The 535,928-nt window shown below is 43.6% G+C and overlaps 3 protein-coding genes, 2 long non-coding RNA genes, 1 other non-coding gene and 1 pseudogene across 11 annotated transcripts; 4 read left to right on the top strand and 3 right to left on the bottom strand.

Annotated features, from left to right (window-relative positions):
- Positions 1-12,031: 12,031 nt before the first annotated feature.
- On the top strand, positions 12,032-13,841 carry LOC129637907 (uncharacterized). The gene is made up of 2 exons (XR_008707629.1): positions 12,032-12,274; positions 13,565-13,841. It is a non-coding gene; the product is annotated as an uncharacterized LOC129637907 (long non-coding RNA).
- Positions 13,842-139,459: 125,618 nt separating this feature from the next.
- LOC129638173 (uncharacterized) lies at positions 139,460-142,038 on the top strand. Its single transcript, XR_008707718.1, has 2 exons — positions 139,460-141,481; positions 141,574-142,038. It is a non-coding gene; the product is annotated as an uncharacterized LOC129638173 (long non-coding RNA).
- A 193-nt stretch (positions 142,039-142,231) lies between these two features.
- On the bottom strand, positions 142,232-142,303 carry TRNAT-CGU (transfer RNA threonine (anticodon CGU)). Its single transcript has one exon. It is a non-coding gene; the product is annotated as a tRNA-Thr (tRNA).
- A 25,604-nt stretch (positions 142,304-167,907) lies between these two features.
- On the bottom strand, positions 167,908-487,049 carry MRTFB (myocardin related transcription factor B). 6 transcript variants are annotated; one of them, XM_055562733.1, is made up of 21 exons: positions 485,949-487,049; positions 484,339-484,434; positions 394,205-394,282; positions 372,264-372,326; positions 371,424-371,471; positions 303,285-303,501; positions 296,786-296,848; positions 222,329-222,394; positions 215,974-216,029; positions 214,754-214,829; positions 210,672-210,833; positions 209,626-209,804; positions 192,786-192,920; positions 190,622-190,869; positions 185,529-185,661; positions 183,793-184,788; positions 182,263-182,400; positions 179,825-179,983; positions 179,430-179,567; positions 174,240-174,300; positions 167,908-173,339 (listed from the first exon to the last, which is right to left on the bottom strand). In XM_055562733.1, the coding sequence occupies exons 5-21, from the start codon at positions 371,439-371,441 to the stop codon at positions 172,804-172,806; spliced, it is 3,381 nt and encodes a 1,126-aa protein (XP_055418708.1). In that variant the 5' UTR covers positions 371,442-371,471; positions 372,264-372,326; positions 394,205-394,282; positions 484,339-484,434; positions 485,949-487,049; the 3' UTR covers positions 167,908-172,803. The 6 variants fall into 6 exon arrangements, with proteins under 6 accessions (XP_055418708.1, XP_055418709.1, XP_055418710.1 ...); XM_055562734.1 differs by lacking the exons at positions 371,424-371,471; positions 394,205-394,282; positions 484,339-484,434; positions 485,949-487,049 and adding an exon at positions 383,129-383,261; XM_055562735.1 differs by lacking the exons at positions 371,424-371,471; positions 394,205-394,282; positions 484,339-484,434; positions 485,949-487,049 and adding an exon at positions 383,085-383,147.
- On the top strand, positions 381,229-387,545 carry LOC129637632 (translation initiation factor IF-2-like). The gene is made up of 4 exons (XM_055561861.1): positions 381,229-381,250; positions 382,813-383,043; positions 383,096-383,573; positions 387,152-387,545. The coding sequence occupies exons 1-4, from the start codon at positions 381,229-381,231 to the stop codon at positions 387,543-387,545; spliced, it is 1,125 nt and encodes a 374-aa protein (XP_055417836.1).
- On the top strand, positions 394,632-395,897 carry LOC129638172 (splicing factor 3B subunit 4-like; annotated as a pseudogene).
- A 4,397-nt stretch (positions 487,050-491,446) lies between the features above and the next one.
- ERCC4 (ERCC excision repair 4, endonuclease catalytic subunit) lies at positions 491,447-530,758 on the bottom strand. The gene is made up of 11 exons (XM_055562417.1): positions 530,310-530,758; positions 528,529-528,709; positions 518,809-519,004; positions 517,322-517,529; positions 514,739-514,919; positions 513,634-513,762; positions 510,967-511,077; positions 508,338-508,935; positions 506,475-506,567; positions 497,788-497,900; positions 491,447-495,732 (listed from the first exon to the last, which is right to left on the bottom strand). The coding sequence occupies exons 1-11, from the start codon at positions 530,514-530,516 to the stop codon at positions 494,999-495,001; spliced, it is 2,751 nt and encodes a 916-aa protein (XP_055418392.1). The 5' UTR covers positions 530,517-530,758; the 3' UTR covers positions 491,447-494,998.
- Between the last annotated feature and the right edge of the window lie 5,170 nt (positions 530,759-535,928).

Raw genomic sequence — 535,928 nt, 5'->3', positions numbered from 1 at the left:
CTGGACCCCGCTGAGTCATTAAAACCCGCAGGAAGAAACAGATGCCCCTGACGCTGCTTTTAACAGCACGAACAACAGGGCAGACCAGTGCAAGGTGGTGGTCGGCGCACTTACGGAACGCAATTCCGGCCTGATGGGCATGCCGGGCGTGGAAACGCCGAGCGTGGGGCGGCCTAATGACCTTCGCACCGTGCAAGGCCTCGGGGGGAGAGACGAGGACTATTCTCAGGTATGAGATTCTTCATTGTCACCTGAAGCCCAGTTCTTCCTGTTCAAATGGTGTCACAGACGCACAGCTAACAGTCCAGAGGGGTTTGAGGAGGTGCTCTTTAGAAAGGGCTTCTGCCCTAGAGCCTCATGGGATATGCCTGCCTCCTGCTGTGTGTTCCCGGGTACATTATTACCCTCTCTGAGCCTCAGTTTCCTGAATCATGAAAACAGGATTATACTATTACTACTTTTTATACACCACTTGGTGGTGAGGGTTAAATGGAATCGTGTCAAACACCCAGCACTCACACACATGCACAGTGAGTTGTAGGGATACTTGAAGATGCTTTTGATCTGAAACCCTGGTTGGAGTTGACACAGGCATGATAGGGGCAGAGGGAGGGGTTGAATTAGCGTTAAATACCCAGCTAAGCCCTGGTACGTGCCCAGACCCCTATTTTCCCAACTGTATCAAATGCCTTACAGCAGGTGAACTGGGTTGGCCCTCCTGCCTATTCACACATACACAGGCTTTCTCCATGTCTTTTCTGGGTTTGAAACCCTAGGATGCTGCTTTGGCTTTTCCATACTGAGACTCGAGCATGTTACGATAATGGGGCTGTGGTTCTGGGGTTTTTTTTTTTTTTTTGTCCCATGCTGTGTGACTTGCAGGATCTTAGTTCCTTGACCAGGGATGGAACCCATGCCCCCTGCAGTGGAAACATGAAATCTTAAGCACTGGACCACCAGGGAAGTCCCTGGGGTTTCTTTTCTGTTTTCTTGGTTGTGCTGGGCCTTTGTTGTTATGTGCAAGTTTTCTCTAGTTGTGGTGAGTGGAGGCTGCTTATTGTGGAGCAGAGGCTTGAGGTGCCAAGGCTCCATGGGTTTAGTTGCCCAGCTGGCATGTGGAATATTCCCAGACCAGGGATTGAACCTGGGTCCCCTGAATTGGCAGCTGGACTCTTAACCACTGAACCACCGAGTCCTGTGGTTTCTTAAGTACTGTAACCAAACCTGGAGGCAGGTGTGGAAGTGGGGACCTCAGAGTTTCCCTTCAAGTCCTTCTATAGTTCTCTGATTTTAGAGCTGGGTGGAGACTGAGTGCTGCGGCTGTATTTTCTTATAGTTTTCTATTCGTCCAGTTCCCCCCACCAACATCATATTATGAAAATTTTCAAGCATACAAAGAAGTGGAAAGATTTGTTCAGCAAAAATCAGTTTCCTCCCCACCTAGATTATATAGCTGCCATTTTGCTGTATTTACTTTATTACATAACCATTCAGCCGTGCCTCCCTCCATCAATCCATCTTAGTTTCAAAAGCATTTCTAAGTAAGTTGCAAGCATCAGAGCACTCCCCATCCCAAATCCTTGAGCATGCTTGTCATGAGCCAGGGTTTATGTGTTTATAGCCAGCGGGGATACAATTTTTAGTAACATGATCAAATCTTAAGTGTGCATACCTTCTGATAGATTGTAACAAATGCAACACAATCTTTCAAGGCACAGAACATCCCATCACCCCCAGAATATCCCCTTTTGCCTCCTTCCAGTCCCCCACCACCCCACTGCCATCCCCAGAGGTTACCACTGGTCTGAACTTTTTCACCACAGATTAGTCTAACCTTTTCTAGAACTTCATGAATCATGAAGCCGTGCTTCTTGATGTGAAGCCTCTTTCATTCTGCATAATGTTTTTGAGGTTCATCCGTGTCACCCAATGTATCCTTCTTTACCACTGAGTACGCACATATCACAGTCTGTATCCATTCATGATAGAGAGGTGCTTGGGCTGTTTCCAGTTTGGGGCTATGACGAATAAAGCTGCTGTGAACCTTCTAGTACAAGTCTTCTTGAGAACAAAAGCTTTCATTTTGGAGGGTAAATACCAAGGAGTGGAATTGCTAGATCAGTGATGCTCAGTTTTATAAGAAACTTCCATATCATCTCCCAGAGTGGATGTATCATTGAGACTCACCAGCAGCTCTCATCCTTGGCAGCATTTGGCATTGTTGGTCTTTAGCCCTATAGTATATCTCCCTGCAGTTTTTATTTGCATTTCCCTGTTGACTAATGATGAGGTATTTTTTTGGCCATTTGTATATATTAAATATTCCTGTGTGAAGTATCTGCTCAACCCTCTTGCCTATATTTTGTCAAGTTGTAAGTCTTTCAACTATTGAGTTATAGATGTTCATTATCTATTCTGGACATTAGTGCTTTGTCAGATAATTTTGTACATGATTAGTCCCAGTCTGCGGAGAAGGCAATGGCACCCCACTACAGTGTTCTTGCCTGGAAAATCCCATGGATGGAGGAGCCTGGTGGGCTGCCGTCCATGGGGTCGCACAGAGTCAGACACGACTGAAGCGACTTAGCAGCAGCAGCAGTCCCAGTCTGGCTTGCTTGTTTCTTTTCTTCCTCCCTCCCTCTCTCCCTCCCCGCCCCTTCCTTTCTTTTCAGTTTTACTGAGTTGCAGTTGTGCAACTGTGTAAATGTACGGTGTACAATGTGTTGACTCGGTGCACTCACACATAGCAAAATGAACACCACATCAGTTTTTGTGGTGAGAACATTCAGGATCTGCTCTACCAGTAACTTGACTGATTTTTTTTTTAATGGAATAAACTGAATGCTGACTGACTTACAGTATTAGATTACTTTCAGGTGTGCAACATAGTGATTAAAATACCTTTATATATTACAAAATGATCACCATGCTAAGTCTAGTTACCATCTGTTGTCAAAGTTATTACATTATTAACTGTATTCCCCAGGCTCTACATTACATCCCTGTTATTTTATAACTGGAAGTTTGTCTCTCAGTCTCCCTCACCTGTTTCACTTATCCTCCCAACAACCCGTTTGCTTAAAAATATATCTTACTGGGCAGAAGTTTTTCATTTCGATAATTATCAACTTTACAACTTCAAGGTTTAAAAGATACTCTTTTGCATTTCTTCTAGCAGCTTTGTAGTTCTAGTGTTCATGTTGAAGTCTGCTTGAATGAGTATTTTGGTATTTGGTGTGAGATGGGAGTTGAGGTTCCCTAATTCCATGTGGCCATCCAGTTATTCCACCTCCATTTGTAGAGAAGACCTTTCCAAGTATATTGCTTTGGTTGTTACTGTTCAGTTGCTGAGTCATGTCCAACTCTTCTTCAACCCCATGGACTGTAGCCCACCAGGCTCCTCTGTCCGTGAGATTTCCCAGGCAAGAATACTGGAGTGGGTTGCCACTTCCTTCTCCAGGGGATCTTCCCAACCCAGGGATCAAACCCATGTCTCCTGCATTGCAGGCAGATTCTTTACCACTGAGCCAGCCCACCTTCCTAAAAAATCTGTCGCTATAATAAGCATGGGTCTTGAGTGTTATTTTATAAGTGTGCTGTTATAATTTCTGAAAAGGACAACAGCACAGAGAGGCAGCGTTCCTGTCTGTGAGGTTCCCACTTAGACCGTTTTGCAGCCCCGTGTCGATGGTGAGAGGGAAATGCCATGACCCTGGGTTACTGCTGAGGCTGCACCATTCTCTCCCGACCTGGGAAACAGTATGTGTTAAAAATAGTGGCATCTTTTTGAATGCTTTTTTTAAATCTCATGACTCAAGTTTCATGACTTCAATGGGAATCTTTTTTTTCCCCCAAATGATTCATAGAGTAAATCTCTGCATCCAATTTTGTCCAGGGAGGGAAATAGAATACCTGAAGGCCAGTTCGTTTTCTCCTTTTTGGGCCACGCTCTCCTCCCCGTCATCTGGTCCCTGCAGAAAGTAGTTCATTTTGTCCTCAGCCCCTCGCCCATTTCTGCCTTGGCCTTCTGCTTTTTCCAATTCTGTGGTGAACCTGAATTTGACAAAGTACTTGGTGTGTCTGGGCCTGGTGACAACCTCCAGGCAGCTGGGAAGGGCTTTTAAGATTGAAATGTTGTTGTTTGACCTCGATTTATGGCATGCAGGATCTTAGTCTCCCTGACTAGGGATTGAACCCAAGCACCTACAGTAGAATCGCAGTGTCTTAACCACTGGATCGCCAGGGAAGCCCCCTGAAATGTTTTCAATAAGATAACCCCGTCAGAAAAGAAAAGACAACAAAAAAGAGCTCCTTTCTTCTTTCTTTTATTTGGGGATGGGGGTGTGCTGCATGCTTCATCGCTTGAGTTGTGTCTGACTCTTTGCAACCCCAAGGACTGCAGCCCACCAGGCTCCTCTGTCCATCGGATTCGCCAGGCAAGAAGACAGGAGTGGGTTGCCATGCCCTCCTCCAGGGGATCTTCCTGACCCAGGGATCAAACCCTCATCTCTTGCAACTCCCACATCGGCAGGCGAGTTCTTTACCACTAGCACCACCTAGGAAGCCCATGGGAGTGGAGGCATGGACTTCAATTTGTATTTCATTAAAAAAGAGATTAAACCCTCAGGCCTATTTTTCTTAAATAAGAACATAGGGCAGTAGGCCAGAAAGCTTGATGTCAGAGCCCCTTGCTTGGTGTGCAAATCATGGATTTGGGCAGACCCCTGTGTGGTGGGAGGCTTTATGCACTCATGCCTGACTCCTGCGACTTGTGTGTGGAAAGTTACAGTATTTCTGGGACCAGTTGGAGTACTAGTTACCTACCTTCTGAAGCTTGCCTCCTCCAGGAGGAGGGGTGGGGGGCAGCACTCCTCCACCCAGTCGCCTTGCAGGTGGTTCAACCCTGGACAGGGGATCTTCCTTACTGGCAACAGCCAGACTGCTGGAAACAGGTGGCTGAGAGTGGTAACCTCCCACATTCCACCTGATAACAAGGAGACTTAAAAGCTCTTTGCCCATCTCCCCTCTGTGCCCTGCAGTCTGTTTGGCCCGGTCTCATTACCAATCCCCACAGTGTGGGAACTCAGAGTTGTTCATTTTACTCAATCTTACCCGAGTGTTTGTCCTCTTGTTTGTTGAACGGGGTAAAAATTAAATAGCTGAACCTACAAGTTACCTTGACAAATGATGGTAACTCAGAAGCTTAGACTTCTGCGCACTTTTGAAGGCTGGGTCTAAGTGGGGGGAGGGGATGGGGAGTGGGAAATGGAGTGTCCTTTGGGAGTTTGGGTTGTTTATACAGAGCCCCAGAATTCTCCATCATCCAGGTGACTTCATCTCCCGCTGGGCATGTGTGAATCAGCAGGCTCCTGGCATCCTGATGGATGTCTGATAGGAGCACCCCACCTTTCGGAGCCTCAGAGCCCTCATTGTCTCCCTTTTCCATCCGCTCATGCCCACTCAGGTGCTAGAAGAATTTCCATTAATAACAGGCGTTGAGGAAACCACACATTAGAGGCAGCGGGCTCCAGCGCACACTGTCTGCGCCCTGTGATGGCCTGCCGCTCACCGGATGCTGGCTGAGTTCCTGTTGAGTCAGACCAGACCCCCGCCCACCCGCTCCTCACAGGGTCACTGAGAGCTGCTGAAAGATAACACAGAGTGACTGCTCACCACCGTCTCCCTCCACCCCACCCCATTCACTGCCTTTGTTCAATTTCACTAGGAAAAACCGTCTCCTCTAAAGACACATAACCCCTGCTCTCTAGAACTTTCCATCTGAAACTCCCCTCCAGTATTTAACCCTTGCTTTTTGAAAGCAAACCTTCTTCTCTACTGCACTGTGCGCTTTTTCTGTAATTCATAACGGGCAAGGTATTTTAGAACGTACTCTATTCTACGCACTTCACAACCTTTCAATGGGTAGCTAGTCTCATCCCCCCTTGAAGATGAAACTGAGGGTGGGTTCAGTCGCTTGGCCTGAAGGTTACGGTCAGTGGCAGAGCTGGAATTCAAACCCCCAGGACATCTGACCACAACGCCCACGTGCCTAACCATGACCCAATACCACCATATGTCCACATGAAGGACATGTCCTGGAAAGGAGACACAGGGATAGCAGCGGGGCAATCAGCATGGCCGTCATTTTTTAAAAAATCGACAAATAACAGGTACTGGAGAAGGTGTGGAGGAAAGGGAACCCTCCTACACTGTTGGTGGGAATGTGAATCGGAGCAGCCACTATGGAAAGCAGTGTGGAGGTTCCTCAGAAAACTAAAACTAGAATTACCACGTGATCAAGCAATCTCACTCCTGGTCATACAGCCAGACAAAAGTCTAATTCAAAAAGATACGTGCAGCCCTGTGTTCATAGCAGCACTATGCACTATAGCCAACACGTGGAGACAACCGAAATGTCCATGGACAGATGAGTGGATAAAGATGTGCTCCATGCATACAATGGAACGCTAGCCTGTGCACGCTCAGTCGTGTCCAACTCTTTGCAACCCTATGACTGTAGCCCACCAGGCTCCTCTGTCCATGGGATTCTCCAGGCAAGAATAATGGAGTGGGTTTCCATTTCCTCCTCCAGGGGATCTTCCCAACCCAGGGATCGAACCCACGTCTCCTGTGACTCCTGCCTTGCATGTGGACCACTTGAGCCATGAGGGAAGGACAATGGAATACTACTCACCATAAAAGAGAACAAAAGAATGCCATTTGCAGCAACACGGATGCAACTAGAGATTACATACTGAGTGCAGTAAGTCGGAAAGAGGAAGACAAATACCACAGGATACCACTTAAACATGGAATCTAAACTATGGCACAAATGAACCGATCTGTGAAACATTCACAGACGTAGACAGCAGACTTGTGGTTGCCAAGCAGGGGGGAAGGACGGATTGAGAGTTTGGGATTAGCAGATGCAAACTATTATACATAGAATGGGTAAACAACAAGGCCCTGCTGTATAGCACAGGAAACAGTATTCAGTATCCTGTGATAAACCATAATGGAAACGAATTTTTAGGGGAAAAAAAAAAGAGAGAGGTGGCAATGATGGAAGTGCTGAGGAACCAGGGTGGCTGGAATCCCTGTGCACACCCGAGTCTCAAGTGGGCACGTCCCGAACACATCAGGAGTCAGTTCATTGGGCGGGGGCTGGATCCGCCCTCCATCCGTCCACAGAGCAGGAGCAGAATTCTACACAGACCCACACCCACCTCTTTCTCAGAAAGCTTTGTGCACATTGCAGGCTGTTTCTTAAGGGACAGCTTCCCAGAAGGGGGATTAGAGCTTCAGGGAGCAGAAACACGGCCAAGGCTCTCAACATGGATGGCCAAATTACTTTCCAATTTACACTCCTGCCAGAGGACTAGAATCCTAGCCCAGAATGCCCTCCTCGTGAGCCAGCAAAGTCACTTCACTCACATAGGAGGCCGCGGAGCCCTGAAGAGCCAAGCCCGGGTCTTTCAGCCTCCCCTGTTCCCAGCAGTAGCAGCATCACCTGAGAACTTGCTAGAAATGCAAATGTGGAGGCCTCGCCCCAGTCTTCCTGAGTCAGAAACTCCAGGGGTGGGGCCAGCAGTCTGGAAACAAGCCCTCTGGGTGTTGGTGGTGCCTGCCCGGTCCGGGAGCCACTGAGCTTGGGGAAGCTGGCTCGGCTGCAGGGGAAAGGCACACACTTGTTAATAAACCAAACCTGTGCCAGCCAGGGGCAGAGCCCAGGCCAAGGTCACTCCCATCTCTAGTTCACGTGAAGAGTCGGCAACGCCTAGCTTATTTGGATCTTTACTTTGGATAATTGGGACCATGTTGAAAATGTCACTCTTCCTTTCATGTTCTCGGTCCCACTCACAGGTTTCTTTCATGTGAATGGTCCTGCTCGCATAGACACTTGTTATTCAGACTTAGAGGTTTATTATGTCCCTGGCACGTTATTCTTATCCCCTTCATTCCTCAGGAGGGAAAAGGAAAACTTTGTTGTTGTTCAGTTGCTCAGTCGTGTCCAACTCTTTGCGACCCCATGGGCTGCAGCATGCCAGGCTTCCCTGTCCTTCACCATCTCCCAGAGATGGTGCTCAAACTCATGTCCATCGAGTAAGTGATGCGATCCAACCATCTCATCCTCTGTCGTCCCTTCTCCCCCTGCCTTCAAAGAAAGTGTAGAGCCATTTAGAAGCTGCTTGAGATCCCACAACTAATAAGTGGGAGCACTGGACTTGGAACGGTATCCATCTCCCGGAGGTCGGACTCTGGGCGGCCACCCTGAGAGAAGGAGTGGGGATACTTACACAGTGTGGAGCCTTTCAAATGATGGGGTTTGTGGCTGTTGTCCTGGGATCTTCTGAAGCTCGGTCTCCAGTACCTTTAGAAGTGGCTTTCCCGCAGCATCTTTTTATTTTTTTGATTGCGTCAGGTCTTATTTGCTGCAGGACTTGAACCTGCGTGCCCTGCACTGCAAGGCGCATTCCCAACCACTGGGCCACCAGGGACATCCCTCCCTGGCACCTTCTCTAAGCTTGGACTTGACACACCAACACTGGTCTTGGGCACCCATAGCTCCTGCCTGGTTCACAGTCCCTAGGACATTAATGGGGTGACCTCTTACTTCACCCCCACTCTTTTGTGGTGGGAGATCTAGCATTCTAATTTCATTTAAATATTTATGTAATAAGTTTCATAACATAACATACATAAAACAGTAAATTAACAGGTATTTTTTGTGCAATGGTATTTTTGGGGGGGCTTGCCTGGAAAATCCCATGGATGGAAGAGCCTGGTAGGCTACAGTCCATGGGGTCGCAAAGAGTCAGACATGACTGAGCGGCTGTTTCACTTTCACTTTCCCCGTGGCTCAGACAGTAAAGAATCCGCCTGCAATGTGGGAGACCTGGGCTCAGTCCCTGGCTTGGGAAGATCCCCTGGAGGAGGGCATGGCAACCCACTCCAGTATTCTCGCCTAGAGAATCCCCAAGGACAGAGGAGCCCAGCAGGCTACAGTCCATGGGGTCTCTCAGAGTCGGACATGACTGAGCAACTAAACACATACATTGTTTTTGTATATTTTCCATCTCCACTATAAGGTTGCTTCGTTTTTCATTTACTTATTTCCTACTCGTGTGTCAATAAGTTACACTCCTATTTGTTTTAATTTGACTCATTGGAATTGCTTCTGGAGCGCTCAGACTCCAGGTGTCCCCTGCGAGCTAAGTGTCCCACTTGTCACTTGCCCACGACACTTTCTGCGATGAGTTCTCACATCCTCTTCTCCAAGGACAGGTGGGGGCCAGAGGCACTTGGCAGGGCAGGGGCTCTGAGGGGACAGGGGCACAAAGGGTGGGCCCCGGTGGCTCCTCTGCCCCCACCATCCCCCTCAGGGGTGAACCTACAGCCTCAGTTCATGCCGGTGCTCGAGGTACCCCAGGGGCTCCGGGGCTCGGCGTCTGGGCCGGGCCCCGCCAGCAGCCAGAGGGAGCGGCCACGGCGGCTTGGTTCCCACTGCGCTGGAGGATGCCCTGCAGAGCCTGGGGGGCGGGGGGCTGCGATCACAGCGGAACACAGACTCCAGATATTCCCTTTTGGGGCTGCAGAAGGGAAGCCAAACGAAATGTGAAGAGGTGTCTGAAAGCCCGGAGGAAACCAGTAGGCCTTTCCAGAAGTTCTATTTGTGGTAAGAAACCTTGGCATGGGGCAGCCGGCTCGACTGCAAAAATAGACCGAGGTGCCGAGAAACGGCTCAATTCGGGAAGCGATGTCCCTCCGCCGAGGAAAAGCCGCTCCACGGAGTGGGGCAGGCCCCGTCCCTTCCTGCAGCTTCCTTCTGGATCCCAGCACCAAATAGAGAGAGGGAGGGACAGCTAAACACGTGGCCATGAACTCCTGAGTTATCGCCATGTCTTTTCTGTCCTAAATGGGGCCCTTGGAAACACGGGGTAAAAGGATGATTTCATAAAAGCGTCTGGAAGCCAAAGGTGGGGTCATAGTCCATCCCTATGTCTGCCAGGACCAGCTCCCCATCACTAGGTTCTTCCTCTCCTTTGCCTCCAAAGGAATGAGACAACTAAGAAAATGGGGTCAGGGACTTGCCTGGCCGTCCAGTGGTTAAGACTCCACGCTTCCACTGCAGGGGGCCCATGTTCCACATGCAGTCAGGAAATCAGATCCCACATGCCACACAGTGCAGAAAAAAAAGAAAACAAGAAAGAAAATAGCGTCCAATGTGTGGCACACGATTGAGTGTGGCTAGACAGAAACTGTAGACCTAAGTGATCAAAAACAGTACCCTGAGAAAGGCTGGTCTGGAGACCCTCCTTTAGAACACTGAGCTGACAGCCTAACAGGTGACTGAGATGCAGCCATGAAAGGAGGCAAAGAGACAGAGTCCTGAGGTTTCCCCCCAACTCTGGAGGTCTGCCATTGCTCTCTGTCTCTTACGGGGCTCATGTGGCTCCTCTCTTGGGCACAAGCATCCACTCTCTTAAGAGGGCTGCCCTCGCCTCTCACAGCAACAAGGGGAACAGCTACCACGCAGCAGCCATCTACCTGCTTCCTGACCCAAAGGCGCTCTGGGTGGTTCTGAGTAACCCCGCCCCAGATTCTCCTGGACTCCTGGCCACCTTAAGGCTGCTGTGAACAGATGCAAATGTGCATGGTCACCCACAGAGCTGTGCTTCTTGGAAAGAGATGCTTTATCTTCTGCCCCAAGTGAAGGAGCTTAGACCCTGTGTCTCCTCACCTGGAACTGGGATGTTGTTATTCAGTCACCCAGTCGTGTCCGATTCTTTGCGACCCCATGGACTGCAGCACAACAGGCCTCTCTGTCCCTCACCATCTCCCAAAGTTTGCCCAAGTTCATGTCCATTGCATCGGTGAGGCCATCCAGCCATCTCATCCTCTGATGCCCTCTTCTCCTTCTGCCCTCAATCTTCCCCAGCATCAGGGAGTTTCCCAATGAAGTCATCTGTTCACATCAGATGACCAAACTACTGGAGTTTCATCCTCAGCATCAGTCCTTCCAAGGAGTATTCAGGGTTGATTTCCCTTAAGATTGACTGTTTTGATCTTGCTGTCCAAGGGACTCTCAGGAGTCTTCTCCAGCACCACGGTTTGAAGGCATCAATTCTTCAGTGTTCTTTACATTCTTTACAGTCCTGCTCTCACAACTATACGTGACCACTGGGAAGACCATAAGCCTTGACTATACGTACCTTTGTTGACAGAGTAATGTCTCTGCTTTTCAACACACTGTCTAGGTTTGTCATAGCTTTCCTGCCAAAAAGCAAAAGTCTTCTCATTTCATGCCTGCAGTCACCATCCACAGTGATTTTAGAGCCGGAGAACTGGGGTACATCAATCAAATCCGCTTGCCCCTCCTCCCCAGAAGACGCGTGGGGTCGGCAACTCCTTCCAGTTTCCTCTCTTTTCAGCCAAGAACTGTCAAGGTCCAGCTGTGGCTTTGCACTTAGCTGCCACTCAGCCCGTTGGAGTTGAAAGGTCAAATGTCATCTGGAATTAGCAGCCCGGCTTACCAGCAGCTCTTCCGTCTTCAGAGAACACGAGGACAGCTGTCAGAAGGCTTAGGCAGGGACTAGGGAGGGAATTCCCGCTCCGCCAACGGAGGAAGCTCACCCATCCTAGAGAGTATATGGCAGAGTCTGCCTCAGGACCTAAGATCTCCATTCAAACACAGCAGGTGGGAGAATGCGGGAGGTTGTCAGGAGGATAGAAAGCAGAGCGGGGAGCGGTGAGAGGCAAAGAGCCAGGCTCAGGAGCGCCAATGCACTGAGAGATCCATCTGCAAGCTGGATTCTGTAGGGCTCCTGGGTTTGCGCGTGCACAGGAAAACCTTCATCCACACATTTAACAACCCTCACATTACAAACCGGTTGCTTTTTTTCCCTGGAAGCATCCCGTTTCTTTGAGCCGACCATCCCCAGTCACGTAATTCTAGCAGGATGCCGCCTTTCCCAGCACCACCACCACCAGGAAGGCATGTGACCCAGGCCCAGCCAATCCGAGTGCTCCCTCGCCCTGAGCCGGACGAATCACTTCCTAGGCAGGTGGAGTTGCCAGAAAGAGGCTTGTGCCTATTCTGCGCTTGGCGATGGAAGCACGTGGTCTGGGGTTGCTGGCAGCCATTCTCCATCCATTGAGAACCCACTTGCAGTGGTAGAGAAGGACGGCCTGGTCTGAGCGAGCGCATGGGCAGCAGCACCGTGGTCGTGGATCCCTCTGTGCCCAGTACTAGATCTGCCCTCTTCCTTTCCAGGTATGTAGATCAATAAACCCTCTCCCTCCTATTGCCTATCTTAGTCTGAGTTACATTTCCGGCACTTGCTCTGACTACTACAGGGAATATTTGGATACAGGAAGGACCCTGCTGTCTGTGAAAGAGCTTGCTGATATGTAGTGATTGTTGACTTGTGGGAAGAATAAAACAGAAATGTTTAGCTTAACTGGAGAAAGTCAAGCCTTTGCAGTCCCTTGAGTGGCACTCTTTGACCTAAGTGTTCTGTCTACAGCTACTGCCCTAGGTTCTGGTAAGGGAATGAAAGGAGTAAGTACCTCACCTGTGGAAAAGGCCACACAGATGTTGAGTTGACAAGCATCACTTCATCAGCAGAAGGCTGGTTTCTCTGGCAGGTCCTGGGGTTTGAAATGGAGTTCATTAGTTAGGGGATGGCCCATCTTTGCCAGAACCTTCCTTCATACTCTAGTGGGGGTCTGATTAGGATCTTCTCCAGAAGGACGTGGCTTTTTGCCAGAAGGCACCTCAGTCTGTCTGTCCCAAGAGAGTGCTGTTACCAAATTCTGCCCATAGCCTGGGGCAGCCTGCTTTCAAACACAGACCATCTGTTACCCAGACTTTTCACTCGTTCAGTCCGGCCTTCCCTATCACTTATTCTGAAATTGGGAATGTTTCCCAAACCAACAATTGCCCAGTTCACCGTGTTCCTTGCCGAGTGTCCCTACAGGAGAGATGGGGAACATGATGAATAAAACAGCAATCTCTGCTCCCCACCCTAGTAAAAGGCCTGTTTTGCCAGGCTGTTACCGCATACCATTCGTGTCTTCCATTTGATTTTATATGATGAAAACTCTAGAAGATGAGGAGGAACTCTAGATGATCTCTTTCTAGAAGCATTGGAAGAAGGATGTTTTGTAATGAAACAACTTGGAAGTCAAGCCCAGGCTTGACCACTTACTTGCTTTTGACCTTGTATAAGTTCTATATACGTAGGAACCTCAGTTTTCTGCTCTGTACTATAGGGACAATAATACTGCCGTGTTTAAGACTGGGCTGAGGTGTGAGTGACAGAGCTCTGAACTTGGTGACTTAAAACATTCATGTAAAAGACTCCTGTGGATGGTGGTTGCCGGGAGCTGGAGGAAATGGAGAATGGGGAGTTATTGTTTAATAGGGGTAGTTTCAGATTTACAAGAGGAAATGAGTTATGGGAATGGAGGGTGGTAATGGTTGCATAGCAGTGTGAATGTGATACTACTCAGCTAAACGCTTAAAATGGCTAAGCTGGTAACTGTTATGTCACATGTTCAGTTCAGTTCAGTAGGCTCAGTCGTATCCAGCTCTTTGTGACCCCATGGATGGCAGCACGCCAGGCTTCCCTGTCCATCACCAACTCCCGGAGCTTGCTCAAACTCACGTCCATCGAGTTGATGATGCCATCCAACCATCTCATCCTCTGTCGTCCCCTTCTCCTCCTGCCTTCAGTCTTTCCCAGCATCAGTGTCTTTTCCCAATGAGTTACATGTATTTTGACTCAAAAAATAAAATGAAGTAATTTTTAAATGTTTAAATAAAAATTTAAAAAATATATTAACCACCCACTCTCTACCCCAAAATACAAGGTTCCCAAGACAGGCAGTTAGGGCCGGTTGGATGAGTCTATGAAGTCTTTTCGCCACAGACGCAGGCTCCTTCAGTTTTCCCACCCTCGTTTCCATTCCAAAGGCCACCTCGTAGTTCAAAATAGCTGCTAGACCTCCAGCCATTATGTTCCAGGTGACAAGAAGAACTACATCCTGACTCCCTTTTTAGGAGCCTTCCCAAAAGTCCACCGAAAGATTTCTGCTTTTATGTCATTGGCTAGAATTTAGTCACATGGCCCTATCTGGCTTCAAGAAAGTCTGGGAATGGTGGTTGTGGTAGGAAGCCTCTACTCACGGCCTCTTGGTGGTCCTCCCTTGTATAATCCCCTTCCCTTGAGTATGGGCCAGACCAAGTAACTTTCCTCTAATCAATAGAAGTGGAGAAGACGATAGGATATCACTCCTGAGATTAGGTTACAAAGAAATGGTGACTTCTTTATCAGGTGCCCTCTCTTCTCTTTTACTCTGTGGAAAGCCAGTGCCCATGTCGTGAGCTACCCTGTGGAGAGACCCATGAAGCAAGTAACTGATGTCTCTGGCCAAAAGCTAGTGAGGACTTGTGGCCCTCAGTCCAACAGCCTCATGAGTGAGCTTGGAGGAACGTTCTCCCTAGTGGATATCTTGACTGCAATCTCTTGAGAGACCTGATCCAGAAAACCCACAAAACTGACCCACAGAAGCTGTGAGATAGTAAACGTTTTTGTTTTCTGTTAATTTGGGGGCATATTTGTTACACAGGACTAACGAACTAATACAGTTTTCCAGATGGACACATTCCCAGGGTTCTGTGAGTAAGAAGGAAGGAAAGAAGGAATTGGGAGGCAAACAGTGGTCACTGTCACCGACCTCACAGGACTGTTGCGAGGATGAAATGAGTCTACAAAGTGCTGACCTACCACCTGCCAGCACCCAGGAAGTGCCGAAAGAGAGGTGGTTAGTGAAGGGCCACCATCCAGGGTCTGTTCCCCAGGCTTCTCACCAAACTCTTCTATGTGATTTTCCAGTCTCCCTCTCTGCTATTATAATTCAGAGACCCCTTCCCAAATCCAACCAGTAGAATGACTACTTCTGCAAAACCTAAGATCCTCTAGCCAGCTGGTGGGCTTACATAACAGTGAGATTTTAGAGGGAAAGGGACTGAGAGCCCCTCAAATCCAGTCTCCCCATTTACAGTGTGAACCAGACACTTGCTTAAGAGATAGGAGTTATATCCCCCCATCCTCCAGAGAGATCCCCCAGCTCTCTGCTCCACCTTCTTTCTGCACCATTGTTGCTGAGGCAGATTTTGAGCATTTAGAGAGTTGCCCAAGATTCTGAGCATTTAGAGAGTTGCCTATAAAAACAATGCACTATTTCAACCGAATTTTCTCTCCCCAAGAGGAGTCGAGGTCAGGCATATGAGGTAGTTTTGAGTAAATGAGTGTCATATTTCTTGCTGGTTTTCTTTCAGGCAATTGGAAATGATTTCTCTTGTCTGTCTGAGACCTGGAATCCTTGCAGTGCCTTAAGAGCCAGCCTGTCCCTTGTGGGTATAACTGGGAGTAAAATATAGTGAGTGTCCCCCTGGGTCCCCTGGAAATATGTGCACCTAACTGTGGCAAGAATTGTCTTCCCCGTGTATGACCACCCTTCTCCCAGGACCTAGGGACTTTGTCACCCTGGAAGACTGTGTACTCCTGAATCATTTCATATATAATGAAACCCACTTTTTTAGAATGGGTTGAGACCAAGGGTTTTCAGTGAAATCAACCACTGTTCTGGGAGGAAAAAAGGTTGACAATAAGTGCCAAGACTTTTTTCCCCTTAATCTCCTTCCATCATGATGGAAGGTAAAATATACCAGTATTCTTGCTCATGGTTTTTATTAGTGAACTAGGATATACGAGAACATAATAAAATATTCGCAGAAGGCTTAACTACATTATTAAAAGCCTTCTTTCCAGTCCTTTGAATTTCATAAAAGCAGCAATTTCTTTAAAATCAGTGAGTGAGAGGGAAAATGGGTGCATATGTGGGGTATTATTCTTCTTTAATGCTGGGTTAACATGTTTTCAATAAATTTCAAAAATTGCTAAGTTTCTAGCATGAAGTTGCAGGTGCTTATCTGGGTCATGCTTGTAAATTGCAAAGGACCAATGTCAAAGTTGTGTAAGCAGAGACTGGTCACTAACATCCCATGTGTGCACGTGCTTGTGTGTGTTTAGTCGCTCAGTTGTGTCTGACTCTTTGCTACCCCATGGACTGTAGCCCGCCAAGCTCCACTTTCCATGGGGTTGCCATTTCCTTCTCCAGGGATCTTTCTGACCCAGGGATTGAACCTGCATCTCCTGTGTCTGTGGCATTGGTAGGCGGATTCTTTACCCCTGAGCCACCTGGGAAGCTCCTAACATCTCTGCTGCTGCTGCTGCTGCTAAGTCGCTTCAGTAGTGTCCGACTCTGTGCGACCCCATAGACAGCAGCCCACCAGGCTCCGCCATCCCTGTGATTCTCCAGGCAAGAACACTGGAGTGGGTTGCCATTTCCTTCTCCAGTGCATGAAAGTGAAAAGGGAAAGTGAAGCTGCTCAGTTGTGTCCGACTCTTAGCAACCCTAAGGACTGCAGCCTACCAGGCTCCTCTGTCCGTGGGATTTTCCAGGCAAGAGTACTGGAGTGGGGTGTCATTGCCTTCTCCTGACATCTCTAGGAACACCTAACTTGAAAAGTCCAGCTCAATCTTGAGGGATAAAGCACAGAGTGAACAAGAACTCTGCATTTAGAAAGTTGTCATGACTCATAGAGTTTGAACACCCTCCCTTGGAAGAGAGAGCCAACAGAGGTGTGTGTGTGTGTGTGTGTGTGTGTGCGCGCGCATGCACGTGTGTGTGTGTGTGTGTGTGTATGTTTGTGTGCACATGAAAAGGTGAGGCTTTGGGTGGGAGAAGATTGTTAAGGAAAAAATTAATACTCTTATTCTGATAAGGAGCCCGAGCATTTATTACACAGTCTGGAGCTGGGTATGTGTCCAGCTTAAGACTGTGCGATGAGTGGTTGACAGCTGTTAAGCTTAGCGACAGGGTTAGGGCTGGTACGTGAGTGATGGTTTTTCTTTACACCACTCTCTGCCATTATGTCTCTGTTGGGAATTTGATATGCTCAAAGTGGCTCAGACGGTAAAGAATCTGCCTGCAATACAAGAGACCCGGGTTTGATCCCTGGATCAGGAAGATCCCCTAGAGAAGGGAATGACTTCCCCCTCCAGTATTCTTGCCTGGAGAATCCCGTGGACAGAGGAAGGAGCCTGACGGGCTGCAGAGGGCTACAGTCCATGGAGTCACAATGAGTTAGACACGACTGAGTGACTTTCACTGTACTTGCCCTTCATGCTCAAAAGATAGAGTTAACTGTTTGCTGACAGTGAGCCGCTTTCAGGTATCCACAGGGAACATCATCATTGGGTTTTTGTGACCCTGGCATCAGTATGTAGCTGGGGCGGCACTAGTGGTAAAGAACCTGCCTGCCAATGCAAGAGACGTAAGAGACGCAGGTTTCAATCCCTGGGTTGGGAAGATCCCCTGGAGAACGAAGTGGCAACCCACTCCAGTATTCTTGCCTGAAGAATCTCTTGGACAGAGGAGCCTGGTGGCCTACAGGCCATAGGATCACAAAGAGCCAGACACAACTGAAGCGGCTTAGCATGCACAGCTCCCTGGCGTTCACCTTCTCAGGCCTTAGCGGGTAGCCTTGTAACTCTGGAGCTGAAACTGCATGTACAGAGGTCTCTGGTCAAAGGGTGTCTGTGTGGGGACCCCATGAACACCAGGATTCATTGAGGATGGCTTCTCTCTCTGGATACATGGCTCTGTGGGTACCCATCTCTGTCTCAGGGCGATTATGTATTTGCAGTAAACCATGAATATTCTCGTGAATATGTACAGACCTGAATATATCTTCTGAATATGAGAGTCAGCTGCAACTAGAGAGTAGCCAGTAGATGGAGGCTGTCTTTGCTGGACAGGGCCATCCAGGTTGGGGAAAACCCACCCCCTGGCTCGGGGTGGGTCACAGGACTTGCTGTGTGAAGCTGGAGGAAAAACCTGGACCCTCAAGGGAAGGCCTCAGCTTGGGGAAGGCAGGAGGAAAGGGGTAGTTCAGGGCATGTGGTTACTAAAAGCAATGATACGCAGGAAATGATTATTACAGGAGTAGGCTGTTTGGTTACCAAGTCAGTGACGCAAGGATGGAGGTTAGTGATGGGCCATGTCTGGGACTCACCAATGCATCTTTATATTTTTTCTCTTTACACAGTTGGAAGAAAACTTGATTTTTTTTTCTGTCATATGCTCAGCACTCAAGAGATTTTTTTCATCCCAGGAGGACATGCTGGTGTTTTAGCAAACTAGGACTTCTCACCTGAAGCTCGTAAAGCTCTAGACAGAATCGTAACAGCTATAAGGGCGGGCACTTAGGCATCTGTGCTGTGAGCTGGGGATTGTTCCAAATGCCTTGTATGTGTTTCAGAGCAGACTCCAGCCTGACAACAGGCAGATGTGAGGGCTTGGAGGCTGGGTGGGGAGTAGGCAGCCAGCCTTCCTGGTGGGATCCCTTAGCATTAGTTAGATAAATGAGTTTTACTCAGCAAACATGAGTTTGGTTTTGTTTTTTAAACATTTTAATTATTTATTGGCCTTGCTGTATGAAAGGCGGGATCTTAGATCCCTGACCAGGGATCAAACCTGTGCCTCCTGCAGTGGAAACGCAGAGTCCTAACCACTGTACTGCCAGGGAAGTCCCTGAACTTGGGTTTTTATTTTTATTCATGTTTGCATGTATGTGGGCTTCCCTGGTGGCTCAGCAGTAAAGAATCTGCCTGCAATGCAGGAGCCAAAGGAGACATGGTTTCAATCCCTGGGTTGGGAGGATCCCCTGGAGGAGGGCATGGCGACCCAGTCCAGTATTCTTGCCTGAAGAATCTCATGGACAGAGGAGCCTGGCAGGCTACAGTCCATAGGGTTGCAAAGAGTTGGACACAAAGAGTTGGACGCATGCATGCATGTGTTTATTTATTTTAAAATAGTTATTTATTTGGCTGTGCCAGGTCTTAGTTATGGCCTGTGTCATGTAGGATCTAGTTCCCTGATCAGGGATCAAACCTGGGCACCCTGCATTGGAAACAGAGAGACCACCAGGGAAAACCCAACATGGGTTTGTTTTTTTTTAATGGAAGGTTTTTTCCCCTTAATGTTTTTCTTTTCATTTATCTATTAGTTTTTTGGCTATGCTGGGTCTTTGTTGCCGCATAGACTTTCTCTAGTTGCAGCTAACGGGCTACTCTCTAGTTGCGGTGCACGAGCTTCTCACTGTGGCGGCTTCTCGTTGCAAAGCACAGGCTGTAGGGCTCGTGGGCTTCAGCAGTTGCAGCACATGGGCTCAGTAGTTGCGGCTTCCAGCCTCTGGAGCACAGGGTCAGTAGCTTGTGGCGCACAGGCTTACTTGCCCGAGGCATGTGGGATCTTCCTGGATCAGGGATCAAACCCGTGTCTCCTACATTACCAGGCAGATTCTTTACCACTGAGCCACCAGGGAAGCCCCAACATGGGTTTTTAAAATGTCACTATCCTTAAAGAAAAAATTTTTTTTCTATTTAAAAAATTTTCCAGTTTTATTGAAATGTAATTGACATATCACATTTTGTGAGCTTAAAGTGTACAAAGTGTTGATTTGATACACTTATGTTGCAAAATATATCAATAACCTCAGATATGCAGATGACACCACCCTTATGGCAGAAAGTGAAGAGGAACTAAAAAAGCCTCTTGATGAAAGTGAAAGTGGAGAGTGAAAAAGTTGGCTTAAAGCTCAACATTCAGAAAACGAAGATCATGGCATCCAGTCCCATCACTTCATGGGAAATAGATGGGGAAACAGTGGAAACAGTGTCAGACTTTATTTTTCTGGGCTCCAAAATCACTACAGATGGTGACTGCAGCCATGAAATTAAAAAACGCTTACTCCTTGGGAGGAAAGTTATGACCAACCTAGATAGCATATTCAAAAGCAGAGATATTACTTTGCCAACAAAAGTTCGTCTAGTCAAGGCTATGGTTTTTCCTGTGGTCATGTATGGATGTGAGAGTTGGACTGTGAAGAAGGCTGAGCGCCAAAGAATTGATGCTTTTGAACTGTGGTGTTGGAGAAGACTCTTGAGAGTCCCTTGGACTGCAAGGAGATCCAACCAGTCCATTCTGAAGGAGATCAGCCCTGGGATTTCTTTGGAAGGAATGATGCTAAAGCTGAAACTCCAGTACTTTGGCCACCTCATGCGAAGAGTTGACTCATTGGAAAAGACTCTGATGCTGGGAGGGATTGGGGGCAGGAGGACAAGGGGATGACAGAGGATGAGATGGCATCACTGACTCAATGGACTTGAGTTTGAGTGAACACCAGGAGTTGGTGATGGACAGGGAGGCCTGGCGTGCTGCGATTCATGGGGTCACAAAGAGTCGGACACGACTGAGCGACTGATCTGATCTGATCTGATGTTGCAAAATGATTAATTAGTACCTGCATCACATTTGTAATTACCATTTGTTTTTTTGTGGTGAAGTTTTCTCTCTCAGCAATTTTCATGTACCCAATACGGTATTATTAACTAAAACCACCCTGTTGCCCATTAGATCCCCAGAACTTATTCATCTTAGAACTAGAAACATAACCTTTGACTAGCATCTCCTTATTTCCCCCACTTTTCTACCCTCTTTTTCAATGAGTTCAGTTTTTTAAAAAAATTCCACATATAAATGACATCTTGAAGTATTTGTCTTTCTCTGTCTGACTTATTTCACATAGTATAATGCCCTCAAGTGTCTATGTTGTTGCAAATGGGAGTATTTCCTCATTCCACGTGATTGAATAATGTTCCATTGTATATATAAACCAAATCATCTTTTCCCATTCATCTGTTGATGGATGTTTCATTTTTTCCATGCCTTCACAATTCTGACTGATGCTGTAATAAACACGGAAGTGCAGACACTGTTTTCATTTCTTTTGAGTATATGCCCAGAAGTGAGATTGCTAGATCATATGGTAATTCAATTTTTAATTTTTTGAGGAACTTCTGTACTGTTTTCCATAGTGACTGCACCAATTTATATTCCCACCAACACTACCCAAGGGTTCCCTTTTCTCCACATCCTCCCCAACACTTGTTATCTCTTAAATTTTTGATGACAGCCATCCTAACATGTGTGAGGTTTTGATTTGGATTTCCCTGATGATGAGTGATGTTGAGCACCTTTTCAGGTACCTGTGGCCATTGGAATATCTTCTTTGGTAAAATGTCTATTCAGTTACTCTACCCGTTTTTTCTTTTTTTTAAATTTTGGCTGTTCTGGGTCTTCGTTACGGTACATGATCTTCTCTAGTTGTGGAGCACAGGCTCTGGAGCACACAGGCTGTCTGCTTTTGGCACGTGGGTTTAGTTGCTCCACGGAATGTGGGATCTTAGTTTCACTACTGGGGATCGAACCTGCATCCCCTGCATTAGAAGGTAGATTCTTAACTGCTAGACTACCAGGACAGTCCCCCTTCCCCCATTTTTAAATTAGATTGTTTTTCATTTGTTTTACTATTGAGTTGTATGAGTTTGTACGTGTTTTGGACATTAACTTCTTATCAGATATATCATTTGTGAATATTTTCTCCCATTTCATAGATTTTTTTTCCCTTTGGTTAATCTTTCTTTGATATAGAGGCTTTTAAGTTTGATGTAGTCCTACTTACTAATTTTTGCTTTTCTTGCTTGTGCTTTTTGTATCATTTCGAAAAAGAAAATCATTGCCAAGAACAGTGTCAAGGAGTTTTCCCCTGTGTTTTCCTCTGGGAATTTTATGGTTTCAGTTCTTATGTTTGTTTTGTGGGCAAGATAGGGATCCAGTTTCATTCTCTTGCATGTGGTTATCCAGTTTTCCCAACAGCATTTTTTGAAGAGATTTTCGTTTCTCCATTGAGTATAGTGTTGTCACATGTATGAGAGGGTTTTTTCTGGGCTCTTGATTCTGTCCCACTGGTCTGTGTCTCTTTTTTGCCAGTGCCACACTGTTTTGATACTATAGCTTTGTAATGTAGTTTGAAATTAGGAAGTGTGCTTTCAGCTTTGTTCTTTCTCAGGATTTCTTTGGCTATTTGGGTCTTTAATGGTCCCATACAAATTTTAAGACTGTTCTATTTCTGTGGAAAATGCCACTGAAATTGTGACAGAGATTCCATTGGATTTATAGATGGCTTTGGGTAGCATGATCAAAAGGTCACAATTCTTTATGCCTCGTAGTCAAATAGAATGCCTTATGAGCCACCATCTGTTCAATACCAGGACTTCCCACCTTCACTCCTCAGATTTAGGAGAAAGTTTCAGGAGCAAATGGGGTCAGACATGGACAGAAATGCCCTCCCATCCTAAATTCACACTGCGACTGCTCTGTGCTCTGAGCCCCAAGCATCAAAGGGCATGTGCATCCATGCATAACTACTGGAAAAACCATGGCTTTGACTATATGGACCTTTGCATGCAAAGTGATGTCTCTGCCTTTTAATATGCTGTCTAGGTTTGTCATAGCTTTTCTTCCAAGGAGTCTTTTAATTTCATGGCTGCAGTCACCATCTGCAGTGATTTTGGAGCCCAAGAAAATAGAGTCTGTCAGTGTTTCTATTTTTTCCTCCATCTATTTGCCATGAAGTGATGGGACCGGATGCTGTGATCTTAGTTTTTTGAATGTTGAGTTTTAAACCAGCTTTTTCACAACTGAGGGTGGGGAGGGGCAAATCGTCAAAGGAAACTCCAGGCCCCATTTCCAGGAAGGGGAGGAAAGGAGGCTGGGCAGGCTGCAACATTATGGGCTACGGCAGTATCCTTCAGCATCCGCTCCTGGCCTGGCCACTGGGGCCCTTAACCAGTTGCTCCTCCTCTTGCCCAGGTTCCCCTACTTTACCCCAGTGTAGGCTGGTGTTGAAGGGTGAAGGTGTTCCCACCCTTGGAGCCCAGCCCCTGCACCACCTTCCAGGCAGAACTTATGACTATGACATCATTTGGAAATAGGGTCATTGCAGATATAATCAAGTTAAAGTGGGATCGTCCTGGATTAACACAGGCCCTAAATCCAGAGACAGATGTCTTTATATGACGAGGGAAACTTGGACATGGATACACACAAGGAGGGGGCTGTGTGATGAAGGAGGCAGAGACTGGAGTGACGCTGCCAACAGCCAAGGGACACCAAGCATTGCCAGGAGCACCGGAAGCTGGAAAAGGCAAGGAAGAATTCCTTCCTCGAGCCTTCAGAGGGAGCCTGGCCCCGTGGACACCTTGACTTTGGACTTCGAGCCTCCAGAGGTGTGACAGAATAAGCTTCTGTTATTATATATCGTGTCTGACTCTTTGCGGCCCCATGGACTGTAGCCCGCCAGGCTCCTCTGTCCATGGAATTCTCCAGGCAAGAATACTGGAGTGGGTTGCCATTTCCTTCTCCAAGGGATCTTCCTGACACAGGGATGGAACCAGGTCTCCTGCATTGCAGGCAGATCCTCTACCATCTGAGCCACCAGGGAAGCCCCTTTATTAGAAGTTGCCCAGTTGTGATATGTGTTACAGTAGCAGGAATCTAACAGGGCGTTTCTGAGTCTACATGATTCTTGTTTCACCCTAAGGACTTCAGATGGGAAGCTGGCCCCCTTCCAGGAAGAGAAGATATTCTCAACTGATGAAAAACTTTAGCAGAAAAGGCCACATTGTGTTTGCAGCTGGGGCCACTTCAAAAGGAAGCCCCCTCCCCAGCCCACAGACCAGCCTCTCATCTCCCTCGGGACGTCGGTGGTCAGCATGGTCCTCACTCCCTTCTCTCTAGCTGCTCTAAGATCGAAAGGCCAGACATGGGTCTGCTGAGCCAGTGGCCTTGGGCAGCTAGAGCCCAGGTGACCAGCAGGTCCCTGTGGGGCCACAGAAGGCTTCCAGAAGCCCCGGGACTGGCCCGGTGTCTCTGCTTGTGGCAGTAGCTGCAGTTCGGTGCTCATGGTTTCAACCCCACCCGTTCCCGTTTCACGTGTTTGTGTTACCAGACTGGCTCCCGAAGGGAATCCGTTTGCTGGGCTCTGACCTGCCTGAGCCTCTGACTGGGTGGAGCTTGTGCCTCGTGGCCCGGTGGGGCATTCACTGTTCCCAACCAACAAAGGCCAGAGTTTCACTCTGCGTCTAGTGGTGCTGTGAGAGCCCGGCAAGACCTGGCTGCAGATGGGTGAAGGGCCTGAGACCCGCTGTTTTGGGAGCAGAATTTCCTCTGCAGGTGCTGGGGAGGCAGGCAATTCTGTGGCCCTGGCTGTGGGGCAGGGGCCCTGGTTTACAGCGGAGGATACAAGCAGGGCTAAGAGGGAGTTTGGCTCCTCCAGGCTGCATGCTCAGGGACTTGCCACCTCCTTGCCCCCCCTTTTTTTTTTCCATCAATAAATCCAGAGAAATTGCTTTCATCTGCTCCACCTGTGTGAATAGGATTCCTAATTATATGTTACCTCCTTGGTAAAGTAGCTGTGAGAATTGAATGAGATGATTTGCTCTTTCATGCAACAAATTAATGTTATTATTATTTTTATTAATATTATTTGGCTTTTTATTTCTTTTGAAAACATTTTGATACTTATTTTGGGCTTTCCAGGTGGCTCAGTGGTAAAGAATCCGCCTGCAGTGCAGGAGACACAGGAGATTCAGGTTTGATTCCTGGGTTGGGAAGATCCCCTGGAGGAGGGCACGGTAACCCACTCCAGTATTTTTGCCTGGAGAATCCCATGGACAGAGGAGCCTGGTGGGCTACAGTCCATGGGGTGGCAAAGGAGTCATACATGACTGAAGCGACACAGCACGTGCATATATATGTTATCTATAACGCATTTTATCTTTTATTTATTTTTAGTTGAGATAAAACTGGTTTATTACATAATATGTTTCTCATGTCCCACGTGCCATTCCTACTTCTGTGTAGCCTACCGCATGCTTGCCACCAACAGTTTAGTTTCCGCAGGTTGCTATACTGTCACTGATGCTCTTTATCTGTTTTGTGCCCTAGCCCTCTCCCCTCTGGTAACCATGATTTTGTTCTCTAAGTCTACAGGTCTATTTTTCAACAAATACGTTTTGAGCAACTACTAAGTGTCAGGCTCTCTTCCAGATGGCAAAGAAAAGAAGGCAGAAATACTTGCTCTTTTGGGACTGACATTCCAGATCAGGGGGTTTGCAAACTGTGGCCCAAACATCAGAACTGGCCTGACATGTTTTTGCACAGATTATAAACCAAGAATGGTTATTGCATTTTGAAACGATTGAAAAAAAATGTTTTCTAGAGGATTTTATGTTTTAAAAACTTTTATGCACTTTATTACCTTTGAAAGTCTGAAATGCTTGAATTCGGGAACACGTGTGATCTCCAGGTTTGCAAATAGAGGACTGAGGACCTGTGGCATAGAATCATAGAAAGATTGAAGGCAAGAGGAGAAGAGGGAGGCAGAGGATGAGATGGTTGGATGGCATCACCAACTCAATGGACGTGAACTTGGCCGAACTCTGGGAGATGGTGAGGGACAGGGAGGCCTGGCATGCTTCAGTCCATGGGGTCGCAAAGAGTTGGACACGACTGAGCAACTTAACAACAGTAAGAAAGCATAGAATTATGAGTAAATGTTCAAGTTGGAAAATGGGTGTGTGCTCAGTGGTCAGTCATGTCCAAATGTTTGTGACCTCATAGACTGTAGCCCAAAAGGCTACTCTGTCCATGGGATTTTCTAGGCAAGAATACTGCAGTGGGTTGCTACTTCCTACTCCAGGTATCTAGGATTTTTTTTTTTTTAATGTGTAAAGATTTTTTGATATATTTATTTTACTGTGCCGGCTGTTAGTGCACATGTGGGATCTTTAGTTGCAGCGTGTGAACTTTTAGTTGAGGCACGTGGGTTCAAGTTCCATGACCAGGGATCAAACCTGGGTCCACTGGATTGGGAGCATGGAGTCCCAGCCACTGGACCACCAGGGTGGTGGTCCCTTAAATAGTGGAAAATTTTAAAAAGTATTGTGACATATGGAAACTACGTGGAATTCAATGTTCAGTGTCCATAAGTTAGGTTTTATCATCACACAGCCACGCCCACTTGTTCTTGTATCATCTGTAGCCGTCACAACAGACATCACAGGGCCTGCCGAGCTGAAAACGGTTATTCTCAGGTCCTTTATGGAGTATGTTTGTCGGCCCCTCTTCTAGAATCTTGCTGTTCACAAGGCGATCTCTGGACGGCAGCATCAGCACCACCTGGGTGCCTGTTGGAACTCTCGAGCTCCTGAACCAGAGCCTGCAGTTTAACAAGATTCCCTGGGGATCCGTGTGCCTGTTAAAGTATGAGGCATGCTGCCCTAAACTGATGCACATAAAATGCTAAGCACAGGACTTGGCCCAGTGGTTGAGAATCCACCTGCCAGTGCAGGGGACACAGGTTCAATCCCTGGTCTGGGAAGACCCCACGTGCCTTGGGGCAACTAAACCCGTGCCCCACAACTACTGAGCCTGCGTTCTTGAGCCCGAGAGACACAATTACTGAAGCCTGTGCTCCTGGAGCTCGTGCTCTGCAACAAGAGAAGCCACCACAATGAGAAGCCCGAACCCTGCAACTGGAGACCAGCCCCGCTCACTGTGACCAGAGAAAGTCCACATGCAGTGACGAAGACCCAGCACAGCCAAGAGTACATAAGTACAGTATTTAAAAAATGATAAGCACAGGGCCATTTAGCATATGCTCAATAGATCTCTGCTGCAGTAGGTTGATTACCGTCGTAATTCCCAGAACCTGTGGCTATGTCAATTACACGGTCAAAGGGGTGTTGCAGACTTGGTGAAGGGTCTCTAGATGAGGAAGTACACCTGGGTTGTATACAGCTGGCTTAAAACTCAACATTCAGAAAACTAAGATCATGGCATCTGGTTTCATCACTTCATGGCAAATAAATGGGGAAACAACAGAAACAGAGACTTTATTTTGGGGGGCTCCAGAATCACTGCAGATGGTGACTGTAGCCATGAAATTAAAAGACACTTTCGCTTTGGAAGAAAAACTATGACCAACCTAGACAGCATATTAAAAAGCAGAGACATTACTTTGCCAACAAAAGTCCATCTAGTCAAAGCTATGGTTTTTCTAGTGGTCACATATGGATGTGAGAGTATGAAGAAAGCTGAGCACTGAAGAATTGATGCTTTTGAACTGTGGTGTTGGAGAACTCTTGAGAGTCCCTCGGACAGCAAGGAGATCCAACCATCTCCATCCTAAAGGAAATCAGTCCTGAATATACATTGGAAGGACTGACGCTGAAGCTGAAACTTCAATACTTTAGCCAGCTGATGCAAAGAACCGACTCATTGGAAAAGACCCTGTTGCTGGCAAAGATTGAAGGCAGGAGGAGAAGGGGAGAACAGAGGATGAGATGATTGGATGGCATCACCGACTTGATGGACATGAATTTGAGCAAACTCCGGGAGTTGGTGATGGACAGGGACGCCTGGCGTGCTGCAGTCCACGGGGTCACAAAGAGTCGGACGTGGCTGAGCAACTGAACTGAACTGTTGCAGCAGCGATGGGAACACGCGAGAACTACTTTCACTGCTCTAAGTATTGTCGATGTTACTTGCTGAGTGCTCACTCAGCCGTCCGCCCACTGAGTTGTTTCAGGCAAAGTTTTTTTTTTTTTTTTCCGGCTGCTCTGGGTCTTTGTTGGGGTCCGTGGGTTTCTCTAGTTGTGGCACGTCAGGTAAAGGACCGAATCTCTCTGACCCTCAGTTTCCTGCTCCACGGAATGGAGAACATGCTTTTCCTTGCTCAGGGTATGGCAGAGCGTCCATGAGAAGATGTGTGTGAAGGGCCCACAGTGTGGGTGGCCGTAATTATTGACCTTGGTGGCTGGAGACCGGCTCTGGGTGACACCCCCTACCCAGTGGGGACTCATGATGGGGCCTCCCTCCTACAGCAGTGAACCGAGACCCCGAGTGTAACTCCGGGTGGGCCTCACTAAGGAGAACGCAGATGTGTTGGTGGATGTTTAAATGGGCGAGTGTGGAGTTGGATCTCTAGACTGGGGGTAGGGGCGCTCGGAGGTGATGGCTCTCGGTGCAGCCTGGCTAGGAGGTGGGGGAGGTGGTTAGTATTTCCTTTTCTGCTCTTGTTTTTCTCTGAAGGGAGTATCGGTGTCTCTCTACTTTTCTCTGTAGCTGCTGCGGACCCACTGGAATTGGCGGAGGGGAGACAGGGGTTCCTGCCTTCCTAGGGCTGGAGCTCACGCTGGCTCCCTGCGGAGGGGGAAAGGGCCACTGAGCCCAGGAGAAGCCCAGCCTCCCAACTTTAGGTCTGCCCTGCACTGAGACCCTGGCTCCTCTGGGCCTAGTGGGGAGCCAGCACCCCAAAGGCCTGCCCACGGAACCCTGCTTTTTAACCAGCTCTCTCAGGCTTTGCTGCTCTGGGTCCTGGGTTCAGTCCCCCTGGTCCGTTTATTCTATTGGATTGGACCTCTCTTGTCTCTGGAGGGGGTAGTCCCTGAAAAGCAAGGGTCTGTTAGAGTCTGTGCTGGGGGCCTGGCATGCAGAGAACTTGCTGGACCAGCGAAGGAATGACTGACAGAGCTGAAACTGGCAGAAACAGGCAGGAACCCTGCCAGCCCCCAGGAAAAGCTAGGTGACCAGGTGTTCCCCCAGAATCTGAGTCACTGAAGTGGCTCTGAAGCTTTGAGGACTGGAGGCAGCATTATCCTGAAGGCCTACTGTGTGCTGGGCCTGGAGTGGGGTGCTGGCTTTTCTGCTTCCCAGTGAACATGGGGGGGGTTTGGGGGTGTCAGTTCCCTACATGTTCCGGACACAAGGCTCAGAGAAGTGACAGTCTGATGCCGGCTAAGCCCTGGAAGATGTTCTGTGGGAAATAAGGGCTTTTCTTAAAGGTTTTGTAGTTTTACTTCTGTTGCTACTTTCCCCCTAACTTTTCGTTATGAAATATCTCAAATGTATTGCGATAACATTTGTATTGCATTACAAAAAATGTTGTATTACGTTTGTATGTAAATGTATTGTTATAACATTGTTTTGTTAGTTTACTAAACCTGATTGATCACACATCGATCCATTCCTCTGGTTGGATAGCATCATCATGGACTCAGTGCACTTGAGTTTGAGCAAACTCTGGGAGATGGTGAAGGACAGGGAAGCCTGGTGTGCTGCAGTCCATGGGGTCACAAAGAGTCAGACATGATTGACTGACTGAACAAGAACAAAATCCATTCCTCTAAGCATTCATCCATTCAGCCTGTTTGGGGCGCATGGTTTTTACTTTTTATTAGGAGAATTTTCACCGTGTACATAGTAGGGAGGATAGCACGGCAGACTCCAGTGTGCCCAGTTTCAGCGTCTTTGCATTTGGCCTGTCTTGTTTCTCTCTTCTTCCCTGTCCCCGCTTTTTTTTTTTTTTTTTTTTTTTTTTGAGGTGGGGAGAACACGATATCCTTTTACTTGTAAATCTTTAGATGGAGAATCCTCTGGTTATCTCTGCAGTCATGGGCTCTAAGAACCCTCCAGCCTGGTGGGCGGGGGCTGCACTGATGGGCTCAGACTGAGTGTGGAATAAGGAGAGACGCAGGGAGCCAGGCCCCAGGGGGTCAGGCATGAACACCCCACCCTGAGGGCCTCCTCTGAACCTGCCCCGCAAGTCCAGGCCTTGGACAGTGTGCATGCGGAAACTCGGCCACACTGCAGGTTGGATTGGAGGTCTTCCCACTCTCCCTCCCCACCTCCCTCTCTTGGTGGCTGTATTCGGGGCACGGGATGCCCCCTGAGTGACAGGCAGGTGGCTCCTGGGTCTCAGTAATTTTTTTTTTTTTTAAAAACTTTTAATTGGAGGATGATTGCCTACAAGGTTGTGTTAGTTTTGCCGTACAACAACAGGAGTCAGCTATCGGTATCCACATGTATCCTCCCTCTTGAACCTCCATCCCCCCCCCATTAGATTGTCATAGAGCACCGCGTGGGTCTCAATATTATTGACAAGGCACTTTTTTGGAAATTCACATACAAAATTAGCTATTTGAAAGTAAACAGTTCAGCTACCTCTATCTAGTTCCTGACTTTTTAAAAAATCACCCCCGCCCCCAAAAATAACCCTGTACCCATTAAGCTCCCCAAGGCCCTGGCAACTACTACCTGTTTTCTGTCTCTTTGGATGGACCCGTTCTGGGTATTTCATGGAAATGGGGTTATGTGACGTGTTCCATGTGTCGGGCTGCTTCCTCTTCGCATCACGTTTTCAGGCTTTATCCTCGTCATAGTCTGTGTCAGGGTCTCATCCCCGACCAGCATCCTTTCCCGTGGCCCCTTGGGCAAATATTCTTCCAGGGGCGTCCCCGGAAGCAGGGTTGCTGGGCCACAGCAGTGCATTCTGGCCACCCCCTCCCTGCCACCCTCCTGAAGGTCTGTCTGTACTACTTAGCATTGAAGGATCATTTCCCAGCACCAAGGTCAGACTCATTATTAACAAACGTTTTCATTTGGGCCAATCTTAGGAGAAAAAAAAAAAATCGCATCTCATTATTTCAGTTTGCCTTTTCTGATTGCCAGTATGGGTGAGCGTCTTTAGGAGATTTTCCTCTGTAATAGTGGAATTCTAGGTGCCTGCCGTAGATGGATAAGGAAGCTGAGATGGTCTGGGAAGTGGGCACTTTTTGGATACCCTCAAATCTCACTGAGGGAGCAATTGCTAGGGTGACCATAAAGCCCTGGGTTGTCCAGGACTGTTCTGGTTTTAGCACTGAAATTGCCATGTTCCACAAATCCCCAAGTTCCAGACAAATGGGATGGATGATCATCTCCATGACTTCCTGTTGCCCCTGAACTTGGACCCTGGACTCTGGGAGGAACAGTGACACAGGGAGCTGGGGAGCTCCTGTTTTGCTAGGGGTGGGGAGTGGAGGGAGAGGAGATCAAACCAGTCAGTCCTAAAGGAAATCAGCCCTGAATCTTCACTGGAAGGACTGCTGCTGAAGGTCCAATATTTTGGCCACCTGATGTGAAGAGCTGACTCATTGGAAAAGATCCTGATGCTAGGAAAGATTGAAGGCAGCAGGAAAAAGGGGGTGACAGAGGATGAGATGGTGGGCTGGCATCATGGACTCAATGGACGTGATCTTGAGCAAACTCTGGGAGATGGTGCAGGACAGCGGAAGCCTGGCGTGCTGCAGTTCATGGGATCGCAGAGAGTCAGAGACTTAGTGACTGAATACCAAGAACAAGCGGGGAGGAGGAGGAGATGGCTCAGGTGTGCACAGCCTGTTCTGGAATCCTCTAGCAGCGATGTTTTGCACCTAGGGCCAGTGCTGACCTGCCTGGCCGGGGCCTGGCGGCTGAGACAGACATCTGGGAACAAGGGTTCTGATCCACCCGCCCTGCCTGCTGCTGCCTGGCTCACAGAGCTTTTGGGAGACAGACAGCCTGGCTTCTCACCACTTGCCCATGACCCCCTCTCCCCTCCACTTGTGCCTTAAGTGCCCCTCCCTCTGGAACCCCCTTCCAAGGGCAAAGATGACATCACCCTCCCAGGTCAGGTCAGAAGGCAGCTGCTTAGCTGTCTGAGAGACAGGGCCTGCCCCGTGTGTAGAGGCCTGGGGGTGGGCCAGGTTCCTGCCGGCCCAGAAGGACAGCCCTAGTAGAGAAGTGGAGTGAGGTGGGATGAACGCCAGAAGCTCGCTTTTTTAAAATTTAATTTTATCAAAGTGTAGTTGATTTACAGTGTTGTGTTCGTTTCTGGTCTATAGCAAAGTGATTCGGTTTTATATATGTATAATATATATATTTTTTCCATTATGATTTATTACAGGATATGGAATATAGCTCCCTATGCTATCCACATATAGTAGGACCTTGTCTATTTGTTTTATATATGGTCGTTGATATGTGCTAATCCCAAACTCCTAATTCACCCCTCCCCCTCCCCCCTTGGGTAACCATAAGGTTTTCTAAGTTTGTGAGTCTGTTTCTATTTTGCAAAGAAGCTCACTTGTATCATAGTTTCGATTCCACACATAAGTGATATCATGGTCTTTGGCTTTCTCTGTCTGACTTCACTTAGTATGATAATCTCTCCATCCATCCATATTCCCACAAATGACACCTGATTCTCTTTTCTGGCTGGGTCATATTGCAATGTATGTATATGAGTGTGTGCACACACACCACATCTTCTTTACCCATTCATCCACCAGTGGGCTTCAGGTTGCTTCCATGTCTTGGCTATTGTGACTAGTGCTGCTGTGGACATTATCTTTCCCAGTTAGAGTTTCTCTGGACATACGCCCAGGAGTGGGATTCCTGGATCGTATGGCAACTCGAGATTTTTAAGGAACCTCCATACTGTTTTCCACAGTGGCTGCACCAATTTCCATTCCCATCAACAGTGTAGGAAGGTTCCTTTTCCTCCACGCCCTCTCGAGGATTTATTATGTGTAGACTTGCATGACAGGCTCACTTTTTTGATCTGTCTTTCCATTTGTCCATCTGTCCAAGAGGCATCATTTCCCTGACTCTAATGGCCCATCTGAGACAAGATCTTGAAGATAAGGCAGGATGACCGGGCGGTGTGTGTGCCACTCGGGGGGAGGGAGGAATGTGAACTGTTTGCCCCCAAACAAACTCCCAAATCAGCAGGCCTGGGGGAGGGGCAGACGGCCAAACCAGAACTGAGCTAGGAGGTGGAGGATTTGGGGAGTGGCCGTCTCTGGGGATGTCAGCTACAGATGTCAGTTTAAATATCCTTGTCTGGGGAGTATGGGGAATCTTAGACAAGTGCGGAGTCTTACTATGTACCCTCCTATTCCTTGTGCTTATCACAGGACATGCTGTATTGTAGGGGCTCAGCAAATCATTTCTAGACGGATGTATATAAGAATGGGACTAACACATCATGTGATCCTGGGCAAGTCACTTCTCCCCTCTGGGTCTGTTTCATCCTTTGTAGGAGGAACAGTGGGGGGTTCCCTAATTTTCCTAAAGTCCATTATCTTGAGCTGACCCCTCCTACCCCAGCCCATTCTTGGTCTTTGGCCTGCGGAGGCCCCCAAGTGGATTGTGGGCATCCCCTTAGCCTTTAGGGGATGGCATGGCAGTTGCTGCATCTGGCCTCAGGGCATGCTGCCTGTGGGGGGCAGGGGGTCACTGGACCAGCCCTGTGCTCCAGAGAGCTCAGCGCCTCCCCAAGAGGGAGCGCTCACGATGCTGCCTGGCCCCAGCACCACTCCCTGGACGGCTGGAATAAAATCGAAAATCCTGACTGTAGCTGACCCTGCTGAATCTCTAACCCCTCGACCCCTAGCCCCTCAGTTCTCTCCTGCCTCAGGGCTGTTGCAATGCTCTTCCACTGCCTAGAGTCCCCTCCTCCAATCTTCCTTTCGCTGCATCCGCTTCACACTGCAGACCTTCACTCAGATTCCAATTTTTCAGTCTTCCCCTGAGAACCCCCCCATTATTCTCCATTCAAGAACCCTGTTCTTTTTCTTCATAAGATTATTACAGCTACCTTTTATTTGCTCACTTTCTTTTGGGGACAGGGCTGGGTCTGTCTTGTTCCCTATGGTAGCTGGCATAGAGGAGATGCTCTGTAAGTGTGTGTTGAATGAATACATGAACGAGGACCATACCAGTCTTCACTCCCATATCCCCTGTCTCCCAAGTCCTATATCCACGTTTCTGACTTCCTGAGGATTTGATTGGTGCTGGGGCACAGCGATAAACCTTTTATGTAGCAACCCAATGAGAAAGGCATTCCTAGTTCCCATACTTGACAGATGTGATAGCCGAGGCTCAGAGAGGTGAGGCCACAGGCCCCAGGTCACAGAGCACGGAGGATCCGATTGTAGGCGCTCCAGCCTCCAAGGCCCATGCTCTGAATCTCCACCCAGCCATCCTGAGGTGGGTCCCATCCTGGCCCCCAGCCCTCTGCAGAAAGAAGCAGGTGCTGGAGAATTCCATGGGGCCCCGGATGTCCCACCTGGACAGTGGCCTCGCTCGGGGTGGATCAGCCTCTGGGCTGTGTCCTGCTGTTCTTCACTGCTTCCCAAATTAGTTCCACGTTCAGCCTGGGGCCTGTGGTTTCCACTTGTTTTCTGTAACTGGAGCTTCCCCGGCGCTTGGCACCGAGATCCAGAACTCAGCATCGGCTCAGCTTCCCAATTTTCTTGGATGTTGAGATTATGTCAGATGATATCACTGGCAGAGAAAAGCCCAGCAAGGGGGTCAGTAGGCAGATCACCCCCACCCCTGCCCCTTACTCAGGTAGGAAGAAGCACCTCGGCATCGGCAGAGCCTCTTTGGCTCGTTTCGTCCTGGCAACAGATGATGGAAATTGAGAGCTCAGAGTGGTTGGGTGATTTGCCCAGGGTCACACAGTAAATGAGAAGCAGTGGGCAGTCTGTACAAAACATCCAAGTACTTCCTTCCAGATGCTCTTCAGGCAGTGGACAGAACTGGAATGAGGGGACCCGGAGTGGTGAAAACCCAGACCTTGCCTGCTCAGGGCTCTAACTTGAGCAGAAAATGACCGGAATGAGTGCAAACAGTGATCAAAGCAATACCCGCCAACATGAGACAATATGTATTTTTAGACAGTGAGTGAGTCAGCCCTTGATGATTCACAGGCCTGGCTGGGCTTGCAGGGCAGCCCCAGGCCGCCAAGGGCAGGGCAGGAGATCAGCCACACCAGGAACAGGGAGGCTAGAGGGGGCTGAGGGCCACATCGAGGGGCCCCTCCTTGTCATCTGTTCTGTGAAAGGTTGTCTTCTTTGCAAAAGTGCTTGGAAAGAGCTCACGTTAACAGAACTAGAAGGTGACATTAGGAGGCAGTTTCGTGTCACTTTCTAGCCCTCCATGCTGGGGTAGGTGCTCGGGAGAAAGCGGCAGAGAACAAAACTGACGAAGCCTGGAACTCCTGCAACTTCTTCATGGGCCATCCAGTCTCTGTCATAGCAGTTCAGCTCTGCTTGTTATTTTTTAAGGGAAAAAGACACTTCATTGAGATTTTGCTACATAAATAGCTACAAAAAGCTGGTAGGACCGACAGGAACAGCTGCCAGCACTCTCTGCACAGGTCACTAAGGGACCCATGGGCAGGCAGATTGGGAGGGAGCCTGGTCATGACCAGAGTGGGAGAGGGTGCCCTGGATGCTACTTGGCACAAAAAGTCTGCTACAAGAAAGTGGGAGGGGCTGGCAGTAGGCAATATGTAAATGAATGGGTGTGGCTCTGTGCCCATAAAGCTTTATTTATAAAAGCCGGAAGTGAGCCAGTGTTGTCCTGGAGGCCATAGTTTGCTGAGCCCTGTTCTCGAAGATACCTCCATACACCCCCTGGCTCCCCTTATTTGCCCTCCACTGACTAATGGGGCTTTCCAGGTGGTGCAGTAGTAAAGAATCCACCTGCAACCCAGAAGGCACAGAGACTTGGGTTCAAGCCCTGGGTCAGAAAGATCCCCTGGAGAGGGAAATGGCAACCCACTCCAGTATTCTTGCCTAGAAGAATCCCATGGACGGAGGAGCCTGGCGGGCTGCAGGGCATGGGGTCTCAAAGAGTCAGACACGACTGAGCACAAAACAGCAACAACAGCGTGACTAACAGACCCCTCCCCGCTGTGACTCACCTGAAACCTGGTCTCCTCCCGGGTAGCTTGCTAGTTCTGCAGGTGAAAACGGCCACAGTGCTCTACTTTGAGTTAGAAAGTATTCTTGGCTGGCTTCACAAGCCCCCGACACACAGAATTTATGGACATACAGGACTGTGCTCTCCTGGGTGGCAACATCCATGTGTCGCTCTGTCCAGCCTAGTGCTTGTGCCGAGGCCGGGGGTAGAAAAGCCTTTACAGAATGGAGACCCCCCAAGGCCGTGCCCAGTCCCATCTGTCTTCTGAAGTGAGAAGCTGGCAACAAACAAAAGAGAAGAGAGGTATGCGACAGACCAGGACCCTTTCTTGGTCTCTGTCCCCCAGGGAGTCTGGGCAGCCCTAATGTCCCTCCCCAGCCCGAGTTCATACGACAAGTCCAGCAGGAGAGAGATGAGGGGCCATGGGACTGGGACCCCAGTCCTGTGTGTTGTGGGCACACAGGTTTCTCATCTGCAAATTGGATGGAGACAAGGCCCACCTCCCTGAGCTTGCTCAGAGGTGCACGACTTGGCCTCTAAAATTCAAGGTGAAATGTCCCACCTATTAATTATATGTATGTGGGTGTATATATTCTTGGACAGACAATCTCCAATATACAGTGGTTCTACGTATGATGGTTCAACTTAAATTTTTTACTTTTTAAAAAAAATTTATTTTGGGCTGCTCTAGATCTTTGTTGCTGTACGTGGGCTTTCTCTAGGTGTGGCAAGTGGGGGCCACTCTCTAGTTGTGGTGCCAGGCTTCTCACTGCTGTGGCTTCCCTTGTTACGGAGCACAGACTCGAGAGGGCAGGCTCAGTGGCCACTCGGCATGTGGAATCTTCCTGCAGCAGGGGTTGAACCCGCGTCCCCTGCATTGGCGGGTGGATTCCTAACCACTGGCCCCATTTTTTGCTTTAAACAGTGTGAAAGCCCTGTGCCTTAAGTAAAGACCCAACTTCCAATTCTGAATTTTGATCTTTTCCTGGACGAGCTCCTGCCTTGTGATGCTGGGCGGTGGAAGCCATGCGATCGCAAGGGTGAATGACCAGTGCCCTTACTGTTATTCTGTACTTCACTTTCAGTGCTGTATTCAGTACATTACAGGAGTCACACAACTTGACTATAAAGTGGGCTCCGTTAGGTGCTTTGGCCCAGCCGTGGGCTAATGTAAGTGTTCTGAGCATGTTCAAGGTGGGTAAGGCTCAACTCTGATGTTTGGAAGATCAGGTTATTAAGTATGTTTTCCATTTATATTTTCAATTTATGTTGGGTATTTTGAGATGTAATCCCATGGTAAGTCGAGGAAGATCTGTGTGTGTATATATATGCAGAGAAGGCAATGGCACCCCACTCCAGTACTCTTGCCTGGAAAATCCCATGGACAGAGGAGCCTGGTAGGCTGCAGTCCATGGGGTTACGAAGAGTCGGACATGACTGAATGACTTCATTTTCACTTTTCACTTTCATGCATTGGAGAAGGAAGTGGCAACCCACTCCAGTGTTCTTGCTTGGAGAATCCCAGGGACCGGGAAGCCTGGTGGGCTGTCGTCTATGGGGTCGCACAGAGAATATATGTATGTGTCCATAAATAAGGGATATACATAAAATCTCTCTCAGGAAGATACATGTCTTAGTAGCACCGCTGTGCTCAGTCATTGCCCCAAAGCAGCCTCTGGAAAGATGAGCTGCTCTTTCTACAGCTGAAAATCTATAACATTATTGAGAACTTGTTTTGTTCTGAACTAAGCCCTTCAAGAGAAAGTGAAGTGAAAGTGAAAGTCGCTTAGTCGTGTCCGACTCTTTGCAACCCCATGGACTATACAGTCCATGGAATTCTCCAGGCCAGAGTACTGGAGTGGGTAGCCTTTCCCTTCTCCAGGGAATCTTCCCAACCCAGGGATTGAACCCAGGTCTCCTGCATTGCAAGCGAATTTCCTACCAGCTGAGCCAGAAGGTTTTATTTAATTTAATCCTCAGTCATGTGAGTTTGGTACTGTTCTTTCTGCCATGTTATAGATAAGGTCCAGAGAGGTTCACTAAATTGCCCAAGGTCACACAGCCAGCAAGAAGGATGCACACCTGGGCAGTTGGACCCTGTGTAAACAGCACCGCTCACCCAGGGCCTAGCAAAGAGTGGGAGTAATTACTAACTGGTGTGTTTTGTCCAGAAGTTGGACCCAGGCCTGGCTGGATGCAAAATGAACTGTACTATGAGAAGTGAATGCATTATTATGTCCAAGAAAATTAGCAGAATTTCAATAGCTTCCAGTATCCAGTCTACAGTCAGATATTCTCAGTTGTCTCAATCTGTAAAAATATATTTTATAGCTGCTTAAAAAAAATCATTTTTGGTTGCATTGGTTCTCAGCTGCGGCTTGCAGGATCCACAATGCACCATGAGGGGTCTTTCGTTGAGTGCGTGGGGGCTTCTCTACTTGTGGTTCTCAGGCTCCAGAGCACAGGCTCAGCAGGTACGGTACATGGGCCCTATTGTTGTGTGGCATGTGAGATCCCAGTTCCGGAACCAAGGATCAAACTTGTGTCCCCTGCATTGCAAGGCAGATTCTTAACCACTGCACCACCAGGGAAGTTCCTTCATAGTTGCTTTTTTAAAACCAGGATTCTTTTTTTTTTTTAAACTTTACATAACTGTATTAGTTTTGCCAAATATCAAAATGAATCCGCCACAGGTATACATGTGTTCCCCATCCTGAACCCTCCTCCCTCCTCCCTCCCCATTCCATCCCTCTGGGTCGTCCCAGTGCACCAGGCCCAAGCATCCATAAAACCAGGATTCTATCCCACCCAGTTCATACCTCACATTTGGTTATGTCTTTTCAATCTTTGCGACTATAGCCCTCCAGGCTCCTATGTCCATGGAAACTTCCAGGCAAGAATACTGGAGCGGGTTGCTATTTCCTACTCCAGGCAGTCTTTTAATCTTCTACTGTTTTCATCCTGCCATCTTTCTTTCCCCCATGACTTTGACTTTTAGAAGAATCTAGATCTTTCATCTTACGAAAGTGTTAGTCGCTCAGTCACGTCCGACTCTTTGTAACCCTATGGACTGTAGCCCACCAGGCTCCTCTGTCCATGGAATTCTCTGGGAAAGAATACTGGAGTTGGTAGCCATTTCCTTCTCCAGGGGATCTTCCCAAGCCAGGGGTTGAACTCACGTTTCCTGCATTGCAGGCAGATTCTGAGCCACCAGGGAATCAAATCATTATCACCTTATGCTGCTGCTGCTGCTAAGTCACTTCAGTCATGTCTGACTCTGTGCGACCCCATAGATGGCAGCCCACCAGGCTCCGCCGTCCCTGGGATTCTCCAGGCAAGAACACTGGAGTGGGTTGCCATTTCCTTCTCCAGTGCATGAAAGTGAAGAGTGAAAGTGAAGTTGCTCAGTCGTGTCCGACTCTTTGCAACCCTGTGGACTGCAGCCTACCAGGCTCCTCTGTCCATGGGATTTTCCAGGCAAGAGTACTGGAGTGGGGTGCCATTGCCTTCTCTGCATCATCACCTTATAGATGCTCTCAAATTCATATTGTCTAATGATGTGGTCCTGAGGGGCTTCATGCTCCTCTGTCTCCTGTATGTCCTGTCACCTGGAAGACTTAAGCCTAGAGGCTTAACTAGATTCTGATGCAACTGGTTAAGCAAGAATACCCCATGGGTGACGTTTCATTGCATCATAGTGGGGAGCTCATACCAGCTGTTTATATATCACTCAGTGATGCTGAGTTTATTTCTTAATTTTGGTGTTGCCTGCTTGGTTTCTCCATTTTACACTGCATTGTCCCTTGTGCAATAAGCAGCCCATGGGGTGATGATATCTTGGCACTGGGAGAGTATGCTGTCCCCAAATAGCCTTTCACCCAGGGCTTCCACAGCCAGCAGAGATCCTTGCCTGATTATGAATTGGTTACCACATTGGAGTCTGCAAAGTTTATTTTTCTGTCTTTCTTTCTGTGTTTTTAGCTGCTGCTGCTGCTGCTGCTAAGTTGCTTCAGTCATGTCCGACTCTGTGCGACCCCATAGACGGCAGCCCACCAGGCTCCCCCGTCCCTGGGATTCTCCAGGCAAGAACACTGGAGTGGGTTGCCATTTCCTTCTCCAATGCATGAAAGTGAAAAGTGAAAGTGAAGTCACTCAGTCGTGTCCGACTCTTAGCGACCCCATGGACTGCAGCGTATCAGACTCTTCCATCCATGGGATTTTCCAGGCAAGAGTACTGGAGTGGGGTGCCATTGCCTTCTCCAGTGTTTTAGCTAGTGTTCTTCTATTTGCTTGCTTGCGTGCATGCTCAGTTGTGTCTGACTCTTTATGACCCCATGGACTGTAGCCCACCAGGCTCTTCTGTCCATAGGATTTTCCAGGCAAGAATACTGGAGTGGGTTGCCATTTACTACTCCAAGGGATCTTCCCAACACAGGGATCGAACTCGTGTTTCCTGCGTCTCTTAACATCTCCCATCTCCTGCATTGGCAGGTGGATCCTTTACCACTGCACCACCTGAGAAGCCTGGTGTTCTTCTATGGGAAGAGCTTTCCCCCACTTTTATTTTTTCAAGTACCGTCAATTTCCATTATACGTGGTAGTTAGGTTCTGTGGGGTCACCTCAAAGCCTGGACCATCGCTCTTAGAGGAAATACAGGATTAGCTTCCTGAGAGTCTTGGGTCACAATCTTTTGGTCAACCACCCACTGTGAAACTTTGTTTTGTGTGTGTTTCTGTTTAAAGTCTTTTTATTCAATATGTGTTGTTGATTCGTTAACATTGAGCTCATGACCAAAAGTGCTGAAACTCAAACCTGGATGAAGCTTATCTCATGCACATTTTCTCTGCAACACACGTCTTAGCCTCTTTTTGGGCTTGGGAGTACTACACAGCACTTTACTATGCCTGGGGCTGTTTTCAGCAGCCAAATCACTGACAAAAACCACAAAAATGCGAAGTGGGGGTAAAAACCCTGGCACTCAGACCACAAAAAGGACTTTTGTTTATGGTCTGAGAGCTGAAACAAGGTAGGCAGGGTGTTGCCTTGTTCAACCTTACGTGTGAATATCCATGTCGAATGAATCTTTTTTTTTTTTTTTAACCACTTGGTACATGTCCAAGAAAGATGGTGACTGTTGCTGGATGAGTGAGTGTTGATTTGAGGATTACAAATAAAGTTTAGTGAGCAGACAAACTTGCAAATATTGAATCTGTGAATGACGAGGATACACACGGTATCAGTGTGGATGCAGAGATATTTATTTATTGAATACCTTGCCGTTCATTAGTCAGTATTCGTCTCAAAGTTAAGAAGTCTCAGTTTAGCCAAGGAGAGTCTCTTCAAGCTGGCTTTTGTGACCTTTGGTATGATTCTTTTTGTCTTTGGTAGCTTTCTTGCTTTTTGGTACAAGATATAGTAAGGCCATGTGGAATCAGCCATTTCTCCAAAGAGCCTCAGTTAAGAAGAAATGATGTTTAGAAACCATGACCTGAGTATTAGGTGTGCTCATTGCTACTGGGGTGTCCGTGCTCCTAGACCATTTCAGAAAATATATTTGTATATAAAAATCATGTACACATTTGTTGTTCATTCACTCAGTTGTGTCTGACTCTTTGCAACCCCATGGACTACGGCACACCAGGCTTCCCTGTTCTTCATTATCTGTGGGAGTTTGCTCAAACTCATGTCCATTGAGTCGATAATGCCATCCAACCAACATCCTCTGTTGACCTCTTCTCCTCCTGCCTTCAGTCTTTCCAAGCACCAGGCTCTTTTCCAATGAGTTGGCTCTTCGCATCAGGTGGTCAAAGCATTAGAGCTTCAGCCTCAGCATGTACACGTGTTGATACATGAATGTGTGTGTGTTAATTGCTCAGTTGTGTCTGACTCTTTGTGACCCCATGGACTGTAGGCTGCCAGGCTACTCTGTCCATGGAATTCTCCGGGCAAGAATACTGGAGTGGGTTGCCACTTCCTTCTCCAGGGGATCTTCCAAACCCAGGGATTGAACCCAGGTTGCCTGCATTGCAGGCGGATGCTTTAACATCTGTGCTACTAGGGAAGCCTGATACCTAAATATGTATTGATATTTCAGATTCAGATTTCACATATCAGAAAGAGTATTTTCTGAATTACTTTTTTATTGTGATAAAATATATATTTGGCTGTGCTGGATCTTACAGCACTCAGAATCTTTTAGTTGTGATACATGAGATCTAGTTCCCTGACCAGGGATCAAACCCTGGTCCCCTTTATTGGGAGCCTGCAGACTACAGGCGAGTCCCATGTGGGCAAGTATTTATAGCAAAATTTGTATCTTAACCGTTTTTTGCAACTGTCACCCACCATTCCTCATCTCGGAACTTTTCATCATCCTAAACTGAAATTCTGTACCCATTAAACAATAACTCCCCATTACCTTCACTGCCCGGCACCTCATAACCAGCATTCTACTTTCTATGAATGTGACTATTCTGGGTACTTCATATAAGGGGAATCATATAATATCTGTCCTTTTGTGTTGGCTTCTTTCAATTAACATAATCTTTTCAAATCTCACCCTTGTTATACCATGTGTCAGAGTTTCCTCCCTTTTCAAGGCAGAACACTGTTCCAGTATACGTTTATGCCGTATTTGGTTTATCCATTGCTCCATTTATGGAGATTTGGTTTGTTTACACCTCTTGGCTGTTGAGAGTCGTGCTGCTGTGGACATGGGTGGACAAATTCCTATTCATCCTAACAGTTTTTACGTTATATTTGTATTTCTTTTCTCTTACACTGAAAATCTAGACTTCTAATATCCGTGTTTACTTTTTGCTTTATCCTACAATAGGTGTAGAATCGTTTCAAAATTGTAATAGTGGAAACTTCTAAAAATAAACAGTGGACAAAAGCAGATTGGTGGGGGCAGGGGATGAGGAGTGACCGCTTAGTGGTCTGAGGGTTTTACTTTGAGGTGACGAAAATGTTTTAGAATACTAATAGCAATAGTCACACAACATCGCAAATACTGAATGTCACTGAATTGTAACCTTTAAAATGGCTAATTTTATGTATTCTAAATTTCATTTCAGGTTTTTAAAAAACATTACTGGATGCTAGCTAAGATTCCTTTGCGTTTCTTTTCATCCTTATTCTGTGTCACTGTGAGGAATTATAGTCTGATCGCTGTATTCAAAAGCTCTGAGAAGCACTTTTCTCATTGTGATTCTGTTATCAATTTGTTACACGTGTAGGTTCATTTGTTTCTATTTTGTTTTCACATTTGGTGTTTTTGCTTTCTTTTTAATTTCATTTCTGGAATATAAAACAATATATGAATGGAGCAAAGTTCAAAAGCCCACTCCCCTCCGGGACCCCTCGTCTCTAATCCCAACCAGCTCCCTTTGAGTGACTGTTTTTATGCGTTTCTGTTCATTTTCCTTTCTTTTTGCAAAACTGAACATAATAGGTAGATACAGATATTCCTAGAGAAGGAAATGGCAGCCCACTTCAATATTCTTGCTTGGGAAATCCCATGGACTGAGGAGCCTGGCAGGCTACAGTCCATGGGGTCACAAAAGAGTCAGACATAACTTAGCAACTAAACTACAAACAATAGATATTCTTACTTCTTCTCGTCCAACACAAAAAGTAGGGTATTGTGTTCACCATTACATGCTTTATTTCTCCCACTTAAAATTATAAGAAACAATAACATTTTATCAAATTAGTGAATAGTTTTTCTCAAGTTTGTAGGTTGCCTTTCATTTCTGAATCAAGTTCCCCAAGGCTGTCAGAGATGACTGCTATGGGGCTGGAGTTTTGACCATTGAGTAGAACTTTCTGGGTGGAGCAGAGGAAAGCCAGTTGGGAACAGCATGTGGCAAACCAGGGAGGCCTCAGAGGATGGAGCCCAGGACCAAGTCCCTAAGGCTGGAGTGGGGATGAGGGGTGTCGCCAATGCTGGGTGCTAGGGAGCCACTGAAGGCTCTAGAGCTGTGGAGTGGCCTGGTGGACCTGGTTTAATGATGGATCCAGGACTGGGAAGGGACAGCTTAGAGGGCCAGCGAAGGCATATCTGAGAGGCGCCAGTGTTTCTCAAAACTCCCTCTGGGCGCTTAGATTCAGAGCTGAGGGCAACTCTGGTGTGTCCTGAGGCCTCTCCCCTACGCCTGGGATTGGCCAGGTCACGTCTCCACGTTGTGACTGGTGGTCCTCCTCCATCCCAGGGCCTCCCTGAACCTCCAGAAAGATCTAGACCCAATAAAAATGATGCATCTACTTGTGGAGTCTTGGCCTTCAAGCTCACAGCTCTTTCTCACCCCTTGGCCACAGCCTTGGTGTGTGTCCTGGCTGGGTTTACAGGATCATCCCGATGGGCTGGTGGGCCAGGGGGAACATGTAACCTTGGGCCATTGAGGAGCTGGGGGAGACCTGAGAGCAGCCATCCAACCCCAGAGACCCTCTTCCAAAGCCTGGGCGGCTCACTGGGTGGGAAGGGATGTGAGCCTGGATGCTCGCCCAGGTCGTGGGGAGAATGATGGCAGAGAGAAGCCTCTGGGTGGAGTGGACAGGAGGTGGGTGGCTCCCAGGCCCCAACCCCACTGGTTATTTCAGAGACCACAGAAGGCCCGGGGCAGGGTGGAGACACCAGGGCCCTGCCTGGATTCAGGGGCTCCTGTGCCTCACTGTCCCAACACTGGTTCCTTGGTGTGCCTGCTCAGTGGAGAATTCCCCCTACCCCTGCCCACCCCAGGCTGGAAGCAAGGCACCCCTTCCGTCTGTGGGGTCTAGGATCACACAAACCGCTTCCACTCTGGTCTGTGTCCTTCCAGGTGAGCCCCTTCACACCTCCGAGTCTCTTTCACACCCCCTTCCCTTAAAGTAACCTTTCCCAGGCGGCACTAATGGTGAAGAATCTGCCTGTTATTGCAGGAGACTTGGGTTCGATCCCTGGCTTGGAGAGATCCCGTGAAGAAGGAAATGGCAACCTGCTCCAGTATTCCTGCCTGGGAAAATCCCATGGACAGAGGAGACTGGTGGGCTAAGTCTATGGGATTTCAAAGAGTTGGACACGACTAAGCAACTAAGCACATAAACCCCTTAAAATAAGGGGATCATTTGACATGCTTGACACACAGCCTCCCTCTGTATACAAGGATGTCCACGTGGTTCCCTCCTGCCCTTCATCTTGGCGGAGATGAAGGACCCTGGGCTGCTTGAAGTACCAGAGACTTGGGGCTAGGAGGTCTACACAGAGCTTGCCAGACATTCCAACCAACAGGCGCCCACCATTCCTGTCCCCCTGGGACCCCTCTGCCCTTGACCTTGAAGGTCAAGCCCCCCCACACCCACCTCCTTCCTTCTGGTCCCAGGCAACAGGAAGCCCCATGTGACCCTGGGCAAATCTCTCCCCCTCCTAGCCTCACTTCCTTCATCTCTGGGCCCAGAGTTGGACCCAGCGGTCTCGAAGGTCCTTCAGTGTACAAATTCCAGGGTTCTTTTTTCTTTTTTTTTTTTGAATAGTTGTATTCAAATACAGTTTACATACATTTCAGCTATTTAAAAGTACAACTCAGTGGGTTTTGCTATATTTGCAGATATGTACAACCATCACCACTATCAGTTTGAGAACATCTTCAACATCTCAAAAAGAAACCTGGTACCCATGAACTACCAGCCCTCCTAGCCTCCTCCCCCCACCTCCAGACACCACCATCTGCTTTCTGTCCCCTGGAGTTCCCTATCTGGATTTTCACATGAGTGGAATCGTGGAATGCGTGGCCTTTTGTATCTTGCTGCTTTCGCTTTTCAAGGTTCATCCATGTCCTGGCCTGCATCAGTATTCTTTTTTTTAATGGCTGAATGGTATTCCATTGTATGGATATACTACGTTTTGTTTGTTCATCTGTTGATGGACCTTTGGGTGGTTTCTGCCTTTTGGCGCCCATGAATAAGGCCGCAGTGACATTCGTGTACAAGTTTCTGTGTGGATGTAAGTTTCTGGCTCTCTTGGGTGCATATCTAGGAGTGAAATTGCTGGGTCATAGGGTAACTCTGGGTTTAACTGTTTGAGGAGCCACCTGACTATTCCACCAAGGGTTCTGTTTAGGTTTTCCTAATTCTTTTGTGAGAGTTTCTGGGTTAAGAAGAAAAGCTGCCCAATGTCCTGCTCTATAGCCTAATAGGTTGTTCGGGCCTGTTTGTCAACTCACAGCCAGCCCCGCCTCTGGGTCCTGCAATGACCAGCTCCAACGTCAGGAGATCAGAGTGAAGACAGGATGAGGGTCACAGAAAGTTCTATGTCCGTGGCTTTAATCCTTGCCAGAGTCTACCACACTGGCACTGTACTATCATGACCATTTTTTGTTGTGATTTTTTTTTAAAAAATCATTCATTCATTTATTTTATTTTTGGCTGTGCTGGGTCTTTATTGCTGCCCATGGGCTTCTCATCGTGGTGGCTTCTCTTGTTTTGGCTCACGGGCTCTATGGCACGTGAGCTTCAGTAGTTGGAACGCATGGGCTTAGTTGCCCTTCGGCATGTGGGATCTTCCTAGAGCAGGAATCAAACCTGTGTCACCTGCTTTGGCAGGCAGTTTCCTAACCACTGGACCCCTAGAGAGGTCCCTGGTCATTTTTTGGATTAAAAAAATTGAGACTCTGAGAAATGCTAAAACTCACTGGCTATCAAAAGCTACCTAGTGGACAAGCTGTGATTTGACCCAGTCTGTTTGAGCCCAGGATCTGAGCACCTAACCAGCTGTCTACACTGCTAACGCCCCTTGTTACTGCTATGCCTCTGGCATAGCATAGTTCCAGTGTTCCTTTTCTGCTCAGAAATCCTTGGGGTGGAGTTCCAATGCTGATGCCCATGACCCTGGGGAACTATTGGGATGGGGAGGAGCCTGGCCCAGCCCCTCGTCTCAGTTGGCACCTGCATCAGTTCATGTTGCCCAAGCCTGCTGGCTGATGAGCTGTGGCTGCGTTTCTGAGAATGTCACAATGAGTTGATTCCCCAATAGCAATGCCCCTCCCCTGCCTAACTCCCCTGGGATCTGTCCTCAGCAAGAGGGACTGGGAGAAGGGCAGGGTCACCCCAAAAGGGAGGCCCCTTATCCTGCTTTCATGTGTGCTCAGTCGTGTCCAACTCTTTGGGACCCCATGGACGATAGCCCGCCAGGCTCCTCTGTCCATGGGATCCTCCAGGCAAGAATACTGGAGTGGGTTGCCATGCCCTCCTCCAGGGGATCTTCTCAACCCAGGGATAGAGCCCGCATCTTCTACGTCTCCTGTATTGACAGGCGGATTCTTTTACCACAGCATCTCCTGGGAAGCCCTTATCCTGCTTTCAGTTCAGTTCAGTCCAGTTGCTCAGTTGTGTCCGACTCTTTGCAGACAAGGAAACATAGGCGGGCCGCTGGGGAGCGCCACACACTCAGGGTCCCCCAGGGGGTCTCTAGATACCTCTCTGGGTCTGGGAGGCCAGCTTTTTTGTAAAGCAGCTTTATTGAAGTTTACTCAACATCCCCCCAAATTCATTTATTTAAGGTACACAATTTGAACTTCCCTGGCAGCCCAATGATTAAGATTGAGCTTCCAATGCAGTGGGTGTAGGGTGGATCTCTGATCAGGGACCTAAGATCCAACATGCCTTGCGGTGTGGCCAAAAAAATAAAATAAAAAATTAATTTTTTTTGAAAGTGCAGAGTTCTACAAATTTTAGTAAATTCACAGAGTTGTAGAATCATCACCGCAATCTAATTTTACATTTTCATTGCTTGAAAAAGAAACGTGGTGCCCATTTGCAGTCATTCCCATAGCTACCCCCAGATACAGGCAACCACTAATTTATGTTATGTTTCTATTGATTTACCTTTTCTGAACATTTTATATACATTTTATATAGTTGTTCTTTAGTCGCTAAGTCGTGGCCAACTCTTTTGTGATCCCTAGCCTGCCAGGCTCCTCAGTCCATAGGATTCTCCAGGCAAGAATACTGGAGCCATTTCCTTCTCCAGGGGATCTTTCTGACGCAGGGATCCAACCTGCATGTCTTGGCATTAGCAGGTGGATTCTTTACCAATGAGCCACCTGGGAAGCTCTACATTTTATATATAACAGTGAAATATATATATATATATATATATATATATATATATATATACACACACACACACATATATATAAAATAGTAAAAAATGGACTTTTTCAGTAAGCATGTTTTTGAGGTTCATCCATGTCGTGGCAGGCATCAGAACCCACTCCTTTTTATGGCTGACTAATATTCCTTTGTATGAACAGGCCGTGTTTTGGTTATCCATTCATGAAATGATGGACATTTGGGTGGCTTCCACTTTTTGGCTATTGTGAACGGTGCTGCTGTGAACATGCTCCTACAAGTTTATGCAGATGTGTGTTTTCATTTCTCTTTCCTTTCATAGATAGCCAGGTGTGAAATTGCTGGGTTATAGGGTAATTCTCTGGTTAACCTTTTTTTTTTTTCAATCGTGGTATTGAAAATAATGATTTACAGTGTTCTGCCAATCTCGGCTGTACAGCAGAGTGACTCCGTGCTGTACATATAGACATTCTTTTTTTGTAATATTCTTTTCCCTTATAGTTTATCCCAGGATATGGAGTATAGTTCCCTGTCCTATACAGTAGGGCCTTGTTGTTGATCTGTTTAACTTTCTGAAGAACAAACTGTATTGCAGAGTGGCTGCTCTATTTTACACAAGCTTTCCAGTTCTTCTACATCCTCGCCAATGTCTTTATTGTCTGGTTTTTGGTTCTAGCCATCTGAGCGGGTTTGAAGGGTCATCTCCTTGGGGTTTTGATTTGTATCTCCTCTGATGGCTAAGGATACCGAGCATCTTCTCATGGTCTCATTGACCTGTTTTTGGAGAACTATCCATTCACAAATGTTGCTCACTTTTAATTAGATGATTTGTTTTCTTCTCACTGAGTTCTAAGAGTCCTTGTTTATTTTTTATTTGTCTTTCTCCTTTTTGACTGTTTGACATGTGGGATCTTAGTTCCCCAACCAGGAATCAAACCTGTGACCCCTGCATTGAAAGTCGTAACCACTGGACCACAGGGGAAGTCCCTGTAAGAGTTCTTTACGTAGTTTGGATAAAAGTCGCAGAAGGGCATCAAATGTCTCTGTTTCCAGTGCAGGCCCTGGAGGTGGTGAGAACTTGCAATGAGTGTCTATCGGGCCCACTGAGTCAGCTCATTGTGGAACCAGAACCCCAGTTAGCTTATCTGGAGGGGGGGTGGTGTTCAGAGGAAAACCTCAGGGCCCAGGGCCTCTGAGGCCCAGCTGCCTTGGAATTGCAGTCAGGGTTAGTGGAGGTCTCTTCTTCTGACATCTGCTTAAAATGGGGGACTCCTCACCTCTGACCCCTCACCCCCTCCCTTCTAGTGAGGGAGTCTGTAACCCTGGCCTTGTCTGCCTCAGAGCCTCCAAGCCTGACCTTGACCCCAGCTTCTATCAGAGGGCCACCAAGTGGACTCTGTGGTTCATGCCCAACTACCAAACCCCAGGCTGGGAGCCGTCAGCCCTCTAAGACAACCTTTCCTTCATCCTCTCCCGACCTGACCACTGACCGCCCCACCCCACCCCGACCCCACCAAGTATTAGGAGCTGCTGCTTTGAAGATACTGTTTGTGGGGTTCTCGAGGCAAGAATACTGGGGTGGTTTCTCATTGCCCATGTGAGCCCAGAGGCAACCAGGCCCCGTTTTGCTCACCCGGCACAGACTAGGGGAAAAGAGGGTGTATCGGTCCCCTGAGGTCTGTGGTCCACCCTGACGGCTTTGGGCCTGGGTGCTGAGAACGTGTGACCCTTTGTTGGGGAAAATCTCCCAGCCAAAGGGGCTTTCCAGGGCCCGGGCAGAAGGCTTGGCTTTGGCTCTGGCGCCTGGTGTGGATTGGCCGGGAGCAGTAGCAAGAGGACAGGGAAGCAGCCCCGTCCCAGAGTGATGGCAGCAGAAGTCCCAGGTTTGGATCCCTTCTCTGTCTCTTGGCGGGTGATGCCAAGAGACAGAGTGCACCTCAGTTTTCCTCTTTTGAAATGGGTTGTGATCCATCTCACAGTGCTGGCTGTGGCCAAGGAACCAGGGAGTCTGGCTAGCTAAGAGATAAGCAAGATGGTGGTTCCAGGGTTATCCTCTTCATCACCTGATTCCTCGTCCCTGAGCCCAGTCTGGGCGTCACCTCCATCAGCTTCTCCAGGCGGGGTGATGGAGCTCCCCTTTGGGTTTCTGTGGCCCCCTCTTTGGCCCAGGCCCCAGCTCTGGGCATACAGTCTTCCTTCCTTCCTTCCTGGGCTGATCTGGAGCTCCTGAAAGTAAAAGTGTTAGTCGCTCCATCGTGTCCAACTCTTTGCGACCCCATGGACCGTAACCCACCAGGCTCCTCTGTCCATGGGATTCTTCAGGCAAGACTATTGGAATGGGTCGCCATGCCCTCCTCCAGGGGATCTTCGCAACCCAGGGATCAAACCCAGGTCTCTTGCACTGCAGGCAGATTCTTTACCATCTGAGCCACCAGGGAAGCCCACCTAGGGGCAGGAATATGCCACATTCACCTCTCTGTGCCTAGGTTCTCACCTGGCCCTGGTTTGGGGTAGGTGACTGAGACTGGCTGAGCCAACAACCCCTCCTCCCCTGGTGGCCCTGGGTTCAAGGATTCCGAAGGCTGAGCACAGGTTCTCAGGATGCATGGGCTTCATCCTTGTCTGAGGGAGCTGGGGACGGTGCCAGGCTGGGCTCAGCGCCAGCAGGGGAAGCTTGCCGTGTTGGCTGCTTGCTCCGCTGTCCCTGCCGGTGTGTGGGCGGGGGTTTTCTTACAGCACAGGCCAGCAGGGGCTGGGTGCTTGTGCATGCTGATGCCCTGGGACCCGGGGCCTCTCCCCATCCTGGCTGGGCACTGATGGGGATTTCTCACTCTGGCCAGCCCTGGGTGGCTGGTGGCTCCTCTCTGCCAGACTAGATGCCCAGTGGAATTGCTCTCCGACCCTGGGGTTGGCTGTCATAACTCTTTCCTTTCCTAAAAGGAAGGAAATCTGGGAGGAAGGGGACTGGGTCAGGGTGCGTACATCCTGGTCCCAGGGCGGGGGTGGCCCAACCTCCCTGTTCCCATCCCAAACTCAATGGGTGTCGTAGCACCGTCATGTGATGCTCTGTGCGTTTCTTCACCGGGGCAATCGCGGTCAAATGCATATTAATCACTAACATAATTAATCAACACACCTCCCCCCATCCTGTACCCACCTGTAGTAAGGTAAGGAGTGGGCAAATATTTTTTAAAATGAATTAATTTTATCTTTGGCAGTGCTGGGTCTTTGCTGCACACGGGCTTTCTCTGGTTGTGGCTAGCAGGGGTCCTCTCTAGTCTCGGTGTTCAGGCTTCTCTTGTTGCAGACAGGCTCTAGGCGCCTGGGCTCAGTAGTTGCAACTCCCAGATTTTAGACCACAGACTTAATAGCTGTGGTGCTCAGGCTTAGTTGCTCCAGGGCATGTGGGATTTTCCCGGATCAGGGGTTGAACTCATGTCTGCCCTGAATCTGCATTGGCAGGCAGATTCTTTACCACTGGAGCATCAGGGAAATCCATGTGCAGGCATGTTAAAAGGGTAGCACAGTGGCTTATCCCCCAGAAACTGAATTGCCTGGGTTCAAATCCAGCCTTGGACAGTCAGCAAGCAGCGCCCTGAGCCTCACTTCCTCGCCTGTCCTGGCTTTCTCGGGAACATACCGAGTCATAATGTACGTAAAGGCATGCTCAGTGTGGTGCCTGGTCCATGAGTGCTCAGTAAATGCAGGCGCCAGGCAGTGATGCAGGAGCACCTGCAATGCCCTGGCTCTCTGAGCCTCTTCCACTGCCTCGATGTGCTGCCTGCCCTGTGGCCGCCCTCCCCCGTGGGTGTGAGATGACAGCCAGTGGCCAGGAGACCACCTGCTTCTTGCTCGCTGTCCTGGGCTGGGGAAAGCATTTCTTCCCACAATTGGCTAATGAGGGTCCTAAGTAGGGTCGCCAGATAAAATACAAGACACCAGGTTATTCAGATCCACAAGGAGTGAATTTTTAGTAAAAGTATATCCCAAATGTTTCCATCAGATATCCTTATGGTAAACAAAATTTATTTGTTGTTGAGTTGAAATTCAAATTTAGCTATATTTTTATTTGCGAAATCCAGTCCTGATTGTCCTTCACTCCCACCCCAGGCCTGGGGCCAGCCCTGGGCTAACTGATGTAGGTATGCTGGGCTTGGATTGATTTAAACCAATTAAGGTTTGAGCTGGGGTTGGGAATGGGTGTGGGGTCCATCTCCCCCAACCACTGGGCTGAAGGGGCTGCCGGCGAGGTCACCCTGTTTCCCCACAATTGGGAAGGTGTCAAGTACTGTGTGTCCTTCCCCTTCCCACCTAGAGAGAGACTTCTCCTGGAATCAAAAGTTGCAAATTCAGGCAGTGTCTGAATCTCAGCCTCTCCTTGTCCCTCTTTAAACAGAAGGCTCACCCATTTTACAGATGGAGAGACTGAGGCAGGGAGCCTGAGAAGGGAAGTGGCCAGCTGCTTGGCTGTGGCTTTTCTGACAGTGGGGACCCAGTGCCTGTCAACATCTCTTCCTCTGTTACCAACGGGGATATTTTTCAGGGCTGCCATGGTTTTATTCACACTCATCAACCATGAGATTATGAACACCCACCACTTCTGTCCAGGAATGAGGAGGACATTGCTAGTCATTGTGCCTTCCTGGGAGCCCAAGATGGGCTGGTAGCCATCCTGGGAACTTTTGGGAAGTGAAATTTCCTCTAGGAGGTTTATTCCTTTAAACTCTTGATTAAAAAAAAATATTTACATACTTATTTTTTGGCTGCGCTGGGCCTTCCTTGCTGCATGTGAGCCTTCTCTAGTTGTCACGCGTGGGCTTCTCTTGCTGTGGAGCGCAGATCCTAGGGCTGGCAGGCTCAGCAGTTGTGGTGCATGGGCTTAGTTGCCCCATAGCATGCGGAATCTTCCCGGACCTGGGATCAAACCTGTGTCCCTTGCACTGGCAGGTGGCTTCCTAACCACTGGACCACCACAGAAGTGCTGGGAGGGTTATTCCTGCTTGCAGTGGAAGCTCAGGCTTGGGCAATGACCCTCCCAGGGTCCCGTGACTGTGGCTGATACTTAGGGTTCCTGGCTTCTAATCCAAGTGGGGCTCTTTAGAGTCAACAGCCCAAGATTTCTTCCCAGGAAAGATGTAGGGGTGCTCAGTCCAATAACTCCACATCGTGTGCTGGGTCGAAGGAATGTGCTGGGACTCCCTAACTTTGGAAAACCTGGAAAGGGGGCCTCCAGGGTCTAGGGGTTGAGGAGGGAGTAACTGAGACCCTCTTCTCAAAAGCTGGGCAGAATGGGGCCTTGAACTCCTGCTGAAGTATATGACGGTTTTAGGTATACATGGTAAGCCATGTTTTATGTTTATAGTTAATTAGTTTACCACAAAGCAATAGGTAAGAGAGAAGTATAAGTAGCCCCTTGGACTGATTTCACCAGATAGTGATAAAATATTTCCATTTCAGATAAATAATTTTTAAGCAGTTCTGTTATGGAAGGTATTAGGTAAGTGATGATGGAGGTGATATGTGTGGATATAGCAGACCTTAAAGGCTGGGGAGCCAGTGATGACCTTGGGCAAACTGGCCTCGGTGGAAGGAGCTGGAAGCCAAAGCCCCCACCCTGGGCCTCCTGGCTGTGGATGCAGCTGAGCTCTGCTGAGGTTGGGAAGAGTGTCTACCGGTTGGCCTGGCTTGGAGGTCAGAGTAACCATGAGCGAGGCCCTGTGCCTGCTACACGGCCATGCCCACCTGTCCTGACCAGCAGTTCTCATGGCCCCTGGCGCTTGATCCTCGTGGCCTTCATGTGGATCAGGGGCCTAGGCCTCCCCATCCCTAGGCTTGGGCCCCGCAGAGCAGACTCCCACTGCTAACTTCTGGGGGAACCCCTCAGGGCTGCATCGGCTTTTCTGTGGGTCCCCCACTGCTTGCGTGGGCCCCAGGCTGGCCCACATGTGTCCTCTTGTCCTCTTGGCAGGACTCCAGGGGTCCAGGTGCTGTGAGCTATGACCCATTGTACAGATGTCAGACCAGTGAGTCTGAAGTAGCCTGAAGTTCAGACTGCGGGGGCTGGATTCCAACTCTGCCACCTGCTCGCCCAGTCTCTTTGATGCCCTCTGCAGATAAAACAAAATAGAAGGGCACATCTAGAAGGTGCTGGTATACAGCTAGCACCTGGTAAGTATCTGTTTTTGATGTTGATCAGACTCTGGACTCCTAACCCTTGAGTCTTTGTTTTTCATTCACACGCATATGGGGAGCGTCTCTAGATAACAGGCATCAGGCTCTGGATGGGCAGAGAGCCAGGCCAAGGGTCTCCCATCAAAGTTTCATAACAGAAAAGGCAAAAGACCCCCAATCTACCCCCTCCATATGCCCCAGCGGAGGGGAAGGAGAGCAGAAAGAACCAGCTAGAACCCAGGAGGCCTCCTTCTGTAGCCCCAGCTGCTGGGATGCGGGTAGGTGGCAGCTTGGTTTCCACCCACCCTCTGCTCCTTCCTTGCTCAAGTGATGGACTGTGATGTCTGGAAGACCAAGAGATGGACTCAGAGACTCTCTGGGTCAAGCGATGTCTTAAAGAAAGGTCAGTCCTGGCCGGGGGAAGGGATCACCCTTGTCCCTGCTTCCCTCTGTGAGTCTGAGGTGCTTCTTCTAGGGGACGGGTCCCCAGGTAAAGGCCAGGAGGAAGGAGAGGGACTCCGTGAGTTGTGTGAAGGCCTGGTGAGCCATCCCCGGACACAGCACGGTGTGCCGTCCTTCCATTGTGGGAACGATTTGATAACAGACTTGCCCTTGACCCCTTCCAGGTGTCAGAAGCACGGCCAGTGGTGCACAGATAGATGCCCCCCTGAGTGGATCCACTTCTATTTATTTATTCTTGGAATTTTATCAGGGCTTTCCAGGTGGTGCTAGTGGTAAAGAACCTGCATGCTAACGCAGGAGATGTAAGAGATGCTGGTTTGATCCCTGGGTTGGGAAGATCCCCTGGAGAAGGAAATGGCAACCCACTCCAGTATTCATGCCTGGAGAACCCCATGGACAGAGGAGCCTGGCGGGCTACAGCCCATGGGGTCACAGAGTGGGACACAACTGAAGTAACTTAGCACATGCAGATGCATAATTTTACTTGTTTATTTTTGGCTGTGCTGGGCCTCCATTGCTGCAGGGGCTTTTCTCTAGTAGCGGTGTACATGGGCTTCTCATTGCAGCGGCCTCTCTGGTTGTGGAGCACAGGCTCTAGGGCGCGTTGGCTTCAGTAATTGTGGCTTCCGGGCTCTGGAGCACAGGCACAATAGTTGGGGTGCATGGGCTTAGTTGCCCTGTGGCATGTGGGATCCTCCCAGACCAGCAATTGAACCCTTAGCCCCTGCGTGGGCAGGTGATTTCTCTACCATTGAGCTAATAGGGAAGCCCCAGGATTCACTTTTAGAGGCACCATGTTAGAACTGACACTGGGTACAGAGGAGCTAATTCTACCACGGGGGAGGGTATAGAAAAGGGGCAAGAAAAATTTCAGGGGGGAGATATCTGCAGAGGAGTTAGACTTGGGACAAAGCGATGAAATCAGTCCAAAAGGCTATTTACACTTCTCCCTACCCGCCACCTCCAAGGCTGAGGAAGTGGCCTGTGCAAAGGCCCTGGGGTTTGAAAGAGCCATGACATCAGCCCAGCTGGGTGGCATGAAATTCAACAAACTGCTGTTGCTTTATGATGGAGTAGTGGGCTGCCCTCTGGGGGACGCTAGGCACTGCGTGTCTCCCTGCTCTCAGCACAGGCTGGAAGACCACAGTTTCTGCAGAAAAGGTCTCAGTCCCCTTCTTTGTCTGAAGAACATTATCATCTGGGATCTAAAGAAGAAGACTGAGCCTCTTAGTGCTTCCTGTGTTTGCAAGGCAGCCAGAAGGTCTAAGGGCAGAGGTGGTATCCCCAGTTGGCTGGTCCCTGTGAGCAGAACTGTCTGTGTGCCAGGACTTGCTGACCCACGGCCTGAGCTTATGGATCACGACACCACCTCCCCCCATCCCAAGTCACCTCTAGGTCCACCCCCGCAGGACTACCAGAGGCAGCTCCCTGGCCTGGAGCTGGGGCTACAACAGGAGGGCTCCAGGCTTCCTGTTGGTTCTTTCCTCCTCTCCTCCCCCGTCTCCTGGGGCACGTGGGGTGGGGAGAGGTTGGGAGTGAGTAGGATCTTGTGCCTTTTCTGCTGTGTAACTTTGATGGGAGGCCCTTGGTCTCACTGAGCCTCAGTTTCCTCATCTGCAAAATGGGGACACGGCCACCTGCCTCCCAAGTCTGGCATGAGTATGAAACGAGGTAGGGTTTGCCTGGAGCCCGCAGAGCCGGACTGGGATTCAAGCAGTGGCCTGTGGGGCAGACGCTTCAACCTCCACGGAGGGACTCAAAAAGGGCTCGTCCATCTGGGATGCAGGGGCGTCCAGGAGGCACATATTTCAGACCCAGTATTTCTGTGCCTCTAAGATGTATTTTTTTTTCCCTCAGATGTGCATAATTTCTGAAATTTGAGAGTCTTCCGAATAACGTGCCGGTTTAATGGGCACTGGCATCACTTGTGTTTATTGGTGCCTGGATGCTCGTGGGGCACCTGGGGGTGCAGAGAAGGACCAGGTGAAGCCCCTGGCTTTGTGGCGCTCACATCCATGATGGGAGGAGAGGGAGAGAAAGGAGTACATGAACACGATGATATCAGGGAACTGTGAGTTCCAGAAGGAAATAAAATAAGGCAAAGGGAGAGAAGGTATCCAGGGAGGGGCCTTGGGGAGACCTGTCCTGGAGAGTTTTGAAGGGAAAGCTTCTCTAAGGAGGTGACTTTATAAAGAGTTAATGTATTTATTTTTGACTGTGCTGGGTCTTCACTGCTGCGCGGTGGCTTTCTCCAGCTGCGGCGAGCAGGGGCTGCTCTTCATTGGGGTGCTCATTGTGGTGGCTTCTGTTGTGAAGCATGGGCTCCAGGGCACATGGGCTCAGTAGTTGTGGTGCATGGGCTTAGCTGCCCCGTGGCATGTGGTATCCTCCTGGACCAGGGATCAAATCCATATACCCTGCACTGGCAGGTGAATTCTTAACCACTGGACCACCAGGGAGGCCCCCAAGGAGGTGACTTTCGAACTGAGCCCTGCAGGGGGGAAATTAATACAGGTCCAAAGGTAGACATCCCCGGCTGAAGACACTGCCTGGCCAAAGGCGCTGAGGCACAAAGTAGCTGTGATGTTGGCCCCACTGGGAGGCTTGAAGCCGGTGCAGGCGTACACAAAGGAGTAAGGTTGAGGTCTGCTGAGGGATCTGCTCCTCACCTTCCATGCCCCCAGCTCAAGCCATGGCAAGGTCTGTTGGGAAAGCATTCTGGAAACTGGCATGTGCAAAGGTCCTGTGGCAGGAGGGGGCTGGGCCCACTCAGGGGATGAAAGAATGAGGCTGTTGCAGAGTCAAATGAGGGAGGGGTTTGCGTTCAGAGAGGCTGCCAGGGGCAACTCGTCCTGGAGCTGCAGACCTTGGGGGAGAGTTGCGAGTTGAAGCGGTGTATATATTTTTTGTCTAGATGTTGTTATCAGGTCATTAGCAGCTTAGAATGGAGCACACAGGCTTACTTCAGTCCTGCTGTGCTATGTGCTTTCAGTGGGGACTCTCGGGGGCCCCAGGGAATGAGTCCCCTCACCCTGGGGAGCTCAGGGATGCTGTTCTAAGAGGCGAGGCTCCCAGGGTGATGGGGGTGGTGGAGGCAGCTGGAGACCCCTGGCTATGTGCGGGGAGCTGTTGGTACTTTAGGAGGACAGGAGAAAGGGGAGAGCGGAGGCCAGCCACCAGGGCTCTGTTCTTCTGAGGCTGAGGGGCATTCGGGCCCAGGCAGGCTTTGTGTGGCCTGTGCAGCACCTAGATTTCTCTGTCTCTCTGTCTCTCTCCATATATATATGTCTGTGTATATATATAGTGAATTGCAATGTTTAGAAATCAGGATTTAGAACAATCTAGAATTCTGACTCAATTGAACAATGGAAAACTCTGGCAGTCCTGAACGCACATCACCACCCAACAGGTCCCAGCTGGAGCCAAGTGACAGCTGCCCAGTGCCGGGGCCTCAGAAGGCCCATTGTCCACAGTCTCCACCACTCCCTATTGCCTCTCACCAGCCTCCTTTCACTCCCTGGTCCCCTGCCTGTCACTGAGGGCATGTGAGTTTATGGTTCTCGCTGGGGGCAGTGCAGAGCCACGTTGTGAGGGGGCGATCATGGAGGCCAGAGTGGGGCTTGGAGGAGAAGACGGGTGCTGGGAGTCCAGACTGTTGTGGTCACCACCTCCCCCAACAGCCGCCCCCACGCCAGGTGCCAACAAGTCTTGAGCCCAGGTGGTGGGCGTGGGATGGAAGGATGGCGCACAAGCCTCTGGCCGAGACGGGTCTCCTGATGATGTTCCACGGATCTGTCTCCTTTTCCCAGGCTGTCTCCATCTCCTGCCTCCTCTCACCCTCCTAACTAACCTTTCATCCCACAAGGAACCTCTTCACGTCTGGATCAAACTCTCCATAAACTGTTCCGTAAAACCGTCTGGAAGGTTGTCATCAGCGGTAATTGAAGGCTTTGCACCCCACCCGGGGGCAGCCCCTGCGCAGAAGCATCCTTTCTGGACGCGGGGGTGGCAGGGAGGCCTCCGAACAGTCCCCGGGGCACCCCTGCATTCGCCCTGCGCCTGCGGGCTCCCTGGCCCTCAGTCATGAGCCGCTGACCAGACTTCCTGGTGACTCAGCACCCTGTGCCGACCGTGGAAACCAAAGCTGCCCAGGGCCTTGCAGAAGGAGCCTGGAGGGCCCGAGATGTTGTTTCTAGTCTGGGGTCTGCCCCCACTCCACCGTGGAGGGGTGGGGAGGGAGGGGCAGGGCGGCAACGTGCCTGGGGCCCCACGGGCCTCAGTGCTGGAGAGCTCTCTGGATGCTTCCAGCTGCTTCTCTCTTCTCACACACCTGCGCTCGTGTTCTTGCTGGTGTGGCCTTCTTTGTGAGGAAGCACTGCTTCAAGAAAGAAGAAAAAGGAGTTCCCAGTGGTTCAGTGGTAAAGAAGGAAAAAAAAGGTTAGTCATTCAGTCATGTCCAGCTCTTTTGCAACCCCATGGACTGTTGCCTGCCAGGCTCCTCCATCCGTGGAATTCTCCAGGCAAAAATACTGGGGTGGGTTGCCATTCTCTTCTCCAGGGGATCTTGCCGACCCAGGGGTCGAACCTGGGTCTCCTGCAGTGGCAGGCAGATTCTTACTGCCTGAGCCACCCAGTAGTAAAGAATCCACCTGCTGATACAGGGGACATGGGTTCGATCCCTGGTTCTGGAAGATTCCACATGCTGCAGGGCAACTAAGCCCGAAGCCACCACAACAAGACACCGACACACTGCAACTGGAAAAAGCCCTACATGCAGCAATAAGACCCAACGCAGCCAAAAATGAAGAAATAATAAATTTAAAAGCGGAAAGTCCTAGATGGCTGTAGAATGCAGTGGGGCGCTGGCGGCATGTCAGAGCTCCCCAGGTAGTAGGCGCATTGCACAGAGCAGGCAGCTGGGGCTCTGTTCCACCGTGATGAACAAGCAGGCATTTTCTGAGCTTGACAGGCAAATGTCCTTCCCTCCATCTCGAAGTCCCCGTGCCATCCCCTTACTCCTCCGTGACATGTGATGTTGATGAGACCGGGCTGGGGGCTGCCTCCCTGCCCTTCCTGGTCTGACTGGCCCTTCCTGGTGGGAGTACTCATTTTTGACCCAGACTCGCTGGGTCCTCTGGTCATCTTTCCAGCTCAGCTGGTGGCAAGTCTTCAAGTGGGGACAGAAAGGCATTTTCTACCCTGTTTTTCTCTCCCAACTCATGCTTTAGCTATGAACCTGCTTTAAAACTTAAAATCATCACCATAAATAACCTTTATGTACCAGGGCCTGGATCTCCGTGGTTGAATCACAGTCCTCAACCTAATGCCTGTGTGACCTTGGGCAAGTTTCCCCCTCCTCTCCGTGCCTTGGTTTCTCATCTTGCAGGTGGGGGTGGTAATGGTGCCGTATCCTGAAGGACTTAATGCACACGGAGTCCTGAGTTCAGGCGTGGTGCCCAGTCAGCTCTGTGCCTGGCTGCAGCCATCATATCTGATTTTCACAGAAGGGCTGTGAGATTTGTGCTGTCATTGGACCCATTTTCTAAGGGTCCAAAACTGAGGTTCAGAGCAAGTAGTGACTTCCCCCAAGGTCAAGCTATCATTTTTTTTTAATTAAGTTTTTTAAAAATATTTAAAATATTTTTAATAATTTTAATTTGGCTGTGCCAGGTCTTAGTTGCAGCACATGGGCTCTTTAGTTGCAGCATATGAACCCTTAATTGTGGCATGTGGCATCTGGTTCCCTAACCAGGGCTCAGACCTAGGCCCCCTGCAATGGGAGCTTGGCGTCTTAGCCACTGGACCACCAGGGGAATCCCCAAGGCATCATTTTTAAAGGTGGAGATAATAATGCCACAAAAGGGATCAAGCAGGGTTGACTGGCAGAGCCGCCCCCCAGGGACACTGAAGGACCACCCCCCTCTCCCCTGCCATGACAAACCCCCTCCCCAAGCCTCCTCTTGCCTCGAAGCCATCTCCTCCCCAGCACCCAGACTCTGGGGAAAGTTCTGTCATCTAACCCCTTCTTGGGAGTTTTCCCCTCCCAAACACCCTCCTCCATAAGGAACCATCTCAGTCACCATCCACCACCTCCCCCAGCTTCCAGAAAGTTCTCTCTGGGAATTGAGAACAGCCCATGGACCCCTTTGGGCCCTACCCTCCAGATGGCCTGACGAGTGTGCGACCCAGCCTGGCTGGATTCCACAACGGTGGTTAAGCGTTATTTATTTCCTTTAACGCACATGTATACACATACAGCTGTCTGGAACGATTCCTGGGCTCAGAGCGGGTGTGAGTCAGGGCTCTCAGCACACGTCTGCATGCTGATGTCTGGGCCTACGTGAGCCCACCCATGTGTATCAGCATTTTTGATTTAATAGCTTTATTATGGAACATTTCAAAAAATGCACAGAAATAGGGAGGACCAGACGGTGATTCCGGCATCCCCACCCCTCGGCGGCGTCATCAGCAGTGTTTTGCAATCTTGTTTTATCACCTCCTTGCGGGCTCCTTCTCCTGCTTTTTTCCCTTTATGGCTGGAGTATTTGAAAGCCAATTGTAGACATCATACCATGCGTGCCATTAAAAAAAAAAAAAAAAAACCGCTTCTGAAATAATTCTAGAGTCTGAGGAAATTGCAAAGACAGCACAGTGTGGTCGTATGTATTCTTCACCCAGTTGTATGGTTATAGTATCAAAACCTGGAATTGAGATTGGTGCAGAGTATGTATGTGTGTGTGTGTGTGTGCACGTGTGTGTGTACATGCACAGGCTCGCCTCTGTGCACACATAGTTCTGTGCCATTTTGTCACGTGTGTGCATTCGCTTCACCACCACCACAGTGAAGACTGGAACTACTCCATCATCACAACATGGTCATACGGGGGCCACCCCTGACCCCCTGGCCACCACTAATATGGTCTCCATCTCTGTAATTCAGTCATTTGAGAATGACAACAGATGGGCTCACCTAGCCTGTACCCTTGGGAACTGGCATTTTCCCCCACACAGCGTAATGCCCCTGAGATCCGTCTGAGTTGTTTTCTGTGTCCCTGGCTCATTCCCTTTTCTGGCTGGGGAGTAACCCGCGATGTTCCTGTGCCGCAGTCTGCTTCACCTGTTGAGGGGCGTGTGGGCTGTTTCCAGCTTGGGGCTGTTCTGAATGAAGATGCTGCCGGTTTTGTGTGGCTCTAAGTTTTCATTTCTCTGGGCTAAATGCCCACCCAGGAGTGGGATGGTATAAACATCTGAGTTTATGTTTAGTGTTCGAGAAACGGACAAGCTCTCTTCCCGAGTGGCCATACAGGTCTATCGTTTGGAAGAGAAGCATCCGTTAGGAGACCCAGGGAGGCTGTCCTGGGATCCGGAGCAGCCTGTGTGCTGTGTTTGGTTCCTGTCCCACAGGGGCTATTCAGTCCCCTCTTTCCAGGACAAACAGCCAAAGCCCGGAGCTAGCAAGTGGGAACATCAGAATTTGAATCCGGCCTCATCCGACTCCCAAAGCCTCTGGGGCAGGAACCCTTCCTTGCTGGGTGGCAGGAATCAGTGCGGGAAGTCAGCGTGAGCAGCAAGCAGACCAGGGAGGCGGACCTGGCGGGGGTGAGGAGGGAGCAGAGACCCTGGTGAGAGGGGGGTCAGGACCTGCCCACTCCCTCCTTGCCAGGCTGGACCAGCTTCTATCTCTTAACCTTTGCCCTGGCCCTTCCTCTCTCCATCACAGAGGGGGCCGTGGATCTGTCACCAGCTGGGTCTCCTCAGCTCCAGTGGGTGGCCCTGCCTTTCCTGCCACCCGGGTCCCTGCTGGAAGGGACTCCCCACCTGCCCCCTGAACCTCTATGCTTCCCCTATTGGCCTGAGAAGCTGTGGCTAAAGCAGAGGGACCCATTCTTTGCAATTCATCCTCCCCTGCAGCCACCTCTGAGCCTCTCCGCTGTGCTTTCATGTCATGAAGATGCCATAAGCAGCAAGGATGATGTCGCCTGTGGTTTCCCAGGTGTGGTGTGGTGACCGGTGCTTGAATATACGATTTCATGTGATCGGCATGACCACCCTGTTGGCAGGCTTTATGACCATCGAACGCATGCAGAAGGTCCCCCAGGTCACAAGTGGCAGAGCTAGAAGTCAGAACCATGTCCCTTTGACCCAAACCTGGGCATCTCCTGGCTGAGCCCATTAGGACAGTCTGACGCCAGTTCTGCTGAAGGAGTCTTGTCTTTGAAGCCCTGGAAGGGCCAGCCTGGGGCTCTGAGAGATCTAGACTCTGTCCAGGGGGCCTGCCTGCCCAGCTGTGGGTCCAGGCAGCAGGGGAGGGGCCCTAGGGATGAAGTCTCTGCCCAGCCCAAGGTTCCAGGTTGGCCCTTCTCCTCAGCTGGCTACTTCTTACCTTCCTCTCTGTGTGAGCCCAGAAAGGTGACTTAGACTCTCTGAGCCTTGCTATCGCTTCCATATAGGGCAGTTGGCCTTTGCCTCTGGAGCTGGCCCAGCTGCCAACAGCTTCCTAACCTGGAAAGCAGCCAGTGGTCATAAGAGGGACAAGTGGATTGGCAGGTGAGGCCCCGGCCTGGGTCCCAGCACTCACTCTGACCTTGGGCGAGTCCCTGCAGCCCGGGGGCCTCTGTTTCACACTCAGCCAGCGTGGCTGCCATGACAGGACTGAGCTGACTCACGGGCCGGCTCTTTGTGGACCGTGAGACACAGCACAAGTATGGAGCTTTCCTGGCCGTCAAACCGCAAGTCTAGAGCTCGGTGTTTTCATTTCTGAGCCTGCTTCGCTTTTGTGGCTCCACTTTCATTTTTTAAAGTTGAGTTGAGCAAGTATCTTTCTGATCAGATCACATTTTCTGTGCGCTGGCGGAGTGAGGGGACACAACCCACCCCACTCTGGGTGCCTGCTTTGGTTCACTGGCATTTCCTGAGTGCTGTGTGTGCCTGGCTCGGAGCTGGGGATAGAGACAGGAGCCTGGCTGTGGTCTCTGGCTGCCAGGGGCCCACAGCCCACTGTGGGGAGAGGATCAGGAGTCAGGGGGGTCAGACCATCATGACTCGAGGCAGGGAGCTCTGCCGGAGACCCTGGCAGGCCAGGTTAAAGGAATGAGGACCTCTCAGGTGACTTCCTTGGACATAGAAGTCTGAGATGGACCATAAAAGATGGAGTGGAAGATGAACAGGCAAAAAGAACAGTGTAGACCAAGTCCTGGAGGTACGTAAATGCAGTCGTACCCCTGTCCCCTTCTCCGTGAGTCCCAGGTATGTGAAATTGCCCAGATCAGAGGTTCCCAGCCTCCAGGATCTAATGCCTGGTGATCTGAGGTGGAGCTGATGTAATAATGATAAAGTACACAATCAATGTAACACACTTGAATCATCCCAAGATCATCCCCTGCTCCTCCCCACCCAGTCCGTGGAAAAACTGTCTTCCACGAAACCAGTCCCTGGTGCCAAAAAGGTTCAGGACCGCTAGCCCCAACCACCCTCCATGGTCCTCTCTCTGTTGGAGGCTCAGGGTTACCTTGAGCCTGGGCTGCTTCTGGCATGCCCAGTTGGCACCTTGGGCCTGCCAAGTGTCTTTCTCGATCCTTAAATATTGACAGCTCCATCTGTCCCTCTCTTCATCTGTCTGTCCACCATCCATTCATGCATCAATCTCTCTGTTCATCCATTAGTCATCTATTCATTCGTCCACCTCTCTATCCATCTTGTCTGTCCATCCATGCATCTACTCACCCATCTGTTCATCCATCCATCCATGCATGCTTCCATCTGTCTGTTCATCCATCCATCCATTCATCTGTTTATCCACGCATCCATCCATTCATGTATCTGTGCATCCATCTATCTGTCCAACCATCTATTCATCCAGCCAGCCAATCAGCCATACATTCAAGTATGTACTGAGTGCTGACGGCATGCCAGGCCCTGCTGGGCAGAGCCTTCTCTGGGCCAGTTGCAGGGCAGGTGATAAGCAGACGTGAGCTGAGCTTTGCTGCACTCCCTGCCAGGGCCCTGCCCGAGATGGGCACAGACTTGTCCCTGAGTCCCTCCTTCCCCATCCTGGGCTGCCCGGTCTTGTTAGGAGGGAGGCGGCCCTGAGCTCCCTAGCTTGGGAAATGATCCCTGACAGTCAGCTCTTGAGAGCCTCCCCTCCTGGGAGGAAGATGAGGAAATCACCCTGGATCACAGACGGCCATGCACCCCCTATGACGTGAGCTTCCTGCTGCCCGGCTGAGAACCCTTCCCTCGCTGTCTTTCTAGGGATGTTCACTCCGGGGCACGCTGAGTCACAGGTGATAATGCTCCAGCTTTCTCTCCCCACCCCTGGCCTTTGTGTTTCCAGACAGAACTCCACATGCTCACGCTGCCCGTCCAGCATCTCCATAGCCCATCCCAGCTGGCCTCGGAGCCTCACAGCAGTGATGTGACTTAGTTTTCAGTTACGTGACTTAAACCACGTCCCCTCTGATGATGCTTGGGAAAGCCAAAACAATCCCTAACTTCGCCATGGACCCTTCTGGCTTCCTGAGCCCTGAGGTCCTTGACCTTGGCTCCTTTCTGGCCACTTAAGAGATCTGGGAAAGAAATGGATTGATTTTTATTTGGCTGCACCGGGTCTTTGGTCTTCACTGTGACATCTTTAGCCGTGGCATGTGGGATGGGGTGGGATCTAGTTTCCTGATCAGGGATCAAACCCAGGCCCCTTGAATTGGGAGCGTGGAGTCTTAGCCTCTGGAACCACTACGGAAGTCCCGAGATGGGGAAAATTTGAGTCCAGTTTTCAAGTCGAACTATTTGGCACAGAAGTGTGGACGTCTGCCTTGCCCTGTAAACTGAAGGATTGGCCAACGCTGCATCCATGTGCCAGTCTGCTGGGGCTTTGGGGGGCTGGGGCCCAGAAGGACTGCCTGTTCAGGTGGAAGGTAGATGCTCCTGTATCCTGTTTCATGCTGGAGAAGAGCGTGGAGAGAGGCAGGACTGAGTGGGTCAGGGCAAAGAGAGACCTTGCCTGCCTTGGGTGACCCCTGGTGTAATGACTTCACAGGGTTGGCAGTCAGTGGGATGGCTTTAATTCAGCTGTGGGTCCCGATCATTTCTTCTGGGAGGGGTGGGTTTCCTTTCAAGGAGTGATCCTGAGAATAAACCCACCTTGGACCAGGAGCACAGCATGGGGAAGGTAAGCCTCAGAACAGGGTCAGAAGTGACCTGAGGCTTTGGGGGTGTTGTGGGTCTGGATCTCAGGGGACAGAATTGTGCCCCTCCTTTGAGATGGGAGGTGGGTTCAGAGTAAAGACAGGTGGGTTTCAGAGACGCTCTGAAGATGGGCCTGGTGGTGGTAGGGCTTAGAACAGAATGCCATCTGTGGCTGACAAGGGCTGGAGTGATATACCCAAGCTACTGTCCCTGGGCCCATGGGGCAAAGCCTAACTCAGCAGCTTGGATGAAGTTTCCATCCTGGTGGGATCCTGGTACAGTCACGATAATCTGGATGTGAAATGAAAACCAGACTCTTTGTTATCACAGGCCTTATCATAGGAATATCATTTCTCTGATAAATGCTCATTGATACCCACTTTGTTGGGGGGGGGTGGTCTTCAGTTCAATTGAAACATCATTCTTGCCTCAGGGAAAACACAGTCGGAGCCATAGGGAAGGCTTCCTGGAGGAGGTGACACCTTGGTGGGAGTTGTAAAGGATGCAGTGAGCATCTAGGCAGGTGAAGCCCAGAGGAGAAAGGGCCCCAAGGGAAGAGAAACAGTGGGAGAAGGCACAGAGGCGTGGTGGCGCCCAGCCTGTTGGGGACAGAGGACTGAAGTGAGTTGGCCCCGGGAGCTGAGGCTGGATCAGAACCGCCTTGTCAAGGGTCTTCCCTGGTGATCCAGTGACCAAGACTCTAAGCTCCCAGTGTTGAGGGCCCAGGTTCAATCCCTGGTCAGGGAACTTGAGCTTACATGCCACAGCTAATACCTGGCACAGCCAAATAAATATTAAACAACAAAACAAAAATGAGACTCGGGAAGTAGGAGCTAGAAGTGTGTCCTGATGCCAGTGGGGAGGAATGAAAGGGTTTTCAGTAAGGGGCTGAGGTGAGTTTTCTAGAGCCCTCAGCTGAATGTGGAGAATAGAGGGGTAGGGGGTTGCTATTACATCGCTGAGACATGGCCATGGGTGGTAAGAGATGAGATGTGGAAGAGGTTTAGAAGGAGCCCTGGGGACCACTGGCTGGAGGTGGATGAAGGAGGTCTCTTCTCCGGGAGTGGGGGAAGCAGAGCCAAGAACCTTGGCAATGATAGACCAGGGGCCATTCCCTGAAAGCCTCTCCCCTGAACACCCTAAGAAGAGGTCCCCAGATCACTGGTGTTACAAGGTACATGGTGTAGGGAGGCCGGGAAGAGTTGAGATCTGAAGGATGACGATGAACTGGATGCATGTCGAGGGGAGAGTAGAGGGCACCTGTGGCAGCTGGCACAGCAGGTGCTAAGGCCCTGTGGCTGCAGAGATGGAGGGGGCAAAAGGGGCCTGAGTGGCTGGACATGGGAGCAAGGTACAAGATGAGGTGAGTGAATACAGGACCCAGGCCGCAGGACATGAGTGAGCCACTGAAGCACTTTGGCTGGTGACATCATCTCATATGTGTCTGCAGTGGTCACCAGGCTGCAGGAGGTGACATTCTTAGATCAGTCCAGGACCTGGAGCATGTATCCAGATGAAAGATGAACTCATGTGGCTCCCACAACCAGAAAAAATACTAAACTGCATACATCATAGGCATTCATTTCCTTGGGCTGCCATGACAAGCTGCCATAAACAAGGTGGCCTAAAATAACAAAAATGGGAGGAAATATGGTTCAATGTAAAAACAGAAATTGTTTCGCTCAGAGCTCTGGAGGCTGGACGTCTGAGTTAGGTTGCTGGCAAAACCCTGCCTCCTCTCAAGTTTCCAGGGAAGGACTCTCTGCCTGTCTCTTCTTGCTTCTGGCATTTGCCAGCAGTCCTCGGTGTTCCCAGGTTGTGACTACATCCCTCCCATCTCTGCCTCCTTCATCAGAGCCCAGGCCTTCTTCCCTGGGTCCCTTCTTGTAAAGATCCCATTGATTGGACCCTAATCCACGCCGACCTCATCTTGACTTGATTATATCAGCAAAGTCCTGATTTCTAAGTAAAGCCATGGTACCTGGGCTTAGGACTTCAACACCTGTTTTTTTGGGCGGGGGCACAATCATCCCACGACATCAGAGGATCTTGATTTTGTTTCAAACACACATGTGGTCACTCACATTCTGTTTCTTTTTTTAAATTAATTAATAATTTTTGGCTATGCTGGGTCTTCATTGCTTTTGCAGGGGCCTTCTCTAGTTGCAGCGAGCGGGGGCTACTCTTAGTTGTGATGTGAGAGCTTCTCATTGCAGTGTCTCTTGTTGCAGAGAACAGGCTCTAGGGCGCACAGGTTCAGTAGCTGCATCTCTGGGGCCCTAGAGCGTTTGGGCTTTGGTAGGTGCAGCGCAGGGGCTTAGTTGCCCCGTAGCATGTGGAACCTTCCCGGGCTGGGGATCGAACCCATGTCCCCTGCATTGGCAGGTGGATTCTTATCCATGGAGCCACCAGAGAAGTCCCAGTTCTGTTTTTTGATGCAGATGCTTGTTACCCAAGAGTTTTCACTCAAAATTGAGCTATGCATTGATCTGTACACCTTTCTGCACCTGTTCAGTTCAGCTCAGTCGTGTCCGACTCTTTGTGACCCCATGAATCGCAGCACGCCAGGCCTCCCTGTCCATCACCAACTCCCGGAGTTCACCCAGACTCACGTCCATCGAGTCAGTGATGCCATCCAGCCATCTCATCCTCTGTTGTCCCCTTCTCCTCCTGCCCCCAATCCCTCCCAGCATCAGAGTCTTCCAATGAGTCAACTCTTTGCATGAGGTGGCCAAAGTACTGGAGTTTCAGCTTTAGTATCATTCCTTCCAAAGAAATCCCAGGGCTGATCTCCTTCAGAATGGACTAGTTGGATCTCCTTGCAGTCCAAGGGACTCTCAAGAGTCTTCTCCAACACCATAGTTCAAAAGCATCAATTCTTCAGCACTCAGCCTTCTTCACAGGCCAACTCTCACATCCACACATGACCACAGGAAAAACCATAGCCTTGACTAGACAAACCTTTGTTGGCAAAGGAATGTCTCTGCTTTTTAATATGCTATCTAGGTTGGTCATAACTTTCCTTCCAAGGAATAAGCGTCTTTTAATTTCGTGGCTGCAGTCACCATCTGCAGTGATTTTGGAGCCCCAGTAAATAAAGTCTGACACTGTTTCCACTGTTTCCCCATCTAGTTCCCATGAAGTGATGGGACCGGATGCCATGATCTTCGTTTTCTGAATGTTGAGCTTTAAGCCAACTTTTTCACTCTCCACTTTCACTTTCATCAAGAGGCTTTTGAGTTCCTCTTCACTTTCTGCCATGAGGGTGGTGTCATCTGCATATCTGAGGTTATTGATATTTCTCCCAGCAATCTTGATTCCAGCTTGTGTTTCTTCCAGTCCAGCGTTTCTCATGATGTACTCTGCATATAAGTTAAATAAGCAGGGTGACAATATACAGCCTTGACATACTCCTTTTCCTATTTGGAACCAGTCTGTTGTTCCATGTCCAGTTCTAACTGTTGCTTCCTGACCTGAATACAAATTTCTCAAGAGGCAGATCAGGTGGTCTGGTATTCCCATCTCTTTCAGAATTTTCCACAGTTTATTGTGATCCACACAGTCAAAGGCTTTGGCATAGTCAATAAAGCAGAAATAGATGTTTTTCTGGAACTCTCTTGCTTTTTCCATGATCCAGTGGATGTTGGTATTCTATTTCAATTAACATATTAACGTGTATGTACATGCTGAGAACAGAGGCTGGCAGCCACTGTCTCATGATGTTAATAGAGGCTTCCCCGAGTGGTGGGTTTTTTGGATTCATTTTCTCCCTGGATGTTCCGATTTTCTGCCATAAGCATGTGTTAACTTTATTACATAATAAATAAATCCATGTGTATCCTAAAAGAAGAGCTAGAAAGGAACCCTTACCAGTCCTTCCCTGAACCCAAAGCTATTGTAGTAGGAGGTGGGGGTTTGAGCGGGGAATTTGGTCTGCCCTTCCAATCTGTTCCAAATAAATATTTTTAGCCCCATTACCCACCCCTTCAAATGTCCTGCTAATGATTTGTGGCTCTGATGATCCAAAGAGACTTTCTGTGGAGCGTGTGGCTTGGCAGTTACCTCACCTGTGTCCTCTTCTGGAGCGAGGACGGAGGTAATAATAGAACTGATCTCATGGGTGGCTGGGAGGCTTCATTGGAATAATGCACGTGAAACCCTCTGCACGGGGCGGGGCTGCCACGAATACCCTCCCGATTAGGAAATGCACAGACCACAGTGGCAGGCATCTCGCTGTCCTAGTTGAGTGGCTCAGCTGGTTAGGGAAATGATACCTCGCCCCGGCGCACATGGTCATCCTTGGGGGATGGTCAGGGGATGATGGGGGCTTCCCTTCCCGGCGTGCTTTCGCGTTTTGCTCCCTTTTAACACAGCTTGGTGCTCTTCTCCTGCTGACCTCCTTACCTGTTGCAGCTGTGTGCTAATTCATCGTGTTTAAGGCCATGCGCTGCCGTGACGGTTTAGTCATCATGGGAAGATTTAGAGGAAGCAGGTGGGGAGCGAGTGCTGAGAAGGTGGCTGGACGAGAGGAGCCAGCGCTGGTGGGGCGAGGGGGTGGAGCTGTTTGTAATTCCCCTCGGGCCCGCCCACTGCCCTTGGCCACGCCCCCTGCCCTGGACCACAGCGCCGGGGGCTCTATCTCACCGGTCTCTGCCCACCCGCTTAGGAGGTTGAGCTCTACCTTGTTTGGAATCTAGTTTCTCCTTTAGCAATATCTGCCCAAATTACAAACGCAGAAACCCTCTCTCCCAGCTGGGCTGCTGCCCAGCAATAATCCTACAGATAAACCGGGACTCATGGGACATTATTTATGTACAAGGTTATCCTTTGCAGCGTTGTTTAAAAGCCAGATACTGAAAGCAACCTAAACCCTCCATCAGTAGGGGGCTGATTAACGACACCGGCGCAATCCTATAATGGGATACTGTACTCTGCTGCTATAAAGAACAGTGTGGAACTTTCTCTAAGCTCTATTAGGTGAGAAAAGCAGGGTTCCAAACAGTATATTCCTCTTTGCATAAAAAGGGAGGAGTGAGTATATATTTGTATCAGCTAATATTTGCATAAAGAAACTGTGGCTACCCACTGAATGACTAAAGGTTAACTGTGGAGGTGGGGGTGAAACTTGGTGGTTGGGGTACACAGAGGCGGGAAGGGACATAGATTTGTTCATTGCCTGTTTTCTGGGTGGCTCAGTGGATAAAAAAACAAATCCACCTGCAGTGCAGGAGAGGCAGATTCGATCTCTGGGTTGGAAGATCCCCTGGAGGAGGAAATGGTAACCCACTCCAGTAATCTTGCCTGGGAAATCCCATGGACAGAGGAGCCTGGTGAGCTATGGTCCACGGGGTCACAAAGAGTCAGTCATGACTTAATGACTAAACAACAACATGTGAACTATCTAGTTTTCAAAATTGCAAATTAAAAAAAAAAAAGTAGCATCTTTGAAAGAAAGCATTTTTTGGTTTGTTTTTAAAATATTGATTTAGCTGTTTGGCCATCCCAGGCCCTAGTTGTGGCAACAGGGTCTTTGCTGCAGCATGCCAGGTCTAGTTCTCTGACCCTGACTGATCCTGGGCCCCCTGTGCTGGGAGCGCAGAGTCTTAGCCCCTGGACCACCTGGGAAGTCCCCGAAACAAGCATGTTTTAAAGCAGCAGCTGGGGCTCAGACGTCGCGGTGCATCTTGCTTCAGCCTCTAGTGGCTGTGTGGCCTTGGGCAGGTTACTCAACCTCTCTGGTTTCAGTTCCTCTGCCCATGAAGCGGGAGTAATAACAGTCCCAACCTTGGGCTGTTGGAAGGATTAAATGAGATCAGTGTGCCCAGGGCCTGGCATGCAGTAGGCAAGTAAAAAGAGTGGGTAGAGGGTGGCAGAGGGTTGGCTTTCTGAAAGCAATGTGATGTGAGCCCCAGAGCCGCTGTGAGCCTTCTCTCTAGCGTCTGTGTCTGGCCTCTGCCGCAGGGGCCCTGGCCTGACAGGAGCCATTTGTTAAGTGACAGTGGTGTCTCCTGTCTTTCTGTCTGCTCTCTATCTGCGTGCTCAGCGCAGCATGGGGAGATCTCACAGTCTTGAGTCCTGAGTGTGTGTCTTTGGGAAGGAAGGGAGAGGAGGGCTGAGCTCAGGCATGTGAGGACCAGTTGGGTTGCTGTGAATGGGAGCCCTGGGTGGTGTGTCCCTTTGGAGCTGGCTCTGGCCTCCTGCCATTGGTTCTACTTCCTGGGAACCGTAAGTGTGCGGAGCCCGGGCTGTCGTCCTTGCGTGGACCCCCACGACTACCCCAGCCCTCATGCTGCACAGATGACACCAACAGAGCCGGGCGCCGCCTGCCCAGACTCCAGCCCTGGACACAGAGTGAGCCAGACCCAGCCCTCAGGTCAGAGGCCTTCCCACTCCTGCCCAGGGAGGACTTTTTTCCCCAGATGGTTCTTACTGCCAAAGCTTTGGGGGCTGGTTTCACTGGAGAAACAGCCCCTGTGCCTCACTTTGTTCACCATTGCCGCCCCCGCCCCCCTCCGCCTCCTCCCCATGAAGACAAAGGCTTTCCTCCTTTGGAGGGAAGAGGGACTGGGGGACCCATGCCCTCATCTGTGCATTTGCCTTTACTTAGTGGAGACAGTCCTGAAATCCAAGTCAACGTGGCTTCTGTCATGTGACTTGTGATTACAATAGACTTTTTTCTTTTCTTTTCTTTTTTGCCTACTCTGGGCCTTTGCTGTGAGCTTCTCTAGTTGTGGCACAAGGGCTTAGTTGCCCCGTGGTGTGTGGAGTCTTTTAGTTCCCTGACCAGGGATTGATCCCCCACCCCCTGCCTTGGAAGAGGGGTTCTTAACCACTGGACCACCAACGAAGTCCCTAAAATACAGTCTTGAGTGGATGGGTAAGACATAGCTCCAGACTCAGATGTCTGGGAGTTTGAGTTTTGCATAAATTTATTCCATTGCTGTTGGTCCTCCATCCTGCCAGGCTGGTGAGAAGGTTTAGCCTCGGTTTGTCAGGGCTAACCCAGCTGTGAGAGTGGACGCTGACGTTGACAGATGCAGATGGTGCGTGCAGAGGGGGCGTCAGGGATCCCTTGAGATCTCGATGATTGGGGCTGCCTGGGACAGGACCCAATGGTCAGGGTCATCCCTTTTCTCTCTTGGGGGTCTCTCTGACATTCAGGAATCAGAGTGTGGGTCTCTTCTTCTTCCCCTACTCAGCATAAGCTTTACGCTAGTGCTTCCAGCGTGTTCCTGGTCCAAACATGGCGCCCTGGCCTCCATTCCCTGGAGGCACCGAGGGCTAGAACAGGGGTTGGCAAACTTCCTGTAAAGCGCCAGATAGTAAATGTTTCAAGTTTTACAGGCTGTATAGTCTCTCTGTGGGTCAGAGGCAGCCCCAGACAAAACAGAAGCAAATGGGCAGGGTTGTGTCCCAATAAAACTTTATTTACAAACATCGCACGGCAGAAGAAACAGTCAACTTGGGAAACCACGTGGAGGCTCCTCAAAAAATTAACAGAAGCGCCACATGGTCCAGCAATTCCACTTCTACATTTTTATCCAGAGGGATTGAATCAGGATCTCGAAGAGCTATGTGTACTCCCGTGTTTATTGCAGCATTCTTCCCAGTAGTCAAGATATGGAAGCTAAGGTCCACCGATAGATGAATAAGCAAACGTGGTATACGCATACAGTGGAATAGCATTTGGCCTTAGGAGACGGAGATCTTGCCATTTGTGACATGGATGAAACTGGAATACATGGGAAATGAAATAAGTCAGTTCCAGAGGGATAAATAGTGTATTTTTCCACTTATATGAGGAATCTAAAATAGTCAAACTCTGACTTGCCTGCGGGTCTACTGGTTAGGAATCTGCCTGCCGATGCGGGGGACACAGGTTCAATCCCTGGTCCGGGAAGATCCCATATGCTGCAGAGCAACTAAACCCGTGCACTGCGGCTACTGAAGCCCAAGTGCCTGGAGCTCACGTAAGCCACTGCAGTGAGAAGCTCAGAGCACCGAAACTAGAGAGTAGCCCCCACTCTCTACAACTAGAGAAAGCTCACACTCGCAGCAACAAGGACCCAGCACAGCCAAAAAATAAAAAAATAGTCAAACTCACAGAAGCAGGGTGATAGTGGCCAGGGGCTTGGGAGATAGGAAGAGGGGGACTTGCTGTCCAATGAGTATCAAGTTTCAGTCGTGTAAGATGAATAAAGTGTAGAGATCTGCTGTACCACAGAGTGCTATAGTTGACAATACTGTATTGTATACTTAAACATTTTTTAAGAGGTTAATTTCATGTTTTCATGGTAAGTGTTATTTGTTGTCGTTCGGTTGCTAAGTCATGTCTGACTCTTTGCAACCCCATGACCTGCAGCATGCCAGGCTTCCCTATCCTTTGCCATCTCCCAGAGTTTGCTCAAACTCATGTCCTTTGAGTCACTGATGCCATCCAACCATCTCATCCACTGTCGCCCCCTTCTCCTCCTGCCTTCAGTCTTTCCCAGCATCAGGGAAAAGACTGATGCAAAGAGCATCTTTGCATCAGGTGGCCATAGTATTGGAGCTTCAGCTTCAGCATCGGTCCTTCCAATGATTTCCTTTATCAGGATTGATTTCTTTTAGGATTGACTGGTTTGGTCTCCTTGCAGTCCAAGGGGCTCTCAAGAGTCTTCTCCAACACCACAGTTCAAAAGCATCTCGTCTTCAGCATTCAGCCTTCTTTAAGGTCCAACTCTCACATCCGTACATGACTAATGGAAAAACCATAGATTTGACTGTGCGGACCTTTGTCTTACTACATTAAAAAAAAAAAAAAACTCATCCCAAACCAGACTATGGCTGGCTGCTCCCTGGCCTCAGCATGTGTAAGCCAGAGCCTTAGTGTAAAGACCCAGAAAGTGATCCTGTCGCACCTGTTGTACTTCTCCTGGAGGTCAGAGGAAGGGCAGACTCTTCGCTGAGAAAAAAGGAAAAGGAGAAAGTGCCCAGAGGACTGAGACTTTTGTAAATCAAATACTCCCTAATTTACCTTTGAGGGGAAGATACATTTCCCTACAGTGATTTGCCTAATGCTACCTGTGCTTGATGCCTCCGGGGTCAACAGATTCTCAAAAGCTCTTTTGCAACCATCCTGAGTTCTGGTAAGTCCCCAGCACTCCCAGATGTGTAACCAGTGTCTCTTGACTAAGGCTGGTCTGGGGTGGGTCCTGGTTACCACTTTCTCCCTGACTCTGAACAAGACTCCCTGCCTCTCTGTGCCTAAGCTGTAAATTGAGGAAATCCACAGCACCTCTGCTCAGGGTTGTCCCAAGGCTTCCATGGCACAGTTTGTGAGGTTCCCGGCCCGGGGGCTGGCTAAGGTGGGTGTTTAATGAATGCAAATTGACAACCCAGCCTCATGTTCTAATTATCTTGGGCAGAGAGTTAAGGCAAGTGATGAGAGAGATGCTTAGACATAGAAATGGCAGGATTCGGGAAGTGAATTGAAGGCAGGAGAAGAAGGAGATGACAGAGGGTGAGATGCTTGGATGGCATCACTGACTCGATGGACATGAGTTTGAGCAAGCTCTGGGAGTCGGTGATGGACAGGGAAGCCTGGCACGTTAAGTCCATGGGGTCACAAAGAGTCAGATACAACTGAGTGACTGAACTGAACTAAAGGGAGTGAAATCCTTAAGTCCCCCTTTCTGTGTATTGTGGTCTCGCTGTGGAACTGCCCAGAGCCTCAGTTTCTGCCTCTGTGAAATGGGGATGATGAGTAGGCTCAACTTGTGGAGGACATCAGTAAAACAGTGCCCAGTGCCTTGCAGGCCGTGGGTGCCTGATAACAGGGAACATTTAGTGTTAACCTCTGCTGGATCCCTTCTTCACTGCCTTCTTCTATGTTGACTCATCTGGGTTTCGCCAGCAGCCTCTTGGGGACAGGGTCCAGGTCTTGGTTGGAGCAGGGAGGGTGTGCCATCCCTCGGATCACTCAGGGAGAGAGTCTCATGCTGAGGCTTCACTCACCCAGAGCCTGGACGCCAGCATCTGCTGGAATTTATAAGATCATCTCATCTTCATCATCTCTATTTACACAGCTACCTGCTACCTACAGCCAATAGTCCAGGCTTTCCTCTGTGACAGATGTGTGCTGAGTCCTTTAATAATGTTTTCGGTTTTAAAAAAAATGAGTTGGTTTTGGGATTTCCCTGGCAGTCCAGTGGTTAAGGCTCCGTGCTTCCACTGCAGGGGCACAGGTTCGATCCTTGTTCAGGGAACTAAGATCCCACATGCCATGGGGTGAGGCCATAAAAAAAAAAAGAAGAGTTGATTTCAAGAAAAAATATTAAGCAAAGAAAGAGAACAGGAGGAAAAATCAAACGTGATTCAAGTTGGGGAAGGCCTGAAATAGCATACAGAACAGGCCTGGGTTACAAGGAGCGGATTGGGGCTGGTGAGGTAGGAGCCAGATTTCACAGGAGGAGGGCGTACTTCAAGGACTTCGAAGTGTTTAACATCTCCAGGCCTCAGCTTCCTCATCCGCAAAATGGGGGAGGTGATGATGATGAGAATTCATTGAGGTCAAGCGCCCGAAAGACTTGGCGTGTCTGACACTCAGCTATCATTTTGGGGATGGGGAGGGGAGCTGTGACATGATATTCTAGATTGGGTGCTGGAACAGGAAAAAGGGCATTCGTGGAAAAAAATGGGGGAAATCGAATAAAGTTCAGTGTGTACATAGTTATAGTAACACATGTTAACGGCTTAGTTTGGACCGAAGTACCATAGTCACTCGAGATGTTAGTGTGAGGGGAAGCCACGTGAAGTGTGTGTGGGACCCTGTATTCTATCTTTGTGACTCTTCTGTCAATCCAAAATGTTAGTCACTTAGTCGTGTCCAACTCATTTCGACCCCATGGACTGTAGTCCCTCCAGGCTCCTCTGTCCATGGGATTCTCCAGGCAAGAAAACTGGAGTCGGTTGTCATTCCCTTCCCGAGGGGAGGGCTTCCCTTGTGGCTCAGCTGCTAAAGAATCTGCCCACAATGCAGAAGACCTGGGTTCAATACCTGGGTTTGGAAGATCCCCTGGAGAAGGGAAAGCCTACCCACTCCAGTATTCTGGGCTGGAGAAATCCATGCACTGTATAGTCCATGGGGTTGCAAAGAGTCAGACACGACTGAGCGACTTTCACTTTCTCCAGGGGAACCTTACTGCATTCAATCGAACCTGGATCTCCTGCCTTGAAGGCAGATTTTTTAACCTCTTGAGCCACCAGTCAATCCAAAATGTCTCCTAAATAAAGGTTATTAACAAACATCAAAATGAATGGGGCCAAATGCTATAATCAGAGAAAGAAGATGTGGAGGCCAGCTTGGGAAGTTAGGAAAAGACCTCTCAGAGGAAAGGAAGACTGAGCCACAGAGAAGAGCATGGTGTTCCTCGAGGAAGGGGCCTCTGTCTGCGGGGGAGGATGCAGGGAAGCCAGCCCTTCCCGGCCTCCTGGTCTTTGCATCTGCTCTTCCCTGGCCTGGAGCCGCTCTTACCCTCTTCCCTTAATCTGGCTCAGAGTCAGCATTGCCCCGTCAAGGGTTCTCCTTTGCTTTCCGCGCCCCCCCCCCCCATACTCTCAGCTCCTCTTTACCAGGGTCATCTTCCTCTGCCTTCTGGGGGCAGGTGGGCAGGGGTGGGACCGGTGAAGCACATGAGAAGCTTTGAGAAGTACCACAAGGGGAGGTGGGTCATCGAGGCAGGGACCCAGTGATCAGAGATCACTCAGTGCGTATTGCAGATTAGATTTCTCTAATCTAGTCAAGGACACAGGTCAAGGCCATGACCTGGAGGTCTTAAACCTTAAGCCCCTGGCCCTCTCCTTAAACCTGCTATGGGATGGTTCTTCCTTTGGTCCTGGCAAATGTTGAGCACCGACTGCAAGCAGGTGGCCTGACCGGTCTAGGGATCATGCAGCCAAAAGACTGGGCGAGTCTCTGTGCTCCCAACCTCCAGCAACTCCCAGGGGACCCTCCGCAGAGCCCATATGGTGATTAGAGAATGAGAGGAAGAGGCGGGGCCCCTTCAAGGTCATCTCAAAGAGAACAAGGTGCTGGGAGACAAGGGCAGCAAGCTGAGGGGGGATCGGGGTCCCCTGAGACAGGCAGGTCCCGATTGAGCTCAGCCCCAAAGTACAGAAGCGGGAGCCAGGCTCGGAGAGGAGTGGGGAGCGGATGGTTCCTGGTGGTTGAAGGCGGTTTTACTCAGACGGTAAAGTGTCTGCCTACAATGCGGGAGACCTGGGTTTGATCCCTGGGTCGGGAAGATCCCCTGGAGAAGGAAATGGCAACCCATTCCAGTATTCTTGCCTGGGCAATCCCATAGACGGAGGAGCCTGGTAGGCTATAGTCCATGGGGTTGCAGAGTCAGGCACAACTGAGCGACTTCACTTTCTTTCTTTCTTTCTGGGAAGCCGCTGGGAGGCTGAGCAGGTGAGGGGTCCAGGGTAACTAGGAGAACAGGGCTTCTCTGAAAGTCAGAGCTTCCCTGGTGGCTCAGTCGGGAAAGAATCTGCTGGCCATGCAGGAGACCTGGGTTCGATCCCTGGGTGGGGAAGATCCCCTGGAAGGGGAATGGCCACCCACTCCAGTATTCTGGCCTGGAGAATCCCATGGACAGAGGAGCCTGGCGGGCTACAGTCCATGGGGTCACAGAGTTGGACACGACTGAGTGACACACACTGGGAGTCAGCCCACAGGACTGTGAGGAAGGAACCAGGCCACCCCTCAGATCCTCTGGCCAGACCCCAGCCCTGGGCCTCTGGGACGTAAGGAACAAGCCTCCCACTCCATCCTCTGGGAAGCGCTGGCTTGGGGGACAGTCAGCTGTTCATTCTGGAGCAGGGGCCCAGCCCCACATGGGGAGGACTGGGTCCCTCCGTCTTTCCTCCCTTTCTCCCCCAGCCATTTGTCCCTTCCGTGGACGTCTGGGGGATGTTGGTAGCTGTGGGTGCGGGGCAAGCTCCCTCCCATCTCACCCTGGGTGGACAGAGAGCACCTGGGGTGTCCCTTCAGGGGACCCCACGGAGGCACCTGGGGACTCCCAGAGCAGCCTCCCCTCCGAGGGCCTCAGTGGCCCACAGCCCCAGCTGTTCCTGCCCATCACCCCCGAAATAAACCTCCCAGGGAGGGCACGGCTGAGCCCACAAGGCCAGTGCCAGGGAGGGAGATCAGAGGGCGGCCCAAGTGCCATTCAGGGAGAGGCCCCTGGTCTAGGAACCAGAGCCGGGAGGTCTGGGTCTCCCCTAGGACCCAGCTGATGAGCTAGCTAGAGGTGGCGGCATAAAACCCTTGCCCAAGGCGGTCCCCTTGACCTGGCATGTTCCTGCCACACTGTGGCTCGGGTCACGCTTACTGAGGTATCGGAATACTGAAACATTTCCAGACTCAGCAAGTAGCTGTAGCCTGGAGACCTCCCAGAGCACCCCATTGCCCCAGCCACCCCGGCCCCACCCCCGGAGCTCCTGTGACCAGCACCAAGGGCTTACTGCTCAGCGTGGCGGAGGCCACAGGACAAGGGCAGTCACACGTTCTGATTGGCGTCTGTGTGGTCAAGGTCAGACACTTCCAGTCCATCACCGCCCTGCCTACCTCTCTGCTCCTTCGGCGGCTCATTTTTTCGTCTTCCTGGTGAGGCCCTGGGTTTATTTTCAGTTCAGTCGCTCAGTCGTGTCCGATTCTTTGCGACCCCATGAACCTCAGCACGCCAGGCCTCCCTGTCCATCACCAACTCCTGGAGTTCACCCAAACCCATGTCCATCGAGTCGGTGATGCCATCCAACCATCTCATCCTCTGTCGTTCCCTTTTCCTCCTGCCCTCAAGCATCAGGCTCTTTTCCAATGAGTCAGCTCTTCGCATCAGGTGGCCAAAGTACTGGAGTTTCAGCTTCAACATCAGTCCTTCCAATGAACACCCAGGACTGATCTCCTTTAGGATGGACTGGTTGGATCTCCTTGCTGCCTAAGGGACTCTCAAGAGTCTTCTCCAACACCACAGTTCAAAAACATCAATTCTTCAGTGCTCAGCTTTCTTCACAGTCCAACTCTCACATCCATACATGATCACTGGAAAAACCATAACCTTGACTAGATGGACCTTTGTTGGCAAAGTAATGTCTCTGCTTTTGAATATGCCATCTAGGTTGGTCATAACTTTCCTTCCAAGGAGTAAGCAGCTTTTAATTTCATGGCTGCAGTCACCATATGTAGTGATTTTGGAGCCCAGAAAAATAAAGTCTGACACTGTTTCCACTGTTTCCCCATCTATTTCCCATGAAGTGATGGGACCGGATGCCATGATCTTCGTTTTCTGAATGTTGAGCTTTAAGCCAACTTTTTCACTCTCCTCTTTCACTTTCATCAAGAGGCTCTTTAGTTCTTCTTCACTTTCTGCCATAAGGGTGGTGTCATCTGCATACCTAAGGTTATTGATATTTCTCCCGGCAATCTTGATTCCAGCTTGTGCTTCCTCCAGCCCAGCATTTCTCATGATGTACTCTGCATATAAGTAAAATAAGCAGGGTGACAATATACAGCCTTGACGTACTCCTTTTCCTATTTGGAACCAGTCTGTTGTTCCATGTCCAGTTCTAACTGTTGCTTCCTGACCTGCATACAGGTTTCTCAAGAAGCATGTCAGGTGGTCTGGTATTCCCATCTCTTTCAGAATTTTCCAGTTTATTGTGATCCACACAGTCAAAGGCTTTGGCATAGTCAATACAGCAGAAATAGATGTTTTTCTGGAACTCTCTTGCTTTTTCCATGATCCAGTGGATGTTGGCAATTTGATCTCTGGTTCCTCTGCCTTTTCTAAAACCAGCTTGAACATCTGGAAGTTCACGGTTCACATATTGCTGAAGCCTGGCTTGGAGAATTTTGAGCATTACTTTATTAGCGTGTGAGATGAGTGCAGTTGTGGGGTAGTTTGAGCATTCTTTGGCATTGCCTTTCTTTGGGATTGGAATGAAAACTGACCTTTTCCAGTCCTGTGGCCACTGCTGAGTTTTCCAAATCTTCTGGCATTTTGAGTGCAGCACTTTCACAGCATCATCTTTCAGGATTTGAAATAGCTCCACTGGAATTCCATCACCTCCACTAGCTTTGTTCGTAGCTTTCTTCCTAAGGCCCACTTGACTTCACATTCCAGGATGTCTGGCTCTAGGTGAGTGATCACAGGTTTATTTTGCTCACCTGCAACCCAGATGTTTTGCTTTACTATTATTTATTTATCTGACTGTGCCGGGTCTTAGTTGCAGCACACGGAATCTTTGTAGTTGTGGTATGTGGGATCTTGATCCCTGACCAGGGATTGAGCCAGGGCCCCCTGCTTTGGGAGCATGGAGTCTTAGCCACTGGACCACCAGGGACGTACCCAGCACGTGTGTTTTGAACGAATGCTTGCATGACAGTGCGGGCATTAAATACCTCTTCTGCCTCAGGCTTTGCCTCCTGCTGACTCTCCAGGAAGACTTAACCCCCTTTCTAAAGAGCTTCTCCCTCATTTCCCTACAGGAATGTATGCCTACTATTGTAGCAATTCTCATTTGCTAGTTGCTGCTGCTGCTGCTGCTAAGTCGCTTCAGTCGTGTCCGACTCTGTGCGACCCCATAGACGGCAGCCCACCAGGCTCCCCCGTCCCTGGGATTCTCCAGGCAAGAACACTGGAGTGGGTTGCCATTTCCTTCTCCAATGCATGAAAGTGAAAAGTGAAAGTGAAGTCACTCAGTCATGTCTGACTCTTAGCGACCCCATGGACTGCAGCCCACCAGGCTCCTCCGTCCATGGGATTTTCCAGGCAAGGGTACTGGAGTGGGGTGCCATTGCTGCAATTCTCATTTCCTAGTAGTAGCTGCCAAACCTTTGTTCGTCTGTTCATCCATCTGACACATCATTTCTGTGGCCCTACTACGTGCCAGCTGCTGCTCTAGGCGCCGATGGTCCCCCAGGGAGGAAAGCGGTCCAGAAGCCAGGATGCAGTGTTTAGAGAGACGGTAGAGATGGAGTTACTGTGATGTTCAGTTATCGGTGATGGTGAGGATCAGGAATTGGCCCCCGTGCAGGTGGCTGGGATGGGGAGAAGGATGGCGTGCTGGAGCCGAGAAGATCAAGGACCCCAGAGGATGGTCAGCAAGGATGCTGGTGGAGCGGGGGCAGGGAGAGGGGTGGGCAGGTGTGCTTGGCACCAGCTGCATCCCACCACCTTAGCTGAATGCTCACGGCCAAGCTGGGCGGGCTGGACATGCTACCACGGCCCCTGTCTTACATGTGTGGGGACCGGGGCAGTGGCGTCCTTGGGGTCACAGCTCAGTGTCTCATTTGTAAATGAGGACTGAGGTCCCCTCCCTGCCTGTGTGCTGTGGCACCTCACGGCGCTACAGGGGCTCAGTCTGCACCGCACCTTTGGGATCCTCGGGTCGTAGAACTCTTATCCGGAGGGTTCTCTGACCACGGGGCTCCCCAGGGCAGGCAGGCTCTCTGCTGTCTCCTAATCTCATTAGTGTTGCCACTGGAGCCACCGCCTGTCCCCTGGAGCACTGACAAAGGATGAGGGTGACATTTGTCTTCATCTCTGCTGGCTTGGAGACAGCCTCCAGCCTCATGTCGGGAAGTGAGGCTCCATGAAAATCCAGAACTGGGGTCACCTCCAGGGCCCACCTGTGCTCCTGGTTCTTCCTCCTTCCCCAGGTCTTTCTCCCTTTTTACAAGCATTATTTATTTGGCTGTCTGCATTCTTTAGTTGTGGCATGCGGGCTCTCTCGTCGTAGCACGCAGGCTTAGTTGTCCCACATCATGTGGGATATTAGTTCCCCAAGCAGGGATTGAACCTGCATCCCCTGCGTCCCCTGCATTGCAAGGCAGATTCTTAACCACTGGACCGCCAGGGAAGTCCCTTCCTCAGGTCTTTCTTAAGCTCTGAAAGTAGAATGTAGAGCTTTCTTTTCCCTGCTGCTGGGTCAAACCATGTCCCTATTGTGGGTCTGAGTGGATGTCTGCCCTGCTAAGGCCATCGGGAACCTAGGGGCTTCTGGAGACAGCAGAATAAAATTGAGGCCGCCCACGATCAGTCACTCAACACACATTCAGCAGCACATTTTTATTGAAGAAAACAGAACTGTACCCATTGACCTCACTCTAGAGAACCCCTACCATAGAAACGAGGACGTGGATGTTAGGGGGGTCAGGGCAGCATGAATGGCTGAGTGAAGCACTGGAAACATCCTAAATAGCATCAGTGGAGGGGAGTGGGCAATGCCGTGCAATACACTGAGGTCTGTCACCAATGCGGAATACTGTTGAATTCCCCGTTTGTTGTTCAGTCATGTCTGACTCTTTACCACCCCATGGACTGCAGCATACCGGGCTCCCCTGTCCTTCACTATCTCCTGGAGTTTGCTCAGATTTCCTGTCCACTGAGTCGGTGAGACTATTTAATCATCTCATTCTCTGCTGCCCCTTTCTCCTCCTGCCCTCAATCTTTCCCAGCATCAGGGTCTTTTCCAATGAACCAAGTCTTCACATCAGGTGGCTAAAGTAATGGAGCTTCAGCTTCAGCATCAGTCCTTCCCATGAATATTCAGGACTGATTTCCTTTAGAATTGACTGTTTTGATCTCCTTGCTGTCTGAGAAACATTAGGAAGCCACTAAAAAGAGGGAGATGGATTTCTATGGCACTGGCCTGGGGAAATATGGATGGAATGAACTCATAGCTGCACAAATGAGAGCAATAAGTCACACACAGGCAAACGGATGACTCTGCAAAGAGAACGGTTTGGAAGGAATTATAACCACTGTTACCTCCTCCAGGGACACACAGGGTGTGTGCAAAGGGGCTGGCCTTGTGCAACTGGAGTAAAGGCAGAGAAGGAGATCTGTTGTTTTCTTTGCTCACTTCTGCTGTTTGGCTTGTTTCAAGGAATGTATATTGCCCCTCTAGCTTGGAAGGAAAATCGAAAACAACATATCCTTAGAAAGGTACCAAGCTAGGGGCTCTGCTAACGACGGGAGTGACCACGTTTATCCGGTGGGTTCTGTGTGTCTGGTGCTGCACCGGCATTCCAAGGCCTTAATGAACACAGCGCGGTGTGTACACTTACCACCTTGATCTTTCAGATGGGGAAACTGAGGACCAGGGAGGTTGAGTGACTTGCCCATGGGGGCACAGCTGGCAAGTGTCGGAGGTGGTGCCTGGGGACAGAGAGGGATCTTACATCACATTATCCATGTCCCATGTTTGAAGGGCCACAGCGAGTTAGAAGGAAAGTACAGAGTTGCCTGTTTAGGGGTTGAGTGGGAACCCCTGTATCTGTCGCAGAACGTGGTTCTGGACATGCAGGGTATGAAGGAGGCTGGGAACCATGCCCACTGGCTCACCCTCAGGTGGGACAGAGATAGAACCTAATTATGTCAAGAGTGAATGGAAATCTCCAGCCATAGGTAGAAACCACGTGGGGAAATAAGGTATGTTGTCACTACTCTAAGCATAACAACCAGCCCTCGACGAGTGACTGGGCTTCCCTGGTGGCTCAGATGGGAAAGAATCTGCCTGCAATGCAGTAGACCCAAGTTCGATCCCTGGGTAGGGAAGATCCCCTGGAGAAGGGAATGGCCACCCACTCCAGGATTCTTGCCTGGAGACTCCTGTGGACAGAGAAGCCAGGTGGGCTATTGCCCATGGGGTCACAAAGAGTCGGACACAACTGAGCAACTAACACACACACACTCTGAACAGTGACAACCAGCCCTTGACCAGTGACTGGAGGGAGATGGTGTGTAAATACCCCAGTTCCCTCGCCTCTCTGCTGGGTCTGTTCTGCGGTGTATGTTCACCATCGTCTCCCCAGGCTCTTCAGTGGAAATGAGCCCTGGCTGCCCACGGAAGTAGCGTGCTTTGTGACACGTCACCACTGGTTTTCTTTCCTGTCTCCCCTCCTTCTCCCCACTCAGGCTACCTCAGATCTCCCACCAGATTACTTCTACCACCTAAAATTGTTGTTGTATTTTTGGCTGCATTGGGTCTTCATTGCTGCATGCAGGCTTTTCTCTAGTTGTGGTGAGCGGAGGCTTCTCTCTGGTTACAGTGCACCGGCTTCTCGTTGCAGTAACTTCTCTTCTTGTGGCTCACGGGCTTCAGTGGTTGCAGTTCATGGGTTTAGTTGCTCTGCAGCATGTAGGATCTTAGTTCCCAGACCAGGGATCAAACCCGTGTCCCCTGCACTGGCAGGTGGATTCTTAACCACAGGGCCACCCGGGAAGTCCCACATCTACCATTCTGATCCTTGTCTCAGCATTTGCTTCTGGGGCAGCTCAAGCTGATATCAGATACTTCTTTTCCTACATGATCCAATCTCTAAGTCCTATCGAGTTTTTTTTTCTGCAACATGTCTCAAATCCCTTCCTCAATTCCACAGCCACTGCCCCAAGCAACAGATCTTCCTGGACAGCAGCGGCAGCATCTTTGTTAAGGTCCTTCCTTCCATGACCTCCCTTCAATCCATCATCCACACACAGTAGAGGTAACTATTGAAATCTAAATAAAATCATGTTCCTCTTCTGCTCAAAACTTCCCATGGCTCTCCCGAAACACCTGGAAAAAATTTCCAGTTGTTTCTCATAACTTCTGCTTTATTTTTATTTTTCAAAAAGTCTTCATTGAATTTGTTATAATACTGCTTCTGGGTTTTTATTTTTATTTTTATGTTTTGGTTTTCTGGCCATGAGGCGTGTGGGAGTTTAGCTCCCTGACCAGGGATTGAACCTGCGCCCCCTGCATTGGAAGGTTAAGTCTTAACCACTGGAACACCAGGGAAGCCCCATAACTCCTGCTTTAGACTAAGGGTTTGCATCCCCTGAAAATTCATATGTTGAAACCACATCTTCCATCTGATGGTATTTGGATGTGAGTCTTTGGGGAGGTGATTAGGCCATGAGGGTGGAGCCCTCATTGATGGATTCGTGCTTTTATATAAGTGACACCACAGCGTTCTCTCCCTTTCTAGCATCTGAGGACACGGCAAGAACATGGCCCTCTATGAACCAGAAGCAGGTCCTTAGCACACACCGAATTGGCCAGTCGTGACCTTAGGACACGACTGAGTGACTAACACAGTTCTTGACCTTGGAATTCCCAGCCTCCAGAGCTGCTGGAAATAAATTGAGTTGTGTATAAGCCACACAGTCTGTGGTATTTTGGTTCTAGCAGCCCAAAGGGACTAAGACAGCTTCCAAGAGCACATGTTCTGGCCTGGCCCACACTTCCTTCTTTGTCTGCATCCACCCTTCTCCTTACCTGCCCTGCTCCCCTTTGCTAGAAATTCCAGTTCTCCATCTTTCCTCAGGACCTTCGCTCATGCAGTTGCTTCAGTTTGGATTATTTTTCTTGAAACTCTTTGCTTGTCTCTCTACATTTCTGGTGGACTCAGCTTGACCATCACCTTCTTGGAGAAATCTTTCCTGACCACCTGATCTAAACTTAGTTCATTCCATCATTTTCTCTCCTCAGGGCCCCTTAGTTTCTTTCACAACATTTTTTACAACTTGTCGTGGCTCGGTTACTGGTTTGCTCCTGTCTGTCTTCTTCTCTAAATTTCGAGCTTCCTGGGATCAGAGACTGCAGCTTGCTTCCACAGACACAACACCTAGCTTAGTGATTGTCCCCTGGCAGGCGTGCAGCAGTTGGTCTCTGTGTAAGTGAAACACATTTGTCAAGGTCCCAAGAACACCTTCCTTCACATGGATGACCCAGAAGGGTCTTTGTAGGATTCTGTACCTGAGCTGCCCACACTCAGGGGCTGTATCCTCCTGAGCTGTGTGGCCATAGTCCCTGCCTCTGAGAGGCCCAGATTCTGGAAATGGCAGACCCAGGTTTGAATCTCAGCTTGGCCTCTTACAACATGTCTCAGTGAGCCTTGGCTGCATGACAAACACGCCCCAGAACATAATGGCTTAGAACAACAATGTATTACTTTTCATGATCCTGTGATTGGCTTGGTGATTCCTCTGTTGGTTTTGATTGGGTTCCCTTGGCTGGAGGATTAGCCAGACAGGAAGGTCCAGATGTCCTCCCTTAGATGTGTGGCAGCTGGTGCTGGCTGTTGGCTGGGTGGCCTCGGTTGGCCTCTCATATTCCAGTGTGCAAAACCTGCTTCCTTTTGTGGAGGCTTCAGGTCAGCATTCTGAGTCAACAAAGACAGCAGCTGCCAGGCTTCTTGAGGCCTGGGCTCAGGACTCAAACAACATTACTTCTGGCACATTCTAGTAGTCAAAGCAAGTTATGAGAGGAGTGCAGAATAGAATCTGCCTCTTGGTGGAAAGAGCAGCAGGGAATTTCTGGCCATATTTGATCTTCCATGAGAAGTGAAAAGTTACTCAGTCATGTTCAACTCTTTGCAATCCCATGGACTGTAGTCCACCAGGCTCCTCTGTTTATGGGATTTTCCAGGCAAGAACACTGGAATGGGTTGCCATTTCCTTCCCCAGAGGACCTTTCTGACCCAGGGATCAAACCTGCGGCTCCTGCAGTGCAGGCAGATTCTTTACCATCAGTAGGCTATAAAGTCTTAGGCAAGTGACCTAACCTCCCTGTACCCCATTTCCCCATTCTGTGAACCGGGTCTGTTGGGGTCTATTTTATAGACTTGTTTGTGAGAATTAAACATGACGTATGCAAAGTGTTTAGCACACAGCCTGTCTCATTGAAAGTGTCCATTGAATGGGAACTGTTATTATAGTAATTATAATGGGAATTTAGCAAATGTTGGGTGAATGGATAGATAGGTGAATGAACAGGTGGATAGATGGATAGGTAGGTGCGTAGATGGATGGATGAACAGACAAATGGCTTTGGCATTCAAATAGTATATAGTCCTGATGACAGTATGTACTCATCTGGTGGTGAGAAACCATCTCATTTTATGGAGTTCGGAATAAACAGCAGCTCTTTGCTGCTGAGTTCAAACACTCTGATTTCTAGAGAGACCTGCCATGTTGCTCAGTTTACTTTTTGGTCATCTGTATTTGGCAAATGGGGAAGGTCAGGCGATTCTCCGGCAGGTTTGTGCACCCTCTCTCTCTCACACACACATACCCCCACATCCCTGGCCTTGGTTAAATGTAGCCAAACATTAACAATTGTGACAAACACAGCCAAGCTTCCCACTGGAACGCTGAGCAACAAACCACATGTGGTCGCAGCCCGAGGGGGGTTGTTGACATCTGTTGCCCCAGGCGCTGGCCGGTGTGTGTGAGGCTGGGGCAGGCTGCAGTGAGGAGCTCCCTGACTAGCTGTTAGAGCAGAGCCCACAATCTTTGAGGGCTTCAGGGATGGGGCACATCCCCCTGGAGCCAGAACCTCTCCAGGGCTGCCAAGGGCAAAGGTGGAGGTAATTTTCCTGGAAGAGATGGTTTTTAAGAACACTTTGCCTCTGGGATTGCCCAGGTGAATTGCAAAGGGGACATTTTTTTCCTACCCCAGCCTGACACCAGGTGTGGGAGAGGGGGAAGGAGGACCTGCTGGGGAGGTGCATGACCTTCCATGGGGTCCATGGAAAACCACCACAAACCTGGAGGCATAAGACAACAGAAATTTACCAGCTCACCATTCTGAAGGCGAGAAGTCTGAAGTCAAGATGTCAGCAGAGCCATGCTCCCTCCAAGGGCTCTAGGAAAGAATCCGCCCTTGCTTCTTCCAGCAGATTTCCTATAACCCTTGTCATTCATTCCTGGCTTGTAGCTACATCGCCGCAGTCACTGCCTCCATTGTCACATGGCCTTCTTCCTGTGTGCCTTCTCTTCTTTCTTTTTTTAGACTTTTTTTTAATGTGGATCATTTTTAAAGTCTATATGGAATTTGTTAAACATTGTTTCTGTTTTATATTTTGTTATTTGGGCCGCCAGCCATGTGGGATCTTTGCTTCCCGACCAGGGATGGAACCCATAACTCCTGCATCAGAAGGTGCAGTCTTAACCACAGAACCACCGGGGACGTTCTCTTCTCTCCTTATAAGGATGTCAGTCATTGGATTTAAGGTCCACTCTAATCTAGTATGACCTCATCTTATCTTGATGACATCTGCAAAGACCTGGCTTCCAAGCAAGGTCACATTCCGAAGTTCTGAGTGGACATGAATGTGGGGGGACATCATTCAGTCCATACAGGAGGGAAGCCAGAGGCAGACTTATCGAGATGGGGGAGGCTCAGGGTGCAGAGAGCAAGGGTTCCACACTAAACCAGAAGGCTGCGAGCACAGCAGAACTGCCTTTTTTAAGACTTGGGCAAGTCTGGCCCCGTGACTTGCAGGGGCCCGTCCCAGTCCTTCTCCAGCCAGGCTCCTCCACACAAGGTAGGGAGCCATGGAGCCAGAGGGATATGCCCACATGGACCCCCAACTCTGCATTTCTGTGCCACATCCTGGGTGTCCGGGACTCTCAAACTCCCTGCCCCAGCAGCGCTGAGCCAGTTCCAAAGCCTGCCCAGGTGTCTCCCCGAGATCTGCCCTGCTGACCTCCAGTGTGTGCACCCCTAAACCCAAGAGGGGCTTGGGACAGGCCTTGGACTTTTAACCTGAGGTGTGATCACAGGTCCCTCAAGGCAGAGTGGAGAGTGGGGAGAGAAGGTGGTGGTTTGTGGAACTCCAAGGAATTTGGGAGAGGTCTGAGTTCAGCCTTGGCCTTCTGGGTTGCAGACTGAGATATGAGATGAAAGCGTCTAGGAGCCTCTGGACTCAGACTCAAAGAATTGCCTTTGGTCCATTATTTTCTGTATTATGTCACCCGTGTGTATGTTTAAATTTTTGTTGGTCTTCCTTACCAGCATATATGTTTCATGAGAACAGGGATCTTTTCCTTCTCCTCTGTAAAGTGAAATGAAGAATAATCACTGTTTGGGGAATTCCCTGGTGGCCCAGTGGTTAGGTCTCTACACTTCCACTGCAGGGGGCACGGGTTCAATCCCTGGTCAGGGAACTAAGATCCCGCATGCTGCACAGTGTGGCAATAAATAAAGAGAAGAAAACAAATTTCCAAAAAAATTTTTTAAATAATTCACTGTTTCATAGAGTTGCTGGAGGAGCAAGCCAGAGTGCAGGGTTGGGCTCTCAGTGAGTACACTGTGAGGTTTGCTCAGGCTGCTATTTTTCGTCTCTGGACGCCCAGCACAGTGGACAGGGCCTGGGAGGTGCTTGCAAATCTTTTTGAAATAAACAGAGCGGCTAAGAATGCAGGCAACTGTGTCCTTCCCAGATCTGGCCTTGCTGACTTTTTGCCTGAAAGTCAGGTAGGACCAAGGGGTTGTATGACTCTCAAAACCTCCCCAGAGACAAATGTGCCATCAGATCAATAAACACAGACTCTCCCGGCAAGGCTTTATGACCAGATTGGCATTCTGAGCCAATTCCTCTGAATGCCAAGGGGAGCCGTATTTGGAGGAGGGGGCAGGAATGTGTATGAGTGTGTGTATAGGAGAACCGGGGCTTCCCTGGAGGTTCCAACAGTAAAGAATCTGCCTGCAATGCAGGAGACCTGGGTTCGATTCCTGGGTCAGGAAGATCCCCTGGAGAAAGAAATGGGTACCTACCTGCTCCAGTGTTCTTGCTGGGGAAATCCCATGGACAGAGGAGCCTGGCGGGGTACAGTCCATGGGATCACAAAGAGTTGGATAGGACTGAGTGACTAACACTTTCACTTTGCATAGGAGAACCAGGTGGGAGGCAATTCTAAAAGGGCAAGATTTTGACAAGTGAGGACAGCTTGGGCAGGGGTGGAGAGTTGGACAGAGGAAGGAGTAAATTGGTTGCTTCCAGGCTTGTGGAGCAGCAGTGAACAAGACTTGGTGAGGCTGGGAGGGGCCAAGGAGAACACCTGGCTTCCAGTTAACCCCACCAGACTGAAGGAGGTGCTACTCCTGAGATGGGGGCCCTGGAAGAAAATCAGGCTTGGAGGGAGGTTCTCAAATTCAGCTTTGGACAAGTTGAATTTGATGAGCCACCAAGATGTCCACTGGACCAGGTTTGAGTCCCTGAGCACATACTGGCAGGATCATCTGCACCAGGCTCCCTCAGCCCTCTGGGCCTTGGCTTTCTTGTCTGCAAAATGGAATACCTCACAGGTGATTGTGAGGACCCTATGTGGGAAGATATGAAAATTGCCCACCCCAGAGTCAAGCATCACAAGGAGAAAACATGTGTCAGTGTTATTCACACTCTGTCAGTTAAAAGCAACAGACACACAAGTCAAACTGGCTTGAACACACTAAATAATAATTTCAGTTCAGTTGCTCAGTCGTGTCTGACTGTTTGCGACCCTGTGGACTGAAGCACGCCAGGCTCCCCTGTCCATCACCTACTCCCGGAGCCTGCTCAAACTCATGTTCATCGTGTCAGTGATGCCATCCAACCATCTCATCCTCTGTCGTCCCTTTCTTCTCCTGCTTTCAATCTTTCCCAGCATCAGAGTCTTTTCCAATGAGTCAGTTCTTCACAGCAGGTGGCCAAAGTATTGGAGCTTCTGTTCCTTTAACTAGAATCCAGGAAATAGATCTGAGATCTACAGCTGAATGCAGAACTCAGCATTATCTCAGGGGCTCCTTATCTCCCTCAGGCACTTTCCACCTGTGTTCACAGTGGTCACTAGGTCAGCAAATCCAGTGGCAAGAGGGAGGCTCTTCCTATAGTTTTGGCAAAAAAAAAAAAAAAAACCCAAAACACATAAGAATGATTCTGATTGGCTCAGCTTGGCCATGTGCCCATCCCAGAGCCAATCACTGTGGCCAGGCTTGGGTCACATGATTTCCTCTCTGTCATGCTTCCCCTGTTAGTGCAAGATTTGAAATAGTGCAGGGAAAACCAGTAGACGTCCATCACGTTCTGTGTCCAGTGGGAGTTTGGGGATGGAAGGAGATATATATGTAAGTTTCTAGCACAATAGGCAAGACATGGAGGCAACTTAAATGTCCATGGACAGATGAATGGATAAAGAAAATGTGGTATATGCGATGGAATATTATTCAGCCTTGAAAAGAAGGTAATTCTGTCCTATGTGAACACACAGATGAACCTGGAATGCATGACACAAAGTGAAACGAGCCAGATACAGGACAAATACTATGTGATACCACTTACATGGAATCTAAAAGAGTCAAACCAGAGAACTGGAGAGTGGAATGGGGATTGCCAGGGGTGGGAGGCGGGGGGACAGGAAGATGTTGGTCAAGGGGTCCAAAGCTTCAGGTCTGCAAGATGCCTGAGTTCCGGAGATCTGATGTAGAGCATGGCACTGACAATTAACAACACTGATGGGTACACTTAAAATTTGCTAAGAGGGTAAAAGAACATAAAGAGGGCAGGAGGAAATTTTTGGAGGTGATGGATATATTTATGGCATAGACTGACTGGTGATACTTTCATGAGTATATATTTATTTGGTGGGGGGGAGGCTTCCCCAGTGGCTCAGTGGTAAAGAAGCCACTTGCAATTTAGGAGCTGCAGGAAATGTGGGTTCAATCCCCGGGGCAGGAAGATCCCCTGGAAGAGGGCATGGCAACCCACTCCAGTATTCTTGCCTGGAGAATCCCATGGACAGAAGAGCTGGGTGGGCTACAGTCTATGGGGTCACAAAGAGTTGGACATGACTGAAGTGACTTAGCACACATAGTTGATTAACACTGTTGTGTTAATTACTGCTGTACAGCAAAGTGGTTCCGTTATAGATATATATTTTTTTAATATTCTTTTCTATTATGGCTCATTATAGGATATTGAATATAGTTCCCTGTGCTATACAGTAGGACTTTGTTTATCCATTCTATATATAAACGCTTACCTCTGCTAACCCCAACCTCCCACTCCATCTCTCCCCCACACACCCGCCTTGGTAACCACCACTCTGTTCTCTATGTCTCATGGGTGTATGCTGCTGCTGCTGCTGCTAAGTCGCTTCAGTCGTGTCCGACTCTGTGCAACCCCACAGACGGCAGCCCACCAGGCTCCCCCGTCCCTGGGATTCTCCAGGCAAGAACACTGGAGTGGGTTGCCATTTCCTTCTCCAATGCATGAAAGTGAAAACTGAAAGGGAAGTCGCTCAGTCGTGTCTGACTCTTAGTGACCCCATGGACTGTAGCCTACCAGGCTCCTCCGTCCATGGGATTTGCCAGGCAAGAGTACTGGAGTGGGTTGCCATTGCCTTCTCCATGCCATGGGTGTATACTTATCTCCAAACTCAAGTTGTATACATTAAATGTAGACAGCTTTTTGTATGTCAACCATACCTCAATACAGTGGTTCTAAAAAATAAAAGTTTCTGGTGCACAGTAGGAACTTAGTTCACGGTGGCTGCTTGTATCAGTGTTCTGGAGGTGAAACACCAGATCCCAGGTGCCCTTACCATCTACATGTTTTTATCTGGCTGTGTCTGGTCTTTTACTGTGGTGCCCGTGCTCAGTGGCACATGGACTTAGTTGCCCCGCGGCATGTGAGATGTTAGTTCCCTGACCAGAGATCGAACCTGCACCCCCTGCATTGCAAGGCAGATTCTTAACCACTGGACCACCTGGGAAGTCCCCATCGACCTGTTTTAACATCTTTACAAATGAAGCCTCTGCCCCTGAACAACCCTACATGCAGTGGCTTCTACTCTCCCTCAACCCCCTTGAGCCTTTCACCAAGCTTAAGAGATGGCACGAGAGAGGTCAGACAGGCGAGGTCTGAGGCAGCCCCCAGGCCGTGGCAGGACACCACGCTGTCATCTCTGGTCAGCCATGAACAGGCCCTGGGCATTTCTTTCACTGACCCCAAACCTGGCAACCCAGGGACTCTATTCCTCCAGGAACAGGGGGATATTCCAGGACTTCTGGTGTGCCCCCAGTAGCCTGCACACCGAGAGAGAGGCAGACAAGATCAAGAAAACAGGTTTTGCACAGTTAGAGAAAGACTTTGATGGTTCATAACATCAGGGAAAAAATTCCAGTACCCCGGGGCAAGCTGCAATGTGGATGCTCCTTTCAGCAACCTGCCTCTGATTGGAGCCGCCTAGAACCTCCCTGCCAATCAGCATGGGCGCTGGGAAACCTGGAACTTTATAGCTTAGCAACGAGAAATCTGGAGGAACTCTGGAATTAATTTAAGGAAAGGAGAAGGGAGGTGGAGAAACCTAGAAGGAAATTAGTAGCCAAATAATCAGACTTCCTGACTTTATTATTACCTTTGTGGCCAAGGCAAGTCATTTTCAGCATTAATTACAAGCAGAGAGGGAATGGGCCAGCTATCTTGTCTCAAACTCTGCGATGTTTTGTTTTTGTTCTGTTTTTTTTTTTTTTTTTTTTTTTCTCTGCACTGGCGCTGGGGTGGGGATGTGAACAGAGCCAAGAAAGAACAGACAAAACAGGTACAATAATTAAAGAAAAACCACACCCACTCGTCTGCCATAGCTCCCTCAAGGAGCCTTGTCGGCAGTCTCTCTGGAGTCACCTTCTATCATATGACATCGTGGATGTCAGCCTGTCTGAAATGGGAACTGGAGGTCACGGTGGCTATAGAGGGTTTCTGCAACTTCAGATGGAGGCGCAGTCAGAGGTGGTGATAGCCTGGTCGGTCGGTCCATTTGATGACTGTTTACTGAGCATCATTCATGTGTCACCGTTGAATCAGGGGCTGTAAAACAGAAGTGTGCATTACATACCAGTCCCTGCCTCCCGTGGGTGGGGAGTCTGGCTGGGGTGGGGGAGCCTAGATATTAATAATCAGTTTTAATTATATAAGGCATGAAACCCCAATACTTCTGTGGGGACTTGGCGCTGGTTCTCACGTCCTAGAAAACATCCCTTTAGATGCCTCGCTCTGAGACAGAGTGACTGACTCATCCCAGTTGGCTCTGAACTCGCTTGATTTAAGCACCTAAAGTTCCCAGTCCTGGGAAACCCCGAGATGACTGGTCACCCCACCCTGGGACAGGCTGAAATGGGGCAGGAAGCAGCCTCCCTTAGCATGTGGGACTTCCCCAAGCAGCTTGGACACAGGTTAAGCGGCCAGTTTGCTGTGTGGCTTGGAGTAAGTTACTTGGTCTCTCTGGGCCACTGTTTCCTTAACTGCAAAATGGAGTTTGACCTGGTGAGCTTTTCATCTCCTGGAAGTTCTGGTTTCCTGGCCCTGCTGCTGCATCTCAGAACCGAATCAATGCAGAGGGCTGAGCAAAGAAGGCAGGGCCATGTACCCACAGTGCAGCCCCGGGGCAAGTATCTCACTTCCTCCATAAAATAGTTGGAAGAATAGTACTTACTTCGTGGAACTATGAGCACTCAGTTAAGTAAAAGTATTCTATGGGTTTGGCATAGCTGGATACTCTCAAGTTGCAAAGTGTGGATATCCTGGTTAACAAAAAGTAAGATTAAGAAGTATGACATTATGATTAAGAGTTATGGGAATTCCCTGGTGGTCCCAGTGAATTAGGACTTGGTGCTCTCACTGCCTGGGCCCTGGGTTGGATCCCTCATCAGGGAACTAAGATCCCACAAGCTGCAGGGTCAAAAAAAAAAATGAGTTACGGTGTTTCCTAACTAGTGACTGCCAGTTTTCAAAAAAGTTTTTTAAACATGTACTTTATCACAGTACATACTCTTTTTTTTTTTTTTTTTGGCTGCCCTGGGTCTTAGTTGTGGCACTTGGGATTTTCAATGTGGCATGCGAACTTTCAGTTGCAGTATGTGGGATCTAGTTCCCTGACCAGGGATTGAACCCAGCCCCCTGCATTGGGAGCACAGTGTCAACCACTGGACCACCAGGGAAGTCCCTTGTTGTTGTTCAGTTGCTAAGTCATATCTGACTCTTTGTGACCCCATGAACCGCAGCATGCCAGGCCTCCCTGTCCTTCACCATCTCCCACAGTTTGCTCAAACCCATGTCCATTGAGTTGATGATGTCTCCAGCCATCTCGTCCTCTGTCGTCCCCTTCTCCTCCCGCCCTCAATCTTTCCCAGCATCAGGGTCTTTTCCAATGAGTCAGCTCTTTATATCAGGTGGTCCAAGTGTTGGAGCTTCAGCATCTGTCCTGCCAATGAATATTCAGGACTGATTTCCTTTAGAATTTACTGGTTTCATCTCTTTGCAGTCCAAGGGACTCTCAAGAGTCCTCTCCACCACCACAGTTCGAAAGCATCAATTCTTCGGTGCTCAGCCTTCTTCATGGTCCAACCCTCACATCCATACGTGACTACTGGAAAAGCCATAGATTTGACTATACAGACCTCTGTCCACAAAGTGATGTCTCTGCTTATTATCACACTGTTTATGTTGGTCATAGCTCTATCACAGTACATACTCCTGACTGCCTTTCACCTTCAGGTGTCTAGTTCCGTGAGGTGGAGACCAGGTCCTTTTTGCCACTGTCTCCCCATAATAAAGATTTGTTGAGTTCACTAAGGTTGTATCAAGCTCATTTTACTGGTGAGAGAACTGAGGCTCAGGGAGGTGAAAAGTCCTGCCATTAAGTGGAGAAGAACTGAGCCTGGAACTGATTCAGGGTCTTGTTCTCTCCATTTATTGGCCTCTGCTTCCTCAGGGGGCACATAGGGAAGGAAGCCTATCGCATTGGAAGGAAGCCTATTCACTCAGGAAGCCTGAGTGATGGCAAAGGAGTGCAGGAGGCAGATCTGGTGGAGGGAGTAGGGCTGTGGAGATCTGCCTAGGAATTCTCCAAAGGGAGCAGCTATGATGGGCCGAGCATAACACCAGCAGCCCGGCTTGATCCTCATGTGGACAGGAGCCTTTTGGATGCTGCTTTCTCACCTCGCTGGTTGCCATGGCAACACAAGAGGGTGTGCACACATGCATGCACTGAGCTGTATCGCAAACCTGCCACCCAGGCTTGCCTCAGAGATGCCAGCAATGGGTAGGCAGGTCAAACAAATAACACAAGTGCACACAGGTACATGGTACCATAAACCCTAGCTGTGCATCACCTAGCTTCAATAATCACCAAGTCTCAGCCAACCTTGTTCCATCTGTAACCCCCCTTCCCCTCCTTCCTCATCCTAGATACTTATAAGCAAATTCCAGATATCTTCTGCAAATATTTTAATGACTCCAAAAATAAGGATTTTTTTTTTATTGCCGTCATCCCTACTAAAACAAACAACGCTTTAATAATCAGAAAATATCCACTGTTCACAATTTTCTGGTTGTCTCATTAACTATCTTCTTTACAGCTGGCTAAAATCTAGATTCATACAAAATGGTTCATACATTGTGATTGGTTCACACGCCTCTTACCTCTTTCTTGATCTGCACCCAAAGATTCTCCTCCCCTCTCTTTTTCTTCTCTTGCAATTTATTTGTTGAGAAAACTGAGTTGGTTGTTCTATAGAGTGTCCCAGTCTGGGTTTTGCTTATTGGAAAATCCCATGGACGGAGGAGCCTGGTAGGCTGCAGTCCACAGGGTCGCTGGGAGTCGGACACGACTGAGCGACTTCACTTTCACTTTTCACTTTCATGCATTGGAGAAGGAAATGGCAACCCACTCCAGTGTTCTTGCCTGAAGAATCCCAGGGATGGGGGAGCCTGGTGGGCTGCCGTCTGTGGGGTCGCACAGAGTCGGACACGACTGAAGCGACTTAGCAGCAGCAGCAGCTGGCATTATATCGACATAATATAATACCTGTTCCTCTCTGCTCTATATTTCTTATAAATCAGTAGTTAGATCTAGAAGTCCACTTAAACTCATGTTTGTTTTGTGTGTGTGTGTGTGTATGACTGCTTCCTAGTGGATGCTTCCTATTTCTATTTGAAGACACACAATTTGTGGTTGTCCCCCTTCATGATGTTAGCAACCATTGATGACCGCTGTCTAGATCCATTAGAGGTTGAAAATGGTGGCCTACTAATTCTATTCTTCTTTGTTAGCTGGAATATGTCTATAAAGAGACCTCTCCTAATCAGCCATTTGGTTCCTGTAAAGTATGGCTCATACCAGAAAGGATACATGCTTGACTCTTTCCTCATTATTTGACAGTTTTCAAACTAAGAAGCTGCTCCCAGGGAGTTCTCGGGTGGCCTAGTGGTTGGGATTCCAGGCTTTTGCTGCCATGACCTGGGTTCAATCCCTGGTCTGGGAACTGAGATTAAAAAAAAAAAAGTCGGTCCCAACATCCTCCAAAGATGACAGATGAGTTTATGTTTTCCTGTTTTTCTAAGTATCATTGTGAACTTACAGGTTTGGACATACATAACCCATTTTCTTCCACTGCAGTTATTATACTTACCGATGCTCAAAATGTCCCATCTTTGGCCAGTGGGAATCTCTTCACATTGTCTTCCTGACTCCTTTCTGACAAGTCCCCTTAAGTCTGTGAGTTTCTGAGCCACCTGGATGCCAAGCTGTTCAGGCTCATCCTCCACATTTCCTGCCTCAGACCTGGAGTCTGCCCTCTCTCTACACAGCACTTCTAGTTAGAAGTGGGGTTTAGAGACCACAGTGTGGGTGCTGCGAGTGCTCGCTGTTCCTGAATTGCCCATTACGTCAAACCTTTTCAGTGGACAGGGATAGGAAACACACGCTTTATTTTGTAAGGCAAAATGTAATACCAATCTATTATTTTGTAATACCAATACTTCCCATTTGGACTGGGGACTCCAGGTTTTTCACTTCATCTCTATGATCTTACATCCACATCTCTTTTCTTGCATGACTGTGCGACAGAGCCTGTTTCTAAAAGCAGAGCTCCCCACTGGATCTCCCATCAAGCAGGAAGCATGTGAGAAAGCACTTAAGTCTTCCCCTCAGAAATGAGCCTGTCTCTGATGAGGAGGTTTAGAAGCGGCTCTGAGAGAAGCCCAAGTTGTGGTCCGCAAGGGATCACATTCTCACAGCAAATGAGCCAGCACCTTTCACGATCTTGTGTGTGGAGCCTCACATCTGATTGCTCTTAATCCACAAAGCACATTTGAGTCACATGAGGAATTATAAAAACCCCTCTCAATCACAAGTCAGAATCTCTGGGGCTGGGACCCTAACACTTTTTTAAAAAGCAGTCCAGGTAATTTTATTTATGTGGCTGTGCTGGGTCTTAGTTGTGGCATGTGGGATCTAGTTCCTTGACCAGGAGTCGAACCCAGTGCCCCCCTGCCCCGCTCCCCGAATCGAGAGGGCAGATCCATGCTTTCCTGGACTACCAGGGAAGTTCCAGTCCAGGTAATTTTTTTTTTAATGTTCAATTCACCAAAATTTTAGAAAGTCAGTATAGTTATGTTAACAGATAATAAAACATTGATAAAGGAAATAATTCAGTCTTGCAGCTATTTTGCCTATCTGGAATATAGTCATTAAAATGGCCAGATAGGATATTACATAAGAGTCCAGGTGATTTTAATGTGCAGCCAGGGTTTAGAATCACTGCTCTAGTCCTTCCTTCTCAGCCAAAGGAAGAGAAGGAAACAAGGGCTATGGTAGATGCTGCCTTCAAAGCCCATTAGCTTGAGGTTGAAACCTAGCACTGCCTGTCTCTACCTAGGAAACCTCTGGAATGGCGCTGAGCAATGGAACTTTCTGCAGTAATCGAAATGATCTATATCTGCACCATCCAATGTGGTGGCCACTAGCCCTGTATAGTTATTAGTGCAACCTAAGCAGTGAAATTTTAGATTAAAACATTTTAAACTAATTTACACAGAAATAGCCACAAGTGACCAGTAGCTATCATCTTGGACACCACCACTCTGGGAAATCACTTAACATCTAGGAGCCTCATCTTTATAAAACAGGGACAAATACGAATGACTTCCTTGGGCTGTGGTCGAGACTAGAGATAATGTATATTAAGTGCCTGGTATACACAAGACATTCAGTAAAATGCTGCTTATTGTCCTTATTAACATCAGCCTGTCGCTCCTTAAAGAAAGGAAAACTTGCCCGGAAAACGAGTGCTCAAATGTACCCGACCACAGAGACTAAAAATTCTGAGCTGTTCCAGAGAAACTCTCAGAAAATATTTCTTAATTATAGAAGTTCAATTACAGCGAGAGGTTATCAGTTGCAAGGGCTGTATTTCATTACCGATCTAGCCACAGCTCAATAAATTAAGCAATCACTCAAAATAACATGTTGCTTTAATCCCCTCTTGGAATAAATTCAAGTTGCTTGGTTTTATATTAGCACAGCTCTTGAAAGGCAACTCACATTGGCCTCATTTCTGTTTCTTCAATTCATCAGCCCCTCTCTGGATAAATCTTTGCATCTCCTGACTAGCAGGACAGAGGAGTCCCAGCCGAGCAGACCTCCTTTTATTAAAACTGGAGTGTTTTCCATCATTTGGCCTTTACATGTTCCACGTTTCGTTTGCTGAAATTACTGGCAGGTTTATCTGCAACAAAGACAGAAAGAGAGCAAGAGGCAGCAGCCCAGTTCTGAAACACCCCTCTGAGAAGCCCAGCTCGGACGTGCGAAGCAGACGGTGGTGGCTTTTCCACCCTCATCTTCTCCCTGGTGGTTTCTCATCTCACAGTAGAATTTCGTTTCCCCTAGAAACTTGGCACCAGAGGTGTCAGCCCGGGAACATATTTGTTTGTGTAAATTAAAAGGAGAATATGTTTTGACCATATTTAAGTTCTAGCTGTGCTAAAGAAATAAATACTGAGTTGCACAATGCGTCTCACTGCATGGTTCTGGCTCACCTCCCCAGACTCTGTCTTTGTTTATAAAACCTAAACGAGAGCTCTGAGCAGCTCAGTGCCTCAGACAGCTACAGGGAAAACCTCACAGGCTATGTCCACCCCACCAGGCCCACATGGAAAGTCCGCTTACCTGAGTTTGAGATCTGACACGCTGCTGTCTTGACAGGATGGGCGAGGGTGTTGGCAACAGACACCCCCACCTGTGCATTGTTGATGGGCGTGTGAATTTCACCACCTTGGTGAATGGCACTGGGCAATAGCTGTAGAAATTTAAAATGTACACATTGACCTGGAAATCCCACGTCTAGGAGTGTATCCAATGGTGTATAGCTGGACAGATACCAGAGAGTATCTATAACATTAAAATCCTGGAGTTAACTGAAGTGCTTAGAGTAGGGGACAGGTTAAGTGTGGTGCATTGCTAGAAGTCCTTAGAAAGCTTCTGGTAGGTCAGAGGGCTGTCGTGCCTTCAGGATATAAGCCATCCCAGCCCCCCGCCACTGTTCTTAATGTTAGAAGCCAAAAAAGTGTGTGCTCTCGAATATGCTTAGAAAATTTATGAAGATTATGCAGACTGCATATGGTGATTACATTTAAAAAGTGAAACTGGAGTTAAGAGGAAAATTGCAAAGGGGCTCCTGTATCTCCCATGTTTCTGTACTGTTTTTCTTACCATATGCATGGTATTATTTTTGAAAATTGGGATAATTAAAAACACAGAAAATGGCGTTTAAAAAATCATTTCCACACTTGACGGGAGCGAGGTAATATGATGATAATACTCTCTTCATCACATATCTGTCAGGCCAATGAAGTGGTGGTGGGAAAGCTTTGCTTTTCTGGTCTTTAAGCAAATAATATAGAGGGCTGAATGGTGACTCCTAGAGCGAGAAAAAGTATGTCCACGTCTCTCCCAGAGCCTTCTCAGGTTTCCTTATATGGAAAAGCTGCGGTTAAGTTAAGGGTCTTGAGGTGGAATTTACCCTGGATTATTCAGATGGGCACTAAATGCAATTGCAAGCATCCTTTTATGAGAGAAGCAGAGACAGACACAGAGGGACGAATACCGGAAGACAGAGGCAGAGATTAGAGTGACGCGACCACATGCCAAGGAGTGCTGGAGCCACCGGAAGCTGCAGGAGGCAAGGAATGGACCTTCCTCTGGAGCACCTGGGAGGGGTGTGTCCCTGCCAAGTTTGGACTTGTAGCCTGCAGAAGCCATAGGTTTAATAGATTATAACAATAAGGAAATGATAGATTTTTGTTGTATCAAGCCACTGTTTGTAATAACTCGCCCTAGGAACCTAACACATCCGCTGACACTCACAGCACCTGTAAGATGCATGAACTGCATTTTTGTTGCTTAGTAAGTCCTGTCTGACTCTTTGCGACCCCATGGACTGTAGGCCACCAGGCTCCTCTGTCCATGGGGATTCTCCAGGCAATAGTGGCACTTCCTTCTTCATATCAACATAGGAACGCAGTTCACCCGTCACAGGGAGCTCTGGATGCTGGGAGAGTGGGTGGGAAAAGCAATCTTCTCAGCAGCTCCACTGAAATCAATCCTGGATTGGTCCTGCTTAGGTCACACGACCACACCTGAACCATATGAAGTGCACAGGGAGAAACAAATTTGGTAAGGTGGTTTTGGTGAATTCGTGCCACAGACGGTTAGTGAGCATCTAATAGGTGCGGAGGACACAGCAGAGAAGAAATTAAAGATAGCTGCCCACCTAGAGCTGACACTTCCGTGAGAGAAAGTAGATAAATAGAGCATGGAGAAAGACCAGTGGTGGTGGAAGGGAACAAGAAAGCACGGAGAAAAGCAGGGATTGAGATGGGGTCTGGGAGAATGCAGTTCACTGGCAACTGCAGTACAGGAAATCGGAGAACTGACGTTGGAGGAGAGGCCTAAAGGAGATGAGGGCATGAGCTGTGTGTCCGCCTGGTGCAAGAGTATCTGGCAGAGGAAACACGTATAGAACTTAACACACTGGTTGACCTGAATCAGCAGGAAGGAGCGACCCTCTCTCCCCTTCTCCATTCCCTGCCTCCCGCACTTGCTGCCCACCTGCTGCATGCCAGCCACTGGAGTGCAGAGATGAGTGAGACCTGGGCTCCAGGCTCAAGGTCACCACTCACAGGCAGAACATGTCATTCCATTAACATGGTGGGCGTTGGAGCAGAGGCCAGGACAAGCTGCAGGCTCCGTCCTTGGTGGACAGCCCAGTGAGGAGAAGTGGATGTGTGTTGGGAATGAGGTCACGGAGATGCAGGCAAGCAGAAAGAAGTTGGGACTTGAAGTCCAAGAATAAATGTTGAGCTCTGATTCAGTGGTAAATTAATTGGAAGCAGGCTGGTGGTGGTGGGCAGAGATGGAGAGGGGCCTGGGGGAATCTCTCATTCCCAAACACAGCCAGGCAAACCTAGGGGGAGAACTGAGTTCTGAGGATAACCTACCCTGCTTAGCTTCACACGGTCCATGAGAAGGAACAAACAGTTCCCAAGTCCTGAATTGGGATGCTCTGGTGCATACAGAAACCAGAGCTGATCTGACTGAGGTATGATGGGGGATTCATTACTCAGGTATCCATGCTGAAGGACAAGAGAGGCTGAGTCACTCTTGGATCCAGGGACAGAACGCAGCGCCAGTCTGTCTCCTCCCCAAACCCCCATCCCATCCCGTGTTCCTCCCTTCCTCCATGTTGGCCTCAGTCTTTGCAGTCACTAGTAGCTCTGGATGCTGGTGAGTGGCTGGGAAAAGCAATCCTCTCCCCAGCTCTACTTAAAACAATCCTGCCTTGGCCCTGCTTAGGTTACGTGACCACATGTGGACCAAGCATTGCAGCCCAGCTCAGAAGTGGGCTGCTATGATTTTTCTTATCGAGTCACGTGTCTACACTTGGACCCATTACTGTAGCTGAGGCTTCAGTGTTGTAAGCAGCCATCTTTGGCCATATTCCCACTGGGCATACTGTCTCTTACTCGGAAGGGTAGAAAGTGCTGGCAGGAAAAAAAACCCAAAAAACCCAGAGCCACTTACCTCTTCCAGAGCCTTCTCCTGGCTGTGCTGCTTCCATAGTCACTCTGAGGGGAAGATTGCCACAATTCTGAGTTAGGCCTTGCATTAAGATATGCTGTTTGTAAACCCCATATTTGCAAGGATTTACTCAGACCTGGTATTGTAATTGTTTCCTGCCATTGTTGCTATATTACTTTAATCAAATATAAAATGTTTTCTTCCTCTTTGGTTTATGATTTCCTCTCCTGTCCCTAAGTAGGAACTGTGTCTGTCTTGTTGGTTACAGCTCATGCCCCATACTTAGCCTCTTAATTTATAGTTCAGTTCAGTCGCTCAGTCGCGTCCGACTCTTTGCAACCCCATGGACTGCAGCACACCAGGCTTCCCTGTCCGTCACCAACTCCCAGAGCTGGCTCAATCTCATGTCCATCGAGTTGGTGATGCCATCCAACCATCTCATCCTCTGTTGTCTCCTTCTCCTCCTGCCTTCAATCTTTCCCAGCATCAGGGTCTTTTCTAATGAGTCAGTTCTTTGCATCAGGTTGCCAAAGTATCAGCGTTTCAGCTTCAGCATCAGTACTTTCAATGAATATTCAGGACTGATTTCCTTTAGGATTGACTGGTTAGATCTCCTTGCTGTCCAAGGGACTCTCAAGAGTCTTCTCCAACACCACATTTCAAAAGCATCAATTCTTCAGCACTCATCTTTCTTTATGGTCCAACTCTCACACCCATACATGACCACTGGAAAAACCATAGCTTTGACTAGACGGACCTTTGTTGGCAAAGTCATGTCTCTGCTTTTTAATATGCTGTCTAGGTTGATCATCGCTTTTCTTCCAAGAAGCAAGCATCGTTTAATTTCATGGCTGCAGTGACCATCTGCAGTGATTTTGGAGCCCCCCAAATTTATACTTTATAGTACTATAGTAAGTACTCAAATAATTGGGCTTCCCTGGTGGCTCAGTGATAAAGAATCTGCCTGCTAATAGAGGAGATGCAGGTTCAATCCCTGGATTGGGAAGATCCTGTGGAAAAGGAAATGGCAACCCACTCCAGTGTTCTTGCCTGGGAAATCCCATGGACAGAGGAGCCTGGCAGGCTACAGTCCATGGGGATCACACGAGTCAGACAGGACTGAGTGACTAAAGTGTTAGTGTTAGTCACTCAGTCGTGTCCGACTCTTTGTGACCCCAATGACTAAACAACAGCTTAAGAAATTGAATGAATGGACATTCACGCATTCATTGAACATCCCACAGAGAACAGGAGGAGCTGCCAGGTCCCTATCTGTTCTCTCCTCAGGGATGCGCGCCCCCCCCTCCCCACCGCCGCCTGCCGCCTTCTCAGTCATGTTGCATTCCCCTTCATGACAAAGTTCTGTTAAAGCCATGTTGGTGTGATTCTGCCATGAAAAAGAATGATGTTCTGATATGGGCTGCAGCATGGATGAACCCTGAGAACATAATGCTGAGTGAAAGAAGCCGGTCACAGAGGGTCACATTCCGTATGAAATATGTATTTCCTTTGTATGAAAGACCCAGAACAGGCGAATCCATAGAGACGAAGAGGAGATTAGCAATTGTTTAGGAGTGGGGGATGGGGGAGGGGGTTAGAAGATTCGGTGGGAGTGGTGGGCTGGTAAAGGGGACAGGGTTTTCTTTTTGAAGTGATGAAAATGTTTTAAAATTGATTGTGATGACTGTCGTACAACTCTGTGAACATACGCAAAGCCATTTGGGGGGTGTACTATTTGAAATGGTTGAATTATGTGGTAAATGAATTCTATCTCAATAAAGCTGTTGGGAATAAAAGTCATGTCTCCCTGCCCAACCCCCTCTCCTGTCAGGAATCCACGGGCTCCAGCCTCCTGCCTTTGGGAAACCTCTCTCCTCCACCCTCTCTCTGCACACACATGCGTGCACACACACCCTTCCCATCTCCCCTTCTCGTTACCTTCTGCCTTAAGACATTTTCCCTCCTGTTGCCATTCTCACCAACTCCAGAGAAATGCCTTCTCCAAAGAGAAGTTCCTTCCTTAGCCAAAGTGCCCCATTGAGGTATTTTCCTAAAACTCTTTTAACACTTTCCTCTTTAAGTTACTCACTTAACAGCTATTAAAATTACAGTTTTAAAGTCCCCGTGGCGATCGATCATGGCAGTCCCTAATAAGTCCTAATAGTTGTAAATTCCAAGAGCTTCGTAATCCCAAGGAAAGAGGGGCCAACTGACCCTCTCCCAAGGCCCAGTGGGCTCTGTTCTGAGACATGACTGAGTCGCCTCACAGGTAGGGGGAGACGGTGAGGAAGAATGTGGCCAGGGCCAGGTGCTTCCTAACTGGAAGGCAGGTGTTAGGGTCTGGAACGCGGAGGGGAGGTGAACTATACAGTCTGTGAGGCCAAAATTACCCTACTTCCTGATTTTGTAAATAAAGTTTTATTGGAACACACAGCCAGGACCACTCATTTACTTAATGCTTCTGGCTGTTTTCGTTACAACAGCAGAGTGGAGTAGCTGTGACAAGGGACTGTATGACCTGTAAAGTCTAAAATATTTAGTATCTGGCCCTTTCCAGAAAAAGTTTGCTGACGCCTGATCTGGAAGGTTCCAGCTTGAACTCTGGCTCATCACACACTGGGTGTACGACCTTGGACAAGTCAGTTCCTCTCTCTAAGCTCGTTGCTTCATCAGGAAGCCAGAGGCAGTAACAGTGCCTCCTGATATGTTGCTCGTGCAACAAGACTTCATACATGTTAAGAGTTTAGCTCATATAAAACACTCAGTGTATGTTGGCAGTTACGATATTATTTAGAAATGAGACCAGTAACTTCTACTTCATATGCCGATTATCTGGAGCGATAGAGATCGAGCCTGTGAAAACAGCTCGCCCAAAACACATTAATTATTGTTGTAAATCTCTTAAAGGATTTTCAGATGATTCTTTGCTTGTTAGTAAAACTAAGTTGGTTTTTTTTTTTTTTTTTTTTTAAGGGAGCAAATTTGGAACTGTAAGAATGTAGAAAAACTCTTAATTTCTGAGGAAAAGAGGAACTTGAAACCTCCCCCACCACAAATCCAAACTCTCATTTAGCAGTCCAGGAAACTGTACCCCCTGATCCTTGGCTGGGACTTGAACCTGCCCAGAATTACAATATTCTTTTGGCTGAGATGGCATCTTCTCCAGTAACTGGTGCTCAGGAATCCAGGCCTGTGTTTTCTTTAAACAGTTGTGTTGCCTCTGAAGTCCCCACCAGAGCCTGTTTTAGGTTTTTCTGGCCATACCACATGGCATGTAGGATCTTAATTCCTGAGTCAGGGATGGAACCCACCTGCAGTGGGAGCATGGAGTCGTAACTGCTGGGCTGCCAGGGAAGTCCCAGAACCTGTTTAAACAGTAATCTGCTGCAAGGTATTGGCACTCAGGTTTGCCGCCTGGGGAGGGAAGAGACCTTTGCCTCCACACCCTTCAGGGGATTGTCCAGAAGCCAGGGGAGGATGGCCACCACTTTGACCTGCTTTCTTGGTAGTGTCATTTAAATCTGTTTTAGTTCAGGAGATCCAGCGGCCTGCCATTCATTTGCTTCATTTCACAATTATTAACTGAGCAGCTAGTATATGCCAGGCCCTGGGGATTCAGCAATGAATGATTCACCCCCGCCCTGGGCAGCTGCCCCACCTTCCTTCTAATGGGGACACCAGACAATCAAACAAAAACTAAGGCAATTTGGCCCCGCAGTAAGTCCTGTATGCGCCCCAGGATTTCAGTCCCACAGTAAACACTGTAATGATGAACTGGAAAACTGTTCTGGACCATCCATCTATGAGAGATTGATGGTAGGAGTTAAGAGGGCCGGCTTTGGAGGAACTCAGATCTGGGCAAGACTGGCTTTGTAATTTGCAAAACGAAAACGCGAACCCCTTGTTCCCCAAATTATTCAGAATTTCAATGACAAGAGTGGAGCATTAAACCAGCAGGGCCCACACTGTGAAGCCGACCCCACACCACGGTCAGACTGCTTTAAGCTGGACACATCACTTCACCTGCCCGAGCTTCCGTGTGCTCATCTGAACAAAGAGATGCTAAGGCCTACCTGAGGCTGGTGCGGCTAGAGAGAGGAGGCGGGCAAAGCTCTGAGTGGGGGAGGGTGGGCTCAACAGCATCACGGCTGCTCTCAGTCTGCGGTGATGGCCTCATGTCATCTGTGAGGACAGGGCGTGTTTATGATGCTTAGTTAGTAGACAGTGGCTAAGACTTAGACAGCAGACGGTCGATGCCAGGCACTGTCTTTGGTTCTTTACGGATATTCATTTCATCCTCCATGCAGCCCTGCTCTGTAGGTACCATTATAGAGACGGAGAAATTGAGGCCCAAAGAGAAGAAATTTGGTTCAGGTTTCACACCCATCAGTGGAAAAATCCAGATTCAAACCTGATACCTGGCCCCCCAGGTCCGTGTTCTCAACTGACCCATGTGTTCCAGGAGTCGTCACATCCCTGACACATACACGTGCACACACACACACACACATGTACACATGCCCCTTCCCTGAGATGCTAACGTGAAGCGGACCGTGTGGAACTGTCCCCATCACATGGGATTCTTTCTCTCTTTACTTGCTCTTTTGATTTTGCCGCACCACTCAGCCCGGAGCCCTAGGAGGGCAGGCGCCGTCTTGCTTCCCATGGCATCCCTGGCGCCGGGGACCATGCCGAGCACACAGTAGGCCCTCAGGAGGCATGCAGCAGTGGAGGCAGCAGGAAGCAGGCGTCCAACCAGAGCACTCTGACGCAGAATCAATAGCGGCAGTTCCAGGAACCTCAAGACTGTGGGCTAAAGAACATGTCTGGGTTGGGGGAGATCTCATGGCTAGAAGAACCATCTCACACCCTGCTGGCTTCTCTCACTTGGGGTCCTCCCCCTGGGGCAGGGGCGGGTAAGAGGCATTCACAGGGAATCCCTGGGGCCCAGCCCCCAGCCCAGCAGGCAGAAGGGCGAGGGCACAGGTTGTGCTCTGGCAGCTGGGCCCCAGCTGTCCGCCAGCCTCTCGGTGCCCGCCCCAGCTGGCCAGCTGGGCCCCGATGCCACCCCCCACCCCATGACACAGCAGAAAGTGAAACCAGACCCGCCCCTGCTGGCTGGGACCCAGTGCCCGCTGTTTCCCCATCCCAGGGGGTGGGCGGGGAGAGGATGGCCGGGCCAGGCAGCAGCCTGTCCAAGGAGTGCCCCTCCAGGCCAAGGGTGCCTCTGTGCCCCTGCCCATCCTGGGGTCACTGGTGCCCACCGCCTTCTGAGCTGTGCCCTGTTTATGAGCCACCAGAGCTCCCCAACTGAGTTCTGGATCTTCACACTGCTCTGGGCGGGGTGGGTAACTATTCTCCCTATTTCACAAAGAAAACTGAGGCTCAGAGAGGTGCCCTGGCCAGGAAAGAGGGCACTGGGGTAGCAAGATCCTAAAATAAGAGACCAATCAGAGCTATGGGTGGGTGTAGGGGCAGAGATCCGAAGCGCCTCACTGGTGTTGGCACGCAGGGCAGGAGTTGGCGGGGGGAGACTCGTGGCACCCAGGTTGTCACAGGTGGAGCCCACCACAGGGTGGAAGTGGCACACCAACTCCACGGGTACAGAAAATCCCCAAGACAAATTCTGAAGAAGTGGACTGTGGGACATCCTAGGTGGCCCAGTGGTTAGGACTCCGAGCGCTCACTGCTGAGAGCCCAGGTTCAATTCCTAATCCAGGAGCTAAGATCCCACAAGCCAGGATCAAAAGAAAAAGCAGATGAAACTTTACAAAGGATCATCTCGAGTCCTGCCCCATTCTGCCACCTGTACTTGCCTTTGCTTGAATGTTTCTTTGCAAGCCACTCATCCTCTTTATCTTACATGCTGCGCTGTGCTTGGTCGCTCAGTCGTGTCTGACTCTCTGCGACCCCATGGGTGTAGCCCAAAAGGCTCCTCTGTCCATGGGGATTCTCCAGGCAAGAAATTGATGTAAAGAAAAAAGCCCTCCTCCCCAGAACCCTAAACTGAAAGCCAATCACTTGCCACAGTAAAAATCAGCTGTACGAAAGAAATACCTGTTCGAATAATTTACATCTCTAGCCAGGAGCCACTTAAAATCCTGTGCCTATCAGACTTGAGAAACTTCTATCCCAGAACGTGGGTTTCCTATGAGAGGCAATGGAAGTCCACAGAGGCTGAGTCACTTGCCTAGGGGGGAGACACACTGCAAGAGCTGCAGAGCTGGGGCTGCCTGATTCCAGGATTGCAGAAACCTGTGCATATGTTGGACCGCAGTCCTGCTCCTGTCTGAGTTGTCTCTGCCTGCACGGCGGGTATCAGTATCAGCACAGACAGCTTCCATGTGTAATGCCTGTCCCCACTTTCCCAGCGCCTTCTGAGCCTATCACTTGAACTCACGATAACATGGCAGATACAAGTGAGAACCCTTTCAGGCTGGAGCACGGGGGTGGTGGTCCCTCCCTTGCCAGGGAAGGAAACCGAGGCAGAGGGTGGGAAAGTGGGCTGATTCGGGGAAGCCGGTGAGCCAGCCATGACTGTCCAGGGCTTCTGCCAAGGTGAGGAGCCCAGAGGCCCTGCTGGAAGGCCCAGGCTAAATGTGAACCAGCCTCGTCAAACAGGTAACACTTGTTTCTTCCCCACCTCCCCCGCCACGAACCCCCACAGCACACACGGACAGCAGCCGCAGTTGTCCGTTTCCCAAGCCTCATCTCCAACATTGGGACCCTGGAGGGCAAAAAGCGTGTTTAGCAACCATCTGCGGATGGCATCTTTTTTATTTTCCGTGGTGATCACCAACCAGTTCTCAGTGCCACGAGGGGAGCACTCCCGGGCACCAGAAAGGAGGGTTTGGGGTGGGGGCGGGGGGGACATCTTTCTCTCTTCTTTTAGTTGCTGGAGAAACTCAGCTGCCGCAGCCGGCCCAAGGACCCCCGAGGAATACTGCAAGAGCAATAAGGATTTTTAGGGGCATTATGATAGTGGAATGCAAACACATCTGCCCCCAAAAGTCCCTCATTTTCCCTGCGGTAACCAACCAGCTGGGCAGGAAGTGAGGGCTCTTGGAACCCCAAGAGCCAAAACTAAAAAGGAAAAAACGCAGATAGTTAGAGCAAACTTGAGACAAGCCGACGCTTTCCCTGGTGCACGGCGGTGGCTCCACCCAGGCTCCCTAAAGGCTAAGGATTGGCTAAATAGGTCTCCACACAGCGGTTTCCATACAGATGCACCTCCTCCATGTCCAGAAAACCAGGATCTGGGATTCCAGGGCAGGTGATAAGGATGAGTCCCTCAGGTCAGGTGATTCTAGGGAGCCTGGGGCCATCTCCCCCAGACCACGAATGATTATTATTCCCAACCCTCATAACTAATCTGAGTGAATCACAGATCCTTCCATTTCTCCTTTCTTTGGAATGTGGAAAGTTATAAACTCGGAAACATGGATGAAAATATAAGCAAGCAGGGATTTCCAGGGCTGTATGAACAAGTGAAGGGTGAGAGCTTGGGTTGGGGAGCCTGGTGGTTATCACTGATGGGGCCAGAGTGGGAAAACCATAGCAAAGGTCCATGGTGCAGACTCAAGAAATCAAGGGCAGGGGCTCCCTGGGATGTGTGACCTCCAAGGGTCTCTGGGGACAGGGCCCTCCCCCTAGCTGGTCAGCACCCCGTCCCCCCTACCCCGGCCTTGAAAGGGTTAGCCACTCCATTGTTGCTGACACAGGAGGAGGCGGTGGCTCGCTCAGCAAGCTGGCATATCATACTGGGCCATCGGGGAAGAAGGGGCTGAAAACAGCCTCTGTGAGTTCTGTGAATGGAAGTGGCCTTATCGCCATCAGAGCGAAAAACGGGGCGAAAAGCCCTGCGGACACAGAACCCACGACCTGGCTGCTCCCTGGCTCCCTGGCACCGTGTCGCGTGGCCCTGACGCTCTGGCAGGGACTCAGGCATCCGTGGCCATCAGCACCCACCCAGCCAGGCCTGTGAGGGAGCCATCCCACACTTGCCATGTGACAGCCGGCAACCAGGCCCAGATCTCGCCTTTCAAACAGCACCTAAAATATTCTCCGGGTGAACCTGAAGCTAAATATGGCCTGGCCTATGAGTGCCTGGTCTGGACCTTTTAATGCCATTCGAAGACATACAATCAGGAACCCACGGGCGTTTTGATGGCCTGGAGTCCAGTTACTGAGGCCAAATGGGAGGCCCGTGGGATTGGCTGGCTCGGGGCGGGGTGCACCACCCCCCAGAGGGGGCGTCCCGGTGCCAAGGCTTCTTTGCTGCATGTTTTATCCCGCAGGGCCCACCCAGTTCTCTCTCTTTGCCGAAGCCCAGAGGGCTGGCTCAGACACACAGGGCCCCTCATCTACCCACCTCGATCTCTCCTGCCCCTCGATGACTTGCCATAGCCTTCTCCCCACTTTCAGGCTGCAGCCTTGCCCTCCTGGCGTGGGTTTTCCCTGTACTCAGATTGAAACAAGAGGGCTCAGGACCCCAGGTGGACGGGGCGGCCTCTGGCTGGAGAAGGCAAGCGAAAACACACCCACATGGCGTGGCTTGCACGGTAGCTTCGATGTGTCCCTGCTCTGGGGCTGGTCCCATGCCATGTCCCCCTCGACCCACCCCGAATGGCAGGATCACAGTCTGGAGGGAGGGCGGAGAGAACACTCAGCGCTCTCGGACCTGCAACCTACTAGCCTGCTCTGAGCAAAGTTGGGTTCTGCCCTCCACAGAGGCCACCTGGTAACTGGGACAGTCAACCTTGAAGAGTCTCCGGGGAGGCTGTTATCAAGAGCCTAAGCCCCCCTACCCACCCCCCCACACACAACCCGCCGCTGCCCTTCTAGCCAAGAAATGCTGCATGCCCCCCGCTCCCCGAGGGCCCCAGCAGGAGAGTCCCCCCTGAGCACCTGTCTGGGGCTTGTTTGGGCCCTGGTGGTGGCTCCAAGGCCACGTTCAGGCCTGGGCTGGCAGCGGTCCAGGCTGTTTTTGGGCAGAGATGCCAACAGGTCCAGGCACTGATCTCACAGGTTATTCCAACCAGGGAGTCTGGTTTTCGGCACGTCTCACAGAAAACTTTCACGCCGCGCTGCGCAGCCACCTCGGGGCTCTCCCCTCCCTGTCTGGGCCCAAGACTCCAGCAAACGCTAAGTTTGCCGCCCTCTCCCCAGTGCCTTTCGCCAGTGGCTTTCTTGGGACACCAACACGAGTTTTCATTTTCTAGGTGTGCCCCCCTTTCATGATAGTGCTGCAGCCTTTCCAGAGACACTGAGAAAAGGGGTTTGCTTTGGGGTTCCTTCAACTCAAATGTTTTATATCACGAAGATGATGTAAAACCAGAAACTTGAAAGCTTTGTAAATATTTACGCAGCCCCCCTACAATGGAGGTTGCTGGGAAAGAGGATTTGTTGGGGGGATTTTGGACCCCAGATCCACTCCTTCCAAACTCTCTTCTACATGCACCCTTTTGACTGAAAAGCCTGCACGACCTCTAGGCCTAAAGTCTGTGATCATTTTTCTATGGTGTTTGCATAGGTGTTTTTCTTGGGTGCTTACTTTCACCTTGTTCCCCATATGAGAAGCAAAAAGGACTTTGCATTTTCCCAAGTTTGGGATGCTGAGCAAGAAAGAAAATTCCAGAAAGAAAATGGATTATTTTATTGGAGGATGCCCTTTCTGACAAGTGAGTCTAAGGACCAAGTTTGCCTTTACTTTTCATCAGATCCATTTCTATCCTCATGCCTAAAATAGCTGTATTTACTCTGCAATCGCAATTACAAGAGGCTGAGCTGGTCTACTATTAGGAAGCTGTAAATTTCTCTGGCCAGACTCTTCTTTCTGCTCTTAATCTCAGGGGGGTGGGAGGCTGCAAAGCAAGAAATAGAGAAGAGTGCTCCCTTAGGGACTTTTCCAGCTTTCATTGGCTTGAGTCAGAAACACATTGTTTTATTTTTAAGGAAGTAGGCGTTTCATTGGAGCCCCTCTTCTAAATATTTCACACACACACCCCAGCTACTCTATATTCTTTTCTATGGAAACATTTCCCCCCCAGGGGAGTCGCTATAGCTTGTGTCTTGCTAAGACTGAAATTCAAAGTTGCTATTTTTTGTTTTTGAAATCCACTTGGTAGGGGGGAGGGGGCGGTGGGGATGACATCTGATTAGTGAAATTTCACACAGGGGAGCAAAAGGAGAAACACTGAAATGTATTCAGCAGTTCCACCTTTGAGCTATTTTTTTTTCTTATTGGTTGGGGTAGGGGGGAGGGCAGTGGTCAGAATATGAAAAGAAACTGTGATTCTTTGCCGAATTAATGACCACTTCTCACTGCAAAGCCCTGATTTATAATCTCTTCACCATACTACTATGCCTGTTTCCAGGCTTGGGGCAGGGAGGTGTGTATGTGTTTCAGGGGGGCAGTTTACTTAATGTATTCATAATTACATGCACCCTTTCAGAGGGCTGAGTGTAAGCAGGGGCTTTCCTGTTGCAAATACTCGCATTAAAGCAGCCCCCGGCTCACGTTCAGCACTCAATTCAGATTTTCCACACTTAACAATTCAGTCATTTTAACATGCAGCTTCATCACTGCGATTAGAGCTCAGTATCTTGGCGCGACATTTGGTGTTCCGGCCTCGTTAATTCACGTAAAACACCCTATTTGTAGAACTATCATTAGAGGCTAATTTGGTGAGATGTCCTTATTTAGCAAAGCAAATAGGACCTGACAGTCAGCTCTCTGGCACTACGATGGGGGTGACGATTCAGCAATTCACAACGTGACAATTTCCCATCGCCCAGCCACACTGGGATTGTGGACTCCTGAAAATTGTGCTGTTTCATCGTGTCCCATAACAAAGGGAAAGAACTCTGAAAAGTAAAGAACTGGTTTTTGCCAAGGCCCCAGGAGCGCACATGTCATCAGTGTCTATGTGACATTTCTATTCAACTCGAATTTTCTATCAGGGACTTTGTGTTCAAAAGTTTTTCAGGTACAGCTCCCTTTTCTATGCCCTGCTGTGAACACCTAATTGAAATCCAGGTTTGCAAATAAATAAACTTAAGATATGTGAAAATCCATATAGGTTACAACTGGAGGGTAGGGGTGTGTGTGTGTGTGTAAATTAACAGAACTTAATAAGGTTAATGGGAGGGACATTTGTACCCCCATCACCCTTGCCTTAAAGAATTCCCTGATAACACATTATCCAGAGTTCCTTATAAAATAACTAAGATCCAGGGTAACAGAATTGCAAAGATACTGCGATTCCATGTGGGGGCAAGCAGGCAAATCTAATGTAACTGCAATTCACGATTTCAGCGATGTTTTGTTCCGAGGGTGTCAAACCGTTTGACACGACCCATATTATCACTCATTCCCTTAAAATCCTGTCTACTGAAACATCTCAAACCACTGGCAGTGGGGCGGGGCGGGGAGTTACTTTCACCTTCTCATACCCTCCTGGGCCTCCCAAAGAAAGGCCCCTGAAAACAGCAGGTTCAACAAACAGAGAACACATACATACACATACACAAAAATGATCATCTAGACACGGCCTTTTGCTTTTACCAAAAGTAGTAAACTTCCGCCCTTTTCTCCCACCAGAGCTTTTCTCCACCCTCACCACCACCACCACCACCTTCGCAGTGCAACTAACTCTCTCTGCCCTTTCGCTACAGGGGCCGCAGGAGTTTGAATCCCTCGCCGTCTAGAATGACCCCAAAAGCGGGACTTTGTGGGCCAGTTGGATAAAACATAAACTCATCTCGCCCTCAAAACCCCGATTCTGGGACCACAGCCTCCAAAGCCTCCTTTGTCCCGAAAGGTGTCCCCCTCCACAGCTCACACAGCAAGTGGGGCAGGCTGCCTTTGAGGCAGATTTTTGGAGAATCCTGGATAATTAAAGGAATCATTACTGGGTTTTCCTGAAGGAATGATGGGATAACAGTGGATCTCCCCCAAAGCCAGGACTGCTTGGTAGAAGCGGAGGGTGTTTTCTGCCTGCCCCATGGGTTATCTTTTCCTTCCCTTACCCCTAGACCCAATAGCTGGGCCTGACATCTTCGGAGGAAGACTTTCAGCGTCCAAAACGTCCATCAGCCGAAACGCAAAAGGAGTGCCGGGTGCCTCCTGCGGTCCCACACCCCCTACTCCTTCCCAAATGCAGCTAAAGTTTAGTTGTTTGTGCCCTTAATTGTCTTATTAAAGTCAAATTTGCAACTTGCCCAGACTGGGGGAAGTGATTTCCATCTTAATAGCTCAATTAGCCTCTGGGTTCTGGAAAGGCCACCGGCTACACACACCTTTTCTCCCCATTTTAAACCCCCTCCCTTTTTCACAACTTCTCCTAAAAATAAATTATAAATATGGATGTGTCCTCAGAGGATCTTAGCGGCACATTCCAACGCTCCCCTTGGTGGGGCTCAGAAGCAGGAGAAACCAGAAACGCCACTCCCCACCCCCCCCACCCCAAATCAAAATGACTTTTCCTTTTTCTTCTCCTAACTTTTGCCAGAGCAACTTGGTGTGGTCTCGGGCCCTGCCACCCGGATCCGCACCCCGGAACCTAGTTTTTTTTTTTTTTTTTTTTTAACTCCTGTCCAGCAAAAGCTACAGCCAACAGTGCCATGGCTGCCTGCTCCTCGGAAGGAGGGGGCGGCCAACTTTACTTCGGGGAGGTGGTAACTCTCTGGGGACGATGCTCCCGGCTTCTCTGTCCCCGGGGCCCGGCCCCCGGAGGCTGGAGCCGGGCCCCTCTGCCCGTGCCAGCGCGGCCCCGGGCGCACGTGGAGCGGCGCGGTGCGGCGGGCATGGACAGGCGAGCGGGGCGGCCTGCGCTCCGCGTGGCACGGATATCGGGGTCACGCCGCGAGTCAGTTTCCCGAACGGGCTTTCCGGGGTGGGGGCGGGGTGGGAGGCTTCCAAAGCGCCTCGTTAATTTCCGAGCCCCGGCATTAGGGCGGTGAGGGGTGCTGTCTCGCCCCCCATTCCACCTCCCCGCCTAACACGCCCCTCTCTAGAGCCAGGGAGGGGCGGGGGGAGCCCAGCCCCGCCGCCTCGGGGGGCGCGCAGCGGCGGCGGATCCCCTCCCAGACGAGCGTCTAGCGCTGCGTCCCGGGAGAGTCGCGCGCTTCCCCCGCCGCCACCTCCCCTCTCGCGTCGCCACCCACCCCCCCCAGGCAGCCACCCCGCACCCCCTTCCGTCCCGGGGGCCTGGGCACCCACCTGCCGCGGCCCCTGCCCTGGCCCGGGGGAGGGGTGCCATGCAGGAAAAAAAAGGAGAGACTCACCGCCGCTGCCGCCTCTGGGGGTGCAAGGGGGGCTCCCCGGGCTTGTGCCTTCCAGGGCTCCTGGGAGGCGTGCGCGGAGCGGGGGGCGCCCCGCGGGCCCTGCAGCCTCCGCCTAGATTGGAGCCCAGCCCCAAATCCTTCACCGCGGGTTGTGGGGGGGACTTCCAGAAAAAAAAAAAAAACCCTCCTTACCCAGACCAGATCCAAGTGATGGGTGGGGGGCGTAGAAAAGCCCTTTCAGTCGGGAGCGCGGAGCCGACGGGGCTGCACCCGGCCTCCACGGTCCGCTGCCGCCACAAAGCCGCGCCCCCACCCCCCCACCCCCAGCCCGGCCCGGCCCGGCCCGGCCCGGCCCCCACCCTCCCCCGCTCCCCACCCCCCACGCCCTATGGCCGGCCCGGGGCGGGGGCTGGGCCAGCCCGGGGTTGGCCGTGCTGGGGAGGCGGCGGCGGCGGCGGCGGCCCAGCCGGCTGGGCCGCTCCTCCCCGGCCCGGGAGAGAGGGCGAGAGCCTGGAAGCCGAGGGCGCCCGCCGGCCCGGGGTGGGGGCTGGGGCGGGGGCCGGGTCTGGAGTGGGGGGGGCCTTCCTAGAAACCCTCGCCAAATATAGTCGGCGGATAGGGGTATTCCTCGAAATGCGGCGACGACGTCAGCCCCGACCTATGGGGGGGCAGAGGCTGGGGTTCTCCAAACTGGGGGGGAACGGGGGAGATGGGAGATCCCCCACTTCCAATACCCCCGCGGCCCGGAGGAGGGAGCCTAGGCTGGGCCTCCCTCCGGGCGGGGGTGGGGGGAGGATAGGATTCCCCCAAATGCGCTCCAGGGATCCCTCAGCCGGGGGTGTCTGAATGGGGATACATCTGCTTAAGATTCAGATCTCGCCCCCAGATCACCACCCCCCCCCACACACACACTTTCGGGAACACTCAGTGACCTTGCCAGCCGACACTTTCAGCCCTTCCTCTGCTGCTTCTCACTCCCCTACCCCTCGTGAACCAACAGAAGAAGTCGGGGCTGCACTAAGTCTGGCCCCACACCTGGTCACCCACCCCTTGGCGGCCTCCTAACCCCCTCCTGGGAGTCCCCCAGAAGCCCCAGGGTTGAAATTGGACGGACATGCTCTATTCCCAAGAACTCCCCAAAATACCAACCCCAAACCTAAAGTTGTGCTTCCCCTCATCCAGTCCAGTCCTGTTGATACTTTCAGAGTCCCAGGCTCTGGGAGATAGTCTCGAAATTGAAGGGTAGGGCATGAGGATACCCTCTCCACCTGGCTAAGATCCGGCACCTGGTGCTGACCGCCGCCCCCCACTCCGGATAAGCTACTCCCGCTCCATAAACTTCAGAAGGTTCCAACAGTATGGGGGACCCTCTCCCACAACCCAGCCCCCTCCTCAAGTCTGCCTCCGCGCTGCTGCACCCCTTTCCCAGAACCCCCCAGGTCATCCCACGAGTGACCCCTCTTGCCCGAAGAGTATCCACATAACTGAGACATGACTTGTACCCTTTGGCCGCCCAGCCTCTTTTCACGCAAACGTGACTGGACTGAGCCTCCCAGGATCATAAAAAATGTATTTGCTGTCCTCTGTTGGCGGCTGGGTGTCACACTCGGAAAACACATCACCCAACCCCGTGGACGCTCCTGATGCCATTGGAGGTGGGAGGAGTAGCTCCCAGGGACCCCAGCCAGAGGAAGTGAGCCACACAGACAGCCCGCTCCTCTCCTGCCCCAGCTGCGCCCCTACCCTGCCCCCACCTCCCTGGGAGGTGGCTTGTAGCCTCTGCACTGGACTTTGACCCACTGGCCTTGCAGCTCGTGTCCCTTCTGCCTCGTGAAGGTGTGTTGGGCTCCAACTCCAGAAGTCTGGGGGGTCGTGCTCAAGGAGAGGCAAGGTGGGGGCCTCTGGCTCACCCCCCGGCTGGGGGACACCCTCCCAACCCCCACCCCCCCCACCCCCCCGCCGTGAGATGGTCTCTCCAATAAGTGCTTGGAGGAGGGTTGAGGGAAAGGGGGGCTAAGTCAGACCCCTCTTAAGGCAGAGGACTGGTAATCAATAATCCCCATTTCCTCCTGAGGACCTACTATGTGCCAAGCACATAGTGTATATACTCTCTTACTGAACTCACCCCATTACCTTACCTTGGTCACGTGAGAAGGCTGAGGCTTAGAGGTTGTTCATTGAATTAAGGCTTGCTTGCCCTCTGTCTGCTGAGGACAGAGCTGATGCTGGGACCACACTGGCAAACAGGACAGGTCCCTGCCCTCGAGGAACTCATTATCCCAGGAAGAGACCCAAGTCAGCAGCGGGTTACCGTGCTTCCCTCTTGGTCCAGGACATGAGAGCTGGAGCCCAGCTGCCTGGGGTCAGGGAACACGAGAGACTGAGGCTGGGCTGGGACGTCCCACTTGGGCCTCGATACTGGTCCCACTCAGTGTGCCTCCATTCAGGCTGCATTGTCCTCTGGGTCAGTCCCCTCTTCGGGTTAGAGCCAGAGAAAGGCTTTGTACCCCCTGCTGCTTCTTACCAGTTGCAAGTCCCTGGGCCCAGTTTAGCATCTCCAGGCCTCAGTTTTCTCATCTGTAAAATAGGACTAAACAACAGTACCAGCGATATAGGACTTTTGGGGGGAAAAAAAACGAGACAAAGTTCATGTAGGAGAATTTGGCGATCAAAATTTCTTTTTCTCTTCTAAATACTTTCTTTTTATTTATCTTGTGTTTAGAGGTCGAAGTGTTTTTTAAAATGTTTATGCAGCTGCAGTGGGTCTTAGTTGCTGCATGCAGAATCTTTGATCTTTGTTGTGGCATGCAGCATCTTTTTTAGTTTGGGTCATGCAGGTTCTTCAAGTTGCAGCATACGAACTCTTAGTTATGGCATGTGGGATCTAGTTCCCTGACCAGGGATTGAACCCAGGCCCCCTGCGTTGGGAGCACAGAGTCTTAGCCACTGGATCACTAGGGAAATAGCAGAAGTTGCAGTTTTAAATATATTGATAAAACATAACAAAAGCTTCCTAAGAAGTGAAAAAAACGGGCTTCATCAACATATTGAGACATTTACTTAATACATTCTTTGTTGGAAATTAGTGATATGACTTCTGTAGATGGATTAACATTCCCAGATCACTCTAAATAGGAAGCATTTCAGGTCTTCACCCTCTATACCCAAAGTAGAAAGTCACTCGGTGTCTGAATGCAATACTGACAAACATCAGAGATGGTCACTCGGAGATCCTGCTGACATACTGTTCTGTTCCTTCGTCTAAAGATGTTTCTGTTGAGTAAGTGTCCCTATGCTTCTTTTTTTCTCTTTGCTCTGATCTTCCTGCAGCTTCAGGGTTATATTTCAGATTTCTTCTCTTTTTGCTCTCATTTTGCAGATAGAAGCCAGTTTGCCAAATTCGTTGGTAGTTCAAAATTGAAAACTGGATTTCTCCTGTAATATTAACATTTGATCAAGAAGGACCTCTGAGTGCATTCATCAGATGATTGGTTGTGCCCTGTGTTATTAACGTGGAGGAGGGGACGTCTGTGCTGAGACTGGAAAGAGGAAAAATACTGGGGCAGCGAGAGGGGTGGTGTAGCCCATGGGAAGCGCCTCTGGGGAGCTTGAAGTGGCTCCCAGGCTACAGCAGCCTGGCTCAAGGTCCTGGCAGGCGCTGCCCCCCAACCCATATCTGTGCCCTGAGCCGCAGGATTCTGGAAGCTCGCCTCATCACTCCCCAGTTCACACCCTGAGCGCTGGATGCAGAAGGAAAAAGCAGGTTCTAATGGGACCAGCAGGGCCCATGGGCGATGTTTCACCAAAGGCAGCGAGGGCCCTGCCTCTGCCTTGCACTTTAAAAGCACCCTAAAAGATGCCCTCTGGATCCCTTTGAGGCCTGCCCTTGCCTGTTCTGGCTCAGCTTCCCATGACTCAAGCTAGTGGCGGGCCTGAAATCCAGTTAAGCACCGGAAGTACAGCCAGACTCCCAAAAACAACCCGCTCCTGGGCCGGAAGCCCCAGAGGCCGGCTCTGGCCTTCTCCCAGGAAGGAGCCCCACCCGCACCTAGGTTTCTGGCCCAGGGAGGGTGCCAAGGCCCAGGCCAGGAGTGCAGAGAGGCCACACGGATGGAGGGCGAGCCTCCTGGAAAGGCCTGGACTCCTGGCTCCCAGGCCCAGAGAGAGAGAGAGAGACCGAGCCAGGCACAGGTCTCACCCTGCCTCTTTGTAGGTTTTCATCTGGGCCTGCAGAAAGGAGGCCATCTCCTGAGACTCCTAGAATATCAAAAATGAAAGACTTCCAAAGCAGGCAGACAAAAATCATTGTGCAATAGATTTTTTTTCAAAATCTTTCTTTTACCCTCTTTTTTTTTTTAACAAAAATTAGTTACTTATTTTTGGCTCTGCCGGGTCCAAACCCTTTGCTGCACGGGTTTTTCTCTAGTTGCGGCAAGTAGAGGCTACCCTCTGGTTGCAGTATGTCGGTTTTTCATTGTGGTGGCTTCTCGTTGCGGATCACAGGCCCGAGGGCCCACGGGCTCAGTAGTTGAGGCTCAGGGGCTCTAGAGCACAGGCTCAGTAGTTGTGGCGCATGGGCTTCGTTGCTCCGAGGCCTGTGGGATCCTCCCGGATCTTGGATTGAGCCTCTGTCTCCTGCATTGGCAGGTGGATTCTTTACCACTGAGCCACCAGGGAAGCCCCTGTACAATAGGTTTTAAACATTTGCATCAAACAGGTGTGGACTTTTGAAAAACAGATACACACAAACAGGATTACAGTTGTAGTGAAGTAGTTAGACCAGACATGAAACAGTGGCAGGATTTACAGAAAATACATCCTTAGGTGTGTCCACCAAGGTTCATGGGACATGAGTCTGAAGTCTGATCAGGAGGCAACAGTGACCACCCTTGTGACAACTTCTGGAGATAATGTTCAGAATCTAGCCTAAAATAGCTTTCTGAATACCAGGCCTTAGGGCCAGTGGTCCTTACAAGTTTGGTTCAAAGCTCCCTTAAAGCCAGCAGTCCCCACACTCACCCTACCCTAGCCTAGGTCCCTGAACAGGTTGCTGAGTGGGTGGGAGCAACTGCAAGGCCTTACATTTGGCCCTGCCCACCCGCCACAGTGGTGCCTGTGCCCCGTAGGGAACAACAGGAATTGGGGGCAAAGAGCAGGAAAGGGAAACCAGTTTCCATGGCCCTGGCCCTCGGGCTCTGTGATGGCAGATGGAGACATCCTGGCCCACCTGCGTTTTCTTTTCTTTCTTTTTCTAATATTTATTTATTTCATTTGGTTGCACTGGGTCTTAGTTGCGACATGTGAACTCTTGTTGTGGCATGTAGGATCTAGTTTCCTGACCAGGAATTGAACCCGGGGCCCTCTACATTAGGAGAGCAGAGTCTTAGCCGCTGGACCATGAGGAAAGTCCCCTGCCTGAGTTTTATTAAGGCCACCAAGAGTCACAGGGCCTGTTGTTGTTTAGTTGTTCAGTCGTGTCCAACTCTTTGCGACCCCATGGACTGCAGCACGCCAGTGCTTCACCATCTCCCGGAGTTTGCTCAAATTCAGTGATGTCACCCGACCATCTCCTTCTCTGTTGTCCCCTTCTCTTCCTGCCTTCAATCTTTCCCAGCATCAGGATCTTCTCTAATGAGTTGGCTCTTCGCATCAGGTGGCCAAAGTATTGAAACTTCAGCATCAGTCCTTTCAATGAATATTTAGGATTGACTGCTTTGATTTCCTACCTGTCCAAGGGACTCTCAAAAGTCTTCTCCAACACCACAGTTCAAAAGTATCACTTCTTCAGCACTCAGCCTTCTTTATGGTCCAGCTCTCACATCCATACATGACTATTGGAAATACCATAGCTTTGACTATACAGACCTTTGTAGGTGAAGTGATGTCTCTGTTTTTAAATACACACTGTCTAGGTTGGTCATAGCTTTTCTTCCAAGGAGCAAGCATCTCTTAATTTCATGGCTGCAGTCACCATCTGCAGTGATCTTGGAGCCCAAGAAATTAAAGTCTGACACTGTTTTCATTGTTTCCCCATTTATTTGCCATAAAATAATGGGACCGGATGCCATGATCTTAGTTTTTTTGAGTTTTAAACCAGCTTTTTCACTCTCCTCTTTCACCTTCATCAAGAGGCTCTTTAGTTCCTATTCGCTTTCTGCCATGAGGGTGGCGTCAACTGCATATATGAAGTTATTGATATTTCTCCCAGCAATCTTGATTCCAGCTTGTGCTTCATCCAGCCCAGCATTTTTCATGATGTACTCTGTGTATAAGTTAAATAAGTAGGATGACAATATACAGCCTTAACGTACTCCTTTCCCCATTTTGAACCAGTCTTTTGTGGGCCTGTAGCCTTGTATTTCTTTATAAAATGGGGAAACATGAGGGCAATCTGCTCACTCAGGTCCTGTAGCCCCACCACCCTGGCCTGTCTGGCACATTTGTTATTCACTTGCTAAGCTTTGCGACCCCATGGGCTGCACACCAGGCTTCCCTGTCCTTCACTATCTCCCAGCATTTGCTCAAATTCATGTCCATTTTGAGTCAGTGATGCCATCCAACCATCTCATCCCCTGTCGCCCCTTTCTCCTGCCCTCAATCTTTCCCAGCATCAGGGTCTTTTCCAATGAGTTGGCTCTTTGTATCGGATGGCCAAAATATTGGACCTTCAGCATCAGTCCTTCCAATGAATATTCAGGGTTGATTTGCTTTAAGATTGATTGATTTCATCTCCTTGCTGTCCAAGGGTCTCAGCACCATGGTTTGAAAGCCTCGATTCTTTTGGCGCTCAGCCTTTTTTATGGTCCAACTCTCATGTGGTAGGGCAAAATAAAGATTTGTTAGAAAATGAATAAGAGAAGGAAGGAAAAGTACTGAAAGAGAGGTAGTGAACCTGGGATGTCAAATTCGCCAGGAGGTGGGTAACTTCAGGCCCTGGGTGGACAGAAAGACAAAGTACCATTGGTGAGACCAAGGGATGAATGGTTCCTGGTGGGCCGGGAACAAGATCTTCTCCTGCTAAGGGGATCATGACCCCAGTCCTCAAGAGGCTGGTTAAGAGAGGCTTTGTAATGAAAAGAAAAGGTAGAATTATTTGTTTTCACACCTTATTCAAGACTCCACATTGTATTGCATTGAGCAGCCTCAGCCGCATGCAACAAATTCTGATAAATTCTCTTTTCATTTTTATTCTATTACAAGTATTTTCTATTTCCTTGTTATGGCTTCTTAGGTACACCCATCATTTAAAAGTAGACATTTAATTTCCAAATACATGGGATTTTTAAAGTAAAAAAATAAAAAGAGAGAAGGTAGAAATCAGGCTCTGACTTGGGACAAATCCTTAGTCTTCTTGCATCTGTTTCCTCATTGTCGGCAGTGGGGATATTAAAAGTATTAAATTCCATGATTTTCATGAAGTGCTTGTCTGGGTCTGGCAGATACTAAGTGCTCAATAAATTGTAGCAATTATCATTAGCTCTTCAATAGGGGTGTTGAAACGGCCATGGCTGGGATGTAGGAATAGATTTACGAGTGCAAGGGCTTTTCCATTAAGATGTGATTGGTGTCCCTGCCATCAGCTTCATCCTCGGTCACCTCTCAGCCCAATGAAGCCAAAGTGGAAGCAGCTCCAGGGTCTGGGTGGGTGGGCCAGCTCCGCCCAGCTAGACCTGCTCACCCAGAAAGTGTCACCCAGAGTTGGCTTCTTGGAATTTCAACATGGGTGGCCAAATTGTGTCACAAAACTAGAACAATGCTCCACATCCACCCCAGATGGAAATGAAAGCGTTGACCAACGTCTCCTTCGTAGAATTCTTCTCTGGAACTCACATGACCATGGACCCAGTACCACCTATCAGACCAGTAGTGATTTGAAAATAAATGCTGTTGAATTTGGAGTTTTCTTGATATGAGGTTGCAAATGGCAGCTCACAGGCCAAGCAGGGCCCACAGATGTGTTTCATTTGGCCTACAGAGTCTTTGAGATAATAATAATAAATTTGATTTGGTGGCCAACATTTTTAAATCAGGAAATTTCATATTTAAAAATCCACATTTCTAGCTGCTTAAAAAAAAAAAAACTGATGAGCAGAAGATTTGGCAGCTATGGGCCTGACTTCCTGCAGGGCCACAGTTGATTGTAGCAGAATAGTGGATAAAAAAGTGTTAGTCCGGAAAGGCCAGCAGCTATAACTAACATCCCCAAGCTTTCAGTGGCTTACCACAATATCAGTTCATTTCTTGCTCATATTGTTACCAAGTCCAAGCTCATACTGCTCACCAGCAGGCCAATAAATGGAGAGATGAGTTGTTGGGGTAAGAAATAGCGACTTCATTCAGAAAGTCAGTAGACCAAGAAGATGGTGGACTCGTGTCCCAAAGAATCATCTTGCCTGAGTTAGAGTTCCGGCTTCTTTTATACTAAAAGGGGAGGGAGTAAAGTCAAAGGTTTCCTGGTTCCCATCAGCCTCCAGAGGAGATGAGTTAATTTCTTCCTTCCTGTAGTCATTTATAGGCAGGACTATCAGGATGTTTCCTGTGAGCTAAACAAAGGTATTTTAGCTTAATGCTCATTACTTGAGAAACAGTGTTTCCAGAGAAGGGCTATTATGTATAATTTAAGCTTGTAGGCAATATCCCCTTAGGAATTAATTTGTAATAGATTATAAATTCCTTATTGCAATATCACACCAGGAAGTAGGGGTTGGGGGTGTTTTTTAGGCACCCAAGTATCTCCCACTTTGTGGCTCTGTCTTCAAGGACTTCATTCTTCCTTCGTTGAGCTGGAGGATCAGGAAGGAGGCTATAGGAAAGCAGACCAGGTTTTGACTGCTTCAACTGGGAAGTGTCCCACATTGGTAGGAACCAGTCATGAGGCCAAACAGGGACCCAACAGAGCTGTGAAATGTGGTGCCTGGCTCGGGACCAGGAGGAAGAGGAGGACACAGAGGCTTATGAGCAGCAGCATCCCTGTTGCAAGCGGCTGCCCTATTCTTCCCATTGTCCTTCCCCCGCTCTCCCCAGCTCAGTCACTGGGCCCAAGGGAAACTGTCATTGGTTGGAGAAGAGTCATGTGCTACAATCCCAACCAATGAGACAAGATGGATTTGGATACAGTGCCTGGAACATCAGGAGCCATATGGGGACCCGCCTTGGGGGCTGAAACCAACACAGTGATGGCAGAAAAGAGAGCCAGAAGGAACCTGTGTGTCTGGTGGCCTGATATGTTATTGTTCTGTTGCCAAGTCATGTCCAACTCTTCGAAACCCCTGTCCCCCACCATCTCTGGGAATTTGCCCAAGTTCATGTCTGTTGCATCGGTGATGCCATCCAACGATCTCATCCTCTGTCACCCCCTTCTCCTTCTGCCTTCAATCTTTCTTAGCATCAGGGCCTTTTCCAGTGAGTAGGCTGTTTGCATCAGGTGGCCAAAGTATTGGAGCTTCAGCATCAGTCCCTCCAATGAGTATTCAGGGTTGATTTCCTTTAATATTGACTGGTTTGATCTCCTTGCTGTCCAAGGGACTCTCAAGAGTCTTTTCCAGCTCTATAGTTTGAAAGCATCAGTTCTTCAGTGGCCTGATGGAGCTGCTCAAATAACTAATCCAGAAACATACCCTACTTCTAGATTTCCTGAGAAATGCATAATAAATTATCTTACTGTTTAAGCTAGCCTGAGCCAAGAAATTCCTGTTCCTTATAGAATAAAGTATCCAAATTGATCCACTTAGGTCACCTGCCTGGCTGTGTATGTTTTTGAGTTTTGACCTCTTGACCTAAAATGCTTTCTTTTTCCAGTTGGAGCTGAGGTCAGTTTGGCCAGCTGACCTTCACATGACCTGAAGTGTTTTACCACTAACGGATGCAGTGTGCAATTTTCAGTGCTTTCTGGGACAACGTGGGCTCATCCAGGGTCTGGATCTCTACCTGCTTCTCGGGGATACAGCAATCCTTGGGTGACACTGACCGCAAGATGAGCAGATATGGATCTGAACCCTCGCTCTGCCAGTTTTTAGCTGGGTGAACTTAGACAAGCCAGTGAACCTCTCTCAGCTTCCGTTTCTGGTTGCTATGAGCATTGCTGGAAGATTCGGTGACTTGTCATGTAAAGGTCCTTCTCCCAGGCTCAGCATCCAGAGAGTTCACAGTAGATGTTGGCTGGTGGCGGGGTTGATACACTCTGAGAGTCTCCGAAGGATCAGATGGCTTGTTGCCAGTTATTGGCTTATTGTCCTACCACCCTCCCTGGGATCTAGTGGTTAGGATTCAGCGCTTTCACTGGTGCAGCCCAGGTTCGATTCCCGGTTAAGGACCAGGTTACTCTTTTGAGTATTCCCTGTTGACTCAGATAGAGTCCACCTACCAATTCAGGAGACTGACATTCGATTCCTGTGTTAGGAAGAACCCCTGGAGAAGGAAGTGACAACTCACTCCAGTATTTTGAAGATGCCTGGAGAACATCAGGACAGAGTAGAGCCTGGCAAGCTACAGTCCATGGGGGTCTCACAGAGTTGGACATAACTGAGCAACTAACACTCACTCCATTGGCTTATTGGAGAGACCTAGCTCTAACACCCGGAGAAGGCAATGGCACCCCACTCCAGTACTCTTGCCTGGAAAATCCCATGGACAGAGGAGCCTGGTAGGTTGCAGTCCATGGGGTAGCGAAGAGTCAGACACGACTGAGAGACTTCACTTTCATGCATTGGAGAAGGCAATGGCAACCCACTCCAGTGTTCTTGCCTGGAGAATCCCAGGGACGGCGGAACCTGGTGGGCTGCCGTTTATGGGGTCGCACAGAGTCGGACACGCCTGAAGCGATTTAGCAGCAGCAGCAGCAGCTCTAACACCCACTGCTGGCTCAAGCGGTAAAGAATCTGCCTACAATCCGGGAGACCTGGGTTCCATCCTTGGGTTGGGAAGATCCCCTGGAGGAGGGCATGGCAACCCACTCCAATATTCTGGCCTGGAGAATCCCATGGACAAAGGAGCCTGGCGGGCTACAGTCCATGGAATTTCACAGAGTTGGACAGGACTGGGTGACTAAGCACACCCCGCTAATGTACAAGGCCTATATGGTAGAACTAGGTTGATTTTAGATCCTGCATGGAGGAGGCTCTGAATAACCATTCCCTTTTCACTTTTCCTATACCTCTTCTGATCTTGTGAAGAAGAAAGTCTTAGTTGGCTTTTTCCCTGTGTTTAATACCCCACTCCAGTACTCTTGCCTGGAAACTCCCATGGACGGAGGAGCCTGGTAGGCTGCAGTCCATGGAGTCTCAAAGAGTCAGACACGACTGAGCGACTTCACTTTCACTTTTCATTTTCATGCATTGGAGAAGGAAATGGCAACCCACTCCAGTGTTCTTACCTGGAGAATCCCAGGGACGGAGGAGCCTGGTGGGCTGCCGTCTATGCGGTCACACAGAGTTGGACACGACTGAAGCGACTTAGCAGCAGCAGGAACCCTTATTAAGCCCTCTGTTAAGGAAGGGAGCCCAAGCTTCTGGCTTAGAACATTTCATTGGTAGCAGCGTTGATATGCAATGTACCAACGCCATTTTGCTTTCATTGCATTTTAAAGTAATTATCATCTATTTGTGGCAAATGGTGCTCTTTTTCCATCTGTGTAACTGAGATAACGTGTTTCTTTTGAAATAAAAATCATCCAAGTTATCAAAGTGAGTGAAGTGAAAGGAAAATATTAGCGGAACATCATGTGGGAGGCACAGGGTACGGTGGAAATCAAGATGGTGGGGTGTGAAAGACTTGAGCTTGGGGCCTCATCAGTTGGGGCCCCAACTTGATTCCACCCTGTGGATCCACCATTGTATACTCTTCCACTTCCCTTGATGGACACTTAGCTCTTCCCAACAATGTTGCTCTGAGCAACCTGGTGAATGTGAATGAGAATTTCTGCATGGTTTGCATCTCAGAATAGGATTCCTGGGTCTTGCCTACGTGAGGTTTTCAGAAATATGGTGCCCTTTCACCTGGCACGTCCTCTCAAAACTGTGGAGCCTGAGGTTCCAGCAGGAGCAGGGCCTTTCTGGGTAGTCAGAAGCTGGCAGTCATTCCTAACAGGAGTGACGAGAGCTGTGGCTTGTCCCCAAGCCTCTTAACAGAGCCCCTGAGATGACATTCAAACTGGCTTCCTTGGCAAGGAAGGAAGTGGGGAGATCCCAGCATCCTGGTTTGCCCAGGATTGAGGGGTTTCCGGGGATAAAGCTGGGATAGTCCCAGGCGAACAGGGATGGGCGGGGAGTGTCCTTGGCTGTCCTGGGCTGCGGATTTGGGAGGAACAGAGTTGCTGGGTCACATCCATGAGATTGGTCAGCCTTGTGAAAAGGAAGTATTCTTTTTTTAAATAGCCACAGCCTCTCCCCCCAAAGACTCAGAAAAATTCTGTCTTAGCCTTGGGAACAAGGTTTCTCGGTAGGTCTGTCAGGATAACAGGTGAGGGGACAGGTCAAAAGGAACCTGGACAGGTCGGAGATACACCTGTGAGAGACAGTCTAAGGAAGATAACTCATGGTGTGGGGGGCCGGCTGGCTGGAGGTTGGGACAGCCTGGGGAGAGGCCAGGGGCTGCTTCCCACTGAGGTGGGTGGACAGTGGAGAAGCCGCCAAGCGGTGTAATCGGTGGAGTGCTCGCCACCCCCAGCCCCTCTGGTACCTTCTGGGAGCCCACAGTGGACGCTGAAATAGCTGGTCAGAGAATTCCCCTGGCAGTCCAGTACTTGAGACTCCATGATTCCACTGCAGGGGGTCTGGGTTTGATCCCTGATCCAGGAACTAAGATCCTGCATGCCAAGTAGCACAGCCAATAAAGCTGGGCAGTTCCTTTTCAATATTGGATTGCTATTGCCTGGAAATGCCACATTCTGCAAAGATCAGAATAAGCCTGAGCCAGGGCGGGCTGGTTCTGGGGGACACCTCAGAAACTGCCCAGAGATGAGCCACTCCTATACCTGCCCAGGCTGTTCCGGCACCCAACACCAGTGCATCCCCCAGGGCCCAGGCAGAGGGCCTCCTCTCTCTTCCTCTCAATCATCCCATCTGTGAAGTGGAGGTAGTGTTTCTCTCACCATCTCTGTGCCAGGCTCTGTGCTAGATGAGATGTGGGTTAGACTGCACTGGACCCACTTTTTATTTTTTTAAGTATGAGCTATTTCAGGCCAACTGGAAAGGAGGGGGAAATAACAAACACCAGTGTGCCGACCACCCAGCTGAATTAATACATAAATCCAGATTCAGCTAAGACCCTCATGTGACCTTTTTCCATTTCGGTCCATCTTCTGACATCCCCATGGATAACACTGTTCTGAATCTAGACTTCGTCACTCTTGAGTCTGTTTCTATGCTTCTACTACCTCCATAGCCAGAAACAACAAAAAGGGTATTCTTTTCATAATGTTGATTCTGTATGATGGTATCACGGTGTATCATTTTTCTATGTCTGCCTTTTTTGCCCCTTTCTGTGAGTTTTACCCACATCTTATGATGGAATTATAGTTTATGCATTTGAACCATTGAACTTGATTCCACCCTGTGGATCCACCATTGCATACTCTTCCACTTCCCTTGAGGGACACAGCTCTTCCCAACAACGTTGCTCTGAGCAACCTGGTGAATGTAAATGAGAATTTCTGCATGGTTTGCATCTCAGAATAGGATTCCTGGGTCTTGCCTACATGAGGTTTTCAGAAATATGGTGGCCTTTCACCTGGCACGTCCTCTCAAGTTCTTCTCTGTCTGCACTAGTCCCTGTTGTCTTGTACTCAAACCGTTTCATGTGTTCACATGATCTATCTGGCTCCTGTGGACATCTGGGCTTTCAATTTCTAGGTTCTTAGGAGATATTTGGCATTGTGAGCTGGTAACTGTAGCATCCTGTGATAAGTGCTATCAAAGTGATACACCCAAGGTGCTGGTGGTGGATACAGGAGATAGCAACTAACTCCAACTAAGAGGCTGAGGAATGAGTCCCAATCATAGTGAGGTTAGTAATAGTTCAGGACTTCCCTGGTGGTTCAGTGGCCAAGATTCTGAGCTCCCAATGGAGGAGGCCTGGATTCCTTGGTCAGGGACCTAGATACCACATGCTGCAACTAAAAATCCCCCGTGCCTCAAATATGACCTGGTGCAGCCAAATAAATAGGTTAAAAAAAGTTAGTAATAGTTAGGCAGGGTTTTGAGGAATGAGTAGGAGTTTTCCAAGATGGGGGTGAAGGAAGAGCATTATAGGCTGAAGGAACAGCATATACACAGAGGACTAAACATCATCAGAGGACTGAACTGAAGGACTGACAAAGGCTGGTGGGGCAAGAGCAAGGGTGGCAGAAGGGACACCTGGGGCCCAGAATGCCATGCTAAGGAGGGAGGGAGGGAGGATTTATCTTGGTGGCAGTGGTGGGCTCCTTGTGAAGGACCAAAGGATGTAAGTGACATGTTCACTGCTGTGTCTGAGAGAGGTCAGGGGACCGTGGGAAGAGATGAAGGAAGAGCAAGCCTGAAAGCAAGGGGACCAGTTAGGAGTCTCCTGCAAGAGTCCGGAGGCCAGACAGCAAAGGAGAAGGGGGACAGTGAGGCCAGAGCAACACAGATTTGAAGAGAGGTTAAGGCAGTGACTAATGAGATGGTCAGGTGAGGAGGAGGAGTCAGGCAAGGGTTGGGGTAGGCAGAACTATGATCTCCCAAATATTGTCCACACCCTAATCCCTAGAACCTCTGGCTATGTCCTGTTTTGTGGCAAACGGGATTTCAAAGATGCGATTAAGCCTTTCAACTCTGAAATCCATAAAGTGATTAGCCTGGATTATCCAAGTGGGCCCAATCTAAATCCATGAGCTTTTTTTCTTTTTTTTTTAATCTTTGTTGAATTTGTTACAATATTGCTTCTGTTTTACATTTTGTTTTTTTGGCCACAAGGCATGTGGGATCTTAGCTTCCTGACCAGGGAGCGAACCCTCACCTCCTGCATTGGAAGGCAAAATTTTAACCACTGGACTGCCAGGGAAGTCCCAAAATCCATGAGCTCTTAAAAGCAGAGAACTTTCTTTGGCTTGCATGAGTAAGAGGCAGAAAGGGAAGTCAGTGAGATTTGAAATAGGAGAAGGATTTGACCTAAATGTGGGGACCCCAAGTGCAGCCACTTATGGTGAGACTTCTAGAGTCAAGGAAACAGAGGATTCAGTCCTATATGTGCAAGAAACTGGATTTGGCCAACAACCTGGATAAGCCTCCTTCGAGTAGCTCATCTGGTCAGACAGGCTTTCCTGGTGGCTCAGACAGTAAAATAATCTGCCTTCAGTGCAGGAGACTCAGGTTCCATCTCTGGATCGGGAAGACCCCTTGGAGAAGGAAATGGCACCCCACTCCAGTATTCTTGTCTAGAGAATTCTGTGGACTGAGGAGCCTGGGGGTCTACAGTCCATGGGATCACAAAGAGTCAGACATGACTGAGCGACTAACACTTTGCTTTTGCTTGATTTTGAAAGACCCCCGAGCAGAGGAACCAGCCGAGTCAACCTGGGCTCTGACCTACAGAAAGTGTGCTCTTTTAAGCCACTAAGGATGTAGGAACTTGGTACACCAGCAGAAAACGGACACAAGGATAAATCCCAGGTTTCTCGCTGGGCTACTGGGTACATGTCATCGTGAACCACGTGGGAACTCAGACAATCAGATTTTGGTATTCCCTATCAAACGTTTCCTGCATAATAGTATTACCACTAACTTAGCAGCTGACAACAGCACATGTGTGTTATCTCCCAGATTTGGGGGTCAGAGAATAGGCATGCTTAGCTGCATTCTCTGCAAGGCAACAATCCAGGTGTTGGCTGGGGCTGAGTTCTCAATGCTCAGCCAGGGTCCTTGTCAGTTCAATGTAAGTAAGTACCACAGACTGGGTGGCTTAAACAACAAACATTTATTTCTCACAATTCTGGAGTGTAGGGAAGTCCAAGATCAAGGTATTAGAAGATTCAGTGTCTGGTGAGGGCTCTCGTCCCAGTGTACAGATGGCTGCCTTCTTGCTGAGTCCTCACAGAGCCCAGAGAGAGCTTTTTTTTTTAATTAAAAAAAATTTGTTTTTAACACCAAAAACATTTTGTAGTGGGGTATAGCAAATTAACAATGTTGTGATAGTTTCAGATGAACAACAAAGGGACTCAGCCATACACAAAAATGTATCCGTTCTCCCCCAAACCGCACTCCCATCAGGCTGGCACACGACATGGAGCAGAGTTCCGTGAGTAGGTCCTTGTTGGTGATTCATTTTATAAATGGCTGTGCGAACAGGACCATCCCAAAGCCCCTAATTGCCTCTTCTCCCCACTACACACCCATCACCCCCACCCCAGCAGCCATAACTTCGTTTTCTAAGTCTGTGAGTCTCTTTCTGTTTTGTAAGTAAGTTCATTTGTATTGTTTCATTTTTAGATCCCACATAGAAGGGATGTCGTATGACATTTCTCCTTCTCTGACTGACTTCACTCCGTATCAGATAGAGCGCCTGATAAATTGATTCTACCATGAGGGTCCCACCCTCGTGACCTAATCGACCCCCAGTCACCTCCCAAAGGCCTCACTTCCAAACACCATCACCCGAGGGGTTAGGGCTTCAGTGCGTGAATTTTGGGGGGCTGCAAACATTCAGGCCACAGCACCCAGCGGGGGACTTGCTTTCACATTCATGTGGCTGTTGATGAACTCACATCCTTGCAGCCTGTTGGACTAAGGGCCTCAGTGTTTTCCTGGTTTTGGCAAGAAGGCTTCGGTTTCTTGTCATTTGGGGCTCCCTCCCACGGCCGCCTGTTTCCCCACAACAGCGAGAGAGAGAGTCTTCTAGCAAGATGGGTGTTGCCATCTAATGTGACAACAGAGATGTGACATCGTGACACGTCTGCTGTAGCCTGCGGGCTGTTGTGGCCCCACTCACATTTCAGAGGAAGGGATTAACACGAGGGTGTTGATCCTAAAGGCAAGGGTAATGCATTTCTTAGAGCCCATTCGCCAGCACGTCTCAAAGGGACGTGTGGACTTTCTTATCGGGGCCTGTTTCGAGAATTATTACAGATATATATTTTTTTTTATCCAGCAGGGCCTTGGGTTCAGGGATTCTTTTTAATCCCCCAGTAAGTACAGATCAGCGCAGCTCACCTGTGTTGGAAGGGCAGGGCAGGGGCCGAAGGGAACACAGCCTCTGGAAAAGCGTGTCGTGCGCCAGCCTGGTGATTCGCTAAGCAAAACTCAAGTGGATGTGACATAAACAACGTCTGTTGCTTCCAGAGGCCTGCCACAATATTTTCTTTTAAGTGCTACTCATGCCTGAAATACACGTCTGGTTTTGAAACGCGGTTCTCGGCTCCTGCTCGGCTACAAACCACTCACTCCCTTATTAAGCGTCCCATTTTTTATTCTTTAATGTAGGTTTTCTCAGCGCATGATGTCAGCCCAGATGGGAGACGTGCCAGGGCAGCAGAGGGGAGGCTCCCCTCGGAGGGGCTCAGAGCGGAGGATGAGAGAACCATGGCGCTGGACGCTCCGTGTCTCCTGCATGCCGCGCCAGCTCTGTGTTAGCGCCTGCGCTCCCCAGAGCCTGCCATCTCTAGCTTCTTTACATTTTCTCTTGTTTCTGTTGTGACTAGTGAATCCAAAGCAACACAGTTTTTCTTTCCAATGCCACGATAGGACGGGGAAAATATTAGTTATTTTTCCTGCAATTCCCTTCCGCCTCTTGCCCCACAAATTCATTGTCAATTTACAATGTTATGTTAGTTTCTACTGCATGACAAAATAAACCAGCCATACCTATACAAATATCCTCTCCCTTTAGGATGTTTATTGCAAGATATTGAGTATAGCTCCCTGTGCTATTCAGTAGGTCCTTGTTGTTTACCTATTGTATATGCAGTAGTTATGCTGACTTATTTTGTACAAATGACATTGAGCCTTCTGCCTGGGGTGTGGACATCCTTCACATTCAAAAAACAGTATACACTGCACTACTTGTATTGGTCAATTGCTTATTTATTTATTGCATCTTGCTGTTTAGTCACTCAGTCATGACCGACTCTTTGCCACCCCACAGACCACAGCACGCCAGGCCTCCCTGTCCATCACCAACTCCCGGAGCTTGCTTAAAACTCATGTCCACTGAGTCGGTGATGCCATTCAACCATCTCATCCTCTGTCTCCCCCTTCTCCTCCTGCCTTCAATCTTTCCCAGCATCAGGGTCTTTTCCAATGAGTTGGCTCTTCGGTAGCCAAAAGAATTGGAGCTTCAGCCTCAGCATCAGTCCCTCCAGTGAATATTCAGAACTGATTTCCTTTAGGATTGATTGGTTTACATATGTTTAAAAAGTTTTTTATCGAAGTATAGTTAATGTTGTGTTTGTTTCAAGTGTACAGCAAAGTGATTCAGATACATATGTGTGTGTGTACATATACATACACACACCTCAGTCAGTTCAGTTCAGTCTCTCAGTCGTGTCCGACTCTTTGCGACCCCATGGACTGCAGCACGCCAGGCTTCCCTGTCCATCACCAACTCCTGGAGCTTGCTCAAACTCATGTCCATCAAGTTGGTGATGCCATCTAACCAACATATATATATTCTTATTTAAGATTCTTTTCCATTATGGTTTATTATAAGATATATTTTTAAATTATTAATTTTTTAATGTTTATTAATTTATATGGCTGTTGTGGGTCTTTGTTGCAGCATGTGGGATCTTCATTGCGTTGTGTGGCTCTTTTGCTGTGGCACACGGAGTCTCTAGTTGTAGTGTGCAGACCCAGAGTGCATGGGCTCAGTGGCTGTGGCTTGCAAGCTTAGTTGCTCCTCAGTATGTGGGATCTTAGTTCCCTGACCAGGGGTTGAACCCTGTACCCTGCATTGCAAGGCAGATACCTAACCACTGGACCACTAGGGAAGTTCCTCTTAATTTTTATTGGAGTATAGTTGATTTGCAATGTTGTGTTAGTTTCTGAAAGTGAAAGTGAAATTGAAAGTCCCTCAGTCGTGTCCGACTCTTTGCAACCCCATGGACTGCATAGCAAAATGGATCAGCCATACCTATACACATATCCCCAAACTTTAGGAGATTTATTGCAAGATATTGAGTATAGTTCCCTGTGCTCTACAGTAGGCCTTTGTTGTTTACCTGTTGTTTATATAGTAGTTATGGTTATTTGTTTTTTTCAAAAAAACAGGACGTTAGTTACAGTTATACAAGATGAATGAGCACAGTATAAATCAACTGTACTTTAAGTAAAAAATTTTTAAAAAGAAAAAGAAAAAATGAATCACTTCTAGATATATTTTGTATAACAGAGTGCCTATAGTTAACAGTACTATAAAGTGTATTTACAAATTTGTTAGGAGGGTAGATCTCACATTCAATGTTCTTATCACATACAAAAAAAAACCAAAGGGATACAGAAAACTTGAAGATGATGGATGCGTCTGTTACCTTGATTGTGGGGCTATGTCCCAGCTGTATGCAAATGTCCAAATGCATCAAGTTGGATATATAAAATATGCACCATTTTTTGTTAATCAGTTATATACCTCAGTAAAACTGTAAGACAAAAGCCCCAAACCAGATTAACAACTTTCCTCAATTAGCTGTATCTCATTATCGCTTCTTCAAACCAATAAATCAGTCATTTCTTTTTAAAAATTATTTGTTCCTTCCCCCTTAAAAATTTTTTTTTAATTTACTTACTATTGTTTTTGACTGTGCTGGGTCTTTGTTGCTGTGTGTGGCTTTCTCTAGTTGCGATGAGCAGGGGCTACTCTTTAGTTGCGGTGCATAAACTTCTCATGGCTTCTCTTGTTGTGGAGCATGGGCTCTAGGCATGGAGACTCAGTAATTGCTGCTCGCTGGCTCATAGAGCACAGACTCAGTAGTTGTGGTGCAGACTCAGTTGTGGGCTTAGTTACTCTGAGGCATGTGGGATCTTCCCTGAGCAGAGATAGCACCTGTGTCCCCTACGTTGGCAGGCAGATTCCTAACCACTGGACCACCAGTCGTTTCTTTTAATGTCTGCCCATAATGCTTCCCAGGTGGCTCAATGGTAAAGAATCTGCCTGCCAGTACCGGAGATGCAGGAGACTTGTGTCTGATCCTTGGCTGGGGAAGGTCCCCTAGAGAAAGAAATGGCAACCCACTCCAGTATTCTTGCTGGGGAAATCTCATGAACAGAGAAGCCTGGTGGGCTGCAGTCCATGGGGTTGCAAAGAGTCAAACATGACTTAGTGACTAAAACAACAACATTATGCCATGAGGCAGATGGCTCACCATTTACTAAACTGTTCTGTCTGGTGAATATTTACGATGTTGTCACCAGAAGAATTGCATGAGAGGGGAAGCCACTGAAAGCGTAGCACTCCAATGTTATGGAGAAATCGAGGCACGGAGAGGTTATGTGCTAGTCTGTGTCTCCCATTGGTTCTTGGAGATGTGGGGGGGAATCTGTCTAGTGCTGCTCTTCCTTCTTGCTGCCACGTGGTGTCGCTATTGAAGATTGCTCCTGTGCAGCCTCTGTTGACAAACAGCCCTCCCTTGCTAACACTAGGATTCTGGCTCCCTCTTTGGCTTCAAAAGTCCTATTGAACCTTTTTCTGCCATTGACTATCATGAGCTATCCTTATAGGTCTCTCTAACTTTAGAAAATGGGAAAGTGGGTTATTGTTGTTCAGTCGTGTCCAACTCTTTGCAGCCTGGTGGACTGCAGCACACCAGGTTTCCCTGTTCTTCGCCATCTCCCGAAGCTTGCTCAAACTCATGTCCATCGAGTCAGTGATGCCATCCAGCCATTCCGTCCCCTTCTCCTCTTGCCTTCAATTTTCCCAGCATCAGGGCCTTTTCTAATGAGTTGGCTCTTCGCATCAGGTAGCCAAAGTATTGGAGTTTCAGCTTTAGCATTAGTCCTTCCAATGAATATTTAGGACTGATTTCCTTTAGGACGGACTGGTTGGATCTCCTTGCAGTCCAAGGTACTCTCAAGAGTCTTCTCCAGCACCACAGTTCAAAAGCATCAATTCTTCAATGTTTAGCCTTCTTTATGGTCCAACTCTCACATGACTACTGGAAAAACCATAGTTTTGACTAGACAGACCTTTGTTGGCAAAGTAATGTCTCTGCTTTTTAATATGCTGTTGAGGTGTGTCATAGCTTTTCTTCCAAGGAGCAAGTGTCTTTTAATTTCATGGCTGCAGTCACCATCTTCAGTGAATTTGGAGCCCAAGAAAATAAAGTCTGTGACTGTTTCCATTGTTTTTCCACCTATTTGCTATGACGTGATGGGAGTGGAGGCCATGATCTTAGTTTTTTGAATGTTAAGTGTTAAGCCAGCTTTTCACTCTCTTTCTTCACCTTCATCAAGAGGCTCTTTAGTTCCTCTTCACTTTCTGCCATAAGGGTAGTATCATCTGCATATCTAAGGTTATTGATATTTCTTCCAGCAGTTTTGATTCCAGCTTGTACTTCATCCATTCCAGCATTTCGCATCATGTACTGTGCATGTAAGTTAAATAAGCAGGGTGAAAATATACAGCCTTGATGTACTCCTTTCCAAATTTAGAACCAGTCCATTTTTCCATTTTTGCCTCTAACTGTTGCTTCTTGACCTGAATACAAGTTTCTCAGGAGGCAGGTAAGGTGGTCTGGTATTCCCATCTCTTTCAGAATTTGCCACAGTTTGTTGTGATCCACAAGTCAAGGCTTTTGTGTAGTCAATGAAGCAGAAGTAGAGGTTTTTTCTGGAATTCTCTTGCTTTTTCTATGATCCAACAGATGTTGGCTATTTGATCTCTGGTTCCTCTGCCTTTTCTAAATCCAGCTTGAACATCTGGAAGTTTTCCATTTATGTACTCTTGAAGCCTGACTTGGAGAATTTTGAGCATTACCTTGGTAACATGTGAAATGAGTGCAATTGTGTGGAAGTTTGAACATTCTTTGGCATTTCCTTTCTTTGGGATTGGAATGAAAACACCTTTTCTAGTCCTGTGGCCACTACTAAGTTTTCCATTATTGCTGGCATATTGAGTGCAGCACTTGAACAGCATCATCTTTAGTATTTGAAATAGTTCAGCTGGAATTCCATTACCTCCAATAGCTTTCTTCATATTGATGCTTCCTAAGGCCCACTTGACTTCATACTCCAAGATGTCTGGCTCTAGGTGAGTGATCACACCATTATGGTTATCTGGGTCATTAAGATTTTTTTGTATAGTTCTGTGTAGTCTTGCCATCTCTTCTTAGTATCTTCTGCTTCTGTTAGGTCCATTCCATTTCTGTCCTTTATTGTGCCCTCTTTGCATGAAATGTTCCCTTGGTATCTCTAATTTTCTTGAAGAGATCTCTAATTTAATTTCTACTTTCCCAGAAAGCCCTGGGCTCCTTATGCAAACCTATATCCTTCCCAGTGGTCCAGTTTGCACAGCAGGGTCTCAGGAGGTCCCTCTAGGGTCAGTGACACCTGCCTCTCTTTCCTCATAATCCCAGCATTGGGGGTCTTCTATTCTCTTTACATTTCTAAGGGAGATCAGAATATGATCCTTCATAGAACAAAGACCTCTGGCTTCAAAGTGACTTTCAGACATGAAATTCATACAAAAGTTGCTGAGATCCAAATACGACTTTATATATTCATGAATACAAGCAGTTTAAATCAACACAGAACATATTGCTTATTCAGACATAAGGTCTGCTGCCCCCTATTCCTTCTGCCTTCAATCTTTCCCAGCATCAGAGTCTTTTCCAATGAGTCAGCTTTTCACATCAGGTGGCCAAAGTATTGGAGCTTCAGCATCAGTCCTTCCAATGAATATTCAGGGTTGATTCCTTTTAAGATTAACTGGTTTGATCTCCTTGCTGTCCGAGGGACTCTCAATAGATATTTTATGCATTGTGTGTGTGTTTGTGCATAAGCGGAAGCCTACAGTCCATTGGGTACACTTTCTAAAGTCCTTCTTCACCTGGGGCAGAGAGAGGAGCACCCTCTGCAGGGTGGGGTGGTCTGGGGTGTGGCGGTGGTGGATGAGAGTGAGCTCTTTCCTGGGATGGTGTCACAGAGGAGTGTTGCTTCATTGTTTTGGAGAGAAGGACAGGAAAATCTGTGTGGACCTCTAACCAGCGCCACAGATACTGGCCTGCCTGTTGGGGGCAGTGTGGTCTTTTAATGGAGAGGACTATTTGGGGATATTTTTAATAGGGAGGAACATTATGTACTTTTGTGTCACTTAAAAAAGAAATGATGAAACACCCCAGTGGAGAGCAGAGAACACTCGAGCATTTATGTGACAATTCTGGATTGTTTAATTTGCCTGCAGCCTAATAGGTTATCTTTACCTTTGTGGACTTTGGCGGTGATACTAGGCGGTGATCATCTGGTAGAAAATCCAAGCAATGTGAAAGTTCACAGGGTGAGAAATGAAGGAATCCTCTGTACAGCTCCCCCATCCTACTTCCCTCCAGAGAGGTAACAACTGTTATCGTTAGTGACCCCAAGTTCATGTGCCTGATGAAGAGGGAGGCCAAACAAAGTGAAACATCAGCGTTTAGAGCAGAAAAAGGGTTTATTGCAAGGGCTATGCAAGGAGATGCGTGGCTCCTGCCCTTGAGTCCCTCAGGCTCCCTGAAGGGTTTCAGCAAAGCATTTATAAAAAAAAAAAAAACTTTTATTTACTTAATTTTGGCTGTGCTGGTCTTGGTTGCCGCATGGGCTTTTTCTCTTGTTGCAGTGCACGGGCTTCTCACTGCAGTGGTTTCTCTTGTTACAGAGCACAGGCTCTAGGAGGTGAGAGTTTCAGTAGCCGTGTCATGGTGGGCTCAGCAGTTGTGACTCCCAGGCTCTGGAAGACAGGCCCACGGGCTTGCTCAGCTGCATGTGGGATCTTCCTGGCCCAGGGATCGACCCATGTTCCTTGCATTGGCAGGTGGATTCTTTAGTCCCACCAGCAGAGAATTTATAAAGGCCAGGTTGGGGGTTGGGGTGTCCCAGCGTATGTGATCAGCTTGCACACAAACGCTCTGGTTGATGGTGAGGTTAGAACGCGGTGTCACAGGGGTTGACATTATCAATCCTTAAGCTTTAGGAGGCTTGGGGGCTATGTGCTCGGTCATCAAGTACTGTAGTTGACATCTTCCATTTGGTGGAGGTTTTTCACATCTGTAAAATAACTCAGGAAAAGTGCATTAGCTACTATAATCTAGGTACTTCAGAGAGGAGCTAAAGCAGAGGGTGTGGGAGAAGGTCTCCCTTCCCCAGGCTCCCTAGCGTCCTGATCAGTTTCAGTACTTTGGTCGGGATCCTTCTTTCCCCCTGTATTCAGTGAGGGGAGCGGTGACCAGCGGGCGTTGGCGTCGCCAAAACACAAGTTAGAAACGCGGAGCTTCAGGCTCCACCTCAGAGCCCCAGAGTCAGACTTGCATTTTCACATCATCCCCAGGTTGAAGTGTGAGAAGCCCTGGTGTTCACTGTTTTTTATGTAGTAACTCACATGTTTGTGTTCATGCATACACACGTGCTCCTAGGTTTAGAATGTGGCTATAAAATACCCCTATTTTCGGGGAAATGGTTCTGGATGGGTGGTCCGGGGAACTAGCAGAATCAGGATCACCTGGGGGCTCCTTAGAAATGCAAATGTCAAGCCCCAGCGCAGACTAACACAAATCGGACGCTCTGGGGTGGCGCCCAGGGCTCCGCATTTTAACTTTCCCTCCAGGTGATGCTGATGAATACTGCTAAGTGGGAGAGCTCTGCGGCAGAGGACGACTCAGCCCCAGCCGCTCCTGCCAGGCTCTCCGACCCTCTTCGCATCCATCTCTCCCACCTTCTCGCACTGAGAGAGTCCGGCTCCACCCGGCCCACACCAGGAGCTCCATGAATGCTTTCTTCCGTTAGACATCTCGCGCTGAAAACAGGTTTCCCCAATTTAGGTCAAGCTGGTTTTCAGATTATACAATATGCCAGCTCCTGGAGGGTAGGGGTAATTGCATAATATCTTTTTGCATAACCTCTTTAAATGCAGGCGGGCAGCCCCGTGGTGATGCAAAGAAAACAGGTGCCCAACGACGGTAGCTGCGTTGACGGAGGCCGCAACTACAGCCAGTCTCTCGGCCAATGCTGACCAGAGACCCATTTTACTGGGGGGGCAAAAGGAGGCTGAGAGAGAGAGAGAGAGAGAAAGGTGCAGATTTTCCTGTCGGACCAGCTCCAAGTCTGGGCAGGATTTCCTCCCTCTAATGCAGTGCCTACAATGGATTTCCTTTTAAAAATAGCAAGCCAGACACCAGCTGACTCGGGGTGTGGGCTCAGGAACAGGCAACGGCAGTTCTCTCAGGAGAGTGGATTCAATTGGACTTTAATGTTCAGAAAAATGCTTAGTGGCTCTTGAGCCAAGTGCCATCAGCCGTAGGTTTTTCTGCGCTCAAGTCAGCGCTCGGACCACGGTTTCCATGTGATCCCTGGAGCCCCCCACCATCCCGAACTCAGAGGTCAGACCACCCGGACTTGGACCTTCTGCGCGGGCGAGGGAGCCTGAATTTAAACTGAGTGAAAACACTTGGCCCGCTTGGGATCCTGGGCGAAGACCTAAATACCGGGTCCAAGACGGGTAGAAAATCGATGATCGTTGCGATGTCACACCCCTAAAAAGTCTCCCCCGGAAAGGGAAGATTTAACACGACAGGCACGGACGGGGTTCGAACCCGTGATCTTCGGTTTACGAGACCGACGCCTTACCACTTGGCCACCGCGCCTGCGTTAGAATGGCGGCTCGGCGAGCCTCTATCCTGGCGCCGCTCCCTTGCGCTCGCGCCGCGAGCACGAGCGCGGGCCCAGCGCGCGCGCCCGCCCGGCTCCGCCCCCTCGCGCTGCCGGCGGGGCGGGGCTCCAGCGTGCGCGCGGGGCTGTCCGGCCGCTCATGCCTGTCCGAGCCGGGCCCGGGCGGAGTCCGCCGGGTTTTCACTGGCTCTCCAGAACTGGGGAGACTCGTCTGGAGCTCGGGAGCGGGCGGGACGCTCGCCGGCGTTTCATAGTCTGGGGTTCGAATCCCAGCTCCGCCAGAGAGACTTGGCGACCTTGGATGACCGGTCTCGGGGCCTCAGTTTCCCCTCTCGGGTGAGACATCCAAGAGGCGGAGGAAAGGTTGCGGACCCTTGGGGGCGGTCCACCGCTGCCCTGCACGGAGCTGACGCTCAACAAGAGCTGTTGAATGAATGTGTACGTGTAAGTTTTCTGAAGTAAAAACTCCCAAACTCCTCCTCCTCTGAGCCCCGGGGATGTGCCTGGCCCCAGTACCAGCAGCAGCACCTGGGAGCCGGTTAGAACTGCAGCTTCACCCCCGCTCGTCCCAGACCTGCCGAATTAGACCAGTTGCTGGAGCCCAGTAATCTGGGCGGTAACAGGCTCTCCAGGTAATGCTGATGCGTGGGAAAGGCTGAGCCCCAATACCTTGGACAGTTGATACGCATATTCACGTTTATAGACTCCAACGTGCCCTTTTGTTTTTATTCAAGTGGACTGACTTGACAGTTCTCTGCTCTTTGATTTTCTATGAGTTAATGTGTTAACTAAGACAATGGCTTGCAGTGCATAATATAATCGCGATAGATAATAGCATATATTATTTTTAAAATGAATTAAATTTCTCATACATTAATGTGATGTGTACTATTACAATATTGCGTTTTAAATTATATATACTGCATTATATACTATAATATCACCATGCATGGATGGGGTGCCATATTCTCTTTAATTACTGCTCGGCTTTCCACCCAGTGACTGTATCATAGTTGATTTAATCAGTTTCTGGGAGTAAGGCTTTGGGTTGTTTGCACCTTATTCCCCGCCCCCCCCCCCCCCCCCCCTTGCACAGAACATTCTACTATTTGAGCCTTTGTCGGCCTGGTACCAGTGATGTTTGTAGGGTGTAAGGAGATGTAAATTAAGAATGTCCACAGCCTACAGTGCAGGTGTTTAGGCAAATAGAAATCCTAAAATTGTGTTCACCAAGTTGTTTTAAATGACAGGGTTTGGTCAGGCGACTGGAAAAGGCTCTGACATTTACCCTCGGACACAGGGATAGGAACTCTGAGACTCTGCGCCAGGAGGGCTTGAGGTCTGGGTGCACACCACACTGTAGCTCCTTAATTTAAATAAAAAAAAAATTGAACATATTCATAATTAAAACATGTATTTCTGAGCATTGCTTTCAAATAGTTGAGGATAAAATTGGTTCCACTGTCACCATCCATCTTTTTGGTGTTGATTGAGTAGTTGAAATTATTATGCAGAAAGGACGGGGCTTATAAAAAGGGTAAAGAAATTAGCAAATGAGAGAACATCATGTGCGGGCTGAGCCCAGAACTAACTGGCTGGTGGAATGGAAATTAGATTCTAACAGGTGCTTTTTTCAGCTTTGTCTTCCAAGGGGAGGGAGGGTGTTAAACGATAGAGATGCATCTGTGTATCTTGATGGGCTGGTGGGATGCCCATGGTACTCAGGGTCTGGGGTGTCCTGAGGGAGGCTGGCCCTCTGACCATCCCTGAGCCCTAAAGTAGAGAACACAGGTCTGAGCCTCTTTATCTCACAGGTGTAAGGAGCCCTGAGAAGCCACAGATCTCGGACACCTGGCTGAAGGAGCCATCTGTCCTGGCCCCTGCACAGCTAGGTCCTCAAAACGTATTGTCGGGGAAATTAGCATGTGGGTTCCTTTCAGTGTGGTCCTCTCTGTGGTACTGGAGAACTTCCTTGGACAGCGTCTTCCAACCACGGTGTCAAGACAGTCCTGGTGCTGAACTTCCAATAAGCCCTTCCCTGATCAAGCAGAAACTTGCACCTTCTTAGGTGATAAGGAGTTGTCCACCGTTCACCCTTATGGACGGACCTTAAATCCAGTAAATGTTTCTTGTGCCCTTACAGGGTCCCTGGGGCAGGGGGCCTGATGTCACACAAATGACTGTGACCGGCTCCTAGGCCTCCCCAGATGCTAGGGGGAGAACTAGGGCTGGCTGAAACAGATGGTGCTTTGAGGAGTCTGGGAAAGTGCCGTTTCAAGTGAGAAAGTGTTGAAATTGATCTGGTGATGAAGCCAGGTGACATGATGAAATACGTTTGATCTTTTGGGTTTCATCTATGTAATTGAGTTAGCCTAGGTCTGAATAATTGATAAGCATCTGCATTTATGTGCTGAAATTTTGTCGCCTTTTTCCATTTTAGAAAAAAAGTAGTTCTAAAATCTTTTATTTTCCTGCCCTTGTATTTCTCTGTGCCTCTCCCCAGAGCAGGGATTCTTAATCTGGTGCCCATTGCACTCAAGACCAAGAAATCTTGGTCTTGGTCAGAAGTGTATGTAAAATGTGTGTGTTTCTGGCAAAGGGATGTCACAGTTTTTATTAGGTTTTCAGAAAGGCCTGCTAAGGGTCCTTGAAACCGCCAAGCCTTTTTACTCCCTCACTCCTCTTCCTATGGTTCATGATTCACCCAGATCCGACTCAGAGGCAGTGGCATCTAAAATTGATTCACCACAGTTGAGGTTGCTTAAAAAAAATGAAGGTATCTCGAAAATGCTGTCCCCTTCTGGGCAGGACTCCTGCAGCCAGGCTGTTGTCCTGGCCGCCCTCACCCCGCTTGCTGCCCATCTCCCCCGCCACCTCCCAGAACAAGGGCTCCATCTGCTTCAGCAGTGCTTCAGTGTGTAAGGGGCTCGCACCTGCATTAGCTCCATGGAGCCTTGGTTGTGCCTTGGCACGCTCAGCCCTTGGACCTGCACATCTCGGGAAAATGCAGACAGACACTGTGGTGGGGCCGAGGTTCTGCCTTTCTCACAACTCCCAGGCCGTGCTGGTGCTGCTGGTCTCTGGGCTTTCACTTTGAGAACCACCGCGCTCAAGTATTCTTGGAGAAATTCATTTTCTTGCAAAAGAGGGTTAAGAAAAACCCACCGATCAGGCTTGGATATTTAGGTCAGCTGAGGTCGTGACAGCAGTTTTCTCTGATAACCTAAATCAAGACTTCACCTGAAGAAGGCTCACTTAGCTACTGACAGCATCCCCGTGATTCACTGTCAGTGATGGACCATTTACTTTTTATAGATATTTATTTCTTTGGCTGCACTGGGCCTTAGTTGTAGCACGTGGGATGGTTAGTTTTGGCATGCGAACTCTTAGGACCCCTACTTGTGGCACGTGGGACCTAGTTCCCTGGCCAGGGATCAAACCCCAGCCCCCTGCTCTGGGAGTGCAGGGTCTTAGCCACTGGACCACCAGGGAAGTCCTAGGGACGGACAGCTTAGAACCCAGACCCAGAGATGGAGGCCACAGCCCCCTTTCATTGCTTTATCTGATAAAATCAGGATTTTAGAGCAGGCTGAGCACCTCAACGGCTTGGTGGGGCTGGGCAGGTTATATTATACGAACCTGTGAACTGATTGGGTGGAGGACACACGGAATAAGGGGTGGGGGCCAGGGGATGTGGTGCTGTTTTCATTCCTGCCAGAAACACATGAGTTCCAGTTGAATCACATCTTTCAACTTCTCTATTTACTACTATTATTTTTTTGATTGACATATAGTTGACTTCAATGTTGTTAATTTCAGGTATATAGCAAAGTGGTTCAGTTATACATATACATACATATATACTTTTTCAGATTCTTTTCTATTATACAATATATTAAATGTAGTTCTTTGTACTATACAGTAGGACCTTGTTTATTTTTATATATAATAGGTTATATCTGCTTTTATATATATTAATATACATATATATACACACACACACATATATATAGGCTTCCCAGGTGGCACGTGCTAAAGAACCCACCTGTCAACGCAGGAGACGTAAGAGATGTGGGTTCAATCCCTGACTTGGGAAGATCCCCTGGAGGAGGGCATGGCAACCCACTCCAGTATTCTTGTATGGAGAATCCCATGGACAGAGATGCTTGGTGAACTACAATCCATAGGGTTGCAAAGAGTGGGACATGACTGAAGCAACTTAGTGTGCATGCCTGTATATACACACACACACACACGTTTGTATCTGCTAGTCCCAAACACACACACACACACACACACGTTTATATCTGCTAGTCCCAAACTCCTAATTTATCCCTCCCCCACTTTTCCTCTTTGGTAAACATAAAGTTTGTTTTCTATGACTATGAGTCTAATTCTGCTTTGTATACAAGTTCATTTGTATGATTTCTTTTTTTGATTCTGTGTATAAACGATATAATATTTGTCTTTCTCTGTCTTCACTTAGTATGGTAATCTCTAAGTCCATCTGTATTTTGCATTTTGGTTACTTTAGTAAATATGTGGTATCTCATTTTACTTTGCGTTTCCCTGATGACTAAAGAAATTAAGCACCTTTTCACGTGCTCATTGGCCATTTGTTACATCATCTTTTGTGAAGTGTCTACTCAGATTCTTTGCCCGTTTTTGTAGCTTGTTTGTCTTCCTGTTTTTTTTTTTTTTTGTCTTCCTGTTTTTGAATGACCAGCTTGTTGTATGTTCTGAATATGAATCGTTTTTCAGATATCTGTATTTTGAGTATTTTCTCCAGCGCTATGGCTTGCATGTTCTTAATAGTCTCTCAAAATGCAGAAGTTTTAATTTTTAAAAAATATCTATTTTTGGCTGCGTCCGGTCTTTGTTCAGTGCGGGGGCTTCTCTGGTTGTGGTGAGCCTGCGCGTGGGCTCTGTAGTTGCAGTATGTGGGCTCAGTTGCCCTGTGCCATCTGGGATCTTAGTTCCTCAACCAGGGATCGAAACTGCATCCCTGCGTTGAAAGGCAGATTGTTAACCACTGGACCTCCGGGGAAGAACAAAAGTGCAAACATTTTTTGAGTTCATTTTTGTGTATGGTGTGAAAGTGGGCTTGATGTCCATGATTTCCTGTATTCAGCACCACTTGTTGGAACAATTATCCTCTCTCCATGGAATTGTTGTGGTACCCTTGTTAAAATTCATTTGACTGTGGACATGGAGTCTGTTCTTGGAGTTTATGTTCCACTGATTTACATGTCTGTCTTTATACCAGTTACCACAGTCTTTGCATTTTATGATGAGTCCTAAAATCAAGTATTGTAAATCCTCCAATTTTGTTCTTTTACCAAACTGACTATTCTAGTCATTCATATCTGTATGATTTTCTATATACTTTTTAGAATCAGCTTGTCAGTTTCTACAAAATTACCTGCTGAGACTTTGATTGGGATTGTATTGAAGCTGTAATTGACTTTGAGAGAAATTGATATCTTAAGACTATTAGGTCCCCTCATCCTTGAATATTTCAGTTGTTTGCTGCTCGTGCCTAGGAGTCTTGGGTTTTAAATTCATTTCATTGGCATTTCCTGTGCCATGTGAGTTTCCTGTGCTTTTCAGTGGAAGAGCAGCTAGAATGTTCGTGGTACCTGTGTCGACCTTCTTTCGTCTCTCCATCCAACCACAGATCCCTGCCACGTGGAGGCAGTGTGGAGGCCCCTGCAGGATGTAGCAAGCTGAGGACTGAAGCAGAGTGGATCACCTGTGTAATATCTGAAAAACTCAGAGGTAAAGCTCTCCTTGGAAAGAGAGTCAGGAGTTGTTTCCACCCCCTTTCACAAATAATGCCAACCGGTCACAGAGTGGTATAAAGATGAATTCTGCAGAAAAGTTAGAGCTGAGTGGAATGCCCTGGTATCACCTCATCAAATCCATCTTAGAACCTCTAACCCTGGGAAATTATGTTTCAACTGGTTCATTCCAGGGTCAGAATAAGATCACGTTGGCAGCTATGAATAATATAAAGTTGGGTTCTTTCTCTTTTCCCTTTTACTTTTCCCCAGATACGCTCTGAGAGGTCAGCTAGATTATCTGAGGTACAAATACGAGCATCCAGAGTTGACAATGGTTTTATGTATGTGAAAAGCAGTTGACAGTAACAAAATAAAATCACTATTTCTCATTATTTGTTTTGCATTTGGTAGAGGACTCCCGCCCTCTCAGCGCTCTGTCTTCCTCCTCTTTTCCAGGGGGACCACTCTCAGGAGTTTATTTTGGATCTTTCCACATCTTTGTCTTGTTGTATTGATATGCGTTCATATGTAGGAAATGCAGTGTTTCCCTCATGGCTCAGATGGTAAAGAATCTGCCCGCAATGCGGGAGACCTGGGTTCGATCTTGGTGGGGAAGATCCCCTGGAGTAGGAAATGGCAACCCACTCCAGTATTCTTGCCTGGAGAATTCCATGGACAAAGGAGCCTGGCAGGCTACAGTCCATGGAGTCGCAAAGAGTTGGACACAACTGAGTGACTTTCTCTTCACTTCTCCCCCATTTGTTTTAAAAAGTTTTAAATTTATTTATTCGGTCTTACTTGCAGTATGCAGGATATAGTTCCATGATCAGGGATCGAACTGGGGCCCCCTGCGTTGGGAGCACAGTCTTAACCGCTGGACCACCAGGGAAGTCCCTCCTCTTAATTGCTGCCTTCTAGTCTACTGGGGGACTGTAGCTCAGTAATAATAAATCCCCTATTGCTGGCCATCTGTGTTGTTTCCAAGTTTTTCTTCACTGCAAGCAAAGCTGCTCTTGCATCTTTGCCTGTGGCTCCCTGAGCACACGTGTGGAAGCTTCTTGAGCAGAGACGTCAGGGTCATTGCTTTCCTAAGCTAACTTTCTGCTGTACCGCAGCAGCCTCAAGCAGACAGTTCTGCTTGCTGGTGAGTGAGCCGGCCATTGGTACTACTGGGCTACGGGCGTGCTTTTTGCTCTTACATGAGGCTCTCATTTTCAACTTTGTGTAGTTTGGTTGGGAGGAGGCAGAAACAATCAGCCATACACTTCATGTGATGTCCTGGCCGAGGTCCGCCCAGTGTGGTGGAGACGCGCTGCGGGTGTGCGCGTGGTGGTAACAAATCTAACAAGTTCCTGTGGCTTCCATCTAGTACTGTAAGCTTATAGGAAACATTGTGTGAATGTCCTCAGTGGATTCCTTCACATATGTTGCCACTTTCTGTAAAGTAGTATCAGCATCTCACATGAATGGTACATGGTGTGTGCTTCTTAGTACTGCAAAGGGTCATTATTTGCCTTTAAGTTTGTTTTGTTTTATTCAGCAGTACCAGGTCTTAATTGCAGCATGTAGGATCTAGTTCCCTGACTGGGGATTGAACCTGGGCCCCGTGCATTGGGAGGATGGAGTCTTAACCACCGGACCACCAGGGAAAGTCCTCCTTTAGGTTTATTCATATTATAGGATATTTCAAAAACTCAAACGTTTAATCAGGAAGTCATTTTGATAGATAGACGGTGCCCTTTTCCTAGGCCTTGTATTTTAAGATCATTGTTACATAAGTGACACTTGATCTAACGGGTTTCAAAAACATATTTTTTTTAGCCATTGCTAAATTTTGGTGAATTTATGCTTGTTATTGGGGCATCTTCCACATTACCCGCACCCCCACCCCCATTTTTAAAGCTAAGCATTGAAGCAGTCTATACATGGTTAAAGACGAAATGTAGCTTAAGAAATTAAAAGTGGCTCTTTAAAAATGTCATCTTCCATCATCAGATACCAATTATCCTATCCCCAGCTTTTGGTGTGGGAGGGGATTATTCCCAGGGATGTTCTTGGCAACTTGAAAAGATAAACGGGTGGAAGGAAATGAGAGCAGATGTGCTGATGAACTTACAGAGCAGAACATACCTTTTGCATTTTCCCCTCCTGGTTCTGCTGTAGTGCTATAAAACCATATGTGCAGACATAAAAAGCCGGGAGAAAAACGTTGAACACGAAAGACGACCTTTTCCCTCGTTCCATTACGGACACATTAGAATTGCTTTTATGGAAACAAGAGTAAGATGTTATCAGAAACGGTTGTTTCTCTCTCCTCTTCCACGGTTCTTAAAAAGCTCTCGCTGTGTTTTCTTGTGACGTTCTCTGTCTCTGCAGCTGTTCGTTGGGTGCCAAGTGTGAATGGTTTCTCTCGTGCTTAGCCCTGTGTGTTTTGCCAGTTGTCGCCATATATTAGGGAATGCTGTTTAATCCTGTACTAGCTCTAAAGAAAACACAAAACGTTTAGGGAAAGTTTAAACACTATATCCAGACCTCAGCTTATCTCAGATAAAAGCCCTAGTTCCATTCAGGTAAAAACACCCATAGAAATCTAGGCTGGGTTTTTTCTTTTGAATTGGGGTTTTGGTTATTTCTTGTCATCCTTTTGTAAACCGTCTCCCCTACCATCCAACAACATTATGCTTTCTGTCACTGTCGGTTGGTTTAAATATCCTAGAATTTTATATAAACGGACTCTAAACAGTATGGATTCTTTTCCTTTTTTTTAAAAAAAGAAATTGATTTACGATGTTGTGTTAATTACTGTTGTACATCAGAGTGATTCAGTTTTACATATATATATTCTTTTTGTAAATATTCTTTTCCATATGGTTTATCATAGGATATTAAATATAGTTCTCTGTGCTATTCAGCAGGACCTTGTTGTGTTATATATTCCTTTCCTGGATTCCTTCCTTCAGTTTAATTATTTCAAGACCCATCCATGTTGTGCATTATTGAGAGCCAAGAATTTGTTCCTTGTTACTGATGGGTGGTATGGACATTTGAGTTGTTTGCAGTTTGGGGCTATTACAAATAAGGCTGCTATGAACTTTTGTGTACAAACCTTTGAAAGGATGTTAAAAAGCTTTCATTTCTCTTGGGTGAACATATAAGAGTAGAATGTCTGGATCACATGTTTATATTTTTAGGAAACTGTTTTCCAGAGTGGTTGTGCCATTTTGCATCCCCACCGGCTGTGTGGGATGGTCCAGTTCCTCCACGTCCTCCCCAACACTTGGTGTGGTCAGTTCTTTTTAATTGAGCTGTTCTGAAAGGTGTGCAGTGGTATCTCACTATTTTAATTTGCATTTCTCTCTAATGATGAATGAAACTGAACATTTTTTCATGTGTTTATTTACTGTTCCTTTATCTTCTATGGAGAATTGATGTTCATATGCCTTATGCATTTTTTTTGGGTTGTCTTTTGGCCGCGCCACATGGCTTGTGGGATCTTAGTTCCCTGACCAGGGATTGAACTTGTGGCCCCTGCAGTGGAAGTGCAGAGTCTTAACCCTTTATTATTGAATTTTGAACATTCTTGATGTATTCTGGGTACAAATCCTTTATCAGGTATGATTTCCAAATATTTTCTCCCAGTTTGTGGCTCTTTTCCTTCTCTTAACAGTGTTCTTTTAAAGGTAGGAGTTTTAAATGTTGATAAAATCCAATTTATTTGTCCTCCTGTGGATCACTCTTTTCTTCTTATATCCAGGAAACTTGGTCTAACTCAAACTAACAATTTTTTTGTGGTGGTTGTATGTTTTCCTATAGATGTTTTGTAATTTGAGATTTTACATTTAGTTCTATGAGCAACTTAGAGTTAAATTTGTATATGATGTGGGTTATGAATGGAAGTTCACTTTTTTGTATATAAATATCAAATTGTTCCAATGTCTTCTGTTGAAAGAATCATTCTTTCTCCATTGAATTGGCATTGCGCCTTTGTTGAAAATAAGTTGTTCACATGTCTCTGTGCTCTATTTTGTTCCACTATTTTTACACCAGTTCCACACTATCTTAACATATTTTTATAATAAATCTTAAAATCAGGTAGTGTTAGTATTCCACCTCTGCCCTTCCTTTTGGCTATTCTAGTTCCTTTACATTTCAATGTGAATTTTAGAATTTGGTAACAATTTATACAATAAGCCTCTTGGGATTGCATTAAACCTGTAGGTCAACTTGGAGAGAATTTAGCATATTGACACTATTGAATCCTCCAATCCTTGGACATGATCTATTTTCTGATTTATTTAAGTCTTCTTTAATTTTCCCCTTGGAAAATTCTGCTCCTTGGAAGAAAAGCTATGACAAACCTAGACAGCAGAGACATTACTTTGCTGACAAAGGTCCATCTAGTCAAAGCTATGGTTTTTCCAGTAGTCATGTATGGATGTGAGAGTTGGACCATAAAGAAAGCTGATTGTTGAAGAATTGATGCTTTTGAACTGTGGTGTTAGAGAAGACTCTTGAGAGTCCCTTGGATTGCAAAGAGATCAAACCAGTCAATCCTAAAGGAAATCAGTCCTGAATATTCTTTGGAAGGACTGATACTGAAGCTCCAGTACTTTGGCCACCTGATGCAAAGAACTGACTCATTGGGAAAGATCCTGATGCTGGGAAAGACTGAAGGCAGGAGCGGAAGGGGACAACAAGGATGAGATGGTTGGATGGCATCACCGACTCGATGGACAGGAGTCTGAGCAAGCTCCAGGAGTTGGTGGTGGACAGGGAGGCCTGGTGTGCTGCAGTCCATGGGGTTGCAAAGAGTCGGACACGACTGAGCAACCAAACTCTTTAATTTTCTCAGCAGTGTTCTTGGTGTTCCCAGTGTACACATCTTTAACATCTTTTGTCAGATTTATTTTTCATATAATATTTTGGAGAGTTTTAGAAATGATACTATTTAAAAATTTCAATTTCTGATTATTTATTACTGGTAAATAGAAGTGTGCTTGAATTCTTTATACTGGCCTAGTATTCTGCCACCTTGTTAAACTCACTTATTTGTAGTCTTTTGGTAGATTCTTTCAGATTTCTATCGGCCATCATGTAGTCTGTGAATAGTAACAGTTTTACTTCTTCCTTTCCAATCTGAATGCCTTTATTTGTTTTTCTTTATTGGTTAGAACTTCTAGTATAATATTGAGTAGAAGAGGCAAGGACACTCGCAGAGGACATTCTTAGTTTATTTCTGATCTTCAGGAGAAAGCAGTCTTTCAGTATTAGGCATGGTGTTCCCAGTGGGTTTGTCACAGACGCCCTCTATGAGGTTGAGGAAATTCCCTTCTCCTAATCAGTGAGGGATTTTTTTTTTTTTAATCAGGAATGAATGCCAGCTTTTTCAGTTGCTTTTTGTGTCTACTGATATGATCAATTTCATCTTAAAATTTTTTTAGTTTTATTTGAGACCCCATATAGACCCCACATGGACTATAGACCTCCAGGCTCCTCTGTCCATGGAATTCTCCAAGCAAGAATTTTGGAGTGGGTAGCCATTCCCTTCTCCAGGGGATCTTCCCAACCCAGGGATTGAACTTGGGTCTCCCACATTACAGGCAGATTCTTCACTGTCTGAGCCACCAGGGAAGCCCAGTATGGTAAATTACACTGATTTTTAAACATTCAACTGTCACTACGTTCCTTGGACAGACTCTACTTGGTCAGGATATATTATCCTTTTTATACATTGTTGGGTCCAATTTTGTAAAATTTGTTTAGATATTTTGTATGTTCATGAAGATATTGGTCAATTTTATTTATGTTTCTGATAATGTCTTTGGTTTCAGCATCAGGGTAATACTGGCATCATATTATAGAATAAGTTGCCGCCTTTTCAGTTTTCTAGTTTGCAGACAACTGGTAATATTTCTTCCTTAAATGATTGGTAGAATTCAATAGGAGAGCTATCTGGGCTTGGGTTTTTCCCTTATGAAAAAGTTTTTCACTATTAATTCAACTTCTTTAAATGTTATGGAGCTAATCAGGTTATCTATTTCTTCTTAAGTGAATGAAGTGTGACTCTTTCAAAGAATTGTTTCATCTAAGTTGTTGACTTTATTGATAGCATTTTTCATAATATTTCCATATTATCCATTACCACATTTGTAGAATCTGTAGTGACATCACCTCTCTCATTCTTGATACTGGCAATTTGTGCCCTCTTGCTTAATTTCTCTGATTTATCTGATTTACGGAAGGTTTGTCAAATTTGCTGATCTCCAGGGACCAGTTTCCAATTCTGAGTTTTTCTGTATTGCGGTTCTGTTTATTTCATTGATTTCTTCTCTGGCCTTTATATTTCCTTTCTTTCCATTTTAGGTTTACTTTGCTTTTCTTTTTCTAGTTTTTTTTCTTTTTTTTTTTTTTAGAGTAGATGCTGAGGCCACTGATTTGGGAACTTTTTTTTTTTTCTCCCCTAAAAAGGCATTCAAAAGTTCCCTTAAAGCACTACAAAAGTACCCTTCATGTACTGCTTTAGCAGGATATCATACCTTTTGATATATTGTGTTTTTTAAATTTTCATTCAGTTCAAAATACTTTTCTCCCTTGGCTTACTGTTACACAGAAGTATGTTCATTTCTAAATATTTGGGGATTTTCAAAAGATCTTCCTTTTATTAATTCCTAGTTTAATTTCACTGTGGTTGGGGATCATGTGCCTTTGAAAAGAATGTGTATTCTGTTGCTGGGTGAAGCACTGTACAGTATAAACATCAATAATGTCAAACTGACTAATAGTATTGTTTAAATCTTTTTGTAAATAAAATCCTATTGATTTCTTCTTGACTTGTTCTGTCAATTACTGAGAGAGGTTATTGACATCTTTTCCTGTAATTATGGATTTTTCTATCCCTCTGTGAAGTTCTGTAATTTTTTTGTTTCCTGTAGTTTGTTGTTAGGTACATGAACGTTTAGGATTCTTCTGACTTCTTCATGAATTTGTCATTATGAAATGACCTCCTTTTTTAAGTTTATTTTTTAATTGAAGGATAATTGCTTTACAGAATTTTGTTGTTTTCTGTCAGACATCAACATGAATCAGCCATAGGTGTACATATGTCCCCTCCCTCCTGAACGTCCCTCCTAGCTCCCTCCCCATCCCACCGTTCTTGGTTGATACCGAGCCCCTGTTTGAGTTCCCTGAGACAGAGCAAATTCCCATTGGCTGTCTATTTACATATGGTAAGGTAATTCTGTGTTATTCTCTGCATACATCTCACCCTCTCCCCCCTCTTGCTATGCCCATACATCTGTTCTTTATGTCTGTTTCTCCATTGCTGCCTTGCAAATAAATTCATCAGTACCATCTTTCTAGATTCCACATATATGTGTTAATATACATTATTTATCTTTCTCTTTCTGACTTATTTCACTCTGTATAACAGGCTCTAGTTCATCCGCCTTACTAGAACTGACTCAAATGCGTTCCTTTTTAGGGGTGAGTAATATTCCATCGTGTGTATGTACTATAAGTTCTTTATCCATTCATCTGTTGATGGACATCTAGGTTGCTTCCATGTTCTAGCTATTGTAAATAGTGCTGCAATGAACATTGGGGTACATGTATCTTTTTCAATTTTGGTTCTTCAGGGTATATGCCTAGGGGTGGGAATGCTGGGTCATATGGTAGTTTTATTCCTAGTTTTCTAAGGAATCTTCATACTGTCTTCTATAGTGGCTGTATCAATTCACATTCCCACCAACAGTGCAAGAGCATTCCCTTTTCTCCACACCCTCTCCACACCTTCCCTTTTCTCCACACGCAGGATTTATTGTTTGTGGACTTTTTGATGACGGCTGTTCTGACCGGTGTGCGGTGGTATCTCACCGTGGTTTTGATTTGCATTTCTCTAATACTGAGCTGTGTTGAGCATCTTTTCATGTGTTTGTTAGCCATCTGTATGTCTTCTTTGGAGAAATGTCTGTTGAGGTCTTTTCCCCACTTTTTGATTGGGTTGTTTGTTTTTCTGGTATTGAGTTGTATGAGCTGCCTGAATATTTTGGAAATTAATCATCTGTCAGTTGTTTCATTTGTTACTATTTTCTCCCATTCTGAGGGTTGTCTTTTCACCTTATTTAGAGTTTCCTTTGCTGTGCAAAAGCTTTTAACTAGGTCCCACTTGTTCACTTTTGTTTTTGTTTCCATTATTCTAGGAGGTGGGTTGAAATGACCTTCTTTATCTCTGATAATATTCTTTGCTCTGGAATCTCTGAAATTTTGTCTTATATAAATATAGCCATTCTAATAATTGATTAGTAGTAGCATGGGATACCTTTCCTATATGCTTCTTTTTAATCTTTATCTGTGTCTTTATATTTCAAGTGTTTCTTATAGGCCACACAGAGTTTGGTTTTGCTTTTTTAGGCATTCTGAAAATCTGTCTTTTAACTGAATTATTTAGACCATTTAAATTTAATGAGACAATTGATATGAGTAAGTTTGAATTTATCATTTTACTATTTGCTTTCTATTTGTCCCATCTGTTTTTTCCTTCCCTTTTCTGTCTTTTTATACATTTTTGATTCTTTTAGATTTTATAGTTGAATTAATCCCTTTGTTTGACTTATTAGAAATTACTTTTTTTTTAAGGTTAGTGTTTGCTATAGGGCTTCCCTGGTGTCTCAGATGGTAAGGAATCTGCCTGCAACTGAGACCTGGGTTCAATCCCTGGGTTGGAAAGAACCCCTGGAGAAGGGAGTGGCTACCCAGTTCAGCATTCTTGCCTGGAGAATTCCATGGACAGAGGAGCCTGGCGAGCTACAGTCCATGGAGTGACAAAGACATGACTGAGTGACTTTCATAGGATTCATAATATACATCTTTAACTTATTAGTGTCCGCCATTAAGTGATACTATACCACTTAACATATAATGTATTTTACAGTAATATGCTCCCATATCTCTTCCTGACCTTTATGTTATTGTTTTCATGTATTTCACTTTTACATATGTTGTAAAGCCCATTTTGTTAATTTTGTTTAAATAGTTAAACTTTAGGAGATTTTAGGAGACACAGACACGGCGTATGTATACAGTGGTTTACTCAGTTTAGTTCAGTTGTGTCCAACTCCCTGCAACCCCATGGACTGCAGCACGCCAGGCTTCCCTGTCCATCATCAACTCCTGGAGCTTGCTTAAACTCATGTCCTTTGAGTCAGTGATGCCATCCAACCATCTCATCCTTATCGTCCCCTTCTCCTCCTGCCTTCAGTCTTTCCCAGCATCAGGGTCTTTTCCAATGGGTCAGTTATTTGCATCAGGTGGCCAAAGTACTGGAGTTTCAGCTTCAGCATCAGTCCTTCCAATGAATATTCAGGACTGATTTCATCTCCTTGCAGTCCAAGGGCCTTTCCAGTCTTCTGTAACACTGGAGTTCAAAAGCATCAATTCTTCTGCACTCAGCTTTCTTTATGGTCCAACTCTTATATCCATATATGACTACTGGAAAAACCACAGCTTTGACTAGACGGACCTTTGTTGGCAAAGTAATGTCTCTGCTTTTTAATATGCTGTCTAGGTTGGTCATAGCTTTTCTTCCAAGGAGCAAGCGTCTTTTAATTTCATGGCTGCAGTCACCATCTGTAGTGATTTTGGAGCCCCCAAAAATAAAGTCTCTCACTGGTTCCATTGTTTCTCCATTTATTTGCCATGAAGTGATGGGACCAGATGCCATGATTTTAGTTTTCTGAATGTTGAGTTTTAAGCCAACTCTTTCACTCTCCTCTTTCACTTTCATCAGGAGGTTCTTTAGTTTTCAGCTATAAAAAAAGAATATGTTGCCATTTGTAACAACATGGATGGATTAAGTTAAATAAGTGAAGCATCCTTTGAGAAGAATAGGTGTTAACTTTTCTCTGAATGTTTGGTAGAATTCACCTATGAAGGCATCTGGTCCTGGACTTTTATTGGGAGTTTTAAAATTACTGATATATTTTCATTACTGGTAATTGATCTGTTCATATTTTCTATTTCTTCCTCATTCAGCTTTGAGAGCTAGTACATTTCTATGTTGTCCATTTTATTGGCCTATAATTGTTTATAGTAGTCTCTTATGACCTTTTGTAGCTCTATGATATTGGTCGTAACTTCTTTTTCACTTCTGATTTTACTGATTTGGGCCCTCTCTTTTTCTTGATGAGTCTGGCTAGAGATTTATCAATTTTGTTACTTTTCAAAGAACCAATTCTTAGTGTCATTGAGCTTTTCTATTTTTTTTTTTTTTTTACTCTCTATCTCTGCTCATTGTGATTTCTTTCCTTGTATTAACTTTGGGTTTTGTTTGCTCTTCTTTTTTCTAGTTGCTTTAGGTGTAAGGTTAGGATGTGTATTTGATATTTTTCTTATTTCCTGAAGTAAGCTTGTATCATTATGAATTTCCCTCTTAGGACTGCTTTTGCAGCATCCCGTAGAGTTTGGATTGCTGTTTTCATTTCTGTTTGTCTCCAGGTGTGTTTAAATGTGTTCTTAGATCTCTGCAGTGGCCCACTGATTGTTTAGTTGTATATTGTTTAGCCTTCGCATGTTAGTGTGGTTTTTTTTTTTTTCATTTTTTCCCCTTGTAGTTGATTTCTAGTTTCATAGTGCCGTGGTCAGAAAAGATGTGTAATATGATTTCAATTTTCTTAAAATTACCAAGCCTTGTTTTGTGTCCTAGTATGTTATCTATCCTGGAGCATGTACCATGTGCTGGAATTATATTTGTCTTTTTTGACTGGCTTATTTCACTTAACATAAGATCCTCAATGTTCATCCATGCACAGTGCGCTGGGATTTCCTTTTTCAAGGGCTGAATAATATTCCATGGTATGTGTATGGTTTTGTTTATACACATACAAAACCACCTATTGGCTATTGTGAATAATTCTGCTAAGCACAGGTGTGTATAAATATTTCTTTAGGATGTTGCTTTAAATTCTTTTGGGTATATACCCAGAGTGGAACTGCTGGATCACATGTAATCTGTGTTTAATTTGTTTTGAAAGGACCACCATATCGTTTTACATAGCAGCTGCACCGTTTTACATTCCCATGAATGACTGCGCAAGGATCCCAATTTCTTTTCCAAATCTTCACCAGTACCTGTTATTCTGTTTTTCTGAAAGAGTTGGTTGGATGGCATCACCGACTCAATGGACATGAGTTTGAGTAAACTCCAGAAGTTGGCGATGGACAGGGAGGCCTGGCATGCTGCAGTCCATGGGGTGGCAAAGAGTCAGACATGACTGAGCGACTGAACTGAACTGACTGACTGGTTAATGATGTTGAGCATCTTTCCATGTGTTTATTGACCATTAATATACCTTCTTTGGAGAAATGCCTGTTTCAGTTGTTCGTCCATCTTTAAATTGGGCTGTTCTTTTGTCTTTTGTTATTGAATTGCAGAAATTCTTGATATATCCTGTCAATGTCTGCTTTATATATTTAGAGTCTGTGATTTTTGCACGTTTGTAATCATTCTATTCTTGGTGAGTTGACCCTTTCATCAATATTTAAAGTCCTCTTTTATCTGTTGCAGTAGTTTTTTTTTTTTTTTTCTTTAAAAATTTAAAGTCTGTTGCGTTTGATATTAGCGTTGCTACTCCTGTTCTCTTGTGGTTACTGTGTGCATGGAATGACTTTTTCCATCCTTTCACTTTAAACCTGTGCATTTCCTTAGCTCTGAAGTGAGTCTCTCATAGGCAGCATCAAGTTGGATTCTCTTTTTAAATCCATTCTGCCAGTCTGTGTCTTTTAATTGGGGGAATTTAATCTACTTACATTTAATTATTGATAGGGAATTGCCATTTTATTTGTCCCTCCCTTCCATACTGCCTTCCTCTGTGTTTACACAGGTTTTTTTTTCAGCAGTGACATGTTTTGATTCCCTTCTCATTTTCTTTTGTGTATATTCTTCATGTATTTTCTTTGTGTTGTATAAAACACAGTGTGATTACGTTTAACATTCTAAGGTTATAAAAATAGTGATTACATTTAACATCCTAAGTGGTTAGGATAATCCATTTAAACTGAGAACTATTAAACTTTTCTCACATACAAAATTCTACTTCTTTACAGCTCCTCTATACCCACCTTTGTTGCTGATGTCACAAATTACATCATTATTTGTTATGTACCCACTAATATAGGGAGAAGGCGATGGCACCCCACTCCAGTGCTCTTGCCTGGAAAATCCCATGGACGGAGGAGCCTGGTAGGCTGCAGCCCATGGGGTCATGAATAGTTGGACACGACTGAGCAACTTCACTTTCACTTTTCACTTTCACGCATCGGAGCAGGAAATGGCACCCCACTCCAGTGTTCTTGCCTGGAGAATCCCAGGGACGGCGGAGCCTGGTGGGCTGCCGTCTATGGGGTCGCACAGAGTCGGACACGACTGAAGCGACTTGGCAGCAGCAGCACTAATATAGACTTAGAGTTAATATTATGCTTTTCTCTTTTAAAGCTTATTATGAATGAATAAAAATTGGAGTTAAGATCTAAAATGACAATATTACAGGTTTTTACTTGTCCATATACAAATATTTACCTTTACTAGAGAATCTTAATTTTCATAGGACTTTTGAGTTACTGTCCATCATCCTTTCATTTCAACTTGAAGGAGTCCTTTAAGCATTTCTTATAAGGCTAGGCTCGTGGTGATAGCTCTTTTAGTTTTTGTTTATCTGGGAATGTCTTGATTTCTTCCTCATTTTTGATGGACACTTTGTTGTATATAGAATTTTCAGTTGACATTTTTTTTTCTTTCAGCACTTTTTCACTTTCTCCCCAGCTTTACTGAGGTATAATCAACTGTATATATGTATGGTATATTTGATACATCTACACAGTTTGAAAGGATAATCCTAGTCAAGCTAATTAACACATTCATTATCTCACATACTGACCATTATTTTTTTGAAATGTGATAGAAATATTTAAGATCTACTCTTTTAGCAAATTTCAATACAGTACAGTATTGTTAATGGTTTTCACCATGCTCTCTATTAGATCCCCAGAACTTATTCATCTTATACTTGTAAGTTTGTTCTCTTTGATCAATATCTTGCCATTCCTTCCCCCACTCCTGTACCTGATAGTCGTCACTACTCTCTGTTTCTGTGAGGTTGGCCTTAATATCACATATTACGGGATATCATCTATGGTATTTGTCTTTTTCTGTCTGACTTATTCCACTTAGTATAATGCTCTCAAGTTTTATCCATTTTGTTGCAGATGACAGGATTTCCATCTTTTATAAGAGTGAATAATATTCCTGTGTGTGTGTGTGTCAGTTTTCTTTATCTGTTCATATGTCGATGGACAGGTAGGTTGTTTCTGAATCTTGGCTACTGTAAATAATACTTCAATGAACATGAAGGTAAAGCTATCTCTTTTGAGATACTGATTTCATTTCCTCTGGATAGGCATCAAGAAGTGGGATGACCATATCATATGGTAGTTCTATTTTTAAGTTTTTGAGGAACCTCCTTACTGTTTTCCATGAACACTGTACTAATTCACATTTCCACTAACACTTCACAACAGTTCCCTTTCTCCACATCCTCATCAACACTTGCTATCTTTTGTCTTTTTTTTAATTTGTTTTTTTAATCTTTGGCTGCACTTAATGGCATGTTGGATCTTAGTTCCCCAACCAGGGATCCAACCTGCTTCCCCTGCATTGGAAGCACAGAGTCTTAACCACTGGACCACCAGGGAATTCTCTCTCTCGTCTTTTTGATGACAGTTATCCTAATAGGTGTGAATTAATATCCCACTGTAGTTTTGATTTGCATTTCCCTGATGACTAGTGATGTTGAGCATCTTTTCGTATATCTGTTGGCCATTTGTACAGGTATCCCTCAGAGATATTGCAGGTTCCGTTGCAGACCACTTCTAAGTAAGTAGAGTGCACCACATGGATATTTTAGTTTCCCAGTGCATATAAAAGTTACGTTTATGCTACACTGTAGTCTGTGTGCTATGTTTAAAAAACAATGTACATTAAACTTAAAAATACTTACTGACAAAAAATGCTAATCATTGAGCCTTCAGCAAGTCATAGTATAAATTCAAAGATCACAAGTAATAATAATGAAAAAGTTTGTATTATTTTGAGAGTTACGAAAATGTGACATACAGACTCAAAAATAGTAAATGCTATTGGGAAAATGACACTCAATAGACTTGCTTGACAAAGGATTGCCACAAATATTCATTGGTTAAAAAAAAATGCAGTTATCTGTGAAGCGCAGTAAAGCGAAGCACAATAACACAAAGTCTGCTTATATGTCTTCTTTGGAAAAAATGTCTATTCATGTCCTTTGCCCAGTATTAGATGGGTTGTTTTTTACTTTGCTGTTGAGTTGTATGATTTGTGTATTAACTTATCAGATACATAGTTTGTGAATATTTTCTGTTCGGTTGTGTTGCCTTTTCATGTTTTTTGTTTCCTTTGCTGTGCAGAAACTTTGTAGTTTGATAAGAGTTCCACTTTTTTCTTTTTTGCTTTTGTTGTTGTGCTTTTGGTATATCTAAAGTCTGCCAAGACCCACGTTAAGGAGATTTTCCTCTATGTGTTCTTCTTGGAGATTTATTGTTTCAAGACTTACATTTAAGGCTTTAATCCATTTTGAATTAATTTTTGTGTGTGGTGTCAGATGAGGTGAGGGTCCAGTTTCATTCTTTTGCATGTGGATGTTGAGTTTTCCCAGCACCATTTATTGAAGAGACTTTCTTTTCCCCATTGTATACTCTTGGCTCCTTTGTCATACATTCAGTTCAGTCGCTCAGTCGTGACTCTTTGCGACCCCATGAATCGCAGCACGCCAGGCCTCCCTGTCCATCACCAACTCCCGGAGTTCACTCAGACTCACGTCCATCGAGTCAGTGATGCCATCCAGCCATCTCATCCTCTGTCGTCCCCTTCTCCTCCTGCCCCCAATCCCTCCCAGCATCAGAGTCTTTTCCAATGAGTCAACTCTTCACATGAGGTGGCCAAAGTACTGGAGTTTCAGCTTTAGCATCAATCCTTCCAAAGAAATCCCAGGGCTGATCTCCCCATTAGTTGACCATATATGTGTGGGTTTATTTCTGGGCCTTCTATTCTGTTCCATTGATCTATGTGTTTCTGTGGGTTCTTTTTTTTTGCTGTGTCATGCAGCTGTGGGATCTCAGTCCCTCGACTGGGGATAGAACCCAGGGTGCAGCAGTGAAAGCCCGTTATCCTAACCACTAGGCCACCAGGGAGCTCCCGTATGTGTCTGTTTTTATGCCAGTACCATACTGTTTGGATCACTATAGCTTTGGAGTATAGTTTGAAAATCGGAAATGTGATGATACTAGCTTTGTTCTTTTCTCTCAAAATTGTTTTGGCTTTTGGGGGGTCTTTTGTAGTTCCATACAAATTTGTGGATTGCTTTATTTCTGTGAAAAAATGTCATTGGAATTTTGATAGGAATTGTATCTGTAGATTGCTTTGGGTAGTCTAGACATTTTAATAATATTAATTCTCCCAGTCCATGAACATGGAGTATATTTCCATTTATTGGTGTCTTCAGTTTCTTTCATGAGTGTCTTACAGCTTTCAATAAACAAGTCTCTCACTTCTTTGGTTAAGTTCATACTGAAGTATTTTATTCTTTTTGATGCAATTCTAAACATTATTCCTGAATTTCTCTTTCTCATAGTTCATTATTGGTGTACAAAAATGCAACTTATTTTTGTATGTTAATTTTATATCCTGCAACTTTACTGAATTTAAGTCTTTAGGGTTTTTCTATATAACATGTCATCTTCAAATAGTGATAGCTGTACTTCTTCCTTTCTGATTTAGGTGACTTTTATTTCTTCTTCTTGCCTAATTGCTCTGGCTAGGACTTCCAATGCTATGTTGAACAAGTGGCAAGAGTGGGCAACTTATTGCTCTTTTTTTTTTCTTTTTTGACATGTGCATACTGTTACATTTATGGCTGTTCTGGGTCTTTGTTGCTGCACACGGGTTTTCTCTAGCTGCATAGAATGGGGGCTACTCTCTAGTTGCGGTGTAGGGCTTCTCATTGTGGTGGCTTGTCTTGTTGTGAAGCACAGGTTCTGGGTACACACACTTCAGTAGCTGCGGCACATGGGTCAGTAGTTCCGGCTTGGGCTCTAGGGTGCACGGGCTCCTGTAGTTGAGGCCCACGGGTCAGTAGTTCCGGCTTGGGCTCTAGGGTGCACGGGCTTCAGTAGCTGCGGTACATGGCTCAGTAGTTCCGACTTGGGCTCCAGGATGCACGGGCTCCTGTAGTTGAGGCCCAGGGGCTCAGTAGTTGTGGCGTGAGGGTCCTAGAGCGGGCAGACTTCAGTAGTTGTGGTGCATGGGCTCAGTTGCTCCGAGGCATGTGGGATCTTCCTGGATCAGGGATTGAATCTGTGTTCCTTGCACTGGCAGGCAGATTCTTACCCACTGAGCCACTAGGGAAGTCCTTGTTCCTCATTTTAAAGGAAAGGCTTTCAGTTTTTCGTTCTTGTTGAGTCAATTTTTGGTAGTTAGTATCTTTCAAGGAATTTGTCTATTTTATCTAAGTTAACTGGCATGCACTTTTTCATGGGATTCCTGTGTAATTCTTTTTTTTTTTTTAAGCTTATCTTTTTTCTAATGCATAGTAAAGAATAAGGGCAAAGAAATCAAGTATCAGTAAATAAGTGTTAATATTTTGCTATATGGCTATAGAATTACTAAAGAAATAAAATATAGACAAAATTAAACAAAACATTCAGTATTAATTGAAGCCTACTTTACATTATTTGCAATCTTAACTCCTCTCTTCCAGAAGTATCTTGAATCTTGGTATTGACATAAATCCGTATTTTTATACTTTATATAAAAAGGTGAACAGCATTGTTGATTTAAAATGTTACTTGAATTATGTAGGCTTCAGTTTGCACTCATCCTCAGCACCCTGAGATTCTTCCATGTTGATACATTAGATATAGTTCATTTATGTAAATTGCTATGTTTAAATATTTGCAAAATGAAAGACATACAAGTTGTTTTCAATGCTTGTTTGTAAATGATGCTTCCATGTTAATTCTTGCATGTGATTGCCTGTGGCATGTGTTTCTCAAGGATGAGTATCAAACAGTTGAGCTGCTGAGTCACAGGGCTTGTATCTTCAACTTTACTAGATATCATAAAATCATTCTATAGCTCCTAGGTTTTTGGATATGCTCAAGTGGCTCCACCCAAATGGCACAGTGGTAAAAAAAAATCCTGCCTGCCAATGCAGGAGACACACCTTTGATCCCTGGGTTGGGAAGATCCCCTGGAGGAGCAAAGGGCAACCCACTCCAGTATTCTTGCCTGGAAAATCCACGGACAGAGGAGCCTTGCAGGCTACAGTCCATGGGGTCGCAAAGAGTCTTGACACGGCTAAGCGACTTGAGCACACACGCATGCGTGCAGGTGGCTCCAGAAGTCCCTGTCCAGGTGGGCAGTTTCGTGAGTCATTGGGCATGGCCCCGCCGTGGGCTTCACTTAAGATACCGGTCCTGTAACCCATGTTCTGATTGGAGCTTACCTAGTACAAGCTGTTAACCATCCATATGAGTAGCTAGCTACTTTGTAAAATGTGTGAGATTGGGGAGACTTGAGACACACCCAGTTGGGGTGAAACTGACATTAGCTAAATCTGCTGTCATCAATTGATTTCGTCATGTATCTGAACAAAAGATGCTGGATTGTGTGTACCGAATGTACAGAAATGGTCTGGGTTCTGGGATGTTAGAAGCTTGGTCTCAAATCCACATTCTGCTTTCTAATTCCAGGCAAGACATTTCCCTTCTCTGTCTTGAATTGCCACGTCTATTAAATGGGGACAGTAAGAGTTCCTCGCTCTTAGGCTTATGGTTAAACGAGGTTATATACAAAGTGTTTGGCACAGGGCCTGGCATCTAGCTGCATTTAATACATTTGCTGCTATTTCTATTAACCTGTCTCTCAACTGCATTCCTGTGCCCTGTGCTGTGTACCAGGGCGTGGGGAGAAGGGTGAGTACATTTACTGGGGTTGGAGCACACGGGGCCATTGTCAGCAGCGTCCTCCTCGAATGATCCGTCGCATGGCCGTATCCACAAGGGCAGTCAGATAGCTGACGAGTGACCTTGCTTTTTGTCTAAGTATACACTGTATGTTTAATTTTAATAACCTGTCATAAAAATTAGCAGAAAAGACAGCCAGGATGTCCAGATGAGTTTCTTTCTGAATCCATCAGAAAGGGAAGCTATTTGTGGAAGGAGGAAGGAAGGAACAGTCGTTAGGTGACTTGGGATCATGTGACACAGAAAGTTGTTGGTGACATGCATGTAGTTTGCGTTTTCCTGAAACCGGTCTTCCCTGGACTCAGTGGAGGAGCTGCCGTTCACCTCCAGCATCACGTGTGTGGGTGTGTCTGTTTACAAAGGCTTGGGTAGTCGCTTTGATTCGAGAGCAAGTGTGCTGCAGAGGATTGTAGAGATGCTAAATGGTGACTCTGTCCACACTCTGCAAGGCTTCTGGAGGCCTGTACTTCCCAAAGAAAACAGCGTTATCTCCAGAAGGGTCTTCAGCCTTTTGGGGTCTGGGAGCCTTAGATGCCCCGCTGTCGACCCTTCCAGACTTTCTCAGCACTAGGTTTGTCCCCGCGTCCTTGGTGACCCCCTCTCAGCATTTCTTGACCAGACTCTGTCCTGCAGCCACACTTTGGTGCCAGCCCTCCACCTGGCACAGAGCAGGGCCTCAGCCAAAATCCCCTAACTCTGACCTCGCCTGAGGAGTCTTCTCTGCTGGACTGTCCTTTACATGTCCTAACATCTCTCTCCCCTAAAGCTCCCGGCTCTGTCCCTTGCTCACTCCTGGGAATGTCTGGGGCGCCTTCTGTCCCCTCAGACGTGGTTTTCTCTCCCTGAGGGCAGGATCCTGGCTGGCAACATGGGATGTTACAAGCGTGTTAATCCCTTGGAAGCATCATCTATTTACTGGGCCATTGAGGCGGATCTCTTGGTCCCTAAAAGGCCACAGACAATGAAATTTCATTGTATGCAGGTGACTAGTGATCTTTCTTTTCTCCCTCTCTGAGGGTGGTAAAATACCTGCTTCATAATAAGATACTGATATGAAAGTTTTGGCTGTCAATGAAGTTGTACCCATTACCGTTTTATTTCATCGAAACGAAGAGGAAAATATAATACTGTTCTCAAAACTATATTTTAACCATAGGCTTCTGGGTTGAAAATCAAATTACATCTTTCTCAAAGAAATTGAATTCTAAAGACCATTTCTTTTGGTCTATAAAAATACCTCATATAAATGCTTTTGAAACGAGGCTGAACTGAAGGATTACCCGGGTCTTTGAGGAATCCTGTCGGTGGCTCATTTATTAGTGTCAAAGCGAGAGCCAGTTTTCTGCAGGCACGTGTGTGTGCATTCATCCCTGGGCACCAAGGCTTTTGCCAGAGCCCTCACTTGGGATTTCCTCATGACTGTGGGAGAATGGACACAGTTTTGGTGTAAGTCTTGTTATGGTCGAGTTCAGCCGCTCCCTGCTTCTGTTGGGACCCGGGGCAAGGGTGCACTGCATGTGTGATTCATGGAGGCTGCCTCAGCATGCCCGCTGGTTGTGTCTGGTGACTTGGCTGTAAAGCTTGCTCTGGACACGGGGTCTCCTCCTGGCCCCCTGCCCCCACCCTGCAGCTCCCCTGACCCACAGCACGTGGTCTTTCCTCTGCACAGCGAGAGTCATAGTAAATCAAAATGTTTTTTTTTATTTGAGACACAAAAATGCAAAATTGCTGAGATATCAAACATTTCCCGATCAGCTACAATACGGCCACTATGTACAAAAGATCAGATGATAAATGTGCACACATATAAAAATACAGTATGCATTACCTATGTACAGTACATGTGCAAAATGTATGGCATTCAAACATGATATGGAATTGATTTCAGGGGTGCAAACAGCAAATACAAAGGCATCATGGTTTTTCTTTTAAAAAACAACATAAAGGCAATACATGAATGGACCCCCGATTGCCATCATTTTTTTGTTTATTAAGCTAGTGCTTTGATAAGCAGGGCTCTGTAGATTGGTATCTTTCTCCTTGTTTTTCATAGAGTGAGATGCTAAGACATAATGTGACAATGAAAATAAGAAGAGAAACACCTATCTCATTGCATTTCTATTGCAAGCAAGAAAACAAGAAAATGAATTTGTATGTAGAAAGGAAAAAACTCTGTATTACTGCTAAATATGTATTATTCTTAACCCAACAAAACAAATCTATACTATTTTACATGAAAACAATAGAGGAATATCTACATCTTTGTGAAAATTATAACCTTAAATGGATAATACCTTTTTGGGACTGATTTTTGAGAGCTCATTAGTCTCAAATTTTAAATAAAAAGTGCCTTCTTTTGGCAAATACTTGGCAATGCCTTTGGTTCCTTTAAAGCAAGTTTGCATTACTAGTAGTTACTCGAGGTTAAGTACTTTTGGTAGCAACTAAACCCTTTCCTAAATGCTTCCTCCTCCTAAGCCAGCAAGTTTCCTTACAGCATGATGTGGAGAGGTAATCGTTACGAGTCTCGGTGATTCTAGAACTTGGTTAAAGCTTTGTCTTAGTGGTTGGCACAGAGCTCTGTTAAAACCTGACAACTGCGTCGAGATCGCCATTGACATGATGTGTTTGATTCCAGACAGCACCTTGCAGGTCTGAGATTGCCACCCTGTTATCACAGGGTCGTGACATTTTCTGATGTGATTCATGGAGCAACGTGTTTGCGTGGAGGGGAAGAGCTCGTTTGTAAACATGTGTAGCTTTTGGAATTACAGGCCTCGAATCTGAGAGTTCAGGTAGAGACCCTTTGTAATGATGCATTTCCTCAAATACTGCGAGAAAGGGCGAACGGGGACAGCCGGAGGCCGGCTTATTGCCATGCGGCCACTTCACGGATAAAAACGCAGCCCGGAAAGGTCACTGAAAGAGCAAGTTATCAAAGGTTTGAACCGAGAAGAAGAATGCCTACATCTTAGTTGTCATTTTCCAGTTTTGACCGAAACCAAGTACAAGATGAGCGGAAACGCAGTGAGGCTGCTCTCCAGATACACACGTCCGCACGTGTGAGCTGTTTCCTGGTGACCCTGACCTTCCAGTTAGTGTTCTCTGAGAGTGTGGGCTGACTGTGTGGCCTCCAGGTGGGGGTCATTTTGCCTGGTGCCAGCGGTCAGGACTGACGTTTGCAGTGACGGGTGGTGGCCTGTGGGGCGCTACTTGTGGACCTAGCTGTGTGGCCCCGGTGGCTCTGCTGATGGATGCTGACAGTCGGTCTCTGGGAAGTTCTCAAAACAGACCCTGGTGCCGCTGCACACCCTCCAGCTGACTCATGGTGGGAGCCACCGGACGCGCCTGGACATGCGTGTGAGTGAGGGGTGTGAACCCAGCTGCAGGCTGGCTGTGGACAGTAACGAGATGGTCCGGCCCTGGCGGGGACAGCTCTTTTGCCAGCTGTGGTGGCCAGTTTCAGCCTGGGATCCTTAAAGGGACTCTGGAGAAAGCTTGTATGGCTAGAATGATCTGGGGTGGAGGAAGCCTGAGTCAGCTTTGGTGACCAAATAGGTGACACACTCCTCATCAGCTGTCACTTGGCGTCCACTGACCTCACAGCTCGTGACGGCGCCTCTATGGGCAGCAGCTGGGGGGACCACACCATGTTGCCTTCACCACGATTCTGAGAATGCACGTCCATGGATCACAGAACCATGAAGTTTGCAAAAAGGAAATTTAAATAAGATCTCTTTAGTGCCATAAAAATATTCATATAAAACAAACACAAACGGTATCTGAGCACGAAGTTGCATGAACTCAGACTGCATCTATGTACAAATACGTGGCAGATACTATACAGTAGATTGCACATTTCAGGAAAAATACTAGGACGTGAAGCACGCACAGTGTCCTATGAGATTTTCTAGTACATGCTTTGCTGAAATGTACAAGATGACCACATATGCCTGGACTTGCCAAGGCTCTGCAGCATCTTTGATGTAACTTTCTGTTCCTCCCATCCTTAATGACGTGACCTGGCACCTATATACATTAGTAAGGTAAGCTCGATACTACTGTGTTTCAGGAGTATTTAGGAAATAAGACTGGACGTGAGATAATGTTTCTAGAAGGTGGCTGTCTGCTGGGCAGTATGGTACTTTGCAGGGTGGAACACAACAGTACCACCCCCTCCCCCCAACTACACACGTGCCAGGACGGGAGGGCAGGCGGCAGCCGAGAGCGTCAGTAACTGGACACTCCTTGCTGCCTTCAGGGGAGATGCTGCTGCGTGAAGGTGAAGTGGGCACTTCAGCGATTCATCATCAGGAGAGAGCAGGCTATATATAAGATGGCATTCTGTGCACTGCAGTGTGTGTTTTTGGAGAGCAACCTTCCTGTGGCATGTTTCAAACCTATCTCAGCAAAGCAATAAGGGGAGCTGAGGGCTAAAGAACAATCTATATACACAGTGCAGGATGACGGAGATAGAAAGTTAAGTCAACAAGAGCCAATACCACTAGCTGTTTAGTTGCCTCCTACAGTCCCACTGATATCTGCTGCTAATTTAGTAACATTTCAATCTAAATGAATACGAAGCTCAAAGTCTAAGTGTGGGCCAGACGAGCCCTGGACAAAAACTCAGGGCCCGGACCCCCCCTAAGAAAAGCACATTCCCGAGTCAGTAGCCCCAGCCCTGGAGACGGGCCCTCTGAGAGGAACCTACTCACGCCCAGGATGCTGACCATCTCGCTGGGCTTGGTCAGAAGGTGGTGCTCTGCTCAATGGTTACGATTTCCCACCTGTTGGATGACCAATCTTTAAGCACCCAAAATACCTACTACAGGCCACACTGTGCCTGACCACCTCTGCCCGAACCATCCAGAAGCACTTTCCAGTTGGGAGGGCTTTCCACTGAGGGCTCCAGGGTGCCGGGCAACTGAACACTGGGAAAATGGACTTTTCTTACAGAGTAAAATTCACAAACTGAGATAAAAATATAAAGTCAGATCAGTTCTTAGGCAAAACACAAAACCTAGAAATGATTCACAGACTCTTTCCAGGTAATGGGTCAGGCTGCCCGTCACTGTGGGAACATTCACTGTTTACTGACCCACAGAAAACCTGACTAGGGTTTACCCAAGGTGAGGTGAGAGCACAACGCTCTTATTTAGCAAAAGTCTCCACACTTTTAAGTAGATTTTGGGTGGGTTTTTTTTTTTTTCAGTTATTTTATATTTTGTCCTATACTTAAATGACTAGCAATTGACTGAAATAATTTTGGAAATCCTGTGATAGTTGGCATTTTAGAAAACTCTAAAACTATCCTACTCAACAAATATGACTTTTTCAATATAAAAAACTACTAATAAAACCTCCAGTTTCTCAACCTTCAGCCTGATGATACAGTGAGAGCTCAGGTATGACATCCAGTTACAAGCCTGGAAAACGGTAACCAGGGATTGGTGACCGAGAAGAAGAAGGCCAGGGCTGGATCTGCTGGCCAACCTGGTGCCGCTGCGCCACCTGAACCATTCTGGGAATGTCCTTGGGGGACGACAGACTGCTGCCTTGCCTTCTCTTGGCAGCTTACCAGCTAAGAAAGACATTTCATGCCAAAGCCTTTTCTTGGTTCTTTGAGATGGACCTGGTTACCTGAAAGTTAGTCAGCAATTCCTTAAATACGGAAATAGACGTGGCTCAGGTACTCTAGAAATATTTGAGTTATTAAAACAAGTAGGACCACTGGGTATCCAATTCCTTACTCCAATGTAGGCTGTACAAATCACAAATGTCAGAGTATACATACAAGTGTCTAATATACACATTAAAATCAATGTAATCAACCCGGAGGGCTGCTAATAGACTTTTCAGTGTTATCAATACACCTGGACTTCTTAGAGTGGATTGTTTATGACAGTATTTTGTAGACATTGTCTGGTAATGGTGAAAGATCTCCCATTTCAATTTAAATCTGGAGATCTGAAGTAAGATTCCCCCAAATCACAAAATAAACTAGAACACACAAAAAAATTACATTGGTTTCTGAATGGAACCAAAAGTCTTCAGCGGGAAGCTGTCACTGAACTGGCTGGTGCTGGCCACTGCCCTTGACCCTGGCTGCATCTTGGGCCGGGCTCAGGCCATTTCTAGGAGATACCCTGTGCAGTGATCGCTCACCTTTCTTTTTGAGTGGAGCTGTCTGCCTTTTATTTAAGGTCTTAAAATGACCACAGAGGTTTAACTGTAGCTGATGACCAGAGGCCCTCATGTTGCAACCCTGCATACCTTATTTTTCGCGTTTTTAATCTAAAGGTACCTTTCGTTCTTTACTGAAGTCTGGAGAAACAGATGAGTCTTCTTGGAGTAGTGTTTTTTTCAGAAGGCTCTGTGCTATATTACATCACAGGCATTCACTGCTGGATGCAATGAAATGTTTTCAAACTTGGTTTCCAGCCTCTGACCATCCATCCCATCCCTCTGTGACAACATATTATAATTGCAATGATGCAACTCTGGATCTGTCTCTAAAATCTGACCTTTTTGAAACGTCGTCGTTGTCTTCAAACCTCATAAACTCTTGAGACGAGAAATCTGTGCTGTTAGTCCCACGGCAGTGGCAGGTCCTGTGGGTCTAGGAAGTCGGCAGAGAACATGCTGGGAGTGGTGGCGCTGAGTGGTGTGAGTCCCGACGACGTGCCGGGCATGGTAATGTCTAACCACTCCATGTTGTCCAAGTTCGAGTCAGAGAGGTCAAGGGACAGGCAGGGCGTACTTGCAGCAAACTGGGCCTCGGCCGTTTCCATGGGCGAGTGTGAGGGGTCCAGCACGCCTGAGTGGCTCAGCAGGTCGTTCTGGAGGTCCTCGATCAGGGAGAAGGGCTCTCTGTCCTCGCTGCCGCTTTGCAGGGGAGTGATTTCATTAGCTGAAGGTAGGGTTCCATCCAGGAAGGCTTCGAGTTGGTTCTCTAAGCTGGCAGATAGACTGCTCATAGGTTCTAAGGATATGGGTGGTGCCATTTGGACCTGGGGTGGTGGCCGGGACACCACGGTGCTGACCGGCATTGTGGTGATGCTGGCTGTCACTGGTCTCATTTTGGAGATAGGAGAAGGTTCTTCTTTTATAGGGAGGGAAATCTCTGTGTAAAATAATTCATAATTAGCAGTGATTTTGTACTATTTAAACATTTCTATTCATTAGGGCACTTATCTTCTCTTTGTGCAATGACTTATTTTTAGATATATGTAAGTTTAGGCAGAGAGATCCTTGAATTTTTTTTCTTTTTTTTTTGTGGTTAACATTCCCTTATTCCTATTTAAGATGACAAGACTGTAAAAAATCTAAGATGTTCAATCATGTGTAGAAAGTGCTTTGCCTTTGAATTTTAATAAAGCTACTTGGGCCCAAGCTAGGTAACTTGGTTTTTAAAAAAATTTTATTAATTTTAATTGGAGGCTAATTACTTTACAATATTGTGGTGGTTTTTGCCATACACTGACATGAATCAGCCATGGGCGTACATGTGTCCCCCCATCCTGAACCCCCCTCCCTCCTCCCTCCCCACCCCATCCCTCTGGGTTGTCCCAGAGCACCAGCTTTGAGTGCCCTGCTTCATGCATCGAACTGGGACTGGTCTTCTATTTTACATATGTTAATACACATGTTTCAAGGTAACTTGGTTTTTGCAAAATAACACACAAACTGGAATGTTTTTGTCCCATCACAACAATACACACTTGGAGCAAGTTTTGAAGTTTTTCAATGTGGAATTTAAATATGGTTCTACTGTGTTTTGAGATGGCCTATCTTTTTCAACAGGCATACATCTATTGTCAAATCTATTACATTACTGTGTTATACTGAAACAATGGCTTCTCTGTCTTAATAGCCTAAATTGAACGGATTTAAAAGAATAAAGTGAGGTAGAAGCAGAATAACATGTTTCTCAGTACTTAGCAGATGTGTGGTGGGCTCTAGAGGAAAACTGCCATAGACTCGTGATACAACTCCCTAGGGATCTCATGTGACCTTGACCTACCTCCGCTTTTAATGAGGATGTCAAAGAGGTCGTCCATCTGCTGACTGTGTGCATTGGAAATCTACAACAAAGGAAATATATGTTAGCTTTCTTTTGTACAAACCTGGGAGCATTAGACAACTGGGAGCACGAGCAACCTTATAGAACATCCCGTCTAACCCATCCTTCGATAATTTTGAAATTCTGAGGTCTCCTGAGACATGAAGCCCCACCCTGCGTGGCAGAGCTGGTTGGTTAATAGAACGAGAATGGGGTGAATACACTTATATTCTATCACTGTTTGCATTTTGAGAGGCTTCTAACACTTTCTTCTAAAAATGTCTTCATTCATTTGCATTTATGTAAAAATATGTTTAAAGGTTTCCAGCCTTATTGAGAGTTACCTGACATATAATAAACTACACTTACATAAGGCAGACAATTAGATAAGTTCTGACATATGTATACATCCACAAAACTATCAACTGAATCAAGGTAGTGAACATACCCACTTCCCCTGAAGTTTCCTCATGCCCTTTTGCAACACTCCTTTCAGCCCCAGGCAACTCAATGATCTGCTCTCCTTGAATCAGAAGAGTTTCCATCTTCTAGAGTTTCATATAAACGGAGTCATACAGTTTGTACTTTTTGGCAGAGGGACAGGGGCGGCTTCTTTCACTTGACATAATGAATTTGAGATTTATCCATGTTGTAGAGTACAGCAGGAAAAGTTCGTTCCTTTTTATTGCTGCGAGTATCCCACTGTATGGAAATGTCAGTTTGTTTGGATTGTCGGCACTCTTTGGCTATTACAAATAAAGTTGCTGTGAACATTTGTGTACAATATAGACATGTTTTCTTTTTTCTCTTGGGTAAATACCAAGGAGTAGAATGCCAGAATCATAGAGTAGGTGTATGTTCAACTTTCTAAGAGACGGCCGTTTTCCAAAATTATGTTGTTTTACATTTCCACAGCGATGGATGTGTCTAGCTGTCCTCTGCTCTCGGCAGCACTTGGTGTGGGCGGTCACCGTCGACGTCCGGCAGTGAGTAGTGGCGCTGCATTGTTTCAATGTGTACTTCCCTAATGACCAAGGGTGCTGAGCATCTTTTCATGTGCTTATCTGCCATCTGTCCCAATCTCTGGCCAGAACTTCTTATGCATACTGTTTGCATGGTATCTTTTTCCAATTATTTCTTTCAACCTTTGTCTTCGTATTTAAAGTATGCTCCTTATGTGTACATATAGTAGTTATCTACTGCAGTATTACAAATCGGTGCAAAAAACTTGGTGGCTTAAAACACTAAATTTCTAAGGGTCAGGAATTTAGGAGTGGTTTAGGTAGGTAGTTCTAGTGTGGGTTCTTACATGGTGCTGTAGTCAATATTCTGGCCAGGGTACAGCCATCTCACGGCTGAAGAATGTCCTTGTAAAGGTGACTGACTTCATGAGGACAAGGTTGTTGATGGGAGGCCTCAGTTTCTCTTTACGTGGGCCTCTGCAGGGTGCTGCTGGACTGTCCATGCGGCATAAGAGCTGGCTCTCTCCACAGCCAGAGATCTAAGACAGCGCAAGCTGGGTGGCTTTATGACCTAGTTTCAGAAGCCACACACCATCTTTCCTGCCAGTTCCATTTGTTAGAGGCAAGTCACTAAGTCCAAGTACACAACATGCATTTGGGTCTAGTTTTCCACCTATTCTGATAATTCCTGCATTTTAACAATTATTTATTCTACTAGTATGTTTTACGCAATCATTGATATGGTTAAGTTTGGGTTTATCATTTTAGTATTTCTATAATATTTGTCCTGTTTCTTGTTCCTCTTTGCCTGGCCTTTAAAAATATTGATCTTTTGGAATTCTAGCTTAATTTTTCTATTTTTAAAAAGCAATAATTAAGTTGTTACTGTCGATATACAATATATACCCTTAATTTTCCATAGGCTACTTAATGTGCCATTTCATAAAAAACCCCAGTAAACATAAAGATCATTGATTTCCTCCATCTTTTATTAGTTATTTTTAAGTATTATAGCTATGTATTTTATAACCCCCTCAAGTTAGTGTAAAATCTTATAATACAGGTTTTGTAGTGATGAATTCTTAATTTTTCCTGGTCTGCAATAAGAAGGAAAGCGAACTGAAGGATATTTCTACTTGACAGAGAATGCCGTGTTGACAGTGTTCTCCAGCTCCCCCACCCCTCCGCCCAAGAACTTTAAAGATGGTGCTCCATTCTTTTCATGCTTCCATGGTTTCTGATGGAAAGTCCACTGTAAATCAAATACAGCTGACCCCTGAACACCACAGCGGTCAGGCGAACTGCCCTCCTCCCTTGAGCAGTTGAAAATCCACGTATTACAGAGTTGGCTCTCCATATCCGTGGTTCCAACCAACCACAGATTGTACAGTACTGTACTATGTATTTATAGAAATAAATCTGTATATAATGGATCTGTGTGGTTCACACTTGTGGTGTTCAAGGGTCAACAGCAGTTGTTACCTGTGTATATTGTATTACTGTGCTCTCGATGCTTTCAAGATCTGCTCTTTAAATCTGGCTTTCAGTAATTTCACTATGATATGACTAGGCCATCTATTTATCCTGCTGGTGTTCATTGAGCATCCTAAAGCTATAAACTTGTTTTTCATCATATCCATAAAAAATCTGATCAGTATTTCTTAAAATATTTACCTGCCTCATTCTTTCTGTCCTCTCCTGGGACTACCGTCCATAGCCATGTTAGACTGTTTGATATGAAATAATAGGTCTCTGAGACTCGGCTCACCTTTTCCTTAATCTTTTTTTCTGTTATCTAGACTGGACAAGTTCTACTAATTTTTCTTCAAGTTCACTTTTTTTTTTTTTAACATCTGCCACCTCCATTCTGCTAAGACAATCTATAATTTTTTTCATTTCAGACTCTAATTTTTAGTTTTAGAATTTCCATTTCATTAAAAAAATCTTTTCTATATCTTCTTAACATTCTTTCTCTTTTTTTTTCTACAAGTGAATTTTCTTTTGTATTATTGAGGATAGTTATAATAGTTGTGCAAATTCTGTGACTCACATCAGCTGGGTGTTAGTCTTAGCTGATTGCCTTCTTCCTTTGAGAAAAGGTCACATTTTCCTGATTCTTTGTATATTGCCGTGTTGTGAATGGCTGTCATGGATACCAAGTTGTAGAGACTGTATTCTATTTTTTTTTCAGATGAGGTTTCTTTTATTTTAGTAGGCAGTTAACTCGGGTTGGACCTGAACCACAAAATGTTTCTTGGGCAGAAGTTCCAGTCTCAGGTCAGATCTTCTGTCTTTAGCTGATCTGCTATGACTCTAGTCCATGCCTGTGTGGTTTAGGGGTCACCCAGAGATGTGGGCAGACAGAATTTGGGGATCTCCTGTCTCAGTTGAGAGCAACCCAGAAGGGGAAGAACCAGTCTTCTGGATTCCCAAGGCATAAAGGCTGTGGTTTTTCTACCAGTAACCTCACCACTTAGCTTGACCCCAGAATAAAAACAGCAAAAACAGAGCACTCATGCCATGGAACTCCCTCTAAGTGCAGACTTTTCCTGGGGATATGACTCTACCTGTTCACTCTTCAGTGACTTTACTATGACCAGGCTTTATAGCTCTTATTTGTGGGAAACTGAACTGGTAGGGCCTAAGTAAGGCCCTAAGTAGTGGAATTGGAAGTCTAAGTAAATGTATTTTAAAAACCTCATAATCCCTGGTTTAATGCTCAGTGGTGTATAGAGAGGAATTACAGATAGCTACTCATCCAAACAGAACCTGACTCCCTTAGTCTATATGCATGAGCCAGAGACAGACAGAGGGCAGGGATTAAAATCAGCTCTTAGGTTAAGGTGTGAGAATGAGTCTGTGTTGTTACATTGATCAACTAAATGGAATGTAGCAACCTGTATGTGAGAACCAGGTTTGGAAGGATTTTCTTGAAAATATGTTCCTTCTGGATGGACCAAGGGGATCACAGTCTAGTCCAGCATCATTTGTTTCAATTCTTCTTGTGATATCTAAACCGAGTTCTGAAATTCAGCTTTCTCCTCACAAATAAACGCCCCTGCTGAGTCTGGAACTAGAGGAACATCTTACAGCTAGAAAAGTTATCTTCCTTTGGTACTAAGTGGATATGAAGAAGCACTGGAAACTGCTTCCTCGAGTAGGCAGTCTGCCCTGGGCACCCTGCTCGCCGTCTGTGAGTGTGCCAAAGTGGGCCCTGTTGCTGGTGCTGAGCAGTGTCTGCAGCTACTCGCTGGGGCAACCAAGTAGGTCAAGGTGGCCATGGCGTGGCTGCTGCTTGCTGGAGAATGCTGAGCCCTCGGCCCCACACACCCCCAACTGTACGTGAAGGCCCCACAGAGTCACACATGGACTGTGGGGGCAAGGAGAGCGGCATGACCCTGCAGGCGCGTCTGCTGTGGCTGTGCGAGCAGAGTCTAGCTCTGATCAGCACACCTCCTCGTTCACTGTCAGCATCCACGCAGTGGCATCAGGTCCATTCCCTGCAGCCTCTTATGAGGCCGGGGTTCTTCCTTGACAGTGAGTTGAGTTTTAAGCTGAGACAGGCAGTAAGCCCAGGCGTGTTCAGGGTAAGGTCTGATGCGGTTGTTGTCATCGGGCGCCCACCTGAGGCCAGATGCTTTTTACAGACAGGAACTCTGCCTTTTCCCATCTCTGGGATAGGTACGGTAGGCCAGGAGGGCCTCTGTCCTTCTGAAGTGCGTCTGCTCAATACACGAGCAGAGCTGCTCATGTGGGCTGGCCTGCTGGAGGTGAGGGAGCGGTGACGAGGGACAGAGTGGATGCAGGTGCTGGGTGCTCTAGAAGGCCATCCAGCTGGGAGGGGGTCAGTTTGATGCTGGCCTGACAGATGGTGGCTTTAGGAAAGGGATCTGTATAACACACGTGCCCTGGTCACATATGTACACATCTATCCTTCACACGACCCGCCTCTGGCTCTGAGGGGAAGTTAAAGACAAACACTGAAACTGAGTAAGTGGGAACTGCAGGTTATGTGGCTGCTGAAAACCCTTGGGAGTCTTCGGTGTGAATGATATTTTGATTTCAAATAGCATTTAAAAGGCAAGCAAGGCTCCCAGTCATGAACCTTGTGTCTCTTGGGAGGCAAGTCCATCTAGACCAGGGCTTCAAGCTCAGGAGGACCTACCACGTTGGAGCCTGGCCTCCTCACCTCTGGAAGGGAAGACTGGGCGCTGCGTGTCTGCTTGATGGCTTCCTCATAGCGGGGAGGGTCTTTCGTCTTGGGGACTGGATTCCCAAACAGAGAGTGCTGGACCACAAACTGCTGGGGCGGAGGGGGCGAGCCGGGCTGCGGCAGACAGAGGAGGAACCGGTTAGCTGTGCTCAGGCAGTGTCTGTCCCCGACTGGGGGTGCCGGCGGACGGGGCCACCTTCACTGTGCTGACCGCTACGCTGCCCCGGAATAAGTGCACCCCAGGACTTTGGTCTCCCCCCTCACCCCGCCACCCCGTTAATGCCGACGCTCACCCGTACAGCCCCGGAGGCCTGGGCTCTGGATGAACCTGTGCCCTGTGCGCGCTGTGGCTGCCCAGGGGGCCGGGTTACCTTGTTGGGAGGGCTGGGGCCGTTCTGCAGGGGGGGCAGCGGGGTGCTTCGGGGCTGAAGGGCGCTGTTGCTCGCCTTGTTGATAAAGGGCTGCTGCACCGCTGGAGCAGGTGGCCTCTGATAGGGCACAACTGTACTGGATGCCGAGCTGGTGAAAACCTGCATGAATAAATATTTGTTCATCAGTTTGTCCTTTTGCTTTACCTTATAAAGAAAACCATGGTTTAGAACAAGGCTTAGCAAATCTTTTCTGTGTAAGCCACAAAATGTACAGTTTAGGGTTTCGGGGGCTGTGTGGCCCCCATCATAACTGCTTTGCCCTGGCCTGCGGCCCAAATGCAGCCTGGATGAGACATCAAATGGGGAGGGGCTCAGAACAGCTCGTTCACAGACAGAGGTGGGCTGGATGCGGCCCACCGGCCCTGGTTCCTCAGCGTCTGTGGTCCGTCTTGGACGGCAGCGTGTTGTGGATAGGATTTTCCTCATCTCCTCTCGTGGCTCTTTAGCTCATAACCACCATGCCCACCGCTCTCTTCCAATCATGCTCCCAGGTGCCAAAGCCACACTTGTCACATTTACACACATACATTTGGAACATCTTGAATTTAATATGTTCCAAATTAAACTTTCCCCCTTTTCCCACTGCCCCCAGCCTCTGAGGGAAAGTAATTCTTGGTTTTGCCTTTGACACTTAATGGAGGTAAATGGAGCCATCAGCCTGCTCTGCTTTCCGCCCTCAGCACTCGCACATCTCAGACACGCCTCCTGGGCTGGGCCCTGTGGTCTGCTGTCCTGATCCAGGTCCTCACTGTCCATCACTAGAAAACTGCCTCTGTGGTCCAGCTGCACCTCCCTGCCTGTCAACCCACCTCGATGATGAGTCTCAACACACACACGCACACGTGCCGGCCATCATGTCCCTCCTACACTCACTGGCTCTCCTGCCCTTGGGCAAAATCTAATCTTTGGCTGGTGGCCCGCCCTTCTTGCTACCAGGCCCCCTTTCCTTCCTAACTGAGAGGCCACAGTCAGTTTTCCACATTTCTTGAACATTTCTCCAAATCACTGCAAAGCCCCATTTAAAGTCTGCCCCCTTCTGAGCAGCTCTCTTCTGCTCAGTTAGGCAGAGGTGAGAATTTCTTCCTGTGGAATTACAAAGTTTGTTGTTTAACTCCTCATCAAGAGCCAAAGGTTTTAGGGCCTTTTGTAAATGTATGGCTAAAATGTTATTTTGTAGCTGTATTTCACAGAACAACTGGTTTGCTCATAAGTATACTTTATAGTATTGGTGTTCTGAGAGAGAAAAACTTATTCTCTATATTTGTATTTCTTGGGGCTTCCGTAGTGGCTCAGACTGTAAAGAATCCACCTGTGTGAGTGTGTATCCTTCTAAATAGTACAGCTTTTCCGGGTGATGAGGTCTATAGCTATACTTTCTTATCTGTCTGTATACTCTTTTTCTCTCTCTTCCTTAAAAGAAAACTTTAGTCCTACCATCTGAACATTTACTAAGCTTCTCACTGCACTAGACTGTTATTTGGGCCCACTTCTAACTCCTTGCTCACTGCACTCCTCAGAGGATATTCCAAGAGAGCAGGTGTGTTAACGTGACGGTCGCTGTCCCAAGAGGTCACTTCTGTCTGTTCCTCCGGTTGACTTAGCCCAGAGAGTCCACAGCACTCTGGGCACATCACAGGTACACCTAATTATCTAGGCTCTTTTATGCTAAAGATTAAAACTCGGAGACTAATCGTTCTCCAGGTTTAAAATAGTAAGACCTATTTTTGAGGACTTAATATTTTTCTGGCAAGGAGATGTGCACATAGCTCCCCCTACTGGATAAGAGGGAGTCTGGGTGACACTTGGGATTGTTCAGCAGAACTCTTGGAGAATTCCTGTAGAGGACACTGAGACCTAGGTCAGCAGCATCACTTTAAAGATGGGGAACCCATACTCAAGAGTCCTGCATAAGGCACAGCACAGAGGAAGTGGTGAGCTAGAATGGCAGCCAGACATAGGCTGCCTGGCTCTTACTGTCTGAGAAGGCAGACTTAAAAATACATAAAGATCTTGCTCAAGATAAACATTTCAAAAACAGTCTTTTTCATCTTCAAATATCTTTTCCCAGGACACTTTGCCCCCTACAAAATGATTATTTTGAAAAGAAACTTGAAAACCGTAGAAAATTCTTTATATGAAGATTGAAAAACTAGTTTGGAAACTTGGAAGAGGAGCTTAACTGCTAAGATGAGCGATCTTTCAGATAGCAGCCTAATGCCGTCTGACCTGAGGCTCACCCGGTGGGAGATGCAGCATAGAAAAGAACAAACAGGAGCTTCCCACGGAAGAGGCGCCTATAAAGATGCTCACTAAATGTTGAGCGGATGGTAGTATGTAATACAAACCGGCAGCAGCCTGTCACTGCCGGCATCACCCACCTTTCTGGCCTGCTGAGGCTGACCGAGCGTGCGTGCTGGGAAAGCGTCTTGCTTCTGAGGCGCCGCCTGGGCCAGGCCCGAGGACAGGGTGGCTGCTGCTATCTGAGGCTGCGTCTGGAGTCCTGTTTGTGGTGGAGTCTAGGAGGAAAGAAAAACCAACTCAAATGTCCAAATCAAGGTTAGAATGAAGAGTTTAGATGTGGAATAACTGGTCACGTGGGGCTCACATCTGAAAAAAAAAAGGTAAAATGTTTATACACACTTCAGTTCATTGGTACATAAATTTGAACCCTAACTTGAAACCAGAGAATTAAACACCAGACCAGTTACTTTCATGCTCTTACTGTTTCGTAAGTGGCTAAGATTTTCATCTGAAAGTTTGTGGAAAGTCAAAAGAACTGACAGCAGTTCCATACACAATAGGTCAGGTGTAGTGACTTTAGCAGCAGCAAGGAAATCTGTGAGGCCAGACTGTCCAAATTCCTACTTCTGAGCTGCAGCGTCTGTGCTCCCCAGGGGGACAGCCAGCCACGTGCTGGGTACTCAGAGGCCTAGAATAAAACGCAATTCCTCTTCCTCGAACATCACCTCTCATGGAAGATTTGGACAGGAAAACGAATGCCTAGAAAAGCTATATTATACAGTGGACTTTCAGTTTCACAGACACTCTAAAGATTAAACAGGGGAGCCAGAATTTCAGCACAGGCCCAGGGCCCTTGGGTCGTGCTTTCTCACCCTGGTGTGGGGGACAAGACTGCTCCCCTCTGGGTGGTCAGGGTAGGGGAGCAGGACTCCAGATGATTTCTGTGGATTGCGGCCCACCTTTTGTTGAAAAAACCTTCCAAAGTCAAGTTGCACACAATGGCTTCAGGTAATGGTTGGCCTCAAAGGAAACGTCATGCTCGCCAGTGTTTTATCCTCTGTCAATACCAGGCTCACTCCTGAACCTGTGCTCACATTCTCCTTAGTTTCAGCATCTTCACCTTAGTGGTGCCTTTCAGGAACTACACTTAGAAGGCAGAGAGTGGACGTGAGAGCAGGAGCCCTGCAGTCAGAAGGCCTCGACCGCCGGCTTTGACCTTGGACAAACTATTCAACCTTTCAGGGCCTCGCTTTCCTTTCTAGAAGGGGGCTTTCTCACTTGGGTCTTCTAGGGAAAGGGAGGATTAAATGAAGCATGCCAGCTCAAGTGTTACACTTGGTGCTGTGCCTCGAACACAAGGAGTACCCAGTGACAGTCACTGCCATCATTATGAGAATGGCACTGGTATTCATACAGGTCTCCACATGCGATACTGTGTTCATTAAGGGTGAAAGGCAGCAGGAAGGAAAAGCACCCGTTTGATTTTACTCTGAAAACTGTGCTAGCTGTCCACATCTGCGAACAACCCCCGACACACGCATGCGGTTCCTGCCACCTGGCAGCCTGACTGGGATGCATGTATGAAGCAGCTCGGGTCTGCGCTCACCACGAGCCGTTTCTGGGTCAGGCAGGCTGTAAGGCAAGGAGTTAGAAGACATGCTTCACACCTGGAGCTGGAGGCTGCCTGCAGGGAGCTGCACTGAGGTCACACTGGAGCCCTGGATGGACACAGGGAGCAGCAGCTGTGCAGTTTGCGTGGTCAGTAAAGCCTGCGGCTGAGCGACCCCGGCGGGCGGCTGGCCCTGGGAACTCACGTAAAACTGTGGGACGAGGCTCGGTGGCTCGGCCGGGGCCACAGGCACCTCTTGCTTGATCACTATGGCCTTTTTGGCAACAAGGGACTGGCCGGCCACCGGGCCGGGGCCATCGGGGAGTGGGGCCTCGTCCTTGGTGGTGGAAGCAGTGGGGCCCCGTGTCTGGTCGGCCTTGGAGACCGAAGGGGCCGGGGTGCTGGCCGGGGGCGGGGGCTCCAGGGGCCGCTGCTGCTGCTGCCCTCGCTTCTCCACCTCCAGCTGCATCTTCAGAACTTCCACGAGCTTCTGCTCCTGCTCCAGTTTCCGCTTCAACTCCTCAATCTGCTTCTCCTTCTCCTGGAGCTTGCGGTCCTTCTCGGCTGCGTCCAGCTCCAGGGTGGACAGCGTGCTGCTGGTAGGGCTGAGGCTGTCCTCAGTGCTGGTCGCCCGCAGGGGCGACGAGCACAGGAACTGAGATGGGGACATCATGGTCATGATCTCGGTGAACGTATCAGCCATGCTCGTGTCCTCAGCACTGAGGCTGGACTGTTCGGAAGGTGCAGGTGAGATGGGCAGTGGGGAGCTACCGCTGTCCACGTGGGCCACGCTGCTGCTGCTGGCGGGGGGCAGCTCTGCCTTGAAAGTGGAGCCTGAGCTGGTCACAGAGTTCTGTAGTGTTGTCACTGGCAGGGCCACGGTGACTTCGGGGTTGCTGGGGACGACGGCGGGTGTGGGCACAGCTGTGATGCCACCGGCAGCAGGGCCGCTGCTGTTCACTTCCTGGTAGGGTTTTAGGCGTTCAATGAGATCCAGTTTGGTGCCTGACACAGGGAGACCCCTTAACTTCAGCTCTGTCTTCAGCTCCGATACCTGGAAGTACAAATCAATCAGATCGCTTTTTTTGGTGTTACGACCTTCTGACAAATCTATAGCACACCTGTGTGCTGGAAAAGGTGCCTACATCTGTCAGACAGCTCTGTATGACTGGGTGTAAGTGTGACAGTTTGTTTTTTTTTTTAAACACACAAAAACACAGAATTATAGACATAAAGGACCTGAAAGGCCAGTGATAAAGCAAGGGTTATTAGAGGCTAATTCCTTTGCTACCTCAAAAGATTTACTACCAGAAATGATAACAGTTACATTTACTGTGTAACTGCCATGGGCCAGTGCCAGAAGTACTTTACTCTTTCAGGTAACCTTCACATGAGGGGTAGGTATTATTATTCCTGTTTTACAGGTGGGGAGAGAGGGTATGTCACTGGTCCAAGCTATCACCGATAACAGAAGGCTGCGTAGGGGTGGAACCCAGTAAAGAGGGTCCTGGAGATCATGTTCTTAACTGTTACATCTTCCTCTTCTCCCAAACTTTGCAACAAGCAGGGAGGAAGGTGCTTGCTCATGGCATTTGCTCAATAAATGGAAATTTATTACTGGTCATTTTAAAGGAAACTTAATGGATGTAAAAAGAAAGTACTTCTGTAATGGGTATCCTCGTGCTGGTAGAGTTGAAGGCCTATTAGAAACTGCCTACATCTGCTGGACAGATCTGGCATAGTTTACAGTTTTGTGGTTCTTACGGGTGAATAAACCCCACTTGCAATGATCACCTTCAGATCATCCAAGCTCGATGGCAGAGGTCCTGGCTTTCTCACAGGAGCAGGTGTATTCTGTCTTGGTGTGTTAGATGTGGTAGTGTTCAAAGCTGGATTCCCACTGTTGGTGTTCTTGTCATTGAGTGGCCTTCAAAAGAAAAAGAAAATTAGATTTTCTAATAAAATGATTTCTGGGGTTGACATTGCTCCTGTTAACAATCTGTGAACTTACAAAGAGAAAACTACCTGGTCATGGGTTGGCTGACTCAATAGGGAAGAGATGTCAGTCAAATTAGACCCCATTCAAAATCCCTGCAGGTTTTGTCTGTCTGTCTGCTTGGTAAAAATTTAGAAGATGATTCAAAGCTTTATATAGAAATGCAAAGGACCAAAAATGGCCATGGCATGTTTAAAGAAGAAAAGCAAAGCTGGAAGCATCATACTACCAGACAGCAAAATTTATTACAGAGCTAGTAATGAAGATAATGCTGATGCAAGGACAGGACAACAAATGGGAGAGATCAGAAAATCCAGAAACAGATGCTGCATACGAGGACAAAGGTGACACGGCGGTGTAGTGGGAAAGGGTGGTCCTTCCATCAATGGTAATGGGCCAAACTGGACAGTCAGTCACATGAGAAGAACAGGGCTCTTGATCAGCCCCTAGCCTCACACCATCCCAAAACCTAAATGTGAATTGGAAAACAAACTTTGAGAAGAAAACTTAGCCTAGTATCTTCATAGCTTTTGATAAGCAAAGATTTCTTAGGACACAAAAAGCACTCAGATTATCTTTCAAAGGGTTAAAAACCAAGCCCCAGGAGAAGATGTTTGTAATAACATACTTCTGACAAATGCCTCATCTAGAATACACACAGAAGTCTTGCAAATTATTGACAGTAAGAAAAAGAAAAACCTAATGGGAAAATCGTGAACCAACATAGCACAAATGGTCAATAAACATACGAACGAATGCTTAACCTCATCAGGTATGAGGAAAATGAAAACCACAGCAAAACAGCACTGCACACCCAGCAGAGCTGCTGCTGAAATAAATATGTAAGACTGACGCCACCGAGTACTTGGAACAACCACAACCCTTATACACAACGGGTAGAAGCAGAGTTAGTACAACTGCTTTGGAGAACGGTTTCATAGTATCTACTAAAGAAACACCATACCCATCTGATCCAACAACTCCACTTCTAGATCAACACCTGACAAAGACACACGCATGTGAACCAAGAGATGCAGGTCAGGAGATTTACTATGGCATAATTCATCAGAGCCCCAACTGGAAGCAACCAACTGTCCCATCGAGAGGATGCTGGGTGGGTGAACTATGAAGTAGACAAGAATAAGAATTAACTGCTGCTGTTTGCACGAATAAAGATATGACTCACAAACATGCTGAGCAAAACTAATCCATGGGTTCACATCAGGGAAGTCGCTAAGGGGGGATGTGAGCCCATGACAGTGCAGCTGACAGTGCTCCTCCTCGTGACGTAGCAGTGCACTTGGGCACTGGTGTTCACTTATAATTTATGGACTTCTCTAACGTATACTACATTTTTAAAAGCTTATTTAAAAAGTGTTGGTGAATCTGTTATACTTTCGTAATAATTCCCCTAAACTTTTCATGTTGAAGCCAGGTTCTTCCAATGCCTTCTGGCTGTGATGCGCTTGGCAACAATGGCATTTTCTTTTCTGGCTGGTTGATACTCATTAGAGAAAGGTGCACGTGGTCACTGACGCTGTACAACCAATTCCATCGCAGCCTCAGGCCTAAGTGTCAGTATAAGCTTTGGTACTGAAGCTTGGTACCAAAGAGATGTTGAACTCCATGTCCTGAAACAGGGATCTGAGGTGGCGGTGCCTCTGGGGTGAGGTCCACGGCTGGATGGACTTTCTCGGATGGGTTTTAGGAAGCCTGTGTTTGAAGCCAGTGCTGGCCTTGTCAACAGCTAACTCTTGACTTGCATCGGAGGCTTTTTAAACCTGCCTGAATTATGATGAAATTAAGTACTTGAAGTATTTGATATGAAGTATTTTGAAGTTTGGATGAAATGACAAGTATTTAAAAATATATCACTATTCTTTCTAAGAGTCAACTTTTAAAAACCATATTTTCAAATTATGAAATCATTTTAATCACTGTTTCTCAGCTTTATGTTCATTACTGTCCCCCAGAAAAGCTCTTTAGATAATTTTTCTAATCACTCTCTCTGAAATTGTAATACCATAGATGTACTACATTCTCGTTCATCTGCATAGGTCTGTGCTTTATTACATAAAAACTGTAAAACTGCTTCCAACTTTTGTTCCTTTGTGAATGATATCTTCTCCTTGAGAATGCATAATTTAAATTTTTAAAAATTAATGTATCTTTGGCTGTGCTGGGTCTTCACTGATGCACATGTGCTTCCTCCAGTTGAAAGTGGGGGCTTCTCACTGGGGTAGCTTTTCTTGTTGCAGAGCACAGGCTCTAAAGCAAGCGGGCTCAGTAGTTGTGGCGCACAGGCTAGCTGCCCCACGGCATGTGAGATCTCAGTTCCCAGACAGGGATCGAACCTGCGTCCTCTGCACTGGCAGGTGGATTCTTAACCACTGGACCACTGGGGAAGTCCCCAGGGTTTAAATTAATTATTTTATTCATGCTGAGATTCTATAATACTCACTAATATGATTAACAGTATAGTGTTTAATTCAATTTTTAAAACAACAAAAATAAATTGGTTTATTTTTTTCCCAAATCAACAGAGGGGGAAAAAGAGAGAGGAGGGGAGTGGATACCTGATGAATGTAATCACTGCGTAGCTGAGGATCCTGAGGTCCAGACACCTGCTGGGACCCTTCCCTTCTGTCAGTAAGTGGCCATGTGGGAACTAAAGCCCCATGTCTCCAGCCTCCCGCTCCTCCCAAGATACCAAAGGGCTTTGTTATCGGTAAAGTCCCACCACTGTGGGCCCTACATGACTCCCACGTTTGGTTTCTTATACTGAATTCTGGTAAAAGGAACCAATGTGTTTGAAAACATCTCCATTCTTAGGATCTGGAGATTAAACAAAACTGGTGTTCCATTTCCATCCGGTGAAATAAACACAGAAATGACAGCTCCTTCCTCCTCTGAGTTCTTGGGTCTTTTTGGATGACGCTTTCTTGGGGCAGGTGGCTTGGTGACTTCAGTGGCAGGAGTGTTTGAGGAGGGGGGAACTAAAGCCTTCATAGAAAGACAAAGAACTTTCGCATTTGGGTGCCCCCCCAACCCCAGCCAGATGTTTTCTTCCCATCTGCAAAGCTGGCCCCACACAATTTCTTACATTACAGAAAGGATTATTTCATGGCTAGACACCCCCTTTTACTGGCTCCTCAGTTACCAGTTCCCTCATCAGGGCTCGGGGGCAGTCCTGTCGGCCCCTCTGAGAGTCGCTGTGAGGAGGGTGCTGCTGAGCACGCGGCCAGGGCGCTGAGAGCACCCCTGCTGCCCTCCTCCCTCATGGGGTCCCGTGGCGGCAGGCCGGGGGCCGCCTCCCCGGGCCTGGATGAAGCTGTAAAGCAGCAGTGCTTTGTCTTTGATGCTCGTCCAGTTCTCTGGCCTTCCCTGGGTCCCTTCCAATGTCAACAGCTCTCTGGGGCCTGCCTCCTCTTAAAATAAAAACATGCTACAAACACTCTTTTCTTCCTTCATCTCTGTTGCCCTGATGTTTCAGATTTAAGCACTTCACAGGAAGGTCTGAATGACTAATAGGTCTAATCTTCCTCAAGATATTTGGGTCTTCAAAGAAAAAAGTGAATTGATAATTCTTAGCATATGAGGAGATTATGTCTTACAGAGAAGCTTTTTAGTAAGCCTTAATCCTTTTCTACTCCTAGAAATTACGGGCTCTCCATGGAGGAAGGCTTAGCCTACGTGTAGAAAACATAGGCTTCTACAGATCACGTGATCAAAAATTGAGTGGTTGGATCAGAGTAGAATTTTTTCCTTGTCATGAGATTTTGGATCTTTTTCTAGAGTTTCTTTTCTCCAGTTGACTGTAAATAATTCCTTTTTCCTGAAAAGTGAATGAAATGAAGGACAGAGACTTCGTATTTTTTTCTGTTTTCCAGAACAGTGTTCTGAGGATGTGTAACCAGTGATTTCCTCTAGTACATAATCAAAATTAGCTGTGGGTGTCCTGCTGTGAGAATTCAGTTTCAGAAATTATCAGGACTCACTCCCTCTGTCCTTCCTGCTTGGGCTTAAACTTTGGACACATGTTCCTTCTTCATAGTTGTTTGGTCACTGAGACCTTTTATCGTCTTTTGGGACTCCTGCCACCTGCTCCTTTCTTCCCATTCTCAGTGTCCCTTCTTATTCTTGTATCTGCTTTATTGCCAAGCTTCTAACTGGCTTTCCTACTTGCAGACTCCCCTCCAACACTGGCATCAGACTGTTCCTTCTTGCATTTTGATTTTACCTTGTCACCATGGTCCTCTGAAACATCCACCATATCAAGATTAAAGTCTTCCCCCCAAAAAAAGTCTTCCCAACTTCACGTTTCTCTAGACATTGGCTCTGATCAAATCTGCCTTCTGCTTTAAAAATTAGTCATATACTTTACTCAGGCCATTTTTCTCATCATGCAATATAAACAGGCATTGTTTGCTCTAACTTCTTCTGTATTTGTACTCAGACCATTCCTCTTGGTTTGGAAGGGTCCTTCCCAAGTTTCAGGCCCTTTCCCTCCTGCCTTTTCCATAAAACTTTCCTTGACCACTCCAGCATTTATGGTCAACTGTCTTTTTAAATTTAAAGTGCTTATACCAGGTTTACACTTCTTTTGCTTTTCTCATAGCATCTAATATTCAAGTAAATAAACAGGCAAATCTTTCCTGGATGAGTAACTGTGAAAAGTTGTTTCTAACTTGAAAAGTTCAGAACCTGTTACAGAGGACAAAAAGTGAACTGGAATGCAGACTTTTCTCACTATGTGCACTTCTGACACTATGAGCTTCGATGACAACAGAATGAAAATAATCGCTGAGCACAAATAAATCATAGCATCCCACCTTCAGACACTAAGGGTTGCTCACAAAACCCACAGTGAACCCAGTTTACGAAGCCGTACTTGAGTGGCGCGGGCAGGATGGTCTGGTAGTTGTAGTGCTGCTGCTGCTGGCTGAGGATCTGCAGCTGCAGGAAGAGCTGCTGCTGCTGGAGCAGCCGGGCGTAGTTGGAGTCCATGTGCGGCTCACTCCTCTCCCCCTTCTGATCTGGCGGGATGTACTGGTGGTACTTCAGCTTCTTCACCCGGGGCTTGGGGTCTTTGCACTTTTTGCTGCGGTGTTTGTCGTTTGGATTCTTGGGATGGCTTTGCTATTTTCGAGAAAAAGAACATTTTAAGAGAAAGCAGTCTATTCTACTATGTGCATATCTGACTTGAAAAGAAAAAGTAACGCACCTTGAAAATCGGGATTGCCTCTCTGGAAAGCAATATACTAAACACATTTCAGGAGCTGTGAGAACATTCGTGTGCTCCTAAGAACTTCTCCTGCTGCGTTGTTCCCTTAGACTAAGGGCAAGATGCTCAGTTCTGCATCATCTATGCAAGTTCAACAAACATTTACTTTGGGTCCTGTGTAGACACTGCCTAGTGCTTACATATTATTATCTCCTTGTGAAAAAACAGGCTTCACACTAAACATACAATAGGGAAATGATTAAGTGTATTTCACTTAATCACAAATATAACTTAAATCTTTTATATTCTGCAAATATTTTATGATCATTAAAATCTATGGTGAATATATAAAAGCAGAAAAGTGCTTCTAATTGAGAATAAAGCAGAATATAAAGCTATGAATTTCTATGGTAAATATGCACAAAAAATGCTGAGTGATGTTAACATGAATTTAAAACATTTTTTCCAAAACATTACATTTTTATTTTGAAAAATGGGGTGTGAGACCCTGTCTTATGGTTAAGAATCAGATGTCTCTTCTGGGTTTTCATCTCCTTCATTTATAAGTTATCAGATCAGTTTCTACTTTTTAATATTCATATTGTAAGATAAATTCATCTTTTTAAAAAGTGGTCCACAAGAACATAAAACAAGGTCTAGGAAACTGTTTCTGAGATGCTTTAGGTACAAAGACACAATGGGGGTTGTGGGACAAGGACGGAAGAGCTGATTTTATTGGCGCAAGTTGCACAGACACGCTGGAATATGTGGCTCCGATACTAAGTGATGGAATAGGGTGAAATACACTGATCTGTGCCCTGAAGGCACGGACACATGGCCACACAGATGAACCAGCCTGGAGTAGCAAGAGCCTTCTCTCCAGGAAGACCAAGGACAAACAGGTCCTGGGGACAGAGGGGAGTGAGGAACACACCCAGGCTAACTGCCTCCAAGGAGGAGCACTGCAGCTAAGTGAGAGGGAAAGATGAAGGCCAGAGAGGGATTCAGAGGCAGGGTCCTGACCTTGTTATAGCCTCCTTTCGTTGGGCCTTGGTATCCTCACCTGAAAGGTGCTGAGAGGCTTCGCTAGCTCTTTTTTAGTCCTTTTTTAGTTCTAAAAGTTTGGGATCTGTGTTCTGCTCGTTTTGGCAAAAGCCACATCTGAAATGATTAAACTATTCCTCAGGTTATAACTCCCCCTCCTTTATCTAGCAGTTCTAAATCCACATTAAAAAACTATTTTGACCAAGTAAAATGCAGGGAACAGTGCCATAAATCCTCAGCTTCTCTGAAGAACAAACCAAGCTGTATCAGGCCAAATGTACTAAACAACAACAAAAAAACGTATTTTCTTCTTGAAAACCTTTAACCTGTCACATAATATATCTCCAATACTGCTGAATTTGACCTTGTGTATAGAAGTCTGAAATCACATTACCATTACAGACATCTGTGTGTGAGACTCATGAATCCCAAGTGCTAAAGTCGCTCGCTCTCTTTCTTCCCCATGAGTTTCATCTTACTGGCCTGGGTGGAAGCTGAATTGGGAACTGTTGATAAAATGATTTCTAAACTCTTTCTGCACTGCTGCAGTCGTTGTATACAGACTGAATTTTGTTCTGTTCTTCTGTGACCATCAAATGAGAGGTCATTTGTTAAAGGTGGCGGTTTCAGTTATGAAGGCTGGGGTGAGCCAGTCCTTCTGAGGTTTTGTTTCCAAGGCTTGACTAAAAGGCAGGCTCTGGACACAGCCTCTGTCCTCCGTGCTCAGGGCTAGAGACCACAGTTGAAGGTGACGTCGCTGAGGGCTGCACGCACGTAGGGTACCTACCTTCACCAGTGCTGGCCCAGGCTTCGCTGAGGACGTGGTGCTTGGGGCGAGGACGGGTGCTGTGGACCGTGGCGGGGGCTGATCTGCAGTAGGAGTTTTCAAGAATTCAGGAACTGCTGGGGACACTGGAGTAAACTGGTGGAAAAGGCAGAAAGGAGACAAATCTGTGAAATCATTAACAGTGAAAACAGAAAAGCTAGAAAAGAAACAGAAGAAAAATATAGTATTATGTCTGAGACCTAGATGGTGGAATAACTTGCTTTATATCCATTGAGCCAACGATTTAGTCTTTGCCCTGACAGCAACGAAAAGCTAAAGCTAAATAAGGCTGAATTCACAAAACTCTAGTGTTTTCTCAGAACTATGGTCAGAACCGCCCTTTTTTGGCAGAAAGAAAGTCCAAAACTCATAGAAATGATCAAAATAGGACACGGTACTCAAAAGGCTTTTTTGCCCTATAGGTCACACTAATCTGGGCTAATTCAGACGTGATGCTTAGTCGTCGTTACTGGCCCATGACTCCCCTCGATCTCACCCTAGGCCCACTGTTAGGCAGCCTCTGGTAGGAAAGCTCTGCTTCTGGTAGGTCAGATCCGTGCACGCATCCTTAAGGGTGCGAGACAGCTTCTGTTCCCACTTCCAAACCTGATTAGTGCTCTTGTGAACCACCGCCTCCCAGTTCTTGCAACAGAAGAAAATCTGAAGAATATATTCTAATAGGACTGACCTGTGCATTGACAGTCCCCTCACACTTAGAGCAAGAAGTGAATTTGTTGCCTAGGCCAAATTCAGCAATTACGGAATCTCAATTTGGGGTCATATATTAATAAAGGAAGCATCAGTAGCCCCAAAAAACTATTTCCACCAGCAATCTTCTGTAAGTACAGTGTAAGTATTCATTTACTGGAAAGAGAGAGTACTGTTATAATAAATCAGCTAAATGTTGCATATTGATTACTACTTGGACCTTGCCTTAAGAGAAAATGTCTTTATCATTTCTATTTCCCTGAACAACTCTCAAATTCATTACAACAATCAAAATCAGTTCTCTTGTTGAAGTATTCGGGTTTAAAAATAGCAAACTGTATTTTCCCTCCTTAAAATAAATGACCTGAAAACTCAGAGGGCTATTAGCTGCAAGAAATATGAAGCTTGGCACATACTGTCTCATCTGGTCTGAAGTTGCTCAGTCATGTCTGACTCTTTGCAATCTCATGGACTGTGTAGCCTGCTAGGCTCTTCTGTCCATGGAATTCTCTAGGCAGGAATACTGGCGTGGGTTGCCATTCCCTTCTTCAGGGGATCTTCCCAACCCAGGGATCACACCCAAGTCTCCTGCGTCTCCTGCATTGCAGGCAGATTCTTTACTGTCTGGCACATACTAGTTACTCAATAAATATTTGTTTAATGGGTTAATGGAAGTTCCTGGTGGCGTTACCCATGCTGGGTCACTCCAGGCCCGACGAGCCTGGGAGATGTGGGTGGGTGCAGTCAGGTGTCCGTGCCCATGTTACTTCTCTCCCTGAACTGTGTTTTCACTTTGTCATTGATTTACGTTTATAAGTAACTATTAGTTAACAGTAAGTGTTGACGATACCAAAGACGACTTTTTAAAGGTGGCCACACTCAATTTCATCTTCAAACAGAAATGAAGGGACTCCTCCATGAGTCTTGACACCTATGTTCCAGGGTGACTTCTGTCCCCAAAGAGCCCTGAGATGGCTGGCTCCTCAGTGAACCTCTGACGTGCAGTGAATGATGATGACCTGCTGATCACTGCTTTAAAGAATGTAGCTTTATGTCACCTATTTCTCTTTCATGTCCTTTTTTTTGTTATTTTGGAAACACGAATACATATCTTTGGGTCAGTTTTCACACAGGGGAAGAACATTCTTTGGCTATTAAATAACTGGCATATGAAGCAGAACCAGCTATTTGAATTTTGAAATATATATATATATATATATTTCCTTGCAGATAAATTCTACTAACCTAGCAAGCTATTTTACCAGTCTATCCCTATTGACTGATATGATAGTAATGATTTATTAGAGAGCAGTCTTAATAAATGTGGTATCAACTGTAATATTTATGAAAATGTATGGCCTCTATTTCTAGACCTTGTCTGATTGACTTCCGCCTTAATGCTCCCATCTTTTAGCTTTTTTGGCATTTTAGTTTGACTCTGCTATCTAGAAAACCACAGACTCCCTCCTGCATAACTCAACTGAGATAAAATGATTGTTAATTTTACCTAATGGGAAGATAAATTCTGGTTAAAAAGGGAGAAACATCTAAATGCTTCTTTACATATTGCTGGTCTTTTTTTATGTGCCTTAGAAAGGAAACCTCCACCTCCCCTACGCTCCCATCTTCCTTCATATATCTAGATATTGGAATTCCAGTGGCTAGAATTACCCCAAAAGTCTCAATATTATTATTTTTGAAATCAAAGTATTCCAAAAAGGACTAAAAGAATATCCAAGGCATAGAGGATACCACACTTACTTTGTTCCACAGTAAATTGAGCAATATGTTAAAATCTTAATGCTTCATCGACATCAAGATCTAAATTCACCTTATGGACTATTAAAAATTTAATCTCAAAATGATTGAGAATCTTTTCTCCAAAAAAAAAAAAAAAGTTGCAAACTTTGCTTTGTTTTATTGGATCTGATACACTGTTCTTTTCACAACTTCTGGTCTCATGACAATGGTTGTCATTTTAGCATGAAATATCAGGAAAACACTATTTTTTAATGATGGATATTTACACTTTACATAAAACTCAAAAGAAAGCACTTCAAATATTAAAGACTGGAGAAGGAAATGGCAACCCACTCCAGTATTCTTGCCTGGAAAATCCCATGGACGGAGAAGCCTGGTGGGCTACAGTCCATGGGGTCGCAAAGAGATGGACTCGACTGAGTGACTTCACTTTCTTTCTCATATTAGAAATCACTATAGAAAAGTTTGCTACAAAAGAAAAAAGTAAGTTCAGAGCAAGTGTTTAAGCTGATTAGAGTTTTATAATGTTTCGGGTATCTGCACTGCCTCCTTCTGAAAAGACAATACACTTGCCAAAGACCAATCATTCATCTCTGGTGAGTTCCTTTTTCATGAGAATTTCTTTATACAGTCTGGAGGGATAGAAGCTAGATATTTAAAAACAAAAGCGTTTTGTACTGTAGACTTTAAATCTACAATAAATGTGTTTTCAACTTAGGATGTAGCAGAGATCTTAAGAGGACAATATGCAAATAAGAGATTCAAAATGCAATTATTCTTTAAATATTTCCATATTCCAAGCCTCAGATAAAATGAGTCAAATACAAATCAAAAATATATGCTTTGTATATTTACCAGATGGATAGTTTATGTAAAATTCCAGCTTTGTTATAACAGATCACCTAACACTGACCCCTTGTTTCTGTATTACATAGCTGTAAGTTTAAGCATGTCATTTATAGAAAAAAACAGCTGAACATTAAAATCCACTGGCATGGTAGCTAGAGGATGTTCGGGTGGTGCTTGAATACCTGATAGTAGTGAGGGCTGACATGCGTCACTCATTTTAAAAAATCTATTATTTTTAAAAAGGATGGTAAAATATATGTAAGATAAAATGTACCAATTAAACCATTTTAAAGTATGTAACTGTATGTCATTAAATATATCCACACTGTTCTGCAACAATCACTACTATTCGTTTTCAGAACTTTTTCATCATCCCTAACTGAAACTCTGTGCTCATTGAACAACAATATTCCATTCTCCCCTCTCCCCAGAAACCACCATCTACTTTCTATATGTATAAATTTAACTACATTTAGAGTGGAATCATACATCTTTCTTTTCATGGATGGCTTATTTCACTTAGTACAGTGTCCTCAAGGTTAATCCATTTTGTAGCTTGTGTCAGAATTTCCTTCTTTTTTAAAAATTTATTTATTTCTTTTAATTGGGGGCTAATTACTTTGCAATATTGTAGTGGTTCTTGCCATACATTGACATGAATCAGCCATGGAGAATTTCCTTCTTTTTAAGGCTGAGTAATACTCCACTGTATGTATACAACATTTTGTTTATCCATTCATTTGTTGATGGACACATGGGTTACTTTTAATACTGCTAGGAGCATGGGTGTACAAACTGATGTTCAAATCACTGCTTTAGTTCTTTTGGCCATATACCCATAAATGAAATTGCTGATAAGGTAATTTTGTTTTTAACTTTTTGAGAAACTGCCATACCATTTTCTATAGCAATATGCACCATTTATTTCACAATTCCACCAACAGTGAACAAGGGTTCTAGTTTTTCCACATCCTTGCTGACAACCTGTTAATTTCTGTTGATTTTGATATTTGCTATTCTAATGGTATGAGGTGATATCTCATTGTGGTTTTGAGTTGCATCTCTAGCGATTAGTGTTGTTGAATATCATTTCATTTGTTTGTTGGTCTTTATATATCCTCTTTGAAGAAATGTTTATGCAAGTCCTTTGCCCATTTAAAAATCAGTTTTTTTTTCCTGTTATTTGTGAGAGTTCTTTACATATTCTGAATATTAGCCCCTTACTGGATACATGATTTGCAGATTTTTTTTCTCTCATGCTGTGGGTTGCTTTTCACTCTGTTGATAGTGTGCTGTGATGCAGGTTTTAATTTTGATGAAGCCTAATTATCTATTTATTCTTTTGTTGCCTGGTGTCATATTTAAGAAATCATTGTCAAATTCAGTGTCATGAGGCTTTCTCCTATTCCTCCCCCTCTCCTCAGAGATTTTAACAGTTCTAGCTCTTATGTTCTGGAGAAGGAAATGGCAACCAACTCCAGTGTTCTTGCCTGGAGAATCCCAAGGACGGGGGAGCCTGGTGGGCTGCCATCTATGGGGTCACACAGAATCGGACACGACTGAAGTGACTTAGCAGCAGCTCTTATGTTCAGGTCTTTGATCATTTTGAGTTAATCTTCATATATGGTGTTAGGTAAGGATCCAACTTCACTCTTTTGCATGTGGACATCCAGTTTTCTTAACACTGTTTGTTGAAAAGACTGTCCTGTTTCCTTGAGACTGGGTGACCTTGACACTTAAAATCTTAAAATCATTTGACCATATATGTGAAGACTTATTTCTGGGTTTTCGATTCTGTTCCATTGGTCTATGTGTCTCTTTATGCCTAAACCACACTGTTTTGTGATTGGGATTTTGATAGGAATTGTACTGAATCCATGGATTGCTTTTCAGTAGTACTGACATCAGCACAATGTTAAATTTTCTAATCCATAAGCATGTCTTTACACTTGTGTGTTTGGTTGACTTTTTGCAGTGATTCCTTTCTCATTTCCTATAGATACACATCCTATAGATATTTTCTTTGTTGTTACCATGTGAATTACACATAACATCCTGAAGCTATGACATCTAACTTATATTGATACCAATTTCAGTTATATACAAGAACTACTTTTATAGCCACACCTCCCCACTTTATATTATTATTGTCACAAATTACATCATTATATATTATGCAGTTATTAACAGATTTATAATTTTTTGTGCATCTGTTGCTTAAATTGCTTAAATCCCATAGAAAATAAAAAGTGGAGTTATATACAGAAATTATAATAATACCATTCCTTATATTTGTCCATGTATTTACTTTTTACCAAAGAACTTCATGTTTCTGAATGGCTTTGAGTTAACTGTCTAGCATCTGTTCATTTCAACTTAAGGACTCTCTAGCATTTCTTATAGGGCAAGTGTAATGATAATGAACTCCTTTGATATTTGTCTGGCTTTGTTGTTTTAATTTCTCACTCAGTTATGAAGGACAGTTTGGCTGATATAGAGTTCTTGGTTGACAAATTTTCATATCATCCAAATATGTCTTCTGGCCTGCAGTGTTCTTCTGAGAAATCCACTTATATTTTTACTGGGGAATTTCCTCTTACATGCGACAAGTGACTTTTCTTGCTGCTTTTAAGATTCTGCCTTTGACTTTTGATAGTTTGATTATATAATGTGTCTCAGCATGCAACCCACTCCAGTACTCTTGCCTGGAAAATCCCATGGATGGAGGAGCCTGGTAAGCTGCAGTCCATGAGCTCGCTAAGAGTCGGACACAACTGAGCGACTTCACTTTCACTTTGCACTCTCATGCATTGGAGAAGGAAATGGCAACCCACTCCAGTGTTCTTGCCTGGAGAATCCCAGGGATGGGGGAGCCTGGTGAGCTGCCGTCTATGGGGTGGCACAGAGTCGGACACGACTGAAGCGACTTAGCAGCAGCAGCAGTATGAATCTCTTTGGGTTTATTCTCTTTGGAGTTCATTGAGCTTCTTGGGTTCATAAGTCCATTTCTTGCCTCAAATTTGCAAAGTTTTGGGCCATCATTCTTACACTAATTTCTCTGCCATAATGCTCCAATGGATCAGCTTGATGGTATCTCACATGTCCCTTAGGCTCTGTTTACTTTTTTCATTCTCTTTATCCTTAGACTCCATAATTTCAAATGATCTGTCTTCAAGCTTGCTGTCTGAGTCTGCTGTTGAACCCCTCTGATGGACTTTTCAGTTCAGTTAGTGTATTTTTCAGCTCCATGAATTTTTAAAAACAATTTTTGTTGATATTTTCATTTTGTTCATATATTGTTTCCCTGATTTCTTTCAGTTCATTGCTTGTGTTTTCCTTTAGCTTTTTGAGCATGTTTAAGACAGTTATTTAAAGTCTTTGTTTAGGAAGTCTGACATGTTTCTTCAGGGATAGTTTCTAGAGATTATTTTGTTGCTTTGAATGGGCTATATTTCCCTGTTGCTTTGTATGACTGTTTTTTTCTTTTGGTTTCATCTTTGGTTTAAAATTGGGCATGCAAAAAAACATCCATCTCTCCCAGTCTTTGCAGACAGTTGTTGAAGACCTTAACTAATTTTATGGGCCTCGCATGTCTTCATTTCCCAGAGTCTCATCATGACTTCTCTGGGCATTAAGAGTTCTATTGTATTCCCTCAGTTTGGAACATCCCCTGGAGAAGGACATGGCAACTCACTCCTTTGCCTGGGAAATTACAAGGACAGAGGAGCCTAGTGGGCTACTGTCCATGGGGCCACAAAGAATCTGACAAGACTGAGCAACTAACACTTTCATTGCATTCTTTTTTTTTTTTTTAATTTTTATTGAAGTATATAATTGATTTACAATGCTGATTCAGTTATACAATCATACACACACACACACATATGCATACATACATATACATGTTCTTTTTCCTATTCTTTTCCCTTATGGTTTATCACAGGATGTTGAACACAGTTCCCTGTGCTATAGAGCAGGACCTTGTTCATCCATTCTATATATAATAGCTTGCAGCTAATCCCAAGTTCCAGATCTGTCTCTTCTCCGCTTGCCCTTCTCATTGGCAACCACAAGTCTGTTCTCTGTGTCTGTGAGTCTGTTTCTGTTTTGTTATGTCATATTTTAGAGTCAACATATAAGTGATATTGGGCTTCCCTGGTAGCTCAGCTGGTAAAGAATCCTCCTGCAATGCAGGAGACCCTGATTCAAGTCCTGGGTTGGGAAGATCCCCTGGAGAAGGGATAGGCTACCCACTCCAGTATTCTTAGGCTTCCCTGGTGGCTCAGATGGTAAAGAATCCACCTGCATTCAGGAGACTTGGGTTTGATCCCTGAGTTGGGAAGATCCCCTGGAGGAGGGCATGGCAACTGACTCCAGTATTCTTGCCTGGAGAGTCCCCATGGACAGAGGGGCCTGATGGGCTACAGTCCATGAGGTCACAGAGTCAGACAGACTGAGTGACTAAGCACAGCATAAGTAATATCATGTAATATTTGTCTTTCTCTGCCTGACTTAGTTCACTGCCCTCAGGTGTCTGTGGGTCTGCGGTTACTCTACAGTTTTCACATGATAATGGCTCCTGCCACTACCTTCTGTAGCTTCTGCTAGCCTGAGATCCAAATTATGCACTTTCCCCAGTCTGAGTCAAACAAATCAGAAACTAGTTCCTCAACTAGCCCACAACAGGCCAGAATACTGCTAACAAGTTCTGCTCTACTCCTTCCATCCTGAGGGAGGGAACTGGGTATTGGGCGACTTCCTTTGTGCCACGTTAAGAGTGGGAAAGGATGAGTGAAAACACCATGGCATGTTCTATGTTTCTGAATGTGGCTTTTTCTTAATTGGGTGTTTGGTTGATGTAGATTTCTGACTGGTTTCCAGAGCTCTATAAAATTATTTTAGCCTGTGGTTTACTTACTGCTTCTGTGAGAGAATGAGGGCCTGGACCTTCCTTTGTTGATGTGTATTATCTTTCATAGTGAGATGGTGGTAAGTATGCAGATATATGTGTAATAATCTCAATGTGAATCTATTCATTTAGTATTTCTGATTTTTTATAGTTCAATTATAACTAATACTATTAATGATTATAAAGTAGAACCACACAGCAGAAGAGTGATTAGTCAGAGGACCAACTATTCTAATCATTAATGAATTTGTTACTTTTGGTGGTAACTTCATAACAATTTCATATACTTCAGGATTAACTTTGGAAAACCTAGAGCCAATGTCCACTTTTTAAAAATACAGTCCTCTTTATAAAGTTGTCACATATATTCTACAGAATCACGTGGAATGTCTACTACAACCTTGGTGTGACCATGTTGGTGATTCACAAGTTGGTTAAAGTACCTCTTAGGGGTCAGAATGTGAAAGTATAATAAATAATAAAATTACTGTTATTCATTTTTGGTATCTGAACTATGTGAGATTGTACAGTAGGCAAAAGAATGTTATGTATGTACTTCTTAGGCAATAGAAATAATAGTTGTCACTATCAATCATAACAGGATAACACAGGATGATGTGCTGGAAAAGTATCACACTGTTGGCCTAATTAGAACTAAGTCATTAGTTCAAATCCTATACAGTCCAGACAGATGCTTTTTCATGACATCTGCCCCAGATAATACATGCGAAGTAAGTTGTTCAGTGCCTGAACGACACTTAAGCGCTCAGCAAACATTGGCCATTATTTTTATCATCATCTCAATTATATTCAATAAAGATTTATTTAGTAATAAATAAGAAAGGCCTATTCTGCATAACGCACTATTTTAGGCACTTTCCTGTTGGTCACAGAACTGAGTCAAGAACTGGGATGGAAAACAATTTCACAGTTAACGTTGGAACTCAGCTCAAAACTCTATGAATAGTGGCAGACTCCTTCCTCATGATATGTAAGTTATAAAAAGCATAATTGAAGGAGTAATAATAGAAATTACAGTCAATGTCTTTGTTCTACTCAGGCCTTTATTGATAAATATTTGCAAAGAAAGCTAGTCTAACTTTGATTATTTACTCTATGTGTACCTGGGCTTACATATTAGACCTTGCTCATTCTCTTTGTTAGCTTAAACCTAAAATTTCTGTTATCTGGCAAATGGTCATCTACCTGAACATTACTTGAAACAATGGGAAAAAATATTTTACCAAATTCCCTTAAGCTTGAGTTCTTGAAGATACAGAGTAAGAGATGAACAAGGTTCCTTTCAGTACTACTTTGAATTTGAAAATGAACACAGATCCTGTCAGATCATACTTACAGTTAAACATCTGGGTGTTTATAATAAATGATTATTTAAATGACTTAAGAAATCACTGAGAGAAAAAAAGTCCTCCAGTTAAAAGGACCAGTGTCACTGCTCCTGGTACACACGTGTGGCTTGCTGTTCTTAATTTTCTACAGCTTTCCATTGTTCAAGAGTTGCCTCAGCGTAAAACAGAGCTCTGGTATGTGATGTGTCATTTATTAATATTTTGGCAAATTCCTTTCCAGATGTACTTTGATCAGAATTAAAAGACAAAAGTCCAAGGAAAAGCAGTTTTAGTCTCTTTACAGACCACACAGAAATACATATTTCAAAGAATTTACATTTTGAAGGAAGGATGTAGTGGTATATTGTTCACATTGTGAGGTCATTAGCTTTTTAGCACTGGGATTGTAAAAGTGCCTGAAAAATGTTTTTTGTCTAGATGTTATGTGTTAAAAAAAATTTTTGGAGGAAATGTTTCTTTTATTTGAATACTTTTCCTGTAGGACTTAAACTTCTGGTATCTATCTGTGTGTTCTGAAAAAGAATTAAGGAGACTATATGTCATGAGACATTTTGCAATAAAGCAAGGCATATAGAAATCTTGAGCCTAATTTTCTCTCAACTAATTATCCAGAAGTATAACTTTTAAAGAACCTTAAGGAAATTCCCTGAATAAGTCTTGGACTTTATATGAGGCCAAGAAAAGAACTGAACAGGAAAATTAGAAAAATATGTTTAAGCCACAGAATTAAATGTGTAGCATAAAATGATGATCAATCACCATATGAGAAAAACCTGGTTCATTTGTAAACAAGTGAAATCTATGTCAGAGCCACTCAAAAGTATGGTCTGTGGACCTCAGCTACCTGCCAGTGACAAGGACAGAAGTCTTAGGAAAGCTGATGTCACTCCACTTTTACTTTAATTTCCAATGTACTGTGCACTAATCCTTTTGTAATATAAACTATGTAAAAAAATAAACATATCCCTTCACTACAGGCAATTTGAGGACCACTGGTCTATAGTAATTAAATTCATCATCAAACTCCTATACTGAATTTCCTTTTTCTGAATTTCCATTTTAAAGATTAAAAACTCAGAATCTCAAAGAACATCCAAAACAAAATGAGGGCCTATGCCTGCTCTCTGGAAACTTGATGTCTAATGAGAAGCAATGTTTTCAGGTATTGATCTGCATGCATGCAAAATTGCTTCAGTCGTGTCTGAGTCTGTGCGACCCTAAGGACTGTAGCCTGAGAGGCTCCTCTGTCCATGGGATTCTCTAGGTAAGAATACTGGAATGGCTTGCCGTTTCCTCCTACAGGGGATCTTCCCGACCCATGGATCAAACCCACACCTCTTACGTTGCAGATGTGGCAGGCGGGTTCTCTACCATTAGTGCCACCTGGGAAGTCCCTCAGGTACTGATACTTTCCCTTAAACTATAAATGTGAAAGTAATTATATTTAGGAAGATTAATACATTTTACTTATATATCAAGTGAGATATCTAGACAAATTTTAAAAACAAACATGAGATAACAGTGAAAATAAAGTACAGAATTTCCCAAAGCAAAACATAATTATCACTTCTAGACACAAAACCCACAGACTTTACAGGCATCATAAAATTGGCCTCTGTAGTTGATTAAAAAGAGAAAAACAAATATCTACAACATACTTACAATCCTACTTGAGGATTATCTTTCTCTGACATCAGTATAGTACAGTTAACATGGAGATGCTTATTTAATTACATGAATAAAGTGTATAATATTAAGAATCTTTGTCAGATTCCTTATTTATAAATAGTAAAATACTGAAAGGGAATTTTATAAAGGACACACAATTTAAGAAGGTTTCCAGGTATACAGTATAGGAATTATGTAATGGGAAAGGTGCCGTAAGCCAGCCCTGATTCTAGGCTCTTTTACTTGAATGTATAAGTAGGAAATGTACCATTCTCTAAAGTGGGTCTTTTTCCAAAGGCACTAGTGACAAATAAAAAGCAGACAGAAGTGGCATTGGAGCAACACTAAAGAGTGTTATGAAAATTAATGTTTAAGTTCATGAATGACCCCAGGCTTCATGTGTGCTGCCCTGGCAATAGGCTGTATTTATTCTTCAAGAAACACAATTGTTCTCCCTTCCGTTTTTCCTTCAAGGAATTCTGGAATGTCAACCCACTGGTGGGACTGCCTCTGATTGAAGTTTCTCACTTATAAACTTACAGTTTCTTACAGGTGGAACCGTCATGAAGCTGTTACCAGGCAGATAGCTGAGGTGACAGAAATTCTCTATTACTAAAAGCTAAGACCATGCTAATAGCTGTCTGATGTCCTGACCTACTCAGACAGAAACAGAACAGACAACCCAAATGGGTAAGTAGAACTGTTTTCTAATGGTATTAACTTGCATATTTGACATTCTTTTTAGCCCTATTTTTAAAGCTTAAAACCAGGGTGCAGCCAGTATGTAAGAACAGTAGGGGCTGGTCACTGACCCTCATCTTTCTTCCAGGTCAGGTTCCAATGAAGCTGAGGGGCCAGTCACACCTGCCCTGTAAACTCTGACAAGAGAGTATAAAGTGTAGCTCCTCCGACTACTTCTGATGGTTCCAAGTGGGAGACAGGCTGGCATCACGGGATGCAGTACAGAAGACATACATGGGATGCAGAAGCAGTATGGGAGACATACTGCTTCTACAAGCTGGCATTAGTTACTGCTCATGGTGCTGAATTCAACTAAGCACTCTTTCTGTACCAGGCCCTGTGCTAGGTGTTAAAGATACACACCTCTATTTCAGATAATGGTGATAAATGCAGTAAAGAAGATAATGTTGAAGCATACAGTCCCTAACAAATAGATATTCATGAATGAGAAGAAATGCTGTAAGAAAATATCCAAACATTTTTAATCCCCAAACTTCCATACTGCTCTGAACCGAGGCCTCCCCTGGTGAAAGGGTGAGGCCAGATAATTGCCAAATTCCTGTACAATTCAAAAATTCTATGATGCTTGGTTTTAGTAAGAACATTTTCTACTGAACTTGACCCATCACATTAAGTAGTTCAACAGTCTTGACTTTTAAAATAACTAAATACTATTAAAATTTCAATAAGGGAAAAACATGATAAAGAGGAAAAACAAATTATGTGCAGCATGAGAGTTCTTATAAAACCAAAAGAAACACAAACACTCATTGATGAAATAAATGTGAATTTCCAATGCAATTATTAAAAAATATTAGATTCTTTTCCATGCACTAGATTGAATACTCATATATAATCTGATGCATAGTAGGTGCTTGATAAGTATTTGTTGAATAAATTCAGTATAACCAAAATCAAGCAGCCAAATAAAACATTCCAGTCTCCAGCGTGCAGAGTTTGAAGTAATGATATTACCTATTTGTGGTCAAGACATAGTCACCGTGGAACTCTTTCTTGGAAGGCAGTTGAAGTGCCTACCTTTTGCCTAACATAAGGTTTCAAATTCATTTAGTATCTAGTAATTATTCAAAGAGATACTTAGTGCCCACTATGCATGTATTAAAAAACCAGGGTGTAGTGAAAAATAGGAAACAACTGTAGGGATTTCCCAGCTCAGTTGTTAAAGAATGTGCCTGCAATGCAGGAGACTGGGGTTTGATCCCTGGGTTGGGATGATCCCCTGGAGAAGGGAATGCAACCCACTCTAGTATTCTTGCCTGGAAAATCCCATGGACAGAGGAGCCTGGTGGGCTATAGTCCATGAGATCCCACGAGTTGGACATGAATTAGTGACTAAAACACCACTAACCAACAATAAGGAATTGGTTAATAGAGAGACGGTGTATCAGTTCAGTTAAATACTAAGGTATACAAGCAAGGTACACATAAGGTTACCATATGCCACAGCAATTCCACTCCAAGATATATACCCAAGAAAAGTGAAAACATATGTCCATATAAAAACTTGTCTACAGTGTTCACAGCACCATTAGTCATAATAGCAAATGTCCACTAACTGATGAATAAACAAAATGTGGTATCAACACAATGGAATATTACTCAGCCACAACAAGGGATGAGGTACTGATACATGCTACAACATGGATGAACCTTAAAAACATTACACCTAAGCAAAAGAAGCCAATCGCAAATGATGATATATTGTATGATTCCAGAATTTATTACAAAAAAATGTCTGGAATAGGTAAATCCAGACAGAAAGTATATTGATGGTTGCTTAGGGCCAAGTGGAGTGACTGCTGATATGTACGGGCTTCTTTTGGGAAACATGAAAGTGTTCTGGAATCAGTGTGAGAGTTGCACAAATCTGTGAATATACTAGTAAGCACTGAATTACACACTTTAAAAGGTTGAATTTTCCCAGTGCCTTTTTTTTTTTAACAGAAATAGAAAAATTCATCCTAACATTAACACAGAATATCAAGGGACCCCAAGTAGCCAAAATCATCTTGAAGAAGAATAAAATTTGAAGATCTCACACTTCCTGATTTCAAAATTTACTACGAAGCTCTAGTAATCAAAATGATACAGGCCAATGCAAAAGAATAGAAAGCATGTAAATACACTCTCTTATATATGACCAAATGATCTTTGACAACTGTGCCAAGACCATTCGGTGGGGATGGAACAATTTTTTCAACAAATGGTGTTCGGGAAAACTGGATATCCAGATGCAAAAGAATGAAGTTGGATCTTTATCTTATATACAAAAATGAAAATCGATTAAAGACCTAAATGTAAGACCCCCAAACTATGAAAATCTTAGAAGAAAACAGGATCCAATCAATCCAAAACAATCTAATTTATGACACCAAATTATGGCAATGATTTCTTAGTCTGACACCAAAAACACAGGTCACATAACCAAAAATACACAAAGAGGACTAGATCAAACTTAAAAACATCTGTCCATTAAAGGTTACTGTCAACAGAGTGAAAAAATGGGTGAGAGTATTTGCAAATCATAAATCTGATAAGGGGTTAATATCGAGAACATATAAAGAACTCCTACGACTCAACAACAGAAAAGCAACCTGATTTTAAAGAGAGCAAAGGATTTGAAAAGGGATTTCTCCAAAGATTATATACAAATGACCAAAGGCATATGAAAAGATGCTCAACGTCACTAATGATTAGAGAAATGCAAATCAAAACCACAGTGAGACATCACAATCAATGGGCAGAAGACCTAAATAGACATTTCTCCAAAGATGACATACAGATGGCCAACAAATACATTAAAAGAGACTCAACATCACTAATGATCAGAGAAAAGCAAATCAAAACTAGAGTGAGGCTATCGCCTCACATGAGTCAGAATGGCCACTATCAAAAAAATTTACAAATGGTAAATGCTGAAGAGGATGTGGAGAAAGAGAACCCTCCTACACTGTTAGTGGGAATGTACACTGATGCAGCCAATATGGAGATCAGTATGGAGGTTCCTTAAAAAACTAAAAATACAACTACCCTATGACCCAGCAGTACCACTCCTGGGCATATACCCAGAGAAAACCATAATTCAAAAAGATATATGCACCCCAGTGTCCACTGCAGCAGTATTTACAATAGCCAGGACCTGGAAGTCACCTAAATGTCCATCAGCAGAGAAATGGATAAAGATGTGGCACATATATACAATGGACTATTTATTAGCCATAAAAGGGAATGAAATTGTGCCATTTGCAGAGACATGGATGAATCCAGAGGCTGTCATAAAGAGTGAAGCCAGAAAAACAAGTATCTTATATTAACACATATGCATGGAATCCAGAAAAAATGGTAGAGATGATTTGCAAAGTAGAAATAGAGACAAATGTATAGATACCGAGGGGGGGTGGGGGTGGGATGAACTTGGAGGTTGGGACTGACACATGTACACTACTGTGCATTAAACAGGTAACTAATGAGAATCTACTGCCCAGGGAACTCTGCTTGGTGCTCTGTGGAGAGGGGATCTAAGTGTACGTATGGCTGAGTCACAGCAGTGTAAACCAGCTATACTCCAATTGAAAAAAAGAAAACAGTGAATATACTCAATATCTTATAATACTATAATGGAAAAGAATCTGAAAATATATACACACATATATATTTATATGTATAACAATCATTTTGCTGTCCACTTGAAACTAACACAAAATTGTCAATTAACTATACTTCAATAAAAACAAACACAGTGAGATCACCTCATTCCGCTGAAACAGCTACTATCAAAAGAACAGAAATTAACAAGTGTTGGTGAGGATGTGGAGAAATAGGAACACGTGTGTACTGGTGGTGGTGGTTTAGTCTCTCAGTCGTGTCCGACTCTTTGCAACACTATGGACTGTAGCCCACCAGGTTCCTCTGTCCATGGGAATCTCCAGGTAAGAATACTGCAGTGCGTTGCCATTTCCTCCTCCACTGCTGGTGGGAGTATGAAATGTTGCAACCAGTATGGAGAACAGTATGGTGGTTCCTTAAAAATTAAAAATAGAACTACCATATGATCCAACAATCCCACTTCTGAGTATATGCCCAAAAGAACTAAAAGCAGGGTCTCAAAGAGAGATTTTCACACTCGTGTACTCATCATTATTCACAACAGCCAGGAGATGGAAGCAACCCCATGTTCACTAATGAATGGATAAACAAAATGTGGTATATCCATAAAATGGAATATTATGCAGCTTAACAACTGAGAGATCTTGTCACATTTTACAACATAAATGAACCCCGAGGACACTGTTAAATAATATAAGCCATATGAGATATTCAAAGTAGTCAAATTCATTGAGATTGAAGTAAAGTACTTACCAGGCCTGGGGGGATGGGGAGTTGATGTTTAATGGATTTAGCTTCAGTTTTGTAAGACAAGCTTCTAGAGATCTGCTGCACAACAGTGTGAATACAGACTACAGGCCTGTACACTTAAAGACGACTAAGATGGTTAAAAAGAAAAAAGCGTGAATTTTATGATGTGTGAGTTGTAACTCAAAAAACAGTTACATGAAAAAATTGAGTTACAAAACTGTAAAGTAAAAATGTGTACACAGAACAGAAATTTGAAAATGTAAGAATCTACTGAAAATGTGAATAGCTGGATTACAATGTGAAAAATCTATATTTTTCTGCACTTTCAGACTTTTTTTCTGGTGAAGATGCATTACCTAGATACATAAAAAACAAGGCACTTTCTTGGTTTAGGGGTTAAAAACAAGAAAAGCAATACCTGGGCTGGAGTGTTTGTAGTCGCAGGAGATGGCGATTCACTAACTTTTGGCTCACTTGGGGACGCGGCTGACCCCTGCGACTCCTGGCTGGCCGGCTGGTCCGGAGACAAAGCATCACTGCTGTCTTCGTCAAATGAGAAATCGCCCTGAGTTTGGGGATAGTCCTCTTTCCCAACGCCTAAAGAAAGAAGTGATTCTTAATTGATCTTGGCCTTGGAATACTAAGGTTAAAATGAAAAAGGAGAAATATTATTCATTATAAGGACTAAAGAAAGCTGTTTAAAAACAAAGTTGGACATAATGTACTTCTCAGTGGGAGAATACACAACTACCTATGATGAATACCTGGGGGAAAATACCGAACCTGAATCAGATCAAGCCTTTGGATCAGACTACTAATGATAGGAACACAGGAGACAAGAGATTTTTTAAATGACATCTAGGGATGCAAATGCATTCAAAAAAACCTAGAGTGTGGAAGTACTAAAGGACAAAATAAGTTCATTCATCAGCAAATAAAAAGGAAAGAAAGGAGGAAGAAGATCTTCCCAGGAGACTGACCTAAGAGATACATCAGCTAAAGACAATGTGCGGAGCTTGCTTGGATCCAACTGTTGAAAAACATTATGAGGCCAAATGGGGCTCTGACTGGGGTATCTGTTGATTAGTCCCACCTCAGGGAGCAGCGCTGCTGTACTGACACCTTAGCTTTTGGGGCCCATTTCTTTGGAATTGAATGGAAACATAAAATGACTGAATACAGACTGCCTAAGATTTAAACTCATACTAATGCAAAATACGAAGTTCCCGTAAGTCATGGTAACTTAAACCTCTTGTTAGAGGAATATCTGTGTTAACTGGTGCTAATCCTATAATACATAGTATTAATAATAACGATACTATGGAGATAAGTACAAATGTTGATTTCTAAATCACCCAGAAAACAATAATCATGATTGGTGCTGGCTTTAAAAGTAGATTTTTCTTATCTAAAACTTCCAAGTTTCTTTGTCTCCCAGAAAACAGTAAAATTTGAGAGTCTTGCCTATAATTGCTTCCTTAACACTGGAGTCTACAGGAAGGATGTTTTTCTCTACCAGCTCCATAGGACCAGGTCTTTGAGCAATCTTTTCATTCAGATCATCAGCTAGTCGAGCTCTTTTCAACTTCATCTGAGTAGCCTGCAGGGACGGCTCCGCAAATGTTTCTGAAAGAGGAAACACAGGTTTAATCATTAGTTGAATTACTGTCTCTATTCCATAAGATGGTGACTGCAGCCATGAAATTAAAAGATGCTTACTCCTTGGAAGGAAAGTTATGACCAACCTAGATAGCATATTCAAAAGCAGAGACATTATTTTGCCAACAAAGGTTCGTCTAGTCAAGGCTATGGTTTTTCCTGTGGTCATGTATGGATGTTCGAGTTGGACTGTGAAGAAGGCTGAGCGCCGAAGAATTGATGCTTTTGAACTGTGGTGTTGGAGAAGACTCTTGAGAGTCCCTTGGACTACAGGGACATCAAACCAGTCCATTCTGAAGGAGATCAGCCCTGGGATTTCTTTGGAAGGAATGATGCTAAAGCTGAAACTCCAGTACTTTGGCCACCTCATTCGAAGAGTTGACTCATTGGAAAAGACTCTGATGCTGGGAGGGGTTGGGGGCAGGAGGAGAAGGGGACGACAGAGGATGAGATGGCTGGATGGCATCACTGACTCGATGGACGTGAGTCTCAGTGGACTCCAGGAGTTGGTGATGGACAGGGAGGCCTGGCGTGCTGCGATTCATGGGGTCGCAAAGAGTCGGACACGACTGAGTGACTAATCTGAATCTGAATTCCATAATGTTATTTCAGGCCAACTAATTTCAACTGGTGTAAACTCGTTTATGGAGAGACAACGACTGCTTGAGAATGCTCCCATCTGCAATTTACATTCTAGTCCTGGAAAGCTTTATATTGTCTACACAATGTGGATGTCCTTGGACTCAAATTAATATGAACTCAAGCCAAAACTGAGGTGCTGCTATTGCTTATTTATGATAGGAGGGTCAAATTCACATCTATTAGGTACTGGGGATACAGAGGAGAGAGATGCGGTCCATGCTCAAGAAGTTTGCAGTTTTAGATTTGGCTTCATTGGAAAGTCATTTCTTTGAAGGGGTGACACTGTATCTCAGAATACAAGCTTCTCTGCAGGAGTTGGTGGGAAAAGCTACAAATCATATTCCTGTGCATAGAGTCCTTCATAATAATTAAAATTTGTATTTATTTCTGAATAAATAACCTTGAGCATTCAATTACATAGTAATTAATTGTCATATAGAGGCATCAACTCATGTACCCACAAATGCATAAAGTTGTATAATAGATGTGAAACTACTATAAATATCATAACTCATAAACAGCATAACTTTGCATAATTCCTGTGTTTCTGGTAATGCTCATTAACATTTTATTAAATTGTTCTAAATAATACTTAGTCTGACTGTTGGTGTTAACTCAATATTGCGTTGAAAGTTGCTTGCTCCTTAAATTATTCAGTAGAAGATCTTTTAATGAAACTCCCTGTAAGTAACCTCAGGACTGTCTGATGTTTTTCATTCTGTAGGTTAGATGTCCTAGCTGAGGCCCAAAGCACACTGAGACCCCACGGCCAATAAACTACCCTTCAGCACAGCTGAGCACTTCTCTTTTCACCTTATGTGCTTACCAAAAATTAACCTCGGCTGTCCACAAAACAGCGCGTCACTATTGTGATTGCCATCGTCACTCATAATTTAAATGTTACGGGAAAATCATAAACTTCAAAAATGATTATTTCTTGGAAACCTGAGTTAAATGCTTTGGCATGACTTGATAAAAGCAAGTCATTAAAAAAAAATCACTGTTACATCATCAGGACAACTAACAACTATAAAGATTTGGGGAAAAACGATAAAATTTAAGATTTTTAAACTCAGACTGCTTTTCCAGTATCTTTACATTTTGATCCACCATGAATGGAAATTGCAGATGATTCCCCTCATGTGAAGTTCTTAGTCCTAAGTCGGCATATTGGTAAATAAATGCATGTTTCTGTAACTTAAAATAACACATGTGCTCATCTCATTTTTATAATTTCCCTGTATAAAACAACTCTGGCCCCAATCTTAGTAGATAAAGCCCTTCTAACTGCACATGAAGACAAGTGGGGGAAGTAGATCATGCAAATCATTCTGAAGATGCTTTTGTTAAGATGCAGGCAGGACAGTCTCCTGCCTTTGCCTCCCTTCCACTGACACTATCCAAGTGATATCAGGAATGTTTGGGAAGAAGATATTCCAAAAGCGAGTAAGTAGAGGCTGGCATTTCAGTATGCTTCTATTCTGGTCTAACTGCATCTTTATCTCCATGAGGTGGAGGTAAAACTTCAGGAAATAATTTAGACTTCTGCCTGCCAAACATCCAATTCAATCAAAACTGGGATGATGGCAAAATAAGTTGCTGGTGGTTTTAAGGTATTTTTAAAATTATAGATGAGACATTCTTACTTCAAAAATCTCAACTTTAGAATAGATGTCCTAAAGACATCACTTATGGTTTATTCCTATATATAATTAGGCTTTTAAATGCTGAAGAGTCTGATTTTAGAAAAAGCAAATATGATTTCTTTTGATAGTTAAATGCATTTGCCTTAGTTTTAATTATGTTAATAAAGCCTGTTACAGTCAGATGACAAGTTGAAACGGGCAGTGTCATTCCTACAAAAATGTCTCTTACAGGTCAAGATATTTTCAGGCACAGAAGGAGTCATTTACTAAGTTACTTACCAGCAAACTTGCTTCTCTGAAGATTCACTTATCCCTGACAGCTGGTGGCTGCTCCTACCCTACCAATGGAGTTCTGGAAAAGCTTTTTTTAGTCCAGTAGAAGTGGAGAAAGGCATAGACTTCTTGCCTCCCATCCCAGACACGAAGATAGTTACCTAGTCACAGATTATCTGGATTAGAAGAGACTCTACTTGGGGTCTTAGGGACCAGCCTGATACTCGGAACTGCTTTACAACATTCTTTACACGGTGTCAGTCTGTCTTTATTCCCCATAGGGCACTTTTCACAATCTGTAATTGACTTGTTTTGCCTGCATATAATCTCTCTGCCACTAGACTGTAATAAGCTCCATGAAGGGGGAAATCTGACTGGTGCCTAGCTTGCTGGAGCAAACCAACACCTCTAGTAAGGACAACCGTGTCACTTCCTGAAGATTTTATTTGGAGACATCTGACTGACCTTTATGCTGAGCTAAAATCTAATACTCTGTAATATCAACCTAATTCTAACTCTATCATTAGGCCAGAGAAAAGAAATCTAATATTCCTCCTACCTAATAACTGTCTCTAAATGTTTGAGAAGTTGCTGTATCTTCTCAAGGTTTCACACTCTCAAGGCTATCACAAGGTCAGGCTCCTCGTCTTGCTCAACAAATTAAGTCAGTGAAGCAAAACAATGGACGAAAATGTATCTCAGGACTTTATGGTAGAAGTACCACCTTCCAAGAAGGCTTTATCTTTAGAGAGAAAAAGCCACGACCTGAGCCACATGCCTCACCAAAGATGGAATGGAACTGTCCTTACCAGCTTTGTAAAAGACGAGGCTCAGGCATGCAGAAAATGTGGTGGGCTGAGGGGAGTTTGTTTGTGATAATGGTCATATCAAGCTGGACTGTTGTGGGTAAGCAGCAACAAAGAAAAATGTTAGGTATGGGCTTGCCCCAGGTAGACACAACAGGGTCCAAGTGGTTTAAAATCCAGGGTTAGATTTGTGTCTATCAGACCCTTTATGATGAATGGGCACACATCACCCACTGGTGAAGAAATCTGGATGGAAAATGTTTTTCCAGAACAGTATGGCAGAGACACCTATAAGCGCCCTCAGCGGGCAGGGAAGACTCAGTCTATCAACTGGTTATTTGTATAACCCCATGTATCTAACATAACACTTTTAGCTTGGGGTCTTCATGCTGCTATCCAATTGACAGGATGTCAGCCTGTGGGGTAAAAAGTTATTAAAATTGGAATAAACAGAAATGGTGGAAGTCTCACTTGTTTTCTTGAGAAAATGTAGCAAGATAAGCAGAAACAGAACTTTTACCTTCTAAAATGTGCATCCTGACAAGTTCAGAACGATCTGGTCGACTCCGAATCTTGTGCTTCAAAAAGTTTTCGGTCTTTTAGATACAGAGAGAAAGAGAAAGTCTTACCATAAATTATTTATGATTTATTGTGTTTTTTTTTCCTCAAGGTAACTCCATTTAAATAAATTGTATATGCTTTTGGTCATGATTTTGAGAGAAAGAAAAGAGTAGAAATTAGTTCTGTGAGAAACTATTATTCAATACAGGACTTAAATTGCAGCCTTCAAAATTGTACAGGGATTTGAAGTCTATATAGACTTTTATTTTAAAACTTGGAAAAGCAGAGGCTCATAATTTTAAAGATGACCTCTGAACAGAAAAAAAAAAAAAATCTACACTTCAGGTCAAGTAAAAATTCACCTAGATAACACATTTCCTAAAAATTCACCTAGATAACACATTTCCTAAAAATTCACCTAGATAACACATTTCCTAAAAATTCCAATGTACTGTCTTTGAGGAATTCATGTCTTTAACCATATTTTCTTATTTAGAACTGTACTCAATTCTAAACAATATGGCTTTAAAATGAGTTTTGTAGTTTATATGACTCTAAGAGATCATTATTGCATCCTGGGAAAACTCTTAAGGAATTTGTGGAACATGTTTGTTTTTATATTGCATGATAGAAGTTTCCTATAAATTGAAAAGAACAAATAGTGGCCCTTTAAAGAAAAATAATAAACATCACTTTAATGCAACTATGATGGAGTCATCTCAAAGAATAAAACAGAGCTGAATATGGCAACATTGCTCCTTCAGTCAAATTCCCCCAGTCTTGGTCAAATGTCCCACTAACACAGACCTGGGAGGGAAACCACCCAAGGAAGGATCTGGTGTAAATCCCTCCCTCGGGTTGTCCATCTTCAGGGCTAACAACTGGCAGAGACGTTCCATCAGTATTCTAAGAACTTGTTATGCCCAAAGCAAGAAAGAAGTGTGATTTTTCCTTTACATACAAAGCTAGGTTACTAGCTGTAAAGAACAAAATTTGAATGTCCTGTATTTTCTACAAACCTTCAAGATAAAATGACCCCAGGCTACACTGCTCCATATACCATGTATCTTGAAAATATACTCTATTTTCTCTATTGACATATGTAGGAATAAGATTATTACTTGTCCACAGGTATTTTAACACGAAAGAGGCAGAACATTTTAAATGAAAATTTCTTACTCTGGCTCGTTCCAAGCTTTTTATCTGCTCATGGAATGCCGCGGGGCTCTTCAGAGCTGTGAGAGGAAAAGAAATCATTTCCGTGGTATAGATAGAGGAGTTAATACTTCAGTTAAATGTTACAGTATTATCATGGTGATATTTCCTCTTAATCTTATTAGTGTGCCTCTACAGTTCCATTTATTTCCTAGTTCCTTTAGGACAGTTGCAAAATTGAAACCTTAAATGTTTCAGAATTAAAATTATATGTTTCACAAATAAAACAAAGTGAACATTTAAAACAGAGTTATAAACATAATGACAACTCATATATCAGGTCAGACTGGTTCCAGCCTCTAGTTGGGGCAAATTACCATTACCAAGGGAACTGTTTGATGGTTCCTCAACAGGTCTTTGCTCTTATGGTCATACAAGCTACTGGAGAAAGTCCACAGGTCCTCAGGGCATTTAACGTTGCAGTGCTCTAGCCTTGACCACAAGAACACTCTGCAGTCCGTGTCTCAGAGACCAGAGTTAACACTTACCGAGAACCTACAATGCACTAGTCCCACGCTCCGTGGCCCATCTTACAGTTACATGGCTGCTGATCACAACAGCCTTGTGAGGTTCATATTAGCCCCAGTACAGATGGAAGGCTCAAAGAGGTTCAGTCAAGTTTTGACGTTATACAGCTAGATGGTCGTCTAAGTGGAATTTAAACCTAGAAATCTGAATTTGGCAGGTTCGTGCTCTTCCTACCATACCACAATGCAACTCACTCTAAAGACACAGTGATTCCTTAATCTGTTAACTGCTAGTACATTAAATTTCCAGAGTCCCAGAGAGAGAGAGGCAGTACTTATTAAAAGTATTACCTACTACAGTATTTCTATCAATAATCATAATCTTTGAAAAATCGTTAGTGTTTATATCCATCACTTTCTGATCACTCCCTGCAGTCATCACTGTGGGTAGTCAGGGGACAGGGATGGGATACAGGACTAGGCTTACCTCGCTGTCACCTCAGAATTGAGCAATCAGTTCTTGGTAACATTCAACTCTGGTACATAATGCACAGCAAAGGATCACAGAAGTCCAGCCCCAACAGATTTGGCTAGGGACCAGCTCCTAAAAGCAGACTATAGCTGGCTTTGCAGTGATGTTTAAAGCATCATACTTTGATCCTGTTTGACTGGCTCATATCAAGTATGTAGTGGTGAGAAAATCTGGCAGATTATCAAACCAGTTTCTTTAAAAAATTCTTTTATAACCTCTGGCCTTTTTTGGGGGGGGGGGGCTTTTCTAATTCATTTATTTTAATTGGAGGATAATTACAAAATTGTGATGGTTTTTGCCATACATCAACATGAATCCTCTGCCTTTTTTCTAAAAAAAAAAACCAATTATTTTGGCTGTGCTGAGTCTTTGTTGCTGCATATGGGCTTTCTCTAGTTGCAGTGGGTGGGGCTACTCTTCGCTGCAGTGCTCAGGTTTCTCATTGCTGTGGCTTCTCTTGTTGCAGCTCAAGGGCGCTAGAGCCCAGACTCAGTTACCACACAGCTTGTGAGATCTTCCTGGACCAAGGATCAAACTCATGTCCCATACACTGGCAGGCAGATTCTTAACCACTGGACCACCACCGAAGTCCCTATCAAACCAGTTTCTGATACCTGGTTTTACCAAAACACAAGATTTAAAATATGTAGATAATTAATAGTAGTTCAGAAAAAAAGGAGACCCCGGTTAGATTCTTGGGTCAGGAAGATCCACTGGAGAAGGGATAGGCTACCCACTCCAGTATTCTTGGGATTCTCTGGTGGCTGAGACGGTAAAGAATATGCTGGCAATGCGGGAGACCTGGGCTCAATCCCTGAGTTGGGAAGACCCCTGGAGAAGGGAATGGCTACCCACTTCAGCATGCTGGCCTGGAGAGTTCTGTGGACTGTATAGTCCATGGGGTCACAAAGAGTCAGACATGACCGAACGACTTTCATTTTCATTTTAGAATAAAAATTTTTCACTGGGAAAGACATTTATCACACAGAAAAATCTGTGTAACCCTTATCACAAACTAGAAAAAGCCAACAGCAATGACTGTGAAGACTGGAAAGCGTAAGTGCATTCCATAATTTCTTTCTAGTTTTTTAAGCCAAATGAGTTACTTCTTAAAAGGAAAATCAAATTTTAGACTAAGGCCCCCAAATAATCCTAACAGCCTATACAAAACAACCACTCTTCTACTCTAAAATATAAAATCACCTCCAAATTTGGTGATTATGTCAGTTAATTTCAGTCGCTCAGTCGTGTCTGACTCTGCAACCCCATGGACTGCAGCATGCCAGGGTTCCCTGTACATCACCGACTCCCAAAGCTTACTCAAACTCATGTCCATAGAGAGGGTGATGACATCCAACCATCTCATCCTCTGTCATCCCCTTCTCCTCCTGCCTTCAATCTTTCCCAGTATCAGGGTCTTTTCCAATGAGTCAACTCTTCGCACGAGGTGGCCAAAGTATTGGAGTTTCAGCTTTAGAATCAGTCCTTCCAATGAATAATCAGGACTGATCTCCTTTAGGATGGACTGGTTGGATATCCTTGCAGTACAAGGGACTTTCAAGAGTCTTCTTCAACACCACAGTTCAAAAGCATCAATTCTCCGGTGCTCAGCTTTCTTTATAGTCCAACTCTCACATCCATACATGACTACTGGATAAACCATAGCTTTGACTAGATAGACCTTTGATGGCAAAGTAATGTTTCTGCTTTTGAATATGCTGTCTAGGTTTGGCATAGCTTTTCTTCCAAGGAGCAAGTGACTTTTAATTTCATGGCTACAGTCACCATCTGCAGTATTTTTGGAGCCCAAGAAAATAAAGTCTGACACTGTTTCCATTGTTTCCCCATCTATTTGCCATGAAGTGATGGGACCGGATGCCATGATCTTAGTTTTCTGAATGTTGAGCTCTAAGCCAACTATTTCACTCTCCTCTTTCACTTTCATCAAGAGGCTCTTTAGTTCTTCTTTGCTTTCTGCCATAAGGGTGGTATCATCTGCATATCTGAGGTTATTGATATTTCTCCCAGCAATCTTTGATTCCAGCTTGTGCTTCATCCGGCCCAGCATTTCGCATGATTTACTCTGCATATCAGTTAAATAAGCAGGGTGACAATATACAGCCTTGACGTACTCCTTTCCTGATCTGGAACCGGTCTGTTGTTCCATATCCAGTTCTAACTGTTGTTTCTTGACCTGCATACAGACTTCTCAGGAGGCAGGTAGAATGGTTTGGTATTCCTTCTCTTTTAAGAATTTTCCACAGTTTGTTGTGATCCGCACAGTCAAAGGCTTTGGTGTGATCAATAAAGCAGAAGTAGATGTTTTCCTGGAACTTTCTTGCTTTTTTGATGATCCAACTGATGTTGACATTTGATCTCTGGTTCCTCTGGCTTTTCTAAATCCAGTCTGAACATCTGGAAGCTCATAGTTCACATACTGTTGAAGCCTGGCTCGGAGAATTTTGAGCATTACTTTGCTAGGGTGTGAGATGAGTGCAATTGTGCAGTAGCTTGAACATTCTTTGGCATTGCCTTTCTTTGGGACTGGAATGAAAACTGACCTTTTCCAGTCCTGTGGCCACTGCTGAGTAATTTGCTGGCTTATTGAGTGCAACACTTTCACAGCATCATCTTTTAGGATTTGAAATAGCTCAACTGGAATTCTATCACCTCTACCAGCTTTGTTCTTAGTGATGCTTCTTAAGGCCAACTTGACTTTGCATTCCAGAATGTCTGGCTCTACATGAGTGATCACAACAGCGTTGTGATCATGGTTATCTGGGTCATGAAGATCTTTTTTGTATAGTTCTCTGTATTCTTGCCACCTCTTCTTAATATCTTCTGCTTCCGTTAGGTCCATACCATTTCTGTCCTTTGCTGTTCTATCTTTGCATGAAATTTTCCCTTGGTATCTCTAATTTTCTTGAAGAGATCTCTAATCTTTCCCATTCTGTTATTTTCCTCTATTTCTTTGCACTGATCACTAAGGAAGGCTTTCTTATCTCTCCTTGCTATTCTTTGGAACTCTGCATTCAAATGAGTATAACTTTCCTTTTCTCCTTTGCCTTTCGCTTCTCTTCTTTTCTCAGCTATTTGTAAGGTCTCCTGACAACCATTTTGCCTTTTTGCATTTCTTTTTCTTGGGGATGGTCTTGATCACTGCCTCCTGGTACAGTATCACGAACCTCTGTCCACAGTTCTTCAGGCACTCTCTATCAGATCTAATCCCTTGAATCTGTTTGTTACTTCCACTGTATAATCATAAGGGATTTGATTTAGGTCATACCTGAATGGTCTAGTGGTTTCCCTACTTTCTTCAATTTAAGCCTGAATTTGGCAATAAGAATTTCATGATCTGTGCCATAGTCAGCTTCCAGTCTTGTTTTTGCTGACCGTATAGAGCTTCTTATCTTTGGCTGCAAAGAGTATAATCAATCTGATTTCGGTACTGACCATCTGGTGATGTCCATGTGTAGAGTCTTCTCCTGTGTTGTTGGAAGAGGGATGTTTGCTTTGACCAGTGCGTTCTCTTGGCAAAACTCTGTTAGTCTCCACCCTGCTTCTTTTTGTACTCCAAGGCCAAATTTGCCTGTTACCCCAGGTATCTCCTGACTTCCTACTTTTGCATTCCAATCCCCTATAATGAAAAGGACATCTTTTCTGGATGTTAGTTCTAGAAGGTCTTGTAGGTCTTCATAGAACTGTTCAACTTCAGCTTTTTCAGCATTACTGGTTGGGGGATAGACTTGGATTACTGTGATATTGAATGGTTTGCCTTGGAAATGAACAGAGCTCACTGTGTCATTTTTGAGACTGCATCCAAGTACTGCATTTTGGACTCTTGTTGACTATAAGGGCCACTCTATTTCTTCTAAGGGATTCTTGCCCACAGTAGTAGAAGTAATGGTCATCTGATTTAAATTCACCCATTCTAGTCCATTTTGGAGAAGGCAATGGCAACCCACTCCAATATTCTTGCCTGGAGAATCCCAGGGACGGGGGAGCCTGGTGGGCTGCCGTCTGTGGGGTCACACAGAGTCGGATACGACTGAAGTGACTTAGCAGCAGCGGCTAGTCCATTTTAGTTTACTGATTCCTAAAATGTCAATGTTCAGTCTTGCCATCTCCTGTTTGATCACTTCCAATTTACTTCGATTCATGGACCTAACATTCCAGGTTCCTATACAATATTACTCTTTACAGCATCAGACTTTACTTCCATCACCAATCACATCCACAATTGGGTGTGGTTTTTGCTTTGGCTCTGTCTCTTCATTCTTTCTGGAGTTATTTCTCCACTGTTCTCCAGTAACATATTGGGCACCTACCAACCTGGGGAGTTCATCTTTCAGTGTCCTATCTTTCTGCCTTTTCATACTGTTCATGGGGTTCTCAAGGCAAGCATACTGAAGTGGTTTGCCATTCTCTTCTCCAGTAGACCACATTCTGTCAGACCTCTCCACCATGACCCGCCCGTCTTGGGTCGTCCTACACATCATGGTTCATAGTTTCATGGAGTTAGACAAGGCTGTGGTCCATGTGATCAGTTTGATTAGTTTTCTGTGATTGTGGTTTTCATTCTGTCTGCCCTCTGATGGATAAGAATGAGAGGCTTATGGAAGCTTCCTGATGGGAGAGACTGACTGAGGGGGAAACTGGGTCTTGTTCTGATGGGCAAGGCCATGCTCAGTAAATCTTTAATCTAATTTTCTGTTGATGGGCAGTGCTGTGTTTGGTGATTAAAGGGAAAGAATCACCTTGGACAAATATTCTAAAATTAATCAACTCAAAAATGAAGGGATGAAGCTTAAAGCTACCTGGGAAAATATCTTTACTTGGGCAAGGAAGATTTTATTAATTATAAATAGGATGTTTATTCATCCTGTAACTGAGATGCATAATTATACAGACCATCATCTAACAAAATAATTTGAATTAAATAAAGTTTTGAATTAATTTATTATGCTACTTTTGCAAGTATCTTTGGATCACTTAGATCTAGAGTAATTATTTCAGTTATTTTAAAACTATGGCTGGAATTTGAATTGAAGAACTGGTATTAGCCTAATTACAGAAATTTAAAGGTGCTTTTTGATAATATAAAATCCAAGTCCATCTTTTAAGTTGCATCTGGTTTCCAGAATGTACTTTAAATGATTCTATCAGCAATGCTGATGCCTGGTTTTTCCTTGTAAATTCATTGAATAATTGTATATGGATTAAATGGATAACACTGAAAGTGGAGTGTGATGCAGCTTCCTCTTAGACATGCCCATGTTGTTACATCACGTTAGAAATGACAAGGGCGCGTCAGTCTTACGTGGCATGATGCCCTGGTCCACTAGTTGTTCTCTCGTCCTTCTCTGTTGCAGCCTCAGCTGGAGCACTGTAAAAAGGAAATAATCACCATTGGAGTTTACATGCAACTGCAGGGTCCAGAGGAGGTATAATTAAGCTTAATTAATCTTCTATTTCATAATTGAATAGGGATATTACCTGGCACCATTCAACCTGTCAAAAAAAAAAACAACAAAAAAAACAAAAAACCCGTTTGCGATTTCTGCCTGTTGGGTGAACTCTGAAGTTCTTTCAGCATATTTTTTGCTTAGTCAGTTAATAATTTTAAGTTAATGATTAAAGCTAGTATTTTTTTAATAAACAAAATCACATCATACTTAGCAAATAAACAAAAACAGTTGGCTTACACATTGTCTTATTAGTAAGATTCCCTAGTTTTTTTTTTTAAATAAGTTAATAGCAAAAATGTATTTTAAGGAAAGATTAATGTATCTGGAGGAACTTACTCCATCTGGAATAAATCTTAAATAGGTTTAAAGAAGGCCAACTTCATCATAAAAATTAAACTTATGAGATACTACTAATGACCCAAGGGAAGATTTCTGAATTAAGACCTTAAAGTTTAATAATCTGTGTACAAACATAACAGTGTACCTCATTCTAGAAGTTCTAAGAAAGCCATAAATCAACTGATACCTAATCATTTTAATTAAAAGAGTAAATGAATCACTAAATGTGTAGAAAACAAGGTACATATCACAAAATGGGGAAATCCTGCTGGCCAAATTTAATAATATATATATATTTTCCCCGAGATTTCTCAGGCAGATTCCTTTCATAGCATCTCTGTTTCTATCTGGAAAGTGAATTGATTTCAAAAAAGAGTAACAAATGAAGTAACTATGAAAAACATTTTCCTTGGTTTACCCTACATTCAATTTTAAGTTTCCACATTTAATTTTTATTTCAGACCATGGGTGAAAACCAAGGTTAGGATTATTAAGGGCACACTTCAGGGGTGTCAATATGCAAAAAAAGAAAAAAATTACCTGTGTATATTTCTTAAACGGTAGGGAAGGAAGACAGTTGCTTTTTTTTTTTTTTTTTTTTTAAAAAAAAAAAAGCAAGTGTGTGATGAGCCTGTTTGGACCAGGCTCAAATACAGTGCCCATATGGTTCTAACTTGCAGTTAACCCCAAGGCCTGATCTGTGGGAGCTGCAGCCCTCACATCACAGCCTTGCTTCTTGCTTGTGCTGAACTGCAGAGCATAGCCCACTCTTAGATATACTTCAAAAAGAGATCTGACTGTAAAATGGTTTTTAAATATATTTTCATATTCATTGCTAAATATAAATGTCATTCTTTACTCAGTACTGAAAAAATTTTTTTATCTACTTCTCTTGGGGGCCATAGGACCACAAAACTTCACTGACATCTCATTTAGAACTGAAGCGATTGAGATAAGGTTCTGTTACACACAGCAAAGAAAAAATTAATGAGTCAAAAAATATATGCACATGGTTCTCCTATTAGAATGTTTTGCGATTCTCTGAATCAATTATGCTCTAACGTGAAGATCTTTTCCCTGATAACTTACAGTTTATTGAGAATAGTATGTTCCCACTGTACCTCACTAGGAACAAAAATAACCAGAGAGATGACCTGTGGATCTGAAAGCACCCAAATGTCTGCATACTCTGACATTCTTTTGTGAATGCCGAAGTTAATGCTTGTCTGAAATCAGGGTGGTCATAATTAAGAGGCAGAATCCCAAGAAAAGAATACTGAGAAGAGAAAAGGGTCAGAACAATCTCCAGTTCAAAGGCTGACACTTCTGGAACATGGTGGTCCATGTCTGTTGGAGAGTCCCCAGCAGTAGTATTTTTCCTTCCTCGTGAGGGAGTCTTCAAAGAAAGGAGTAAAATAGAAAGGGTAAAGAAAACATTAACAGACCCCTTGTTTGGTTTAAAACAAACAAACAAACAAAGCATCATACTAGTGAGACAAATGTGTCAAGCACGATACATATTTTTAGGCAAATGGCATCTTGGAATGAGGGTGGACATGCATACTTTATTAAATATATCCCTATTATTGATCATGTAGGTTGTTTCCAATTTTTGCAACTCCCATAGCTAATGCTATGGTGGATTTTTTTGGTAAAGTTTATTCCCAATTTCCAGTTATTTCCTTAATTCCTAAAAGGAGGAATATCGTTATGTGGTCCATATAAGGCATGGCCATAAAGTAAGGAGATGGTTTTGCAAACCATCATCTTTGAAATTATAGTAGACCTGCGAAAACATGAATATAGACTACTTTATATCTGCTGCATTTAGAGAAAAATTTTCTAATTACTTTTTGAATTTTTCCAAGATGATGTGGGTTATTACCTCTTAGGGTTAACATTCATGGTTTCCTACTACATTTCAATAAAGAAAAAAATGCATATAATTTTGAAAATTCTTGGTGTTATTCCTTGTTACAAGAGACAAAAAACAATGCTGTGTCAACATATGTGGTGTTTGTTTATTTTAGCTGTGCTGGGTATTTGTTACAGCTGGTGGGCTTTACTGCCTAACAACACATGGGATCTTAGTTCTCTGGCCAGGGATCGAACTCACATTCCCTGTGTTGAAAGGTGGATTCTCAACCACTGGACCACCGTGGAAGTCCCAACATAAATGTTTTGAACTTGCTCTTTTTTATATACAAGAAAAGTAAAAACTTTATTTTAACCACCATTCTGAAAAATGAAAGGTAGCTTATCTAACTAATAGCAAAGAGGAAATGTCACTCTTCTTCACCATCAGAAATAGCTCAGATAGTAAAAAAGTATCATCTTTTAGTTCCTTTCTCCTGAATCTTAAATGGATTAAAGCACTTCTAGAACAAGACTTTAAGATTAGTTTCCAATATTTAAAAACAAAAACCAAAAAAACCCTTAGAATAATGTCTTTCATATAATATTTATACCCCCTTCAAATGTTTAGCTGCTCTCTGAGCCAAGATGATTATGTCTATTCTCTTTTGTTTCTATAAATAGAATGTTTGAAATGTTTCCATAATATGACATAATTAAAGTGCCTTTCACTCTAAAGAAAAAAACTCATGTTAGCAGCATTTTAAACAACATACAGCAGTTTAGCACGAGTTGAATGAGCCAAAACAAAGCACAGTTTTTGGCCAGGGGACTTGCAAGGGGACATCTGAGGACCGTATATTACAAAAACAAGGCAGAAATGACACTTTCTGGGAAGCAGTATAGCAGGCAGCCATGGTCTTAGAAATTCTTTATAAACAGCTAGTTTCAATTATGGGGTATGAAGGAGGGTGGGATGAGTAGGTGTGGGGAGAGATGAGTGTTTGTCTGCAAGGCAGAGAGAAGATTTGATGTATGTTATTTAATCACAAGACACAGGACAGAATAAACTACAGAATTATGAGGGGAGAAAAAACACAGGCAAACCCTGAGCCAGTCAAATGAAGGCTGGGTAAATCAATGGCAAAAGCAAAGATGGGAAACTAAAGAATACTCTAGTATTGACTATGTATTGACTCTGAAGATAATATTAGGTAAAAACAGACCTGGTTCCAGTTTTTTTTAATTATTTTTTAAGATGTTTGACTAGTTAAGAGAATGAAGTAGTTGGACTTTGGCAAAAATTTATTATGCATTGTTAAATGTATTTAGGTGCCTGGTCCTAGAATAACAAAACAATTTAGAAAAAGCACATCTTCATATTATCTTTTGAACTTAGATACAGGAGGGGTTGACTGGCCTCTAAATAAGACCCTGGAGGAGGAAATGGCAACCCACTCCAGTATTCTTGCCTGGGAAATCCCATGGACAGAGGAGCCTGGCGGGCTACAGTCCATGAGGTTAGTTCTGTAAAGATTCCCATATTTTTAGTGCTTTGCTGTGAATGGGTATTTTGTAGTCACAGAGTAAGCAGTGACATCTCGAATGCTTTCCTTCTAAGCCTGGGATTCAGGAATGTATCAATATATGTACCAATAATTTCTCTATTTAAAAACTCATGTTTTGTAAGAGTATTTCTATTAAAATAAAAGTGAAACATGCACATAAAAAAGGGTGTTAAAAAAAGTAAAAGATATTTTTTCAGATCAGTCTCTGTAGGCAAAAGAAGCAAAAGCTTTTTCACAGCAAAGGAAATCATAAACAAAATGAAAACCCAGTCTACTGCACTGGCAGAAAGTATTTGCAAATGACGCTACTGACAATACGCAAAATATACAAACAGATCATACTGTAGCTCAGTATTAAAAAAAAAAAATCAAACACCCCAATCAGAAAATGGGCGGAAGACCGAAACAGACATTTCTTCAAAGAAGATATACAGATGGCTAAGAGGTACATGAAAAAGAGGTTCAATATGCTAATTATTAGAGAAATGAAAATCAAAACCACAATGACCTCACACTGATCAGAATGGCCATCATCAAAAAGTTTACAAATAATAAATGTTGGAGAAGGTATAGAGAGAAGGCAACCCTTCTACACTGTTTGTGAGAATGTAAATTGGTGCAGTTGCTATGGAAAACAGTATGGAGGTTCCTTAAAAAGCCAAAAACAGAGTTACCATATAATCCAGGAATCCCAATCCTGCATATGTATCCAGAAAAAAATGAGAACACTATTTCAAAAAGACCCATGGACCCCAGTGCTTAATTTACAACAGCCAAGACATGGAAACAACCCAAGTGACAATCAAGATTTAAGAAGATGTGGTATATATATAAGATGAACAGATACAAACTACTATAAGAAACACATAAGCAATAAAGATTTACTGTATAGCACAGGGAACTACATTCAATGTCTTGTAATAACTTTTAATGGAAAATAATCTAAAAATATGACTCATTTTGCGATATACCTGAAACTAACACGATATTGTAAGTCAACCATACTTCAATTAAAAAAAAAAGTGAAAGCCAGTCCATCCTACCAGAGACCTCCAGTCCTCCACAGAGGTAACCACTGTTCAATTTCTATGGTTCTAGAGAATGTTCTGTGATTATTCTGGCAATGTTAAATATAGACTACGCAAAGGAAATACATGGGATGGGATCATGCCATTCACATAGTTTGATTATTTACTTAAAAAAAAAACAAACATGGAATCTAGGTCATTCTTCTTACTGGCTATAGCTAACATGTCGATGTATCAATCGTATACTCTTTTAAGTTCCCAGATTTCCTGCTATTATTGTTATTAACAGTGCTGCAATGATTTTCTTCATTTTGTGGCATCCCATATGTTTGTGCTTGTATATAAACACTTAAATACAAATACACACATCTGAAATTCTGATAGAGTCACTTTGCAATCCGAATGGTTGCACCAATCTATTTCCCCATTTACAAGATAAAAGAGGACCTTTCTTTTCATCCCTTCCCCACAGTATACATTATCAGGCCGTAAAGTAATTTTTAAATTCAGAAACAAAGATCACTTACTCTTAGCCACAACTACCAACAATATCATGCCAAAGTAACAGTAAAATTTGATATAACTAGTGAACAGTAAGGGAACAAGAGCGATCAAAAGCATCAGTGAGGCTGATGGGGCTGGTTTTTGACTGAATGCAGAGATATTTACAGTGGGTGTCAGAAGAACTGGTTAAGTTCTCGCTTGTAAACCATATATTGATTTATAAATTTGGTAGAATTTTTCTCATATTCCAGGATAGAAACCTAGTAAGCATAACGCTTCTCATTTTTTTTCCTTCAACTCCAACACAGCTGAGAGATGTAATGGAGAGATTTGATACATATTTAGAACAAAATCAACACTATGTGGAAAGGACTGGATGTTGTGTTTGAAGGAGAAAAGATAAAGATGGTGCCTGGGATTCTGGCTTAAGAACCTGGGTAGGCCATTAACTGAGATAAAGAACACACGATGGCCATTTAGGGCTCAGTCTTGGATATGCGTGAATTAGACGTGGAGATGGCGAAGTGACAATTGGTTCCACGGTTCCAGATTTCAAAGGTAGGTCTTGGCAGGAGACTAAAATTTGGAAGTTGTCACTTATGTAGTATTTGAAGCCTAGTTTGCCAAGGTAGAGAATAGAATATAGAAAGAGGAAGCAAGAAGCAAACCCAGGAGCAAGCTCCTTGGAAAATGCAACTTAAAGCCCACTTTTATAGGTCAGATGGAGGTGAAAGTCCAAAAAAGGAAACAAGCGGAAGATGCCCAAGGAAGAGGAGGAGCCTGGAGAGTGTGTGTAAAAGTGTTTTCAGAAGGCACTCATGACCAACTGGGCCCAATGCTGCTGCTGCTGCTACACGGAGGAGCTGGTCTGTGGAGTGATAAATGGAAATGGGACTCAAAGAGGTTAGGCAGGAAGGAGGGGTGAGTGTGAGAATGACAGTAATAGAAGAAACGCTTTCAAGACGTTGAGCAGCAAGGTGGGAGGGAGGTGAAGGCTTGAGGGGTGTGTAACTTAAGCTTGGAACATACCTGAACAGGTTTATAAGTGATAAAGAGCAAGAGGGAAAGGGGGTGGGGTTGGGGAGGGAGAGAACGGAAATGAATGAATATGAATGAGAACAAGAGAGAGAGTAAGAGGCAGCAGGGTTCCTGAAGGGGGGTGGGATTCAGAGGAAACAAGAACGTCACTTCCCCCATGACAGGAGGGCACAGAGAATTGCGTGTGGCTGCAGGTGGGCTTACAGATTTGGGCTGGCATGTCCAGCAAAGCTTCAAATGATGGCTTTTAATTTCTCAGAGGAGGAGGAGGAAAGATCATTGTTCAAAATGAGATGCATATGAAGGAAAAGTCAGTTTGAGGCCAGTGAAGAAGGTCTGAAATACTCATTGCAGACTGTGAAGAACAAGTTGGAAAAGAAAAACATGGTTATTTTCCCCTAAAATGCTCCAACTCATAATGTTACAGCTTAGGGGAGAGAAGTCAGTCCAGAAACAAGCAAGTCACTCAATGGCTCTGAACTATATCATTTTTTATCAGAGAAAAAGACCACAGATACAAAATTAGAACATTTGGCAGTTCTTTTTCAAGCTCATCACATAAAATTTTTAAGTTAAGAACAGTTGCAGCCCAGCAATTCCACTTCTAGGTGAACTGAAAAACGGGTTCTCAAACACACACATACACCCTCATGTTCATAGCAGCACTAGTCACAACAGCCAAAAGGTGGGTACAGTCCTGATGTCAACAACACATGAACGGACGAGCAAATTCTAGTCTATCCATACAGTGGAATATTATTCAGCTGTAAAAGAAGTGAAGCACTGTATGTGTGACAACATGGATGAATTCGAAAAATATTTCACTAAGTAAAAGAAGCCAGATGGCAATAGGTCGAATATTATATGATTTCATGCCGCTGCTGCTGCTAAGTCACTTCAGTTGTGTCCGACTCTGTGCGACCCCATAGATGGCAGCCCACCAGGCTCCCCCATCCCTGGGATTCTCCAGGCAAGAACACTGGAGTGGGTTGCCATTTCCTTCTCCAATGCAGGAAAGTGAAAAGTGAGGTCGTGTCCAACTCTTAGCGACCCCATGGACTGCAGCCTACTAGGCTCCTCCGTCCATGGGATTTTCCAGGCAAGGGTACTGGAGTGGGGTGCCATTGCCTTCTCCATAGATGTGAAATATCCAGAACTGGTAAATGCAAAGAGACAGCTACTCTGGTCACTGCCTGAAACTGGGGGGAAGTAACTGCTTCATGACCACAAGGTGTTCCCTTGGGCTCATGAAAACATTTTGGAAGTAGATAGAGGTGTCGCACAACCCTGTGAATACGTTAAATGCCCCTGAAATTGTTCACTTGAAAATAGTTACTTTTATGTTAAGTGAATTTTATCTCAACAGAAAAAATGGAACAGTTGGCAGAACAACAGACCTTAAGAAACCAATTACTCGATAATCACATTTCTTAATTCCCACCCATGGCTGGCTAGCCTCCCTCACCATCATAATTCCATTAACCATCAATGGTAACTTTGTCTTCTAATGATTTGATGACTACAATAACAACTATACATTACATTGCATTCCCTGCCACACCAAATGCTAGGTTTTGTTGTTCTGGGTGGGGCCTCTAATTCCCCTTCTCGACTTTGTCCTTATATTCTATAGCACCTTTTACAATGCTCGCCATATAGAAACTTTAATAAATAAATGTGTTTTACTTAATGTTGCATGGTATACTTACAGCATATAACTGAGTTACTATTTTTTATGGAAAGAGAACTCTAGCCAAATTTAGGAATAATACCAAGAGGATTTTGTATGTGGCAAGTGATTATCATGGGACAGAACTAACACTTGTCTTGCTTAGTTGTATGAATTTGAGGCTTCAGACATTTTGGAATTGATGTTGGTGACATCTAATTATATTTAAATCTAATTGTTTTGAAGGTAAAAGAAGACTGAAAAAGGGAAGGCTAAGAGCAAAGGAGTAAAGAATAGCATGGAAAACTGGTAGACAGTAATTTCACCTCCATTTACAATTAATGTGAAATTCAGCTTGTATTACAGAAGTGTAAAAGTCAATCCTAAAGGAAACCAACTTTGAATATTCACTGGAAGGGCTGGTACTGAAGCTGAAGCTCCAATACTTTGGCCACTGGAAGAGACCCTGATGCTGAGAAGGATTGAGGGCAAGAGGAGAAGGGGGTGACAGAGGATGAGATGGTTGGATGGCATCACGGACTCAAACTCGAGAGAATAATGAAGGACAGGGAGGCTGGGCATGCTGCGGTTGTAAGAGTCAGACATGACTTAGCAGCTGAACAGTAACAACAAAAGGCACTTAAGTACTCTCATAGATGGTAAAAAGAAGCAACCGAAGATTACAGACCTTTTGTTGTATTTTCATGGGTCTAATTTGCCAATTATAAAATAAAATTCTTCTTCAAGTTGTTTAAAATAAAGGAATACAAAAAGGCCAGAAATAAAATGGTGGTTTGTCTTGTAAGAGTCATGCTATCTGCACTGATTAAGCAAACTCCAACCACCACCTCCTGTCTGAAACAAAACCAGAGTGACAGTATACACATAAATCTAAACCTCTGATACTACCAAGTACAAACAGCATTTTGAGCAGGAATTTTTATATTATGATTATTTTCCATTTAGAAAAAGGAGAGACAACATTGTTAATTAAAAAAAAAAAACCATGCAAGTAAGTGTTTGAAAGGTAACCTTAGGATTTCTCTGGTGGTCCAGTGTTAAGAATCTGCCTGCCAATGAAGAGGACATGGGTTTGATCCCTGGTCCAGAAAGATCCCACATGCTCAGAGCACCTAAGCCCTGTGCCACAACTACTGAGCCTGTGCTCCAGAGGACGAGCCACGAACACTGCACCAGTGTGCTGCGACTACTGAAGCCTGGCTGCCTGGAGCCCATGCTCTGCAAGAAGAGAAGCCACTGCACTGAGAAGCCTGCGCATCGCAACTAGAGAGGAGCCGGCGCTCGAATGCAACTAAAGAAAGCCCACGTACAGCAATGAAGACCTAGTGCAGCCCAAACAAACAAATAAAAAAGAAAGTTCGCCGTAGACTGCCTCAGACAGAAATACAGCCTTTCATCCAAAAGTCTACTGCACCCTTACGAAGTCCACTGGGGGTGAGGGGTGTGGGAGAAGAGGCAGGTGGTACAAACTGTGGAATAGGTCACAGTCAAGAACGCAGCATTTACTCTCTATTAGAAATGAAAGAGCAAAAATGAAGTAAAAACTAAACATGCAAGCAGTCCAGGCTGACGCACTGTAGGTTTCCTGCATTAATCTGCAGCATGAGGTCAGGAAGACAATATTTTCAACACTCAGCCTTGGAAATTTACAGGCACTTTGATAACTCTGTGGTTGGCTGCTGCTTCTGTTTCCATGGAAACAGGCTGCTAAAAATGGGGCATGTTTCTTTAAACTGATCATACCTTCACACAAATTCCCCTCTCCTTTTTGTCAAAAGTTGGAATGAATTTAAAGTATGCTGCTTATGCTATGACAACGGGATGTCAAGGCAGGGAACCTGGTACAGAACGGCAGGGACAACATTAGCCTGTGGCAGACATACAGAAAGATATTATATGTACCTATGTGCATTTAAAGAAATCTCACTTGATTAAAAAGTGGAAATAAAGGACACAGTGGGAAAATGGAAGTATACCACAAATAACAGGCACTTCTAAAGTAAAATCATCTGCTTAATTGGTTATCACCAGCACTGTAAAGAGGCTTAAAAAAACTTGATTTTCAGGACAATTTTTAACCTGTAGGACCATGCTCGTTCTGCACCCATTATATGCCTAGATGATTCTTAACCCTCCATGGTTCCAAAAAAAAATAATGTTTATTTTTCTTACTTGGGGGTAATCGAAGATTCTCTGTCTCCCTGCTACATTAGACTCTCAGTGTGCAGCTCTAGGCAGAGGTGCTGACAGCTGAGAGCTCTTTCCTAATCCCTCTAAAATGGGAAAATGTATGCTGTACAAAAGATTCTGCAATGTCTTAGTGTAAACTCCTTAGGCAGCCTCTCTGAATAAAAAGACAATTAACAACAAAACAGGAAAACAGTAGGATATTATTTACCTCCAGTTTTTCCCAGAATAGTAAGCACACACTCCTCTCTTGATCCTGGCTCAATATCTTGGTTTTTATTCCCATTTTGTGGATTCAGGAATGGGACACACACAAACATCACACACAGCTGAACAACGCTTGAACAACATGGGTTTGAATTATACAGGTCCATTTATGTGTGATTTTTTCCCAATAAATATAGTACTTGTACTATAGTACTTTCATTTTACAGATCTTTAGTTAACTAAGTGGTGGAAGGGGGGTGTCTGTGTTCAATCAGAGATCACGATATGTGGAATCAAAAGAATCAGGGACTGAGTCCTGCCTCTGCCTAAACTGTTTCAGTTCCTGCTCTTGGTTGACTCATTTATCAACTCCATTGTTTCTGAGGCAGAGATAGCAGTACTCCCATTTTTGACGGCGTGCAGCGGGGGGGCTCGCCATTCCTAACTCCCATGCTGTTCAAGGGTATGCCTACCTGCCTACACAAACACACACATGCACGCCAATTTGCCCACAAAAGCAGGAGAGCAGAGAACTGTCACGAATTGCATGTGACCCTGATGTCACAGCAACTGCACGTGATGATGCAGGTCAAAGGATGAGCTGCAGTTGTTCAGGCCAATGGGGTGGGCTGGGGTGGGAGAGGCCTTCTGGGAGAGAACAGCTGTGGAGGAGGGAGAAGTAAGACAGAGGCTGGGCTCCACTTGCTGAAGGGACCGGAGTGTGGGCGGAGATCAGCGGGATGGCTCTCTCTACTTGAGGAAAGATTCCTGTTAAGATTCTGTTTGAGGAAAGGGACTTGGACAAGGGTCGGGGCTGCGGTGTAACACAGCTGTTGACAAACCAAGTATTTCTGAGGCAGGACTGACAGATTCAGCAACCAGATCTGGTGACAGGCTGTGAGGAGGAGGTCAAGGAAGGTGTCAGGGATCCCTCCTATTCAGGTTCCCGCCATAAGCCTATGGGGGGACAGAGGCGCTGCTGACCGAGACAGGAGACCCTGGAGGAAGTGAGCCTCGGGAATGGTGATGAGTGAAGGCCCAAAGCACGAGAGAGACGCCTGGCACTCGGAGTCTTCGATCCTCACTCGTTCGGACCTAAGCACACAGAGGTTTCCTCTATCTCTTTTACGTGTGTGTGTGTCTGTGTGTGTATTTTAACTTCTATGTTATCACTCACTTTCCTGCCTTCCAGGCTCTGAGCTCCTTGAACGCCATAGCTTATAGAGGTTTATAACCTCTGGCATGATGCTGTGAAGAAGCACTCAAATTTCTGCTAAAAAATGATTTATGATTTTATGATTTATGATTTCCAATAAAAAGTTAAATTATATAATTTCCTCTCACAGGTAGCATATACCCATTTTAAAAAGACACTGAATTATATCTGGGAAGAGGAATCTTTTACTTTTTCCCTCCATATCTGTATATTATTTGAATTTAAGAACCTATCTTACACTTCAAATTTAGTAAAAAAAAAAAAAAAATTAATTTAGTGATATCTCACTTGTACAACACTTTTAATTATGTAGAACACTGGCAGAAAATGAAGAAAGAAGAAACTCCCCAAGAAGCAAAAATAGATGTTGCAAAGTTCACGTGCTTTATTTCTAGAAGAAGGCTAGCTAGCATGCGCTATTTCACTTCCTATTTATCTGCTTCTCCTAGTACGACAATAAATTTTAGTTGCATTAACAATAGAATCAGGATTCCACTATTACCTCTTATTTGTTGCTTACTTTTCAAGATTACAAGCAGCAAATCAAAAAGGCAGAATGCAGCAGATGACAAAGATCAAATAATAAAGATTCGATGAATCTAGCAATGATCCAGAGATCATTCTGTGTAGGCAAATGGTTTTATACACCTCACCAATGACTTAAGGCCCCAATGCCTTATGTTCTAGGGTAGCCATTAATTTATAACTGAATTTTAAATTATATCTGAAGGTAATAATTCAAACTATTACATTGTTTAAAAAGGCAGGGAGGGATATAATATTCTCCAAATACTTAATGCATAATAGTAATATATCTGTGAGAGGCAGGACACTGGAGGTGAGGCATAAGAATTATTCAAACAATGACACTATCTCTAAGAAACAGTATGGTCTAACAGTGAAGACAGTACAGACACCTGTCACAGTAGCAAAAGGTGACATGCCATAAACAGATGCAGAGCCAGTCACTGGGAGGATATGACAGAGAAGAAATTAACTTTAGGTGACAGGTTCAGATGACTTTCTTTAGGAAATGGCACAGGGATTGGGTTTTAAGACACTGAACCTGCAAAGCTGGGATGAGCAGTTTCCCAACAGAATCTCCAGCGGTGATGGAAATGGTTTATAAGCTGCATGGTTCTTAACCACAAGTGGCAACTGAGTAGTTGAAATGTGGATAATGATTTTACTTCATTTTTAATGATTTTAAATTTAAATGAGGCTAACGTGCAGTGCAGGTACAGTATGTGTAACTCCTGTCACTCAGAAGAGTTCTGGTGCTTTGATAAAGGTGTTTATTTAATCTGTTTTTCCCAGGCTCAACTACTCAGAACATCTCACATGTGCTTTTTTCCACACACAGACCTCCTATGGCCATGTCCCAGCGCACCATGTTAATCCACCTCACTGTCTACGATGCAATCTTCCACAAACTCCACATACTTTATCCTGACTGCTATTCCCAGTCTGTGACGGAACTGGGAATCCGGTTCCCTAAACCTATAACTCGTCCCCTCAACATCCACAGCTGAGCCACACAATGAAAGCAGTCCAGATCCCCGAATCACTTCTTAGAGGACCACTGACTAGGAGAGCTGCCTAACCCACCTGGGACTAGGTTTCAAGCAAAAAATGCACTTTCATTAGTTAAAACATTGAGTTTGGGGGCTGTCTGTCAGAGCATGTAGTTTAGCCAAAGTAAGTAACATACAAATCAGTTTTCTTTTTTTGGTTATTTTATTTTCACCATTAGAAAGCTCTGTATATTGAACATCAATTTTTCCTCTTTCAATTAATTTAATACCATTTTGTCTTTGATAAATATGGGATATCACTAACTAGCTGGTAGCACTGGCATAATGATTCACTATCTCGACAATGCTTCATATTAAGCCACTTATCTGAATTAAATCATCTCAATTTATTTGAATTTCCCTCAAGTTTTGTGATTATTAATTTGTAAGTTGTCAAGTCAGTGATTTGTAACATCCTTTAGTTGTTAGAACCAGAAAGTAAATTATATCTCATCTACATTGAGCACTATTAGAAAATGTTCTGAACTTTTCATGGATAAATCAAAAGTTGATATTCCTTACTGCTGCTTTGAGAAAAGAAACTAGTCTAAGGAAAATGTCCTATTTTGAATCTGATAAGAATTTATGACATTTATTGCTATTTCTCATCTAAAGTAGAAAACAATTACATTCTCCAACTATACCCATAGGTAGGTATTTATCAAAAAACCTTATGTAAGCATTAACAAAACTGAGGAGATGTGCTTTATGATCCGGACAATCCTCTGATGTGTGCTGACAACGATTCACAGGCAGCTGACACTTGGAACATTTTTCTCAAAGTTGCAACAGGTATTACTAAATTTTCTTGTTAATGTGTCACATAAACTTTGAAACCCATGATTACCTGCTTTCCCCCTTATAATAATTTCAGCTAACTAGCACTGTCAACAACAAGAGGAATTCTAATATGTCCCCAAATAAGTCAGAGCTAGAGCAACTTGCAGCAGACACCGTCACCCAGCTGTGGCTAGATGATTAGAACTGAACGGATCAAAATCTATCCTTCCTTCGTTACCTGAAAACATTTGATTCAGGCATTTAAAAAAATCCCAGAAGTTGTTCTTTCAAACAAATGCAAAACCTAACTTTGCCAAAAATGAACATGAACACCAAATACGGTTCATGTGAAAGATAATAAATATTTCAAATTAGTATCCCTCAACATGAGGCATAAACCATAGACGTGACTGATGGTCCGAAATTTGTCTTTTGACAAGAGGGCACTGGACCTGATTAGCCTCCAGGGTATTTTAGTGTTTGAACACTGCTGCCACATCAGTCAGCTTTCACGGATTCATAAAACTGATGCATGGCCCGGGACCTAGACGCAGACGAAACCCAGCAGCGGCCTGTGGCCCGAGTCTGACAAGCTGACTGGTGGTGCTGTCTGCAGACAGCGACTGTGACACAGTGAATTCCAGGGGCTCCAACCTGCATGGGAATCCAGCCATTTTCATACAAAGCCAGGTCAACAGAAGCTTTCTGCATAATTCCTCCTAGTTTTTTCTGTTCTACTTAAAATTCAGGTCTAGTCCTCTTTCGGCATCACTACCTTTGAGGTAACAGATCACCTTTGATACCTAATTTTTTTTGTTTGGTTGTTATTTTTGCCCTCCGCCCCATGTCTAGCAAAAAATTAGCAGAAGTACAGTCTGTTAAGATAGAAAGCAAAGCATAGTCAGTGCAGCTGTGGTGAGACAGATTCATTTTATCATCCAATCATTTCTGTGGAGCGTTTAAAAACATGCAAGTTCTCTTCCCATATACCTCTTTAAACCGATGAATGTACATGAAAGTAATGGACTGGTGTGCTGCAGTCCATGGGGTCGCAAAGAGTTGGATGTGACTGGGCGACTAAACAACAATAGATATAAACACTTCTCTACTTTGTCAATATATACATGATTTTAAAAATTAAATTTTAAGTAGAAGGGAAAGGCAACAAAGGGTGAAAAAATAAGAAGAGGGATGGTTACACTGGCATTAAACTGGGCATCTCATAAAAACACTACCAAGTAGGTATTGTTTATCTTCATTGTACAAAGGTGGACAACTAAGGCTCAGAGCAGTGAACTTGTCCAGGGTCACAGAGCTAGAAAATGGGATTTGCTCCCAAGTAGACCTCACTTTAGGGTCTGTGCTCTCGCTCTGCGACATTATACTGTGGTACATGTATAAATTTGTATAAATTCAAAGCATGGTCACAGTGGTTAGGGAAAGAATTGGTACATCTCAAGGCAATTTTGCTGTTCCTGTTGATAATTCTCCTACGCTGTTTATTTTTAATTCTTTCTCTCTATGCTCCTTATCATACTGCTATTGTGACATTTTTTAATTTCTCCAATTCCATTTTCCTCTACTTTCCCAGTTTTTAGCATAAAAACAGTTAAAAATGTACGGTGCTAATAGGAGCTTAACACTAGAACCTGACTTATACGATACATAATTAATCCCTTTTTTAAGTTAATGATTTTAAAAATGTAGGTTCCCCTCAGTGAGACACTACAACGTGTCCTAAAAACTCCACTGGTATTGCTTTTATGAGAAATCTACAAGACGATTTCCAGCCAGGAGCAGAGGCAACCCCATTGTCTGGCTCCTGGCAACAGCTATTTATACTTCATTGTGTGTCGTCTGTTTCCATCTAGATGGCTTTTTTTTCCTACCAGTACCCAAAAGAAGTTCAACTCCAATAAGAAACAACCACTGTTTCTTCTTATCTTTTAAATACGCAACAATCTATCATCATATTCTCATAGTTCTAAATGTATGAAAAAAAGAAAGGCGGAATATCATTTTGAAAGAAGCTCAAACTGCAGCTGGGGAAGATAACTACATTTACTGTTTGGGTCTCCAGAAGACGAGGAAGAGCCAGTGGAGAGGTGAGAGGGTGGCTGGTGGCAGGAGCTGAAGGCAGATAAAATGAAGAGAGGTTATTGTGGGGGTTTTTTCCTCCTGAAGAATACTAGAAGCAAATTTCAAATTAAATAAACATGGGGTGGGGGTGATTTTCAAATCTCAAATTCAGGAAAAACTTATTCTCAGAAGATTCTGAATCTCTTACTCCATGGCCCTCGGTCCCCAGCTGCCAAGAGTGAAACACCCTGGGCACTGGCCTCGCCACACTGGCGTGCCAGGACACAGGGCAGCAGTGCCCAGGCCTGTGGACATTTTCTTAAGCAGGGAGGCACCTGTGCAGTGGCCGCTAATGATAACTGACAGCACTCATAAGCGTATTCTATGCTTTGTTAAAAAAAACCACAAGACTACGCACTGTGCTTAAAAAAAAAAAAAAAAAAAAAAAAGATGCAATGTGCATTATAACCAGATAAACTATTCATTTAAAGATATAACTAAGGAAGAGTTAGCTACATTCCTGGTTTTAAACAATAAAAGTCATATACATGTTAATTGGAAAAAAACCCAAAACCATTTTCCTGGAATTATGTGTTTTGTCAACCTAAAAGGAGCAGGGTTCTGAGTAAGACCGAAAAGGAAATGGCCTCTCCTAAAGTGGGGGTGAGGAGCACAGAAAAATGGGAGAACATGAGAAAATAGACAAAATGAACCTGGAAGCATCTCACTGAAATGAGGACTGGCTTCTTAAGTCCCCTTACTGTATTACTGCCAAATGCCTAGAGTTCCATCAGTTAATGAATCTTCAGAAAGAGCTACCGAGAACAGCATTACGCTTTCATTTCAAAGAACTTAGTGTATAAGGTACATGAGTGGACGGAGGGCAGACACACGGCGTGCGAAGGAGACACACACGCTCAGACTGGTTCACGGGAGGGTAAATGTGGCCGTTTTGCCCCTCTGCCCACAGACAGACTGACCTTCCTTGAGACTTTTCTGGTGGCTCCCTTCAAGGCATTCCTTTTCTTTGAGTGGCTCAAAATCGCCAGCAGTTAAAATCTCCGGGAAGCCCTGTTGCTGCTTCTTGGAGCTATCGATCATGGTGAGAGGCTCCTGGAGACAGGCAGCATCCAGCAGAGGAAAAGCTCAATCTGCCGACCAGCAGAGGCCGGCACTGGGAATCCTCTGGTCTCTGCCGGGTGCCGGCCGCCGGCCACCTCCTCACAATACCCCGATCCCTGGGCAGTTATATCTTTAAGCAGCTGAAGGCAGCCGTTACCCTTTCGTTCCCAGCTTGACCTGCAAATCCACTCCTGCTGCTGGAAGCCCGAAACTCTCTCCCACGTTGGGAGGCAGAGCCACGGAGGCACGATGCTGAAATCCCACCCCTTTTCCCAGCCAGCCCCCTTTCCCTTGCCATTCCAGCCTCCCCCGCACCCGGGACTTCAATCTGCAGTTTGATGGTCCGCATCATCTGACAAACACTGACTCAAGCAGTTAAAAATAAATCCCTTAGTTGTTAAAAGAGAAGACTTTGCTGATACCTAAGAAGACAAATTGCTGCCTGTGGTCTCTCTCCGGCTCTCTATAAACACAGCCACAGGCTGTGGAAATACTTTCTATCAGCCAGCCAAGCACATCCATTACTCATTAAGTTCTCCAGCTAAACAAACGGTGGTCTAGGGCATCCGAAGGAAGAGGGTCTTATCACAGCAGACGCACCACAGTGAATAAACATGCTTCTAGCATATCTGGATAAAAACAGAGGCATGTCACCACCAACTGCTCTCGTGGGGTGCTTTTTCCGCGTCCGGCTCTCCCGGCACAGCCGCTGCCGGTGCTCCTTGTCACAGGGAAATGCCCGTAACTGCAGCTTTCTGCTTTCGCCAATGCAGACCCAGGCGGCAGTTTTCCTTTGTGCCACTAGTCGGCTGAGAGAGTTAACATCGCCATGATTGTGGGAAGGAAAAATCTCCTCCCCTGTATTGAAGGCAGACACAGAGAGCTTCTAGTTCATAACATATTCCACCAGCAACCAGCCAAGTTTAATTTCACACGAGCTATCAACAATGGGCACCTCTCCCCTGGGTCACTGGCTTCCACTAGGCACAGGGATGCTGCCTGAAGGAAATCTGCAGGTAAGGCAACTCCAGGCGAAGTCAAAACACCTGCTTTTACACACGCCAAACACCTATCTATCCAGAGCTGGAGCCAAAAGAATCTCATTTTCACGGTTTGAAGTCAACTCCTATAAAAAGAGCTCCCATAAAACCCATTAGAAATTTTAAGAGCAGGAGACTGGTCCTCTTCCATGAGCAATCTGTTTTTGTTTTGTTTACTTTTTAAGTAGTCAACATCTAACAGTGCCTGGAATAGGAGGAGGGAGTTCTCAACAAATACTTGTTGCATGACTGAGTGAATGAATGAAGGCAGAAAATCATATTCAGAGCTCTTCTGGTGAAACTCAGAGTTCTGAAGAAGTCCTAGATCAATGACCAACAGTCACTAATTTCTAGATGAACAACTACATGCTCTTTAAAGGAAGCACATCTTCTCTTTAAAAGAAACCACATGCATACACTTTGTGCATATGACATGACCCCTTTCTGGCAAAAAGAAAGGCTTACATTTTTACAGCCTGGAAAAATGAATATTCTCTTCCTTATTTAACAGAGATGGGGACTGGATCAAGATTCTTTCCTTTGTCCCTGGTTCCAGGGCTCGCGTGCCCTAAATCCATTCTGTTCTACAAAGATAGCTATCTACCCTTCTTCAGCATCTCTCGAGAATGGGATTACACAACACGTGGCATGCTTCTTGTCAACTGAAATTCCTTCGGAGGCAATTTAAGCCCAGCGTTGGTAGTCTAAACCCATGCAGGAACACAGCGACGAACTTAACACAATTCTCAAACATGCCCTCAAATGCTCTGCTACTACTTCTGATGCTAAGGCCTCCATTCTTCTAAATTCACTGTTTAATGGAGTTACGCCTTTAAATGGAGAAGGAAATGGCAACCCACTCCAGTATCCTTGCCTGGAAAATCCCATGGACAGAGAAGCCTGGTAGGCTACAGTCCATGGGGTCGCAAAGTCGGACACGACTGAGTGACTTCACTTCACACCTTTAAAGGAGTAAGAAAACAAAAACAAAAACACGCTTTTGGCAGACATTCTTTGGGCCAGTTCAAAAAAAGTTTTGCAAAGATTATCTCATTTAACCCCCAATAGTCCTTTGCAATCACTATGATTATTTGTACATTCTAGACATTTTATAGACCAAGACCAAAGTCTTGTAAGCTTGTAAGCAGCCAATCTGAAATTCAACCAATACTGGCACTACAGTGCCTGCTGTCTTCTAAAACATGCTCTGTTTCTAGGCTTTAGTTTGATCTTGGGACAGGTTTAACAGCAGAGATCATTACTGGTTATTGCCTTCGAGTAATTCTACTCCTGGTGAGGGAGAATGAAGGCAACATAATCATACTACAGTGTTTTGATGAATCAGTTTAACTTCTCCTGAAATAATAACAGCAGCCAACTTTGTTGCGTGCTTACAATGAGCCACAGTCTCAGTGCTCGTCATATATTATCACATTCATTCTGTTGACATACCTGTGATTTCAATGTTGGTATCCTAATTTACAGGCTTTCCAGGTAGCTCAGTGATAAAAAAAAACCTGTCTGCCAATGCAGGGGACACATATACGAGCCCTGGGTCAGGAAAATCCCTTGGAGAAGGAAATGGCAACCCAGTCCAGTATTCTTGCCTGGAGAATCCCATGGGCAGAGGAGCCTGGTGAGCTACAGTCTATGGGGTTGCAAACAGTCAGACACGACTGAATGTGCATGCATATATATCGATCCTAATTTACAGGTGTGAAAACGGAGGCCTAGAAAAATCATATATTTTTTCAGAGTCACGTATCTTGTAAGTGATGGCCACGGTTCCAAACAGGCAGCTTTGCAGGGTTCACATTCTTAACTGCACTCCAAAGGAACAACAAAAACAATAAACCCCAACACTCTCTTTTTCAGGGATGCTACTTTTAAAATTGTACTCAACTGTTTTTTTGGCCCCAGGTTTAGAAGCCTGAGTATATTCAAAGCTCCATCAGCCATTTAAAAATTCTTTATTGGCCATGTTTGTGTGTGTATTTAGTATGTTAAAACAGAAAACAGTCTTAGGGATCCTCTGCAAACTTATTATTTTTTATCTGATAAATATAAAAGATCTCAAAATAAGGAAATATTTTCTGGCTGTAGATTTGTATTAAAAGTCTGCCTCTGTAATTTTGAAAGGGAATAATAATTTCTCTAGTGGTGAATAGGCCTGAAAGGACATTTATTTTGCTATTTTAAAAAATCTGAAATAATTTCAAATTCAAAGAGCCCTATTTCCATGAACCATCTGTGAGGAGGCTCTGACACAATACCTCTTTACCCTACGTGCTCTGGTTTGTAATTCCTAAAAACAAGGCTAATTCTCCAACGGAACCACAATATGACCATCAATATCAGGAAATTAATGCCGACATATCACTGCCACCTACAGACTCCATTCACATTCTGCCAGTTGTCAGGACATCCTTTACAGTAGAAGGACCCAAACCAGGATCACATATGGCACAGAGTCTGAGTCTCTTTAGTTTTCTTCCATCTTGAACAGTTCTTCCATCTTTCTCGATGTTTCTTTGCTTGACTTTTGAAGATTACAGGGTGGTTACTTGGTAGAGTTACTCTCAGTTCTTTTGATGTGTCTTCAAGATTAGATACAAGTCATAACAGAAGTATCTTTGGCAGGAATACCATAGAAGCAGTGTGTTCTTTCCACCCCACCGTCCCAGGTGGTAGGGGACAAATTCAGTTTCTCTGATAGCTGATGGTGTTTATCTTGATTGATTTGTTAAAGTGGCAAAGGCCAGCTTTTTTCACTGCAAAATTAATTTTTCTCTTGGTAATTAATGATTTCACGGGGCTGAGTTATTTATTACTAGCATGACTGACAAATGATGGTTTTGAAAATTCTATCATTCCTTCTACATTTATTAGTGGTACATCCTATTGTAAGAAAAAATTCTCTTTATTCAGTTTATGTTATCTATTTATAACAGTAAGGACTCAGCTATTCAAATTTTATTCAACGGGTTATAAAATGTTCCAATCATTCCTTATTTTGATGCTCAAATAATTTCAGATTTGGCCCATGGGAATCCCCTTGATCTGGCTTCAGTTTCTTACTGTTCTGATTTCATCGTTCTTTGAACACTTTCTTACTTTTTGGCATTAAGATGTTCCAAGCTCACCTTTTACTTTTCCTGCTCTGTTGAGAAACCAAGGTGTGAATTCTGGGTGTGCTCAATGCTATTTGGATGTCATTATTCCCAGGCCTTTTCTGAGTCAGACGTAGGATTTATGTCTGAGTTTATGTGTATCTGTGTGTGTAAGCATAAATGTATTTATGTGTCTCACTATTAACAGATGTAAATATAGACCTATATTTAAGTATGCACATCTATTTATTTATTTATATATATTGAAAACCATGAGTTCATCCCAATGCCTCCACTTCCAATCCAACCCCACTGGGTCAGCTCAGTTTCCTTCTTTTCTATATTTGTAGGGTCCTCCTCCTATAGTGAGAATCTTGTCCCATGGGTCTCTGCCACCCCACTCATGGATACCCCATTCACCCCATTACTTTCACGGCTGTGGCCAAACCCTAGGGAGGTATGTTTCCCCGCCCACAGGCTCTGAAGCCCTGCACTGGACTTCTGCCCCCACTCCCACAGGGCAGCTGCCTTGCTCAGCCCTACTTAATGTCTTTCCGATCGAATCAGGGCTGGTGAGAGGAAGGAGACTTGCTTTCCCACCCAGTAAGAAGGGCCCACAGTTGTCACGTGGACTGCTTTCCAATACATCTGCCCTGTTCTTTACTAAATGTATTATATCATCAGCATGTGGCACTTGGCTCTATTGTCACAAGTGGCTTTTAACTTCAAATGATAAGTGACTTAATTCACTTTGGCTATGATAAATCTGCTTCCACAGTGTTTGTGTCTATACTCAAAAGAGTTGTTTTAGTATGAAAGAGAATACCATAAATCAAGTCAATTTTCCCACTACCCCAAGCATAGATATTTAATAAGCGTGAGAAAAGCTGTATGGCTTGAGACTAGGAACAATCCAAGAAAGGCTTCCGGGAATCAGAACAGAAACAAACGTGGCTCAAGGGACCTACACAAAAACTTGGCAGAGTCAACATACGCTTATAAAACTGCTGACAAAAAAGACCATCAGTGTGATGATGCTATGCTTCAATAAGGAAAAACCTGAGGATGTTAATGTTCCACCAATGTAAAACACATTCAAAAGTAATGGGTAAAGTAATTAGCAGCAGAATGCAAGGAGACCGCTAAAGACTGCGTGTACTTCTGCAGCATTCTGGGCCCTGGGATTGAGGAGGATGCTTGTCTTTTTCTCTTCCACCTCCTGGTGCTTTGGAACAGGTACGCAGGGGGCCATTCACTGAATCAAATGCGGGCACTCAGATACAGTCTGAGCACAGTATCATGACATTTGTAGAGACGTAGTCAGTCAGGTTGGAACCATTCAGGGAGGAAAAGTTTCAGTCCAGATGACACCTACGTTTTTTTCCCTCAAGATGCCATATTTTCAGTGAGATGCATATACGATCCCTAATTTTCTCCTTTTTAACATTATAAATACCAAAATAAAATATCACATTTTAGATGATTATTAAATGGTAAATCCCAACGATTTCATAATTATTAAGCCCAAGTAGATAATCCTGATAACTTAAAATATTTTTTGTAAACAAGGATAGTTAAGAGTGCTGCCTGTGAAATCAGGCAACATATCTTAAAAGTCATTCATTTTTACCACTGTTTAAATCCATGGACATTGTATCCATTGCATATACAAAGAGATTATAGAAATGACTGTTCACAAGGATACGTTTTTCTGACATTTCCAAGATAATAAGATTTTGAAAGAATGTCAGTGATTTGAAGAACTAAGTATGGTAGCATAACTGAACACAGCAAAAGGGCCAAAAAGTGAAGTCACTCAGTCGTGTCTGACTCTTTGCGACCCCTTAGACCGTAGCCTACCAGGCTCCTCTGTCCATGGGATTTTCCAGGCAATAGTACTGGAGTGGGTTGCCATTTCCTTCTCCAGGGGATCTTCCCAACCCAGGGCTCAAACCCGGGTCTCCCGTATTATAGACAGACACTTTACTGTCTGAGCCACCAGGGGCCAAACAGCCTAATAATCACTGGGTTTGTAATCTGTGCCTATCATACTCTTCCATCCTAGAAAGCATCCAGGACTGGCACGAATGGCACTTCCCTCCTGTGTTTGCTTTATCCTCTCTGAAGATGTGGCCAGGTTTGTCAGGACTGGAACTGTACCAGTAACACTTTGCTGACTAACATCTGCTTAAGCTGAGGGGAGAGAACCTTCTGTGGGGCAGGGCACCTGGGGCTTTCCTCGCTCTTTCCAGGTGAGTCCTCCCGGGACAGTGGCACCACCCAATGGCAGTATTCTGACTGCATCTCAGAGACTGGGGCCCTTTGCCTCCTCCTGCCCAAATCCTTCGTCGGGATAATCAAGAGAGGACGGGATATACTTTATCAGATTTAAGAAAGTCATCCAAATCCTTTCTCTACTTCTAAGCCTGAGAGTTACTTTATAAACATACAGACAACTGGCTGAAGATTCACAACCAAGGGCATTCTTAGGTTGTATTTCTTCAAAGCAGACCTCCTTACACTGAGTTATGGAATGTAAGGGAGAATGAGATGACGACAGCTTTGAGGGTTTAGCAGAGATGGAAGGGGGAGTGAGAAGAGGATCAGGTCCTAGTGAAGGCCAGATGGCATGTCACCCAGTTACGACCTGTGTGGGGCCGAGGTCCACGCCTGTAACAAAGAAACTGATGAGCATAGTGTTTCTCGATCTTTTCTACATTTTAGCTCCTGACCCTTTTAAATATAATTTTTCCTAATCACTTTTCCTTGAAATTTTAACACCACAGATTCACTGTATACATTTATATGCTCTATGAATATCTGTACATTAGTGAAAATTGCTTAGTCGTGTCCAACTCTTTGTGACGCCATGGCCTACCCAGTCTATGGAATTCTCTAGGCCAGAATACTGGAGTGGGTAGATTTTCCCTTCTCCAGGGGATCTTCCCAACCCAGGGGCTTAACCCAAGTCTCCCACATTGCAGGCAGATTCTTTAGCAGCAGAGCCAAAAGAATATTGGAGTGGGTAGCCTATCCCTTTTCTATCAGATCTTCCCAACAGATCTCCTGCATTGCAGGTGGATTCTTTACCAACTGAGCTATCAGGGAAGCCCCTGTACATTATATATTATCTGTACATTATATATTAAAAAATACTTTTTTTTTGCCCATCTTCCAAGAGCCATTTTTCACTTCTGTTGAGAATGCCTAATGTACGAGAAGGAAAGCCAGTATTTCCTTTTTGTTGAGGGAAAAAAACAAGTAATAAGAATAACAATAAGAATGAACTGTGTGCAGGAAACCCTCAATGAGAAAATAACAAATGTTCACCATCTGTGACAATGGTTTTTAGATCACAAGTAAATGTAGCAGGACTTTGAGGGTCTTTATGACCCTCAGCAGCTCTGAGGGAAACGCATATTGATATTTGGTTTATTAAAAAAAAGTGCAGTTCAGCTATGAAATGATGTGTTTTCAAGTTGCTCTGCTGGTGAACACATATCCTTAATCCTGGTTTCCTCACTCCAACATTCTTTTTTACCAAAAGTGAAAGCTTGTGGGTTTTTTCTTTTTACTAAATTTACGTGTAATTTTTCAGAGGCATGTATTAAGAAAAATTGGTAATTTGATTTCAGGAGGAGGATAAGATCACAGATGGATTTTATGAAGGTTAGAGGCAGGATGGTTTTGGGGAAGGAACACGACTTCAGAATTAAACAAAATTCGGCTGTTGAAATCTGCGAGATCTTAGAAAAGTGGTAACATCATTGTGCTGGGGCTGCCTCATCTATATAAGTGCATTAACAATGATAACAGCAGTAGCTGTTTTCTGTGATTATAAAAATCAGGGGAAAATGCATATAAAATTCCTAGGACAGGCACGATAGGCACTCGCCAAATGGTGGAGTCTTTTGGGGCTCACTTTTGGAATGATCTCCTTTGTCTGCTTCCCCCATGGCTCCCTGTCTGCTAAGTGTGGGGTTTCTCCAGCAAAAACACACACACACCCACACACACACCCCAGCAAACCACCCTGCCCCCTCCAACACACACCCCAGCAACCACCACACCACATTCTGTTTTCCAACCCCACCCTCTGAGGCTGCAGCAGGATGCAGATGAAGTTCATCATTTTTTGGTTTGGCACTTAATACCTTCTGGTGTCCTTCCACTACTTGAGATTTCATGTATTAGATTAAATTTGAAAGGTTTTTATACATGCAGCGAACACTGCTGATATTTTCCCACTTAACTGGAATAATGAAATTGAAAACCCACTCCAGGTGACTAATCTCAGCCAAGTCGTGAGCCACCGGCTCTGAGAAGTGAGTAGAACAAACGCTAGGACATACTTTTAGGAATCCAAGTTGTCTTCTTGGATGAGTCCTTTGTGGAAAATGTAAAAATTTCGTGTTTTCATTTTGTTAACCCTGAGAAAAGAATCAAGCGTTGCCATGTAAGAATGAAAAGTAAAGAGAGCTGGACCTTGCGGTGATGACATGATCAGGCCTAGAGAAGGCAGAATGCTGGCAGCCTGCAGTGGTCTTGACAGAGGCGCGGGGGGAGAAGTGGGCTGCCGTGCGAGCAGGCAGCGCAGGCTCCCAGCTCCTGCCAGGGTGCTGGGGCACCGCGGCCACATGTCCAGCAGCAGTCACATTTATGCAAAAATGCACGTGTCACAGTAAATTAATCCCGATTTGAATTTCATTAGCTTTGCAGATTTCTGTAAATAACATACAGAAGTGTTCTTGTTTTGTAGCTGTGCAAGTGCTACTAAGCACAAGGAGTTTTAAACTTCTTTTACAGTTGTACCTAATTCTGAAACACTACACTAGTAAAAATTAAGTCATCTACTAACTGTTCTTAAAGGGTCAGTACATTTCTTAAGTTTGTGAACCGCTGCTTCACCATGTAATCAAATGGGGAGAAGGGGCCCACGTTCTCTGTGGCCTGGCTTCCATAGCATTATCCTGAGGTGAGAAGGAAGCATTTGTCTTTGTTTATCTAATTTGAACGGGGATCCTATTTTGCCATCTTGGGAGTCATGATAAAAGGCGGTGATGACACCAAGAAGGGGTTGAGAAATTAAGGAAGCAGGAGGACTCTCCAAATTCAATATAAAACCATGCCATGCCCTCATGCCTGCTCCAAGATGTTCCCTTTATCTCTTATTGACTCTGAATTGTCTGCACCACTGTTCCAGAGCATCTCCATTTTCCTCAAGGCCATACTACCTAACTACCCTTACACCTTTGTCAGCAAGTAACTTGGGCTACTAGATTTATGAATATTACGGGCTTCAGACATATGCTGCGCTCCACCTTACCACTCCCATCCCATCTCCTGTCTTTGAGGAAAAAGCAATCTTTTTTTCTAGCAGAGGAGAAACCAGACACTTTATTTAGGATTTCATTTCTCTCCCACCTACTTACAAAACTGTGATCAGTGAATGGAACTTCTCCTTGACGATGATCTGTTGTGCCCACCGAGACTTCACTGGCATCACCCATCAATGCTAAACACCCACCATTGCATGAGGAACACATATACCCTATCTCGGATTTAGGCAATTCTTGCTTTCTGAACAGCAGATCCTAAATGAGTTTTCCCTCGGCAGCTAAAACACCCTTGATGTTAAGATTATATGCTATACTCAGGATGAAATCATCTCTAATTTTATAAGATAGGCTTTTCTGGAAAAACAAAGATTTTTTTTTTTAAAGACAAGCAATGGGCTTAGCCTAGACCTCACATAATCTAGCTCCAAACAATGCACTTAAAAACCAATGCTTGCTGTCTCACTCATCTGCACAGTCCCAGTGCCTGGCTCACTTGACTGCTCCATCGATGCTGCTCGGATAAATAAAAGAATGTCACTCAACTGACCCACATTCATCCAGGCCTCTCCCTACCAACCTAATTCAGCCTCCACTTCTTAGCTTGGCATTCAAAGCCATCACCACTTTGTTTCTCACTTTCCTAAGTAGCATTATTAACCCTGAACACGTGCCTATGCTTCAGCTGAATCAAACTGCTTATACCCCGACAGGCTCTGAGACTTCCTTGTCTTCGCTCAAGCTTTTCCGTCTGAAATTCTGACATCTGCCCATGGAGACTGTACCTGAGCAGGAACTAACTCCAGTATTAATCTCTTTCAGAAGCTTTTCAGGATGTCTCTCAACACCACCAAAGAGTCATATCTGAAGCCTCATGATACCTATCATGGGAGGACTCCGCCTTCGTGAAGAAAAAAGATGATGATGTTGGTCACTCTTGTTTGTGTATCATTTACTGTGCACCGAAGCACTGCATTTCCACATGGTGCTAAGCACTTCACATACCCCCACTCAGTGTACTCTTTCCAATAACTCTGGCTACTGCTGCTGCTACTGCAGCTAAGTCGCTTCAGTCGTGTCCGACTCTGTGTGACCCCATAGACGGCAGCCCACCAGGCTCCCCCGTCCCTGGAATTCTCCAGGCAAGAACACTGGAGTGGGTTGCCATTTCCTTCTCCAATGCATGAAAGTGAAAAGTGAAAGGGAAGTCGCTCAGTCGTGTCTGACTCTTAGCCACTCCATGGACTGCAGCCTACCAGGCTCCTCCGTCCATGGGATTTTCCAGACAAGAGTACTGGAGTGGGGTGCCATTGCCTTCTCCGCTGGCTACTACTGTCTCTTTTTTATACTGAAGCATGGAGAGGTGAAGTAACTTGTCCAGCTCCAAAGCCTGTAAGAAGTAGAGGAGAGATCTGTAACCTAGGCAGTACATATGCAGACTACTAGCTTTTCTCAGTGAGGTCTGCAAGAGAATTAAGCCCTAATGCACAAAGGCATCCACTGTATGAAACTAACTTCTCTCCTGTTGTCTAAAACGGTATGAGCTATGTCATCCTTGGGATAACTGAGAAAAGACTCACTCTAATCACATCTGTAGGGATTAATTTTCTCACATAAACTTGGCTGAAAACAAATTTTTTTAAGCCAAAAAATTTTTTAATTAGAAAAGTAAAAACTGTTCCGCAGGTCTTAATCCTTGACAATCAAGTGTATTCATGAACAGCAAGTATCTCCATGTAAACAGTTCTGGTTGGAAGAGCCCGAGGGAACTCCTCTGGGGGAGTGGGTGCTCCTCTGGGCTTTCTCTCAGCATGTCTGGATGCTCTTCCCATTCTTGATACCTCTTGCCCCATTTTAGTAAACTTTACAGTCTTTAAAAGCTGCAACTGGATCTCACTCATCTTTTTGTTTCCTATGAGATCTATCCCAATGTTTAAACCATGTTCATATGGTCACATTTCTCTTTAATTCTTACACTCAGTAGTCCAGGCTAGTTGACAAGCATCTTCCTTACAGGAAACTAACAACTGAAACTACCTGTTCTATGTTTTTGGTTGTGTCTGACAGAAATTTAAAAATCAAGATTACTGAGGTATAAAGACAGTAAGATACGTCCAATGAAAGTGTTTAATTTGATGAGTTTTTATACAGGTGAAACCATGGTCCCATTTGAGGTACGGAACAGTGTCATCATTTCCAAAAATTTCTTCTTGCGCCTTTGCAGTACATCCTTCTGCTTCAGGTAATCACTGATCTGCTTTCTATCACTATGGGATAGTTCGTATTTCCAGAATTGCAAGAAAATGAAATCTTATACCATGTGGTCTCCTGTGTTTGAGTTCTTACACTAAGCATAACAATTCTGAGAGTCATCCACGGTGCTGCATACATCAGCAGTTGGTTCCTTTCTATTATAATTTACTGTATGGATAGACTACATTTTGTTTATCCATTCATCTGTCAGTGGACATCTGGGTAGTCTTCAGCTTTGAGATACTATGAATAATTCTGTCATGAACATTTTTTTTAATAAACCTTTGTGTAGGTGATTATTCTCCTTTCATTTGAATAAAGGCTTGGTCATATAGTAGGTGTATGCTTAGCTTTCAAAACTATGGTTTCTTCAACAGAACTTTATTCATAGCTTTATCTGTAATAGTTAGAAATTGCAAATAACCATCAATACATAGGTAAATGAATAAGTAAATTTTGGTGTATCCATACAATGGAATACTAACCATCAATAAAAAAGAATAACAATATGGATAAATCTCAAAATTACTAGGCTGAAGCAAAGAAGACAGACAAAAAAAGAACACATGTATACATGATTCCATTTACAAAAAAAATTCTAGAAAATGCAAACTAATCTATAGAGGCAAAAAAGCAGATCAGTGGTTGTCTGAAGACTGTGGTGGAAAGAAGAAAGATTACAAAGTGGCATGAGGAAGTTTTTAAGGGTGATGAAAATGCTGTCCTGATTACAATGAAATGAAAATTTCCCAAGTTGAATACTTTAAATCTGTGCAATTTATTGTATTTAGTTAAGATTTCAATAAATTTGTTGTTGTTATTTTATAAAGACAATGGCACTTGTGAAAACAGACGAATTCCTTTATGTAACACAATAACTCTGAAACAGTCTCTCTACTATTTACAAAATTTTAATGCAATAGAAGATTATTTACCTGGGTGTCTGAACTCTGAAAACAACTGAACAGCAGAATTACCCTAGAGAATCTTAAAACAAAAACAAAAAACCAACACACCAATGAAATAAATAAGTCTCATGTATAATAACTGCATGATACTTCACACATGTGGTGCTGGTGTGACCTGGTGCACTGTGATGGGCCCACAGGATTTTGGTGGACTGAGGTGTGTTACAGATGAAGATGGTGAAGTGGGAATGATCCTGAATATAGAAAATATAAAACTCAAGTAAAAAATGTTTTATGTGACAAAGGACATCTTTTAATGCTAAAAGCCATGATCAACAATGAGACGATAATCACTGTGACTGTGTATAATACAAAACAAACATAACTACTGTTATAAAACAAAAAGGACAGGAGATGCAATGTGACACAGACAAAAACATACAAATAACAGACTTTAATCTCCCAACCTCAGGAAAAGACAGATTTGGCAGATAAAAAAATAAGTAAGGGTATATAAGGCCAAACAGCATAATCAGTAAGATCTCACTGCTATATAGTGAACTTCACACCCCAATGACAGTGAAGACACCTTCACAGAACACATGGACTGTTCAAAAAACAATCACATATTAGGTCACAAAAACACTTCAGTGAATTCCCTAACATGAAAAATACTATAAACAACATCCTGATGTCAGTGTAATAATGCTAAAAATTATTCATAAAGTAAAAAATTAAAAAGGCTTATCTACTTGGAAATTAATAACATCTTCTAATTAGTTCACAGAAAAGAGGAAAACCACAAAATGAAATGAAAGTTTTTTTAAAAAGGATAGTTCTTTGGGTATAGTCAGAAACTATGGCAAATATTTAAAGCAGTGAGCAGAAAAAATTTCAAATCCATAAATCATAGTATCAATACAAATTAAAGAATGAAAATAAATTATGTGCCTTAGAGAAAAAAAAAAAGAATAAAGAAAACAAAGAACAGGAACCCTAGTGACCCATGTGACCCATGAGATGATATCATAAGGTTATGTGCAGCTGGAGTTTCAGTAGGGTAGAGATAGAACGAGGCATAAAACATAACTGCAAATATAATGCTTGAAAATTTCCCAAATGTGATGAAATACATAAATTTTCAGATTTAAGAAACCTGGCAAACTCCAAGTAGGGTGAATTCAAACACATACAGAAACCAATAGCCTTCAGATATATAAACAAGTGGTTAGAGACCATAATAGTAGAGAAAACTTCATTAATAATAGCAAAAAGACAAAAACTCTGAATTAGCTTAATAAGCAATTTGCAAAAATTAGAAAAAACCTTTAAGTAGGCTTGAACACAGACAGTCCTTGTTCATGGATAAGATAATACCACATCATAAAAATGTTTGCTTTCACTAGGTAAATTTACACATTTAATGCAATTTCAATGAAAATATCAAAAGGCTTTTTAATGGAGCTAGACAAGTTGATACTTAAGTACATCTGGAAAAAAGTAAAAACACCCAAGGTGAACTGGGAAAACACACACACACAAATGCCACATAGAGGAGGGAGAAAGAGTCTGATTAGATAAAAATAAACTCCAAGAAGATAAGGAATGAAAATGCTAAAAAAAAAATCAACCCCTGAGTACTTTAAATATTGATGACCCTTGGACATAATGAAAAGTTTTCTATGACTTTGTATCCAAATACAATAAAAAGAAAAGTGATAAATTTTGGCCATGTGCAAAACAAAACAAAAATACTGAAGAGGAAGAGCTAATTGCTTCAATACATAGCTCTTTAAAAATTAAAGTTTAAAAACCTGACAACGAAATGACAGAAAATTCACATTCTTCTAAAAAAAGAAAGATTGTAAAATGGCTGTTACACATATGAAAAGATGTTCAAACTTACTTATAATTAGAGAAATGCAATTAAAATTACATCAAAATACCAGATGGCAAAAAAGTATGACAACACATTCTGTAGGTGTGGCTGCGGGGAAATAAACATTCTCACACATTGTTAATTGGAATGGAAACTGGTACAGCCCTTTGAAAGAGGAATTTAGCAATATCTAACAAAACTACAAAAGCATTTACCTTTGACTCAGCAATTCCATATCTAGGAATTTACCTTAATTATATACCTCCAACATTATAAAATGGTAGCTGAAGGTCCATGTTATTTATTTGAAAAATAGTTGAGTGCATTTATTGTGTTTGTATTCAAATTTGGATGTTCCCTCATCCTTGTAGATTTTATTCTTTTGAGTATGTGCTATATTAACAAGGTTCTGAAAGTCAAAACTATACCAAAAGCAATGTTCTCAGAAATGTGCTGCTGCCTGCTTCTCTCTAACATCCCACTGTCATCCCCTAAATCTTAACCACAAAAGGTGATTAATCTCATTAGGTTCTAGTTTACCCTTCCTTTCATTTTTTTCTCTCCTGAATCAGCTATAAGTATGTTGCTGCTGCTGCTAAGTTGCTTCAGTCACGTCCGACTCTGTGCGACCCCACAGACTGCAGCCGACCAGGCTCCTCCGTCCCTGGGATTCTCCAGGCAAGAGTACTGGAGTGGGTTGCCATTTCCTTCTCCAGAGCTATAAGTACACATTTTATTATTTTCCCTTCTCTTTTAAATAAGAAGTAACACTGATACTGTTTCATTGTTTGCTTTTTCCCCCCACTTAAACTCTGAAGATCTCCTGGTATCAGTTCATGGAGCTCTTCCTTGGTCCTTTTTACAGCTGTGTCATATTCATGATGTGAATGTACCACAGTTTATTCAGCCATTCTCCTGTGTGTGGGCATTTAAGTTGTTTCCAATCTTGAGCAGTTACAAACAAATTGCTGTAGTAAATAACTTCTGGCATATGGGCTTCCCTGGTGGCTCAGTTGGCAGAGAATCCACCTGCAATGTGGGAGACCCGAGTTCAATCCCTGGGTTGAAGGAAAATCCTCTGGAGAAGGGAATGGCTATCCACTCCAGTATTCTGGCCTGGAGAATTCCATGGACTGTATAGTCCATGGGGTCACATAGTTTTGACTTTACTTCAGTTGCTCAGTCGTGTCCGACTCTTTGTGACCCCATGGACTCTGCAGCACGCCAGGCCTCCCTGTCCATCACCAACTCCTGGAGTTTCATGTCCATTGAGTCAGTGATGCGATCCAACCATCTCATCCTCTATCATCCCCTTCTCCTCCCGCCTTCAATCTTTCCCAGCATCAGGGTCTTTTCAAATGAGTCAGCTCTTTGCATCAGGTGGCCAAAGTGTTGGAGTTTCAGCTTCAACATCAGTCCTTCCAATGAATATTCAGGATTGATCTCCTTTAGGATGGACTGGTTGGAACTTCTTGCAGTCCAAGGGACTCTCAAGAGTCTTCTCCAACACCACAGTTCAAAAGCATCAATTCTTTGGCGCTCAGCTTTCTTTATTCTCCAACTCTCACATTCATACATGACTACTGGAAAAACCATAGCCTTAACTAGATGGACCTTTGTTGGCTAAGTAATGTCTCTGCTTTTGAATATGCTATCTAGGTTAGTCATAACTTTCCTTCCAAGGAGTAAGCATCTTTTAATTTCATGACTGCAGTCACCATCTGCAGTGATTTTGGAGCTCAAAAAAATAAAAGTCTGACACTGTTTCCACTGTTTCCCCATCTATTTGCCACGAAGTAATGGGACCAGATGCCATGATCTTAGTTTTCTGAATGTTGAGCTTTAAAAGCCAACTTTTTCACTCTCTTCTTTCACTTTCATCAAGATGCTCTTAGTTCTTAACTTTCTGCCATAAGGGTGGTGTCATCTGCATATCTGAGGTTATGGTATTTCTCCCAGCAATCTTGATTCCAGCTTGTGCTTCCTCCAGCCCAGTGTTTCTCATGATGTACACTGCAGATAAGTTAAATAAGCAGGGTGACAATATACAGCCTTGACGTACTCTTTTTCCTATTTGGAACCAGTCTGTTGTTCCATGTCCAGTTCTAACTGTTGCTTCCTAACCTGCATACAGGTTCCTCAAGAGGCAGGTCAGGTGGTCTTATATTCCCATGTCTTTCAGAATTTTCCACAGTTTATTGTGATCCACATAGTCAAAGGCTTTGGCATAGTCAATAAAGCAGAAATAGATGTTTTTCTGTTTGTTAATACATCAAATAGTCAAAAAAATAAATTAATGAAATTTGCAAGGATGCAGGAACACCCAAATTTGAATACAAATGCAATAAATGCACTAAACTATATTTTGAATAAATAACATGGGCCCTTAGCTCACCTCCTCCCATGGGCACAACAGAATTACAAACAAATTACTATTTACAAATTACAACTGTTTAAAGTATCTATCCATGACAATGACCTAAAGAAGCAAAAAGATCTTCAACAACTAAAGATACAAAGAAGGAAACACAACAGAAGGAGGAGAGGTGGTGGTGACCCCTGGGGAGGTGACCCACAGACAGGAGGATAATCACAATGCAGAGGTCCTCCGCAAGGGGTACTGGGTCTGCACTGTCTCCCAGCCTGGGGGTCCTGCACTGGGAAGAAGAGACCCCAGAACACTTGGCTTTGAAGGAAACAGTGACTTAACTCTCAAAGAGTGCTCACAAAATCTCACACACTCCAAGATCCAGGGCAGAAACAGGAATTTGAAAAGAGCTTGAGTCAGACCTACTTGCTGATCCTAGAAAGCCCCCCAGAGAGGCATGAGGCAACAGGGCTCATCCTGGGGGTACAGACACAACAACAGCCGTTCCGGGGAATTCATTCTTCCCTGAGGACACCGATGCTGGTAAGCACCATTCTGGAGTCCTCCCTGTAGGTTATTACACTAGGACTTGGCCCTGGCCACCAGGAGGACCAACTCCAGGACCTCCAGGCCCCATAACCAGAGACCCCAGGATCTTGGCCTGCCAGTGAGCCAGCACCAGCTCTAGGACCTGGCCGTGCATATCAGTGGGTTGGCACAAGCTCCTGGGCCCAGCCTCACCCATGAGTGGGTGGGGACCAGCCCTAGGAACCTCCTGGGCACTGGTTCTGCCCACCAGCCTATGCCAGCAGCTATGGGACACCTTAGGCCTTTCAACCAGCTGCCTTGGGATCCAGCCCCATCTCCAGCACTAGCCCTGGGCCCAGACTGCCCACTAGCAGATGACACCACATCCAGGAAGCCTAGGCCCTGCAGCCAGCCACCCTGTGATCCAGCCCTGCCTACCAGCACCAGGGCTCCTTGGTCTGTGCATCCAGCCATGTCAGGATGCAGTCCCACTTATCAGTGCCTGGCAGCCTCCATACCAGGCAAGGCCAGACAAGTGATCAGGTCAGGGACCAATCACCTCTACCATCATGCCTATACTCTTTGACTCGCCACAACAGAAGGGCCCATGAAGCCCACATAGAGGGCCCTAGTGCATGCAGCTGTAAAGGATATCTCTTACTTAAGGTCACTTCTCCAAGACCGGAAAATGTAACCAACCTACCAAACATAGACATAAATAACAAAATTAGGCCAAAAGAGGCAACAGAGGAATGTGCCACAAATGAAGGAACAAGACAAAACTCCAGAAGAACTAAGCAAGATTGAGACAAACAATCTATCTGATAGGCAGTAAAGGGTAACGCTCATGCTGTTACTGTTAAGTCGCTTCAGTCGTGTCCGACTCTGTGCGACCCCATAGACGGCAGCCCACCAGGCTCTGCTGTCCCTGGGATTCTCCAGGCAAGAACACTGAAGTGGGTTGCCATTTCCTTTTCCTTCTCCAGTGCATGAAAGTGAAAAGTGAAAGTGAAGTCGCTCAGTCGTGTCCAACTCTTAGCGACCCCATGGACTGCAGCCTACCAGGCTTCTCCGTCCATGGGATTTTCCAGGCAAGAAGAGTACTGGAGTGGGTTGCCAGAACTGGGTTGCCAGTACTCATGCTGCTGCTGCTAAGTCGCTTCAGTCGTGTCCGACTCTGTGCAACCCCATGGATGGCAGCCCACCAGGCTCCCCCGTCCCTGGGATTCTCCAGACAAGAACACTGGAGTGGGTTGCCATTTCCTTCTCCAATGCATGAAAGTGAAAAGTGAAAATGAAGTCGCTCAGTCGTGTCCGACTCTAGCGACCCCACGGACTGCAGCCTACCAGGCTCCTCCATCCAAGGGATTTTCCAGGCAAGAGTACTAGAGTGGGGTGCCATTGCCTTCTCCGCCAGTACTCATAAGGATGCTCAAAAAACTTGAGAGAAAAATGGATGAACGCAATGAGAAGTTTAACAGAGTTAGAAATTATAAAGAAGAACAAAATAGAGCTGAAGAATATAATAACTGAAATAAAAAAATACACTAGAAGGAATCCACAGATTAGATGCCACAGAGGAATGGATCAACAAACTAGAAGACTGAACAGGAGAAATCATGCAAGCTGAACAAAGTGGGGAAAAATGAGTTCAGTTTGAGAGACCTCTGAGACATCAAATGTCCTAACATTCACATTATAGGGGTACCAGAAAGAGAACACAGAAAGAAAGGGGCAGAGAACACACTTGAAGACGTAACAGCTGAAAACTTCTGTAATCTGGTAAAAGAAATAGATGTGTAGGTCCAAAATACACAAACAATCCCAAATAAGATCAACCTAAAGAAGTCAATTCAAAGACACACTGTAATTAAAATGGCAAAAGTTAAATAAGAAGAGACAATATTAAACATAGAAAGGGAAAAGCCGCTTGTTATCTACAAGAGAACTCCCCAAATGCTAACAGCTGACTTCTCAGCAGAAACTCTATAGGCAAGAAGGGAGTGGCATGATATGTTTAAAGTGGTGAAAGGGGAATACCTACAACCAAGAATACTCCACCTGGCATAGCTATCATTCAGATTTGAAGGAGAGATCAAGAGTTTTACAGACAAGCAAAAGCCGAGTTCAGCACCATGAAACTGGCTCTGCAAGAAAGGGACTTATCTAAGCAGAAAAGCCACAACTGGAAATATGAAAATTACAAAAGAAAAAAATCTCACTGGTAAAGGCATATATACAGTAAAGGCAGAAGATCAGGCACTTTATAAAGTTAGCTGGAAGGTTAAGACAAAAGTTGTGAAATCATCTATATCCACAATAAGCAGAGACATATGAAGCAAAAAGAGTAAAATATGAGGTAAAAAGCACTAAGTGTGGGTGGTGGTGGTGGGGAATAAAAATGCAGGGCTGTTAAAATGAGTTTGAACTTAAAAAATAAGCAACAACAAAAGAGATAAGCAGCTTAAAATAATTATGTGTGTGTGTATACATATACAACTTCACAGTAAGCACAAATTAAAATGTATAATAGATGTGCTGTGCTTAGTCGCTCAGTGTCTGACTTTGTGACCCCGTGGACTGCAGTGTGCGAGGTTCCTCTGTCAATGGGGATTCTCCAAGTAAGAATACTGGAGTGGGTGGCCACGCCCTCCTCCTATAACAGATACACACACAAAAGAGAAAAGAATCTGAACATAATGCTAAGCAGTCATCAAATCACAAGAGAACAAAAGAAAAAAGGAACCAAAAAAGAACTACAAAAAAGACCACAACCCCCCAAACAATTAACACAATGGCAAAAAGCATATACATCAATAATTACTTTAAATGTAAATGGGCTAAATGCTCCAATCAAAAGACACAGAACACTGAAGGGCTAAAAAAACAAGACACACACACACATATATAAACTGCCTACAAGAGACTTCAGATCTAAAGACAATCAGAGAGAAGTGAGGGAATGGGGAAAGGTATTCCATGGAAGTGAAAACGAAGACAGCAGGGATAGTGTATTTATATCAGAAAAAAATAGACTTTAAAACAAAGACTGTAACAAGAGACAAATAAGGATGTTACATATGATCAAGGGATCAATCCAAGAAGAACTTATAAAAAATATTGTAAAAATATCGCACCCCAAATAGGAGAACTTATTCATGAGGCAAATATTAACAGACATAAAGGGAGAAAATGACAGTAAAACAACAGTAGGGACTTTAACACTCCCACTTGCATCAATGGACAGACCATCATGACAGAATATCAATAAGGAAGCACTTGCCTAAAACACACATTAATGACCAAATGTACTTAAGAGATACAGGTATAGAACATTCCACCCCAAAGCAGCAGGATATACATTCATTTCATGTGCACATGGGCCACTCTGTAGGTTATATCATATGCTGAGCCACAAACAAGCATTGGCAAATTTAAGAAAACTGAAATCATAGTAAGCATCTTTTCTGACCACAAACACTATGAGACTAGAAATCAATTACAAGAGAAAACTGCAAAAACACAACAAACACACACACATACTAACACGTGGAGGCTAAACAATATGCCACTAAACCACCAAAATGGATCACTGATCATTCAGGATCAGTGATCAAACAGGAATTTAAAAATATCTCGGAGACAAAGGAAAACAGAAACTTAACAGTCCAAAATCTACAGGATGAGAAAAGCAGTTCTAAGAAGGGCATTTATAGCAATACAAGAACAAGAAAAATCTCAAACACACCATCTTAACCTTACACCTAAAGGAACTAGAAAAAAACAATCAAAACCCAAAGTTAGCAGAAGATAAGACAAGAAATAAATGAAAAAGACAAAACACCCCAAATGAAAAATAGAAAAGATCAATGCAACTAAGAACTGGTTCTTTGAAAAGATAAACAAAAGTGATAAACTTTCATCCAGTCTCATAAAGAAAAAAAAAAGAGAGGAGACCTAAATCAATAAAATCAAATAAAAAAGGAGAAATTATAATCAACATCACAAATATAAAAAGGATCATATGAAACGACTATGAAGAATTACATGCCAATAAAATGAACAACCTAGAAGAAATATATGTACAAACTCCTAGAAATATACCATCTCCCAAGAAGGAATATAGAAGGAAAAAAAGTATGCAGATTGATTACCAGGAAAGAAAATAAATCAGTAATAATAAAAGTCTCAACAAATAAAAGTCTAGGACCAGACAGTTTCACAGGTGAATTCTACCAAACATTTAAAGAAGAGTTAATACCTACTCTCTTGAAATTATTCTAAAAATACTGCAAAGGAAGGATTGCTTCTGAACTCATTTTACCAGGCCAGAATCACTTCAATACCAAACCTAGATGAACGTAACACACATACACACACACACACATATTATAGGCCAACATCACTCATGATCACAGATGTAAAACTCTCAACAAAATATTACCAAACTGAATTTAACAATACATTAAAAAGGACCATACCATGATTAAGTGGAATTTATTTTAGGGATGTAAGGATGGTTCAGTATCACAAATCAATCAATGAGATACACCACATTAACAAACTGAAGAATAAAAATCATGATCTTCTCAACAGATGCAGAAAAAACTACTGACAAAATTCAACATCCATTCATGGTAAAAACTCAACAGAGTGGGTACAAAGGGAACACAACTAAACATCATAAAAGCTATATTTGATAAGCCCACAGCTGACCTTATACTCAATGGTGAAAAGCTGAAAGCCTTTCTTGTAAGATCAAGACAAGGATGCCCACTCTCACTACGTTTATTCAACACAGTATTGAAAAAGCTCTACCCACAGCAATCAGATAAGGGAAAAAAAATAAATTAAAGAAATCCAAACTGGAAAGGAAAAAGTAAAACCATCACTGTTTGCAGGTGACATGATACCATATACAGGAAATCCTAGAAATGCCATCAAAAAACCACTAGAGCTCCATCAATGAATTTGGTAAAGTTGTAGGATACAAAATTAATACAAATAAGTTTGATGCATTTCTATACACTAACAACAAGCTATCAGAAAGAAATAAAGAAAACAATCCCATACCTAGGAATAAATCTAAGGAGGTAAAAGACCTGTACTCAGAAAATGATAAAGAAACTAAAAGAAATTGAAGACAACACAAATCGATGGCAAGATATACTGTGCTCATGAATTAGAAAAATTAGTATTGTTAAAATGACCACTACCCAAGGCAATCCACAGATTCAATGAAATTCCTATCAAAATACCAATGGCATTTTTCACAGAACCAGGACAGCTACTTCTAAAAATCTGTACGGAAACACAAAAAACCCTGAATAGACAAAACAATCTAAAGAAAGAACAAAATTGGAGGTATCGTACTCCCTATTCAAACTATACTACAGAGATGCAGTAATCAAAACATTACAGTACTGGCATAAAAACACACAGATCAATGGACAGGACAGCCCAGAAATGAGCTCACGTTTATATGTCAATTAAACTACCACAAGGAGGCTAGAATATAGAAAGGGGGAAAGACAGCCTCTTCAATGAATGGTGTTGGGGAAACTGGACAGCGGCATGCAAAAGAATCAACCTGGACTGCTTTCTTACACTATATACAAAAATAAATTCAAAATGGACTAAAGATTTAAATGTTAGACCTGAAACTATAAAATTAGAAGAAAATATATGCAGTCTGCTCTTTGACATAGGTCTTGGTAATATTTCTGGACATGTCTCCTTAGGCAAGGGCAACAGGAGCAAAAGTAAACAAGAGGGGTTAACATCAAGAGAAAAAGCTTTTGCACAACAAAGGGAACTTTCAACAAAATAAAAATTCTGCCTATGGAATGGGAGAAGATACTTGCAAATGATGTATCTGATTAGGGGTTAATATCCAAAATATACAAAGAATTCATACAATTCAACATTAAAACAAACAACCCAGAGACTGCCCTGACAGTCCCGAGGTTCCAATGCAGGGGGCACAGGTTTGATTCCTGGTTGGGGAATAAGATACTACGTGTCACACAGCATGGCAAAAAGATACAACAACAACAACAAAATAACCCAAGAAAAATATGGACAGAGGACCTGAATATACGTTTTTTCCCAAAGAACATATGTAGTGGCCAATAGACACATGAAAAGATACTCAATACTCCTTATCAGGAGGGAAATGGAAATCAAAGCCATAATGAGATATCACCACCCATTTGTCCAGAATGGCTATTATCAACAAAAACAAAAACAATAAGTGTTGGTGAGGATGTGGAAAAAAAGGAACTCAAGTACTGTACACTGATAGTGGGAATGTAAACTGGTGTTGCCACTGCAGAAAATAGCATGGAGTTCTTCAAAAAATTAAAAACAGAACTACCATATGATCCAACAATTCCACTCCTGTGTATCTACCCAAAGAAAATGAAAACACTAATTCAAAAAGATACATGAACTCCTATGGTCATTGCAGCATTATTTACATAACTAAGATATAGAAGCAACTTAAGTGCCCATAAAAAAATGACTGTATAAAGAAGATATAGTACACACACACACAGGAATATTATTCAGTAATAAAAAATAAAACACTGCCATTTGTGGCAATATGGATGGACTTACAGGGTATTATGCACAGTGAAATGAATCAGAGAAACACTAATACTATGTGATTTCATTACATGTGGAATCTAAAAAACAAAACAAATGAACAAAACACAACAAAAGAGAAACAGTCATACAGAGAACAATCAGGTAGTTGTCAGGGGGTAAATGATGGGGATGAGAGAAATAGTAGGTAAGGGAGACTTAGAGGTACTAACTGCCCATTACAAAATGAATGAGGCACAGGCGTGGAAGGTAAAGTGTAGGGAATGGAGTCAATAATTACGTAACATTTTGTATGGCGGCAAATGGTTATTACACTTTGTACGGTGATCACTTTGAAACATACGGAAATACTGAATTACTATATTGTGCACCAGGAACTAACCTAGTGGTGTAGGTCAATTATACTTCAAAAACGAACTCATAGAAAAAGAGACCAGATTTGTGATTAACAGAGGTCAGGGTAGGGGAAGAGCACTGGATGAAGGTAGTCTAAAGGCACAAACTTTGACTTGTAAGATAAATAAGAACTAGGGATGTAATGTGCAACATAATAAATATAATTAGCACTGCTCTATGTTATACGTGGAACTTAAGAGAGTAATTCCTAAGAGTTCAAGAGGAAAAACTTTTTTTCTATTTCTCTCATTTTGTTATCTATATGGGATGATAGATGTTTACTAAACTTATTGTGGTTATAGATTTCATGACGTAAGTAATTCAAATCATCATGCTGAACAGCTTAAACTTACACTGTGAATTTATTTTTTACAGTGGTATGAGTTTGTGATTTTGAAACTATGTGAATTTAAGAATTAAATATATAAGAAAACATACTGCAGATGATGGGAGGAGGGTCTCACTGTCGGAGAATGGTGTTAACAATATGGAAGGGGGGGTGCGGCTCTCTGGTGGTGCAATGGATAGGCATATGTCTGCCAACGCAGGGGGCACAGGTTTGATCCCTGGTCTGGGAAGATCCTACATGCTGTGGGGCGGCTGGGCCCACGCACCACAACTACTGAGCCTGCGTGCTTTGGAGCACACGCATCACAACTACTAAAGCCCGTGTGCCTACAGCCTGTGCACTGAAACAGAGAAGCCACCTCAGTGAGAAGCCCGTGCACTGCAACTAGGGAGTAGCCCCCATTCGCCACAACTGAAGAGGAAGCCCTCACAGCAGCGAAGACCCAGCACAGCCAAAAATAAACTAATTTTTTTATAAAAGTTCTTAAAAAAAAGTCAATACGGAAAGGGGGAAGACTAGACAGCAGTGGGGATGCCTAATTTTTAATATATATGGTGACAGACAAGATGGGACTTAGTTCAGTTCAGTTCAGTTGCTCAGTCGTGTCTGACTCTTTGCAACCCCATGAATCGCAGCACGCCAGGCCTCCCTGTCCATCACTAACTCCCAAAGTTCACTGAGACTCACGTCCATCGAGTCAGTGATGCCATCCAGCCATCTCATCCTCTGGCGTCCCCTTCTCCTCCTGCCCCCAATCCCTCCCAGCATCAGAGTCTTTTCCAATGAGTCAACTCTTTGCATGAGGTGGCCAAAGTACTGGAGTTTCAACTTTAGCATCGTTCCTTCCAAAGAAATCCCAGGGCTGATCTCCTTCAGAATGGACTGGTTGGATCTCCTTGCAGTCCAAGGGACTCTCAAGAGTCTTCTCCAACACCACAGTTCAAAAGCATCAATTCTTCAGCATTCAGCCTTCTTCAGTCCAACTCTCACATCCACACATGACCACTGGAAAAACCATAGCCTTGACTAGACGGACCTTTGTTGGCAAAGTAATGTCTCTGCTTTTCAATGTGCTATCTAGGTTGGTCATAACTTTTCTTCCAAGGAGTAAGTGTCTTTTAATTTCATGGCTGCAATCACCATCTGCAGTGATTTTGGAGCTCAAAAAAATAAAGTCTGACACTGTTTCCACTGTTTACCCATCTATTTCCCATGAAGTGATGGGACCAGATGCCATGATCTTAGTTTTCTGAATGTTGAACTTTAAGCCAACTTTTTCACTCTCCTCTTTCACCTTCATCAAGAGGCTTTTTAGTTCCTCTTCACTTTCTGCCATAATGGTGGTGTCATCCGCATATCTGAGGTTATTGATATTTCTCCTGGCAATCTTGATTCCAGCTTGTGCTTCTTCCAGCCCAGCGTTTCTCATGATGTACTCTGCATATAAATTAAATAAGCAGGGTGACTCAGGTTGGCACAAATGTAACTGTGGTTTTGGACCATGATTTTAAATCATTATAATTAGGCTTAAACACATCTTTATTAATCAAAATAGGAACCATTACAATCAACACATTTTTTCCGATGAGAAATAAGTTTGCTTATTCCTGCAGTGTAAAAATCCATGTGTGGGGACTTGACAAACTCTTAGAAAGAATTTTCTGCTTTCTTCTGGTTGTGGAAGCAATTTCCCTGCAAAAAGTTTTTGAGATGGTTGAAGAAGTGGTAGTTGGTTGGTGAGAGATCAGGTGAATATGGTGGATGAGGCAAAACTTTGTAGTCCAATTTGTTCAACTTGTGCTATGTGTGGTGGTGAAATGTGTGGTCAGGCGTTGTGGAGAATTGGGTCCTTTCTCTTGACCAATGCTGGTTGCAGGCATTGCAGTTCTTGGCACATCTCATGGATTTGCTGAGCATACTTCTTAAATGTAATGGTTTCCCCAGGATTCAGAAAGCTGTAGTGGATAAGAAAGGCAGCAGACCACCAAGCAGTGACCGTGACCTTTTTTGGTGCAAGTGTGGCCGTGGGAAGTCCTTTGGAGCATCTTCTTAGTCCAACCACTGAGCTGGTTGATGTAAAATCCACTTTTTGTTGAATATCACAATCTGATCAAGAAATGGTTTGCTGTTGTTGCATAGAATAACAGAAGACCACACTTCAAAATGATTCTTCTAAACTGCAGTCATCTCATGAGGCACTCACTTATACAACTTCCTCACCTTTCCAATTTGCTTCAAGTGCCAAACGACCATAGAATGGTCGACACTGAGTTCTTTGGCAACTTCTCATGTAGTTGTAAGAGGATCACCTTCAATGATCCTCTCAATTGGTCATTATCAACTTCTGATGGCAGGCCACTGTGCTCTTCCATCTTCAAGATTCTGGTCTCCTTTACAAAACTTCTAGACCACCACTGAACTGTATATTCGTTAACAGTTCCTGGGGCAAAGGCACTGTTGACGTTTAAAGTTGTCTCCACTGCTTTACGACCCATTTTGAACTCAAATAAGAAAATTTCTCGAAACTGCTTTTTACCTAACATCATTTCCCTAAAGTAAATATAAAATAAGCAGTAAGTAATAAGTCATTAACAAAAAAAACATAAAGTGAGAAATGTGTATTAAAATGATGCATAACATAACCACGTATTTTAAAATGCACTCAGGTGTTAAACGGCAATTTGAACAATGCAAAAACCATAATTACTTTTGCACCAGCTTAATATTAATTACAAAATTACAAAGAGAAAGCTGAGAAGACAGAGCATCATTTCTGTGATCTTACTGCCAAAGGGGAACAACCTGGTCTAATCATGAGCAGACAAAAGAGATGAACCCAGATGGAGTGTCATTCCACAAAATAATTGACCTGTACTCTTCAAAAACTTTATAAAAGATGAAAAAAGAAAAAGTACAGGACTACAGAAAAGATTCCATTTTAAAGGAGACTAAGAGACCAGACAACTAAATGCAACATGTGATCCAGGACTGGATTGTGAAACAGGGAAAATTCACTTTATTTCTTTTGCTACAAAGGATACTACTGGAATGACTGGCTTGATTTGAATAAGGTCTGGGATTGGTCAATAGTGCTGTATCAATGTTAATTTCTGATTTAAATAATTGTACTTCGTTTAAATGAGAGTATCTTTACTTTTAGGAAACACACACCTAAGTGTTTACAGGTAAAAAAGCAACACATCTGCAACCTACTCTCACATGTTCAGGGAAACACATTACGCATAGATATGGAAAGAGAACAAAAAAGCAAGTTTAATTAAGACATTAACATTTGAGGAATCTGGATGGAGAATATAAAGGATTTGTATTTTTTTTGTAACTTTAAATCAGAAATTATTTCAAAATAAAGTTTAAAAACAGCCCACTGTACATGTTAGGGCTGTGCATTTCAGTGTATGCAACACAAAACATGACTCAACTTTAAAAAATTTTAATGACAAAAATTTTTCAAATAGATAAAATGCTGTGAATACTGTCAAACACTGCCAATAAAAGTATAAATTGGTATCATGTTTCTAGAGAGTCCCTGGAAACATATTAAAGAACCCAGAAAGAGATCTAAATTCTTTGGCCCTGTAATTCAATATTTATGACTTTATTCTAAAGAAATATTCTGGAATAAATATAGAAGTAAAATGACTTATGTGCAATGCTATTCATCTTAGCATTAACTATAGCAGCAAGCCCAGAACATGATCTTCAAAGTTATTCAATAAGAAGTGATTAAATTATGGCAAATATATAATGATATATTGTACAGCCACTGAAATAATGGCTTCAAAAAAATAATAATAATTATTGGATGTTTACAGTGAGCCAACACTGAGTCAGACACAACACAGAATCGGACACAACTGAGCGACGAACACTAACACACACTACAGTGAGCCAAAGAAGTAAAATATTGATTTCATTTTCAGAGGAATATTTAATAACATGGAAGAATGTATACTATGAAGATGAGGGGAGAAAAGGGGGCCATAAAAATGGATACTCAGTATGGTCTCCATTTTGTTTTTCTAAAAATTCTATGAATGAAAAAAAAAGTTTAGGAGAAAATATTGAGCGGTAGGACTTACTAATTTTATTAATACATGCTATGCTTTTTATCCTCCCAAATTTCAAAAGTGGTCTGAAATGATTTTGCATTATATTTATGATTGAAAAAACTAAGCCTTATTAACAAAATATCTTTTATATTAAAATATCTTGAATTGGTTATCCAAGCTGCTTCCTCATAATAGCAGTCCATATGTAATTCACTTAAATTTTAAAGTACTATAATTCTAGATAAGCAAATAGAGACTTCTATAAACAGGAGCAAGATAACCATTGAAAAAATACTTATTACAGTTATAAAGAATTTCTACAGATTCTAAATGGGAAAGAAATGAGTGTTTTATTTCATCAGACCTGTCAGCAAATCATTGTATTCTGACTCGTTGCAAAATAGGTATTTCCTTACCTCATATAATTCTGATATTGTTCTAGGAAATGACTCATATATTAAACACTAACGTCATTCTCTGTGATTTTAGCAAATAAATTATGCCTGATATTTCTTTAAAAACATTAAAAATGAATCCACTTGAAAAGAATTAACAAGATTTTTAAAAAATGCTTCCATTATACATTATGGAGGATTGCAACCAGCTTGAGTGTCTGAGGGGCAGATGACACCCCTGCCACCAACCCCATAGCCACAATTCAGTAAAGCAGGCTAGGAATGCTAATTAGAGGAAAAATATTTTAATGAGAAGGCTAAAATATAAGAACAAGCATCCCAGAATTTTGAGCTACAAAATTAACTTACAACAAGAGAACTTTTACCATTTCACAAATTGAAACTCTCTTGTTTACAGTGTAAACATATTTTGACGAACTACTCAAAGACAGAAGATGACATTTTAGGCATACTATATTTGTTGCTGTTGTTCAGTCTCTAAGTCATGTCCGACTCTGTGACCCCATGGACTATAGCATGTCAAGCTCCCCTGTCCTTCACTATCTCCCGGGGTTTGCTTGAATTCATGTCTATTAAAGTAGGTGATGTTATCTAACCATCTCATCCATCCTCTGCTGCCCCCTTCTCCTTTTGCCTTTGATCTTTACCAACATCAAAGTCTTTTCCAATGAGTGGGCTCTTCCCATCAGGTGGTCAAAGTACTGGAGCTTCAACTTCAGCATCAGTCCTTCTAATGAATATTCAGGGTTGATTTCCTTTAGGATTGAATGGTTTGATCTCCCTGCAGCCCAACGGACTCTCAAGAGTCTTCTCCAGCACCACAATTTGAAAGCATCAATTCTTCAGCATTCAGCCTTCTTTATGGTCCAACTCTCACATCTGTACATGACTACTGGAAAAACCATAGCTTTAACTATACAGACCTTTGCTGGCAAAGTGATATCTCTACTTTTCAATACACTGTCTTGGTTGGTCATAGCTTTTCTTCCAAGGAGCAAGAGTCTTTTAGTTTTGTGGCTGCAGTCACCATCCACAGAGATTTTGGAGCCCAAGAAAATAAAATCTGTCACTGTTTCCACTTTTTCCCCATCTGTTTGCCATGAAGTAATGGGAACAGATGCCATGATCTTCGTTTTTGAATGTTGGATTATAAGCCAGTTTTTTCACTTTCCTCTTTGACCTTCAACAAGAGGCTTTTTATTTTCTCTTCACTTTCTGCCATTAGGGTGGTATTATCTGCATATCAGAAGTTGTTGATATTTTTCCCAGCAATCTTGATCCTAGCTTGGGATTCATCCAGTCTGGCATTTCGCATGATGTACTCTACATATAGGTGTCCAATATGCTACTGGGAAGAGTGGAGAGCAATTACTAATAGCTCCAGAAAGAATCAAGGTAAATTAGAGGTGGTCAAGCAGGAGATGGCAAGAGTGAATACCAACATCTTTAGGAATCAGTGAACTAAAATGGATGGGAATGGGTGAATTTAATTCAGATGACCATTATATCTACTACTGTGGGCAAGAATCCCTTAGGAGAAATGGAGTGGCCCTTATATTCAACAAGAGAGTCCGAAATGCAACACCTGGGTGCCATCTCAAAAACAACAGAATGATCTCAGTTCGTTTCCAAGGCAAACCACTCAACATCACAGTAATTCAAGTCTATACCCCAACCACTAATGCCGAAGAAGCTGAAGTTGACCAGTTCTATGAAGACCCACAAGCCCTTCTACAACTAACACCAAAAGATGTCCTTTTCATCGTATAGGGCATAATATATAAATAAGACTAAATCTCTAACTCCTTTATTCCTGTAAACAGAAACAATTCAATAATAATAATCATTACAGACATTTATTGAGAACTGATTGTATGTAAGACACTATGGGCTTCCTTCCCTGATGGCTCAGTGGTCAAGAATCCTCCTGACAATGCAGGAAACATGGGTTTGATCCTTTATCTGGGAAGATCCTACATGCCACAGAGTAACTAAGCCCATGTGCCACAACTACTGAATCTGTGCTCTAAAGCCCTGGAACTGCAACTCCGGAGCTCATGGGCTGCAACCACTGAAGCCTGCACACCCTAAGTCACTGCAACGAGAAGCCGAGGCACAGCAACTAGAGTAGCCCCTGCTCTCCACAAGCAGAGAAAAGCCTGCACGGCAACCAAGACCCAGCACAACCAAAAATAAATAAATAAATAAATAATTTCAGAAAGACATAATGCTAAGAACTCCATGTCATTTCATTCCCTCAAACCACCATAACAGATAATGATATTTATGTTACTTCTATCCCAACTTATAGATGAAGAAACCAAAACAGTGGTAAGGTAATTGGCTGGGATTCTTAAACTCAGAGCTGTCTGCACCCAAATTCCCTGGTCTCAGCCAGCATACATCTGAAGACTTTACATGACCTAACTAATTAAGGAATACATTAACTAATGGAGTTAAAATGTATTTTAACCATTTTAAAAGTGGTAGTGTATTACTATATACAAACATTTTAATCTACGGCAAAAAAACAAAAACCAAAACAATTTAAATGTCTAAGAGTGAGGATCTGGTTAACTGGACTATATCTGATGCACTTATTTGACAGGATATGCAGTGATTAAACTGATGTTTATAAAATAAAATATTAAAAATTACCAAAAACGTATGAAAATGAACAAACCCAGGAAACAAATTTATATAAATGACACCACATTTTAAGACCAAACTAGCCTCCACTAAAAAATTTAACTGTGCTACCTGAGTACATTTGAGTATTTAACAGTGGTATCTGACTGGGAATACATATTAACTTGTTTCTCCCCTTCTTTCTCACCAATTGCCATAGTACATACCACTGCCATTTTTATAATGAATCACTTCAGTTCAATTCAGTCACCTAGTCGTATCTGACACCTTGTGACCCCATGAACTGCAGCACGCCAGGCCTCCCTGTCTATCACCAACTCCTGGAGTTCACTCAAACTCAGTCCATCGAGTTGGTGATGCCATCCAGCCATCTCATCCTCTATCGCCCCTTCTCCTCCTGCCCCCAATCCCTCCCAGCATCAGGGTCTTTTCCAATGAGTAAACTCTTCGCGTGAGGTAGCCAAAGTATTGGAGTTTCAGCTATAGCATCATTCCTTCCAAAGAACACCCAGGACTGATCTCCTTGCAGTCCAAGGGACTCTCAAGAGTCTTCTCCAACACCACAGTTCAAAAGCATCAATTCTTCAGAGCTCAGCTTTCTTCACAGTCCAACTCTCACATCCATACATGACCACTGGAAAAACCATAGCCTTGACTAGACGGACCTTCGTTGGCAAAGTAATGTCTCTGCTTTTCAATATGCTATCTAGGTTGGTCATAACTTTCCTTCCAAGGAGTAAGAGTCTTTTAATTTCATGGCTGCAGTCACCATCTGCAGTGATTTTGGAGCCCCCAAAAATAAAGTCTGACACTGTTTCCATTGTTTCCCCATCTATTTCCCATGAAGTGATGTGACCAGATGCCATGATCTTAGTTTTCTGAATGCTGAGCTTTAAGCCGACTTTTTTCACTCTCCTCTTTCACTTTCATCAAGAGGCTCTTCAGTTCCTCTTCACTTTCTGCCATAATGGTGGTGTCATCTGCATATCTGAGGTTATCGATATTTCTCCTGGCAATCTTGATTCCAGCTTGTGCTTCTTCCAGCCCAGCATTTCTCCTGATGTACTCTGCATATAACTTACATAAGCAGAGTAACAATATACAGCCTTGACATACTCCTTTTCCTATTTGGAATCAGTCTGTTGTTCCATGTCCAGTTCTAACTGTTGCTTCCTGACCTGCATACAGGTTTCTCAAGAGGCAGGTCAGGTGGTCTGGCATTCCCATCTCTTTCAGAATCTTCCACAGTTTATTGTAATCCACACAGTCAAAGGCTTTGGCATAGTCAATAAAGCAGAAATAGATGTTTTTCTGGAACTCTCTTGCTTTTTCCATGATCCAGCAGATGTTGGCAATTTGATCTCTGGTTCCTCTGCCTTTTCTACAACCAGCTTGAACATCTGGAAGTTCACGGTTCACATATTGCTAAGCCTGGCTTGGAGAATTTTGAGCATTACTTTACTAGCATGTGAGATGAGTGCCATTGTGCGGTAGTTTGAGCATTCTTTGGCATTGCCTTTCTTTGGGATTGGAATGAAAACTGACCTTTTCCAGTCCTGTGGCCACTGCTGAGTTTTCCAAATGTGCTGGCATATTGAGTGCAGCACTTTCACAGCATCATCTTTCAGGATTTGAAATAGCTCCACTGGAATTCCATCACCTCCACTAGCTTTGTTCCTAGTGATGCTTTCTAAGACTCATTTGACTTCACATTCCAGGATGTCTAGCTCTAGGTGAGTGATCACACCATCGTGATTATCTGGGTCATGAAGATCCTTTTTGTACAGTTCTTCTGTGTATTCTTGCCACCTCTTCTTAATATCTTCTGCTTCTGTTAGGTCCATACCATTTCTGTCCTTTATCGAGCCCATCTTTGCATGAAATGTTCCCTTGGTATCTCTAATTTTCTTGAAGAGATCTCTAGTCTTTCCCATTCTGTTGTTTTCCTCTATTTCTTTGCATTGATCGCTGAGGAAGGCTTTCGTATCTCTTCTTGCTATCCTTTGGAACTCTGCATTCAGATGCTTATATCTTTCCTTTTCTCCTTTGCTTTTCGCTTCTCTTCTTTTCACAGCTATTTGTAAGGCCTGCCCAGACAGCCATTTTGCTTTTTTGCATTTCTTTTCCACGGGGATGGTCTTGCTCCCTGTCTCCTGTACAATGTCACAAACCTCCTTCCATAGTTCATCAGGCACTCTATCTATCAGATCTAGGCTCTTAAATCTATTTCTCACTTCCACTGTATAATCATAAGGGATTTGATTTAGGTCATAGTGGTTTTCCCTACTTTCTTCAATTTAAGTCTGAATTTGGCAATAAGGTGTTCATGATCTGAGCCACAGTCAGCTCCTGGTCTTGTTCTTGCTGACTGTATAGAGCTTCTCCATCTTTGGCTGCAAAGACTATAATCAATCTGATTTCGGTGTTGACCATCTGGTGATGTCCATGTGTAGAGTCCTCTCTTGTGTTGTTGGAAGAGGGTGTTTGCTATCACCAGTGCATTCTCTTGGCAAAACTCTATTAGCCTTTGCCCTGCTTCATTCCGTATTCTAAGGCCAAATTTGCCTGTTACCCCAGGTGTTTCTTGACTTCCTACTTTTGCATTCCAGTCCCCTATAATGAAAAGGACATCCTTTTGGGGTTAGTTCTAAAAGGTCTTGTAGGTCTTCATAGAACCGTTCAACTTCAGCTTCTTCAGTGTTACTGGTCGGGGCATAGACTTGGATTACTGTGATATTGAATGGTCTGCCTTGGAAACGAACAGAGATCATTCTGTCGTTTTTGAGATTGCATCCAGGTACTGCATTTCGGACTCTTTTGTTGACCATGATGGCTACTCCATTTCTTCTAAGGGATTCCTGCCCGCAGTAGTAGATATAATGGTCATCTGAGTTAAATTCACCCAGTCCAGTCCATTTTAGTTCGCTGATTCCTAGAATGTCGACATTCACTCTTGCCATCTCCTGTTTGACCACTTCCAATTTGCCTTGATTCATGGAACTAACATTCCAGGTTCCTATGCAATATTGCTCTTTACAGCATTGGACCTTGCTTCTATCACCAGTCATATCCACAACTGGGTATTGTTTTTGCTTTGGCTCCATCCATTCATTCTTTCTGGAGTTATTTCTCCACTGATCTCCGGTAGCATATTGGGCACCTACCGACCTGGGGAGTTCCTCTTTCAGTATCCTATCGTTTTGCCTTTTCATACTGTTCAAGGGGTTCTCAAGGCAAGAATACTGAAGTGGTATTATAACGAATAGTCAAACTATTTTGAAAAGCGCTAATAAGGAGCCAAGCAGTGTGCGTGTGCACATGCGCGCACACACAAACCAAAGAAAATGCAAAGCCAAGAATGAGAAGTGCAAACAATGACTGACAATAAAAACACTTCTCTTAAAAACTGATTCCAGCTTTTTAGTTATGGAAGGTCACAATGGTTTCTTTTCCAGTGTTGTGTTTGTTGTGCTTTAAATTTTCCCCCTAGATACTATTTTTAGAAACATGAAGTAGTTTTTTTTTTTTTTTTTTAATCTTAGAGAACACTACTTACATGTGAACTTAAGAAGAGTTAGGAAGTTTCAAAGAGAAGGGTGAGAACTTCTAACAGAGAAAAGATAAACGGGAAAGAAAATAGGAAATAGGGCAAATTTACCAAAGGCACTGTCAAGCAGAAACATTTTCTTAAGTCACAACGTTAGAGACTATTTATACACAGAATACAAATATAAACAAAAAAGAGGAAAATAAGAAGTGGGAATACTTGATGTACTATGAACATTTTACACATACACATAAGCATAAATTTAATAAGGAAGGATAAGAAACCTTGGGAAACACCATGACAAAGTACATCTTTGTTTTTATTAGGCTACGCACAATTTTCAAATGAACCAATATAAAAAGACTGGGAAACCAGAATATTCTAGAAAAAAATCTTAAAATAACAGGGCAAATTCTTGAACACAGAGATCTGTAAAGCACTAAATTGTGATAATTAAATACATACAGCTCAGAATGATATTAATGTTCCCAGTAATCAACAATTCTTTTTCAAAATGAGGCTCATTACCACTTCACCACATTCATAATAGCATAGAACTTCACAAGCATCACACAATCTGAATAGATGAATATACTCTAGGGCTCAAGCAGGAACTTTTCATTCCCAGAGTCTGGAGCTAGTGCTGTGAGCCAGAGTGGGGAAAAAAGTAGGTTTCTTCAAGTATGTGCTAGCTCAGTGACAGAAATTTTCAGTCACAAATGGCAATATATATATATACTTAAGCACTGAAACAAATTAAAGATAACAGTATACTGCTTAGCAATAACACAGAAGCCCTCTAAAAAGCATTTTGAAAATAATGTTTGCAAAAATATATGATGAAAATTAAGCCAACTTTCTTCGGTGTTTTTATATTTGGTTGATCTGTATCCATAGCAAACACAACCCCAATAACACTTACCAATGGCTGTGGAATGAACTAAACTCAAGGATTGCTTCTTTCCTGCTTTGTAACCCTGGCATTTAGCACATCGTCCCACACTTAATAAATCTGGTACATCAATACACAATAATTATAAAACCAATTAGGTCAAAATGCATCCACTGTCAAGGATGGTAATGTAACAGCAATCTATTCTTTTTTCTTTAAGATATCCATACACACTTAAGTGGCCATAACATACAGGCACAAATAAACTCATTCTTAGAGGCTTCTAGCAGTTTCAACAAAATACATCTTAATCTGAATTGATGCACAATGAATTGTCTTTCAAAGGGGTTTTCAACTTATGCTTGACAGAAACATAAATTAATACATAACTTTCCACCTAAGTGACAACTAGTTAAGAAAGGGTTATCAGAAGTCTACAAAATCATAGCAAAGCAGAACAGAAAGAAGCGTTTAGGTCATAAGTCGGAGTACAAACAAAATGAAATTTGAGGACTATTTCACTGGCAACATTGTTAGAAAGAAATTTATGCATAAGGTCTTTACAATAAAAACTAGAAAACTTTGCTGAGAGAAATGAAGGAACAACTAACTAAGTGGATAGCTACTATACTGATGGACTAGAATTAAGCCCAAATTAATGTATAGATTCAACACAATCTTAATCATATTCCTGCTAGATACTTTTTTTCTTTTAAAACAAGCTGATTCTAAAACAGAAATGGAATGTAAAGGAACTAGGACATCCAGAGCAATATTGTAAAAGGAAAACAAGTTGGAGGAGTTACCCTACCTGATTTCATGACTGACTGTAAAGCTACAGTCATCAGGACAGGACTGGCAAAAGGATTAAGAAATAGATCAATGGCACTGAATGAAGCACTCAGACACAGATCCACATTTAAATGATGACTGGATTTTAAACAAAGATGCCAAAGCATCCCCATTAGGAATGGAAGACTTCTCAACAGTCATTGCTGAAACAACCTGAAATCTACTGGGAAAAGATAAGTCTCACCCCGGCCTCATCCTGGACATCAAAGTCCATGTGAAGTGCACTATGGACATAAACGTAAAATCAAAAATGATAAAACTTGTAGAAGAGCATAAAGGAAAATACTTCCATGGGTTGGGGGTCGGCAAAGGTTTCTGAGGACAGAGAAAACAAACATCATAAAAAACTGAAAAATTAGACTTCATCAAAAATAAAGCCTTTTGCTCATCAAAACACATTTTAAGAAAATGAAAAAGTAAGCCACAGACTGGGAGAACATACTTGCAAAACACATATTTCACACATATTAAGCATATATAAAGAATTCCAACAATCACATAATAAAAAGACATACAACCAGGTTAAAAATGGACAGATGTGCTTCAGGCAATACTATTGTGTTTTAAGTCATAATTAGAATCAGGCCTAAGCAGGGCTGACTATCATCTCAGAGCGCACCTGGCCTGAGACAGGCAGTGGACCGCGGTGAAGGAAAGTGGGAAGGAGAGGCATGAACAATTTGTTCTCAAAACAAGGACATTTTAAACAGATTCTGAGCTCCAAGTTGATATGCACAGATGCCTCCAATTTATTTTGAAACATGTGAAAAAAGACTGATGGTTGGAAGAAGACCGATGAGTACACAAGAGATAAAACAGGCACGGAGAAATACTAATGGTAGAACTTGGGTGGTGTATATATGCTGCTGCTGCTGCTAAGTCGCTTCAGTCGTGTCCGACTCTGGGCGACCCCATAGACGGCAGCCCATCAGGCTCCCCCGTCCCTGGGATTCTCCAGGCAAGAACACTGGAGTGGGTTGCCATTTCCTTCTCCAATGCATGAAAGTGAAAAGTGAAAGTGAAGTCGCTCAGTCGTGTCCGACTCTTAGCGACCCCACAGACAGCAGCCTACCAGGCTCCTCCATCCATGGGATTTTCCAGGCAAGAGTACTGGAGTGGGGTGCCATTGCCTTCTACACTATAAAACTTAGAAAAATGCACAAAAGGTTTGGAAAAAACCGTTCACACAAACAGCCAATAAGTACACTGAAAACTGCTCAATATCATTAGCTATCTTAAAACTGCAAATTAACACCACCATGAGACACCACTGCATTCTCACTGGAATGGTTAAAAAGACTAACTTTGCCATATGTTGGTGAGGATGTGGCCCAACTAGAACTCTCATTCATTTTTGGGGGTGCAAAATGTACAGCCACTTTTGAAAAAGGTATAATTTTTTATAAAATGTAGTAAATATACAGCAATTTTCTCCTACATATATAAAGAAATAAATATTTATACAAGAATATTCATAGCAGCTTTATTCATAACAGCCCCAAACTGGAAACAGCTCAGGTGTCCATTAAAAAGAAAACGGATAAACAAATTTTGTGGCACAGGCTGGAACATTACTAAGCAATAACAAAGAATGAAGTACTGATACATACTGTGAATCCCACGTGCAAAAAGTCTTAAAAAGAGTACCTATTTTATGATTTCATTTATACAAAATGCCCCAAAAAACAAACTTCATCTATGGTGAACAAAGCCAGAACAGTGATTGTCTCTGAGGGGCTGGGGTGAAGACTGACTGGGAAGAGGCATGAAGAAACTTTCTGGGGTGATGGCAACACTCTGTATCCTGACTGGTTAGGGTCTGGGATACTATGTGTATGAAAAAACTCACCTAATGGTGTACTTTGCTGCTGCTGTTGTTTGGGCACTAAGCTGTGTCTGACTCTCTTTGACCCCAGGGACTGCAGCCTGCCAGGCTCCTGTTCATGGAATTTCCCAGGCAAGAATACTGGAGTGGGTTGTCATATCCTTCTCTAGGGGATCTTTCTGACCCAGGGATCAAACTCATGTCTCCTGCTTGACAGGCAGATTCTTTATCACTGAGCCATTATGGTGTACTTTAGATTTGTGCATTTCATCACACCCATGTATAAATATGTATTTTGTACCAGAAAATGTAAATCACTACTGAATTTTTCATAATGATGCTCATTCTGAAGTGTTTAGAGTTGAAGTGTACTAAGATCCACAATTATTTTTGAAGTACATGAAAAATGTGATAGGACTGGCAAATGAACAGAGGATATACAGAAAAATGTAAATACAGAATTTAGGTATTTGTTATATTTCGTATATAATTCTTTCAGCTTTTCAGGATTACTGAATTTTTTCAAAATAAAATGTTGGCCAACAGCCAAATAAAAACCTTAGGGTATCTTTTAATTTCCACAATCAGAGAATATGCCATCCTATTCTTGTTAATTTTTGACATGCACACTTGGAAACAGCTGCTCTGTTGCACAGAAAGCAAATATTATCACATTTCTTTCTTCAAAGATATTATGCTCTACTTCTTACCTTCAACTATGGGGAAGGAGAAATAGAAACAAATGGCTCTAACTGCAGAAAAACTAAGCCTCCTGTCATTTAAAAGCAAAACATTCGAAGAAGGTTAAATTACAAAATAGTACCTAAAAAACCAGTTAACACTGAATGTTTTATATAACAAAGTATACCAGAACTGAGAAGACTCACAAACTCAGGTTTAATACTCAAGGCAGAGACTGCTAACCATTTCATGGTTTAGAATGACCAACAGCAGTTGACTCTTGAGTCATCTAGTTGGATGAAAGGTGTTTTACAGTACAGGACAAGAAGTAGGAGTGTTAGAAGACGGTGCCACACAAACAAGTCTGTGCAGTCGAGAGGGGAGAACATGTACAAGAAGGCAGACAGAACAACCTGCACAACAGAGAGTCCCAAGAGTGACAAACAAGGTACAGGAGAGAGGCAGCGGTTCAGCAGAGCTTGGAGCGCAGGGTATGGGAGGGCACAAGAGACGGTGGGATGCCTAGGCAAGGTCTGGGCCATAAAAGGACTTGAGAGTCCATAAGGTGTCTGGAATTTATCCTAAAGACAATGTGGAGTCACTTGGCCGTGGGCAACGGTGTCACACCTGTGTGTGGAAAGATGGTCTGGCAGCTATGAGGCAGGGAGGACAAAGAGACAACTAGCAGTTGTTCTCCAAGTTCTGCAAGTTCTCCAAGGCAGCAAAGATGGAGGAGGAGGAACAGATCAGAAGTCATTTTCCTGTGGTTTCTCAGACAGGCCTTCTATTGACCACATGATCTATCCTCAAATGGTGGTGGTGATTAGACTTTAGGGCACTACCTCAAGCAATTAAATTATCTAAACTGACAACTTACTCATACTAGATACATCCTTAACGTAAAGGAAACTCAGTATTGGGACAAAAGATCAGCAAGTACCATAAAAAATATATTTGGAGCCAAGGGAGCAACAGTCTGATCTTTTTTAGACTGGAAAAAAATGCTAAAATCTCAAACCTGACACTTGAAAAGAAAAGAAGACATAATTCAAAATCTTATTTTTGTCTTCAGTTTTCTTCTTTTTCATACAGAAATTAATCCTAAATTTCAACTAAAAATGATTAAACTCTTAAAATCTGACCCGGAGAGTCAACTCTTGGAAAGGACCCTAATGGTGGGAAAGATGGAAGGCAGAGGATGAGATGGTTAGATAGCATCACCAACTCAATGGACATGAATTTGAGCAAACTCCGGGAAATAGTGAAGGAAAAAAAACCTGGCGTGCTACAGTTCACGGAGTCACAAAGAGTCAGATACAACTTAGCAACAGAGCAACAACTCTAAAAATGGGAAAGATGCCCATAACTAATTCATTGAAGGCATCAAGATCTGGGTTGAGACAAATCTCAAACTGCTACTTCCAAGCATTTAACTTTGGGAAATTTCCAAATATTAATAAGGTAATAGTAAGGCAGAAAGTGAAGAGGAACTAAAGAGACTCTTGATGAAGGTGAAGGAGAAAGTGAAAGAGCCAGCTTAAGACTAAATATTAAAAAAACTAAGATCATGGCATCCGGCTCCATTACTGCATGGCAAATAAAAGGGGAAAACAAAGTAGTGACAGATTTCCTTTGCCTTGTTCCAAAATCAGTGCAGATGGTGACTGCAGCCATGAAATCAGAAGACGATTGCTTCTCGGCAGGAAAGCAATGACAAACCTAGACAGTGTGTAGAAAAGCAGAGACAGGACTCTGCCAACAAAGGTCCATATAGTCAAGGCTATGGTCTTCCCAGTGGTCATGTATGGTTGTGAGAGCTGGACCATAGAGAAGGCAGAATGCCGAAGAATTGATGCCTTCGAATCGTGGTGCTGCAGAAAGCTCCTGAAAATCCCCTGGACATCAAGGAGATCAAACCAGTCAATCTTAAGGGAGATCAACCCCAAATATTCGCTAGAAGAACTGATGCTGAAGCTGAAGCTCCAGTTTTTTGGTCATTTGATGCACCCAGACAACTCAATGGAAAAGTCCTTGATGCTGGGAAAGATCGAGGGCAGAAGAAGAGGGTGTCAGAGGATGAGATGGCTGGACGGCATCACCGATGGAGTGAACATGAATTTGGGCAAACTTCCGGAGATGGTGAGGGACAGGGAGGCCTGGCGTGATGCAGTCCATGGGGTCGCAGGACACAAAGAGTCAGACATGACTGGGCAACTGAACAACAGCAGCAGTAAGGTAAGTCCCTTATTTGTAGAATAGGAGAGAGAACTCTTACCTCTCTAGCACAACTGCAGGGAGGATTTAAAGAAGTAATGCAAGTACAACACCCAGTACAGTGCCCCCATTATAAGAAGCCGCCAATAAACACGGGCGCCTATTCCATTCTTCTTACCTACGATTTCCAGTGAAAATAACTAAGAGAAAAGAAGATAAAAGTTTGCTTTTACAAGTTCAATATAAATATGTGTGAACTACTTGGAAAATGTTTTTTACATGAGCTTTATCTCTCAATAAACAACATTACTGAAAAGTAAATGCCTGCATTAAATTAAAATGTAGCTTGGGCCTAGATAAATTGATAGATAATGCTAAATATTAGGAAATGTGTTAACACAAATCAAGGCTGTAATGACTATTGATTTCCCTGAAAATTGAAATATTTCTTTTCCTTGGGAAGTGAACCACCTCTGTAAAAAGTTTCTTCAAAATGGTCATGCTTGATTTGTTCCCAACTGAGTTCCAAGAAAATCTATCCAAATGATATGAAAGTATAAAAAATGGTACACAGAAAGAGAAATTAAGGAAACAATTCCATTCACCATTGCAATGAAAAGAATAAAATACTTCGGAATATATCTACCTAAAGAAACTAAAGACCTATATATAGAAAACTATAAAACACTGGTGAAAGAAATCAAAGAGGACACTAATAGATGGAGAAATATACCATGTTCATGGATTGGAAGAATCAATATAGTGAAAATGAGTACACTACCCAAAGCAATTTATAGATTCAATGCAATCCCTATCAAGCTACCAACAGTATTCTTCACAGAGCTAGAACAAATAATTTCACAATTTGTATGGAAATACAAAAAACCTCGAATAGCCAAAGCGATCTTGAGAAAGAAGAATGGAACTGGAGGAATCAACCTGCCTGACTTCAGGCTCTACTACAAAGCCACAGTCATCAAGACAGTATGGTACTGGCACAAAGACAGAAATATAGATCAATGGAACAAAATAGAAAGCCCAGAGATAAATCCACACACATATGGACACCTTATCTTTGACAAAGGAGGCAAGAATATACAATGGATTAAAGACACTCTCTTTAACAAGTGGTGCTGGGAAATCTGGTCAACCACTTGTAAAAGAATGAAACTAGAACACTTTCTAACACCATACACAAAAATAAACTCAAAATGGATTAAAGATCTAAACGTAAGACCAGAAACTTAAAAACTCCTAGAGGAGAACATAGGCAAAACACTCTCTGCCATACATCACAGCAGGATCCTCTATGACCCACCTCCCAGAATATTGGAAATAAAAGCAAAAATAAACAAATGGGACCTAATTAACCTTAAAAGCTTCTGCACATCAAAGGAAACTATTAGCAAGGTGAAAAGACAGCCTTCAGAATGGGAGAAAATAATAGCAAATGAAGCAACTGACAAACAACTAATCTCAAAAATATACAAGCAACTCCTACAGCTCAACTCCAGAAAAATAAATGACCCAATCAAAAAATGGGCCAAAGAACTAAATAGACATTTCTCCAAAGAAGACATACAGATGGCTAACAAACACATGAAAAGATGCTCAACATCACTCATTATCAGAGAAATGCAAATCAAAACCACTATGAGGTACCATTTCACGCCAGTCAGAATGGCTGCGATCCAAAAGTCTACAAGCAATAAATGCTGGAGAGGGTGTGGAGAAAAGGGAACCCTCTTACACTGTTGGTGGGAATGCAAACTAGTACAGCCACTATGGAGAACAGTGTGGAGATTCCTTAAAAAAACTGGAAATAGAACTCCCTTATGATCCAGCAATCCCACTGCTGGGCATACACACTGAGAAAACCAGAATTGAAAGAGACACGTGTATCCCAATGTTCATCGCAGCACTGTTTATAATAGCCAGGACATGTAACTACAAAGAAATTTAGGATTTCATGTTTGTTGTTAGTAGAGGTACTGGAGTGTAATCCTGAAATCAGTTCATATATGTAGGACTGAGCTAGTGAGTAAATAAATATTTCAGGAATCAAGGAGAAAGAATATACAAGTAAGAATGTGAGAAAAGAGAGGAAGAAGCCAATGGTATTAAGACTGAAGTTAGGTTTAGGATTTTTATTTTTTAACTTTTAATTTTAATGTAATATACATACAAAAAATGTGCATATAAGTGTACAATCTGCTGAGTGTTGACCAACTGAATACACCCATGCAACAAGCACTAGGAAACCAAACATTTCTCATTCCCTCAACTCCTGCTTTCTGTTTCCCGTTTCCTTGTCCAACAGCAAGGATAACTGCTACCCTGATTTCTAACATCACAGACTAGTTTTGCCTGTTTTCATACTTTATATAAGTGGAATTATATAGTATGTACTCTTCTGTGGCTGGCTGCCTTCACACAATATTAGTTTTGTGAGGTCGTGCATGTTCTTACATGCAGCTGTAGCCTGTTCATTCTCGCGGCTATTTTCCACGGTGTGACACATCACAATTAGAACATTCGACTGCAAATGGGCGAGTTTCCAGTCTTTTCCTATCACCAGCAGTGCTACTATGAACACTCCAGTACACTGAACCATTGCTGAATGGTTCAGTCTACATTCCAGTAGACTGAAACTGCTGATTGTACCTACAAAAAAATGGCAATTTCGTGCCATTCAAATTAATACATCATCTTCCAAAGAACATATGTATATATTCCTGTTGAGTAAATATTAGAAGTGGAATTGCTGACACTTAGGGTTAAGCAAACAGTTTTCTAAAATGGTTTAATACCAGTTTACATGTCCACCAATTGCTCTATATATCCTTGATGTAGCTGATGTTTTCTTTCTCCATGCGTCCATTCTAGCTGCCATAATTCTTCACTGTGGTTTTCATTTGCATAGCTCTCAGTTCAGTTCAGTTCAGTCGCTCAGTCGTGTCCGACTCTTTGCAACCCCATGAATCGCAGCACGCCAGGCCTCCCTGTCCATCACCAACTCCCAGAGTTCACTCAAACTCACGTCCATCGAGTCGGTGATGCCATCCAGCCATCTCATCCTCTGTCTTCCCCTTTTCCTCCTGCCCCCAATCCCTCCCAGCATCGGAGTCTTTTCCAATGAGTCAACTCTTCGCATGAGGTGGCCAGAGTACTGGAGTTTCAGCTTTAGCATCATTCCTTCCTAATAAATCCATATCCATATCTATGTATATCATTTGTATTTCTCTTTTGTGAAGTCTGTGTTGCCCATTTAATCACATTGGCTTATAGGAGACCTTTATATATCCTGGAGAGGAATCTTGTTAAATATATGTATTATGAATTATCTCTTCCCACTCCATGGGTTGCCTTTTCTCTTTCAATGATGTCTTTAGGTGCGGAACAGTAATTCATATAATTACAGCACAGTCTATCAGGTTTTTCATTTCTGAATAGTGCTATTTGTGTCCTATTTAAGATATTTTGATCACCCTAAGGTTATGGAGAATTTCTTCCCCCAAAAGGTTTATTGCTTTACCTTTCAGAGCTGAAATTTTCTGTGTACAATATAAATTCCAGATTACTTTCTTTCCACTGGATATTTAACTAACCTGCAACCATTTGTTTAAAAAGATGATTTTTTCCTCACTGCATGTATTATTCATGGCACTTTTGTAACAAATCAGGTAACAGAATATTGTCTGATTTCTCTATTCTGCTCCATTGGTCAGGTTGTTTATCTGTCTAAACTACTATAATGTTACAGGAGATCTTAATATCTGGTAATGTAAATTCTCTGGTTTTGTTTACCTTTTTCAAAGAAAGAGTATAAAATGAAATATGACATGAGAAGGGAATACTGAACATGACTGTGAGTTTTTCGTTATTTGTATGAATGCCCACATGAGTGAACTTCCCAGAGCACCCATTACATATGCTGGTAAGCTGACATGGGCGGCAGTCTGGACAGACTCAAAGAGGTTGATGGTGACTATAGAATGTTTTAATCTTTGACAAGTTTTTAGGTAAATCTGCTCAAGTAAAATCTTAAAAATTTAGCTTAAAATTAATTTAGCTTTATACACGGTTACATGTATACCTTTTGTGAGAGATCAAACCAGTCAATCCTAGGGGAAATCAGTCCTGAATATTCATTGGAAGGGCGGATGCTGAAGCTGGAACTCCAATATTTTGGCCAACTGATGCGAACAGCTGACTCACTGGAAAAGACTCTGATGCTGGGAAAGACTGAAGGCAGAAGGGGACAACAGATGGCTGGATGGCATCACTGACTCAATGGACATGAGTTTGAGCAAGCTTCGGGAGTTGGTGATAGACAGGGAAGCCTGGTGTGCTGCAGTCCATGGGGATGCAAAGAGTCTGACATGACTGAGTGACTGAACTGAACTGGTGGCTCAGTCAGTAAAGAAATCTCCCTGCAATGCAGGAGACCTGGGTTTGATGCCTGGGTTGGGAAGATCCCCTGTATAAGGGGAGAATTCCATGGACAGAGGAATGTGGTGGTCTACAGATCAAGGGGTCGCAAAAAGTTGGACATGACTTAGCAAGTATACCTTCTGTAACTACTTTCTTTATATACAAAGTTAAGAAGAATAGTTTATCTTAAAAATACCTTTATTTTTAACTGTCTTTCTTCTAAATAAAACTTGTGCTATGCTTAGTCGCTCAGTCATGTCCAACTCTTTGTGACCTCATGGAACTGTGGCCCACCAGGCTCCTATGTTCATGGGGATTCTTCAGGTAAGAACATTGGAGTGGGATGCCATATACTCATCTTTCCTATTGTAATGGTGCTCTTTATAACCTGTTCAGTTCAGTTCAGTTGCTCAGTCGTGTCTGACTCTTTGCGACCCCAGGAACTGCAGCACAGCAGGCCTCCCTGTCCATCACCAACTGCCGGAGTCTACCCGGCATTGAGTCGGTGATGCCATCCAACATCTCATCCTGTCGTCCCCTTCTCCCCCTGCCCTCAATCTTTCCCAGCATTAGGGTATTTTCAAATGAGTCAGCTCTTTGCATCAGGTGGCCAAAGTATTGGAGTTTCAGCTTCAACATCAGTCCTTCCAATGAACACCTAGGACTGATCTCCTTTAGGATGGACTGGTTGGATCTCCTTGCAGTCCAAGAGACTCTGAAGAGTCTTCTCTAACACCACAGTTCAAAAGCATCAATTCTTTAGCGCTCAGCTTTCTTTACAGTCCAACTCTCACATCCATACATGACCTGAGGTTGGATCTTTACAACTTTCGTTTTAGCTGCTTACCTGTGCGTTATTTAAGCCCTCTGACTCTCAGTTTACTGGTCTTATAAAATGGGAACAATTAAAACGTACCAAATAAGGTAAAATGTCTACCTATTCTGGGAAGAAAACCTCTCTTTACTGTCAGAATTCAGCACTTTGACTATTTACCATTTGGGGTTCCAGGGCCACTGTGTGAGCAAGGGGGAAGAATGCAGTGATGTGTAGAAGAAACAGGTGGAAGAACACACACAGTGCCTTGGTGTAGGTGGAGTAAAAAACTATAAACTGGTTATAGCACAGAAGGGAGTGAGGCAAAAAAAGTGTTCTGTTTTTCTGACACAGGGTACAAGAAGGTCAGGTTGTAATCATTTAATTTACATGATTATATTCCTTAAAAAAGCAAAGGTAAGGAATAACACTTGATAAAGAGTATACAGCAAAAGAAAAAGAGTATGCAGCTTAAAAATAAAAATTTCATTATAAAAAGAATCTGCATTAGCACATTTAAATCACTTAAAACATTATTTAAAATAATTATGTTTTCAAACATTTGGGACAACAAAATGGAGTTGCATACATGAAACTTACTTGACAAACGGAAAAGACATCTGGAGAGGAAAGCTCACTGTAGGTACTCTGAAGTGATTCTGATGATAGACGGAGAGTTGGGTGAAAGGCTTTCCCCAGGGTCATTAACATTTTGTCTCATTCTCTTTAAAATGATCATATAAGAAGTAGAAAAAATAGCATTTGTTGCCAATGGTACTGTGAAATGGCAAACTTCAGCTGGTGACAGACAGATCAGGGACAGCAAAGGCATGACTTCTATCAATCTTTGAGTTTCTGGGCTCAGGGATTCTCTGAAGTTAATTATTTACAAAGCAATTCTTAAGGCACCACTCTTAACTTTATTTTGGATAGCTCCACCCAAACTGTCTCTCAAGATATAGAAAAACGAAGCAAAACTCAAGCAAAAATTAAAAAAAAACAAAACTTATTTGATTAAAAAAAATTATATATTCTAAAGTACATATTACATATGAGTATATATACATATATACATATGAGTATATATTGATGATTCTAATTTTCAAAAATGTAATAGTCTTTTTACTTTCCTGGTATTAAGTACTATCTTATTTATTTGGTTTCTACTTGTGGTCAACAGGTCACCCGGACGAAGTAACAGTGACAACCAACCCCAGCAGCTCTTCAGGGCAGCTGAACAGGGGCACCCTGCCTTGTTCGTCGGTCTCTGGGGCCAGCTTTGACACGTAAGCCTCAGTCCCTCCACCCACTCCCAACTCCTTCCTTCTGTTCTCTGTCTCCTAACCCCTCAGGCTTCCCAGGGACTGTGAGACAGCCACACGGGCCACAGATGGGCAGCAAGGGTGGCCCTGTGTACAGAGGTGGGAGCCTTCCACCGCTGAGCCCCAGGGAAATGCAGGAAGGATGACTATGGGGAGCCAGACTACAGAGATTTGGATTAAACTGTGTTTCTGTGATTCCTAGACGATAGTGTGCTTTATTTCTATTTATACCTTACCACCACGATGAAGTTCTTTATCAACATAAATTCTGCTTTAAAGTTCTGATTGTCAACAAAGGATGAGGGTCTATGATGTGTTATGAAGATTCAACATGAAGTGTGGCTAGCTCTAAGTAGAATCTCACTCATGTTTACATAACCATGAGCTATCAAATCACTCTGATATTACCCATTAAACAGCATACTGCCAAGCTGAATCAAATTAGAATACTGAGGCAAAAAGAGTTTTTCTTAATTTCAATATTTTAAGGAGAAAATAATATGTAATCGTTTCTTTATTAACAAAGAATGAATTCTGCCATCAATGAAAACTTTTTTCCTTGAGGCGCCCAAATTTTAATGATTCTTTATTTTTTTAAATTGAGGTATAGTTCATTTACACTCTTATAGTAGTTTTCAGGTGTATAACACAGTGATCCAAAATTTTTCCAGATGATACTCCATTTATAGTTTTCATAAAATATTGGCTATAGTCCCTGTGCTATACAATATATCCTTATAGCTTATTTAGTTTACAAGTAGTATGTATCTCTTTCTCTCCTACCCCTATCTTGCCCCTCCTCACTGGTAACCCTAGCTTATTCTCTGTATCTATGAGCCTATTTCTTTCCTGTTACATTTACTAGTTTTATTTTTTAGATTCCACATATAAGTGATAATATAAAGTCTTTGTCTTTCTCGGTCTTATTTCGTTAAGCACAATACCCTCCAGATCCATCCATGTTTGTGAAAATGCAAATTTTCATTCTCTTTTGTGGCTAAGTAGTATTTCATTACATATAATCACATCTTCTATATCCATTCATCTGTTGATGGACACTTACATAGGTTCTATATCTTTGCTATTGTAAATAATGCTGCTATGAACACTGGTGTTCAGGTAAAAAAGTGATTTCTTGAACCAAATAACTGTGTCACTGGCTCCTTGTTATCTAAGAAGCTCTAACATATATCTTTATGATAACCTTGCTAACGGACCGTTCATGCCAAGAGCAGAAGCTGGAAAGCTACTTGTCATAAGAACCAACCAAAACTCAGACTTAGTTTTTAACCAAAAATCTGGTTTCATTCATTCAGTGATCAAACACCAGGAGCACCCTGGTGTGTCCAATAAGGCTGGAATGTTTGGTGGGATCTGAAAATAAAATGACACTGCAGCTGCAATCTAATCAGAAAGCCAGGTTACCTGTATCCAAAGAGGAAACATGTCTCACGGGAAAAGCACCGGCCTTGAGTTAAAATCCCAATTCCCAACTTCGTCTTCAGCTATTATGGAATAACAGAACTACTCCTAACCTCTCACTATAAGAAACTAGGTAGCCTGACTGGACAAAATACACGAAACGACTGCTCTCCTACACAGAGGAGCAGGCAACTCAGGACTGTGGCCCCCAGGAGTAGGGAAACAAAGGAGATGGGCCTTACAGCTACCCTAGCTTTCTGTCTGGAGGCAATCTCTAGACTGAAACTCAAACACACTTGCTGAACTGAGACAGAGATGAGAGCTTTGGGAGGCTAAGGCAGCCAGAATCTGCAGTGCAGAAAAGGAGGGATCTATGCTGAGGAGGTGGCAAGAATACACAGAAGAACTGTACAAAAAGGATCTTCAAGACCCAGATAATCATGATGGTGTGATCACTCACCTAGAGCCAAAGATTCTGGAATGTGAAGTAAGTGGGCCTTAGAAAGCATCACTACGAACAAAGCTAGTGGAGGCGATGGAATTCCAGTGGAGCTATTTCAAATCCTGAAAGATGATGCTGTGAAAGTGCTGCACTCAATATGCCAGCACATTTGGAAAACTCAGCAGTGGCCACAGGACTGGAAAAGGTCAGTTTTCATTCCAATCCCAAAGAAAGGCAATGCCAAAGAATGCTCAAACTACCGCACAGCTGAACTCATCTCACACGCTAGTAAAGTAATGCTCAAAATTCTCCAAGCCAGGCTTCAGCAATATGTGAACCGTGAACTTTCAGATGTTCAAGCTGGTTGTAGAAAAGGCAGAGGAACCAGAGACCAAATTGCCAACATCTGCTGGGTCATTGAAAAAGCAAGAGAGTTCTAGAAAAACATAGATTTCTGCTTTATTGACTATGCCAAAGCCTTTGACTGTGTGGATCACAATAAACTGTGGAAGATTCTGAAAGAGATGGGAATGCCAGACCACCTGACCTGCCTCTTGAGAAACCTGTATGCAGGTCAGGAAGCAACAGTTAGAACTGGACATGGAACAACAGACTGATTCCAAATAGGAAAAGGAGTATGTCAAGGCTGCATATTGTCACCCTGCTTATTTAACTTATATGCAGAGTACGTCATGAGAAACGCTGGGCTGGAAGAAGAACAAGCTGGAATCAAGACTGCCGGGAGAAATATCAATAACCTCAGATATGCAGATGACACCACCCTTATGGCAGAAAGTGAAGAGGAACTAAAGAGCCTCTTGATGAAAGTGAAAGAGGAGAGTGAAAAAGTTGGCTTAAAGCTCAGCATTCAGAAAATGAAGATCATGGCATCCGGTCCCATCACTCCAAGGCAAATAGATGGGGAAACAGTGGAAATAGTGTCAGGCATTATTTTTTGAGGCTCCAAAATCACTGCAGATGGTGACTGCAGCCATGAAATTAAAAGACGCTTACTCCTTGGAAGGAAAGTTATGACTAACCTAGATAGCATATTGAAAAGCAGAGACATTACTTTGCCAACAAAGGTCTGTCTATTCAAGGCTATGGTTTTTCCAGTGGTCATGTATGGATGTGAGAGTTGGACTGTGAAGAAAGCTGAGCGCCGAAGAATTGATGCTTTTGAACTGTGGTGTTGGAGAAGACTCTTGAGAGTCCCTTGGACTGCAAGGAGATCCAACCAGCATATTCACTGGAAGGACTGACGTTGAAGCTGAAACTCCAATACTTTGGCTATCTGATGCAAAGAGCTGACTCATTTGAAAAGACCCTAATTCTGGGAAAGATTGAGGGAGGAGGAGAAGGGGGTGGCAGAGGATGAGATGGTTGGATGGCATCACCAACTCAATGGACATGAGTTTGGGTAAACTCTGGGAGTTGGTAATGCACAGGGAGGCCTGGCATGCTGCAGTCCATGGGGTCGCAAAGAGTTGGACACAACTGAGTGACTGAACTGATCTCCAATAAAAAATTACAAGGCTACCTGCAAAGAGGCAAGAAAACACTTCTTGAACATGAGAAAAATTTATCAATAAAAACAAACCCAGAAATGACAGAAAAAAGGAACTATTTACACTGACAACTATGTGCAAATATTTAAAGCAAAAAGGGAATATAATGAAAACAGAAATGGACAACGCAAAAAGGAACCTCTAGAGATAAAAATATAATAGCTAAGATAAACATTTTACTGGATAGCATTAACAACATGTTAGACCTGCATTAGAAAAGATCAGTAAACTCAGGGGAATAAAGAAGCAGAACTAATAAGATGATGTAAAAATAATAATGAAATGAAATACTAAAAAAAAAGAATAACTTAAAAAAAACAGGCAAGAAGAGAGGAATAAAGAACAGAATGGACAAACATTCAGTTCAGTTCAGTTCAGTTCTACATACAACAAAATGATAGATTTAAACTCATTTGTGGTAGGTAGCCTCTAAGACAATCCTCAATGATCCTAGCCTTTTGATATTTATGGTCTTAAATAATCCTCTCCCCTTGAGCAATCTGCTTCTAATCAACAGAATACTGGGGTGGATAGCCTTTTCCTTCTCCAGGGGATCTTCCCAACCCAGAGATCGAACCTAGGTCTCCCGCATTGCGGCAGATTCTTTACCAGCTGAGCCACAAGGGAAGCCCAAGAATACTGGAGTGGGTACCCTATCCCTTTTCCAGCGGATCTTCCAGATCTGGGAATCAAACTGGGGTCTCCTGCATTGCAGGCGGATTCTTTACCAACTGAGCTATTAGGGAAGCCCATCAATATACCAGGACAATGTTAAGGAAATGTTGCAAAAAATTATCATTTTTGTCTTGCTAGCATTATTCTTACTGACTTTGATAAAATAAGCTGCCATGCTGGAGAGGCCCACGTGGCAAGAACTGAGGGTGGCCTCCAGCCAACAGCCAGCAAGGAACGGAGGCACTTAGTCCAACAGCCCTCAAGGTACTGAATCTTGCCAAGAACAACTTAACTAAGGTTAGAAGTGGATCATTCCCCAGTTGAACGTTCAGATGAACCAGAGCCTTGCCTGAAACCTGACTACAGGCTTGTGAAGCAGAGGTACCAAGTTAAGCTGTGCCTGAATTCCTGATCCACAGAAACTGTTCAGATCATAAATGTGTCCTGTGTGAAGCTGTTAAGGTATGAAGCAGTTTGTTACACAGCAATAGGTAACTAATACATCAGACATATCAATAATTACCTTAAATGTAAATAATCTAAACATCACAAATGAAAGACAGAGATTGCCAGGCTACATTTAAAAAAAGAAAGTCCAGCTCTGTGCTGTCTATAAGAAATGTACTTTAAACACAAAAGTACAGGTGGGTTAAAAGTAAAAGCTCAGAAAGGATATATCATGAAATGATAAACATAAGAACTACTTTAAATAGTTTCAGAGTAACAGGTGAAGAAAACAAAAACCAAAGTTACTCTCTAAAGCCACTAGATTCTGAAATTCAGAGTTTAGGACTAAGTTCTTGGATTTCTTTAAATTTCAAATTTTTCAGTGCTAATTTTATTTGAGTATGTTTAAATCCATTTATTTAGAAAACCCTCCAAATTAAAATATTTGGGTGTCCAAATAAAACCTTCAAATTTTTGAAAGTGTAAGTATTTGTGTTGAGGGTGGGGAAAACAGCAGTCAAGCAAGCAGCTTCGTAGAGAAGCTGTGTCTCTATGCACAAACAAATTTACAACTAGAGATTTCACTACTTTATCAGCAAGTTATTTAACCAAATTCCCTGTCTTTGAGAAACAGACTATTTCACAGAAATAAAAAGTGAGAGTGGAAAAATCTAGCTTTTAAAAGTGTATTAGAAAAGCAATACTTTCTCCTAAGAGCACTGGGTTATCTAGTTAAAGTATCATTTTTTAATTCTAAGCTTGAGAAAAAAGGTAACATGACCAGAAATACCTTTTTCATTATATATATTTTATACCTCAATCAAGAGCCAAAAAATTCTTAAATACATTCAATATTATTGATGATCAATTACTAAGCATCTTTCTATTTCATTCCATTTTACTAAGGAGATCTCTTAAACATCCTGGGTTTCTTTTTTACTACTAATTTTAAGAGGCTTGGTTAAGGTCATATATCAATTTACTTCCTGTGTTTCATTTTTTTTTCCATTTTAAAGTTGTTTAAAACATTTTACAATCCTACAACAGACTCAGATATCACATCATAAGCAATTTTTGATTGTGCATTAAAGGATTAACTCACTGAAAAGAAACATGCACAGGAGGAAACCAACCACACAAAGTCCCCCAATAAACCCAATCCTTCATATGTGATATGCTGTTCATCCCTGGAATTTCATACATGCCACTTAGATTTCAGACCGGGACAACCGTGAGGCTATAGCATTTAAGGTCAACTATAAACCAAATAAACCTAATTACCCATTTCCTTAAGTTGTCCAGCCTTCAAATCTCTTGGGTTCTGCCCTTCTCATTTATGTTTACCACTATTTTTTAAAAGAAATGCCTCAAAACTAATACAATTATGTAAAGTTTAAAAATAAAATTAAATGAAATTAAAAAATAAAAAATAAAAGAAATGCCTCATAATACACAATATATTAACAGAATTCAGATTAATTAAAAAACAATTTACAGATCTGTCTCCCCACTCTATGACCTTGAAGCATCATTTACACAACTGCCATCAAACCAAGAACATTCTACATCACTAGATCTGTTTCTGTTTCACATATTTCAAAAGTCATTGTGAGACAAGTCATTATATACATATTTTTAATACATACATTACTTTTTTAAAAGATCATTTCTGAAGTTAATTAATTTTGCTGTTAAATAATTGGGCTCATAAATGAAAGAATTTTAATTTAGAGATGTGATTATGACATAGATTTCCTGGAATCAAAACAAAAAAGAAAAAAATTTAAGAGACAACTCAGAGCAAGAACTCTCTTTAAACATAACAAATAACTGTTTTATTACTTCAAAATACCAAAAGTCTTCTGTACAGTACTTATCATATACAATCAGACGGCTTGAAAGAGTCTCAGCAATCATATCTACTATCTTAATCTCTTCAGAACAACTATGTAAGAAGAAGAAAAATCTATAAATCAGTCTTTGATGACAGAGGGTTTGTTTAGGAGTTTACCAAATGGAATGACCCTACTGGAATTCCTTCAAGCGGCCTGTGAAAATGTCAGAACGGAGTCTGTTTTGGAGGTCATAGTCCCTAGAGAGCTCTGAGTTTTGGCCTGTTTGTCTTTTCACATGCTTTAATATTTGAAAGTCATTCCTTGCAGACACTGACTGATGCCCAGGGAATGCTAGGATTGTGGGAACTGGCAGTACCAACAAGGGAGACAAACTTCATGGGAAACGCGTGCCTACTACATTCGCCTGCTTAGCTCCCACAACATCAGTGCTCTTCAAATGTTATGTAGGTACACAGCGAAACATTCAAAAACGGCATGTCATTTTGACATTTTTAAAAAGAAATATGTATGCAAATGGGGGCCAAAATTACTGGGACTATTGCAAGAAACAGTAAGGTATCAAACACCATGGTGGAACCCTGAAAAACTATTTCCCAAGTATGAATTTATCAAAATATACACAATAATAATGAACAGTTATAAAGTGCTAATTATATGACCATGTTGTTCTAAATACTTGACTTATATGAACTTATTCAACCCTCACAGCAACCCCCATAAGGCAGGTACTATATGGTCCCCATTTTACAGAGGAGGAAACTGAGGCAAAAAGCAGACAATTAATTCATCTCAGTTCTCACAGCTAGTAATGGTGAACCAGACGGGATGGCTCCAGAGTTGGTGCCCTGACCCACTGTGCATGCTTCACCACTGCTTATTTCATGGTGCTTTACTTTAACATCCAGCATGCGATGCCGGGTGCCTATGGCGTGTACTCAGTACTTACACTGCATCATGTACATGGAGTTACCATCAGTGCTCTACTTCATCCAAGCCTCCAGTAACCTGGGCTGCACACCTAACCTGACTCCTTTTCACACATGACAGACACACGCTTGTGTGCCCTCAGACCACACATCTAGTGCCACAGAGCAGGCTTATACTCTGCACTCGCTCTTTAAAATTAGGTTCTTCTTCCTCCCAGTTATCTGAGAGAATCATCTCTAAATTAATTTCTTTAGCTGAGGGAACTACTTTGAAAGATCTATGAGTCTAACAATTTTATGAGAATTTCCTACTGAACTGCCAACACTGTACCAGAAGCCTAAGATCTGAGAATTATTTACGGTAGGACACACAATGATCATTCAATCAATATTTTCTAATAATAAAAAGTAAACCCATTTCTACTCTTGAAATACTAATTTCTTTTAATATTTTGGGAAAGCTAAGCATTCTGATATGGCAAACTTTTCTCTTATATAGTATATGATAGCTGCTCTAATCGATACACTTCTAAACTGCTGTGTCAGGAACAAGGATTGTCAAAGAACGTCTCCTATTTTGTAGCTATAAATCTCAATACTGCAGAGTACTGACAAATTCTAACATTTGTCAGTTTTTAAACTTAACTTATAAGAACCAAAGGCAAAAGGCTGTGATCAGACTTTACTAAACACAGAGGTCATAGATCAAAAATTTAAGTTAGTGAAATAGATACCCAACGATTAGCATTTTCTTAATAAAAAAACAACATAAGCAACCAGAAAAGGACATGAATGATTCAGGCTTAATATAAAGTTAAAATATTGTCTTTTAATTGAGTCTGATCCTGTTATAAAAATGTAAATACATACCTGCCAACCCTTGAAAACCATGAATAGAATGACACTGCATATTCCACATTAGATGTAATCTTTTTAGGATAACACAAATTGAGCCAATTTCTCTTTCCTTTTAAACATGGGGGGAGGGGAGTCTGACTGACTGAATGAGCTGGCATGTATGTTTAATAATACATCTATGAGGAACATATTAAAAACAGTGACATTACTACTTCATATCTATGGAAAATTCCATTGGTTAACTGAGATGGAAGTTATCTTCCATTCTTTCTGTTTCTGCTGCCGAACGAACAGCACAAGGCGAAAGTGACAGATGAGATATAAGAACATACGATGTAACGAGGAAGGGCAGCCAGAGAACGACACATGGGCTGAAAGCTACCATATGAATATTACAATTACAATGGGCATAATCGCAACACAGAGAGCTCGAGACTTACCCATGCTCACAGACTGAGTCAGCAGAGGAGACTGGAGTCCTGACTCCCAAAAGACTATACTTCCTGTTAATAATAGTGAGGGCAGCAGGTGAGGGTAGCCAGCAGTATGGATTAATTTAAAGGAGTTAGATAAACACTGGGTAGGATATTTGCTAATTAGTCTGGGTGATTATTAACTATAAATCAAAGAGAAAATTACAGTTCATTTGTTACTCCAACATATTTGTCCTTTTGCTTTCTTTCACAATAATACTTCATTACTGATGCCTTAAAATAAAATATAATAACAAAGAAAAAAATCATAGGTCACTTTTTTCTAGTATACTCTGTATATTTATTGGGTTATGGTAGACAGCAGGCATCCCTTATCTACCCCTTCTCTACCTTTGTAGCTAGAGGAGGTCCTATGGTTGGGTTAGGGTCAGACCTAAGTGAGAAGAGCCCTGACTTAATTTCAACAAAGTCTCTCAGCCCAGCAAAAGGTCTGATTATAAACTATTCAATTCCAAGTAGCCCTGAAAGGCCTAAGTAGATAGGGAATTATAACTGAGTAACATTTATTAACTAATCATTCATATTACATATGTTCTTTTTAAAAATTGCATTCTGAGGGACAGGAGAGAGACTGTTTCTTAATAAATTGATTTCAGTTTATTCGCTGCTCCAGTGACTAATATGCATCATATGGTGGACTCTAGTTTTACAAAAATTATCAAACCTATATAATAAAAAATGTACTTCTATGACTCTAGAAAAGTCTTATAAAAATCTTACATAAATGCGGTTTAAGATCATGAGGTCTCATACTGGATTAAACTGCTAATTACTATTATGTTCTAAAGCTTAGACATAATAAATGTTAATTGTTGACATTTCAAACGAATTTCTGCAAGAGGACACAACTTTTAAGACTGGAAAAATAACTCAAAATGAGGCTTCAAGAGCGCTGTAGCTGGGGCCTGTGGTCTTGTTGCTGTGTTTCTGAAACTGTAGTGCGCCTCACCCATCCCCTCGGTGACAGTGAGAACTAAGGCAGGCCTAAGTTAGTGTTCTGACTCTGCCGGCTCCAAAGGCAGGCTGTGAGTCCTCGTCCAGCCGCCACCCTCCCTCCACATATGCTTTGTCTGGGTGTGTCCAGCAATGCACTGAAGCAAGCCAAACTCTCAGTAACAGCAAAACTATCCAAATAAGAAATCCACAGTAGAAAAACGAAGGTGGACAGGGTTACAGGTGCTTATTTATACTGTAAAACAAAACATGCTATTTAATAGGAGACTATAAAGACCATTGTGGAAGAGAGGACCTCACCCTTAAGCTACTTACACGGCTTCCTTTTCATTTCGAAGGCTCCAAGAAATTGTCACAAACAAAAAGAATGAGAGCTGCCACAATTAATCAAGAATTTCATTTGCAGCTGCCCAGAAGTTTGTAGCTAACTTTAAAACTTTTAATTGTGTTTACTTTAAGTCCTAAAGACTAATTTTAAAAATATGATAAAAACTAAGGAAAATTACAGTTACAGAGTACATATTTCTCTTAGTCCAAGTACTCCTCAGTAACTCTTGAGAGTCGGAAAAGAAATCTACTATCTAAATGTATCAGAATGTTTATCAATATCCTTGAGAATTATTTCAAATATTGAAGAACCTAAATATGTTAATTATAAAGTCAATGACAAAACAATTTTACATAAAATTATTCATTTCTATTACCTCTAGTTATAGAAAGGGAAAGCAAGAATCCCACAGTTTCACGTCTTGGCTATTCAGCATCCAACTATTTCATTCCCAGTTGTGACACTATGAGAATTTCATGTCTCGCTGTTTGCTCCAGAGAAAAATAGAACTATCTTCTCTTTCACCAACCATATCAGCTGGTGCATATTCTACAAAACAGGGTGTTACACAAGACAAATCCTGAGCACCTTTGTGCTCTTCCAAACACCTAGACTGACAGTAAAGTCTAAAGGTTAATGAGGTGTGGGGAATTGTTTTCAAAGTAAAACCCATAGAAAAGATCAGTTGTGAACATATACAACTTATATTCTATGGTACAAGGCGCGCAATTTCCTTTGGCTGGGCTCCATGCAAAGTTCAGACTGTTTGCCTCTGTATTATATACCTGTATTGAATCCAATGTAAAGAGCCACCTTGAATTCCTTGCATGTAAGAAACTTTGGAATAAATTATTTTCTCTCTAATAAGTGGTCATCTGGAACAGAACAAGTGAAGTCTAAAACTGTTCAGTGTGACCCATTTAACAGATGGAAAATCTTTAAAAAGTTTTCAAGATGGGCCCACAAGCTCAAAGACCTAATAAGTGCAGTAACCAATGATACCAAAGTTTAAAGTAAGAATAACAAATTAAGTCACTCTTCTCTATGAAGGCCTAAAACACAGTGACTACTCAGTAGTACATACAGTTTCAAAAAACCTGCTAATACAGAAAGGGAAAGGGGGCAGATACTCATTTTCCCAGTACGTGACACGGACAGCTGGCCTGTGGGATGTCTACAGTCATGTTAACATGATGAGATCTTCAGAGACGTGCAAAGAAGCACCAAAATCAGGAACTCTTTATGAGGGGGGAATCTATGTCAACTTACTGGTTTACTCTGTGAAAATGCTGGTAGTGAGCTAAAAGCTTAAGTTCACCAACCAGCACACTTCTCAGTCTTAAATGACTTCATGAATGAAAAGCTTCTTCCTCATGGTCTCATCTAAGCGTGGGCACAAAGAGCTGTAGCTCTTTCAGGTATGTTGTTTCCATCTATTCTGCCCTTCCCTGCTTTTATAAGTGAAATTCACCTTAGAGCACCTAAGGCTTTCTTTTATAAACAATAAAAGAACTAACTTTCCCTTTGACTGAAATCCCTCTTTTTCTCAGTGTTAACCATCTAAAGGAATGTTGACATGGAAACGTGAAAATGGATCTATTATGTATATATTATGTCAAAACAAAGCTCAGTTTTCCTGTGTATGCAGACTCTGAGAGACAGTAAAAGACAGGGGAGTCTGGCATGCTGCAGTCCATGGGGTCGCAAGAAGTTGGACATGACTTAGCAACTGAACAACATGCATTCTTTTAGAAAGGTACGTTATTTAGTAAAAGTATATCTACCATCCTTTATGGAAGACTGTCCTGTTGGGAAGAGTTAGTTGCCTAAATGGTACACTTACTGCTGAAATGCCATTAACTTGAGAAATATTTTGCCCACATTCAAGGGTAAAGGAAAGCCCTAGCTTACCTTTACTAAACATCTTTCATATTTACCCCAGCAGTGGGAATATTCTATCACTCCACCACCACTGCCAATATAAGTTTTAATCAAAAATAAGGGAAGACCCTAGACTCATTACTGTACTTAGGTATCAACTTCATTTTCCTTATAAAGTTTATTTACAAACTATTTAGTGATACAATCTGTCTACATACCAATCCCAAATTGAAATATCTTCATTTCCTCTCCAAAAGAAAGTAATTCTAACAAGCAAAATTCAAAAGCTTAGCAAACAACAATAAAACATAATCACACACACAAAAAATCTATATTTGATTATTTCAAAATATCTAAACGTACTGTGCTATGTATGCTAAAGTCGCTTGAGTCATTTCCGACTCTTGGCAACGCTATGGACTGTAGCCTGCCAGGCTCCTCTGTCCATGGGATTCTCCAGGCAAAAATACTGGAGTGGGTTGCCATGCCCTCCTCCAGGTGATCTTCCCAACCCAGGGATCGAAGCCGCATCTCTTATGTCTCCTGCGTTGGCAGGCGGGTTCTTTACCACTAGCGCCACCTGGGAAGCCCAATATAGTACTTTCTATTAATTAATTTTGAGGCTAACATCTACATTTTGTACATGATATGATTTAAAGATGGAATTAAGAAGACCTAAAAAGATGAAGAATAAACATTAAAAAATCACCAAGGGAAGAATGTTACGGTTTTTCTACCTATAGACTGTCTGATGTTGTTCTACTCTCTTTACGTTCCCATATCCAAAAACCTGTATTTTTGACAGCTGTACAACAATTCATTTATGTCTTGGAAGGTATATGCAACTTAGGCTAACATTTCATAAGCTTGAAATTAGAGTATAATACGCCTGAATATAAGGTAAGATTTTTAACTTTCTGAAGTCACATATTAAGAAAGAGGAGACTGTCTATATTTGAGTCCTTACACAGTGTATAATGAGATGCTCTTTCATTTACTTAATCTTGAACAAAAAAGTACTTGACGAAAACGCATTAACTTAAAAATCAACTTCCCTAGAAGCTGGTTTTAGTCTGTTTATAGAAATGTTTTAATAGAATCAGGAAAAAAAAGGAAGAAAAGAACCAACACATTATTTCCAGATAACCTTAAAATGAAGTGTTGGCTGTTGTTACAAAGAAAGATTTTCAGACACTGCTTTTAAAAAGGTAGTCAAATACCATTCTCTCAGAAAGGACACAAGTAAGAGAGGTTAATTCTGGAGGAGTAACTGTGCAGCTGAGGGGCACGACTGGGAGGGTAACTGACTTTTCACCGTGTAGTCACTGGTATCCCCTGCATTTTAAACCAGTTACATGTGTTAGCCACTCAGAAAAAAAAAAAAAAAAAAGATGATTAAATTCTATAACAGAAATTACAGCCTCCTAAAATGTTATGACCAATTGCAAATCAAACATGAGTGATTACAAACACAACACTGTAGAACACATGAAAAACAGCCCCACTGTTCTGGGAATGGTACTTGCGGTTTAGACATAAAACCTTCAGTGTCAGATCGTGCATGTATCTAAAAACCGGTGTAACTCAAACAAGAGAGACACAAATGAAGATGCACCCTGGATTTCAGTGCTGCACGAATGATGCAGGGGGGGTTCCTACTGATGATAAAAACACCACACAGACACACAGAGTTTAGGCAAGATGATCTTATGAAATATGAGTGTGGATAAAACAAATCCTCTATATTATTGCACTGCTTCATAATATGTGGTGTTAATTATATACATGTAACTAAATTAATAAATTCAAATTTTTACCATTTCATCTCCCTCACTCTAAAACTTTATACGGGGAAAACCAGCTCATATCTGGGGCTTACCTTATGTTCAGGCATAAATATTCAAGAGAACACTCTTGCAAGGGAATGCAGCAAGCTGTATCAAGTAAAATTTCCACAAAGCAAAAACTTTCCCCTTACACCTCCCTCCTCTGCTACATATGACTATTTTCTTGAGCAACTGTATATTATTGAAATTTTATACAAGTTCAATTCATTTTGGGGTTTTTTGAGGGAAATAATTTGAATATGATACTCGTCTAAGTATACTGTATAAATGTGGTCAATTTATCATGTTTCAGTAAATGTGGTTATATTCTACCCTACTGTCTAAGACAAAGCTAGGCTCCCAAATGATTGAAGGTTCTAAAGCCATTACCACCTAACCATAGCCTCCAGACAGCTTTGACAGGCCTGAGCGAGACGCTGCTTTATACCAACTGCACAGAAAAGGGTTGTGCCCAATACCCATCAGAGAGCTTGTTGGAAGGGAGAATACGGACACCCCACCCAAAACCAGGTACTGAAGAGCTGAGAATAGCAGTGTCTTAAACCCATTTTCCTGAATAAGATAAGGCCATTATTTGAAAAGGATCAGGAAACACTTAGAACCCAGAAAGATATAACAAGATACATAAGGAAGTGCTCCACAGGGCAAGTTTTATTTCTTCTGGCTTTTAATTAAAATACACATTTGAGAATGGAAGATTCATGAGAACTATGGAAGTGTGGCAAATCCAGTTGAAATTCTTAATTCTTCCCTTTGATATATACGCTTAGTGAGTTTGTAAATTTTAACACTTTGGTAGTTTTTATGTTTTAAGTATTATAAAATAGATGTATCTCATCTATCTCTATTCATTTTTGTTAAAAACTGACAGTATTGTGCCTTCTGGAGACTCCAGAAAGTCTCTGATTAATCAAGAGGATTTTCTGAACAGGTAACAAAGAACAGAAACTATTCATTTTGTATACAGGTATCAGCCAGCTGAAGACTGAGAATATGGCCATATCCTATCCTCATTAATATAAAAAATACTCAAGAAATTCTTGTTTTCTTAGTGATCACTGAGAGCACAAATGCTGGCAATTCTACAGTTAAGGTACAGCACACTGGAGACAGGGAACATGGCAGGAGAATCTAGTCAAGTCCAGCACAGAAAGCTGCTTTCCAATGCTACGCTAGCCTGAGACCTTCTGCTTGTGCTAAAGTGGTTGAACCTAAAGCTTATTTCCAAAGATAATGTTACTACCAGAGATGCTGGGGAAATGATGAAAGAATTGAATGGCACGTGAAACCCTGGCTATTACTCAAAACCAGCCAGCACCCCTCTGAGGTTCTCTCCTCAGGAACAGGCTGCCCAGTGGAACTGACCAACATATTACTACCAGAGGGATACATTGGCTCACAAAAAGGCAAGCTCCCATGCACACGCCGAACTCACCATTCTTCCTTTCGTTAAGAGGAGGCAGGTGCTGACTGGACTGCAAGGAGAGTTCCTGGAATTCGTGGGCAACGGCTTCACTTTGAGGACTTGGAGCGAGATGGGCTAAAGGTCCCAGCTCATCCTCGGTGTCCAGTGCCCCTGTGTGATCCATGGTGTCCCGGCCACTGGCAGCAGCGGGTATGAGACGCCTCTTAAATGTGGTCTGCTGGAGAGACTGACAAAATGAAGAACGTGTGAATAGACGGTACATTTCTTTTTCTGATTTGCACAGAAGTATTAAAATGGGAACCCCGAGTTCTCGTCGTTTCACTTTTGTGTGGCGACTGCCATTCATTTACCCTCTTTGGATTCAGGTTCCTTGTCCAACATACAGGAATAATATACCTCCCATTTAAAACCATGTTTACCTAGGTAAATAAATACTGAAAGGTATTTTGTATACTTTTATCTATGCATCAAAGGAAGTTAGAGCTATTGGTGTTAATACTTAAGTCTACATTCCCAGCAACCAGCAATGTTTCAGATAAAAGACTCCTCCATCAGCCTACGTCTCAGAGTGAGAACAGAGAACACAACTCTCCGCCAACCCACAAGAGACATACAGTTCACATCAAAGAGACAAACTAAGTCAGTGAGATTTGGGATTATTTACTATCACAGCATAACCTGGCTCATTCTGACTAATACAGAAACTGGGTAACAGAAGTACTGAAGCCACAGTTAAAACCCTAAATATGTGACACTGGCTTAGGGGCTGGGCAGCAGGCAAAAAGAAAACTGTATAGAAAGCTGAAAGCTAAAAGGATGATGGTCCGTATCAAGTGATGGCAAAGCATCTGATAGGCTTAGCAGCATCCTCTATCAGTGTGTTCATCCACTCTCCTACTGATGGACATCTGAGTTAATTCCAGTTTTTGACTCTTACAAATTAAGATGCTATCAATGTTCTTGTATGTATAGATGCTTTCACTTCTCTTGGGTAAATAGCAGTGAAACAGCTAGATTGTATGGCAGCTGCATGTATAAATTTTAAAGAAACTAACAAATTATTTTTCAAAATAGCTGTGCCACTGTGCATTCCTACCAGCAGTGAGGAAAATTCTAGTTGGTCTACATCCTTGCCAACACTTGATTATGGCCAGTTTTAAAAATTTTAGTTTTTTTAATTGGTGTGTAGTGGTATCTTGTTTTAATTTGCATTTCCCTAATGATGTTGAGCATATTTCAATGTGCTTATTTGTCATCTGTATATCTTCTTGAGGTAAGTATCTGAACAAATCTTCAATTAATTTTAAATAGGTGGTTTTATTTTCTTATTATTGTTTCAAGAACTCTTTACATATTCTGGACAAAAGTTCTTTATCAGACATGTGACTTGTAAACATAGGCATACTTTGTTTTATTGTGCTTTACTTTATTCCACTTTGCAGATACTACATTTAAAAACAAAAAAACAAATCTTGAAAGTTTATGACAACCCTGCATCAGGCAAGTCTACTGGCACCATTTTTCCAACAATATTTGCTCACTTTGTGGTGCTGGGTAATTTTTGAAACATTTCAAACTTTTTTATCATTAAATTTGTTATGGTGATCTATGGTCAGTCATCTTCAATATTACTGTTGAAACTATTCTGGGGTGCCACATAAGATGGCCACCTTCACTGATAAATGTTATACATTCTGATGGCTTTAGCAATGGCCATTGCCCAGTCTCTTTCTCTGTCTGTCTGGTTTATCATAGCTTTCCTTTCAAGGAGCAAGAGTTTCATGGCTGCAGTCACCATCCTCAGTGATTCTGGAACCCAAGAAAATAAAATCTGTCACTGTTTCCACTTTTCACCGTCTATTTGCCATGAAGTGATGGGACTAGATGCCATGATCTTAGTTTTTTGAATGCTGAATTTTAAGCCAGTTTTTCACTCTCCTCTTTCACCTTCATCAAGAGGCTCTTCACTTTCTGCCATTAGAGTGGTGTCATCTGTATATCTGAGGTTATTGATATTTCTCCCAGCAGTCTTGATTGCCGCTTGTGATTCACCCAGCCTGGTATTTTGCATTGATGTACTCTGTACTGAAGTTCAATAAGCAGGATGACAATATTCAGCCTTGACATACTCCTTTTCCAATTTTGAACCAGTCTGTTGCTCCATGTAGGGTTCTAACTCTTCCCTCTTGACCTGCATACAGGTTTCTCAGGAGCAGGTCTTTTTTTAGAATTCCTTTGCTTTTTCTACAGGAAAATCCAATGAATGCTGGCAATTTGATCTCTGATTCTTCTGCCTTTTCTAACTTCAGTTTGTACATCTGGAAGTTTTTGGTTCACATACTGCTGAAGCCTAGCTTGAAGGATTTTAAGCATTACCTTGCTAGCAAGTGAAATGAGCACAACTCTACGGCAATTTCAACAGTCTTTGGCATTGCTCTTCTTTTGGATTGGAATGAAAACTGACCTTTTCCAGTCCTGTGGAAAACACTTATTACTAAAATATGCTACTAGCAATTGCCATCTGTTCTTCCCCAGCAGTATATTGGACACGTTCCAACATGTGGAGACCATCTTCTGATATTATCTTTTTGTCTTTTCATACTGTTCATGGGGTTCTCCAAGCAAGAACACTGGAGTGGGTTACCACTTCCTCCTACAGTGGACCATGCTTTGCCAGAACTCTTCATTGTGACTCATCCATCTTGGGTGGCCCTGAATGGCATGGCTCAGAGCTTCATTGAGTTATGCAAGCCCCTTCGCCACAACAAGGCTGTGATCTATGAAGGTGTCCTTGAAAGGAAAGCTATGACAAAACCTAGACCTTGTATTAAAAAGCAGAGATATTGCTTTGCTGGCAAAGATCCGTATAGTCAAAGTTACGGTTTTTCCAGTAGTCATATACAGATGTGACAGCTGGATTATAAAGAATGCTGAACACTGAAGAATTGATCCTTTTGAACTGTGGTGTTGAAGAAGACTCTTGAGAATCCATTAGACAGCAAGGGGATCAAACCAGTCAATCCTAAAGGAAATCAATCCTGAATATTCATTGGAAGGACTGATGATGAAGCTCCAATACTTTGGCCACCTGATGTGAAGAGCTGACTCACTGGAAAAGACCCTGATGCTGGGAAAGATTGAGGGCAGGAAGAGAAGGGGACGACAGAGGATGAGATGTTGGATGGCATCACTGACTCAATGGACATGAGTCTGAGCAAACTCCAGGAAACAGTAAGACAAGGAAGGCTGGTGTACTGAAGTCCATGGCGTGGCAGAGTCAGACGTGACTTAGAGACTGAACAACAACAACAACATTTTTAATTAAGATATATCAAATGTCTTTTCACTCATAATGCTCTTGCACATGTAACAGACTACAGTATGGTGTAAACGTTTATATACACTGGGAAACCCAAATTTGTATGACTTGCTTTTCGCGGTATTTGCTTTACCACAATGGTCTGGAACTAAACTTGCAATGTTGTTGAGGTATGCCTGTATTCTCCCCTGTCTATGGCTTATCTTTGTGTGTTCTTAACAGTGCTTTGTAGAGAACAGATGTTTTTTAACTTTATGAAGCCAAATTTATCAATTTTTTCTTTTATGTATCACATAAAAATCTTTGATTAACCCAAGATCACAAAGATGATCTCCTATGTTTTCTTCTAGATGTTTTATAGTTTAATAGTTTACATTTAAGTCCATGATCCACTTTGAGTTAACTTTTATATCTGCTACAATACATGAATTATAACTTTTTGTTTCTGGCATAGGTATCTTTTTGTTCCAGCACCATTTGTTGAAAAGGTTATCTTTTCTCCATTGAACTGTCTTTGCACCTTTGTTGCAAGCCAATTGACTGTGGACATGCAGATCTATCTCTTGACACACTGTATATTAAAAGAGTTTCCAAAAAGGAGAGACCCATAGAGGAGGTTCTAAATTCTGTGTATAAACTGCCCACTTCTCTGGCTGATGCCTAAATTATGCACATGCAGGACAAACTCCTAACTCCTTTTATTAAAGCAAAAAGGAAAGAGCTGAGATTTTACCTGCTGCTCACCATTGGAAAGATAAGAGTTTGCAAAAGTGAGTTTAGCAAAGTTAATGGCCTGCTAAAATAAAATAATGCTCTAAGAGGGAACCTTATTCTAGAGAATCCAGAGTCTCCACAACTGTCCATCCAGAATTCCATACCCAACAAAAATACCCTTTAATAATGAAGGCAAAATTGTCACCAGGAGACACACACCACAAGAAATGCTAAAAGAATTTCTTCAGGCTGAAGGGAAGTAACCCCACATAGAAACTTGGATCTTAGGAATGAAAAACATCAGAGGTGGTAAACGTGTAGATAAATATACTAGTTTTTTCCTCTTGATTTCCTTAATATTACCTTTCTAAGTAAAAATTATAACACTGTGTTACTGGGTTTATAATGTATGTAGATGTAACACATATGATAATTATAGTATAAAAGATGGGGGAGGGATAATCACATTACAACATTTTTATACTTCTATATACATTATAAGGAAGTTGTATGATTTTAATTTGAAACAGACTGAGAAGTTAAGGTTGTATATTATAATTTCTGGAAAAACATTTAAAAATAAAAAACCCAGTTTTAGCCAATAGGAATATAAAAAGCCAATAGGAATATTAAAAAAGGAATTCTATATAATACTCACTTAATTTAAGAAAGAACAGAAAAACAAGAAAGAGATGGGACAAACAAAAGCAAACAGTAAAACAGGAGACCTAAATTCAACTTTATCAATAATGATATTAAATGTAAATGAACTAATAAACACAATGATTAAGAGGAAGATTGACAGAATGGATTTTTCAAAGTCTAAAAATGTAGAAATGTCACTTTAAATATGAAAACATAAATACGGTGGAAGTATATAGACAGAAAAAGACAGGTCATACAACAAAACGCCCAGAAAGGCTGGAATAACTACTTTCACACCAATTAAAGCCGACCTCAAAAGGATGTGTTAGGGGATTCAGGAAAACACATCTACACCCATGGCTGATTCATGTAAATGTATGGCAAAACCCACTACAATACTGTAAAGTAATTAGCCTCCAATTAAAATAAATAAATTAAAAAATATATAAAGAAAGTTTTTAAAAAAGGATGTGTTAGGTAGGTGAATTTGCATATAAAATGACTTATTTTGCTATGGAATAATAAAATGACTCAGATTTTTTCCAAATTATGAATTTTTATTCCAAATTATTTATTTATATAAATAAGACCTGTTAATAGCAAATTAATTCTAAGACACAAGTACCATAATGCCCTTTTAATGGCAAGATGTACAAACTCTGAACATCAGCACTAATGATTTGGAAAATTCTTTAAACATAAAGTTTTAAAATATTTTCATGCACTATTATCTGTTCCTCATATTAAACTTTTTTTTTCAAACTTATTATATCTTGACATTATGCTCACCTTAAACTCCCACACATTCCTCCAAATTAAGAAAATTATAAGTTAAGAAAATCTTAACAAAATGTAGCAAAAGAAAGTGTTCAAAATTTTTAACTTAATATTCATGAACATTTTTGATGGAGTACATATTCTTTCTATTCTGAAATTCTACTACCAAATTTGCAGGATGTCATCTAGTATCTACTTAAATGCTTGATAATTTTCTTTTGAAATTGAAATCCAGTATCATACATAAAGAAACATTCTCTGTCCAATAGTATCTAATTGAGATGTGAAAGAAACGGCCTTAGAATGAATTCTTTCATTGGGTCATAATCTATTAATAGTTATGAAAGTAAAGCAATCATTCCACTTTAATAAGACAAACTGTGATAAAATATTAATTTGTCTAGAACTGACAGAATGAATGAGCATGGAGTTTCTATTTGACATATCCTAATACATAACTTTATTCCAAAATGAAACTAATTCAACATTTATCCAATACCAGGTCAAAGCACACACAACACTAGCAAGATCAAGCTGGGATATGGCTTCTGCTCTCAAAAGCCAAACCTCTTCATTGTCAGATACTACACCAGAGACAGAGAAAATAATACAGGAAAAAAACAAGAGGCATCACTCTCATTTGTTCATCTATTGATTCACTCAAATCTTTTTTTCTCAATGGAGTCAAAATAACACCAATAATGATCTTATTAATATAGTTTAAAGATGCTGGGCTAAGGTAGTTCCCCAATCAAATGTTTTGAATCAAGCAAAGTCCAAAGTCAAGTATCTCTTCATTGTACCTTATTGCTCATAATGACTAATTCAAATGAAAGATTATAAATAGTATATAATCACTGCTATATAAAAGAAATGCAAAATAATAAAGGGTTCAAAGAATATCAAACTTCAGAAGTTTAATATATAATCACCCAAATGCAGACAGGTAGAATATCCAAATACACTCAACAACAAAAAAATGTTTTAGCGACAGCAAACTGCTGTCCCTGCCCTTTAAAGCCCCCAAATTACAAACGTTAGGGAAACACTGGCTAATAGATAGCAAACATAAATTTCTAAACTCAAATAAGATAAAACTTGGATCAAGAAGTTCAAAGACAAAGTTGACCAAAAAGTAATCTCTGCATTAGAAGAGTATTTACTATGAGGTCTTATGATCAAACAAATTGAAATTTTCGTATCAAATGACTTCTGAGAAACACAATTTTGAGTCATTGTACCGGTTAAGTTAGTGGTAGCAACCCTGGGTTATTTTATGGTATCAATTTTTCCTTCAAAGCTCCTGGTGGCAGTTTGCTAAACATACAATGTTAAGAGCTCAAGATTTATCTACAAATATAAGAAAATATATATACAGCTGCTGTCAACTGTATATGTGAAGATGCTTTCTAAATGTTATTCTGTTGTTTCTTATATTTACAAATATAAGAACATACATATACAGTTGCTATCAACTGTATATGTGAAGATGTTTTCTAAATATTATGCTGCTGTTTCTATACTGTTAAATTCCTTAACGTTAAACGTTAAATTCCTTAATGTTATCAAGAATTTAGGATCAAGTCTGTTTACATTTTTGTGTAAGTAACACTCACCTTCCAGTTTTATAACCGAGGAAAAAAAGAATCACAAAAAAGAACATTTTATCCCATCTGTCCATGGTCACTTTTAGCAATTAGGATGAAACCAGAAAATCAGAATTCTAAAAGCACATTTTTCAATACAATATTACTTCACTACATATGTTTTCATCAACTCTTACCATGAAAAGTATTTTGTTCCCTTATTTTTTCTAATTTAATTCCTGTTTTGATCACTTGAATGCATTTATATTTTCAGACTATACAAGTTTGCAGAATAATGGAACATTTTAGCTGAAAGGTATCTTAGAATCTGTCTAGTATAAGTGCTTTTCAATCTTCTTCACAATATGATAATCATTTGAGTAACTTAAAATTCCTAATAGGTAGGATAAAGGAGAGGATCTCTAGAGATTTTGATACAACTGCTCGAATAGTGATTCTAATGTGTAGCCAGTGCTGACAATCACTGATCTAGTGGAACTCCCTAATTTTAAAGACAGGATAAATCATTTGCCCAATGAGTGAGACGAGAGGTCAGAAGCAAATTATTATAGCATGTGTAAAAAACAATAGAATATAAGTAGGTACAAAGTGCTGTGGAAACCAAAAGAATTAAATGTCTAATTGTATTTGGGTAAGTCAGGAAAGTCTCCCAGGGTGAAGAGGACTTTGCAGACACAGAAGTTCTTTTCTCACTAGAAAGAGTGCAATTGCATGAACAGCTATCACCTAATACCAAAACGTCTGACAGGGCCAGTATAGAAAGAGCAAAACATGGAGAAGCAAAGACAAGGCTGTGCAAAGACAAGCGAGTTAAAGCACAACTGTCAAGAAACGTGGATTCTGAGAAACAGTGATATGATCAGATGTGTATTTTAGAAAGATCATTCTGGCAGAAGTATGCTACTGATAAAAATCTCGCTGAATAACCAGTGTTGGCAAGGATGTAGAGATCCCTTGTTCACTGTTGGTGAGAGTGTAAACTGGTGCAGCCACTATGGAAGACAGCATGGAGGCTCCTGAGAAAACTAAACACAGAGCTACCATATGATCCAACAATTCCACTACTGGGTATGTATCTGAAGAAAATGAAAACACTTATTTGAAAAGATACATGTACACCAATGCTCACAGCGGCACTATTTACAGTAGCCAAGGTATGGAAGCAGCCTAGGGACCAATCAACAGACAAGTGGATAAAAAGGCAGTGTATGTATAGAATGGAATATTACTCAGCCACAAAACCGAATGGAAAATGTCATTTGCAACAACATGGATGGACCTAGAGAGTATTACACTCAGTGAAGTAACTCAGACAAAGAAAGACAAAAATTGTATGTTACCACTTATGGATGGAATCTGAAAACTAAAACAAATGAATACAAGAAAACTGAAACAGACTCACAGATATAAGTTAGGAGTGGGGGGAGGGGCAAGACAGGAGTAAGGGATTAAAAGATACAAGCTACTACTACTACATGAAAATAAGCTACAAGGATATGTTGTACAGCACAGGGAATACTGCCAATATTTGATAATTACTATAGATGAAGTAATGGGCTTCACTTGTAGGTCAGATGGCAAAGAATCTGCCGGCAGTGCAGGATCGGCCCGGGTTCGATCCCTGGGTGGGGAAGATCTCCTGGAGAAAGGAATGGCAACCCACTCCAGTATTCTTGCCTAGAGAGTTCTATGGATGGACCATGGGGTCGCAAAAAGTCAGACACGACTGAGCAACTAACACACATAAATGAAGTATAATCTATAAATATTTTGAATCAATGTTTGTTGTACATCTAAAACTAATACTGTAAATCAATATTTACCTCAATAAAAAAGCAAATAAAATGATTACTGATTAGTTCAAGATGTTAAGAAAAAAAAATCTCAGGCTGAAAGACTGATGGACTAGGATAAGACAGTGGAAATAAAGAAAGGGGAATAAATTTTAAAAATACTTCAGAGACAAAATGTCAAGGCTTCATAATGAGCTCATATGAAAAGTAAGGGAGAATAAAGAATTGAGGGCGGCTGATTTGGAGAGCTGGAAAAGCTGGCAGGCAGGAACGAGCGTTCACCGAGAGAAACCGCAGGCCCCCTCTGAGGGCACTTTGGAAAAAGGGTGTGGCTGAAGAAAGAGCTATTTGACTTGAAGTAAATCACTTAACCAGTGATCTACCTAGTGACCTCCCTGGTGGCTGAGCCGGTAAAAATGTCTGCCTACAATGCGGGAGACCTGGGTTCGATCCCTGGGTCGGGAAGATCCCCTGGAGAAGGAAGTGGCAACCCATTCCATTACTCTTGCTTGGAAAATCCCAGGGACAGAGGAGCCTGGTAGGCTACATTCCATGGGGTTGCAAAGAGTCAGACATGACTGAGCGACTTCACTTTCACTCATGACTGAGAGACTTCACTTTCACTCTTGACCTGGTGACTTCACTTTCACTTTCTTTACTTAGTGAAGGAAATCACTGGGCTTCCCTGATAGTTCAGTCCGTAATAATCTGCCTGCAGTGCTGGAGACCTGGGTTCGATCCCTGGGTCAGGACGATTTCCTGGAGAAGGAAATGGCAACCCACTCCAGTATTCTTGTCTGGAAAAGACTATGGATAGAGAAGCCTGGCAGGCATGTGCATGGGGTCACAAGAGTCTGACACAACTTAACAACTACACCACCACCACCACTTAACCTCTCAGGGATCTGGTTTTCTAATTCTGAAAATGACAAACGAAGGAAAGGGAAGAATATCTACTACATTTCTACTCAGTCTGAAACTAAGTTTGCTCTACACTCTTCTTAATTTTGCTCTCACGCCCTTCCTGTTGGTAGGTTATTACTCTCACTTTACAGATGAGGAAATCAAAGCTTGGAAAAATGAAGCAAATGGACAGACTCGCATAAAAGCCAGGATTCCAACTTTAAAGCCCATATACCTTGCACAATAACATGACATTTATGTGCCAAAGTGCAGTAAGTTGGAGCAAATAATTGGGAGAGACAGATGTTGGGGGAGAAGGCAGTGGTGCGGAGGAGGGAGAGGCAGCTGTGGAATGCTCCACGTGCACCGTTCTTTACACACACGCTGAAGGTCCAGAGCCTCAGGCACTGTGCTGGGCACCTGGGTTCCGTGATCTCTGTGCGTAGACCTCGTCGAGCAGGCAGTTATGACACATCAGCGCTGGAAAGAAGCCATTGGCCTCATCTGCTTCAGGGCAGATGAAGGAAACTCTCTCCTCTTACTGTTCCACTTTAGCAAACCCTGAAGGTGTAGCCGGAATTAAACTTCAGAGCAGAAGAAAATGAAATCTAAAGCTGTAGATGTACTGCACATAAACAAGACATGTTTTTGACATCAGGCTATAACTTTTTCAAATAAACAACTTCTAAGCAGGGTTTTCATTTGTAGCAGTTGAAGTTTTATGTGCAGCTATTAAATACATAGCAGAAATGTACTACAAATATACCGAACACTGACAATACACTGTATAGAAAAAGTTACATAACTGCTCTTCTGTGCTTCAAGTGGCTGTTGTAGCTGTAAAAATGCCAACATGGTGATTTATTTTTTAACTTGTTTACTGCAGACGTGTTTCAAATGAACAGAACATGGAGCAAAGTGCATACTTAACACTCTCCAAAGTGATGCATTCTGAAGTACTGTACCTAACATTTATGTAAAGAGTGTTTCTGAAATATTCATTATAATCTATAAATAAAAATTTGAATTAGCAAAAGTTTAAAATACATGTGGCTTTTAAATCACTATATAAAAAGACAGAAAAAGCTAGAAAATTTTATTTGTTCCACAAGTAAAACAGCCAAAACCCAAATCTTTTTAGCTTGAACAATTGCATTTTCCAAGTTGATCCAAAATGAATGATTCTCAGAGAATAAGAACTGATTGGAGGATTAATTTTAAGCTGAAATGATTTCCACATTTATCAAACACTAGGTTAAAAACAAACTCTAGTTTTGTTGAACCATAAACTGGCATTTGATTTAAAAGCTAAAAGTAAACATTTATAAACCGATTAAACAAATGTTTTACTTAACAGATAAAAAATATATACTGTACTCCTATTTCTAAGTTCTATAAGGCAGGGAGGGGAGTTGTGAGGGGAAGGAAGAAGAGAGAAAGAGAAAAACAGAAAGAAAGGGGACGAGTAAGGGCCCCTCCTCCTTTTAGGAGGGTGGTCTTTTTTTTGCTGTTTTCTAAGCTCTTTACTCTTCTTGATATCAGAAATCAGTAGAATTTGAATTTCAATTTAAGCAAAGATATTAAACAAAGTATTGCAAAATATTAATACATGAAAAAAGATGAAGCTTAATTTAACTTATCCAAGCTATCTTGACTAGTTAAGTAGCATAGCTGGGAACCACGAGTCCTCTGTACAAGTCCTCTAACTTATAATCCAGTACTCAGAAGAGCAACCCTCTTGTCTGAGGCAACCACACTAGATACTGGGTAAAATGAAAAACTCAGTTAACAGAGGAATCATTACAACTGATATACATAAATCGTCAGATATTTTCTTTAAGTCGGAGTGCAGAAAGAAAGACCCATGTGTTTGCCAGTCTTCCAATATAGAGTCAAGCCCGTCTCTCTGTAGATGTCAGTTCTCTGGCATAAACCACCACTGTCTATGACTCCTAGTTTCCATTTATTTAAAGTAGAACAAAAATTTAAAGGATTTTGAGCACAGTGTGTGTCTATATTTTTACAGTTCTGAAGCCAACTTAGTTTCTTGCCCACACTCAATTTAAAAGTATTAAGTAACACGGCTTTGTGGTCCCAGACATTTAACATTTTTGCATGCACAGTTCATCAGTTTACATAATATTTGGTTAAACTACATAATGATGATTACTACTACTACTGGAATAAACATATTTAAGAATAAACACAGCTGACTCTGGTTAGCACATAACTTAATAATTAGTGAGGGCAGATCCATCGCTAGACTTCAGTGTCACCTCCTCAACACACCCATTCAGTGCGTCCCAGGACACAGGAGTGGCAGAAGGCTGCCCACCCCACAAGCTGAGCAAGAGCAGGATGGATAAGGCAGGTTCAACCACGAAACATTTTTAAACTGATGTTGATGCCAAGGGCACCTCATACTGGAAACTTGGTCTTTTCAAGGTTTCTGGAATCTGTTAATACAAATTACTTCTTAGATATTATTTCATCACTGTCTAACTTTATGCAAAATTTGTTAGTACTGCACTCTGAGACAACAGTTCAGAGTACAAACCAAATGAAAGCTAATATTCAGAGTTTTGCAACAGCACTCTAGCAGATGGTATAATTTTACCTAAGTTTCTAATGCCATTAGTTAAATACAAAATAATCTATTCTCACTGTAGCACAGTCCTTTCAAAATTGTTGTGAATTCTTCTCTCCATTAAACACTTTAGCATACATCATAAAACTGCAATTTCAAACAGCTGTGAAACAACAGTTGTAGATAAGTGTTTTTTGTTGTTGTTGAGATATAATTCACATAATGTAAAATCCATTGTTTTAATGTGTACAATTTAATGATCTTTAGCAGTCACAAGGTGTGCAACCATCACTATCTAATTTCAGAACATCTCATGATATCTAAAAGAGACCTCAACCCCATTAGTTCAGTTCAGTTCAGTTCAGTTGCTCAGTCGTGTCCGACTCTTCGCGACCCCATGAATCGCAGCACGCCAGGCCTCCCTGTCCATCACCAGCTCCCAGAGTTCACCCAGACTCACATCTATCGAGTCAGTGATGCCATCCGGCCATCTCATCCTCTGTCGTCCCCTTCTCCTCCTGCCCCCAATCCCTCCCAGCATCAGAGTCTTTTCCAGTGAGTCAACTCTTCACATGAGGTGGCCAAAGTACTGGAGTTTCAGCTTTAGCATCATTCCTTTCAAAGAAATCCCAGGGCTGATCTCCTTCAGAATGGACTGGTTGGATCTCCTTGCAGTCCAAGGGACTCTCAAGAGCCTTCTCCAACATCACAGTTCAAAAGCATCAATTCTTCGGTGCTCAGCCTTCTTCACAGTCCAACTCGCACATCCATACATGACCACAGGGAAAACCACAGCCTTGACTAGACGAACCTTTGTTGGCAAGGTAATGTCTCTGCTTTTGAATATGCTATCTAGGTTGGTCATAACTTTCCTTCCAAGGAGTAAGCCTCTTTTAATTTCATGGCTGCAGTCACCATCTGCAGTGATTTTCGAGCCCCCCAAAATAAAGTCTGACACGGTTTCCACTGTCTCCCCATCTATGTCCCATGAAGTGATGGGACCAGATGCCATGATCTTTGTTTTCTGAATGTTGAGCTTTAAGCCAACTTTTTCACTCTCCACTTTCACTTTCATCAAGAGGCTTTTTAGTTCCTCTTCACTTTCTGCCATCACCTCCTAAATCCCTTCTCCCCGCAGCCTTTGGTACCACTAATCCACTTTCTTGTCTCTGTGTACTTGCCTATATTCTAGACATTTCATTTAAACAGTTTTACTTCCTTTCTAATCTAGATGCCTTTTATTTCTTTTCTTGCATTATTTCCCTGGCTAGACACTGTACAATGCTGAGCAGAAGTGGCAAGAGCGACGTCCTTTCTTGTTCCTAATCCAACTGCAGGGGCGTTCAGTCTCTCACCATATGCTGCTGGCTGCAGGTGTTTCACAGATGCTCTTTATCAGGCTGGAAACACTGTCTTGTATTCCTAGTGTTTGGGGTGTTTTTAACACAAAACGATGTTAGATTTTGTCAAATGCTTTTTCTGTATTTATTAAGATAATTGTGGGTCCCTCCCTCTTTATTCTGCTATATAGTGTATAACATTGATTTTTAGATGTTAAATAAATTTTTCATTCTTGTGATAAATCCCACTTGTCATGGTACATGATCCTTTTTATAAGCTGCTGGACTTGGGTTGCTATAACCTTTATTTACAAGGGGTATAGTCTGTGATTTTCTTTTCATGTGCTCTCTTTGTCTGGTTTTGGTATCAATGTAATATCAGCCTCAAATAATGAGTTAAATATTCCCTTATCTTCTATTTTTTGGAAGAGTTTACAAAAAATTGGAGTTAATTCTTTAAACTGGTGAAGCCATCTGGTTCTGGGTTTTCCTTTTTGGCAAGTTGTATCATCACTAATTCAATTTATTTGCTACAGGTCTACTCAGATTTTCTAATTCATCGTGAATCAGTTCTGGCAATTTGCATCTTTCTAAAAATTGGTCCATTTCATCTGAATTACCTAATTTGTTGACATTTCACTGTTCACAGTATCCCCTTAAAATTCTTTTTATTTCGTAATGTTAGTAGTAATGTTCCCACTTTCATTCCTGATTCTGGTAATTTGAATTTTTCCTCTTTTTTTTTTAGTCTAACTAAAGGTTTGTCCCTTTTTTCAAAAAACTCTAATCAAAACCCAGCTTTTGGTTTCACTGATTTTTTCTATTATTTATTTTCTCTATTATTTATTTCTATTCTAAATTTTATTATTTCCTTCCTCCTGCCTGCCTTAGGTTTAGTTTGTTCTTCTTCTCTGGTTTTATTAAAGTGGAAAGCTAGGTTGTTGATTTTAGTTCTTTTGATAAGGTATTCTTATCTAAAAAAGTTATCTAGAAAACTAGGGGGGGAAATTAGAAAACTAGAAAAGAAACTTATCTAGAAAAGTTCTAAACTTTTCACAAAGTGATATAATATGCATCTTAATGCACAGTAACCACACTCATAAATTTAAAAAAACACATTATTATGTTCAAACTAGTTAAGGTTAAACATTCCCAGAATCATTTCTACAACACTGGAGTATAATTTCAGACATTACAACCATACTACCTTATGGATACCTTGACTTCTTCAGAACATACCCGATAAGGAAAACATCTCATTCCTCCACAAACAGTCCTTTTTCACCTCAGAATTCTATCACAAGCTCCTTTCTTGTACTGAAAGGAAACCATCACTGTGGCAGGTTGTATTTTCAAAAGGAAGACATGACACTATCTTCATTCCTGCATCTTCTTATTACAACGTGACTCTGGCATTCCTCCCATCAAAAGGTGAGGCCTAAGCTGCTTCTGCTTGTATTTAGGCTAGTCTGTGCTATAGGTAAGGGGTGTTACATGACTTATAAGATTAGGTCATAATAGATCTGCCTAGGTCTCAGAATATTCATCTTTGGAGCTGCTGAGATGCCCTGAGGCTGCTGTATGGTGAGGAAGCCAAAACTAGCCCATGAAGAACACATACCAGCCCTAAGATGAGGTGAAGAGACAGAAATGCCTGGGTAGCCCCCAGCTATTTCAGTCACCTTCCCTTGCTGTTGTATTTTCAGCCACTGTCTGACTGCAACCAAACCAGAGACGAAACCACAACTGCCCTCCTCAAATCCCTTACCCATAGAAGATAATAAGTAACTACTGTGGGTTTCAGCCAGTAAGTTTCCGGTGATGTGTTACATAACAATTGTAACTTGAATACTTACTCTAGGTAACATGTACTCCTTAATCCAGGGTCTATACTTGGCACCAGGAATAGAAAATTCAATTAATTTTCGAACAGTGGAAATACTAAAAAATTCATAGCTCATTCTCAGTGTTCTGTGAGCTTACTATCAATTCATTTGACAGTTAATTTTTTTAATTTAAAAAAAATTTTATTGGGACAATGTTATTTTAAATCACAGTTTCACTTTTCTGGTCATACTAGCATGAACTAATTAAAAGATAGCTTATCTACATTTTAATTATGAGACCTAGAACTGAATCCAGTTTTCCAATGAAGGTACACATGAACTGCTGAAAAATGAAGGAAGACTATTTCACTCACTGGTGAGGCTTTTATTAATTTGGTGTGAATTTATACATATGAACCTTTAACAAAATCCTTTTATGCAGCGAATGGTATACTACAGGATATCAGTTCAGAGTTAAGGTTCTGGAGTTAGATATGGAGACAAAATTCAGCAATATCACTAAGAAGCTATATAACCTTGAGCAAGGTGTATTAACTCAATAAAGCTTAATTCTTTCACTTATAAAGAGGTCACAGGACCCTAGTTTAAATTAATGAGATTATGATAAAGTTTTAATGTCAGCATATAAGTAGCTACTATTATAATGGTTTCTCCAATCATCTTCCTATTTAACTGATTTTTTGCTTGTTTTAATTCAAGGTCAGAGCCTCACAATTATCTCTATTAAAAAAGCTCTTCTTATACTTATTGATTCATTTATTTATTATCTTTTAAACAAATAACCATTAATAGAAGATGTAATGGAAGAAAACACCCATTAACAATAGCAATGAAAAAGATAAAATATCTAGAAGTAAATGTAACTGGGAATGTACAAAATCTTTATAAGGAACATTTTAACACATTACTGAAGACCTGCAATGAAGACTTGAAGAACTACAGTATATTATATTCTTGGACAGGAAGACAATATCACATAGATGTCTATTCTGCCTAATTCAACTTATAAAATTTAAATGATTGAAATAAAAGTACAAAAAGGATCATTTTTCCTTTGAAGTGGAGTAGGGAAACTGGGCAAGCTAATGCTAAAGCCCTTACGGAAAAGAAAAGATAAAAAAAAGCAGAAGTTGCCTGGAAAACCACTGAAAGAGAGGCAAGAGTGCTACTAGCCTTAGCAAATATGCAAATATATTATGAAACCTCAATAATTAAAACAGTATGACATTAGTATCTGAAGTGAGAGACAGAAAGACATGATACATAAGAGAAGGTCTAAAAATTGATACATCTATGCATGGAAATTCAGTATATAATAACACTGGAATTGCAAATTAAGAGCTTAAGAGATGAACTTTTTGAAGAAAGGGGGGAGAAAAACTTAACATAGTTCAGCAGCATAAACTGCTCATGAATCAGAGATTTAATGGTTAAAATAAGAGATCATAAAGGTTATAGAAGAAAATTTATTTATTTGCCATTGCCATTGCCCCTCCATTGTCTTAGGAGTGGGGGAGACCTATTACCCCAACTCCTGAAGCCACAGAAAAAGATTAATAAATTATATAATTATATACGGTGGCTCAGATGGTAAAGAATCTGCCTGCAATGGGGAAGACCTGGGTTCAATCCCTGGGTTGGGAAGATCTCCTGCAGGAGGGTGTGGCAATCTACTCTAGCATTCCTGCCTAGAGAATCCCATGGACAGAGGAGCCTGGCTGTCTTCAGTCCATGGGGTGGCAAAGAGTCAGACATGACTGAACAACTAAACATATGCGTATGTATTTATATGTATATTCATATCAACGTCTACAGGCCAGGAAAACCATAAACAAGATCAAAAGTGATCAAAATGACATACCAGGAAGTCTGTATTTGCAACTTGTCACACAAAGGAATAAGCTTCTATAAACAGAAAAGATCAATAATCGAAATTTTTTAATGAGCAAAGGATATGAGTAAAGCTCACAGAAAAGGAATGTTCTTTTAAAATATGACAAGATGTCCAACCCTCCTCACAAAGAAAGAAATGTTAAAACTACCACAGGAAACCATTTTCATTTAGACTGGCAAAATTCTGAAAGTTTAATAACACAGATCGGCAAAATTGGGCCTTACCTCATAAATTAGAAGGATATAAAGTGATATAACCTTTATGGATAAAATTTGTCAACACCTATTAAGATTACAAATACACAAACTCTTTGATCCAGCAATTTATCTTCTGGGAATTTACACGTTCAAGATGAAACTGTAGGTGGGCCTTTCAGAAAGGCAGAGAAAAGAGCTCAGAAAGTCCTCACCCCAAAGGCAATGACAAAACAAGACAACACTGCCAAAAATAACCTTTTCAAAACTCCAGAAACTAACCAAAGGCATATAACAAGTGCAGAAATATTTATTCAATAAAAAAACCTACTGCATCTTCGTTTAAAAAAAAAAAATTCTGTGGCATTTTGCAAATCACATATCAGGTAATGAACTGCTTGATCCAGAATGTAAAGGACTCTTAAAATTCAAAATACAAGACAAAAATTCCAATTTAAAAATGGGCAAAACATTTGAATAAGCATTTCATTAAAGAGGATATACAAATGTCTGATAAACACATGAAAATAAGCTCAGTATCCTCAGTCACTTGCACAGGGAAGTGCAATTAAAACCACAATGAGATAGCCCTTGACACCCACTAGAATGGCAATAATAAAAAAGACAATTAGAAGTGTTGGAAAGGGTGTGGAGAAACAGGAACCTTCACACAGTGCTGGTGAGAATGTAAAATGATACAGGTACTTGGAAAAACCACTTGGTATTTTCTTAAAGTGTTAAATAAAATTTCATCATGATCAAGCAATTCCACTCCTAGTTATCTATCCAAAAGAAATGAAAACATAAAATCTACACAAAAATTTGTAAACATACATTCATAGCAGCATTGTTCATAGTAACTCAAAACCATAAACTTAAATGTCCATTAATTAGTGAATAGATTAACCAAATGTGCTATACATTCCAGTGGAATATTATTCAGCCACCAAAAAGAAAGCAACACTGATATAATACGAACAAAACTAAAAAACATTATGCTACATGAAAGAAGACAGATGCCAAAGACCACATGTTGCATGATTTCATTTACATGAAATTTCCAGAAAAAGCAAATCTGTAGAGGCAGAAAATAGACTAGTGGTTTTCCAGGGTTGGAGGTGGGAAGAGGGATTAACTGTAAATGGGCAAAGGTTTCTTTCTGATGTGATGAAATGTAAAATTAGATTGTAGTGATGGCTGCCTGATTCTGTAAATTTACCAAAATCCATTAAATTTTACACGTTTAAATGAGTTAATCTTAAGGTATGTAAATGATACCTCAATAAGGCTGCTTTTAAAAAGATACTATAATCTGCGTGTGAATGCTTATAGGAGCTTTATTCATAAGTCTAAAAAACTGGAAACAATCCAAAGCCCTTGGGTTTGGATAGAATAAAACACTGTGGTGCATGCATATCATACGATACCACTGTGCAATAACAGGGATGAGCAACATCCTCTGTAACAAGAAGGCTGAACCTCAGATGCATTACGTTAAGTCGAAGAAGCCGCCCTCAGAGGCTTCGGTACAGGGACACTGTGGCAAAGTACAGAAAGCAGATCCCTGGCTGGCAGAGGTGGGGTTGATAACAAAGAGGAAGCCAAGGGAGTTTTGGGGAGATGAAACTGTTGTGTATCTTGATTATGGGTGTGGTTACACAACCCTATATATTTGTCAAAAATCAGAACTGTATGTCAAAAACAGTGACTGTGGGACTTGCCTGGTGGTCCAGAGGCTAAGAATCTGCCTGTCAATACAAGGGACATGGGTTCAATTCCTTGTCCAGGAACTAAGATCTCACGTGCCTTGGAGAAACTAATAAGCCCATGAGCTGCAATGAGCCCGAGGGCAGCAACTACTGAAGTCCAAGCACACAGAGCCTGTGCTATGCAGCATGAAAAGCCTCACAATGAGAAGCCCACAGACTGCAACTAGAGAGTAGCCCCTGCTTGGTGCAATTAGAAAACGTCCGAGTGCAGCAACGAAGACCCAGGGCAGTCCTAAATAAATAAATACTTAAAAAAAAAGCGTTATCATGTGAATATTAAAAATAAATTTAAAACAATGATACTGTATTTGTTGCATATGATTTTTAATAGCAACCAATTAGAAACAACTCCAGTCATGGTCGGAGAAGGAATGGCACCCCACTCCAGTACTCTTGCCTGGAAAATCCCATGGACGGAGGAGCCTGGTAGGCTGCAGTCCATGGGGTCGCTAAGAGTTGGACACGACTGAGCGATTTCACTTTCACTTTTCACTTTCATGCATTGGAGAAGAAATGGCAACCCACTCCAGTGTTCTTGCCTGGAGAATCCCAGGGATGGAGGGGCCTGGTGGGCTGCCACCTATGGGGTCGCACAGAGGCGGACACGACTGAAGCGACTTAGCAGCAGCAGCCAGTCATGGTCAATAGGAAATGAGTTAAATTATTGTACACCCAAACAAAATATTACTGCTACACCGTTATAAGAAAGAATGAGGAAGCTCTCACAATACTGACATGGAAAGATATATGATTTGTTGGTAAGTGAAACAGTGAACTAGAAAAAGAGAAAAAGAAGAATATACACATATTCAGTTTGCTAAACTGAAACTCTGAATAAAGACCCAAGGAAGCAGGAGAACCATTTTCAACTGAGTGAGTGTGAACGGGGTGTGCAACAGGGTGCCTGCTGTCAGAGGGGAGGGCAGATGTTAGTACTGTTTCATTATTATCTTTGAACTTTGTTGTTGGTTACTTGCTAAGTTGTATCTGGGTTTTTTGCAACCCCATGGACTGTAGCCTGTCAGACTCCTCTGTCTGTGGGATTTCCCAGGCAAGAATACTGGAGCGGGTTGCCATTTTCTTCTCCAGGGATGTCTGAAGACATGTATGGTAAAAAAGAAACAAATTAACACAAAAATCAGTTTTTGAATATTGTTCCATCTTCCAATATATACACACTCAATGCTGTGCCATCTGAAATTTGTTTGCCTATTGTATATTCATCTTAGTCAATGATTAAAATCAAAACTGAAGAGAACTAGGGAAATCCTTGCAATAAATTAATAAAAATCTTTCTTACACTGATGTTAATCCATTACTACACGCTATCCTAACTTCATGAGTTAAGTGAAGCACAACTGCGGGCGAGTTACTTAACTTCCCTAAACCTCTTTGTAAAATGGGTGTAAATGATCTCTCTCTTTAGTTCAGTTCAGTTGCTCAGTTGTGTCTGATTCTCCGCAACCCCATGGACTGTAGCACGCCAGGCCTCCCTGTCCATCACCAACTCCCAGAGTTGACTCAAAATCATGTCCATTGAGTCGGGGTGCAAATTAAATGTGGCAGTACCCGTCAAGTGCTTGGCATCACGGTTGGCACTGGGCAGGCATTCAGTAAGCGCACATTGGCTTTGTTTTCAGGTATGGCTGGTTCCTGGCAGATGTATTCACCTAACTGTCACAGTGTTCAGCCCGCATTGCACGAGAGACCTTGTCACACAAGACCTGTGGTGGTGAAAGCTGCTTGGGTTCAAATTTCAGCTCTGAAATTTTCTAGCTGGTGGGCAAACCACTTAAACTTCCAAAGCCTCGGGATCTTTAGTTAAAAATAGGGTGACAAAGGTACTTATTTCACAGGATTAAAAGGAGAATTGAATGGATTTGAGGTGCAGAGCAGAGCTTTGAGCACATATTAAGTAGTCAACAAATATTAGCAACTCCTGGTCCCCTAATGCAATTATTATGGGAATTTTGTAAAAACTTCATGTTAAACCTCATTTCTAGCTTGTCTTGACCTTCTAGTACTTCAAACTTCCAAGCAAAAAAGAGTTTATTCCTACCAAATGTTGTGACACACATATAAAAACATTCTGATGAATAAATGATAATACAGTTTTTAAATTTCCCTAACAGGCATACACAAGCTAGCTCTAAAAGTAATGGAGGTTGAAATCAATATTCATATTTTGTACTGTTTTCTGTAATATTTGGGATTTAACAGGTTTTGGATTTCTAGATATTTGGCAATATAACATGGCTATATATGTGGGTTGTTCTGAAAAAATAAAAAACTAGGTACCCAAACTAATTTCAGTGATTTTAAGAATTTACCAAGTTTTTTTTAAAGTACAATTAATAAAACAAAACAAAAAAAGGTTATTTCTTATAACCTTGTTATCTCTTCAGCTTTCTCCTAAAGGATCCAGAAAAGTTCAGGATTTTGAATTTAGGCCTTGAAAGTAATTGTTTAGGGTTACAATTTCTGTACTGGAAATGACTAAACCAATGAAGGGGAAGGGGCTCAGGTTTCTGTGTTCCATAAGCCCTTTGTTTTTCAAGCAGCATCATTTTAATTATTTCCTATAAATACATCCATGTCCTTAAGAAAACTATTTTTCAGATAAAGACTAAAAACCTTTAATCATCATTTGGAACATGATGGAAATGACCTCAGCATATTATAAACCTTCTAAAACAGATTTAGTGCATGAAAACTCATTTGCCAAATGAGAAAAGCAACTAGTTACATGGGATTACTAATCAAATTATTTTAAGAAGAAAAAGACTATCAGATGAGCAACAACAGAGTACTTTTAGAGAATTCTAGGAGATCCTGGCTGACATAACCATTCTCTCTTTGCCAAGCCAGGATTTCCATTAAACTTTGGGTAGGAATTAAGACTTCATTTCAAATGAGAGAGAGCCCCAAGTATTTCAAATACTTAGAGCCCCAAGTATTTATCCCCAATGGAATTCTGATCATGAAGCAAAGATGGCCTTTCCAAAATGGCTGGGCAGAGGGTGATGTAACACGATATGTCAGAGAGTGGGCCCATGTAGCCATTCACACACTCGCCCCTCAGGTAGGCTAGAGGCAGCCCCCACCACCAACCTATCCAAGGTGTCACGCAGAGGGCAGACATTCCTGTTAGCATGACATCCAGCTCCCTCTTAGACAGAGCACTAATAAAGACTGTCAGCCTTAAATGGTCTTTGAGGCTGCAGGCAAGTGACTCCAGACAGGTCTTTATATGATCTCCTAGGCAATTCCACCAGGTGACTGGAACAGGGAATTCCAAAAGGACAAAACAAAACGCAGATTTCTCAGTTTTGAACAACTCAACCCCATGCACATCACTGAAGTACTCAACACACTTGTCTGCAGCCTCACGTGCAGTACTTGGGTGCAATCTCAAAAACAACAGATTCATCTTGGTTCGTTTCCAAGGCAACCATTCAATATCACAGTAATACTGTGATACTGAAGAAGCTGAACGGTTCTTTGAAGACCTCCTAGAACCAACGCCAAAAAAAGATGTCTTTTCATCACAGGAGACTGGAGTGCAAAAGTAGGAAGTCAAGAGATACCTGGAGTAACAGGCAAGTTTGGCCTTGGAGTACAAAATGAAGCAGGGCAAAGACTAACAGAGTTTTGTCAAGAGAACACACTGATCTTAACAAACACCCTCTTTGAACAACACAAGCAAAGATTCTACACATGGGCATCACCAGATGCTCAACACCGAAATCAGATAGATTATATCTTTTGCAGCCGAAGACAGAGAAGCTCTATGGAGTCAGCAAAAACAAGACCTGGAGCTGACCATGGCTCAGATTATGAGCTCTTTATTGTAAAAATCAGGCTTAAATTGAAGAAAATAGGGTAAACCACCAGGCCATTGAGGTATGACCTAAATCAAATGCTTTATGATTATACAGTGGAGGTGACAAATAGATTCAAGTGATTAGATCTGATAGAGTGCCTGAAGAACTATGGATGGAGGTTCATAATATTGTACAGGAGATGGTAACCAAAACCATCCCAAAGAAAAAGAAATGCAAGAAAGCAAACTGGTGGTTTGAGGAGGCTTTACAAACAGTTGAGGAAAGAAAAGAAGCAAAAAGCAAGGGAGAAAGGGAAAGATATACCCATCTGAACGCAGAGTTCCAGAGAAGAGTAAGGAGAGATAAGAAGGCCTTCCTAAACAAACAATACAAACAAGTAGACGAAAACAATAGAATGAGAAAGGCTAGAAATCTCTTCAAGAAAATTGGAGGTATCAAAGAAACATTTCATGCAAGGATGGACAAGATAAAGGACAGAAACAGTAAGGACCTAACAGAATCAGAAAAGATAAGAAGAGGTGGCAAGAAAACATGAAGAACTATACAAAAAAAGTCTTAATAACTAGGAATAATCACAATGGTGTGGTCCCTCACCTAGAGCCAGACATCCTGGAGTATGAAGTCAAGTGGGCTTTAGGAAGCATTACCACAAACAAAGCTAGTGAAGGTGATGAAATTTAAAAACTTAAAAGATGAGCTATTTAAAAACCTTAAAGATGATGCTGTTAAAGTGCTGCACTCAATATGTCAGCAAGTTTGGAAAACTTAGCAGTGGCCACAGCACTGGAAAAGGTCAGTTTTCATTCCAATCCCAAAGAAGGGCAAACTACTGTATAATTGTGCTCATTCTGGATGCTAGTAAGGTTATGCTCAAAATCCTTCAAGTTAGGCTTCAGCAGTACATGAATGGAGAACTTCCAGATGTAAGCTGGATTTAGAAAAGGCAGAGAAACCAGAGATCAAATTGCCAGCATTCGTTGGATCATATCAGAAAGCAAGGGAATTCCAGAAAAACATCTACTTCTGCTTCACTGACTACACTAAAGCCTTTGACTGTGTGCATCACAACAAACTATGGAAAATTCTTAAAGAAATGGGAATACCAGACCAACTTACCTGTCTCCTGAGAAACCTGTAGGTGGGTCAAGAAGCAACCATTAAAATCTTAAATGCAACAACTGATTGGTTCAAATTAGGAAAGGAGTGTGACGAGGCTGTGTATTGTCACCCTATTTAACTTATATTTGAGAGTACATCATGCAAAATGCCACACTGGTGAATCACAAGCTGGAATCAAGACTGCCGGGAGAAATATGAACAACCTTGTATATGCAGATGATACCACTCTAATGGCAGACAATGAAGAGGAACTAAAAAGCTGAAGATGAGGATGAAAGAGAAGATTGAAAAAACTGGTTCAAAACTTAACATTCAAAAAACTGAGATCATGGCATCCGGTCCCATCAATTCATGGCAAACAGAAGGGGAAAAAGTGGAAGCAGTGACAGGTTTTACTTTTTTGCGCTCCAAAATCACTGTGAATGGTGACTGCACTCATTAAATTAAAAGACACTTGCTCCTTGGAAGAAAAGCTATGTCTAACCTAGACAAAGTATTAAAAAGCAAAGATTCCACTTTGCCAACAAATGTCCATATAGTCAAGGCTATGGTTTTTCCAGTAGTCATGTACGGGTGTGAGAGTTGGACTATAAGGAAAGCTGAGCGCCAAAGAATTGATGCTTTTGAACTGTGGTGTTGGAGAAGACTCTTGAGACTCTTGAACTGCAAGGAGATCCAACCAGTCCATCCTAAAGGAAATCAGTCCTGAATATTCATTAAGGACTGACGCTGAAGCTGAAAACTCCAATTCTTTGGCCACCTGATGCGAAGAACTAACTCATTTGAAAAGACCCTGATGCAGGGAAAGATTGAGGGCAGGAGAAGGGAATGACAGAGGATGAGATGGTTGCCCTGATGCTGGGAAAGGTTGAGGGCAGGAGAAGAGAATGACAGAGGATGAGATGGTTGGATGGCATCACCAACTCAATGGACATGAGTTTGAGTAAACTCTGGGAGTTGGTAATGGACCTGGTGTGCTGCAGTCCATGGGGTCGCAAAGAGTCGGACATGAGTGAGCAACTGAACACTTCAATAAAATCAAACATTCAGCTCTGCAGTCACACCAGTCACATTTCAGGTGCTCAACAGACACACATGACTCATTACTACTGGCCTGGCCACACGGAACAGAACATCCCCATCACTGCCCAACGTGCTCCTGGGCAGTGCTACTCTGTATTCTTTGGCATTGTATAAATTTCTTTATAGCAAGAGAAAAAAAGATATTTTTTCAAAGGAAAAAAGATATTTCCACTTTGGGAGGGGAAAAAAAACAGGTTTTGGTTTTTTTTTCCCCCCTCATTCTGTATCTCTTTTAATAAGTTATTTTTTGAACACTGTAGAAGCACCAGAAGCTTTGTGTTGTTTAATTGCTAAGCCGTGTCCAACTTTTTGCAACCCCATGAACTGCAGCACACCAGGTTTCCCTGTCCTTCACTATCTCCCAGAGTTTGCTAAAACTCTTGTTTGTTGAGTCAGTAATGCCATCCAACCATCTCATCCTCTGTCACCCCCTTCTCCTCCAGCCTTCAATCTTGCCCAGCATCAGGGTCTTTTCCAATGAGTTGGTTCTTCACATCAAGTAGCCAAAGTAATGGAGCTTCAGCTTCAGCATCAGTCCTTCCAATGAACACCCAGGACTGATCTTCTTTAGGATGGACTGGTTGGATCTCCTTGCAGTCCAAGGGACTCTCAAGAGTCTTCTCCAACAGCACAGTTCAAAAGCATCAATTCTTGGGTGCTCAAGCCTTCTTTATGGTCCAACTCTCATATCCATAATGACCTTTATTCGGCCAATTTTCTCTAAGCTATTTAATTCTTACTAATTCAGTTCTACTTAACAAGAGTTCAGATGCCACCAAAAGAAGGAAGACAATGTCATAATTTGAAGCATCGTGACATTGCTCTTGCTCTGTAACATCTAAAAAAGGTCATGTTACTCATTTTCAGTAGAAGCAAGCACAGTTGACAGAAACCCTCTGCAGTTTAGACAAACATTTAAATTGAAGGTTTTCTTCAAAAGAATAATAGCATTTAAAAATAGTATTCATTTTTTTCCTGATTCAATTCAGTACAAAGTACAGAAGAAAAACAAGCCTAAAGCTTTAAAAAAAAAAGTGCCATTTTAACTGAAAAAGAAAATGGCAATGCTAAGAACAAGTCTTGAAATGAAGGCTGTAACACCAAAGCAATGCATGCTCATAATAACCAGTTCCTCAGGGCTTTCTCAGGTAATAGAAGTTTGAAGCATCTAGTGAGGTTTTAAGAGAATAACATTTTAAATGAAAAGTTAATGAAAAGGTCTCCAGAAAAAAAAATAAGGCACATATATAAGTTTGTAAGGAATATACAGGTAAAACCACATACAGGAGACTCCGAGTCCCCTTTGAAAAGCCATTAACTACTGATGGAAAATCACAACCCCAGTCCCTGCTGGAATCCCCATCAGCATCCAGTGACCCATGAGGTCCCATGGGAGATCTAACCTGTGCCCTAAAGTCCTCCTCAAAACCCTCCACAGCATCACATCCATCTACTTTCCTAATGCAACCACCAGACCCGAAATTCCAATCATAGCCATCAGTGAAGGTTCTTACTACAGGGCCATCCTTAACATACACAGACAGAAAGCCGCAGTAACTAGGACAGTGTAGAACTGCCACAAGGATGCACTACAGACTGACGGAGCAGAGCCCATGTGCGCTGAGCAAGCTAGAAACAGGATAGAGTGGCACCACAAACCAGTTGGGGGAAATAAACTCTGCAATCAAAGACACAGACTCGTGCAACTGCTTCGATTCACATGGAAAACTGTTCCCTATCTCATTAGTTCAGTTCAGTTCAGTCACTCAGTTGTGTCCGACTCTTTGCGACCCCATGAATCACAGCATGCCAGGCCTCCATGTCCATCACCAACTCCAGGAGTTCACCCAAACTCACGTGCATCGAGTCAGTGATGCCATCCGGCCATCTCATCCTCTGTCCTCCCCTTCTCCTCCTGCCTCCAATCCCTCCCAGCATCAGGGTTGTTCCAATGAGTCAACTCTTCTCATGAGGTGGCCAAAGTATTGCAGTTTCAGCTTTAGCATCAGTCTTTCCAGTGAACACCCAGGACTGATCTCCTTTAGGATGGACTCGTTGGACCTCCTTGCAGACCAAGGGACTCTCAAGAGTCTTCTCCAACACCACAGTTCAAAAGCATCAATTCTTCGGTGCTCAGCCTTCTTCACAGTCCAACTCTCACATCCATACATGACCACTGGAAAAACTATAGCCTTGACTAGATGGACCTTTGTTGACAAAGTAATGTCTCTGCTTTTTAATATGCTGTCTAGGTTGGTCATAACTTTCCTTCCAAGGAGCAAGTGTCTTTTAATTTCATGGCTGCAATCACCATCTGCAGTGATTTTGGAGCCCAAAATAATAAAGTCTGACACTGTTTCCCCATCTATTTCCCATGAAGTGATGGGACCAGATGCCATGATCTTAGTTTTCTGAATGTTGAGCTTTAAGCCAACTTTTTCACTCTCCACTTTCACTTTCATCAAGAGGCTTTTTAGTTCCTCTTCACTTTCTGCCATAATGGTGGTGTCATCTGTATATCTGAGGTTATTGATATTTCTCCCGGCAATCTTGATTCCAGCTTGTGCTTCTTCCAGCCCAGAGTTTCTCATGATGTACTCTGCATATAAGTTAAATAAGCAGGGTGACAATATACAGCCTTGACATACTCCTTTTCCTATTTGGAACCAGTCTGTTGTTCCATGTCCAGTTCTAACTGTTGCTTCCTGACCTGCATACAGGTTTCTCAAGAGGCAGGTCAGGTGGTCTGGTATTCCCATCTCTTGAAGAATCTTCCACAGTTTATTGTGATCCACACAGTCAAAGGCTTTGGCATAGTCAATAAAGCAGAAATAGATGTTTTTCTGGAACTCTCTTGCTTTTTCCATGATCCAGAGGATGTTGGCAACTTGATCTCTGGTTCCTCTGCCTCTTCTAAAACCAGCTTGAACAAGTGGAAGTTCACAGTTCACGTATTGCTGAAGCCTGGCTTGGAGAACTTTGAGCATTACTTCACTAGCATGTGAGATGAGTGCCATTGTGCGGTAGTTTGAGCATTCTTTGGCATTGCCTTTCTTTGGGATTGGAATGAAAACTGACCTTTTCCAGTCCTGTGGCCACTGCTGAGTTTTCCAAATGTGCTGGCATATTGAGTGCAGCACTTTCACAGCATCATCTTTCAGGATTTGGAATAGCTCAACTGGAATTCCATCACCTCCACTAGCTTTGTTCGTAGTGATGCTTTCTAAGGCCCACTTGACTTCACATTCCAGGATGTCTGGCTCTAGGTGAGTGATCACACCATCGTGATTATCTGGGTCGTGAAGTTCTTTTTTGTACAGTTCTTCTGTGTATTCTTGCCACCTCTTCTTAATATCTTCTGCTTCTGTTAGGTCCATGCTATTTCTGTTGTTTATCAAGCCAATCTTTGCATGAAATGTTCCCTTGGTATCTCTAATTTTCTTGAAGAGATCTCTAGTCTTTCCCATTCTGTTGTTTTCCTCTATTTCTTTGCATTGATCGCTGAGGAAGGCTTTCTTATCTCCTCTTGCTATTCTTTGGAACTCTGCATTCAGATGTTTATATCTTTCCTTTTCTCCTTTGCTTTTCGCTTCTCTTCTTTTCACAGCTATTTGTAAGGCCTCCCCAGACAGCCATTTTGCTTTTTTGCATTTCTTTTCCATGGGGATGGTCTTGATACCTGTCTCCTAACCCTGTCTCATACCCACACACAAATAAATTTCATGTGTATTAGATTTACACTGAAGAGCAGAACTTTTGGAAGAAAATATGGCAGGATCTCTTTATGATCCCAAAGTACTCAGAGTACAGAGAGATTTATTAAATATGGTATTAAAGGGCACCAAGCATAAATGAACAGACTAATAGGTATGACTTGACTAAAATGTAAAACTTAAACACAACAAAGCACACCAGAAATGAAGTGGAAAGATAAGCTACTGGCAGATCATATTTGAAATGCAAAATACCAACTAAGATAAATAGAATACATAAATAATTAAAGATATAAGGGGAGGGAAAAAGCAACCCAATAGAAAGCCATACCAGTCACAAAAGATGTAACTGAAACAGCCAAATAAACATAAGAAATGATGCTCACACACACCAGAAATCAAGGAAATGCACAACTTCAAATTAGGAAAACTTCAAAAATCTGGCAATACCAGGGATTAGCAAGGATACAAAACAAGACGAACTCTCAGAGGTGCTGTTGAGGGCTGAAGTTTGTACAACACTGGAGAATGATCTGGCAACAGCTAGCGAAGTCAAGGAGGCACATGCCCTGTGCACCAGCAATTCCACCTCTAGCTACAAACTTTAGAGAAGCTCTTAAATGCGTACAAGGTAGCATGTTCACAGTAAAGTCACTTGGTAGCAAAGCATGAAAATAACCAAATTTCCACTGACAGAGAAGGAACAAACTATAGTCTAATCCTAGAATACATACAGCAAAAAGGAAGAATTACTGGTACACACTTCTACACAGATACATCTCAAAGGTAAATGAAAAAGCAAGTTGCAGAAATACATACACAGTATGATGATACCATACTGTACAAAGTTCAAGATCTGCAAACATTGTTGATTAACACATATGTATGTAATTAAGAAGAAAGCTAAGCATGGGAATGACACACACCCACTGTAGGACGGTGGTTCTCTGCAGAAGGAAGGTGGGGAAATAGAAGCTGTGAGGTTATACAGGGGACATCAAATATATGCGCAATATTTTATTTTATACAATTTTAAGCTTTTAATGTAAAGCAGTGGTAGTAAAATGATATGATTTGACTAAAACGGTTCAAAGATCATATTATTCTCTATATTTTTCTGTATTCATGAAATATTTCAAAGCATAAAGTAACTGTATTTTAAAGAAATATTAAAAGAAACAGACATCGAGATTTATCAAAATGGTTGTCTCCTGGTATTGAGCCTCTTGCCATGCCCTCCTCCAGGGGATCTTCCCAACCCAGGGATTGAACCCAGATCTCCCACGTTGCAGGCAGATTCTTTACCATCTGAGCCACCAGGGAAGCCAGGAATATTGAAGTGGGTAGCCTATCACTTCTCCAGGGGATCTTCCTGACCCAGGAATCAAACCGGGGTCTCCTGCATTCCCCAGGCAGATTATCAGCTGAGCTACCAGGGAAGCCCATGCCGGGAAAGACCCTGATGCTGGGAAAGATTGAGGGCAGGAGGAGAAGGAGATGACAGAGGACAAGATAGTTGGGTGGCATCACCGACTCAATGGACGTGAGTTTGAGCAAACTCTGAGAGATGGTGAAGGACAGGGAGGCCTGGTGTGCTGCAGTCCACGGTGCTGCAAAGAGTCAGACATGACTGAGCAACTGAACAACAACATTAGCCTCTGGCCATGAATGACTTTTCTTCTTTCTTTCCAGGTCTTCTGTATTTTTAAGTTTCTTCCCCCAAAACCCAGATACTTCTAGTCCAATTTACTCTCCTATCTTACTCCCAAACCAACACTGTACTTTGTTGCTCCTTTGGTACAGAACTTGACATTGTAGTATGCACTGTCTCCTCTACTGGAATATGGGTTCTTGGAGGGCCCACCACATACATTCTCTTTTTCACATAAATTATGTACTGAATGCCTACTATGCACCAGATAGTATGCCAGGAGCTACAGAAAGATAAATGAACAAAACATACACAGTTCCTTCCTCCATAGAGTTTAGTCTCAAAGAATAGAAACATTAAATAAAGAAAAAAATAATTAAAAGTGTGAGGAATACTATGAAGGAAAAGAAGAGGTGCCATGGGACGACATAATGGAAAGGCTGAACAAACTACTCTGGAAAGGAGAAATAAGGACACGCCAGGGAGGGAGGGGTGGAAGGGCCTCTGGACAGTGTCTTTCCCACCAGCCTAAAGCAACAGGACAGGGTCGCTTCTGACCCGTATCTGTGCCTATGATTTTCATGGTGCTTTAACAAATGCTTCCTGGTTGATTCTAAGACACCTCTGAGCAATCAGCTCTAAGGCAGGAAAGAAGTCCTTAGGGGATGGCCCAAAAGGCAAAAGAAGTGGTCATTTGAAGAGGCCAAACAGAGCGTGAGTCCACTGTGCAGTAACTCAACTCCTCACAAAGCACTTGCTATATTCTGTCCATGGGACTTTCCAGGCAATAGTACTGGAGTGGATTGCCATTTCCTTCTCTTCTCTCATCTTCCTCATGTGAAAGGCTAACCTTTCTTTTCATTCTCCCACTCATCCCCTTCCTTGCCCAGTACCTTCATGCTCATTTATCCAATTCAATACATTTAAGTGGACTATGTGTGACAAGCTAAGTTTATGAAGATCCACATAAGCATAACCTCTGCCTAAAAGAGCTTTCCTTCTAGACAAGTGGATCAACTTAGGGTGACTGTGTCCCCCAGGGGACATTTAACAATGTCTGAAGGCATTTTTGATTGTCACAATGGGGCAGAGGGCAGTGGGGCATTACTGGTCTCTACAGGGATGATGCTGAACATCCTATATGATGATTACAATGACAGCCCTCCACCCCCAAACAAAGAATGATCTGGCCCAAATGTCAGTAACGCCAAGGTAGAGAAACCTGGTAGAGGCTACTGGGAACCATGTCTAGAAGTTGACTGCTCGAGCAGAACAAATGTCAGCAGATGATGGCCAGAGGCCAAGTGGGTCAAGTGTCAGAGGCCTCAGAGAGTATTAAACACCAGGTCTTGGGTATATTAAAAAAAAACAACAGTCAATCATGCAGCACTTGAGAAACCTGCTCCAGAGGATCAGCAGTGTAATCACATCACAATGCAACAGGAACGCAAGGTGTCCTACACCAAGGCGAGTAGGGTCCTAGTCTAGAACCAGGGGTAGAAAGGTTTCCTGGGAAGAGACATCTAATTCAAAACACGAAAAATAATGAGTTAGGATGGAATGGAAGGACGGAAGCAGGATCAAGCAGCTTCCAGATGGAAGGTACAGCCAGTAGGCAGGGCACGATGGAGGGGAAGAAAAGGGGTGGCCTGATGGAAACATGGGGAGTTGCTGTGGAAGGGCCAGAGAGGTCAATGGGCCCAGATCACGTTGACCTTTTGTGATGTGTTTAGAAACACAGACTTTAGGGCAATAAAAAGCCACTGAAAGGACTGACACAGAGGAGGGATATGAAGAAAACTTGTTTTAGGACAATCGCCTAGGAGAATGAACTGCCAGGGAACTGAGCAGAAGGGAGCTCCTGCGACAGAGCCGTGGCTTGACGGTGTTTCTGAGGACGGAGGGAGGCACTTAAGAGATGCTTGGACACAGGCTGTGATGTGTACCAATCAGAGTTCTCCAACCAGTTATTGCGAAGCTCTCAAATTCCAAAAGCCAGGTTTTCTGCAATTCAACTGTGGCCACCTAACTAGAATTATGTGGCAGCAAAACCAGAACCTGAACTGACTTGCAGCTATTTATAGTACATTTATCCCATTTATATGAATGCTTCAAGTCAGAGGATCAATGTTTGATTCAAGACTCTGCCCCGGACCTCACTGTGTGGCATATTCACTTTCTAAAATTCAAAGAAGTCTGTATTCCAAAATGCAGCTGGGCCCCAGGGTTTAAGATAAGGGACTGTGGACCTATACAAGGTGCTGAATAAAATTTCATCAAACTACATGAAATTAGGCAAAGCAGGTCACTATAATTTGTTCGGAGTATTTTTCTAACAACAGTATGAAACTTCCAGATACCACATATACACATACACAATTCATTTTATGGAATGTTGCCTTAAAACACCCTAGAAATCTGGCAAGTGACCCTAGCAGACCCACAGTAGTGGGATTTGGGGAAAGAACTTTAAAAAATTATTTCACAGAAATGTATTTACTTCATAGCTCCCCCCTGTGGGACTGCCACACAGAAGAAAAATAGGTATAATCAGTAGCAAGAAACAGATCTTCATGTTTAGTAGAATAATTCCAAGTAAAGTCAGTCAGGAGTTCAGAGAGAATTGAGGGCACCTTCCTAATCGCTGCTCGCACAGCCACAAACACATCGGCACCCTGACTGACGTTTCTTGGTAGAGGAGACAGACCAGGCTGCTGTGCAATTGCGTTGTGTCAAGTGGGCACGGGCTGCAGCTGCGGGGGCAAGAGGGACGTCACTCTCATTCATCCCTTCCTTCATTCAACACCCGTCTGTGAAGAGGTCTCTGTGCGCCCGGCACTGTTTATTCTAGATGAGGATGCAGCACGCGTAAGGCAGACAGAAGTGACCCGCAGAGGTTGCGGCTTTCACAGGGGCGCACGGACAGGAAGCGCATCATCACAATCAGGATGAACAGTAGGACGGGAACGCATGGCGACAGCGCGCAGCAGTGCGGCCAAACGCGGCGGCGAGAACAGAAGCTAAAAAGGCCTCTCTAAGCAAGCGACACTGAAGACTAAAAGATCATTTTAAATTATTGATATAAAGGGACTAGGAGGAGAATAAGAAACTGAAGCAAACCAGAAAATTGTAGGAAACCAGAGACCAGGTTTAATTCAGTGAAGTTCAGAGCCAGCAGAAACAGGGAAAATTGAAGCCTGAGTGTAGACTCGAAAGAAGCTATTACCCTGAAGAAATCCTACTGGAAACTGGACTATGCTTTCTGATGTTCTGGAAAGTACTTTGCATCTAAAAATAGAACAAATGTGGGAAGCGGGGTTTAAAATACTTAAACATTTATTTTATGCTTGTTTAGAGGAAAACAACCCTTCTATGTAATAAAATACACCAAAAATGTACTTCAAACAGATAAATTGAATAGCTGTATATTGAAACATTTAGAACACTTACTATGAGTTTAAATAATAAATTAGGTCATCAGCAATATGCTGCCAACTTTGTAAAGCAGTATGGTCTGGCAGGGTATTTTTAAATAATAAATTTACCAGAAACATAATTGAGATATTCAGATATCAATTGAGAAGACTTTGGCAACATTAAAGTTTCCAACCACAAATGCATCAGTATAAATCATATGTTATATTTTGAACCTATGACAGCTTGAAAAGCAGATGCTAATATTCTACCCCTAAAGACCCAAAGGAACTAGCCATCCATAGTAGCTATTTTTACTGACAGATTCATTATGCCATGCCAGAGTAACGTGTTAGCATATTTTAGTTCTGTGTAATATTTTTTATCCTAAAAAAATTGAGAGATTTACTAAAGGAGCTTCAGTTCAATTCAGTCGCTCAGCCATGTCCAACTCTTTGCGACCCCATGAATTGCAGCATGCCAGGCCTCCCTGTCCATCACCAACTCCCGGCGTTCACCCAGACTCATGTCCATCGAGATGGTGATGCCATCCAGCCATCTCATCCTCTGTTGTCCCCTTCTCCTCCTGCCCCCAATCCCTCCCAGCATCAGAGTCTTTTCCAATGAGTCAACTCTTCTCATGAGGTGGCCAAAGTACTGGAGTTTCAGCTTTAGCATCATTCCTTCCGAAGAACACCCAGGACTGATCTCCTTTAGGATGGACTGGTTGGATCTCCTTGCAGTCCAAGGGACTCTCAAGAGTCTTCTCCAGCACCACAGTTCAAAAGCCATCAATTCTTCGGCGCTCAGCTTTCTTCACAGTCCAACTCTCACATCCACATGACTACTGGAAAAACTAAAGGAGCTTACATTTGACTAAATGTACCTGTGAAAATCTGGGCAGGGGGGAACCAAGCTTGATATAAGAGAAAGCAGTAATATTTCACAACTGTTACTCAGCTTCTTTACAGATACCCTTTTTTTTTTCCTACACCCTCTCCTCCCCAATTTTTGATGGTCATCTATTGACCACCCAGACACTCCTAAATTCTTCACTGACTGGATCTGATTTGTAGTTTTTCTTTCTCGGTAATCTCTGCCATCATGCCCAGTAATTCAATTTCCTCTATAACAGGAACCTTCCCATTCTCTCCAACCTCCCACAAGAACAATCACATCCTAGACCCACCTCAGAACCTGAATTCTGGAAGAGCTTCCTGTGAATACATCATTTCCTTCTTCCTCAAGCCTCTGGTACCTGTCCCATCTCTCCTCCTTCCTTCCATCCATTCTACATTCAACTACTATTCACTATCTGCCTTTCGCCAAGTTCTGTTCTAGGTACAGGGTGGAAAGGAGCATTAAAAATTAAAATATAATAGCACATGTGAACTCTCTGCCATCATTTGTTATTACAAGACATAAGAAGTTTAGAGTCTTGTTGTTCATTTTTCAGTCACTTAGGGTGCGTCTGCCCCTGCGACCCCATGAACTGCAGCACACCAGGCTTGCCTGCTCTTTACTATCTCCTGGAGTTTGCTCAAACTCATGTCCACTGAGTCAGTGCTATTCCAGATGCCATCATGGAACAAAGAAGAAAGTAAGCGAGTTAAATATCTCCTGTCAAATGGTAATAAGTGCTGTAGAGAAAAACAGAAAGGCAGGGAAGGGTGGGTGACTGTCTGGCAAGAGGTCCCCATTTCAAAGAGGGTGTCAGAAATGCTAAGAGAAGGAGACACCTGAATGACCTAGCCCTGGAGAAGAAGGTCAAGGTAAAAAAAAAAGTGCCCTGAGTAAGGTGGGGATGAGAACAGCAGCTTCTGCTGGGAAACCTCAGCTCCGGCCTCTGGGCTGAGAGCAGAAGCAGACCGGGCTCTTACCTGGCCCTCCTGCAGCTTTCTCACGTACTGCCGGGCTTGCCTCACACAGCCCTGCTGCTCCTGGGCTGGAACTGAGGTGCATCATCCTGCTCATCACTGTGGTTCCCAAACCTTTCTCTCCCTCCTCCCTAGGTCCCTCGGCTTTGAATGTCATATCCTGAGACTCTGTCACGACTGCTGAGGCTGTGATCCAACATCTCCTCACTCTTCCTCAGCCACCTGCCCCCACGATCACTCACCAGGCCAGGACGTAGCCTTCAGCACCGCAATTCCCTGCACCTACCCTCTGGCCACTGCCTCCCAGACTCCCAGCTCACCTTCTTTCTAATTCTGAATCCAACAATCCATTCACCTCCTGGGGTCTCCACACCACTGACCCACCACCTTCTTGCTGCCCTTCGTTCCTTGACGGTCTCTCCCCTCCTCTACTCCACAGTCAGTCTCTCAACTCCAATGAGGAGATCCTCAATGCTGTTTAAACTCACGCTACCCCCACTCTAGCCCTGAACACGGAACAATGTTGGGGGTGGGGAGCCGAAAGCTAGCAGAGCAATGCCTTCGAAGTGAGCGGAGAACTGTGCGCAGGGTTTGGGCGGGGGGGCGGGGGGGAGGAAAGGCCAGGTGCAGGTTGCGCAGGAAAGGCTTGTGGACATTCTCTTCTGGCTGCTTCTCAGTGAATGGGAGTGAGGCCATCAAGTGAGTGTGAGGCAAGGAAAGAAGTGTTCAAGGACTGAAAGAAGAAACTGCAGAGTGAGAGGATGAACCTCTGAGGCCACAGCCCTTCCTGTGCTAAGCTCACCAGCCCGTCTGCCCTCACTTGCCTCTGCACCCAGCTTAGAACGGGGCAGAGGGGAGCGGTGGGATATCCCCCCGTTCAACAACTGCAAGACGCAAGTCAGGGTTTCCCCACTGAACGGATTCAGAAAACTGAAATGAGCCCACCACAAACTCACGTTAATTCATTTCAACTGGATTCTTAATGTTTTTCAGTAAATCCTTTATTTACCTCTGATAAGGCCCATCCAAAGCCCATGGCAAGTGGTGGTTTTCTACTTTCTTCAAGTCTCCAGCATTACCACCCCTCGTCACTCTGAGCAGATGAATGTGGCTTTTATTTTATTGAGGGCAAAGGCCACTTGATGTGCGTGAGCTTCTTTAAAACTTCCCGTCTCCATGACTCAAAATCTGTGTGTGTTTAACATCTACTGTCCTTCCCGGCCTGGCCCCCAAATGTTCTTTCCTTCATGCTACGGCTAACCCACCTCTCTCCCCACCACTCCCACCCCTAAGCTACGCCACCTTATTCAGATATCCCCCTTTCGAGCATCTTGAATTTGCTAAAAGTATAGGTTATGAAAAGAAAAAAGTATTCCAGATGAAAGAAGCAAAATGAACAAGTTAAATAAGCAGGAAAGAGCATGGAACACTTATGAAAACAGTGCTAAAACCAGTCTTTTACACAGCATGGTGTGGTGGAAAGTAGTAGAAGTCACAAAGTTAGATGGATAGGGTGGGACAAGATTACAGAGAATCTTACCACAGAATGTCAGGCTGATGACTTCTGAACAAGAAAATGCTTGTGACGAAAGTAGGATTTAAGGGAGATAAGACTCACAGCATGGGATGAGGGGGGATGGGAAAGGACGGATTTACACTTGGGGATGGAGGGACGGGGGATGAAAGGCAAGAGAGGAAGGCAAACATTCCTGACGCGCATGGTGAGAGCCTGGTCAAAGGTGGAGGCAGTGAGAAGGAAGAAAGGAAAGGAAAAAAGACATTTCCCAGAAAGAAATGAACTGAACCTGGTGAATGGACCACATACCGTCAAACAATTTCAACCCCGACTCCAGGAGAGGGGTGGGTGTAACTCCTCACAAGATGGAAGACAGGGCACTGCACTGTGAAGCTCTCAGAATCAGAGCACTTGGGGGCCGGGAGGGGCCGGGGCCTCAGAGCACAGGATTCAGCTCCCTCACTATACAAATGAGGAAGCAGAGGCCCAAGGAAGTGAAGTGATTGGTCTTAAGTCCCAAAACCAGTCGCTGCAAGGGTTGGGACGGGACCCCTGTCTCCTGTTCGCCTCTGCAGTGCCTTCCACGACAGCCCTATTTGCCCACAGAGACCCTCGGGGCCACACTTCAGTGACAAAAACTGCACTGTGGAACTGGCCGCCTGAGCCTGGCCTCCACACGTATCCGGTCCAGGAGAGCTAGCTCTTAACCATCAGAGCTTCAAAGCTGCTGGACTGCCTCCATCCAGGACCTTCCTGAAGATAAGCCTGCCTTGTCCTTTCATGGGGAGCCCAGCTCAGGCGCAGTTTTGAAGTTTCTAGTAAGTCTCAGGGCAACAGAGTAACCAAGACACAAGCCCTGCCCTAAGGGTCATTAAACTGATCTGGAAATTAAAGGGTAAACCATACTGACCCTTATTGTTTCCTTCTTCCCCTCCTATTCTGACTCAGTAACAAAATTTCAGATGCTGTTTGCCTCATCTGTGATGGAAATCTTGTATGATTCCTTGGCAAAGACCGGAATTTGTGTTTGTTATTCCTCATACTGTCAGCTCACAGAACTCTGCTGATAACAAAATGCAGCCATTAGTATTTCTAGCAAGGCTTCTACATATTTTCCCAATTAGAAAATAGTGGAGTTTCTAGGTAATTTGCTAGTGAACTTTGAGCCTTGACAGAAGTTAACATGAATAGAGCTTCCAGTATTTTATGAAAACCAAGCACAATTATTTACACTAAAAAAATATGGACAAGTTGGCTATCTCATTTCTTCTATGTCAAGAAAAATTTTAACAAGCTACCATGGACTTCAGCAAGCTGTCCACATTAAGAGAGATATTTAGAGTAGTCTGTCCTGAACTAACTGAAGTCAATAGATAACTCTGAATAATTTTATAGCAGAAGTATTTAGTATTGTTTATTTTTTCTCCTCTTGCCATTCCACCGAATTGCAACAACAAATTTTTTAAAAAGAAATTTAAAAAGCTATGAAACATGCCAAATCCTTCTCTGGGAAAACAGTGACAATTTCATGTTTTCAAGGACAGACTTTCCAAGTACCAGCCCCTGCAGCGATGACAGTACTGTGATTAACACGTGCACAATCCAGGCATCAGACCTGAGCCCTTGGTTTATATTTTCTTCTGATTTAATTTCCTATGGTGGTGGTTTAGTCGCTAAGTCATGTCGGACTCTTGCGACCTTGTGGACTGTAGCCTACCAGGCTCCTTTGTCCATGGGATTTTCCAGGCAAGAACACTGGGGTGATTTGCCATTTCCTCCTCCAGGGGATCTTCTCGACCCAGGGATCAAACCTGGGTCTCCTGCATTGCAGGCAGATTCCTTACCTACTGAGCTACCAGGGAAGCCCAAGGTGAGCTGCCGAAACCCTGGAATGTCCTGTACTATTCGTCATTGAATTTATTTTTTTACCACATGCTCTGAGAATCTCAAAAGCTGAAATTGAGTGCACATGATTGCTTCGCAGCTTCAAGACATTCCCTTTGTGACTAAGAGGCAGGTGCTGTTCAGTTTATTTTCATGCACGTAAACTAAGCCCTTGAACTTGGAGTGAGGAAAAGCATTCAGCTTAAAGCTTAGAAAGGAAGGAACTACACAACAGCTTCCTTTAGAACAGCCTGCTTTTTCAGCTTCCTGTATGAAAATAATTTTGTATTTTTATAGAAATTGCAAAGGAACAATGAAGAAATTATATTTAAGCCTTTAGACAGTTAAGCTTCAAATCCTTTAAAGAGAAACGATTTCTTTCAATAATTTTTATATTTAAAACAAGCCAGGAACAGAAGAGACTAATAAAATAGTAATGTGGAACAAAGTTTAAAATGGATTATACGTATTTCAGATTAGGATAAGGAGTTCATGTCTTCTTACAGTAAATAACAGACATTAAGACTTTTGGCTTTAAAAGTCCCAAAGAACTTGATGCTACTATAGTACTTGATAGATATGACGGTACAAAGCTTTTCTTTGTTGGTGTAGCTGCTGCTATTGCTATGAAGCTGTTTTGATTGAAACACATACACACACACACACCAAGTTTATTATTAAACACGGCTTTTCAGACTCTGAGCTAGAGATCACTGAGTAGTCTCTTTAAAAATAAAATGCATTTAAAATCTTGAATCTCAGGGGAGAGAGAAGCTCCTTGGGGTTCAGGCCTTGAACACTGACTCCCAAATTTCTATGAAGTGGCCCTGTCACCCATGGAGCCTTGCTTCCATGGCCATCTCTCTCACACAGATTTCATCAGCTCACACGTGCTATTGTTCAATCACCCAGTCAGGTCCGACTCTCCAAGACTCCATGGACTGCAGCACACCAGGTCTCCCCGCCCCTCACTATCTCCTGGAGTTTGCCCAAGTTCATGTCCATTGCATCAGTGATGCCCTCCAGCCATCTCTTCTGTCACCCTCTTCTCCTTCTGCCCTCAAGTACGTAGCCAGAAAGGTGTGCCTAAGGACCATCGGCTCTAAGATCCCTCTGTGCATAAGTCTAATAGGTTACTACTATACATTCAGGAACTTTTATCAAGGGCTGTTAAGTGAATGAAAGTCATTCAGTTGTGTCCAACTCTTTGTGACCCTATGGACTATACAGTCCATGGAATTCCCCAGGCCAGAATACTGAAGTGGGTTCCCTTCTCTAGGGGATCTTGCCAACCCAGGGATCGAACCCAGGTCTCCCATATTACAGGTGGATTCTTTACCAGCTGAGCCACCAGGGAAGCTGTTAAGTGAATTGAAGCTTATAATGAAATTCAACCTCCCATTCTCACAGTATTCTTTCCTGAATAGTAGCCTTTCATCTTATACAAATATTCAAGACTCAAGTATATTAGAGAATTCCAAACACTTGGACTGTGTAGGAGACAGCAATACAGCCACTGGACACTGTAGATACTACGGTTCCCTGGATACTCTTTAAGCTGTCCCAGCCGTACCCCTTCACTGCACCCAACATCAGGCCCAGCAACTCCTGGGCAAATCCAGGGCTCAGAGAAGCACGCAGCCCTGGTGGAGGAGACCAAGCCTGGTGGACAGCAGCTTGACTCACTGTAAGCTCCCATGCGGAAGCGCTGCAGTCCACTGCTGCACCCTGGCCCCATGAAGTAAAGGGGGGCCCGGGAGAGAGGCAGTCGGGGCAGATGCCTGGAATGAGAGATCAGGGCATCCCGTCCCTGCCTGGAATCAGACACTTGAGAGGACCACAAAGGAAACTGTGTCTTGGGAGTCTGCCTAATGTCCCCTGCTGTGCCCTCTTCCTGGTGCACTTTGCCACTGACCTTTCTGCACCTTCCTCTCCGGTAACTGCATTCTGCTAACTTATCTGTTTACCTTTGTCTTTTCACCAGTCTGTAAGATTCTAAGGTCACTGAGGTAAGGAACTGCTCATCTTTTCGTCTCTGTGTTTATCCCTCGTTTCTAGCACAGCAGATGGTGCAAGCAGTTTGTTCTGGAACTTTTTGTTGGAGAGTTGTTAGAGACCAAAATGAAATCTGTCTTCTGGTGTGTTCACCCCCCTCAACTGCACCCACCTCCTCCTATTCTATAGTTAGCGCTCATTCCTATACCTGATCAAAAATATAAATAAATAAATTAAATAAATCCCTTCCTTCTAAAAGAAACATGACAGATACGTGGTTGACCTCTTAAGTGGTCCTGCAAAATAAGGAGGTTTCAATTATGCAGATGTGAACAGGAAAGAGAACCCAGGTGGCAGCTTTGGATCACACACAAGGGCAACTGTTTCCCTCCTACATCTAGCGCGTCCACCACGCAGAGATTTTCTGTTTGGCTTTTTTTTTCCCGAGTCATCAGTCATTTTGATTCTGCCTAATTCCTATTTCTACCCCCTGGGCTCTCTCTGATAACTATGCCTGAAAGTGTTAGTCGCTCAGTCATGTCTGACTCTTCTCAACCCCATGACCAGGCTCCTCTGTCCATGGGATTTCCCAGGCAAGAATACCAGGGTGGGTTGCTATTCCTTCTTGTGGACCCTCTGGAAAAGTAACTGGGCTACACACGCACTGAGGGCTCTGTTCCAGACCATCACAATAAAGCAAGCATCATCATAAAGTGAGTCTCATGAATCTTCTGGCCCCCGGTACAGATAAAATTTATGTTTATTCTATACTGTAGTCTATTAAGTGCACAGTAGCATTATGTCTAAAAAACAATCAGTTCAGTTCAGTTGCTTAGTCGTGTCCGACTCTTTGCAACCCCATGGACTGCAGCACACCAGGCTTCCCTGTCCATCACCAATGGGCATACCTTAATTTAAAAATGTTTTATTGCTTAAAAAAAAAAAATGCTAACGATCATCTCAGCATTCATTGAGTATAATAACATCAAAGGTGACAGATCACAAGTCAGCAAAACAAATATAATAGTAATGAAGAAGTATGAAATACTGTGAGAATTACCAAAATACAACACAGAGACCTACGTGAGCAAATGCTGTTGGAAAAATAGCAACAATGGACATGTTCGATGCAGGCCAGACACAAACCTTCAGTGTGTAAAAACATGCAAGATTTTCAAAGTGAATGAGGCACAACAAAGCGGAAGGTGCCTGTACTTTAATACACGGGACGTGTGCACAGACCGCCACGCAGTACAGTTCAGTGCGCACTTGCTTTAGCTCACATTTGCCCATTGTCATTGTCAACTAAGTTGTAAGCTGCCGAAGGACAGGAGCTGGCACACTTCCCCAACATCGAGTCCCAGCCCAGTGCTGAGCACACAGTCAGTACTCAACAGGACACACAGTGAGACACTCAAAAGACAAGCAAGCATAACATGTTTTACAAATACAGAACCCTCACTGTTACAAAAAACATTCAAGATTACCAGGAGGCTAGAATGAACAATGATAAAATTAATGCTGTTAAAAAAGCAATTCACATTTACCCAGAGCTTACTAAATGCCAAACTTTGAACCAGGCCCTTCACCAATAGTCTCTCATTGCATCCTCACGAGGACTGGAGAGGTTAAATACCTCAGAGTGGCACAGTCAGTGGGCAGCTGGCAGGGTGACTCCACAGTCTACACTCAACTGGCTCATGAATTTAAAAATTTAAGATTCCCCAAGTATTTCCCAGTAGTACAGCTAAGGAGATATATAGTGACTAAAAACAACCACCAAAAACTCCTCACCTCTTAGCCCCTATCCAGGCAGTTCCGTTGTGGGCACAGTGTTCATCTCAACACCCTGTCTACCAGGAAATTTCACACGTCCTCAAAGTCACCTCACATATTCCCTCCCAGTGCACTCTGCACACACCAGCATTCTATCACTGGTCCACATGGCTGATCACTGTTTCCCTACAAGAATCTGAGCTCCTCAAGGCTAAGAACCTTGTCTTCCCATCTGTGTACCCAGGTCTCTTGCATAGGACCTTCCACACAGCAAGTGCGTGGTCAATGTTTGTTCTTGACCCAGGTGTAGGAGCAGCATTAAGAGTCTTAGTTTGCAACACCTATCTTTCACAGCAGATTTGTATAGAGGATCTACATCACAAATTTCAACTCAATAATTAAATGTGTTTCCATAGCAACTAGCAAAGTGCTTCTTATGATACTGGAAAAGGCAAGTTCTGACTTAGGTTCAACTCACTGAAATAGTTCACAATTATTTGCTTTTGTTCTTAGTATGAAGAGACAGAATGACAGCATTTAACTTTCTATAACTTCCTCTCTAAAAACACTCTAGCTTTACCACTAACGATAAATCAAAATTTAATTTTTCAAACATAACTAGACCATAATTTCCATTAACAAAAGGACAGAATCTTATTACTTAACAAATCTAAAATGTCTACTCAAGAACAATACACCTAATCAGGTCATAGCTGTATGTCAGACTCCCATAGCCCGAAAGATATAAATTGTGACATTTTATTTTTAAAGTAATAAATGCCACTCCTTCCTGACAACTGCCTTTTTATAAAATATGTCATGGACAATTCTGTATGTAGAGAGATTAGAGGAGAGACCCCTCTGGGCTAATTTGAAACATGGCCTCCATGAGGCAATGGGGCATGGTGCTGGTGGTAGGATAAGACAACCTTCTCAAGGCTTCTCTGAGCTCAGCATTTTAACTCAAAGGAAAGGAAAAATGGGTTCAATTTTTCATTCTTAATGAGGCTGCTTACTTTCTGAAAGTTTGCTGATTTCTATAATATTAAATTTCAATGTCTGAGCATTCATTCACATCTCATTTTTTTTCTTTTTTAAAAAAAAATACAAGGTTTCCTTCCTCCTGGCCACTACTACCTTTACCCCTTATTATCTGACCAACAAAAGCAGTGGTGCTACTTTGACAGCCCAAAGTCCTTAAAAGGATAACAAAGTAGAAATGTAAATACACCTCAGCTCCAGGGTGGGTTAACTACACTCAACTATAATTTCTACATCATGGAAGCCACAAAATATAGTGATCATCTATCCTAACTGGGAAAGCTGCCCAGTGAATGGGACAGCTATGCAAAAAAATGGACTGTGGAGTCCAAGTTCATGAGTTAATTAAATCTTAAAGGAAAAGCTCATTTAAGTGTCTTTAAGATTATGGGATTCCCTGGTAGCTCAGCTGGTAAAGAATCCACCTGCAATGCAGGAGACCTGGGTTCGATCCCTGGGTTGGGAAGATCCCCTGGAGAAGGGAAAGGCTACCCTCTGTAGTATTCCAGCCTGGAGAATTCCAGGGACTATACAGTCCATGCGGTCACAGAGTCGGACATGACTGAGTGATTTTCACTTTCACTTAAAGATTACATTTAAAAATCTGTCTTTTTCAGACTTCACCACTGGAAATAATTCTGTGTTAACAAAAACAATTTTCATTTTTGTTTGTTTTGTTTTTATTCTTTTTGACAAATTGGATGCTCTTCGGTTTATAATTGTTGGTGAAAATCCAACAATTTAGTTTTTAACAAAGACTTCAAATAGCTAATACATTTAAAAGCTAAGATTCAGTTAGCTGAATAGACTAATAGAACTTCACTACGTTGTCCTGCTGAAAAATAAAGACATCCACCTACTCAATGCACTTCATTCATCATGTTCACTCATCAGGGTGCTGCTGCATCTGACAAACATGAATTTTGGGAATAAATTAGGAGGCTGTGTCATATAGCTCTCTGAAGTATCCATCAGAATCTCTACGAAATGGTGAAAAGGAAAGAATGAGAAAATACACTCAGCCCAGATAATTTGCACAAACTAGGCCTTTATAGGTTCCTCTTGATCCGAATAAACAGACAATGCCCAGTATCCATTAACAGATGAACGATAAAGATGGAGTTGCAATCAGGCATTTTGCTGGGTGCTGGGCTATGGACATGATCAATTCCCTGACTTTAAATTTTTTTAGGAAGACAGACAATGCATGGACATTCAGTTATGTTTGTTCAATTAAAAAAGACCTGTAATTCTAAAAGTGGATATAAAGAGAATGAGATAATGCCATTCGCAGCAACATGAATGCAACTAGAGATTATCATACTAAGTGAAGTCAGGAACAGAAAGATAAATACCGTATGATGCCACTTATATCTAAAACATGGCGCGAATGAACCTATCTACGAAACAGAAGCAGACTCACTGACACAGAGGGCAGACTTGCGATTGCCAAGGGGAAAGGGAGATAGGGGAAGGGAAGGATTGGGAGTCTGGGGTTAGTAGATGAAAACTATTACATATAGGATGGGTAGACAACAAGGTCCGACTGTATACCACGGGGAACTATATTCAATATCCTGGATAAACCACAGTGGAAAAGAATATAAAGAAGAATGTATATATGTATATAACTGAGTCACTTTGCTGCATAGCAGAAATTAACACATTTTAAATCAACTATATGTCAATTAAAAAAATAATGTAGATGGAGTGGATGAGATGGAATCACTTTCAGACACAAGAACTGTGAGTAGCTTCTTATCTGCATGACCCTTAATTATTTCCTCTATCCTTGAGAAGAGGAAAATGGGTCCCCTACCCAAAATAGTATTAAACATCTGAGTGATAACTCATTCAGTTTTTCATTTAAACCACAACCAGAAGAAAAGTACCATTAAGCTAAACTCATGGCTATACAGAGTACAAAAGAGGGAAGCTGTGTTAGAATCCAGGTGTCTGACTCAGGAGTCTGGGTTCCGGTCCTGACACTATCAAAACTAGCTACTTAATCCCACTGCTATTTTCTGCTCTACAAACTTATGGAATGGAAAATTTTTCAATTTTGAGAAGCAACCAGTTAAAGGAGTAGCTTGTGCTTCCAACCATAATCTAAAAAAAAGAAAAAAAAACAGGCTCAGGTTCACATTGCTTTTTTTTTTAAGAGAAAATAAAATAATACACATAATTCTTGGCCCTTGTGGCCACTTGAAAATAACTCCACTTTCTTCCCTTTTGTTTCTTCCCTACATTTGACCACAAGTTCTATTAGTGCCTCCCAGCAAACAGCTGTTATGTATTTTTCAAAATCCCTAAATATAGTACCTTGATTCAGATTGGAGAAGAACTCAACCTTGTAATATGGACTCTGAGATGTTACTACATTATGCTGGTTTCACTCCATTTATAAAATAACTATAGAATTATGGCTTTTTAATGATAAAATTACTTTTTTAAAAGTTATAACCTATTAAACAAGGAATAGTTTGAGAAATATGCGTTACTAAGTTCGCAGTGAGATACCGATGTAAATCTTTTTAACAATCCCCTCACATTCCGCCCCCAGGTTTTCCTCCTATTCAACACACTCTTGTCAGCAACACCTGCCACCACTGTTACAGCCAGAGTTCCCATGACCACTGCAAACAGTCTTAATAGAAATAAAGAGCAGATCTGTCGATTAACCCCAAGGGAGTATTAGGTATATACAGAGTTACTCTTGGAATATTCTAACTCATTTTTTGGAATACAGCAACCAAGAGGGAGATCGGCAACCAATGCAGAATAAACTGTAGGACCTAATACTTTGCATTTGGTCTTACAGATTTATCCTAGACCTCGACAGAATAAAACTCCTGGGACATCAAAGTCGCCAGAGAGGCCTTCTTACTCTCCACAGGTTCATCTCTCTTCTTGTATGTTCCCATTGCATTTTTACTTGTCTCTATCACAGCATTTACGACATTAAGAAAATGGATAGAGGGCTGTGCATTTTAACTGTTGTCTCCACTTCTCTGAGCCTAAATATCCTCCATTATCTTGGGAAGGAAACAACCTAAATCAGTTGGACCTTAAAGAACCAGACTGTATAAAATTAGAAAAATTTAGCAAAAAAGAAAAATAATTAAAATTACACATACACACAGTATGGAGAAGGAAGGAAAAGAATGAGGATTACAGCAGAAAATCAGTGAAATTTCTAAAAAGAGAAATAAAGGAAACAGAAGCTGATTCTTTGGGTAAATAAGTTTGATAAGCCTCCAAATGGACTGATCAGGAAAAAAGAAATAAGACACAAATTACATATCAATATAAGGAACAACAGAGGTGATATCACCATACACTCTAGATATGAAAAAGATTATGTGAGACTACAATAAAAACTTTTATGGCAATAAATTTGACAGATGAAATGGACAAACTCTTTGAAAAATACAAAATACCAAAACTCACTCAAAAAGAAACAGATAACCTGAATAGAACCAGATCTATTTTTTTTTTTTGCCCTGAATCTATTTCTAAAATTTAATTTATAGTTTAAAATCCTCCCTCAAAGAAAACTCTGGATCCAGATGGCCTTATTCATGAACTCTTAACAAACACTAAAGGAAAAGAAAATTACCAATTCTTTCAGAAAACTGAACAGGAGGAAATAATTTCCAATTTATTCTATGAAGTCAGCATTAACCTAATACTGAAGATAAGCAGACATTACAAGAAGCTATTATGTCCCTCATGAACACAGATGCAAAAATTGGAAACAAAATTTTAGCAAATCAAACCCAGCAATACATAAAAAGGATAATATATCATGACCTCATGGGGTTTATCCAAGGAATGCAGGGCTGGTTTACAATCTGAAATATATTCAATGTAATTTACCATATTAACAAACTAATAAAAATTATACAATTATCCCAATAAATGCAGAAACATACCTAACAAAATCCATTCCTGAGAAAACAAACTCTTAACGAACTAAGAAGAGAATTTCCTCAATCTCATAAAGAGAATCCCAAAAAAACTACAGGTAACATCACACTTAATGATGAAAAACTGAATAATTTCCCTCTAAGACGAGGAATAACAATTATTTATATAGAGAATGTAACAGACCCTAGAAAATAAGTGAGTTTAGCACAGTTGCAGGATATAAGATCTACTGGGCTGCCCAAAAAGTTCCTTCAGTTTAAGTAAAAATAAAACACATTTTTCATTTTCACCAAGAACTTTATTGAACAACATATTCATCATTTTGTTCCATTACCTTCTGCCATTTTCCAGGCAACTTCATAATTTCATCTTCCCAAAACATTTTATATTTTTGAGTAAAGAACTGTTTCAGGTGCCTTTTACAGTCTTCCAAGGAACTGAAATTTTTTCCATTAGGAGAATTTTGTAAAGACCAAAATAAATGGACATCCAAAGGTGCAATGTCTGGTGAATATGGCAGATGAATCAGAACTTACCAACCAAGTTGTAATAACAGTTTTTGCCTGGTCATCAAAGAAACATGTGGTCTTGCATTATCCTGAGGGAGGATCATGCGTTTTCTGTTGACTAATTCTGGATGCTTCTCTTCGAGTGCTGCTTTCAGTTGGTCTAATTGGGAGCAGTACTCGTTGGATCTGCTTGGTTTTCCAGAAGGAGCTCGTAATAGAGAACTCCCTTCCAATCCCACCATATACACAAGATCACCTTCTTTGGATGAAGACCGGTCTTTGATGTGGTTGGTGCCGGCTCATTTTGCTTGTCCCCTGTTAACTTCCATTCCACATTATTGTACAGTATTCACTTTTCATTGCCCATCACAATTTGTTTTAAAAATGGAACATTTTCATTATATTTTAGTAAAGACTCACATGTGGAAATTCAGTCAAGGAGGTTTTTTCGTTTTTGTTTGTTTAACTTAACCCAAACATCAAAGTGATTAACATAACCAAGCCAATGCAAATGATTTTCAACACTTGATACAGATATTTCGAGTATGTCAGCTGTCTCCAGAAGGGTGTAACACAGACTGTTCTCAATTAATGTCTTGATTTGATCATTATTAACTCCAACTGGCCTACTTGAATTCAGTGATAAATCTCCAGCATGAAACCACAAACCACTTTTGACACTTTCAATCACAGCATCTTCTCCATATGCTATAATCTTTTTTTTTGCATTTCAGTTGTTTTGACCTTTCTTGAAATAATAAAGCATAACACACCAAAAATGTTGCTTTTTTTCCTTCCATCTTCAATACTAAAATGACTACACAAAAATTCACCAATTTAAGTTTTTTTTAATGCACACTGATGATAGCTATCAAAATACAATCTAAGAAAATTGTTTTGTATGAAGTTAAAGACAATTAAGCATTACCAGAGTCATCTTATGGAAAAAACTCAATGAATCTTTTGGCTATCCCAATATATACATATCAAATTGTATTTTCATAAATTGTACTGTATTTCTGAATTGTAATTAACAATTTTATACTGACATTTTAAAAAATACCACTTATAATAAGGCCAAAATGCATAAAATAAGCCTAAATCTGGCAAAAGATATGCAAGATCTGTACTTTAAAACACTGCTGAGAGAAATTAATCTCATAAAGGAGAGAAATAAAACATCTTCATGGGCTGGAAGACTTAATACTGTTCTAAGAAGTCAATTCTCTCCAAACTGACATACAAATGCATACGTGCTAGGCTGCTTCAGTAGTGTCCAACTCTTTGAGACCCTAAGGACTGTAGCACGCGAGGGCTCCTCTGTCCATGGGATTCTCCAGTCAAGAGAACTAGAGTGTGTTGCTGTGTCCTCCCCCAGGGGATCTTCCTGACCCAGTAATCAAACCCGCATCTCTTATGTCTCCTACATTGGCAGGCAGGTTCTTTACCACTAGTGCCATCTTTGTTTTTTGTTGTCCATTTAGTCTTGTTCAACTCTTTGCAATCCAATGAACAGCAGCACACCAGACTTCCCTGTCCTTCACTATCTTCTGGAGTTTGCTCAAACTCATGTCCACTGAGTCAGTGATGCCATCCAACCATCTCATCCTCTGTCGTCCCCTCCTTCTTCTGCCCTCAATCTTTCCCAGCATCAGGGTCTTTTCCAATGAGTTCGCTCTTCACATCAGGTGGCCAAAGTACTGAAGCTTCAGCTTCAGCGTCAGTCCTTCGAATGAATTTTCAGGGTTGATTTCCTTTATGATTGACTGGTTTGATCTTGCTATCCAAGTGACTCTCAAGAGTCTTCTCCAGCACCACAGTTCAATACTTCAGCATTTAGCCTTCTTTATGGTCCAACTCTCACATCTCACACAACTACTGGAAAAACCATAGTTTTGACTATACAGACCATTGTTGGTAAAGTGATGTTTCTGCTTTTTAATATGCTGTCTAGGTTTGTCATAGCTTTTCTTCCAAGGAGCAATTATCTTTTAATTTCATGGCTGCAATCACCATCTTCAGTGACTTTGGAGCCCAAGAAAATAAAGTCTGTCACTGTTTCCATTTTTCATTTTGGGAAGTCCAAATTGACATACAGATTCAGTACAATCCCGAACAAAGTCTCAAAGGCTGTTTTGTATACGTTGATAGGCTGATGCTAAATTTTATATGGATAGCCAAAACAACTTTGAAAAAAATGTACAAAGTTGGAGGACTAATACTACCAAATTTCAAGCCTGAGTATACTGCTGCTGCTGCTAAGTCGCTTCGGTCGTGTTTGACTGAATGGATTGTATTTTGATTGTTTTTTGTTGTTCATTTAGTTTTGTTCAACCCCATGGACTGCAGCCTACTAGGCTTCTCCGTCCATGGGATTCTCCAGGCAAGAACACTGGAGTGGGTTGCCATTTCCTTCTCCAATGCATGAAAGTGGAAAGTGAAGTTGCTCAGTCGTGTCTGACTCTTAGCGACCCCATGGACTGCAGCCTACCAGGCTCCTCCATCCATGGGATTTTCCAGGCAAGAGTACTGGAGTGGGGTGCCATTGTCTTCTCCATAAGACAGCATCAGTTCAGTTCAGTTCAGTCGCTATGTCGTGTCCAACTCTTTGCGACCCCATGAATCGCAACACGCCAGGCCTTCCTGTCCATCACCAACTCCCAGAGTTCACTCAAACTCATGACTATCGAGTCAGTGATGCCATCCAGCCATCTCATCCTCTGCCATCCCCTTTTCCTCCTGCCCCCAATCCCTCCCAGCATCAGGGTCTTTTCCAATGAGTCAACTCTTCGCATGAGGTGGCCAAAGTACTGGAGTTTCAGCTTTAGCATCAGTCCTTCCAAAGAACACCCAGGACCGATCTCCTTTAGAATGGACTGGTATGGATCTCCCTGCAGTCCAAGGGACTCTCAAGAGTCTTCTCCAACACCACAGTTCAAAAGCATCAATTCTTTGGTGCTCCACCTTCTTCACAGTCCAACTCTCACATCCATACATGACCACTGGAAAAACCATAGCCTTGACTAGACAGACCTTAGTTGGCAAAGTAATGTCTCTGCTTTTCAATATGCTATCTAGGTTGGTCATAACTTTTCTTCCAAGGAGTAAGTGTCTTTTAATTTCATGGCTGCAGCCACCATCTGCAGTGATTTTGGAGCCCAAAAAAATAAAGTCTGACACTGTTTCCCCATCTATTTCCCATGAAGTGATGGGACCAGATAGTAGAGGCATAACGGCAGACAAAAGACGAATGGAACAAAACAGACTCCAAAATAGACCACAAGTGACTTTTGACTAAGGTGCAAAGGCAATTCAGTGAAGAAAGAATGGTCACTTCAACAGATGGTGCTGGAACAACCAGATATCCATATGCAAAAAATACGAACTCTCATCACACCTTGTATCACACGCAAAAATTAAGTCAAAATGGATCACATCCCTAAATGTAAAAGCCTAAAACTATGAAACTTCTACAAGACAACAGGAGATAATCTCTATGATCAAGGATTAGGTAAAGATATCTTAAATATGATAACAAAAGCATAACCCATAAATTAGAAAAACTGATAAACTGAACATCAAACTTAAGAACTTTTGCTCTTTGAAAAACACCGTTAAGAAAATTAAAAGACAAATCAGACTTGGAGAAAATATTTGCAGATCATTTATCTAATAAAGAATCTATATATAGAATTTACAAAGAACTCTCAAAACTCAGCAATAAGAAAACAAAAAATATAATCAATGAATAATAGATCTGACCTTTCACAGAGAAATGGCAAATTAGCACATAAAAAAGTACTCAACACATTAGTCATTAGGAAAATGCAAATTAAAAGCACAATGAGATAATACCACGACACATTTGTTAGAATGACTAGAATTAAAAAGACTGACCATATTAACTGCTGACAGAGATGTGGAGTAACTGGAACTCTCATGCACTGCTGGTGATAAATGTAAAAGGACATGACAACTTGAAAAACAATTTGATGGTTTTAAAATACTTGAACATAACCTACCACAGGATAGAGCCATCCCACTCCTAGGTATCTGCCTAAGAGAAAAGAAAGCACATGTCCCTACAAAGACTTGTATATAAACTTTCAGATCAGCTTTATTTATAATAGTCTGTACTGGAAACACCCAGATGACCATCAACAGTGAATACATACACAAACTGTGGAGTATCTGTATTTCTCAGGAATAAAGGGAAAAACTACTGATACACTCAGCAACATGAATGAAGCCTGAAATAGTTACACTGAGTGAAAGAAGCTAGGCAAAAATGAGTACAGAGTACATAAATCCACTTACATAAAACCTAGAACAGGCAAACTAATCTACAGCAACAGGTCAGTGGCGGCATGGAGATATAAGCAGAAGAGTGTGAGGGGGGCATTACCAAGAGCACAAAGAACCTTTCGCCGGCCATGGGTACTTTCAATGTTCTTATTGTGGTTGAAGGTTTCAAGGGTGTCTGTGTTTGTCAGAACAGATGAAATCGTACACTTTAAACACATGCCATTTACTGCAGGTCAATTACGCCTCAATAAAGCTGGAGAAAAAGTAACTGCTTATATTTTACAATATCCATTCTAAATTGCCCCTTTTTCATTAGCATATTGAAAATCTTTCATTGCAGTGAAGCAATTGATATAACTGCCTCAAATACATCTTTTCTTTTGACCTTTACTCTATATAAACACAACTGTAAAAGTAAATTACTATTGGACGGAAAAGTGAACAGACTGGTCTCCCTGGATTACACGGCGGTCTGTTTATTGGCTTCAAACAAAGCCCAAATGTTTAGCTAAACTACCAGTACTGAATGCTTGGTCACTTAATTTTGAAAATATTATAACCGCAAGCTAGCCTAGAGCAATTCATTAATTCAAATAAACATTTACTGCACATGTACTCTGTCTGTCATTGTCGTACGTTCTGGGTTTCAGGCAGCATGGTCAGCAGCAAATTGCAAAGCCATTCTGCATCTAGTCTGTAAGATTTTAGTCACTGCATTTAAATAATACAACTAAAGAATATCAATGGAAACAGGATGATTCTTCTTCTAATATAAAGTTAAAATAATAAATGCCAGTGATAAGATGAATAAAGAATTATACACTGACAGCTTAAAATTCCAGAACAAAGGTATCTTTTGAAACCTAAGTGAATTCAGGACAAATGTTAAAAAAAAAAAAGTACTTCCATACACAGAGTGGAACTTGTCATCTCTAAGAGATTCTGGCAGTTTAGAAGTATAAAAAGATGTGAAAAGCACGTAGCAAGACCCATAAGTAATTAATTAACTATCTATAACAACTAGGCAGCTTTAAGTCAAGTCCCTGTTAGTATCAGACAAGATACTGCGCCATAGCACATCCTCTTCTGCTGATTTTAGAGAATGCCATGTCAGTTGGACCAAAGATGGTAATTACATCTGACAGAAGATATAAGCTTATTTATTCATCACAAACAAAACTCAATAGGTCCACACCTCTTGCCATTAATATATACGATAGTTTACAGCTTATCAAGGGCATCCATTTGAAAATCTATATTATATTTTCTCTTGTGCAGTGGTGCTCCTCTTTTAGGATTTTTTTTAATAAAAGAATCCAATGAACTCATGCAATGGACAAAAAAATTCAATAAATATCCCTTGTTAGAGAAAACCGTTGATGTACTGTGCTTCAGATTTCCCTAGAAACTGTTATTCCTTTCCTAAAAATTTTAAGCTGTCTTTGAACTATCATGTTTTCTGTTCTCAAAGGAACAATTTTATCAGGTGATAAGCTTTTGGTAAATTCTGACTGACATTGATTCTGTCACATGTTCTAAACACATCATATCCAAACTCACATCCACATTAAACACCGCTAATCTCCTAAACAGACTTCCCTGGTGGCTCCTAAATATTCGGTAACCACGGCATTCCAGACCACAAGTTCTGTGAGCACAGTTTGTGAATATTTTCATTCCTGTAGAGAAGCAATGATCATTAAAATGAAAGACGAAAAACCAACCAGCATATTCTGTAATTTTAACTTTTCGTTTTTCAGATTTGTAAAAATGAAAATAAAAATTTTTAAGGTAAACGGGTAGGACATGTCCAAAAAAAAGAGAGACATTCAACAGCTGAGAGTAAACAAGGTTTTCATTATGAAGCTTTTCCAACTCGCCTCCAATATTTACTTTAATTAAAAAGGTAGAATGACACCTGTCACAGTGGAGTTTCACTAAAGCTGAGAGCTGAATCTGTGCTTCTTCACAGCATCTCCTCCGTCCATTACTGCTGCCTTGTTAATGTCCGTCACCTAACATCTACTGACGATTTATAACATGCCAGGCACAGTGCTAACCACTTCAGATGCAGCCATTTCCACTTGCCCTCTTGGCAATTCTGTGATGAAGCATTTCACAGACTGGTAGAGCATCAATGACCTTAAGAACCTGCCCAAGATGACAGAGCTATTCCCCATGATGAACAGAAGAAACCGTGAACTCCTTAGCAGTGAGTCTCCCAGCCAGGCCCCCACAGGGACCACACCTGTCTGAGAACGGGGACTGTTACAACCTTGAGCACTGGTGGTTTATTCTCAGTGTGATTATTATTCTCTAACTCACTTTAATCAGACTATGTCTTAACACGGAAGAGAGAACGACACTGTTGACAGGACTAGGTATATAGGATAATTTCTCTTCCTCGCTTTGGCTTTTGGGTACCCTTCATTATCATAATCTTGGCAAGTCAGGCAAGGTCTTTCCTCTAAGATGAAAAGAATGCCTTAAAGTTATGAGGTACAGTAGCTGCCAGTGTGATTATTACCTTTGACCATGTGTATGGTGGTGTCAAACATTTTAAATTGCACCCGTGTTTTTCACGTAAGTAAATAATACAGTATAAAGTATTAACAAATAGGATATATGGACAATTTATCCTTCATTCCTCCCCAGACTCGACCTTTCATTCACAACAGCCTGAACAACGGTTTCAAATGGAGCTCCTTGAGCTTGTGTGAGGGCCAGTCCAGACCTCTTACTGCCATCTGAAGATGAGCTCTTCTATATACAAGGTTTCATGGCAACACATCTGTAAAAGAAGCCTACAAACCACACACTTCCACCCTTAAGAGCGTTTCTGCACACTATTTCACTACTTCGGAGATTCAGAATAAAACTTATTAAATTCAGGTGTGACAAACACAGAAGCAAGCGCTGGTTGAAAAGTGTCTGCATTCTCTGTCTAATGAGAAAGACTGTTTACTGAGAGCATAATCAAGATTCATCAGCTACTTAAACTACAGAAACCACAGCTAAAGTCCATTAGAAATGTCAGTTTACATACAGAGTATGCATATATTATTTAGAACCACCAGTCTTTACAACTGCTAAGCAACACATTAGCCTAAATTCTACACACACTTAATCAGAGGTGCATTTCAATTGTTTTAAACTTTCCATAACTCAGACAAATCCTTCCTTAATTAGACTAAATCTGGGTAGAGGTAAACTATTTGGATGTTCCTCCTCCCCCATTATTTAATGTTCCTTTTATAATTATTTTTCAGTTCAGTCGCTCAGTTGTGTCCGACTCTTAGCAACCCCATGGACTGCAATATGCCAGGCTTCCCTGTCCATCACCAACTCCCAGAGCTTGCTCAAACTTAGGTCCATCAAGTCAGTGATGCCATCCAACCATCTCATCCTCTGTTGTTCCCTTCTCCTCCTGCCTTCAATCTTTCCCAGCATCAGGGTCTTTTCAAATGAGTCAGTTCTTTGCATCAGGTGGCCAAAGTACTGGAGTTTCAGCTTTAGCATCAGTCCTTCCAATGAATATTCAGGACTGATTTCCTTTAGGATGGACTGCTTGGATCTCCTTGCAGTCCAAGGGACTCTCAAGAGTCTTCTCCAACACCACAGTTCAAAAGCATCAATTCTTTGGCATTCAGCTTTCTTTATAATCCAACTCTCACATCCATACATGACTACTGGAAAAACCATAGCTTTGATTAGGTGGATCTTTGTTGGCAAAGTAATGTCTCTGCTTTTTAATATGCTGTCTAGGTTGGTCATAGTTTTTCTTCCAAGGAGCAAGCGTCTTTTAATTTCATGGCTGCAGTCACCATGTGCAGTGATTTTGGAGCCCCCCAAAACAAAGTCTCTCACTGTTTCCATTGTTTCCCCATCTATTTCCCATGAAGTGATGGGACCTGATGCCATGATCTTCATTTTTTGAATGTTGGGTTTTAAGCCAACTTTTTCACTCTCCTTTTCACTTTCATCATGAATGATACAGTAATAAAATTATATGACAAAGTAATATTATCATATATGACAAAATTATATTTATTAGTTATCAAAAACATCCAAGAACTAAGGAGTGGAGATACGGCATATGTGAAAGCGATGCAGCAGAGGAGTGGCCCTGATGAGCCCTGGGCCCCGCGGCATGAGAGAGTCAGGCCTCTTCTCTCAAGGGCCGCTGTGCACCACCATCCGTAAGGGCTGCTGACGAACCCCTCTGACATCTAGGCTGTGAACTTTTCTATTTTGAATGATGCTACCTCTGAAAAATTAACTAGAAAAGAATGAAGGTAAAAACCTCTTGATAAAAATCATTTCAGAATACAGAATAAGCTAAACTATATTAGAGGTATTTAAAGTTTTTTTTTTTCTCCAGGAGCTGATAAGGGGTATCTCCAGAAATCAACCTTCTTTCATTTCAGCTCTGTAACTGATTTCAAAAAGGATACAGTTTGCTGGGGTCTGGGGTCTCAGCATGGAGATTTTCCCATTTATAACTTAACTAGCTTATGCAGAAGTCAAACTCATAATTTTGACTTTATCATTAAGAACTGAAATGTATTCTCTTTCCCAGTCTTGAAGGAGCCTTGGTAAAATTCAGAAGGCACAAAGTCTTAGTCTATCAGATATGTGTTGAACCTATTTGAAAGAATAAGCATTAATCTATAAACCAAAAGAAAATCATCGTGTTATATTTTAAACATATATCTTAACAGTAATTTAAAAAGCTGGAATGCTATAATCTATGCAATTTGAGTTTTTAGAAATGCTCCTTTAAATTAACTTGCTAAAAGACACTTGCCTGCACTGGGAGTTAGGCAAATTTAGTTAAAGTTCTTTGGCAAAAAATTAAACAAACAAATATGGCTCACATTTCTACTAGGAGGTTAAGAAAGGCATCTAGGCAATAAACAAAGACACTTAAAATACATGCAATTTACTATAATATCTTGTCATATGGCAAGGTGGTAGGATGAGAGCGTTTAGCCCTAAAAGTAATACAATACTATTTATGCACTAAAATGAAAAAAAGCACAAAACCCAAAAAACCATCTTTCCCAAGTGTCAACGTAACATTACTAGTTTAGATAAACAAGACCCTATTTTTCTAATATTTAAATAATAAAAATTATACCATATCCACGCTACCTGTGATTTGGTTTTCTTGAATATAGAGGAAAGACAGAGCTGGCAGCACATTCACCTCAAAATTAAAGGGTAAAAAACCAAAGTCAAATTCCATTTCTAGACTAGTGTTCCAAAAGCTATTAAGAGATAGGAATCAGGAGTCAGATTTCAAGATGCCAAAATCTGAAACCTGCAATTCTTTTATTTTTTTTTTAATATATAAAAGATGAAAATAAGTTAACATCTGATATTCAGAATACAAAATTTAGGTCTTGCTGTGAACTCAGTTCTTACTTTTAAGGTGAACTTCCAGTCCTTTCCATTCACAAATAGGACTTGATTTATTAAGTTCCCTGCTTTGTATCTCCAGAGTTGATCAAAGCACATTTTCTTAGTACAATCTGTATTGTTCCAAGTGTTTTTATAAACATCTTTTGTGAGAGCTTACAGGAGTGATCTGAAATCATATCCAAGGTTTCATCCTATGAGTCAGTTATTCTTAAACGGAAACAGAATCTGTCTTTATCACCTTTATTTCCCTATCACAAATTCACGAAATTTAAAAAACTAATTAGCAGGACTGTCAGTAGATAATTACTGATAATACTTGGCATGGCAAAGAAAAAAGGCATAATTTCATTACCTGGACATGAAAACTTCAGGTCTACACAGTATCTGAACTTTTATAACAGCTCCTTAGCCACTATGTCCACTACATAGCCCTACACTGATAACTCCCAAATCTATTTCCTGTCCTCGACTGAGATCCAAACTGTACACTCAGCTGCCTGCTGAACGTGTTCACCTGAATCATTCACACAGATATTCACTGAATACCTGTTATGTGTCCAGTATACTATGCTGGGCTCTGGAAGTTCCGAATGAAGAAAACGAGACAGTTCCTGTCCTCAGGAGACTTTTAATTGTGAAGAACGCCAAACCAGTCAAATAATCATAAAAATATGTAACATACAAGTTGTGATTAGTTCCAGGTCCCTGTCTAAGCTGGTCTAAACCTGAACTCACGGCACTCCCGTCTGCCTGCTCCCTGAACTTGCGTTCTCAGTGGCAATGGTGCCATCACAGGCTACCAGAGACACACAAGCGGGAGCACTCTTCCTCCTCAGATCTCCTCCGTCTCAGTACTCCCCGAGCATGTGTGCAGGGTTGGCTCTGCCCACAACAACCTTCCTCTTTTTGGGAACTCCCAACGTGATGGTGGTAGACAGCTTTCAAAGACCCCCATGCCTGGTGAAGGCAAAAAACTCAAAGCCAAGAGAGCCCCTGGGATTTTAAAAATGAGCTGGGAGAGAGGAGCTTTTTTTTCCTCTTGGCAGGAGAATATGAAGACAGCCCCTGCCCTATGCAGAAGCCCAAGGGCCCAGAGTTGGGAGAAAGAGTCCCTGTGATGATAAGACCTCTTCCAATCCCCGAGGACCCTGGGTTGTTCTGGTTTCTGCAGCATTTCATATCTTTTACAACCTTCTCCAAGAACCTTCCAATTAATTCCTCTTTTAACTTAAGATAGTTTAAACTTAAGGAGGATTTCTGTTACTTGTAGCCAGGATTCCTGACTGATAGCTCCTTAAACATTTCCGGCCTGGGTCTTATCCAACTCTGCTGCAAATACCCAAGTTCAGGTCCTCACTGACTCTTACTGGACTAACTCAACAGCCTAATGGGACTCTGGTCTCCAGTCCTGCCCCCGCAGGCAGCATCCATAACACAGTGGCCAGAGTGACTGTATCACGCTCCCCCTGCTGGAGAGTGGCTCCAGCATCAACAGTGACAAAATCTAAACTCCTTAACAGGACACACCCAGCTCCCTACAATCAATCTTCCTCTGCAGCCAGGCACCTGTCACTCCTCGCCTCACATTTTATGCTCTGACTGTATGGAATTACTTGGGCTTTAGCTTAGAGAGAGACACACACCCCTCCCCGCCCAATGCTGAACTGACTGGTAAGCAGGAAATTATCCCTTCTGAAAACTTGGAAAACCTGAAGAAAGTCAAGTGGTTTTGTTGAGGTTCACTTCTAGGCATCAAAGTCGTCACATCCATTTCTACATGTTATTACACTAAGAATTCTAAATACCGTGGCTACAAGATACTTGGTCTAGACACTCGGTGTATACAGTAGCAAGAAACTGGAGGAGAAAATCAAAGACCCTAACAAAAAGTTCTGATTGCCACCCTGATTGTCATTGTGTTCGGACTGAGCACAACTCTTGTGAATATACTGAAATCTACTGAGTTACATGCTTTAAATGGGTGAACTTCGTGGTACATGAATTATATCTCAATAGAGCTGCTTCAAGTGTCCACTCTTCAGTGAGGCACTCTCAGCCAGATATAGAAGAGTACTCCTTCCTCCCTTCCATGGGTCTCCACTGTCTGTGGATGCTTCTAGCTTGGCATGTGAGCTCTAGTTCTTTGAGGATAGAGCCATGGCCCAGTCACCTCTGGATCCCCAAGCCTCGTCAAGGGCTTAGTACATACCAGACACTGAAAATGTTCACAGAATGTCCCATGCATTCTGAGCTAGGCAGAACATTGAAAGACATTTTTTCTAACTTAAAAAATGCACATTGAGTTTTAGGTTAGGAAACTTGGTCTTCTCACCTTGTAAGAGAATATTTGAAAATATGAAAGATGTTTAAATACCTCTACCCATTGTATAGTTAACAGCTGATCATTTAATTTTGCAGCAACTTTTAAAATCAGATGTATAGAAATAAGGTGCAATTTTTTTTTTAACTTGCAGAAAATTTCAAACAGAGGCAAGACAACATAAGCAACCAAAGAAAAACAGAAGTTGGTCTTCTCAAAAATTAAAAAATTTCTTCAAAGAACATTCTTTTTAAAAAGTGAAAAGACAATCCACAGAAAGGGAGGAAAATTTTACAATTCATATCTCTGATAAAGACCTATGTGGAGGGCAGAAGGGTGCAAAGAAATCTAGAATACACAAAAACATTATAACTCAACAATAAAAAGACAATCCCATTTTTAAAATGGGAAAAGAATGTGAATAGGCATTTCTCTAAAAAATATACAAGTGACCAAGAAGCTTATATAAAGATATTGAACATCATTAGCCATTAGGGCGGAGAAGGCGATGGCACCCCACTCCAGTACTCTTGCCTGGAAAATCCCATGGATGGAGGAGCCTGGTAGGCTGCAGTCCATGGGGTTGCTAAGAGTGGGGCACAACTGAGCGACTTCCCTTTCCCTTTTCACTTTCACGCATTGGAGAAGGAAATGGCAACCCACTCCAGCGTTCTTGCCTGGAGAATCCCAGGGACGGGGGAGCTTGGTGGGCTGCCATCTAAGGGGTCACACAGAGTCGGACACGACTGAAGTGACTTATCAGCAGCAGCAGCCATTAGGGAAAATGCAAATCAAAATTACCACGAGAGACCACTTCACACCCACTGGGATGGTTACTATGAAAAACAAAACAAAAAATAACAAGTGTTGGCCAGGATGGAATCCTCTAACACTGCTGATGGGAACGTAAAATAGTACAGCCACTTTGGAAAACAGTTTGGCAGTCCCTCAAAAAGTTAAATATAGAGCTACCATGAGAGGCAGCGATTCTACCCTTAGGTATATATCCATGAGAAATGACAGCAGATGTCCACCCAAAAAACTTAGACATGAATGTTCTCAGTAGCATTCACAACTTCCAAAACCTGGAAACCACCTAAGTGGCTATCAATGGATGAATAAACAAAATGTTATCTATCTATGCTGTAGAATATTATTTAGCAACAAAAAAGAATGAATTCTTACATATGCTATGACACAGACGAACCTCAAAAGCATGCTAAGTGAAAGAAGTCAGACACAAAAGGTCACACGTACTGTATAATTCCATTTATATGACACACTCTGAATTCAGAGACACACAAAGTACATCGGTGGTTGCCAGAGACTAAAGAGAGGGAAGAATGGAAAGTGACTGCTGCTCGGTCTGGGGTTTCTTTTTGGGGTGATGAAAGTGTTCTGGAATGAGACTGGGGATCCGTGCATAACTCTGTGAATACAGAAAGATCTATTGAATTTTACGTTTTAAATGGGTGAACTTTATGGTATGTGAATTACATGTCAATAGAGCTGTTAGGAGAAAAAATTACTACACAAAATCATATAGTGACACCTCCATGCAGGGGCCTGACTGAATCACTCTGCCTACTACAGGATAACCTGTCGTAAACACACACATACACACACAAACATACAATCTGTTCAAATGAGGAAATGATTTATTTTCCTACCACCAAATCCCCACAGCGAACAATCATAAAATCAAATTCAAAGTAAAAGAAGAAAAGAACAAAAGAGCACACAAACTGCAATTTGCTGGCAGGTATAAAATGGAATTAACCAAAAGCTGCACAAAGAAAAATGTTTATCAGAACCACTCGCTTCCCTTTGATTACACAGATTTAAACAAGTCAAAGTCCTTTTTAACTGATGAGAAAATGTGCCAGCTTCTTTATTAACACAGAGCAAGGAAAAACAAGCATTCTCTCCTATAACAAAATTAACATCCCACAGAAGGTCTGTTTGTACTTGGCCGTCATGAACCTTTCATCTCAGAGCACTGCTAAATTAAACAAGCCTATGTTGTATTGAACACAATGAGCCAGACACCTTGGCAGGCTCCTAAAATTCGCCAGTTAATTCTGAAGAACATTAGAAACAGACAGGAGGGTAAGAACGAGGGTGATGGTGCTGATAAAGCGGCTGTATCTTCGTTCCGCCCAACATTTCACTCATCTATGATAATGGAAACACTCTAAGAACTGTGACAAGAAAAGCCAGAGAGATCTGGATTCAAGTTATTGTTTTGTTTTTAATGTGCCCAAGGACAAATCTCATAACCAAGCCTTCTATTCTCTAAAACTAGAGTGGCTGAATCTAGCCTCTGAGAGTCATTAGAGAACAAAATGAAAGAATACACACCGAAGGTACAGCCCAACGCTCAATATGTACATCCCCGCCATAAAAACCCTCACTGCTCTCAACTCTTCAACACAAATATTGATTCTGGAGCTTGCATCACAACAGAAGTAACTGACATCAGTCATTCTTTTCTACCCCAAGGACATCTAAGCAACCAAAAGATCCTATGAAAATTCTCTATTAAATTATTCCCCCTCCCATATAACTGAAACTAAGAAAGCCATCAATAAAGTCTGCTTTAAATGTATTAAATCAGGGCATGACACAAAGCATTCATTCACCTAAGAGGTATTTAAAAGCAATGAACTGAGAGAGACATACCAAGAGAAACACTTACTATTAGAGACAAATGCCTATTTTTCAGTGCAATAATTGGTAACCTTTCCATAAAGATTGATGAAATCTGATTATAATTCCCAAGTGTCAGTAATCAGTTCTTAAGGAAAAAGAAAAAGGAAGTGGGATGGTTTCAAGCACTGCAGAAAAGATGTAGGCGGATACCCTTCCTACTGACAGCTATTACCATTAACATTTGAGAGATGGCTGCCAGAAGATTCAGACAAAAAAACTTTGTTACATTAAAACAGACTGAAATCTACTTACAACAAAACTTACTGGGTTTAACAGACACAAACATAACCCACACCATGAATCAGGTGTCCTCTCTGAACAAACAGGCACAGAGGTAGAGCTCATGTGGAACTCGCGCGTTTGTCATTACACCACTACCTCACACTTGCGTGGCGGAAGTCTACTTAGACACTCTGCATCCAGACTCTGCAGTGAGGCCATGGGGTCGCAGAGAGTCGGACAGGACTGAGTGACTGAACTGAAGTGAACTGAGACTCTGCAGTGGTAGATGGTAGACTCCCTCCGCCAAGCTCCAGACCAAGTTCTATCACAGCACAAAGCGTCCAGGGTCTCAAGGGGGATGGGACGTTAAGAGGCTGGAGAAGCCTACCCCTGGGGAGCTCCACCAAGCACCACGTTCATTATGGAACTTGTAGCCCAAAGCTTCTGTTCTCTACCCCTCTCCCCTAAACCCTCCCCCTAAGAATCCGAATTTAATAAAACCTCTTTGAGGGACTAACTCACTGTAAATGCTACAGAAGGAGGGCCGAGTGTTGCCCTTGCTGGGGGGATGTTCTCTATACAACACATCAGCACTTATTTTGCCCTCCTGTTGCGGTTCAGTACTCTCACCCTGACCATGAAAGTTTCATGTGAATATTCTACCACCACAAATCCTGTATATGAAGACAGAACTTCTCTTCTTTCCAACTTTCCAATCAAATAACCACTTACACTGCCAGTCTAAACTTTAAGCTTTATGCCTAAAATAGGAAGAAACTGTTGCAAATGCATAAAATCCAACCCATTAAGTGCATAAGAATGTCTTAAAATCTGTTTAAATACAGTATAAAAATTTTTACAAACGCAGCTCAGAGGAGAAATAAATGATAGTCTTAAGTTTAATTAAGACTCCAGTTTAACTGCTACTAGTAATGCCTCACTTTTCAGAAGTAATTTTAGAATTAGGGTTTTAAAGCATGCAATTAAAGAAAGTAAGTCATCAGTGAAATGAAAGCTATAATATAAGGAACTTCCTATACTACTGGAGAAAAGAGGTATAAGAACATAGAACTTCACTTATTTCAGAAAACAAATACAGGATCATACCATTAGCCACAATAAGATAGAGGGTAAAGTCCAGAAAATACAATTAATTTAGACCTTACTAAATGAAGACTCAATAATTTCCTTTCAAGCCTGCCTAGATTTATTAATAACTTTAGATTTATTAAGGAAGGAGTTGCTAAGAAAGTTAAAGTACAAATAAATTGCTAGGGGATTATTTAATAAATTAAAAAATTTTACATGCAAATAGCTGCTGCTAAAATACTAATTAAAACTAGCTCATGCATTCTTTAGAATCCCATACTCCAGTGGAAACAAAGTGTATGAAACAAGAATCCTCAACATTGCCTAAATCTATTAGATAATTGTTCCATTCTCCCTGTTTATTTTGGCTGTGAAAAACTGGTTGTGAGTCAGAAACGCTTAATAGGCAGGATACTGGACAAAGATTTACACATTCTTCTTAATGGCTGGCAATCCATTTCTCTACTTTTAACAAATGCTGAACTACACAATTAAAATATACCTCAATTTCTCTCCATTATAATTTACTTTATCCTTGTCTTCAAATAACTGAAAGATATTCCCATCTGTATAATATGAAACATATCATAAATAGTAGATCAAGTACTTTACCTATTTTAGACACTTTTCCCTTAACAGCAACAAAAAACAAAAAAGCAGATTTAAAACACAGTTGTATGTGGGATTCTGCAAAGAAATTGGACAGAATCCAAATCAACAGTCCAAACAAAACATCACAAGAGGTTATGGTAGCAAATGTCACTACAATTATATACATCTAGATTTAGGTGCATTTAAACATCACAGGTGCTAGTTTTCTTCTCCAAGAAATTAAATTTCTTAATTAAAATTGAAGGCACATCTCATTTGCATCTTAGTTCTAACTTAACAATGATGATATTGACCAATCATTAATTCCTACAAAAATTATTTGAGCATCTGCCATGTGCGTGCCAGGTATCACAGCAGTTGCTGGATATAAGCTGGTGCATAAAACACACTAGGTCCAAGCCTCAACAATGTTAACTTGGAGTGAAAAGAAAAGCACTCACATGAAAGACAATCTATAAGAAGATGCATTCGATATCAAGGAAAAAGATGAATTTTAACTGGCTTTCAATTAAGTCAAAAAAGAAACAGTAAGCCGATGACAAAGTACATGCTTGTTTCACGTGAGACCTTCCTTAGGCAACTTTTATTTGAAATAAAATCTAAAACAAACATAAAATTAGAGCTCATATTCATATCAGAAACTGGCAAAATCCTCTGGACAGATGAAACTCAACATTGGCATTCATATGTATACATGTGAATGCATAGTCACCTAACTCAGTAATATTAGTTAGTCGCCAATAGTGGAAAATTCTTAAACAGATGGGAACATAAGACCACCTTACCTGCCTCTTAAGAAACCTGTATGCAGGTCAAGAAGCAACAATTAGAACCAGACATGGAACAACAGACTGGTTCAAAATTGGAAAAGGAGAACATAAAGGCTGTATATTGTCACCCTGCTTATTTAACTTATATTTGAAGTACATCATATGAAATGCTGGGTCGGATGAATCACAAGCTAGAATCAAGACTGCTGGGAGAAATATCAACAACTGCAGATATGCAGATGACACTAATGGCAGAAAGCAAAGAGGAACTAAAGACTCCTGAAGAGGGTGAAAGAGAGTGAAAAAGCTGGCTTAAAACTCAACATTCAAAAAACTACAATCATGGCATCTGATCCCATCACTTCATGGCAAACAGATGGAGAAAAAGTGGGAACAGTGGCAGGTTTTATTTTCTTGGGTTCCAAATCACTGTGGATGGTGACTGCAACCACAAAATTAAAAGACGCTTATTCTTTGGAAAAAAAGCCATGACAAACCTAGATAGCATATTAAGAAGCAGAAACATCACTTTGCTGACAAAGGTCCATATAGTCAGAACTTTAGTTTATCCAATAGTCATGTACAGATGTGAGAGTTGGATCATAAAGGCTGAGCTCCAAAGAACTGATGCTTTTGAACTGTCGTGCTGGAGAAGACTCTTGAGAGTCCCTTGGGCAGCAAGAAGATCAAACCAGTCAATCCTAAAGAAAATCAACCTTGAATATTCACTGGAAAGACTGACGCTGTAGCTGAAGCTCCAATACTTTAGTCACCTGATGTGAAGAGCCAACTCACTGAAAAAGATCCTACTCACTGAAAAAGATCCTGATGCTGGGAAATACTAGAGGCAGAAGGGAAGACAGAGAATGAGGTGGTTGGATGGCATCACCGACTCAATGGACATGAGCTTGAGCAAACTCCAGGAGATAGTGAAGGACAGGGAAGCCTGGTGTGCTGCAGTCCATGGGGTCACAAAGAGTCGGACACAACTTAGTGACTGAACAACAACAATTTAAAAATATTTATACTGAATTAATCAGGGTAATGGGGCTTCCCTGATAGCTCAGTTGGTAAAGAATCCACCTGCAACGCAGGAGACCCCAGTTCGGTTCCTGAGTCAGGAAGATCCCCTGTAGAAGGGATAGGCTACCCACTCCAGTATTCTTGGGCTTCCCTTGTGGCTCAGCTGGTAAAGAATCTGCCTGCAATGCAGGAGACCTGGGTTCGATCCCTGGGTTGGGAAGACCCCTGGAGAAGGGAAAGGCTACCCACTCCAGTATCCTGGCCTGGGTCGCAGTGTTGGACACGACTGAGCGACTTTCACTTTCAATCAGGGTAGTAGACCTAAAAACAAAGATCTCAACATATTTCAACATTTTCATCACATTCAAAGTCCAAGAGTGTCTCACATACACACAAGAACCACATGTATGTTTTTAATAAGGAAATTCTTTATGTAAGTAAGGCTATCAGATGAAAGAGGTCTTTAAACATGAAAGGTTTACTCCAGTCAGAAACCCTGCTATCTTGCTTCCCTGGTGGCCCAATGGCAAAGAGTCCACCTGCTAGTGCAGGAGACACAGGTTCAATCCCTGATCTGGGAAGATAACACATGCCGCAACTACTGAAGGCCACGCCCCTAGAGCCAGTGTGCCACAAGACAAGCCACTGCACCGAGAAGCCCGCACACTGCATTGAAGAGAAGCCCCTGCTAGAAAAGCCTGAGTGCAGCAACAAAGATCCAGCACAGCCCAAAATAAACAAATACAATTAAAAATAAGAAAGCCCTGCTATCTCAAAAAGACACCATTTTTTCCTCCTATTGGATGGGTAAGCATTAAACACATGAACAAAACTCAGTGTGGGTAAGGACATGGAAAACAGGACTCTGGTGACTTTCAGTTGGGGAGGGGCCTTTATTTACAGAGGGCAGTTTAGCCACAAGCACCTACCTTTAAAATGCATATCATCTTTGACCCAGAAGTTATACTTCAAGGAAGCTAAATGAACAAACATATAATGATGTAGGTACAGGGTTGTTTGACACACTATTATCCACTAGAAAACCATCTAAACAGTCATCAAATGAATGACTCAATTAAAGTATGGTGCCTCTAAACAATCAAACATTGTCAGTAAAATGACTGTATACGATTATACATGTCTTTTACAATTCATGTGTAAAGATGCATAAAATATACTGTTGTATTAAATAAAAGACCAATTTACTTAAAGATTTATATGTAAATACTTCTATATTCATACATTTCTAAATGGAGTTTTCATCAAAATAACAATGGCAGTCATTTCTGGGTGGCAGGAGTTAGGTGTCATTAATGGAAGTTTTTTCTCACTACTGCAAGAAAAAAAACAACACATTTTCATTTAAGAAAATGAAGTGTTGCAATCTCACCAAGTGGCTTCAAATCCCTTCAACTCCCTACTTTAAAATCAAAAGTTTTCACTGAATGTTGCAAGTATGTATAACCACCGAACAGCTTACGGATTTCCACCTGTGGGATCTCCTGCTCAGCACCAGGCTTTAAAACAAGGAGATAGCGAAAAATTTATTAAAGATTCAAGTCAAAGAAGTAAGGAAGCCAAATGACCTTAATCAGAAGCCCACATTTCTGGCAACCACCTTAAGAACCCCAGGTTCTATCAACTGACACACTCCTCAAACAACAATCTCCCTCTTGTATCTTCAGAAAGCAGATATGGAGAGAAATTTTTTTTAAATAAGAGACATTTTCTTTAAAAAAAAAAAAAAACTTAAATCATAAAAAACTTACCTCAGTAAAAATGTTTAATTATTTTCCTGTCTCACATTCTTTCTTAGCACCTTTACTGGGAACCTAGAGAGAAAAAAAGTTAAAATTACTTTTTATTCAACATCTACAGCATGCCAGGCAGGGTGGTCAGAGAAAGTATCTCGGAGAACATCAAGTCTGAGAGGAATCAGAATGAATAAAATAGAAGTTACTAAAATGGGAAGATTGGGCAGAAAAGTGAGCAGGTTCAAGTGGAATTGAATAACTTTCTCTAAATGGTTCAAGAACCTATACCTAACTATAGTCAACCTCACAGCAGGTGAAAAGCTGGGTTGCTAGATTAAGAACACCTGCCTGAGCCTCAGCACTACCACTTCCTTGCTTGTCTGCTCCTGAGCAAGTCCATAAGCAGTGTGCCTGGGTTTCCCCAAGTGCCTAATAATAGGACTCAACTCCTAAGCCGGCTGAGGGTTATGTTAGATTATCCACATCACGGAATTTAAAACAGTTTCTGGGACATAATAAAATGTTCGATAAACGTTAGTTTTCACTATTATTCAGTTCAGTTGCTCAGTCGTGTCTGACTCTTTGCGACCCCATGAATCGCAGCACGCCAGGCCTCCCTATTCATCACCAACTCCCGGAGTTCACTCAGACTCACGTCCATCGAGTCAGTGATGCCATCCAGACATCTCATCCTCTGGCGTCCCCTTCTCCTCCTGCCCCCAATCCCTCCCAGCATCAGAGTCTTTTCCAATGAGTCAACTCTTCGCATGAGGTGGCCAAAGTACTGGAGGTTCAGCTTTAGCATCATTCCTTCCAAAGAAATCCCAGGGCTGATCTTCAGAATGGACTGGTTGGATCTCCTTGCAGTCTAAGGGACTCTCAAGAGTCTTCTCCAACACCACAGTTCAAAAGCATCAATTCTTCGGCGCTCAGCCTTCTTCACAGTCCAACTCTCACATCCATACATGACCACAGGAAAAACCATAGCCTTGACTAGACACACCTTTGTTGGCAAAGTAATGTCTCTGCTTTTGAATATGCTATCTAGGTTGGTCATAACTTTCCTTCCAAGGAGTAAGCGTCTTTTAATTTCATAGCTGCAGTCACCATTTGCAGTGATTTTGGAGCCCAAAAAAATAAAGTCTGACACTGTTTCCACTGTTCCCCCATCTATTTCCCATGAAGTGATGGGACCAGATGCCATGATCTTCGTTTTCTGAATGTTGAGTTTTAAGCCAACTTTTTCACTCTCCTCTTTCACCTTCATCAAGAGGCTTTTTAGTTCCTCTTCACTTTCTGCCATAAGGGTGATATCATCTGCATATCTGAGGTTACTGATATTTCTCCTGGCAATCTTGATTCCAGATTGTGCTTCTTCCAGCCCAGAGTTTCTCATGAGGTACTCTGCATAGAAGTTAAATAAGCAGGGTGACAATATACAGCCTTGACGTACTCCTTTTCCTATTTGGAACCAGTCTGTTGTTCCATGTCCAGTTCTAACTGTTGCTTCCTGACCTGCATACAGATTTCTCAAGAGGCAGATCAGGTGGTCTGGTATTCCCATCTCTTTCAGAATTTTCCACAGTTTATTGGGATCCACACAGTCAAAGGCTTTGGCATAGTCAATAAAGCAGAAATAGATGTTTTTCTGGAACTCTTTTGCTTTTTTGATGATCCAGCGGACTTGGCAATTTGATCTCTGGTTCCTCTGCCTTTTCTACAACCAGCTTGAACATCAGGAAGTTCATGGTTCTCATATTGCTGAAGCCTGGCTTGGAGAATTTTGAGCATTACTTTACTAGTGTGTGAGATGAGTGCAATTGTGTGGTAGTTTGAGCATTCTTTGGCATTGCCTTTCTTTGGGATTGGAATGAAAACTGACCTTTTCCAGTCCTGTGGCCACTGCTGAGTTTTCCAAATGTGCTGGCATATTGAGTGCAGCACTTTCACAGCATCATCTTTCAGGATTTGAAATAGCTCCACTGGAATTCCATTGCCTCCACTAGCTTTGTTTGTAGTGATGCTTTCTAAGGCCCACTTGACTTCACATTCCAGGATATCTGGCTCTAGGTGAGTGATTACACCATCATGATTATCTGGGTCGTGAAGCTCTTTTTTGTACAGTTCTTCTGTGTATTCTTGCCACCTCTTCTTAATATCTTCTGCTTCTGTTAGGTCCATACCATTTCTGTCCTTTATCAAGCCCATCTTTGCATGAAATGTTCCCTTGGTATCTCTAATTTTCTTGAAGAGATCTCTAGTCTTTCCCATTCTGTTGTTTTCCTCTATTTCTTTGCATTGATCACTGAGGAAGGCTTTCTTATCTCCTCTTGCTATTCTTTGGAACTCTGCATTCAGATGTTTTTATCTTTCCTTTTCTCCTTTGCTTTTCGCTTCTCTTCTTTTCACAGCTATTTGTAAGGCCTTCCCAGATGGCCATTTTGCTTTTTAGCATTTGTTTTCCATGGGGATGGTCTCGATCCCTGTCTCCTGTACAATGTCACGAACCTCAGCCCACAGTTCATCAGGCACTTTATCTATCAGATCTAGTCCCTTAAATCTATTTCTCACTTCCACTGTATAATCATAAGGGATTTGATTTAGGTCATACCTGAATGGTCTAGTGGTTTTCCCTATTTTACTATAATTATTGAGAAATGGCATAATCCTTATCTTCAACATGCTTACAATGTAGTGGATGACAGAATTACCCAGGCATATAACACAAGGCAGGTTAAATTCAGTCTCTCAATCGTGTCTGACTCTTTGCAACCCCATGGACTGCAGCATGCCCGGCTTCTCTGTCCTTCACCAACTCCCGGAGCCTGCTCAAACTCATGTCCATTGAGTCAAAGAAAGATCTAAATCAATTATTCATTTACTTATTTAAAAACATCTGAGTGTCTGCTCTTTTCCAGGTATTCTGCGTTCTTTGGTGGACGTGACAGTTTCTCTCCTCATAGCTTCCAGTCTATCAAGACTAAGCTACAGGACAGATGAGCGGCACAAGGAGACAGACCCTGGTTTTAACTGGGTGCGGGGCAGCACGTGTTTGACCTGGCAGAATTAGGCAGCAAAACATCCTAAGTGGAAGGGATGGCATTATAGGAAACGCGGGGCCTTTGGGGAAGGCTACGTAGCCTCTGGTCAGGGAGCATCCGAGAGGGCAACCAGCAGCAAGGTCAGAGAGAGAGGCAGGAGGAGCCTCAAATGCTGGGTTGAGTTTGTTCTTTTCTCAAGGACACTGATTATCCTGCTCGGAGTGAATCACAGCTTATTTTTAATTTCAAGTCTGCTATTGCTTATTACTTTTCTTCACAATGTCTTTCTCTTTTACAGGTGAGAGGGGAAAGAGGAAGAAAAAAAAGAGAACAGCAACCTCAATCCAAGCTGCTGTTGGCAGTGACAGTGGTGGAAGAGGCACTAAGTGATGAAGTTCACATTCTTCTTAATTCTCCAAACATTCTTACCAAGCCAGAATTGTTCCTGTTACTAATTAGGAAACCGAGGCTCAGAGGAGTCAAACAGATCCCCAGATGTCCACTGAGCTCATAAATACAGCTATAGAATTTAACTGCAAGCCTGACTTCCAAGGCTTTCTTTCTCTTCAGGCAAAAAAGGATAAGGGATTCCGCAGAATTTAATGCTCGTTAAAAATGAATTAGAATTTCAAGGTATATCACCTTCTGTACTTACACAGAAATAAATAGCCTTCATACAATCAAAACCACTTAAAAAAGATAAAGACTTCACTTATAAAAACATACATATATGTATATATAGGCATACATATAAATATGAAATGAAAATGAAAGTTAGTCACTTAGTCGTGTCTGACTCTTCGTGATCCTATGGACTGTAGCCCACTGGGCTCTTCTGTCCATGGAATTCTCCAGGCAAGAATATTGGAGTGGTTGCCATTTCCTTCTCCAATTCACATAAATATACACACATATAATAAATTTAATAAGAAATGGGAAAAAACCTGTATGAGAAAAATTTGTGCTCTAGGAGTCAGGAGTAAAACCAAACAAATGAAAAAAATACATCATGGTCTTGGAATGGAAAATTCAATATCAGAAAGATATCAATTCTCCCTATGTTAGTTTATAAATTTAACATGATCTCAACTTTTTTAAAGTGTGTTTTTCTTTTCTGGAACTGACAAATGATTCTAAAGTTCACATGGAAAAATAAACAAGAATGGCCAGGAAAATGAAGGGCAACAGGACAAACTAGTTTTACAGGCATTAAGACATCTTATAAATCCAATAATGTGTGCTTGTGCGGGAATAGAAAGACTTAATGGAACTGACCAGAAAGCCCAGAGAGGTCTCCCAGTATATTTGGAAATCTGGACTATAATGTTCTGAAACAAATCGCTAAAAATTAGTGGTAGCCATATGGATAAAGCTGAATCTATATATCACCCCTGAATACCAGAATAAATTCTAAACAGATCAAAGATTTAAGCTTAAAAATGAAACCATAAAGGGAAAAAAATCCTTAAAGAAAAGAAACATGGGCGAAATCCAAATTCTTGGAGGCCTTTTCATGACTCAAAATCCATAAAATATTAACTGCTTAAAATTTAAAGAAAAAACTTTAAAGCCTTCTCTATACCAAAATACATTAAAGTAAACTTTTGAAAAATGACAAGCTTGAGGAAACTGGAATTCGCATCACAAAGGTCTAATTTATAAACTCCTAGAAATTGTTAAGAAAAAAATTCAAAAGAAAAATGTGCAAAGGGCATGAACAAATAGTTCATAGAAAAGAAACAGCCTTAAAAAGAATACATTTGAATCAGTTCTAATGAGGTGGATGAAACTGGAGCCTATTATACAGAGTGAAGTAAGCCAGAAAGAAAAACACCAATACAGTATACTAACACACATATATGGAATTTAGAAAGATACTAACAATAACCCTGTATGCGAGACAACAAAAGAGACACAAATGTATAGAACAGTCTTTTGGACTCTGTGGGAGAGGGCGAGGGTGGGATGATTGGGAGAATGGCATTGAAACATGTATAATATCATATGTGAAACGAATCACCAGTCCAGGTTCGATGCAGGATACAGGATGCTCGGGGTTGGTGCACTGGGATGACCCAGAGGGATGGTATGGGGAGGGAGGTGGGAGGGGGGTTCAGGATGGGGAATACGTGTACACCCATGGCGGATGCATATTGATGTATGTCAAAACCAACACAATATTGTAAAGTAAACAAAGAAAGAAAGAAAGAGCCTTTAAGCATGTGAAAAGATGCTCAGCCTCCTTCATGATCAAAGTAATGCACATTAAAACCACAATGAGTTACTTTTCACCTTATTGGACTGATACGAATCCAAAGGCTGGTAATCAGCCTATTACAAGAGGCTGTGGAGACAGATACCTGCAAGGGTTCAAAATGGTACAACCCTGAAGGTGGGCAGCATTTATCACAATGTATAAACGCACTGCTCACGGACCCAGCAATCCCACTTCTGGAAAGGCATCCCACAGATACACTTCACATATATGGACTGACATGTGTGCAACGTTATTCACCACAGGTTGTGACTGCAAGCCTGGAAAACATTCAACTATCCATCAACGGGGGTTAACTTCAATAAACTATGGCACAGGCCACACAATAGTATATCCTGCATCTGTTAATACACGTTTTCTATATACTAATGTGGAAAGATGCTAAAGGTACACTACTGGAAAAAAACAAACAAACAAACAACAGGGTCAGAATACTTTATGTAGCATACTACATACAAAAGGAGTGGGTATATACAGTATACTGGTATTTGCTTGTATCTACACAAAGAAACAACAGACATCTATAGGAAACAAATAGAAAACATTCTCTATGGCTGGAGACAGCATGTTAAACCAAAACAATACTGGAAATTAGACTCCTCAAATAGATTTTTTTAGTTTTTGAACCACATGAACATTTTATATATACAAAAAGAATTTTAAAGTGTTAAAAATGTACTTCATAGGAGAAAGAGAAAGAGAACTACTTATCACCTAGAGTCAAAATCCAACACACATTAAAAGGGAATGTTTTCCCAAATTAGGAGTTTGAGATTAACAGATACACACTTTTATACATAAGATAAACAACAAGGACCTACTGTATAGCACAGGGAACCATATTCAATATCTTATAATAACCTAAAATGGAAAAGAATCTGAACAAGAATACATATGTGTGGGTGTATATATATATATGTATGTATGTATGTATAACTGAATCACTTCGCTGTACACCTGAAACTAACACAACATTGTAAAGCACTACATTTCAATTTAAAAAATAATAAATAAAAATAAAAGAATTTTTCTATGAATTAGATGTTAACAAGCAAATTTAGTGTGACCATCACTAAAAATCACACAAGACAATGTTTAAGTTTTTCTTTAATCAAGCTAAAGCACATTATAGTAATCTCTAAAAGCACTATTTGGAGGACAAGAAATCAGAAAAAAGAATGGAAAAAGTACAACGAGGGTGCTTTCCCCTAGTGGTTCTCAAAGTATGGTCCCTGGGCCAGCAGCATTATCTGAGAACCTGTTAGAAGTGCAAATTCTCAAACCCCAGTCCAGACCCACTGAATTAGAAACTCTGGGAGTGGTAGGCAGCAGTTCTGGTGATAAGCACCCCAGTCTGAGAGTCAGTGATCTGGCCAAGTGCTCCTTATACATCTTCATGCATCACTTGAGGAGAATCTTATTAAAAAGCAGATTCTGGTTCAGTAGTCTGGGGTGAGCCCAAGAGCTGGCATTTCATTTGTGTGTGTGTGTGTGTGTGTGTGTTTTTTACTTTTCCATTTTATTTATTTTTTTAATTTTATTTTATTTTTAAACTTTACATAATTGTATTAGTTTTGCCAAATATCAAAATGAATCCGCCACAGGTATACATTTCAAACAAGCTCCAGGAGGCTGCGAGTGTGCAACTGGTTGAGGGAGCACACTTACAAAGAAAAGCTCAAATCCACCTGGAAAAGGTATGCAGTCTTCAGTGGTTGAGTTTCCTATGAAACCTGCCCTCAGTAGGGTCCTTACACAGATTTCTAGGCTAGGGGACACCACGTAGCCTCCCATATAAATTCTGTCTTTAACACACAATAAATACATTCAGTGAAAAAAGTCAAAGTTGCTCAGTCGTGTCCGACTTCTTTGCAAGCCCACAGATTGTAGCCAGTCATCCTCCTCTGTTCGTGGAATTCTCCAGGCACGAATACTGGAGTGGGTTGCCATTCCCTGTTCCAGGGGATCTTCCTGACCCAGAATTGAACCCAGGTCTCCTGCATTGCAGACAGATTCTTTACCATCTGAGCCACTATATCTTATTAAAATAACAGTGAATTGTTGAAATCCAACTTAAGGATGTCTCATTTGAGACAACTTTCATTTATAAGTGGACGTAGGAATCTTTCAGGATGGGGGAAGAAAAATTAGAAGGCATGTTTATACATCCACCTGGTTATACTGTCTGATTACCTTTACTTCAAACATTAGCCACACCATCTTCTCTCCATGAAAAATGATCAAGCAGTTTGTTTCCTTCTAAACATATTTTCAGATGGTTCTTATATTTACAAACACTGATTCTCCATTTGCTTTACATGGGGGAGAAATGTTTATAGGAATCTTCCAAGTAAAGAATTCTAATTTAGATGGAAGAACCTGGAACTGGTATGTATCTGCATTTTGCAAGTCATTCTTTGGACAAAGTTTTTGGTGTTAAACATTAATCAAAGTGCTGACATTTCTACATATCCCTATCTCACTGCATCTAGGATGCCATCATTTCCATACACATTATTATTCTGTGTAACACTAAGAACAAAAGCTGCCAATGAAACCATGACATGTCAATTTTAAGACAGTAGTCTATCTCAGACATGCATCTTAAAAATCAATGAAATGGCTTAATTATAAATCTCAGAGATATGTACATAATAAATTATGCATTTTCATCTATAGAGGCATGGATTTTTGTTCACTCAACAATTTGTCCCCATACCTAAAACAGTGGAAAAGTTCCAACATGCACATAATATGACTTGGTTCATTTTTGTACAGGAGTATTTTTTTAAAAGGTAGTGATTAAAAAAAACAAAAAAGGAGTGACCTCTTTTTACCCTGAAACATAATACTGCTTGTGCAAAGTAATAAAAAGTAATCATTCTTAATTTGGATAATTTTCCCATCTAGAAGGATTCAATGTATCTATCTCTAGGCAATTTAAAATATATCCTTCTATTCTGACAACAACTTTACATGTTTGTTTCCATAGCACCTTTCAAAAGTAACAAGCAAATGAACAACAAACATCTTACAGCAAAGAAGTCACTTTATCTATCCAACAGAAAGGAAAAATAAACTTCCTGTGTGGATTTAACAAAAGTTGAAGAAATTCATCGTGTTACACTATAGCTGTATAAGAGCTGGAGTTGAACTATCTTAACTCAATTTGCATTTCCCCATGGCAGTAAGACTAACTCAGTTTCAAATGAAATTAGAATTTCTAACGAATCCTACCAGGAGCACAGAGGACAATGTGACTATAGTTCATTTTAATTTTCACTCTTGTTCAATATGTATTGACCAAATTCTCTAACATGGATATTAGTAAGCAGAAAGAAAGAATGGCTTCCCCGATGGCTCAACAGTAAAGAATCTGCTTGCAATGCAGGAGCCGCAAGAGACACGGGTTGGATCCCTGGGTTGGGAAGATCCCCTGGAACAGGGCACAGCTACCCACTCCAGTATTCTTGCCTGCAGAATCCCATGGACAGAGGAGCCTGGTGGGCTACAGTCCATATTGTCACAAAGAGTTGGATATGACTGAAGCGACTTAGCACACATGCAGAATGAACAGGGGAAAAAATGTTCCCAACAAAAACTGTCAGTTAAATTCTGCCCCCTTCCCTGCTATAACTGAGTCTACCATTTAGAGTCACTCTCAATGGAGCTAGACCTTGAGACATGTGAGGTCCTCTGACATGCTTAGTTATCAAAGTGACTGCGGTACACCACTAGCATTTACAGCTTGGGAGCCAAGATGCTCGAACTTGTCACAATGCATGGGCTAGGTCCACATAATGAAGATTTATCCTGGTCCTGAGACTGTTCAATGACCAGCCGGATTAATCACCTTAACTGGCCTTACTTGAGAACATAATACTAAATATTTTACAAGAAAATATGGAAAAACCCTAGGAATTTAAGAGAAGGTAGCTAAAGCAAGATAAGACTGAATGACTAGGGTCTGAAAAGTAGTGACTATTTCCACACACCAAGCATTAACTCAACATATAATTGCAGTGTCACGACACTGAGCTTATCTACACTATGTGAGACACTGCCACCGAATCAAACAAACAAAAACCCTTCAATCTAGCTAATATTTTATTCATCATCAGAGAGAAGCAGTAGGAATCCAGCATGTTGCCTCAAAGGAGCAGTACTTCAAAGCTTGCGGCACAAAAGATGCCCTACAATGTTGTTTGAAAGTCTGGCATTCACGGAAGGGCTATATTAGTATTATTTATATGTTGACTGAGATAGTCTGTACTTTGTCTTGTCCTGTTACTCCTAACTCAATCTAGGCGTGTATCTTCATAATCATAAATAAGTTATTACAACACTTAAAGTGTCCTCCACTCCCGTGTCTACCTAGACCTCTAATCTTTCCTTTCCTTGTCTGAAATAGCTCCTGACATTTTTACCTCTCTTCAACCCAAGCTTATTTACTAGAAACAGGTAGGAGCACTCCAGTCTGCAGCACAGCAGTAACGCGCTAGACGCGATGTGGCAATGCATGTCATGTATTGTTCTTTTATTTCTAACATTTAAATCGGAGCATCACAGTGGTTTTCAATTACGTACATAGGTAGCTTTTATTTCTGCTGAATTTCATTGGAGCTGTAAAGGGGGCTTTACAAACAGTTGCTGCAAAGGGGAGGGGCCTTGGTTCTGACAAAGTTGAGCACCACTGCTCCAAAGACTGGAATCACGTGCCGAACAAAAAAAAAAAAACCAAAAGTTTCCTTTGCTTAAAGCAAGCCCTGGGCTCCAATATTCCACTTCCATTCGATCGGACATCCTATCCCAGACACACACCGCTGCTTTTAAGCCCACTTCTGCCCTCACACAGGGCCAAAGAAAAGTTTTTGTCCATTTCGGGAACAGCGACCCTTTGGGGAAGCTGACAAAGGCCGAGGACTCTCCCCCAAGAAACTCCTGTGCCATGCTGCATTCAATTAGGAGGAGAAGGGGGGGCCCCCCCCAGACACACCCTCTGCAGCTCAATCGGAACCTGAGAATTCGAGCCCTAAAACACCGCGAGTGGGGGCGGGGAGAAGGATGGGAGGCAAGGACGGGGCGGGGCGCTGGAGTCGCCGTGCCCGGGTGTGAACCCCGACTCCACCGCGTCCCAGCGGCGTGACCCTGGGCAGGGCGCTTCACCTCTGCGTGCAGCCCCGAGCGGAACCGCCTAAGTGCCGGCAGACGATTAAGGTTCACTGAACGGTGTTGCCGCGCCCGGCAGCCCCGCGTCCTCCCGCGCCAACGCGCCGCCGGGGGAAACTGAGGCGCGCCCCGCACCCGCGAGCGGACGCGGGCTACGAGGGGACTGGCCCGGCCGCCCCGCGGCCCCGGCCCGGCCGCCCCGCCCCGCCGCGCCCGCTCGGGTCCCGGGACAGCGCGGACCGGGCGACTCCACTGCAGCCGCGGGGCCGACGGAGGTGGCCGCCCAGAACGCGGGCCGCCCGCCCGCCCGGCCGGCTCCCCCGCCTGGCCCTCGGTCTCCGCCGCTCTCACCCGCTCCACAGCCCAAACGGCAGCCGCCGCCGCCCGCAGCTCACCTCCCGGGCCGCCGCCGCCGCCGCCGCTGCCGCTGCCGCCGCCGCGCGCGATCTCGCGAGACTTCGCTCCCCCCGGTGCTCCCCCGCCCTCCCCGCGCCGCGCGCGGACCCCGGCCTGGAAACTGCTGGACGCCTTCCTCGGGAGCGGCCCCCTCGCCTCCGGGTTAAGTCTAGGCGGGCTCGCGACCCCGCGTCCTGGTCCCTGCGTCCGCCCCGCCCACCTCCGTGAAGGTGAAGGGTTAAATGCCAGGTGCGGGTCGGCCGCCTCCTCACCTGGCCGGCCGGGTGCGCGTGCGCATGCGCGCGCCCGGGGCCCTGGACCTTCGAGCCTTTGCAAAAGCTCTGACCAGAGGGACAACAGTGATCCCTGCAGCCAGTCTTGGAATGCGTCCTGGGTACCGAATACTTTTAAAACTTCCTGGGTCCTCACAAGTTCCACGAAGAAGTGGGTATTACCATTCTCTCCTTTCTAGAGGCGATAAAACGGAGGCTTGGCCAGGTTAAGAACTACCTCTGGGTCACGCAGCTAGGAGTGGGCATCCGGGGTTGTCTGTTGCTCAAACCGAAGCCCTGGTTTCCCGCCTCCATGACGATCCCCAGGCCCTGTCCCTGTTCCTTCTTCCGCTGAGGGCGCCAAATCTCAGCCCTTCTTTACTTCCCTCCCACGGTTCAAGCTCTCCTAGGAGGGCAGTTGCTACAGTCCCTCTGGTTTTATAAAGCTGCAGTCAGCAAAATGCTTCTCTCTCATTACCCGAACTTCCTAAGGCCTCCCTGTGCCAGACCGTGTCTCCTCTTTAGACTGGTGGCGTTTTGATGATAGCACGGTAGGATGGGACACAAGACATAGAACCAGAATGTATTTACATGGATGTTAGGGGGCTCGGAGAAAGGTGTGACTTCTTCCTGGGATAAAATCTTAACCTTATATAATTGTTTCTAAAAAAAGACGGGCTAGCAATTATTGAGGGCATTTCAAGGTCACTAGCAATATTCTTCTGAGTCAGATCATAGGAAAATGAAGACTCAAGGAGATGAAGAAATTGGCTCAAGTCTCCACTGTAAGATGAGGTTTGAACTTGAGTTTTAGTCCAGAACCCAGTACTGCCTCGCACTAAAGTCCCATGAACTAACAAGTCTGGGCCAACAAGCTGCTGTAAAATCGAAAGCCTTGGAGGTTCTAGTTATTCCTTTACCTTGCATGAGGGTCTGCAGGGGCTTGCCCAGTCCACCTGACAGTCAAATCCATCTCAGCAAACGCTGGCCTGCCCACCCTGCAAGCCTGCCCAGTCCCTCTAAAAATAACACTGCTTCCTGCTTATATGCAGAGTACATCATGAGAAACGCTGGGTTGAAGGAAGCACAGCTGGAATCAAGATTGCTGGGAGAAATATCAATAACTTCAGATATGCAGATAACACCACCCTTAGGGCAAAAAGTGAAGAGGAACTAAAAAGCCTCTTGATGAAAGTGAAAGAGGAGAGTGAAAAAGTTGGCTTAAAGCTCAACATTCAGAAAACTAAGATCATGGCATCCGGTCCCATCACTTCATGGCAAATAGATGGGGAAACAGTGGAAACAGTGTCAGACTTTATTTTGGGGGGCTCCAAAATCACTGCAGATGGTGACTGCAGCCATGAAATTAAAAGATCCTTACTCCTTGGAAGGAAAGTTACGACCAACCTAGACAGCATATTCAAAAGCAGAGATATTACTTTGCCCACAAAGGTCTGTCTAGTCAAGGCTATGGTTTTCCCAGTGGTCATGTATGGATGTGAGAGTTGGACTGTGAAGAAAGCTGAGTGCCAAAGAATTGATGCTTTTGAACTGTGGTGTTGAAGACTCTTGAGAGTCCCTTGGACTGCAAGGAGATCCAACCAGTCCATCCTAAAGGAGATCAGTCCTGGGTGTTCATTGGAAAGACTGATGCTGAAGCTGAAACTCCAGTACTTTGGCCACCTCATGCAAAGAGTTGACTCACTGGAAAAGACTCGACTCATTGGAAAAGACTCTGATGCTGGGAGGGATTGGGGGCAGGAGGAGAAGGGGACGACAGAGGATGAGATGGCTGGATGGCATCACTGACGCGATGCACATGAGTTTGAGTGAACTCCGGGAGTTGGTGATGGACAGGGAGGCCTGGCGTGCTGTGATTCATGGGGTCACAAAGAGTTGGACACGACTGAGCGACTGAACTGAACTGAACTAAACTGCAGGCCAGAGGTTATAGATACCCTCCGGGTTCAAACATCACCAAATCCACCTGATGAATGAAATGAATGAAAGAGAGGAAGGGAAATCACAGAGCATGGGCAGTGACAAGTTACCAAGCACTGTACCAGGTGCTGTCCATTCATTAGGTAATTTCTACTGGGAGGGAGGTATGTGTTCCCATTTTGCAGATAAGGAAACAAGGGCCTAAGGGTACATACAGGTGCTAAGTGGGAGGGCTGGGGTTCCCACCAAGTCAGTCTATCCCAGGCCAACACACTTTGGCCTCAGTGACCAACAAGTTTCTCCCCAGACTCAGAAGTCTGTATCTTCATACAGCTGAAAAGTTAGATGTCTCCTAAGATCAAGACTCGAATCTAAGATACCATTTATATAAAATAAAGATGTAAATAGGCTGTTGGGAATATGCACCCAGTTAATGTATGTGAAGCATGTGCAAAAAGTGCCTTAAGCACTCAGTAAATTATAGCTATTATTACATTGGTAGGCTGTTTATTTTATTCTTTCCCCATCTCCCAATATAAATTCCAAATCAGTTTGGAGGATGTGGCCTTATCTGCTCAGCCATGGGAATAAAATTAGTTTCTAACACACCTGAAACAATCCACTGCTTTTTAGTGGATGAAATTACCCCCACCCTTCCTCGTGATGGTGGAAAGAGACCCGAAGACTCTCCTGGAGCTTCGATGTGCTCTCCCTTCCCAGTTTCCTGGGTGACTGGCAACCTGTTTTATAAAAGCCTCCCCTTATATAGGAAAAGCCACCCAAATATTTTTAAGTTGTTAGCAAAATAAAAAAAGAAACGTTTAAGCTGAAACTTGGTAAGAGAATTTTGGTGAGGTTGGGGGTTAATATAACCACTATGATATCATGAGGAAAGTTTGTATAGGAATTGAAGCTGCCGCCACCCTCAGCCACAGTACCCTAGGTTAGGTTTCTACCCTGATACAAGGCACGTCACAGGTTCCCATCAATGACAACAGCTCAGCTCACCCCGAACTGATCCTCACAGGGCAGGGATGGATGTAACAGGATCCGTGGAGGGCATTACAGATGGACCAAAAAATTCTGGGTGATTCTAAAATATTTACACCTCTAAGGGTTTAACCTGTGGTTTCCAGAAAGCACTATTAAAACATCTTTGATTCAAGAGTAACTTTATAAATGCCCATAATGAGATTTGTTTCATGCTCATTCACTCAATAAAAACTTAAGCACTTAAGTGCCAATTACCGTGTTAGTAGCTGTGAGCAAGACACAGTCCAGGTTCTCATCACATTGATGGCCTAGAGGGAAGAGGGGTGTTAATTTAATAACGGAACCAATAAATGTTGAAATATTATGTGATAAATAGAATGAAAAAGAAGAGCAAATGACCGGGGAGGGGTGGGGGGGAAAGCCTGAATGGAAGGGTAGGAAAGAACTTGGCTTGAATTTGAGTTCTGGAGGGTGCATTAGCATGAACTAGACAAAGAGGAAAGAAGAGAACAAGGAATAGGAGATAGGGATGGCTCAGCAAGGAATAGAAGAGGGTGGGAAACTGGGAGATTAGGGTGGACTGGGGCCATATGAAGTATCTCAGGGACTTCACTGGTGGTCCAGTAGCTAAGACTCGATGCCCCCAATGCAGGGGCCCTGGGTTCGATCTCTAGTCAGAGAACTAGATCCTTCGTGGCACAACTAAGAGACATGCTGCAACTAGAGATTCCGCATGCCCCAACAAAGGCCCAGCACAGCCAAATAAATGAATATATATATATATATATATATATATTTTTTTTTTTTTTTTTAAAGGCATCTCAGGCAGGTACATACTCTGAGCACATGGGGACAGTGGAGAGAAGAGAACCCAACTGGAGATGAGAGCGTGTCACGGACAATGCCAGTGGTTTCCACATACCCATCCTTCCCCATTGGGCAATCCAAGCTCATTACCTCCAGCCAATCTGTATTTGAGGAAATCTCACATCATATGAATACATCCCACCACCTGAGTGTAGAAATCAGGATGCAAATATCCTGCTTCCCTCGCAAGCAGGACAAGGGGTATGACACAGGCTCTGCTGGCCAGAGGTACCATGTGAAGCTGAGCCTCAGTTCCGTTGATGTGACCAGTGGCCAAAGTGACTGGCTTTGGGGTGGCAGTTGCAGGGCCGAGCTCCCAATGGAGAAGCCACATGGGAGCTGACGGCAGTGGTGGCCGTGGTGACGGCAGATTCAGGAGGGCTCATGGGTTGCTGATTAGGCCAGGCATACAGTGTGGTTTGGGGCATTTTTCCTAGAAGCTTAGCCTCAATTTCTTTCCTCCAGCCCTCCCAATGATTCTGTGGGAGACCTAACATCCTTTATTACATTCCCCTTTCTGCTTAAATCAGCCAGCATTTCCACCAAGAACGCTGACCTCTCACAGCCCGAAGCTGGCTGGAGCCAATGGGGCTTGGAGAGAGACTCGCTGGGGCCGTGGTGAGAGGAACCTTCTCTGTTGGAAGAAAGAGCCCCAGGAAACCAGCTCGATCTTGATAGCATTCCTTAGGCAGGTTGGCAGGGAGTCCATTGGACCTATTCATGTAGTCACCTATGTCTTAGAATGTATGGCCATTTGGAATCTATGGCCAGTTACCCACAACAGAAGCGAGAGCTGGGAAAGTGGTTAATTGATAATAAAGGAGTCATAGGAACAGTCTCCTTGGTGTTGTCAAGAGATTGACCTTCATTACCTTCATTGGTAATGAAGACCTTCATTAGACCTTCATTAGACCTCCCAGGATCTAAGGGAAACAAAATGACATAATGTTAACTGTCCAGTCCTCTACAAAAGCTCTTTTTAGTAACAGGTCAAAAGGTATATAATAAGATGTCTTGGGTATGTGGGTCTCTTCTGGTTGTCTGTGCCAGAAGCTGTCTCTGTTACTTTCTGACTTTAAATAAAACTGTTAAACTGCTGCAAAGACCCAAGCTACTGTGTTCCTTTGATCTCAGAGTGAATTCTTCCCTTTGAAGATCACGAACCCATAGCCGACACTGAATATCACGGAACACACTCCCTGCCTGGCTTGGAATCTCAGTTGCCATCAATGGTTTCCACAACTGAGGGATACGATAAGGTCTGCTTGGCACAGCAGAGAAACCAAAAGATCTGGGTCCTTGACTACATCACCAAGCTGCTAGACTGATATCAGACCTGTAAGGCCCTGGACATCTCCTTCTCTGTGCTAATGGTGCTCAGTCACTCAGTTGGGTCCAACTCTTTGCAACCCCATGGACTGTAGCCCATCAGGTTCCTCTGTCCGTGGAATTTCCCAGGCAAGAATACTGAAACTGGTTGCCATTTCCTACTCCAGGGGATCTTCCCAACCCTGGTATAGAAACTGCGGCTCCTGCGTTGGTGGGCAGATTCTTTACCACTGAGCCACCTGGGTAAGCCCCTCCCTGAGCTAATGCATGATGTCAAATCAACCTGAGTTGGCTTCTCTGTTCTTTGCAGCCCAAACATTCACAATGATGCAGGAAGAAAGAAGCAACTTATGGAGAATAGTGGAGAAGGCAATGGCACCCCACTCCAGTACTCTTGTCTGGAAAATCCCATGGATGGAGGAGCCTGGAAGGCTGCAGTCCATGGGGTCGCTGAGGGTCGAAACGACTGAGCGACTTCACTTTCACTTTTCACTTTCATGCATGGGAGAAGGAAATGGCAACCCACTCCAGTATTCTTGCCTGGAGAATCCCAGGGACGGGGGAGCCTGGTGGGCTGCCGTCTATGGGGTCACCCAGAGTCGGACACAACTGAAGCGACTTAGCAGCAGCAGCAGCAGCGTGGAGAATAGACATGCATCTTTTCTGGGTCTGTCAGGAACCACCCAAATCCAGGGAACCTTTGTCTACCAGCCTCCTTCACCCCCACCGAATATCAGTCCCACTCAGGCGAGCCCTGAGTGAGAGTGAGTAAAAGTCGCTCAGAAGTGTCCGACTCTTTGTGACCCAGTGGACTATACAGTCCATGGAATTCTCCACGCCAGAATACTGGAGTGGGTAGCTGTTCCCTTCTCCAGGGGATCTTCCCAACACAGGGATCAAACCCAGGTCTCCCACATTGCAGGCAGATTCTTTACTAGCTGAGCCACCAACCTGGCCCCAAACACTTCATTCCAGGAAACACATTCTTACATTGCCCTTCCCAGCCTTGGACTGTCTCTTTGAAGGGCACCAAGTGGTTCTTGTCACTTGCCAAGCTCACACATCTGGTAAGTGGCAGAGCTGAAGGTCTGGAGGCAAGCCAGATCCCAGACTTTTAACCACTATGTTTAATGCCATACTCCATCGAGTCTCATTCCATTAAAAAAAAAAAAAAAAAAAAAAGAGTGTGGCCTTGAGCCAGAAAAAAAAAAAAGAAAACAGATGAAGAGCTCAAGTTCAGCTCCATATTTGCTATATGGCCTTGAGCAAGCTTCTTAATACTTACTTTCAGATGTAAATGAAGTTAATGATGCCAGCCTCATAGAATCTGGCAGTCATCTGTATGACTCACCCATGACCTCTGGCTCCCCACCTTCTGGGCACACAGTGGAACCCACTTCCTGGACCCCTGGGTTGGAGTCACATGAGTAGTCCCAGCCAAAGAATGTGAATGGCGGGAATATGTGTCACTTCTGGCATGGTGTTCTGTTGAGCAGAGCCCCCAGCCTATCCATCATGGACACATGATGTGAACAAAAACCAAACTATTATTGTTGGCAGTTGAAAAGACCCTGATACTGGGAAAGATTGAGGGCAGGAGGAGAAGGGGATAACCGGGGATGACATGGTTGGATGGCATCACCGACACAATGGACATGGGTTTGGGTGGACTCTGGGAGTTGGTGATGGACAGGGAGGCCTGGCGTGCTGTGGTTCATGGGGTCACAAAGAGTCGGACATGACTGAGCGACTGAATTGAACTGAACTGATGTTTGTCAAAGCACATACTAGCCTATACTGATCCATACATACAGTACAGTCATTTTCTCATTTGCTCAAGAAACACTTCTCTGTTGTGGTTCAAACCCCAAATGGACAAGAAAGAAAGTGTAGGCAGCAGTTCTGAAGGTTCTAGTGCAATACATCTGAGAGGGGGCCCAGTCCTCTGCTTTTATCTCCCCAGTGATTCTGATGCCCTGGCAAGTCTGAGACCCTTGTGTTACTATTGCCCCACCATATGATGTAGAGTAGGGCAGGGTCCTCACCCTTGAGGGCCACACAGACTAGAGATGACAGCTACAGAGAGATAAGTTAACAATGCAAATATGGTTTTGTGACCTGAAATCTGTAACATTAAATGAGTATATATAGGAACTCTCTGAACTAGGGGGGCTTCCTTGGTGGCTCAGTAGGTAAAGAATCCAGCTGCAGTGCAGGAGATGCAGGAGACCTGGGTTCAATCCCTGGGTCAGGAAGATCCCCTGGAGAAGGAAATGGCAATCTACTCCAGTATTCTTGCCTGGCAAATCCCATGGACAGAGAAGCCTGGAGGGCTACAGTCCATGGGGTCACAAAGAGTCAGACGCAACTCAGTGACTAAACCACTGTGAACTATCCAGTTGTCTGTGTAATAGAAAGTAAGTGTGCATCCTGGCAAATTCATCCATCAATGGTGTGACCCAAGATGGGAGTACTTGGACTCCCTATTACCTCAACCTAATATATACGGTATTATTTGTCTCTGTTTATTTGTTTATTTGTTTTCCAAATATGAACATCGAAACTCAGATGTTCTAAAACATTGCCCATGGTCACACAGCTAATAACAAGGCTGAACTGGAATCGACACGCAGGTTCTTCTGTATCTAGACCCCGCCTTCTTAAACGCTGGTGTAGCTGGTTCACGCAAGGCCTCTACCTGTCTCTCCAGCTATAGCTCTTCACCTAGAACTCTCTTCCCCTTCTCCTAGAACCCTAGCTTCTAGCCATACCAAACTACTTGCCATGCTAACCCAACTCTGTATTTCACACCTTGGTGGTCGGGCTCCTGCTGGTCCCTCTGCCTGGCTTGCCTTTCCTCTCTTCCAACCACCCTGTCTCCCAATACCGGCCAACTCTTTGCATCCTCAGTTTGAAGGACCCAGCCTCCATGCTTGACCACCCCCCACAGCGTGGCACTACAGATGGCCCTGCAAGTGCCTCCTCCATTTGATTGCAGCCTGTGGAAGGAGGGCCCTTCACTTCCTTTCCCGAGGCTGTCTGATTAGCATTGTGGGCCCTTGTGCTAAAGCTTCAGCCACAGCCACCTGAATACCTAGCTCAGGGAAATCAAAGCCCTGCAGCTTACAAGCCAGGCCAAAGAAGACCACACAGCAAAGTATTTCAGAAAGCAGGTTTGGGGTTCTAATCTAGCCACTTTGTAGCATTGTGACTGCAATCCCCATCTGGAATATCTTGTGAGCCTCAGTTTCACAGATGAAAATTGGGACTAATGACAGTACCTGCCTCACATAGTTGTGAGAATTCAATGAGATACAATGTATACAGTAAATTTATGCACAACTGGGCTTCCCTGGTGGTCCAGTGGTTAAGAACCTGCCTGCCAACGCAGTGGACTCGGGTTCGATGCCTGGTCTGGGAAGATCCCACATGCCACAGGGCAACTAAGGCCCTGCACCACAACTTCTGAGCCCGTGCTTTAGAGCCTGTGAGCCAAACCTACTGAGCTAGAGCGCCTTAGAGCCCTTGCTCCACAACAAGAAAAGCCACCACAATGAGAAGTCTGAGCACTGTAACTAGAGAAAGCCCCCATGCAGCAATGAAGACCCAGCACAGCGAAAACTTTAAAAAATAATAGTAATAAATACATTTTTAAAATGTATGCATACAGCCTGGCTCATAAGGAAGAACTGGATTAATTTCCAGTCAATTTCATCATTGTTATCATTGTCGTCATTGTCTCCTTGTTACTACTATTACTACAACTCAGCATGCCCCCATGGCTATCATTGTTAATATTATTGCTCACCACATCCTCCTCTGTTCCCACCAGCCCTAAGTGACTTTGCTGCGCATTCCTTCCCAGAACAGACAGTAACCTTAGAATTCTTGAAAGCGATTCTTCATTGTCCCATTGATGGTTCAGCGCCCGCAATGACTTAGCATCCCGGGCACCCTCTGCTTAGTCGACTCTTGAGGAAGTCTATGGCTGCCAGTACCCTTCCATCCAGGCTTCCTGGATATAGGTAAGAAAATATGGGCTAGACTGAGGCTCTCTCTCTCTGACTTGACATCATCCCCTTCCAGGTTCATTCTGGGTTCATTTCGGGTTAGACCAGACCGCGGAGAAGGTGTTCCCTCCTCTGGCTGTGAGATTGGCAGAATCCCAGTCAAATAGGCCTGTGGGCTTCTGGAATTGTTGACAACACCAAAAAGAATAATACTTACAACAGGCTTTTGTTTTTCCCCAGAGGGAGCTAAAAGAGTCAGGCTCTTGAGTTTCAAATTAAAAAGTGCTTCATATGCCATCAGAGTGAGCCACCCTTGCTCTTCCTTACATGTTCGGAGGGTGGAAGGCAAAACACGGGTTTTCAGCAAAGAATTCCTTGAGGTTTCATGCTGAACAACTCCAGGCTGTTATGAAAGGACGGAAAAACAGAACATTCCCCCATACCCGACGTGTAACAGGAACAGAGAACGGAAGAGGAAAACCAAACCTCAGACTAGAAAATTTTTAAAAATGTAAAGTTGGCTTTTCTGATTGAGAAGGTTCTGAAGATCCAGCCATGAATGGTTTCTGCTGGGATTTGCATGTAAGTGAAAATTCACAAAGTCTGTGAAAGTGGAAATACAGATTAAGAAGTCAGAGGGAAAGGGGACAGCATTGTGTGTTGGGAGGGGCAGGGGGCAGAAATCACTGAGGAAGTAAGAGGGCTGCCCGCAAGAGGCAAAGAGTTTTCAGGAGCAAGGACCGTGGTCAGGGTAGGAGGACCACAAGGTGAGTGTCTTCTCCAGAGAGGGAAAAAAAATAGGCAAACTTTTTTTTTTCCTCTCCAGAACCATGTAGATATACAGCTGCTTGAATAAAATTTGCATTCCCATCTGACTCATTTCACTGGAACAATGAGGTCACATTCCAGAGCCTCCTGCACCCCACTGCTGATAAAGTGTGTAATTAGTGCTTTTTGCATTAAAAAAGGACCATGAATTCTACTGGGTTCTCTTGGAGGTCAGCCCTGGGATTTCTTTGGAAGGAACGATGCTAAAGCTGAAACTCCAGTACTTTGGCCACCTCATGTGAAGAGTTGACTCATTGGAAAAGATTCTGATGCTGGGAGGGATTGGGGGCAAGAGGAGAAGGGGATGACAGAGGATGAGATGGCTGGATGGCATCACTGACTGGATGGACCTGAGTCTGAGTGAACTCCGGGAGTTGGTGATGGACAGGGAGGCCTGGCGTGCTGTGATTCATGGGGTGCCAAGAGTCAGACACAACTGAGCGACTGATCTGATCTAATCTGATGTCTTGGTCTAGCTTCTGACAGCAAAATCTAGCATTCAGTATTGTATTCTCACATCGGTCATTTCCAGGGGAGAAAAGAAGAGCGCAGGGATGAGAAGGGAACATTTTTCACAATTTATCAAGCTCCTTGATTAAAAAAACAAATGAAGTTACAACTCAGGAAAGTTACAAATAAGGAGGGAGACATGAATGACCCTACAGTGATGAACTGAAATCAGTAGTATCAGTATGAACTAAAGTTTAAAAAAATAGATACAAATATAAATATAGAAGTGTGTGTTCCTGGATTAGTATACATAATATATCACCAAACTCTGAACACTGAAAAGACCTAGAAGCAAAGAATCCCCAGTAGCAATGAGCACACTTACCACCCAGATCTTGGTTTCTAAACACCATTCTTCAATGAAAGGAACCAGGGCTCCTTGGAGAAGTGGTTGATTCCAAAGCTGGAGCAAGGAAAATACAAGATCAGCCTGGAACACCATTTATTGCCAGAAAATAGAGAATTGCTCAAAAAAAAAAAAAAAGGCTGGGGGCTTATTAAGGATATAGGAGCTCTCAGTGGTCAAAGCTGGAATGATCAGAGCAACAAAATAATAATAGTATTGGATTATAAGCCATAGAATAAAATAAATACCCATGAGTCCATACTGGTGGAAGGAAGGGAGTACCTTAAAGAAGAATTACAATGAATAAATGTAGAAGGAATGAGGGAGATAAAAACCACCACTAGAATACCACAGTAATAGTCAGGGGGTGGGATCACTGCCTGGAGATGGTGGGAGCGCTTTTGCCATGGCGGTCGGGCGGATCTCTGAGTGGAACCAGGATGCCGCTGTGTACGTCGGGGGCCCCGATGAGAAGGTTAGAGAACCACTGCTGTGGGAACTATTTCTCCAGGCAGGGCTAGTAGTGAACACGAATATGGCAAAGGATAGCATCACTGTGGGTCAGCACCAAGGCTACGGCTTTGTGGAATTCTTGAGTGAGAAAAAGGCTGACTATGCCATTAAGATCATGAACATGATCAAACGCTACGGGAAGCCAACAAGGGTGAATAGGGCATCAGCTCACAACAAAAAGCTGGATGTGGGAGCCAACATTTTCATTGGGAACCTGGACCCAAAGATTGATAAGTTGCTTTATGATACCTTTAGCACCTTTGGGGTCATCTTACAAACCCCCAGGATTATGTGGGACCCTGACACAGGCAACTCCAAAGGTTATGCCTTTATTAATTTTGTCTCATGTGATGTGTTGGATGCAGCAATTAAGGCCATGAATAGGCAGTACCTCTGTAACCACCTAATCACTGTGTCCCACGCACTCAAGAAGGACTCCAAGGGCGAGTGTCATGGCTCAGGCACCGAACAACTTCTGGCAGCACAGAACCCACTCTCCCAGGCTGACCACCCTCGTCAGCTGTTTGCAGATGCAACCCCTCCTCTGTCTGCTCCCAATCCTGTGATATTATCATTGAGGTCTGGGCTTCCTCCACCAGGCATGCTTCCTCCTGGCTCCTTCCCAGTACTGCCTCCTGGATCCCTTCCACCTGAGATACCCCCAGCCATGCCACCACCACCTACGCTTTCTGGGGCTGGAGGACATGGCCCCCAGTCAGCGGGAACCCCAGGAGCTGGATATCCTGGACACAGACACTCACATCCTCACCCATTCCTACTGGGTGGGATGCCCCATCCAGAGATGTCTTAGAGGCAGCTGGCCCACCATGGTCCTCATGGCTTAGGGAACCCCCATGCTGGGCCCCCTGACTCTGGGGGGCAGCCACCACCCTGACCACCACCTGGAATCCCTCATCCTGGACCTGCTCCAGTGGGCAAGGACCCCCCCGCCCCAAGGGCCTCTGTTTGGTTCTCCCATGGGTCACTCAGGTCCTATGCCTCTGCATGGTATGCGTGGACCTCCTCCACTGATGCATACATTGGCCCTCCATGACCTCCACCCTATAGCCACCAGCGGGGAACCTTCCCTCCACCCAGACCCACTCCCCAGCCTCCAGTTCCCCCTCGAGGCCCACTACAAGGCCCTCTCCCTCAGTGATTTCTCATTGTCTTTCCTCCTGTTGTAGCCTCCCAATATCTATTCACTTTCTTGGACCAATCAGAGTGGCTATAGCTTCAAGGGGCAAAGGCACTAATCCCTCTCAGGCTTTGCTTTTGTAAGTGTAATTTTTTTCACAGGAGGTTTTGTTTCATTTTTTTTTCTTTTCCCCTATGTTGGCCCTAAGTGTTTTGCAAATACCCAGAGAAAATTAAACTAAACTCCTTGTTTAAAAAAAAAAAAAAAGAATACCACAGTAATAATTTCCTCAGGTAAAGTCCACAGACGGATACTAAAATTTAACCAGGCAAAAGTGTGAGGAGAAACAGGATGATTCAAAGTATTTCCCTCCAAATATTTACTAATTACAAAGGATGAGAAGGAGATAAACACGCCAAAAATGGAGAAGAACCCCAAGCAGAGGGGACACCATGTACAAAACCCTGAGCCGGCAGAGAGCTTGGGTGTTTGAGGAGATGGGGCACCGGCCACCAGGACTTGGAAGAGAATCCCAAGTTGATTTGGAAGAGAACCCTAAATCCACGGCATCCTCCATCACTGCAACTACCACTGCGTTTCACATTGGTCCTCCCAACACCCCTACTCAATGGTGGTGAATAAAACCATCAGCACCTCTACCACAAGGCCAACCCCCCTCCCCCAGCAAAATGTGACAACAGAGTATAATCATGTGCTGTGCATGTCTTCCCCGCTTCCCAAATTCATACACTGAAACCTAACCCTCAATGGGATGCTGTTAGGGAGTGGGCCTTTGGGAGGTGAGTAGGTTATGAGGGTGGAGCCCCCGTGGAGGAGATTAGTGCCCTGATAACAGAGACCCTGTTATGCTCCCCCACCCCTTTTACCACGTGAGGGCACAGTGAGAAGTCCATGTCTGTGAATCTGGAAGTGGGCTGTCACCAGACACTGAATCAGCCAGCACCTTGATCTTGGACTTCCAGACTTCTGAACTGTGAGCAGTAAATGTTTGGGAGCCTCCCAGTTTATGGTATTTTTGTTATAGTGGCCAGAACAGACGAAGACAGTATAGTAAGGTTGTGTGAGGGCATGGGGCATATTTCACATCAGTGGTGAAATCAATCTCTCTGCTGCTCTTTTCCTTCACAAAATCTGATCTGAGAGGAAGAGGCCAGATTGGAAGGTCTGTTCCTTAGCAGAGCGTGTCTGTGAGAGAAGAGACACGTGAGACAACATCCAGAGCAGAGCTGGAGATTAGGAAGCTAAGAAGAAGCTGTTCTTTTAAAGAAAAAAAAAAAAAAAAAAAGTGAAGGGACTTCCCTGTTGGTCTAGTGGTTAAGACTCTGCGCTTCCAATGCAGGGGACATGGGTTATTTCCCTGGTCAGGAAACTAAGATCCCACATGCCACACAGCACAGCTGGGAAAAAACAAAAAAATAGAGAAGAATATTGGGGGTGGGATGGGAGGAAAAAGAGGGGAAGAGAAGGATGTTCAGGGGACTTGGATGGAGGACACCGGGTACACAATTTATCAGTTGTTTGTATTGAAAACTGCTTCCACGTCCCAAGACCCTTGTAAAGTCTACCACACACTCAGATCTGTGTCTGGATACCTATCTGTGTGTCCATCATGTGTGTAGCTGTATGTGTGTCTAGATGAATCTGTGTGCGTGTATGTGTCTGTGAATGCTCTGTGTATCTCTGCGTGTCTGTGAACGTTACTATCTGAGTCTATGTGTATCTCTATAACTGTGCTTAGGCGTGTCTGTTTCTATGTGCCTCAGATTGTGTTTGTGTGTGCCTTTGTGTATATGTGAATGCTGGAAATCACAGCAAGGGGCTGAGTGCCTGCAGAGTGAAGACAAAGGATTTGCCACAAGACCCAGAGGGAGAACGAAAAGCCTGCTGTGACAGGAGGCAGTTGAGGCCCAGGTGACAGTGTCAGGCCCTGAGAATCCGATGACATCTTTGCGAGGACACTGGAATTGCTCTGGGATTTGGAATGTGGGTGGGGGTGGCAAGTCAGGTCAGTACTGTCTAGAGAGTTCAGATGGCAGGACAACCTACCTTCAAATCGACACCTGGCGTGTCGGGTGTTATTTCCATTTTGCAGCTGAGAAAACCAAGTCTCACCACTATTACTTTCATGGCACCAAAGAACCTCTGGAGGCCTCTGGGTGGTTCACCCAGGGCTGGAAACCCTGGAATCACCGAGGGAGGAGAGCACTCCACTGTCAGTCCTTCTGCAGAAGAAGTCTCTAGCTGGTAGTCCTTTAACACCTGGGCAACACCTACTAATATTTTTGTAAAGAACATTTTTTCCTTTACTAATCAATCAATGGGTACCCAGAACCTCACAGCCTCATCAGGCACACTGACTGAGAACACACTCTCAAAGCTCTACATAACTAACTTCTCCAGAAACATGATGTCACAACATTAGAACACCACCCTAATCCTAGCACCATTTTTGAGTTAATTTGTCTATCTTATCAACATAAATATGATGGCAGGGGAACTGTCAATTTCCTGTTTGGTAGACATCTTAATCTTTGTTACCTATTTTGGAAGTGAAATAGGAAGTGTCCAACTTATTAGAAATTAACATTGAAGCCCTTTTGAGGTTTTAAAAAATTTGAGAACATTGTGATGTTGGAGGTACATCCAGGAGAGATGCTTCGTTTGTCTCCTTGCTTTTAAGTTTTTAAAAAATATTTATTATTTGGCTGTGCCAGGTCGCAGTTGTGGCATGTGGGATCTTCAGTTGCTCGTGGCATGCACACTCTTAGTTGGGGCATGTGGGATCTAGCTCTTGACCAGGGAGTGGGCCCAGGTCCCCTGCATTGGGAATGTAGAGTCTTAGCCACTGGACCATCAGAGAAGTCCCCACTTTTAGTTTTTATTTTGCAAAAATCCAAACCTATAGCACAGTTGCAAGAACAGTAAAATAGACTCTCCTAGACTCTTCACCTACATTTATCACCGTTTACATTTGTGTCATTTATGCTTTCTCTCTCTGTGTATGTGTGTGTTGGTTGCTCAGTCGTGTCCAACTCTTTGTGACCCCATGGACTGTGGCCCACCAGGCTCTTCCGTCCATGGAATTCTCCAGGCAAGTATACTGGAGTGGGTAGCCATTCCCTTCTCCAGGGGAACTTCCTGACCCAGGGATTGAACTTGGATCTCCTGCATGGCAGGCAGATTCTTTACCATCTGAGCCACCAGGGAAGCCCATATGTATGTGTATATATGCACACACACATATATATACATAGATATATATACACACAAACATGCACATACACACACCTTTTAAAAAAACATTTGAGAATAAATTGCCAATGTTATGACCTTTTGTGTGTGTGTGTGTGATCTTTTATTCATAAATATTTAATATATCTCCTAAGAATAAGAACATTCCGTTACCTAGTAAGTATCTAAAATATAGTCCATAGTCAAAGTTAGTGAATTGTCCTAGTAAAGTTATTTCTATAATTTTTGATGTTCAGGTCCTGGATCCATCCCAGAATTATATACCTTTATCTGTTATTTCTCTTAACTCCCATTTAATCTGAGACAGTTCCTTAATCTTTCATGACTTTGACCAAACTCTGCCCCTACTTATTTTTTATTACATCTCTGTGTGTGGGACCTTAGCTTCACAACCAGGGATCTAACCCACATACCCTACAGTGAAGCACAGAGTCCTAACCACTAGACCGACAGGGAGTTCCCCAAACTCCCGTTTCAACAAAAGAGAAAACGCAGGGCCTTGACTAGCAACAATGTCCACCTACGATGTAATCAATATTTGTTTTCTGAGTATTTTTCTTTCCGGTTATCTTCTATTTACGGCCAGTGACACTGGTTTCTTACTTGTATAGTAATACATGGTTTCTCTAAATGGTTTTTTTTTTTTTAATTAAAGTGAACTAATGTAAAAGGAAAGATTAAAGAAATAATAGAATAGGTGTGTAGATCGAGTCTGGGCTTCCTCAACCTCAGCACTTGTTGGCATTTGGAGCTGGAAAACTCTATATTGTGGAATGGTGAGCAGCACCCCTGGTCTCTACCCACTGGCTGCCAGAAACAAATCCCACCCTCCCTCTGGCTGTGACAACCACACATACCTCCAGACATTGCCAAAGGCCCCCTGGAAGGCAAACTCACCGGTGAAGAGCCACTCCTCCAGCCCAGATCACAAGAACAGAGTGTGAGAGGCATAAGTTTGGGAACCCTGGAGTATAGTGCTTGCCTCTATCACATTCAGCTCAGATGATGTTTACTAAGTGCTGGCCTTGACCTAGGTGCTGGGGGCACAGAGATGACACAGTCCAGCTCTCCAGCAGCTGCTGTGAAGTCAGAAGTAGGCAGAAGAGGTCCAAGAGGCAGAAAAAGTAAACCCGAGAAGAGGGAGCTGGGAAAAACTATACCATCACTAGAATTAAGTCTCCTTAGGCCTCGTGACTCTCCCAACAGTTCTTCTGCCCCAGTAATTCTTTTTAAGACAATCAGATCATTTCAGCCCCCTGATTAAAAGGTTCCAGTAACTTCCCATCACATATAGAGTAATATCCAAACTCCTTAAAGGACCTAAGAGGCTCTATGTGATCTAACTCCTGGCTTCCTATTCGCCCTTCATTTGCCTTGCTTCCCAGGGTTCTCCTGCTCCAGTCTCTCCAGACTTATCTCTCTCCCAAGAACGCACCATGCTCATTTCCAAATAAGACTCTTTGCTTTGCTCTGTCCTCAGATCTTTGCAGTGTTGGCCCCTAGTCATCAGCTTTCTGTTCATATGTCCCTTGCCCCAACCAGGAGCCCTCCCTCTCACTGTCCTGTTTGATTTCTTTTGTAGCACGTCCTGCGTCATACATTGGTGGTTGGCTGACCTGACTTGCACTGGCAGCATCCTTCTCCTTAGTGACCATCCAGGTGGAGCTGGCCATCTCACCCAGATCTGGGCAATGAGAGATGCAGGTGCTGCCCCTCTCCCATCTTCCTGCTGAATCACGGGGGTGATGACTGGAGCTGTTCAGCCATTCTGTGACCATGAAGGAAAGACCAGGCAAATATTGAATGCTTGAGCCAAATAACCAGTACCAACAATCTCTTACTATCTTTTCTCAGGGAGAAAAATAAATCCCTAGGGTTTACACCACTGTATTGGGTTATCTGGTACAAGTGTTAGACACTCAGTCGTGTTCAACTCTTTGTGACTCCATGGACTGTAGCCCACCAGGCTCCTCTGTCCATGGAATTCTCCAGGCAAGAATGCTGGAGTGGGTAACACACTCCCTTCTCTAGGGGATAGTCCTCACCCAGGGATAGAACCTGATCTCCCGCATTGCAGGCAGATTCTTTACTGTCTGAGCCACCAGGGAACCCACTGGGTTATCTGGTACTTGAAGTCAAAAGCATCCTAGCTGAAACAATCGTCTGAAACGATTGTGTTGACTTTGCTGTTTTCTTTTTGTTCACATTTTCCCCCTAGACTCTAAGTACCATGAGACAGAAGTTCATGTCTCTTCCTATTCACTACTACATCTTCAGCCCCTAGGCACAGTGCCTGACTTGTGATATATTTTAAAAACTATTAAGCTACTTGTTCCTTCACATATAAAATAGGGACAGTCATAATACCTTGAAAGACTGTAAGGATTAACTGGGTCCGAACGCGTATAATGTTCAGAGCAGGGCCTGGCACGTAATCATCGCTCAAAAGATTCCAATTATTTGTTGACTTAATGAACTAATTAATGTACGGAAGAAAGGATTCCTTCTCGATATGCTTTTGCAGCACTGTCCTTTGGCTTCCTCCTCTTCAAATGAAAGCTGTGTTTAGTTGGTGCTGACAAGTCAGGTTATTGATTAAGAAACATGACCGCGGCGGTTGGAAGAAATTCACACCATTTACTGTGAGCAACTGGATTAGCACCTTTAGGGGGTGGTGTGGGAGAGAGACATTGGCACACAAAACGGTAGAGTGCATAAAGCCTGGCATATTCCACAGTTCAGGCCAGGAAATGCTGGAAATGAAATCTAAGATGAGAGTTTGCTGTTGTACACCGTGGGAAGAACAGAGCTGGGCTTTGCCACCAGCTCAACCAAAGCCACTCAGAGGTCAGTTGGAGGTTCTGCGCACAGAGATTCAACATAACCAAAGGGGTTCATTCATTCATTCACTCGGGCAACAAAATGCTTCTTAAGCACCTACTCTGTGCCCTGTAGTGAGGGATCTGGCAAGGAAACAATGAGACCTGCCTTGCCTGCAGTGATGACAACAGGGTGTTTCCAAAAGACCCCACAATGTTTCTTCCCTAATTACCTTGTACCCATGTAGTGGCCAGTCCAAATTTCGGGTCCCCTGAATGCAGTGCATGACCAGTATAACCACTACCTAGCATTTTTCAGTGCTAAGCACTATGCTGAGACCACTTTACTAAGCACAGCAAAACTCATTTGCTAGAAACCTACTGAACACCCACTTTCTTCTTCCCTAGTAATTAAAAAACCCCTCATTTTTATTCAGAGTAACAACAAAGAGCACATATCCTCAAATAAAATTGGCACCCAACTTTTGCTATTAGCACCCAAACACACATCCTAATGAATACGAGGCATTCTTTTATTTACTTCTCACAAGTCAGTGAAGTAGGAGTTAATATTATCCCTTTTATACAGTGGAGCAAAGTGAGGTTCAGAGAGTTTAAGTGATTTCCCGAAGGTTATACAGTTTTCAGCTGATGGGGGTAGAATGTCAACCTGGTCAATTTGATTCTAGAACCTATGCACTCTGTACTTTTAAAATCTATTTCCATGTGTACAGATAGCATTGCTCAGTCGTGTCCAACTCTGTGACCCCATAGACTGTAGCCTACCAGGCTCCTCCGTCCATGGGATTTTCCAGGCAAGAGTACTGGAGTGGGTTGCCATTTCCTTCTCTAGAGGATCTTCCCGACCCAGAGATCGAACCCGGGTCTCCTGCATTGTAGGCAGACGCTTTACCGTCTGAGCCACCAGGGAAGCCTAGCATGTATATACATCTCCCATTTAACCCTCCCAATACCCTTGGTAGGTAGAGTAACAGGTGAAAGTCTCTTAGTTGTGTCTGACTCTTTGCAACCCCATGGACTATACAGTCCATGGACTTCTCCAGGCCAGAATACTGGAGTAGGTAGCCTTTCCCTTCTCCAGGGGATCTTCCCAACTCAGGGATCAAACCCAGGTCTCCCGCATTGAAGGCAGATTCTTTACCAGCTGAGCCACAAGGGAAGCCCAGAGTAACAGGTAAGATTTTCAAATATCTGCTGACTTATATCTCCTATCAGTCAACTGGCTTCCTTCCTTGAGCCACTCGCCTCTCTACTCCTAAGGGTCACCCTCTTCCAATCCAGTGGAGTGCAGAGTGTAGAAGAGGGACAGAGGCCAGAAGCCATCAGCTGTGCTGGAATGTCCATCTAGGCAGGACCCATAGGAGAGGATTGTTAGATAGGGTGCAGAAAAAGCCCAGAGCAGAAGAGTTTTGCTTCGTTTCTCATATAGAGAGAGAAGAAGCAACATTTCCCATATGACTTTGAGAAGAGATGACATTAAAACAAAATCAGTACACCCTATTGGTTAGGTAGAGGGAAGGTTTGAATTTTGTATCCAGAAAGTTCCACATGTCCTGTGGGGGGATTCAGAAAATAGCTGACAGTTCTCTTGGGTGAGATTGATAGGAGTTGCCATGGGAGAGATGAAGTGACTCTAAGACTGAGAGTTACCAGGTGACCAGAGAAGACCAGGGGCACACGGGTGTGGCAACCAGACCCCAGATGGAAATTCAGCACCAGAAAGGGCTGAGGTAGGGCTGGACACGCACCTTGAGTGCACTGAGCTGACCGCCAAATGTCCCAATCCCGGCCTGCTGGGAGAGTGACCAGCAAAATGGGAATAAAAGATGCTACCTCCCAGGATTATGAGCATAAATGGAGGGTCAGAGCCAGGAAGGAGCATAACAAAGGTCACACACGAAACATGGGCTCTCAAAACTCAGCCGCCTTTCCCCCTTCCGTCTTGTCATGGATGCTGCCATGAAGGATGCTTGGAGCCACTGGGACCTCGATGGCATCTCCGTGACAGGAAAGGAACAGACAGACTTCATTTGAATGAACTTGGACCGGACTTCCTGCTGGTGTCACCGATCAGTATGGATTGAGAATTAGTAGATTGATTAACACAATAAATGAATGAGTGAATGAATAGCGAAAGTCTTTGCTGGAAACTATGGGAATCCCAGACCACCTGACCTGCCACTTGAGAAACCTGTATGCAGGTCAGGAAACAACAGTTAGAACTGGACATGGAACAACAGACTGGTTCCAAATAGGAAAAGGAGTACGTCAAGGCTGTATATTGTCACCCTGCTTATTTAACTTATATGCAGAGTACATCATGAGAAACACTGGGCTGGAGGAAGCACAAGCTGGATTCAAGATTGCTGGGAGAAATATCAGTAACCTCAGATATGCAGATGATACTACCGATATGGCAGAAATGAAGAAGAACTAAAGAGCCTCTTGATGAAAGTGAAAGAGGAGAGTGAAAAAGTTGGCTTAAAGCTCAACATTCAGAAAACTAAGATCATGGCATCTGGTCCCATCACTTCATGGCAAATAGATGGGGAAACAGTGGAAACAGTGGCTGATTTTATTTTTCTGGGCTCCAAAATCACTGCAGATGGTGATTGCAGCCATGAAATTAAAAGACACTTACTCCTTGGAAGGAAAGTTATGACCAACCTAGATCGCATATTAAAAAACAGAGACATTACTTTGTCAACAAAGGTCCATCTAGTCAAGGCTACGGTTTTTCCAGCGGTCATGTATGGATGTGAGAGTTGAACTGTGAAGAAAGCGGAGTGCCGAAGAATTGATGCTTTTGAACTGTGGTGTTGGAGAAGACTCTTGAGAGTCCCTTGGACTGCAAGGACATCCAGTCAGTCCATCCTAAAAGAGATGAGTCCTGGGTGTTCATTGGAAGGACTGATGTTGAAGCTGAAACTCCAATACTTTGGCCACCTCATGCAAAGAGCTGACTCATTTGAAAAGACCCTGATGCTGGGAAAGATTGAGGGCAGGAGGAGAAGGGGACAACAGAAGATGAGATGGTTGGATGGCATCACCGACCCAATGGATATGAGTTTGGGTGGACTCCGGGAGTTGGTGATGGACAAGGAGGCCTGGCGTGCTGCAGTTTATGGGGTCGCAAAGAGTCGGACACGACTGAGCGACTGAACTGAGCTGATGGGAGTCATGGAAACCTTTAAGATGTTATCTTTAGAGATTTCCCTGATGGTCCAGTGACTAAGCATCACCTGCCAATGCAGGAGACACGAGTTCAAAACCTAGTTCAATCCCTAGGCAGGGAGCAAAGATCCCACATGCTGCAGGGCAACTAAGCCCCTGCCATGCAATTACTGAAGTCTGCTTACTCTAGAGTCCATGCTCCACAACTAGAGAAAGCCCCCATGCCATAATGAAGAAAGAGTACAGCCAAAAAAAGAAAAGATAGTGTCTTTAGAGACAGTCATATGCATTGAAAACATATTATAGGAGAGAAGAAACAGTCAAATGTAGGTTTCTTTTTCCAGCACAGAGCTGCCGGGGCTTAAAGAAAGGAGGTCAGGCATTGCTGGAGCAGATAGGAAAGGCCTTCCATGGACATTACCACTAACTGATGTCATATGAGGCTCTGGCATGCTTTTGGCAGGATCACCTAAATAGCAGAGGGAGTCACTTTTCGGGCTCAGTTCAGATGTTACCTACTCCAGGAAGACCTCCCTGATACCCCCAGCTTGTTAGGCACCTCCTCTGTGCTCCTGTCTATCACTGCACTATTATACTAAGCTGTGGTTCTCTCACTTGAAGGTGAGTTCTCAGAGATAAGGTTCTGTCTCCCTTCATCTCTCTGTGTCCTTAAAACCTAGAGTTTGGCCCCAGGCGGGTACTCAGGAAATAACAAGAACCACTTAGTGAGTGCTTTCCAAGTACAAAGCACTAACGTGCTTTAGAGGCCAATGTCCTTGACTTGCAATAACCCCAGGAGCCAGGGTGGCCTTCTCTTGCTTGATAGGTAAGAAAGTGGAGGCTCAGAGGAGCTAAGAAGCTTTCTGTCTCTTCCTCATTCTGCATCCTTCTTTGCCAGAGTGCCTGGCCTAAATTCTTGAGGTCTGGGGAACAGAATGGAAGCTCAGAGTGACAGGGCAGTCTGGCTCGGTGGGTGGCTGGCTGGGTGGGTAGGAAGATGGAACAATGAATGGAAGATGGAACAATAAAGAGGGAGCACATGTTAGCAATTGGCATCTGTGCCGGCCAGACACCAGGCGTCCTCCCAGACCACCCGGGAGAGCTGCCTGGCGGCCTCCACGAGGAGTGTGAGCCACGTGCCCCACAGGCGCCATCTGCTCACTGATATGGAACAAATGGGTGCAAGGGAGTGTGTGCTGTTAGATACGTGGTGCTTCTGGCAGAAAGAATTCGGGGGAGAAAACAACTTCGAAATCACAAACATGGAAGTGTGTGGAGGTGAGCTGATGTGGAAGGCGGACAGTGATGCAGAAATATCAGCACCAAGAGCCAAGAGGGAAGAGAAGTCCAGCACCCTGTTACACAGCCAATTTTTAAAATAAAGTAAAAATAAAGTAAGGTAAATTAAAATAAAGTAACATAAAATAAAATAAAAGTAAATTAAAATACAAATAAGGTAAGGTAAGATAAAAGTAAGGCATCCTAGGTGGTACCGTGGTAAAGAATCTGCCTGCCATTGCAGGAGATGCAAGAGACTGGGGTTAGATCTCTGGGTTTGGAAGATCCCCTGGAGCAGGAAATGGAAACCCACTCCAGTATTCTTGCCTGGGCAATTCTATGGATCAGGAGCCTTGCGGGCTACAGTCCATGGAATTGTAGAGAGTCAGACTCGACTGAGCACGCGCGCACACACACACATACAAAATAAACTAAAATTAAATGAAAATAAATTAAAAGTAAGGTAAAGAAAAATAAAGGAAGGTAAAATAAAATAAAACAAAACAGAGCCACAGTTTTGCTTTTCGAGGGAGCCCCAGACAGACTCCAGAAGTCCCCAGGGGACCTGTGCCTTTGTGGGCCTTTCCTGGTCACACTCCGGGCTACCCGTAAATCTGACTTTCTTCATGGCCAGGAGGCCTCAAGAGCCTGGAGGCTCACCGGAGCAAACAACTTCACAAAAACAATCTGTCCCATAAACAAAGTTGGTGGAAAGCGGCCAGCCTCACACAATGGAGCTAATCTTCTGGGCACACATTTCCCGGACAGGGTATTAGCTGAGACACCACTTCCTCCTAGGTGGAGGTAACGCCACTTGGCCTGGGGATCCAAGAACAATACTGCTCTGTAGATTCCCCCCTTGTCAGAGGCAGAACAGGCAGGAATTCAGAAACAAGGAGCTGCTCGTCCCCCTTCCTTTATTTTCTTAAAGAAGCACTGCAGGTTTAAAGGCAGGTCACAGACTGAGAAGAGCATGGAACTATGGACCACACAACACTGGGCTCTGGTTCAGCTTCACTACTGACTAGCTCTGGGCTTTAGGGCAAGTGACTTAATCTCCCAGAACTATATTTTCTCCACTGCTCAAGTGGGATTATGTAAAATGTCCAGCTTCTCTCAACTCAGGAAGGTATAAAATGAAAATGTCAAATGGTCACTATCAAAAAACCCAGAAAATAACATGTGTTGGTGAAGATGTAGAGAATTTGGAACACTTGGGCACTGTTGAGGGGAGTGTAACATGGAGAACAGAATGGACGTTCCATAACATATTAATCTTAAAATTATTGTGAGATCCAGCAGTCCCACTTCTGGGTATATATCCAAAAGAATTAAACTAAGAGATATGTATATGTCTATGTTCACAGCAGCATTATTCACAATAGCCTATAGGTGGAAGCAATCCACATATCCATCTGTGGATGAAAGGACATAGAAAACTTAGTATATCCACACAACGGAATATTATTCAGCCTCAAAAAATAAGGAAAACCTGTCGTATGCTACAACATGGATGAAACTTAAGGACCTCTGCTAGGGAAACAAACCAGTTATAAAAAGACAGATACTGTATACTTCCACCTAAATGAGTTATCTAAAGTAGCCAAACTCAAAAAACCAGAGTAGAATGGCAGGTACCAGGGGCTGGGAGGAGGGAGAAAAGGAAGCTATTGGCCAACTGAGTATAGAGGTTCAGTTTTGCAAGGTGAAAATCAAGTTCTAGACAGCTGTTGCACAATTATGTGAAGAGAACTAACATGACCAAACTGTACACAAAATAATTAAGGTGGTGAATTTTATATTATGTGTCTTGTGTGTGTGTGTGTTACTCGCTCAGTCATGTCTGACTCTTTGTGACCCCTGGGCTATAGCCTGCCGGGCTCCTCTGTCCATGGGATTCTCCAGGCAAGAATACTGGGGTGGGTAGCCATTTCCTTCTCCAGGGGATCTTCCTGACCCAGGGGGATTGAACATGGGTCTCCTGCATTGCAAACAGATTCTTTACCACTGAGTCACCAGGGAAGCCTTATTATGTGTTTCTTATCATAATTAAAACATTGAGATACCATTTCTCTATTCATTAGATTGGAAAAAATTTAAAAAAAAAGTCTGGGGGACTTCCCTGGTGGTCCAGTGGTTAAGAATCTGCCTTCCAATACAACTGACATGAGTTTGATCCCTAATAGGGGAACTAAGATCCCACATGCTTCAGAGTGACTAAACCCACTGAGCTCGCGTGTTCTAGAGCCTGTTTGCCACAACAAAGACTCAGTGCAGCCCAAATTTTTTAAAAAATGAAAATGTCTGGCAACATCAAGAGTTAGTAATATCGTGAGGCAGTGGAAATACTTTTGTGAGGGAGTGTCATTCAGTAAAATCAGTTTAACTGTTGTAAAGGGCAATTGGCCACATTTAGCAAAATATGAAACACACGTATGCTACACTTCACCAATTTCTCTTCTCTTTATCTATCCTAAGACATGTATAAAGATGTTTTAGCCATTGTCATAAAAGCAAAAAATTGGAAGCAATCTAAATGGCTGTTAATAGGGGAATGGATAAATGAAAATGCACCTGGTAATTTAAGGGAATGAACAAGATCTATTTAGGGCAATACAGATTGACCTCAAGCAATAATCGACTGGGAAAAAAAGCAGATTATATATTTATATGTATTAATAATATGTGTGTGTTAGTTGCTCAGTCATGTCTGATTCTGTGTGACCTCATGGACTGTAGCTTGCCAGGCTCCTCTGTCCATGGAATTCTCCAGGGAAGAATTCTCCAAGGTTGCCATTCTCTTCTCCAGGGGATCTTTCTGATCCAGGGATCAAACTCGGGTCGCCTGCATTGCAGGTAGACTTTTCACTGTTTGAGCCACCAGGGAAGCCTCTGCATTAATAGCACATCACTTATAATTTAAATGAGCACAAAACATCAGTATCTATTTTCTCTGTATACAGATATAGATAAGGAAACCAGGACTGTGTCAGTCTCCAAGCTAGCCCTCAATGATCCCTGCCTGCTGGGACTCATGCCCTTGTGTGGTTCCTTCCCACAAGAAATAGGGCGGGCTTGTGCCCTGTTCATCCCACAGTCTCCTAATAGGACACTGTGGAAATGACAGTGGATGACTTCTGAGGCTAGGACACCAAAGACATTGTGGCTTCCTCCTTGCTCTCTTGTTTTCTCTATTGCTCATTCTGGAGGAAGCCAGCCGCCATGCGGTGAGGATGCTCAAGCAGCCACATGACAAGCAACTGAGGGCTCCCTGCAATAGCCAGTGCCAAGTTGATTCGCCTTCAAGATGTATATCCACCAGTGACAGTCAAGCCTTTAGGCAATGGCTTATGAGAAACCTTGAACTTGAACTTCTCAGCTAGCTTGTTTCTTAATTCCTGACTTATAGAAACTATAATGTAATAAATGTGAGTTGTTTTAACCCACTAAGTTTGAGGGTAGCTTGTTACACAGTGACAGGTAGCTAATACAGATATGGTCTCATGCCTATGGCTTTGTGCCTGAGGCCTGCTTTCTGTTTGTTCTGGCAAGTGTCAGAAAGGCATTAGAGGCACAGTAGTACTGAGCCAAATACTTTCTTCCTTAAGTAATCAGAACGATTGATTGTTCTTTAAGGCTTATTTCTGCATTTGATATAAAGTTAATTCAACCAGTAGCAGGAGTTCATAGTTTGGGAAACACTGATCTGGTCTATGATGGGCTGAATTGGGCCCCCTACCCAAATTCCTATGTTAAAATCCTAACCCCCAATATCTCAGCATGTACTATGTGTGGAGATGGGGTCTTTAAAGAGGTAATCGAGTTAAAATGAGGTTCTTAGGGTGGGCTCTAATCCAGTATGACTGGTGTCCTTACAAAAAGGCTAGGACACAGACACACAGAGAGGGACAGCCATGGGAAGACACAGGGAGAAGATGGCCATCTACAAGCCAAGGAGAGAACTCTCACCAGGACCTGACCGTGATGGCACCCTGATCTTGGACTTCCAGACTCCAGAATAGTGAGAAAATAAATTTCTGGGGGCTTCCCTGGTGGCTCAGTGATAAAGAATCTATCTGGCAATGCAGGAGACATCAGTTTGATCCCTGGTCTGGGAGGATCCCACATGCCACAGAGCAACTAAGCTGGGGCACGACTATTGAGCTGGCGCTCTAGAACCCAGGAGCTGCAATGACCGAAGCCCACGAGCCGTAGAGCCGGTACCCCACTACAAGAGAAGCCACCATGAGAAGCCCACAACCCACAACTAGCAGTAGCCCCGGCCCTCCACAACCAAAGAAAAGCTTGAGCAGCAATGAAGACCAAGCATAGCCAAAAATAAATAAAATTATTTAAAAAATTTTTTCTGTTGTTTAAGCTTTCTATTGATGGTACTTTGTTTGGTAGTCCTAGCACACTGAAACACGGTCTAACATATTTGCTTTACAAATAATGACCCTCAATCTAAAGAGTGGAAGTGACTTGACCAACGATTTGAGCTCCATGTTCGTGATGAACCCACTGCCTGCAGTCTCCGTCACCTCTGCCTCATGGGCTGCAATTTCCAATAACCAGTTCTAGTTTGACTTTCTCATTCCAGGTTCACCTCCCATCAGAAGAGCAGCCAGTTGGAGAATTGTACTGTTTTCCAGGAAGTGATGATGACAAGCTTTAGAGCATCCAACATGAAGATGGTGGCCAGAAGGCTATGAACGTTTAGAATTCACAAAAGTATATTAAGAGGTAATAAAAAAAGGTCTCACCTCTATGGAAAGAGAAACTCTCTCAATAGAAGTCACCCCTCCCCCATATAAAAATCTCCTCCCTGCACACACATTTCCAATTACCTCTGGACAACACCATCTGGGGGCTCCCCAACAGTTAAAACTTGACAAGCTCAACATGGAATCTGCTTCCCTTGAAATCTCTGTCTACCACAGCCCTGACTTTCATTTCATGTCATTACCATAACAATAACAGTCATCTGCCACCTCCTGAGCGCCAGCAACATGTCAGGTAATTTACACGAATCATCCATCACTCAGACTCAATCACGGGAAGTGGGGATCATCACTGCCCTTCTGCAGACGAGGTCACCCAGGCTTCCAACGATGACGTGGTCGCTCATCTCCTGAGGGGCAGAGCTGGGACAGAGCCATGCCCGCCTGACTCCAAGGCAAAGCGGTGGCCTACCAGCCACATCTGGCCTGCAGATGCGTTTTGTTTGGTCTCAGCAGTGGGCTTTTGTTGCTTTTTTGTTTTTAATCTTAATTAGTTGCTAGCATGAAAACGTCAGGACATTTCACATAAAAAGCCAGATTTTTAGAATCTCCAGAAAAAAGTAAGAGAGAGAAAGAGAAAGATGATTTGTTAGCGTAAGCTTGAGGCAATCATTAACTTCTCTGGACTCAGTAGGCGCAGTAAAAAGGAGGCAGCTGCTACTCAGCACTAGAGAGTGTTTGGAGGTGGGGTAAGGGGCTGGCCTGGCGTGTCAGGATACTAGGAATGGCCAATGTCTTCTGTCCACTCCTGAGGGACCAGGAACATACTCAGTGGAGCTGGGATTCTGTCCCTGCCCAGACTCTGAAACAGGCAGCCTGTGAAACCCCAGGCTATGAGATGTAGGTAATCCAGGGACCAGTTACCTAGGAATTGGTCTCTGTCCCCTGCTAGACTGTGAGGATAGCATTCAGGACTCATCCTTTCTCTGTCTCCCCAGGAGTGGTCCCATACATATTTGTTATATCACACTGAATAAGAGTTGGTGACCAAGGTAAAGTTAGTTTATAGCCTGCTTGCTTCTCTGTTCACTACTAGAAGTGGCAAAGAATTAGGGTAAAATAAAATAATACACGCATAAACCCTCTGATCTACAAATTCCTCTCGGATGCATTTACCTAAAAAACACATTCACCTGCATGCAGAAATCACACATGTCTGAAGAAACTCAGAGCAGTATAAGAGCAAAAGAGTGGATGCTGGTCAAATACCTTTGGGCATGACTATCAACCAGATGCTTATGTGGGGGACGGTGATGTGGTGAGTGGAGCACAGACTCTGAGTCAAGATTCCAAGTGTGTGTGGCCTCAGGGAGGTCACCACAGAGCCTCAGTTTCCTCATCAGGAAAGTGGGTCGGGATAGTACCTACATCATGGAGGTATATGTCATTAGTATATGTCATCCTTAGTATGTATATATTCATCATTAGTATATGATGAATATTTAGGAAAGTGTCTGGCGCACATATTAGAAACATGATTTAAGTGTATTGGGGCATCTCAGGTGGCACTAGCGGTAAAGAATCTGCCTGCCAATGCAGGAGACATAAGATACGCAGGTTCAATCCCTGGGTTGCGAAGATCCCCAGGAGGAGGAAATGGCAACGTGCTCCAGTATTCTTGTCAGGATAATTCCATGGACAGAGGAACCTGGAGGGTTACAGTCGATGGGGCTGTAAAGACTCAGACATGACTGAGTGACTGAGCATACTAGAATAGAATAATAACGAAGCGTGTTAGGAGACGTGATAGAAGTTATACCAGCATTACTGTTGCTCCATAGCCATCAAAAGGCAAAATGTAGACCCTCATTTTGCACTGCTGCTGCTGCTACGTCGCTTCAGTTGTGTCCGACTCTGTGTGACCCCATAGACGGCAGCCCACCAGGCTCCCCCGTCCCTGGGATTCTCCAGGCAAGAACGCTGGAGTGGGTTGCCATTTCCTTCTCCAATGCATGAAAGTGAAAAGTGAAAGTGAAGTCGCTCAGCCGTGTTCGACTCTAGCGATCCCATGGACTGCAGCCTACCAGGCTCCTCCGTTCATGGGATTTTCTAGGCAAAAGTACTGGAGTGGGGTGCCATTGCCTTCTCCGCATTTTGCACTAAGTCTATGCTGCTGCTGCTGCTAAGTCGCTTCAGTCGTGTCTGACTCTGTGCGACCCCATAGACGGCAGCCCACCAGGCTCCCCATCCCTGGGATTCTCCAGGCAAGAACACTGGAGTGGGTTGCCATTTCCTTCTCCAATGCATGAAAGTGAAAAGTGAAAGTGAAGTCGCACAGTCGTGTATGACTCTTCGCGACCCCATGGACTACAGCGTACCAGGCTCCTCCGTCCATGGGATTTTCCAGGCAAGAACTGCCTATTTAACAAATAACTACATTTTCAAGAAAGAAGGGCAGGAAGGATGCTGTGGAGCAGATCAGTTGGAATAAAAGTAGATTTGGGGGTCAGAAGATTCATTACAGGGATCTGCCACCTCCCTCCCTTCCCCTCACTGAAACAGGCTGGTTATGGGTTGAATTGTGTCCCCCCAAAGAGGCTGAGGTCCTCATCCCCAGTTCCTGTGAATATGACCTTATTTGGGAATAGTCTGCAGATCTTCCCTGGTGGCTCAGATGGTAAAGAGTCTGCCAGCAATACAGGAGACCCGAGTTCAATCCCTGGGTTGGGAAGATCCCCTGGAGAAGGAAATAGCAACGCACTCCAGTATTCTTGCTTGGGAAATCCCATGGACAGAGGAGCCTGGCGGGTTACAGTCCATGGGGTTGGAAAGAGTCAGATAAGGCTTAGTGATTAAACAGCAACAAGCCCAGGTAAGGTGCAGTGGGACGTGATGACAGTGGGCCCCAATTCCCTGAGACTGGTGTCCTTGTGAAAAGGGGGGTTTAGACACAGAGACCGAAACACACAGAGGGAAGACCACAGGAGGACACAGGAAGTGCACGTCTATAAACCAAGGGACGTGGCTGCGGCTACCAGAGCAGAAAGAGGCCTGGGACAGGTTTCCTTCTCAGCCTTGGAAGAAACCAACCCTACCAACACCTTGACCTTGGACCTGTAGCCTCCAGAAGGTAAGACAACACATTTCTGTTGTTTAAGTCACAGTTGCTGGTACCGGGCCACAGTAGCACTCAGCGACTAAGATAAGGCCTGAATGGCAAGGCCCTGGTCTGGGCCATCTCTGCCCTAGTGGTTCCTGGCGAGAAGAGGGGAAGGGCAGGACCAGCTGTTAGTGCCCAAACACCCACACATCAGGGAAGAGGAATACGGGGCATCTTCCCCTTCATCCCCTTGTCTGTCCCCTGAGTCCCAGCAGATTTCCCTTTTAACCACTTTGTGCTCCATCATGATTTTTGATGCCTATTTTAAGAACACGAGGGTTTGAGGGGACACCCAGTCCAGAGCTTTCCAACTGTCAGTCATTCTCCAGCAATAACTTTCCTGACAAGCCCCCTTAGCATTGGCCCCATTACTGCACATTTCTACCTGCTTCAAAAACAAATTTAAATACTTCCTTTACACTCATCTTAAATATAATAGTCATTTAATCGTGGATCTGATGTGCTAGTTACTTTTCTAATGCACATTAAAGTATGTAACTACTGAAATGATAAATGTTGTTTCATGTACCAAAGATTGCGAAGCATCGACCTTATCTAACCCTGGCCTTTATCCCTTTAATTTTTTTCTTAAGTGACCCAAAGAGAGGCCCAGGACCCCAGGTGCCTCGCTCCATCCTGCGGGCACCCTGATGGCCCACCCCAAACATTTCACCTCATCAGAGGCTTGTCTTTGCATCCTGTCCTCACAAGACAGCCCCCTGTTCCTTGGATGTTTCTTTTTAAATTTAATTGAAGTATAGTTGATTTACAATGTTGTGTTTAGTCTCAGGTATACGGCAGAGTGATTCATATAAGTCCAAAGGGAAGTGTTAGTTGCTCAGTCACATCTGACTTTTTGATCCCATGGACTATAGCCCACCAGGCTCCTCTGTCCATAGAATTATATATATATATATATGTATGTATATGTATATACCTACTTTTTCATAATCTTTTCCATTATGGTTTACTACAAGATATTGAGTATAGTTCCCTGTGCTCTACACTAGGGACACTGCTGTTTATCCTTTCTATGTATAATAGTTTGCATCTGCTAACCCCAAACTTCCAGTCCATCATCACTCCCCTTGGCAACTACAAATCTGTTCTCTGTGAGTCCATTTCTGTTTTGTGGGAGTTCATTTGTGTCATCTTTTAGATCCCACGTATAAGTAATATCATATGGTATTTGTCTTTGTCTAACTTACTTCGCTTACTATGATCATCTCTAGGTCCATCCACGTTGTTGCAGATGGAATTATTTCATTCTTTTTTATGACCGAGTAGTATTCCATTGTGTGTGTGTATGTGTGTGTGTGTGTGTGCATGTATGTGTGTATATACGCACATATACACACATACATACCACATCTCTTTATCCATTCATCTCTTGATAGACACTTAGGTTGCTTCCATGTTTTGGCTAATGTAAATAGGGCTCCTATGAATATATACATGTATCTTTTTTGAATTACAGTTTTGTTCAGGATATATGGCCAGAGTGGGATTGCAGGCTCATACGGCCCCTGGATGTTTCTTAACGTACAGGTTTCTCAACTGGGGGCTACTAGCATTTGGAGCAGGGCAATTCTTTGTGTCTTTCCTGTGGGACACATCCCATCTCCGGGCCCCTTCCATTGCACGCCAGCCATGGTTCTATCGTCATGACAACCAGACCCCTCCCACCCACCCACATATCCAAGGCCCTCAGTTGAGAACCACTCTAGGGGAGTCTCGCAGTCAAAACTATCCAGTTCCTGGTCCCTCCCTCACGATTCCCAGCCTCAGAGCCTCACCATTACTGAGAAGCCAATGTGCACTGCCCAGCGTGACATAACCTCAGACAATCAGCTCTAATCCCCGTGGCAGGGGAGCTACTGAGTGTGTGGGTGCCTCCATTTCATTTCCCCTTCTGTAGAGTGACACTGAGCCTGCCTGTTGGGAGGATGGAGTGAGTTAATACACTCAGAGCCTCTAAACAGTATCTGACATTGAGCCTTTAAACAGGAAGCACCAGAGGTCAGCTTAATACCCACGCGCTTTCATTGTCTGCCAGGTTCCAGCTGTGTACCTAGCGTGTTTTATATCATCCTCGAAGCAGTTCTCTGAGGTTCATATTATGATCCCATTTCACAGGCGATAAAATGAAGGCATAGAGTGATGTACTCGGCAGCTTTCCCTTCCCAGGAAACAAGCGGTGGAACTGGGAACTGCAACCTGTTTTATTGACTGTAGCAATGGGTGAGAGGAGAAGGGGAGAGCCCCAGCGGGAGCTAGGAAACCAGGTTTTGGGAGCTATTTGGCTTCTGTCTGTGCAGGAGGGAACTTGCCAATTCTCTGTGGACCTCAGTTTCCTCATCAGAAAATAAGAGCTCTAGACTGGACGCTTTCAGAGGCTCCTGCTGTCTCCTACGACCCAGGGAAACCCAGGCAGTGGGGCTAGGGTGAAGTCAGTGGGGCTGTGAAGGCAGCAGAAACCTGCCTTCCAGAACACCAAGTTCCCTCCTCCCTGTGCCTGCAGAGAGCTGATCACAGGCGGGCTTCCCCTGCTCACCCTCCCCTCCCCAGGCTCAGGCATCTGAGGACACTGAGGGTGTTATCTGGCCCAGAACGCTGGGGCCCAGTTTCCGGGGAGTGACGCGGGTGAGGCTGCAGGTAACCCAGATAGCCACTCCCTGTGTGGTCCCCAGAGAAGGCTGCCCAGGGGACAGCCTGCAGGGACAGCGGCCTCGGCTCCCCTGATATGGTTGGCCATTGGTTCCTCATGACAGCCCCCGGGGTGGAAGAGGAGGCAGTGCCTACAGCTCCAAACACCTGCAAATTCTGTAATGTCATCCCCTACCCGTGAGTGTGTGCAGAACCATGCAGACGATGGGGACGATGGAGCATTATCATCCCTGTTGGTAACTGGGAACCCCAGGTGCAGGGCATGGTGCCAGGTGCTGTGCGTGCCGTGATTTTTCTTTTTAAAAATTTAATGCTCGCACAGACCTCTGAGTTGAGGGCCTCAGTCCCTACTTTCAAATAGGGAAACTAATTCTAAGACCTTAAATAAGGTGCCTGAGGGACTTCCCTGTTGGTCTGGTGGCTAAGACTCTGTGCTCCCAATGCTGGGGGCATGGGTTTGATCCCTGGTTGGGGAACTAGATCTCACATGTGGCAACTAAGAGTTCACATGCCACAGCTAAAGATCCTGAATGTGGCAACTAAGACCTGGTGCAGCCAAATAAAGAAATAAATAAAATAAATATTAAAAAATATAAGGTGCCTGAGGGTTGATAAAGAGCAGAGGCAGGAAAGGAATCTTGAAAGCTTGACACACCACCAGTACACAGCATCCTGACACCCTCTCCAAAGGCCTGACCTGTAAAGGCTCCCATGTCCCTTTAAGATTGTTTTAACTTATCTGCATCTGGATACAGAGAGGTCAGTGCAGTGGATCAGTGGGAAGAATAAACCTCCCCAGAAGGCCAGCCCACTCTCTCCACTGGCACCTGCTGCATATTCCAAACAGGAAGGTGAAAGACATCATCTTTCCTGGAAACGAAGAACCCCTGCCCAGCTCTCAGTCCTTGACCGGAATAATCTCAATGTCCACATAAGAGTCTGGCAAGTGAAGGAGATGCTATTCCCAATTTACAGATGGAAACATTGAGGCTCAACGAGATGGTGACCTGTTTTGAGAGCATCCAACTAGGAAGTTGCAATGGGGATGGAAACCCAGGCCTAAGAGGCTTCAAGCAGGGCAGTACAATTTGAAGAGCTGCAGTCAGGCAATTCAAAGCAGCCTAAAGCCTGAGCTTGTGCCAGGAAAAGAGGCTCTATCTCTGCAGGGCCATCCGCCCAACCAAATGGCCAGAAAGGAGCCCTGGGAAGACAGCGTCCCTCTGCCAGGCCTGGGCCTGCTCTCTGCCCACCTGCTCATTGCTCTTCCAGGAATCCTCAACTCTGTCACTCAGCGTCACAGACATCCATCTCTGGCTCTAGGAAACCCAAGCCTCCCTGTGCCTGCCCAGCCAGGATCCCAGGACACAGGGTCTGGGGGAGGGGAAGCAAGGAGCTCCTTTTTCCTACCCTCAGAGTCAAACGAGGACACATATCGCACTAAGCGTCTGCATTTATTCCCCAGTCACTCGTTAAGTCTTGCAACTTGCTATGCATTGTGGTCAAAAGTGAAAGTGAAGTTGCTCAGTTGTGACTGACTCTTTGCGACCCTATGGACTGTAGCCCTCCAGGCTTCTCCATCCATGGGATTTTCCGGGCAAGAACACTGGAGTGGGTTGCCATTTCCTTCTCCAGGGGCTCTTCCTGACCCAGGGATCAAACTCGGGTCTCCCACATCGCAGGAAGACTCCTACCGTCTGAGCCACCGGGAATCCCCCATGCAGTGTGGTTAAGAAGTGGGGGAAAGAATAGTACACCAGACAGGACTGCTTCATAAAGATGCTCCTTCCCTTCTGATGGCTGTATACTGCTCTCTCACTGTCCCCAAACTTTTACGAGTAAGCCCATCTAAACTTTAAAAAAATTTTAATTTGGAAATAATTTTAGACTGATAGGAAGTTGCAAAATGAACAGAATTCTCATATACCTCCACCCAGATTTCTCCAGTGATGGCACCTTACATCATCAAGGTATATTTTCAAAACCTGGAAATTGACAGTGGTCCAATAGTAAATTAAACTACAGAAACTTATTAAACCACATTAGTAAATTAAACTCAGAACTTGCTCAGATTTCAGCAGCTTTTAAAAACAATCCTTTTCACTTTTTAGCATCAATTTCACCCTATATTCATGTAACCATATTCATATTCATGTAACCACCAACACGATCAAAATAAAGAATTGTTTGATCGCTGCAAAGAAACTCCCTTATTCTGTCCTTTTGTAATTAGACTCTCCCTGAGCCTAACCTCTGGCAACCACTGATCTGTTCTCCATCTCTATAATGTTGTCATTTCAAGATATTATTGTTGCTGTTCAGTCGCTAAGTCGTGTCCAACTTCAACCCCGGGGACTGCAGCACGCCAGGCTTCTCTGTCCTCCACTATCTCTCAGTTTGCTCAAACTCATGTCCATTAAGAAGGCTGAGTGCAAAGAATCCATACTTTTGAATTGTGGTACTGGAGGAGACTCTTGAGAGTCCCTTGGATAGCAAGGAGATTGAACAAGTCAATCCTAAAGGAAATCAATCCTGAATATTCATTGGAAGGACTGATGCAGAAGCTGAAGCTCCAGTACTTGGGCCACCTGATGTGAAGAGCTGACTCACTGGAAAACCCCGATGCTGGGAAAGATTGAGGGCAGGGGGAGAAGGGGGCGACAGAGGATGAGATGGTTGGATAATGTCACTGATTCAACGGACATGAGTTTGAACAAACTCCAGGAGATAGTGATGGACAGGGAAGCCTGGCGTGCTGCAGTCCATGGGGTCGCAAAGAATCAGACAGAACTTAGTGACTGAACAACAACAACAATATAAAATATAGCATATAACCTTTGGAGATTGATCTGTTTCCCTCTGCTCCCCACCCACCTCAAGTGTATCATACACTTCCATTCATATTGTTGGATGCCTCAATGATGAATTCCTGGGCACTTTCCTGGTGGTCCAGTGGTTCAGAATCTGCCTTGCAATGCAGGGGATATGGGTTCAGTCCCTGGTCAGGGAACTAAGATCCCATATGCCTCAGAGAAACTAGCTCACGTGCCATAATGAAAGATCCTGTAGGACACAAGGAAGATCCTGCATCTTGCAACTAAGACCTGATGCAGCCCAGGATATAAACTAATTAAAAATAATTAATTCCTTTTCATGGTTGAGTAGTAGTTGGTTGATTCATTTGCCTGTTGAAGGATATTGGGTTCTTTCTGTTTGGGGCGACTACAAATAAAGCTGCTACGAACAAAGGAAGTGCTCTACATTTTCATCAGCACTTGGTACGTTGGTATTTTTTTATTTTAGCCTTTCTGATATGTGTGCAGTCATATTTCACTGTAGCTTTATTTGCATTTCCCTAATGGCCATATCTTTTTATGTGATTACTTGCCATCTGTATTTCCTCTTTAGAGCTTCCCTGGTGGCTCAGATATAAAGAATCTGCCTGGAATCCAGAAGACCCAGTTTTGAACCTCAGGTCAGGAAGATCCTCTGGAGAAGGGCATGGTAACCCACTCCACTATTCTTGCCTGGAGAATTCCATGGACTGAGGAATCTGGTGGGCTATAGTCCATGGGGTCGAAACGTGTCAGACATGACTAAGCAACTAACACTTTACACTTTTCTTTTATTTCTTCCTTAGTGAAGAGTCTCTTCACATCTTTTGCCCATTTTCTAATTGGATTAAGGGTTTTTTTTTCTTTTTTTCTGTTGAGTCTTCAAAGTTTTTTTTTTTTTTTTTAAAGTCTATTCTGGATCTAAGTACTTTATATATTCTGGATCCAAAATTTTGCAAATATTTTCTCATAGTCTGTGGCTGTCTTTTCATTCTCATAACTGGTTCTTTCATAAAACTAAAGTTTTAAATTTTGATAAAATCCAACTTGACAATATTTGTGCTTTTGGTCATATATCTAGAACTCTTAGCCTAACACAAGATCACAAAAGTTGTCTCCTATATTTTCTTGCAAGTTTTAGAGTTTCATGCTTTATGTTTAGAAATATGATCCATTTTAATTTTTGTACAAAAGGTGAGTCTTGGATCAAATTTTTGCCTATGGATGACCAATTCCTTCTGCATCTTTGTCAAAACACAGTTGGGCATAGTTGTGTGGTCTACTACTGAGATCTCTCTTTTGATCCATTCATCTATCTATCCTGCTAATACAACACAATTTCAGTTACTTTATATAAGCCTTAGCATCAGCGTAAGCCTATAACCTCCTGCATTCTCCCTCTTTTTCTATATTGTTTGAGCTATTCTAGTCCTTTGCCTTTTCACATAAATTTTAGAGTCATCACTGTCTATATCTACAAAAAACACTGCTGGGATTCTGAGAGAAAATGTGTTCAACTTACAAATCATCTATACTTTGTTGAATATTTTAATCTATGAACATGTTATGTCTCTATTTATTTAGGTCTTTTTACATTTCTTTCATCAATATTTAAAAACTTTTAGCATATAGTTTCTGTAACATGCTCTGTTGGATTTATACCAAAGTAGTTTATTAATACGGAGAAGGCAATGGCACCCCACTCTAGTACTCTTGCCTGGAAAATCCCATGGATGGAGGAGCCTGGTAGGCTGCAGTCCATGGGGTCGCGAAGAGTCGGACATGACTGAGCGACTTCACTTTCACGTTTCACTTTCATGCATTGGTGAAGGAAATGGCAACCCACTCCAGTGTTCTTGCCTGGAGAATCCCAGGGACGGCAGAGCCTGGTGGGCTGCCGTCTATGGGGTTGCACAGAGTCGGACACGACTGAAGCAACTTAACAGCAGCAGCAGCAGTTTATTAATATTGCTTGGAGCAATCGTAAATGGCAGTGTATTTTAAATTTTGGACCCAGTGGTTCATTGCTATCATTGCTAGCAATAAAAAAATGATTGTTGTGGGCTGATCTTGCATCATAACCTGTAACCTTGTTACGCACAAGAGTTGTTGTAGGGTTTTTTTTTTTTTTTTTTTAAGGTACCTTATTGCTATTCAGCCCTGGGTGTTCTTTGGAAGGAATGATGCTAAAGCTGAAACTCCAGTACTTTGGCCACCTCATGCGAAGAGTTGACTCATTGGAAAAGACTCTGATGCTGGGAGGGATTGGGGGCAGGAGGAAAAGAGGACGACAGAGGATGAGATGGCTGGATGGCATCACTGACTCGATGGACGTGAGTCTGAGTGAACTCCGGGAGTTGGTGATGGACAGGGAGGCCTGGCGTGCTGCGATTCATGGGGTCGCAAAGAGTCAGACACGACTGAGCGACTGAACTGAACTGAACTGAATTGCTATTCTAGGAATCCCCAACTCTGTCCTCTAGGATTGAAGAACTTCATCTCTGACTTCATGAAACCTGAGCCTCCCTGCACCTGCCCAGCTAGGACCCGGGGACACAGGCCTAGAAGAGGGGAAGCAAGGAGTACAAAGTCCAGGATGTGGGCTGCCTTTCCTACATTCAGAGTCAGATTAGGACGGACACTGCACTAAGCTTAGTCATTTATTCCGTTATTGCTATGTGCAAGGTGCCTTGAAAAGCACCAGAGAAACACAAGTAAACAAGACTAAACTGGCCCATAGAGACCTACGTCTTCCTTTTTAGGGTTGTATACTACTCCAGAATTATCTCAAAACTTCTGTGATCAAGACCCCTGAAATCCTTTTTTATATATTAAGATATGAACTATTATATGAATCTGTAATAATCATTACAAAAACAGAAAAGCTGTTCAGCATAATGATTAACCCCACTTATTTGGGAGTCAGATTGCCTAGGTTCAAATTGAGGTCCACTGGGTAACCTTGAGGGAGTTACTTCATTCTGCGTGTCTCACTTTCTTCATTTATATGTAGGAATAATAACGGTACTGACCTCACAAAGTTATTGTGAAAATTAAATGAGTAAATAGGGTCTGACTCATTGCAAGTTTGTTCTTATTAATGCATGTAAAGTACAAATTAAAAACATAAAATTTAGGGAATTCCCTGGTGATCCAGTGGTTGGGCCTCTGTGTTTTCACTGCCAAGGGCCTGGATTTGATGCCTGGTTAAGGAACCAAGATCCCACAAGCTGCAGTGTGGCCAAGAAAAATAAATTTTTTTAAATTAAAAAACCCCATGAAATTACGCTACGTTTTACTCATTTGTTTTTTCCTGTTTATTCCTCTTTCAATCTTAGGTTGTCCCGGTTTTGCTCTTCTGAAGGATGCAGACACGAGCATCCTCTGTGGCTCCTTTGGTGTGTGTGCCAGCGTGGCTCTAAGATGTCTTCTAAGAAGTGAAACTGCTGAGGCATGAGAAGTGCCCATTTTTAATTTTAACACCCACGGCCAGGCTGCCCTCCACAGCAGCCATATCAATTTACAGTGTCTGGGCATTTCCATTTTTCACACCCACAGCAACACTCGATACAGTCAGGCTTTGGGCTCCTTCTCTCTAGGGAGGAGAGAAAGGACCATAAGGAAACACAGTTTCCAAAGTAGACATTCGCTTTATCCCCAGTGTTTCCACTTGTTTATAAAATGTATTCTTGATGACTTAATATATATTACAAATTAACCATAAGCATCTCCCCCCAACACAATAGCACTGGAGTTGAAATCCAGTGCCAGTAATAAACAGTGACCAAACATACAGACAGAAAGTATGGCTGCAGATGGTTAAAAAAAACGGGGAGCTGAAGGACACCAGCAGGATATGGTGATATGGTTGCTGATGACAGGGTGAAAAATTGTGATGATAGGAGCTACCACTACGTGTCAGACCCAGTTCCAAGCTCTTTCCACACGTAAACTCATGTATTCCTTGTATTGTAACTCCCGCATGGGGCGGATACTATTCTCTCTCCATTTTACAGATGGTGAAGCTGAAGCATGCAGCTTAAAAACTTGCCCAGGGTCACACAGAAAACAGAGGGGCCAGGATTTAAGCACAAGCAATCTGGCTCCAGATCCCAGACTGTTAATCAGCTCTCCCAAAGCTGCCCCTTCCTGCTGGAGAATTACTGAAGGTGAAAGAGGGGGTCCCACACAACAGAAGAATAACTCCATGTGATATAATAGGCTTCCCTGGTGGCTCAGATGGTAAAGAAAGTGCCTGCAATGCATGAGACCCGGGTTCGATCCCTGGGTTGGGAAGAGCCCCTGGAGAAGGGAATGGCTACCCATTCAAGTGATATAATAACAACAACCATGACATACATGTACACTGAATTGATTAAATGGTTTTATACATGTAGTTTTATTTAAACTGAATTTGTAAAATGGGATGATGATAGGGTTGTTGTTAAGACTCGGCTCTCATCCATCTTCTAACAGAGGTAGAAGTTGGAACTTAGGGGCTTAACAGGTTTGCTCATAGTTACAATAAGTGTCAGAGTGTGTGTGTGTGCTCAGTCGTGTCCGACTCTTTGTGACCCCATGGACTGTAGCCTGCCAGGCTCCTCTGAACATGGGATTCTCCAGGCAAGAAACTGGAATGGGTTGCCATTTCCTCCTCCAGGGGATCTTTCCCACCCAGGGATCGAACCCCTGTCTCTTGTGTCTCCTGCATTGGCAGGCAGGTTCTTTACCGGGGCACCACCTGGGAAACCCAAAGTATCAAAGCAAGGGTGCAAATTCCATTACTCTGCCTCCTTGTCGAGTGTGGTGGGCAGAATGCCTCCCCCCCCCACCAAGATATCCACACCATAACTCCTAGAACCTGTGAAGAGTTTATATTACATGGCAAAAGTGTCTTTGCAGCTGTGATTAAGGTTATAGAGTTTAAAACAGGGAGATTATCCTAGATTTTCTGGGTAGGCCTAATATAATCATATGATTTTTAAAAGTCTCTAGAATCAGAGAACTTCCTCTGATTGGAGGCAGAGAGATGTGGCAGCAGAAGTTAGAGATTCAAAGCATGAGAGTCATCCCATTGCTGCTGGAGTGAGAACACCTGGAAAGCATGAGAAGAAATACGGGCAATCTCTAGTCACAAAGACCAGCCCCCATATGGAAACAGGAACCTCAGTCCTACAACCGTAGGGAACTGAATTCAGCCAACAGCCTAAATGATACAATAAACAGATATTAAGTAACTGCAGTTGAGGTAACATGTTAGAGTAGCAATAGAAGACTAAATAGCCAGTTAGTGTCACCACGCTTCAGGCAATTTGCAGGGCTTGGTCTAAAACTATGTCTTCTAGGGACTTCCCTGATGGTCCAGTGGTTAAGAATCTGCCTTCCAATGCAGAGGACATGGGTTTGATCTCTGGTCAGGAACTAAGATCAAGCATGCCGTGGGGCAACTGAGTCCATGCTGCAACTACCAAGCCGGCACACCACAATTAGCGAGCTCATGTGCCGCAACAAAAGATCCTGCATGCCGCAGCTGAGACCGGACACGGCCAAATAAATAAATACAATGTCTCTTCTATGGACCTGCCACACTGACTGACACTCCTATTGTTAGGGGCACATCTTGAAATCAAGACATTGGTTTTCCTTTAAAAGTCATGTGGAAAAGCACCAGCGCTATCTGAGACAAAGTAATACATTATCAATCTATTACTAATTAACATGTGTCAGTTGTGTTTGACCCTTTGGGACCTCATAGATTGTGGCTCACCAGGCTCCTGTCCATGGGATTCTCTAGGCAAGAATACCAGAGTGGGTTGCCATGCCCTCCTCCAGAGGATCTTCCTGACCCAGGGATTGGACCTGTGTCTCTTTTATCTCCTGCATTGGCAGGCAGGTTCTTTACCACTAGCGTCACCTGGAAACTCCAATTTTTTTATCTTTTCATTGCACTGCACAGCATGTGGGATCTAGTTCCCCAACCAGTGGTGGAATTCGTGCCTCTGCATTGACGGCGCAGAGTCTTCATCACTGGACCACCAGGGAGTCCAGGGAGTCCAGACCACCCTTCCAGGTGGCTCTTACTGGTAGAGAACCCACCTGCCAATGCAGGAGACATAAGAGACACAGGTTTGATTCCTGGGAAGATCCTGTGGAGGAGGGCATAGCAACCCACTCCAGTATTCTTGCCTGGAAAATTCCATGGACAGAGGAGCCTGGTGGGCTATGGTCCATAGGGTTTAAAGAGTCAGACATGACTGAAGCAACTTAGCACGCAGAGGCTTTTCTTGCTCTAGAACACGAAAACAGGCATGTTTTGATGCACAGGCCACAGATTCCAAACAGAAAAGGATTCTGCACTAAAGGGAAGATCTAGGTAGGAGAGAGAAGTGGGAGAATCCTGTACGACATGCAGGGACTAAAAGCTCCTTAGAGACAGGAAGGAGAGTCACCTCCAATATAACTTATCTGGAGCCACCATGGTTCTGCAGTATCCTGCCTTATTGCCTTTGCACCTGCTGTTCCCTATGTCAAGAATGCCTTTGCCTCAGCTCTTCTTGGTGCTGGCTTCCTCTCATCATCCAGGGTCAGCTCATCAAAAAAGCCTTCCACACCACTCAGCTAAAGCAGTGTTTTCTTCCCCTAGTCACTCTGATCTTCTCCATGGCCCCTCTGAAATGATCTTCTTTGCATTTTAAGGTGCTTATGGTTCCCAACCCCAACTAGGCTATAAGATCCAAAAATGCTAGGACTTGGCCTATTTTGGGGTGTCCCCAGCACTGAAACAATAGCTGAAACATGATGGATGTTCAGCAAATATTAGCTGAATGAATGGAAGACTAAAATGCAAGGTGGTGTCTGCCATATGCAATAACAGATTAAAAGATGAGATTCTATAAGGGTAGAGAGGAGGATGGAAGAGAATTCATTGCAAAGGACCAGGATGTTTTCATGGTATTTGACAAAGAAAGGATTTGGTCCACAGGAAGGTGAACTAACAGAACCAAGTCTTAGCAAGGGGGGGTGGGGGTCAACCTAGTTTGACCAGAGTGAAGAGTGAAGTATGTTAAGGTTAAGCTTCAGAGTTTATCATTGGCATATGAACTGCCAAGGCCCTAGCAAGGAGCTCACATGAATGTACATTTCCATAAAATTTGCAAGAATATGATAGTTTACTGCTGCTGCTGCTAAGTCACTTCAGCCGTGTCTGACTCTGTGTGACCCCATATGATAGTTTAATCTCAATCAATTAAGACCAATGTCTCCTTCCATTTGACTTCCCTTCCGCCTCACCTATCTTACTTCTTCTTGTGTTGGGGGGTACTGGGGTTTCCCTGGGTATTGTTTGGATCTAGTTAAGAGAAGTTGAGTTGGGGATACATTTAGTTTGGGTTGTATGGGCTATATTTATGCAGTTCACAGTCACTTCCTCATGTAGTTAAGTAATTGCTAAAACAAGAGGAGTGGATGGTGAGGGCAAAGGTCAGAGGACAGCATCTTAAGGATCATCCCCATTTAATCAGAAGAAAGGAACTAGCATTATTTGCCAGGCATTATGCTAAGGGCTGGCTGTTTACTCTCTTGTTTAATTTTCAAACAACCTTAAAAGGCAAGAATATTGTACTTTTTTCATGGACACAAAACTGACACTCAGAGCGTTTAGGATTGAACCCAGGTTTCTTCTGCTCTAAAGCCCATGTCATTCCCATTCAAGAAGAACAAGATGAGAGAGAAGCGCTTTGGGGAAGGGACAAGGAAGCTGGTCGGGGAGAGGATGTGAGTAGGAACCAGGCAATGGCAGAGCCAGAGATGGAAAATGCAAAGGACTGCAGGGTTGGGTAGTTTAGCAAATAAGTGTGTGTGCATGCTCAGCTATGTCCGACTCTTTGCGACCCCATGAACTGTAGCCCCACCAGGCTCCTCTGTCCATGGGATTTTTCTAGGTGGGAATACTGGAGTGGGTTGCCTTTTCTTTCTCCAGAGGGTCTTTTTGACCCAGGGATTGAACACGCATCTCTTGGGTCTCCTGAAGACGTCGGCAGGTGGCTTCTTTGAGTGAGGTTGTTTAAAAAGCATAACTCACAAGCATAGTTTTTACTTACACAGATTAATTTTTGCTTTTTTTTTTAAAATATATAGCCTCTTTGGAATTTCCTTGGTGGGTCAGTGGTTAAGAATCTACCTTACAATGAAGAGGACTTGGGTTCGATCCCTGGTCTGGGAACTAAGATCCCACATGCCGAGGAGCAGCTAAGCCTGTGCATCACAATTGCTGAAGCTTGCAATGACACAATTCTAGAGTCCGCACGCTGCAACAAGAGATGCGAGGGCTGCAACCAAGCCCTGAGGCAGTCAAACAGATAAATGTTTTCAAAAAATAAAAATATCCAGCTTCTCTGGTCTAGCTTTCATCTTCCCAGGTACAAGAATAATTTCTTGACTATAAGGAACATGTCAGTATATGTGTGATGATCCTGGGGTATGGATTCTTGGTTTCAGTGCTGAGGATAAATTGGGATCATGGAAAACTGAACTAGTCAAGCTACTCAGCTCCAGCTCATGATGTCAGGTGAAAATGTGGACCCAGGATCATCACATCTGATTTTCCATGAGAAACTAAAAAATCAGATTTTTGTGTGAACTCTTAATTTCTAAATGTTGTCAATGAGTTTATTTCTTAAAAGAATAAGGTGTAGCCCACAAGCCATATATATATGAGTCAGACACAGAACCATGTCTGATCTAGAATTAATGAGCTCAGCAAGAATAATAAACAATGAAACTAAAATACTGATGATGATCAACATGAGGATAATATATGCCAAGTACTGTTTTAAATACTTGACCTGAATGAACTCATTTAATTTTTACCATAACCCTGCAAAGTTAAATATTATTATCCACCCCCCCCCTTTTTTTTTATCTTTTGGCAAAACTGAGGCTCAGAGAGACTCGAGTGCATGTAGCCAGAGGGTATGGGACCGTGATTTACAAAAAACTCTGACTCTGGAGACACAGAGGAGCCTGGCAGACTGCAGTCCATGGGGTCGCAAAGAGTCAGACAAGACTCAGACTAAATAACAACAGTGATCTCACTCTGGCACCTGGGTTCTTCCTCCCTAAAGCTGGTTAAGGAGAGACCTCTGGCTTCCCCCCTCAAGAACAGGTTATTATCCTGGGGATCAAGGGTGGGGTTTAGAAGGCACATGGACTCTTGGAATTATTCGCAAATTTGTATGTGGATACAAGAGGGTGTTTTCAATGGAGAGGAATCCCACAGCTTTCATAAAGTTCCCAAACAGACTCAAAAAGGGAAGGAGTGGCTGATTTAGGACTGTGTGTGACTTTGGGCCAGAGAAGCCAGGTCCACGTACTAAGGTGCAGAAGCTGGAAGGCCAGAGGTTAAAAAGAGAGTCAGCTGCAGATGGTGGGTGTAGGCTCTTTCTAGAATATTGATGGGGAAGGGAGAGAAGGTGAGGAGAGTAACTTTTAGAGAAAGCAGGGGTAAGGGAGGTTTATTTTTTTAAACATTAGCATTGTTTATTGTTTAACTGTGCAGTCTTTCTCAATACTACATATCATGCCTTTCTTTAGTTGCTTTTTTTTTAACATGAAAGTGTTTATTTTTTAAATTTCATTGAAGTACAGTTACTTTATGATGTTGTGTTAATTTCTGCTGTCAGTTCAGTTCAGTCACTCAGTCGTGTCCGACTCTTTGCAACCCCATGAATCACAGCACACCAGGCCTCCCTGTCCATCACCAACTCCTGGAGTTCACTCAGACTCACGTCCATTGAGTCAGTGATGCCATCCAGCCATCTCATCCTCTGTCGTCCCCTTCTCCTCCTGCCCCCAATCCCTCCCAGCATCAGAGTCTTTTCCAATGAGTCAACTCTTCACATGAGGTGGCCAAAGTACTGGAGTTTCAGCTTTAGCATCATTCCTTCCAAAGAAATCCCAGGGCTGATCTCCTTCAGAATGGACTGGTTGGATCTCCTTGCAGTCCAAGGGACTCTCAAGAGTCTTCTCCCACACCACAGTTCAAAAGCATCAATTCTTCGGCGCTCAGTTTTCTTCACAGTCCAACTCTCACATCCATACATGACCACTGTAAAAACCATAGCCTTGACTAGATGGACCTTTGTTGGCAAAGTAATGTCTCTGCTTTTGACTATGCTATCTAGTTTGGTCATAACTTTCCTTCCAAGGAGTAAGCGTCTTTTAATTTCATGGCTGCAGTCACCATCTGCAGTGATTTTGGAGCCCAAAAAATAAAGTCTGACATTGTTTCCACTGTTTCCCCATCTATTTCCCATGAAGTGATGGGACCGGATGCCATGATCTTCGTTTTCTGAATGTTGAGCTTTAAGCCAACTTTTTCACTCTCAGCAAAGTAAATCAGCCACATACACATACATATATCCCTTCTCTTTTAGGTTTCCTTCCCCTTTAGGTTGCCACAGAGCACTGAGTAGAGTTCCCTGTGCTGTGCAGCAGGTTCTCATCAGTTATCTCTCTTATAAGTGCTCAGTCGTGTTCAACTCTTGGCAACCCTTTGGACTGTAGCCCACCAGGCTCCTCTGTCCATGGCATTTTTCAGGAAAGAAATACTGGAGTAGGTTGCCATTTCCTCCTCCAGGGGATCTTCCTGAGCCAGGGATCGAATCTGCGTTTCCTGTGTCTCCTGCATTGCAGGTGGATTCTTTACTGGCTGTGTCACTGGGGATGCCCATCTATTTTAAACATAGTATCAATAGTGAAAGTGAAAGTCACTCAGTCACATCCTGAGCGGTTGCTTTGCAACCCCATAGCCTATACACTCCATTGAATTCTCCAGGCCAAAATACTGGAGTGGGTAGCCTTCCCCTTCTCCAGGGGATCTTCCCAACCCAGGTATTGAACCCAGGTCTCCCCACAGCAGGCAGATTCTTTACCAGCTGAGCCACCAGAGAAGCCCAGTACATATATGTTAATCCCAATCTCCCAGTTCATCTCACACCCCCTTTCCCCCCTTGGAGTCCATACATTTGTTCTCTACATCTGTATGGACCTAGAGTCTGTCATACAGAGTGAAGTCCGTCCAAAAGATAAAAACAAATATCGTATATATGTGAGATCTAGAAAAATGGTACAGATGAACCTATTTGCAAAGGAGAAAAAGATTCAAAAGCTAAAGGAATCCTGGGCATTCTGTCTTCTGAGGAAGGGAGCCAGAGTAGAACAAGAGATTGAGGGAGTCACAGTTCTCCCCAGAGCAAGGACATTTTGGAAAAGAGCCATTCTTGGCTCCCAAGCTTGAGCATCCGAGAAGGCTGGTTGAGCTGAATCAAAACAGGGTTTCACAAAGGGGGTGTACCTTCCCTCCTGTTCTCTGGCCCCTCCCCAGCAGTAAAGCTGGAGAGCTTTCCCCGCCTGCCCGTCCCATCCTGCTGTCCCACGAGCCTCCTGCCAGCAGCCCCCTCCTGCTGCCGAGCAGGGGTCAGTATGCCCTGGAGAATCTCCTAGTATCCAGCTTCTGCTTCTGAGAGTGGGGAATGCTAACTGCCTCTCTGCATTCTCCAAGAAAAACAGCCTCTTCCTCTCCCTCATACGTGGTCTGATCTTCTGGCATAATTATCATTCAGATTCACTTGGTCTCAAGAATATCCTAGCACCATGTCTAACAGGAAGGGACTGTGCGATCATCTCTTGTTGGGACAGAAATCTTCTAACAAACATCCTGGCAACAGCTTAGGAGGACTGCATCCACTCAATTTGTTCCTCTATCCGAGCTATATACAGAGTCCCTGCCTGCACTGTGCTTGGGGCTGTAGGTGAACAAAACAAGTAGATTTCTCTGCCCTTGTGGAACTGAGAATCCTGTAGTGGAGACAATTTTTACAACATATATTATGATGAGTAGGTAGGTGGATTTAAGAGGATAAGATCCTATGAGTGTACACCATGGACTGAATGTGTGTGTCTCTCTCAAAATTCCTATGTTGAAACCTCACGCCCACTGTGATGGTATTTGGACGTGGAGCTTTGGGGAGGTAATTATGTCTTGAGGGTGAAGCCCTTGTGAATGGGATTAGCGTCCTTATGAAAGAGAACCCAGAGAGCTCCCTCACCCACTTCCACTATATGAGGACACATTGAGAAGGCAGCTGTCTACGAGCCAGGAAGTGGGTCCTCACTAGACACCAAATCTGTTGGCACCTTGACCTTGGACTTCCCAGCCTCCAGAACTGTGAGAAATACATTTCTGTTGTTTAAACTGCACAGTCTCTGGTATTTTTGTTATAGTAGCTTGAATGGACTAAGACGGTGTATAACTCAGGACAGAAGTCAGCATTTGCTTTTCTTTTTCTGGCTGCAGGATCTTAATTCCCCAACCAAGGATTGAATTCGGGCTCCCTGCAGTGGAAGCATGGAGTCTTAACCACTGGACCGCCAGGGAAGTCCTAGCATTTGCTTTTCTGAGGATACTGTTTTTGAGATGAGACATGAAGAATTCAAAGTTGTGTGTGCTGCGTACTAAGTCGCTTCAGTCATGTCCAGCTCTTTGCGACCCCATGGACTGTAGCCCGCCAGGGTCCTCTGTCCATGGGATTCTCCAGGCAAGAATACTGGAGTGGGTTGCTGTGCCCTTCTCCAGGGCATCTTCCTGACCCAGGGATTGAACCCGTGTCTCTTACATCTATCTGCACTGGCAGGTGGGTTCTTCACCAGTAGTGCCACCTGGGAAGCCTGGATTCAACATTAAATGGGTATTAAGGGAGAAGAGCGGGCTTCCTTGGTGGCTCAGATAGTAAAGAATCCGCCTACAATGCAGGAGACCTGGGTTTGATCCATGGTGAGCGGAGAAAACACACCCTCAATTTGAGGGAGGAGTAAGCCCATGAGAAGCATGTGCCATCATAGCTGTGCACACAGGCCCTGGGGGACACAGAAGTGGCACATAACTGTGAGCAGGGGCAGTGGTGGCATCTTAGCAGAATTAGGAAGTTTAAGGTACAATTTCTTGTGCTTTTGGCTGCACCTCTTACATACAGTGCCTGGGTCTGGGGAATTTTCCACCTTAAGAGTCTCAACACCTAAAGCTGGAAGCCAGAAACTCACCTTCCTAGACTCCTTTGAAGGTAAGATGCAGGTACCCTGCTTGGTGAAGGGATTCTAACAGCTGAGGATATCAATTTCCCCAAAGTCTGAGAGGGAGGTATCTTCAGCTGGAGGGGAAACAAGCCCTAAAATTGCTGTGATGTTCCTAATACTGGTGTGTGCACTCAGTTGTGTCTGACACTACAGATCCCACGGACTGTAGCCCGCCAGGCTCCTCTGTCCATGGGATTTCCCAGGCCAAGGATACTGGAGTGGGTTACCATTTCCTACTCCAGGGGACCTTCCTGACCCAGAGATGGAACCTACTTCTTCTGCATTGGCAGGTGGATACTTTACCACTGTGCCACCAGGAAAGCCCATTCTTGACACTACCGGGAGCTTATTGAGCATCTGCCACTCCAAACAGAAAATTAGGGTTTGGGGACAGGTAATGAGGACAGGGAGGCCTGGCGTGCTGTGGCCCATGGGGTCGCAAAGAGGTGGACATGACTGAGCGACTGAACTGAACTGAATTGAATGAGGCTGTAGGAACAAGCAGAGACATTACTTTGCCAACTAAGGTCCGTCTAGTCAAGGCTATGGTTTTTCCAGTGGTCATGTATGGATGTGAGAGTTGGACTGTGAAGAAGGCTGAGTGCCGAAGAATTGCTGCTTTTGAACTGTGGTGTTGGAGAAGACTCTTGAGAGTCCCTTGGACTGCAAGGAGATCCAACCAGTCCATTCTGAAGGAGATCAGCCCTGGGATTTCTTTGGAAGGAATGATGCTAAAGCTGAAACTCCAGTACTTTGGCCACCTCACGTGAAGAGTTGACTCATTGGAAAAGACTCTGATGCTGGGAGGGATTGGGGGCAGGAGGAGAAGGGGACGACAGAGGATGAGATGGCTGGATGGCATCACTGACTCGGTGGACGTGAGTCTGAGTGAACTCTGGGAGCTGGTGATGGACAGGGAGGCCTGGCGTGCTGCAATTCATGGGGTCGCAAAGAGTCGGACATGACTAAGCGACTGAACAGAACTATAGGAACAAGAATGTTGGGTATTGTGGAGAGAGTATCTTGTTCTTGTGAGAGTGGTACCCACATCTCCTCAGACCCTTAAACCATCTCTTGAGAAGAAAGAACATACTTTTGGGAAGCAGAAGCCCTGGGCTGGAGACCACACACAACCTGTTAATTGTGTAGCCTAGAGCACAAAGTCACTTCAGTTTTCTGATCCTTGGTTTTCTCATCTGTAAAGTGGATAATACATGCTTATATGGCATAACACCTGTGAAAATCTTTTGAAAGTGCTGGAAAAATGTGATAGGTGGCTCTCACCATCTTAGGTGCTAAAATAAATGCAAAAAATTGGAAATTAAGATGAATAATTTCAGTGGGTCATTCCTGGGCATCTATCTGGACAAAGCTATAACTTGAAAAGACACATGCACCCCAGTGTTAATAGCAGCATTATTTACAATAGTCAAGACATGGAAGCAACCTCAATGTCCATCAACAGATGAATGGATAGAGAAGATGTGGTGTAAGTATACAATGGAATGCTACTCAGGCATCAGAAAGAATGAAAAATGCGTGCGCAGCAACACGGATGCAACTAGAGATTATCATACAAAGTGAAGTCAGAAAAAGAAAGACAGATGCCGTATGATATCACTTATGTGTAGAATCTAAAATATGACATAATTGAACTTATCTATGAAACTGACAGAGAGCAGACTTGTGGTTGCCAAGGGAGAAGGGGCAGAGGGCGATGGATTGGGAGCTTGGGTTTAGCAGATGCAAACTATTATATATAACATGGATAAACAACAATATCCTACTGTATAGCACAGGGGACTATACCCAATATCCTGTGGTAAACCATAACAGACAAGAATATGAAAAAGAACATATATATACGAATCACTGCCACACCCTAGAAACTCTCACAACATTGCAAATCAACTATACCTCAATAAGATACATTTTAAAAAATATTGCCATGGGTCAGTGGGTTCAGATGGGACTTGAGGCTGGAAACAGTGAATGTTAAGAGAGAAACAGGGGATTTCCCTGGTGGTCCACCGGTTAAGAATCCACCTGCTAATGCAGGGGACGTGGGTTCATCCCTGGTCTGGGAAGATTCCACACGCCACGGAGCAGCTGAGCCCATGCTCCACAACTGAGTCCACGGGCTGCTGTCATAGCGGAAGCCCATGTGCCCAGAGCCAGCGCCCCTCCAGCTCTCAATCTCAGGGCAATGAGAGACCCACACAGCACAAGGAAGGGCATCCCCACCCACTGCAGCCAGGCTTTGAAAGCCTGCGCACAGCAACAAAGATGCAGTGCAGCCAAAAACAAATTAAAATAAATAAATACATTTTTTTAAGACATACAGATGGCTAACAAACACATGAAAAGATGCTCAACATCACTCATTACCAGAGAAATGCAAATCAAAACCACTATGAGGTACCATTTCACACCAGTCAGAATGGCTGCGATCCAAAAGTCTACAAGTAATAAATGCTGGAGAGGGTGTGGAGAAAAGGGAACCCTCTTACACTGTTGGTGGGAATGCAAACTAGTACAGCCACTATGGAGAACAGTGTGGAGATTCCTTAAAAAACTGGAAATAGACCTGCCTTATGATCCAGCAATCCCACTGCTGGGCATACACACTGAGGAAACCAGAAGGGAAAGAGACACGTGTACCCCAATGTTCATCCCAGCACTGTTTATAATAGCCAGGACATGGAAGCAACCTAGATGTCCATCAGCAGATGAATGGATAAGAAAGCTGTGGTACATATACACAATGGAGTATTATTCAGCCATTAAAAAGAATACATTTGAATGTAAAGAATACATCTAATGAGGTGGATGAAACTGGAGCCTATTATACAGAGTGAAATAAGCCAGAAAGAAAAACACCAATACAGTATACTAACGCATATATATGGAATTTAGAAAGATGGTAACAATAACTCTGTGTACGAGACAGCAAAAGAGACACTGATGTATAGAACAGTCTTATGGACTCTGTGGGAGAGGGAGAGGGTGGGAAGATTTGGGAGAATGGCATTGAAACATGTAAAATATCATGTATGAAATGAGTTGCCAGTCCAGGTTCGATGCACGATACTGGATGCTTGGGGCTGGTGCACTGGGACGACCCAGAGGGATGGAATGGGGAGGGAGGAGGGAGGAGGGTTCAGGATGGGGAACACATGTATACCTGTGGCGGATTCATTTTGATATTTGGCAAAACTAATACAGTTATGTAAAGTTTAAAAATAAAATAAAATTTAAAAAAAAAAAAAAAGGAAGGAACAGCTCTTGACAAGGATGTTATGAATAGTGTGGTCAGTCAGGACTCTGTTTTCATTGCAAGTGACACAAAACTCATACCGAAGTGGCTTCAGAAAAAAACAACAATACAACTTATGTCTCATATCATCAAAAAGTTCAATGATTCAGGCTCAGTTGGGTGCAAGGACTCCAATATTAAAATCACAACTCTGTCTCTATCTCTTGTTCCACTTCAAGCTGTCTATCCCCAAATTCTGTCTTCCTGCTGATATGAGGTCTTCAGCAGCTTCAGCCCCATGTGAAGCTAGGTTTTGATTTATTGGAAAGGAACATGGGGGCATCTCAAAAATTCTTGTAAAACTGTTGCACCTCATTGGCCCAATCTGAATGCCATACTCCTACCTGAGCCAATAACTTATGGGAGGGGGCATATGATGATCTAATTGGCCAATTCTGAGTCACATGACCACATCTGGAGCCAAACAAGACCATTTGACTCACATGGACCGGGAATGGGAGAGGGTGGTTTACACATATAAAAAGAGTGGTGAAAACAGCCACTCAAAACCATCATGGATAGTTACTGACAGAGAGTATTAACTATTGAAAAATGTAAATGGGACCCATCTTTAGAAAAACAAAATCATTAAAAATGCTGCAAACACTGCAAGTTCCCCATCTTATTTCTGGCTGGGAGGAGCCTTAATCCAGGGGCTTCAAACTGCTATTGGTTATGAAGGTGACTTGAAATCTTGCTCTCTGAACAGACCTTTTTCATCTCATAAATCTTCTAACTTCGCACAGAGCTCGTACACCTGTTCCTTTATTCGATCTAAATTTAACAACACTCCTGTGAGTCAGAGAAGTTAAGTAACATGCTTAAAATCACACAGCCATTTCAGAATTCTTGCTTCCTAACTGATAAACAGAGCACTGGGTCGCCCCATTCTGATCGTTGTTGCTAAAAAGAGATACTGGGAAGATAAGAGTGGGGAGGGGTAGAAATATGGACTAGTTTAAATATGAAAGATTCTGAAGGCAGGAGATGAACCCGATAGACTCGGGCCCTGTATGCATAAGCTCCAAGTTTGGTGTGGGCACACACAAAGAAGCAGACCCTACTGTTCCCTGTGCTTATCACATGGGTAAGCACAGAGACGTCTGGGAGATCCAGCCAATTTTGATGGTGATGGCATTCTTCAAGGGAAGACGGGAACAAGAAAGTTTGCATCTTTAAGGATCGAATAACCCTCACTTTAATTATTAACTTGCTGCATTGTTAACTGACCAGGTGTGTGTGGCAGAAAACCAAGGGTCAGAACTCCACGGCCATGATTCATTCCTGGTGGAAACTCTAGGACCTTCTGAAACCTTCTTAGGGCACATTTAGAACCCTGAATTCTGATGACTGATTGCGACCTTCCTTCCAGAAAAGGGAACAATTCATTTGCAGTTTAGGCTTCAGCTAAGATGATAGCTCTGGGCTCCCCCAGTGGCTCAGCGGTAAAGAATCCATGGGCAATGCAGCAGCCGCAGGAGACACCAGTTTGATCCCTCGGTTGGGAAGATCCCCTGGAGGAGGGCATGGCAACCCACTCCAGTATTCTTGCCTGGAGAATCCCATGGATGGAGGAGTCTGGTGGGCTACAATCCATAGGGTCGCAAAGAGTTGGACACGACTGAAGCAACTTAGCATGCGTGCAGGATTATAGCTCTAGGTATTTCCTCCCAGAGTCCTGAGGGGCTAGTGTTGTCCCCCATTAGGCCTAATGTTGTCCCAGGTTCCCCATCTTTCCTGGTCTCTTTCTGGACAATAATGGCAGCCTTGGGAAAAGAAGAAAGGGAGGAAGTTAGGAGGAGGGGGTTTAATGGCACAGACTTAAATTATATTAGGGAAGAGAGGAAAATAGAGTGCTTTTTGCTGAATTGCCTTTCACAAGACACTGGCGAAACAGAGCTCGAAGCAGCTATTCCCAGGGACGAATGTGCACCTAGGCTGCTTTCAGACATTCGAGTTTTCATTCATTCCCAAATGTCAATCACACAGGTACCATCTTCAAAATTTTGGCTTCATTCCACCTGCACTTTTACATTTTTTACCTAAAACAATACACCTGAACTTAAATTTTTTAAAGGAAATTTTCTACCCCCACCACAAATGGAGAGCCACGACTACTATTTTGAAAAAAATGATGCATTCAGAAAACCAAACAAAGTCATTAAATCCTAGTTGGTCTTGGTTGCTGTCCTTAGTTCTAAGCCCAGAGATATTCTGTTAAAAAAGAAAAGAGGGGAGCTTCCCTGGCAGTTCAGTGGTTAAGACTCCACTTTTCCAACGCCAGGGGCATGGTTTCCATCACTGGTTAAGGAACTAAGATCCTATATGTCCCATGGTGTAGCAAAAAGAAAACGAGAGGGGATAGTAAGGAGAAGGGGTGGTAGTATGGGTGAGGAGGGGAATAGCAAGTATAAAAGATGCTATTTTTGGTTGTTGTTCAGTCGCTGAGTCATGTCCAACTCTTTGTGACCCCATGGACTGCAGCATGCCAACCTTCTCTGTCTTTCTCTATGCTCAAATTCATGTTCATTGAGTTGGCAATACCAACCAAACATCTCATCCTCTGTCGCCCCCTTCTCCTCCTGCCCTCAATCCTTCCCAGCACCAGGGTCGTTTCCAATGAGTCAGCTCTTTGCATCAGGTGGCCAAAGTATTGGAGCTTCAGCTGCAGCATCAGTCCTTCCAGTGAATATTCAGGGTTGATTTCCTTTAAGATTGGCTGGTTTGATCTCTTTGTTGCCCAATGTACTCTCAAGAGTCTTCTCCAGCACCACAGTTTGAGGGTATCAATTCTTCTGCATTCAGCCTTCTTTATGGTCCAGCTCACATCCACACATCACTACTGGAAAAACCATAGTTTGACTATACCTCTGTCAGGAAAGTGATATTTCTGCTTTTTAATATGCTGTCTAGGTTTGTCATAGCTCTCCTTCCAAGGAGCAATTGTCTTTTAATTTCATGGCTGCAGTCACTGTCAGCAGTGATTTTGGAGCCCAAGAAAAGAAAATCTGTCACTGCTTCCACTTTTCTCCTTCTATTTGCCATGAAGTGATGGGACCAGATGCCATGGTCTGAGCTTTTTGAATGTTTAGCTTTAAGCCAGCTTTTTCATTCTCCTCTTTTACTATCATCAAGAGGCTTTTTAATTCCTCTTCGCTTTCTGCCATTAGATTGGTATCATCTGCATATCTGAGGTTGGTATTTCTCCCAAAATCTTGATTCCAACTTGTGATTCATCCAGCCTGGCATTTCACATGATGTACACCCCATATAAGTTAAATAAACAGGGTGATGATACACAGCCTTGTCATATTCCTTTCCCAATTTTGAACTAGTCAGTTGTTTCATGTAAGGTTCTAACTGTTGCTTCTTGACCTGCATACACGTTTCTTGGGAGACAGGTAAGGTGGCCTGGTATTCCCATCTCTTCAAGAATTTTCCAGTTTGTTGTGATACACACAGTCAAAGGCTTTAGTGTATTCTATTAAGCAGAAGTAGATGTTTTTCTGGAATTCCCCTTGCTTTCTCAATGATCCAGTGCATGTTGGCAATTTGATTCTGGTTCCTCTGCTTTTGCTAAGCCCCATTTTTACATCTGGAAGTTCTTGACTCACATACTGCTGAAGCCTAGCTAGAAGGATTTTGAACATAACCTTGCTAGCATGTGAAATGAGCACAGCTGCACAGTAGTTTGAACATTCTTTGGCATTGCCCTTCTTTGGGATTGAATGAAAACTGACCTTTTCCAGTCCTGTGGTCACTGTTGAGTTTTCCAAAGTTGTTGACATATTGAGCGCAGGACTTTCATAGCGTCATCTTTTAGGATTTGAAATAGCTCAGCTGGAATTCCATCACCTCCACTAGCTTTGCTTGCAATAATGCTTCCTAAGGACCACTTGATTTTACACTCTAGGATATCCGGCTCTAGGTGAGCGATCACACCATTGTGATCATCTGGGTCATTAAGACCCTTTTTGTATAGTTCTGCTGTGTGTTCTTGCCACCTCTTCTTAATCTTTTCTGCTTCTGTTAGGTCCTTACTGTTCTTTTTCTTAATTGTGCCCATCCTTGCATGAAATGTTCCTTTGATATCTCCAGTTTTCTTGAAGAGATCTCTAGCCTTTCCCGTTCTATTGTTTTCTTCTATCTCCTTGCATTGTTCACTTAAGAAGGCTTTCTTATCTCTCCTTGCTATTCTCTGGAACTTTGCATTCAATTGGGTATGTCTTTCCCTTTCTCTCTTGCCTTTCGCTTCTTTTCCTTTCTCAGCTATTTATAAGGCCTCCTCAGACAACCACTTTGCCTTCTTGCATTTCTTTTTCTTTGGATGGTTCTAGTCACTGCCTCCTGTACAATGTTATGAACCTCCACCCACAGTTCTTCAGGCACTCTGTTTATCAGATCTAATCCCCTGAATCTATTCATCAGCTAGTTGCACTAATACCAAACTTGGATCCTTGATAGTATCAGAGGTACTGTGATGTTGGGAAGGCAATGCCTTTCTCACCAAATGCTTCACTCTTACTTCATTCTCCACCTGGATTGGGGAATACCATGACTTATTGAACAAATATTTATCAAGTTGCTGGCTAAGTGTTCTTAGCCCCAGAGGAAGAGGGATGTGTGAGAAGATATATAGGGCTGGGAAAATCCTCACTGGGGAGAAAAACAAGGCCACAGAAAATAAAATAATTTCAAATTGGGTTGAGAACCACTAAACAAACAAACAAATAAAATAAGGACAAGGGTTATAATAGTGAATTGGAAACATATGGGATGTACCAGGGTGGACTTCACATTCCAGAGCCAAGGTCAGAAGGCAGTTTGGTTTTTGACTGATTCAGAGCTGAGCTTCCAGTAGAAAACTCACGTTCCAGATTGGATTCTTAGGAGTGGGAAAGTGGTTGGCGGCTGTAACTGGATTCCCCAGGCATAATCTCAAGGACACTAGAGAGGCCTGCTCTTTGCCCCTGATTCAATTGGAAAGCAAAGCAGATGTTGTCTTAATAGTTTTCCAGCCCAATGGCCAAGAGAAAACAAAATATGTCATACATGTGGTTATGTTTAAAGGCAAGAGTATAACACATGTCCAGCCAACACTGGATGTTGCTGGAGCAAGGGATTCCATCTGTAATCACAACTGAGTTAATCTAATTAACTGCAAATGAAGACGCCTGTTTTCAAGTTCAGCCAAAGTGGTCACAAGGATACAGGATTTACAGTGTTTTCCCCTCTTTTCTCTTTGTAAAGCACCCCCTCAACCTGCCATCCTGTTTTTAAACAGCAAAGTGCTGTTGACATGACATGAGGGTTTGTGTTTGCTGTTTGGGCTTGATCATCACACAGGCTAGGGTTAAGACCCTAGATCTGAGGGGAAAAAAAAATTGGTACAACTGCTTTTGATCACAAAAAATTGATCTATATTGGCTCCCCAAGATGGAGACTGTACAATCCACCAACACATTCCATTCATGGAAGCCCTACCTCCAAGTCCTTGCAGAGAGCCCAGGCTTACATCCAAACAGCCTGCGTCTCTGGGATTCACTTAAAGGGCTCTGGACATGGGTGTTTTCGGACTCTTAAAAGCAGTTCCTGAAATCTCAGGCTTTACACTGGTCTGGTAAGTGCTGGTGATTCCCAGGGGAGTCAGGACTGGGAGGTGGCAAGGATGAAAGGCTGACTGTAGCTGTGCTTTTGAGGCCTCTTGAATCAGCTCTGAAGGTTGGAGAGACTGGGGGAGGATCATGGATTAAGCTCATTCCATTGAAAAGAGCTCACTCAGCTATAAGGAAAAAGCCAGATGATGACAGAACTAGGTTTATAAACTGCAGGCAGATCAGACCCCCATTCCCTACAAGATTAATGCTCCAGGGTCATCACATTTTAGGTTCCCAGAGGCAGAAAGGTTAGGGGAGGGGGCTTTGTGCTCAGGCAGCCCTGGGTGTAAATTCCAGCTCTCTCACCTACTTACTACATGTTGAAACCTGTGTAAATTGTTTTTGTGGGGGGAGGGATGGGGTTTGTTTTTATTATAAAAGAAAAGCAATTCCTCTGGAAACTTAACAAAGGAAGGGAATATTTCACACTCAGAGAATAGACATCAGGATACAAAATTATGAGTGATTTGACTCCAGACCCGGCCCCTCTCTGAGCCTCTGTTTCCTCATGTATGAAATGGGGGGACTTCCCTGGTGGTCCAGTGGCTAAGATTCTATGCTTCCAATGCAGGGGGCCTAGGTTTGATCTCTGATTGGGGAACTAGATCCCACATGCCCCAACAAAGAGTTTGCATGCTGCAACTAAGATCCAATACCGCCAAATAAATAAAAAGTAAGTATGAAATGGGCATGACACCACCCACCTCTCAGAACTGCTCCGAGGATGGGAGATGATGCACACGGCAACATCAAGGTCAGTGCCTGGCTTGTCGTCTGCATCTAACATTCAGTAACCACGGCTTCTCTGTGCCACTCTGCACCTCCCCCAGATCTGCCCTCTTCTTTCCCTTTGCTGGTTTCCTTTGTGGCTGCCTGCCCCCAACCCAGGCAATCTATGATGTCATCCAACCCTGATGTTTCCTGTTCTTCCTGAGGTCATCTGCTGTTTAGGGACCACTCTGGGTGACGGCCATCAGTGCAAGATGCGGCTCCATCTCTGCAAATGACAATTCCCAAGTGTGTTCCGTGTAATCATAACCAATGCCTGTGAACATTCCTTAAGAGAATTAAAACACAAAATGGAATTCTGGGGTCATATCATTTTGCAAAATGCTTAGAGATTCACAGTGCACATCAGCGCATTAAAGGAATCCTTCAGCAAATAAACTCATTTAACTTACTGTCACTCTCCCACTTTATGTGACCTTGTGGCAGCCTATTATCTCTAGTCTTTTCTCTAAGTGCTTTCCTTTACATTCTCTCAGTTCATCCCCCCAATAACTGCCCCCTCCTTTACAGATGAGGAAATAGGGGTCAGAGAGGTTAAATGATTCGCCCGATGGTCCAGCTGGGTAGCCCCGGCACCAGCTGCGTTCTCTCTGAGTCAAGGCTCTTTTCTCCACATCTGGAAGAAATGGCTTAATATATTCCTTTCCTGCTAAACAGCCATAGAATCTATAAATCACTGGATGGGCTCCTAGGATTACATTGCCCAACAGTTTCATTTTCTTGGCAATGAGATAACCAGGAAGGGGAAGCGATTTTTCCCAAGAATTAGGAGTGGCAGAGCCAGAACTGGCACTGAGCCAACTAACCTCCAAGTTTAGCTGCATTTTCCTTACACCCAGGGTTCACACGTCTGGCTCACACTCCTCAGCCATCTTTCACTCTATCTTTCCTTCCTGCAGGGCTAGAGCAATGCTGCCCAATAGGCCTTTCTGAAATGATGATGGAGATGTTCCATACTATCAGCTACGAACTCCATGTGGCTACTGATCACTTGAAATGGGTCTAGTACAAATGAGGAACTGAATTTTAAAAATTTATTTATTTTAATTGGAAGATAATTACTTTTTAATACTGTGTTGGTTTCTGTCATATATCCATCAACATGAATCAGCCATAGGTATACATATGTCCCTTCCCTCTTGAACCTCCCTCTAAGGAACTGAATTTTTAATACTACTTAATTTTAATTAACTTACATATAAATAGTCACATGTTGCTAGTGGGTGCCATATTGGAGAGGGCAACTCTAGAGACCAGAAACCATAGTGAGTCTATAGACCTAACCCATGCAGTTACTACGTGAGTAGAAGATCTTTGTGATAAAAATCAAGTCTAAACTACTTGGACCTTATTATGGGCAACATTCAGTTTCACTTAATGTCAGGGCACAACGTGGGACACTTTTGCTCAAATATATTCCTTCCTTCCCTGTCAATATACTACCCATCTTTCTAATATAGGTTCAAAAGCATCCCCTTCAGGAAACCTTTGATGATTTATTTTTTCTGTCATCAAGCAGGATGAAGGAATTCTTCTACGGACTTCCACACTTCCTATACTTGTCCCTAGATAGATGAGAGAGGAGAATTTCTGTTTTGCTGAAAGCCATTTTGTGAGTAAGTGGATGAGCGAGGAGAGAGTTTGCCTGTGGGGAGAGAGTTGTAGCAGAGGCGCTAGGGGAATGGTGTGAGAGAGATAAGCAAGACTTCATCAAAGGAGATAAGTGATATGTAACTTAGCCTTCTCCTCTATCTCTCCTATAAAATCTTTAGCAAATGTAGACGTTACAAATTACAGTGACATACAGATAAATCTCACAATGTTGAGAGGAAAAAACAAATCACATGCTTCACAATACAATCATTCAACAAACTAGATATTGAAGGGAATTATTTCCTCAGCCAGTTAAGGGGTATCTGTGGAAAAACCCAGAGCTAACACCATACTTAATGGTGAAAGGCTGAACGCTTCCTCCTAAGATCAAGAATAAGACAAGGATTTCTGCTCTTGCCAATTCTACTCAACATTGTACTGGAAATTCTAGCCAGGACAATTATTTAGGCACCCAATTTTCGGGAAAAAAGGCATCCAGATTGGAAAGGGAGAAGTAAAACTATATTTGCAAGATGACACAATCCTGTGCATAGAAGATCCTAACGAATCCACCAAAAAAACTATTTGAGTTATTAAACAAGTTCAACAGGGTTGCAGGATAAAAGATCAATATGCAGTAAGCAGTTATATTCCTTCTATACATTGACAATGAGCAAATCGAGAATGAAATTAAGAAAACAGTTTTATTTGTAATAGCATAAAAGAATAAATGCTTAGAAATAATTTTAACCAAAGAATAAGACTTTTGAACTGAAAAGCTACTATATACTGTAGAAAGAAATTAAAGAAGAACTAAACAAATGGAAAGACGCCCCATGTTCATAGACTGAAGATTTCATACTGTCATGATGGCAGTACTCCTCAAATTGATCTATAAATTCAAAGCAATCCCTATCAGAATATCAGCTAAGGTCCTATGAAATTGACAAGTTGATCCTAAAATGCGTATGGAAATTCAAGGGATTCAGAAGAGTAAAAACAATCTTGGGAAAAAAAAAAGAACAAAGTTGGAAGACTCACACTTCCTGATTTTAAAACTTATTACAAAGCTTATCAGAAATCTAGAAAGTGGAACTGGTATCATAATAGACATATAAACCAACAGAATAAAACTGAGAATCCAAAAATAAAGCCACTTACTGTCGGTTGATTGTTTTACAAGGGAGCCTGGACAACTGGATTCAACCAACAGTGTGGGACAACTGGATAGCCACATGCTAAAGAATGAAGTCGGACCCTTAACTTACACCATGATAGTGAAAGTGTTAGTAAATAAAGAAACTGTGATGGACACTTTTGATGCCCCATGCAGACCTGTTTTCACAAGCCACTGTACCCATAGCTGCTAGGAGTATTGACTGCTGATGACTCTCAGTTGATCCTTGCTGGTTCCCTGGCCTCAAAAGTGAAGGTGTTAGTAGATCAACGGTGTCCGACTCTTTGCGACCCCATGGACTATAGCCCACCAAGCTCCTCTGTCCGTGGAATTCTCCAGGTAAGAAGACTGGAGTGGGTAGCTATTCCTTTCTCCAAGGAATCTTCCCGACCCAGGGATTGAACCCAGGTCTCCTACATTGCAGGCAAATTCTTTACCATCTGAGCCATCAGGGAAGCCCAATTCACACAATAAACAGAAACTAATAAAAGTGGATCAAAGACCTAAATATAAGAGCTGAAGCTATAAAACTCATAGAAAAAACATAGAGTAAATCTTCATGACCTTGGAATAGGCAATGGATTCTCAGATATAACAACCAAAGCACATACAACCAAAGACAAAGTTGATAAACTGGACTTCATCAAAATGACAAACTTTTGTATTTCAAAGACAATATCAAGAAAGTGAAGACAATCCACAGAATGTGAGAAAATTTTTGCAAATCATATATCTAATAAGAGACTTGTATCTAGAGTATATAAGGAAGTATTACAATAATTAAAAGACAGCCCAGTTACAAAATGCGCAAAGGATCTGAGTAGATATTTCTCCAAAGAAGGTAAATGAATGGCCAATAAACACATGAAAAGATACACAACATCATTAGCTACCAGGGAAATGAAAATCAAAAGTACCATGAGATACCAGTTCACATCCCCTAGGATGACTATAATTAAAAAGACAGGCAATAACAAGTGTTGGTGAGGATACAGAGAAATTGGAACCCTCATGCACTGCCAGTGGGAATACAAAATGATTCAGCCTGATTTTGAAAACAGTTTGGCAGTTTCTCCAAAAGTTAGGCATAGAGCTACCACAGCGCTCAACAATTCCACTCCTGGGCACTGGATTGACCAGAAAGTTCATTTGGGTCTTTTATTAAGCAAAAACCTGAGTGAAATTTTTGGCCAATCCAATACATAGAAAAGAAATGAAAAGATGCCCCCACAAAAATTTATGCATGAATGTCCATAGCAACATTATTCATAATGTTCACCCAAATGGTGGAAAACACCCAAATGTCCATCTGCTGATAGATGAAAAAAAATGATAAAATGTGGCATATCCATACAATGGAATATTATTTATCACCAATAAAAACTGATGCACGCTACAACATGGAATGAACCTTGAAAACATTAGGTTAAGGGAAAGAAGTCAGACACAAAAGGCCAGAGATTCCATTTACAGAATGTCCAGAAAGGGCAAATCTATAGAGATAGGGGATTAGTGGTTGCCAAGGTCTGAGAGGGGATGGGGAGACAGGGGTTCATGGTTAAGGGGGTGGCAGTATTCTGTTGTAACTTAGGTTGACTCTGGTGATAGACACACAGCTTATGAATATACTAAACATTTGTACATGGATACATTGAACTGTACATCATAAATGAGTGTATGGTATCAATAAAGCTGATTACAAAAAGCAAGTTGCAGATGGATACATAACATGATATCATTTATTTGTGAAAATACAGACATGTGCAAACTACACTCTTCTTTTAGGAAATGTACAAATGCATCCAGGCTGCCACATAACATTGAGCAGAGTCCATGTGCTACACAGTAGGTTCTTGTTGGTTATCCATTTTAATACAGCAATATGTACATGCTCATCCTTAACTCCCTAACTACCCCTTCCCCTCACCCTTCCCCCTGCTGCTGCTACTGCTGCTAAGTTGCTGCAGTCATGTCCGACTCTGTGCGACCCCATAGACGGCAGCCCACCAGGCTCCCCCATCCCTGGGATTCTCTAGGCAAGAACACTGGAGTGGGTTGCCATTTCCTTCTCCAATGCATGAAAGTGAAAAGTGAAAGTGAAGTTGCTCAGTCATGTCCGACTGTAGCAACCCCATGGACTGCAGCCTTCCAGCCTCCTCCATCCATGGGATTCTCCAGGCAAAAGTACTGGAGTGGGGTGCCGTTGCCTTCTCCTCACCCTTCCCCCTAGCAACCATAAATTCATTATCTAAGTCTGTGAGTCTCCTTTTGTTTGGAAAGTTCATTTGTATCATTTCTTTTTATATTCCACATATAAAGGATGTCATACATATTTCTCCTCTTTCTGACTTACTTCACTCAGGATGACAATCTCCAGGTCCGTTCATGTTACTGCTAATGGCATTATTTCATTCATTCTTTTTAACAGCTGAGGGTCCCTTGGACTGCAGGGAGATCAAACCAGTCCATCCTAAAAGAAATCAGTCCTGAATATTCATTGGAAGGACTGATGCTGAAGCTGAAACTCCAATACTTTGGCTACCTGATGTGAAGAGCTGACGCATTGGAAAAGACCCTGATGCTGGGAAAGATTGAGGGCAGGAGGAGAAGGGGACGACAGAGGATGAGATGGTTGGATGGCATCACTGACTCGATGGACATGAGTTTGAGTAAACTCCGCGAGTTGGTGATGGACAGGGAGGCCTGGCACGCTGCAGTCCATGGGGTCACAAAGAGTCAGACACGACTGAGTGACTGAACTGAACTGAATATTCCATTGTACATATGCTTGTTTGCTTAAATCCTTTGTAAACAACTTTCATAGACATTCTCCAGCATTTTGCAAGTTGACCATGTATGTCTGATGCAGTGAGGTGGGAGGCTGGTCTCAGGAGCCCTGGACTAGGTGAGCACAGTGCTGGACCGAAGAGAGCTGGGCCCACACTTGGTAGACACTTTTAAAAAATGCAGTCAAACAGGGTTCCATCCCTGGAGCATTCTGGCTGGCATTTCTGCAGCAAAGAGCTGGAGCTCTGCAGCCAGTCAGCCTGTTTGAGTGTCTGCTCTGCCGCCAATAGGGTCTTGACCTTATGCAAATTACTTGACCTCTCTGAACTTTACCTCTCCAACTGATCAATGGGAAAAATACCACCTACTCCTCAAAACTGGTGCAGATGAAACACACAAGCCTGCACAAGGTACCCGGCTGCCCCCCTGCTCTGGCCGAGGCTCCCTTCTGAGCCCCACTCACCTCCCATGTGTTCCGTCCTTCAGGCCTTTGCAGGGTGTGTAATCAGCCATCAGTCAAAAATCACTGAATGGAACCGACTTTGAGAGCCAGGCTTCCTTTCTCTCTTGCTCACTACTTTGAAAAGTTTCACTTCACTGCTCTTAAAAATGAAGACATGTATAAATAAGCTGGCTGTGTCATTCTCCCCAGGTCACTGTTGTACTCCCAGCTGTTGTTCATCCATTCCCAGAGGCTCACAGGACAGGGCCAATCCCTGGGGGGCCGAAGGAGGGGATGGAGGTGTGTGTGTGTGGTTGTCTGGAACCTTCCACCGTACAGCTGGGTGGGCTCCGTCAGCCCATCTTGGAGGCTGGACTGTTGGATGCCTTGGTCCAGGCCCTTGGCAGGTAAAACCCAAGTGCATCTCAACCCTCCTTGCCAGCATCAGCTCAGCACTGCAGGGACAGCGGGGCCTCACAAAGGAGGCCTGAGGGCCAGGCGGGCAGGAGGGATCTGGGCTGTGCCGGGAGCTGAACCGGCTGGCCGGTCACTCTGGTTTTTCGTAGGAGCTGCTGGGGAATGGCTTCTGTGGAGGTGAGTCCAGCCACTGAACACAACCTGGGAAGCATGTTCTTAGAGCTCTGGGCTTGAAGCTTCTGCCTCCAAATGTCCATTTCAGCCAGAGACCTGGCACAGGGTCATGCCTTTGATCGCTCTGGGACTCAGCTGTTCGGTTTGCAGACGGTTGCAGCCTCTGTACCTGGGTCTCAACCATCTGCGGTCTGTGGCTGAAGGGAAAGGGGAGCAGGGTGGCAGGGTCACAGGGTGGGGGGGGCCTGGTGGGCGGTGTCCTGGCCAGCATGGAGAGCCTGGTCACTCCCCCTCCCCTGAACGTCACCCACACAGATCAGTGCACAGGCCCTCCTTCCTCCACTTCCGATTGACCTGCAGTTACCCCCACTGTGATTCGCTGGGGTCACGACTTAGCCTGGAAAATACTGCATCGCTGCAGCTCTCCCATGATCCTTTGGGATCACATCTGTCCAGTGACTGGCCCTTACTAAGCTATGGTCATGGGCCAGGATGGAATGGGATGGGTGGCTTTGGGAAACAAGGGAAAAGGGACAGTTCGTCCTTCCCACTCCTGATCATTGCTCTGGGGTCCAACTGGGCTACTCTCCCCCCAGATGAGGGCCCTTCAGAGGTCAGGCTCCCGGGCTGCCACTAAGCCCTTCACTTCTCCGAGGGGCTCTTGGGAGTTACAGCTTGCCACCCACAGCCACAGGCCTTCCTCCTGCCCCTCTTACACTCTACTGCCAAAACCATCCACCTGCAACCTGAATGGGGCTGTGTCACAGAAGTGTTAGTTGCTCAGTCGTGTCCAGCTCTTTGCAACCCCATGGACTGTAGCCCACCAGGCTCCTCTGTCTATGGGATTTCCCAGGCAAGAATACTGGAATGGGTTGCCATTCCCCTCTCCGGGGGATCTTCCTGACCCATGAATTGAACCCAGGTCTCCTGCATTGCAGGCAGATTCTTTGCCATCTGAGCCACCAGGGAAGCCCCTTGCTGTGTCACAGACCTGCCTTAAAAACCTTGCTTGGCTCTGTCCATGGACTGGGGGCTCCCAGATGGGTTTTTGCTTGGCCTATATTGAGGTTTTTAAAAACTTGGAAGTTTTGCATGAAAAGCTGGCTTTTCCAACTTTTCTTGAGACACCGAGTCCTATTCCTGCATAAGTACAGTTGGCTGGAGCTGAGCACAGTGCCTCCCCAGGCAGGTGTTCCTTGGGGCAGAGTCTCCACCACTCTATTGTCTCACAGCCAGCATCCTTCCTTATTACATCACCTGCCTAGTACCTGCATGCTCCTGGGTTGCCCGTCTAGTCTCCAGGCAAAAGCTGGGGGTGGGGGGCACTAGATGGCATGACTTCTGTCTGCTTTCCTGCTTACCCTTCCATTTCCTCCCTCCCCTGAGTCCTACCCCCTAGCACACTGGCCGCCCCAATCTCTCTGCTCACCAAACAAGCCAGGTACCAACAGAACAGGACTGGGAAACCTGGCATGCTGCAGTCAAAGAATCTGAGTGACTAAACAACAAAGCAACAACCAACATAACTCTGCCCCCCTGTAGTTTTTGCTATTTGTACTTCTTTATCTTCATTTGGCAGATATATACTGAGCGTCTATTACATATGGAGGATCTGGGCAAGGTACCAGGGATAGAGAGAGAATAAAATCCAGTGTATCAGTCTCAGTTCTCCAGCAAAAATTGGGAGAGAACTAATAAGACAGATAGATAGATGGATGGATGGACAGATAGGAACTTAGTATAAGGAACTTGCTCATGCAATTATTATTTTTTTTAAAGTCGCTCAGTCGTGTCTGACTCTTTGTGACCCCATGGTCTATACAGTCCATGGAATTCTCCAGGCCAGAATACTGGAGTCAGTAGCCTTTCCCTTCTCCAGGGGTTATTCCTAACCCAGGGATCAAACCCAGGTCTCCCACATTGCAGGCAGATTCTCTACCAGCTAAGCTGCAAGGGAAGTCCAAGAATATTGGAGTGGGTAGCCTATCTTTTTTCCAGGGGATCTTCCCGACCCAGGAACCACACCGGGGTCTCCTGCATGCAATTATGAGGCCAAGATGTTCCAGATTGGCAGTCAGCAAGCTGGAGACCCAGAACAGCCAATGGCACAAGTTCAAGTCCAAGTTTGAAGACAGAAGACCGACAACTCAGCTTCAAGACAGTCAGGCAGAGAGAGGGAATTCTTTCTTACTCAATTCTTTTCTATTCAAGTCTCCAATGGATAGTGAAGCCCCTCCCCCAAATTGGAGAAGTCAATCTGCTTTATTCAGTCTCCTGATTCCAATGTTAACTTTATCCGGAATCACCAGCACAGACACACCTTAGGATTGTGTTTGATCGAATGTCTGGGCTCCCCATGACCCAGTTAAGTTGAATAAAACTACCCATTACAGCCCACCCCTGCTCTCCTGGAGCCTACAACTCAGCAGAGTATTCAGAGAGAAAAGAAGGCATTCCAGACGAAGCAGTAAGTGCCAGAGGAGGTCTCCCTTTTTATTTCAAGCTTCACCTCAAATAGTATGCCCTCCCAATTTTTCCTGATCTCCCCCCTACAATCAGTCACTCTCTCTTGGATGCTTCCAGACACATCTCTCAGGAGAGATGATTTTTTCTTTCTTTTTACAATTAAAAAAATACATTAAAAGGTACAGAAAATATGGCAAAGTCCCATGTACGGACCACCCATCCTTAAAAGACAAAGCATTGCAGATACAGCACAGCCTAAGGTGGCCAAGCTGTCCGCATCTGCCCAGCTTTTCCTGATTTTAGTACTGAAAGTTCTGGATTCTGGGACCCCTAAGTCTTGGGCAAACCAGGATGGGTCACCCTAGAGTGGCTCTGCTCTTCCCTCACCTCTGTGCATACCCCTTCTGCAAAATCACAACCCTCCCACACTCCCCATCAGAGGAAACCACTGATTTATTAAAACTGAGGGCTACCATTTATATGTCTTTCTTTATTCTTTAATCGATCCCTAAATGATATTGGAGTGCTATTTTGTACATGCTCACACCCAAACACACACCCCCCCAGGTTGGGCCCAGATAACTGGATGACTGTTTTCTGATGGGTGGTGGCAATATGAGCGTGGGAAGCAGTGCGTGAAACTTCTTGCAACTTCGAAGGCACCAACTTGCAGGGCAATAAACCACACAGTGAAGAAACCAGTAAGGGGAGAGGGAAGTGGGGGAGGGATGGTGTGGGAGACAAGGGGGATGAGAGCAGGAGCCGGAGGAGGGAGACAGGCTGTCAGAAGAGGATCAGAGAGAGAGAGAGGACTCAGGTAGAGAAGGTCTTCAAAGGAAGAGAGATGGGGAAGGGATGTTGGAGAGGTGGCTGCCAACTTCCTCTTCGGATGCTCCTGTGACATCTTCAGGAAAACCTATAGCCATTACCCACATGTAGGGGTCGATGGATGCTGCCAGGGGGCCCTGGGAAGAGGTACCAGAGCACCACCGCTGACGGATGGATGAGCTGCACACAGGGTCAGCTGATAGACTCCTAGGGCTTCCCATGAGCGCCAGCGGCTTGTGCCTGCGTCCCACAATTAGCTCCTCGAGGGATCCTGACAAATGGTAAGTGTTTGGTGTTATTGGTGGAAGGAGGGAGGGAGGGATGGAGGGAGGAAGGATGGAAGACAAGGAAAGAAAAGAAGGAAGGAAAGGAAGGATGGAAGGAACGACGGAAGGAAGGAAGAAAGGGAAGGGTCCAGCGAGGGTCTTCCCAGCGAGGCCGGAAGAGCGCGAGCCGTTGCGCTTCTGTGGCCCTCGGAGCTGGGAGACGTTCAGGGACTGTTCTCTGATTTCTGAGCCCCGCAGGAAGGCAGGGAAGAGCTGATGTGGGGGTGGAGGGTGGGGAGAGACAAAGGCGCGGAGCAGAGGGAAGTGGAAAGGGGCGGAGGCGGGCTGCTTAGCAACCACAGAAGATTTAGGGAAGTGGCAGGACCATTTCTCCCGGTGCCTCTAAGGGAGGATTTTTTTTTTTTTTTTTAAATATATATATAAAGGAACTGTTCACACGCCCACGCTGGCCGGTTGTGTCGTGACGGCTCTGAGTTGGGGTCCTGTGGAAGTCAGAGCTGTCGGAGGGAGGCTGGTGGCCACGTGTGCGGTGGGAAAAGCCACAGGAACCGGGGGAACATTCTCTGCCCCTGAAGGGAAGGGAAAGAAGGCTTGCAGGAGGGTGTGGGGACACAGCCTTGCTCTCCTCCCAGCTTCCATCCGACTCCACCAGCCGCCCCTCCTTCTAGGCTTCAACATCATGACACGAAGGTGTCCGGGGACTTTTCTTTCCATTTTTTCCCCCGAGGACCCTAGGAACAGCCCTGCTTCAGCTTCTGCCTCCCCACTGAGAATTCTCTGTTGGTTTTCTTTCTTAATTTGATTTTCTCTGGCTCAGAACTGAGATCAAAAGAAGAAATTCTTTCCAGCCTTTTAGGAATAATTCCCAGAATCTCCCATTGGAAATGCGTACATAATTACCAAAGTTATTTTTTTTTAAAAATCATTCGTACTCTCTTATCCTCTTCTTTTCCATCACTGCTGCAGGCTTGCGGAGGAGCCGGGAGAGGGGAAAGTTCTAGAGTGCCTTTGGGGTTGCAGATTGACCAGCATTGAATATTAGACAAAGCAGGAGGCCTGGCCCATTCCCTGGCAATGAGAATTTTCCATGTGTCAGCAAGGAACATGAATAACACTTCTTTTTTTTTTTAAATTTTATTTTATTTTTAAACTTTACATAATTGTATTAGTTTTGCCAAATATCAAAATGAATAACACTTCTAAAGCGATTAACACCATGGAATTACCTAGTGGGAAGTTATTCCCTTTCTAATTTGTTTTAATTGTCTTAATTTCACCAAGTCTGGAGCTGGTGCTGGGTGGGTCCTTAACGCCTTTCTGATACTCCCTAACCTTCCTTTTAACAGCAAACCTCAAGCTTGGAGCAGTGAGAGCAACTGGCTGCAACTGAGTAACAGTGTTGCTCCGCATCATGTTTATTTTGGGGGCGGGGTCAGGGGAACTTTGCATTGATGGCTGATTCCTTTTTAGAAGAAAAATAAACAGGTAGTAAATCACAGTGGAGGTGGAACAGGATTAATGACGGAGGCTTTTGGAACGGCCCCCAGGTTGTCTGTCTCCCATCCGGGATGCTGGATTTGCAGTCGGTAGGCTGCAGCTCAGGGAAAGGATCCTGTTTGAGGTCAGCTGGTCCAGTCCGTCAGCAGCTGGCACTGAGGGAGCCTCAGATGAGAGCTTTCAGTTTTGGTTGGAGCCAGTCCGCCTGGTTTTGGAGCCCAGCTGTAGTTCGTTCTGTTCCATAGGATTAAAGAAGTCCACTTATCAACGTCCACTTTGGGATACCAGGCTGTCAAGTGTGCACAATTGCCAGTCACCAGATACGTGATTACCCTCTGGACACCACTGTTCTCTCCTCTCGGACCTGGGCTTTGAGTGGAACAGAGCCACCCCGGCTCCAGGGCTGGGAGGCCATCCGGGCTTGTCTCCCTCTGGGCAACTCATTCCTCTGACCATAATGGTTCAGGGACGGGCAGTGAGATGCATAGAGATTTTTGCTGGGAATGTTGGGGCTGGCTCTTTCCTGCTGGCCATGATTCTAAGAAGATGAGCCAGGAGCTTCTACAGCCATTTCTGCCACAAGAAGAAGGGAGGGAGCCAACAGTGAGGGAACGGAGCTGAGAGACTGGGAGAGCGAGAAACCTGATCCTGATGGTATCGCTTCCATCCCTGGATCCAGCTGTGCCTGAAGCTAGCCTCTACCCTTGGCCGCCTTTACAGCTCCCCTCTGAGCCAACAAATTCCTCTTTCATGTCATCCAGTCAGGATCGTAGTTTCGGTCACTTGCAACCACAGGAGTCTTAACTGATGAAATGGCTCATGCAAATCCTTGGCCACTGAGAGAAAAAGAACTCAAAGGGTATGTTCTACGGACGTGGGTGAGTGGCATTTTCACTCTACACAAATGTCAGCACAGGAAGGGCTGTCATTGTACTATGGAGCTCCAAGTTTCAGGTCCTCGTGTGAGTGTCTGGCATGCAATGCCTTGTTTAATCCTTGTAACAGTCCTGGTGTGTATAAATATTTTTATCATCATTTTATAGATGAGAAGATTGAAGTTCAGGAAGCCTCCTTGCATCTTAGTGTGTGATCAAAGCTTGTTCCTCAGGACTTTGGTGGTCATCCAGTGGTTGGGAATCAGCCTGCCAATGCAGGGAACATGGGTTTGATTCCTGGTCCGGGTATATCCCACATGCCAAGGAGTAGCTAAGCCTGTGCGATACAACTGCTGAAGCCCACGCATTCTAGAGCCCGAGCTCCTCCACAAGAGAAGCCACCACAATGAGAAACCCACTCTCCTCTGTAACTAGAGAGTAGTGCCCACTTGCTGCAATTAGAGAAGGCCTGCGTGCAGCAACAAAGATCCAGCCCAGCCAAAAAATTAAATAAAATAAATATTTTTTTAAAAGCTTATTCCTTAAATTGGGGGATTGAGATTGACATACACACAGTGCCAAATATAAAATAGATAACTAATAAGGACCTACAGTATATCACAGGGAACTCTATTCAATACTCTGTAATGATCTATATGGGAACAGAATCTAAAAAAGAGTGGATACCTGCATATGTGTAACAGCAAAAAAGAACATGACATTGCAAATAAGCTATATTGCAATAAAAAAAATAATCTAAAAAAGTACTCTGTAGTCCCAGCCACCCCTCCACAGTAAGCAGTTTTCTCACTGGAATGGACAAAACCCTGAGACTGCGTGATTGGGAGAGAACCAAGGGGGCGGTGCCAACAGGCAGCACAGAACGCTGCTTCACGTTTATGTTACAGGTGATGTGAACGCTCCCCATCTTGTACCCAGCCTCCATGGCTGTACAGGGAGGGCTGAAGCTGCAGAAAGGGAGTCAAATTCTTTTTATCCCTGACCACCGACGGACACGCAGAAGCCCTGGGTTTGGATCAGAACACATGTGGACTCATTGGCTGGGTGACCGGGGCACTTCATCATTCCCACCCTCCCTACTTTTCTCGTCAGGAAAATGGAGACCCTGGCCCCCTGGTTCTCTTGTCCCACCCAGCTACTGGAGCAGCAAATGAAGGCAAAGGCGTGAAAGACCATCTGCAAAATAACAAGCAGGGCTGCAGGAAGAAGGGGGTCACCTGACCTCCCAGAGGTGGATGGGCAGGTGTGGACAGGTGTAAACCACCCACCCACATCTCCTCCTTCCTGTCCAGGGCTGGAGGGAGGCAAGCTGTGCGGCGACCTGAAAGGAACCTTTCTGTCCCCAAAGCAGAGAGAGATAAGAGCTGTGAAGCAAGAGAAGCGAGCGCTGCTACAGGCGCTTGGGGGTTTATTTTTACCCTCTTATCTATATCCTGAAATGTCAAGCGTGGAGCCACCTCGCTGCCCAGCCCCCCACCATCCCCAGCCACTACACGTGGCAACACAGCCTGGAAACAGGCCCCTTCTCCTCCTCTGTTTCTCTGCCTCTCCAAGAGAGTCACGGTGCTATGGTGACAGGAGGCATGGAAACCCTGAAATAGAGAAGTGGGAGGAGAGACCTTTTATTTGGGTTCTGGAACAGGCTCACTTCCTCCTAGAGGCTTGGGGTGCAGAGGAGGCCCTTGGCACTGTTGGGTACCTATTCTAGGGTTTCCTTATAGATGGGCCCTTTATGTTGTAAGACATAGAAATCCTTATTTAAATTGGGTTATATAATAAAGAACATTTAATTGGCTGAGGCCACTAAAAAGACCAGCATTAGGTCAGGCTTCAGGTGAGGCTTGATCCAGGGACTTGATGCCATCACAAGGACTTCTCTCTCTCCTCTTGGTTCTGCCTTCTGTGGTGTTGGCTTCCTCTTCAGGCACCCTGCTGGGCTTCCCCACAACCTTTAGCAGTTCCAGAATCTTCCTGCATGGTCACAAATGGTTGCAGCGGTTCTAGACCTCATATCCATAGACTGGTGCTCCTAAGAAAGAGAGAGGAAATTCTTTTTGCCAGCAGGGGCCATGAAATGTCTTCCTGTGTTTCATTGGCTCTGGCTGGGTTCTGTGCCCATCCCTGAGTCAATCCCTTGGGTGCCGGGGTGGGATGTGAAGAAAACACTGATTAGACTGAGAAAAAACCAGATTGCCAAGAACAGGGAAGCAACGATTTCCCAAAGGAGGTTTCAGGCACTGACCCCAAAAGGTGATGGAATGGATACTGAACAACAAGCAGGAGACTGTTTCATGGTTTGTTCACTTTGTACTTTCATCCTCTCCTGCCCAGGAAAGCCTCTGAGATTAGGGGTGACTGTTTTTATCCAGGAACAGGCCAACATTAATCTCTTCTGTTTCCATCTATGGGTTTCTGTGCGGTTCTGAGTTCTAAGACTTCAAGGTCTTTCACTTTCAAAATTTAACTAAGGCAACAGAAATCTTCCTCAGGTAGGTACATAGGTACAGGCTGAAATGCCATCCATTTACCTACCAAATGCTGCCTCTGAATTCAAACTAAAATTCACACTCCACACCCCGGCTTACCCACCACTCACCCCCTTGATACACGTTCAGCCACAGAAACTTCTTTTCTTAAAAATATTTATCTGGCTGTGATGGGATCTTTAGTTGCAGCATATGGAATCTAGTTTCCTGACCAGGGATGAAAGCTGGGCCACCTGCATTGGGAGCGAGGAATCTTAACCACTGGACCACCAGGGGAGTCCCTAGCCACATTCAGTTCCTATTCCTCTTTAAACAAATCAATCTTTCTTGTGCCACAGATCTTTCCTGTTTGTCCTTTCTCTCCAGTTAGAATGCTCTTCCCTTAAAACTTTTCACAGTTGGCTCCATCTCATCATTCAGGTTCTGCTCAAATGTCACGATTTCTGAGAGGTCTTCTCTGCCCAGCCTAGCATATAAAACTATCTGAAATTCTCCTGTCCCTGATGGTTTGAATAGCTCTCTCCTTCACTAGTTGTAAGCTCTGCAGGCTGTACTGGTCCTGTTGATATGCATACCTTCCTGGTTCTGTGTCTGGCACAGTGTAGGTGCTCAATAAATATTTTGGGACCAATGAATGAAAATTCTTTTTCTGAACCCTTGGAAACTTTTAGAGGTAAAGGCACATTCTTATATTTTTTTTCTTGGCTTTAACTTTGTGTTGTTGTTCAGTCACTTGGGGGCTTCCCTGATAGCTCAGTTGGTCAAGAATCTGCCTGCAATGCAGGAGACTCCGGTTCAGTTCCTGGGTCAGGAAGATCTGCTGAAGAAGGGATTGGCTACCCACTCCAGTATTCTTGGGCTTCCCTGGTGGCTCAGCTGGTTAAGAATCTGACTACAATGCAGGAGACCTGGGTTCAATCCCTGGGTTGGGAACATACCCTGGAGAAGGGAAAGGCTACCCACTCCAGAGTTCTGGCCTGGAGAATTCCACGGACAGTCCAATGGGTTGCAAAGAGTTGGACATGACTGAGTGACTTTCATTTTCACTTTCAGTTGCTCAGTCAGGTCCGACTCTTTGCAACCCCATGGACTGCAGCACACCAGGCTTCCCTGTCCTTCAGTATCTCCTGGAGTTTGCTCAAAGTCATGTCCATTGCCTTGGTGATGCCATCCAACCATATCATCCTGTTCACCCCCTTCTCTTCCTGCCCTCAATCTTTCCCAGCATCAGGGTCTTTTCCCATGAGTCAGCTCTTCTCATCAGGTGGCCAAAGTATTGGACCTTCAGTTTCAGCATCAGTCCTTCCAATGAGTATTCAGGGTTGATTTCAGGGGACTCTCAAGAGTCTTCTCCAGCACCACAGTTTGAAAGCATCAGTTCTTCAGGGTTCACCCTTCTTTATGGTCCAATTCTCACACCCTTACATGACTACTGGAAAAACCATAGCTTTGACTATACAGACCTTTGTTGGCAAAGTGATGTCTCTGCCTTTTAATACTCTGTCTAGGTTTGTCATACTTTTCTTCTAAGGAACAAGTATCTTAATTTTATGGCTACAGTCACCATCTGCAGTGATTTTGGAGCTCAAGAAAATAAAATCTGCCACCATTTCCACTTTTTACCCATCTATGCCATGAAGCAATGAGACTGGATGCCAGATGTTAGTTTTTTCCATGTTGAGTTTTAAGCCAGCTTTTTTACTCTCCTCTTTAACCCTCATCAAGAGGCTTTTTAAATTTGGTTCCTACCAAAACGCTCGGCATAAAAGAAATAACATATACTACTTTTCAAATAAAGAGCTTACTGCTGAAAGGATTCACTCAAAGTTGCACCAAAATGAATCCAGAAAGATACCTGGGGGTGCCAACTGCTTTGTGAGAAATTCCACTTCCAAAGCCAGTGTATGTGAACATTTGAAGGCATAAAACTGCAGAGAGGAATGTGTGGCCGTCTTCCCATCCAGATCTCTAAGTATAGTGGGCAGCCTACCATTTACAAGTAAGACCATGAAAACATGTGATGATGATACTCTTTACTCCTTGACCCAATGAGACAGAGTGAGAAGAACGTCCCATAAGGAAAAGATTTCACCCTGTCCATGGCAGACCCATAAGTCAATGTCAGAACTTCAGCAAGCTGATGCCTCGAAAGGAATCCCCATGCTCTCCATGGACACAAACTCTCCCTAAGGTAACCAAGACCTACCGGCCCGTGACAGTCCTCAGGACAGCCAGGTGATGGTGTGCATGACCCAGAGCAGCTAATGGAAACTCGAAGACACACTTCCTATAGATAGACATCATTGTTTCACCACTCCACAGACAACTCACCATCTGGGGCAACTCAAGGATCCTTAATCATTGCTAATTCACTGCTCACCAACCCTCAGAGTCGATCCCTCTCTTAGGCTCTGAACTTGGCTCATGGCACCCTGAATTTCACCTTATAGCAGTGGTACCCAACCTTTTTGGCAGCAGGGACCAGTTTTGTGGAAGACAATTCTTCCACAGACTGGAGAAGAGGGGGTGGCTTCAGGATGATTCAAGTGCATTATGTCCAGCGCATTATGTCCTTTATTTCTATTATCACTACATTGTGACATATAATGAAATAATTATATAATTCATTATAATGCAGAATCCGTGGGAGCCCTGAACAACTAGATTGTCCCATCTGGGGATGATGGGAGATGGTGGCAGTCACTCCCAGGGCCAGCATCATTGCCTTCGCTCTACCTTAGGTCATCAGGCATTAGATTCTCATAAGGAGTGTGCAACCTTGATCCCTCACATGCACAGTTCACAGTAGGGTTTGTGCTCCTATGAGAATCTAATGCCGCCACTGATTTGACAGGAGGTGGCTGCTGCTGCTGCTAAGTCGCTTCAGTTGTGTCCGACTCTGTGCGACCCCAGAGACAGCAGCCCACCAGGCTCCCCCATCCCTGGGATTCTCCAGGCAAGAACACTGGAGTGGGTTGCCATTTCCTTCTCCAATGCATGAAGCTGAAAAGGGAAAGTTAAGTCGCTCAGTCGTGTCCGACTCTTTGCGATCCCATGGACTGCAGCCTACCAGGCTCCTTCGTCCATGGGATTTTCCAGGCAAGAGTACTGGAGTGGGGTGCCATTGCCTTCTCAGGACAGGAGGTGGAGTCAGGTGGTAATGTGAGTGATGGGGAGTGACTGTAAGTAAAAATTAAGTTTCACTCAATCGCCCACTACTCATGTCCTGCTGTGTGGCCAGGTTCCTAATGGGCCACAGACCGGTACCAGGGGTTGGGGATCCCTGCTCTATAGAACTCACAAACATTTATAATAATAAAATAGAATCCATATTTCAGTAATAATTTGATTAATATACATCTTCCCCACTGGACTCCAAACATCTTAAGGCCAGGGAGAGATCTCGAGCTCACTACGATACCTAGGCATTCTAGCTGTGCCTAACATGTAGACCATGCCTCCCATGTACTTTCTGAATGGGGGAATGGACAAATGAATGGAGCTCAGGCCTGCTGGGAAGACATCTCACAGTCAGACTGACTCAGTTGGAAGGGAGCAGATGCCAAATTTTTTCAGAGTAAATCAGACCTTGTCATCTCATGACTACCTTGTCTTCCTCATCAAGGCATCTCCTGTGTCTAGAATAGCATCTGGCATGGAGAAGTGAATCAACAGATATTGGGAGAAGAAGCACATGAATGGACACTTCCCTGAGAAGCTTGGTTACCTTCTTAAGATAAAGTCCTGGAAAGGCAGGATGTTATTCTGTGATGTTACTGGACATTGAATATTTAGGTGTCAATGTCCTGCATTAGACCCAAAGATACCATTGAGGTCATTCCCTTCAAACTCAGTGGGTCTGGTTCTAGGAGTTGCTAAACCGGCAGGTCAGCATGGGGACAGGGGGACTGCAAACCAAGCTATTTTTTCTTGAGATGCTCTATTGGACTGGCCTATACCACCTTCAGGGGTTACATACTTCAAGTTCAAGTGCATTATGGCTCTTGGTTCTCATCACACACCCTGAAAAAAAAAAAAAAAACCACACCCAGGGATGGTACTGTACCTTGTGAGACAGTCTGGCCCCAGGCCCTGCTACCAGGTCGGGAGGGTATGGAAAGGGGTCCTCTTTCTCCACAGCCACATCTTCCTTACTGAGGGATCTGAGTCCAAATGGGTCTCTTTGTGTCTGAAGTTTAAGCAACCAGGGGTGCAAATATCAGGTTAGGGTCCCTCCTTTGAGGGGGAGAGAGGTTCAAGATCGGCTCTTCGATCACCAACCCAAAATCAAACATCAAAAACCTCCTCCAAAACCATGACGAAAAAGCATCATCAAGCCCAACTTCCGAGCACGCCTGGGTCTCCAGCCCAGCCCAGCCCAGCGAATGGAAGTGGCTCACCTCTGAGTTACAGAACCCCTTCCAGACCCAGAAGGAAAGAGAAAGGGATTTACAGGTTCCTCACAGAGTTGTAGGCTCTGGCTGGCCCCCAGGATGAGTTCATTATTTATTCTTAGAGACGGGACTCGAATTAAACAAACAGTGCCTATAAATAGAGCAGGATACACTCAGCTCGGTGTCACTGAAAGGTCCTTTTCACAGGGACAGATGCGCTAAATGGATGTTCTCAGGTTACCCTGCTGGTACTACGTGGGGAAGGGTTGCCCTTTTTCTTTGTAAGCATGGTTCAAGAGGAGGGGGGAAAAACAACAGGCGAGTCAGACCTTGGAAATCGGCCCTGTTTCCGTCTTCCTCATCACCTTTTCTAAACGTTCATTGCCGTTACAACTGAGAAGGAGCTCCCAAGGAAGGATGTCGTTCTATAAACACCCTGGCTGGGCAGATTGGCAGGTCCCTCTGGGAATGGATCCTGGTGCAGGCTGTATTTGACAGAGTGTTCTGCTCTTTAAGATTAGATTGCAAACTCCTTAAGGGAAGGGACCAAGTGCTAAGATTTCTTCTTGATTTCTCCTATTCTGCCAAGTATGGGGATGACCAGGGTTTCAGACCTTCAGCTGTGAATTAAAAAGGACCCTCTTTAAGCATGGCCAGCTTCATGGTGGGAAGAATGTGTTCCAGGCCTGGTGGAGCTCTGCTTGGAGTCGCACTGAGTGTATGCTTGAAAGGGAATCTTCTCCCTGAGAGAACTGTGGGGGTGGAAACTTCTGGAATAACTGTGAATAGACATCAAGCAATGAGGCCACAAAGTCAAGTCACTATTGTAAAAACAAGAGCTACAGTGGATTCCCAGGTGGCACTAGTGGTAAACAACCCACCTGCCAATACGGGAGACATAAGAGATACAGGTTCAATCCCTGGGTCAGGAAGGTCCCCTGGAGGAGGGCATGGCAACCCACTCCACTATTCTTGCCTGGAGAATCCCATGGACAGAGGAGCCTGGCATGCTAAAGTACATAGGGTCGCAAAGAGTTGGATATGACCGACGTGACTTAGCATGTGTGCACCATGAATTCAGCATTTGTCCAGGTCTTCAAGATATTATTCTGTTTTACACTTATTTGTGAAAGCTCATATAGGGACTTCCCTGGTGGTTCAGTGGTTAAGAATCTGCCTTGCAACACAGGGGATGAGGGTTCAACCCCTGATCGGGAAACTAAGGTCCCAAATGCAACTTGGGCAACTAAGCCCAAGTGCCACAACTACTGAACCTTCACGCCACAACTAGAGAATCTATGCACCATGACGAAAGATCCCGCATGATGCATCAAAAATCTCACATGCCACAACTAACACTTGATGTAGCCAAACAAATAAATTTTTTTTTTTTTGAAAAAAAGCTTGTATAATCTTTCCAAAAACCCTATCCTCATGATTATTTCAATTTTACAGATGAAAGAAATGAAGCACCCAGAGATTATGGACCCTGTTCCAGGTCACACAGCTGGGAAATCAAGATAGGAAGTCAGGCAGTTTAGCTCCAGAGCCTGGTCTCCTGTAGTAGAAACTGAGCTCTTGGAGTAACCATTTATTGCTGCACATGCCTGGTGCAGGCCCAAGCCCATAACAACCCGTCAACAGGAGACCCGGGACAGGCCAATGACAGCAAATCTCAGGACTTCTGCCGGGAATGTTAGGATGAAGATAAGCTGAATTTCCCTCTGGAGGGGAAGGCAGCCTCAGGAGGTCCCATGGCCATCCTGCCACTCCTGGGGGAGCCTTGCTGAGAATGAAAACAGCACTGAGCAAGAGCCAAGCTGAAGAACAGATCCTGCTGACATCCTGTGAACCTTGATCCAGCTGGACCTGATGCCGAAACCTACTCCTCAACTTTGCACTTTCATGAGCCATGTTTTCCCTTTGCTGGTGAAGCCTGTCAGAGTTGATTTTCTATCACTTGTTGAAAGATCCCTCACTGAGACAGGCTGGCCCATAAGAAAACATCGTTTGGGCAAAGTAACCCCCCAGCCCCATTCCTAAGTAAGAGCTCATCCTGCACTCCCCTTTCTCGCATTTGGGCTCTTCCAGAAACACACGCCATCCTAAAACTACACGCATGCTCAATGGCCCCATTTTCTGCTTACTGAAATCCCAAATACTGCTTTCCTACTGAGGCTTCCTCCGACTCGTCCTTCACAATTACCTACTGCCTCACTTGGTTGCCATGATACGGAGCTTATATACTTACTTAGCCCTTATTTTTATTTTGCCTTGCAATACAGTTAGCTATTTAGAAACCATTCATTAACATTTATTGAAAGCTTCCTACATGTCATATCCTCAGCTTAAGTGCTAGGGATTCAGGCGGAATAATATCAGCATATACCTGAGTTTTGTCCATGTGCCCTGCACTGTGCTTAGCACTTTGCATGCATCGGTTATATCACTGCACCTCCTAAAACCCCCCACAGGGGAAGGACAGACAATATCTCCACTTTATATGTAAAAGAATGGCTAAGTAGGAAGTTACAGAGAGACATCGAGATCAAATAGATAGGAAATTGCAATGGGAGTCTCCAGACGAGGATGTAGATTTTCACAGCCAGTACTTTCAAATTAGGTTCACAATTCTAATCCCTCCGATTTCTCAAATCCCTAATCCACAAAGAGGATAAAAAAGAATCAATAGGCATTAAGAGAGAATTTTAGGATGATTTTTTTTCTTGGGTGGGAGGGGCGAATCCCATGCTGTCATTCACCTCCTAATAAACACACACGCAGAAGGTGGGGCAGGGACGGTTAACCAGTTCTTGCGCCTCAGGTCTCGCGAGAGCAGTTTCTCGAGGTTCTACGCAGAGTTTGCTGGGCGGCCCTTGTATTTAGGGAGGTGGAGGTGACCCCCTGAGCAATCCACAGGATGAAGGAGGGCTAGAAAGCCAAGCAGAGAGGGAGGTTTTCCTAATGACTGTCAATGGACCTCACATGAGCGAGCTGACTGATGGATTTTGTCTCAGGGTGGCTGAGAAGGGCAACCAGTCCTCCTCAGGAGAGGGTGGAGATGAATCACCAGATTCTGGTGAAGCGGCTTGGTGGTATGAGTTGTATTAACCCACGCTGGGAACTCTTCCATACCTATGACCATGATCTGGCCATGACCCTGTGTGGTACTTGAGCAAACCCAGAGGAGACAATGTTATCTTTTGATTCTAAAAGCCAAAGTAAGTATAGGCATACTTTGTTATATGATACTTCACAGATACCGCATTTTTTTAACAGATTAAAGATTTATGGCAACCCTGTGTTGAACAAGTCTATCAGCGAAATTTTTCCAACAGTATTTGTTCACTTTGTGTTTTTGTCATATCGTCGTAAATTTCATGATACTTTAAATGCTCCACCAGCAAAAAGATTATGACTCAAATGATGGTTATCATTTTTGGCAAAAAAGTATTTTAAAATTATATATGTATGTAAATTATGTATGCATATTTATTAGACATAATGTTATTGCACACTTAATAGACTACGTGTCTGACTCTTTGCAACCCTATGGACTGTAAGCCCGTCAGGCTCCTCTTTCCATGGGATTGTCCAGGCAAGAATACTGGAGTGGGTTGCCATTTCCTCCTCCAGATGATCTTCCGATGCAGAGATTGAACCCACATCTCCTGCATTTCAGGCAGAGTCTTTACTGTCTGAGCCACCAGGAAAGCCCCAATAGACTTACAGTAGAGTGTAAACATAACTTTTATGTGCATTGGGAAACCAACAATTTCCTGGGACTTGCTTTATTGTGATATTTGCTTTATTGTGGTCATCTGGCACCGAACCCACAACATCTCCGAGGTCTGTCTGTACCTTCCTCCCCCACCCCTCTTTGTCCTGCATGTCCCCTCTTCTACCCCATTGTCTGTGTTTGGTGGGGGAAGATGGTGTCTATTTCTTTCTTCCCCAAAGGCCAGCAGCCCATGATGGTGGGTTGCAGATGGAAGAAGAGGAAAAAGAGGCTCATCTTTAATGATAGTTTTAGGTATTATTAATAATTGGATGAGATTTTGGAAATGAGAGTAATTTGTGACTCAGGAATCATAGAACTTAAAAAAAAAAAAAACTATGAGTGAAAGGAAGGTCCCCACCTAAACTGACATCCCATGCCAAGATAAGGACTTAACCCACTGAAATTGTAAAGAGGCAAGAAGAGGTAAGACCAAAGTTGCCTCTGTGATCTCACCCCCTAAGTTCTCTAGACAGAAGGCCAGGCAGGTCAAGTGACCCACTCAGGGTCCCAGAGCCAGTGAAAAAGACAGAACCATGTTCTTATTGCTAAGCTAGTTCTGCCCTCCAAGAAACAACTGCCTCTTCTGTTCCTCACTGGCTTATTTTTATCCCATTCTTTCATTCATCCTATTCTTATCTTATTCATCATCTTCTTGAATTCCCTTCTCCTTCCTCAACTTATAAATGACCCTGGACCCATGTTGACAGAAGCAGGGCTTCCGTAGATAAGGTTATCCAAGGATAACTTCAATGACGTGATTGAAGTCATCAATCATTCCATAAATACCAAGGACCTACTGTATAGCACAGGGAACTATATTCAATATCTTATAATAACCTATAATAGAAAATAATCTGAAAAGAATATATATACATATAATACACATACCTGAATCACTTTGCTGTACACAAAACTAAAACCGTATTGTAAATCAACTATAGCTCAATTAAATAAAAAAAAAATGACTATGATTCAAAGAACAGCAAATTCCTAAGCACCAAATCTGGAGAGTTTTCTATTTCCATCTGCTGAATGCTTTGATGGTGATTATGATGATATTGGTATTATTAACACAGTCACTGAGACTCATAAATTCCAGGTCCCAGAGTGAGTGCTTTTTGCATGTTTTCTGATTAAATCCTAGCCACCCTGTGCAATGAATCCTCCTGAGTGTTAGCCCCACTTACCCAGGAGGGCCCTGAGGCTTGGAGGAGCACCTTACAAGGATGCATAGGCAGCCAGCAGAGCCAGATTCCAAACTAGGTGTGATCCGGGAGCTGTGCTCCTAGCGAATCCCTAGAACCTCACAGCTGCCCTCCCTGCATGGCTGGGAGTTGCCTTCAGGGAGTTCCCTGCCGTTATGCCCTGTTCTCTAAAATGCGTATGTACCTGCTCAGTGGAGTCCAACTCTTTTGCAACCATAGGGTGGGCTGTAGCCCACCAGGCTCCTCTATCCATTGAATTTCTCCAGACAAGAATACTGGAATGGGTTGTCATTCCCTTCTCCAGGGGATCTTCCCAACCCAAGGGTTGAACCCAGGTCTCCTGCATTGCATTCAAATTCTTTACCGTCTAAGCCACTAGGGAGGCCAGAGACGTCTCAAAAGACGATTTATCATTAATACTATCTAGAAGAAAACTTCAGCACAATAGTTCAGAACACAGGCTTGGGAGTCAGATCCCTTTGTTCAATTATTAGCTACGCATCCTCCAACCAAATCGAGTTTTGGTTACCTAATGTGTAAAATGGTGATGTAGCATCTTCCTTTAGGTATTTATGAAAGTTATTTATTTGCAAATATTCCAACTCCTCTTCACCTCTAGTTCAGTTTAGTTCAGTTGCTCAGTTGTGTCCAACTTTTTGCAACCCCATGAACTGCAGCACGACAGGCCTCCCTGTCCATCACCAACTCCTGGAGTCCACCCAAACCCATGTCCATTGTGTTGGTGATGCCATCCAACCATCTCATCCTCTGTTGTCCCCTTCTCCTCCTGCCCTCAATCTTTCCCACCATCAGGGTCTTTTCCAATGAGTCAGCTCTTCGCATCAGGTGGCCAAAGTACTGGAGCTTCAGCTTCAGCATCAGTCCTTCCAAGGAACACCCAGGACTGATCTCCTTTAGCATGGACTGGTTGGATCTCCTTGCAGTCCAAGGGACTCTCAAGAGTGTTCTCCAACACCACAGTTCAAAGGCATCAATTCTTCAGCGCTCAGCTTTCTTCATAGTCCAACGCTCACATCCATACATGACCACTGGAAAAACCATAGCTTTGACTAGATGGACTTTTGTTGGCAAAGTAATGTCTCTGCTTTTTAATATGCTGTCTAGGTTGATCATAACTTTACTTCCAAGGAGTAAGTGTCTTTTAATTTCATGGCTGCAATCACCATCTGCAGTGATTTTGAAGCCCAGAAAAATAAAGTCAGCCACTGTTTCCACTGTTTCTCCATCTATTTTCCATGAAGTAATGGGACCGGATGCCATGATCTTAGTTTTCTGAATGTTGAGCTTTAAGCCAACTTTTTCACTCTCCTCTTTTACTTTCATCAAGAGGCTCTTTAGTTCTTCTTCACTTTCTGACATAAGGGTGGTATCATCTGCATACCTGAAGTTATTGATATTTCTCCCAGCAATCTTGATTCCAGCTTGTGCTTCCTCCAGCCCAGTGTTTCTCATGATGTACTCTGCATATAAGTTAAATAAGCAGGGTGACAATATACACCCTTGACGTACTCCTTTTCCTATTTGGAACCAGTCTGTTGTTCTATGTACAGTTCTAACTGTTGCTTCTTGACCTGCATACAGGTTTCTCAAGAAGCATGTCAGGTGGTCTGGTATTCCCATCTCTTTCAGAATTTTCCACAGTTTATTGTGATCCACACAGTCAAAGGCTTTGGCATAGTCAATAAAGCAGAAATAGATGTTTTTCTGGAACTCTCTTGCTTTTTTGATGATCCAAGGGATGTTGGCAATTTGATCTCTGGTTCCTCTGCCTTTTCTAAAACCGGCTTGAACATCTGAAAGTTCACGGTTCACGTATTGCTGAAGCCTGGCTTGGACAATTTTGAGCATTACTTTACTAGCGTGTAAGATGAGTACAACTGTGCGGTAGTTTGAGCATTCTTTGACATTGCCTTTCTTTGGGTTTGGAATGAACACCGACCTTTTCCAGTCCTGTGGCCACTGCTGAGTTTTCCAAATCTGCTGGCATATTGAGTGCAGCACTTTCACAGCATCATCTTTTACGATTTGAAATAGCTCCACTGGAATTCCATCACCTCCTCTAGCTTTGTTCGTAGTGATGTTTCCTCAGGCCCACCTGACTTCACATTCCAGGATGTCCGGCTCTAGGTGAGTGTGAGTGATCACACCTTCATGATTATCTGGGTCATGAAGATCTTTTTTGTACAGTTCTTCCCTGTATTCTTGCCACCTCTTCTTAATATCTTCTGCTTCTGTTAGGTCCATACCATTTCTGTCCTTTATTGTGCCCATCTTTGCATGAAATGTTCCCTTGGTATCTCTAATTTTCTTGAAGAGACCTCTAGTCTTTCCCATTCTATTGTTTTCCTCTATTTCTTTGCATTGTTTGCTGAGGAAGGCTTTCTTATCTCTCCTTGCTATTCTTTGGAAGTCTGCATTCAAATGGGTATAACTTTCCTTTTCTCCTTTGCCTTTCGACTCTCTTCTTTTCACAGCTGTTTGTAAGGCCTCCTCAGACAGCTATTTTGCTTTTTTTGCATTTCTTTTTCTTGGGGATGGTCTTGCTCCCTGTCTCCTGTACCATGTCGCGAACCTCTGTCCATAGTTCATCAAAGACCTCAAGGATCCAGGCTACTGGAAATGCATGAAGTTAAAAAACAAACTGCGTATCAATTCTGTTTTTTTTTTTTTTTTTGGCCACACTGCACAGCATATGGGATCTTGTTCCCCAACCAGTGACCAAACCCACATTCCCTGCACTGGAGTCTCGGAGTCTTAACCACTGGACCACCAGGCAAGTCCCTGCACGTCAATTTTTTTTTTTTTTAGAGTTCCATGTGCTATACATTAGGTGCTTATTGGATGCACATCAATTCTTATCATCTCACTTCACCTCTAAACACATAATAAAATTATTATTATACTTTTCATCCCTTTGAAGTTAATCAGAGCCATGTAATTTGCTGGTTAGCAAAATAAGAATGAAAGCAACTTCTCACTACCAGAGGGAATAGATATTGAATTAGAAATAGAATTGATATGCAGTTTGTTTTTTAACTTCATGCGTTTCCAGTGGCCTGGGTCCCTGAGGGTCTTTGATGAACACAGCCCCTCCTCCTACTTCAAATCACCACTGAACACGTAACAGGAAGGAGAAATACACCTTTGTTGTCTTGAGCCAATGAAGTTTGAGGACTGTTTCTTACCAAGCATAACCTCGCCGATCCTAATACAGGGTTGGTGGGAGGATTAGATATAACAAAATGAAGCTCCATTAAGATACCTCTGTACACATACAAGAATGGCTATAAATTAAAAGACTGACAAAAGCAATTGTTAGAAAAGATGTGCAGAAACTAGGAGCCCCATATGTTGCTGGTGGGAATGAAAAATGGTGCAGCCGCTTTGGAAAACAGTCTGACAATTTCTTAAAAACTTAAACATAAGCTTACTGTACAACCCAGCAACTCAACTCTTTATCTTCCTCAAAGAAATGAAAACATATCTCCACACAAAGACTTGTATGTGAATGTTCACAGCAGCATTATTTTATATCACAATAGCCAAGAAGTTGGAACAATGAAATGTCTGTCATACACAAAATGTGGTGTATCCATGCAATGGAATGCTATTCAGCAATAAAAAAGGAACAAAATACAAATAATCCCAACATGATGTTTGACTTATGATTTTTCAGTTTTACAATGGTGCATAAGTGATATGCTTTCTTTAGAAATTATGCTTTGAATTTTACAGTATGATGCTTGACCATAGCTTCTGGTCAACCATGTGACTGCAGAGGTGAACAACGAATCCACTTACAACTTTTCTTCACCCAGACAACCATCCAACTGTTCACTTTCAGTATGGTGGAGTGCTCAGTCCCAAAGTCATGTCCGACTCTGAGACTCCATGGTCTGTAGCCTGCCAGCCTCCTCTGTCCATGGCATTCTCCAGGCAGGAATACTGGAGTGGGTTGTCATTTCCTTCTCCAGGGTATCTTCCCTACCCAGGGGTTGAACCCAAGTCTCCTGCCTTGGCAGGCAGATTCTTGACCACTGAGCCACCTGAGAAGCCTTTGGCTTAGCTACTGTATTTGAAAACTTTTTCCAATTTCACCAAGTAAACTTGGAAATGCCCAACTGAAGTGGGAGCTCCTGGTAAGCTTGTGATGTTTTTGCCTTGTGATGTTTCTTGAAAAAAATAAAAACTAAAGAATAAAGCACATATTTACTCATTTATATTCCTTATCCCCCTCCTCACAAAAGAAAAGCTAACAATTTTAATGTGGCAGTTAAAAAGTTTAATCAAAACACCCTGGTTAATGCCTTAATAGAAATTCAAATTCATAAAACTAGTAAATACATAAACCCAGTCCTGTTTCCATCTACTTGGGAGGACAGTTTAGGGGCAGGGGAAGACTGTTTGGTTTAAGTAACATAATCCATTTCCAGTCTTAATGATTCTGTTTAGGAAAGAGCATGGGATCTGGGGGTGGGGGCAGACAACGAGGTACAAGACCACCTGTGCCATCTTCCTGATTGCCGGATGCAGGCAGGTTAAGCCTCCTAACTCCAGACTCACCATTAACCCCATTGCACAAGTGGGAAAATGATCAACTCACAGGGATTTGTTAGGGGCTGAGAGTGAGAGGGCTTCCTGAACTCTAGAGCACTACAGGATATTTATCTTTTTTCATCCATACTCCACCTGGTATAGGTCACAGAGCCATGAATACAACACAGGATAAACAGCCGCGGGCCACAGCAATCGGTTCACCAGAAGTCATTTACATGGCAGGACGTAAGCAGGCCTTGTGCTGACACTGTGCAAGGCAGTCCTGGCAGCTTCTACGGGGCAGTTAATAGTGTTCACTGTATTACATGAGCTAGTCAACTTTACTATACTTTACCTACTTTACTATAAAATAGGCTTGGTGTTAGACTATTGTGCCCAGCTGTTGAGGAATATAAGTGTTCTGAGCATGTTTAAGGCTTGGTATGATTGTTGGTAGATTCAGTCTATTAAATGAACTTTCCGCTTATGATATATTCAGTTTACAATGGGTTTATTGGGATGTAGCTCCATTGTAAAGTCAAGGAAGATGTGTGCTGAGATATGCTACCATGCAGACAAACCTCTAAAGCATTGCACTAAGTAAAAGAAGCCAAATGCAAAAGACTATGTATTGTATGATTCGATTTCCATAAAATGTGCAGAAAAGAGAAATTTGTAGAGAAAGGAAGTCCTGAGGTTGCCTGGGCCCAAGTGTGGGAGTGGGGACCGACTGTATACAGGTTTGAGAGAGCGTTGGCAAGGAATGGGATAGCCTAAAACTGGATTGTGATCACGATTGCACAGTTTTATGTATTTTTTGAAAATCATTTAATTGTACACTTACAATGGGTCAGTATTATGGTGTGGGACTTCCCTGGAGGTACAGTGGATAAGAATCCACCTGCCAATGCAGGGGACACAGGTTCGATTCCTGGGCTGGGAAGATTCCACATGTTGTGGAGCAACTAAGCCTGACAGCCACAATTACTGAGCCTGCGTGATGCAACTGCTGAGCCCACACGCTGCAACTACTGGAACCTGTGCACCTGGAGCCTGTGCTCCACAGCAAGAGGAGCCACCGCAATGAGAAGCCTGTGCACCGCAACTAGAGAGGAGCCCCGACTTACTGAAATGAGAGAAAGCCCACGTGCAGCAACAAAGACCCAGGCAGTCAAAAATAAATAAATGAAAAATTAAAAAATCCTATGGTATGAAAATTCTACCCCAAAAGAGCTGTTATGAAAAAACTAAGCATCATATCTAGCATGTGGGGAAGGCTCAGTAAATGGTTGTTATTATTCCTTATTTTAGGGGTGAAATGCTAGGACTGAGGCTCTGCACTGAATTGATTACAAGTGAAGATCTGCATTCAGTGGTCTGGCAATTGGGGTTTGGCAGGGATCAGCTTCCCTCATCGGAGAAGGCAATGGCACCCCACTCCAGTACTCTTGCCTGGAAAATCCCATGGATGGAGGAGCCCGGTGGGCTGCCGTCCATGGGGTCGCGAAGAGTCTGACACGACTGAGTGACTTCGCTTTCACTTTTCACTTTCCACTTTCATGCATTGGAGAAAGAAACGGCAACCCACTCCAGTGTTCTTGCCTGGAGAATCCCAGGGACGGCAGAGCCTGGTGGGCTACCATCTATGGGGTCGCACAGAGTTGGACATGACTGAAGTGACTTAGCAGCAGCAGCAGCAGCAGCTTCCCTCATAGCTCAGTTGGTAAAGAATCCACCTGCAATGCAGGAAAGCCTGGTTCGATTCCTGGGTTGGGAAGATCCACCAGAGAAAGAATAGGCAACCCACTCCAGTATTCTTGGGCTTCCCTGGTGGCTCAGCTGGTAAAGAATCCACCTGCAGTGTGGGAGACCTGGGTTCAATCCCTGGGTTGGGAAGATCCCCTAGAGAAGCAAAAGGCTACCCACTCCAGTATTCTGGCCTGGAAAATTCCATGAACTGTATAGTCCATGGGGTCATAAAAAGTCGGACACTACTGAGTGACTTTCACTTTCCTTCAGGGACCCCAATTCTCACATTCCCCAATTTTATATGTCCTCTATGTTGATCACCACCTGTAACAGACCAGTGGAAATTTACATTGTATCCTGTACCAAGTTTCTGGGCTTCCCAGGTGCCGCTAGTGATAAAGAACCTGCCTGTCAACGCAGGAGACATAAGAGACACAGGTTCAATTCTTGGGTCAGAAAGATCTCCTGAAGGAGGAAATAGCACCCCACTCCAGCATTCTTGCCTGGAAAATTCCATGGACAGAGGAGCCTGGTGGGCTACAGTCCAAAACATCACAAAAGAGCGGAGTGACTTAGCATGCACACACATACCAAGTTCCACTTGGTAATCAGAGGTCAAGGTCAGGTATCCTAACCATAGTCCATTGTTGTTCTCTGTTGACATTCCAGGGTGCCTTGAACCTGAGCCTTTTCAAGATATTACAGGCAGACTTGGTGTGGCTGTAAAAATGTTTCACTTCCCACTGTATCTCTATCCTCAAACCTATACTGTCAACGATGATCTATATTTTCAATCAGCTTTCCATGTCAGCTCCCTTTTATCTTTATCTTAATGCTCTTCAATGAGTCCTTGTGTGAGCCTTGCAGAGTCAGGAGTTGAGTAGAGAATGCTTCAAAGTTAAGGTTGGAAATGGGGAAGGACAGGAAATCTCCCTGTCACATGCAGTTGTCTGTCAAGCCCTGCGGTAGCATTCATAGACTGGCTGATGCAATTCCAAACAACTGCCACTTAGGTCTTAGGGCCCCCTGAATAAGACAAAACTGATTCAGAGAGGCCTTGAATTCCAGTGGGTTAAAGTTTGAAGGGTCACAGTTACAGTATCACTGATGGAAAGACAGAGTCCAGCCCTTCAGTAGTCCGTTCAGGCGGCTTTAACAGAATATTACAGACTGGGTGGGCTTCTTGTTCAGTCGCTCAGTTGTGTCTGACTCTTTGCGACACCATAGATTGCAGCACACCAGGCTTCCCTGTCCTTCACCATCTCCCGGAGCTTGCTCAAACTCACGTCCATTAAGTTAGTGATGCCATCCAAGCATCTCATCCTCTGTCATCCCCTTCTCCGCTTACCTTCAATCTTTCCCAGCATCAGGGTCTTTCCTAATGAGTCAGCTCTTTGCATCAGATGGCCAAAGTATTGGCGCTTCAGCTTTAGCTTCAGCATCAGTCCTTCCAATGAATATTCGGGATTGATTTCCTTGAGGATTCCCTGATTTGACCTCCTTGCTGTCCAAGGGACGCTCAAGAGTCTTCTCCAGCACCACAGTTCAAAAGCATCAATCCTTCGGTGCTCAGCCTTCTTTATAGTCCAACTCTCACATCCATACATGACAACCGGAAAAACTATAGCTTTGACTATATGGACCTTTGTTGGCAAGGTAATGTCTCTGCTTTTTAATATGCTGTCTAGGATGGTCATAGCTTTTCTTACAAGGAGCAAGCGTCTTTTAATTTCACGTCTGCAGTCACCATCTGCAGTGATTTTGGAGCCCAAGAAAATAAAGTCTGTCACAGTTTCCATTATTTCCCTATCTATTTGCCATGAAGTGATGGACTGGATGCCATGATCTTTGTTCTTTAAATGGTGAGTTTTAAGCCAACTTTTTCACTCTCTTCTTTCATCAAGAACCTTGATGAACCTTTCAGCAAGAGGCTCTTTAGTTCCTCTTTACTTTTCTGCCATTAGGGTGATATCATATGCATATCTGAGGTTATTGATATTTCTCCTGGCAATCTTGATTCCAGCTTGTGTTTCTTCTAGCCCAGCGTTTCTCATGATGTACTCTGCATAGAAGTTAAATAAGCAGGTGACAATATACAGCCTTGATGTATTACTTTCCCAATTTGGAACCAGTCTGTTGTTCCATGTCCAGTTCTAACTGTTGCTTCCTGACCTGCATACAGGTTTCTCAGGAGGCAGGTAAGGTGGTCTGGTATTCCCATCTCTTTCAGAATTTTCCACAGTTTGTTGTGATCCACACTCTCAAAGGCTTTAGCATAGTCACTGAAGCATAAGTAGATGTTTTTCTGGAATTCTCTTGCCTTTTCTATGATCCAACAGATGTTGGCAATTTGATCTCTGGTTCCTCTGCCTTTTCTAAATTCAGCTTGAACATCTGGGATTTCTTGGTTCATGTACTGTTGAAGCCTGGCTTGAAGAATTTTGAGCATTACTTTGCTAGCGTCTGAAATGAGTGCAATTGTGCAGTAGTTTGAACATTCTTTGGCATTGCCTTTCTTTGGGATTGCAATGAAGACTGACAAGTCCTGTGGCCACTGCTGAGTTTTCCAAATCTTTTGGCATATTTTTTGGCAGACTGGGTGGCTAGTAAGTAACAAAAATTTATTGCTCACAATCCTGAAGGCTGGGAAGCCCAAGTAAAAGTGCTGGCAGGTTCTGTGTCTGTGGGGACCCACTTCTTAGTTCACAGATTGTCATTTCATTATATCCTAATGTGATGGAAGCAGTGAGGGAGCTCTGTGGGGTCTCTTTGTAAGGGCACTAATTCCATTCATGAGGGTTCCACCCTCATGACTAATCACCTCCCAAAGGCCCCACCTCCTAATACCATCACAGTGGAGGTTGTTGCAAACTATGATTTTAAGGGGATATAAACATTCAGTCATATGTCAAGGCTATATATTGTCACCCTGCTTATTTAAATTATATACAGAGTACATCATGTGAAATGCCAGGCTGGGTGACTCACGAGCTGGAATCAAGATTGCCAGGAGAAATATCAATAACCTCAGATACGCAGATGACACCATACTTATGGCAGAAAGTGAAGAGGAACTAAAGAGCTTCTTGATGAAAGTGAAAGAGGAGCATGAAAAAGCTGGTTTAAAACTCAACATTTAAAGAACAAAGATCATGGCATCCAGTCCCACCACTTCATGGCAAATACATGGGGAAATAATGGAAACTGTGACAGACTTTATTTTCCTGAGCTCTAAAATCACTGCAGATGGTGACTGCAGACATGAAATTAAAAAATGCTTACTCCTTGGAAAAAAGCTATGACTAACCTAGACAGCATATCAAAAAGCAGAGACATCACTTTGCAGACAAAGGTCCATATAGTCAAAACTGTGATTCTTTGAATCACATATGTGAATACATGATTCAGTAGTCATGTATGGGTGTGAGAGTTGGACCATAAAGAAGGCTGAGCAATGAAGAACTGATGCTTTTGAATTGTGGTATTGGATAAGACTCTTGAGAGTCCTTTGGCAGCAAGGAGATCAAACCAGTCAATCCTGAAGGAAATCAACCCTGAATATCCATTGGAAGTACTGATGCTGAAGCTCCAGTACTTTGGCCATCTGAGGCAAAGAGCCAGCTCATCAGAAAAGACCCTGATGCTGGGAAAGATTAAGGGTAGGAGGAGAAGGGGATGACAGAGAGATGGTTGGATGGCATCACTGACCCAATGGACATGAATCTGAGCAAACTCCAGGAGATAGTCAGGGACAGGGAAGCCTGGTGTCCTGTAGTCCACAGGGTCGCAGAGTTTGACATGACTTAGCAACCGAACAACAACAATATCAACAAACATTCAGTCTCTAGCAACTAGAGACCACCATGGCCCTCTAGTTAGCATTCAGCAGGAAGCAAAAGTAGAAAAGAGATGATGTAGTAGCATCATCTGAACAACTAGTGGTTTGGACCCATAGTCAGATCCCTAACAGAGAAATACGTTTTTGGTCTTTTCTATGTCCAGGCCCTCACTCCTCACTATAACATTCTCACAGTGCATCCAGCTCGCTGGCCACTCACTGGAGAAAGGATAAAGGTTAAGTGATTTTACTATTAAATAAAAACGAAAAAAAAGAGCAATTAACTAAAACAACTAAGATAAAAACTAATAAATCTAGAGACAGTAGAAGGAAAGAATGAAAGATAAAAGCAGACATAAGCAAATTGGAAAAAAGAAAAACAATAGGATTGGTACGATAAATCAAAGAACTAACTCTTTTAAGAGACCAATAAAAGAGACAGACCTCTGGCAGGGTTACATAGAAAAAAAAAAACAAAAACTAGTAAATAGTCTTAGAAATACAAAAAGAATGAGAAACAAAGACATGAAAGAAGATTAAAGTTAAAAGCATGTTTTATTTAAATTTATGCTAATAAAATACTAACCAAAATAAGACAATAAAATCCACTCAAGATGAGGTCGAAAAATTCAAGGAGGCAAAAAGTTGAATAAAGAAGAATCTGATAAAGAACTCTCCACAACTTTGCTGAGATGTGAATTCAGACGATTTGGATGGGGTTGGGAGTGGCATAATCCCCTGGGCAGAGGAGCCTGGTAGGCTATCGTCTGTGGGGGTCACAAAGAGTTAGACACAACTGAGCAACTAACATTTTCACTTTTTCTAACACTTTTTAAAGGAAGAATTTCTATAGGATCGAGTTGTTTCCAGAACATAAAAACCTTTATAAGTGTCTTAAATAATTTTACAAAGCAACCTAACCCTGGTAACCTAAGCTGGTAATAGAAAGGGAGTATATAGAAATACTACATGCTAAAGTGTTTAAGAGCTGTAAGTTAAGCTAGCTGTGCTTAAAAACTATTGCACTTCTACTTTGATAGATATAATATTTTTGGCTGTGCTGGGTCTTTGTTGCAGGGTGCAGGCTTTCTCTAGTTGTGGCAAGCCGGCTTCTCTTGTTGTGGTGCATGGGCTTAGTGGCATGTGGGATCTTAGTTCCCTGACCAGGAACCAAACCCTAGAAGTAATGCCTCTCCCTTCCTGCTAAGTAGTGGTACATGATTTACCCAAGAAAACAAGTAGGGGACAGAGGTGGAGGTGGATAAAGGCAATAGGTGACTTTTGCTGCAAAAACAAAACAGAATGAAAGTTTTCCCTTCCTATTTTGTAACCCTTAAATAAGACAGAAAGTGGAATACCACTGTATAATAAAAGAATAATATGACTAAATATAGCTTAGTTCCACAAATCACAAATGCAAGCGTGGCTCAATATGAGAAGATGTTTGGATTCATCACATTCATCCATCAAGAAGAAAAATGAATCAACTAACAGAATTCAACTTTCTTTCTTCCTGCAATAATCCTGTTAAATTGGAGACAGACAGAGGGTTCATGTGAAAAATAATAAATTAGGAGTCTACAATGGTCAAATGATGAATGCATTTTTACTAAAGCAGGATGACGCAAGAATGCCTGGTGTCCCAGCTCAATAGATTCTTAAATTCTGGAAGTTCTAGCTGAAGTGTGTCATACTCGGAGCCTGGGTTGAGCCTGACCATCAGATCTTCTATATTTGACTTGCCTGTTGTTTAAAACATTTGATTTCATTTCCAGCATTTAAAAGGCTTATAGATTTCACCTTTTTTAAAACACCTGATCTTTTGGCATATCTTTAAAAACATCTGACCATGAGGCCTATTTCTCAAATGGCAGAGAATGGCTGAAGCTGAGTAAGAACTTCTCCCTTTAGACAAGACTTGTGCTCTGCCATTTGCCAGAGGCCTCACTGGGCCCAATTCACTCATTTATGTTACTTCCCTGAGTCCCATGGACATCTGAATTCCTGAATCCTTGCAGAAGGCAAAAAATAGAAAAAAGGGTGCAAACACTGAAAAGGAGACAAAACTATCATTTTAGGGGAATGAAGTGATGAGCTACCTGCAATCGCCGAAAGAATCAATGAAAAACCCTTAAAATGAATGACAGCTCAATAAGATGGCCTGCTGCTGCTAAGTCACTTCAGTTGTGTCCGACTCTGTGCGATCCCATAGACGGCAGCCCACCAGGCTCTCCCGTCCCTGGGATTCTCCAGGCAAGAACACTGGGGTGGGTTGCCATTTCCTTCTCCAATGCATGAAAGTGAAAAGTGAAAGTGAAGTTGCTCAGTCATGTCCGACTCTTCTCGACCCCATGGACTACAGCCTACCAGGCTCCCCTGCCCATGGGATTTTCCAGGCAAGAGTAATGGAGTGGGGTGCTATTGCCTTCTCCAAATAAGATGGCCAGTTACCAAATTAATAAAAATTTATATGGCAGGGACTTCCCTGATGGTCCAGTAGTTAAGACTCTGTGTGCTCAATTCAGGGGGCCCGGGTTTGACCCCTGGTCAGGGAACTAGATCCCACATGCCACAACTAAGAGCCCACTTGTGGCAAAAAAAAAAAGATTCTGTGTGCCTCAACTAAAGATCCTGCACTCAGCAACAAAGATCCCACGTGCCACAACTAAGACCTGGAGCGGTAAAAAAAGAAAACTCATCCAGGGGCTGGGGGTGGAAAGAGAGTTTAGTTACCATTTGCAATAACAACAAATACCTTTGAGCTCACTTGGCAAGAAATGTGCAGCATTTATATGAATCAAACTATGAGATGCTACTGAAGAACATAAAAAATGATTTCAACACAAGAAAAGTAAAGCACACCATTTTCCTAAAATTGTTGTAAGGATGACCATTATTACCAAAAGAACATAAATGTAATACAACTCCAATGAAAAATCTAAACATAACTCTTTGGGGGAAACTTGACCAAGAGAGTCTTAAATGTTCATCCGGAGGAATAAATGTTTGAGGATAGCCAGCTAGCCAATAAAAATGTCAAAGAGTCTAATACTAGGGAAGCATCTGTTCAACAAATAATTAAAATTTATTATAAAATGATTAAACTTATATGATGATAGGAACAATCAGCAGAAAGAGAATTAAAAGCATAGACACATACCCAAATGTACACATAAACACAGTATAAGTAAGTCCTACTTCACATCAGCAGGTAAAGAAAACATCTTTTGTGGAGCTGCCATATGACCCAGCAGCCCCAATCCTGGGCATATATCCAGACAAAACTATGATTGAAAAGACACATGTACCTTATGTTCATAGCAGCACTATTCAAAACAGTCAAGACATGGAAACAGTGTCGACAGATGAATGGATAAAGAAGATGTGGCACATATACATGCAATGGAATATTACTCAGCCAGAAAAAGAACGAAGTAACGCCATCTGCAGCCACATGGATGGACCTAGAGATGATCATACTAAATGAAGGCAGAAAGAGAAAGACTAATACCATATAATGTCACTTATATGTGAGATCTAAAATATGACACAAATGACCTTATTTACCAAAGAGAAACAGACTCACGGATTAGAGAACAAACTTATGGTTACTGGGTAGAAGCATGGGAGGAAGGGATAGTTCGGGAGTTTGGAATGGACGTGTACATACTGCTTTATTTAAAATGAATAATGTAATTGTTACAAGTATATAAGAGAAAGAAAATGGGGTCAAAAAAGGGGAGATGACACCAATTGGCAATTCATACAAAGTGCTGGGTGGAGTGGGGAGGGAGAGAGAAAAACAAATGGCTGAGAAAAACAGATGAAAAAATTTACTCTCAATAGTAATTGAAGAAATACAAATTAAAATAGTGACATGACATTGAACTTGGTATACTGTTAATAAAAGTCACAACAATGCTATTCTTAGAGAGCCTGTGGGAGGCTGGGTTCTCATATCCTGCTGATATGAATATAAATTGACAAAACCTTTTTGGAGAGCTGGATATGTCAAAAAGTAAAAACACGTTCTTAGCCTTTGATTAGGAATTCCCATGTGTCAGAACTTATCCTGAGAACATTATCATGGATGTGCGCAAAGGCTTAGTGTAAAAGAGACGCATGTCACCATTCCTTCTAATGAGGACAATTGGAAATGGAAGGGTCAACAATACAGAACTGGTTTGAAAAAGTCCAGGCCTGACATGAGTGTGTGAGAGCGACTCGGATTGGTCAGCATCTCTCATGCACATTTGACGACTATTTTAGATTCCACCCACACAAGGAAATACTCTGTACCACAGAAATAATGTGGAAGAACATTCATCATACAGAAAAACTGTATACAATAGCATCTATGGGAAGATTCCACTTTAACTGGATGGCATCACTGACTCGATGGACGTGCGTCTGGGTGAACTCCGGGAGTTGGTGATGGACAGGGAGGCCTGGCGTGCTGCGATCCATGGAATCGCAAAGAGTCGGACACGACTGAGCGACTGAACTGAACTGAACTGAATAGGTAAATAGAGATAGGAAACAACCTAGGATACAGGTCAAAATGCCAGAAATGATATCTCTGGCTAGTAAAATTAGATATAGTTTTTTTGCCTACTCTTATATTTTCTGGGCTTCCCTGGTGGCTCAGACATTAAAGAATCTGCCTGTAATGCCAGAGACCATCAAAGTACTGTTTACAATATCAAGAATCGTTGACCAACTCAAATGACTGGCAATGAGAGGGTGGCTGGATAAACTATGGGATGCTCATATAATAAAATATTATAGAGGAGCCCAAACAAATGAAAGACAGCAACGTGCAATAATAAGTGAATCTTAACAGCATAGTTCCTAAAAAATTACATATAGCATGATGTCTTTTCTATAAAATTAGGAACATATATACACAGAAATAGACACATACACTTTTCTGAATGCATATAACATACATATAAAACAGTGAGACTAGATGATAAAAAAGAAGGGCATACTGAACAGACATCAGGACCAGGGTCCACTTTGGCTTGGGAGAAGCAGGTAAATAGAGTAGGGGTAGATCTACATGGTTAGATGCAGGTTATAATCTTATTGTCAAGGTTCTAGCTTTTTTGGTTAAAAAAAAGTTTGTTTTGTTTTTTTAAAACCCTGCTCTCCCACTGCAGGAGGCACAGGTTCAATCCTTGATCTGGGAACTAAAACCCCACATGCCACATGGTGTGGCCAAAAAAATCAAATCAAATGATGGAGCATTTATGAAAAAAAGTAATTAAAGCAGGTCATGCACGGATCAATGGTGATGCATTTCATGAACAAAGGATATTAATAAATTATGCACTTCTGTGTATCAGGCGTCCAATAAGAAAGAAAAACCTATGTTAAATGAAAGTTAGAATATGATAAAGGAAACACAAGTATTAACTAGAGGAAACATAGGGAGCTGGAGTCTGGACAACAGATTGAAGATGCAGTCTGAAGGCATACATCGAAAGTCTGGAGCGCCTACTACAAACTATATGCAAAGGTACCATCTAAAGCTACACTAAGAAGTAAGTTAAACAGACCTACCTGGGGCTTGTCTTTGTTTTTATAAAAGTTCTCTTCCATTTCAAAAGCATCCTCTGATACCACTCAGTGAAACCAGGGAATAGCCCCAAGACCCTCAGCAACTGAAGACATTGGTTCCTTGGCTTTTTTCAAGACAACTAAGCTCTCACGTCAGCTGGGAAGACTCGTCTCCTGCTATCTTATTCCTACAAGGCATTAAATGTGAAATAGGGCCTTGCTGGGCAGTTTGCCACAAAGTCTACTTTTACAGCCTCGGTAACCTATGCTCATGGCATCTCAGAACTCTGCAATGCATATCACAGTGCTTGGAAGGTTTGGTCATTTCCAGCAATGAGTATGTGTGTGTATATGTATGTGTGTGTTTAATCTAAGTAATACTCTCCTGTCATTCCATTATTACAAATATAAAAGCTGGCTCTGCTTTTAGGGTTCTTTTAAGATCTGGGGAAAAAAAAAAAACAACAAAAACACAACAACCTGTAACTCCAGCCTCTGGGCCGTATTCTACTTACTGTCTGTCACATAGTAGGTGCTTCCTGAGTGTTTTGCTGAGTTCACTGGCACTGTTTTCCAAATAATGATGTTGAAGACCCTGGCTTTCAAGAGTAAACACTTGTTCGGTGAGTCATCCTTTCTACAGATCCTGTTTATACAGGCACACCTTGTTTTACTGTGCCTCACAGACACTGCAGTTTTTTTTACATATTGAAAGTCTGTGGCAACCCTGTGTCAATCATGTCTACTGGCATTTTCCCAACAGCATCTGCTCACTTCATGCCTTGGTGTCACATTTTGGTAATTCTGGCAATATTTCTAGATCTTTCTTTATAATATTTGTTATGGTGGTCTGTGATCCACGATCTTTGATGTTACTGCCATGACTTATAGAAGGCTCAGGTGATGGTGAGCATATTTCAGCAATAAAGTATTGCTGAAATTAATTAAAGTACATATATCATTTTTTAGACATTATGCTATTGGACACTTAACAGACCACAGTACAGTATAAACATAACCTTTAACCCCAAATTCATGTGACTTGCTTTATTATGATACTTGCTTTATTGAGGTGGTCTGGAACTAAACCTATGGTATTTTGAAGGCATGTCTATATAGCAAGAAGCAATCTAAAAAGGATGAATATATTTATGGGGGAGGTATGTCAGAAGAATAGTTGAAATCTGGGACTGTCTTTGGATGTTAAGGACACATTGCTGTAGTATGTGAGATCAGCCACTATGACAAGGACACACCTTCAGAGTAAGTTCAGAATCCAGGGAGTCAGAAAATAACACACACACACACACACACACACATTTAGTGACAGAGAGATGAAGAGATTAAGACAAAGCCCTCCTACATTAATGACCCTCTTGTACAGATGACAGTCAAATTTTCCAAATCATTTTGTTTTGTCCGTCGAATTTGGTCACCAAAAGACAGCAGCAGACAGGCGGAACAATGAAAGAAATAATTAAAACCTTACCCGAAAGGTTATCAGCCAGAAGCAGGAATTATCGAGAGAATCTCTCTAGGAGGAGAATGGAAAAGTCACTTTTCCTGTTCACCACGGGTGTGTTATCTGAAAGGAGAAAAATATCACATACTTTTCAGAAGAAGCTCATGGGCCAGCCCACGCAGAAACTCATATTCATATTTTCCCAATTGAGGTCGATCACATCTAAAAACATCTGGACCGCCCCTCCCTTCACTGTGGCTCTTGATTAGCCCCACCTGCCAAGCCACTTGGTTCTTTTTTGCCATCTAAGCACATATGTGTTCATTTTCCCCTAAATTAACTTGCTCGTGGGTTTGCTGGGGTCCAAGTGTTAAGTCATTTCACGTGTGCGGCACCGCCCATCAGCGTAGCACAAGTGGGTGCAGTTACGCTGTTGGCTTGACCTGACTTGTATTTGATGAAATGGAAAGGCACCCGGGGCATAAACAGATGTCTCCAGTCTCAAGGCTGCTAGGGAGCGGGTGGAGGCAGGCACAGGGAAGGGCCTTCTTTTTGTCTTTGCTCCCCAGCATCTATCCCTCTCCAAATTTGTTGCCCGTCTGTGCTTTACCTATTCCTGCAGTCATGTGTCAGTTAAAAAAAAAAAGAAAAAAGCTTACCTACCAAATACACTCCAGGAGTGTGGGATCAGCACACGAGTGTTAGGTGTGTACACTTCATCTGTGTTTGCACCCAAACACCAAGCAACAGGGGCTTCCCTGGTGGCTCAGATGGCAGAGAATCTGTCTGCAGTGCTGGAGACCTGGGTTTGATCCCTGGGTCGGAAGATCCCCAGGAGAGGGGAATGGCAACCCACTCTAGTACTCTTGCCTGGAGATATTCCATGGACAGAGGAGCCTGATGGGCTATAGTCCATGGAGTCACAAAGAATCGGCCACGACTGAGCGACTAACACTTTCACTTTTCACAAAGCCACAGATGGGTATGGATGAGACAGTGAGGGCGGATACCAAGAGCTTCAGGATAAATCACCATAAAAATGGGTTGGCCGGGTTTTTTTTTTTTTTTTTTATTCCACCAAAGTGTTAACTGTGTTTATTTCTTAAAAAATATTTGTGGTATAATTTACATACAATAAACAGCACATAGGGAAATTGTATTTCCTGAATGATAACTGGCAACGTGTATGTTGTGACATCATCACTGTAAGAGTTTGGACATTTCCATCAACTCCAAATGAGTTTCCATGTGTGCATGGCCAGTTTTTCAGTTTGGAAGCCTTTTTGGTTTTGAGGGAATTGGAGCTCACCTAGGAGTCCAGGGCTTACCATGGGGTTACTGATAATGTTGAAGAAATCAACAGCAACCTCACCTACTTCCCGACACCCCTACCCCGACTCCCGCCTCCGCCCCAAATCCACTGCTTCCGCAGGAAAAACAATCCCTCTGACCAACAAAAGACTTGGGACTTCCAGCATGACTCACCCTCAAGTCCTGGGGCGCATACTCGGCTTCTGATAAGAGGCAGTCAATCTGTCCTCCGTTTGTTTATAATGAGTCATGCTGGAAATCAGGCAGCTCCTCCCCCCCCCCCCCCTCCATGTCAGGGTTGGGCAAGAATTAAGAGGCAGATACACCACCATTCAAGTGCAGTCATCCTTAAAGTGTCCGGTGACTCAATGGGGCCCCCTACTGGTGGAGACAGGGAGGGCCACGTCGAGGAGCGAAGGTCTGCCTTTCTCACACTTGAAGGCCAGATCTTACCGACTTGCAGGTTGATAAGAGAAGTGGGAAAACGCAACCGAGTTTTCTGTGCATCCTGCCCACTACCCCCGACTATTAGAGGCAGAGTGGAGCCTGAGTCACAACTTGCAGCCGGTGTATACACCGGAGCGATTAGCCACATAATTGCTTCAGTGATGAACCTTCCCCCAGCTGCAACCCGCCTCCCCCGCCGAGAACTCTGCCAACAGTCTCAGTGGCAGGAATACTGAAGGCCGAGGTTTACAAAGCGGGAGTTGTGATTCTTTTAGCTAGTGCCCTCTTGGCCCCGATTTAAAATTCCTGCTACGAATCTGAGGGGAGCAGGGGAGAGGTTTCGACTAGAATTGATGTCATGATCAAGCCAACGTAAAATAGATTGATCTGCTGCTTCAAGGTACTGAGGCAAAGCGCTCTGTTTGGAGAACAAATCACCATAGCAACTCAGCCGCCCCAGTTACAGTAGGCGCGCAGGACGACCAAAATAAAAATCCTTACCAAGTCTCAGGATTGGCTCATGAGAGCTGCTCAACAGACTTTCAGTTTCCAGACAGCATGAGCCAGCATGTATTTCGGTTTCCTAAATTGCTGAAAGGGACGCTTTAAATAATAATAGAACTATCCAGCCAGGTTACAAACAGAGGGGTTCTGGGCTGTCCCCACTTTCAGCTTAAAACACAAGCAGACCTCAGTGCCAAGCAGCAGCATTTGTCGTTGAAACAGACTCTGGAAAAGGGCTCATTGTTACTTATTGTGGCTTGCCAGTTCCGTTCCAAGTTGGGGGTACATGGTACTCTAAACGCTGATTTTTAAGAAGAGCCAAATCTGTATGAAAACAGGTTTTCTGTAGGTGTGAAAGGAAGAAAATCAAAACCACTCTTTCTTTCCTCCACCCCCAGGATCCCAAGCACTGGGCTTGGATTCCATTAATTATCTGCCTTCTCTCCAGCATCTGCCTTCTCTCACTTGGCTTTGTTCCTTCTGATCACCAACAGACAAAATTGCCTTGGCCATGGTACTTGCCCATTCTCCTCTTCATCCACACTGCCCAGGGCTTCCTTTGGCCTCTCAGTCCGGTGCGTGTCTGGAGCTCCCTGCCACCACCATCCGGGATGCCCAGTGTTCTCTGCCTGCTGCACACCCAGGCAATAAGCATTCCTACTGCACCACTCCTAATCCCAAGGGCCATTCCCTTGAAAATTTCTCCTGCCTTTGATTCTGGTTGCTGCATGATTCAGAATCTTCTTTTTGTAGTCTGTCTCTTCTGTTGTCTCACCTCCTAAATTTAGGCACTTTTAAAGTCCTATCTGTTTCATACTTGCTTTAACCATTTATCTGATCTCTTCAATTTGCATTTCTGAGCAAATATCTACTACATTTTCAGCTGAGACTGTTTGCCTATAGATTATATCAAAACCAACCCTATCAAAACTGAATTTAATCTTCCCAACACAATCGGATCCTTCTCCAGGCTCTGTTAACAGCACCATAATTTCCTAAGGCTTAAAGGTTAGGTGTTTTTCAGACTCTTCCTAGGCAGATATTTTCTTTGCCACATTCCATTGACTGCCCATTGATGCTTCTTCCATTTGTGTCCTTCTTTCCATTTCCAAAGCTACTGTCTGAGTTCTGGTCATCATCCCACCAGACCTGTTGCTGAAATTGCTACAACTTCTGAAATGGCGTTTTCACATCCAGCCCTTCTTTAAGACAGCAAATTATGGTAGAAGGAAAGTAGGCTTTGGAGTTGGACTTCCATCTCTGCCATTTACTTTCACTGTGACTTTACTTTCATAATCCCTGACTCTTAAGTCTCTTTACCTGTAAAACAGGTATAAATCTGTACTTTGAGGTGTGAGGATTTAATGGGGGTACCATACGTGAAGGACAGAGAAGCCTGGTGTGCTGCAGCCCATGGAGTTACAAAGAGTCAGACACGACTCAGTGGCTGAACAACAACATATGTAAAATGTCTGGCTCACTTTAAACGCTCAACTGATGCTAGTTCCTTTCCATTTCAAACTTACTACCAGACCGAAGCCTGAAAACAGACTTCCTAGTCACGCCCTTCTCTTACTCAAACATACGTTTTTCTACCAAAATAAGGACAAACTCCTTGAGCCTAGCACTTGAGAGACTTGCATAATATGGCCCCCGTGTCTTGCTCCAACTCTGCTGTTCATGACTCTTTCTTTAAACACCATCTGCTCCTTTGCTGGTGCTCTGGACTTGGACTTAAGTGCATTGTCTGCATCTCTGTCTGATGAAATTCTAGCTGTTCTTTAAGACTCATCTCAAATTCTATCTTCTCTCTGAGGCCATCCCTGCTCCCTACCATCGGATATGACATCTTTCTCTGGCCCCTGGAACACTTATCCCTCTCTGGTGGCATTTTTATTATTCTGCTTGGCTCATGTTCTTTGAATTCTCTTTACTGCACGACTGAATGTCCTTGATGGCACAGACTGTTACTGCACCGAGCCGAGAGTCCTCCGCCTTATGCAATAAACGCCTTATGCCAAAACCAAACCTGCCTGGTCACGCTTCCCTTTGTCTACTGAGCTTTCTTCTTCCTGAAGTTTCTGTTGGGTGTCACCCTTCCCAGAAACAAAGTTGCACAGGGAAGCAAATAGCTAACTCAGTGAAAGGCATTCTCTCGGACACCAAAGTTCTGGAGCTCATCATTACGGGAAAAGTGTCCCTGAATATCCTCAAATAATCCACATCACCATTGCATCAGACCCAGTTTATTTACTGTTTTCATAAATCCCAGGGAATTCCCTTGTTTGAAATCACAGCTTGGTTTTGTTTACTTGTCTCTCAGGCCCTCAGGGAGCACTGTTCTTTCGATGTAGAAAAAACTTCAGGCAAATGGATCCTTGGGAATGTCTAAATTTTTTTTCCTCATTCATTAACCAGCCTTTTTAACACTGATAATACAACACAGAAAAGGAACTCAGATTAAAGATTCAGTTGAGTGTTTGTAAACAATGAAAAACATAGGTCTACTGAGCCAGCATCTTAAAATGTATCTGTTTCTTAAATATTTAATTGATTTATAGTTTTTAATATTAGTGTCCTAGTTCTAAAGTACAGTTCTTAAATATGTGTACATATATTATGTGTGTGCACATGTGTTTGTGCTGTCGATTCAGTTGTTTCTCTTTGCAATCCCATGGACCTTAGGCCGCCAGGCACCCCTGTCCATGGGATTTCTCAGGCAAGAATACTAGAGTGGGTTGCCATTTCCTCCTCCAGGGGATCTTCCCCACCCAGAGATAGAACCTGCATCTCCTGCATTGAACATGGATTCTTTACTACTGAGCCACCAGGGAAGCCATATTGTGTGTGTGTATATATATATATATATTTTTTTTTCCCCCCCTCATTCATTAATCAGTCTCTTTAACACTGATAATACAACATAGAAAAGGAACTCAGATTAAAGATTCAGTTGAGCTCTCATAAAATGAGAAACAGAGGTCCACTGGAAGGTTTAATTTATACTTTCTAGTTTACAAAGTTTCATTTTAGGATGAATGAGGCTGGAAATATGGTTTCATCATCATATGGGAGCTCCTGTTGGCAACATCATTTGCAAAGTACAGTTTTCAAAAGGTTAAATATATGGGCTCTCATACAAACAGAAAAATAACAGAAGTCAAATTTTTTTTTTTTTAATCCAATCCCATTAATGAGGAAACCAGTTAGACATTGACTGAGTTAAGAGAAAATTGAAGGACCTGGAGATTTGTAGCTGGTCAAAGGAACGTAGAAATAAATTTACTAACAAATGCAAAATTGGCTAATGTCCCACCAGACAATAACCTTTGTGATGTTACTGGATAAGACTCATCTGTAGAGCTATCAGCTTTCTGCAAGTTAACCTCTATTCTCTATAAGCAGGCAAAATAGTGTTTCTAAGCAGTCAGCAAAAGGTTCACAACTCTAGAAAATCAGATAATCCCTGGGCAGCAGAGGTCACTAGACAATACCCAGGTCTGCAGAGAAGAGGTGCTCAGTATCTTGTTGACCTGTTTCCACGTTTCGTGTATTTGCTCTGCACACTCTTCTCTGAGAGGCATGGAAACAAACCAATCTGCTTTCTCTATATTTGTTATTAGATTCAGGAAAGGAGACACAATACACAGTTCCCCACTCTCCACTGGGCCCTCCTTTGCCCTCAAGTTTTTCATTATGAACTCTGGAATGCAAGAGCTGGAGTTGAAATCACGGTTCCACCATTTATGTGATGACTTTGGGAAAAATTACCTCTCTGTGCCTCAGTTTCGTCACTGTAAAAGAAAATTTTAAGTATCTGTAACTTTATGGCTTTGCCATGAGTTAAAAGAGATAAAGCACAACTGCTAATAAATTAAATTTGAGTTATATTACTACTGACTAAGGGTTTGATGCCTGGGTTGGGTTACAGTGCATGGGGTCGCAGAGAGTTGGACGTGACTGCGCAACTTAACACCTTCACTATACCAGGGTTCGTTATTCTACCAAAGTGTTGATTGGGACATAAACATTTTGAGAAATAAACTGACACTATACATTAAAGAGGGTTTAGGTTCTACATTTTAAAGCAGAAGCAAAATAACTGTTAGTCTCTCAGTCGTGTCCAACTCTTTGCAACCCTATGGACTGAAGCCCGCCAGGCTCCTCTGTCCATGGAATTTTGGGTGGCCATTCCCTTCTCTAGGGGATCTTTTCCACCCAGGGATCAAACCCGGGTCTCCTGCATTGGCAGGTGGATTATTTACCATCTGAGCTACCATGGAAGCTCAAAATAATTAAATCATCCAAATGAGCAAATTAGTAAACTAATAACTTAAATTCTTGTTTCAAAAGAATAATTTACTTCTTTCAACTTTGATGTTAAAGGGACAAAAATGTCTGAGTCATGGGTGGCAAGAATTAACCTTTGTTGAGTTGGTGTCCCAGGCACTGTGCTTATGACACATTCATTACATTGTCAACACACGAGTATTTTCAGAAGAATCATTTTTTCTCCCTCCTTAAGGACACATGCTACAAAATGAAAAGCAGCAAACGAAAATAACCAGAAGAAAAATACACTGGAGCCTTAGAAAGTGGGCTTCCCAAGCAAGTCAAATGCCAGAGCAGTGGTTCAAAGCACATTTCAGCTTTAATCACTTATTCTGTATGAAAAACTAATTATTCTCTATAATTTTAAATTAAATGTACCAACACATTGGTAACTATCATGTACTGGGAATGTACTCCTTCCCACTCCACTTGGTTGTTTTTATTTTGCCCACAGAATGTTGAGGGAAATATTGAATAAATACACATTTTATTAAAACATACACAAACAACTCTGTCACAAATTGATATAAATGGTTAGGTATCCCTCCCATCCCAATTTTGGCTTATATAACCTTGAATCAAAAACACAACAGTGGTGTAGGCCACCAAAAACCTATGGGTAAAGATGGTAGACTAAGTACTGAGGCTCAGAATCAGACAGGAAATAGCTATAAACCAAAATAGAAAGCAAAATAATGAAGAAAAGTGACAACTCATGTTGAAGTCTGGGTAAATTTTAATAGGCTCAAGCCTGAGAAAAGAATTTTCCTAAAATGTTGGTTCTTAAGGGGACATTCCTAGGTTCAACTGAACACAAGAGAGAAGGGAATTTCCCTAAAGAAGTTTCCTGAGCCAGAAGAAAATCAAATTATGCTTGAAAAACAAAAGCATAGACTAATAATGCCTGTCTTTCTCCCCCACCCACCTCTCCGGATTCACTTCAGTGTAGGTTTTCCTGCTGGAGGCCATCTATTAACTCCATACTCTGTTTTCTCAACACGACCAAATCTAGTCTTAACCTTCTGCGTCTCAGAGGGTTGATAAATGAGATAATTGTTTTCAGTCCTCTCATGAGCTGGGAAACTACAATCTGGATGTACCCAAACATATGCAGACATAGATATACTAAGCCTCAGATTAAAGAAACAGTAACTGATTGCCAAAAGGATATGATTTATGGCCACTATTAAAAATGATTTCTTATATATAATTTGAGAAAGTATCAAGAGAGGCACTGTGATTTAAACAAAACTGAAAACCATTTCTCACAATATTTCATGTACTGAAAGTTTTGTGCAAAAAACTTATAAACTAGAATAATGCTGGTCTCGAGTTCTTAAAAAAAGGTTTTAAAAAAGCTAAGTTCTTAATTGGATATTTGTGATTTTGGGAAAAAAAAAAAGGGCAAAGCTAATAAAATGCTGCTAGAAAACAAAGTGATAAAGATTTTTCAACTGCATGCATTTCTAGTTCTTTGCCAGATTCTTAGGCTATAAAAATTCGTAAAAGAAGTTGATGTAAAGTAAATACGTGACGGTTACATTGAAGGGTTTTCAGAACTGGCGACACTAAGATATATTTATTTAGTTGGAAGAGGAAGTGGCAATAAAAGCCTTTCAATTATAATGACCATTTTAGAGTTCATTAGAAACTACCATCCATAATTTAAACACATCTGAGCCTGTGCCCCCTCTTAAGATGTCCTGTAGGTATGTGCGTTGTGCATGCTAAGTCGCTTCAGTCACATCCAACTCTGTGCAACCCTATGGATTGTAGCTCGCCAGGCTCCTCTGTCCACGGGATTCTCCAGTCAAGAGTACTGGAGTGGGATGCCATATCCTCCTCCTAGTAGGTACAACTGCAAGTAAGTCTTTGGGAGGCAGAGGACGTCGGCTCTCTAAATGCATCTAACTAAATACAACCGTCTTCTATGTTGTAGCAGGTAACGAGGACTATTTTAAAACAGTAGCTTTAAGAGAGCTTATTTTTGAAAACTTGGAGTGAAACCCTTCTCAAAAAATGTGCTGTTAGGGTTTTCCTTTTATGTAATGAAAGAACAATAAAAGGCAGGTGGAATTATACTAGGGGAAAAAATAGAAATTACATTTCTCAAGCAGAAGTGCTAGGATGGAGTGAAGAAAAATGATAACAACCATCTCTATCTGAGGTGGTATCTATTTTAATGTACTTAAAATACATGACTATGACTGAGTGCTTAAAGAAAGAAATGCAGAGGAAAGTGAAAGTTAACATATGTGCCTGACATTTTATTTTCTATTCTCAAGGGTGTATTTTTAACCCTGGGACAGAGTTAGTATCCCAAATCTTTATTCTACCATAAACTAATCTCTGTTTCTTGTCCTCTTCTCTCTTTTCCAAGTCACTCTACAGAGTCTGATGATAACAATTTGGTACCCCTTAATTCATTCTTGTGGTACCCTCGCAGAGAGTTCAAAATCCACACACTTTAACTTATGTCAACATACCAAGAAACCAAGATGTCAAGACAACAGATTCGGTTTAGCGATGACACTTGAAAGACTGTATTAAAGATGAAGACCATTTCATGTCACACAGTCCCCTGTCCACTCTGAGTTCAGACACTGTGACAAATAAAAACACAGCTGATGCTGACGAAACATGACCCTATGTGATGTGGCCAGTGGAACTTATGCTCTTGAACAGCAGCTCTTGAGGTAGAAGATCGACTCATCACTAAATATGTGATTAATATCTAAGTTAATAATGGTTCAATATCTAAGTTTAAAAGCTGCACAAAGACGCTGTGAAAGTCCTGTATGTATACTTCTGTAAGAAGCTAAGTAAAGTCAATCACAGGAAGGTTTCGAATGAGACTGTTTTCCTTATGGATTTTTAAAATATATATATATATTTCTTAAAGATTTTTATATATTCTATGCATTGATCTTCCATTTCCTCGCAACACTTGTAGTTCAAATCAAGGAAGGAAAATTGAACCTTAAAAACTGTGGGTCCCTCCTTTGCTTGCATCCAGTCCTCACAGAGAGACGCAGGAGGCCAGTTCGGCTCAGGAGAGTTGGGGGCAGGGGCCTGGGAGAGGACCTGTGCTGGGGGCGTCCCAGGGCAGGTGAGGAGACATTGGGAAGGAGGGCATCTAACAGACTCCCGGAGTAGCCATTTGGTCAGAGATCGCTGGACTCAGGAGGTTAAATATATGCAGAAACAGAATTTTTAGGGCTCCTTCTAGACAATCCAGTTCTGTAAATAGGTAATTCATTCTATGTTTTAAAAATACTGGTTTTGAACAAACCAGGTATGGTTATGGTACATGCTGTGTATCTTCCTTCAGGTGGTCAGAAGACCAACTGGCCTGTTCTAGAGGTGGCGGTCTTTCTCTGATTAGCAGTAGCAAGTCCCATGAGCTTATCCTGGAGGCAGGCAGTTAGGAGAAGCACGCAGCTGAGGAGAGCGTGGAGAGCACTCACCAGGGGCAGAGATGCTCCCTTCTCAGAGCCCCAGAGGTCCCTCTCAGACAGAGGGTAAGAACGCAACTGTGCATTTTATTAGTCTCTGAAGGAAACTGAAGTCTCTGCTTGTTTCATAAACAGCCTTCTATAAATGCCTGCAGACACCGTCCCTGATCCTGACAACACCTCAGGTAAAGATGGAAAGTACTAGACCTGGCGTGGATGGTGCAGTGAAAATGATGCCTAAGCACAAAGCTCAGAGCCCAGCCTTGGCCTCCGGTCCCCTGACCCAGGAAACAGCACAATCACTCACAGATTGGAAGAGAATGAGCTTTGTTGTTTGGTCGCCGAGTCGTGTCTGACTCTTTTGTGACTCCATGGACTGTAGCTCACCAGGCTACATGGGATTCCATGGGATTTCCCGGGCAAGAATACTGGAGTGGGTTGCCATTTCCTCCTCCAAGGGATCTTCCCAACCTGGGGATAGAACCTGCGTCTCTTGCACTGACAGGCAGGTTCTTTACCACTCAGCTCCCTGGGAATCCCACGGGAATGAGCTACTGGGCTAATAATAAAGATCTGTGAAGGCAGGTAAAGAGCAGCTCAGAAGCACAGTCAGGGGATAAGAAAATAGGCAGCACTGCTCATTTTTTCATTTTCCCTCTGGACAGGACCTCTGCATAGGAGGTGTGAATGAAGTCATAGAGCTGCCGCGCACTGGCCGTGTTCCCCAGCATGCTCGCCAGCTTGTCGAAGGGCAGGCTTGCTAATTCAGCGATGTTCTTGACGTGGTTCATCAAGGAGCGACAGTTTTTGGCATTTATCCCTGGCATTTTTAACAAGAAGTCCTGGGGACCGGGGTTATACTTCTCTGCCTCGGGGAGAGTCTCGGAATCGGCGGACACAGCCATGGCGGTGGTGGCGTCTGGCTGTGGCTTGTTCTGCTTCAGTTCCTCAAATAGCTCGGCAGTGGCGTGTGGGGAGGGGCACCAGAGGATCCGGAGCCGGGGGAAGTGCAGCGTGAGGAGGGTGAGCTTGGAGCTGACATCGTTGCTGGAGATCTCCTGATGGAATGCGCCGCGGGACATGAGAGAGAAAGGCTTAGTGGGGTCGAACTCGATCAGAAGCATCGGCCGCTTGTAGTAGCGGGACATGGAGATGCACTGGCTGTAGAGGCGGCCGTTGTTCAAAGAGCCAATCAGATCACTGATGCTCTTGCGCTCCACGCACATTTCCGGAGTCAGGATGTAGTCTCCGACCTCCAGGGTCACCGGCTCGATGTCGATGCCCCGGCGGTGGATCAGAGACGGGAGCTCACTTCGAAACTCCCGCATGTCCACAACGATGCTCTGCTGGGTACCATTCTGCTCCTGGCCGCCTGAGAAGAAAAAGAAGCATTTAAAGAAATGTTGCTGAGTAACTCTCAAAGATGGAAGATCACAATTAAAGTCAGATGTCTGTGTTTCTATTAGTCTCCCACGCCTGGTTACACAATATTACGTTCTTCCACATTTTCCTGTATTTTCAAAAAGGTTTATTTATGGTTGAAGGCAATTTCCCTTAAACTAAATAAAGCTACTAGGAAATTGGGGTCTCTTGGTAAATACTTCCTTACACAGAATTCACAGACACCAACACTCACCATCTCTTCCCTCTGGGGCTCCTCTTGGCCCCTCACTGATGCATTGACCACTCTTTACTGATCACCGTCACCCCAATTCCTAGCACAGAGCCTCGCACGCAGGAGATGCTTAGTAATGTTCTTGATAAATTGCCATGTGCGCTGCTGTGAGAAACTTTGAAGCTTTTCGGGCTTGTATCAGTGAGTCCAGAGACAGAAAAATGGAAGAAGCTGGGGGAAACAGGAACGCAGAGCTTCTCCCACTACCGTGCATATGAATCGCCTGGGATGGGGTGACAACACCTACTGCACTCTGTGGGTGTGAGGAGGGCCCAAGAGCCTGCGCTTCTAACCAGCTCCCAGGTGACGCCAACACTGCTGGCTGAAGGACTCCATGATGGCTTCTGTAGGTAGAATAATGCCCCCACGGAAGGTGTCTCTGTTCTAACCCCTGGAAGCTGCCAATATGTTACTTTACACAGCAAAGGGGACTCTGGAAATGTGATTAAATTAGGGGTCTCAAGATTGGGAGATTCTTCTGGATTATTGAGACAGGTCCAAGGGCCCTTATAAGCAAAGGAGGGAAGCAGGAAGCTCAGAGGCAGAGCTGCTGGTGTTGAAGGTGGAGGAAGGAGCCATGAGCAAGGGAGCAGGCATCCCTGGATGACCCGGAAGAGGAAGGGATTCTCCCCCAGAGCCTTCAGAGGGAGCGCAGCCCTGCAGACACCTTCTTTTTAACTCAGTGAAACCCATTTGGACTTTGGATTGTATAATAACTGTTAGATAACGACTGCATGTTCTTTCAAGACACTAAAGTTTGTGGCAATTTGTTACAGCAGTAAAAGGGAAGCTAATAGGAGTGCTGAGAAGACTGGACTCAGAGGGCAGATTTCTGTGAATAGCTTTCCGTGTGGTACCCGCAGGCCCTATCTTCCTTCATATTGCCAGGTATCTTGCTGTCCTGCATGAAATGTCCCCAACCTGTTTGAGTTAGGAATCTTCTTCAAAAGACACAGAAGCTCTGAGGCCGTGCTTCCCAAAGTATGGTCCAAGGACCACTTCCATCAGATGCTGACCCCGTTTCAGATCTATCGAATCAGAATTTCTATGGAGTGGGGTCCAAGAATCTACAGTTTTAACAAGCATAAGAGGCTATTCTGAAGTACAGTGAATTCTGAGATGCACTGCTTTAACTGTTTTGACCCCACCAAAGGAGAAAGCAACTCAGCCACACTGTTTTTCCCATGCCACCTGGCTGAAGGCACTGCTGAAATGGGGATCTGGGGACTGGGAGGGACACGGTCATCCTCGGACCACAGTGCAAGGGGCATCCAGCATGTCTTGGTGGAAGGCCACTGCCTGGATGCTGCAGGGCAGTGAGAGTACCACATACCCGGGGTCTAGAAAAGTGCCAAGAAGCAATCAGCAAACCCTGGAAGGGGTGGGAATGCACCCTGAACAAAGCACCATCTCTTATCTATGAGGACACTGGCCTCTTAGGGTTAACGTAAGAACCTAATCATGATTCACAAAAGCTTCTTGGCAAAAGTACATTCTGAATCTCAACCAATGCTGGAACGTAACTTATTTCCAATGTTGGTGCCTAGAACACAACCCCTCTTATCTTATGGGTGAGGAGCCCGAGATTCAGGAAAGACATGTGGTTAGTGAACAGCAGAGTTCAGACTGGGATATGAGAGCAGACACCCCCATTGAAGAGCTTGTTGAGAAAAACCAAGCTGCAGAGAGACTCTGGAACCCCACAGCCTCTGGCACGGGCAGCAGGAGAGCTCGGCAGAGGGCGGGACTCACCGGCTTTGCGTGTGTCGGTGGGAGCACTGGCAGACACGCAGCCTCTCACAAGGTCGAGGTTCGTTTCGTCTCTGCCTTCTCTTTCTTCAGGGATGACCATGCTAGCCTTTTCCCTGGGGGTGGGAGGAACACATCTTCAACCTTTCTGAATTAACTTCAAAATTCCTGATTTTAGAAAATGATCTACAGAACTGTAGTGCTAAAAGAGAACCCAGGAAACATCAGAAGGAAATATGCAGAGAGAAGCGATGGGGAATGGAAGCAGAAAGAGTTTCTTGGTTGGTACTTCTGCTCATCTTCTGGAGTTAAAAAAGAAAAAAACTTACTTATTTTCTATTCTGTATGTCCTCCAAACACTTTGAGTCATGAAATAAGCATGTGGAGACTGCCACAAAGAGGTTACTGAGAGTTTTTATACAAATGTGCTAAATGTATTACTGAGCACTGAAAAGATTTCAAATAATTTATATTCCAATATTTTCAGAGAAATCATAAGATAATTAAAGACCAATGATTAAAGACATGAAAACAGAAATGGCCAAACTAACTTTGATTTGAAAAACTCTAGGTTGGAGGCCCCATTAAACTCCAGTTTTAAAGGAAAATCATGATTAATACAAGAAAGCAAATTTCCAACAGAGATTTAAACAAAAAAATCGACATCTCAGGTTATGCAGTACAGCAGTATTGATTCACTAACTTAGCTGTTTGTTTAAAATATTTAGGGTAGGCTCCCACGTACTATGCGAGGTACTTTGGATACAAATATGGTTACCCAATAATTTATGTCTTCAAGAAAGCTTAGCACCTTAAGCTGATAGACTGACAAGCCTATAGAATCCTAACTCAGATTTACCATCAGGAACCAGAATCATGACAGGACCCTCAATAACCACAGAAGACTAAGCCAGGCTTGCCATCATCTGATTTTTCAAAACCAGTAAAAGGATGTTAGAATCAGTTCAGGAAACAGCAAGCTGTGTGTGTCCTTTCGTGCCAGGTCAACAGAAAAGATGTATAAGATTGCGTCTGTGCCCTGGCTGGGCTTGCAACAGAGTTGAGGAAATACAGCAACATGAAAAACAACTGTGGAACTGACTGCCTACAATAAAAGAGTCTGCAGAAGGTGAAACAAGAGGAATCATTAGCAACAAGAAATCATTCCAACAAGGGCTCATTCCCAAGGGTTTTCCAAAGAAAGATAAAATCAGATGGAGCAATTCCTCAGCCACTCTGGATACATAGTGTCTTAAGGCACGGTACCATAAAGAGGTACCACTGGTGAACAGAAACTCAAGTTTATAAATTCTATACTATTTGAAATAATATACAAATGCAAAGTTGTTATTTGTGTAACACTTTATGAACAGATTGTTGTTCTAGTTCTGTTCTTGCCCATTATTCTCAACACTGGTGTCAGGGTGGTTACTGCAGAATTCTTTGCAGTGATCACAGGTCCAAAGTCACTCAGTACTGCCCTGTCACACCCACCAGACTCCAGCTGGGGACAAATGGCGAACTGTCCAGAGAACTCAATGCTCTTAAATTTCTTTTACATTTGGGATCAACATGGGGGATTTTTTCTCCTCTTTATCTCCACTTACCCTACTGGCTAAGCCATCACAGGCAGGGGCAGCCTCCTTTCCTAATCAATCTGTTATCTGTGCATGGCTGCAGAGTACATGGGGTTAGAATTCAGACTCTGCATCCACATGTTGTGGTTTTGAAACCACTTACTGGCTGTGTTAACTTTAGGCGAGTTTTTTAAAGGCTCTGTCCCTCAATTCTGTGTGTAAGATGGGAAGAATACTAAAACCTAACCTCAACAGGTTAGAAGGAAGCACAAGCTGGAATCAAGATTGCCGGGAGAAATATCAATAACCTCAGATATGCGGATGACACCACCGTTATGGCAGAAAGTGAAGAAAAATAAAGAGCCTCTTGATGAAAGTGAAAGAGGAGAGTGAAAAAGTTGGCTTAAAGCTCAACATTCAGAAAACTAAGATCATGGCATCCGGTCCCATCACTTCATGGCAAATAGATGGGGAAACAGTGGAAACAGTGGCTGACTTTATTTTTCTGGGCTTCAAAATCACTGCAGATGGTGATTGCAGCCATGAAATTAAAAGACGCTTACTCCTTGGAAGGAAAGTTATGATCAACCTAGATAGCATATTCAAAAGCAGAGACATTACTTTGTCAACAAAGGTCCATCAAGTCAAGTCAAGCCTTGTCTAGTCAAGGCTACGGTTTTTCCAGTGGTCATGCATGGATGTGAGAGTTGGACTATAAAGAAAGCTAAGCACCAAAGAATTGATGCTTTTGAACTGTGGTGTTGGAGAAGACTCTTGAGAGTCCCTGGGACTGCAAGGAGATTCAACCAGTCCATCCTAAAGGAGATCAGTCCTGGGTGTTCAGTGGAAGGACTGATGTTGAAGCTGAAACTCCAATACTTTGGCCACCTGATGCGGAGAGCTGACTCATTTGAAAAGACCCTGATGCTGGGAAAGATTGAGGGCAGGAGGAGAAGGGGACGACGGAGGATGAGATGGTTGGATGGCATCACTGACTCAATGGACATTGGGTTCGGGTGGACTCCGGGAGTTGGTGATGGACAGGGAGGCCTGGTGTGCTGGAGTTCATGGGGTCACAAAAAGTTGGACACGACTGGGCGATTCATGACTGAACTGAACTGAACCTCAACAGACTGTTATAAAGATCACGTCATATATGTAAGGAACTCAGAGTAGTACCCGGAACATAACAAGCACCATATGTTAGCTTTTATTAATATTATAAGTGTGTGTGCTCAGTCACTCAGTCATGTCTGACTCTGTGGCCCTCATGGACTGTAGCCCACGAAGCTCCTCTGCCCATGCAATTTTTCAGGCAAGAATACTGGAGTGGGTTGTCATTTCCTCCTCCAGGGGATCTTCCCGACCCAGGGATTGAATCTGCGTCTCTTGTGTCTCCTGCACTGGCAGGCTGATTCTTTACCACTGAGCCACCTGGGAAGTCCTATAACGTAGTAACCTCATCCCCTAATTATCCATGACTATGCTAAAAAAAACTGGCAAAGGAAATGGCAACCTACTCCAGTATTCTTGCCTGGAAAATTCCATGGACAGAGGAGCCTGGTGGGCCACGGTCCACAGGGTCGCAAATAGTCTGACACGACCAAACACGCACTTGCATGCTAAAAAATAGATTTCTTTCAAATGATTCTGCAACTGCTTCAGTTAATACTGTTAAACAAAACAGCTAGTTTAGTATGAAATGTTATAACTGCAAATTAAATTTCAGAAAAAAACATACTCCTGAAATGAAACCAGGGTTGTGAAGAAAATATTAAGTCTTCCTAACCAGTAACTCAAATTAGTTTAACAGAAATTTGTCATACTTAAAAATATTCAGTCCCTTATTCACGTTTAGCATAATCAAATTACTGTATGTGACAGATACAAAATAATAATTGAACAATTCAGATTCCTACATCCACCTGAAATACTGTGGTTTCTTAATATTGCTCTAACATCTCTAGTGGTATATGAATAGCTTGTACAACGTGATAACACAGGGAGGAGGTACTGGAGGAGTCTCTTCAAATGGGCATTTATTCAAGTTCTCATGCTAACCCATTTTGTGATATTTTTTTAACTGTAAAATTTCAAATAATCTAACCCTTCCCTTTGAAAAGTGGTGACCTCTCCAAAACTATGTTTACTCATAATGTTATTACTAATTTTTTGACCCCGGGAACATTTTATTATCAATACTGAGACATGTAATCTTCTTTCTCTTTACTTGTCATCTGTAACCTACTGATCTCTAGTCCAGCCAAACGGTCCTTTCACTGCCAGCTTGCCTGACTCATTCCTCTCTGGTTATTTTAAATAGCAGCATTGCTTTTGTTCTTACAAAATCACTTGTGGAGGTCCTGGCAAGAGCGCATTTCCTCAGTCTCCCATTACATTTTTCCCTAAGTCCAGGCTCAGTGCAAATGCTCTTTCAGCCATGTACCTCACATATATTTTGCTTTTCAAAACAAACACTTCTCAAATTCCCCAAGTTTTCTGGGAAAGTAAGTATCTTAAGATTCTAAATAGTGTTACTATCTGTGTGATATGGAAAGACCTAACATAATACCCAGACAGTCACCAGTGAGAGAGTTAGAAAACTAGGCCAGGCCATCTAGATAAAATTACACCAAAATCTGGTATGGAAATTGCTGTAGAAATTGAAATGTAGGAGAAAGCCTACATCCTGGGTTCTGCTGAGGGACGTTTCCAGTCAAGGCCAGGCTGATCTGAGCCTTGTCACTGAGCCCTTTGAGTTTAGAGTCCCTCGTATAAGCTGGGAAATGCATGCGGGTCCCCAATACCTGGCTACAGTCCACTAATGGCACTCTTTTCTAGGCTACGTTCTGATGAACTGGAGAAGACGCAGCTGTGGGAAGGAGGCCTGGAGCATACAACTCACCTACTCAGATGCTACAGGCACCCTGGGCTATAGCTCTGGGCAGGAAAGGGTTCAGAGAGCAGGCCTGGGATGCTCAAACCCTGCACATTCCCAAGAAAGGCCTGTCTCCTCAGCTTGTCTTCCTGGAAACCCCTGGCCAGCTTCTGGGAGCTAAGCTCTGAGTTCTTGGACTACTCCGCCTAATAAGAGGATCACACAAGCAGGCCCAGTGTGATTTATGGTGAATACATTTCATCTCCAGGGAGCCGTAGTCTGTCCCTGGAGTACTGCATCTGTATGACTAACTGCCAGTAAAAATGCTGGACCCCAAGTCTCTTGGGTTAGCTTCCCTGAGGATAATGCTGAGCGTGTGGTGTCACACACGGATGCCAGAATTAAGTACTTCCCTGGGAACTCACTGGAAGAGGACACTCGGAAGCTCACGCTGGGTTTCTCCTGGACTTGGCTCTGTGCTTTCTCTCTGCTGATTTTACTCTGTGTCCTTTCTCTGTAATTAGCCACAATGGTGAGGACCCCAGCTTATCTGACTCCTGTGGGTCTTTCTGGTGACTCACTGAGCCTGAGGGTGGTCTTTAGGGACCCTCAACTTAAACACCAACAACCTCATCTGAATATCTTAGTTCCATGTGCTCATTGTAATCTAGAGACAGTCACTTTTAATCAGAGAAGCCTGAGGCAAAGGATATTTTAAAAAGAGTGAAGGAGCCAATTAGGAGGTTACTGGCTCACATCCAGTGGCACCAATTCTTTGACTCCATTTCCTCAATATCGCTTAAATCTCTCCCCTTCTCTCCATCAACCTAATCTTAGCTGCCACTGGTTCTTATCGGACAACTGCAATAGCTTCCTGACTACTTCCCTACTCCATCCATTCCGAGTTTGGTGCCAGGTCTTCTGAAAACACACTACGTCACTCTCCTACTTAGAACTCTGCAGTGCTGTCTTACGGCCTTCAGAGTCAAGTTCTGAATCCTTAACTGGCCTCCTGCACCTCTGAGCTTTCACACACACTCTTGAACAACACAACCCTCGGCCCACTTCTATCTACTTAGCAACCACCACACATGCTCCCTAGGTCAGCTTAAAGGTCACCCCTTCAGAGATGCTGCCCCGATGCAGCCCCCGCCCCTGACCCTCTGACACACTCTCATTCGATACCATTTTCTTTCACCTTTGCAGGCTACAGCCTGCAAGTGTTTATTAGACTGTGCATAACCATTCAATGTTTGTCTTTTACACTAGGGGATAAGCTCTAGAAGACAGAACTGAGCTTTTTTTCTGCACCACTGTAAGTCTAGCACTTTAATGTGAGCATAGGAATTGGCTCATAATAGATGCTCAAGAAATATCTGTTGACTGAGTCTTGGGGGATGAAGGTCTAGGAGACACAGAGAGAGAAGCTAAAAGTTCTGAACAGGAAGAGGAAGTCTGTATAACAGACATGGCTATTACACTTTTTGGAATATTTTTTTCAAAAAGCATATATACACACATATAAAATATCCTCCATGGATTATAGCTCACCAGGCTTTTCTGTCCATGGAATTTTCCAGGCAAGAATCCTGGAGTGGGTAACCATTCCCTTCACCAGGGAATCTTTCAAACACAGAGATCAAATCCAGTCTCCCTCACTACAGGCAGATTCTTTACCATCTGAGCCACCAGGGAAGCCCACAAACTATCCTCCAGAACATATTAATAGAAAATACTTATCCACAAAACACCAGACAGGAAAAAGTCAGTTTTCATTTCAATTGCAAAGAAGGGCAATGCCAAAGAATGTTCAAACTACCATACAATTGTGCTCATTTCACACGCTAGCAAGGTAATGTTCAAAATCCTTCAAGCTAGGCTTCAACAGTATGTGAACCGAGAAATTCCAGATGTACAAGCTGGATTTAGAAAAGGCAGAGGAACCAGAGATCAAATTGCCAACAATGACTGGATCACAGAAAAAGCAAGAGAATTCTAGAAAAACATCTGCTTCACTATGTTAAAGCCTTTGACTGTGTGGATCATAACAAACTGTGGAAAATTCTTCAAGAGATGGGAATACAAGACCACCTGACCTGCCTCTTGAGAAACCTGTATGCAGGTCAAGAAGCAAGAGTTAGAACTGGACATGGAACAATGGACAGGTTCAAAATTGGGAAAGGAGTTGTTTATTCAACTTAAATGCTTATTTAACTTCTATGCAGAGTACATCATGCGAAATGCTAGGTTGGATGAATCACAAGCTGGAATCAAGACTGCTGGGAGAAATATGAACCACCTCAGATATGCAGAAGATACCACCCTAATGGCAGACAGTAAAGAGGAACTAAAGAGCCTCTTGATGAAGGTGAAAGAGAAGAGGAAAAAAGCTTGCTTAAGACTCAATATTCAAAAAAAGAAGATCTTGGCATCCAGTGCCATCACTTCATGGCAAACAGAAGGGGAACAGTAGGCATGTACATACGCTGAGAAGGGACCATAAAACAAGTTAAGCACCAAAGAATTGATGCTTTTCAACTGTGATGCTAGAGAAGACTCTTGAGTCCTCTGGACCACAAGGAGATCCAACCAGTCAATCCGAAAGGAAATCAACCCTGCATATTCACTGGAAGGACTGATGCTGAAGCTCCAATACTTTGGCCACCTGATGCAAAGAGCCGACTCATTGGAAAAGACCCTGATGCTGGGAAAAACTGAGGGCAGGAGAAGGGGGAAACAGAGTTTGAGATGGTTGGATGACATCAGCGACTCGATGGACGTGAGTTTGAGCAAACTCCGTGAGATGGTGAAGGATAGGGAAGCCTGGCGTGCTGCAGTCAGACACTACTTAACAACTGAACAACAATGAAACAGATTCACAGACATAGAGAAAAGACTCTCCAAGGTGGAGAGGGGCTGGGAGAGGGAAGGAATAGGAGTTATATGTGTGTAACTGAATCACTTTGGTGTACGGTGGAAATTAACACAAATTACAAATCAACCATACTTCAATAAAAACTATAAAAAGAAAATATATTTTCACAGGCTGAAAGGACTGCCCCATAACTGTGGATCGATATCTATAAGAATCCTTGCCTAAGGCATGCCACAATCACAGAGGAGAGGAAGGGGAGGGAAGGACAGCACAGGGTGCTGCCCCCATACTGTGCTGAGTGTCTTTACAGGGACTCACTGGCACTGATTCAGGAGGTGCTCCTGTGTCTGGAAACCATTCCTGGATGCACTGGGGTATCTGCATATTTTAGGCATCTGCTGAAAGCCCATAGCCAGTGCTGAAGAATGGCTGTCCATTTTGAAACTCTGTCGAGGTCCTGGCTGGGTAACTGCCACTAAAAGTGACTTCTGCTCTCTCATTGTCACTGCTGTGTTGCCAGCGTCTGAGGCTTTTAAGACTGGTTTGGCTTGGTCCCAGCCAGGCTAGGCCATGGTCTCCTCTCATCTAGCCTCTTCTCTATCTCAGCTCAAGGATTCCTTGTCCAGCCCCTACCCTGGCTCTTGGGGCCCCTGAGAGACCACCTGATCCATCTTCTCTCACCAAGCTGCCATCTCCTTGACAACATTCCTTGGGGGATGTTATCAGCTTTCTCAGATACCTACAGGTAAGAGGCAGCCATGCAGTTTGCTAATATCTCACTTAGGAACATTTTCCTTCTATTAAACCAAAAGTTTTTTCTATCTGGATCTGGAACATTAAAGGATACTCATTCTCAAAAAAACACACATCTGTTCAGACAAATGTCACACTTTTATAAAAATGTTTTCTCAGAGTGATTCTATTGATATGAACTGACCAGGTCATAACAGTATTTTCGGGTAAAGGGTAAAGCAGTCACCCACCCAAGACAATGGAGATTTCACAAGGGGAAAAAAAATCATGATTCCAAGGTAAGGGAGAAATCTTGGACATGGGGGAGGGGGAGAGCACATGCTGGTGCTTTAGGTTTTATTTCTTTACAAACAAAAAAGCAGTTTTCTTCACATTTCTAATAGTCCATCAAACCCCTGAAAAGCAAATGGGGATGGTGGAGAGGCAGGGAAAAAAGAAATGGGTGCTGAACCATGTAAACCCTGGGGGGTTATCAGACCACAGGTGTATCTTGACGTGACTCTCCCTAGCACCTAAGGGCTAGTAGATATTCCCCCACCTAGATCCAGAGGAACTTCTGGATCTCAAAGGCCTTTGATTCCTTCATACTGATCTCCTGTGTATTTACCTTATGAGCTTTTCAAAAGCTTCCTTTTCTTTCCGCAAAGCAGTGAGATAGCGCTGTTCCTCCGTTGAACCTCCGTATATAAGAAAGTAAACCCTGCAAGTTAAGACAGATCTCTTTTAGGCTGCAAACACATAATTTTTAATCCCTGGAAGGAAAAGCGTGAAATCAGCAAATCAGAGTGTTCAAATAATAAATATTTGATGGAGAAGAAAAGGTTCCATTAATCACATACTTGCTAAAATCAAGCAGCCTAAACCCCACCTGTTAAAGGTCTCATTACCACATGGGCTTTTTTTTTTTTCCTTTCTTCTTTCACCAAGAGGAATGGAGTTTAGGTAAACACTGAAATATAACAAAGAGGGATAGAATAATTCTTTCCTCATAACTATAAACAAATCAGAAAACACAATCTTAGCGGCTTCTCTTTTTTCAATTTTTTCTTTGCACCCCTGCCAAACAATCGTTTAAAAAGTTGGAGAGCAGTTGTAAAAGCCAGCTTAGGAAAGTTCATGTTAGTGAAAAGTAAACAAATGAAATCTATATGACCTTTATCTTCACAAGTAATTTCTCAGTTCCTTTTTATTCATGTCTTAACAGAACCAAGCCATCACACATTTTATATAAACACCAGGACACAGAGGACATATGGATTATATCAAGTGCCTCAAGAAATAATTTGACATACTCTTTTCTCTTAGAAAAGGCCAGCTTTCTATCTTGTTTGTTGCTAAGAAGCTGAATGAAGCACCTTTTCTTCACCTTCTATCAGAGATATTTTTCCTTTTTAACCCTCCATTTTTCTTTCGACCTTCATCTTCCTAGATTGCATTTTTTTAAAGGGTGAACATGGAAAAGGCCACTGGCCAATGAGTCCAGAGACCCCCAGCTCTGCCACGAATCTACCAAGTGGCCGCGGGCAAGTCATTCACTGCCTCTGAGCCTCAGTTTCTCCCTGCTGGACTGAGTGGTTGAGCTCCGAAGCCCCTTTCATTTCTGACACTTTGTTTCTAAGCATCACACAGTATTATCAGGCAACAGAGAACTTGGGTGCACACAAGCTATTTACAGTATTGATCAATGGTAAAGTATGAAAAATTTATCAGCCTGTAATTATTTTACCAGCTTTGTCTAATCTCTTCATCCTGTGTTATTTCTGACCCAGCTCCTCCATTCATCTTTACTTGGAAGGGTTGCCTTCTTTAAACTGGCTAGAAAGGTTTCTTTTGGCTCTGTTTTTGGTTCAGGCTGAGTTCAGGATATTAATTTTGCTGTTTATTTCCCTCGGATAATTGGAGAGCCAGAACACTATATTCTTGGGGAGGCACCATTTTCTCATCTGATATTTCTGTAGATTTCTCATCTGATAGCTCTTGAAACTCAAGAAAACTTGGTACAATAATTCCTCAAATACTTCAGTTTTATGTGGCTGTAACTTAAGAGTCACTTCTTCAGATTTAAATGAAAGACACTTTCGAATTATGAAATGATTTCTCTGAGTCATAATTACATTAACATGTGGGAGAAGTTAGGATATTGTAAATTTCCTAGGCTTATTCAGAGACGGCACCCTATAGGCTATGACCGATGCATTAAGAATATGGCACTGAACAGCAGAAGAGAAGGTTAACAAGAAGGGAGGCATTCCCCCAGATTCCCGGTTTCACTGCAACACTGGATCTCCTTCTCAGGTGTACTTCCCAGACTGATCTGAACCGTTAAACGTTTCATAAACTCAGCCAACATCCCAACAAGGCAGCATTAAAGATCAGAAAGCCCGTGTGCAACTGGTCTGTCTGTGCTAAATCCTACAGAACTGTGAAGCTGAAGCCTGTAAGGTGAGAGTTCACCTTCCCTACAACTTGCCTGAGAGGCTTCCCTGGCCGAGACGCCCTGTAAATTTCAAGCTGACGCACGAAGGTCAGCTCTGCATCATACAAGACCACGTATCTCGGCTCCACCTCATGGAGCACGCGTGTCAGAGCGTAGGGATCACTGCAGCCCAGGAGCGGGTGGATGATGGTGAGGGGGTCTTTCAGGATTCCGTAGGCGGCATCGGAGGACACATTCATATCAAACTCCTCGTGCTTAATGTCTTCTGTGTAGCTCTCCGGGCTACTGGTCAGCTCTCTTGGGCTGCCCTCCTCAACACCCGCCTCTGCCTCTAGTTCTTCAGTTCTTCCCATCATCTGAGTTAAAGTCAACCTTGGTTTCTTCTTTCTGAGGGCCTTCTCTTTGGCAGGGGGCCTGTCTTTGTCTCGGAGGTCTTTGGGCCTCTTGCTGGATTTCATGATTCTCTTTGAGTCATCTTCCTTCCTTAACCTCAGCCATACATCTTCGGCTTTGCTGTCCTTCTCAAAGGTTTTTCTGTAGAGTCTCAACAAGAAGACCTCTGCTCCGACAGTGAGGTACTCTCGCAGCTGGGAACAGGTCCTGTCATCACTTGCGCAAATGAGAACTTGTCCTAAAATTAAAAACAGTGTTATGGAGCTATTAGCTCACTTGCTGCCCTCCTCCCTGTGTACCCCCTCTTCCTGTCCCCTCACCTCCTTGGTGCTAAAGATACTTTACAACTTAACAAGGATCTCAGATGCTCATCAAAGACTTTCACCTCTCTGCCAGGATCACTTAAATCTTTTGGGTAAAGTTGAAGCCAGAAATATTTAGAGACTTATGAAAATATAGCTGTGGTATAAAGGAGGGTTTAAAGGAGCTCTTTTTAATTAACAATTTTCCAGAGGATCTGGAAATACTAAAATAAATTCCAAATGGATTACAAAGTCAAATGTTAAATAATAAATCATAAAAAAAAAGATGACTCTTCTCCATCTCTCCATATGAGGATGATTTTCTGGGCTTAAAAGCAATGGAAGAAATCTCAGAGAATATTGATATCTGTAAACTAAGACTGACTCAATACATAGGAGAATTAACTGTGCATTATAAAGTTAAAGACAGGCTGCTCTCAAGCCTTTTGAGATGGACCGCGTTTTGTCTACAGAATGTTCTCTCTCTAAATAAATCCATTTCTAATCTTAAAAAAAGAGCTAAAGACAAAATACAACTTTATACAACTATGATAAATGTTAGTATCTTCAATGTATAAAAAGCTGATACAAACTAAGGACACACCTTAAACCAGCAAAGGAAACTAACACAGTTCACAAAGGAAGAAATGCATCTGAGAAAACACTGGGTTCCCTAAACATCAAAATTTCTAACTAGATAGATTTTTTTCTCCAATCAAATGAATAAAACTGTTACACATATGTGATACATGCAGATATACACAAATATATACAGCATCTTCAGTCAATGCTAGCTAGGTGAAAAAGAGACAAGGTCTTATATTTCCAAAAGAAATGACAATTGATAAAAAAAAAAAAGAAAAAACTTTCTATATATCAATGTGGTAATATGTTTTGAGAACTTTGAAAATGTCAGTATCATTTTATTCCTTAATTCTACATCCAGAATTAATCTACACTATAACTTTATAGTGTTATATCTATACTATAACTTTAACAACGTGAAACAGAAAATACACAGAAGAAAACCAGGAAGGAAATATGTCAGGGTTAACAGTGGCTGCAAGACATAATTTTCCCCCTTTTCTTTTTCTTTATACTTTTCACTTTGTCTAAGTGGGTATGTATGACTTAGGCTCATAAACCTCAGCACCATATGTTCTGTGATAATATCACAGAATAATACTCACAGAAGGACTCTGTGCTTGCCTTTATTGATTTATAGGCGTCAAAGTCCCAATAGATATTCTTTAAAATTTAGTTTTATTTTTTGTCTGATTTTAAAAACTTAGCTCAGGTTCAGTCTATGGTGCTAAATGTTTGAAGACAGTAGCCCTAAAACTTGGAATTTCTTTAGGGCTAGGCCGATGTTACTCCACAGACCAATTAAGGCTTCTTTGAAAAGACTTGCTGACAACTTAAAACATAAGCCCATTAGCTTTCTCCTTGGGGATTCCAGACTCTAAGCTTTAAAGCCTGGTGAACATATATGTGGAGATTAGCTGCATCTTTTATTTTTTTTAATTGAAGTCTAGTTGATTTATAATGTTGTGTTAATTTCTGCTATACAGCGAAGTGACTCAGGTATATACATACATACATTCTTTTTAATATTCTTTTCCATTACAGTTTATCACAGGATATTGATTTGAGTTCCCTGTATATAGTAGGATCTTGTTGTTTATCCATTCTATACATAATAGTTGATTAGCTATATCTTTAAATAGAAGTTTTCCCAAGAACTCAACCAGTAAAACAACCTGCTTTCATGAATATACAATGACTGAACTTGGAGAAAACCATCCAATAAACAGAAAGGAAGTTGTCACTAAGATTTCGGTGATGTCGCACTTATTCTTCTTATTCTATAGACAAAATAATAGTGTTAAGTTATTTTTAAAGAGCTAATCAAAAGGACTCATTTGCCAGATTTTGAAGGCCAATGTCATCATCTCCTTTTTTCCTACCTGGACCACCAAGGACTTCACTCTCCTTATTCTCTGCCTCAATTTCCTTCAAAACTTCCGTGAGTGCTGCCCACTTTGGGTTGCTTTCTAGGACCAGTTCCTTTTTTGTTTCTGTATAGAAATAAACGATAATCTCATTCTATGTGATAATGTTTATCCATAAAGTATTCCAAAGGCTTTGAAAACAACAAATAACACAGGCATTGTTCTATAAGCCTATTCCTTTGCGCTTCCTTCATAATGCTCTACAGAGAGAATCCAGATTCTTGAGAAGGTCTCCTTCTGATCTAAATGAAGACACTTCAAACCCAGATTAACTCAGGCTCCATAACGCCTTGACAGAAAGTCATATGCATGGTCACTAATAAGAGATGATTACGTGTCAGTTGTCAACTGTGATGTTATATACAAACTGCTACACAAAATAAAGGGATCAGTACAGAATAACAGTTTTTATTATTTCTAAAATCTCCATGATTTTCCTAATGCTGAACATAAGATATAAGCAGACAATAAAACTTTTATTTCTGTAAGTACTCAAATGTATTACTAATGTATTTAATTAAGTTTTGAAATAGATCTTTGCACTAGGCAGGAGATAAACATGATAGCTCAGCTGGTAAAGAATCCACTTGCAATGCAGGAGACCATGGTTCTATTCCTGGGTTGGGAAAATCTGCTGCAGAAGGGATAGGCTACCCACTCTAGTATTCTTGGGCTTCCCTGGTGGCTCAGCTGGTAAAGAATCTGCCCACAATGAGGGAGACCTGGGTTCGATTCCTGGGTTGGGAAGAAGATCCCCTGGAGAAGGGAAAGGCTAGCCACTCCAGCATTCTGGCCTGGAGAATTCCATGGACTGTACAGTCCATGGGGTGGCAAAGAGCTGGACATGACTGAGCAACTTTCACTTTTATGTCTTAAAAAGCCAACAATATTCACTACATATTTATTATAATAGTTATAGATGAGTGTGAAACAGAGTCCATTATTTGCCTCATTCTAGTACCTCTGTTTCCTAAAAGCTAAAAAGAAAATTCTTAAAGAGATGAGAATACTAGAGTACCTGACCTGCCTCTTGAGAAATCTGTATGCAGGTCAGGAAGCAACAGTTAGAACCAGACATGGAACAATGGACTGGTTCCAAACAGGGAAAGGAGTATGTCAAGGCTGTATATTGTCACCCTGCGTATTTAACTTATATGCAGAGTACATCATGAGAAACGCTGGGCTGGATGAAGCACACCTGGAATCAAGATTGCTGGGAGAAATATCAATAACCTCAGATATGCAGATGATACCACCCTTATGGCAGAAAGCAAAGAAGAACTAAAGAGCCTCTTGATGAAAGTGAAGAGGAGAGTGAAAAAGTTGGCTTAAAGCTCAACATTCAGAAAACTAAGATCATGGCATCTGGTCCCATCACTTCATGGCAAATAGATGGGGAAACTGGAAACAGTGTCAGACTTTATTTTCTTGGGCTTCAAAACACTGCAGATGGTGACTGCAGCCTTGAAATTAAAAGACACTTGTTCCTTGGAAGAAAAGTTATGACCAACCTAGATAGCATATTCAAAAGCAGAGACATTACTTTGTCAATGAAGGTCCGTCTAGTCAAAGCTATGGTTTTCCCAGTGGTCATGTATGATGTGAGAGGTGGACTATAAAGAAAGCTGAGTGCCAAAGCATTGATGCTTTTGAACTGTGGTGTTGGAGAAGACTCTTGAGAGTCCCTTGGACTGCAAGGAGATCCAACCAGTCCATTCTGAAGGAGATTAGCCCTGGGATTTCTTTAGAGGGAATGATGCTAAAGCTGAAACTCCAGTACTTTGGCCACCTCATGCGAAGAGTTGACTCACTGGAAAAGACTCTGATGCTGGGAGGGATTGGGGGCAAGAAGAGAAGGGGACGACAGAGGATGAGATGGCTGGATGGCATCACTGACTCGATGGACGTGAGTCTCGGTGAACTCTGGGAGTTGGTGATGGACAGGGAGGCCTGGCGTGCTGTGATTCATGGGGTCGCAAAGAGTTGGACATGACTGAGCGAATGATCTGATCTGGACTGCAAGGAGATCCAACCAATCCATCCCAAAGGAAATCAGTCCTGAATATTCATTGCCAAGACTGATGCTGAAGCTGAAGCTCCAATACTTTGGCCACCTGATGTGAAGAACTGACTCATCTGAAAAGACCTTGATGCTGGGAAAGATTGAAGGTGGGAGGAGGGGATGACAGAGGATGAGATGGTTAGATGGCATACTGACTCAATGGACATGAGTCTTAGTAAACTCCGGGAGTTGGTGATGGACAGGGAGGCCTGGCGTGCTGCAGTACATGGGGTTGCAAAGAGTTGGAAACAACTAAGTGACTGAACTGAACTGAAACGGGATGTTAAAACAGTCCAGTAAGACCTTAAGTGCCCAAATAGTAATTATTCTGAAGTTAAAAAAAAAAACAACCACCATTCTTATGTAGTAGTTATTTGGAATCCCCTGGCAATGAATCCATTCCAAATATTTTTTAACATAGATCACATATGTTACATGTAACAAGCAATTATTTTTCACACAGTCGAATGAGATTTAAAGTTATACTGTAACTTGATAAGCTTTTCCATACCAAATATGTAAAAAAAAGACATGTTTGAAGACTTAATCATACAAGATACCTTGTTCTTCTTTAATCTCCAGTTTTTCAGGCAGTCTGCTTTTTTTACTCATTTTTGCATCTGGAACATGATAAACCCTTGCTCGAGCATTTAAAAACATTGAGGTGCTGGAGTCAAGAAAGAGCCAACCTAACATAAAAAGTTAAGTGGAAAACAAAAAAGCTTTCAATTTATGGTTAACTTCAGAGAATCTCTGAAGGTCACATGACCTATATATCAACCAGTCACCAGCTTGTTATCTCCCAACCACACCTCCCTTGTTATGGTCTCTGTCACTGTTTGGCTAGACTGGTGGTTTTCAAAGTGCGGCCTACAGATCCCTGGGGGTCCCCAAGATGTTTTCAGGGGGATGGTCTGTGACCTCAAAACTACTCTCATACTAGTACTATTACTGAATTCCCCCCACAGTGTTGACGTTTCTAATGATGGTGCAAAAGCATCGGTGGGTTATGTTGCTGGTGCCCAAGCACAGATGAAGGCAGTGGACCCAAAGTTCACTAGCAATCAATGTATTCTTCACTGTGCATTTGTAGTTTATGACTCAAGAAAGTTCCTGATGAAGCAATAAGAAATATTAACTTTATTAAATCTTGGCCCCAGGGGCCCCTGGGGCACACTTTAAAAATCACTGGTCTTGCCAGACAGTGAGAAAAGTCACAGTAATGAGGCAAGAATGTGGCTGGTAGAAAATCCAGTTGGTGGACAGCGGCATATGTATGCTTCCCTACAAATCTCTTTTCATTCTTTGGCTAATGAAACTCCATATTCCCTTGCCGTTTCTTTAGGGAAATGAATTTTAAGTTCATAACAACTTTCAGAATACAACCTATTTCTAAGCTGGGGACTACCTGTGATATATGGTCTTTTCTAGAAATAAAACTGCCTGGAATGGATATGAATATTTATTAATATACAGAACAGAAGTAGGTAGAAACATTAGCTATCAATGAAATCTATATCCCTGTGCTATGAACATAAAAGATAATTTGACATCTCAGTATATCATGTACTTGAATACAGCACTCCGCACACCTGACTCCCCAACAAAATCTAGTACTTCATTCAAGTCAGTTCCTAGAATAATATTAGTATTTTTATGTCCCACCTGAATTCTGACCGAATGCCTTCTCTGTTGCTCTGAGAGATTCCAGAAGATTAAGAAATGTGATACAATCATACTGAGAGAGATACTGCAGCAGGGTTCGTAATATCTTCAAATCCTGAACCAAGGATTTAGTCTTGGCTCCAAGCTGGTGCCACAAAGGATCTAAGTAATGGCGAATTGTCTAAAACAAGAATAAAATATTGCTAAGAGATATTTAATATAGCTATTATTAATACAAATGATACTTGCAACAAACATTATCCCTTGTATACCTAAAAATGGTTAAAATGGTAAATTTTGTTATGTAAGCTTTACCACAATGGTTTTAAAAAATAAAAACAAAAAACATTATCTTCCAAGGAAGTGGACAGAAAATTTAAGTTCATAAGACTCAGAATGTCCTAATTAGAATGTTTAATTTTCCAAATGTAAAGCAGAGTGTCATCACTACAATCTTTATGATCAGATATAGTCAATTCATAATTACCCGCATTTACATTATTAGGAGACAAAGGTCCTGATAAACATCAGATACTCATTTATTCACTTTTATGCAGAATCAAAGCAAGTAATTCAGATACATTTAACCTCTGCCAAGTCCTGTATGGATAGAGATGTGAGAGCCAGTTGGATGATGCAGGAGAAGACATAAACCAGGGAAGCTACATGTATCAAATTAGTATCATCAGACCACAGTCTGCTGCTGTAAAAGATGTGTTTATTATTATTTTTAACTGTGATTCAAGGACGAGAAAATATTTGTTAACAACCAACTAAATCTGAATACTTTTTAAGATCCTAAAAAATTGTCTAAAACACAGAACAGCTTTATGTATATCCACAGCTATATATATGCATGTCTCCTTCACAAGCTGATTCTGTAACTAAAAGGGATAATGCAGCATGCTTCAGAAGCAGTTTCACTACATGGCGTCTTATCTAACACATTTAATACTGAACGGAAGTAATATTTAGAAGACCAAATAATCTACTGTCCAAACTGGAACTCTTGTGAAAATGAAATGACACTATTAATAATTACTCCAGGACAACAGGCAGACACTGTGACTGTCCTAGATAAACTGGGACATATAAGTCTTTTGTACATCATCTTTTGTAAAAATCTTTTCTAAAACCATTAACAAAACTTAAATTTTCTAACAAATGCAAATTATGCCTATATTTTGTTTTGGTTATGAGATGAATACGTAAAACAATACTTTGACTTTCACTGACCAGGGGATGACTTACAGAAATTTAGTGCAAAGCATATCTGGCTATATTTTGCTTTTCCAGGGACATATACGGGGGCTTCCCTGGTAGCTCAGTGATAAAGAATCTGCCTGCAGTGCAGGAGACCCGGGTTTAATCCCTGGGTTGGAAGATTCCCTGGAAAGGAAATGGGAACCCACTCCAGTATTCTTGCCTAGGAAATGCCATGGACAGAGAAGCCTGGCGGACTACACTCCATGGGGTCACAAGACTCGGGCACAACTTAAACCACCACCACACAGATATATGTACCATTAGAAGAATGTGAGAGGTGTTTTTGGTATACTGGGCACTAAATTAAAATACATTTTAAAAACAGAGGCACAAAACACATGGAATGGCTTTTATGCATCATTATTTCACAGTAAAAAGACTTTTTGGAAGAATCAGAAAAATAAGGACTTAAATTTTTCCCTTTTAAAAATCATTATGCATTATTTTTAGTGACAAAGAGATTGATTCAGAATTTGAAAGAAAATAACTTGTTCTATAAAAATATGAAAAAAAAGCTGCCTGGAATTTGTTTAGTTTTTTTCTAGACATACAATTTGATCTTAGACATTTATGTACCTGTATTAATATTAATCTATGATGAAAAAATTAGTTGAAATAAACATTCCTAGACTACAGTCTTACCATTGTCTCACTTCAGAATGTAATTTTAAGACAGAGCAAGTTTCACATTCTTTAGTAATCAAAACTCATCCAAATTATTTTTATTCCCAATAAGAGATCACAATAAAATATGAAGCATTCTTATGTACACTCTTCTACCTGTAGATATTCAAATATTGTCGTTTCAGAACAAAAGGTTATTCATCGTTCTCTTGGAGTGAAAGTTTAGTCGCTCAGTTGTGTCCGACTCTTTGCCACCCCATGGACTGCAGCCTACCAGGCTCCTCCGTCCACGGGATTTTCCAGGCGGGAGTACTGGAGTGGGTTGCCATTTCCTTCTCCAGAGGATCTTCCCAACCCAGAGATTGAACCCGGGTCTCTCACAATGTAGGCCGACACTTTACCATCTGAGCCACCAGGAAAGTTCTCTTATACATGTTCTCTTACATATACTTAAAAAAAAAGACAGTCACTGTATAATTGCAAAAATCAGAATTAGGCTTAGATGCCAATCAATGTATTCGACTACAAATTACTTTCCAGTAAACCAAAGAAGATATACTTTAAATCACCTCCAACCTAATTTTAAAATGACAACAAATTCCTACTGAGAACATTATAAATATTAAAATAACCTGCATACTTAAAAATTACAACATCATAAACAGTGCTTAAAAAGGAAGAGAAATAGAGTACCTTGTCAAAAGGTTTTCCAATAGCATTTTCTAAAGATAAATCTTCAACTTCAAGCGACGGGTTATGGCATTTTAATTCCTTTAAACAGGCATTTAAAATGTCCAGAATAGCAGTCTGTATAGCAAGCATGGCAGGTGTCATAGAAACATGAATTTCTACGACTTCGGGTTTATGCAGTTCTAAAAATGAGTCTACTGCTACATGGAACCTAAAAAGACAAACATTTAAAAAATATTTTCTAAAGTTGTAAGAGCCCTGTGTTTCCGGTCTCAGTTGAATACTCTAACAGCTTTTGGTAAATGGACTGTAAGAAGATCAAACAAGTCAATTCTAAAGGAAATCAGTCCTGAATATTCATTGGAAGGACTAATACTGAAGCTGAAAATCCAATACTTTGGACACCTGATGTGAAGAACTAACTCATTTGAAAAGACCCTAATGCTTGGAAAGATTAAGGGCAGAAGGGAAGGAGCAGCAGAGAATGAGACGGTTGGATGGCATCATCGACTCAATAGATATGGATTTGAGCCAACTCTGGGAGATAGTGAAGGACAGGGAAGCCTGGTGTGCTGCAGTCCACCGGCTCACGAAGAGTCAGACATGATTGAGCAACCGAACAACAAATGTAATTAAGAAGCAAAATGGAAAGCCAGGTGACAATGTTTTCAGGATTACTTTTAACCATATAAATGGAAAGCGAAAGTGAATTAGCTCAGTCGCGTCCGACTCTTTGCAACCCCGTGGACTGTAGCCTACCAGGCTCCTCTATCCATGGGATTCTCCAGGCAAGAATACTGGAGTGGGTTGCCATTTCCTTCTCCAGGGGATCTTCCCGACCCAGGGATTGAAACCGGGTCTCCTGCATTGCGGGCAGGCACTTTAACCTCTGAGCCAGAAGTATTAGTCAAATAGGGCAAGGGTCAGGGACTGAACCCAGGTCTTCTGCACTGCAGGGAGATTCTTTACCATCTGAGCCACCAGGGAAGCCTTAACATATACATATGCCCACCCTAGAAGATTCTTTTCCCATGGGGTCATTAAAGAGCACTGAGTAGTTCCCTGTGCTATACAGTAGGTCCCTACTAGTTTTCTATTTTATATACAGTAATGTATGTCAACCCCATCTGCCAATTTAGCCCATCCTCTTCCCCGCTGCTGATGGGTAGTTTTCAAAGTGGAAGTTAGAATCTTAGCCAGTAAATTTGTAGTTCACCTAATTCTGCTGTACACATGAGCCTCCAGATCCCTAGGGATTTCACTAAATGAACAAGAAAGTGGTGGCCTTGGACTACCGGAAAAATAACCAACAAATCTCTCTTTTTTATTAAAAGAATAACAAATGTGGTGACCATTTATCTATACTTGGGTGCATTGTTATAAACCTGACTAGCACGTGTCAAGCACAGTGACAATAAATACTACATTAAAGTGTGAAATTAAAGTACACCAGTTTCTCTTGCAGAAATTGGTCACATAATGCTGTTTACCTTGGCCACAGATACAGCTTCCTTACAAAAAGATTTCTCATCACTCTTTCCACGTGACAAAAGCCAGTGTCAAAGGCAACAGCGTTGTCTGTGAAGGCTTTAATAAAACCACGTTTGTTTTTCTGTCGGAAGAGGCGCAAGATGAATGCTTCTTGACAAGACTCGATTATTCTGTGAGCTCTATATACCAAGATGCCTGAGGGGGGAAAAATCATAATTTAGAGTGCACAAAAGACATGTCATTTTTATGCTTGCTTTCACTTATTCATCACAGTTTTCCTGAATGCCTTATTTGAGCATAGGCAAGCTATTCTAGGCTGAGGATACAGCCACAAACAAAACACGAAAAGCTGTCCTGTGGCATTTACAATAAGTAATATAAGTAAGTAAGATATTTAGTTGTTATAAGGGATAAGTGCTGAGGGGAAAAAAATGAATCAGAGGAAGACAAGGAGTATGTGTAAGAGGTGGTGGTTTGCAATTTTCTTACTTATTTAATCTTAAAAAAAATAGTAGTTGATATACAATATTATAGTTACAGGTATATAATACAGTGATTCACAATTTTGAAAGGTTATACTCCATTTATAGCTATCATAGAATATTGGCTATATTACCGATGTTGTATAACATATCCTTGTGGCTTATTTTATATCTAATAGTTGTATTTACTAATTCTTTACCCCAATATTGCCCCTTCTTTCCCTCTCCTCTCTGGTAACACTAATATGTTCTTTTTTTTTTCACTGCACTTTGAGGCGCGTGGAACTTCTTTGACCAGGGGTGGAACCCATGACCCTTGCAGTGAAAGCATGGAGTCTTAACCACTGGACAGTCCTCGAATTTGTTCTTTGTATCTGTAAGTTTGCTTCTTTTTTGGTCATATTCACTAGTTTGTTGTATTTTTTAGGATTTGCAATTTCAGATAGGGTACGCCTCACTGAGGTCTTAAGTGAGTAAAGGCTGGATGGAGATGAGAGGGTGAGCCTTGTGACCATGTGGGCCACAAGAGTTCCAGCCGAAAGAAGGGTAAGAGCAAAGGCCCTGAGGTGGGGTGTGTCTGACCTGGTGGAGGAAGAATTTCTCAAAGTCAAGTGGGCCATTTGTTCTTTTATATGTGAATCAGATGTGAACTTTGCAAAATAGCTGCCTTTCAGAAGTCTGGGGAACATCTGCTTCACTTATTATAAGAATTCAACTTTCAGAATTAGAGTATATTCTACTGAAAGATAAATTAGTCTATTTGAAATAAAAATCTAAAAAAAAAATGCTTAAACATCTGTTTTGTGGGGTAGATGTGACAATGACACCTCTGAATTGCAAAAACAAGGATATACACGTTTCTTTAATTAGAAGAAGAGAGTTCTGGACCAGATGATTTCTCATGTGCATATATCATACACACACGCCTCTGTGGTGCAGTAGGATTAGTGGGAAATTAGAGAGAGACGTGAAATGACACGGGTGCACAGATGTCAATTATTCTATGACAATTCTTGCCTTTTAGACCTAAACCAAGCCGGGTACCATATATATTTGCTGTAAACTCACTGGCTTGTTTTTGCTCCCATTCTCATCACTCCTGGGGTCTGGAAAATGACAATAGTAACCCATGACTCCTAGTAGTTCAATAGACTCAATTCAGATTCTACTATTTTGGTATTTAAATTTAGATTGAGGTAGATGGAGCTGAAATTTATTCTAGCCAAGCAAACTGCTTTTGAAAGACAGTAAAAATAAATAGTGCTAAGTAGAAATTTGCAGACAAAGGATTTTCAATAACACCAGTAAATGTTGTTGTTGTTTAGTTGTCCAGTGGTGTCTGACTCTTTTGCGATCCCATGGATTGGGATTTTCCAGATAAGAATACTGGAGTGGGTTGCCACTTCCTTTTTCCAGGGGAAGCCAACACCAGTATATGTGCACAGCTAATCTACTACTCAGAAAATACTCAGTACCTAGCAGGTGGGTTTTTCCAAGTATGTTTCTGGGCCACAGTTGTGGTCCTCAATGAAATAGGACATGAAAGTTAGAAAATAGACTTCTAAAGAAAAGGTGAATCTCAAGTTAAGAAAATGGTGTGCTCCAAAAGGTTGTCATTCTTTTGGAAGCCAGAAGAAGGAGGGAGAAGAGACGTATATTCTATCCCAGCCCTAAGCACTGGGCTTAGGTATTTTTATAGATTTTTATTTCACTGAATCCTCACAATAACTCTAAGGGGTAGGTATTACTATAGAGATCAGGAAAAAGCAACTTGACCATGGTCACCCTACAAGTAAATGGAGGCCAAAGGTTCCAAATCATGAGTGTCTAATAACACAGCTATATTCTTCCTACTAGGTGACATCATCTGAGGACCATGCACCCCTCCCCCTTAAAAAAGTACAAGTAAGTTAGGCTTCCGGGTGCAATTCTAGTGCCACATTTTGGCATCTCATTTTGCTGCACTGTAATTATTTCTTTACACCTATCTCCTCCTGCTTGGGCACAAGATCATTATAAGAAGAAGTAATCAGAGTGTGCTTACTATGTGCCATGCATAATGCAAAGAATTTCATACACCTGATGTCAGTTTACCCTCACAATAATCCTAAGAGAAAGGAGAGAAAACTGAGCCATACAGAAATGGAGAAACTTGCCCAAGGTCACACAGCTGGCCCCTAGTGATGGTGAGCTCCAACCCAGAGGCCGCCTAACTCAGGAGAGCACCCTGCCATCTTGTCATCTTTGTCTTCAGCACCCATCTCATTCCTGCCAAATATGGGACCACTGGCAACTGATCTTTACTAATAGTTAATGTTAAAAATGACATACAGTCTGAATGACGATAAAGCTGAATTACAGCACTGGGTATGTAAATCTAACATGTAACTTTTTTTTTCCTTTAAGTTTCCCAAGGAAAGTGTGTTCTGAGGTCTATTTAGAGATGTCAGAATATGCTAAACAATGAAAGGATCCTCTTTCCCTGTATGTTTGAAAGTATAAACTGGGGAGATATTTTCACAGTTCTCCCACTACTGAGAAGTCATGTTGGCAGGGATGCCTAGGGTGGGTGCAGTGATGCTAAGAGCTAGTGACAGGAACAAGTTAGGGCTGGTGCATTCAGGACTTCCCAGGGGGTTACACGCTCCTAGGACACTGGTCTGTAACAGCTGTGTTGAAAGCTTCTACGGGGGCCGGGAGAATGTGGGGGATAGACGATGATCCCAGGGGTTGCAGCATTTGAAGGGATTCATTTCTTTGGTTCATTTGCATTCTGTTCAGCCAAGGAGCAGTAACAGCTCCAGCTTCATTACTGGCTGGGAATCAATCAGAAATGGGAATGGCATTTTAATTAGGAACCACCTATAAACTACACTTTGCATAGTCCTTTGATTCAGATTGCTTTCTGCCTTATTAGGGTGAACTGTTACTAGGAGTCACAGAGTAATACTGACATCTAGTGGTCATTTCAATACTTTTTTCCATTTTATCAACTTGCTGCTGCTGCTGCTGCTAAGTCGCTTCAGTCATGTCCGACTCTGTGTAAGAGACGGCAGCCCACCAGGCTTCCCGTCCCTGGGATTTAAGTAAAGCTAAATTTATAAGAAACCAACAAGCAGTAACAGACAAGGCAATAGCAGCCCACTCCAGTACTCTTGCCTGGAAAATCCATGGACGGAGGAGTCTGGTGGGCTGCAGTCCATGGGGTCGCTAAGAGTCAGATACGACTGAGCGACTTCCCTTTCACTTTCATGCATTGGAGAAGGAAATGGCAACCCACTCCAGTGTTCTTGCCTGGAGAATCCCAGGGACGGGGGAGCCTGGTGGGCTGCCGTCTATGGGGTCGCACAGAGTCAGACATGACTGAAGCGACTTAGCAGCAGCAGCAACAAGCAGTAAAATATTTTATTACAATGTATCAAGATTTTGGGCTATACAAAGCCTTTATTTTTTGCTATTATCTATTATTTATTATGTACCATGTACTGTACTAAGCAATTATATTTATTTTACCTAATTTAGTCCTTATGATAACTTCACAAGGCACTATTTTCTCAACGTAAGCAATGAGACAACTGAGACTTTGGAAAATTAAGTAACTTGCTTGTAAGCAGTGGTGTTACCCTTCAAAGTCAACCGAGTCTGACCCTAACTGTACAGCCCTGTCATGGGCTTATAACTGATAAATATAAAAGTACAGCAAAACTTTTCATCGATCAGTTCACTATGAATCATATGAAACATTGGTTCAGGGCTTCCCTGGTGACTCAGTGGTAAAGAACTTGCCTGCCGATGAAAGAGACACAATTTCAATCCCCGATCCGGGAAGATTCCACATGTCATGGAGTAACTAGGCCAAGGCACCACAACTAGTGAGCTTGTGCTCTAGAGCCTGGGAGCCACAACTACTGAAGCCTGAGTGCCCCAGAGCCGATGCTCCACAAGAGAAGACACCACAATGAGAATCAGCCCACACACCACAACTACAGCGTAGCTCCTGCTCAAAGCAACTGGAGAAAAGGTCACTCAGCAATGAAAACCCAGCACAGAAAAAACAAATACATAAAATTATAAAGTATTACAAATGATATTTCCATTAAAAAACATTCATTCATACATTTATGCATTAAATATTACTTGAGGGTCTTTGAGGCTCAGGGCAATGTGTTAGATATAGTAGGAAGGACAATTATGAATTTCAGCACGTCTCTGCCCTTTAGAAGTCATTAAAGACCACAGTATATACATACATCATTCACCTAACATATATGTGTTTGGTATCTACTATGCACCAGTTACTCAGCCTGGGATGAAGTTGTTCCTCACTCTTAGGAGGCTTGCCATCTCATGAGCAATACAGACAAACAGGCAAATACAGTGTGGTGTTCTGAAGTGCTCTGACTGGGGAGGACGGAGGTGGGGCCCCTAAATTATCTTTGGGGAAATCAGAAAAGCTTTCCCGAAGGACAAACAACAGTGAAAAATGATTCCATCTCTACATTAATTCTGGCTACCATTAAACCATACTTCTCAAAATAACTAAGCAACTGCTTAGTTTAATTTCAATCATGGGAGAGAGTTGGGATCAAGATGGTGGAGTTTGAAGACCCCAAGCTCACCACCGTTCCACCCACCATGAACACATCAAAACTACAATGACATACAGAGCAACTCTCTCTCAGAATGACCTGTAGACCAGTAGAACGGCTCTCCTACAACCAAGGCTATGGAGAAAGAACCCCAGGGAGTCTGACAGGAGGGGAGGAAAAGAGATCTTGTTGGGACCCACAGCCCCAGTGGGTGACCCAGAAGAGGAGGGAGATCTCGCAGGCTCAGGGATCCTCTCTGAAGACTGAGGGGTTTGAACCCCACATTGGGTACCAGGGGTCCAGCACTGGGAAGACAAGCCCCCTTGGCTGGTTTGGAAAGCAGTGGGGCTTACCAGTGGGCTGCAGAAAACCTAGACTCCACTCTTGAAGAGAGCAAGTATGCCTAGACGTCTCAGCAGAGGCAGCAGACTGAAAGCTGCCTGGTGCTCCAGCTGCCCTGCAGGACCCCGCAGCCCCTCCCACCCTGCCAGCCTGTACCAGGCTCCTGCTCCGGCCCCTCCTGCCCCAGCCCTATCCCCCAACAAGACAGCTCCACCAGCGCACCCTCAGGGAAGATGCAGTCTTTGCTCTCTTCAGATCCAGCTCTCCCACCAAAAGCACCCATGGGGCACACAGACTGCAAAGGACATGCCCACACAGGGACATGGATTCAAGACTGGGAAAGGTAACTGTGTTGCCTAACTTCATAGGGACAACCAGAGAAAGTCAAGTAAAATGAGAATACAGAAGAATATGTTCCAAACAAAAGAGCAAGATAAAATTCTGAGGAAAAAACCTTAATGAACAGAGATAAGTAATTTACCTGATAAAGAGTTTAAAATAAGAGTCATAAAAATGCTCACTGAACTTGGGAAACTCAGCACTGGCCACAGGACTGGAAAAGGTCAGTTTTCATTCCAATCCCAAAGAAAGGCAATGCCAAAAAATGTTCAAACTACCACACAATTGCACTCATCTCACACGCTAGTAAAGTAATGCTCAAAAAGTCCCCAAGCCAGGCTTTAGCAGTACATGAACCGTGAACTTCCAGATGTTCAAGCTGGTTTTAGAAAAGGCAGAGGAACCAGAGATCAAATTGCCAACATTCACTGGATCATCAAAAAAGCAAGAGAGTTCCAGAAAAACATCTATTTCTGCTTTATTGACTATTCCAAAGCCTTTGACTGTGTGGATCACAATAAACTGTGGAAAATTCTGAAAGAGATGGGAATACCAGACCACCTGACCTGCCTCTTGAGGAACCTGTATACAGGTCAAGAAGCAACAGTTAGAACTGGACATGGAACAACAGACTGGTTCCAAATAGGAAAAGGAGTACGTCAAGGCTGTATATTGTCACCCTGCTTATTTAACTCATATGCAGAGTACATCATGAGAAATGCTGGGCTGGAAGAAGCAAAAGCTGCAATCAAGATTGCCGGGAGAAATATCAATAACCTCAGATATGCAGATGACACCACCCTTATGGCAGAAAGTGAAGAACTAAAGAGCCTCTTGATGAAGGTGAAAGAGGAGAGTGAAAAAGTTGGCTTAAAGCTCAACATTCAGAAAACTAAGATCATGGCATCCAGTCCCATCACTTCATGGCAAATAGATGGGGAAACAGTGGCTGACTTTATTTTTCTGGGCTCCAAAATAACTGCAGATGGTGATTGCAGCCATGAAATTAAAAGACGCTTACTCCTTGGAAGGAAAGTTATGACTAACCTAGAGAGCATATTAAAAAGCAGAGATATTACTCTGTCAACAAAGGTCCGTCTAACTAGTAATAAAAACTGAATCACTAATAAAAAAATCCCAACAAAGAAAAATCTAGGGCTAGGAATTCCACCCAACATTACAGGAAAAGTAAATACCTATGGTTCTCAAACTATCAAAAAAATCAGAGGATGGAACACCTCAAAACTCATTCTACCAGGTCAACATTACTCTGATACCAAAACCAGACAAGACACTACAAAAAAGAGAAAATATCCCTGACGAACACAGATGCAAAAATCCTCAACAAAATATTAGCAAATTCAACAATATATAAAAAGGATCACACTTCATGACCAAGTGTGATTTATTTCAGGGATTCAAGGATGGTTCAATATTGAAACTTGACTTGTGAATACTGAACCATTAACAAAACAAAGGATAAAAATCACATAATCTCAATAGATACAGAAAATGCATTTGACAGAATTCAACATCCATTCATGATAAAAACTCTCAACAAAGTTGGATAGACAGAACACATCTCAACATAATAAAAGCCATTTATAACAAATCCACAGCTAATGATATACTCAATGGTGAAAAGCTGAACGTTTTTCCTCTAAAATCAGGGACATGACAAGGATGTCCACTTTCCCCACTTCTATTTACATAGTATTAAAAGGTCTGCCCTCAGCAAGCAGACAAGAAAAAGAAATAAAAGGCATCCAAATTGGAAATGAAGAAGTAAAACTATTTCCAGATATATACTATATATAGAAAATGCTAAAAACTCCATCAAAAAACTTTGAGAATATATAAATTAAGTTGTAGGCTACAAGATTAATATACAGAAATCTGTTTGTGTTTCTTTACACTAAGTATTAGGTATTAAAAAGAGAAATCAATACAACAATCCATTTTACAACTTAATCAAAAAGAATAAAATACCTAACAATAAATTTAACCAAGGAGGTGAAAGATCTGATTTCTGAAAACTATGACACCAATGAAAGAAACTGAAGACAAATAGAAATATATTTTGTTCATGAACTGTAAGAATTAATATTGTTAAAATGACCATACTACCTGAAGCTATCTACAGATTTCATGCAATCCAAATCAAAATATCTATGACATTTTTTAAAGAATTAGAACAAATAATTTGATTGGAACCACAAGACTTCAAAGAGCAAAACCAATCCTGAGAGAAAAGAACAACACTGGAGCTATCACCTTCCTTGAGACTATACTACAAAGCTATAGCAATCAAAAACTGGGCCAAAGAACTAAATAGACATTTCTCCAAAGAAGACATACAGATGGCTAACGAACACATGAAAAGATGCTCAACATCACTCATTATCAGAGAAATGCAAATCAAAACCACTATGAGGTACCATTTCACGCCAGTCAGAATGGCTGCGATCCAAAAATCTACAAGCAATAAATGCTGGAGAGGGTGTGGAGAAAAGGGAACCCTCTTACACTGTTGGTGGGAATGCAAACTAGTACAGCCACTATGGAGAACAGTGTAGAGATTCCTTAAAAAACTGGAAATAGAACTGCCTTATGATCCAGCAATCCCACTGCTGGGCATACACACTGAGGAAACCAGAAGGGAAAGAGACACGTGTATCCCAATGTTCATCGCAGCACTGTTTATAATAGCCAGGACATGGAAGCAACCTAGATGTCCATCAGCAGATGAATGGATAAGAAAGCTGTGGTACATATACACAATGGAGTATTACTCAGCCATTAAAAAGAATACATTTGAATCAGTTCTAATGAGGTGGATGAAACTGGAGCCTATTATACAGAGTGAAGTAAGCCAGAAAGAAAAACACCAATACAGTATACTAATGCATATATATGGAATTTAGAAAGATGGTAACAATAACCCTGTATGCGAGACAGCAAAAGAGACACAGGTGTATAGAACAGTCTTTTGGACTCTGTGGAAGAGGGAGAGGGTGGGATGATTTGGGAGAATGGTATTGAAATACGTATAATATCATATATGGAACGAGTTGCCAGTCCAGATTCGATGCACGATACTGGATGCTTGGGGCTGGTGCACTGGGACGACCCAAAGGGATGGTATGGGGAAGGAGGAGGGAGGAGGGAGGAGGGTTCAGGATGGGGAACACATGTATACCTGTGGCGGATTCATTTCGATGTTTGGCAAAACCAATACAATATTGTAAAGTTTAAAAATAAAATAAAATTAAAAAAAACAAAAACAAACAAAAAACAAATGAACAAATGTAAAAAAACAGGAACAGACAACAAACTAGCGGTACCAGTGAGGAGAGGGCTGGGGGAGAAGCAAAATACAAAAAGCAGATCAAGAGGTACAAACTACTAAGTATAAAAGAAACAAGTTAAAGATGTAATGTACAGCTCAGGGAATACAGTCAATCTTTATAATAAATTTGTATGGAGTATACTCTATAAAATATAGAATTAACTGTGTTATACACCCGAAACCAATGTAACACTGTAAGTGAACGACACTGAAAAAAATTGTTTTGAAAATTTCAAAATCATGGTTAAAAAAAAAATACTCTTTAAAGAGGAAAAACCAAACTACTTTAAGGGATATATAAAGAATATTTATAAACATTCAAATCTGATTAGCTTCTAAAAGCAACCGCCAGTCAATTACTAAGCATTGACTGAATATGAGCTTAAAAAACACAGAAATGTCATCTTACATTTAGTTTCTTATTCAGGCCATAAATATTTACTAAGCATCCAAAATGTGTCAGGTATTGTGTTAACACCTGGAAGCAAAATGCTGAGCCAAAAAACATCCAATGCTGTTTACAACAAGGTTCTAGTCTGGAGTTTAGCTGAGAGAACAGACATGCATGGGAAAAAAAGAAACTTATATGCAAATAACAATAAGGCTTCAAATTCTCACCGGTAATTAAATCTGAAGGTATTCTATCAGTCAGGAAATCAACCACAAGTATTCGGCTTGTTGCAAATATCACACCGCCTTGTGTGTATACTTCATAGCGATTGCTACTTGTGATTTCATTTGTTACTCGGCGAGGGAGATGTTCAACTCCTTCTATCTTCAGCTGGTTGATAAAATACTCCTAAATCAAATTAAACTGGATTAGTAGACTATTTAATACAGGGCAGTTTTTAATAGGTTGCAAGTGTTTTTATTTAAAGAGCTTCCCTGAAGGGTCAGAAGTAAAGAATCTGCCAGTAATTCAGGAGACCTGGGTTCCATCCCTGGGTGGGGAATATGCCCTGGAGAAGGAAATGGCAACCCATTTCAGTATTCTTGCCTGGAGAATCCCAGGGACAGAGGAGCCTGGCAGGCTACAGTCCATGGGGTCACAAAAAGGACATGACTGAGCACGGCATAGCACAGCAGCAGCATTTGTACTTAAAATGACATGCTGCCTTTTTCAGAGATTATGAACTTTATAATGAACACACAAATTACTACTTAACACTAATCAATCAATTGACATTTACTTAGGGTTTTGTTTTTGTTTTGGGGTTTGCACTAAAGACTCATTGCACTCGAGATGTTATTAGCAGTTTAACAACGAAAAGACTTTAAAATCCTGGGCTAAAAGACTGCTACCTAGAAAATACTGCCTGCCAGAGGTGGCTTTGCAGTCACGTGTACCATGTGAGAAGATAACAAGGGAACCCTTTTCCCAGGTGGTTTTAGACTATTAGTTCTGTCTGGGTCCCCCCCAGAGGGGATTTCATCACGTCAGTGGGACCTTTGGTTCTTCACATCTTCAGTTCTATGCCACTTTTCCTGGGGGGCACCTGTCGTGCTAAGTCCCAGTCGAGCACTAGGGACACCCAGATGAATCAGCCCGGTGCCCAGCTCTTAGGAGTTTATGGTCACTCTTCTCAGCTGGCATTATCCTTGAGGCCACCTGCTCTAGATAGCTAAGGGCTCATCAGACTTGTCAACCAGGCTATGACATCTGTCACTATCCCACAACACAGGTGTATCCTATTTTCCTCAGGGTCCTCTACTCTCCCTGACTCAGGTCCCCTTTCGGAATACGCCCAGCTTCCAGCTCCCTTCCCTTCTGACCTTAGGCCCCTCGTCCCAAAGCCTGGGTGAACCCCCAGGACGTCCTCTTCCCTGCTTAGTTTTCCCCAGCCTCAGCGTTTCCTAAGTTTCCATTCCCCTCAGCGACTCCTCCATCCCCATCACTCTTCCCTTTTAGGGACCTCACTGCTCTGCCTCCAGCAAGTCCCTTAATATCCAACTTCAGGACTGCCTCGTTATTCCCACCCATATCCTCCTCCAAGTATCTCCCCACCCTCTCCAGAGACCTCCGATCCTTCTCCCCATCTCCATCCTCCTCAAATGAACTCCCCTAACTGCTCGCAGAGACCCTCCAACACTCTCAGGGTCCTCGCACCTGTGTCACGGTCCCGCATCTTCCCTCAGGACCCCGCCGCCCTCTCAGGGTCCTGGCACCTCCGTCAGCGTCCTGCAACCACCTCGGGACCTCTCCCACCGTCTCAGCGTTCCCGCACCCGCGCCAGGGGCCTGCATCTACCTCAGGGACCTTTACTCCACGCCCTCCCGCCCGCGTCAGGGCCCCGCATCGCCCTCAGAGGCCTGGCCTCCGCGCGAGGCCTACGTCCACTCAGGAGGATTCCCACCCCTCTCGGGGTCCCCTTGTCCCCCGCGCCGGCGGCCGGCCGCACCTCCTCGGCCGGCTGCGTGTTGAGCACCAGCACTAGGCACGCCGGGTGGCAGTGCAGCCGGAGGAAGTGATAGAGGAGCCGGTCCGCGCCGAGCCCGCGGGCGCACACTACCAGTCCGTCGGCGTCCAACAGTTCCAGCACCAGCTGCCGCTCATATTCCAAGAGCGGCGCCATAGCCGTCACTCGAGCCGGCGAGACCGGCTCCATGGGCGCCCTTCCGGGGCGGCGGCCGAACGTAGCCGAAGGAAGCCGAGTCTGAGACGAGAGTGGGCCGGACCATGCCGAAGAGAGCCGAGTGTAGCCGAAGGGAGCCGAGTCTGAGACGAAAGCCGCCGAACGTAGCCGAAGAGAGCCGAGCCCGACAGGACGGGAGCCGGCCGAACGCAGCCGAAGAGGAACCTAGAGGAATCGAAGATTCGTGGAGTCCGCGGGGAGGTGCTATCGCTCTCAACAGGTGTCTGCTGCGGACTTCAGGTTTCACCTTGTTTGTATTTTAGATTTGAGAGTCAGGCGGCCTAGACCCACTAGACCACAAGCTACCACAAAGCGAGAGAGGAGATGTAAACCCAAGGAACTGAGCTCCCTGACATTATCCATTGAAAAAGTTAATTGTCAGTCTAAGGATTGCGCTTAGAATTGGTAGCACCTGCTACCCAGGGTGAGGTTTGCTCCTTTCTTTTGCAATGGGCCCCTCTTTTAAAAATTTTTTGTATAAGCAGAATAGTTTGTTAATCTCAGGCTCTTGTTTCTCTCGAAAGGTCTTGACTATAATTGCTGCTGCTGCTAAGTCGCTTCAGTCGTGTCCGACTCTGTGCGATCCTATGGACTATAGCTTGCCAGGCTCCTCTGTCCATGGGATTCTCCAGGTAAGAATACTGGAGTGGGTTGCTACGCCTTCCTCCAGGGGATCTTCCCCACCCAAGGATCGAACCCGCCTCTCTTACGTTTCCTGTATTGGCAGGTGGGTTCTTAAGTGAAGTCGCTCAGTCGTGTCCGACTCTTTGCGACCCCGTGGACTGTAGCCCACCAAGCTCCTCCGTCCATGGGATTCTCCAGGCAAGAATACTGGAGTGGGTTGCCATTTCCTTCTCCAGGGTGGGTTCTTAGCTCTGTAAAAAGTCGCAGCCAGGTGTACCCGGTGTAGCCTTGTCTAGTCTTCCACTAGGGGGACACCTAGGTATTTGTTCTGTAGGTAGAAATGCCTGTAATCTAATTAGAGGAATTCTTTTGTGTGTACCTCCCTTTTTACCCAACCTCCATTATTAGAAAATAAAAAATACTGTATAAGTAAGCAAAAATAAAAATCATTTGTTATTCTATTACCAGAAATTACTACTGTAACATCATATACGCTTTTAGTTTTTGTCTTTTTTTTGGTATATAAATTCTCACCACACATAATTATTTTACTGATATAATGAGTAACCCTGATTTAAATTGAGAGTTTGCTGCTCTCATTTGATAAGTCTGTGAGCATGGTATTTAATATTCTTCTACAAAATTCTTTTTTGACAGTTTTATTGAAGTAATTGTACAGTCACATTCAGTTGTAAGAAATGCTGTTGCTGTTTAGTTGCTAAGTTGTGTCCGACTTCTTTGCAACCCCATGGACTATAGCCTGCCAGGCTCCTCTGTTCGTGGGATTTCCCAGGCAAGAATACTGAGGTAGATTGCTGTTCCCTCCTCCAGGGGATCTTCCCAGCCCAGGGATTGAACCTGTGTCTCCTGCATTGGCAGCTGGATTCTTCACCACTGAGCAACCAGGGAAGCCCCCAAATTCTCTTATATATATGGCCGATGAGATTTCTACAATGCAAATGTACCATACTCATTTACTTAATTCCTTATTAGTGGACATTGAGTCTGTTTCCACTTCCCCCTGTCATATTGTAAATAATATTTTATTGAGTATCTTCAGACATAAATTCAACCATGCCCATATGATGCACCTTAGAAGTGGGTACTTAGTAGGATAAAGAGAACAAACATATGTAAGGGTTTTCATTACATCCATGGTGCCACATCACCTTCTAGAAAGCCTGTACCGATTTATATCAACATCAGCAGTTTACAGGGCTTCCCTAATGGCTCAGTGGTAAACAATCTGCCTGCCAATGCAGGAGATGAGGTTTAATCCCTGGGTCTAGAAGATCCCCTGAAGGAGGGCATGGCAACCCACTTCAGTATTCTTGCCTGGAGAATCCTGTGGACAGAGGAGCCTGGCGAGCTACAGTCCATGGGGTGGCAAAAGAGTTGGGTGCAACCGACTACGCAGCAAGAGGATCTGTTTCTCTACCTCTTACTGCTTAGTCTAGTACTTTACTTACATTTTGTCAAGATTTAAACAGTATATGGTATTTCCTAAATGTTGATTAAATGGAAAAGAATGTCTGCAGACATTCTCCACATAGCCGTTCCTATGAGACTCATGTGAATCCCTCCACTTTTGCAAGTGAGAAAATGGAGTCCAAGGAGCTTTTGTAATTTGGCCAAGACCAGTCAACTAGTTAGGGCATTTAGTTCAGGACATGATAAGTAGGGACTCAACACGTATGAAGGATATGCATGTTGAAGTAACAACTCTGATATTCAAACCTGATTCCCAGCTGTGATATGCAAAGTAATGGCTCCACAAAGATGTTCATGTTTTAATCCCTTGGTACCTGTGAATATGTTACCTTATGTGGCAAACGAGGCTTTGCAGACATTATTCATTTAGAGATTTCAAGATGGGGAGTGTATTTTGGATTGTTATGGTGGGCCCACTGTAATTATGAGCGTCCATATAAAGGAAGGAGAGAGACCAGAGGGTGAGAGTCTGAGAAGGAGATGTGACAATGGAAACAGGTTGGAATGATGTGGAAGGGGCCACGAGCCAAAGAATGCTGCCTTTTGTAGCTGAAAAAGGCAAGGGAATGAGTTCTCCTCTGAGGGCTTCAGAAGGAACACATTCTTGCCAACCGATTTTGCACTTCTGGCCCCCAGAACTGGAATATATGAACTTGGGTTGTTCTAAGCACCTGCATTTGTGGTAATTTGTTACGGCAACTGGAAACTAATACACAAACATTCACTATTTCCAATAAGCTGAGCTCTACAGATGAAGTCCCGTAAGAGTATATAATGAAGCAGTAATTTTGGAGGATGATTGGTCAATATATAGAGAAATTTAAAATATCTATATAGATCCATATATATGTGAAAATATATTTACCCCACAAATATTTATTGGGCACCCATGACTTGTCAGTGAACAAAACAGATTAAAAACTTGGCTACCGTAGAACTTATATTCTGTGGGGAACTTATGTATGATGTTTATTAATCATATAATTTTGTGAACTGTCGTTATTTTGCAGATATTTCTCCTGAATTTCTTACGCCAGGAGACTAGTCAAAACTTCTTCCTGCATCCCTAATAAGTGAAATATCATACAATACTTATAAGCTGTTCAGTTAAGTCGCTCAGTCATGTCCAACTCTGCGACCCCATGAACTGCAGCATGCCAGGCCTCCCTGTCCATCACCAATTCCCGGAGTTTACCCAAACTCATGTCCATTGAGTCGGTGATGCCATCCAACATCTCATTCTCTGTTGTCCCCTTCTCCTCCCACCCTGAATCTCTCCCAGCATCAGTCTTTTCAGATGAGTCAGCTCTTTGCGTCAGGTGGCCAAAGTATTGGAGTTTCAGCTTCAACATCAGTCTTTCCAATGAACCCAGGACTGATCTCCTTTAGGATGGACTGGTTGGATCTCCTTGCAGTCCAAGGGACTTTCAAGAGCCTTATCCAACACCACAGTTCAAAAGCATCAATTCTCCGGTGCTCAGCTTTCTTTATAGTCCAACTCTCACATCCATACATGACCACTGGAAAAACCATAGCCTTGACTAGATGGACCTTTGTTGACAAAGTAATGTCTCTGCTTTTTAATATGCTGTCTAGATTGGTCATAACTTTCCTTCCAAGGAGTAAGCATCTTTTAATTTCATGGCTGCAATCACCATCTGCAGTGATATTGGAGCCCCCCAAAATAAAGTCAGCCACTGTTTCCACTGTTTCCACATCTATTTGCCAAGCTGTATGTGACAAGATACCAAATCCAGGCTATTATATAATACAAAAAGTAACTTCAAAACAGTAATGTATAGAATGGTCCCATTTGTTTAAAGAACCAGTAAACAGACATTATTTCCTTATGACTACATAGAAAAGCCCCTAGCAAAAGCAATAGCTTCTGGGGAGTTGAAATGGGTGGTTGGTGTAGGGTGAGACCTTTACATTTCAGTTTATTCCGTTCTGCTCTGTTTGACTTTCTTACCGTTAACTTATATTGCTTTTATAATGAAAGCAAAAGAAAACACTTCCCAGGTACTAAATAAATACTTCATCAGTACTGCACAGTATTACATCGTGAATTCTATATTTAATGTATGTTCTGGGCAACAGTGTCAAAAGTTGGTATCTAGGGAAGCAGACTTTTGTATTCATAAATTCTAGCAGAGGAGAAGGCAATGGCACCCCACTCCAGTACTCTTGCCTGGCAAATCCCATGGACGGAGGAGCCTGGTAGGCGGCAGTCCATGGGGTCGCTAGGAGTCGGACACGATTGAGCGACTTCACTTTCACTCTTTACTTGCATGCACTGGAGAAGGAAATGGCAACCCACTCCAGTGTTCTTGCTTGGAGAATCCCAGGGACCAGGAAGCCTGGTGGGCTGCTGTCTATGGAGTCGCACAGAGTTGGACACGACTGAAGTGACTTAGCAGCAGCAGCAGATGTGTCTAGACATTGTAGTTTTGCCCCTCAGTCAGTTCAGTTGCTCAGTCGTGTCTGACTCTTTGCGACCCCATGGACTGTAGCACACCAGGCTTCTCTGTCCATCACCAACTCCTGGAGCTTACTTAAAGTCATGTCCATTGAGTCAGTGATGCCATCCAACCATCTCATCCTCTGTCATCCCCTTCTTCTCCTGCCTTCAATCTTTCCCAACATCAGGGTCTTTTCTAGTGAGTCAGTTCTTTCCATCAGTGGCCAAAATATTGGAGTTTCAGCTTCAGCATCAGTCCTTCCAATGAATATTCAGGACTGATCTTTAGGATGGACTGGTTGGATCTCCTTGCAGTCCAAGGGACTCTCAAGAGTCTTCTCCAACACCACAGGTCAAAAGCATCAATTCTTTGGCTCTCAGCTTTTTTATAGTCCAATTCTCACATCCCTGGACAAAAGTTTTTCACTTAATAGATTCTTCCTCCCACCATGTCACTGTCACAATAATTCTCCAAACCTTTCCTTATTTTTAGATTGTTCTGATCATCAGAGCTATCTCCACTCTAGATTACTTTGCAGGTTTCAGTTTTGCCCACCAAGACACAGGTCAGGCAGCAGCCCTGTGGTTTTTGGTGCTGGTCTGCAGTGAGATTAAGCATAATTTTCCTCCTGACTTGAGGTAGAACTAAGCACATCTTAGATAACCCTGATTGCCATAGGTAGGCCACCATAATTTCTCTCAACAACCTCAGTTTTTCACATCCATATGGAGACTGCCTTAAATCTAGAGGCTGGAGAAAAGATAAAGAGAGAATGCTTTCTGACTTTAACTCCTTTCCTAGGACCAGA

The sequence above is a fragment of the Bubalus kerabau genome, chromosome 23, assembly GCF_029407905.1.
Source record: "Bubalus kerabau isolate K-KA32 ecotype Philippines breed swamp buffalo chromosome 23, PCC_UOA_SB_1v2, whole genome shotgun sequence".
Lineage (NCBI taxonomy): Eukaryota > Metazoa > Chordata > Mammalia > Artiodactyla > Bovidae > Bubalus > Bubalus kerabau.
The sequence above is the reverse complement of the archived record's forward strand: the minus strand, read 5'-3'. Positions and strand labels throughout refer to the sequence as shown.

Excerpts from the sequence above, each read along its gene's own strand:
- MRTFB (XM_055562733.1), bottom strand. Across the intron at positions 216,030-222,328 it reads GGACCAGGGCATCATGCCAC|CTCTGAAGAGCCCCGCGGCA; the intron begins GTAAGACTGACG and ends TTCCTCTCACAG. Across the intron at positions 179,568-179,824 it reads GCCCCAGCCCTCCCAACAAG|CCCGGCTCGCCCCCTCCGCC; the intron begins GTAACCCGGCCC and ends TGTCTGCCGCAG.
- ERCC4 (XM_055562417.1), bottom strand. The coding sequence starts at position 530,516 with ATGGAGCCGGTCTCGCCGGCTCGAGTGACGGCTATGGCGCCGCTCTTG. Across the intron at positions 514,920-517,321 it reads TTGGAAAACCTTTTGACAAG|ACAATTCGCCATTACTTAGA; the intron begins GTACTCTATTTC and ends TTCTTGTTTTAG. Across the intron at positions 511,078-513,633 it reads GGAGATTAAAGAAGAACAAG|AAACAAAAAAGGAACTGGTC; the intron begins GTATCTTGTATG and ends ATTTCTATACAG.
- LOC129637632 (XM_055561861.1), top strand. The coding sequence starts at position 381,229 with ATGGAGCTAGACCTTGAGACAT. Across the intron at positions 381,251-382,812 it reads GGAGCTAGACCTTGAGACAT|CCCCGCGTCCTCCCGCGCCA; the intron begins GTGAGGTCCTCT and ends CGCGCCCGGCAG. Across the intron at positions 383,044-383,095 it reads GCGGGCCGCCCGCCCGCCCG|CCCAAACGGCAGCCGCCGCC; the intron begins GCCGGCTCCCCC and ends CCCGCTCCACAG.